The sequence below is a fragment of the Rhopalosiphum padi genome, chromosome 1 (genome assembly GCF_020882245.1).
Source record: "Rhopalosiphum padi isolate XX-2018 chromosome 1, ASM2088224v1, whole genome shotgun sequence".
Taxonomy (NCBI): domain Eukaryota; kingdom Metazoa; phylum Arthropoda; class Insecta; order Hemiptera; family Aphididae; genus Rhopalosiphum; species Rhopalosiphum padi.
In genome coordinates, this window is record NC_083597.1 from 91,761,982 (window position 1) to 92,338,697 (window position 576,716).

At 29.0% G+C, this 576,716-nt stretch overlaps 8 protein-coding genes and 2 long non-coding RNA genes across 16 annotated transcripts; 5 read left to right on the forward strand and 5 right to left on the reverse strand.

The window, feature by feature from the left end:
• The first annotated feature begins 3,394 nt into the window (after positions 1-3,394).
• LOC132921940 (lysosomal Pro-X carboxypeptidase-like) lies at positions 3,395-9,063 on the forward strand. Its single transcript, XM_060985203.1, has 8 exons — positions 3,395-3,875; positions 5,768-5,908; positions 6,142-6,491; positions 7,260-7,417; positions 7,586-7,758; positions 7,957-8,121; positions 8,182-8,369; positions 8,708-9,063. Exons 1-8 carry the CDS (start codon positions 3,738-3,740, stop codon positions 8,961-8,963), a joined length of 1,569 nt encoding a protein of 522 aa, XP_060841186.1. The 5' UTR covers positions 3,395-3,737; the 3' UTR covers positions 8,964-9,063.
• Positions 9,064-19,175: 10,112 nt separating this feature from the next.
• On the reverse strand, positions 19,176-29,122 carry LOC132927644 (uncharacterized). The gene is made up of 5 exons (XR_009661773.1): positions 28,140-29,122; positions 27,075-27,250; positions 25,183-25,495; positions 24,590-24,757; positions 19,176-19,550 (listed from the first exon to the last, which is right to left on the reverse strand). It is a non-coding gene; the product is annotated as an uncharacterized LOC132927644 (long non-coding RNA).
• LOC132927633 (lysosomal Pro-X carboxypeptidase-like) lies at positions 20,378-27,535 on the forward strand. The gene is made up of 8 exons (XM_060992217.1): positions 20,378-20,656; positions 21,582-21,722; positions 23,272-23,561; positions 23,868-24,025; positions 24,602-24,774; positions 25,299-25,460; positions 26,038-26,228; positions 27,120-27,535. The coding sequence occupies exons 1-8, from the start codon at positions 20,567-20,569 to the stop codon at positions 27,322-27,324; spliced, it is 1,410 nt and encodes a 469-aa protein (XP_060848200.1). The 5' UTR covers positions 20,378-20,566; the 3' UTR covers positions 27,325-27,535.
• Positions 29,123-29,918: 796 nt separating the features above from the next.
• LOC132927627 (serine/threonine-protein kinase GE16371) lies at positions 29,919-36,943 on the reverse strand. The gene is made up of 4 exons (XM_060992207.1): positions 36,733-36,943; positions 32,915-33,132; positions 31,954-32,707; positions 29,919-31,075 (listed from the first exon to the last, which is right to left on the reverse strand). The coding sequence occupies exons 2-4, from the start codon at positions 33,093-33,095 to the stop codon at positions 30,280-30,282; spliced, it is 1,731 nt and encodes a 576-aa protein (XP_060848190.1). The 5' UTR covers positions 33,096-33,132; positions 36,733-36,943; the 3' UTR covers positions 29,919-30,279.
• A 568-nt stretch (positions 36,944-37,511) lies between these two features.
• On the forward strand, positions 37,512-40,034 carry LOC132917445 (zinc finger protein 888-like). Its single transcript, XM_060978193.1, is given in 5 exon segments — positions 37,512-37,723; positions 37,726-37,889; positions 38,007-38,147; positions 38,202-38,462; positions 38,899-40,034. Coding segments are annotated over 5 exon segments (1,179 nt in total). The 5' UTR covers positions 37,512-37,692; the 3' UTR covers positions 39,481-40,034.
• A 16,388-nt stretch (positions 40,035-56,422) lies between these two features.
• Positions 56,423-411,618, reverse strand: LOC132918247 (semaphorin-2A). Of its 6 annotated transcripts, XM_060979386.1 has the most exons (19): positions 410,949-411,618; positions 374,193-374,220; positions 331,807-331,879; positions 289,471-289,518; positions 242,507-242,543; positions 210,628-210,728; positions 135,480-135,567; positions 109,897-109,948; positions 83,009-83,071; positions 68,812-68,919; positions 68,458-68,728; positions 63,672-63,902; positions 63,367-63,603; positions 62,914-63,090; positions 62,571-62,695; positions 59,828-59,979; positions 59,561-59,752; positions 58,442-58,688; positions 56,423-57,152 (listed from the first exon to the last, which is right to left on the reverse strand). In XM_060979386.1, exons 6-19 carry the CDS (start codon positions 210,716-210,718, stop codon positions 57,069-57,071), a joined length of 2,118 nt encoding a protein of 705 aa, XP_060835369.1. In that variant the 5' UTR covers positions 210,719-210,728; positions 242,507-242,543; positions 289,471-289,518; positions 331,807-331,879; positions 374,193-374,220; positions 410,949-411,618; the 3' UTR covers positions 56,423-57,068. The 6 variants fall into 6 exon arrangements, with proteins under 6 accessions (XP_060835369.1, XP_060835370.1, XP_060835371.1 ...); XM_060979387.1 differs by lacking the exon at positions 374,193-374,220; XM_060979388.1 differs by lacking the exon at positions 331,807-331,879.
• LOC132918246 (myogenesis-regulating glycosidase) lies at positions 349,086-440,467 on the forward strand. Of its 2 annotated transcripts, none has more exons than XM_060979381.1 (12): positions 349,086-349,494; positions 424,224-424,339; positions 433,666-433,813; positions 433,905-434,042; positions 434,923-435,236; positions 435,994-436,210; positions 436,298-436,568; positions 437,289-437,479; positions 437,564-437,732; positions 437,831-438,142; positions 438,206-438,414; positions 439,343-440,467. In XM_060979381.1, exons 1-12 carry the CDS (start codon positions 349,342-349,344, stop codon positions 439,658-439,660), a joined length of 2,556 nt encoding a protein of 851 aa, XP_060835364.1. In that variant the 5' UTR covers positions 349,086-349,341; the 3' UTR covers positions 439,661-440,467. The 2 variants fall into 2 exon arrangements, with proteins under 2 accessions (XP_060835364.1, XP_060835365.1); XM_060979382.1 differs by lacking the exon at positions 349,086-349,494 and adding an exon at positions 421,811-421,959.
• Positions 440,468-442,730: 2,263 nt separating this feature from the next.
• LOC132932396 (uncharacterized) lies at positions 442,731-445,559 on the forward strand. The gene is made up of 2 exons (XR_009662864.1): positions 442,731-443,053; positions 445,419-445,559. It is a non-coding gene; the product is annotated as an uncharacterized LOC132932396 (long non-coding RNA).
• Positions 445,560-464,296: 18,737 nt separating this feature from the next.
• On the reverse strand, positions 464,297-465,781 carry LOC132917266 (uncharacterized). Its single transcript, XM_060977919.1, has 2 exons — positions 465,570-465,781; positions 464,297-464,942 (listed from the first exon to the last, which is right to left on the reverse strand). Exons 1-2 carry the CDS (start codon positions 465,679-465,681, stop codon positions 464,461-464,463), a joined length of 594 nt encoding a protein of 197 aa, XP_060833902.1. The 5' UTR covers positions 465,682-465,781; the 3' UTR covers positions 464,297-464,460.
• A 12,312-nt stretch (positions 465,782-478,093) lies between these two features.
• Positions 478,094-482,906, reverse strand: LOC132917294 (uncharacterized). Its single transcript, XM_060977972.1, has 5 exons — positions 482,223-482,906; positions 480,122-480,255; positions 479,334-479,515; positions 479,107-479,245; positions 478,094-479,029 (listed from the first exon to the last, which is right to left on the reverse strand). Exons 1-5 carry the CDS (start codon positions 482,384-482,386, stop codon positions 478,869-478,871), a joined length of 780 nt encoding a protein of 259 aa, XP_060833955.1. The 5' UTR covers positions 482,387-482,906; the 3' UTR covers positions 478,094-478,868.
• Between the last annotated feature and the right edge of the window lie 93,810 nt (positions 482,907-576,716).

The window sequence follows — 576,716 nt, forward strand, 5'->3', positions numbered from 1 at the left end:
TTGGATACAGACGATACAGTTGCCGTTGAATGAAATTATTGATGATGGAACATATTGTATTGCTAATTTTAATGTAATAGATAGCGAGTATAATAAGTAAAGTAACAATAAAATGTAAATAATAATCATAAAAAAGTATGTATCAAAGTAGATGACGTGTCTTATAGATTAATGACCGTTGAATGCCAACTCGCGTTAACGGTACACGATTATAGTGAATAAAATAAACAAATATATCTAAGTATTGAATTTTGCCATTTGGTGGAGTATAAAATAATCGTATTCGTTCTGTGTCAACTGAAATTAGTCATGGAACAAATTTTAAAACAAAACAATAAAAAAACCGATTTTAACAACGCGTCCGTGTGATTTGTGAACACGACCGTTAAATTACAATTTGATCCGTTATCACACAATAGGTATATGAATGATGTTATACATATAGCCCCATGCAGGAATACAGATTAATTTGACAGTAAGTGTACAATTTTAAATTTTGTTTAAAAATAAATTGAAAATTTAATCGTATTTAGACCAAGTTAAAATATAGGTTACACTTATTTGCTGAACGAGATAATGCGTTAAAGTATATGCACATTAAAATAACAAATATTTAATGAAAACATGATTAATATATTATATACGATTATTACCACATGTCCACATATATTATTATTTAACTTATAGCGTTATATTAACAGCTCGATACTTTTCATGATCTTAATTAATTATAATAATTTATCCAAACAAATATTTGTATTTATCCACAGCAGCGAGTACAATGACCATTATTAGGTATTAGTTAATTACTTATGTATTATGTATAAAACCATACAATATTATATAGTATTAAAATTTGTTAAGTAATAGTTATTCTATTAAATATGGCTATATAAATTATAGTTGCCTATGTACATAATATTATATACATAATAAATATGTACTCGATATAGATATATCTTATTAAATTTAAATGTAATTATTCTAATTTAGATGCTATTTATGTTTCTATTAAATTTACTCTTGTACCTTGTTTTAAAATTGATCATAATCATAATAATTAGGTATATATACTACTATTACCGCAGGACATAAGTATTAGTAATTATTATAAAATAACTATAAACGCTTATCTTATTTAAAAATACCAACAAATATATCATGACATTGTTTTTTGTTTCAATAAGAATTTAATGTAACACCAACACACACACACACACACAAAATTAAATTATGGTAAAAATAAATCTTTGCATAAAGATACGTTGCAGCCGTTGTAGGCGATAGTCACAGGTACACTTGACGTGTCAAAAACAATTTATTTACTTGACGTACAATTCATATAGAGCTTATGAATACTATAGTAATCAACGCTTATTTTTTTCAGACTATTAGTAATATTTTGGTTTACCTCTCTTGCAACCTTAAATTATAATAAGTTAACACATTCAGATAGAATACAAAAGAATACAAACGGTCTTTAGAATTGCTCAAACATTATTTGTATGTTCACATATTCGCACAACAACATTTATTATGATTTATTGCACTCTGGTTATGTGTAAACCAGTAGTATACAATTTAAATTCCTAACAATAAAAAATGAATTTTAAATTGACAAATTAGGAATCTAATCAAATATAGAATCATAGTTTCAGAACATATTCGTATTTTCCAAAACCGTGATTATAATAGAAAATATATTGGGATTTTTCGTAAAAATACTCGTCAAGTAAAAAAAACTAAAATAACTTTTGGGTAAGTTCATCAAGTTATTGTTACTTGTGATGCTACTCCACTAATCAATAATATCTTATCATTTAAGTTGAAAAATCGCCATAAACAAATTAATAACCAATTTCATTTGGAATATCTATGTCGAACTCAAGACAACGGTAAAGCTGCGTCCAGCTTAAAACAAAAATTCAATAAAATTCCATTATTAGAAAATTTCCATTGTTTAAAAATTAAGTCTATACGATAAATTTCACTTTAACCATAATTGTATTCATTTTATATAGCTACATTGGTGTGTTTGGTAAAGTATGAAGTATATAATCGGTGATTTTTCAAACTCATCATCATTTTGACATACGATAAAAAAGTAGTTAATATTGTAGCTTTCTTATGTTTAATCTCATTTAAAATTACTTGAGAGTTGAGTTTAGTTCATTATTGAGAAATTATACTAGATAGTTATGTATAAAATCACATTTGTCTCTACAAGCTCTAGCACTGTTTTCAAGTTAAATACTTGTATAAGTATAATAAAATCCTTTTTACGCGAAGTTAATAATAACATACCTACTTGCATTTTATGGATTATGACCAACTATGATTTTGAAAGAAGTCCTTAATAGAACAAGCGAGTGATGAGAACAATATAATTTAGTATATTATACAGTTAGTGTTTACTTTAATTTATTATTTATTAAGTTGTACACCTGTAAACTGATATAATGATATTGTACTACGTGTAGTTATCTTATGTAAAGCTACCAGTACATCACCTTTAAACACGGACAAATTAATCAAAATTGTAATGAGAATGAACATTTAAAATATTAGAGAATAACACGAAGGTCTTACAGGTCATCAGCTATTAGGTATATTTATCAATATTTTATTAGTGATAAATATTGTTGACATTTTTGTCTACCCGCTTGATGAGTTGTATTTATTGATCTGTTATAATAAACTATAACCATAATTTGTTTTTGATATAAAAAAAGTATTTATTTTTATAAAAGGCTCAAATAACAAAGGTTTTTAGCCTAAATTAACTTACAAATAATTTATTAGTTACAGTTTTAAATAAACTTGTGATTTATAAATTATTTGTCAACAATAAAAAGTTTTATAAATCTAAAAAAATATTTTGCTTTGGCGTAAGAAATTTAAAATTTTATATTGTCATTAAAAAAAAATTAAACATGATAACATTATAACAATAAAAATAGTAACACATATATTTGTTTAAGTGTGTAATTATTAATGACTTGAAATTCGGTAAAATAAATGTATTTAAAAATTTCAAGTTTTTGAAAAATGAATATCTTACGAATTACATTGAATGGAATAACCGGTATATTAGACATTAGTATTATACATTCACAGAAAAAAAAAATAATGTCTGTAATCCGATATACTTACTAATGAAATGTTATTTATTGATAATACACTGTTATCCAGTAAATTACAATTCAATAATATATTCAAATCAATTATTTTCGTGTTGATTAGAATTTACAGTGAGATCGAAAATAATTGTGGAGAGGATGAGAATTTATTAGATTATTACCCTTTCTCTAGGTACACAATTCGATTCACACTGACCTACCGGTTACCGAAATAATGTACACAACCGTTTTTCAGATTGGAAGTACATAATGCAACAAGACCGTACAAGTGTAGGTACACCAGTGAAATAATGATAATATAATATGTATAATGGACGTACGTTCATATGTTATGATGTCAAAGTACAAACTACGGACGACTTACAACATCGCGTCCCGAACGCCTTTTGTGTTGGTATACCTAATAAATGTGGCTGTATCAGATATAATATGTTATCTTATTGTTATTAATTGTGCTTAATCGGAATGGATATACTGTCGTGCAACAATTCCGTTACCAGACGTGTGACGCGGTCGTCTCGAGGTGGACTTTTAGTATTATTATGTACACGTGATTAGTCTACTTTTAAAGTGAAATAAGAAAAAAGTTCGTGTCACATGCAACATTTTATACAAATCAGAAGTAGTTCAGTTTTGTCCGGGATGTCGTTTACGGCATGCTTATCGTTTTTGGCGATAGCTTTGCACTTGGCTAATGGAGCCTACGTGTACAAGACCGAATATCTTACTGTACCGGTAAGTGTATATTGTACAACTACTATTATTCTATAATTGTTGATTAATACAAGTAATTAAAATTTATATTGGTCAGTGCTTTATCAAGTGTGAATCGAAAATACAATAAATAGTAGGAGTAATTGCGTTCCGTTTAAATATAACGTTAACATACACCTTTGTATACTTATCTGTTGTTGAGAAGTAATAATGTAATATTATTCCTTTATACTTACCACAAGTGCTTTGGTGTTATTTAAATAAAAGAACTAGCTAACGGTCTCCTTTATCCTTTTTTAGTTTCTGTATTTAAATCATACCAAAGTAATACTCGTGGAAAGTAATTTATAAACGTCCGTGAACAAAAAAAATCATAAAATACTATGATTTTTGTAATTTTATCAAAATTATCATTAAGAGGAAGTCGTACTCGTGTATGTTGTCTTTGTCTTACACACGTACGACATAGCAAATTTTTTGTTCGCCAGTTTCAATAGTGTTCTGTTAGTTTTGATATTAGAGTAAATTGTCATATTACTAAAGTTTTAAGTAAGAACATAATCTGTGTTCTGTCGTCGGTTTTTTATGTTATTTTAATTTTTAACTGAATTATGAGATTTTAAAATATTAATGTTTTACATACGTCATACTCATAACTTACTTATTATATTAGTGAAAAACAAAGCAGTAAATAGCAATAGGAATACTTATATAAATTAAAATTCACATTTAATACAAAAGTTTGGTATAATTTGTAAACTACTCGGCTATTTATTTTTTGGTACATAACTTACAGTGAGTCCACGATAACGTCAGTAACTGGAAACATCCTATATCTTGGCAAAGAAATATTCAATTTTAATCATATAGTTTTTTTATTCATCTATATTTTGAAGTCTTACAATTATGATTTTATATTCAAAATATACAGCCTTTATTCCCATTTAACTGATAAAGATTTTAAATGTTTTTATCGCTAAAATTCACAAAAAAATAATATTAGAACAGTAATTGGTGAAAATGGGTAGTATTTATTTTCAAAAGGAAGAAGTACTGACAGTACTGTGCGCACACGAAACTTAAGTAGGTAGGAATCTAAATAAAATAAAACAAATAGCTTGAATAAATTATGTGTTCCCTATTAAATAAATCATTGCCAAAACTGATCTATTCTACTTGTTTCCATTTACTGTGAACAGTACAACTCTACTATTTTAAAGTCAAATAAGATGAATAACGATTTGAGTTCCAGCATTTAAAGATTAGTCTTAAAAAATAATGATTTAAATAGTGTTTATGTCACATACTATCATTGTATAACTCGGAGTTAAATGATTGACATTGATTAAAATTTAAACGTTTAGATTTCTTCATTATCTCGAATAAATAATTAAAGTTCAAATAAATTGTCAAACATTATATTCTTTCTTATCAACGGCGCTAAAATGTAATTAACAATCGAACATTTTTCTGTTATCTACTGTACAATACAATTTAAATCGTTTAAATAATTTTTATAATATTTGTACTGATTTATAAGCTTTATTTAAATTTGCTTTGGATTGTAAGACTTTTATATCAACAAGGACTTCAAATATAATTAATTAATAATGTATCTAGTCATTAGAATGAATTTTATTAATTTATTTACAGTACTACTTAGTACTTTATAAATATGAACATCGTGTAAATAAAAAATAGAATATGCATACCAATATACCATATGATAAATACATAGGTATTATAAAACAACAAAACCTTTTTTGGATACAACTGTGTTATATATTATATTTTTCCATTTTGGAGAAAATTATTTAATACGAACATATTACGTATAATAGTACCTATGACTTTTTGATGTAAATTTATTACAAATTTTGTGGACTGAAATATTTTTAATTTTCTTCTTACAGGTCGATCATTTTAGTTTTACAAATAATGATACATTCCGTATGAAGTATCTCATCAACGACACGTATTGGGATCGAGAAAATGGACCGATATTTTTTTACGCCGGAAACGAAGGAGCTATTGAAATATTTTGTGAAAATACGGTAAGCGCCGCGACAGGCTTGATTCGTGTTTCAGATAAAAAAAAAAAAAATACAAGTCAACAGATCGTTAATAACAATTATTGACGTTTCCGAACCCAAACAGTTTTGATTATTTATCAAATCCAAAACGCCAATATTTTTTTCGTTTTAAAGAACGTACGAGCGTATTACGTTTGAATTTTATAGTATATAATACTATCGCGGTAGTAATAAATTTCGATACGGTTTCGCAGGGTTTCATGTGGGAGATAGCCGAAGAGTTCCGGGCCCTGGTCGTTTTCGCCGAGCACCGTTACTACGGCGTTTCGATGCCGTACGGAAACAGATCTTACGACGACTACGGCTGGCTGGGCTATCTGACCTCGCAACAGGCGCTCGCCGACTACGTGGACCTGATCACGTACTTGCGGCACAACGGGTCGTATTCGAGTCGGAACCTGTACGAGACCGACGATATTTACGGCCTCGGCGTCGACGGTACGCCACCACAGTCCAGCGCCAACCCAGTGATCGCTTTCGGAGGATCGTACGGTGGCATGTTGGCCGCCTGGTTCCGTATTAAGTATCCTGCCATCATCGAAGGGTTGGTGGTTTTATAATGTAATGGTTATATGGACGTTATGGTATAAGTTTAACTGTCTTGCGAGCAAGAACGACCGGAACCTAACTAAGATATAAGAACTTATACATTCGTTTAGGCTCTGAAACCTCAACATAACTCTTATTACGTTTTTTTTTTTTTTTTTGAGGGAACTCATATTCTGAGGTAGATATTTTTGTTGGGTTAGGTTAGGTAAGGTTTAATTTTTAGTTCTTACTGGTTATTGTCGGTTTTAATAATTCTTATTTTCGGTGTATAAAATAAAATTTAATATTCCTAGTCATTGATGAGATTTTAGAAAAATAAGATTTTTTGGATAATATCATTATAGACAGAAATCCTTCCTAAAGTTCTTCAATCTCCCTTATATATAAATGACTGTAAAACATAGTATTAATATTTTCTTTTACGAATATTGTCTATAGAAAATTATAGAATATATTAAAAAATATATTTAGAATATTTAAATATTTAATCTTAGTTAAAATGGTAAAATAATTAATGTCATAATGAAATACGTGTTTAATCTTAAATATAATTTTATTTAATTTTAGTTCTAATTCTCCCAAGTGATAGTGTAGATGTGTAGAAGATGAAGATAATAATTGCATAATACTTTTTATAAATTTTATAAATAAATCACAATCAAAGACCAATTGGGAAGTTATAATTTATAAAAATTATGAAATATATTATGTTGAAAATATCGTAGTCGCTTCTTGTAATTTACTTTGTTGTATGATTTTATAGCGCTATAGCGTCGTCTGCACCGATATGGCAATTCACCGGTATGACACCATGTAATGCATTCTACAGGGTCACGTCGTCGGTGTATACAGGTACAAGTGCCGAATGTGGTCTGACGATATTAGCGTCTTGGAAAGCTATTGATAATGTTACGAAAACGGGTAATGCATATTTGAATATTATATTAAAGGTAGAGTTTACCATTAATTATTTAAATATTACATGTCATATATATATTTTTTAATGAAAACGAATTTGTTACGTGTTATTAATGTATAAATGTAATGTCATACATTGTAATTTTGTTGAACGTATATTTCTACTGTTAGTTGAAGGAAAGGCGTGGCTGTCTCAGAAATGGAAACTATGCTCACCGTTGACAAACGATTATGACGTTTTGACTTTGAAACAGTGGGTGTCTGAACTTTATGTGAACTTGGCCATGATTAATTACCCATACCCTGCAAATTTTTTAACACCATTACCCGGAAATCCAGTTAAGGTTAGCGTTATACTTTTTAAATAAATAATTTACTTTGAACTACAATTTTAATAGGTTACAGAAGGGAGAAATAAAAACTTTGGTGGATTATAAACTTATTTTCGATTGTTTAACAATGCTTAAATAGATAAATATATATACCTAACACGAATCACACTTTATGTACCTATTAATGTGTTATTATGTATGTCACATCAGGAACTTTGTAAACCAATGAAAAACCATACAGAAGACGACTTAACGCTTTTGGGATCGGTCTTCAAAGGGTTGAATGTATATTTTAACTATACCGGTACATCTAAGTGTATGGATGTATTGTCCTCTTCTGCTCCTACACTTGGTGAAAAAGGATGGAACTTTCAAGTACAATTTTAATACCGATCTTATGAAAATACAATTAACTTAAAACAACCTATGATTTAGAGCTGCACCGAAATGGTTATGCCAATGTGCTCTAATGGAGTTAAAGATATATTCGAAAAACAACCTTGGAATTTTGAAGAAAATGCTAAAAATTGTTTTGAAACTTATAGGGTTCGGCCAAGTATTTATGCAATCGAGAAAACATATGGTGGTAAAAATTTGAACGCCGCTTCTAATATAATATTCAGGTAATTATAACAGTTATAACGTTTAATTGATTTTACTGTGCAAAGTTCAATGGGTGTAAAATTAAAACAATAAAAAAAAATAATTAAATAATTTTAGATCAGAATATTGTTGAAAGTTATTAACAGTTTTATGATTATGATTATGTTGCTTAAATAAAATTAAAAAGAGCAATGAACTTTGATATAAGTGCTTAATTAGTCATAAATATTGAATTTAATATACTGATCCCAGAATCTCGCTTTCTCGCCTTTATGAGTTTAAACTCTTAAATGTTTTATGAGCTTTGTGTACAAATGCATATAGTCATTATAATCATTTATAATTACAATAATTACAGCAACGGTTTATTGGATCCTTGGTCGAGCGGTGGAGTGTTACAAAACATATCGAAAACAGTGCTAGCTGTGGTAATACCAGAATCTGCACATCACTTGGACTTGAGAGCATCCAACCCCAAAGATCCGGAAAGTGTGATTAAAGCAAGAAAATTCTATAAAAATTGGATTAAAAAATGGATATTTCACTATCAAAAACATTCAACGCGAGATTCAAACAACTCGTTCGTTAAGCAACAAATAGTTTTAACTATTTAAAACGACGTTAAATATTATGACAATATTGATAATTCATGATTATTTAATGTTATTTTTAAAAATGATCAATAAATTAAATACATTATTACAACCAAGTTTATATCTATATTATGTTTATTTCACGTATTTAACAAAGTATATAAATTGTTTTAATACTTCGTTTTGCACAATTTTTTTGGGGAGTTCAATTTGTATGATTGTGTACTTGAATACTACAATATGCACTATGGTAGTGTAGATTAGTTATTAAATATAATATATATTAAATTTAGGTATTTTTATTTTTGTTAAAATATTGAAAATGTCTCATAAAGTGGAGATTAAAATATCTGACTTAGTCACTGGCTCACTGCACGGTTATATTTATGTAAAATATTTATTTTGTGTTTGATTATTGGTTATATTTATATATAAATATTTTTTTTTCATTGGCAAAAAAGCAGTTTTCATTAATATGAAGACTAAAGGTTTTCTAACTTACCCTAATAACGATTTATAGATTATAATTAAAGACATCGAAGAATGCTTTGCAATTCATGCCAGTTCAAATAATGTTTTTGAAAACACATTTGAAGAATTTTTCAAATAAAATATTAATTTAAAATTCATAAATTTTTATGAAATTATTTATCATCCTTTATAAAGCTCTAATTTTGACAAACAGAGTTAAATATTTAAATATCCTTACACTAGCTGTACACTTGTATCATAATGTATTTCAATTAGAAATAACGAGGATAGTATAACTGTATTAATGTATATTGGTTATATTGGTACAAAAAATGAGACACAATTTGTACTTATGTGAAGAAGTTATTATTGATTTTTTTTATTGTAAACAAAAAAAAATGTTTTCAACACGATAATAATTCAATGATTAATAAGTAATAGTAATAATATAAGTACAAGTAAGCGCATTTTTCGACACAATGTATACTGGTGTCAGATATATAAATGGGTCGACAAAAAGTTAAAATGTATTAAAAAAAAAGTTGAACAGTTAATAATTGCATCAATTGCAGCACTGTTCGGATTTTCCCAACAATCCATTACACCGACGCCAAGTCTTGATCCTCCAACCCGGTCCGAGTATGTTGCACCAGTCACCAGATGAATGTGCGTGGCAGTCCAACCATTTGCACTCGGCGTCGATCATTGTAGTTCCGACTAACAAAACTGTAAATTGAAAAACATTAAATTGATATACATATCTTTTGCTCTTATATTGTACGGAAAAAGTATCGATAATTTTTAAGTCTGATAAAATAGTTTTGTTTTTTGTTTTTTTTTTTTTTTTTTATTGGAAAAAAAAAGAGGCTTCAACAACTGAGGTTATTAGCCTTGTAGGTGTTACATAGTGAGTGTTACATTAATTTTGAATTATAAAATACAAGTTATAGCATATAAATATTTTTGAGACATATAAAATTTTCATAATGTACATGTTGAAAATAATGATTTATAAGTTATTTATAATATTAATTTTTGTGAGGAAATTTAATGTTTTTGTGCTGTAGTCTTCATTTAGTGCTTCTTCTAGGTTGCCTGGTATCGATAGTGAGTTTCGTATGTTTTGGAATGATGGGCAGTCTTGGATGATATGCTGTATGGATAGGTTTTCATGACATTCTTCGCAAATAGGTGGTGGGTCTTTACTTATTAGAAAAGCATGTGTCAGAAAAGAATGTCCAATTCTTAGTCTGGTTAGAGCAACTTCGTGTCGTCTGCTTAGGTTTTGCGGGATGTGCCACTTTTTTGTGCATTTTTTAATCTTTTTAAGTTTATTGGAAGGTGGAACGGAATCCCAGTGGCTTTGCCATACCATGTTTGTTTTTTGTCTAATTGATAGTATTATGTCATTAACTGGGATGTCAGTGATTGTTGGGAGGGCGATTGTTTTGGTTGCTTTATCTGCTGACATGTCGGCCATTTCATTACCGGCAATACCCATATGTGATGGAACCCACATAAATTCAATTTTTTTTGTTGTAAGGAATAATTCATTTTGGATGTTTTGGGTTATTTCATTGGACGAAAATGGGTTTTGAAGAGCCTGGAGAGCACTTAGAGAGTCGCTAATTATGAGTATGCAGTTATTTGAGATTGTCAGCTTTGTTAGTTTGATTGCCTCTAATATGGCGTAATTTTCTGCAGAGAAATTGCTGCTTTCTGGAGGGAGTTTATGTAAGATTTTGGTTTCATCCATGATGATTGCAAAGCCTGTTCCATGGGTGGATTTGGAACCATCGGTGTAAATTTGTAAGAAGTTAGGATATTTGTTTTGGATAATTTCTTTAAAATGGGACGTGATAATTAATGGGTTTGTTTCGTGTTTATTGTACATTGTTAACTCAGTGTTGAGTTGAATTTTCCAATTCCAAGGTGGACATTTTGGGAATGTTGTTTTATTTTTGACAGATGTGTGGATTTTGAATTTGTTGCATAAGAGGGAGAAGGTGTCCTGTATGGATGGAATTTGTTTTCTGATCATGTTGGTTGGATTTGTATTTTGGTTGTTAAACGTGTGGTTGTATCCTATATGATTAGGGGTGCTTCTCCTTTTGATGCCATAGTTAAGTATATCTTTTTCTCTAAGGAGTTTAAGGGGCAATTCTCCGGCGTAACATAGAATGCTGTCGATGGGGCTTGTTCTGAATGCACCTATTGATATACGAATTCCCTCATTGTGGATTGGATCTAATATCTTGAGTAGATTTTCACTGGCTGTGTTATAAATGATTGACCCATAATTTATTTGTGATAGTATTAGTGATTTATATATGTTTAGAAGGCATTTGGTGTCAGCCCCCCAAGTGTGGTGGGAAAGTGTTTTCATTATGTTCATCTTGGTTTTACAAGAGCTTTTGAGTTTTTTGAGATGGTGAGTCCATTTTAGTTTATGATCGAAGATAATACCTAATATGCGTAGTGATTTACAAAAGGGTATTTCGGAGTCTTTGAGGAATAATTTGTGATTCCCTATCGTACGAGTGTGAAAAGATATACATTGGCTTTTCCCTGGGGAGAATTTGAAGCCAGTCTTATTTGACCAGCTTTGGAGGGTGTTGAGTGCTTGTTGCAGTATTTCCACTGTGATTTTAATGTCTTGTCCGCTGCAATAAATATGGCAGTCATCGGCAAATAATAGATGTTTTGTAGGTTTAGGTATTTCTTTAAATATATTATTGATGGCTAGCAGAAACATTGTTACACTGATTACTGAGCCTTGGGGGAGGCCATTTTCAGTTAGGTAGCTGTTTGATAGTTTATTGTGGGCTTTGACTTGTATTGTACGATTATTTAGAAAATTTTGGAGGAACTGGAACATTTTACCATTTATTCCACATTCTTGAATGATTTTAAGGACTCTATTTCGCCATACCATATCATAAGCTTTTTCCAGATCTAAGGCTATTAGTATTAGGTGTTGATTCTGGTTTTTGGCGTTAGTTATGTCCGTATGTAAAGAAGAAAGAGTGTCAAGGGTTGAATGGTTACGGCGAAATCCACATTGTTCGTTTGTTATTATGTAAGATGTCTCCAAGTACCAAACGAAGCGTTTGTTTACCATTTTTTCCATTGTTTTGCTTAGCGTATTGATGAGGGATATGGGCCTATAGTTAGCGGTGTCAAATTTATTTTTATTCGGTTTTGGGATCGGTATAACGATTGCTTTGCGCCATTGGTCTGGGTATACTCCTTTATCCCATATTCTGTTATAAATTTTAAGAAGAGTTTCGTGACCTAACTTTGGAAGATTATGAATGAAAGAATATGGTATCCCGTCTGGACCTGGACTTTTGCTTTTGCATCTTGATAGAGCGTTGTGTAGTTCCGTTATATTGAAGGGTTGATTGAGCGTGTTTTCTTGATGATGGAAATTGAGTTCGAGGTCCCTTTTAATATTTGCTTCTGTTTTTTGTTTGAAATTTATAAATTCATATTCATAATTTGAGTTGCAGCTATTTTTAGTAAAGTGATGGGCAAATGCCTCGGATATATCCGTGGGGGATGATAGTGAGATACCATTATGGTTTAAATTGAAGGGTAATGATTGGTGAGGTATTCCTTTGATGGCTTTGATTTTGTTCCACATGTCCGTTGGAGATGAGCTTGAGTTTATTGAGTTTGTGTATTTTTGCCAAGATTCAGTTTTACTTTTTTTTGTGATATATTTTGCTTGTGCTCGAAATTTCTTGAGAGTTATGTGGTCATCGATAGATTTGGTCTTTTTAAATTTGTTTAATGATTTTTTGTAGGCTCTAATAGCTGAATTACATTCCTTGTTCCACCATGGAACTGTTTTCTTTTGTTTTGTGGTATTTATTTTGCCAATGGTCAGCTTAGCGGCCTTTAATATAATGTTAGAAAAATTATCGATCATTGAGTTTATTTCGGTTTGGTTGGATGAATTTCTTAGGTTAATTGGGTGATCAATGAGATCTTGGCTTATGATGTCTCGGTAAAGTTCCCAATTTGGGTTTTTTAAGTTCCAGCGGTCGAGTGAAGGGGTTGAAGTTAATTGTTCAAGGATTTTTATGGAAATTGGCCAGTGGTCGCTGCTGCTATACTCATTTAGTACGTTCCATTCTGTTTTAGGGGCAAAAGAACTATTTGTTATTGTGAGATCTATAGCTGAAAAAGAGTTATGGGCTGCATTGTGACGGGTGTAATCTCCAGTGTTTAATAAAATTAGGTGTTCATTTTCTATGAATTTTTCCATGGTTTTGCCTCTTTGGTCTGTGTGATGCGATCCCCACATTTGATTGCGGCTGTTAAAATCTCCGAGAAAAATAAAAGGTTTAGGTAATTGTTTGATGATATCATTGAGATCGTTTAGTGTTAAATTGGTACTGTCCGGTAGGTAAATATTGCAAATGCATAAGGGAGTTTTTAGGCGTATAGAGACAGCTATAACTTCCAGTGGAGATTGAATGTGTATTTCCGTGCTTTCGATGAGATCAGAGGTAAAAATCGCGACTCCGCCGCTGGCTCGAAGGTTCGTTTGACGGTTTTTGAAGAATCCGTTGTATCCTCGTATGGGAAAGGTGGTGTCAGGTCTTAGGTTAGTCTCTTGAAAACAGAAGGCTATAGGTTGGATGACATTTTTGGCACGGTGGATTTCGGTGTAGTGTTTTGTTAGTCCATTTATATTCCATTGAATAATTGAGTCCATGATTAAATTTTATAAAAGGTATAGAAAAGATTTGGGTGATTTTTTGGCGCGTGTGTTTTATTAGGTGTTTAAATTTAAATTGCACTTTATTGGAGAGGTTGGGTTTGGAAAAGCAAATTTGAAAGCTTTGTCAATCGTGTTTTCATTGATCTTTCTTTTGTTATATGCCTAATTTTATCAAGCAAGTCCATTAGAGTTGGTATGTTTGTATTTGCATTTTCAATAAGTGTGTGTATATTCATGGCTTTATTGTTGAAGTTGTTTAAGATATATTTGAATTGGAGATAAGTGACTGGTAGAGGGTCATTGGCCGTGAAGAATTCTATGATTGGTTTGAGCCCTTCATCCAGCTTTGTATCTATGCTCTCTGAAGAATTTGAACGCGATTGTAGTTTGGGTTTTTTGGTTTTTTTTTCTTTATTAGTGGTGGAAGATGATAGTAAAAAATTTGGAGAGTTTGGAGGTTTAGAGGACGATGAGTCCGATTTCAGTCTTTTATGTGTTTCCTTAGGTGTACAGGACGCACTGCAAGGATCCGCAATGTGGCTTTGGGTTGAAGGGAAAACTTCAGTTTCTTCTAAAACTTCGTTCAAATCGTTTTCAGTTTGGTCAAGTTGTATATTATCTAGGGATGGGTTTGAGGGAGGGGGGATATTTTCAATTAATTCTGTTACGTCTTCAGTCGTGACATCAGACTTGTTTAAGTCATTTGTGTTGGATAGGGGATTTTTTTCCGATTTGTCTTCGATATTTAATTTACAATTGTTTGTTGTGTGTCCAGTAGTTTTGCATAAAAAGCAAGTTAATACATCATCGGTAAAAAAAATTCTGAACTGTGTTTCATTTAGTGAGATTACTAACGAATTTGGAAGTTTGTGTATATCTTCGTGTTTTAAAAATACTTGTCGTCGGAAACTCATAATATGTTCATAGCCTGCTATATTGATGCCAGCTTTAAGATGATTTATTTGTGATATGGGGTGTATATCGAGGTTTTTAAGGGCGTCTGTAATAGCTTGATTGGGAATAGATGGGCATACATTTGATATGATGAATCTTTTGGCCGGGTTTAATAATCTACGTATTTGTATCGTATGTTCGTTTATATTGATTGTTTGTGTTGTTTGGATTAGATTATCGAGTATTTGTTTGCTGGACAAGAATATGCAGAACCGGTTATTAGATATTCTAGAAATAAAAGTTATGTTCTTAGGAGAGACGATTTTTCCTATTGCTAAAATATATTCTTTTTGAGGTATACCATCAATTGAATTAAACACTAGGGCTTGTTCGCGGCTTGGTATCTTTTCCGTGGCTACAGCGGTTGCGAAGTTTATAATGTTCGTGGTATTTAATGGAGATATTGTCGATCGGTCCATTATCGGCTGGTCATTAGTAAATGTATTATTAATTGCCCGAGAAGCGATAGTGTCTGTGGTGTGTGTATTATCGGTTGACGATGTGGTTGTAGCGGAGAGTGGTAAAGGGGTCTTGATTGCGATGCGTGAGGCATGATTACTCGTTGGTGTGGAGGGGCCGCCGGTATTGTGTTCGGTGCCTGGCCCGACTTTATATTTAGATGATTGTAGATTCGACGCGGTTTTGTAAAGTGTTTTAGAAGAAGAAGTTGAGGTTGTAGTAGGTAAGATATTATTTTTGGTTTTGTTTAAGGTAGAAGTATTAGAACGGTTTGGTGTGAAATTTTTGGGCATATTGCCCGTTTGGTTTCTATTCATTGCGTGAATATGCGACGGTTGGGCGTTATATTAATTAAAACATATTACCTTTCCAATCGGCGACGTAAATGTTGTGCTATCGAAAGCTATAAAACGTAAATTGCGATAAACACACGTGTTGCACTGTCGGGTGTCGAACACGAACTGATAGTTTTGTTTATACTGTTTAGTTATATTATCATCGGAGCATCCATGAGTGGCTAGAGGGCCACTGACGAACTACACAATATACATACTTACTTAATAATTGTTAATTAATATTTATTGACTAAGGAGAGTTTGTCAAAGTTAATGTTGATAGAATTTAATTTAATTTGTATTATACACATTAAAACAGCTTGTCTATAATTAATATCACATTTAGCTAGGAGCATACGTAAACTGCGCCCAAACAACCATTTTTTTTTAAATTACGCCCGAATTATTATGTATGTTAAAGAGGTATAATGTAACCTGTTTCAATGGTATGGTATACCCTTTCAAAGTATACCTGAGTATTTTGTAAACTATTTAACGAAATGAAAGACAGACGACGAAAGAGTGATACGGTTTGCGGACTATTTTGTAAATGTATATATTAAAAGGGAAGAAGCTCAATATAATGGTCTAAAGTATCAGCAGAGCCAACTTTAACCACTAATGCATGTGAGTAATTAAAAAAATCATCCAAGTATTTTTATGTGTAATTACAGAAAAGTTAAAAGAAATTCAAATTGAAACATGTATTAAATTAAGTGGTATAAATGTGTTCAAACAGAGCCTCATCAATTGTGTATGAAAAAAATTAGTATAAATGAACCCTTTGAATATTAAAATTCTTAAATGTGAAAAGTTATAAAGTTAAATTAATAAATATAATAGTGGTAATACTCCACTACTAATTGATGAATATGTATTAAAAATATGTTATTATTTGTCGTAATATTGTACATTATAAAATTATACTTTTTTAATTTTTTTATATTTAAATTGTATTCTATTAATTATTATTTATATTAAATGATTTTTAAGCTTTAACTCTTAAAGTATAAATTAGAGATATTTATTTTGGATTCGTAATTTAATAACTTTGTTTGATTTTGCAAAAATATATAGCTATTCATTTTTAAAATCTTACTCGGGCGCAGTTTACAATTATTGTCGTTAGCTATATTGTATACCTATTTGTCATTTTGATTAATCAAATTTGTAAAATCTAAAATATTTTACAACAGTTAGGTACTGATTGAAAATTATATTTTTTTTCTGAAATGTTGTGTGTAGTGGTTTTTATTATAACATATTGAAAACACTTAACATATTTAAAGTTTTAGAATATGATTTAAATCTAAGCTGATGTGATGCCATAAGAATTTTAAACGAATTTATAAACGAGTTGTACCTACACGTATGTATTGTTTTCAAAAGTCGTTTTTATATTTTCTAATATACGTATCATTTTTAAACATGTTCTATTATAATCAATGATATGAGCTAAAATGACATTTTATCTATGACAACACCTATGTCTTACGCTTACTTGAAATAATAAATTCCTAGACGCCCAGTGTTATATACCTATCTTAGATTAGATATTTTTTATTTACTTATTGACTCAAATCCGTTAAGGTTCGATAGATTTACCAAATTTGGGTTTTAAAAGTTTACGTGATGAAACTATAATTAGTAGCAGATGTTGGTACCTATAGCAATTATTTATACATTCAAGTATAATTTTTTTAATAAATATAATTTAAAAAAATTACCACAGTACTAAATTACTAGGTATTTAAATTATAAAATTCCATAAATATTTTCTAAAGCCTCAATCGATGTTTTTTAATCATAAATACTTACATTGTTCAAGTTATGTATAGTATTATTCTTTTATTTGTAATTATAAATTTAAATATTTTACAATATAAATAATTTTAAATAAATAGAGTACCTAAGTATCTAGTAGTATATATAATAATTTGAGTTTCATCGTTGAGTATAGAAGCTTTTAAAAATCAAGTTCCTAATCAAGTGTTATGCCCATTCTAAAGTACCTACTGTCGCTACTGCCAGATTTTCAAAATAACTGCTAGTTACCACCTAATCATTACCTATTGGCCTATCTATCAGTTACAAAGTCATACATGAAAATTTTTACATTTTTAGTTAAAGTTATATGTTGAAATTTAAAATAATATGCTAATATATTCTACACAATACACTTGTCACCTATGCATTGGAGTGGATATTTAACAATATAAGTTTTTTTATATAGCTTAATAATTAATAAATCGATTTATACATTTTGTATTTCATTTGTACTTACCCAGTGCGACGACCAAAAGAAACAAAGACAAGTTGCGATTCATGTTGATATTAAAGTTGAGTTTCAAATATTACTCTTGGATAGTAAGTTTATAGAGCTCTGTCGGCAGTTGGAAGGTGGATTGTTTTTTGGAGTGCTAGACTTGGGTCTTTTATATAGAATGAAAACCTATTGATTATTCATTTTGTGTCGTTGGTGGTAGGAAATCAGCAATAATAATCATAATAATTTATATGATTCTCGCGTGTATTAAAAGTCCAGGTAAATCCCAATAGATAATTAATGATTGAATATTTAATTGAATATTAAACGTACCAACCTCATAATTAATTGACAGAGATACGAAAACTAAGTACCTATAGAAAGTACGTTACATACTCCAAAGATCACAATATATTGTATAGTAAACATATTAATTATTATATACTTATATGGTTCACACATCATTCATTCACGTGTTTATAACGATAGTATTATTATAGGTAAAACCCGTAAATAATAACTGAACATATAGTATATGAAAGTTACTATAATATACAAATATTTTTATAGTTAATATAGGTTAAACATGTACAGATTATAAAAAAACCACATACGAATGGAATAATATTATAATTAATGGCTTTTCTATTATTTATCATTATTTTTATAATATGTACTTAAGTATAAAATATAAATACTTTATTATTATCGAGTATTATAAGTTCTAACAATTATTTTTTAATAATAATATTATGGGTTAGGTTAAATTTAGATCAGGAAGAATGCTTTTTCATTCTTGCCAGTTCATATAATGTGTTTGAAAACACATTTGAAGAATCTTTCAAATAAAATAATAATTTGAATTTTCCGTGCGTCAAATTATTTATCATCCTTTATAAAGCTCTAATTTTTCCAAACAGAGTTAAATATTTAAATATCCTTACACTAGTTGTACACTTGTACTAATATAATATATATTGGTTATATAGGTACAAAAAATGAGACACAATTTGTACTTATGTGAAGAAGTTATTATTAATTTTTTTTATTGTAAACAAAAAAAAATGTTTTCAACACGATAATAATTCAATGACTAATAAGTAATAGTAATAATATAAGTACAAGTAAGTGCATTTTACGATACAACGTATACTGGTGTCAAATATATAAATGGGTCGACAGAAAGTTAAAATGTATTAAAAAAAAGTTGAACAGTTAATAATTGCATCAATTGCAGCACTGTTCGGATTTTCCCAACAATCCAATACACCGTCGCCAAGTCTTGATCCTCCAACCCGGTCCGAGTATGTTGCACCAGTCACCAGCTGAATGTTCGTGGCAGTCCATCCATTTGCACTCGGCGTCGATCATTGTGGTTCCGACTAACAAAACTATAAATTGAAAAACATTAAATTGATATATATATATATATATTTCGCTCTTATAAGTTTCGTTAGGTTAGGTAAGAAAATTCTATAAAAATTGGATTAAAAATGGATATTTCACTATCAAAAGCATTCAACGCAAGATTCAAACAACTCGTTCGTTAAGCAACAAATAGTTCTAACTATTTAAAATGACTTTAAATATAATGACAATATTGATGATTCATGATTATTTAATGTTATTTTTTATAATGATCAACAAATTAGATATATTATTACGACAATGTTTATGTCTATATTAGGTATGTTTATTTCACGTTTTTAATAAAGTATTAATTGTTTTTAAGACAATATTTTACACAATTTTTTTTGGGAGTTCAATGATGCGTTTTTCCTATGATTGAGTACTACAATATGCACAATATGGTAGTTAGTGTAGAATTATTATTAAATATAATATATATTAAATTTAGGTATTTTTCTTTTAGGTAAAAGATTGACAATGTCTCATAAGGTGGAGATTAATATGAGTATGTCTGACTTAGTCACTAGCTCACTGCACGATAATATTTATGTAAAAGATTTATTTTGTGTTTAATTATTAGTACGTATGTAGTAGTTAGAATGAACCACTGAGTTAGATTTAATGTTCCGTCAGAAAGAATAATATGTTTAATATACACTGTATATATATAATATTTCATATTACATTTTCAAGTGTTTATATCTCGTTATTATATTTACACAGTTTAAAGTGTTCATATTAATCTTATCAGTTTTGTTATTTTTAAGTAGAGAAATCTTGAAATCTTCTTTTAAATTTATATTGTCACTGTTCCATGCATCACGAGTGAAGACAACCAGCTATGACATATCTGTACGTCATTGGACCAACACTGTCAAATATATTATTATGAGTATTAATTAATAATTCGTATTTATAATTGATTTCAATTTTATTTCCATTCGATTTTATATTTGTTAATTATTTTTGTTGTAAATTAATTTTTAACAATTTCAACATGTTTATTCTTGCGTGGTCACAACTATTGATGATAATTATTCACGCCACCTGTGGCTATGATTACACGACTAATTATATAACCGTACCGGTAAGTGAAAACACAACAAATATATAAGAACAATAAGAAAAAAATGAAAAATTACCAAGTTAGATTTTAAAAACTAATTTATTTATATTAAATTCATAATTATTATTCAGTATTTAAAACGTTCAAAATAACAAAAAATACTCAACTTTTTCAAGATTTAAATCCCATTGAATCCAATAGTTGTTGTAGTATATAAAAGTGGAAAAAATAATACCTAATATTTTTAAAAGTAGTTTTTGACTTTTAATCACGCATGCACATTATACATGTTGTGTTATAGGAAATCTTATCATATATGATTATTGATTATTTTTTGAAGTATTTCTAAAAATTATTTGTGTTTGAATAAACTGTTAAGTTCAAAACTTGTTGAGTTATACCTGTTTGAATTTTGATATTAGTACGTCATATATATTATATATTTTGTAATTGAAATGGGGTGGTCTCCAATATATTACTTTTACTCATATTTTTAAACAACGATCAACATCATATACATAATATATTGATTTAGGGAGAAAAATACACTTTCTTCAATTTGTTATAGTAATGTTATCTGTTTTAAAATAACGGTTGAGTGATAAATATAATAAAAAACAAGAGATTTTAGTATGAAACTACGATATTAAGTAACTAATCTGAATCAAATCTCCTGAGTTTAGTTACTATAATGAGTGTTAAAAAAATTAATTATTTTTAAAACTAAAATAAACTGACTTTGTACTTTTATTAATAGTTAAATAAAATATCGAAAATGTATATGTTACATGAATCTTATAACTGACGGATTATATACTTTTAAATTTTATTAATAGCTAATATAATATAATATAGTAGGGCAAGAAAATAAAACACAGAGTGTATAAAAATATTTGAACTCGACACATCAAATATGTAAAATTATGTATTTTTTTTTTTACCACAGGTCGACCATTTTAGTTATACCAATAATGATACATTTGAATTGAAGTATCTTATAAATGACACATATTGGGATGTTAATAAAGGTCCAATATTTTTTTATGCTGGCAACGAAGCACCAATTGAAGATTTTTCTGATAATACTGTAAGCTTTTGTTTTAATTCTTATAAGAAACGATACGGTGCATGTTAATTTTAGATTTAAAGTTCGTGTACTACTTAATACCTATCAGTGGCATTTTCTCCAAGAGTGCAAGTTGTGTGTTAACGCATACTCGTATAACACTTGCGTGTTAATACTGTAATGTAGTATTACATTATTCCACCATCGTATTTACAAAATATTTAAATAATTGTCTTATGGAAACATCTTGTCTATAAATAAAAAAATAATGAGCAAATAGACTATTTTTAATTCAAAACCAGACCGTGCGCGGACAGTAGTTACGACGGTGGTCGATGTGTTAACGAATTATTGTGTTGTGTAGTAAGTTAAATTTTTCGATTCGTGGTTCCTAATTACCCAAGATCGTAATATGTCGTGATGTTGTCGGTTAACTTAGGCGCAATGTTAATATAAGACTCGGACGTTGAAATTGAAATTACCGAGTAACGACTAGCCACTTTAATAGCCGTCAGCTGATTGTTGTCGTCGTCGTGTGCCAGTGTTAATCTACTTACAGATATTTATCGGTCCTTCTATATTATGTAATAATAATTGACGATTGAAAAATTATTATTTTTTTTTTATTTAAAATACTATTATTATTATATTGAAGTATTATAATTAAAACTTAAAAAGTAGATAAGTAAAATAAATGATTTTAATAAAAAAAGTATAAAAATAAAATAAAAAATATAAGTACTAAATTACTAACATCGCATTATTTTTTCTCTAAAGGGTATTCCTAATTTATCAGACACTAACACGTAGTACCTAATGACACATGTCAAGAAAACGCCACTGATACTTACTACTATTAAGTCCTTTATTTGAGGGAAGGTTACTTTAAATATTATTAAGAACTTAAAATAGTTTTATTTAAATTACATTTTGAAATAATGCTTTACACTTATCTCGTAAATAGAATTCATTTATTTTAATAAAATTAGTAAATAAAATGTTGGGTCTTCTTATAATGAAATAACACTTAATTTCATATACGAATCGATTTAGGTATAATTAATACATTCGTGTCTGACGATTTTCCAATTTTTAATTTCGACATTTTTACTTCTTGTTGGAACCATTATTGCTATATCAACATTATGGTATCAGTGATACCGTATCACGTATGTATATATGCGTGTATAAATAGTGCATTTCAATAATAAAATAATTGTAACACGGCGTCCTGAATAGGCAATTTAGTTTCAATAGCACGGTCATGGATTCATTTTTTCGGTAATTATCATTATTATTTTTTATTCTATTTTCCAATGTGTACAATAAAATTACTCAATATCACAGCTTGATTTAATTTCACAAATATATCTATTTTACTAATCTAATATTCGACGATTTCGACGTACAGATAAATAATAATAATTGAATACGTAAATACTATAAAAGATACATAATAACGGAACATATATATGATGGTCGTGATCGTTTTTCACGTTATGTACTTATATTTATGTATAAATACGTAAAGTTTATAATTTATCAGTTATCTACATGAATAATAAAATAGGGCTTTATGTGGGAAATATCAAGAGAGTTTGAGGCATTGGTCGTGTTCGCCGAGCACCGTTACTATGGCGAGTCCATGCCCTATGGAAAGAATTCGTTCGATGACAAAGTGAAGTTGGGCTATCTGACATCACAACAAGCGTTGGCCGACTTCGTAGACGTGATAAAGTATCTGCGTAACGACACACTGTGTACTGGCAGACGACCTAATCCGGTAATCGCTTTCGGAGGCTCGTACGGAGGAATGTTGGCCGCTTGGTTCCGTATCAAGTATCCTGCCACTGTCGAAGGGTCGGTATATGCAGATTGTAGTAATAATATAAGTTATGACAAGAACCACTCTTATCTTGATTTTGATTAAAAAAAAAATTGATTTCGCAAGTGATTTCTGAATTTTGGAAAATCTATTCAGTTTTATAGCAAGTTAATGAATAATTATGATAATATATTAATATGTATTATTATAACGATATCTTTATAATTTTTTTATACATTTCATTTACATAATACTTTTAAGTTTTAGTACTATTATGATGTTACGCTTTCATAAATATTTTTCTTGATTATTTATTTATTTTTTATTTATCAACAATTTAGAGCTATAGCTTCTTCAGCTCCAATATGGCAATTTACTGGAATGACGCCATGCAATGATTTCTACAAAGTGACATCATCAGTTTACAGAAAAACTAGTGTTGAATGCGGATTGACTATTTCAGCATCCTGGAAAGCCATAGATAACGTTACAGAATCTGGTAAATTATTTTTTAGCATGTAGAATTGCAAAAATTAAAAACATCAACTTTATGAACATTAGTTTTAAAGTAAATAGTGTGTCTCATTAAAAACATTTCATATTTATAATCTGTATCAATTTATTGTACATGTATAACCGACTCATTCTATTTTAGCTTCCTTGTTTCTTTAATTTATTCTATCTATATATTTTAAGAATTATGAACAAAATGAAAATAATTTAATACCTATTAGGAAATTTGAAATTATAGTTGACATAGTTGTTTCATCATTTTCATCAGCTTTAAAAAAAAAATTAATATATTAATATTGCGTGCGCGAACTTTCGTGACACAGCCGAGTCGCGTGTACGGTTTTTATAAACGACAGAACTGACTTGTGTGATATACAAAACGACATAATATTTAATATTCAGTAAAAAATATCAGATTTTTAAATACCAAACAATTTGAATCACACACGATACACAAGCACAAATATATGCTTATGTATATTGTATTGGTAGAAGTACTCGTTTTTATAATATTATGGTTTATAAATTATAATAATCGAACTGCGTTTACCGGTTTTTATAGATTCTGGAAAAGCATGGTTAACTGACAACTGGAAACTATGTAGACCGCTAGAGAACACCGACGACGTAACACGGTTAAAATATTGGGCTGCTGACGTGTATGTGGCATTGGCCATGGTTAACTATCCTTACGAAGCAAATTTTTTGGCTCCTTTGCCTGCAAATCCGATCAAGGTATAGATATTTAATTATTTTGTGTATTAATAATACAGGTTAAAGATAAAGAAGTATTATATCAAAGGCTTAAATCGAAAATCAAAATGAAGTTGAAAATGTATGTTAATTATAATAAGCACTGTTTAAGTTATAACTTATATTGTTGTATGACGAGTTACTTATTTTTGTTATAATATAAATTTTAAAATGATTGATAGGTACATTCTTAGATTGTATTATTTGTATTGATTTTACAAAGATGTGTTATAATTTTATTTTTCATTATTTTTGAGTTTATTTTCAATATATTTTCTAGGAAGAAAGTAAATCTGATGGTACTTTGTGGTGTAAAAAACTCAAAAGTATTACATTCATGGTAATTTTCTTAGTAATTTAGGGGAAAAAAATAAAAAATAAATAACTTACTCGTTAATTTGTCGACTTCACAAATTTGTTTTACGTGCGAAGTTTTGAACCGATGTAAGCTACTTGATTAGGGTGATGTGGGATATTAAAAAAATATGATAAACTTTTGCCGTCAGGAAGTCTGCAAGTCGATGACAAACCACACGGAAGATGACTCGACGCTCCTGATGTCGGTATTTCGCGGACTGAACGTCTATTTCAATTACACCGGGTCGGCCAGCTGTTTAAATCTGTCGTCGGCGTTTTCCGACGATATGATGAACGGATGGAATTATCAGGTGAGTGCAGCCCTGTGTAGGCACTTGTAAATATTCTGTTAAATGATCAAATAAATATATAATATACCATATAAATATCGCATTCTTTGAAACTGTATGGAAACATTGAAACATTCGTTTAAACTGCAGATATAAAATTCTAAATATTGTAATTTATAACAAATATCAATGAAAAATGAATCATTGGGAATAAAAGATCATATTATTATGTACACAGTTGTCTTGGTCGTTGATCATCGTCATCGTTATCGGGTTATCGATAACTTTTTAAACACTTTTTCCGAAAAACGGTGTAAACTATTAAAAAAAATTAGTTTTCGATCCATTTTTTTCAATGTTATATTTACACGGTAATCAGTAGATGGTAATTATCCACATAATATGACGTTGTACAGAGTACAGCATGTTAAGTTGATATTTCTTTTAGTCATGAGTCGATACTATCACCACAAATCATAACAGCTAATGTACTTGTAATATTACTTAAGACACTGCAATTTTTGTATAACTATATAATCATGCGAAATGGAATGTAAACATTGTTTTACGGTCACCCGCCCGATGTGTTTTTTTTCAGGCTTGCACGGAAATGATAATGCCGTTTTGTGCTAACGGCGGCGAGGACGACATATTTGAACCATACCCGTGGGATTTCGAAAGCTACGCGCAGTACTGTGAAAATCGATATGGCATGAAACCGACCACGGACGACGTTGAAAAACAGTACGGTGGCAAAAATCTCAAAGCTGCGTCCAACATAATATTCAGGTAATAATAATGACGTCGTATATATAAATATACATGTAAATGGATGTTGGAATAGGTATATCCGAGGTTAATAGACTCATAACTACTGGAACGATTTTTACGCGGTTTTTTTAAAACTACTCTTTCCAAAAACCGGTTTTTAAGTATTGAAATAGAAATAAAATTGTTTTTGTTGATTTGTGGTTTACCTTAATCGGGCTTTATGTAATACGGATGATAAAAAAACAGTTATTAATTATTATAAATATAATATATAAAAATGATATACCAGAAATATAGATGAAATTTGTGTCATACTCGATATTCATAACTTATTTGGACGATTGGACGCCTCATCTGTCAAGAAACATTAAGTAATATTTATAATTGGAAATTATTCGAAATGCTACCAAAACAAAAAAAATTAAACATTGAAAGATCAAAAAAATATCATATTCTTATCCACTCAAATTGCGCTAAATAATAGCAGCTAGTTATTTATACGAGTATATTATACTATATACTATATTATATTATTTTTTTTTTTATTGTATATATTTGACAGCATTAATGATATATATATATATATTAATGTATTATAGTTTATTGACGAATATAGGCTACCTAGAAACCAATTTATTATTATTATATGGGAAACCGGGCGTCAGTCGTTTCCGCCAAAACGAAAAAGGTTCGATTTTCATTTCCGCCAAATCTATTTCTACCTACCTGTCTAAATTATAGTTTGAGAACCATTTAGAGTTATCAGGGGACCACCACGAGGAGGCGGTTCTCATTGACCTCCAAAAAATTGTTTGACTTAATTTTCTGATTAAAGTTAAAAAAAATTGAATTTTAAATACTCACGTCCGTTAGCAGACTTTAATTACTTGATTATTTGTTTTTTATTAGCAATGGTTTATTGGACCCATGGTCCAGTGGCGGCGTGTTGAAAAGTATTTCGTCGACCGTCAGGGCGTTATTGATACCAGACGGCGCTCATCACTTGGACTTGAGGGCATCGCATCTCAACGATACGTCATCTGTAATCCGTGCAAGGAAAACGATTAAACACTGGATTGTAAAATGGATCTTCGATTACAGATATCGAAAGTAAACAGGCAACTGTTCAGTGTTTAAATAGGTTCACACTTCACGTAGTTCAATCATCATCTCATGTCAAATACGTGCATTTTGAATATACATAAATTAAATTATCAACCAATACTATGCATGCTTATAATTAAAATTTATAGTTTTACAAACTTATTCTGTACAAAATAATATTATTTTAATGTATTTTTAAATTCATGTTTGAATTATAAAAAGATTGTGGACTGTTCGCGGTGATACAAGCACGGTTTACCGCTTTACGGCTTAAACCGTGGGTACAAGCCATGACTGATATTCGATAGATAGTAGCAATAATGAGTAGGTACAAGTCACAAGACCGTATTAGAGTAGGACGAGTAGGAAGGAAATCAAATAATTTATTAATTAATTATTACATAATACAATTAAACAGTCAAATAGCCATTACAGACTAGTATTAAATAAAAGGTAGTTCCCAATGATCAAATAAAATATTTCAAATTTTTAAGTATAATAGTACAAATAATAATGTCACTTTAATATTATATTCTTAAGTCCCGGAATAATAAATACATTGTAACCATTAAATATTCAGTTATTGAAACTATTGGTAATAACTAATAAGTAATAACTAATAATATATGAGTAGATACTTATGGATGGCACTTAAATAGCGATAAATATTTTACGCAACTCTATATATAATTCGCGTGTAGATTCAAAAATAGTATTTATACATTCCATTGCTTTTTACCGGATAAATTATATTATTAAAAACGAAAACAAACAAATTTTAACCAGTAATCATTTATATAGATGTATTTTTTCGTAGAAACTTACCTAGTGTACAGCCGGTACTTTTTTTTTTCGTGTTGGAACTTCCATAGCCATACCCCTATAGTTGATTCTTTACCTGCCATATCTAGAAATCACAAGTTACATTCGTTCGTATCCAATGTATTATAATATACCTAGCTATTACCTACAGTCCTGTATATACCTATTTATAGATAGGTATGTGTATACATGCATCTAAAATAAAAATTTCCATTTCAAAATACCATCGTTGCATCCAGATTATCGCGTTACTGCAGATATACAACTAAAATTGGTAGTTTTTGTGCATGAGATTTAAAACAAAGCAAATGTTCAAATACGGATTGTTTTATTTAGAAATCGTTGTATCTTATATATTATGACATGGTACTAATAAGCAGATGATTTGATTGTCTATCGGAGTAGTTCTCAAACTTTTACGATCACGGAACTCTTGAGAAATAGTTTGTGTTTTGTGAAACCCCCTTTTTTAAATAATATAAAATAATAATTTTTAATAATATAAATAATCCAAATATAATATGAAATAGTTTTCTCAATAATCACTTATTACACTTGGCGGAAACCTTGAGATTGTCCCGCGGAACACACTTTGTGAAACGATGGTCTATCGTAAAGTATACTTAATAATGGAGTCGTGAAGTATTTGAATAGTAATAATTAAATTCTTTCCTTCTTGTATTTTAGTAGAATTTAAATACTTTTACTTGATAGCTATTTATTATTTATTAATTTATTAATATATTCAGCTACGCCCAAGTTCCCAACAAATAGGATTCAAAACAGTTATTTTATAATGAATATACAAATAAAAAAAATATAAAAATAGATAACAACATAATATACTTATTTCGTTATTAAATAGATACCATTTACATTATTTAAAATTAAATTTGAGATTTTAACTTGGTTAAGTTATCATTAAAGAATTAAAATTATTATAATTTTGTTGGTATGTAGGTATATAAAACTTTGTGACACGTGTACAGTAGTTTGAATGACGTTTTTAATGTTATTTTGTTTATTAATTAAATACTAATGTATTTTATATTTTATAGAATGTGATTTTATTAGAATTTATATTTATAAACAATTTTGAAAATATTTGTTCACAATATTTTGTGAGTTAGTGTTATTGTAACTTAAAATGTAATATCCATTTAGGCATTTAAATATAATTATTATATTCCAAAATAATAAATAAGAATAAAAAAATTTTTTTTCGAAGGATTTGAATTTTGAATACTTTTTTTTTTTAAAGATATTTTATTTATATTTATTAAAATAATTTATGAATCGTTTCTTTTGAATTCTATTTATCATTGAATAATAAATTTTAAAATTCACACATACTAGTATACTACATATCTACATTACACTTACAAGAAAATCCATTGTAGATTCAAATTTTCAATGAATTTCAGCAATTTGACAAATGATACTACTCCAGCCTCATTAATGAATTATGAACACACTCGATGCTTATATCAATATCACAACAAATGAAGGACCTTAAAGATTTATCATTGAATTCAAATTAAACATAATTATCTATTACTTTAATTTACTCAATAACGTAATAAATTTGTCTCATATTGTATAAAAGCAGAAAGGTGATTTCCCCCTTTCTTATATTTTCTTTTGTTACTTCAATGCACTATGTGTTATGTACTAAAACCCAATGAATAATTTTATTGAGAAAATGTCTATCAATACTTTAAAAAAGATTGATAAATAAACATTAAAAATATTTAAAAAAAAGAACAGTGTTATCAACTATAATTCAGCATATATGTTATTTATTTAAAAAAAGGAAATAATTATAATAGTATCACTTTAATTTTTAATTGTAATACCAAATAGGAAGAGTCTAATTATTTTGGCTTCATTTACATACTATTAATTAATACAAATAAATAGTTGATCAATGTCTAAATACATTGCCTTAAAATTGCTTAATGCTAGATCACTAAACAAAATAAAAAATTATGCTTTAAAAATAATAATAATGATAATAATTCAAATGTTGAAACAGTTACATAAGTCTAATTGAATTTTATTATTATCAAAATGGAACAATAATAATTTTAATTAGCCAGTTACATATAATGGCAACAAAAAAACAAATGTTTGGAAGTATTCATCACAGTTCAAATTCATCGCACCATGGATGATCGAGAACATCTTCAGCAGAAAATCTCAAACTGGGATTGGACTGTAACATTGAGCAAACCAAATCTTTGGCTTCTTCAGACACATTATCCCAATAAGGTTCTGGAAAACCATATGTTCCACTAAGTATGTCATTAAACAGATCTTCTTGAATGTTGTTTTCACTGACAAATGGTGGAAACCCGCACAAAAGTATATATAGAATCACTCCAGCAGCCCAAATATCGATTTTCACACCATAACCATCTTGAGTAAGAATTTCTGGAGATACATAAGTAGGAGTACCACACACCATGTAAAGCGGTTCGTTAACTTTTTGAGATAAGCCAAAATCTGCCAGTTTTAAGTGCAATACATGACCATTAATATCATATTCAACTAGAAGATTTTCTGGTTTTACATCTCTATGTACAATGTCTAATCCATGGAGATACGCTAATGCTGAAGCTAAATTTCTCGTCATTAATCGAATATCGCGCTCAGAGAAGTCTGTGCACCTAGCAATGGCTTCAAATAAGTCACCACCACTAACTAATTCTGTGATGAGGTAAACATCAGTATTAGTTACTAGATCAGATATTAAATTGATAATATTTGGATGGCTTATACTTTTCAAAATAGAGAGCTCATTTTCAATCATTTGACCCATTTGTGGTACTTCTATTTTTTTAATTACTTTCAATGCATATTCAGCGTTATTTCGTTTATCAAAACAACGATAAACTACAGCAAAATTACCATCACCAAGTCGATCACCAATAGTGTACCTATTAAAAAAAAAAGATAATATTAATGTTCATATAAAATAAACTCATATATATAGTTTTTTTAGTACCTTCAAAAAATACTGTTTTTTTTTTGACATTATAATATTATAGACTTAACATTAGGTATTAGGTAATAATTGGGTAATAATAATTACAATGTATTAGTTAAAAAATATACTGTAGCAATCCAATAACAAATAAACTAACAAAAGTAAATAAAATATTTACAACATTGGTTATTTTAGTAATGGAATTATTAACCAAACAAATTGAAGAAGTGATCAACATTCAAAATGATTTATTAAGTAATATGTTAAGTGTCCTTAGAACTTTGCAGGTTAAAATGAATAACAAAATAAACTTATAATTATTTTAAAATTTAATTTATCATTAGCTGAAGACATTGATGTTATTAGTAGGTAAAAAATTGAAATTGTAGTTAGATATTTAAAAAAAAATTTCCCAAAAAAGCTTTTATAGCGAACAACAATATTAGGTATAAGACAAAACCATGAGAATAGTTATTAACTGTCATATATAAAATTAATCTAAAAATTCATCAACACATAGGTATATTTTATTTTAACAAAGTTTGTGTTGACAAAAATGAAATATTTTTTAAATTTAACTCAATGAAATAATGTAAATTTGAAAATAAAATATATTAAGACGAATTAAGGTAATATAAAATTTAGGATAAGTGTAAATACAGTTATTTAAATTTGTTTTTGTTTATAATTATTGCAGTTTTTAAAAATTATTTTCTAAGAACTGTAACGTAAGAAAATTAAAAATATAATTTTATGAAAAATTTGTATTTTAGTTTTCCCTAATTTATAATTAAGTCACTCATAGTACATTTGATAAAAATTATATACCTGCTTAGAACTTTGTTAGGTATAGAACTGGTTATACTCCGATTCGCTTTAGTGGTCTTTGGTAACTGAGGTACTCTTTTACCACTTTCATCCATACAATGTGTACCATTTTTCAGTTCATTGGCTGGTCTTCTTAGTCCACGTTTGTGGGATTGTACAATTTTCATTTCTTCGAAGTCTAATTTTAAATCATCTTGAGATATTCGTTCAGAACCGTACACAAAAAACAAATCATCGGATTCAAAAAATTGTTCTAGTTGTGTTATTTGACATCCAGATGATACATATACTTTACGGACGGCACCAGTATCCAATTTTATAGATTCTGTTATTAGTGTAAGAATATGTTCAAATGAAGGAGAATTGCGTTTGTTCAATAACATTCTGATAATTTTTCTAGGTCGGGTACCACTTCTTACGACAAATATAATTTTAGGCCTTATATTAAGATACGGTTGTTTACTTGGGCTGCTTAAAACTGTATGGGTAGATTGAAGTTTGGTCAGAGACCGAGATGGTTTGACATTGTTCAGGGCGGCATAGTCTAATTTTTTTATGGCATTATTACCACCAGAACAAATATAAAATTTTCCATCTTCGAGATCATCTAGTTGAGATATTTTAAGACCATCAGTTGAAAATAATGCCCGTACGCCACTAGGAAGGTGTTTGTTCTCTGATAACATGTTTGATAATTCTGCTAATAAACTGTCAAAAGAACGATATCGTTCATGAGTAACTGCTACCACAACACCTAAAACCAACAGAAGTCAGAAATGATTATATTAATAATAATAAGTTATTAATTTAAATATGTTTAAAATATAATTATTTTAAATACCAAATAATTAAAACGATAAATGAAGTTCTACATTATTAAACCATTAAATATAATAGTTCCTAAGTAATGTTTCATTAATAACTATAGTTATACATGAAAAATATTAATTTTAAAAATTACCTTTACAAAATCGATCACCATTAACTAGGAAACGTATACGTTTAGCTTTACGCGCAGCTCTTCCGACATCGGATTTTTGTCTAGGTGTGCATTCCTCATTTGAAATTGATCTTGATGTTCTGAGGGCTACAGCTTGCATTTTTATTGATTTCTTATTTTTTAAACATTCTTCTTCAACCATTATGATATCATTTTCATAATCATATAATTATCCTCATCTAAAATATAAATGTTAAAGTTAATATAAAATAATTAACTACCATATAATCGTATAGCTTGAATTTAGCTTTTGATATACATAACTGATGTAAGTACTCACTCATATTATTATTAATGTTAAATGTTAATTTAAGCACTTAGCACAGGTGCACATATATAAAAGCATTTATTTTTTATAAACTATATTGTACATAAATTAAAATGTTTAATATTCATGAAAATTTAGAAAAAAATGTTATGATACTGTCACAAGCTATAGTGTAAAAAATTATACAATATAATATAATTTATGTTATAATTGTAATAATTTTTAATTTTTAATAATAAATAGGTATACTTGTTTAAAATGTTCTCATGTTTAGTTTAAATAATATGTAGGAAATTGCTGTCAATGCACAATAAAGATAACCTATCTATGTTGTTATTATTAATATGATTGGGGGCATACACATATTTATGAAAAAAACATGTATGCATATTGCATATTATGATCAAATTATCAATAGCAAATTTAAAAAAAATAATTGTTTTGATTAACTAATAAAAAACATTTGTTTTAAATAAAGAATAATTAATTAATGTAGAACATAAAAAAAAGTATTAAAATCAAAATAGTATATAGTTACATCAAGGCAGATCTTTGAATATCAATATTTAAATTGATCTTTGATACTACTTTCAAATTTTAAACAAAATAATTTAATCCATAGGATCTATGTTAATCGAAGATTAAAAATAAATAACATTGTAATAGTTTTAGTTATTAATTATTATTTGGTTGTTGTTATATAATTCAATTATAAATATATAATAAGAATATTTTTATAAAACAGTAAAAGTAACAATTGAATACAACTAAAATGATACTGTACTTATGCATAGTACACTTAGTACAGTATTATAAAGTAAGTAAAATAATAACACTTAATTATGGATATAACATATATAATTTATCAGTTTTTAAAATGAAATAAAAATATAAAACTAAAATGGTAATTATGTAACATTAAGATAATGAAAGTTACATAAAATTGGGTTTGATTTAAAACTGTGAGAAAAAAAATATATCAATCAATATTAAAAGTCATGATTGTATCAATTTCAATTTAAAATGTATTATTTAAAATATATAAAACATATTTAAAGGTATTTGTAATCTAATAATGGTTAATATTTAAAAATCAAAAAGAATCATTAAGTGCATTAAATTTGGTTTAAGATAACCATAAATAATTAGGGTAATTAACTGTCATTATAACTTAGAAATAAAGCATATGATTTTGAAACAATTAATTCTAAAGCAGTAACAATCTAAAAATAGTAAAATATATAAAAAAAAATTTGAATAAATATATAAAATTGTGGCCTCAATTCTTGGTTTCAAATGTATGTACAGTTAGGTATAAATCACCTAAGTGTAACTGTTAATAATTATATGATAATGTGAAAGAATACACACATACAATATAATTATATACATATACATAGGTGTTAGGTAAGAATAGTATAAATAAATTCTTAGCAAAAAATTGCTTTTATTTATAGTCGAATAAACTGATAATTGGTCAATTTTAAATATATTTAAATAAAACAATACTAGAATTTCAGATCAGTATAACATGTTATATGTTATAATAGGTTATAATATTATATTTATATTTGTTATTTTAATAAGAGATAATATTATTTACCTTTGAACTGAATACAATACTGATAAATTTAAAAATAAATAATAATAATAGATAAGCATTTGACTACTTACAATTTATATAATGTATCCAATGATTTAAGTAACAGTGAAATAATAATTTTGTTAAGATTATCAAGGTTGTTGAAAATAACAGTTTACATATACAGATGCTGACATTTCAAACATTACCAAAATAGGAGAGAAGTTTTAGTTTTATTTAAGTCTGTATAATAGAATATAGTTCAAAATGTTAAAATAATTTATTACACATAACAAGGTTTTTAAATAATGATTAATTTAAAAAGAATGGAATGCTTATAGGCTACAATTATATAAATGTTATTAATTACTTTTGTTTTTGAAAATGAATACATACAATAATGATAAAAAGGCTTAAGTAAAGGTGATGGTTGTTATGGTGGTGGGGGAGGGGTAGGGCTGGATTTGCCAGACGAGTTACTGAGGAACCTTACTGGGTGGGTCGCTCAAAATATGGACCGATTTGAGTGTATTGTTGTATATAAATATATTTTTTTTATAGTGATAAATTAGTACAAACATTAGTAGAAAATATAATTGATTCAAAATATTTAAACCGTACAGTAGCTGTAATCAAACATTAGGAATTCTAAAATTTGGTAGGCTGATACTTTGCCAATCCAGAACTGGGGAGGGGTTAAAAAACAAAACTTTGAACTTAAATTTTTTTTGTAAAACTTATTTTGTTTTTAGAAAGGATAGTTTAATTCATTAAAATGTTTTGTAGACTGTTTATAGTTAAGCCAATAAGATGAATTGTCATGGAGTTTAAATTTTGTAATAGTACCTATTTGAATATTTAGAGATTGGAATACAAAACAGTTTCCTATTTAAGAACTGTTTAATAAATGCTTATACTTGAGTTGAAATAACTTAAAAAACTTCATAACTCTAATTGTTTTAAGCCTTCATTGAGATTTGAGTAATAAAGACTCTACTGTATAACTAGATTTATAGCTCTATAGGTATTTTAAAATAAAGTATAACATGGGTTTCATGAAAACAATTTTTTAACTTGAAACATACCTAATTGAAATGTTGGAAGTTGATGTAAAATCCCAATATAGTCTTCAGTATTAATATGTATATATAATATAATCTTATCAACACCAATTAACACATGTCAACATACTATTTTATCAGTGAGTATTTTACAAAAAACTTTTCCTACTCTACGATAAATCAATACAATTTGTTTATAGTTAATAATTGTTAATTTTATGAATAATATGAAAACAAATTAATTATTACGTTGATCTTATAAATATTGTAGTTCTTCAACAGGTATAGAAAAGGGGATCAAGCTTTTAATTTGAAAGACAGTCTAATAATAAACACGTTTTGCATGACTTATAAAGATGAAGATAGAAAAAAAATGTATAAAATTTTTTGTCCTTTATATTTTATCGGCATGATAAGGAAATAAAAAAAATGTGGTTGTTGGCAGACAAAAACAAGATAAGTACATACTTTGCCAGTGCTGTTTAAAAGGTTTAGTTCAATGATAGATTGCCAAAAAATTCCTATGCACAAAAATTGCAAAAAATAAAAATATCTGGTAGACGTAGACATTGAGTGTTTCCATGAACATGGTGAGTGTACTGTGCCCAGACAGTAATTAGATTACAAGTAGGTAGCGAGGTAGATGAGAATTAAAAAAAGATTTTATTTTGAAGTATTATCGCCTTGAAAGTAGTATGAAATAAAACTAAAAAAAATAATCATACTAGTTGCAACGAGACCAGTGACAATGTGACCTATCGTTACGCGTATCATATTATTATTGTATGACAATCAAATGGAATATGCTTTAGCGGTTAGTCACGACGATTACGTGTATTAGCCGTACAAAATAAATGTGTCCACTTACATGAAATCATTGAGTACGCGATGGCGTCATATCCGAAGTCTTATATCAAACAGAGGAGTCTATCGTTTGGAGACCAAAGTGCTAAATATAGAGCGACCGGTAAACGACTTTGGAACGAAAACTTTGGACCTCCGAAGACTTTCCGCATGAACGCAGCAGTAAAAGAAATACGAATGAGAAATGAGAATAAAAATTAAAAATAATAATAATAATAATAATAATAATTAAGAGGAGTGAAAAAAAAAACGATAAGGTAGAGATAGGATAATCGGCGAGATAAGTACGGTGCTGCCAACAACAACACACCGGTTGTGCCAACTTGGGGAAAAACTACGGGTTATCACCATAGGAAAATAAACAATCATTTTTTAATACTATACTATAATATATCACTAATGACTAATCTTGTTATACCTTTTAATATATGCTAATATAATTCTGCTTTAAACGGAAAGGTAAAATAATATTATTTATTAATTATGATTTCAGACATCAGCCCTCCGAAGATCGAATAAGTCGTAAATTTCAGTATCTCACCAACTTACTAATTATAATATTTAAATATGAAATATAGCCGCGGAAGTCGTAGAACTTAGCAACCGGCAACGGCGGCAACCACCAACGATAGTAAAATCCTTAGTGCCGCGGATCTGACTTAACTCCGCCCTTAGACCGTCGTTTCTTTTTTTACTGATAAAGTGATAACATTTCATAGACCCACACGCATGGCGTTATGCACCCATGTTCAGACGTCTGATAAATCTTTTATCTATGTAAGCACCGTCACCTCTTGCAAACGACTATAAAATTCATTATTATGTATTATTTAGTATTTAGTACCTGCTTAATTGTTATTTAGGAACTACAATTATATTTTCAGGATTGTATTCTCACGGTTGCTTTCGGTCTACGATCCGTCAATCCTATCTTTCGACTGGCGACGATGATCGTTGACGTGTTATGAAGGTATCGCGCGGTTCGATTGTTTTTCATACGGTGACGAATTATCGTCCTCCCACTGCGTTATGGACACCGAAAACGACGATAATATGTTGTTCTGCAGATTCTGTTTGCGACAGACTCAGTCGTCGTTTCCGATCTTTATGGCTTCTGACCCAGACTTGGCCAGGGACGTGATGAACTGTCTGCAAATCAAGGTAGGTAGTAGGTATCAAGTGGTTAGATGAATTGATAATTTGATATCTGTCGTCGTTTTCATTCCTTTCCTTTTTTTTATTTTCATTACCTTGATTGTGCGTTTGGTGTTATTGCAGATCACAAAAGATTCTGTCGGTCCGAAACACATATGCAACGAGTGCTATGACCGTGTACAAGATTGGGTGATGTTCAAAAAACAGAGTGAAGATGCGCTCAAGGAAATCAATCTTTTCAACTCAGATATTGTTGAAAAAGAGGTACGTCAGTTAATTTCCTCCTCAAATGTATCTAGAATGGTATTTGATTTCTAGCTAGTGTCTACCCCAAATCAAATGATGGACTTAATAGATGAAGTGGACTACCATTGCTGTATATCTTGCGATAATATTTTTCCTAATGAATACGAGCTCTCGATGCATGTCAGTGAAGTTCACCATGATATAATTGATGCAAATTCCAAAATTGGCAGAAATGAAACGATGGACATTCAGCAGATCATGATTGACGATGAAGACTTTATCCAGTGTGATGATTATTTGGAGGTATTTAACGATAAACCTTCATTATTAAAGGTAAAATATACATTAAGTTATTGACTTTTAAAGTTTAGCTTAAGCCTTAAGCTAGGTAAACCTACCAATGTTTTGTGTTTCCAAAATAATATTCACAATAATTAAATTTAGAATATTGTATTCTGTTGGAAACTAGAACCAGTTATATATTTATATTCCTATATTATAATATAATACATTTTATTATAAATTATGAATGTTAACATATTTGCCTCGTATAATATTTATATAATATGTATAATATACTTATCCATATATTGATAAGAAGCAAATAGTTTAATCGTAATGCTAATCAATTAATAATATATTGATTAACAAAGTATGATGTCAGTTATTATAGGTGTCATTCAGCATACAATTTGAAGGGTGTTAACTGACACTTAAATTGGTGTTGTACACTGTGAGCAATATTATTAAATTTAGTTTTTTTTTTCAGTTCAACAATGAAGAATTTAAAAATAAACAAACTATTGATGATGGGGAAGAAAAATTTCAATGTTATTATTGTAGTGCTAAATTTGATGAATTTGTACACTTAAAAGAGCATTCAGTAGCCAGACATCGTGATTTGAATAAAAAAACCGAATGCAATCAATGCAATAAAATATTTTTAACTGTATCTGATCTACAGCGACATGTAAAGCAAACACATCCGATCAAAAAAGATAAGGAGTTATTGGATTCTACACCGTTGAGGACATCAAAGAGGTCACCTTACACATGCCACTTGTGTGATAAAACTTTCTCGAGGTTTTGTGATTTGTTAGACCATGACGAAATACAACATGATGATTTACCAAAAAAGTATAGGTGTGGCGTGTGCAGCAAGATGTTTTTGATGGAAGACAGAGCTAAAGTCCATTACAATTTCTATCATACTAAAACAAAAGGTTCAGTGAATTTCCAGTGTAGCTATTGTGGGATGGAATTGAAAAGTGCTTCTGCTGTAGCTAACCATGAACGAATGCACATCACTCATAAATCTTCCAAAATAAAATATACCATAATTAGAGACTGATAAATGGATATAATTGTTGCTGCACATAAATATGATATCTCATAGTTAATTTATATATTTAATTTTTAAATTATCTTTGACTATGAGGTGTCTGTTGATTTTAATATGGCTTATTATTGTAAACAATAATCATAAGTTATTGTCAATACTTAATGAATTTTCACAATGTTTGTTATAATATTTCAATATAGTTATAATATGAAAAATGTATATTAATTTTGGTTATCTTGATGATAATCTCTAGTGTATTCATAACTAAATACATTTGAATCATTAGTTATGTGAATTATTATATTTTATTCCAACAGAATGTTTGGTTCAGGTTGAATTCTTTTTTTATATTTCCCCTGTGTTATAGTGATTTTTATTTAATTGGTTGTGACAAATAATTGAATATATATAAATAAAAAAAAAATATTGTAAATTTATTCTTCATTATTTATCAACTATAGAAATTGATGAGAACTACTGTTCTTACTGGTCATCAGTAATATTTTTTATGTGTATAGTATATTGAATACATTTTTAAAAATAAATAATATGTAAGATGAAAATAGACTTTTTATTTGATTTAGTAAAAATAAATGACTGTATACAAAGTTTTTATCTAGGAAATGGTAAGTTTAACATGGTTACTTACAGAATACACATATTTAAGTACAATTAATACTTAATATACTATAATACGTAGTTGTAATTTTTTTGTTTAGCATTCTGATGTAAGTTCCAACACGGAACATCAGATAAAACCATCCATATTATGTAAGTTTCTACAAGTAAAAATTAGATATGATAATAATATTTTAATATATTAATTTTTAGTCTCTACACTGTACAGAAGCCACTAGTAAAATATTTAAATTTGCTACAATATAAAACTATTAGCTCAACAAAGCATTTTAGTCTTGTGTGAAAACTATTTCTGGGATACAGGTATAAGGTATAGGTATGTCCAGCATTTTTTTATCGTTTACAGAGTGGTTCGCAAAACAAGCTCATCTCTTTTTTTCAATAATTTTAATACTCATAGTATCAGACTTTTGAATTTTTTTGTACTGCTCAAGGAGTGTCCTCTGGGCTTTGGAGATGCGATTTGTATTTATTTTTAAAATTAGAATCTTCTTTTTCTACTGCAAATTGGTCAACGAAAAATTCTATGTATTAAAATCAAAATTCGAAGTAGTAATTTTTGGAGTTATTTTATTATGTGTTCTCAAGATTAAAGGTCCACGATGATGGGTTTGGAAGATATGTATGTTATGAATGTTATGATTATTTGAAAAAAATGTTTGTAATTAATATAAATTTATCAACATTTATAATTTTTAAAAATATAATATAAAGTATAGTAAATTACTAGATCTAATATTACAATATCTAATTTATATATTTGTAAAATAACTAATTTAAAGGACTTATATTAATATCTTTAGTATATATTTATATTATATACATTTCAATAAATGAAAAACTATTCGTTTAAATATTAAATTTTGGTTTAGGTACATCTAAATTTTCAAAGTAATTATCCACTAAATAATTTATAGTAAAACGGTGGAGGAAGGATTATCATATGAAAAACAGAAGTTTGTATAAGCACGAAGCACTTTATAAGTTGTAGTTACAAAAAATCTTAAGAATTTGAAATTTGAACATGTAGTATTTAAGAATATTTAAGAATTCCAAACATCGGAATTTGTTTAAATCCAATTATTAAAGGAAAAATGGGAGCATGCTCGATGAATTTTCTGTACAATATTAGACATCCTACGCCCGCTCATAACATTGACGTATCGCTCAGAAATCTTCGGTATTTATAGAAATTTTGTGTCAACACATAACACATTTGAGATGACAACGGTGGATCACAATATTGAACAACAATAACATACTGTATGCTGTTGTATTTATTTTGTTTAAAAATAAAGTAGATCTATAGACATACTTATATCATACATACTAGTCCAACTTTTAGTACGATACGTACATTATTAAAGTATGTATAGACATACTCGTAATATTTAATAATCATTTTTGAAGATTAATGATTGGTAACCATATAACAATTTTTTTTTAATCGTTATAAATCATAGTTAAATATTTTATTGTTTTATATTATATTTAATGAAAAACTTGTATGATGATTATATTATCCAATAAACAGTACTGCAGTAGTCATTACAATGTATGCATGGTTCTTTAAAATGATACATCCAATTTAAAATGCTTATAATATATTTTTAGGTTTAGAGTACTTAATATGATGTTTTATATTAAATAAAATATTAATGTTTTAAATGTATGTAAACGTACCTATATAATATTATGTTCTACGTGGTTTCCTTTAGCATCGGATGATTTAGTTTGATTAACTCTGCAGTGCATTTGAACTGCAACACTGAATGTGGTACACTTGCAATTTTTCAAAAGTTAAATATGTAATTGTAAGGAAATCAATTTAAAATAGTTAATATTTGAGAATTACATAAAAAAAAATTATATCTACATCACTTTATGAAATAATATTATATTATTATGATTTTAATTACTTAAATTGTATTTGTTTATAAATGAAAATAAAAATTATGATAGGTACTACATGGCACATGAGTCTACTTGAATAGTATATTCAAATATTGCTATAACAATAAAAAAATATTGTGAATAGTAAAAATTTTAATTAAATTATTATTTTTGTCGATATCAGTACAAAATACCTTTGATCAGAAATTATGACGGACAATATTGCTAGTTATTGAACCTTTAGTAAAATTAAAAAAATATTACTTTTTTTTATTAAAAAAACCACAAATTATGTTTGTCGTATTAATATAAAATAAGATAAAATATAATAGTTAATATAATAGAGCCTTCAAGAAATGCAACTTCATGGCATGCATTAAGGAGGGTTAGTCAATCAGTAGGTCACAACATTCAAGTTCGTTCTAGATGCTTTTTGGGGTCGCCTGCAGGAATAATATGGGGCGAACAGTTCTGAGAACAGGGTGTTAGAATATTATCCCCAACCACTTATTGATCAATGCATTATACTTGGAAAACCAGCTGTAGCACAAGCCTGCTTATTTTTGATCAAATAATGTTAGATTGATTTTTTACTTAGAATTTTAAAATTATTTTAGTTATATTTCTATAGTACTTTGCGCGAACATCGCCGTCGTGGCCCGTGGGTAGGGTTTTCGGTCTATCATTGGAATGACATATTTTGTGAATCTAAACAATATTATCATGCACGGCGCATTGTAAAGGCAAAATCGCTACATCGCTGTCACCGGGTCTATAATTCAGGTATCTCGAGCCCGTAGGTGTATGAAATACCTAAATGAGTGTGTGCAGGTGATTGATAGTCAATATTATTATTTTGATAATAATTAATAATGCCAGCAATGTAAAACTGCAATATACATGTTTGTCACTAGCTGTTATTATTTCACGGAATATTTATTATATTCCTAATAAGTACTATTGTTTATTTTTGTTAACTGTATAAACTAATAAAACGATAATTTAACTATAAATGCTAATGCATTGACATACATGTTTTTGTGTATGAATTATATATGATAATGAAAATAAATTCCAGAGAGTATGACGATTAAATATTAAAAACATAAATGTGTATAATAAAAATTCGGGTCGTAATATATTAAAATATACAATAATAATATTATGTATAAACATACATTATTTTTTAGGAGTCCGTATAATTAACAGTCCCTTATAATTAAATTCTAGAGTATATCATTATAATAATAAAATATTATCCAGTCATTCGTTGTGTTTTTTTATCTTCTTAATAGGTAGGTAGTAGTGTAGTACTATAATAACACTACGTTGAAAAGACAAAAAGCAAAAATGGCGTAACAAATTATTTAAAAAAAGGTAAATAAATGCAAAACCAATGTTACAAAATATTAATATAGAATAATTTGTGAGAGTACCATTTTGATTCAAACTTGGAAACCATTAGATATGATACAATGAAAGCTATATGAATAACATCCATTGAAATCCGTGGTTCTAATCTATCGGTACATAAAAAAATTAAAAACATAAGGAAATTACATTTTACTATAATATAATTATTTTATGTCTATACAGCGTATTTATCTATACTCACGTCAGATTATTTTATACGGCTTTATAATATTATGTAGAGGTGCCCCACTACGAGGTAAATGTTATAAGAGTATTTCATTACTATTATAATATATTAAACGTGTTATAATTCCATAAAACATAAAAGGTTTCTAGACACTAAAAAAGATAAGATAAGACTCGTTCTACAGTTTGTCATTAACTAACATACATTATTTCTCATCACAGCTGATATATTGGTGACAGAAAACAATATTTATAATAATTACATTTCTTTACACGTTTCTACAGAACCTACCTATTTACGGGCAATAATATTGTGTTTTTAGTTTATTGTAACTACTTGTAAGTATTTAATTTATATATATATATTTTTAGCTTGGACAATTTCATTATTTAAAGTACTACTATATTGATGTTAGAACGAGTCCTCATCAAACAGGATTAATAACACTTAATACAATTTATCAAGTATCGCACACTAGTTACAAAGTTTCAATTATTAATAGGGCGTAATTTTAGTTTACTAGATCAATTGATAAAGTCTATAGTTACTGTACCTAAAGTTATATTAATAGTTAATGGTATTTTTTAAAATTAAACTGCGTTTATAATTTTATTTCTTAGTTAACACGATAGTTAAAAAAATACATATTAGTAATAAGGTATATACTGTATATAAAATGATAAATTACGAACTTATTTATTAAAATTAAGGCCTATAATTCATGAATGTTTAATTAGACAGGCCTCGAACAGGTGAAAATGCATAATTATTGATAATACCATATCAATAGGGATTAAGTTGATTATAATTTTTTTTTTTTTTAATTTAGGTGTTAATTGTTTGACGAAAGTTGTTTTTGTTTGACCTGATTGAATATGCACCATCGAGTGATTCGAGTGATGGAAATTCGTGGAATTAATTAATTGAATGTACCTACTCAGCTACGGAATTTAAAAATTAATCATTTTAATCATTTTAGTTGTTTAATTTCGTTTGGTGACAAAATTGAAAAATGTTATATCAATATTTAAAACCATTGATTAAAATTACTATCATTATTTGTATAGTATATATATGTTATGACATGTTGTTAATTATGTTAAAAATAATTTTATTATTTTTATTATATTACACATTTAAGTCACTATTTGAATAATAATTATTGACATTTTTATTCATATTCAGTGACTACTATATTTAATAGTAACTTAAAAAACTGTCACGAAAATATCGTATTTCAAGGTTTCATTCGATTCTCACGACATATAAAGCAAAATTTATAAAATTATAACACTTGAACATTATATGATTGTTGAAATATATTAATACATATTCAGATGATTGCTTTTGATTAAATATATACTGACATAGCCATTTTCTCCAGAAATCGAATTATTGATATTTAAATTTCGTATTATTTGCTGGGATTCAATAAAGCAAAATTCTGAGCAAAACGTGTCGCGCGCTTCTCGTTTGAATCAACGACTCTCATAACTCATAAGTCGTTGTATCTGTAGATTCTCGGAGACAAAAATAATAATAATAACAATAATACATTTTGTTATGTTTACAGAGACGAAAGTATATCCGCAAGAAAAACAACAAAAGGTTGCGTGTAAAATATAATAATATAATAATACAATACAATACGAAAACCGGACAACGCGCATGACAAAAGCCGCGCGTGTAATTATATTGTTTACGTAAGTACATAGTGTACACATACACATATATAAATACGCTGCAGTGTGTACACTGTATAATATAATAGATATTATATAGTAATACAATACACGCTGCAACCGGGCCAAAAGTTTTACGCACATCGCATCCCCTGCGAATAATCGTCGCGCGCGAAAAATATAGCGTGAAAAATAAATGAAACTCGCGTTACCCCGTTACGACGGTCCGCTGCACGAGCACGCTCCTCTAGACGAAAAAAAAAACCCATTCCGGCGAGTAATACGTTTCGAAATGCGATTGTCGACCGTTGCGAAACAACCGTATATTATATTATTTTATACAGAGTGATTCACCAAGCATGCGCTCACCTCCATTTTCCCTTTAATACAGCGTATAATTATTCAAATTATTATTTTTGCAATTTTTAAATATACTAAATACCATATTTTCAAATATTTGAGATTTTTTGTAATATTCTTAAGAATGCCAGTGTCCCGTGGAGGTATAAAAACTTCTGTTTTTTAAATTAAAACACTTTCGCCCAATATTGCTGTAAATTATTTACTATATAGATATTGTCAATTGCTATCATAATGTTTATATTAAGGATAATTCTTCCTGAAATGGTTTTAATAAAAAATAAAATAAACAATATTGAATTTATGTTAAAACAGTAGTTATCTATTATTAATTATATTTGGACAATTTTTACAAATTATAAATGTTGATAGATTGATATTTATTACTAACATTTCAAAATATAACACATATCTTCCAAATCTATTTTATCATGGACTTATTAATTAACCTTAGTACTCAAAGTTAAATAACTTGAAAACTACTCGTTCATAAATTTACAATTTAATTTATAGAAATGCTAAAATGTTCAGAAAATTTGTTCTCTAAAAATGTACAGTATAAAACGGGGATTCTTTAGTTTGTATCTCCACAGGACATTCCATAAGTAGTATAAAAAAAATCTTGAGAATTTTAATAGATGGTTTTTATAATATTTAAAAATTCTAAGAATTTGATTTTAAATAACTGCACTATAAAAGAGACAAAGAAAGGGGTGAGCATGCTTGATGAATCACCCTGTATACATATAGTACGTGTTGCAAGCATAGAGATGAATTATTATTATTAATATTATTATTATTATACTTTTCCAAATGGTCTGAACGCGCACGAGGTCAAAGTTGAGCGCGCCTAAGGGGATTTTTTTTTTTTTTTTTTGATACGATTGCAACGTAAAACATTTGGGTAGATGCGTCTAGGGGTAAGTTGGTGGCGGTTAGGCGTCTTATTATTATTGTTGTTATGAAACAAGTTGACAGAGGTATTTTTTTTTTTTAAGATTATCTCTCAGAAAACCAAAATTGTCAGTTATGAGACGGAAAACGCAGAGTTTAAGTATAATAGCTTACTTTTTACTCGTTACACGTCTATAAAATGCGAAGTTAAACATATTTATTTTTGTAATTTAGTCAGTGGCGCTATTTGAGTGTTTTTTTATTTGAGTGCCAACATTAATTAAGCATACCAATTTTTTTTTATCACAGTAACTATATGTATTTTTTTTAATTTAAATACATCCGCGGCAGCAGTGATTATTGGGTGATGTTGTCAAAATTAAATTACGTATCTATAGATAACGTAGTAGCGATTTAAAAATGATAATATTAAAACCATGTCGGGGAGGGTTATATTTTGTCGTGTAGATTGGCGGCAATGATGAATTTGATTAAGGCGAAAATTGAGTTGAGATCCTACTGTCCTAGTTGAGAGATAAAGCTAATGATTCTATGGATTCTATACATATTAAGGCGTAGGACGATTATTATGTATTATATTATACATTTATTATTTTAATGAATTAATAAATTGAAAAGTTGGATGTGCAGTTAAATGGATTTTTCTCTGAATTAGGGACATTATTAGTTATGTATTACTTCCATATGTATATTATATTATGCGTATAATAGTTTTCATAATATTATATTTAAGCTTTTATGCATCAGTCATTAGCGCATTTGTACATGCTATGGCAGGCCAGTAAGACGCAGACAAAATGGTGGTGCAAAAGTACACCCTATACCGGCCTGTCATCTCCCAAATGGCGCCAAAGGATTTAGCATACGCTGTATAATGTATATGTGTATATTATGGTATCGCAGGAATTTAGGCAAACCAAGAATGTTTGTAATATCGTTTGATTACCGCGGAAACTCGTCCAACTCGCAGAAAAATGATAATTACGAAATCGTTTTTATAAACATATCCCACGTGAACACCGGTACGTGACTGTACCTGTCGACAAAATCGATTCGCAGAAAACCACATCGCATCGATTTGAAAAAAAAGTATATTTTCTGTTTATTATATTTAGTGTAGTGTGAATACGAATAAAAGCGGAAAAATATTATACGTACAGTTAGTATTGCATAGTCACACACATTTCACTCGAGTGCGCTGGCCGCCGACCTACACGCGTATAATATGTTATTACGCGGTCAATATTATCGACTTTGAAACACACCAAGGTGGCAAGGTATACCCGTACTTACTCATGTAATATGGAAACACGAATAAGTATTAAAAAAAAATAAAAAATAAAAATAAAATTACGACCCTCTGCCGTGCACTCATAAAGTTGGAGTAGAAATCGTTTACTGCTATACACAAGCACATCGTAACAACTTACTATAGTATATAATAATATAATAGTATAGGTACGCCGATTGTAATAGCGGCTGAAGCATGTAAATTTTTAGGTATACATGTATAATATATTATATAATAAACGTAGCGTGGGTAATAGTATACAATTTTGCGAAATATAATACATATGTACGTCGAGAATTATTTTACCTGTATATATGTATAATGTATAGTTTATTCACGCTTTCATTGTGTATTATAAACCACACAACGGTTAGAGGTTTTTTTAGTGTCGTGAAAACGCGTCAAAGGAAATATATTCGTTTTAAAAATGAAAACAAAAAAAAAAATCCAAAACATAGATAAACTGTCACCCGTTACCTACTATAGAGAACCCACGTAAGAAATCTTCAAGATTTAAAAGAAGATAATATAATATAATGCATACAAATATAATAATTTAAACTATTTATTAAAGTAACCTATCTAAGCAAACCTGTCTTCACAAAATATGTTAGAAACAAATTTAAATTTAATATTCAACAACGGAATATTCAATCGATTATAGTTCAATGATAGAAAGTCTCATATTCTTGATTTATTTTTACTAGTTGAGAATTAGTTAGTCATATTATACAGAACAGTAAAATAAATCAATAAAGATATTTATAGCTTTAAAGAATATGTACTTAATACATTGTCGATAATATTGTTTTTTGTAGTAAATCTGCTATGACTAAACAGAATTACTGATTAAATAACTCCACTAGATGTCTTGATAAAATACATTTTATAGATTTTTCTTTATCTTTAGCATAATAAACTATATATATCATGATGACAAAAATATGATGGGAAAAAAAATTCGAATAAATATATTTTATAGTTTTTTAATTTTAATAAAATAAATGCCATTTATCAAGTATAATATAATTATAATATAGTAAATTATTTCGACACTGTTCAACTGTTGTTAGTTATTATTTATCTTTCCTTTAGACCCATCTAGATTTAATCGATGATATACACTTGAATTATTAAAAAAAATCTTACAGAATGGTTATATCACCATAATACAAATAATTTTAATAGTTAGCAATATCATAATTATTATGATCCATTACGTTAGCACGCCATTTCAAATATACCAATTGCCTCTCAAAATATACAAATTTCTTTCCTTGATCAGATAGTTTATAATAGTTATACAAGAATTGCTTCTCGAAAATATTTACATTAGTTATATCCATTTAAGAATTAAGTGATAGTTCATAAACTTACCTAAGATATATTATGTTGAGTTAATGACGTTAATGTACATAATTATAATAATACCTATATTATGTTATAATTGGACTTATCGGCGTTCAAAATTCACTTATTTTTATAATATTAGTAAATTCACCGTTTGTGATCTGAATAATAAGTGATAGGTATAACTCTATGGCGAATTTATATTTTACTAATAATCGGTGATTTTAATTATAAACGATCAATTAAAAATGCATTTAATGAATGTGTAATGCACGTGCATGCGGTATGTATATAGCGTGACATATATAATACACGTACGAGATATAGTTAATATATCGGGTACGCTGGCACCACAGGTATAATGCATATGAAAATTTGCACTTAGGTTGGTGTTTAAGCTCATCCGACGGAGGTGATGTTTTTACGATGTCGAATTTATTTCGCATGTTATCGATCGCATGTCACCGTTTTAACACGCGTTTATAACGTTAACGGTTTTTCAAAAGCAATTTTCCCAACCATTTATTAGTTTCTATGGTCGGGCCGGGCAAGGTTTGTTCGTAAATTTGTTGCTATTAAATAATACTCAACTAAGAATAAAATGATTAACACACGCTTATGATGTAATTACCTATCGTGTAAGTGTAATACGTTAACAACAAAATGTATTAACTGTTATATTACTTAAGAATGTTTAGTATATACAGTATATTATTACGTCCATCCTCAAATTCACAGTCTATAAAACCACCGTTATGTATAGGTACTTTAAATGTTCAAAGTAGAATTTAGTTTTAATTGCACGAGAATGAAAATATATAATTTTATAATATCATTAAATTATAGTCATTAATCCATTATTCACGAAGGGCGCATTAATTTTTAAAGGAGTTCGTTGTAGGCAACATTGATGACAAAAATTAAAATTGCAAATGTCAAGATGTTTAAAACAATTTAAAAGCAGTCCTAAATCATTTGTTTACCATTTTTGATCATTATACAATCACTTAATTTGTTAAAAATGTGTCACATACAATAATCCAAGAAAAATAATATCTCGCTAAAATATTTATAAAATAAAAAGTTTTCACAAAAATTTTATTCATGAATATTTATTTTGATATTTTACTTATTTGCCTAGGAAAAATTGTTTGATTACTATTTTATACATCTACTTTCTGATATTTTAATCATATTAATACAATTTTAATGATGCACGTCGTTTATGGACGAAATGGTTTATGGGTAATGAAAATAGTTAAGCATTTAAAATATATTATATGGACTTTGAACAACTAATGCACTTAAACTATACTCGTATTTAAACACTGTGTATGAAATAACAAAATAGTTTTTACCACAAGTTGTTATCGTGTAGCAAATATCGAAGAAGATTAAACGGCGTCCCCTCGATTGTTGCAAACACAAAATCCGTGATTAGATGCTTGTTTTTTGATCATCTGTCTGTTAATAAAGTTAATTGGCAATCTGCAGACATTGATTGTTGTTATTACGGTCCGCAGATGTCTTAACTCTACACCCTACTTGGTTTAATAAACACTTAAATAGGTAGGTGCGAATTTAAACGATAGTAACAGCAACAACAAAAACTAGCATAATTTAAAACTATAAGCGTTGGGAAAATATTATTGAGAAACAAACAATTTTTAACTATGAACCCGAATTTGTATATTTTTGTATAATACATTATCATTTTTTTTTTTGAGTTTTTACAGACCTAATATATTATTATATTTAGCCGAATTACTGTATTATTATTTATGAACTCAATTTATTCGTGGTTTTGATTGTAAGTGCCTAACTACCAGCTACCTACCTACCAACCCAGTACCCACTGTACTATATATTATTCTCTATTGGATAAAACCCGAACGGTAGTAAAAGTAATTATAATTATAATATTCGATAACACATTCGGGCGGTCGGGAACAATGAGGATTATAATAATATATTAAATATATATTACCGGGCCGGGGAAATTCTCTCGCGGCGAAACGGCCTCTTCGGTCACCCCAAACTCGGACGAACGTATATATATTTATAGGAAACGGTCCAACAGATTCCAACCGCGTTTCCACTTCGCCGAGACATCGGGCGTTTAAAATAATAAATTATACGCTCACCGGTACCCGCGATAGCGACCCACGTCCATATAATCGATATATATACACATTACACACATACATATTATATATATATACATGCCACGCCGCACGTGTAACAATAATGTACACACACACACACACATATCGTGCAGTAGACTCGTGTTGTAGTCTCGTCGTCCTGTGTACGTGACGCCGTATATGAGTAGTTTTCAACATCAAAGCGATTTGGCTCCATAAAACACGCGCTGGTAACTTACGGAGACCGTGTTCAAATCGGCGGTGGTGTAGGAGGAGAAAACGCGAAAATTTGCGAATAAACCGAGAGAATCCACGAAAACTTTTTCTGTTGGCGGATGCCGACGATAAATCGATAATATGTTGTTGTTGTTATTATTATTATTATTATAAAGCACCTATCATTATTTACAGGTATTACGCGTATAAAACGATTGTGCGCGAGGTGGCTCCACTACCACCCACCGACGGGTAATAAACGTGTACTCACTGCGCCGTTTATTATTTCTGTATAATAATAATATAATAAACGATAGGGTCGATGATTCTCCATAATAATTATGTTTGATAAAAAAAATAGGATTATCGAGAATTTCGAGTTTGGAGAGACTGTCCGAAACTTTACGATTAACTCTATTATAGCATGAGGATTTTATTTATAATAAACACACATTAATTGTATTTGTCGATACCTAAATATGGATCAATATAATATAGTGTCAGTTTTAAATATTTACCATATTTTATAATTAATAAAAGTAAAAAAAAAAAAAATTATTCACGGACTTACGGTCAATGATTATATTTGTCATTATTAAAAACCTATGATTAATTTCAACATATAGTAGTTATCGTAGTGAGTATAATATTTTGTTTACTTCAACAGTTCAACATAAATAATTTCGAAAAAGAACCCAACTACTGATGTCATTTAAACTATGATGATATCAGTTATTAAATTCTATAAGATTTTCATACATATTTTTTGTTCATCACCGTTAACAGTCTACAGCAGGTTGTATCTATATAGCTGTTGTTGTTTGTATGTATAATAAAGTGTCATCGTCGCCTGTAGTAAAATATAATAGTAATAATATTTCGTTGTAAATGTATGTACTTATGTTATTACAATCTCAATATTACCCTCTTCATGTATTGTGTATAATTTACAGACTATGATGGATGAAATTGATTTTTTGTTAATATATATGTAACAAAATTAATTAATTAACTGATTGCGATACTTGTGTGTAGGTAACATATATAATACAACATAATACTCATCGACACTATTGTCGTTGATGTAATTGATTTGTGTTTACATTTATAAATATGAATGTAAGTAAGTAAAAAATAACAAAATAATTACGCCATAAGTATCACTACGTTTGAATATTTATTTTTTTTTCACAAACACCATACCTAGTCTGTTTTTATGCCTATGCTGTCTGGACTGCAGTTATTTAAAAACAAATTTAATTCAAAAGTATTTATAACCCAATTAGTGCAAACATCGAGAATAAATAATTTATAGGGATTTTATTTTTCGATCAGGCACCCAATATTATGGAAGTTATATGTAATACGCTTTATTATTGGCAATGTTAAACGTTTGAAAGATAATAAAAATTATTTGACTAAAAAAAAAAATATTCTGACATTAATAAATGTTATAATTTATGTAATTACAACGAATGCTGTTTATTAGTGATTTTATTAGAGTTCATATATTGCGAAAATAATCATTTAAAATAAGCCAACAATTTTTTTTTTATAATCTTTAAATTTTGTTTTTATTTATACCAATTACTATACAATATTTATTATTTACAGCAATTTGTATTTTATTTATTGTTTGTTGTAACGAAAAGTTTAGTTTTTAAATAATTATTTTATTAAAATATAAAATTTAACATAAAACAAATATTTTATAAAAACCAAAAATCGATCCACTTGATAAAAATGGGAAAGTATTAAAATAAATTTCAAATATTAAAAATAATATACGGGCACATAATAGTACCTACTATAGTATTATAATACACGTAGCACATATTTGTTAAAACATATATTGATTTTTTACTTTTTGCTAAGCAAAAGCAAAAACCATTAACTTAATAATTAAAAAAGCTAAAAAAACAAAATACCATTTAGTATATATTAATATATTTTATTTTATTTAATAATATGTACTAAGTTTGTTTAGACTATAATTGGAAATTAAGCAAAAACGAAGAACATCCAACTATTTTACAGCTTTAGATAGATCCGAATTTCATTGAGATTATATTAATACATATTTTAGTTTCAAATTTATGTTGATTAGTGAAAGTTTAAATCAGAATCGTATGAGAATATGACCTACCATTTTTTGGAGAACTGTAACGTTCTTGTAACGATGGTACATGCCAGATGCTTTAGGACAGGGATGGGCAACTGGAAGTTATTAGAGGGCCAATTTTTAGAAAATTAAAATTTAGTGGGTTAGAGTATAGAAAGCAAAAATAAAAGGTCATTCAAAATATGCATTTTAATTTAGCACAGACGTAGCATAGAGTATAGACGATTGACTTTGAAATTGTATGATGTAATTTGAAAATGTAGCGCGGGCCAAATAAAAAAGGTTCGCGGGCCGGATGCGACTCGCGGACTACCAGTTGCCCACCTCTGCTATAGGACACTCAAATATAGAAATAGTTACCGGACATTTCCAATAGTTATCCATTTGGGAAGGAATATGTATATTTTGTTTTAACTGTAGAGAAATGGGATTAATTATACTTAAACGACTGGAATTTAAGGACGCCCATAAAATATCTACTCGATATGTACTTATAAAAAACATTGCGCGCGGTGAATAGCTGTAGGCATACATACAATATCGGGCCCCTGTATTAAATGTTTGTCCGGGCCCTTTATAAAAATTACAAATAAATTTCAATGGGCCCACGGGCCCTTAAAATAGCCGGGCCCCCGTACTCAAGGTCCGTCAGCCCCCCTCGTGAGGGCTCTGGCTGTAGGTATAGTAGAACAATTTTGATACATCAAAAAATAAGTAGTAATAATCGTATTATACATGTACTTACGTAGATATTATATAATAATCATTATACCGTGACTAATAATAATAAATTATAAAACCTCGTGAGGTGGCTTTGACTACGCTCACGTAGACACCGAGTTTGAATTACAAGTTCATTAATAATAATAATTTTTAAATAAAGAAGTGAAAGAAAATTATAAAGTGGATAACGCTCAGACTCATAGAATATACATACCCATTAGGTACTTCGTGGGTTTTGAAACCCTCATAATATATGCGCTAGTTAACACTCCTCCAATCACACAATGGTCAATGTGTGTATGGGGGGTATATTCTGTGCTGGCGGAATTGTTCATGACGTTAGTTTTTTTTCAGCTAGCGATGCACTCAAGTGTATGTCAATTCCATCGTAATACACCTTGGTGTTTGTTGTTCCTGGTATCTTACTCTTCGACTTTCGAGGCGGTAAAAAGGTAAACATTGAAAAAGGAAAATAAGCGATTAAAGGTAATGGGAGAGGTACATTTTTAATTGGTCTATTATCGTATTATAAGGAAGATGGCGATGGAGGTGGTGATGCGAGCGTTCATTATAATAACCAATAATGTAATGAATAATAAGTAATGATGGTAATACGGATAATATATGTATAAATTAGTTTAGATATTTAGGAATCAACTTTTATGCAAACGTCATAAAATGTTCAATATTTTTTTCTCGTGTAAGACGGCTTAAGGAAAATAAATAATTGATAAGACTCTTTTTTTTTGAAAAAAAATATTATTGTTGTTTTCTTACTAAACATATTTTTTTGGTTACAAAAAAAAAATCTATTTAGTCTTACGTACACATTATTTAAAATAATATTACTGTTAAATACAATAATCTTAAATTACTAAAAAAAAAAAAATTAAAAATAATAAATGTACAACAATGACTTGTCTTAAAGTTATAAAATATTTTTAACAAGTATATTTAAACAAATTGTATTTACAGTATAGAAAAATCGGTAGCTTCTAAAAAATGAACGTGAAATTAATATAATATCGTATACACATACATATATATTATGTATACTTATAAGTAATAACTCGTAAATAGTATATATAATATGTACGTACTTTTATGCGTATTACGGTTAGATAATTTTTTTTTTTAATGGATGGAATTTCGAAGAAAATACGTAGTGGTACCTACGATGAAACTAAAATAGATTAAAATCATGCAAGTTAAAAAATCTGTACATGATGAAATATTATTTAATATTGCTAATTAAAAAAGGGGGAAGGAGCGAGTTAAAATTAATTATATTTTAAAAATTATCAGTGATTTTTTTGTGATTTTTATTTTTATATAATTATTTAATAAATTTAGCGCCAGGGGAGTGCCTAAGCGTTACTGTAGCTAGGTCTAGACGCTACGCAGTGTAGGTATAAACTTTTGTTGGAATTACGTATGGTGCTAACGGTATTTTTTTCAAATCTTATTTTAAAAAATATATTGAGCTCGCTTAAGGCTCAAATCGCATCGGAAACAATAATATTTATATAAATCAATATAATTTAAGTACATTATTTAGTTAAGTGAACAGACAATACGTTTAACATACTAATAAAACTAAAAATACAAAGTTGATTGTATTACGCTAAGAGTGTGGGGGAGGGAGATAATAATAATATACTTAGTGATTAACCGAGTCTTATTGTCAAAATAAATACATAATAATAATAATAATAATAATAATAATAGTAAAAATAATTATAATAATAGTAATAAAATAATAAAATAATCATGATATAGGTCCTACACACTATAAAGAATAGTGTTTTGTTTTGTAAACGTCACGACCGTGTATTGCTATAACGAAGCACCATAACTTTACTGTTATATGTATAATAAAGAGCCACGCAAAAAAAAAATTAAAAAAAAAGTTGTAAAAAAAAATACCGGAAAAAATAATATGAAGCTCACTCTATCATATAAAATATTATGCCTAATCGGGTAGTATAATAACATATTATTTCCATATATTTATTAAAAAAAAAATCTAACAGCTACATTATCACAGAAGATTGTAGATAAAATATGTATATATCGTCAAAAAAAAAAAAAGGTATAGTATAATATCGCTCGTCGTTCGTCGTGGTTATAGTTTAAAGCTTATATAGGCAGTCTGTACATTAACGTCTAATTATTATTAAGTACATAATATACATTATACATAATATTAAATAATACGTACGACACGTGTACATACATTAGCTGTATGCTATTATGTATACAAACACTTATACAGGTGTATATAATAAATATGAATCTGCATTAAAAAAAAAAGAAAATCCTCTTATACTATATTATACTTAACGACTATGACGACGACGACGACGACGATGACTGTATGATGACATTTTTACCTTATACAATATATTATATTGTTATTACATTTTTTACTTTTTTTCCGCGGTGGCGGGATGACTGACACGATGGTGATGGTATATTATAACATAAATGCATATTATAATACAATATACATATATAATATATATTTATATATATATATATATATATATATAGCGTGTACACGGGATGGGGCTGGTGTTTGCGGTGGCTGTGGTGGTAGTGGCGGCGGTTGTGTCGGCGGCGGTTGCTTCGGCGGCATCTCGTATATTATGGTATCTCCTCCTTATAGGGCCGGGCTCGCGTTTAATTCGTTTGACAGGAGACCCTGGGCGATTGCGGTCTCGTTTTGTCTTGAGCTACTGCATTGCTGTGACACACACACACACACACACACACAGGTATAATATAAGTACTCATATAATTATTACAACGAGACTAAACATGAGTTTATTAGGCGTTCGAGGGCACGAGTAAATCGTCTACATGCACACCCTAAACTGAGTACACACACAAGTTTTTAATATATATAGATGGACACGGATGAAGGGTTTAAACATATTTGGGTATATTATTGTATTTATATAACAATGCGAACGGCTATTTTTATGATCAACTCGCACCCCGAGTTGTACATATATATATACCACCTCGGGCGATGGCATCATATCCATGAAATTGTCTATGAATATGTTTACGAATTATCGTGCTTAAGAGAGTATAGTACTAAACGCAACGCGTACGTGTACAATCACGATATCGATTATTTGAGCAATTAAATCGGGTAGTTTATATAATATATACGACACAGCGCGACAGATGTTCGCGTGATACGAGAAAAGTCGATACCGTTATAATACGTATATATATATATATACTATAATAATAATATAATATATACACATAAGATATTAGTCGAATTGGTAGTTTACCGAATAATTAACGATGACGTCGTCTCCGAACTGCATTAAAATATCGTACGCGTCTTAATTCCTCTCCCCGAGAACTTTTTCAATTACTCGACGAGTAGTTATCCGAATATAAGTATGTCCGAAACGCTAATCGGTGCGGCGAAAAGTTTTCCGTGGATTTCGATAGAACGGTTTCTTGGCGTCAGTCGTCGCGCACGCGGTATCTTTTTGGCTCGTTCTCCAAATCAACCCTCTTCTCCCTCTACCACCCTTATGAAATTTGATTTACTGTCTCGCATAATAAAAACATCGTTTATACAGCGGCTATAACTTTAAACGTTATTAAACGACGAGTAGAATAATTTAAACAATTCCCTCTAAACACGAGTCGAGAATAATTAGATTACAGTGTTCGATAAACACGAAAAAAAAGAATTCTTTAGCACGGTAAAAGGCACCGAGGTGCTATAATAATACGTCGGATAGCGATTGTCGAATAAAGTAAGCTTGCCCTCTATACCTTTCACACCGTTCGGTCCCGTCTCGTAAAACGTTATCTACACTTTGTTTATATTTATTTGGTAACGGAGAGTAAAAGGTCTGTCGATCGATAAATTTCTCCACTACCACCGAGATCTCATGGTTTAAGTGTGTTTTTGTTTTTTTTATTATCAACGGCAGACTATACGCCTCTCCCACGAGTACAAGCCGACGAATTTATTTCATTATATCGTTATACTATACTTACAGCTTGTTTTTTTTCCCAAGATTTCATCGCACTCTTGTATTTCTGGAACTCGTGGCACCAGTCCGAGTACACCCGATGGTAGTCCGCTGACCGGGCGGGCGGTGAACACCGATGCGCGTCCACCGTCAAGTTGAACGTGCACAACAAGGCACCGGCCAGCTGACAGTCATACCGGCCGCCGTCCTCTTCTGACGCTCCAACAATTACCATGCCGCCTTCGACGGTCGCAATGTATTTTTCCACTCGGCTAAAAAAGAAAAAACATGCATTACATTAGAACTACGATAATATTGAATTCCGATAAAATATAAAAAAATTGAGTTTTACTTAATGTCGTCGGTTTGCCACCGACGCTGTGCACAACGCGACCCGAATATATATATATATTATATATTATATATATATGCAATATTATACATTTATAGAAAAGTCGTATTCATCGTAAATTACATTATTATTCGATGATTCGCGTTCGCCATTAATAAAACTACGTATTTCGGTTGCCGAATTCTCGAACGGAAGCTCTAATAACAACATGACCGACAGCGGAACGTAAGACGACGATTCTGACGCAATGACAACTCGGTTATCGCGATAAGACAAGGGTAGTGTAATTCGACGTGTACGTGAGTCGGGGTGGAAAATTAAGAATTATAAACGCGGACGTCGATGGATGTGGCAGCGGGTATGGAAGAACGATATGCGGTATATATAGGTGAAGCGCACTGCGTAATTGGAGCCCGATCGTTATATACCCGCCTACCCGTATTATAGTCGTTGCGCGAGCAGAACGCGAAACAATTGCCGAGAGCTCGGTATATCACTCGGTACATAATAAATGTAAATTCAATTTCTTCGAGTACGGGGACCGCGTATATTTCGGTTTATGATATAGTGTACACTGTACAGTCGTCAGCGATTCCTTGGGAAAATATTCTCCTTTACCCGAAGAGCTTCCATTTCTGATTTAATTTCTTCGCAGAATTTCCTCGTCGCCCCCAGCGGCAGTCGTTTGAATAATAAACGATGTACTATTATTATTATTATTATTATTATGATGATGATGATTATACAGCAACGACCACCATGAATCATATATTATATTATTATTAAGTTTACCTGAACGAGACCATGTACCGTCCCTTCTCCTTGCTGTGATGGTACCAGGTAACCGGGTACACTTTCAGCACTTGCGGCATTTTCACGAAACAACTGAGATGTACGCTCTGGCCGAACGTCACGGTCAATCTCTTGTTAACCACTGAACTTTCGCACACGCTTCGCGATGAGTTGGTCACGTCCTGCAGGAGTCTGAAAAAACCACAACGAACGGAGGTTCAGCTATCGCTATATTGATTATCATCGTAATATAGCATGTTGACTTACCCGGGCTGGTAGGGTTTGCAGGTCTTGGTCTGTTTGTCCCATCCGCAATACGGGTCGTGGACGCATCGCAAGCAGCTGTCGTACCGGTGAGTGCACATTGACAAGTATATCTGTCGGACGCTCTCATCGGACGCCACATAGAGGGCCTTGTGCTGGAAAAAAATATAAAATATATATTAGTATTATTAGAAACGTGAGCCGTGTACAATAAAAAATTCTATATCGTGACAACGGAACGTATACTATATCATTATTGTGTAGTGTATACTGTATACCGGTGATTAAATAAACAGGGCAGACTATCTAAATAATTAACAATGTAATTCAATTAATTTATTATGTACTAATAATAAATAATTTAATAGGTTATAATAAAAAACTTTATTAAATAATATAAAATAAAAATAAAATACCAAACATTGTTTCAATTAAAAAACAATTTTTGATTAAATTGATTGTTGTAATTAAAAAACGAATAAACGTAGATACTTGAAATTTTTATCAAATATAGGCAATATAGCCTATTCTAAATATAGAATAATATTTTCAGTTTTTTTTCCATAAATATTGACCAAAAATGTTACGCTTAGATAAAAAATCTTGAAAATTGAACAAAAAGTTCCTTATAAGTTTTTCTTACAGAAATTTAAAAATGTCAAAAAGTGACGAAAATACGTCAGTATAAGTACGCACAATTTTTATAGATATTTCAAATTAAATTTTTCGACATAAAATAACGTTTTTAGTTTTTTGTCGTAATTTAAAAAAATATTGTTCATAAGAATTTTCAACTTTTCATAATTTGTTTATTATTATTTAGTTTATACAATGAAATATATTTAGTTTAATTTTAAGCCATCTATATCACGATCTTATTCGTACCGTTCTACAGTACGTCTCATGTAATAATAAATGTACCTATTGACTCAAAAGTAAGTAACAGGTTGTGAAATAATGTGAAATAATAAAATTATTTCAAATATTATCATATTAAAATATAGGTATTTTTTTTTTTGTACATAAATTAGTTCAAACTTGTATTTCTAATATAAAATTAAATTAATAAAATGAATTTAAATAAATTATAATAAAATATCGTTAGGCCAATAGTCTGCTTAAAATTATTTTTTCAACGTATTATTAATGGTTTATCATTATTAAATTAAAATAATTCATTACGGTACCTACTCAATAATAAGTGACATTTGACACCAAATATTATGATATAGCAGTGACTTCCGGGTCTTTTTAAACACGAAAATAAATTTCGAATAAATTATTATTATTATTATTCTGTCACAATGTTTAACTATGGGGATGCATTGCAATCTCTAATACACCCCTGACGAGCCACTGCGGTTAACGGAATACGGAGTGGGTTATGTATACCGCGGTACACGTGTTATAATGACGCGATGTTATCGCGTGTTCAGTCGAGTGCGAATAACGTTTGGCAAGTCCTAAACAAATATACGGCCGGGTATCATCGTAGCTAGTGGCTGCTGCTGATTGGGCTTTATGAGATTTGTATACATTCGCGCGTGCCAAAACTCGGCAGCGGCGGCGATACTGCTGCGCTTCTCTAATCAATCGTATAGCGTTCGGGGAGTACCGGAACGCGCACATTAATCATACGTGTACCACAAAAGCTATTTACCATGTTTAAATAACTACCTATATATGTATGTCTATTTATTGAGACGGGATGGAATTCGATTTCGAAGTCTGTGTGCTCGAGGCCACACCACTGCCAACACCGGAATACATTATAATAACAATAATTTTAAGGTCGCAGTCAGGCCGAAAGTGTTGATGGAACCGTGGTGACGTGGAAAACGAGGAGACCTGCAGAAATTGGTTAGGGAGAGAGACGAGGAAACACATTCTTCTTCTCCCTTGACAATCACCCTACCCTATTCTACGCACGCAGTCATACAACAAATCACGACCGACTGGTTAACAATATAATATATAACCTATATTATAGAGCAGATATACGCCATTTACAGGTTAATTTACTATAGGTGTCTATATAGTTGAACACTACCAGGAGAATAATAGACTTTGGGCGTCTTTCCCCTTACGCCCGCGAATCGATGACTCACGTTGCCACTGTTGTTTGCAGGCTCGTTAACGGGGGATTACTAATCGTTCAGATACGATCATTAAAAATGAGAGTGGAAACGTGGTGGTGAGGGTTCCTTAGCGGTGTGGCGGCGTCTGATGAACCGTAAAACGGTTTTTAGCGCGGATGTATTTCGTAAAATTACCTCGTTTTTGTGTTTTCTATGTGCTAGATTTTATATACTGAGCGATTGAAATTTAAATTGATATAACGTCAACCCAACGGTGTTTGCGGTATCGTCTACTTCGACGGGTTTTTAAAATGGTCTCGGATTGCATCTAACTATGGCTACCACGTTGATGTTACTTTTAAATTACGGTTCGTTATCTGGAATGCACTTATAAATATCGTTTCATATATACGAGAACGCACCCTTCACAGCGCGGTTGTTATACTATTTACTATATTATACATAGTTTCCGGTGTCAAACGCCATATGGGCATTGGTTTTTGTAAAATCACAATCAAGTGTTACGCGCCAACGCCCAGAGGGGTAGAAATACTCCCTATTAAAATGTACTCGTGTATTGTATAATATGCTTATATCCTTCAATGCCACGTGGTTCGGTGATAGATAACGAAGGTCACTTAAATATGTGTGATTATGATAAAACAAACCTTTCTGGATATTTCCATTGCTGTAATAGGCAGACCGGGCATGATGTCAAATATGTCCAGAAGAGCAGATCCGGGTACACCTTCGTCATTATACCATTGGACTACTTTGTAAACGCGGCCTTCATCTGTGAAAAATAACAATTCGATGGACCGTGTTAATAACATTTATAAAAAAAATAAATAATAAAAGCGTACTGTACATATTAATAGAATATAGTAAGGAAAAATATAAACGATCAAATTATTTATATTTATATACAAAAAAAAAAACACAGCGGGATAGAGGAATTGCATTTTATATATAATATTTGAATAATAATTATGATAGGAAATATTAACTTACTGGTGGCAGCGTAATAGACAGTGTAATGCAGATGATTTCCGAACACGACGTAATCGAGAACGTCTACTACAAGACGCGTAAAGAATAAGTCACGCATGTAGAACACCGGTTCGTTGTCTTTGTGCGCTACCGCCTCGTCCATAAGAGGGTGACTGCGTATGAAATTCAATACGGAATCTAAACATAATAATGATAATATTAAGTAAGTGGAATTTAGATGTTACCTAATAAAATCGTACAAAATATGTGCTCGTGTATACGTTTACAACACGTATTTTGGTTTATGTTGTGATACAATTTATTATTATATCGTTATTCATTATAATATCCCTGTAATAACGCTTACAAAGTGTTAACAATTTTTTTTTAAGTGCGGTGTTTCATTTATTTGCGATTAAAAACTGAATTCACATCTAATCACGTTGATTTAAATTAATCAGTTAAAATATTTACCTGGTAAAGTCTCCGTATCATTGACACACTGTCCCGGTCTGGGCTCCGGTACTTTGGTAGACAGTACTGGGAGCCAGGCCGAAGTAGAACTGGCTTGTTCTTTGAATCGGCCAGCGAACGCGTGATCGATGTCTTCTAGCCGGAAAGTACATATGGCCGATCCCATCAGCCCGGTAGTGGAAGTGGTAAACACGCCGTAGAAAAGCGTATCATCATCTGGCACCTTGTAAATGCTCTCTATAACAGAAAACGTTAATTTCGATTCCAGTTTTACGGTGGGCATAAATATAATACTGTCTACTTACGGATTTCGTTGAAGTAAAACGGATATTCTCCGGGTATGGAGCAGTTGAGTCGGGCCTTCAGGTACGTGGCCCAGTTGTGACTAAGTATGCTTTTGCCGCCTGTGTCTTTCTTGCACACTCTGGCTACTCGCGAAAATATGCTTTTTCCACAGTTGATGTACTCGACGGCGGTTTCACGGAAGAAAAAGAAGACGTATTGGCCGATGTCGTAGGAGCCCACAAAATCGGGTTCTATAAAATAAAAACAATTTTTTAAATTTATATCACTGGTTTTATCATTGTAAATAATTTGTGGTATTTCATACAGACTCCGTAAATAATACAATACTCGTATCATTAATAATATATACGAATAATATACGAGATAAGGTAAATAGAAAATCTGAACAATATTATATGATAACTGAAAGTGTCGATATTCTTACAAATTAAATATCTATGTAGGGAGTATGACTGAAAGAGTCGAGTTCGATAATAACATCATAGGTGATGTGCGTATATTCGTTTATTAAAAGTTTGTGTGATACACTCATGTCACACGACACACACATATTATACAACGTGTATTTATACACGACGTGTTCGCATCCATCACGAGACGCGTTCAAACTTATTTCGCGGCTTAATTATACTCGTCGTAGTTGTTATTAGTAGAACTCGGCGCATTTTGAGGGGTTAAACCCCGCGGGAGAGAGCTCGTACGTTTAGGTGGAGTGCATATACGCTTATATATAATAATAACATACGCAAGTAGACAGTGACGATTTTCGGGGCGACAGCTGTGCGGGCGGTGGCGTACATACAGTGGCCTTTGATACAGTCAATTCGTTTACGCTCCGCCGAGCGTGTGACAGTTTTTTTTTTCGTTAAAGGGTGCGAGCGAGCGTTATCTTTCGGGAAGTCAAAAAATATGAATCACCGAATAAGAGTGGTGGACCGACTGCTATAGGATCACATTATACAGAACTAAGTCGACAGAGGATATACCCATATATGTGGGGGTGGTCGGTCGGCGGTGGAGTCCGTCAAAAGTTATATACCAACGGCATTACCGGCGGCGGCGATGGCGAATATTATTACTCGTCGTCGTCGTCGTCCATTGCGCGCATAGGATACACATACGAGGGGAGAATAATATATATATATATTGCAGATCGTGTATAATATACTTCTGGTCGGAATATATATATATATATATATTATTTTTATCCGCGACACACACATACGAATATTTTATAGAAGAGCGCCTCGGGCGAGTATGTTTCCGCGCGTCGGATGATATATTGTTTTAATCAGTGGCGACCGAGTCCGGTGTACAATACACCGGGAAGAGGCGTTTACAACGATCGAAAGTCCTTTGAAACCGGCACCGACTGGATCGTTATCATATTATTATATTATTATGCGCTTTACACGGGGTTTTACAGTGAAACGATTATCGCGCTCGTGCGCGCGAGTATAAACGGATTTACGCACAGAGCTGCACAGCTTGCAGTAAGACTGATTAATTTTATATTTAAGTGTGCGCTGCAAGCATACACATCGCACCCGGTGGCGACGTTTATGATGATTGAGTTTTTAAATTTTACGTAGGTATTGTACCTATATGCGTATGTTGTCGTGCGAATGTATAAATAGCGAAAAAATAACGTAATAAACGATCTGTTTGCGAAGTACGCAGCTCGTGTTATTACGTTAATACATTTTCATAGCCGGGCTGTGGGCGAGATTGCTACACGAGGTGAAACCAGCAATGGGGTGGGGGTAGAATTAATCCGGCATACCTATATAACATATACACACGAGAATATGGGGTAGAAGATTCCGAGTGGATTGAAATAATAAAACTGTGCTCCGCGTTGTTTACGATACAAAAACGGAAGTCGATTTTATGGTCCACACACGTATATACGCAACGCATGTAGTCATATATAATAATAATAATAATATGTACGCGTGTGCGCGTGTAATCGATTGTGTCGGAATTTGACTTTTCGTTTAAAAAGTTCTACGAATACCGAAAGCCAAAATATGTCCATTCGGTTTGAAAAAATACTCGAGCGTTGGTAATAGTAACTTTTTACCCCTCTTGAATTGAAGACTCGTCAGTGGTACGGAACAATAAATAAAACAGTTTTTCCATGATAATCTTTGAATTGAAATAGTTTGTTTTCCGTTTCGACGGTATAACTCATTCAAGCGAAAACTTTGTGGTTTTGGACTTTTGCACATACTATTATTTTTTTATTTCCTAACTGATGTGTTGAATTAATTAAAAATTGAAATTTTATGTTTTACGTCTGTCAGACATTTTTAAATAACTAATATCGTCAAATGAATGTTTTGAAATATATGTTTAACAGTCGTAAACATTTTTTGATAGTTTTCATCATTATTTTTGTGAACCCCTTTAGAAATTGATAATTTTCTCAGTCATGATTAAAGTTTAGCCCTTTTTAGTTTTTACAGACTTGTTTTCCATTTGTCTAAATAGACGAATCGATAAACCCTAGTATTGGTCGTACCTACGTTGTAATAGCTGACTTCATTTTATTAAAATATTTGGCAACTGGCGTGTTTACTTCGCGTTTCACTATAATTCCATTTTATTTAATTTGTTTTTTTTTTTACAGTAGATAGGTACCTAAAGTAAACAATTTAGTTTAGAATTAGTTTAATAATTTGTATATTGATTATTTAGTAGGTATTATGTTGTTACACGTACAAAATAGTAAAGACTATAGGTACTGCGTGTCTCAATTGATTTTTCAGTCGAATTTTATCGTCGTTGAAAAACCACTTTTATGTGAAGATTAACTTTAATAGTCGTCTCACCTCGATTTTGCTTCTCTCTCTCCGAGCACTTACATAAGTAACTACTCATAATCTACAAGAGGCTTTTGAATTAAGTATTGACCAAGGTAAACTGATAGCTACATTTAATCTAAGTCTGATACATTTTTAATAAGTTCATGTACATCTAAAACTTCCGCTTAGCCATCATTATTGTTAGACGATAACTATAACTATTATGTTTCGAAAATCCTCTTTTGGCCTGAAGGGTATTAAGACTTTCATTATCACGTTTATGGGATAATTCGAAAAACGTGTCCCTAATTTAGTGGGTTTTAACTCCAATTAAATACAGTGGAAGAGGAAGAATGAAATAACTTGTAGACGACCGTTGTTAGTGCAAAACAATTTTACTTCGGGAAATTTAAAAAAAGTATTCGAGTCGATGTGGTTTACTTTGGTTTTAAGGAATAGTGCTTTATCAAACTTTTATGAACTCGATATTTTATTTCTCAGCTGTGTTATAAAAGGTCTATTTATACATTCTATACATAAAAACCCTTTATTATATACATCCAAAGGTAACATATTGAAGGCGAATAATGTCCAAGTTATATTTTAAAGTTATCTAGCAAATAAATACATATATTCATAAATATTTCATAATTTTTCAATAAATATTATTATTTTTTAAATAAATATATAGTTTATATACAATATAGGTATATATTTGTTGGCCATTGGTCGTAAAATATTCTCTATTAACGTTGTTTTTTCTATATAAAACAATGTTATCTACCAATTGATTAAATTGACCATTTTTACGCAATAAAAAGTATAATATGTCACGGGTTTATATTCGTCTTCCGTCCATTGTGATGTGGCGAATTGTTTTGGGAACTTAGCGCGATCCCCCTTGTAATTGTCTGTCGCTCTTGAGTCGTGTTCGAGACAATCAGAAATCGAGAAAAAAGCCGAGAAATTATACAGTACCATTTTTCAATTTCCTCGTACTACTCGAGGGACACACCGCACGAGGGAACAAAACGTTTGTGGATTTCTGTTTAAAATATTATATATATATATTCTGCTGGACGTTATTGTGGGCCGAATCAACCGGTGCCCGGAAAGACGGGCACGCACGCTTTTCGCCCCCCCCTTAAAATGGGTAAAAAGCGACGTTCGTCGTGGTCGTTGTCAGCCGACGCCGCCGCTGAGCAATTTATCACCCGCTGCACGCTGTCACGTCTTGTCAGTTATCCGCGGCGACGGATTATACACACGGCCGCGGAGACCCGAGAGAGCCCGCATTACCACGCGAGCACACAACGTACACACGCTTATATTATATATTATATACCAGACGTGGTCGGTCGGTTGGTAGGGTTCTAGAGACGTTTTCGACTTTTTCTCCGTTTCGTTTTCTCTTTCGTACTCTCTCTTCTCGACTCAAACTTCTTCGCCCTCTCAGAATCCCAGGAAAAGTCACTGCGGGCGTTTTATCCCCAGCCGGTATACGTGTTTGCGTTTCAAAATAGTGTAGGTCTCTCTCCCCCCTCTCATAAGCCGGTACACGACCACAAAGGCAGTGAAGCACCGTAAGTATATACGCGTGCCAGTCATTTACATATCATAATATATATAGGAAAAAAACTTAAACCCCAATGCGCGTCGTAATAGCGTCGGCCAACTCGCGTATTGGCTTATATATTATACGCATAAACACAATATATTATAACGGGGTATAGGTGTTTAAAAGCGATCGACATAAATGCAGTAAATATACTATTATTATCACAATTTTATACAATATTATATGATGATACGAATATTACGACTCGACCAGAGTTCAATATACATGTGCACGGTAGTGAATTTCTTGGTTGCCTATAGATCTTTTCGTTGTTTTCGTGATATTATAATATTAGAATTAGATAATATGGCATAATTTATCGCGAATAAATATGGCCATAATACGTTTATATATACTTACTATCGAGCCAGTTGGAGTCATATTTGAGAGTCCTCTTGAACGCGAATTCTTTGCGCCCCGTGGTCAAATTGTACAGGTCCGTCCGAAAAATAACTGTGTCTGCTTTGGTGAACTCCGCGTTGGTACCACTGTACAAAGCCGGTAATTGCCCCGGATTGCCCTTTTCTGACCAAATGGCTGTCGAGTTGTCCAGCGGATCGTACGGGCATTTGGCCGTGCCCAGACCCACGCCGGGCACGTACTCGTGTCTAGGAAGATGTGTTAAGTTGGACTGCGAGTAAAAAATAACAAAATTGCAAAAATTAGATAGTGATAAAAGTGTTATAAATTAGATAACTGTTGGTATATACTCACGTATATCACGTAATCTTTTGGATTGTGCGCGTTTGTGCCACAAATGTATATTCGGCTACCGTCACCGATCGACTGGATGACTCGGATGTGATTTCGGCAATCAAAATTCTATGGAAGCAAAAAAAAAAAATATTTATACATTTTAAATTAAAATACAACTAGCCGCGCGAAATCAAGGGCTCGAAAGACTTTGATAAATGTTATACCGGAGAGACGAATCACAGCGATAGCGTTGCCTAATTAAATTGTCTTTGGGTCAAGTGCAGAGTAGAACAACAAATGAACAAAAGTTTATTCAGATGTATTAAAGGAAACCGAAAGTTTCATAAACATGACGGGAATTAAGCGAGTGAATCTAGTGGATGAGAAGAAAGGAAGACAAATGGTAAAGGACCGACGTTGGGTTGTTTCTTCGAACGTGGATCACGAATAGTGTGTCGCAGCCACTTTGTTCGATTGGGGTGGTTAGACTAGACTGCATAATTATTATGTTGACAACTCTAGAGTTTTTTCCTTCTTATTTTTTCGATCGCTCTAATTCCGTGAAATGTATACGTTATTAATTATTATTATCATTTAATTCGCTATTTTTAGTTTCTTTTATAAATATAATTTCCTGTCGTAATTATATACGTGTTTGGATCAATATTATTACTAGCTATAACAGGTAATAAAAATAGTATTTTAACATTGATAATTTAGACATTTTGTATTTAATATAGCACAATATTATATAATGTCCATAATTTTGAATACTTTAAAAATAATAATTACATTAAAAGTATTTAGTGTCACTTGGAAAATAGGTTTTTGTTTTAAGAAAATTAAAAAAAGTCCTTATTATAATAGTTCTCCGAGTTCAAAACAAAAAGATGTCGATTTTTTACTTAACATATTAGTGTGAGTTTTCAAAAGCTTTTACGCCATTATCGTTATTATTATGATTATTTTTTAATTTTTTAAACAGACATATTCTCTCCAATGAGATTATATATTATTATTTTACTATGGAAGGAGTGATGATATTTTTTAAAACGCTACATGTGTTATAATACTTTTAAATCTGACTATATAGAATATCTATCACATTGTGTTATTTTTGTTCAATAACATATCATTAACTTATTTTATTGCGTGATACATCTAACCTACATTTAATAACATTTCAGTAATTTATTACAACAAACATAAATAATAATTTACATTAGAATGTTTGGAAATATATTTTTAGAAATATAGAAATAAAATTATGAGGTCCTCGTGTTTTGATAGTAAATATTTTCAACCTTATTATTTTTACAAACGTTGTCCAATATGAATATTTTAACACATTTTTAAAATTTAAATTGACAATAATAATATTTTATCAATAATAGGTGGTATTTTAAAAACTTTCGTGTCATAGATATTATTATAATTCGAGTCAAACATTTACATTTCATAAATTGAGTTGTTGTAAAACAAAGTGCTATCAAGAAAAAATAAACAAACAAACAAAAAACTTCTCGATAGCATAACTTTAATAAAAATTAGCGAGGAATATTGATGTGATATTTTAGGTAGGTAATGCGTAATATTAAATATTATATATTATATTTTAGAATATATTCGTTAATCAGATGAGTATGAGGGATAATGCACTGTAATGATTTATTTACCAGATTACCTAGATGCAGCGGTGAAATAGACACCGTTCCTAAAAAATAAGTAAAAATATGCGCCAACGCGTTTGTCACACATATCATACACATGCCCCCGTATAATAATTTTCTTTCACAATACGAGATTCGCCGAAACAAACAATATTATGATATTATTATTTAAATAGGTATACGAAAACAGAAATCGGTGAAAGTACCCTCGTCTGTGCTCGGGAACACATATGATAATATAAAAATATATATATGCCTACGTCATATATTTTATTATTCAGTAAATTTCCGTGCGCGTCGACCACTGTGACGAGACGCGCCAAGTCTCTCCGGGGAAATGGCAATATATATATAGGTATACACATCTATAGACCAGAGTTAAACACAATAATGGGCGGTTTCAGCCGCGTAACTTCGTTATTGATAACGTTTCGTATATATTTATATCAGTGGCGTGCGATGGTGGTAAAACGTGTGGGGTGAGCGTTAAAAAAAAGTTATACAAGTATAATATATAAAATATCTATGTATATAATACACATGTACTCTGCGTGCAGCGTTATTATATTTTCATGTTCTGTTGATCGATAAAAGCGGCGTCAGATATAATTTCGTGTTTTGTAATATTGCTGTCTATATATACAAGTCAGGAAAAGTGTTTTCGGCGACAATGTGACATCGTGGTCACCCTCCCCTTCCTATTCAATAATATTGTCAATCATTATATGACGATATCAGCGGGCTTACGGCAAAATGACAAAGAAATGTATTGTGTGTGTTCAACTAGATGTTATTTGTTTTCGTATAATATTTATATACGGTGAGCAGCACGTTGTAATTTCGCATACAATTCTAGCTCATACATTTTCATCTTAATTATATTATTATTACTGGCTTTAATTTTTCAGTTTTATACACACCGGGAAAGCGCTTTAGTTAATCGCATACCTCGCTAGCCTCGATTTTACACGCCACTTATATGCATTGATTTTTAAATATTATAAATACAACGTAGTTCTATACTGCTCACTTTATATTAGGACTATTTTTTTTTTTTTTTTTTTAATTAACTCGGATTAATCTGTTATACACTTTAACATTGTTGACCAAAATTATTTAGAGACGAGTACGGATATGATATAATTGAAAAGGGAGAAGAATCGTTCATTATTTTATTTCATCATAATTTTACAAAGGTCTGAAAATAATTTTAGATTCTGAGCATAGTTATAAATGTATTGCTTTTACAACGATATTGTCTTAAGATTTTTTCTAGTAGAATAAATGTTTCGATCATAAACTTCAATCGAAGTTGCTCGTAAAAAATTGTATTTAGTTTATATTATTATAGGAGATCAATATTGAAAATGTTCAGTTCTATTTAAAATTATTGTGGAGAGGGGGTGGACATTTATTAAAATTTGAAATATTATTATTAAAATAATTGTTTGTAGTCTTGGTTACTATAACGTTAAACCGTATTTAGAGTTCCTTGCTGTAAATTATATTATATTTATATTTATCATATATATGATATGGGTGTATAATATATAAATGTACAGATATTCAAATATACAGTAGCCAAATAGTGTGCATGAGTGTTATTATTATTTTTCTTTCATTTATAAGAAAATAAAGTCCCCATTTTTACTTATTTACTTGCTTTATTTATTTTAAGTAAATATAATACACAGTGAAAGACAGCCAAAGTACAGTGTACATGGTTGTTAGCATATAAATGCAAGGAGTATACAAATATTGGAGATTTAGTCACCCAAACGATATTATGCAAATAGAAATAATAATATATACTTTAACTAGAAAGGCAGATAATAATAATAAAAAAAAAATGGTAAAAACCCTAATTGTCTATATCGGTAGACATGTAAAAATTATTTCGATGACAATTAAAAATATATTAAAGTAATGACGTAAAAAGTGATCCGAAAAATGTCAAATTACAATATCTGCGTTAAATATTTTTTGCAATCAACTAATGGCCGTCGTTACCTATTTCTGGTGTTTCCATTTCAAAAAGTCATTTATTTTCCTACCTTTTTTTCATCAACAGTAAGTTGTAGTCAGCAACACTACAAAAGAAGTATGTAATTAAACATTTTCGTTTAGACATGCTTTTTTTCCACCTGAATGGAAACTCCTATCGCATTGATGGTTGGAGATGGCTTTTTGTACCTTTCCAATGGCTATACCATTAACACTGTAAGCGCATAAAGTATAAGTGAAATTTTCAAAAATAATTTAACGGCTATTCGATTTCGTTTTATTTTATCTATCAAAGAAAAAAGAAGCGTAAAGTTTTTTTTTATAATACTATTTTTTTTTGGTTCTAATTTCTAAAGCACATTTTATTATCTTCATTTTTTGTATGACAATTTAAAAAGATATTTTTGCTGAAAATAATTATTTGTCCATATAAATGATGTATTCTGTAAGAACTACAAAATCTTTAGTGACTTTAAGTATAATACAAAACGTGGCATGGTATTCACAGCGGCTTTATTTTGATGATGAAAACGAGTAGTTTTTATTTCATTTTATTAAAACGAGTAGGTAATAACAAATCCGAACAAATAAATATGTCAGAAGAATGGTGGTATTCAATTAGATGATAATATTATAAATGATAAGTAATATAAAAATGTTGATAATAGGTGAAAAACATATTTCTACTCGACTAATTAATTTGATGCATTCACGATAGATAAGTAAAATATTTTATGGGTTATAAAATACTCACATTCATCTCAAGTATATACATAAAAATAAATGTCTTCATATATGTTAATATATACATAAATATTTGTATAACCGTATATAATATGTGTTATTTATGTATATTGTACTCATTATAATAAAGGAGTTCAAATGTAACGAATAAAAATACCCATTCTGAACTATTATCCATCGTAATATATTATTATGTACTTGATTCAATTATGTCAATATGATGGATGAAACCAAAATAATAATAATATAATAATGTAGAATTGATAAGGAATAAGCGGAAAAAAAAATATAAATCTGTTAAAAAAGTCGTACTATACCCGGTTGAATACTAATACGGAATATCGTTTTCATATTTGGTAAACATATTTTTAATTTGTTCGTCGTTCAATAAATTTCGGTGTGTTTTTTTACATAATGCAAGGAAGGTACGAATAAAATATAATATATACGATGATGTTTTTTATTATTATTATTGCCTGTTTGGTGGTCGCACGGGGGAATATTTTTGGCGGCAAAAACGGAAAATTTCAATAACGTTTTGACCTCTACTGAATAATATACGACCTCGGGGTCCGGCCGGGCAATCGTAAATAATAACTCGGAAAATTATTATCATTGCTTTCTCTCGCGCGCGCACACACAAACACATACACTCACGCACTCTCCTCCATCGTGTTCACCACACATACCCACACACACACACACTTCTGTGGCCTAGTCACCAGCCGGGACCCGTCGCTAAATTACAATTGGCTCACGTACGTATATAGGACATAGGTGATATATGTATATACCGTGCGCATTTTAGCATATGTGCGGACGTCGAACAGCAAATACGCACACATCTCCCCGTAAATTATAATTTAGGAGTGAACGACGACGTCGACGGCGGTGGTGGATGTGGAGGGATTTCGCGATTACAATCGGAAACCGTATTCAAAACGTTTGTGTTTGTATGAATGATGGGCGTTTGTGTCGAAAACGGATGACAAAGCGCCTTGGCAGCGTTGCTGCGTGCGGTCATAACAGGATGCGATATCCAAATCTTTATTATTTACCATCGCCCGGGGACTCGGCCGGAGTGCTTGCGTACGTGTGTGACCAATATTGAAATCCGATGGATATAGTAATAATAATAATAATATAGCTACATATATATTATATAATAATATGTCGGGAGTGTGTGTGGTATATAGGGGTTGGTAGGTACGTATATTAGATATATGCGACCGCCGCGCGGGGTCAGGAAATTGTAGCCGTTACGCCGGGGGGTTTTCAGTCGGCCGAATTTTGCGTTCAACTGCAACGGCAGCGAAACGATATTATAATATATTATTATTATATGCGGAAACGTTTATCATTACGAACGTCGATATTATTATAATATTATCATAGCCGGTACCTCAGTAGATTTCGGGTTCCCGCACGTCTGCGTATACAATATGCATACATAATATTTATATATATAGTATGTACATATTATATAGGTACTACGCCGTCCCATGTGCTCATAAATATATCATTATGATATAATTGTACACATAACCGTAGCGCAGTCGTCTTTTAGCTTGTCAAAAAGCCCCGCGGGTCAGTCATGGTGCGACTACGTCATATAAATATAGATAATTATACTATAAAAATCTATTTTATTTTCATATCATATAAAAATATTAAAATAATGATGAAGTTTGGGTTAAAGCAAGTTTCTATGCATACCTAACGGGTTAATACCTATATGAATAGGTATTTTACACTGAGAATGTAAATTACCGATAAACAATGAATGGAACATAATATATTCGTATATGCATACTCATAGGATATTATTAATAAGAGTATGAAAAAGAAAAATCACATATTACGTTTAATATACTATAGAACGAAATGGACGTTTTAAAATAAAATAAAATTGGTTTACTAATTTATTATACATTTTGGAACTTACGAATAATTGTAGATTGACTTAAACTAAACGAATTTTCATCACATATCTAATTTTAGCAAATGCAACAAGCAGTGGAAAATTAAACTGTGTTTTGTGGGCGTAAAGTTGGTATAGACATACAGGTAGGGTTTACACTTTCACACGTTTATGTCCCGCGTTGTTTTGATTTAGTTTAATACAAAACTTGCATCAGTGACAAATTAATCGTTTTGTAACATTTAGTCAAACGAAAACCATACTAAAGAAACTATGTATTTTGTACTCTTAAATTAAATACTTTCAGTTTTTGTTATCTTTGTAGGTATTACAATATTGATTTAACCGTCAGTTTAAATGGAAAAAGTTAAGCTCGAGTTAGCGATAAAACAGCGTATTTTTCTAATGAATTTATTATATGGTTTTACTGAAACTTTTTAAATTTTCTATACACGAGAGATGATATTACACCAACTTATTTTATGGTTCGTAAATAGAAAGGAATATAATATCATATTTCATAAAAAGGTAATAACAAAGTATATGTTCAGTGTTTCTTTTTCAATTTCAAATAAAAATGTAAAAGTATTTTAGAACATGATGGATGCACCATGCACTCTTATACGAGTTATACGAGTATTATATAGATCGTCACACCGGTATGAGTTCAGCTAGCATTATTATATGTAAAATCGCGGCAAATATTATCATGGATAAGACCATTTGGATTTTTTTTATTAACGCATCGTACTTCGATTTTATTCTAAATCAAGTTAGTATAAAATAATGAAATAATTTTCATAATTTTGAAGATTGGCGTAATATGAATTTATTATTATTTGATTAAATTATAAATTGTAGATTTACACAGAACTGGAAGTTTGTATACAATTGATTTTAATATTTCATGATGGATTTTATTACTAAGTATATGAAAATAATAAAATAATTCAATATATTGTATGCTATAGATATTACAAAATTTTAGCGATACGGAAATGAAATTAATTTAACTGTAGTTAGTAAATATTTTGATACGATTAACATTATAAGGTTTATTATAAAGTAGTTTTAATAAGAAATCGATATTAAAAACTTTTAACAACAAAATTATTTAATTTAGTTTTGGGAATTTGGATGAAAAATATATCTATGCGTCGTATACAAACATGTTTTGACTCAAAAATGAACACAGCATTTGCGTATGAATGATTATTAATATATATTATATATGTAATAATTAAAAGACATTATTTTAACGTTAAATTATTATTTTGACTATACTAATATTTTATGACGCGAATACTGTAAATTGTATGAAATATGAAAAATATTACAGTTGTTATATATATCAGTGATTTAAATGCTTTTTAACTTAAATATAAGATAAACAATCTTTTAAGTGATTTTTATATAATTAATAGTGTTTGTATTAAAAGACAGTTAAATTAAGTTGTCGGTGATTTATAAAACGAAGTATATGATTCCACAAGTAATAGTCATAAAAGAAAAATAAACACTTATTTTATAATTTCGTGTCATGATATAAAACAGATGAAAAAGCCACTATATTATTGTTTCTGTCATCAAATAATTATTTTAAGTGTATTCAACGATGTTTATATAATTTTATTCTCCGACAGGAAATAAATTTAACTGTGTTGATGACGGGTTTCTTACTTCAGTCACTAAGATAATCGCTAATTCTATCATCACTATATCTTTAAATAATTCTATCTTAATGGAAAATATTATGTAAATAAATTCAGTTACATAGGTTTAGTATCTTATAGTAAAATTTAAAAACATTTCTTCTCTTATAATATCTACAAAAAATAAATAAATAAATATATATTGTAAAATGTCCTTCTTGCATAACACCGAATTGAGGTTCATTATTTTTTTTTCCCCATTTTGTTAAGAATAAGGTAATTTAATAAAATAAAAAGTAATTTAGACACTGTAATAGAGAATACAATAGAGAATCATTAAAGGATCAGAGAATTAACGCATGGTCAACAATGTTCATTAGGAGCACTTCACCACTTGAATAAATACTAACGTATATACATGGTCATATTTTTAATTGATTTAGTTACTATTATAACTAACTAGAAATCCCCAAATTATTATAACTAGAACTTAAAAGTATAAAATTTTTCGAATGTTATAAAATTAGTTCAAATGTGTAAAAAAATGAATTTTTCTCAAGTGTTTAAATATCATATAAAAAAATTTCTATGCAGCGAAAATCAGAAGATGAACCTTTCTTAATATATGTTTTAGAGTTGAAATAAAACATTATCAACCTGTATGCTACACTAATAGTATTTTACTAATTATGAAAGTTAACACATTTTTATACAAATGATTTGGATATTTTATTTTAACATATAAAATGAAACTTCCATATAACGAATTTTCAGTTAATGCAATTTTATGTTTAACGAAATATTTTTGAGAATAATAACGAAATTGGAACCAAATTTATTTAAGTCTGAATAGTCTGATTAAAAAAATTCTTCATGATATAAATTTATTTTGTTGCTCTTTGAGACTTTTTGATATGAAAGTTTTACAGTAATTAATACTGTACTGTTTGGACTATTTTAGGTCACTAAATATAGCCAGATAATATAATATTACTATAGAGTATTTGAATGATGTAGCACTGCTACTATATTGTTTAGATTTAATAAAGACATATTAATTATTATAAGCATACGAGAGTATCCATAAAAATGATAAGTAAAAAAAAAAAAATGTTTTGAAAGTAATGTATACAATAGAGAGAAACGGAAAAATTAAACAAACACATTAAATTTAAAAGCTTTGTAAATATAGTTATTTTTAGTTAAAAATGTATAGTATGAATTTGATTTTAAAACATATCTGAAAAAAGATAGGTAGGTACGTGTAATACTGATGTAATCACTTGGGCTATATATTATTAGGTTATATTATTGTATAGTATAGATGTAAAATGAATTATTAATTCTGCTGAATAATCTGTTTTCAATATTGGTACTGTATAGTGTATACATGGTAGCTGTATTAGTAGTGCGTGTAGTAGTAGTTGTAATAATAATAATGTTAATGCAATATTTCATCATAACACAGGCAGCGTGGAATATCGCGTTTTTAATAAATTCTGTAGGTATTTTAATCTGATTCCACAGCGACGAGTTAAATTAATCAAAAAAGGCTTACACGTAGTATACTAGTACACACACACACACACACACACACACACACACACACACACATATATATATATATGTGAAAGAGTAAGAGAGTTTAGGTGAAGTAATGAGGAAATTTAATTATTAATGGTTCATATAATAATATATATATAACAATAATTGGATAGGTAATATTTAATTTTTTACTCAGTGCACGTATAAAGTTTTGAGAATTTTATTTTGTTGTAAATCAAAAGGTAATTCAAATCAATATTATAAATTTGTTGACCTTATTTTTCTTTAAATTTTCATTAGACCTCGAATGTGCCGAACCGTTGAACAACACCTACCTTATACTTGTCTACCTTCAGTGTTTTCTTCGCACCCCACTTTTATTGTTTACCGGTGTGCACGACGGCGTATGTACTATACATCCAACAATGAACCGTCATGGCCTTGTGCCACAATAAACACATACGTGATGTATACACAGAAAAGTAAAAAGAAAAAATATAAAAAGGAAATGTGTTGTTCGTAATCGTTACGGTGTCAGACCGTAACGATTCGGGGGTAAATTATCCAATATCAGGTTGAGGGCGGTGGAAGTTAGATTTCCGACACAATGAGGTTTACTTTGTGAAAAAAAAAGAAATAAAATTGAGGCCGTACCACCTTTCGAAAAGGAATGAATCGAATCCCAAAGTTATAGTTATACAATAGTCTAATATAAAATACTTATATCAAGTTTAGGGTAAAAATGTCATTATATTTGAAACTTGTATTACATATTAGATTACATACTAGGGAAACAAACGATTACCCCAAAAAACTGAGTATAATGAGTAGTACCCGATGTAATTATTACAAAACGCGAAACGGGTAAGGAAGTTGAACGGCAAACGTGTGATGATGTTTAGTGGATTATAATTCATTATTCTAACCCGACGCGCGACGTTTGCAATAAACCATTCAAATATGTAATTTTTGAGATGGTAACCCGTTACATTAAATAAAAATATTTTTAATAACATTAAAAGCGGTCATGATCGATCGAACGTACGTCAAAAAACTCATAACACACTTATGTAAAGTGATGAGTAATTAGAAAATATAATAACCGTCTGTGTTTGGATACATTATAGCAGGTATTCATAATATAGTTAATACATATTATACACTTAAATAATTTGATACTTTAATAACTTAAAACTAATATGAGATTAATCACGCATGACATAATTATAAATATAATATTGTGTTTTATACCGTCGATAAATTAAAAAAAAAACCATTTAGATACCTAAAGTATGATAGTTTTTTTCCACATTTTAAAAAATTTATTTAAAAGTTACGATTGTCGTAAGTGTTCGTAAACAGTAGGAAGAGGTTAAAATTAAATTTTGAAACATATATATATATATATATATATTATAATAAATGGTAACGTTTTAACGGTCTAGCTGAATATCTATATATCTAGTGGTAGGTACACATAAAATGACTTGGGGGAACCGGGACACTATTATTATACACCTTCGAGGAGGACATTTCACGTACAGTAAACGCCGCCGGTAAGTTTCGTATTAACCTCAAATATAACGCATAAGCCCGCACAAACTTTACCAATTTCCCAAGTTCGCATATACAGCACGCACAATTTTATTGGCCATTTCTATTACACCGGGGTTGCACTCGCGTCTTAAACTTGTGGACACTTTCATAACAACGGCAACAATACTTTTTTATTATTATTATTATTAATAATTTTTTCAAACACAAAGAATACAATAGCCTGTCGGTGGGATAAAAATGAAATGGTGTTGAAAATAGCAAACTATATCCGTGTCATCAACGAACAGGAATTTTGAAACACACTTTTAACACTAATACTGATGAGCGTGCAAGTTGAACGAATCAAGTCAGACGATTTTTCAGAAGTTTTAGATTTTCTCAATATTGTTTCACTCACTTTTGAAGTTGCACGAATTACTGTTTTGCTCAATATCAATTAAAATTTAAAAGTAATTTAATTTGTTTAAAGTCTTTAAGCGCATAATAAGTAAAAGGTAGTTTTCGAAATCGAACAGTATTATGATGTTTATAAGCGCAAACAAAATTTGTTTTCAATAAAAAAAAAAAAAAAACGGTATAAAACTAATATTAAAATGGAAGGATTTAAAACACGAGTATTCGTCGTTAAATATTTACTGATGACCGAAAGTCGTTTAAAGTTTTAAACAAACTTGTTGAACAACTTTGTACACTGCTGGTTTTTGTATAAAATTACTTCACAATTAAGGTCGTACGTTTTTAAAAAGGTGTATAATATTCGAAAAAAAAGTATGTAAAAATAAGAGTAGGTATAAGGCATGTAGTTTTAATTTGAAGTTGAGATGTATCATTCATATAAAATATTGTGATAGAAAAAAAAATTCTTAGTAAATTCTACACATATAATAATAACTACGAATGAAACTACTATACATTATTTGAATAAAATGTTTGATTAAAACAGTAGTTTTTTCGTTATCTTTTAAGTCATTTTATATCTTTAATGGAGTACCTATATATGATTCTACACAGTCATCCCAAATTCGTATTTTGCACGATAACTTCTTCACATTGATATATATATATATACATAAAACCCTGCTCCAAAATTATTCTTAAATTGAAACAGTAAAATGTAAAATTCGTACAAATCTATTAATAGCACTAATCTCATAAAATACACATGCTGCGATAAATCTTTATTAGCCAATTAAAAGAAAGATAAATTAAAATTATGTTTGCTGTACATTCTATACTTATAATTATTCAAGTATTTTCATTTAAAATAAGAGGGAAAAACGTTTGGGTTCTACCGTTGAATGTTTTCCTTTTTGATATAATATCCATTGTTTTTTATTGTAATATTACCTAAATACCTATTTATATTATTTGTCAATTGTGTTTTGAAGAATAGGTTATGAATATTTTTAACAAAAATAAAAATAAAAATAATTCTATTATTTGGTAATATTATTACCGTCATATGTAGACTTTAAATTATATTTAGACGAGTAAAACCGAATATACGATCATATTGACAGGCGCGTGAGTACGTAGCAAATCAGTAAAGAAAAGTGAAAACCCGAAGAAAAATGTCATTATAAAGTATTAATCACGAATATGGTTTATATTATACGACATGGACCGTTTTTCTTATATTATTGTAATTGATTTATATTAACCAGATGCCATTCTGCTTGAAAATCAAATGTTTATATTATATTCTTTAGTTTGTCGGCGGCCATCTGGATTAACTTCTTCAAAGATCGAAAGATCGGGATATGTCCGCCGCCATCATTGCGGGATTACGTTCGACTAACGAGACACGAGCGGCAGCGGCCTCCTCTCCTCGACTGAGTTATCAAACCGTTATTATATCGTAAACCCCATTATTGTTTTTGATAGTTGGCTGAATCAAGGGTTATATACTCTGTCATCGATGTCCGTGATGGCTCGGGCAGAAATGTGTTTATAATTATTATTTTGCATAATAGCGATGCGGATAACAACATTGTTCTGTTTTTGACGGGTGTATTCCGCGGTGACTTTATTTTGAATATATATAATATATATATATACATACACGGAACTCTTCTATGTATATTTTGATGCATATTGCATATATATATATTAGTTTTTATTTTTTTTTTTTAAATAAAAGAGTTTCGTCAAATGGACTGAATGGTATATTATTATGTGCCTACTCTATACTTCTTCTGTACCGTCGGCCGGTGGTGGCAGCTACCTCGTACTCCTCTCCTGTCAACAGTAGCGCCCTCCCCACTTTCGCGATCCTATTTAACCTTCAGAGGGCGTCTGGGTATTGTTCGGAGTCTAAATTAAAATGCTAATTGCTTTTGACGGCCAGTGCCAATGTCGGGTATATCTTCTCTAGTAGATTTAATTCAATCACCGGTCGGGCACGTCGGAGTAGTACCAGTACCGCGATCGGGGTCGTTTGGTGGTCCGAGAGTTAAGAATTTAATAAACCGCAAGAACCCGGGTTCGGAATTGGATTATTGACTTCCGTCCGAGCTTAACGGTAATGGATTACGCATTAAGAGCTATTTTACAAATTAAATTCGATGCGAAAACGGCACCAAACCAAAGTCATACACGCGGCTAGTGCGTTATACACAGACTGAGGTTTAGTCGATTTTAATTTACGTATACACGTGCACGCATGCACCTATATTATTTCTAGAACTGTTAATTTCACTCTGTATGTCGCTATAACATCAGTTTGTTGTTGTTTTTTTTTTAATCCGGATTTTTGCATTCAGAAAATTTCTTTTGTCCGACCTATACAGGGATATTTATTACTCTTTGTCTCTGCGCATGGATATTATACTCACATATATACATTACGCGCGGGCATACACACACACACATGCAAGAGAAATAATTCTGTCTTTTCTTTCGTTCCCCATTGTTATTGTAAACATATTGCTCCCTCCTGTCATCCTCGACGTAAAAAAGAACAAAGCTTAAAGTCTCCACCTAACGCGCGCGTATACCTGTTTTGCGTAAAATACGGTTCAGATCTCTTTCGTCTAACACCAAGTATTTTATTATTATTTTTAAACGATAAAAAAAAAACCATAATAATAAAATAAAAGAACAGTTCACTTTTGTTACATTACCTCAGATTTTCCTTTAGACGTGCAGCTCATAATGTTTGACGGTTCCAGATTTATGGAATCCTGCTGAAACAAAACAAAAATTATCCCTTTAATAAAGTGTAATCTATGTCATAGGGTAATAAAAAACAAATAGTATTTTTATTATGTATTATGTGAGTGTAGGCACTACGCAATAAAACTTGTAGATATTAGGAGCAATTCGTTTTGTTTTTTATTCATTCGTAAAACAGTATTGTAACATTTATGTCATCGTTTTATGTTTGTTATTAAATCGATAGCTCCAATAATATAATTTTACTACAAAATTGTTTCTAAACACTTACAGTTATTACTAAATTTAAACTAAAATTATTTATTTGTAAACAATTCATAGTATTTATTTTTTACTTAACTCATATTTTTAGTATTTTTTTACTCGATATATAATATTTTGTTTATAAACAGTAGTAATTATAAGACGTTACATTTCAAAAACAAAATGTTTTCCATATTTTAATTCACGCATAATCTACGATCTGTATTATTTAAACGCGAGAAATAGATTAAATTTATTCAACAGTTTGTTTTCAACCTTAGACAGTATAATATTTTTACAATTTTGTAATACTATTCAAGTTACACGTTTGTATTATATCTCCAGGACTCCAACGCTATTTATTACTTATGATTAATTAAATAATGTAATTTGTTGTTTATAATAAGTATATATACCATTGTTTTAAGATTGACGTATAACCCAGAAAGACGTAAGTTTTATTCTTAATCTTTTAGGCACCTAAAGTTTATGCTAGGTAGTGAATAGAGTTTAAAATAAACGTGGTTTCCTCATCGAAGATGGATCTGCTTCAACACTTTCGATAATCCTCAGGTAAATCTCTTTTTCAATTTAGCTCCCATTTCGTTTGGATTTTTTTTCATTTTTTTTTTCTATTACCAGATTCAAAATGGAAGCAACTAGCTGGAGAAGAAGAAGAAACGTGAACAAAAAAATAAAAAGGGTCGCATTAATAGCTTCCAAATGCCCCACTTGTTCTTATCCGTCCTCACCGCTAATCTCTCGCTGTCCTTACATGCATTTCTCTACTCTTTTACCTCCCTAGGCCGATCGGATCGATCCGAGACTTGATTTCCCGCAGGGTTTCCACACATTTGTGTACGTTTTTGCCTTTTTATCTTTTCATGTTTCGTCTGTGATTTTTAAAAGCTGTTTTCTCAAACACCCGACTGTTGGCCCAGGACTGGGGCCCAGCTTGCAAGACAAATTGGATGGCGTTTTATGTCTGAAAACCCTTTTGCTGTAATATTTACCAGTCACCGAGAAATACAGCACAATATTGTTTTCACTGTGGTGTTTTTTCAACCATTTCTTCTATAGACACCATATTTACTTATTATATATATATATATATATATATATATATTTTCATAGTCATATATAACGCCACACTTGAGTTGGACTGATATAGTTCCGGAGAGTAAAGAAATTTGAATATTTTAAATTTGAATAGGCTTACCAATTGCATTTATGCACAGGAGGATATTTTTTTTTATTCATTCGACATAGACAATTTTTTTTATTATTTTTTTAGACATATATTCTAACAAAATATATTATTACCAATATTTTCGCGGAGGAATTTTTACTTGAGTAAATTTTCTCATCATACTATTCATTTCGACTAAACTCGCGATATAATAACCGTGCATCATCTTTGTGTAAGTGAACTGATATTATATACACCGTATATAGTATTATACTAGCGAATACAAATTCATAAACATCATTTCTACGATATAAGAAATGCATTTTTATTAAAAATCGCACGCATGTAACATTTACTCTTACGAACCGTTATATTTATATACATATGTGTATAATATATATATTATTTTTTGTCCACTGCAACGTTAAAACGATGTACTAACAGCAATGTTTTTTAAAACGCCGTTGGGATAAAAAAAGATAAATATTGATAAGTTTTTACTATATTTAACCATTACATTTTTTAATTTATATAATTTTCAGTTTTTCAATTTTTTTCTCATTTTTTTCGTTACTGAAAATAATGTTTATCATATCACTCAGTACGCCCAAAGTCCCCGTGGCATAATACAACTTACGTTTTTCCGGTCAAAAACATCTGATTAAATTCATTCGTTGGTAGTGGTGGCAGCGGCTATGGTGGTAATCAAGTTGGTTAAATAAATATTTGGATTGAAAAGGGTATAAAATACTGTTGGTGCATATATAGGCAAACGCACGCGCACATACTCACACAAACAATTCATGTCGACGAGACGGGCAAACAATAACCTATAATAACACATTCATACGCATATATATATATATGCATATATATTATATATATGTGTGTGTTTGTATATATGTATAGAAAAAAAGAAAAAATACGCGAGAGACCTGTTTGTCGATTGGCATGGCAACCGTGTGATAAGGAAGGATTTTGTTTACTTAGATCCGGGGTTGTAGTATTAGTTCCCAGCGAAAAACGTCAGAAAACATATGATAGATTCGGGTTGAACATATTATTATTATATTACCTGCACACGTTTACGAATACCGGGCACGTCGAATTGTTCAGAATTACATTTTTACACATCCGAAATGATGAATTCGCAAGATTGAAATGAAATCTACGAATATCCGCCCTCAAAACAGCATTAAGAAGAGTGTGTACATTATTTTTTTTCTTTATATTTTTATCGAAATCGAGAAACGTCCGGTAGGAAAAAGAATTTGAGAAATCTAGGCATCTTCAGTATTTCCACCATAGCCTGTTGTGGTTCGATTATTATCGTTACTAGTATTATTTGAATAATTACGCGCTTTAAACACGCGAACCAGCGTTATATACCATAATCAAATTTTATCAAATCTAATTATTGCATTTCGCGGCGTACATAATGAATTCACGACGGAATATCGTACTGAAATGTTCGACAAACTTTACGCGCCAACGTGAACGCGGCGGCAGGCAATGTGTCAGGAATGTCAAGTACGTACACAATTTACGACCGAATTAATTGTTTGGCCGTGTGTGTAAGGACGGCAGAGCCCGGAGCACGTTATGACGACAATTTGGCCTTATGTATACGTTCACTCCAGCTTGCCAGAATTCATATTATCATAAATGTTAATAAAATACAAGTTATAAACGATTATTTGAACTGTAAGACATTATTATTATTATTATTATGGATTTTGATCGAATCAAATTTAAGACCAAAATGCGAGATATTTCGCGGAAACATTATCGAGACTTTTAGCAATGTTATTAATATAACTTTCAGGTGGAATTGAAGTATAATAACATTTCGTATGATTTGTATTATATAGTTTGCCATAAATTAGTTATTTTAAGTCTGAAATTCGCAATTTTTATAAATTGTAAAACGAAAAGAATTATACGAAGCTAAATTGAATGCATTATTAATTAATAGTACAATTCTAGAACGGATTGTATTATGTAACATAATACGATGTGATTTAAGTATATATATATATATATATTTATGAATTAAAGCGCCGGTTAAACTGCAACGAGCACAATCATAAAAATGATAATAATAATAATATACATCTAAATAATACATACGTATGTGTGATGTGTACTACCGGTACGGGATGATATTAAATAAAATTCACACCGTTGTGCGGCACACGTCATGTCACGATGTATTGTATTAGTCACAGTTGGTAAACCGACTTCCAATGTGTATTCCTTCTGCTGTTTTCCCCTTTTTCACGAGACCATTGATGCATGTCTGCGGGGGTGTGACGATAATATGTAACCCGCTTTGTCGGCAAACGGGGTGAACGCTACAGGATTTGACTCGACGTATAGACACGGTAGAAAGAAACAACTGAATATTCTTCTTCAATTCATCCGTCAGGAAATTGGAAAACACAATACGAATAGAGCAATAAAACACCTCCGTTGCCAATTCCCAAATGGAATAATATTATATTATATATACACATCATACACATACCATCACCAGTCAAAGTGCACAGAGGCAACAACGAATACATATCCATATTATAAATAAAAGGTGTTCTGACGGTATGACACAACTGATCTAATAATTACAAATTTTCTGTGACGTTTCCTAATGAAATTCTATTAGATGAGAATTTATAACGATTTCGATAAAATTAAGATATAACGTCGCGGTTTGATACGTTTTCACGTCGAATTGTTGCAACGTGTTATCCTATTAAAATTCAAGACCGTAACACAAAAGTTTCGACGGTTAACACTTTGTTCCCGTCACTCGTGCACCGCGTTAATTATATATTATAGTATATATTAGGTTTTTTTTTAACACGTCTTATCATAATATTTAAACCGTTCTTGCTTTCATTTTTAAAAAGCCGTTAATAATTATAATATTTTTCAATTAATGCCGACTAAATACGTAGTATATGATAAATAAATGATAATTATATAATATACTCCATCGCTAGTAATGTGATATTGTGATATTTAAATAAACATTTTGCCACAATGCATAAAACAGTAGTTCACGTATACATTTACAAATACTAAACAGTATGTGAATGGTGTACATACTATATAATATATATTTTGTAAATATAAATTCAAAAATTTAAATGCGAGCAAAATGGAAAACCCTCGACATTGTTTAGTATATGTTATATGTCTGTGTTATTTTTGCACAAAAGGGGATAATAGAAATTATTTCTATTTTCTCATAGCTATTGAATCAGCAACCAACAAATATGGGAAGTGTTTATTCGCATAATGAAATTACCAAACAAACATTGAATTTGAAAATCAATCGACCAATTATTTTTTGGAACCTTTGAGCACTCTGACACGTGTATCTATCATCACTACCATCATTACCAACATCATCCTCTTTTTATCTTCGTCATCCTTCTCTGCCTGTTATGCTTAAACGATTTTTTCCCAATTCACGTAGGAATAGCGAGGCCAAAAATGTCAGTGGCGGTAGTATTCCAGTAATTATTACAGAGTGGAATGCGTTTGACTTCCATTAAAAAACCCTCAAAAAAAAAAAGAACACGATAGGAATTCAAATAAAAAAAAAAATATGCTAAACAAAAAATCGTTAAGCCGGAAAATGTGGGAGTAAAATTTCCAGTCTCCGCAGGTTTGGAAATTACTTTAAAGCGCGTGCGATGTACCTATGACGATGTTAATTGCTACACAAATGAACTCCCAACCTGGCACAGCTGACGAACACCGGGTAGCTGAACATATTATTGTACGTAGTGTATATAAAGCGATTATAATTGCATTTGTTTTCCTCAACTAGGGGTGGTCGGTATGGCGGCGGTGGCGTCGGCCGAGGGTAAGATAGATTTAATTAAAGCCCCTGCCTTGTATTTTCGGCTGAAATATGAGGCCTTTGGTCCGCGTACATGCTCGAAATGCCTATATTCACCTGTGGGGTCAAATAATTATATCTATCCGAAAGCAAAACGCGTTTGTACCAACCCGATGCCATCACGGATACTAAATAATATGGTAATATATTTACACCATACGTGCAAAATCGAATCTCTGCGATGTAATATATGACGTAACTATTATTTTTAATCGACATAGGAAATATAACTATTTTTAACTTAGTACATTGTCGAAATAATTCCCAACTTGTTTTAATGTTTATAACTATGAGTTTATCTAAAAACAACACTCACTGCCGCGCATGAAATCCTATTTAAGGTTTAATGTATTGGTTTATTGGTATACATAATAAACGTTAGTATTGAAAAAAATGCATGCGTTCCGCAATACTTAATCTTCAAGATTTTTGGATGTGAAAACAGTCAGCATTCTTACGATGATATAATAAGTTTGATATTGTAATTGGAAAAAAAATAAGTTGTACGACAATAATTATTTACGACTCGTTCTTAAAGTAATATTTTATCATTTTTTTCGATTTAAACTGTTATAAATCTCGATTAGAACACAAATGGAAAAAGCTTAAATAGTAATATTATTCGCTGTACAAATTACAACATTTCTCAGCTTTTTTGGAAAAAAAGCTAAATTACTAAAGGTCATTTTTATACCATTCGCACCCTTCTATTTTTCCATTCGTATTACGTGGTTATTTATTATTTTATTTTATATTTATGGTATTCTCCCGACTCTTTATTACATACATTAATTTTAGAGTAAAAAAAAAAAGGAAAACTACCGGTGGCTAAAACACCTTGGAAATGAGAATCCAAGTGAGTATACGAAAAACTCCGGTGTCGTTCTCATTACAACGTTTTGAATTATGCACCGCAAAGTTTACCTAATCCCTTGCGAGTGTAAAAGATCACGGTCCTTGTCGGTTTTCGAGGGTGCAATATAATTTCAAGACGTGAAAACATTTTAGAATGGATCAAATTTGTTTACTGTCTGTTGAAAAAAAAATGTAAGTTTGTGGTAGTTTAAAATGATTTTTTGGAATTACGAAAAAAATAAAACAATTTATAGACCCTATAGATTAGGATTTTGAAAAGTAATTTGAGCTAAATAATTGTTGAGTTTGATTTATTTAGTTTTGTATAAGAGGAAGATAACCATAAACTCATTTCATGTCTATAGTTAAAAATCAAAAAAATCAAAAAATACCTATAATTCTTAAAATAAAACCACTACGAAATTGATTTTAATTTTGAATTAAATTGTATATATCAATACCCTTTGTATTTACATTACTAGGGAACTTCAAAAGATCTGACTAGTTTATTTTTTTATGACAATAATTTTATTTAATTCTTACTTTAAGTTTTATATATTTATAAAAAAAAAAATGTGTACAAATAAAAGTAACCAATCATGATATTATAAAATCAAATATATACATTACTAAATAATAAATATATTACATTCAAATTAGCTACATGAAATCACTCCAAGTCAAATTATAAATAGTTTTTTGTTTAAGATATCTTTCATCGTAATATTATTTACTGTCTTGTATATAGATATTACATGAAAACGGAAAATATTTTTTTAGTTTTACATAATACTCATAAATATTTATCTTTTATGTTTTTTTTTTTTTAATGCAAATTTTCAAATTAATCATATCCTAATAGTAGGTTTATTTGAAATCAATCGATGCAATATATTTTGTATAAAGTTTGATTAAGATACGAGATGTTTTTTATATACAATTTATTATGATCAGATAACTTGTAAAGTCGAGACAAAAACTAAATGGTGCGCATTGTAAGTATTTTTGATGAAGAAAAAAAATGAGATTCAATCGGTTATGATGTCATTTAAATGTCATGGATTTATTAGAATACAAAAAGCACAAATGATAACAAAGTGAAATTTTGTTGAAACTTTTTAAGCGCATTTCCTTGTCGTCTTTTTTAAAAGTTTTTATTAGGTGAGTCATTGTTATAAGACCTGTCCAAGTTAAAATAAAACTAACTCATCTTTACCTTTATAATTTTTAAGTTCTTTGAAGGCTATTTTTCTGAAGAAATTTCAAGATATTTCTGATATATATGTCCGATAAATTTGACCAAACTTACTAGTTTTCATATTTACTTTGAAAAGTATATTATTGGCCAGTATAAGAGCCGTGCGATCTGTAACGCTTATTCTAGAAAGATATTTTAAGGAAACATTTTCTTTTCGCTTCTTATTAATAAATATTAATTTTAGCGAAAACTTTTGGCCATGTAACGATTGTTTAGTACACATCGTCGAACAACCCGTGAAAACTTGTGTTTTGCAAACAAAATGAAAATTTGTAATGCATAATTAGGGAAACTAAAGAGAATATGTCTTAATACAACTGTTGAACAACTTTTCGAGTTTGTGTCTAGGTGGTTAAAACATATTTACTTGTTCTCTGAGTCATGTGTTCGCGACGTTGCTATTTATTTTAATGAACAAATGGTCTTGTTAGGAATTACAATTTTACTCGAAGTCTCAAAAATATAATCTCAATGATTATTATACGCTATATTTACCTAAATAATGTTTCATTTTAGTATTCATACCTATTTTTAGGAAAACTTTTATTTAGATTTATCGCTATTGTAGGATTGTATTATAATAAATATACAATAATATAAATTTATAATGGGTTTATATAGGTAATGTTAAATAGTAATCATAAGTTATAACCAATTTTAATTAAAATTATTATTATTATTATTGTTGTTGTGGATTGTAAAGAGGGTATAATATAAATTATATCTTAGCAATTCAATGACTTGTACAAAATAATATAATATTGAAAACAATAATTGTTAGGAATGTATAATCATCTCGTATTCATTAAATAGTAAGTTAAATTATTTTATTGAATAATATATTAAAAACTTGTACTTGCAATTCAAGATATTGATTATAAAATGATTTTCCACGGTGTGTGTATACTTAATACAATAAATAATACCAGCTATGTACATATATTAATTACATATATTATGCGATATTAAGGTCCTACACACTATGTGTAATAACTCATGTAAACTTATATTTATTTAAATCCATCATCAGTTTTGTAATAAAAGTTTTTTAAGATAAAACAAGAAATAAGATAAAAGTATATTAAATATAGGTTCGTATAGACATGATAATATAAAATCGACATATCCTAAGTATCTTACCGGTTAGTGTTTATCCCAGTAAATGATTTTTTTTTTTAAATATTATATTTTTGAAAATAATTTTAGTATTAGAGTCAAGATAATTATTTGTATTATAATTTATAGTATTTTTCAAGTTATCCAAACTTAAAATAAAAAAATTAAATTGTTGTTTTCGAGTTTTTTATTTAAATGGGCTAATTAATAGAGAACATTTGTGTTGATACTTTAAATGTTAAATTATTAATTTCCATTGAGTATTAAAACATTAACGTACTAGTTCTAAAGTTTGAGCAGGAAGCAAGTTGTGGAGTTTATAGACGTAGTATAGGTGGATACGTAGGTGGACAAACACTGTGAGATAATCTGTGTATTGTATTATAATAAGTCATTTATGTTTCATCGAAGTCTTATCCTAATCCGTAAACGAAATGTGTTGGCGGACGTAAATTTACGCGTTTCGTTGAAAATTACAACACACTATTTAAACTCCCGGGTAAGAAAAAATAAACACCATATCCGTTACCTGCCGAACGGCATAGCCTTAGTTGGAAGGCAACATTTCGGTACGGCCGATGTGAAGGAATGATACTGGAGGGGCGAGAACGGTAGCCGGGTGATTTCCGTAGTTTCCGTGGGAAGGGGTTGATTTACCGTTTTCGAGGGAGTATTTTACTTTTTTTCCCCGTTCCTCGCTGATCCCTCATCACCATCCGGGTCAGGTGTGTCCAATTTGAAACTCAGCCAAACGTACTCGATGCCAAAGCGCGCGCGGGATTCGCTTGTCGTCCGGCAATAATATACACCCGATACATTAATTTACCTCGAACGGCGAAGAGAGGGAGAGAGACGAAGTGAGATCGAGAGGATGAGAGATAGGGCTAGGCAGTGAGTGATGGTGGAGGGGGGAGTGGAAATTAGATCCAATGATTAACGCGGGGCGACTCGAGAGAAAATTGTACCCGGTCGAACGAGATACAGTGTGGCCGAGCGGGTGGGATGGGGCGAAAACAATCGGATTACCGGAAAGTTTTCCAAACTCTCTGTGTACAATTCTCTCTCTCTCTCTCTCTCTCTCTCTTTCTATATATATATTATACATATTATGTACACTTGGAGACAAGCGAATTTATTATTCACATTGCGGAGACTGCACCGCGACGGCGAAGTGGCGGGTGTATAGTTATTCGTTAACGAGGTACGATTCATAATAATTTTAAGTTAATAAGTAGAGAGCCCAATGAACCGTGTAAAACTGCGATTCTAAATTTCTCAATTGGACTTAATACAGCATTTTGCTCGGTACAGTATTTGTTACGAAAAAAAAATACATTTTAATATGCTGTTTAAGTATACGTGTATTGTGTATACATTATAATACATAGATCTATTATAATGTCATGCAGAAAATTATGAGCAAAAAACGTCGTCATCGTTTTTTTAAATTTTGTTTTAAATGAATTATTATTCTTTACTTATAAATACGCAAAAGTTACATTAAATAAATATTTTTTAATATCGTTTGGTTTAATTATTATATAACAACCTATTCAAACAAAGTTTTACGATAATAATTCTTCGTAGCTCGTAAATCATTATTATTTACACAATCTTTACATACAATTTTTTTTTAACAATACTTATTTTAATCCTCGACACTTGTTTTTTTAAGTTATTATAAGCTTGTATATTATTTAAATCTGTTTTAGTCTTACTAAAACTACTCTTACTCATATTTTTAAATTAGACGTAACGCAAATTAATTATTAAATAACATAATATAAACCACATGGCGAGTGCATAATGTATAATGCAATATTTTCAATAAATATTTAAGTCAAGTTTAAATAAAAACACATAGGGTAAATGAAATCAAAATATTCCTTAAGCGTTACTGGAGGTTGAGTTTGAATTAAACCAACTCCCATAAGACGCGTACCGGCGTAAACGTATAGTTCTAGCAAGTTCTGCAAAGGAACGCGTTATCGGATTAAAAGGGTAAGACAAGCGTAGATTGAGACTCATGAATTGTTAATTGGTCAGAGAAAATAATTGAATTATTTTATCGGGGAATGAAAATAATTTGGTGTTCGATTAATGTTACCCTTAACTTAGCAAATTCATGTGGAAAAACTAAAAATGGTATATACACGTTATTATTGTTGGCGTCATTTATTTTGTCCGCAAAACGAATTATAGTTACAAAATACTGAGATAAAATTAGTAATTCCGAAACAACGAGGATTTAGTAGCAAGGGGTTGGTTAATTTGATTCCCGTTATAGTTATTAAATATAAGTATTTACTAATCAACGAAGAGGAGATTTGTTTTTTGGGAAAAGGCCAAAATGGTTATACGCGCAAAAAGGACCAATAAAACGAAGTGAGTTATCACTTCGTTATATAATGAGAGGGAGACAGCAGTGTTGGCGGCACGGCCGAGTGGAAATCGTTTATTTTTAATCTCAGCAGAACAACACGCAGTCCGGGCCGTAAATTGAAATCGCTATAATTGCGATTTTAATGCAAAGTTGTGCGCGCGTTATTCTTATTTTATTCTTTACTGCCGTTTATATCTTCGGTACTATACAAGAGATCGAGTATATATAAATAAAAAAATATGTATAAATATAAAATAAACCAACGTGTAGCTTATATTATGAAATTTATGTACTCGTGTCTTGTACTTATTACATTTTATTACGTAGTCGTAGACGTTGTACACACACACGTTCTTATAATACTCACACGCGGCTAGAGTAGGAAAATAAAGTAAAGTGGATAGAAAAATCGTATTTTTTCTTCTACTCCTCTTCACCTGTACCACGCCTATACTAAGCACACGTGGCTGTCTTTTCTACAACTAAACTCGCACACGATGATTCTCTAGTTTTTTTTTTTTTACTGAATAATATATTATATATTAAGCTCGCCGCAACCGATGTAAGGGCCGTATGTGGCGTTAGTAGAAATAAACCCACGTGGGTCGTCTCCGCGATATAATTTTCCGTATACAAATGAATATTGAGTAATATACGGTATAGACTACTAAACCCACTGCCACCGCAATCTCTGGACAAATTATTCCATAACATCTGCACAAAAGAATCCCTACGACGTATAATATACGAATGAATTATTCCGACACAGCACAAAATACAACCTCAATAACATGTAAATGCGCGCATATATAGGGTTTTCGAAACGTAAAAGACCGAGGGAGATAGTAGGCGAAAAAAATTCACAAAGGCCAGTCGAGCGTTGGACAATGTTTTATTCACGAGATGACGTTGACAAAATCTCAACTGCGAAACTCTCATCCCCGTCGTCTGTGTATGATGATGGTCGCGCTTACCTATCTATACCTATCTACTAGTAGTGACTATATCGTACATAATTTTCTAGAACAGCACCGTTTAATCGGAAAATGTATGTTATTGCTTGTGCATAGTATGAACCAGTTCCTGTTTTACATACTCTTGCGTGAAAATATTTGTACGCAAAAACCTTTATAATATTCGTTAAGGCAAAATTCATCAAATAAAATTGAAGGCTTACATATTATACTAAACGCCTAAGATTTTTAATAAAAATTAGTAGTTAATTATTTTTTTGGCGTTGGTTAAAATATGTTAAAGAGTTTAAACGCTTGTTTAACTATAACATTACAATAATGGGGAAAAAAATTGCATAAATATTTAAAAATAAAATATTCTGCGAGCATCGTTATCGATAATATCAACTATTGGTAATCATTGTACAGTTTTATAATATAATTTATTATCTATATCAACGAATATGATGCATAATTAAAGATTTAATTTTAATTTTAACGAAATAATGTTAATAACAAGACAATTATAATTATTAAGACATTTTAAGTTTGCGTTTAATATTTAAATGTTAATTTTTATATTTAAATAAAAATAATCAGTGAAGGTAAAAATGTTTTTGTTGTTGCCTTGTGGGGTGTTCAAACACTGAAAACATTCCACATAAATAGGGAACTGCTGTATTCAGTATTTTTTAAATGTTTAACCACCACTCTCGTCTTAACTTAAATGCTAATATAACATGCGTCCACAGATTAAATAAAAAAATAAAATTTTACTAGTTTATTACTGTTTACGTTAGTTGCAAAATAATAATTTTAATAATATTTATATTGGTTTTAGGTAAATGATTATCGTATTTAGTTTGCAATGCATATAACAGCGAACTTTGCATAGGGAACCGAATTTTCAGTGTACACAACGATTCGAACCGTATTATACAATATATACATTAAGTTTTTGGCGGGATTTGGTCGTGAAAATAATGGACCCGAGCGGTTTCAAGGCACTTTATTATAGTAAGACGCACGGAACAGTCTAAAAGAGGGTTAGATATATAGGAGAGGATGAGTAAGAGTATATACAGTCGTGACGGCAAGATAGGGTTAGCGTTGGGTAATCAAAGAGCGTTTTGCCTTGCTGGCGGAGACGAGTGAGTTTGATGTGCAAATAAACCACCAACAAATGCAAACTCTCTCTCACACACACACGCACACATACACGTATACTTGCAATCGGGCAATCGGGTATTATGCCGTTCGCAACCATCAGTATAGTTGTACAAGTGCGCTTAGCATAACCGAAACAAACGTAATAATATCAGGAGGCGGATTAAACGAGTGAAAAAAAATATAACCGAAAATGTAAGAAAAACAATTCAAGGCGTATTATGTGCCTTTGACAATCCGACGAGATTCGATGCGGTATATATTATTATTATATTATAATATATTATTATTATTATTTTACTGTCATCAGGTGAATTACCGAGCGCGCTAGGCGTAGTAGGTACATGACATACATGCATGTAGCGGTGGTAGCGGTGCGCGTAACCTCCGGGCGAACGAAACGATCCGACCGTGAACGGATAATGAACCGGAATGTTGTAACAATAATAATAATAATAATAGTAGTAGAAATAATAATAATAATTATTATGTCGATAATCACGCGCGTTCGCATCGAGCTACATACCTAACCGTGTTGTTAAGGTTTCCCATCTTAGGTCGTTTTCGGTTTTGGATAATAGAATTTTTTTTTTTAGCGACTATAAAATTAAATTGTTAGGCGAATTTTTCATGATTTTCTTAACTTTTTTTTCAAATATCTCTATCGCTGTAGCTTTATAATATAGTTGGACGTGATAATGGTCGCTACAGATCTATCCACAAGATACGTATTGCCGTTGTCGTAACCTTAGACGTTTTGCGTGAAACTTTACAGTATAAAAAGTATAATATAACTAAGTCATTGCGTATAAATTCTAGGCGAGAATTTACTCTCTACAGTGACATAAAATATTAACTCTATTAAAACACAATAGGTGTAAGGATAGCGACCACAATATATATATTATATATAAATATATTATACAGGATATTATGTTTAGACACTAAATTTCTCAAGTGTCGGAAACCAAGATTCGAGAATTAAATACTAACTGTCGGATATACTATCGGATTATATATTTATAACTTCTAAAAAGTAAGATCGATTATATTAAATAAAAAAAATAATATATTTAAACTTCTAAAAATTTAAGAACGCATAATCTATTTTAAAGAATAAATTAAATTATTCATTTTTGATCTGGAAAAATGAATTTACTTGAAATAAATAATTAGAAATTAATTAGATAATAATTAATTTAATAGATAATATTTAACATCACATTTTGACTATACAGTTTATAAAAATAAATCGAGAAACTATTATCTTTAAAAATAAATTCCAAGTAGAATTTATAATACCATAATTATTATTAAATAATAATAAATATCCTAATAGGTATAAGAAATTAAATATTATACAAACCATTTTTGATAGAATAAAATAAAATTTCATTCCGAAGTTACTATAAAACTATATGGAAATTGCAAGAAAAAATAATTGTTTTTTACAATTAAAACAATACGATATATTACATAAAAATTAATTGTATACAATTTAGTTAAATGTAACTGTATTAACAACCCCAGGTCAGATTAAAATATAGACTATCATTGGATAAGTACAACATCACGTACTATGAATTGACTTATAGGTGTTTTTTTTTATCTCAAAAAAAAGATTTATTTTTGAATGATAAAAATCATAATTAATGCCACTATTATTTTACATTATGTTTATATTATTTTTATTTATAATAAAAATTATGATTTTTATTAAAATAAGACTTGTAGTATCATAGATATTAAAATATGTATACCTACACCTAATTGAAATGGATCAAATTTATGCAATAACAATATCGAAACATTAAGTTAATTATTTTTTAATACCTTAGAATTATGTTTAAATATATATATATATATAATATAGTAAAGCTTATACAAGAAATACGAAGTGTTCAATTTAGTGTAGTACCACAAATTTGTGGCATACGTTAATAATTCATCATCGTCAATTCAACGCAGTATCAATTTATTGGTGCGGCAATATATTACGTGGTTAATATATTGTAAAATGTTGGGTGAAAATAAATATTTACATAGTAATTTACTTACATGCTGTAAAGTAAAAATGATTAATAGCTTATTTCAATTATTATATTATAATCTTATCGATAACTAAAAAATCATAATGCATTTTTGTATTTCCTTATTTTGGTAGCGAAAACCATTATAGATTGCAGACTTCCAGATCAGTTACAGAAAAATAGAACCACAGATTTTTAGATAATATTATAAAATATTTTATTATTTATTTTTAAACACGATAAAGGTGCCCATATTATAGATGTGTAATTATTGTAACATGATAATTCTAAGCTATTATTGAGAATTTAGTTTTTATTTATAATAATGTTTACAGAAACGTGGCTGAGATAGAAATATAATATTATGTATTTAGTTTAGAAACTATGTATTTAATTACTTAGTGATAAAGTGTAATCCTGTAATAATACTTTCTTAGTCTCAGACTTATATATAATCCATTAGGAAGGTCAATATAGAAACTATATAGACTATAGAAGATTGACCTGACTTTCGATTAGGTCTTATCTAAATATATAGTAACTTTATACAAATTTGACAAAGAAAGATGAACTATTATTGATCGTATAAGTTTAATTTCAAGAAAATATTAAGTAAAAAATGAAAGTAAAGTTATTCAATCTATTAAAAACCTTTTTTTTTTGTTCTCCATTTAAACATAACATAATATACATAATAACTACCTATACAATATATTTACATAAGATTTAATGTTTTTTTTATTGAGCATAAACTTAAACATTATCTAATTTTTGTTGTTTATTTTAACACACAAATCTGATAATGTAAAAAGAATTTCTTAAAAAGTAAAGAATAAGTAAGATAAGTCGTTTAAGGGGAAAATGTGAATATATTTTTGTAACAAGTTATTCTTTGCGAAGTTTAAAAATAATACAATTTCTTTCGAACACAAATGGGCTCACGGATGGAACTTGAAAACGACGACTACGATGAAATTGAAATCTAAAATTGAATTTCAACACATTGGTTATAAAAAAATATATATAATCAAAAGAATACCTATTCGTAGATAGGGGAAGTAGTGTTTTTGTTGCGTATATTTTATGTTACTTTTAAAATTTTATTTCAATGTATATTATTACTGAAAACCATAACATGATTTGTAGTTGGATTGAAGTATAGGTATGCGGTACATTTCGAGTTTCAAAATTTTAATTTTTAAGATTTTAAAAAGATAATTTATTATTAGTGATAAAAATTTGATCAATATTTATAAAAATACATTAAAAAAAATAATTTAAGTAAAATCGATATGCATACATCAATAAAATATACACGTAAGTACTTATTTTAAAAATAACTTATCAAAATATAAAGACAAAATAATTTACATGATACTTTACTATCGAATATCGATTGAAGACAAACGTTAACACTATAATAGAAACGAAAACAAACGAATAAAAGGGTAGTACCTATAATTAATAGAATACATAAACGACACTGCAGGATATTTACATCCGTCGATGTCAAATAAAAACGTCCATTTTAAATGGGATTATCGTAATTAAATGTGATTTTATTTTAAAAATTCGACGATAAAATATTGTAATATATTACCCGTGTACCGCCCTAGGGGAGAAACGGACGAGACTTATTATTACTATTACTCGATATTATTGTTATTTTCACTCTGGAACGGGATTCGTTATACGATAGGAGGGACGGCCAAGACCGCCACCCCGCCAACGCCGTGGAGGGCTGCCGAATGTTTTTCCATAATATTCGTGGCGACCGGACGAAACGTCGGCTTAAATCCTGCACAGTGCATCGCCCTAATATATAACATGTATATATACTCGGTGCACCTACTTTAGCAGAGGAGGAAGTGGGGATATATCAGTTTAATAAGCTATTCGTTTAATTTACGGCTGACGGTAATACGCCAATAGTAGATAATATATATATAGATTATATGAGTAGTTTTTTTCGCTTGAGGTGGGGTGGGTGTTATTCTGGTGCAAATATCCCGTCGTAAAATATCCGAAGGGAAGGCCGCGAGCACGGCGACACTGCACCGATCAGGGACGACAATAATTACAATAAAAGCTCTGCGGCCTTATATTTATTGTGAATTGTCCCGCAATAAAATTTTATTTACTATACCACACGACCGCGGTTAGAGCGGCACGGCAAATCGGGTACAGGGAAAAAAAATGTATATATATATATAATATACACAATGTTTATAAATAAATACTTCCCCGGCTATTAGTAGGCATGTTTCAATTTGCCCGGTCCAATTGTCGTTGCGGAATACGTTTGAAGGGGTTTGGTTAATGATTTTTGCGGCTTTAATAACGGCTTGCAAATACAGTAGCGACCGTCGCGCGTATTACTCGTGCACGCCGTTTTAAATGAAAAATAGTGCAATATTTATATCGATCTTCGGGGTGAACAAGACAAATTGGGATGCGGTAGAGGGGGTACGAAGATGACCGACGCGTGGCAGCTCGGTTTTATCGGTGGAATGACATTTTATGCGTAACTAAATAACAATTAAAACGTTAATAGGACGTTAATTTTAGGTGTATATTATTATTGTAATGTGCGCCATGATTGTGATATATTACACGCGATACGACGTGATAGCTACGAAGCGTTATCGCAAACGTAAATGTACGAACGTAATTTGAGGATAAAAATCAAACGTTTCTTTTAAGAAACGGTTTACAGTATACACTAGAAAAACATTATTTGATGGCGGTACGATTTCCACACAATATATTATTTACCTATTTCAATTTTTGTGTACAAGATGCATTTTTAAATTTTGTTTTGATGTTTTTTTTTTTGAAACGACTTTTTAAACTTCTTCTTTTTATTTGAAACAAAAATATAAATATTTCAATTTTACTGTTAGACGTTTATTTGACATTTGACGGAACGCTTCATCTATGGGTTACATTTACATATGTAGATGTAGAATACTACCAACTGTTTATTGTATAATTTATAATTACACATTTAAATAATAATTTTAAGAAAACGCAATGATCAATAACACTGCTATAGAGAATGTTTTATAATGGCACTTAAATTTATTTCTTAACACCAACAAATTTTATTCACTCTTACTAAGCATTTATTAGAAATGGCCAATAGGCTAAAGAAAATTTACAGAAAATATTATATTTCTTAAACAAAAATATTTAGAAATTAATAACAATTACAATGTTACTATTAAAATGTGTAAAATGTAGTGCACTAATACATTATGTATTAATTTATTATTTATATATGTTACTTTAGATTTTGAGTGGAGTATTCAAATTTTAATAAAATTATTGTACCAAAGACCAATAGATATATTTAATTGTTCGTAAAAAATTACGTAAGAATAAACAAGTATTCATTTTTATGAATTTATCGTATAACAAAATTATTTGTTTAGCAAATACAAGAAATCAATTAGATTAAATACACAGTATAAAAATTAATTTAGATACATAATAATAAATTGCTCTAATATTATGATAATACATGTTACAATCAGGTTATGTTCTGGATGATATTCAAAAAAAGATTTTAATTATCAATTAATTAAAAAGAGCGTTTATTTCTATATTAAATCATAAATTTAAATTAAATGATCTATACAACTCAAATGAAACTGGAATCGTATGCCAAATAATTAAATGCTATTTGTATTTATTTCAAATTATACGGTTTTTATATACAATTAATTTTAATAACGGCCTACTGTTGAAATATAAACGCTTTGCTTGGTGTGCCAAGAGGCGTAATAATTAAGAAAAAAAAAAATGAGATACCGATCAGTGCATTGTGTTCTTTAGATTGTAAAATTAATTTCGCGACGGTAATAGTATGACGAGTGACCAATAAAGAGACTTGTGAAATCATGGCGATATGAAATTTAAAAATTATAATTTATTGTTTGAATCTAAACACAAAAACACGTAATTCAAAACAGGTTTAAGTGATCAAGTAATAGTAAAATAATACGAATTTGACTATTATACTTATCGAATACATCAAAATCAAATATAAAATAATATAATTTTTGGCACCAATTGAAGTTCCCTTAATGGACAGCATCTCCACATATGTTATTTCCCACCAACATTACGTAATCTATGTGCTATAATATAATATGTTTATTATACAAACGTTCTGTGTACAGATTGCATATTTTCTAAAAAAAAAAAAAAAAAAATTAGAACTACGATCAAAATTCAAAACTAACACGGATTTTTTGATTACAGAAAAAAATCTTTATGATACACGTGAACGCGGTATATACGACTATCCTGTATTATACTTGTTATATATTACGTATAAATCTAATTCAGCGGAAGGAAAAAAATCATCTTCCTTGCCGCGGGACACGAACCACCGTCGGAAATAATTAATTATATTATCTCGAGCCACGTGAAAAACCGAACAGATCCAAGAACGTGCGAGACGTGTTATACACGTATACACATAAAGGTACACTTTCAGTGCGGTATAATAATATAAGGTTATTCTGGAGCTAATGGGGCACGTATAACTGTCAGGACGGTTGCCGTTGATAAATTGTCGTCGCGGAAATTGCTCGCGAAAAAAGACCCCCACCGTGTTTTGGGGACGGCCACGTTCGGGGGATGAGTGGAAGATAATGATATAATATACATACTATATATTATAATAATATTATATATTATAAATATAAATATAATGTATAATAGAAATCGATCATATTATCATGTTTTATCATTCTATCATTGAGAATGTTTTCATCAAGAGACAAGTGCACGAGTTTTATATTATCAACAAGGAAGCGACAAAAAAAGAAAGTGAGAGAGTTAAAAAGGGTGAGGGAGAGAGAGATGCAAAAGAAATGCTGCAACTGCAGCTGCAGTAGCGTTAAAAGAGCAATAAACAGTTTTAGGATGAGATCCAAACTCTTAGTTTAATATAATAACATCTCGGAGTCCGCAAATAGGATATGCGTGAACGGTTGGTCGAGGCTGCCCGAGTCGGTGGTATTTGGTGCGTGTGGAGAGGGTAGGTCTTTAAGGGATTTCGATATCATCGCTGCGACTGAATATATCGGGTCGTTTAATGATAGGCCGGCGGGAGGATTTTACTTATCAGTATTCGAATCTCCTTTTTTCTGCCGGCGCCGTTTCGCGGACGTTTTCGACTCCATCCAGACCAATAAAAATAGCCTTCCGTTCCCTCCAAGAAAAAAAAATAAAGAAAATCCGCATATACGACATATCATTATGTACTCACTTTATGACGTTTGGTTCCTATGTTTTTACGACGAAAAAGACGTCTCGTTATTGTATTGGATTGACCAATCAATTCGAAGCTAATATATCCAGAACCAAATCCGTAGTTTTACCCTACTTCTGTAGTATACCTAACCTAACTTAACCGTGGCTATGAAATCGATTTTATTCGATTTGATTAAATACGTCGACAAAGCATTAACATCCTACGTCATATTATTATTATTATCATAAGATTTAATAATTATTTTTATGTTATTCAATATTAGTCATTTGAATGAATGAAAATTAAAGTAATCAATGCTAAAAAACCGCAATTAAATAGATAAAAAAAATACAATGAATATTATTTTACATAGATTACTTAATTTATTGTTTAAAAATAAAAAAATTCTTATAAAAGTGTAATTCATTGAAATTTCGAAAACCAATTGATTTCAATTTAAATTGCAGTACCTATAGCATATATCACTCACGAGTCACGATTATTTAGCTTTAAAGTTATTTTATATTTATTATATTTTATACATATTTAATAAAAATTACATTTTTTACTTTGACCAATGAGACCAGACAAGAAGATTATTAATTAAAAAAAGACATAGAGACAAAACCTTTCTACTCATTATAAAACACAAATATTAATTAGACTTGTTAATAATGCGGTGAAAGTAAAATTATAAGTAATATAATCGTAAGATCAAAATTAAAAAAAAAGTATAAAAAGTGTTTTAATATATTTTTTTTTGTCTTCCTACTTGTATTAAATCTATACGTTAATACCGTATTCAAGCTGATAAATCTGAAAGGGATGATAGAACAGTATACTAACCTTCTCATTACTGTTTTTGAAATTTCTCTTCTGGTAAAACTAATTTGCAACAAGTCTCGTTTCCTTTTATTTTTCTCTCTATTCACTCTTTGCACGCCGTAGATTTTCATTTACTCGGCCGCAGCTTATTTTCCGACATAACAGTTCATTCGGTCTTTGACGGAAGATGGAATGAGTTGGGACATGGTCTGTAGTGACGGTTATGGGGCGAGTGATGAAACATTCTTATTCGCAAAAATAATAGTAATAATTTGAGAGGGTAATGAAAAATGTACAAACATAATATACCAAAGCTTGAAATTAAGTTCTCGCGACTTACGAAGTCATTCGTATAGATGTATTTTAAACAAATTACTATCAATCGTTGTTAAGAAGGTAAAAATATGAATTCGATGCCAAAGGCTTTTCATCGTTAATGGAGAAGTTAAAAAGAACACAAGTTTACTGATTTTTATCGTATTGCAAAGAATACTATCCAGTATCCATTGGTCTAATTCGATAAGAGAAAAAAAAATTGTACTACAATATTTTTTTGCTATGGTTTTCTTTTTTGTGTCATTGGTCGTCGGCGAAACAATATCACTGTCTACCAGAAAACTTGTTACGAGTGTCTCATTAAAAGAAATTGTTCCGCGTTACTAATGAACCCTTTACAGACACTCTATGCGTAAAAAAACATATACAAAAAGGTTTATAATGGTTGGGTGGATTTTCCTTCGACCGGGACAATTTAGCTTATGCGCGGTCGGGAGTCGTCATTAAATTGGTCAAATTTGATTTTTACACGTTAGACGGCGCACCGTGTGTTTGGAAAAAATTTAATTTGCAGGCAAAAACATGCAGTAAAAATGGATGTAATGAAACCATAGTTATTGTGTATTTTGTTTGGGTCCCGTACAGCTCAATTCGTTTTCAAAACTTTTGTTCGCGTATCTCTTTCATGAAATACGTATAATATTATGATGTACTTTTTGCACGTATGACGGTTATAGAAATACATTAATCTGTTTAATTAATTGTTTTCAGTCGTTAGAGCGGATACAGTTTTTACACACATGAATATTTAATATTACTATACAATAAATTAATACATTTTTTTTAAATTTATACTTGAGGATTAACGTAATTCAATAAGTACTTGTTGTATTTATTTAAACGTAAACAACTCTGTACAACGCGGATTGAGATATAGGGTACCTGATAATATTATTTTCATCATGAAATAAGTGTATAAAATATAAAATTTGGTCACATAATAGTTTAAGACATTTTTTTTTTATTATTAAAAAGTTTCCTTCAACAGTAATTACCTGAAAATTATTTACTTATACCTTATGATTTATTCTTGAAATATTGTATGAATTATTAGTGTTACTGAAATATGTATTTTTAAAAAGTAAAAAGATAAAAATTTGTGTTCACTTGGGGGTAACAAAAGTTTACAATTTTTGGTTTTAAATGCAATTAATGAAGGTATGAGAACATGTTGAAACGTAGTTCGTCATATTTTGGAAAGTGTAAAGCGGTAAACTTCTTTAGACCGCTTCAAGTATTCACGCACGTAAAACGTATGTACGCGACGAACAAGTTTCTTTCGCTTGAGGCACCCTCCTCTCACGCTTAACTCTCATTTGTACCATTCGACAAAACTTCGTTAAGGAAAATCAGCAAATCGTCGACCGTGTTTTTGGCAACGAGACGACTGAGAGATTCGGCATAGTTACTTAAAATGAATTCTTGTACGAAAAGTACGTATACCTCGATGATGAACCTCCTTCTAATAAAACATTCCAAACGTAAAATGATTCGGATTCAACATTAAATTACGTTATACGATCCGTGGTTTTAATACGTTTTCAGATGAAACTTTTGTACTACGTATTAAATTAAAATATTTCGATATCGTTTTTATTAAAATATTTTTTTTAGTCACCAATCAGCAGAGAAATTAATATAAAAAATAAAATGACTGTGCATAACTGCGATAGTTCCCAATCCACAATTTGTCTAGTACATTATGATATTATTACGTGCACTCCATATTTATGATTATTATAATAAAATTATTTATTTATATTGGTTCAAAAATAGTAAATTATTAAGAGATAATTATAGCAGTTGGTTTTTTATATGTATTCTGGTGTTGCTAGGTATTCGTTACATTAATAGTAAAAATTATAATTAAAATTTGAATACTACGAGGTTATATCTAAGATTTTCTGAAGAAAAATAGGTATTGTTATAACACAATGGAAACATGATAAAATGTTTGTATAAAAAGCTCTGACTAATGGCACAATGTTTAATAATAATGACAATAATTTCTACTTTATTCAAATGCCAATATTAAAATAATGAATGTTAAAAATTCACCCTCTGGATTAAATTCCACTTATGTACAATGTGCACCATGTGTATTAGGGGGTGGGGGAGAGCATTACGAATGGTTCGGGCAAATTTTTGATATCAATTTGTAAGCCCCGATTAGTAACATAAAATATATTTTTTTAAATTCCTATGATAAACCCATGATAAAATTTTAAATACTCATTATTTTTATGGATGATCAGCGATGGTAAGTAATTAAATGTTTCCATTAGCTATAATTATTTGTTATCGTAACTATTTTACTCCAGACCCAAATATAGAATATTGTGCGCGGGTTTGTATGTTTAGTCGGGCATAATACTACGTAGATAGACACCGTGAGGAGAGAAGTCGGTAAAAAAGTTTTCCGCAAACCGTTTCCTATCGGACGAATTACCGAGAGGAGCTCGACTCTAATGTCATTGCTACTCTGTGGTTCGGTATATGTGTGTGTATGTGCGTATACACGCCTATATGCGCCTATATAGAAACAGCAATGATAGTCACGGTATATGTAGTGAGGTAGTTACATTATATTATTATACGGCAGCGAGGCAGATAGAAGCCTTATAGGTTTAAATGTTTAAAGACGTATTGGCCGTTTTATGGATTTTCGGTACATAACATTCCTGAACTGACCACCATTATATAGTTGGTAATTCTAAAAGGGTTGACCACATAAAATATCGCTGTGTGTATCCATCAAAGTATCAGCGTAGTATTGGGATCATTACGTACCTACATTGTAGCTGCTGGCCATAAGTTATTATTTTAATTACGATTTATAGTGCTACGATGCGGCAACCTCGGGGGATTTAAACTTGTTTAGAAAAATACGAGTACGATACAGTAACATTGTTTTTTTTCACCTATAGTGTACTGTACGAATTTAATTCAATAAAAGTTCAAAATAAATGGCCTCAGGTGAGTGAAAAGTCGGGTTTTCTCTTTATCATATTTTTAGGTTGTTTTTTTTTTACTATGTACATATATGTATGTATACATTTTTTTATAATATGTATAATGTAATATTAATAACGATAAATGAGACCAGTGCAGCTTTTGAAATTTATGACCTTTGACCCTTTCGCCGTACATGCGCGTAAATACTGAAATTTTCATCTCTCCCACTTCTTGCCTCTACCATATTCTCCAAACGAGGTTAAACAGGACTTGTGATTTATGCCTAGCAATTACATGCGGTCAAAGGCTCACCGGGCGCGAGCCTGGGAATGCAATTAGGTTGCACCGTTGATGTACGACCAAAGTGAGAATTTTGAAGATTTTAATTTGCCACAATTGCTTCGCCGTGTAAATGAGAGCACCGTTAATTTCGGGATGTTCTTTCAACTTGAAATTAGTTCGAAACGCCGAGAACATCTCCTCCTACTCCTCCTCGCCACAAAAGCTCCCTATTACTTGTTATTCACCGTCTCCTTGTCAGGCATTTTTTTTAACTGAAAAGTTATTAGCATTAATAACTCTTTAAATATCCCCTCAGGTAAATAAATAATTTCCTTAAAACAATTCCCAACGAAAAGTAACGAGGATATTAAAACTAAAACGGATATTAAGACTACTATAGGTACCTATACTTTTTTTTAATTATAAAAATATATTTCTAAAATTTGACTCGTAACAAATAAAATTAAAAAAAGGAAGTTTAATTGAAATAATTTTACAAGAAAATGGCATTCGTTTTTTGTATAACGTGTATTCATCGGTTGCAACTTACAATTAAATGTATACAAGCACTATTAGTTTTATATTATAAGTGTATGGAACACATAATATGTATATAAATTATGTCAGTCTTTATTCAGTAACATAGTTTTTTTATTCCGATATTCTTCCAGAAAATAATATTAGGTTCATGATGTACCATTTATAATAATAGTTGTTTATTTTACATTTTACTAGGAATCATAATATAAATAAAATGTTCGTATACTATTAAAATTTATAGTAATATAACATTTCTTAATAAAAACACACACATACAGACACATCGTTCTTACACGAATATGTATATTTACATATTATAAGGTAAATAGTGTGGAATGTGATCCATTTGGCTTGAAGCGCCAATTTGCCAATTTAAAAAAAACACATAATATTAATATCAAATATTTATAAAAATATTTGCAACTCAATAAAATATGTTCAACGATGTTTGAAGGTGAGTAGTCAATACTATATTAAATGTTTAAGTATCATAAGTACATGTAACAAACTTCGGGTAATTACGTAGATGGCATATTCTATAGCTACCAATATATTTATGACATTCTGTTTAATTATAAGATTATTTTGTATATTAAAACATTTAAAACTAATATTTTCGGGCTTATATTCTGAACATATTATAATGTAACACTAAATAATTTAATCAACTTGGATGCATAAAGCGGTAACAAAATATTACTAAATTAATATAAATTAGTACTAAATATTCAGTACTTGTAGTATATATACATAGGTTATAAAGGTTTTTGAGATCTTGAAAGTATTAAGGTATTTGATATTGTGGATTATTCTGATGCTACGAGTATAACCTAAAATAATTTTATCCGTTGAAGTAATTTTGAAAAGATTTGAAAATTAAATGTACTTATGAATATTATTAGATTATTTTCAATATATTAATCTTTGAAGTGTACAATATAAGTACCTAACCAAGTTTATCATTAATTTAACAATTTGAAATAGTTTTAGTAGTTTGAGTGAAAAACATTCAGAATAATTATATTATAATCGTTTTTACGTACTAAATTAAAGTATTTTTCACCTACAAGTAAGACGTTCTAATGTTCAAGTTTTTAATTTTTGTTAAATACTGTATCGTCTGTATCTATTCAGATGTTAGCATAAGATAAGTGATATTGTAAAATATAATAAGACATATTTGTTAAAAGTTGTTGATTTAAAGCACTTCAATCAGTTGAAATACGAATTCGATTAAATCTAGAAGAGCCTAAATAAGCTTTTTAAATACGTTTTAGGTATGTAAATACACGTAACATGTTATATCATATTTAGTGAAGTTTATGAGATAAGTACATTTTATTTTAAATAAGCACCTACATTATTACAACAATTCGCAATGGGCGTGTAGCGAGGGTGCTTACATTCTTTGTTTACACTCCAAAATACTTATTTGAAATTATTTTAATCTAGTGTAATAAGTTATTAATGTAAAAATAGTTAGGTTATTACTTATAACGTTCAAGAATAATTAATACTTTGTACGTACCTTGCAGCTAGAGTGGCTGATGTTGCTCAAGTTCAGCCGGTACACGTGATCCCTGAAAACCAAATCAACCAACGTTATATTATTAATTAATTAACGAAGTACGAATGCTTGAATGTTCAAGAAGGGCGGGAGCACTAAGGTGATTAGTACTGTAATAGACAAGGGCCTGTCACTATTTAGACGATCGAAAAGTTTTCGACCCTGCAGTGAACTGTCAGGAGGCAGAACGCGCATGGGTCGACTCGTACCACCGACTTCCGTATATATGTGCGCGGACTTTGGAGTATTGACCGGGTATGGGCGAGGGGATGACAGAGAAATGATTAAACTTTAGAATTAATTTAGGATCAGAATTTATGTATATATATATATATGAAATTGAACATGTGCCGCCGAGCTAATTACGGGGTGTATTCGGAATGCTTATTTGGTATAGCGCACTATGCACACGTCACGGGCAAGATGACGATAATAATAATAATATGATCATGCCAAAAAGAGACGGACGTTTGCAGGCATATCAAACAGTTAAGTTTTGTCGATATACGTATACGTGGAAAATCATATTCGCGCGCCAGTATAATCGTATAACGTACATTATTATGATTGTCTACGGTGTCAACGCAACGATGACGATAGCGATAATAATAATATACTTGCAATATGTTTATTCCGCGCGAAACTTCGTCATGTCGAGTCAAAATTTGCATTAGCTTGGCATGTATTTGAATATAATATATGTAGAATGTAGATATTGGGGAGGATTTTATTTTTATTTTCTTCCTAGACCGTTACTTTCAGCAAATATTCAAAAATATTCAATAAAAAGTTTATCATATTTTTGATTTTTTGTTGTGTACACGATTATCATGTTCCCGAATACATTAAAATAAAAAGCTGAAATGGTATTACGCACACCCTTCAGACGAGATATTCGCGTTGGCCCAAGTACGGTGAATAATATTGTCGTATCTAAGACTAACATTGTCGACAAACGTGTTTGTCCTTTGAAATCTTCGACAACGATGTATGTACAACTTAAAAGATTTCTCGCTCGTATAATTTATTTTCATTTTACTACACCTATAATGGCTATTCCGATGTGAACATGTACTCGTTAGTTTTTCTGTATATAGTGCCCGTGGCAAACTATCGAGATGATTTTAACAATTAGACACGGCATTACTGAACAACAAGCAAAATTATTATTGTTATCAACCGATTGTTGTATGAACTACAATAATATTAACTGTATAACTTTAGAATATTTTTGGGACAATTATTAGTCAACATAAATAATAGTATATCCAAGTTAAAAGTTATCAATCTACGAATTAATGAAAGTTAAAGATTTGTCCCTTCTGCATATTGTAAATAATATATTTGTTTTCAATAAAAGAATAACAATAGTGGCCTTAAGCTTTTTCTCCCATAATTATACAGTACTTATCATGTATTTAAAAAATGATAATACTATTAAATTATGAATTGACGAAATGATAAAAATAAAATTACCTAGATAACGATTTTTTACTACAATTTCCATACAGCCATAATAATTTATTAATATATAATATTATCTAGATAAAATCACTACGAACAAAGATTAGAAAAATAATGTTTTCTTTATCAGTTGATCATGTCTATTTTTTTAATTAACGTAGAGCTCCGCTAGCTTCATTAATTCTTCAAATAATCTAAGTAGATCAAAAGCCTTTAAAATTAAAATTGTATACAACATAAAAATTGCCGATAATAATGAATGAAGGTCGGTTTAAAATCATTTATTAAATTTTTAACGACAATATAGCATTAGATGGTATTGAGGCAAACGAAGCGAAACTAGTGTTCAACACCATATTGCTGTATAATCTGTAGCAGCCTTTACTTTCGAGTGCGTCATAATTGGAGTAAAATAATATGACAATATAATAATATATTAATTTTAAACCGTAATAATTGAGCAGTATTTGTACATCTCGTCACGACTGCACAGTACATACAATACAACTCAGGTTATTCTGATTTAATTTGCGCGTTCGGTTGTGACGCAATTTTTACCGCGTTTCAATTAAAAAACAAATACTCATGTAATATTCTCGATCAAGAGTTATTTTATTTCACGAACGATTTCTTTTATGCCCCGCGGGGGTTATCGCAGCCATCTCGCCCCCGGTATGCACATTGCCGCAGCAGAGATCAATATCCAGGCAGATTACCATTACTTTCATACCACGGTGCCGGCGTTGACTTTTTATTTAATTATAAATTTTTTCGTCTACCCAACCGTGCGTTAATTTCATCTCGAGCGCCCAGTGGGTGCCACGCCAGCTTCGGCGCGGGACGGGAGCGGTACAAATTGACGGGGAATTTTTCGTCCCAATAATTCGGAGGTGGGCGGGCAGCAAGAGCGGTGTGGGTTAAAGGACGGCTTTTTAAAAACAGCCTTTAGAATGTCATAACGAAACGGCGTATAAATCAGCTGCAGACCCCTACAACAAGCCCACCCCGGTCTTGCAGCGTATATATATATATAATATTAAATAGTGAGCGCCTCGCCGCTATTCTTCTGTGGCGGCGAGAGATCGAACCGGAACGCGCCAATCGTCGAGGTACGACAACGGCGATGGGGTGGCAGACGGAGGAGCGAGAAAGAGAATTCAAGTATATATATATAAATATACACCGAGTGTACGTGTGTGAGAGAGTATTATAGCTGCAGCGGAAGACAAGAAGAGAAGTGGGGGAGGGCGACTGTTTAATTTCACGGTTCGACTGGCAAACTCTATGCTATTTACTATATATATATATATATATGTATATGTATAAATATAATATATATGAGTGTGCGTTTGTTTCTGTGTGAGTGAGGCTCGTTATTTAGTTCGCAAAACAAACATACGAGATGGCAATGATGAGCCGCCGCGGAACTTGCAGTGGGGATATCGCGGTTAAGGTCGGTTTTTTTTTTTTTTTTTTTGGTTTTTACTATGCGCGCGCTAGGAACTCTAGACGGCGTGGTGAATGCGTGTATAAAGAACCGTCTATCGAAACTAAATATTGTATAGATTCTCTCTAATTCTCATTAATTAACACGGCGTCGAGACATCGCACGGTAGTCGTTCGTTCTTAGTGATAGTTAATGCCCTTGGAAATACATCCGTTTATCTCAAAAACTCTTTTTAACGCGTTCCGGTTTAATGATGAAGTTTAAAACACCCCGAAATCAAACTTTCATAATTTGTTATTGATATCATTATTCAATAAAATAAAGCTTAAAAAAAAACTGTTTATCATTTTGTTTTTTTCTAATTAATTGGGTGTATTAAAATATTTTGTGAACAATAGCATAGTATGTTTTAAACAAAGACGTTTAATATATTTTTATATGTGAAGTAAATCAACACAAGTCGACAAATTTTTAAAAAATGCAATTTGTATTTTTTTCAATTAAAAATAAAGCTAATTATTTTATTAAAATATATACTAGTAGGTAATAAATTAATTTAATACATTATCCAAGCTTATCATATTATTATTAGTAAATTAGACATTAAATACTATGTATGTAGAGATAGTTTTAAAAATCATAAACCGATAACTTCACAACACAAATATGAGTAATACTATGATATTCAATAGATTAAATCTATTTCTATTTTTATACGCATGTATATTTTGTATTAATATTTTCAATATTATTCACGAATTAATTGTAATGTTCATAAATGATCGGTATTTTTTAAAACCATAAAATTAATGGTTTATTTTGCACAAACAACTTTATAAAAATCATTTATGATAGGCATAATAATATTGTCAGTGATTCTAAGGAAAACAAGTTATGTTTACCTTTAATAGGTATCTACGTATTATATATATATATATAACGAATTTTAGATATTAAATTCAGTATTGAAAATCTCGAAAACAAAACAAAATATTTATGTAAATATTAAATATGATATTTAATATTAACAATATAAACAAAAATTCAATATATTGCACGTGTATTGTTTTTTCGAAGCCAAAGTGCGCAGTTTTAAGTTTTAATGGTTTTTTTTTTCATTTGCCGTAAACGTGTTGTGTATATTGAACAACGTGTTCCAAACATGCAAAATTAACTCACTTAAACTCCTAAAACTAGGCTATTACCATATAAACTTTTATAGCGGTCGGCCAAGAGGAGGTTAAAAAAAATATCATCTAACATTTTCATGACAAAATATCAAAAGAAAGCTTACAAAATAGCCCCTTTTGCACTGTCAATTTATTATTTTTAAAATTGTATTTTCTCAAAAATCAATAAAATATCATCTTCAATCAATATGTATTTATAATATTATCATTTCTCCCTGGATACTTTTCGTTAGCTATTATCACGCACGTATTACATTATAATATTTTGCAAGTATGATGCAAATTTCAAAATTTAAACGGTCTTTTTGTTAATTATATATTATAATCTTCGTAAACCGAAAAGGATTACCGAATAATATAGGTTTTTAAAAAAAAAAGATAGCCCAAACGAGAGCTCTTCAAAACATTTTATGACTTGGGGACGGAGATATGGAGATAGGGATCAATTCACAAGCATCACAATGTGGAGATGAAACCAAATAATTTATTCCACGGAAACCAACCTTGCGGGGTGGCAAAGAAAATAATGATTGAAAGATGAGAGAAGAGTAGAACTGGCGAGCATTCGACTTTGCGAAATATGGTAAACAGATTCAGCACATTGTTATACTGCGCGTACTATGGATTTTATATAAAAAAAAACATTTTATAATATGCGTCGAACATACTCGCAGCGACGAATGTATTTGATTACGGAATGAGAGTAATTACATCAGTGCGCAAATACAGCGTACCTAACCGTCAAACATTTTTCGTATGTAGTAATTTCATTTACATTGCGGGCGTGATATTTTCGCAATGAAACGAGTTCTCCTTCTCCGATACGAGGAATTATGACTTGATTTATTTTTCAAATTTTCAAAACGTCGAATACCTATATAGTATAAAACATTATGTATAACATAGTAGGTACAGACGTAATTTGTTTCACCCGGCAACTCGTGAGACTATATTATAATATAATACGTCATACACATTGCAACGAAAAAAAAAAACAATTTTTGACAGTATTATACACACCATCTCCGCATCGTTAACATATCGTTTTGAATTCATATTCTATTTCTAAATATAAATTTATTATAGTACATTTTATTGTATAAAATTACTATAAATAAAAAAATGTGAAAAGGCTCATAAAAAATATTGTTAACAGTGTTTCCTGGATATTTTAATTTATATTTTAACGTATACGGTAGTCGGCTGTTTACAATAGTTCCAATACATTAAGAAATATAAAATTATAAAACAGCGATTTATTCCTCTCGAGATTACTTTTAAACATAATTTTTTTCTTTTGTCATGCACACCAACTCGGAGTCATAATAATTTATGAGTCACTATTTAGTGTCACTGTACTATCGTTATTTATGTTATAAGCTTACATGGATAAAAATGTTTACATACTTATTTTTAATGTGTTTTTCTAAAGCTCCCAAATGTTATTATAAAATTTTTCACATAGTATACAAGGTGATTATTTAACAGTAATCTCTTTATTATTATTATTATTTCCGTTACATAATTTGAAGCTGTAACAAAACAATATTTTTGAAAATAATTTTAATCATTATTATTTTGATATTATTGTTTAAACTATAATGTATTTTTTATTTAGTTTTTAATTATTTTGGGACAAAATATTTTTCAGATAATTATAATAAGTTCATATAAATTGAATTTTGAACAAGTAGCTAATTAGTTAGTTAAAAATTGCCATTTAAAAATTTAAGTAAATGACTGAAGCGGTTTGGCTTATAAGATATTTTGTATAATGCTGCTACTACTACTATTACATCTGCTCTAATATTATTTAAAATGTTATTGTTATTTTTATTGTTAATTCACAAAAAATAATATGATTAGGAATATTAAATTTAAAATGTGTGATATTACTCAAAAAAAGCAAACAATTAAAAATAATGGTTTTTAGCATTTTGACCAGAATTATAATATTATTACGAATAAAATACTGGTTTTTTTTATTCAAAGACGTTTATTGAGTATTTACAATTTATACAGAGTTTGTACAATGAGTAAATTGGAGGGAGTTAACAATTATAGGGCGGCGAAAGGGAAGCTCACATTAAAGAAATCTGTACAACGATTTTAAGTAGTAGAAGTGTTGGAGATTTACAAGGTGTTGAGGAGGTCTCTTGACCATTTTCAGTTGAGTCACCTTGTTGAAACTACTAGATAAAACAATAGTTTGAATATACACACACATTAATTTTGAGTAATGGTTAATGGTTAGCTTTGTCGAATAAATTTGATCGAAAAAACGAAACAGTTCTTTTAAAATTTTAGAATAATTATAATCTTTACTGAACCTTTTTAAGATTTATAAAAATAACATTCAAAACTAATTTGAAAGCATAAATAAAGCATTTTACAACACTCCGAAATCGAAGAAATATCGTAATAAACTATTCACATTTACTAATTGCTTATATAAACAAAAGTAGATGTATATGTTTTATAAAAAATAAAATTAATTGATATAAAAAATAATGTGTTACATAATATTGAATATAAGGTTAAAATATAATTACTGCATTAATTTTCACGGACGTCAATAAAAATATATACTTTTCTGAGGATGGCCGAAAATTCAGAAATTAATATTAAAAAATAAATATATCGAAATGAAGTAATAGGTATGTAATTTTATGTTTGTATACTGAATTTATGAATATACTTTATTATAAAAATAAACTTAAAATACTTAAAATAAAAACAAGGACTAGACTTTACAACATTATCATCTTATAATTTTAAAATTAATATAACATTTAATACGATGAAAATTAATTTTAAATTTAATCAAAAAAAGTTAGGATTAAAATTATATCAAATTAAATTTGTGTATAATAAAAAATATATATATTTACTGAAAACGCCCAGGAAATGTCATGAAAACATTTAATTTCTAATTGAATTATAAGATTTTAACGAAAAAACATTCGTGCCATGGTACAAGTCTGGTTAATAAGTCTAACGAAGATACACATTATAATTTAATTTGAACTTTTGAAATTTCTAAGGACCGAACGTGTTTTCTCCCCCTTCTTTAGTTGCAAGTTTATCTCTCGACATACATTAGTTGGTACTGGCGAGAGGGACGTTTTGTTTATGAATACGAGCACAGATAAATTTCATTTGCGACATATTCAATTTGGCGTAGACAATAAACGAAGGCGAAGAAGACGGCGTTTGTAAAGGTCCATGGAGACGGAGGCAATAATGAATGTTCGGACACGTAATTTTGAGAGTTTTCCCGAGAAGGAAAAAGGTAGTTTACACTGGAGTTTAAAAGATTAATTAAAATTAAAATATTCGTAAACATCGAACAAATATATTCAAGTTATCATAGTGTTAAGAATTGTAAGTGCAACCACATTAAACAGTTAAAAATTTAGCCAGTAATAAATTTAATAAATAAAAATATTAAAATATTCAGTTTAAAAAAAATTTTAAAAAAATTGTCTTATTTAAATATACTATAATATATGATTCGTTAATATATGGACTTGGTTAGATAAATTATATCTACGTGAAAATTACAATTTAATAGGTAAGCATTGGAAATACATTTAACGACATAATATACGGTTTATTGTGAGTATACCTACTATAATAGTGAAATATCAAGAAATTATTTTCAAATATTTATATACTATACAAAAGAATATAATATACATTGTTGTTAAATAACAGAGAGTACCTGTTCAAAATATCGAATACCAACAAATAAAGATTGTATAAGTACTTACTGAAAAGAACGTCGCGATTAATAATATAATTATTATAAGAAGGACATTGACATTAAAACGTATTGAAATCTCCTGGTACTTACAAAAGTTGGGGAACGCAGTTTATCGAGCTGTCTCCCTGCGAATGATCAACCGTCAATCGAAAAATTACCAATTAGTCATCAATGATGAGTTGTCGGGACACGTTAATATCCATCTTTTTATCAGAATGTGAGTGAACACATTACCTGTATACTGTATATTTATAATGAGAGAGAGATACGATATACGTGCGTATGCATAGAGTTATATTGAATTATCGCCTAGGCAGCCGCTGCCACACCGCTGTAATTCCATTGTCGGTGGGTAATGGCAGAATCACTTTTGGCCTCCCCGTCACCACCGCAATATTATTTTCAAGTAATACCTGCAGCGAGTTTTCGGCAAAAAGCTATATAATGAGATTTGTCTCGGTCCTAAGCCGTCACACACGGGGGAGTAGAGTTCGCCCCCCCCCCGAAGCACACCACTACCACTCCGGAGATCCAAGAATGATGCACAGACTATAAGCGCATTGCCGAGCAGTGCACGGACGAGGGGTTATAATGCTCTGGGGAACTCAAAATCCCTCTTTTCGCATCGAATCCGATACGGAAATGTTGCGATTAAATTAAAAACACGCGAAATATGTTTTGTGAATTATTCAAAGCAATATAATGTACGTGGTTGTCAGTGCAGGCGCGATGCAGTCCTTGCACATGTATAAGGTAAACGTTAATACGAAACCGGATTTATAGTGTTGTCGTTGTGTACAATGCATTTGTGGGCCAAAGTACAACTTTCCATCGAATGTCAAACGGTAAAAACATTCAGCTTTTGAATAATAAATAAACGCGATAACCGGGTGATTTTATTTTTAATAGTAGTATGAAAAACCACTATGGTTTTCAGTTTTTTCGGCTGATTGCGTTGTTTTTGAAATGCACAAAGAGAAGATGGTGCATTCGAGCGAAAACAGTATTAATATTTAACGGGTTTTACGACGGCACAAGCATAAAACAAAATAAAAAAAAGGTATGCCATCCCTAGGGGGCTTACAGCGTGATGCCAAAAACCCATTTTTACTATTTCCGAATGCCATCTTTCAACCGGTACTGAACACGTTATGTCAGGTTTTAGACAGGTCCTATTATTACGGATATGAATAAGACACAACGCAAAAACCACCGCCACCGCGGTAATAAATTATTCAATTTATGTCATTATATTAATACGCATGTAGAGGTTTTTATAATAATATAAGAACGCAGTTCTGAACACGAAACATTTGTCTATATTTTGGGACCACACGTGGTAAATGTATAGAGAAATCAACAAACTATATTATATTACGCTTAAACGATTTGCATATCGTAAATCAGAAATGTTAGGTACCGAATAAACTTTGAAACAAACGTTTTATGACTAATATATAATAAAGTTGGATAATTAGTCGAAATTTTCGTGCATAACAATATAAGTATAGGTAATAGGTAATTAGTTGTTTCGGGAAACTTTAAGTCACACACATATATACCTACGACGCGGGGAAAAGTGAGAGGGAGATAGCTATTTATACGGTGCGAGAATGCGAAAATCAGGCGGAAAGAGAGCGAGAGAAGAGAGAGATAGTCTAGTTAATACCGTCCGAATTTATGATACACGGCGTAAACCGACCGTTATTTCAGATTTTCGAGAATTTGCTGAATTTGAATTATTCTACTGGAAATTATTATATTATACTTATACGGCGAAGCTCTTGTAGTGGAAGTTATAGGACCCCGGCGTGCTTACAAGTACTCAGCGCCCGGTTAGCCGAGGGAGGGGTTGGGTCGCGTACATCCGGTTCGGACGCGGTATACAGAGTACAAATATAGTGTTGTATCCAACACCTATATAGGCATTTATGTATATATATATAATATATATATTGCACCGCGACCGATTAAACGCAATCAGGTTAAAAGGCAAGCGCGGTGGTTAATTTGCGGCTGTTGGACGGGCGGGATGGGTGACCGCCTTGCTTGTGTTCTCCGGCGACCACGCCTCGTCGTTCCATCCCGATATAATAATATAAACTACATCAAACCGAATAAAGGATATAAATCCGACGGTGGATCGTGGTGATTTACGCGGTAACGCCTTTTGCGAGTACGCCACATGTCCAAGCTCGGCGACAAAATCGACAGACACGACAGTCTCTGTGCCGACGGCATAACTGACCGGCGACTCATGTAGCCAATACCACATAAAAAGTGTGCGGACAGTGAATCCTTATCAATATTGCTATTATATTATCATGTTTCGGTCAATATAAAAAACGCACGATCGAGTGGACCAACGCCACATGTATTAACATTCGTTCGTTAGTAATGCGGAAAAAACCTCCGAGAATTGTAAACCAATGCCCAATAGCCGGTAACATTAGTTTTAGTCGAGATGGCCCATTATAATTGTTTTACCTCGCGTAAGCACACGATTTACAATGGCTGCACAGTATAGAATATTAATAAAACCGGCGAACACCGTAATATTATATACATCGTTCAAAAGGATGAAAAGCACTTTGTGGGACCCCCAACAAATTTACGGTTTTACACATAATACGCTGACCACTGTAGTATTGAAACAAGGCGAAAACTCATCCTATGAAAATTTAATCGCTATCGTTTACATGTTTCACATTAATTCCACCAATGCCCTGGTGTATATGTGGATTATGTATACGCAAATTCATTAAAATTAAAATGATTACGAAGACGTTAAAACTATTAGTTGTTTTCCAATATACCTACGTCATTATCTCGTTGTTCAAAAAAAGCAAATATTTACATCGAACAGTAAATTTAATTATTTGAAATGCGGACGTCATAGTCAGACATACACGAGAACGTTTTTCGTTCGAATTATAGCAGTTACATACAGGATATACCGTGAAATAGAAAAAATAGGTCAACGTTAACCGTTTCAGACTTAATAAAATTTTGAGTTTAAAATACGAGTATGTTAGAGAAAAAAAATTCAATTTTATTAGGAAAATACTTACTTGTAGGGCCGTATTTTCTTTAATAATTTTAATAAATCAAAAGTCTCTATATTATAAATCTCATGAATTAAAACGAGTGAACTAATATTATTTTTGTAAATACACATTATTATATTATTTAAATGGTTAGATAAGTAATACGGTAAGCTAATACTATACAAAATGATTTATCTGTCATCCGTTTTAAGTTATTTTGCAATTAGGTAATAAATAAATAAAATTTGTCTTTACAAAATGATACTCTGTGATTTTTATTTATGTTCTATAATTAAAAGAAATTTGTGCTCGCATTCCTTTGAAGGATTAGTTCTTGTAAATAATTTATTTTTGAGTTTTACTGACTCGAATCACTCGCAAAATCAACAGCGTATTAAGTAAATTATATATAAATTCGAGGAGTAAGAAATGTTTTCTCATTAACACTGAGATATCAGTTTCTGAAGAACGCCAGTATATAGAATCAAACGGAATTTACATTAAACACGACATTTCCAATTAAAACCATCGGACGACCAAAACATCTGGCCAACTTTCTAATTAACAGGACCTTTATTTTTCTCTGTAAAACATGTTACGAACGTTAACTTCAGTAATTTATCGTTTTGCTTTTACTCAATTAAAAAAAAAAAAAAAAACGAACTTCTAAAACGACAAAAGAAAAAATCTATTGAATGTGAAAAACACAACACCTACTGGCTCATGGTGACCTTTATTCTTTTTATTATTAAAAAACTTTACTCAGTCAAAAACAAACTTTTATATTTAAATAAGTTTTTTTTAATTATCGGATTTTCTTTCACATTTCACTCGCTCTATCCCTTTACTTTTAATGTCCTTAAAACGTATATATTGTTACGATTGTGTAATATAGGGATGATTTACCGTCTTGTCCGATAACATCTAAGCATTAAACGTTTGTGAGTTTTTTCAATTAAAATATTTTTGGGTATATGATTTGAAAAAATTGATCATGGATCACGCTATTATAAATATAAAATTTAAGTACGTGCAGTTCAATGTTTATAGTGTTATAACATTATTGTCAGTCAAAATTATTTCAAGTGGTAAGTACATATTGTTACCACATAGTTGCGTAAATATGTAAAGATTTATAAATAATAATATGGTTATTTTTCATTTTTTTTTTTTTTTTATGAGATTTAATTCTATAGTATACCATTATTTTGTATATTTGATTAATTAAGATAATATGAAAATATTGTTTTTAAAAAAAATAGTAAAATTTATTAAAGAATAAAAAGTTTTACCAAATCGTTGGTAATTCGTTGTTTAGTTAATGGCGGTCACGAGTTCCACTACATTTACCAGCTAGGATTTTCAGCCCCCACTCTACTCATATTTTTATGCGCAAAAATAGTAACCAGAAGTCGAGTATTTTGAATAAAGTAAAAAAAAAAAAACCGGAAGAATAGCAAACGAGATCGTCGGCAGTATCTTTTTGAATAATGTTGTCCATACCATCTGCTGAATGTTAAACAGCCGTCATCGTATGAAATACAACGTTATTTGTATTTATATATTTCACTGTGAAAATTATTATTGTTTTTTTTTTACATTTCGGGGATAACGGGAAAGAGGAAATTAACCCTGTTTTCAGTGGGGTGTATTTTTCTGTTTATTCGTTTCGGGAAAAATTCAAAACTGCAGTCAATTTTCGTATGGCCTCCGATATTACGATCTGGGTTAAAAACGCCGCCAAATTTGAATATACGAGCCGCCCTACCCCTTGTCACTTCGCCGTAATTGCGTGACTGCTGCCTGCTATCGTCTACGAATATAAAATACAATAATGATAATAATTATTATTATTATGCTTGGGTTTTCGGTATCATTTCGCCCCATTCCGCTGTACAAGACCTACTGGGAAACATTGCGAAACAAATAGAGGTAGTGGTAATAATTATGTAAGCTAAATCTACGGGCCACACGAAGGTATCATTCATGCATACCCGCCGGCCGCCGCAAGGGTCGCGCGTGTTTTGCCGACACGGATGTGCCCGTTTTGCCTGATCAACACGCCTAATACGACAGGTTATTACCATAATAATATTATGTACCCGGCTCTGCGGACGGCCGTTCCACCTGTATTATTTTGATTTCGTTAATGGTATCGTCTTAACTATCGCTGTCCGGTAAAAAACATTTCGTGATTTCTCAACAAAAGTATATAAATATTATGTATCACGCGCATACGACCTATGATATTGCGCCGTGCTAATATTAAATGCATGTTATTATGTATAATTTATCCAAAATTAAAATCTAAAATATGTAAATGGCATGAAACGCGCATTGGATACGAAAGTATTTTGTCGACCGGCGTATCATTAAAATATAATATTTTAATGATATAGAAATAAACTGTTTGTTTATATACGTGCAATTTTCTCGAAAACTAATACCACAAATAACTATGAAACCATACGAGTGGAAAATTGGCGAAGACGGGGAGAATAAAATATAATATCACTTTTGAAACTACTATGGATAACAAATTTAAAATACTTAAAGTAAACATCAAACGGTCTATTGAATTGGTAGGTACCTCACTATTATTTTATTTTTACCAAAGACCATTGCGATACAGATAGCAATGAAACAGGTTGAATTGAAATTTGCATTCGGTTATAGTTGATCAAATGGCGTGGAAACTGTTGTTGAGCAAATTCAATTTCCCTCCATTCGTTTAAAAAGCAAACGAAAATACTTTAAATGTGCATGCATATTCGAATACAAACAGTTTTTTTTTATTGGTATTGAAGATGGTATAATACTTCAAAAGTCCCAATTAAGATAGGCCTCAATTACACTTAGGCAAAGTTTGGGTTAAATTCGTTGGAAATTCACTTTTTATATTACGTTAACCACATTTAACGGTAACTCAAGAATAGTTTTCAATGATAGACATACTTGACAGATTTTGAATGGTTGATTTATGAAATCATAAGATCCGTAACCTGAAGTGAATCATAAAAATTACGTGAATCCAAAACTTGGAGTGCCGGGCAGGTGTCGGACAAAAAGTCTACATAGTTTCTCAAGTATTTATAATAGGTCAGGTTGCCGAACTATCAACGACACGCATACCTTGGCTGATTAATAGTTCAGCGAAGGACTTACATAAGAACTATACCGAAAGTGGTAGAGGGACGATGTTGTAAATTATCTGAAACGTTTTTGCCGAAACAAAAGTTTACCGTTGTTACCGGTGGAATAAACTCGTCAAAACTTTCATACAACGATCGCCATATTTTTCTTAAATAAATAAATAAATAAATGCTCAAACTTTTTCCGAGGGGTGAGATTTGAACCGGAAGGATGTTAATAAAGTGTTTTGATAATAATAGTAATAATAATAATAATAATAAAAATAAAATACATTTTAAATTAACAGTTAACACATAGACCCTTGTACGTGCTATTAGTTGCATAGATATCTGTGCCAAATAAGTTTACGGGAAAGTGTTCGACATATCGTTTAGTAACGCCCAAACAAATTAAATTAAGACTGCACTTGGTCTTGGAAATACAAAAATGCCTAACTTTGTAGTATTTTATCACTAACATTCAAAGTTTTGAACTGTTTTGTATATGAAAACGTAATGTCTATTCTTGAAAGAAACGTTTATTTCGGTATAGCACGGCAGGTGAATGTATAGGTATTTGCATATTTTATATAATCCAGGCTTAGCAATTTAAACTTTACAAAAAATCGTATTTTAGGGTGGGAGAAAGTGTATTAACGGACAAAAAAAACTCAACAGTCACAATACTAATGAAATACAAATATTTTATATAAGTGTCAATAGTTTTGGGATGAAAAATTCTTAAGTACTATGGAAATTAAACTTTTTTCAATATACAATTAGCTAATCCTTTCACTTAGGAAGAAATGTTTATTAAAGTTGTATCTCTGTATGTTCAGATCCAAAAGGCTTGTTTATGCAAAACCTGCATATAAGCCGGATCAAAATAATTTTATTAACTATTTTAACTATTTGATTTTGTAGTTTTATATTCTGATTTGCTATAGTATTCTATAGTAAATTTCGTATGATTTTAAATTTAATTGTTTTATTAAATATTACACAAAATGGTACTTTAAAATTTTAAATATGGTCAAAATATATATTGTTAAAAAACAGGAAATAAACGTAACTACACTTTTGTAGTTAAGCAAAGTTTGAGTGCACAAAAATAAGGATCTAGATAATTCCGAGAATTAGCATATCAATGCATTTAAAAAAACTGTTGTGTCTACAGTCGTAAAGAAATTGTATAAGATTTTGAATAAAAAATCCAATATGAATGTATTGCATGAGATTCATTTAAACATATTATAGCATATTAAACAATATGAAAATTACTATAAATAATAGTCGACTAAGATTAGAATAAAATAATATTTATACGTACGTAATAAATAAAAATACGTAAATAAAAGTCAAATTATATGATTTATAGTGATATAAAAATAAAATATAAAAAGTAAAATATTATACAGATTCACAACATTTTAAATTTTACTGCATTATAATTAAGCAAATATTTACCTTATACTACCATATTTTTTGGTATTTTAGGATAAAATGCAGATTACATTGAATTCGTTTTTTGATCGTTAAATATTTTGATTTGATATAGATATAGATTTTAAATGAGTGCAGTATAACACTATTATAATAAACAGGTCACAGATGTATACTTTGGAGAAAATGTTGTAATAATTTAGAAGAAGTCAATGAAATTAAGTGGCACGTTTGAACAAATAATAAATAATAGTTTATAAATATTGCAAACAACACATTTCATGAGGATATAAATATCGACTTAAATATTATATTATTTTTATATCGCCATATGTATACAATATGATGTGCACTGTGATTTTTTAAAATAAATTAATATGTATAGTGTATACCACAGATATGAATGAATTAATTTAAAAATGTCTGCCAATCTATTAAAAAATAAGTAAAAATTATTTTATGAAATATAATAGTGTAACAAAACAAAAAAGTTGTTCAAAAATATTTGCTTTTAAAAAGTTTAAGTGAAGTTTCAAATCCCGTGTGTACTAAGGGTAAATTTGACATCAATAATGGACGTCACAATGAATAAAAAAAAAAAGCTTCCTGACATTTATTTCTCGTCAATTACAGTACGCTTTTTTTGCGTGTGTGCTTTTGACGCTAGATACACACTAGTTTGCCACACGGAAACCGTTTTCCGGACGTGAATCGACTGTGAATACCTATATAATATACACGTATAATATAAAAATCTATTCTGCGATCTGGTCACGAACGTTAAAAATTATCGTACAGGGTGTATATGGGTGTCAAAAATGCCGGGCCTAAGGGGTTCGTGTGTTGTTTCTTTTCCTTTTTCTTTGACCAACACGGAACCTTCAAAAATGCCAAAACGCGTGTTTTGTACGAAAACTTCATATTCAGTTACACTATATAAAGGGCTCGTCAATGTCAGTCGGTGAGGTAAAGACGACGTATGAACCAAAAGAAAAATAATACAGCTCGATTACCCACAATATTTTTATGTTTCAAGTCTCAAATGATTTTATAGTAGGTTTGTAATTTTCAACAAAAGATATTTATAGTCAATTAAAATAAATAATCGTAATCCTCTATAGATTTAGTTGACGGCATTCTTTTAGTATTGTTTAAAGTGCATAATAACATTTTCAAGAAATTATGAAGCCAGCAGTCTGATTCCAAATATTATGGAGAAAAATTAGATTTAATACGTTCGTTAATTTATTATAATATTTCTATCATAACCATTCAATTGTAATCATTTAGTTTTCCAAATACGTTTTATCATTTCGTTTTTGTCCAATTAGGCGAATTACATTATGATTTTGTAAAGACAAACGTCTTCAAACTTAATATTGAACAAACTTATTATAATATAATTAGATTTATGCAAGGATACAATGTTAAATAATTGTGCTATGTGTATAATAATGGGAAAAACTATAGAGACCTTGGTATGTTTCCCAATCCAAATTAAACGTCGATTGTCGTAAGCTGGTCGAATAGTTTCTTGGTCAAGTTTAGTTTTATAGAACCTTTTTTATTGGTTGTAGCTATAATTTGATAATTTATTTTAGTCAGTGAATAACTGTTAGAAAATAACATAATATTATAATATATCCGCCGCTCGATACACCCATGGAAAAGTTCTGTTATACGCCATTATTACGTTGTGTATAGGTACTTGCGTGTTCGTTTATGCACAACATTATAAACTGCATTTCTCATTTTAAAATAATATCACTTAATGTTTTAATTTCATAACTTTTAAAGACAGTACTGCCATCAACATTACAAAATAATTAATAACGCATAAAACTTAGTCATTTTTATGGAGTTTGATTCTATTTAAAATAAATTTATAACAATGCTACGTATTAATAATAACGCGCATTTCGTATAACGCAGCATCTGTTTGAATTATACAGGAATGAAGTAGGAAATATCATTCCTGATGAAGTCGACTCGTAAAATTTAAATAGTAATTAATTTTCACGTTGGCTTTGTTTTATTTTATAATTGATTTAATTAGTCAAACCATTTTAAGGTCAGCATAATAAAAAAATGAATAAAAATATTTCTCTATATATAGTATAATAAAACTGCATTTTTTCATTATGCTTGGATTTTATTGAATATAATAATATTATATTTTATCCGTATTACGTCCATTCATCGTCCAATTGATTTGTACGACTTGTTATTCTTTTCCTTCTAAAATACATTTCTAGGAGGGATACTGAGACCGTATCAGCAGTACTCTGGTTCCAATATCTACTCTATTAATATATATATATATATATATATTTAAGTATAATATCCTAGTGGCAATGTTGACGATAATATTCGAAACGGTTTTACTCGAAGCTCGACCACTCCGGCAGAATGAATGCCCGATAAATTCGATTGGGTTCGTGTCTCATCTGCAGTTCAGTCGTTTGTATATAATAAATAAATAATAATAAAAATGGAAAAAAAAGACATAAACGTCTGAGGCGGCCCCCTCGATCTCGGTTGGGCGACGAATCACCGACGACGTTTTTGACCGCGTCCGCATTTGTAAGCTCGTCGACAGCGTTTTTCAATCCTGCCAAAGACACGGGCGCGTGTAATATAATCGAATCAACCGAGTTCTCTTGCAGTAGTCTCATATTATACGAGCTCTGGACGTGTGCTCGGAATTGTTAAGGTTTTAAAAATCTCTCACCTCCGCCGGCCACGTACCGGACGTTGCCACGTACGTTGCGGAAAATCTCCACTCCGTGCCGTTTTCTACTATCACCAACTGAGGGGGTGACGGTGGCAGTGTTAAACACACCCGGCCATCCACGCCGTACGCGTTCCCCGCGCTAATCAATCCGATACTCAACATGTATATATATTTCTTTGGTGTATCAAACGTATACGCAATACTACGCTGTTGTCTCAAAACACCCCCTACATACAACCTCTGTATTATTATTACTATTATATTACTACATATCCACGTGTGTATTTGCCAATTTATTCTCCACAGATACCGCCGGGAAAGTTTTCTGTTATATTATTATCCCCGTCCGGGTGATTACAAATAATTATAGTAACACCCAACAATGATCTAAGTATAACATACGTGTTTATAGTACTGTAGTTATTATAAAATAATATGATAACGCGTTCAAATCTAATGAATTTTCCGACTCTTGGTAATAACTTGATAGATGAACGGATAACTCGAGAACCAAGTTCAGAGTACCTTTTTGTACACCTCGTAGATATATTATATATATATACATAAACACGATATATAATATTATGTGCAAGAGTATAGGACGAGGGGGGCGCATTTTAATGTACACGGGAAATGTTGAGTTGGTAATTTTCTAAGTATATTAATATATTATTTGAGGACCCAGCGGGAAAGGATTAGTCGGACTAATGGACTTTTTGGCCTGTACCCCGACACGGCGCAGTGCTATTATATAATATACGTACAAAGGCCCGGAGAAATAATGGTCAACACTAATATTGTAATGCTAATGAAATACTGTAGTAATGACCAGTCGTAAGTCGCCCGAAACACATCAACGAAACGGTTTTAAAACGAAAAAAATATATATATACTATAGAAGCTAATGCATATATATCGGTATCTCATCCAACGGAACTTCTAGGTAAATGAATCCTACGGCCATTACGCTGTAATTAAAGTTCACTTCAAGTCACGTTGATAAATTGACGATCCACGATCTGACGTAGGTACGATAACTATTGTAAACCGAATTTATCCGACAGGCTCGTAAAATGTGTTGGGCGTGAGAAGCCACACGTCATTATGCGGTCGACACGGTTTTGGCAGTGACACGCTGAAATATACATCAGATTATTACACCACCGAAATAATGTCACCTACGAAACCTATGCAATGTCGTCTCATAGTTGATAATAATTTACTTTAAATTTAATTAAACCTTTAAAAGTTGCATAAATGCTTTGCATTTCAAACAAACAATGAATATAGTTTTTGGTAATCCTATTCCGTGACACAATATCGCGTTAAAACTTTTGTTCCCGATAAGTCGCTAGGGTGAGGTACTTAAAGTTTTATTTATAATATATCGAATAGTAAAATTTAACAAGTTTAACAGAAAAAAAAATAATAATAGCCAATTAATAAAAATATATACTTAAACCAATGGTGGTGATTAAATACAAACCCAAAATATTTTACATTTAATGTATTTTTATTATTATAAAAGTACCAACTTCATTAAAAACTGGATAGCATATTGTCTAATATAAAAGAGTGATTGATTAATTATTGAATTATTCCAATTTATTAATACTAATATTACTAGCTGATTTGGTAAGCGTTTTTGAGTGGTTCAGAGTATTGTTGACATCAGGTCACGAGTTCATATAAAAATATGAAAAAAGCACTTTCAGTTTTTCCTGAATTTTTTAATTTCCGGATAACTTTTTCAATTTTTCTTTCCATAAAGAAGATTCGAACTATTACGAACATAAAAAAATTAGTCAAATCGGTCCATCCGTTTTTAATTTATGCGTTTACCAATGAACAGCATTTCATTTTTAAATATAATAATATATAGATAGTTATATTTCACTACTATATTAGTTATAATAATTTATTATCAATGCATAATAATATAAATAAATCGAATATTAGTATTTAATATATTTTTTTTAAATATAGACATATTTATTTAATCCACATATTTAATCCAAACTTCAAACGTATAATTTATGTTTCGTTATTCAAATGCGCAACTTTTAATCCCATTGATAATATATTTTGATATTTTATAAAAATTTTACTGGTGTACATATAATATAAGTCTAGTAACTTCGTAAAATATTGTTAATAATTTACAGTGAACACCTAGGTCACGACGTAACCACCTGCTGAGTGTAAAATAGACACTAATCTGTGCCGTGTACACACGTCTGTTACAATATTAACTGTCTATTATATGTTTCTATTTGCCGACAAGGCTGTCAAAAGTATAAAAAAAAACTTACAATCGTTAAGTAACCCACCAAAGTTATGGTACAAAATTATTTGGTACGTGATCAAAAATCTGTCAGTCAATCATAAACAATAGTTGTAAAAGTAATTCAATCATTTTCCGTAGGTATGTTATGTAAGGTTCTTATAAGGTTAGATTTAACTAAATGTTTATATTACAAATTATTGGCTTAAATAAAAAAAAACATATTTATTTTATTTTTAAGTCAGTATAAGTTAAATTTTTTTTTGACTGTTGTACAAGATACCATTTTAACATTTTGTTAAGTAATAAGCAAACATACCTAACACATTTTAGAACCTTTTGAAATAATAACTTGGGGCCATTAAATATTATTTAAGTGGAAAAAATAGAAGAGATAAACATTTAGTTTCTTCCTTTTTTTTGTTACGTCTTTCGATTAAACTTGCCGTTGTTTAAGTGAGACTTAGATATAGAATGCGAAAAAAACAAATATACCATTTTATATCCGAAACAATAGTGTTACACAAGAAAAGTTGAAAAAAAACTTTTCTGGTTATCTCGTCGTCTCCCTCCTTAACAGGATGCGTTGTGGCTCTTACTCCCCATTCATTGGAACACTGGTTCTGAAATTCAGATTGATCCAAAAAAGGGTCGACCAAGTGTATTTCCGAAGAGTCAACTGTACATAAGAGCAAGGAGAATGTACAATAATAAATCTATAGCGGTCAACGGGAACCGGACCTTCCGTTTCCGGTGTGACCAAAACTCGGGAAAGAGGACAAGGAGCCGAAAGTATTAAAAAAAAAATATATATATATAATAAAATAAAGTTTTTAACGCAAGAACTTTTATCGCAAATGGCGTTTATTTTACGACCCACAGACTTATCGTGCGCGTGAATAGGGAACCCAAACATCCATCGTTCCGTCCTTTTAAAGCGTTTTCTATGCCACAGGAAATCCGGATTGACTGATTTTTGGCATTAAACCAAATGCTCAGTGTGACTCATTCTTTCCATTTTTAATAAGTTCAGAAGACATTTTTTATTTTTTCAGTCAGTTTTTGGTCGAGTACCGTAATTATCAATTATAATATACAACCTCACTATGATGGAGTTTAATATTATTATTTAATCAGGTTTTTTTTACCATGATTATAATTATATATACTTACCATAAAGTAAGACGAATTTATATGATACAATTGTAACAGGTCTTAATTTTATTTTCAATTTAATATCACTGAATTATTTCGTTTACGGATTAAATATAACGTAATTAACCCGATATTTCAGTATTTAACTGGTCAAATGATATTTAATATCCTAAGCTTCGAGAGAATATGAACACTTTTAGCGTAAGAGCGCATGGGGCAGCGACCCGACCGTGTCTGTCAAAATCTGTCAGATCGTAATGTGCAGTTTCCCAGACTAAAGGAACGGCCGGTTTATGCAATACTTTGTCAGGCTCGTGTATTATCTTAATCGCATGAAATTGAGCCAACTGGAAGGAAACCCCGAGAGAAAACGGAGAAAATACCCCTTTTTTGGAAGAGCGGCATGGGGGTAAAACAAAGAGCACAGTAGAAATAAACCAAGCTATAAAAACCTCGATGTGTTTACTTGAATGGCCGTTAATATTATCTCAAATGCCACTAAAATTCTCAAAGTCGTAACATTAAAAATAAGAACAACAAACAAATAACTATCTACTTTATGGTCTATATAAAAGAATAATAAGGTCCTAAATTCATGCAATTTTTCTAACAATATTATGTAATATGCTGCTTTATTACATATGGTGCAAAAAAAAATAAATAGAATCGATAGTGTTAAATCGATTATTACTGGACATTTTTACGCATCAATTATTTCAATCTATCAAATTTAATTGATACTTTTTATACAATGATTGTAAAGACTTAATATATGGGATATTAATTACTTATTATCTAATAATCATGTTTATTATGGACTTTTAATTTAGAATTATTTACACAACTATAGAAAGCGAGCATTCCTAAATTCAAGTGTCAATTAATGTTATGTTAACACTGTTTACTTGTCATTTATACAAAAACTAAGTCACGCGATCACAAATTAGGTAAAAATATAAAGGAGACTTGAGATCTAAGTGGGCGAATAGAGGTTAAGTATTGACTCGCTTTCATATAATCATAGTCAGAGGACGAGATAAAAACGATTAACCGATTTAAGTCTAAAAAAATATACATATCCACAATGATAAAGTATTTTATGTCTGTGATTTTGAAGAAATTCATTAGCATGCGTATTATTTTTATTATAGCAGTATTCTATACATACATTTCAAATTAAATTATATGTAATATCTGATTTGTTGGCGTAGTGTTCTAGACGGCAAAGTATTAATATCGAAGAATCGTGTTACGGCCACATTATCATAATGTTACGTTTTGCCCAATGTATTCTCATTATATATATATATTTAAGGGTAAATGGGTAATTAATGAACGTTCGGTGATATTTTTACTACAAAGTACATTATTGTTTAAAATAATGTGTTAAATGAAATTTCTAATGGAAGTAGTAAGTATTTGGCTAAAAGATAAAACATTATACCTAATCATTCTACAACATTGTTCGAACCATCTGCATACCTTTATTTAGAGCATAGTATTATATGAAAGAGAATTATTTTGTTATTACACGGGTATATAGTAAAAGTAGCGTAGGAAATTTGTGCACATTTTCTTGCAAGGTACATCGTTCGAATGGTTGGCATAAGCGAATTTTTTTCTTTTTAAATTTTATCGAGGTTGACTTTTTTTTATTTGATCACGAAACGCTATCGTTGTCACATATTATACATTTAAGGATGCCGACGTTATTATTATTATTTTTTTTTATGTTCATAAAAACGGACTGTATGGCGTGAAGGATAATGCGTATAGAAATATAATACACTGCACATATTATATTATATACATGTGCCTCCGGTAGATTACCACCGCTGTCACCTTCACTATGCTGCTGCTGCCGCTGCTACTACTACTTATGCATGTAATAGCGACTTATTTTATCGACATAAATAATTATTAAAAACGTTCTCTGCATATAGTATAATATGCACCTAGCTATATAATATACACGCGCAGGCAGATCGATTTTCTTCGGTAATGAGATGCTTTGTAGGGGTTTTTCTTTATCGCGTCACCGTATATACGAACCGCGATAGGGTGCACGGTGAGCTGTCGTATACATTGTTAAAAACGCTAATGGCACATTTAGCCTTTGGTGACCTTTTCGTGTTGACATTTTTATTGCGCGTCCGGGCTGTACTTAAAAAAAACAAAATAAACAAAACAAAAAAGAGGATTGTTGAGGTAAAATATACGATAAACGACAAACGTTTATTTCACTTCTTCTGTTTCCGCGTCATCACCGGTGACCGGTTGCCCGGATAAGAGGAGATTTTCGACGGTAGCCTCCACCCCGCAAAAAGGAAACACGAAATTATTATCGAAACGGAAACTGCGTAGCGCGTGCTAGGAAACCAATGACCCTGAGGTATAATCCTGCGTGCACACGCTCACACGCACACACACACACGCGCATACACACACGTTCACAAACATATAATAATATATTATATAATATTATACACGACGACAAACGATAGAGGCGGCGGCGGTGGCGGGTAGCAAAGTCGTAACAGATGTCCTACTCCCCTCCATCGGCCCGCTACGCAGCCTCCGCCGACTACGACGTCGCGGCACACCGGGAATAATATTTCAGTTTCCTGCGGTAACGTCACGTATCGTTAAGCAAACGCACGACACTGCAGCGTTAGTATCCGTGCGATCCAATAGGGAATTCAGATTATTGAAATTTTCGCTTTGGACAATAAAAAAAAAAAAAAAAATGAAAGACAAAAACAAACACAAACGCACGCATAAAATGGATTTTTCTGAAATTACGTTCAGCTGTTTGTTGGGGACGGGTGAGGGTGATGGAGATGAGCATCACTTTCTTTGTGTATATTTAAGATGATAATAATAACATATCATGTAGTTACGCTGGAGATAAAACCGAAATCGTATAAGAAATTGAACCCGACCTGCATGTCGTTCTATTAAATAATCGATTGGTATACGAAAACTGACGAAAACGGTACCTATTGCATATTAATATTCGCTGCTGACGACGATAATCGTTCAACACGAAATGGATTTTAAAAACGTTAAATGGGTGTAATGAATTACTGCCGTGTTCTATTCATTCATGAATTATGTTTGAAAAACAGAAAAATGAAGGCGTAACTGCAATTAATCATATCGGTGTTACGAAAAGCATAGGTATACACGTACATATTATTGTTATACGCATATTATTATATGATTATTAATTTAAATAATTTTATGAGCTGCGGCGTGATACGTAGATGGCGTCATCGCGCGAAAAAAATGACAAATAAATTAATAAATCAAACCAAATATTTTATTCATAGCGTGTAGTGTAATTTTCAAAGAAAATAAATGTTAAAAACGAGAATTAATGTGGTAACAAAAAAAAAATGTATTTTATTCGATGGCGGAGCGCACGAATTTTTATTACACACGCCGACAACACTTTAGAGTAATATAAAATTATGTGCGAGGTATATGTGTGACTTTTACTAATATTTAGGCAATATATAATAATATAACGTAGTAATTGTGTTTTTGTGACGCGGCCATAAAGCTTATAAATACAAACGGGAAACTCAACAATGTAATGTACCTAACCTTACTTTTGACCTTATGGTTTTGTGTTTAAAAATTAAAAAATGTGTCTCATTAAGTATTATTTAATATTCTGGACCTGTTGAGCGGCATTTCGTGAAGTAAAAAATATATATCCCTACGATGCTGAGTCTTGTATACACTTTACATCATATACACATACGAGTATATATATATGTATTTTATATACCTGCCACTTGAAAAAAATGGCCGGTCAATGGTGTTCGGGGGGTGAAAAATAGGAGCAGCGCGTGTGAGAATGACAAATGAAACTTACATGGCACCGACGTATAATGTGTCACGATTTTCATCCAAGTGAAAAGTCCTGTAGTACATTCGGCCGCAGGACAACTCTCGCACGTGATCTGTAACAGACAAACAAACGACCGAAAATTTATGCCCACACTGATGAGGAGATTAAGGCACGTTCTTCTCCGAGGTGGCCCAGGAGATATATATATATAGGTAGGTACAATAATACAATTACATTAGGTACCTATTGCGTTTCTAAATGTTAATCAACCTTCGTATATAGTGTTAAAACTGAAATAATTTGTCATGTTATGCAAATTGTAGATCAAAGTTAGTTTTAATTTATTTATCTTTCAATTGTATTATTAAAAAAACGTGTCGACAAAAATGTTTTGCATAAAGAAATATTTGTTTCGTTAAATTCGAGAGCCATTATAACAACACGTTTATAAATCGTTATCCACCATGACTATGAGCTGAACTAATTTCCTAATAAGAAAACTAAAAACTATTAGTGTCGAGACCTAAACGTGTGTCTTAATAATAATTATGAATAATTTAAATTATTCTACCTATAACTAATGTAATATTACGTATGAAAATAATCGTGTTTAATTGATATGTATAAAATCTAATTTCTACGTTTTAACATTTATTTATATTTAATTTTTTATTCACGGAAACTGTTATCATCAAAAACGTTCATTAATTTGTATCTTTTAAACATTTTATCCGCGCGTACTGCACTCTTTCGGTACACGAAGTCGTTGTGTGGTGAGAGAAAACAATCGTATAGAAATACGGAAAATTTCACGTAAATTGCGCCAGCGGAAAGACGCCGCGTGCTTAATGTACAAAACGTACGTTTTCAAAGGGTTATGGCTGACGTTTCTATAAACCATCGGACCCGGAGAGATTTTTTGTTTGTTTTCGCAGGTTACACGCTGTAAGTTATTAGCGGCTGCATGTTTAGACCCCAGCCGGAAACAAACTTTGATCGTGCGAAGCGCAACGGCCCGAACTCGAACGATAAAAACTTGTTCCCACTAGAAAGTTTAAAATTTACTGTACTACACACACATACACACGTATATACACATAATATACACGCACACTATAAATGTACAGTTTATACGACGGCGCAAGCCTGCAACGATCATTAGTTTGAATAAACTAGATAAAAACGTTTGGTCGGACAAGATCGGAGAGAACAAAAAAAAAAACATTAAACGCACATACGCACGAATTTTTACGGTTTAAATTGGTCTCGTCGATTAATTTATGATTGAGCGAAGGTTTCCGAAAAGTTCCCCCTTTCTCGGGTTAAATTAGTGCCGAACACGTCTGAATATATTAAAGAAGGATGGCCGTGCGGAGGGTACGCACGCGTAACGGTCCCCGGGGCGCAGTAACGCCTTCAATTATTATTATTATATGTGCGCGGCTAACTCCCTATACTGCCTAACTCCAGCGCAAGACGTCCCAAACGTATGTCGCAAAAATACAAAGAAAAAAAAAACAAACAATAACGATTTATCATACGCGAGTGTGCACCTCGTTATTATTATAGTGTACTTGGCAACACCCGGTAATATCGAGAGGGTAATCATATATTTCCGGTGCGGTTTTAGCCGTCTGTTTAAGCGGTATATTTTATTTTCAATTTCGTCGAGTCGAATTGAAGAAGTTTTATGACTCGACCGGGCGTACGGTATACAAGTACGATAATATACAATATATCGTTTATAATATATACACAGTTCAACGTTTACAAACACAATATAGGCCGAAAGTATTATTCTCGAAATGGTACGGTCGGGTAGAGTGGCTACCGTAATTATTACACAAATGTTTCACAGCGATTAAAATGCCGTTATTGGATATTTTACTACCAAAACAATAATATGCTATGGGTATACCCCTGGCACGTCATACGAATTATAGGTGTAGATAGCAACGATTATATTTTACAAACGTCATATTGTTACGGTGCGAAAACATGGTTTATTTATTTATATCTGAAAAATCTAGGTGGCTATTTAGAAACACTATGCGGGGTGACCCTATTCAAAAGTCGTACCAAACATTCCTGTTGTTTGGAATGTTATATAAAATGATTGTTTTAATTTTAAATTTAGATATAACTGTTTTAATAGAATAACGTATAGTAGAAAAACAAGTGTCGTTATACGCATATAAAATACAACAGACTAAAAATATACAATTTCTAAGGACGACAACGTCTAGTGCTGCTGCTAAAATAAAAAATATCACATAGATACCCAATATTATAATTTTCTACGATGGCAACGCGATGTACCAGCTGTCGTTGGTCGCTACAACCATGTATTAAGAGTGTAAGTGTAAAGGAATTGAATATGTTTAGTGAACACGTTATACAGTAGTAGTCTTAAACAAATCCAACCGTATATACTAGACACTTGAGTACATAAATTAAGTATTTATATTTATTAAAAGAAAGGCGAAGTGTATTTTAAAGTATGTCTTGTAAAATGTGCATTTATATTCTTAAATAATTCTCTTGAAAAATGGTTTCGTTTTAAAAGTTGTTAGTTAAACTTTTCGAACAAAAATCCATCAAATTCTATGCGTCAGAAACATTTCTAATTACACGGTTGGAAAGGACCAAGTTTCGTCCTTCGTTTGTACATCACTCACATCAAACACAAATTAAAAATGTAAATAGTTAAACAACTAAAATAGATGGACGTTAAATGGTTATTAAAAAAAACAACAACAACAAAATCAACAATAAATAAACACCAAGACGTAGTCATAACAATCTTTTAGAGTAAAATATTTTCGATCATAGTTCGCGTAATGCATTGTAACAATACCACGATTTATGACTTATGCAGCAGTATTCGTTTCTAAAATAATATACATTGTGTTTTTAAGTAAATATAGAGTTATGGTAAATTATTGTCATTTATACTGGATATCTACCTACTCACGAGTCATCATGCATAAAATCGTAAATAATAATATATGCACTTTGATTCAATAATTAAATACAATCGTGTCTCCCAAACCAAAGAGATGCTTTTGTGATACATTACAATATTATCGACACAGTACTCTCTTCTCCCACACAACTTATATATAATATTATACAGACATTGCGGTAAGACCCACGCGCGACGTAATCATTCACAATAGGGATTTTGACGGAAACGTGTCGAGGGAGCTCAATATTTTGCATGTCATCTTATTTACATCCATGAAAGTTTTCCTCTTTACGTATACTCGATAGCTCAGCAACCCGCCGAGTAGACATCGGAAGGAAGGATAGTAATAGAAATAATGCTTTATTGAATGTTGTTCTTTATTTATTTTTCCTCCGCGGACATTTCTTTCTTTTTATGTTCCGCATTCCACCTTCTCATCATCCGCATGTCAATGTTTTAATATATTGAAGCAAAGATAGTAGTGTGCGTGTGCGTTCACATGCTTACACGACGTGAGCCAATTTCTAAGGCCAGGGGTGGTCTTTGCTGGAAAACGAACAAATGGTAAATGTTCGTTCACATTTTTATTTTTTTATTTTGTCACCCCAATCACTGATGATGAACTTCTTTTTACGTGCGTTTTCGTTGTGACCAACGTGTTAAACATTTTCGGAAAATCGTTCGATTCAATCAAGTAATAGTCGATGTGGTTCGAAGATGAAATAATGCGTCGGGAAATATGAGTATGTACGACGGTAGTTCTAACCAATCAATACTTTTTGTGCGCGCCGTTCGGTTAGGTTATCTTTTGTAACTGAATAAAAATGCTGGGTTTAAAACCTAAACCCGGGGGAGGTTGATCTTCGACGACATCAATCGTTACGACGTCAAAAACGTTATGAAAGGGGATGAGAAAAAGTAGGAGCGAATAAAAGTTTTTGAAAGACGTGACTTACGTTGAGGTATTTTAAATTGACAAAATCCACATGTCCGCGCAATTCGATAGAACTTTGTTATTAATAATTTTAAAGAAGTTACTTAATTCGTGTGAACTCTGTGATTTATTTACAGGATTGAATCAACGGTTACAGGTTAGAAAAAAAATAAAACTTCAAAAAAAGTTGGTTACTCCAAAACGTGTGTTAAATTCTGTCACGAAATACAGAATTAAATTAATATACAATTGAGGCTTAAAACACGTTTAAGAATTAGCACATTTCACAAGCATACAAACTGTTTGGATTAAATCGCATTCAAAGTTCGGAACTTCATAAAACCGAGTTGAAGTACTCATCACCTTTATTTTATGTGACTTTAAGTGAGGTGTGAGATTTTCAAAGGAAAGAAATAAACATTTATACTTCAAAACCAGACTGGAAAAATGATTTTTTTTGTTTTATGTACACCTATTTTTATAGTTAAATATTTTCAGACTGTTAATTAGCCCGAGATTTTCAAATTCATTATGATATAATTCAGTCAAAAACTCATATGCATACGGCTTTTGTTGTTGTATATGGCCAGTGACGCATAAAACTATTATAATAAAAAAAAAAAACTGAATTTTGTTTTTTAATAAAAAAATTTTTAAGTTAAAACGTCAACATCACCGGTTTTTTACGGCTTTGTGAATCCATTTTCTAGAGGCAGCTGAACTTTTTCCCCAGCATATCTGACAACCACAGCCGTCATGAAAGCATTTTTTTGTTCATATTTATAAGATACACTGTCATTGTGAGTGAATTTAAATATGATACACATAAACCTATTACCATTGTAGTATTTTTATCATTAGTTTTAATTATATTTGTTATTCTTTGCCGAGACCAAATTTAGAGTACACAATTATTAGCTTATAATAAGATACGTATAACATTTTTTAAATAATCATTATATGAGATTATTATTATAATGGTTATATATTTATTTATTATATTTACGAACGAAATTAATGCATAATATTATATATACATTATACATAATAGGTACTTATATACCCACCAAAAATAAAATAACGAAATATTAAATATTAATAAGCCGTGTCTTATCATAATCCTATGTTTAATTTTTTAATTGCATATATTTCAAGGGGAGATGCATGTAACGCCAAAATATGTATATCATAATAAATTAACAATTAAAAGCGAATTTCGAAGGATTATTTGTCGTTATCGTTATTCCTGCTAAGTCGTCATGATTTATGCTCTCCGTTGAACCGACAGAATAGTATTTGAATCAGATTCTCTTGAGATAAAAATATACGTGCATGTCTACCTCTAAACCGATTCACATTAGTATGCGAAGGCATATATTTTGTTAAACGCGTTTGCCATATAAAACAAAATAAAGTTGATTTGACACATTCCAATAAATATACATATTTTCCTTTATTTACAAAATTCTACTTGCATTTTGATTGTATTACAGGAAAAAAAATTAATACATGTGTACAAAAGGTAAATATAAATTGAGATAAATTTACGGAACGTCTACAGGTGCTCTTGGTATCTAATGAGCTCGGGAAACACAAAAGCCTCTGCGCGTTTATGTGGTGGGGGTACGGTTGTTTATCGAGGGTACTCCGGTAAGACATAAATCTTTATTTACGACCGACTCTCCTACCCAGAAGCACTACCACAGACTTTGGATCCACCTCGGTTATTCATAACCCCTTTTGCGTGTCTCCGCGTTAAAAATAAAAATAAATAAACCAAGCCTATTTTCATTTAGTGAAATTACAATTTAATACAAGAGATACTGAAAATTCACCCAACTATGCCAACTGCGGAACGCAATAAAGGCTGTGCATGAACTGGAAAAATGCTCACTTGTACATCCGGTCCGATTAAAACCCCCCTCCAACCTCCTTGGATGCCATTACGCTTCAAAGGTCGCACAATTTTCTTATATGTACGAATAGGACTTTGGGACCGTTATATATTGATAATATTTCATATTTATTCTTTTGAACAATCGCCCGTTAAGAGTCGTTGACAAACAAAACGAAACCAATATTAGAAAAAAATGCAGTTCAGGAATCCACACACGAATATGAATTCAAAGTGTAAAAGCGATTTATATATTCTTTACATCAGTGTTAATACGCATAAGAATATGTGCCGAGAAAATAAAAAAAAAAAACTGAGGAAGTTGCTCTGCTATATAATATGAATTTTTGAGTGTACTTCGCATTGAATATAGATAACTGTAATGGATGTGTTAAATTTGAATTCATTGATCAATAATTATACACACAAAATGATCCTAAGTGAAGTCGATGTGTCTGACTCTATTTATATGGATAATATACTACAATTTATTTATATTACTATTAGTAATTTATTTTTAATTATTAATATGGCATGTTAAACTAATTTATGCCATTATAATATTTTATTTTATTTTTTTTTTTTTTTGCTGTAGGTATGAAAAACTTACAAGGAACTTTGTATTAAATTGTCAAGATTTTTAGTTTTACATAAATATTAAACAATATTAATTAAACGAAAATTAAAACAAAGTCAAAAATTTTAAGTGTACAAAGAAATAACTCAAAAAGAGTTAAGATATTTTAAAATTTATATCATGTCTAAAAGATTATTATATAAATATTTGATGAAAATTTTAAGTATCTACGGTATTCAATTTATGAGTTAAAGTAAAATAACAAGATCGATTTATTCGAAAACAGGTACTTCTTGAGTAAATATTTCATTTTTTTGTAATTTTTATTTATTTTTTTTCAATTATTTTGATAAGAACTTCGATTTTTTTTTTTTTTTTTGGTACCTTAAAGTACCAACAAAATCAAATTTACAAGTCATGTTTGACGATTTTATGCCAGACAAAAAAACATATGTATATTATTTTATAACCAAAAACTTCATGGCTCTGCTCAAAATCTAAAAAAGACATAGTCGAAAATAAAATAAAAAGTAATTTTATAAAATGTTGAATATTACTTAGGTATACGAAAATAACTTGTTTGTATTTTTATAGATTTATCCATTTTTTTTTCTTAATAAAATGAAAACGTAGATAATCATAAATATTGTGGTATCTGACACAATAAAATGAAATAGAAATCATTCGATTTACAGATTTTTATGTGATATTGGACATTTATATAACTCTATTCTGCATTTTCTCAGTAAACAAGTTGTATAATTTATTAATACATATAACAAAAATCGTGTCATACATAGTTGTTATGTGTTTTAATAAGTAAATGTATCATGTATTAATGTACACACAATTATCCTTTTTAATTATGCTAGAAAAACGTTAAAAACGAATCTAATTAATAATAATATCAAATTTTGAAATTTCATTGTATCTGTAGAATAGAAATACAAATATCACGCGTAGAAATCTTCACTCGAACCGAAATTGTTCTTTCTGATTTCATGATAAGAAATTGTGTTCATTTTGTAAAATGTGTAATGTTATTGATTTAATTAAAAAAAATATATTATTATATTCTCAAGCCATCAAGGAAGCGATGTGAACTCATTCGTCTCATATTATACAAGGATACAAAAACCGTGTATTAAAATTTTTCGTCGCCACACATCATTCGGATTATTTACAGTACAAAAATGCGTGATACATTCATTCCGGGCGAGTGATGGTGGTAAAACAACGCACGCGCACATCGATGGAGTATAGTAAAAAGACGTACACGCACATAGTTTATAAAGGCTTGTATTAATTCCAGTGCAAATTTCTGGGCCTTTAACGAGGCACATCAATTCGCTAATACAAGTGTATGTTGTAGTATATCTCCAGTCTCCACCCTTCCGAACGATTTAATCGCATGGTATCGGTTCAGGAATTTCTGTGTTGTCTATACTCGTGGGGCGACGATGACGATGACGCAGAAGCGTACGGAGCTGACGCAGTTTGTGTAGCACCGAAAATGGCACGAGGTAAAGGACGACGAGCCGTTTGTACGAATAAAACGATACACGAGTTAGGCAGTCCGGGGTGGAGCGCAGCAGACCACCGAGGTAAAGTAGTAGTATATAATATATACATGTATAAAGTTTAACAAAATTGCAGACATCAAAGAGGGTCTGTAGCTTGATAGTTTTATGTATGCGTGTATGTGTGTGTTAGTAAAAGAGAAAGATATATATATATATATATATATATATAGAGAGAGAGAGAGAGAGAGAGAGTGTGAGAGAGAGAGAGGGTAAAGCGGCGTGAAAAGAGTAACGTAGAAAAGAAAAAAAATAAGACTTGATGGTTTTTATATTATATTTTCAGCAAGCCACTCACGTCCGTCCGCGCCCAAGTTTAATTGTTTTCGATACATATTATATATATATGGATGAGAATAACGTTTGGGTTAGATATCGGCCTGCCTTTCTCTTCATCTCTCTCACTCGTGCCGTCAGCTCTTCGCCCCGGACATATTATACGGTCCGTCGTTGTTGTCATCGTGCGCCCACTGTTGTAATCGTTTACTCGAAATTGGAGAAACGAACCGTGCAGAATTCTTGATTGATTCTATTTACGATCCACCCGAATACTCTTTTCGAAATGTCACATGTCGTCGACTGCGCGCGCGTGACTACGAAGGATAATAATTCGCAAAAATATAATATTATATAAATGGTTATATAGACCAACACGCGTCCTGCATCGTGCACACAACTGTAGTTTACCTGCACTTCGGGATTATGATGGCGCTCTGGAATGGAATTATAGTAATAATGTTTTGAATTAATCTATGGTAATAATACTCCGACGAAAGACGAAAGTGTTTCTCAAACTTCCAGCGACCTGCAATATTGCCATGGGCGCGTTTCGAGTGAACTATACAGCGTAGATACTTATTATTGTTATAATTATATATATATAACTATATTATTGTTACACGTCTATATAATGACATATTATTGTTTAATCTGTTTTTGAAAACATATTATATTCCTTTTGTTCGATTACTACGTTTGTAGCTTAGAACTGTAAATCAATTATATATTTTAATTAATATCTTCTAAAATATTACATAAATAACGTGATACAATTAATACACTTGTTTTAAATTTACTTGTTTCGCTAATTATAAGGTTAACAATGTATTTTATCATTTCTGGCATATATTTTTTTGTGTGGAGGGAGAGAGTGGTAAAAAGTTTTAAATAATAATACCTTTTCAAGAATACAAATTCCACTCAGATGGTTGAAGTAATAATCTATATGAAATTATTAAGACAATTTCGGGTTAATTAAACTATATTTTACAATTTTTATTTCTATTTATTCTTGTTTCAGTAAGTTTTAATTATGACTAGACATATTAGTTACGTGCACTATATACGATAATAATAAAAGTAATAAATTATTTTATTTTTTAAATGTTGGTAATTAAAATTTGAGCATGTAAACAATGAATATAATACTATATTTTGCGTATCATATTATTTATGCTTAAAATACCTTAACATTTAATTTACGGGGGGGTTTTTTATGAACAATTAAAATTTCAATTTTTTTTTCAATTTTACGACGATACTACCTTTATACTTAAATTTTATAACATGATAATATTTATTATTCCGAAATTTTTAAATCTTTTAATGAAATTTTTAGTTTTTGGTATTAATCTTTTACTCATTTCATATTCATTACTGTATTCAATATATTTTTATACATTTACTCGTAAATTATTTTTATGAGCACATAAAGTTTAAAAATAAAACATTTATAAACACTGTAAAGTAAACCAAGCTCGTTGAAAATTGTTATTTTTATTTTTTTTAACGCAAATAGTATACCAAACTTATAATAATAATATAATATACCACTGGCTTGCGTTGAAGAGAGTAATGTTTTATTAAATGCCTATTACATTAGTTCTGTATTTTATTCGTATTTTTTTCTTCACAATTATTATATTTATATATCATCAAATAATATTATAAATAAACCATTTTTTGGTTGATTCAAAAATTAATTTTGAATAATGTTTAAAAATAATTTTTATAAATAAATAAATTTAATTATATTTGTATAATTTGTAGGAGCGTAATTCTTCAGGTTCGTATCATTATTATATTTTTTCTTATGCAAATTTTTAAATGTTCATAAGAAGAGACTATTATCATTAATTAATTTCCATAACTTAGTAAAATTATTATTTTAATCAAAATAATTTACAATTTAAAAATTATACTTTTATAATGCACATAAATATAAATGGTTTAATGCATTTTTCTAGATTGCATTATCTTGCATATTATGTATCTATGAATTTCATTAAAGTAATATCAGTAATATATATTTTACGATCAATGTTTTATAACCCTACTACTATTTCTGTTCTATTGACTGAACAATAGTTATAGTTTGGGAAATATAATAAACTAAATTACCGGAATATTTGACTACGAATAGTTTTGAGATGAATTATACATAATAATATTATGTTCGGAGTTATTGTTTAATGTGTTGATTTCAATAGTTTAAAGTTCAATAACTGAAACAATATAATATTCTAACAAAAATATAAAACGCATGTAGGTATTTCAAACTATATATTTAGTAATATTCATATATTATATTATTGTTATTTGATGTTTTTTTCTTTTTAGATTTCAACATAATATATTAATTTAGAAGTGCATACAATTTATCGTACCAATAAATTTACTACTGTAGGTTATTGATAATTTTATTGTAACATTTTATTTATGACTCCCGTATTTTTCGTCACACTTTGGGCCCTCATTAGAGTCGTACTGGCTATTCACGCAACATTGGTGTTTCAACCACACCCCACAGTGAGATTTTCAGAGAAGATACCTGGGCCGTATTCCAGGGGAGGGTGAACGCTGGAGTGTACCACTATGAAACCCTACACCGCGGGGTAATCTTGTTTTATCGCACACCCGTCGTGAGCAAATTTCGCATACAAGCAAATTTATCGTTTCTCACGGGAGTTATGTGGTGCACACGGCTTTTGAATAATATCCAATAACTGCGAGGAAAACAAGAGAAAACAAAAAAATAGAACATCGTCACATATGCGCTCGTAAATATAATAAGTCAATATTTCGATATAACGGATACGAAAAACAGTCAGTAAGAATAAAACCAATTTTATATCCAAGTAAAAAGCTGAATTGATGGAATGCCAAATTTTTCAGTTGTAATGTATTCATTCACTGAACAGTTAGAACACGAGTACCTCAGAAAATATTAGAAAAATCAAATCGAAGAACATTATTGTAATAATAATGTATCAGTTATAGCTAAAAACCTCGTCATCATGTTCCTTATAGATTTTATTTTTGACACAAAAGGCGTTCGTCAGAAAACGTGTGTGACCTTTGATCGTAGTATAATACGGAAAGCAATTTACCCGAAGCGTCTGTAATAGACCTGACCTTTTTTTCCAAGAAAATACATAACGATTTGCCTAGGGTTGGATGAAAGAATAGACAATTTTAAACGAGCAGACAAAGGGTCTATGTATGTACTGCTTTGGTAGTTTCAACATTTTCATGGTGATTTCAATTGTCCGGAAAAGAACTTATCCGTTATAAAAGGTGTGGCAGTAGACCTTTATGATTTTCTGTTTAAGGTGTTTGAGTGATAAAATAAACGTATCGTGTGTGTCAGACAACTCGAGATGAACTCAAGTAGTATTTAGGGTCAAGGGGTTTCATTTGCAGTATATAAGTATTACGGTGAGCGAAAGGGAGTAAGTAAAACAAACGATCAATCTAAATTCAAAGGACAGAAAAACCTTAAATATTTTTAAAATAAAAGCAATTAATTAAAAAAAAAATATTTTTGTTTACTGAAATAAAAAAAATAAGCATTCTTAGGTACGTCTAAAATAATAATATATTTAAGGTTTAAATTTGAGATAACATATAGATTATTAAAATACACCAACTATTTAAGCTTCTGCGTTTATTTCACATTATTGTAATAAACACGGATTGCAAAGTGCAATTTATAACCGAGCTATGAACAATTTATCATTGACCGAACAAGGGACAATAAACATTTTGATTAAATAGTTTCGAATGAAATTAAATTGTGTATTATACGCATTAGTACATTATATCAAGCAATTTCGGAATTTAATTAATAACAATATGCACGAGAAGTGTTTTTGGTTTGGGTTAAACAATGATAGAACATGTTTTATTTCTAATTGATTAATATGCACGTAATAAATATAATATTATATGCAATAGGTATATATTATGCATTTAATATATAAATATCTTCGTAAAAAAATTACATCTAACTTTATCGTTTCTTGGTACACATTATGAAATCTGGTGAATAATTATTTTGCTTTTATGGCTTACTGGGATTTTATGCTATAATAATTTCATAATTAACGACCGAATTAAACGCGTGGTTTATCCTTTATTCATACCCCTCGACCACCATAACTGTTAAAAAAAAAAAAAATAACAATAATAAAATACAGTACTTTTTAAAATGTTTCGCTTCTTTCTTCATAATAACTCTGAGCTTTGTAATTCTTTTAGCCAATTACTATTATAGAGGGGTTGTTGTGTGATAACTGATTATATACAATTTTCACTTTATATTAAAAATAGCTAACATATTGGTTACACGCAAGTGGAACGTATTTTATTCACGTGTGTGTGACACGCTCCACATATTGTGTTTACCTATAATGTTTAAAAAGGATTTTTTTTATTCTTCTTAGAAATTACTTCATATATTTTTTCTTGTATTAGAATTTTTATACCACGTTATGGCAGCTAGTTTTTAGTTATGCATTGAATTTACTTTATCCTGTTAAATGCTTTTAATATTTTATCAAGCCGATAAAATAACCTCTTTTTCTAATTAAAACATGCATTTTGCACACCTAATACATTTTATTTACGGAGGATTTAACTTTCTAGGGCAATCTATTATCAATTTTTTTTCATAAAAGAATCCGAAAACAAAAAAAAGCTTATCAACCAAATGTGTATTTTATATATTTTTTTCATATATTGACTAATCTGGCTTACAAATCACGATAAGGTATTTTTTTATATTGATTAATAAAATGAAATTCAATGAAATATTTTCAATTATTGTTCTTAAAAAGAACACATTTCTTTTTTATATTATTTTATATAAACACATAAAACATTTTTCTTTTATTATTATTATCTCCATTCATAAAATTGAGAATCGAGAAAAAGTATAGGTAATATATTATGATATCTATAGGTATGGATTATACTGAAACAATCTGAACAACCTAATAAATATATTTTTCTATAGCATTAAATATTATGAGCTAATAATACATGTGTTAGACTCTAGTTGGCTTCATTGGATTCAGTTATTAGACTTCGTTAAAAATCTATAATCCCATAAACTAAAGACAGTATGCTGTGACACGCGAATTTTTTGGAAAAACTAATTTCCGGCGTAAGTACATAGTTAAAAAAAATTAATGCGAACTCAACCGGCACATCATAAAACTGGCTGAATTTATCGGCGAGCTTTAAGTGCTGTTTAAAAGTAACGCGTGAGTCACATGCATAATACTAATTGAACCCGTACGGGTGGTACGACTTATTTAAAATGAAATGTTAACAATTAAAGAGCTCGTTATCATAAAATATACATTAAAGTTTAATGATTAAACATTCACAGTAGGCCCGTGTATTCTTTTGTTTCACAATTGTAACGGAAGGGTATTTTTTGTTAGCACTCGGAGCAGTGAAGTAATAACCAAAATTTATACCAAGCTAAAACCAAAGCTCACGAGTCAAGCTAAAAAAATAGGTATATATACAATTATGCACTTAATCAAAATACTATATGAATTCAGTATATTTAATGAATAATGTTACGGATTAAATATGGATTTTTATGCGCAGTAATGTAATATCCGTCATATCGTAGATATAATGATAAACAACGTTTTAATAAATTCAAGTATTAATCCTGTTATTTAGGTAGGCAATTTTTACGCATCATAAAAAGTTAAAACTAAATTTCTATTTCTATTTTTTTTTATGGATTTAATAATGGTTTTTTCAGAAGTGCATATAAAATATTGCAATTTCTCATTTTTATTTCAATATGCTTAAGTTATAAACATTTATTTTATTTCCCAGTTTGAGTGTAAAATACTAAAATATGTTTAATACAGTAAGTATACTATAAGGATCGTATAGAACTAGAACTGTACATGCAGAATACGCATATTAACCCTCTATCCTCAAATCATATAATATTATAGATTCTGCACGGATAGCTCACTGTCAAAATATCTATTAGAAACCTTAAAACTCAAAATACTTTATATTTATAATAAGTCGTTCACCGTAAGTAAATTAAATAGGTCATAAATAATCTTATTACTATACATTAATTTAATTCACTGATAATAGATGAGCTAGGTATATTTTCAAGTACAATAGGATCGACAATACTTCTTATTATTTTTATACAAGTTTAATAGACCGTCGGCCGTTGTAGGGTCGAAATCGCATTACACAATAATAATAAAATATAGTTCTTATATTTTATAATGTACACGGCAAACCCAGGAGTAAGTTTTCGACTATAATATCCATTATGCATACTTCATATTATACTGTCATATTATGTTCAATGGATATTATCGTTTGGGTGAACTGTCGATAGGTAGCTACACAGTAATCGTTATGTACATTATTTTGGAAAACCGTCATAATTCCTACCGTTCACGTTGAGACTTTTCTATCTAAAGCGTTGTATTATTGTTATACATATTATACGAGTATTTTTCATTGGTTAATCGAAAACCATCTCTGGATAAACGTTCGATCACGATACCCACTGCTACTGCGGCTAAGGCTATACATTCTAAACGAGGACGACATGACAGAAATATAAAAAGGTAAGAGAAAAAAATAATAAGAAGGAAAACTAAACCATCCATATACCGGTCCAGTGGTCGGTGTGGCGGTTGAAACAGAGGCGTTCCGGCCGCGGGGTTTCCTTCCTAATAGCCACCATAAATTGCGAGTTCGCATATAAGAACGTCCAGTTCCCTGCCTCCCTGATCCACCCCCATCACGCCACTACTACCTCACACATGCCTGGTGTTGTAGGTGTTCCACATAGTGAACCGCTTTTCCGATTAAATCTCGACCGTTTTTATGGCTTCCGCAAAGTATATCTATGTATCGGCTCTGGTGCCAGGCGGCATTATGTACGCTGTTTTATATCGGCCGGAAGAGAAGAGCGCAAACTTTCCGATAATAGGTATCTACCAATGATACGACTATAATTACATTTCAAATGGTAATCAATTTTTATCGAACATGCCGATTCGTTAACGATAAGCTACGTTATGCATTTCGTTAATATCGGTATTTTGACCATGTTACACTATTAATAATAGGTAAACGTTAAATTAATATGCAATAATTTACATATATATATATATCAAAGATTTAAACTCAGAATAAGGATAATCATTCGGAAAATAAATTAATATAAGAAGACTTCGTAAGTAAACATTCTGATTCGATTGTTGTATTATAGGTAGATTAAAATGATTTTAAATTGTTAATTGTACGATGATGAATTATTTTTGATTTCATTAATTTATATAATATGTATACTCAAATTTTGTTTTTTATTTATAGAGCTATTATTTAAAAATTAAAGAAAAATAATTGTTAAATGTATTTAGTAAAACACGTTAAGTCAGTAAACATATAAGGTTTATTTAATAATATATCATATAATATACAACGGTTCAGGGTAAAATTTGTATTCCTAATATACACGTGTAAGCAAAATTTAAAATTAATTTCAGTCAAATATGAAATAAGCTTACCAAAATATTAAACGTAAACACGCTACCACGACGCTGTGTTTAAAGAAATAAAAGTTTTATGTTGAAAACATTAAAGCATTGATTTTGTATGAATAAAATATTATGTAATAAAGTCCTCAAGATACAACATAATATTATATTTTCTAGACCAAAAATGTTTCTTTGAATTATTATTATTTTTCTTGTGTGTTTGATGATAATAAGGCTTTTCTTTTTGGAATATAAAACACCAAGTAAACATCATAATTTTTTTTGTTGAGTTTACACTAGGGATTTTTAAGCTCCGCAATATAGCAGTACTTTTTACACTTTTTTTTTATCAGAGTGCATTGAAGTTCTATGCGTGGATTCTGACGCATATGTTTCACTTATATATACGATAAAATAGATAAAAATTGCACACGAGCAGTGGAGTGATCACAAAAAGCTGAGTATATCGTGATGTGTTCAAGTCGTGTTTTTATGGTAATGGAACTCTCTGGTAACCGAGGTGGAAAAAATCGAGTGTTAGGGGAGGGGACGGCTGGTTGGCAGGTTGGTGAGGCAAACGATGAGAGAGAAGACGACCGAGATGAAAACACACCACAGGACGACGGACAGAAGAAGTGGAATAAACAAGACGAGGCGACGAGGAGTAACGGAAAGTCAGCCGTTTTACGATCGCGCTGGGAAAAGCAGACGTTTCCTTCACTTCGGCGCCCCGCGATCGGCCAAGGGATTCGTTTTGGAAATTTCGGATGGGAAAAGTTTGCGGGGCTCGTTGTAATTACAGAACGAGGGGCCGAGGGATCACGTGGAATAGCGGCGACTGGGACGGGTGGAACCAGTTAACTCTCTAGTCAGAAAACAGAAGGCATATAAAACAAGACCTTTCTCTCACTCCTTGCCGCAGACTATAAAATCTCGAACAACATTTGTTACACAACTCTAGACGCCGCTCCGCCAACTACCATTGTCGAGTCAGCATCAATTAATTCGCGATACGGCCGATGCGTGTAATTCTTTATACGTTATGTACTCGTACATAAAGAATTTGAACATTAGGTACCTACACGAAATGAAAAATTACATGCGGAATGAAATCGTATACAATATATTATTATAAAGTATTCCCATTATTTTCAAATACTCGTGATCTCCCTCTCTGCCACCCTGCCGATCGCCGTTATGTCACCGTAAAAGGGTGAGGGGGGGGGGGTATTATCCCTTTTCGACATTTACTGAAATGAAGTCGAAAAACGTATTCAACGTAATATTATTATTATTATTCTCATCATTAATACTATCATTGCTCACATTTGACATTAGTGAGCGATACTTTTATTAACAATGAATTAAGTTTGTTTTTTTTAATATACGTAACAACCCTCGTATACCACTTTAAATATACTCTTATCCCTCCCCAATTTTGTTGCAAGGCTTTTTGCAATACTTATAATATACTTTATACAGTATAAATATATATAATAATAATATTATCATTTATCATATTAAAAATTCGTTTATATTACATGCGTATTGTGTATAGTACTATATGTACAACAATACCAAATAATAGTTGATAATATTATGTAATTAAATTATGCTATTTACAAAATAACATAAAAAATACATTTGTTAAACTTTGCTTGAAAAAATACACGGCTCTTTAAAAAAAATTAATTAGTTTGATGAACCATGTCGAAATAGAATTAAGTAAAATGAATAAAAAAGTGTTTGATACTGTTTTTAAAATAATTATAAAAAAATATATAACTTGACATCTGTTTCAGAAAATTAAATAATTTAATTTCAAATTTTAACATGACATTTAAATACAAGTGCATCATACGAATATTTTAAATGTTTATCATAATAACTTTATTGCATCACTTAGAACTAACGAAAGAATTCATTTTCAAAAGATCGCAGAATTGCACGAAAAACTATTATAGAATTGAAATTTGAGTGACGTATTTGTTCATTTTATTTATGTTATTATATTATATACTGTAGATGAAGGGGAATTATTATGAACGATATAGAATCAAAAAAACTATAACGGCTAGTCTCGTTTTCAGTCAATGATCCATTGATCCACTCAAATAAACTAGTTAAATTATATAAGCATAAGTACGTCAATTACACAAAATGTTATCAAGTTATATTTTTAGAAAACGAAAAAAATGTTTATCAATTTTATATTTTTATTTATATTTAATCAAGCATTATGCACATATGCATTATAATATAATGCATGATACTTTAATTGATTAATTACAACAGTTCTATGGGTTTTGCTATTAAATATTACATTTAATAGCCCTGTGTTTGAAATAATTTTATTACGTAAAAGTAAATTTTGTTGAAAATGGAAAAATAAGTCAATACTTTACAAAAGGGGTTTTAGTAAACATAAAAGTTTATGCTTGTGCGAGTCTTATCCCTCTGTCGGTCAGGACTTCATACCGCGACCCTCTTGGACGACGGGCAGGAAAAGGATTAGCGCGCCGGACCCAAAAAGAGCTTTTGTCTCGACGAAACATCATTAACGCCCCTGAATGAAAATAATCTACGTATATAGAAGTGCAAGTATGTTTTAAGCTACCGATAATACGTATTCGAGAGTTGTAAATGTGCAATTTCATCATCGAGGGGTGCGTACATTACTCGAATTAAAAAAAAAATTCTTTTGATAGAAGTTGTTATATTTATAATGTGTGTGTAATGTTGTACATGAGAATACGTGTGAGAGAACTATACACAGTAACATTGCGCGCGTAGAGAACCTAACGTTTATTGGAAAAAATCTATACTTAAAAAATTTAAAAAAACGAATTTAAGTCGATTTATAACCTAGATATTGATTTTCCACTAAACGGAATAAATTATACAGTGTTCTGCACTTCTATATCATAGAGATATATGATCCGATAGACTACGACTACAACGTAATAATAGCATTGTACACGTCGTATGCTATACTCGTATATTGTATATTATTGTTTAAATTTCTGAAATTTGGGAGTTGGTAGTCGGTTCTCGTTGCACTCGACTTCAAACCATACAGAATTAAGCTGTGCACAATAATAATATATATAGGTGCCTACCCCCTTGCTCGCACACCACCCAGTGATAGCGGCGATTGTTCACAAGGAGCTATTAACGAAACGTCATCGTGGGCCGTGGTTGGAGTACGTGGAGGGCTTATATCATATGCTCAGACGGTTGTGGCAGTCCACGCAGACACAGACCCACACACACACACTTGTGAGCACGTCGGGATTTTATTTATAGACCAGTAAATACATTCTCCAAACTCGACATTCGAGATAATAATGTAAACACCGAGTGGTGTTTGCTCAGCCATTATTATGGCCGCCGCCGTTCGGGCATTATAATATACCGGGTGCGCGTAAATCTCTCTTTCCTCTTTGTCTCTCTATATTATATCCATTCTATACCCCTCCGCCACTTCACACTCACACATAACCAACGCCGCCGTCGCCGCCGCCAACAACGAGCAGCTGCGGATTACTATACGTATAATATATACATTATACATGTACATTCAAACATATCTATATATCTATATGTATTGTATCATATATATTTATATTTATTTATTTATTTATACATGTATATTTAATACACGTAAGCACGAAATGCGTGTGCGTGAAAGTGTTATAGTAATATTTGCGATACACCGTTGGACACGACGAAGACGTCTGCAAATACCGATAGGTATTTTTGCTGAAAGATAGCAAAATAATAATAATAACGTTAGTCCAAATAGCATAATATAGCTATTAGAGTACGAAGGTAGTTAATACTTAGATTATTATGTACCCAATTTTACCATTATATACCATTAAAATCGATATTATATCATGGTTTCAAAAAAGAAACTCAATGAATGGAATTAAAGTTAGTATAATAATTTCACATAAATGTTTAAAAAAACAGTGTTATACTACTTAGTCATAATTATCTTTATTCTAAAATTAAATTATATGTAGGGAATTGTTCATACTAGAAACTTAAATTGTTTAAATTTATATTACTATTTTATTATAATATTATGATACCTATCATCTCAAAATTCTTTAAAAACTTTAAATATAAAATTAAGCACGCCAAATTGAATTCATAAGTCATCTATTTTGAGATCTCTTTTTTTTTTAAACATTTTACACGAATGATTTTGTTATAATATTAGACGTGGTTGAATGATTTTAGTTACCAAACCCGTATCGTATGTCTCGAGAAATCAGTATAATTATAAAAACATAGTTTGGTAAAATGAAAAAAATAATAGTGAACAGTTGATGTTCTGTGACAATCAGGTACTAGTTTTTCATCATATAGAATTACCGAGCAAAGCCCCCCTACTTTTTTTTCCATAAATTTCAATTAGAGTATATTTTGGATATAAATATAAAAGTAAAATAAAAACAGCAGTGGTCCACAAAATTAAGCCACTGTTAAACGTTGGAGATTTTCCAGCGCACGGTTGGTGTTACGAGCACAACAACAGTAACCGGATATTGTATTAAATATTTTTCACTATAAAACCCCTAAAACCATTTCGGTACACACCACAGTTTTTTCTTTGTCGCTGTCGTGTGAATATAAAGATTTAACGACGATTTACACCGACAATGTCCATATTATTATATGCGTATGCGCGTGCGCGCGAATACATGGGGCGAGTATAGCCTTTGTGTTTTGGGAAAAAAAAATGATAATAATAAAATAAAAGCAGCTCTGCACGAAAGAGAATAAAAACTATCTTGAGCTCGACAGGTGTACGTATTATGAGTCTGCGACGAGCATATTATATATAAATATATATTTTATATATAATGTATATATGAGGGATACAATTGTTTGGACACCATGGAAAAGGGGGAGAGTTACCACTATCACTATTACTACCACCACCACTACCACAACTAATATACACGTGTTAACGTCTCTCTCGGGTTACGTTTACACGTGACTTGACAAATTACACGTGTGTGCGGTGACATGGCTGTGCCGATACGCTTCAGAGTTAACGCAGCCGTTCTTTTGAGAAGTGCATTCCCGATATTATATATTATAATATCTATACCTTCCATCAGACAATCGAAGCAGCCGCCAGCCACGACAAAAGAGAAACATATACGTCATATTTTTGCTAATACGTTATAAATTTTGATATTTCGTTATGAAACATATTTTTTCCGATTGTGCCGTCTGGAATGAAAACATATCGAGGTTTTTGTGATTTTATTTACAATGCCAAATTCATTGCACGTAAAAATTGTAAGTACGATCATGAACGTTCGAATGATTTCAGTGAAAATAATGTGAGAAACGAAGAGGGTTTTACTTTTTATAGACAGGTACCTTATGGTTCCTATATGTACGTATTGTGTTTTAACATCTGCACCACTATAATACCCGTGACTATAATAATATATGTATACTCCGGTGAAGGTACTTAATTCCCAGACCATAAATAAAATTTCAAACACACGGCCTATGGCTCCACCTTTTGATTAATTTCAAACATAATGAAAATTAATAACGTCTTCCTTTTTTAGAACTAATTATTTATGAAACAATACTAAAATAAAAACAAAAAATAAAAAAAAAATAGTTAAACACGCCAGCACAAAGATTATTATGATTAAAATTAAAATTAAAAATATACGATTTTTATTTTTATCGTATTATACTGGCGTAGTATAATACAACTGTAAACAGTGTAAACCTATGGGCTATGACGCATTTGAATTTAAGTTTGATTAGTCAGTGTTGCAGGTCCTCCTCCAAAAGGTTAAAAATAAATTAATATAAGATAAAAATCTTTGATAAATGTTGGTCAGAAAGTAAACGTTATATAATAATTGTATTCTATAACTCTACTATATATTATACTCTTAAAAAAATAAAAATATTATATTCTTTTTTATAATAATTATTTTCTATTTAAGTTTTATATCATACATATTTAATTGTAAATATAAAAATATGTAAAAATCAATAATTAAATCAAGAAATGTTTTTCATTAAAAGAAAACAATATAAGTTGTTCCGAAACTAACTGAATAGTGCATGAATATGCTGTGGTCTGGATAATATTATTAACAGATTTTATGTAAATCCTTTGGGACCTCCGGGTAGGACGTGTCTCTGAGTCCAATAATTTGAATACATAATGAACGTGAACGTGAAGTTAATATAAAAAGTTGCTTTGTAAATGGAGGAAGGGAGGCGAAGTTGGAAAAATAAAAATTGAAGAAGGGCAAAAAACCCTATCATTATCCGTCCGCTAATATAATCGCCAATAAAGTTTTCCGCCCGATCCAATCTGTTGACTTCCGCGAGTCTTTGGTTCATATTGAAAAATCCCTAAGCGCCAGATGTCGTCCGCCACTGAAATGAAAATATTTGTCTTACCCCATGACGGTATTTGTCCCCCGGTTTAATTAAATCGAATACTATACAGTTTTACCCTCTCGGTTTACTTCCAAATATTTCGAGAGCTCGACGAATAATTCTTAACACGAATAACAAGCACTTGTATTAAGGGAACGGCAAATTAATTATACTCAAACGATTCAAATGTAATTTTCGTTTTATTATGATACATGTAAGCTTTAAAGTCGTTAACTTGAGGATGATTACTAATTAATTGATTACGAAACAAATTATTTTGTCCCTATATGATATATTATACAACGAACTATTATATTAGTATATTATTAGTTTCATAATAAAAGAATATATAAATAATATAAACATCAAAATGTATCATATTTATTAGATACTGCAGTATATAGACAATACAAATAAATGTGTTCTCCTACGTATAAAAGACTAAAAACTGAAAATAACTGTAAAAAAAAATCAGAGGGAGAAAATGTTAATTTTGAATAAAATATTTTTGGTGTGGTTCATTTTAAATATATTTAAGTTTTGTTTAATGCAATATATAAACGACTGTATTTAATGATTATTTTCAACAGTATTTCTAATTACCGTGTTTCGGTTCGGCATAACTGTCAAAAATTAGCAATTGAATTTAACTGCATTTTGATAACTAGGAAAAAATAATCGAATACAAAAAAGTACCAATTTACAGGTATCGTCATATCATAATATTATACGAATATAGAAGCGCGTTACAAATAATATTTAGCGATAAAATATTAAAATCACTATTTAAACGATGGAACTTTACTTTATACAGCAAATGGCTTTCCGAATTGAATTAACATGGTAAATAGATTTTGTGAATCTGCAGTAAATAAATGCAATCGAATCTTGTTGTAGTTGAATTTTGGGTTAGGCGTCGGTAAAGACGGATAAAAAAATCGAGGGTGGTTCATAATTGGGGGAGTTGAATTCTCGTTGTGTGTATGTATATGCTAGAATATACCCCCTTTTACCACCTCATATCCTGTTAAGATGAGAAAAAGGGCTTTTAAAGTGGCAAAAAAGTAATCAAATTTTAAATAAAAGCTCTCACGATAAAAGCGGGGAAAAGAATACCCAGTATTTAATTTTCTTTTGTACAACAACCCTCTCATCAAAGAAAAAGCGAAAAAAGTCTTTGTCGAAATATTTAATAATAATAATAATAATAAAAATAATAGTCCATTAATATTTGTGGACCTAAATACAAACATTATATAATATTATATTTATTATCATAATGTATCCTTTTATACAACATATAAATTCAATATTGCAATGATTTGAATGTATAAGGTAAAGAAAAACATTTTTAAGCCATAGCAACATTAATTTTATTTATAGATTTTAATGTAGAATAGAAAAAATAATTTACTACGTTTTGTTAAAAAAGTTTACAATATAACATTATCATACGTTTTAGCATAAAATTATGCTTAACCAAACGACGTTCATACTTGTTTTTGGAATTCTAAGTGCATCAAAGAAGCTTAGCGAGTATGTTTAAACATAGTTTCTCAGGAAAACTCTAAGACTTGACAGCCGTCAGCTATTAAACAAATCCACGTACTAGTAAATAAAAATGGCATAACACTAAAAGCTAATTTATTATTATTTATACTGTGTGTGCATTATCTAGTATTATCATTTAAATACATATAGAATGCATTCATTTATTAAAAATGATTTCCTTTAATTAACATAATTTTAATTAAATGAAGAAATTTAAATTATACAATTTTAATCAAACTACACAAATATGACTACAAACTATAATACTATTATATAGTTGTATTTAAAAGCCTATAGGTATAATTAAATAACATTTTAATCGGTATCAGATGATTTTCAAATAAATTAAAAATGTTAATACCTAATAATATTTAATATGTAATCGAAATAGATATTTATCTCTCTCATTCGATATACCAAACAGTCTCCACATTTTCCACCAACTAACGTTTTTATCGTAATATTTATTTGTACAAGCAGACCCATGAAATGAATAAAATCATGTCTAAATAACAAAAATAGTGCGTTACTTAATAAGTATGCATGATAATTTTTAAAAGTGTTATGCCAATGTTCAGTCGAGCATACATATTACTACATATTAAGCCTGACTGAAACACACCAGGAAATACTGCAATGTTTTTAGGACTCTGGTCAGTATGAAACGAGAATAGACCCCACCGCATGCGCCAATGGAAATGCTTTATTGTTGTAAAATGGTGAAATATTCATTTTTTTTAACAAAAAACTATAAGCCTATGCCGATTAACATTAAAAAAAAACCTGCAGCAGTCAATAATTACTGCCCCCCCCCCCATTTCTACAATACAGAAAACACGCCATTATTATTACCCCAGTTTGAACGATCAAATATTCATGAAACATATTTACGTTTTTCACCCCTTCCCTCCTGTCAATAGTAGAAAAAATACAATAAAATTGCATCGTTTACACACTGCAAAGGTGGTAAAAGGTTTTCGTGCAATCGATATAATAAATATATTATATTTTTTTTCACAAAACAACACGCACATTTTCATAACAGTTTGCGTAAACTAATTGTATGCCATATCTGATTAAAAAAAAAAACGTTAATTACCTGTACGACTAAATTACTTTCGATTGCGGAACGAAATTAGTTAGTTTATATTTATGTTTTGGTATATCATTAATTTTTCTATGCAAAAGACAATTTCCTTTGGTGGTTTATTAGATTTGTTCAAACCAAAATGCAATTGATTTTGCAACAGGAGTACGAAAAAATCTATTCACGAGTCATTACACGAGGTAACGAATAATCTCCCTCCGGGTGTATAGCATTCATTGCCACAAGCAACGCGTCACAGAACCCTCGATGCAGTCATTACCCTCCTCTTTTCTAAATGTTTCCTGAACTCTGACAGTATCAGTACGAATATTTCAAATTTAAGATACCGCGCGTTCTATACAGCCAAGAAACAATTTCCTGCGTCTACGAAAATACAAAATAAAATCTATCGACTACAAATACTTGTGGCTATTGACAGTTTTTTTATTACAAAATCCATTCAAACTATTTAATATTCAGGTAGTAATCCGTCTGGATTATTTTAAATAAAAATGAAATTCAATATATTTTTGATGATTTATAGATAACACAATTTATTTTTCTAATAACTATTTCTCAATATTCATTTATTGTATTCAGAACTATTAACAACAATTTTTGATGATGTAGTGTAAAAAATAATCATGGTTTTACTGTTGTTTTAAAAACACAAAATATACATCAGGCGAGAAATTAAAAGTTCTAAAGTTCGATTTAATATTAAAGTAAACAAATAGTTTTATGTAAAAAATGTTAGTCAATCCAATAACGTATTGTGATTGAACTCATAACTCATTTAATATGAATAGCCAATAGGAAACCTCACTAGTACTATATTTTGTAAAAACCGACGTACTTTATCACTAAAACAACTCATTTTTATATTGTATACACTTCTTTTGGAAATTTAACATCTAGTATTGATCAGAATTATTAATTATTATTAGATACTATGGATAAATATTAAATATTATTATCATTACTATATGTATATAAATATATATGTATACATATATTTTTTTAGTATCATTTAACCCGATTGTCTTTTGCATTATAATAATGACTCTGAGCTCAGAAGTTTCCTCTATTTTATTTTTTTCCTCGTTTCTTTACAGTAGCCAAGTGACACTCTGGAGATGACCGATTTGTCAAATTTAAGGCCGACGTCTCGGGGTTAAAGCCTCTCTTTTTTATCCATCTTCTACGGGCGTATTTTTTTTTTAACGCACGTTTTTCACAATTTCCACTACTCTGAAATGACCCAAAGTACCCCACCCACGACGGGGAACTTCATCAAAATATATTACCGCCATTACTCAACCGTCTTTTCGAATTTTCCGCTCTCAGATTCTGCCTGATGGATTCGCACCGTTATGGCTATATACATTCTACCCGGTCACCCTAAGTCTTGCTGCGCACCAGGAAATCGAACCTCATAAAACAACCGATACCGTCAAAGATAATCTTGACAAAACATTCGTTTTCATGTGATCAATGATCAAAGAATTGTTTTATTATTTTACTTTTGTCAACAGTAGTGTCACCAAAAGGGTTATGTGATTACGTATACCAAATGTATTGTCATTTGTTCACGGGTAAAGAAATAGTAATCCGCTTGCCCGGTAATAGGGGTCGGACCCTCAAAGTTCAATGACAGCGAAAGTCGAGGGTTAAAAGTATACTAAGCGTAACTTTTAGACACCATAAATGTAAGACAGACAGCAAAAAAAATGAGATAGACTGAATGTGTCAAAAATAAATACGATGTAGAGATTATCGTGAATCGTGATCCATGATAATAGAGGTCTCTGTCATCGGCCACTATGCTCACATTAATACTGATTAATTTCATTATCCCTCTGAGATATTGTGAAATTTTCTGAAGATATTGCCCCAGCGTCCCAAGAGAAAATAGTATTTATATAATCGTATTACTATGAAATTCTACCAGAATTAATATTTGGTCCATATAATGTTTCAACTGTTAATTCCACGATTAGCCTTTTTATAGGTTTCCAAGCGATCGTCAAAACTAACACTACCGAGTATAGTTATTATTATTGCTGTAATTCAGCTTTTGATACTTGGACCAGCCATGAACTGTTTTACGATGAGATCATGCTAGGTCCAAAATATTAAACTCGAGTAACCTTATAGATGTCAAAGTATAAAATTTATATGAGCGGTCTTCTATGGTTTATTGCTGTTTTAGATAGAATAATTAAAATCAAACATAATGTGTAGACGCATAAAATACTAACTACTGTATACAATCAGCGTAGTTGCTATTTTAAATTATAACAATATTAATTACGGACAGAAATATATGATATAATATGTTATACACAAAAATATGGAAACTTCTAAAATTATTAACAAATTATTCAAAAACGTAAAATAAAATCATAATAGTATGATACACTTTAACCGTATTTATCTTTTATATATACACTTGTAATAAATACAGATGTCACCTTATAGATTGGTTTTATATTCCATATATTCGTGCATTATGATTGGTGAGCACCGCCACATTTAATTATTTGGTTACTACTTAACAAAATGAATAACAAAAGATTTTCAGCTCAATATATTACAATACTTCAATATATGTATTAACGTTTTATTTTTATAAATTATACAGAGTATAATTAATCGTAAGTCACTTGTGAAATTTAACATAAAAATCCTTTCGTTTTCTCCCTCGTTTGATATTTATCTGTCACTAATACACCAGATTAGAGATAGACAACTTTTTATAGCTACGAACATAATACTTAACAGTTATTAAAATAAGTTGATTAAACTATTATATATTTTAAGACTAATCTAGATTAGTACTTAGTTTTATTATTAGTAATTTTATATTATTTTATATCATTGTCTAAATTTTAGAATGTTTATTTAGACCGGCAATAGCGACTTAAAATATACAAATAAAAATCGAAATTGATCAGAGGAAAGAGGAACTTCTGCGATCCAGTGGAATAAATTGATATAATACAAAACTACAACTTACGGTTCTACTAACGGTGCCCCTTTGAACGTAAACAATATGACTTTCCGTTAAAGACGAGTCAACGGTGTCCCGTGGGAATATTGGTTAGGGAGCCATTGCTATTACTTGTATACCAAATAAATGTTTCCCCGAAGTGTTTTCAGTTTTATTTGCTGACGATAGTAGGTATTCCGATTTTCTTGAAAATAAAACCTGGTTACATTTCATTGGAATCCGTATTGATATTGAAAACATATTAATATAATATTTAAAAAAATAAATGTTAGAATTTCGCTATTGATCTATAATTATTATTATTTAAAACCAAACTTGAGATTATACTAATACTGTACTAGCTATTACCTATCTATTATACAAATATTGTAGAAAAAAATAATAACTGAAGTAAAAGTTTTAATTACAAGTTTTGTACACCTTCGAATCAAACCTTTTATATTTGTGTAGCAAAGTTTAGGTGTCATATTTTAATGGTATATCAAGTTTTTCGGCGTTTCTGCCAATTAAAACGTCATCAACCTTAGGAAAATTATACACATTAGGAGCATATACAAAAACCCTCATCCTCAAATGGTGTTCCTCTTTAGGGGGCAGGGGGATACAACGCCGGTCGTTAACAGCCATCCGATCCATCAAGTCCCCCTCCCAGTCTGCTTGCTTGACCACCCGAGTATAATAACGGACGGCAATTAATTAAAATTCTCAACCAAAGGGTCCGTCGTCGCTTTGTTCCCATGATGACACCACGAAAGTCTCCCCCGAACCCTGTTGGGTTATTGTTTTGTGTTAGGTTATGAGTGCTGTCGGTACTGGTAAATTGTTCACCCTTCACAACGTAATAATAATATTATTTATTTTGTATGGTTTTAATTTTTCATTTGTTGATTATTCAATTTCAATAGTCTTAATCTAAAACAGGCCATGATTGGTGTTAAGTATGACAAGTGAAAAATAACACATCCCTTTTTAAAAACATTTCTCGTATATAAATATATTACTCAATTCGTAATAAAAATATTATCTATAATAATAACAATTATAACATAACATAATAATATAAATTTATCGATATTTAAAAAATTCCTATGAATCAATATTGTAAATTGAATCAGTTATAAAATAATTAATAATATACTATTAATTCTAAATGTAATATAATATAATATAATAATATATTATTAATGCAACGTTTTTATAGAAAAAATAATAAAATTAAACGAATATGATTATTTTAAATATTTAAAAGTTCAAGAGCTTTTATTTTAAACTAAGTAACTAGTTTCCAACAAATCTTTATTAGTTCATAATTTAACAAGTCAAATTTTCGTAATATATTATATACTTTTTATTAGTTTATGCAAATTAAATAATATAGGTACAAATAATAAATATAATATTATGTATAAATCTATAGTCCTATAGTAACTAATATTTAAAAGATAATTACTTGTAGTCGTAATTATTTTCACGCGTTATTACAATAAATAATAGTTAATGATAGCTTCAACTCGATTAATAGTTATATTTTAATTTGATTACATTTTTGTTTCATTTTAACACAATAACTACATTTTCTTATAGCTGCACCTACACTTCATTTAAACTTTTTTATAAAACATTTTGTTGTGTAGTAATTCCAAGATAATTAATTAAAAACAATTGTCTTCAGCACTTAACCTTTAAAATACATTTTTTCTACATTAAAATTTGAAGTCAAGTTGAAAAATGTACATGTACTTGCTACAGTTTTTAACTGGGTCGCATTACACGTTTTAACAAAACGCAGCACACTTTTTTTACAGAACAAAAGACTGTCGCGGAATAAGAGAGTGCACTTAAAAAATTACATATTGTTACTTTTTTTTCCTTCTCCGTCCATTTACTCCACAAGAATTTCATGTCAGTTTGCTCGAACCTAGGGAAATGAAGGGGAACACCCTCGCAGCACGGCGTCAATTCGGTTTTCTTTTATACAAGTTTACCGTGACGGGACTACTGGATTATTAATGTCAGGTCAAAGTGATGGGCTACCTTGTTGGATGGCCGGTAGACTTTTTAAAAGGAATGAGATTTAAATTATTAACAAAAAGAGGAGAAGAATATACAAGATGGAACTAAGAGAAACGGTGGTGGTGGTTTTTACGATCCCATCGAGGAGGTGTCGCTTCCCACACGCGATCCCCCATGAGACCTTTCAGGGCACCGCAACAATTTTCCCTCTTTCCTTAACTCCTTATACAAATTAAGACAGAATGAGTGGTGCCTCTTTTGATTATCAGAAACGTTTATTTAGCTCCGGTCTACCAAGTTCATATAACTTTTATAACAAAGTTAAGTTTTGAAAGGCAGTTTCGAAAGAACCAAACAAGAGTTTTATAAATTTATCTTAGTGTACAAAAATATATTATTCTCACAATATACGAATAGATATACGAATAGATATACCTATAAGATAATACAATGTTATGGAAAATGTAAACGAAGAAATAATTAATCTAAATTATTAGATTTGTTAAAATATTCAAAATTATGTTTAAAAAATATAAAATACATATTTTTCTGGGTTAAAAAAAACAAAATTTAAGAAGAAATATATTTTCGATAGTAATTCGAGGAATCAAAAAATTTAAAATTAAAAAAATATATATTGTTTCATGGTCAATTTAAAAAATATCCGTTATTGTATAGTCTGAACAGTCTGAACCACGGCAGTCAACGCAACAATAACTCAATTATTACACCGTACGGGCTATGGACAATAGTCTTGTCGATGGGTTCTCGGTGGGTTTTTGTTAATTGGATAAGAGAGACCAATAGAAAAAAAATATAGAATATAATAATACATATAACGTATATTCATTGTTACAGAGGACCTTGTTACACATGATGGGAGTTATACGCCGCCGCCGCCGACGGCCGGTTTCTTGATGTCTTAATTAGAAACCTGTCGTCCAGGTAGGTACAGACACACGCTCACGCGCGCTATACGTACACACACACGCACACGCACACACACACACGAGGACATTATACTTACACCCGGCCGATAATAATACGTTGGAACGGCGGTGTCGGCCATTTTGGATACGCATTCGTGCACGACTGCCTAGTCACCCCCTCTCTGAGAGAGATTTATATCTACAGATTTGCATACTAGCAGTTATTCCGATATATCCGAGAGAAAAAATGTATACGATCTATTCGACCGACCCAGGCGATTTACGACTCAAAAGCCAGGATAAAGTGGCGAAACTTTGGGGGCCCCCGGGTAACAATAAAATCCCTTGCCATTGACACGGCAAAAGTTTCTCTTGAGAAACATAAGAATTTGGAAGAAAAAAAGGTATTTCGTTTTTCACACTAGACACATAATATTATTAGAAAACAACGCGCGTGTGGTCTGCACGAATTTAATGGCATATATTGTACAAAAATAAGGGACGTCGTATTATTGTTTGTTGAAATGCATCAGCACGCGTATCCATTATATAGTAAAACTTGAGCGCAATGATTCTACTAATCACTTAAAAAACATATTGATATTTCTAGGGAATAAAATATAAAACATAGTGTAGGTATATAATATGTTTTTCACGTTATCGAAATTATGTTTACTATAATATCGTATTATTAAGTTCTGGGCAAAAACTATTTTATAAAGTAGGTACCTACGTCCTACATAGTTATTTCGGAAAGTTGCGTAAAGGGGTAAAAGTTTTAGTTTTTCGTAATCTAAACATGAACTACTGAAGTTTTAAAGTTAATTAATGAATGTCATATAATTCTGATGTGGTAAAAACAAATTAGGAACAAAATATTTACAGAATGTTTTTTCTTTTAAAATAATCTTATAATGTTTTGAAAAAATATATTATTTCATGTAGCAGATTTTACAATAATTTTAGATCAATCCTTAAATTAAATTATTAGTTATAAACAACCAAAAATATTTGTGAATACATACGTCATACAAAATACGCATTTTGAAAGTATACATAACCTAAAATTATGAATTGGTATTTATGTTATTAAATGGGAACAAAATAATATGTTATTATCTTATATTTAAAAATTATAAGACCAGTTGTTCAAAACGTTTATACATAAACGTACTATCAATAAATAAAATAAAGATTTTCACCTACATTTGATATTAATAGGTACTTATTAAGTATTTCAGTTTCTAAACGGAAGTAATATATTAATCACAATTCATAAAATTTAGTACCAATGCCTCACAAATATTTATATACAAAAATGTGTTGTCAAACGTACTGAATATTTTATTTTATTCTTGTACGTCGTATACTCGTTACAATAAATTACCAATAAAAATAGTATAAAGTTAATAATTCCAAGAAATTTTACTGGCAAATAATAGATAAATTTAAAAATTTGAACAAATAATGCAAATTTGCTTAGGTATACATTTAGTTTTTAATGTTTAGTTTAAAAATAAATAGAAACTGGTATAGGCATGACGAAAATGTAAAAAATGAAAAAAAAAATCAGGGTTCGTTTAATTTCAATGAGGTTTTTCTCATTTTCCATTGGACATAAATGAGACAAATCAATTGAAAACTGACGACGGGCAAATTCATTAACTGGGATTTGAATCGTAGCTGACGGGGTCGTTCGGGATTCTGGTCAGGTACGAAATACCATGGCGACACTCTAATTACGGTCGGCGAAACGTCAACTTCATCTGTCCGCGGCGGAGACGATAATTACCACGACGGCGAACCCTATTTCAATTGTTCAGTTAGGGGACCCCCTCTTTCCATATGGTTTTCGAGAGGGGTAAAAAAGGTCTGATCCATCGATGAGTATTTTATGGCACGAACAGTTGGGTGCCATAAAAAATCAGGAAACGGGGAAAATCGTTAAGATAAATTAAATATAATATTAGATTTACAACATTATTACTGTGGTTTTAAACGTTTAAATTATAAACCTACACCATTATTTAACAGTTTAAGTTAAAAGTTTGTATAAATATTTGTACAAATTTTATAATTTTAAAATATATATTTAGTTTCATTATCAAAAAAAAAAAAAAAAAAATAATAATAGGTTCATATATTTTCTGTTAGTGAATTAAAAAAAAAATGCATTTTAAATAATTTATTAAATATTTATCTTCGTTTAAACAAATGTATTAAAAAAAAAAAAAAAAAAATTGTTACAGCTATTTAAGGGAAAATATTGTATTAACAGATTTATGCGTAGACGGCAGACTACTGTAGAATTACATTTTTGTGTCATTATACCTAATACTTATTTAACCAAAACAAAAAAGAATAATATATATCCTGCGTGACGTTAAACCGGTTTTATTAGAAGGTTACAGAACATTGACTTGTGATAAAAAGTAGTAGATACCCATAATATTATACTATACAAGTACATTTTACATAACATATAATATACAGTACACATATTTGTTTTTGATCGACTGAGGTATTATACATAAGATTTGTTTTGTACAAAACACATAGTACACCTTTTCAGCTTCATTTTAAATAATAAATCCTAATTTTATTTCAATACGTTCGTTTACTTAAGCTATTAATACTTCGTCGTTCGGTCAAAGTAAATTCGTGGACAGGTGCCTAAACAAGATCCGCTCGAGGTTACGACCATCGATTATCTTAAGCTATCTCTTGTGATTAATGGCGTTCGTGATTGTCAAATACACAATCTCGTGTTATTATTATAATCATCATAAGTGTTCCGAGGTATTTACTTATAGTTGGTGATATAGTGCATGTTACTCAAACAGATGAAATTATCGTGGGAAGATAATTCTATTATATGCCTGTTGGTCGAACTGCAGGAGCTCAAAAGAAAAGCACGTGTGTTTCATTTCAAAATACAAGGAAGTGTAGGTAGAGGCCTACGCGCCCAGAAATAATAATTAAAACGTACTGCAATAAGAGCCATATAACGATGAGAATTTATGCTTTTATGTGAAGTCTTAACATCATAATTATATATGTACAATAAAAATACGAACATTATTAGTTTTAAGTTAAGTGATGTTTTGTATGTACACAGTGGAATAAATTAAATTATTAGTGTATTTTCGATAGAAAAAATATTAAACATATTTAATTGGTACATTATTACTTTAAATAATAAATGTAAACGAAATATTGATCAAAAGTAAAAATAAATACCTGTTATTTAATATGTAGACAATTTCACTATCAGCGCGACATACTAACATGTACAAATAATAGTACTTTCGACATACTTTATTTTATAATTTATTCTAAAAATCGAATGTGTAAGTAAATTAAATACAAATAAAACCAAAACTAGCTTTTAATGGTTTCGTGTTTACTAATTGAAATATTATTGTCAACCAATGACCAAAGAAACCCGTTTTTACACATTTTGCCGGTTACGCATAAATTATACAGCACAGTATAATGAAGACTAAAAAGAAGATTATTATAAAACCGATAAAAATTTTAATCAATCGATGTTCATTCATGCACAGTAAAAATTTATAAAAAACCGACATTGAAGAGTCCAGGATATTTTTAACTACTCGGTTCCAATGTTATATAAACCTATATCTATTCTCAATTAAGTTGATTTAATTTTAAATTAAAATGTTGTCCTAAATTATATAATTTGTAATATATTGTAAAACCAACTAACTAACCAAATTATATCATAAATTAACAAAAAAAAAAAAAATTTAACCTATGTAATAAGTGGTTAACTACCATATTATGAGAGATTTAATTATCAATAACTTCCCACAAAAAAAAAACACGACATAAGATAAAACGAAAATCAGAAAATATACTTTCGGTCTTGAATAGAAAAAAATTGCACTTTACATTCAGGGAAAATATATTACTATACCGAGACTCGACACGTATTGTAGTTGCGTACGGGCAAGACATGGCTGGACTTAGGAAACGGCAGGTTTTTCGTTGTCAACAGATGTTACATGGATCCATCAGTGCAGACCTATAGCTATAGGGTATTAGCCGTAGTTTGACCATTATATACATAATATTATTATTATACATACACGCAAAGGACGGGGTGATTTCAGCCGTCAGTAACAACTGTGAATCATAATTGATTGGACAGTCGATCACAATAGAATATATTGTTATAGTAATATACTGTGTATATACGTATGTTATTATATACACAGTACAACTCTGACATCAGAAACCGGTAATTAACACCAACAAATGAGTTAGAAATTCGAGTGTCATTTATTATGCGCTGTATTACTTGTGTTACTACCATACGCGGCATACACTCGATTATCATAAGCGATAATAAACGTGCACAGCTACATAATATTTCATAGTAGTCATCAACAAATTTACAGTAATTATTCGTCATTTTATTCATTTATATTATATCAAATTACAAATAATGATTATTGTGCAATTGGTAGTCTACATGCCATTATTATAGTAGGTACGTATGCTAATAATAATAATACGAATTTACCAAAATAAATTAATATACTACCACTAGACATATGATTATTTCTTTAAAAATACAGATTAAGTTGAATATACCTATAGGCACATACAACTAAAATATATAATAGGTAATAAATTATTTCTTAATTTTTAGAATAGCCCTCGAGCAATTCACTAACTAATATGCACGATATTCGTCATAAAATTATTATGTTACAGTTTTGCATGTAAGTATTATAACTATAGGTTTTCGGTGAGTTACGTATATATTATAGCTTAATAGTAAGTAGGTTTATCAGACATCAGTGATTTAAGATTCTATATAAAAATCTTGAATATGATAAAATTATGAAGGACAAAAATTAGTTTACATATAAAAAGTGCAATCAGTAGATTATTTTATTAATTTATGTCGATATTGGGCTGATGAAAGATTTTATACATTATAGTCGGCCATATTTTGTACTTCGACGAGATAAAACAAAATTTTGATACACAATTTACATAACAGACAATGTGCCTACGTAATAATATATTTTTCCTCTTGACATCAGTAGACAAACAACAATTAGTCGAAATCCACCGTCTGGCATTTAATAACGACCGGTCTAAACCCACAGCATAGTCTTTATTTTGCCCTCGGGAATTACAAAACAAAATATATGTACATAAAATTAAATACGTATATATTTATAAAAAGAAAAATTAAAATCTTCAATTCATAGTAATTGAGTGATAAGGCTACAGGATTGACATTTATTTTGTACAATAATGTTTTCGTAAAAATACAAAATATAAGAAATTAAATATTAAAAAAAAAAATGTCCTGGAAGAAATACCTTGTAAAAAAATATATGTACCAAAATCGTCAGTCATCAAAAATGTGATTCTAATAACACCCAATAATATCATGAATATTCGAATGTTTAAAATGCAAGAAATTATTTTATATATGCGTATAGGATAAAAAATTGCCGACACAAAACACGAGTTCCCGTGTTAATATACAAAATATGTAGTATTCATACTTAACACATAGAACTGAATTAATGAATGCTTCTTGAAAATAACCGTAATTTAAAAATATATATAATTTTTTATTCACATGAGAAAATCTCTACGAGACCAATGAAATAAGAGCCGTACCGAGTTTATGTTTAATGCACTTATAAAAATTGAAAAAATCACATAACATTTAATCGTGTTCTCGGTAGAAATAATATAATATTATAAACGCGGACCTCCAGCAAGCTATAACATTCGAACGACCTTCTCTTTTTATAACAATATTATATAGCTGGAATCGCCTATAAAAATGTCTTCACATTCGGCGTACGTAAACAAATAACAGATTATATATATATATATATTTATATATATTTATTATGTATAGATACTTTTAAAATTGTATATTATAATATTATATATAATGATATATATGCTTTGTCGGGCCGATAGCGATAATATCATACATGTGTGGGCGACCCCAAACCCTGTGATATAGCATATTATATACAGTGAATGTTCACGGATAGACGGTAGTAAAATACGAGCATATTCATTATATTAACGTGTATAATATGTGCGTTGGCTCCTCCACAGCACTACGCCAATTACCATAAACACACACGAGTCTGTCTCTGCTCGATGACAGTGTGTTCTCTGAAGACGGTTTATATGCACTTTCCGTGTTCGCGAATTAGAAAAGCGGATATTATACGGTAAAATGCTGCGAGTATAAAATGTTAGTAAGTTTCAACGTTGTAGCAAATAAAAACCATGTTTGCATCAGCGCTACGGCAACAGGCGAACGCGCGCGACTGGCATTCCAGTTATTTCATCAAAATAAAATATATATCATAATATTATTATACCTATTAAAGTACCTATACTTCTATAATATTATATTCCATTCAATTCGACGAACAATTAAATAATAATTCCTAACAGAATCCGTTTCAACGTATCACCGCCACGTCTGAGCGAATTTTAGAAATCCTTGAGATTAATAATAATAATAATAGATGAGTATCAAAAATGATTCATTGTAGAATATTCCACGTTGACCAATGTTCACACTATATTATGTATATTTATACCAAATTTTTTTCATCACATAATTTATTTTTTATTTTTCAATCTGTTTTAAAACAATTTTACGATAAAAACATTGAAATTTTTTTTCGTTTTTTTTTTTATAGATATAGCCCATTCAAAGATTACCTAAATAAAACCAATTTACTAATAATTATTATTTTACTATTTTTAAATAACTAGTTATAAGATTTTATAAAAAAAAAACTGTGTGAAGAAACGAATACATAAAAAACAAAATAGATGAACAGGATGATAATTTTTAAAAAAAATGTTAATAAGTACAATAATAATAAGTATACGTATCTATACATGCATATTTGAACGCTTGTCGTGCAATGAAGCATTATATTATAATGTCGGTTAGTAATGCATGTTCTTTTTAAGTATTTTAAACACATTTTCACACCTAGGCCCCTTTGATTTTTTTCTACATCCCGTCCCTAAGTTATATTTTTGAAATGGAACAATAGGAGTTCAACGAGTGCCTGGCACGCCCCTCGTTTATGTCCTATTCTTTTAGAAAGGGGAAATATTTTTCGCACTTCATCTCTTGCTGACAAGCGATTAACGAGTTACTAGCAAAACATGCATGTACAAGTGAAGAATTTGGTTGTATTTGTATACAATAAAAAGTACTTTGGTTTATTTTTTTGTTTTGTTTTACTATACACAAAGAATTCACGGCTCCTGGATGGCACAGCTAAAGAAGGGGAAAGACGATAGTGTAGTAGAAAAAACGACCGAAAATAATCGACCGTCAGGCGCGTTTTGGCGCAGTTACAAGAATAAAAAAAGACGACAGTAAAACGAATAATAATATGTTCGATTAAAGGGAATTCTTTATCCAACTCAGCCATAAGATACACAAATGTCGTTTTATACATTGATGGATAAAAATCGATAAAAATAATAATATAAGAAAAAAATTATTTAATGTTTATAAAAAGTCATTGAAAATTTAAATTTAATTTCTATTAAAATGTTTGCTATTATTTAAAATATATTTATGCAAATTTAAGATAATATAACATTATACGTCATAAATGAATTATAAGAATTATCAATAAAATTATTAAATCAAAATAATTTATCTTGAATTCTATTACCTACAAAATTAATAATTTGATATTACTATGATAATACGCATTACATGTAAACCTTTGTATTATAGGTATGCCTATAATATACCTACTTAAGACGAAACCACATTATTAAACGATGCTTATATTTTGTAAGTTCGTCGAATAAATAGTTTAACGTAATAAAATAATCTCGCATTAATGTAATATTAAAGTAATACGTTACATATATCATAGGTAAATTATTTAAATATTAAATAATCAACAAAATCATGTGAAATAATAATTTTTTATAAAAGAATAATTATTTTAAACAAGAGCAACGCATAAAATATTATTATTCATATAGATAAATAATAACCATACTATGATTAATAAAATTTAGTCCAGAAAATGATTATACATTAAATACAAATTCAGTTATCAGTAGGTATACATTATTAAATAAAAATCTACTAGTTCACCCACGTAAAATAATATAATTTTTCTATTATTAATAACATGTGTAATTATTTATTTTACATTTATTAGATAAATCTAAACTGTGTTATATGAAAGTTCTAATAAACTGTATTAACATTAAGTTTTAAAACAATATTATGTGAAATTTTACATGAATTTTCGAAAAAAATAAATATTATGGAAAATATTATTAAATTTTATGTTAAATTGATTTGTTTTTATCTTTACTGTGACTGGACTGGAGTGGTCCGATAACCGAAACTTTTTTGGTAATTTTTAAATTGAATTTATATTGTAACCTTGAAAACTGTTTTTAGTCAAAATAAAATTAGAAAAGATACATTATGTTAACTCGTGAACAAATTTTGATTAAAATAATATATTATAGTTTCACATAAAATATACTGTTAAAAAAATTGTAATTTACACTAAAATAAAATGTATTGTGTTAAAACTGTTTGTAAAATTGTAATGATTTGAGCTTAGCTTGTATGTTTAAAATACTAAAATAAATTTAAAAAAAAAACTACCTATGAAATGTAAGCGCTGTCCTAATGCCTATAATAATCTATATAATATTATGTAGAAGGAACGCGATGTACATCGTTATTTATTGTATCATGTGGTTTGGAAGTGAGCCCACCCACTATATTAAGTCATTATGAGGTATTTCTTCACCTGCCCGGTACAAACATTTTTCTCCGTAAAAAATATAATTTTAATCCGATTATGTCAGAGATTATTAGAATTCTCCGTTTTAGTGATTTTATAAATAATTGTTAGCTGCTACAATCTTTTGATAAAAAAACGAATGCATACCGGTTACTATTTTCTAAAAATTCTCTAATATTTATGAGTAGGTATTTTATGGTTATTATATAAGAATATAGGTATTGTAATTTAATGATTTATTTCATATTATTTCAGTATACCTATACATTACATAAAATAGGAAGCTATTTAATTTAGATGAAAATTAATTAACTAATTTTAAAAAGTTCGTATCGTTTATAATAATTAAAAAATGACATCCACTCAATTTATACATTATACGTATATATATAATATTAAATTAAAATTTTATTGTAAAACGTAAAATTAATTTTTTTTTAATAAGTCACGATAAATGGTACTTTTTAATTAAATAATTTAATAACTCAAACAAACAGTACCTATAGTTTACTGGCGCGTAATACGATATATTTATGAACGATCTATCGTATGCATGAAGGAAGGTTTTCGAGATAAACATAAATTTGTATAATTTGCATCAATTTAAAAATTATTCCGCAGTCACACTCAAATGCAACTCTACAGACATGATTATATATAGAAACTCTTTTATACGTCATATTACACCAGTGTTGGGAAAAAAATAAGAAGATTGACTGTAAGATAATTTTCTATATAATATACTTGGCTGGTGAAAAAATTTAAATTCCACACAAAAATGTTCACTAAAAGACGTTTCAACAATACACATTGTATGTTACGAGTGCATCAGCAAGGGAAACACAAAAAAAAAAAGGTTTCTTGCCCTCCGAATGGCGAACATTACCCTATACAATTATTGAAGTCAACTGGACACGATGATATTGCAAGAGGAGACACAACCGGTTTTTGTCCAAGATCAGAGCACTGCACACAAAGCCAGATGTGTGTCTTTAGAATAAGACCTACTACAAAACAGTCGCGGTTTCGACGACGACACGTCTCGATGTCTGAATGTTTCTCTCGAAATAGTGAGAGTATAAACATACATTTAACCGTACCAGGCCACGTTTTCACGATCTTTTATTGCACCTGCGTGTACCTAATACAAATATGAAAACGAACGACTCACTTTTGTGGTGTCTGACGTGCCGCGGACGGACGCAACAGGGCTGTTCGAAGTACGCAGCGAAGAAGTTGTCGACGACGGACTCGTGTTCGGCCGCCGACAGCGACGCGGCGGCAGAACCATTCGCGTCGTCGGTGGCCCACGACGTCGCGGTCGGACCGTGTTGGGCGAACAAAAGCGCAAATAGTAACAACCGGACGGCGGTCGCCATCCATCTTTTGCGCATTTTCCCCGTCGACAGGGTCTTTATCACTTTTTTATTGAAATGTAAATTAATTTAACGAATTTGTGACAAAAAACAACAACAAAAATAATAATCGGCGATAAAACGGCGTTTTAAACTCGAATCGCACGCACTGCGGGTTTTTTTTCGTGCAAAAATCCTACATCGGAAGGTCTTTAATTTTTTCGACGTATTCACGCGCACTACAAATCAACGGAATTGTATCGCTTAGCTCACACCAGGCCGAATGCCAAAGACGCACTGAACTCGCACAATAAGACACATGCGTGACACGACCGAACGATAAGACGACTGTAATCGGCGGCAAGGACGGTAACCGCACGCGAAAAACGGCACGATACTACGACAGCGCAACCGGACGCCGAATGGTCGAGGGTCGGTCGCGGTCTCCGGGCCGTGGCGTCGGCACGAGGAACGTTCGGCTACTATCGTTCGTCATCGGCACCGGTCGGATTGTTGCCGTTGTACTCACTCGCTGCACCGCGAAGGGTGCCTTAAGTATAATAATATTCTCCACTACCACGGTGTACAACAGGGGTAGTGTGTGTGTGTGTGTGTGTGTGTGTGTGTGTGTATGTGTTGCAATTTTTCTTCTTTTGATACAAGTATACAATCTTACAACCCGGTTGTCGGTTTAAATGTCTGGGTACGTTCGAGTTATATCCCATGAAGAGACATTTGATACTGTCGACTATTATCTATCGATTACAATTAATATCGTAGTAATAACACTCATTATATTTTTAATAATTTAATCCGGGTGAACGTAATTCGAGTTTTATTTGTTTTGGAAACGTCACTTACTTACGTAGTCATAAATTATTATCTTGGACATTTTTCATCAAATACTAGTAAATTCAATTAAAATCGTTCGTCACAAAGTTTTATTGGTTTTCATAATAATAATAATATATTTTTCGTTTAAAGCTTTCAAGCTGATACGTTTTTATTTTGATAGAAAATTACGGTTGATTGCATAAAAAAAGTTTTGTAAATCTAAAGTTGTGTTATCTGACACAGATGTATCAACGATTCAAACGACTTTGTGAAACATCTGGTTTTAGTAAGAATCCATAGAAAATAGGAATCCATTAGTGTCAATAATAGAAATTAAAAGTGGTTTAATTATATTTTCAATTACTAATAATATTTTTTTTAGAATTTAGTTCTTCTGAATGAAAAAATGTTTATATTGCACAGAAAGGTTCTTAATATACGAGTAAACCTATGGATACATAAATAGGTACTTTTTAGCCTGTACATTAGCTGTTTAAATAATATTTGAATGGTTTATCCTTTATAGGCATAAGTTGTATGAATTGATAGCTGATGTAGATAAGAGTTACAAATTTTAAATTCTAAAGAATTTGTGTAATGATTCCGTAAGTGTAATAGGTAGTTAGTACATTCTACAGTATTCAACAGTTCTTAAGGTATTTTTCGAATAAAGTCTAGTGGAATTTCTCTTGAAACTTTCTTAAGAGGGCACGTGTTTTGGCATTCTACCTTTTCGCTTTAATTTTAAAAATGTATTGTATAAAAGATAAAATTAATGTTTTCATGTAAATTGAAAGTATGTTTTTTTATAAAATACATTCGTATGTTAATATTATGATTGTCCACGGGTATTCATAATGATATTTGATGTTATGTTTATATTTATTATCTAATAATATTTAAAAGTAAATTATGATAAATAAATTAGCTTCAACGTATACTTTTAATAATTTATTTTTTAAATAATTTTTCATATCAATAGACATTTTATATTATGTAATTAAGTTACAATTTAAAATTTTAATTTCAAACTATTTCAGAACTTTTAAACTTATTTTTATACTTTTAGAGCAATATTTAATCTGTAGGTAAAATAATATTAGATATTTTCCTGTAGACTTTGAAAGAACATTTAAGGTTGTTTTTGACACAAGATTTCCACTAGAATGCTTTTTAGGAATTAATATTCGTTTAAAAATTGAACGGTGTATAATATTCTTTAAAATTGTTTCTCACAAAAATAACTTGTCATGTAACATCAACATTTAGAACACATAGATCGAAAAATAAGTACATAAATACATAGTAAACATTAATTAAATTTACTTTATATTTTATTTATAATTTTGTTCCTCTTAGTTAAGTACCATTTTACTACAGAAATAATAAGTAAAACACTAAAACATCAAACATATTTTGAGATATTAATATTGTTTTAAATTTTTTACAGGTAAAATAGTTTATAAAACAATTAAACTCATAAACTTAGCGTGAATTATTTATCAATTCATTATTATTATATTTATATTTGTTACACGTATAATTGAATCTAGATGTGAATTCACCACGTCTAGACAATAAAATTTCAAATTTTTGTTAGCTCAGAGGTATTTATTTGGTATTTATTTTAATAACACATATTATGTATAAAATAAGACGTATAGTGTAGATAGGCACCAATATAAAAATCATAGTTATTAACGATCTTTAAAATTGTTTGTATGTATTTAATAAAATATAAGTTATATTCCAGGTAAAAATGAATATAATGTTGATTGTTTGTTTAAAATATTGTCTAAGAGCAACAATTCACTATAAATCAGAGAAAAACATAAGTTAATTGTTCAGATAAAATGTAATTTAATTGTAGTTATAGCTGAAGTAAAGATAGTAAAATTAAATTAAAAATCTCTGTTCAAGATTATTAAAATTTAATATCTAAAATATAAGACTCGTGTAATGACTAAATAATATTAACTTTAAAATTAAATTACAAAAATTATTTTTTTATTTTTTCTAAAATGTATAATTTATATGTTTTCGTATTATGTATATAAATACAAACAGTATGTATGTAACTATTTACAAATAAATGTCATGAATTATATACGTTAAACAAATCGAAATGTGTGTTTAATACAAATTACTTTTTAACTCCAAATAATATAATACATTATAATATAAATAAATATTAAATAATGATTACCATAGAAGGTATCTTTATTTTATATAATACGATATCACAGTGATTGTTCAATACTGAAATGTTATTTTGTTAGGGATATTATTTTTATAATATCCAACAGGTGTTTGTAGGCAATGTTTAAGCTATTGTCCGTTATTGAAAGGTACAATAAACTTTTAAAAGTTACCCATTAACTATTATTTATTTGTAAATTTATTGAGAAAGTCAAGTATGTAAATAGGTCTGTGGAATTTATTTATAGTTATTAATAATAAATAGTATCTATATAGTCCATCAGAATAACATTGTAAGTAATTTTAGTTTATTGACTATTGCTTGTCATTTTATAGCTTGGACAGAGTTCTAATAATTTATCACAATCATTTTAAATGTATTATCCGCCTTATGGGTACCCAATATGTTCGAGGGGACAGTTATTGTTGTCGCTTTCATTCAGTAGTATAGTTTGCAACATGAATTGTGCTTTGAAATGGATTTTGAAAATGGCTATTTTTTTCGAATTTTATATTTAGGGTTATGGCTTGTAAATAACATTAGAGTTCGTTGTATATTGGTACACTTAGAAAATATTTTTGTGAATTACATACGATTACATTCTCTAATTTGTAGTAATCACCAGTATACGATTTTTAAATAACCATAAACTGCAAGTTATTCTGTATTCATTACGTACAGTTATTATCTAGCAATATTGCTATAAACATATGAAAAGTTCTGTAGACGACTACCGCAATGTGTGTTTGTGTATGTGTGAACAATAAAGTATTATACATATAGAAGCCAATAAATGCAACGTTACTAGAAATTGCGTCTGATCAACTCGGATTTTGAGTAGTGTACCTATTTTTGTTCCACCGCTACAACGATAATAATAATAATATATACAGTTTTATCTGTTAGACGTATAAAACTTTCGGAATCGACGACCGAACTACACGACCGTTTTCAGTCGTAGTATGGTTGTTCTTCGATGTGATATGTATTCCTGCATCTCGTCCGCCTCGTTTTCCTTCCGCGTGGTGTAGTGTGAGCGCGCAATAACGTCCCGTGGTGACTCGGAGCGCAGTTGTAAACTTTACTATTTATCCTGCACGAACGCGACTATATTATAATATATAGTACGTCACATAATGTTATATAATATGTGTGCCATATATGGCTCCGCCAGCCGACTCTCTTATCCCCGTAACGGTAATAATTCAAATGTCCGTTTCGCACCTTGCAGCTTTTGTGGCGGTGGTGGCGTGGCGCGTGTAACCTCGTGATAATTATCGTCTGCCGCTTTTCGCTGCATAGCGAGACCGCAATACTCTCCACGCGTGCGTGTGTATGTGTTAGTGTGTGCCACGAACATATGCACACGGACCCCCTCCCGTATCACCCCCTCGTCATCACATCCTCGGACGGCTCTATAGACGACTCCCTCGGTTTTGGGCAGGTCGGCCCATTAATCTTGTGGAATTTCACGGCACGTCATTCGCAGTGTGTAATAATAATAATAATAATAATAATATATCCGAGCCATGGCATTCCAATCGCGAGCGGCGCACATCTACATCCGAAACGTGTATCCGACTGGAGTCATTATTGGAGTTTTCGGGGTTTTTATTTTGACCGCACTCGACATACGCGTATGCGGCGGTAGAACTGTTTAACGCGAGCTCGTTGAAAACGGAAAATAAAAATAAATATACATTTAAAAAATAAAAAAAAGACATAAATCCACCGCTGAGTGGTTTTTACGCCATCACACTCGGAGCACAGAAATTTACGATGTGGAACCATCGCACACATCTAGAGTGTGATAGACGGGTGGCGGATACAATTTAAAAAAAAAAAATTCTGACCGTAATAGGATAATATGGTGTTATAGTGTTATAGTGTTACGCCACCGGCAGATTTGTCTCGGTTTCCGCAAATGGTCTTGGAAATGGACAGAAATGCATTGAAAATGTATACAATTACCTCAGACAATGATTTAGATAGAATGGTACTTTTATACAAAGAGCTTCAATTAATCTGATTAAAACCGTGTTCAGACTAAATGTGCCGTTGTTAAAAATTGGCATATTGTACGGATTGTGTTATAAATCCTAACGCTGTTAAGAAACTTTAAAATATTACTTTCATTCATCTAATACAACTTACTGTATACTTACTGTATTATGTTTAAATTTAAAATCACATAAGGTCTATTAATAATAATTGTATGCATACTTTGTATACTTAATAGTTAATTCTGATTAAATGTATACCTATCAACAATCAACATAACATAACGAAATTACATTGCATTATAGATTTACTAATATGTGTTGTATATTGTATATTTTATATTAAAAAAAAGTAATGTTAATTGGTTATATTTTTTATAACTTGAATGTTATAAGTAAAAAATTTATATTCGTGCCTTATTTTTTAATTTAATAATTTATACTAGTTATAGAAACGTGATATGATATTGTTTTCTACAAAATGGTATACTTTTTATGATTTACAACTTACAAGTTATAATTTAAAAATACGAAGGCAATAAACCATACGAATGGATAATAATTATCTATTGCCATACCAATAACTAACTATTTGTCATAAATATGGTATACATATACCTAAGAGTAAAATTTTAGAATTAAAATTTTGCAGACTTGGCAACAGAAATTGTTTAAAATGAACACATCGGTAATACGGTTTAACGTTTATAGAACACGCGCCGGTGAACCAGAACAAGGGATTGCAAACGATTTCCGTCATACCAAACATTTCCGGACGAACTTTATAAAATAGGGTTGGGATTTCATTTTTGAATTTATCCTAATATTTTTTTTTCATTTAATCAATATTATCATATAAAAAAAATGTTTTAAGATAATAATATGGAGTTGGAAAATATAAAATTCTCATTCGACATTCAGTAGTTGAAGCCATGTTGTAAATCGAATAAAATTAAACTCTGAGGCCAATAATATTATTGTTATAATTTATGTTGGCCGCGTGTATTACAGGGTAATAATTCATTATAATTGAAAAATACAGGGAGGCAGAGACCTCAAATATATTAAAATTAAAATAAATGTTTTCACCTCCTCCTTTTTGTTAAGTATTGGTCTGTTTCCAAAAAAAAAAAAAAATGGAAACTACCCAGATTGGATTCCTGTAAACGAGCCAAATCATAAAATCAAATAAATCGAATTGAAATATTACATATTCCATACATATTGACATTTACTGCATTATTAAATATGTAACCTTGTCACTTATGTTGATTTTGTGTTGTTGGAATTATTATAAAGGTCCCATATGATGACAACTCTTAAATAATGAAATTTGATATTTCAAATATAACAATGACTATTTAAATTGGACCAAATAAAAACTGATTGACTATTTGACCTTTAAATGTCTATATTGTCTCATATTAACATTTATCATATTTTTATTTTTATTTGATAAAAAACATGCAATAATTTAATATATAATCGAAAAAACTAGAAGTTTTTCATACGGTGTTTATTAATTTGTATAAGTTACTTAATTAGCTCTACCTTTTACAAAACAGATTAAATTCCTTTTACTTTTTTTTGATTTCTCAACAACTCATATTATTTAATTACCAGGTGCTATAATACTAGGGGTTTATCTAGTTTTAAAGTGTAGTATGAGTAATACATATTTTATAATCAAAAATATCCATCACGTGCTAAATGTACACGTATTATACAACTACTGATTTATGATGTACGTACCTATTTCAACAACCAAGCCTCTATTGTACGATACACGGTTTATTTATTACACAGTCATTCATCGACAGTGTATATTGTATTATAATAAAATATTTTATATTTTTTTTTTCATCAGACAGCGAAATGTGTTATTTTATTCTAGTAAATAAATATTGGACGATTCTTTTATCGAATAACAATCATTATTACAAAATCTATTGACGCTTTTGAAAATATTTTTTTAAAGATTCTTTACTTTTTTGAATGACAACATACATTTTTAATTTCATATTCTAAAGCATAATATTTTGTGGAGTATTTTAATTTACAAAAATTAGAATTCGGACGAGTAGTTTATAAGTTATAAGTATTTAAAGTTTAGATCAATGGAGTAGTGGACCAAAATGTTGTGGGGTATCCCTGTACCGTAACTCCGCTCACATAAACTTTAAATACTTATAGGAAATATATAACTCATAAGCTACTGCTCTGAATTTTGATTTTTATGTATCGAAATACTCCAAAAAATATATGTTTTCATTTAGATAAATAATAACATAGAATAATATAATGATAAAAAATGTATTTAAAAGAAAAATGTTTTATTTCGACTGGAAATTAAGTAAAAACATATTTTCATATAATACATTTATAGATTATGAATAATGAATGTTGTTCGATAAAATAAATCACCCTGTATAAATGACCTATATTATTACCAATACGTATTTAAGATTGGTTCACATATAAGCTTTAAAATAAACGTACATAGAAATATATCTCTAAACAAACTGCAACTAACTAAATTATGTAGTTTGAGATTCTGAGCGAATCGAAAAAGCTGCGCTGGTTATACAATGAGCCACGTGTTGTGTTTTCCAATTTATATAGGTAATATTATGCCTATTGTCTATGTACATAGTTTTGGTAAAAGATCGATTTCTATCGATTGAAAAATATTATCAAATGTGTGTAAAAATATTTATTTTTGTAATTTTGTAGTTTTATTGAAAAATAATAATGTTAAGTTAAAATCATATTTATTTATGAGTATATAACTGTAGTAATACCAACCAAATAATTAATTATTAAAAATAATGTAATCACACTGTATTAAATAGTTTTAAATAAAAATTAATAAATTAACTTGGTTTAATAATAAATTAAGCTCACATAAACGTATACCTATTTGCCTAAACCGCTTTCAACTAGTGTGCAATAAGATGGAATAGGTAGTTTGACAAAAACTTAATTAATATTTAAAAAAATTGAATGTACAAATCAACTATACGTGTGATTCGAGTAAAAAAAAAAACACATTAATATTATATTATTATATACACTTATAGTTACGTTAATATATTTTCCATATTAATTTTAATATATTATAGTGGATATATTGTTTGATAAGTGTATTAAGTTATAACTTAAAATTGACTTAACTCATATAATTCGAGTTACTATTATTGATAATTATTCAATTCTTCAATTCTTCAACTCCCATAATATAATATTTTTATACTATAGTAGTATTGTTCATTTTATTTCCTTATTATTTCAATTATAACATAAAATCCTGACCAAGTATGATTCTTGAATATTTTATTAGGTTTCACGTGTTGGCTTATATCAGGTCATCAGATAGAAATTTCAAAAGCATCGGCGAGAGAAACAAAGGATGATGAGTGAACCTTATACCGTCCAGACAACTTGAAGAGCTGTCTAAAGTGGTTCATAATGACGTCAGCTCAACCGCTTATTCTTGATTATGTATGTATGGGTGAATATATGAAAAACTTCATTCTCACATTTTATAGAGCTCGGCCGTTGACCTACATTGATGAGGATATGGGTAACCAAAAGGCGACTCTCGCGAGTTGAATGGAATGATTTTCAGCCGGATATAAAACTGTTTGTGCAATATAAACCGGAGCCATGTTTCTGCAGGGTGCTCAGACATATCGGTAATAAAATCTCGTTTTTCTATCCCATTCGACGTTCGAGTCCAAAATGGAATTTTAATCGAGAATGTTTACGTGTACATTTATTTATTTATACATAGGAAACGAAAAATATATATTTGAATTTATGTTTGATTTTTTTGTTATGACTATTTTTTTTTTATAAATTACTGTTATACCTATCTACTACGTTGAATTACATAGAAACGTTTGAAATGGATTTTTTAAAGTGATTTTTTTTATTATTATTTAAAAATAAATTTAAATCTTAATATTCTGTAATATATTATTTGATTAACTATTTTTAGATTCTACTAATATTTACTTAAAGTAAATTGACAATTGTTAAATACTTTTTTCATATCCGTTTTAAGATCTAATTTGTATACTTAACGTTGTATACCATGTATATTTATGCTACCATATTTAAAAATAACGTCTATTCAAAATAAGTTTATATTAACAAGTTTATAATAATAAATCATTGTGTTAACAATAATTATAGACACTTATTAGGTGTGTTATATTTTATGATATTATTTTATTCTCTGTAAAGATAAATTTACTCAAACTCGATAATTTACACGATGGTGGTTAAACATTTGGGTATGGCGACAAGTGACCATGCATGTAATATGTATGAGTTTATCGTGTCTCCATAGCCAGGCTGTGTTAAATGGAGAGTAAAGACATTGGGGACTATTATTATGTGTGTACATAGCTATTCGCACGAAAAAAAAAATTCACGATAGTTTAGAGTAAGGAGGTGACCCTCCTTCTAGAAAAACACCTTCCATCATAGAGCCTAATACTGCCTCTTAAATCTCCCAACCGAACTTCCAATATCCGCCACTGGAGATTTCAATTTCAAATGCGTCCAAAATAGTCACCTGGATCTGTGCTACCTCGTGTTAGTAATCCCGTGTCAAAGTTTGCCTTTCCTTCATTCATTTTTTCCTCACTTACGGAATATTCTATTTGTACTTTTGTGTAGGTCTTACTGTATTCACATGTATGTGGATTATTTGGAAAAGAAATCCCTTGAAAATGAGGATTTCAGAAGTTTAAGTGATGGTCGGAAAAATACAGTCTGACAAAGCATCCGCTGCTTTTTGTTAGAAATAGTGTCTATGAATTGTGGTATAAAAATAACCACAAACTTTTATAGAAACAAAACAAAGTTTTACAAAAGTGTATTATACTTTTTTCTTTCATTACTTTTTTATGATTTTCCAAACGTGCACATTTCTAATTTTTTACACGGAAGCTTTTTTTCACAAATAATAATAGGTCACTTGTAAGAACTGTGTTAAAATAATATTTTTAATGTACTTTTTTTTACGACTAAAAATATTGGCATCGTTAATTGGATTAATAAACCTAACACTTTTGTTTCATTATGTTAATGTGTCGAGAGATTCAAACACGAATATAAAGACAATATTTTAATGCCTTTGTATGGATTAAATCAAACGTTATAAATAAACCTTTATTCTGACAAACATTTTTTTAGTATATCATACTTGATATTATATTTGACTTATAATTTAGAATTATTTGAATCAGTTATTGAAATTGTAATAAAAACAATAAAATAAAATAAATTGTTAAAGATTTTTAAACAATTAAAATATTGAAATATAATTATTAGAAAATACCTACATTTTAGAATAAAAATGACACACAAATTTAATTGGTATATTTAAATTTAAAAATATATTGTTACAAAAAGTATATTTTTTTAAACGTATTTTACAATTATGGTTTTTTTCCTGTTAAAAATGTAATATGGCTTAAAACGAATTAAATACATACACACACACACACACACACATATATAATTTATATGCATTTACTTTTTTTAGTCTCAAACTAAATAAATAAGTATTGGAAATATAAAAGCTCACTGAAATGTTATAAAATAAATAAGATTTGAGAATTTGTTTTCTTCATTCACAACCTTGGCCAACTATTACAAACAAAACTTGTAAATATGATTTATTATATAAAAACACATAGTAATATAATAGTGTGTTGTAAGGATATTATATTTTTAATTGTTTTTCAATTTTATAATCCATCATATTTTAAATTTATTATATATATATATATTATATATCATGTATAAGTATGCTAAGTATGTTTATACAATTATACATTCTAGAATATTTGTGAAGACCTTATGCGACCCCTACCATCATATCCACAGTCTCCCACTCACTGGTGACGCGTTATTAGTATCATCAAATCGCAGGGTTTGCTGTCATTCTATTTGTGTAGTGAAAAAAAAATAGTATAGGGGATTTGTTGAAGACCGGAACAAATATTGACCGTAATTTCGATTTTCTGAAACGACCTAATGTAATATTTGTTTGTAGTGGGGGGAGGAGGGTTACTCGAAAATAATATACATGTCTGGATGACTCCAAGACGCGTATGTGGTTACCTTTGTCAGACACAATATGTATACGGTCCGGTGCGTTATGTTCAATCGAATCTTACTTCTAATGAAATGAATTATAGGGTTTTAATAATATAATAACGAAATACGACCGTATACAATAATATCCTGTACAGCGTAATTCACTAATAACATTTGCTTTATTGTTATTAATAAGCTATATATATATATATATATATATATATATATATATATTTTTAAATGTAATTCTTAACAAATTTAATAATAAGAAATAACATTTATGGTTTCAGAAATATACACTACCATAACATGGTTATAAATAACTTTGGCTTTGGCTTATTAGGTTTCCATAAACTAATAATGTGATAATAATCACAATGTGGCGATTGCATACAAACAATTTAATAAACACTATTTTTTTTATAAAGGCTTGAACCACTCTTACATTACAATAATATCGTTACATTTCATTATTTAAATATTTTAAAAATAAACCGTCAGGGCGCCAGATAATAAATACAAATATTTCAACTTTAATAATTATATTTTGTTTAGATTAAGTGCCTAAATATCAATTTTTTTAGAGACCACTTAATGCTTAATATTTGCAAAATATGTTTTGTTGATAAATATTTTATTTAAATTTAATATTCAATAATAATAAGTTTACAATAATAGTTTTCTCGATTTAGTCAATTGCCTAGAAATTATTCATTTATATTATATTTCACTCTATACAATAATGTTTAGCAAGCATTTTTTAAAGATTTTATTATATTCTCGAAGGAATAGTTTATCAATTATATTGCTGGAGACCTTTTTTCGCAACAATAATTTTTATCGGTCCATTCTAGACGCTTTATCCATATGTTCACGTTTTCCGGTCAAAAGATCGTAATAAACTCGGTTAAGGTTTATGTCCGGCGTGTCTATTGTTACTTGGTATCGTAAATTCGTTCAATCGGCACAAGGAAAGCAAAAAGAAGGAGAGAAAAAAAGAGCTTAACGAAATTTAATTTAGAGCTCTGCGCCCCTGTGCATTCAATACGGATACGTGGGCCATGTGTGGTTCAATTATTTCGGTTCGTTAAGACTGGCTTCGTTCTTTCCAAATCCTAAGCAGAGATTTCTTCCCCTACTCCTAATGAGTTTCCAGAGCAAAAGGAAAATCGAAGAAAAAGTACATTTTTTTTCACTCATTGAGAAAAGTCTAGAGTTGTTAAACCTCAAACGATTACAATATAATTTCAAATAATAAAATGTCATTACAATATTGAATTTAAATCATAATTATTATGAGAGTAATTTAATAACAAAATATTACGATCAATTTCCCAATAATAATTAATAGAATCAATCATTTTTACATACTACATAAATTCTATCAATTTTTTAATGTGAAATTGTGGAAAAAACCATTAAACAATTTTAAATATTTAATATTGTATTAAATATAAATGTTTCACGATAAAAATGAACTGTTCAAAATCACTTTACATTACCTACGTTAATATTAAGAAACTTAGTCAAGATTGTTTGATATTTATGTAGAGCACATCTATTCATACTCGTTTTTGGAAATACGTATATTTGATAATCATTACACATGTTTTAGGTATTTAACACCAATCGTTATCATGTTATTATTATTCATTTATGTGGATATAGAATAGAGGACTATTTTAAAATTAAAAAAGTTAATTATTTTTTCTATATTTTAAACTTTAAAATATATTTACTTAATTGCAGTAATTAACCTGAAAATGTATATAATATATACAATATTTATACAAATAATTGAAGTAAAAGTTTTGTTTTTAATCTGATCTTAATTTCGCAAACGACATTTCTACCACCAGAAAATTACATTAATTTATAGTTATCGTTTTTAACAATACGATGCGTTTAGATCTCTTCTCCATCTGAATATACGATAAGTTATTCTTTGTCTTGTCGAAATTGGATTCCAGTAAAACAAATATACACTTGACTTTTGAAAAATGCGAATCGGTCTTTGGTTCTGCCCCGAAAATATCGAGCTCATCCGTGGGTCTCATTTGTTCTAATAAATAATCGTTGCAACTGGAATCACGTAGCAGCGTACAGGAAATCCGCAGGGCTCTAACGACTACCTACTTCTTGGTGAGTTGGTGGTAAGGACGGCAAGGGAAGATGGCCGAGTTTATTGGATTTCGTAAACACGTGATAGAAAATTAGATTTGCTGCGACCGAAAAGCACTTTATCTCTGCACTCTTTATCATTCCTTGCTATAAGCTATCCTCACACTTTTTGAAATAAAACAAAAATCTATCTAACCTTACACCCTCGGCAATAGTTGATCGAGGAAAAAAAAAGAGGGATACACCTCGTTTCCGGTCACAATTATTATCCCTGGAAAGCGATATTTCTCCAGCAGCGACAGAATTCAATTGTAGAAAAAGTTTATTCCTTTTTTGCCTCCGCCGGAATACGTGACCACTATTCATTGTTGTGCGTGAGAAAACAAATTCTCGGGTCACAATTGCGTTTACCACGTGTGTTTCGCAAAAGTAGAAAAAAAGCTTCCGGGCTACGAGGCGGAACTAAATCAGCGTGTTTTATTTACTAATAAAAACATGTTTCAAAAAATAATAATAATCTTAATGAGCTATATAGAACACAACTGTATTAAATTGCAAGTACGGAAAACATAAAGAATTGCTATGTTGAATTTAAAATTCCCTTATAAGTTATTCTACACTTACATAACGTGAAATGTATTATATGAATTTATTTAAAAAAAATAAAAATAAATGAACATTATTTTTTATACGTATCTATACAAAAAAAAAATGAACTATAAGTACTAATTAAGTCCCTTCTATAGATTTCGTGGTTTAAATATATAAATACATCATGATATATACAATATAATAAGTTGAATAATACCTATCTAAATTTAGTTTTATAATTTAATTACCCAGTAGTCCGCGTATTAAAATGTTCACTAAGAGGATATGCTTCCGTCATTTGATTATTTCAAACATTTTTTTTAAATATCAAAAACGCGCATTCAAAAATGTTCTTTTACTCGGTAGAAAATGAAGGCATGCATTGGTGGATTTATAATATCTTTGATTACATATAAACATTGGTACATGTCAAAGAACTGCCATTGACAGTAAAGTAAGTACTGGCTAGAGGGTGAATAGGAAAAATTGATTTATAAAATGACAAAGTTAACTAAAACAAAAACAAATCTACAAGATGATAAATGTATACTAAATAAAAAATGTATTTTATAGTTTATTATAATCTACATTATATTTGTTTCAAATTGTAGTATCATTATTATTGTTTATACTCGTACTTATATAATTAAATTAAAATTTTAATAGTGAAATAATATAGATATTTTTGTTTATGCATATTATAATGTGTTCAATGTGAAATTCAATACACAGTTTATATAAAAATAACACTTATTCATTATATATTTTTTTTACATATAATTTATACAACTGATATTGAATAATGACATTTTATGTTAAAATACTAATTTGAAAATGTTTAAATCCCTTTATCCACACCATAATAATATGTACTAAAAATAAATCATACAATTAAGCGTTAAAATCACAATATTTTTTTATATTGTTTGATATAATTATTGGAATAATTTTAAATTTTAGATAATGATTGTTATAGTATAATTTATAGAAATAATTAATATAAATAAATCAAATACAGGAAATAGCATTGATAGAATAATAATTACAATTAATGTAATCTTTATGAGAAATTTATAATTGCCTATCATTTAGTAAGATTATTTTTTACTGTGAACAGATTTACGGGTGTGAATAACTGAGTACTACAGGTATGTAAATAATTAAAGAGCTATCGCAAACTGGTATTTTTAAATCTGCAATTACTATATATTTTTTTTTTACAATATACAATCCAAAAGCCACCTTATTAATATTTCATATTTCGTGTACAAGGTCATGACTAAGCCCTGATAGAAATTTAATAATATACTTTATCATATTATATATTCATTCCAATTTAAATCAATTATAATTTTACAAACTAAGTTTAATTTATAAATGCCATACCAATAAATTAAGAAACTATATAGTTTCAAGATCATAATATATTCTTATATTTATAGTTTTTTGATAAATTGTCTTTAGAACGTTAAAAAACAGTTGCACATTTAACACTTATGTAGATTGTAGATTGAAAACAGATTTTTAAAATTTTGAATTATATTTATATTTAGTACATAGTACTATATTTTATAATAAGCTTGATTATTTTCAATTAACTTATTTATGCTTAGAATAGTTTTTTTCAAATGCAGTAATTTCCACGTAAATAATAAAACTTCACTATCCTGCATCTATGAATCTAAGATGTAAAACTAGTCGTTTGAATGTTATGAGAATTTCTATACACTTGTTTGTTTTTAATTTGGTGTTATATTAGTTGTAAACAGAGAACTATTATAGTCTTATACTATTAGCTAATAACAAAAAAATTTCCGATTTAGCTTATTGAAAAACTAATGTTTAAATTAAAAATATTAATAATAATACCTACCAAATCATTAACAACATATCCAACTGGTGTCCGTTTGGTTGCCGATCCTATGGAAAATTTCGACAAACCAAAAAAAGAAAGGCCGATAATATTACCGAATCGTTTTATTGGGTGTAAACACTGGAAAGGATGTCTGATAAACGTTCGATAAATTACGTTTAATGGTGTGAAATTAGTGGAGCGGTCGGATTTCCGTACGGTCCATTTACCTTCTCATTTTTTCCTTTTCTCTTTTCATTCACTCTTTGGCCAATTTTATACCATCAGGATCAACTACCCTCAAACCCTATACCAATTGTAGTGTTTGTTATGGTCACATTAAGTTCAATAAACTGATTGTGTAGGATCTATATAAAGTCATTTGATTATTTGACAATAGACATCTACCAGGCAATAATAAAAAAAATAAACTTCAATAAATTATAATTTCGTGTTGAATAACATCCATTTTCAAATAAATTTTCCATTTCAAAAGGTTAAGATTTATAAACAATTTATTAAACTATATAAATACAATATTTAAACATCTAATTAAATAATTATGATTTTGAAAATGATTATGTTTAAACATAATTATGATTCAAGCTATTTTTAGATTTTCCACACCTAGTGTACATAGTATAGTTCTAAAAACATATTACGCTAATTGAGAAGTATACAAGTTACTAAATTCTTTATTATATTATCAAATATTAATATTCAAAATTATAAAACCCAAATATTGTAGGAAAATAAATAAAATGCTGGTAAAATCTATCAATACTATTATTGAGTTAAAATTCATGTTACGTTTGACAATAAACAATTACTATAGATATTGACAAGAAAATGTTTCAAAATGAAATACGCAACTAAACCTTTATATAATATTTCAAATGAATGGTAGAGCTCTGAGCTAATAATTATCGAACATAATAACACCGGTGCAAGATTACCGGAGAAGGAGTATTTTAAGACTTTTGGTTTCCCCCGGAAATGTAATTCTCAAAAGTTTTCCGCGTGCGTATCCGATTACAAAAGACCGCCGGGCACAATCGCCTTAATAATGCCAACGAAATTGGCACACCGATTGGCGCCAAGCTTGGAAACACTTCATTTATGAGTTTTCTCAGCGAACAAATTAAACAAATTGGGCCGATAAAGATATCGTGTTGGCAAAGATCTGTGAAAGAAATCCGATTTGATTATACAAAAAAGGAAATTAGTTACGCCTTAGAGAACGACAATTATGTTAAAAGTAAAGTTATTCGGAGTGAATAAGATCATATAAGTTTCTGATGCAGTAAGGGACGGGCTGTGTGTAAAACGAAGTTAACTAATCCTCGTGTTGAAGTTCAAATTAAATTCACTATATAATATATACGCTATGGGTTTACTTAACATTTGAATTTCAATCTGTCGTAGATAAGAGTGGAGCTCTTAAAAGTTGTCTGCGATCTTCATCTCACGGTAGTGACGACTAGTCGTTGTTTTTTCAATTTTAATTCTAACGGTTATTTTTTTTTCAATTCTGTTTATTTTATAATTTCCTTTCTGTATATCTTTGAAGTGGATAGATTTTATAACAAACGAACGATGGAAGCCTTAAAAATACAAAAAAATAAATAAATAAAGAACACCTCCTGTGCTAAAGCGAAGGGTGATCGAGCGTTAAGATAAAATCGTTTTCAACATTATAGCACAACACACTGTTGTGCGGCTTCGATAATAACCCAATGAGGACCAAAGAAAAGGGTGCGATAAAATCGGTGTTTGATATTTAATTTTGTGAACCTTATACGTTATTTTGAAAATACAAAAAAATATTAGTTTCTATTGATTTTTAATGAATATTTCTTAACTACCTACGCAATATATGATAATAAAGTTATATAATAAACAACATATTAAATGATTTGTATAGTGTTTAAATTAAATGTATTTTAAATGTTAACTATAAGCAATAGTTTCATATTTATTCAGTTTTAAAATAAAAAATACTTTTTACTGAAAAAAGTCTGCAAATGTTTCTTTAGTACCTAATAAATTCTGACCAATTTTAAAAATTCAAAGTTTAAAGTGATTTAAAATTACAATATATGCAAATTATCAACTGGAAGTTTGATTACAAAGTTTAACTTTAGAGAACAAACGTATATAATTCAATTGAATAATCTATTAAAGGAAATTTAACATATAATTGGAACCAAACTGTAAGAATAATTAATATATTTATTCATGTTCACTAAAATAAGGCTTTATTATATTTTTAATTAAATGACGCAATTCGACCAGTGACATTCGATATTAGTACAACTTATAATCTAATTTATTTCTGATAATATAATGTTTAAGTACTCCCTTCTTTCAACGCAAGCTTTACTTGAAGGAGATAGATACTTATTTTCACTAAAATGTTTTTGTATCTTGAAAAAAAATGTTTGACTTTTTAGAATGATAATTATAAGAAAATCAAAAATACATGGACATAATATTAATACGAGGCTATTTTCAGTTTTATTTCTAGTAATTGTTGTACACCGTCTATATTATATTTAAAAGTTGTTTTGTTAGAATCCCCTCTTCGAATAATTGTCACAAATAACCTAAAGGGAGTAAGGACTAAGTATGGACTTTTGTGCATTAGTGTGGGATTATTGTTAGAAATAGGGTGTTTTATTTCATAAAAAGCAACACTAGTATAAAGGGGAATAATATTATCGAACATGGTTGATAATTATTATGATCAATTGTCAATGTTAGAAAAATACAATTTTATTCCCCTATTTATTATTTTAACTTTATAATTAAGAAAAATCAATATTCTTTCTTAGTTCATAAAAATATTATTTTTCATAAAACAATATATTTAGATTAATTATTTGTTCAAATATACATGTGATAAAAAATGAAAATAATATTCCAAGTATTTAATGTCGACTACGGTGTATTACTGCACTCGTATAAATTACTATGAGAAGGAGAAAAGACCTTTTTTTTAAAAGTTTTTTCTTCGTTGTTATGGCAGTAAACTTTCAAAAGGTTGTATTCTTGAATCCAACTCACTTGACAAAAGTCGAATATTCTTTAATAATACACACAAACACGTGCGATTTAAAAAACCCATTTTACTGCATATATGCAATGACTTAGTAGAGCAATGTGAAAAAAGTTATTATATTATAACAGAGGTGGATAACCTAGGCGCCTTCTAACCGTTAAACTGTATAAGTGGAGTCATATTCACACCAGTTAACACTCAATTTACATAATATTCAATAGAGGTAAAACCATTTAATATTCTCAAACGCATATTTTTTTAGTATCCTGAGCCTATTGAAATGCACGTCTGTATGAATGTATTCGGAATTAAGAACTAAGAGAGTGCAGGTAAAATTAAAATTGTTTTTATAATCCCTAAAGGAAAGAGTTCATTATATTCTAGTAGGTATAACAAATATACTTTTAACATACTTCTGAAGTACAAACTTTGTGGTTAGGACTCATTTCTCATATGTCATTGGTAAACTATCGGATAGATATTATTTTTGAAACTTTTCAAAAATAAGTGAATAACCAACTTATAGAAGTAACATCTTTAAGGGGGAATAAATGGAATCAAAAGGATAATGTAATTTTATCGATTTTCAAAACCCTCGTATTGGCTATTAGCAATAAGCATCATTATACTATATCGGCCATAAGTCATAACACAAAAAAATACAATGTATCGAAATACTTTAAACTATAAAGACAAGAATTATCTGTCACAAAATAAACCTTACGAGGGTAAGTTAATAATAATATTTCTTTAATGCAAATACTTATATTTGAACTTTTTGCGTGTAATTTTAAGGTCAATAGTAACACTATGCAACTTCATAAATTACGTTTTAAATGAAAGCATTTAGAATATTACCTATTTAAACTGGTTACATAATATGGATTATGGGTTATAAGTTATTAATATCCTAACTGGATATTGTGTGTTAGTTTTCAATTGAAATATATACAAGTGGATATAAAAATAAAACTATATCTAGGTGACATTGGATAAAAAAATAGTATAGCATTGAACAGAATAGTGTGTATATTATACTAACCGAGACGCATAATATATTTACTGTCACGCGGAATAACAACAACTGCAGATGATAAAAAAAAATAAAAAAACAAAAATTAACCGTTTCGGACAGCGGTCGTACGGGAAAAAAGTATTGCTATACCCCTCCCCCTTTGCCACGAGGACACTTAACCGAGTCCCCTACGACACCCCCTCCACCCTTAGCCCTTACCCATCATAATAACCATCCCCCTACGAATCACCCCCTCGTATCGGGTACCCTGCACCAGCAATCGTCTTGTACCGTGAAAATAACCCGTGTGCAGCATTATTGTGCAGGCGACTGTTCAAGAGTTATCGTGCCGAAACGCCGGGCGATCGTATTCTCAGGACTCGGGAAATGATACGGTTGTGGGAAGGAGGTGGGGGTGGCTCCAGAATCTCGGACAGGGTTTTCTCGAATTTCACGGGTCGTTTGCGTCGTCGCCGGCCGTTTAATAAATCGCGCGCGCTGCAGACCCTGCACGATCCGCCCCGACCGCGAATCGCCGTAGAAACGTAATTAAAATCAAATTAAACCACGTCGTCCGGCCGCCGAGGATAGGAGGGCCAGGAGGGGAACGTACAACAACCATCTCCACCCGCTACTAATTGTGTCGTCGGTCGCATTTATATTATTACTACATAACAATTCGGTTTCGTACCGCCGAACGTACGTTTACGACTATTATATTATACATATAATCGATGCAATTATTGAATATAACGCTTTATATGTCTGAGCGATCGCGACACGATTATCGTGTGTCGCAACGCACGTGCCTCGATAGAGACGACGACCAAATACTCGGGTTTCGCATTTTCCGTAAAAAATCGTTCTGCCGTGTACTACTGTGCGGCGGTCGGGACTGATATCGAGAAGTGTGCAACCGGAAATAAAACGCAGTTGATTTTTTTTTTTATTATTATTATTTTACATATACTGTATACGGACGGCGTGGTGTTTCCAGAAGGTAACGAATAAATAAGTGTTCCTATTTATTGGGATCGCCTTTGCGGGGAACATTTATTTTATTCATAACATTTCTAGGGTTCGGCATTCGGTGTTCGCAAACGGAGTAGGAAATAAAATATTCCACTCGATTATTTCGCAGTAGATACAACGTTAATGTAGTATATACTGCAAGTGTCTACTACATAATATTATAATAATATACTTTTTATCATCCAGATTTTTTTTCTGGTAAATATTCGAATGATATCCGAGTGTTCGATGTTTAAGAATTTGTGATATTACGAATTGTAGTACGCGTATTATGATAGCTTTTTCTACTGTAGATGATTCATCGACAGTTGAGTAATATATTATAGTCACTTTATTTCTGAAATATTTAACTGTTTTCTTTTTTAATTTTGCAATATTCACTTGAAAAACTATAAAATTAGAAATAATTGTAATTTAGACATATATTTTTGTATTGATTTGTAGGTATTGAAATAAGGGGCGTATAAATAACTAGAAAAAAATATGACCTCCCAAATCATTCATAATTTATTTTCGTTGAAAATCCTTTCAATGGTACCTAGTGAAATAATAAACGATGATTTAATTAAAAAAATTAATTCATACAAAATACAAGATAAAATTACCACAAATAAAATAAAATTGATTGTCATTCAGCAAATACTGTTGACATCAGAACAATTGACATAACCGACAGTTGGGTTTTAGCACCATAGTATTCACTACCACAAATCACAGTTTAAAAAAAAAAAATTATTATTCACCCATTAAAACAACGAAATGTCATAGTGCTGTCTGACCAAATTAACTGAATAATTGAGTAGTTAAGCCGATTAAAAAAAAAATATTTAAAAATAATTCATTAATATATATATATATATATATATATATATATGTTTATCTTATTGAATATTCATCAGCTGTTTAAACAATCTAAGTACAGGTTATAAGGAGATATTGAATAAAAAACAATTTTAGATGTTACTACTCCCCCCCCCCCCAAAAAAAAAAACTATAGAAGTTTCTAAAGTAACAAACAATTTTTTTATCGTTGTATGGCAAATCAATATCAAACACATTGCTAGTTTGGCGAACAACCCTCATACACCCATTGTAAAAGATTTTAATACTGCGCTAAATTAATTCCTTCCTGCCTGCATAATATGCACCTATTCGCAATTGTTAGATAGTAAAAAAAGTCATTAAATAGAAAATTAATAGTGCGTTTATATCATGTCAATTATAATAGTATATACAGTATAATGATCATTCAAAATAAATTATAATATCATAATAATTTAAAAATCAATTGTTTGTTCTTATTATTTTGTATTTGTTCGAGTGTATAGGTAGTACCTATTGAAATATTTAAGCGTATTTATAAAAATAAATTAAGGTATAACATTATACAAAAACGTGTATTTTTCAAGTTAAATATTTAAAACATAATATTATGCATTCTTCTAAACAATGTATATAACATTATTTTATATAAAAGTATTTACAAGTCGTAGGCCTAGTTGGTATGTATTTGATTAAAGTTCAACGAAGTGGTCAGACTCGTGAAGTGACAAATTCCGAACGCACTCGAGGTAAAAGCTAGCTTACGACGTAAATATCTGAAAGGCCATTTGTTTAGTCTGATTTAAGGATTTCAAGCAGACCACACACACACTCACAGTCAAACGTACACACACACATACACACAAACACGCACTTAAATCTCTCCTCTCTCAACTGTATGAACAATTTAAATATCTAAACAATGGTCATAAGTCCTGATAAGTCTTATATAAATGTATATATGTACGAATAAAATGAGACTTAAACGAATAACGACAAAGGGCACGGAATTGTTCTTATACCAAAATAAATTATGTTAAGGACAAAAATATAGTATATTATAAGTATATACATATTTACAGAACTATATAGTTAAATGTATATTTAAAATTATATTCAGATACAGCATGGAAGACAATTGTTTACAAAAATGTTCATCCGTTGTATATAAAATTAAAGAATTTTGTTTTCTTACATACCTACATATTTTTTGTTTGAGTACTAAAATTGTTTTCTTTCTTATTATAATTTTTTCAAATTAAAAAAAAAATATATATGTTCATAATATATATATATATATATACAGCTTGAGGGTAGATGTCCCTCTATTATATCCGGTGTACATGGTATAGCGGTAGTTTTTGGAATTCGGAAACAAATAAAGATGCTGGCCGACAACCATGGGAGGACGTAAAGTCCGGGAAGAAAAAAAATCGTTTCAAAGAAAATGACCCTTATAATAACAATAACTACACAGACTGAAAATGTCCAAGGGTGGTTGGTGGTGCAGTGGCGGGTGTATATATCTCCTTTTGGCCCGGGACTTTGACAGGGTGAAATTATTATGGGGAGGCGTATCCCCGGGGGTCGGGTATCGGACGGTCGTACCCCTACAAGCCCGACGCACGTGGTAGACGATACCGTGAGGGAAACAGCCATCCCTTCTCTCTCAATATTACACACGTACATACATACTCGGGGTACTAAACGTCAACCGGCAATAAATCCGAAAACGACGACAAGATAAACGCATTAGTAATACAAAGTGGCCGGGTCCCCGGCATTGGGCTCGTTCAGGAAATTAACAAGGAATAACCGGCCCTCCGCGGAACCAGGCTGTAGATAAATACATTTCCGGGACATTAACTAAATTCGAAAGTTTCAAATGAACTTGTGCATATAATGCACTTCATATTATAGAGCTATGCTAGTGTACAGTATTGCCACCATGCGCATGATGGATGTCTCAGTAAATTAAATGTGTGCGTTAGAAAATCACTTTACCGCGTGTATTGCTATTTTTACAGTAAATCACGATGCGGAAAATGTCTCTTTAAACTTTTTTGCACGTCCCCGGGCGTCGGCGCGTGACTTTGAATGTAGCCTTAATGCGACGTGTAATAGTCATTTTTCAATATATCAGTCTACAAGACCTACCGCAACTTAAAAGTGAATTATCGTTTCGAGCGGATAAAGATGTGCTGAACCTAAACTGCAAGTGTAAATAGTATAAAATATACAACTATTATTCGTTCAAGGTAATTTAATTAAATACATATATTTTTATGAAGTAGGTACTTGTATTTTTTGGCGAGAAAAAAATGAAAAGTTATTTTATTGCGCATTTATACAAAAACCCGATAGGGTTGTTTTATGAACATATTATATGAAAATTGATTTTAATTTCATTAAGTTCCGATGTAATGCGACTTAAAACTAGTTACCACGTTAACGATGACAAGATTTAAATAAGCTATATTACTTACTTATCAACATCGTTATGTTATAATATTTAATCTTTAAATTTAACATTTATACACATAATACCAAATGATTATTTTATTATTATTATAATATTATTATTGTTTTTAATGTTCAAAAGATAATATTTTGACTAATAAAAATAAATAAATAAAACAATTTTAATTTTATCGAATAATCTACTTTATTTTATATTTCGTGAATATTAAAGACTATATTATTATAAATATAGATCTGACATAGCAAAGGCAAATAATAATTGCATGATAAATCATTTTACTCAGGGAAAGACCAAACTTTATAGTTTAAAATTACGAAGATATTTATTGGGATTGCGTTTTGGGGGTTGAGCTGAGGCTACATCATGTTTTCCAAGCACGTACTTATATGGAAGGGGCAACACGTATTTACCTGGAAAATCGACACACAGCATCTCCTCCCTTAGTTGTTCGCAACTTTTGCTCAAACATGCAAACACATTTTGAATAAGTTGAATTTTGTTTAAAAAGAATAAAGGAGATATTCAACACAAGAATTTTAAAAATACACATTCAAATTATTTTGGAAGACTATATACAAAGGAAATATTATAATATTAGTCTGCGCATTTTTTTTGTAAGTATAAAGTGTATTTTAAAATATTTTTCGGCGATATTTGTATTTTTTTAATCCCAAGACGAAAATACCATTTTTTACGTGTATTATTATTTAATTTCATACGTAGATCTATGATAATAATGATGCATCGATAATATTAAATGAAAAAATATATAATTTTTTTAGTATACATTGTTTAGATTTGATAATAATTAAATAAAAGTGAGTCTATGTGTTTACACTAGCTATTAAATAAAAATTTTAATTTTTTTGAAAATGTTATTTTTACATAATTATACGACAAAACAATATTTTAAAAAGAAAAATTATATTTTTTGTAATCTTAATTATTCTATATTTTTTTATGTTTTTTAAATTTTTGAACAATGTATATTTTTTATTTCATATTTCTAAGTATAATATTGCTACGAATTATCATACATAAAAAGTGAATACTAAATGAGCGTTTAATTATTTATAATGTTAAATATATATAAAGTTTAGATAAAGTGAATATCGAATGAAACAATACATTTTTTCGAGATACCTACTCCTGTGCCACTATAATCCGTTCATCGATACTTATAAAGTTATTACTAATTAACCACTTCTTCGAAATTCGGTCACTATTTCTTGAAACACACCAAAACATATATTTTCTAAGAATTTTAAACAAAATAATAAATAATAAAATTATTTTGAAAATAAGTTAAAATTCTTCGGAATAAACAATTAAATAGATAACATAAGAAGAAATTACTAAAATTTATTGTTATTAATGATTTTAATACAATACTTTTTCACGAAAAATAGTTTATTTTTAAACGTTCTCTGATATTCTTAGAATACGACTCTATTGCAACTCTGCGATAACGACCATCATTTATATAAAATACCTATACGGTTCTCGTATGAATCGGTCGTATTTAAGCGAACGTCGACAGTGAATAAAGTGCACGTGGGCCTCTATTTCTTTTTATATTTTTCATACTCATTTTTGATGACGTTGTGTGAGTTAAACGTCTTAGGGTGTATACAGTGATAAAAAATGGAAGGTCGGGTAAGAAAAAGCATAAACCGTATTCGCCTGGTTTAGAATACTAAACGGGACAAAGACATTAAAAAACTCTGAGCGTCGTTAAATATTTGGGTTCCTTGCCTAAGACGATGACCACCATAAGACATGGCAGTAGAGGCGAAACAGCGAGATAATAGCGAAATGATAAAAATATATACACGCTGGAAGTGATCATTTATAGTGGTCGTTTCCCCGGACAAATGGATATAAAAATGACTTCGGAAAGTGCCAGTAATAAATTGAATTGCCCCACCGTTATAGTGGCCTCTACCCACCACATCTCAAACATAACGTAGGTAAAGTCAATGGTAGTCAAGATATGAACAAAGTATACACTTTGTATTCACCGTTCATTCGCCGTATCTGAAGTCCCGGACAGAAGTCCTCGAAGTTTCGTAAAATAATTTCCTGGATCGATTGTTATTGCTCCTTATCCTGTATACTGATACACATCCACCGGAAAATTCGGATGGAACGGGGACGTAAAGAAATCCACGTAGAAATAACGACTCTATAGCTGGCGTATTCGATTTATATTGTTATCATCGTTATAGGGAGAAAACGGCGGTACGACGCGGCGTGCTTCTTTTTCTTCTTTCCCCTTAAACACGACTGCGTGGTTTAATATGTACATACTGCGCTATCGTGTCTGGTTCGTTTATTATTATTTTCTTGCTTCTAGCCGGAAGCTGTTTAAAACAACCCCTCCAAGATGGATTATCCACGGACGCCCGTGGGAGGAGAGCAAACACGATATTTAAACTTTACTATCAAAGGGCAACGTTTATACTGGTTTGTATTCACGGACGAGGTGGGTGAGGTGTATGAAAAAAAATGGGTATATATACAATGTTATTTAATCGTGTACCACGCCATATTGTGTTAACAGATCCAGGGTGTCTCAAACAATCTTTTTGTGTGTGAGAAATCTAATATTTTTCTCCTATCTTTTGACATTTTAACTTGTCTTATTTTTTTTTTATAGTTTTCGATATTCGGTTTTTTTGTAATTCAATAATTATAAAATTTAAAAGTTTATCCTATACTTACCGTTTACTATTTAAGTATAATAAAATGTATTTATTATTATAGTAAACATTTAAATTAATTCATTCCAGTAAAGTATTTTACGATGATAAGTATTCATTTTTGTAGATAATCATATAATATTTTATCGTTTTAGACATAAAATATTTTCATTATAATAAACTCAACAAAATGTATAAATACGTTTTATGTTATAAATGTATAATGATTATTAACAACAATTGTAATTACGTTATAGTAATTTTTGTGCGAAATGTTTTGAAATAACAATAATAATATAGGTATAATGATTTACCAGGATGTAATAAATTTCCGTTTAATAATATGATATTATAAACTGTCTTATATTTTAAGAAGGACTTAAACAATTAATTTGTTGTTTATCGATTCCTAACATTATTATTACTCATGTGACGTTAGTAAATTCGATTTATTAGAAAATTATATAATTTATTGAATAATGACTGTAAAAAGTGTATTATTATTTTATACTGATCTTACATATAGGTCAAAATATATCCATTTAGTCATTTCCATTTTTATGACTAAATATTTTTTAACGAGTTTTTGAAATATCAGATATACTATTTAAAACGATTAATATTAATTTAATCATTTCTAACGGTATTTTACTTAATATTATTTTTTTTAGATTTTACTGCAATATATATTTATAAACTAATTAATGTTAATAACAATAACTTACTATGAACAATTTATTGTCTTTAGCTTAAATTATACGAAATTCCTTAATGTCCATTATAAATCATATTAATATCTGCTATAAATACATAGATATTATTTTGTTTAATAGTCATTAATCAATTATTATGTGTATATAGTAGGTACACGTTAGAGAACATTAAGTAGAAAATATAGAAGTAATCAAACCCGCGTGTTACCGGAGGATTTTATGTTCATATTTCCATATCATTAAAATAACATGCATAATACCTAATAGTAATTTGGATGGACTTTTTGAAGAACGATGTTGTTACTATTCATGCTCAATAATATATTATTATCAAATATACAATTTTAATTCGGTTCCCTGCTGTATTAGATATGAATTTATAAAACCAAATGGAAACATAAGAAAATATATCTATTAATAAATAATAACATTATTATATATCGTTTTTATTTATATTTGTGTATTGCATAGAATAATACATTAAACATGGAAAGAGGGAACGGTTTTTTATCGTTATTTTTATTTGTCCTCTAGGGGATGCAAAACTTTTATAAAAGGCCAAAAGTGTAATCGGGCAAGACTAAAAAAATATGCAAGAAATATTTTCTGACAGTTTTATATAAAATTAAAGCTTATTAAAATACAAATATCATTAAAAATGCAATCAAATGCATTTTAAGAATAATGGTAAAATAATTAATGCTAGAAATAAACACTAGTTAAGCTAAGCTTATATTAGTTTATGCTTTCAGCATGCTAAATACAAATTGAGTAGTTCATAATACCAAGTATATTAACGGATTTCAATCAAAACTGATTGTTTCTAGGAAGGTTTTATTATAAAAATGCCTATTTATATATTATAATAGTAAGAAAATTAACGATTATTATAAAAAAAAAAAAATCATACTACGAAAACCATGTTGATACAATGCCAAATTCGTCAATAAAATACTTACTAGTTAGAATTTACGTGAAATAATATATTAAATAATATATGGTAATTAAATGTTATAGTAATATACTACCACGATACCACGTATTATAATATTACATTATTAACAATGGATATTTAGATAGTTCAATAAACAAGAAACAGTTTATAGTTATGAAATATTGAGAAGGTTATTCGAGAATATTTTTCTTTTTTTATTCGTATTTTTAAAATGTATTTAAAAATATTATAAATTACTTCAATAGACAATATTATTTACATAATGAATACAACTAATCAAAACTTTCAATATGCAAAAAACATTTTTAAAGTTGCTCTGTTTTTATAAGTAAAATATAACATTAATTGTAAATAAAATTGACTTCAATATTTTTTTTTTAACATTGTTAATATACTAGAAATATTAGTAAGCTGTTCTAACATGTGTTGTTGAAGTAAAATAAATCTTTATAATCATAGTTTATTTTGCCTATCGCGGAGATACTAGTGAGGCGATACAATATAATATTATGCAGTTATATAATAATTCACGATAAAAATCTGCAATGAAAAATATTTGTTGGCTCAAAATAAAATATTCAACACCATTGGTGATCGGTTTTTGGTACAATACATTGAGTTTTGAATTCAAATGGACGTATCGTGTTGGTCAACCCAAAGAGAGAACGTTTAAAATGGAATTGCCGTTGTAGTAGAATGACATTAGGCATATATATATACGTATAAATGTGTGAGTATATGTGAAATTGGCAAAGGCCATATAATTTTTCTCACGTATAACCAAAGCAACCATATAATAATAATAATAATAATAATAATAATAACAGTTATATATTTGTATACGAAGTCAAGTCGAGTTATGCAGTGCGTGGGCAATATGAGGGAAAAAGGGACGCAATGCGTCTGTTTCGGACCCGCCAATTTTATGTGACTTTTAAAGGGCACGTATATCCGTTTCTCTAGCTCGCAAGAAATAGGAAATGCTTCTTTAGACGCAATCATAAAATACATGTATAAAGTTGTACGAAAAAATTTATTCAAAACGCCCTTCCTTCAGCCAACCACCGTCGCAGACTAAGTACGACGGTAAAAACACGAAAAGGTGTAGGTACGCGCACACGTTTTACATATTGCTAGTCCGATCACACGATAACCTTTTCTAAGTATCATGGTAAAACAATACCAGAAGTTTTATAACACATTTCAATCCCCTACCACATCTAACCTAACCACCACCACCATCACCACTACTCTTCACCATATGTTTTTATTGTCTTTTATGCAGACAACGGACACAGATGTCACACGTATACCTCACGCTGCTCACGTGCGATTGTCCTACACAATTTATAAATTCGTAACGTCTCTCGAGTAACAACGTTAATTATCATAAAAATAAATTTGGAAAAATTAAAACAATTTAATAATAAAATCAGGACTTGTGATACCTACTCATTTTTTATTTAACATCATATATAGTACCTTACTAATATAATTAATAATAAATATAATGTGCAATATTATTAGTTTATAATATTCGTGTAAAAAATGTGTAATTGTAAGTAATCGCAAAGCTGTCTAAAACGATTTGTAGCAATTATATTTATATACCTACTATATTAGTTTTAGGTTACAGTTTCAGTCGTGATTGTTATTTAAAATTATTTTTTTGACTTGATATATCTTTAATATACTTTAAATATATTTCAAATTAGCTTATATATATTATATTAATAATACGTCATGCAATTTGTAGACCCCATTATTAATTTTTCTACTTTTTGCGTTGATAGTTTTCTTCAGGTATTGCGCAGACTAAAGAACACTTAAAGAAACTATATTACTACAATTACCTTTGGAAAATATAAAGCAATTAGATGTCATTTACAATAGAGTTACATGCAATTTTTAAAGCACTTGTTTAACTATACTAAAAAGTTGTAAGTAATTACAGTAAAAAATAACAATTATTGCATGCAACACTAATATATTTCACGTTATACTATGAATTTAAAATTATTGTTTTAAAATGGTATTAGTCAACATATTATTTGATTATATATTTATAGCTTTTTTTAGCAAAGTGTTCAACATACTGCAGACATTATAATATTATTATTTTATTTATACATCTCAGTGTGATCGATCTTACTTTTTAATTAATCGTTATGTATTTATATAAAATTAGAAAATAAATTCTGAGAACAGTAATTTAAATTAAACAAAAATATATTTTCCAAAAAATAATTTTTGCAAGTTTTTGTTAGAGTCAATATTTACTATGTGTACCATGTTTTTTCGATGTAATTTATTTTTCCATGAAGTCATAAGCATATTACCCATTTAAATTTGACAAAGTTATTTATGTGTACAATTTTAATAACGCATACCTACATTCAAAGTGAAATATTTGCAATCCAAAGAGTTTTGATGTAATAAAATATGTAGGTACCTATATATATATATATATATATTGTATATATAGTATAACCACAATGAATTGTTGTACATTTTTATATTTTACAGACATTTTATGATTATATTTACAATAAAATGAAAATATTATAAACAAAAATCGATTTGATATAGAAATGAAGAAAAAATTCAAACTTATATGCTTGTAGATAGTCAGTTGTGCAATACATGTACCTAAATATATTTTTTAAACAAACAATGTATAACCAGAATTGTTATTGTCGATTGGCACATTGTCACGCGCTCAACGGTTCTTATTGTACATATATGTTGGTATACCAACCCATTACCGAGCGCTTTCTATATCAATAATATACACTATATTATCATAATTTTGATTACTTCATACAGTGGAAAACAAAACTCACTTATAAACATTCAAACATGGATAATGGTGAAACTCTGTGACTTGAAAAAATATGCATTCTTTGAAATTATTGAACTCAACCTAAGTTATGGTGGAAGGTATTAAGTAAATCTCTCCCTATCATAAACCGTTAATATTCTCAAACAAATAGTTACAATAAACGAGAATAACAACTTCTTATGAGTGCTTTAATTTTTATATTTTTGAAAAATATATTTATTCATTTATTTAAAAATAATTTTTTTTTTTTAAATTGTAAAGGAATTAAATTCTTTAACTTTTATTTACTACAAACCACAATAAAGATCAGTGTGTAACTTATCAAGTTGAAGTTAAATATTTTATTTAATAAAATAAAAAAAAAATAATGCATTTCAAAATAATTTTGTAAAAAGAACAAATCATCCCCCGTTTTAATGCTTAGTAATTAGAAGGGGTGTTCTCAAAATACAAAAAAAAATAGGCAGAGGAACTTCGTCCCATTGCTCCCCTTCCAACAATTCAAGTATTAATGTTACCTTATGGCTTGTATGGTACTATAATAATAATTAGTCATGCCTGCAGTGAGCAGGCTGATGTTAAGTCGTATTTTAGGGGTGCTTAATTTTGACCAACTTATACACATCTCATTATTGACGTTTTAAAAATGTTCATTCCCTTTATTATGAAATATAGTACCTATTGTGTAATAAAGTATTAACAATAATATATAATACATAAAATAAATGACGTTTAATTATACAATTATACGCATACATATAGGTATTAGGTACTATATTCTACATACAAAGCTGTACAATTAAAAATCCAAAATATGTGTTCACATTTTTATTAAATATACATTTTGAATACGATAAAATTTTTTTTTTATTATAATGGCCAACCTAAATTACAAAAGCTAATAATTGTCTCCAATTTCCAAAACAGGATCGAAATAGAATTCGATTAACTTCCAAATGATTTTTAAATTATTACAAATCATTTCAATTTTACGAGTAGTAAAATAATTATATTAAGTACTCGTCAAACATAGACGTTTTTTGGGGGGAATTGGTAATCAAATTCAATGGTCTAAGCATGGGATTAGTACGTATGCCTAACTTTGTTACAACTCATATATGGCGAAATATGACGTAACGTGCCCAACACTGCGATATTATTATTATCGTCATATCGTCGTAATAATAATAATAATAATAATATATCGCAGTAAATAAAAATGCAGTTTACACGTGCAGTAATAACCGTTTGTTTTGCATAATATTATAATATTGTTATAACGACGATTCCGCCGATGTTACAAGTCGAAGACCCCTTCGCGGGCTAGCGTTTCATAATATTGTATAGGTGCCGCCGCGTGATCGATTTGTCGAACAAAGAAAACTCACACTACTGCCGCCGTCGATAATATTATTCTATCCACCCTCTATAATGTATAGGTATATAATATATATAATATTTACGACACGACTACACGATTGCGGTATACAACACACACGCGTATATATTCTACACGGTTGTAGTCGGTGGCGGCGAGCGGTAACGCCCGCGCGTTCGAGAAATCCAATCCCTCCGCGGTCGATCCGGTTACACGACGACAAGAAACGCTACACGCGCGCTTACAAAACGCACTCTCCTCGGCCGTCCGCGGTGTGCGTGTAAAACACATCTCCCACCTGAACGCCAACCACCTCGGCCCACCCTCGCCACCGCCGACTTGTATCGCCGACACACCGCCCTTTTCTCCTCGGCATCTGATTTAGACAGACACTGCACTACGGCTATATCGCGACTCGCTATATTGTACGCGCACAACTATATATGCGGTGTATCCGCGTAGTATATCGGCGTGTATATTATGCTATCGGATGTCGTCCACACCGCCCCTAACCGTTCGACTATACATAATGATATTATGTATACGGTTCTTACTGGTCCGAAGAAAAGCGTCGTTTTCTACGTCATATCGTGCACTTCTCTATCTCTATGTCTCTCTCACTCTGTCCACTGTAAAAGCACCGCCGACACAATAATATAAACACGCGTATCATAAACCTAAACATTAATGGCGGGTATTACTACCCAGAGCGAGGCCGTATTAAGTTATCCAAGAGCACCCGAAGAGCTTTCGAGACACGATTATTATATTATTTAAAGGATTAGGATCATGTTTTTATTTTTATTCCTGTTCCGCGTCCCGCGATTGTTCGTTGTCGAGGATAATCCTTTGTACGGCGGTAACACTCCGTCATCCTATCTGGTTTATATAGTTCTTACCTCTTTAGTATTGGATCTACTGCAACGCTTACGACGTTTAATCCTATACAGAATACACGATATCGATTCGATAATTTTTTTTTACCACGCTAAATACGGCGTCACAGGCGTTCAATTTAAATTTAAATAAAACCCAATGCGTATAGTGTAATTCTTTCACGAATAAATTTTCACGTCAGAAATATATTAATAAAATGCGGTATAACTTTTTTGCCGAGGTTGCAAGGACAAAATTCAAAAGTAATACTGAAATTATGAGTTTTTTTTTTGGAAAAGAATATTGTAAGTTTTTGAAATATATTCGACAAAATTCAAAAGTTTTTCTTTTTTTTCCGCCGAATTGCAAAAAAATAGCGTTTTAATATTACTTATTTTACGCACCATTCGTGTGGAAATAAACTTTTAATGACAAGCTGTCGGTGAGAAACGGTAAATTACCATATTACCTACGGGTTTACCGAGATATCAACAAACAACAGCGGTGTCTATTGTTTTCTCTTTATATTTGTTTCCTCGGTTATTTATCTATATTTATAAACGAAGAAATATCGAAAACTTACCTGGCGGCAATTCTTCAATGGTAATGGCATGTGTTTCCAGTACGACAAACGTCACATACGCGGCAAACAGTCCGTACAAAGCCGGCGGCATTTTCAATGTTCTGTAAAACAAAACAAATCAGTGTCGTTATTATACCGTTTTTATTTCGTGAACTTAACGTGTAGCTACACACTCTGAATATTGTATGATCTATCGATTTATTATAAGTACATGTAACAAATACGTCACGATAATATTATTATTTTATATAAGATATATAGGCGCCTCTATGTATGATGTAGAGAACAAGACATTTGTGAATAACCACATTACATCTGCGCTTGTATTCTATTAACCCTCTGCAATAACTCAGTAATCCAATCGAAGAACATTTCCATTGTAGGAAATCGAACCCGACATACAATAGCTGTTGCACTGCAATTTATTGTTTTTATGATTCAAGGGAGTTGACCTAATCGGTTCGACGAGCACGCAGGTTCACGTTCTACGTCAAGACACTGCACCAATCTCTGCATGATAATATATATACGATACTTATACACTACTAAAAAACCGCTCTGAAGATTTTTTTTCAACTGACTGGCTGAGTAATTTTTTTTTTGCATACATTACACGTTGTCGGTTAGTGTTCTGTTCTGCCATTATTGAAGTTGTTCGCTATTCGACCGTAAATGCATTAAATCATTTAAATGTGTCCAAATAAAATGTATGCAAAAATAGATTTATTGAATTTAGTTTTTATATGTTGATTTTGACCTACTTTTCGCATATCTATAAGTATTTAGATAGATTAAACTACGCGAACATTGATTTTCTAACATAATATAATATATGTACAAGAAACAAAATGTAATACCATATCATATCGACGCATACATATTTTGTAACTACAAGATTTTATTTATATTAAGAATTAAAAAAAAAATCTAAATAAAGTAATTAGATATGACACTAAATGGTACAACTGACATGATATTATTAATATAACATTATTGTGTTATACATTCTTATTGTTGCCAATCTCGGGGAAAAAACACGTGTCACACAATGTTCAATTGCAGCAGAGATGTAAGTCGTAGTAGTACGCTGGTTGATCGTCGTAGACACATCATCTGGCGTCTTTTCAAGTCACGTAAGTACAAAGACGCACACCGCAATTAATAGTGGTATTAAAAACAATATTTCGAGGGAAGTTCTGTGGTACAACACGACTGGAGACCACTATAGTTATATATATATATATACTTATATACGTTATATTAATTCAAGTGAAAAGGGGAAATCACAATAAAAAAAAATGATAACGAGTGTACGGGCGACGGACCGGAAACAGAGATGGCATAGTCGGTCGTGTTGGGTGCCTGTGTGCCACTCGTTATGGCAGCAACAGCGACGGCAACACACACACACAACGGATTACATTTTAAAATGCAACCATCCCTCTCTCTGGTCGCTACCCCACCTCGACTTGTTCCACCTACTCTCGACGGCGGTTATAGTCATAATGATGATAATAATAATAATAATAATAATAATAATAATAATGCTAAGAATATACCACGGTATGTTTTAATATAACTCCGGACGGCCCGGGATATTTTAAATATGCAAAGTGGCGTTTTGTCCTGGAATTGTTCGGAGGGTTCCGGTGCAATAATAATCCCGCGTAAACCCGAATAGTTTCACCTCCTTCCACTCGTGTTTAAACACCGAAAATTAATAATTTAACGCTCATAATACCCAAACCGTTTACGTGGCCAAGTCGGACTTTTTTCTTTTCTTTTTTTTTTATTATTAAGCTTTTATTTTTACGTACAAGCCATATTACGTGTGTTGAAGATACATGCTAGCTGCTGAATAATAATTTAACCGCTAGAAATAATATGCCCATGCCAGAAATTACGTATCATTGTAAAGGTATATTTAAGACCGCTATCAGCAGTAAAGCCAATTAAATTTAGAACAATTGAAGTTGTTAAGGAATTTATTAAGTTAAGTTGGGATGTATTACGACGAGAACCAATTACATAAATTAAATTCTTAAAATAATTTTTAAATACCTTTATTTGACTAATGTAATATTTGGTAGAGTGTAGGTATTAACACTATTTTTGTTATTAATTATTAAAGTTACATAAATAGAAAATTTATTATAAACTAATTATAATGGTTCATATGAAAATAAATAAAATATAGAATTATAATAATATCAGTTTCAGTTTTAATTGCAAGTATTATATAAGTTATACTTTGATGAAAAATAATGGTCATTAATAAATTAAATTACGACCAACTTATTACATTTTTAAATATTTTTTGAAAAAAACTTGTATAATCAAAATACTACTGACAAAATAAGGCACGTGTCAGTTTATTTTTTGTCATTTAAGATTTAAACGGTACAATAGTGAATAACATATAAGATAAAAGGGTATCTGGTCCAGTGAACGAGTCGATTTCTATTAGAAGGTAGGTAAGTAACTTAACCTCGCATAATTCAAATTAATTTAATTTTAAGTTATGATTATTTTTTATTTTATTATTTTTATCTCTAAGTTTTTTGTCTGAAATTGAAAGGTGTAGACAAATTTTTAAAAAGATTTATTCTACATTATTTTTCCATAAATAAAAATATATATTATAATATACCTATATATTATAAAACACAGTATTACTTTAAAAATAATTTCATAATTCTTGATAAGTAGACAACATTTTATATCATTATGAAAGACTGCTGAATGGTTTATTTTTTTTTTATTGCTGTAAATATAACTGTATATAAAATATAAAATATATAAAAACAAAAAAAACAATTATTCAATTCAATTATTTTATCATTTAAATGGTGTAATTTTAAGATCTAAAATGTATTGTACAAGTTTTTCTTAAAATTGTAAATTAACTGTCATTCAATTGAATTCGTATAATTTTTAAATTATAATTTATAACGATAAACAGATGATATACCTACCTATAATTCACATTAAGCAAGTTTGATTCACTATATTATTAATTTTCCTCATTAAAATTATTATGAATCAAACTTAAATTATCATTAAAGACTATCTGAAAAATGTAATGCACATCATTATATTATTATGATATTTTTATCAGCTAAGTATAATCTGTAAAAATAAATAATTTGGATTAAATTGCATAAATGTTACCAAAAAAAAAAAAAAAAAATTGATTTTGAAAGAAAAATTGTATTAGAAAATACAACGCAAGAAAAAATCTTTATACATTTTTCAATTTTCATTCGTCAAAGGAATTCACATTAAAATAACTGCGACATTGTTTTATCGCATAATAATTTTCCAAACGAAACTATTTAATATCTGTTTCTTTCATACAATTTTATGAAAATATTTTATTACATTGGCTAATAGATTAATGTATATTTCCTTCCTAATTAATCATCCTATATTAATATAGTCTTTGATCTAATTAGCCTCAGGCTTTTAAATTAGTATTCCTTTGTTTAAACAAAACATACATAACATAAAATCAGTCGTTTTATACGTTTCCTATCATTTAATGTCACTTTGAAGTCAACCAATGATCCATTATGTTTTGTTTGCGAATATCAGAAAATCTATACTAATATACCTAGTATATATATATTATGGTATGGTGTATGAATAAATTTATGCGAAAAATAATTTTCGACGAATTCAGCTCATAACTATTGGCTTGAAATATGATAAAAATCAATTACTTTACTCTTATATGGTGTGATTCAAAAGATACAGTAAGTCACTTGAAGTATAACAAATTTTACCCGGAAAAATCTATTCTCAGCATTCTTGCATCAAATTCAATTTTTATGATGGCTTATGGTAAAATATTTAATTTAGCAAGTTATAACCCCATTTTCAATATGTACAATACATAATAATATATCGTAATAATTCTACCATCAATAAAAAATAAACAAAGTTCATTAGAACAACGGGAAAAAAAATGTAAGAATAGTTGGGTAGCGTGACGTTGGTCAATGTCACGCGATTTTTCTTGTTTTCCGGCACAATCGTCATTATCCCCGAACCGTAATTTCGTATTATTATACATGCTCGACGAGAAAAACTTCTGCTTGATTTCTTTCATTTTTTTCTATTCGTTTTAGCTACTTTAACTTAACCCGCCAATACTTCTTTCATTTTACCTAACCGATTTTTGGTATTATTTTTACGGGAAAACCGCGCCCTTTTACTAGAATACTACTTTAAGCGATGACAACCCGTTAACCTAGTGCCATTATAATGTGCAAAGACCGCGAGAATTCTTAACCTTTAACGATATAAAAGTAAAATGACCTTTTTGATAAGATGTCCCCCGTTGATAGGAATTTAATGACTATCGTTATAATTTATAACTCTATTTAGAATTGGTAATAAAAAATTAAAACATTTTACATTGATATTTTAGGGAGAATGAACAAATAATACAGTTATTCAAAGACAATATTTATTTGACTATGTATATTGTAGTAGTTTATATAATAATAAATTATTATTATATTATTATTAATAATAAAAGTTACCTATTATATATAAATATATATGTTAAAGATTTAATGTATTTAAAGCTTTTTTGTAAAATACAGAATAAAATAGTAAATAAATGTAATGTTGTAATGCATGTAATTAAAAATTGTCTTATCCCGTATTACCGTATCCATTATTGCTGAACCTAAACATATCCAAGAAATTTTTAGTAAAAACAGTACTTTAAAATGTTATTCTGATTTACATAATATTTGTTGTTTCATAGAAAAAAAAAATGTAACTTTTATACCTAATATAGAAACAACATTGTCATTTTAATAGAACGGTATAAAGAAACGCTAAACTTAAACTTTTACTGGTCTCTTTGAACACAGATAATTTGATAAAGGATCTTTGAAATACTTCATTAGGTTTTTTGTTTTCAGAACTTCATTGGACTGTATAATCACAAAGTCTCATGTAAATTTAGTTATTTATCATACTAAATATAAAACTATATAGTTACTAAGGAACATAATTTGATTCACAAAACTATCAATGTTCAAGTATCTACAACGAATATTTCTTTTTTTTCATAGCCTTTCTTATATACATGTAATGTAAAATTAAGTGAACTATTTTTTAGTTATTTAATTTAAAATGGATTCAAATGCTAATTTGTAAGTTCTTTTTTATAAGGTGCCTATTCAATTTTTCGTGTTTAACATTAAAGTGTACAGAAAATATTAAAAAAATAAATATATTATGAATATAATAGTAGTAGATATTATTATAATGAGACACAAGTATTCAAATGAAATATAAATTATACGGACAAAATATTTTTTATGAATTGTTATATTATCAATTTTGTATTTATAGGAAACTAGGTTTGAGAATAACCAAAATCGAAACCATTTAAATTTAATTAATAGTGATATAGATAACATTTAAATCTAAACATTAGCATGATAAAAATAGATGATTATATTACAACAATAGTTACTTTAATAATAATCATAATATAAAATAATATAAAAAAATCTTTTTCAGTATTTCGAAAATATGTAATCTAAATAAAACGATGTGTAATAAATAATAATATTAGCGTTAAACAATAATATTAGACTAGGAAAATTATTGCTTATAACATATTTTATTTTATACTAATAATAAAACAAATTTAATTTTTTTTCTTATCGAAATAAAATTCAATATATTTACAATCTGTATTTACATGTTATACAATAAGTAAATTTGATCAGATTTGATTGACGGGAGATTGAAGTCGCCCAATGGCGGCACCACGTGTGAAATTAAAATTAAACCTATTTTATAACATTAGTTTTTGAAATAAAAGATAAAGCATGGTGTGTGGTTTTTGGTTGTTAATAACCGTTTGTTTTGTGTACATTATAAAGTGAACGCGAACGGACTACATAAAATATATCGAATCGAATTATACAAACGAATACAATGTTCGATTGTCGTTTTAAAGCATACTTTGCGGTCATAGTACTATACATAATATCGGACGCGTGGGAAATCCAAAAACGCCTATACGCGTGTGTCGGGACAAAAGATCAGCCACACGCGTTCGCGCCGCTATTATTGTGCGCGCAGTAGGCGACGCGACTCTTGGGAATTCACAACAGCCCGACAGTCTCGACCTCCGTTTCGGGTGTGGGGGTAATTTGTAGGCAACAGGAAGGGCCGCACAGGACGCGCAGGAGATGATCCTCGTCGTTATCAGTGTTATTCCGAGCCATTAACACAACACGGCTCACAACAACTGGCCAACCGCTATATACTACCTCCACTACACCCGGCAGGACGGGATTTGCCAGCAGGTCTCCGGAGAACGTGTATCATTATTATTATTATACGATGCATAAACTATATGGACGTTGCAGTGGCGATTCAACTTCGGTATGTATAGGTAGTAGGTATACGGCGATGTATATAGGATTCCGTGGATTCGGAGGTGTACTGATAACACGCGCGTCCCTTTCGGTTTTTAATATTATTCATATTCCTTTGGATCGCGATAAATCGGACATCAACGCACCCTCGTTCTATATGGCTACCGCCGGAATACGCATAAATTACCATTGCACATCCGCGTGCGCTCGGCGATGAAAATCGTGGTCGTATTAAAAATTGTGGTCTCTGCCTACCCCCCATGCTAGTGCCACCGAACACGCGAAGTTTTTTTCAGTAAAATTGAGCGATAACGTGTTCCTGTTCGTTCACAAGGTCGAGCGGAGAGGACACTGCGACGATTCGGCGAGGTATGGTCGTATGGATTGTGGTACCTATTATTATTGACCGTAATCATTGTAACGACCGAATTATGTATTATAATATTATAGGACATAGGTACATGTGAAAACGTGATAATCGATTTCATTCATTATTATTTATTTTGAACGGGCTGGTGGGTCCGTGTGTATGTTGATGACGGTTTTGGCTCGAGGACGGGTAACCGGAAATCAGATTTCCTATGCCTATATTATTATAATGACCGGAGGTGTTGGAACTTAAAAAAAAACAGTCATAACGACCATTACAAATTTATTAAGGTCAAATTTATTTAGTAAAAAAGTTGGCTAAAACTCAATAAATTTAAATTTTATCAAGTGAATTTTTTAGAAATAAAATATAAATTCCATTGTCTTATTTGAGAACATAATGGTTTATTTAAATAACTATATTATTAAAGCAATCGTAAACAGATCATAAACAAAAATTTAAATATTCAAAATTTTATTTTAAAGGCAGTTTGTCTTATATATTTTGATATTTACTTACCAAAATATATGTAAATATAATAATTAAAAAATATATATATACTATTTATTGTAGGTAGGTGTATAATACATTTTACTATCAATGAGGTTTTGTGAGTTAAATTATTTGTTAAAAAATATTTTATTATCAATCGAAAAAAATCGAAAATCGACATGCCTATAAATAGCACAAATTAAAATAAATCACAATAATTTTGTAAAAATTAGGTTTTGTGTATTTAATACGATTTTTCTTTATAAATAGTTATTAATTTTCACAATAATTTGGAAAAGGAATGGAAATCTTTAATTCTTAACGTCCTCTCTCTCTAACTAGATTTGATGTACTACCACAAACCACCTACAGCGCACTTTCAGGATTTTAAATTATACAAAAGGTAGCAAAAGTAACATACACATCATTGCAAAAGCAATACATTCATTGTTCCGCTCAGAATGCAAAATAAGTACATTAACATATTTTGTGGGTGACTTTAATAGTTGTATTTTATATTTAAAAAACATAATTTTTTAATTACTCAATAAATATTATCATTGATTTAATTATTCAACTACTCAACAATTATTAGATTAGTAGTATTCATGTTATATATTTGAACATTATAAAACAGTGAAACTTACATGTCACGAGTTAATTGTATTAAAATGTTAAAATAAAAACGTAGGTATAATCATAATGTTTGATATTAAGTCAACAATTGCCAATTTATACCCTAATAGTAAAAAACAAAACATGAATATAATATGTAAAAATGTAAAATAACAATATGTTTTTGTACACTATATGAATGATTTTAATTGTTAGTACTGTAAGAGCATTAACTTGTGTCGCGTGACAATTGTAGAAACTTTACACAGAAATAATAATAATAATGGATACGTTAAATACCGATTATGAACTGTTGAAATTCAAATTCAAACTGTCAGTTTTATTCAATTTACCAAAAAATATGGCAAATAGTAGACTGAAGATATCTATACGGCATCATAGCGTGTTGGTAGTCGTTTGCACGCAAGTAAAATACAGCTATGTCCAGGTGAGAACTTTAAGTAAGGAAAACTACGTATTGTAAGTTCAAAAACACGAAACCGAAAACATTTTATGGCAAAATAGGAGGTTTTTTTGGAAACTATGTGCAAAATCGAATACAAACTGAAATCAAATATGTTTGAGTTAAAAAAGTTTTGATGGGACATTAACTATTAAAGGTATTTTTAAAATTAAATCGAATTGTGAAAACACGAAAATGGTAACATATAAAAATGTATACATTGAACTTCTAGAAATAAAGTGGACAGACGTATTCTAAAATGTTTTCATTTCACTTTTAAATTTATAAAAATAAAATATTATTATACAAAAAGTATTTTTTGGATTACTGTATGATATACAATAATATGAAGTAATGCAACTGACATTATTTAAAACAACAATTATTTATGATAAAAAAATAGTTTTGACAAATTTTATTATTTTTCCCTAATCTAAGAAAATAAATTGTACAGATAATCTAAACTTTCATAATGGATATTATGATAACCTACTTTATTTATAAAGTTTAAATATACGTCACAAATCACGATTACTTATATCAACTTTTTTCAATTTTTTTTTTCTTTATTATTAAAGAATTAAAGTATTAAGTAAATAAACAATATCGTTTTAAATATACAATAATTAATAGGTACACTAAAAACTTTAAATTCATATTTGTTTGACTATTTTAAGAATTTAGAAAATAAATATAACATTATAATATAATATGTAACTATGGCAATAGGTATATTTTATATTTTTATTAATATTAAAATTTAAAATGTTACTTTTGAGGTTTGACATAAGAAGTTAGATTCTTTAGAAATTATCATCATTATTTTTTCGTAAAAATATAAATTAACAAAGTTCAAATATTATTTCTTTAAATCACGCTCTTGACATAATGTTTTTTTTTTTAGTTATACTGATTTTCTGCTGTTCCATTCAATACGGGTGCAATATGTAAAAAATACAATATTTTTTATTAAATTTATAGTTTAAATGAATTTTTAATGTCTCTCGTTCAACTCGTGCATAATTTAAATTTATAGAATATTAAATACTATTGATCATAACATTGTCGATTGATTTTATAAAAAAAATGTCAAATTGTAATCATTTTATTCACGATTTATTGTTTCTTTATTTTATACATATTCTTTTGTCAATACCTATCACTTATTTTATGTAAACCAAACTAATATATTTAATTATACAATATAATAACGATACCACCTGACAGTTAAAATTCACTGTTACAGTTATTATTATTTAATAAAATCCCGAATCAAAGTAAAATTCTCATAATTGACACTTCTGAAGTATTTTTGTTTAGAAAATTAATAAATTAATATCATACCCTTTAGAATAAATTAAACTGTTTAATATAATAGTGAAAACTGAAATATTTTAAATAATGCATTTTAAAATGTTACATTACAAACGTTTTTATCATAGTTTTGCAATAAAACATTGTAATAAAAGAAATTATTTATTTATTTCAATGTAAAAATGTTTGAAAATAAATATTTTCCTCTCCCAAAAGAATTAAATGTTCAAAAAATATAAAAGAAAAGCTTTGGAAATAAACGTGAGTATTAGTTTTTATACTGACGAATAAAAAATGAATTGCTCTCAATGTAAATATTTAATAACAATGAATTAAAATTTAAAATAATTTAAAAGTTTAATTTAGTTTTTACCGCAGTCATTCTACTAAATATATACTTAGCAATTTATTAGTGTCTTGTATTTATTAATAGTTTACATTTTAATTTAAAATACATGTATTTATATTATAATACTACGCTGCACAATAAGCCTCACACAACAATTTGATTTTCGATGTTTTCAGTTAATTATAATTTGAACTTATAAAATATATTATGTTGGTACAGAAGACTATTCAACATGTACACATTTATAGATTGTAAATTGAATATAAATTATAATATTTTTATTTCATCTGTATTTATAATGAAACACTTATGTGTAAAAAAACGCCAAACAAACTTTGAAATTTAATAAATTCTTTATCAGTCTTTAGTAAGATTAGTTATGATGCTCTGAATTGATTTATAGCTGTACTAAAAAAAATATGATGTTTTATAAAAATATATAGATAATTTTATAATACCTAATTTAAGTTTTGTAACTCATTATTCAATGTACTTACCTCACGAAAATAAATTAATAAATATTATACAATGTAAATATTATAGGGAAATAGATTATAAACCCTAAAAGGTTTAACAGAAGCGTATGCACTATAAAACGATTTAAATCTAACAAATCCATTATGATACCAAACACTTTTTTCATATTATATACTTTAACTTATATTTTATTTTAATTAAAAATACTGAAAGTTAATTAATTTAAAATTAAACTTGTAAAATAAGTATAATTTTAAAGTTTGGATACTATACGTATTCTATTCTATTGACGAGTTAAACAATGAAAGGAGGGATGAATCAAAGGGTTTAGGTAAATTAAAAAATGTTTTAAGGATTCGTATAAAAAATAAATAGCTCTTTGTAACCAAAAAATGTATTCAATTCAGTATTTTGTATTACATTTCCTAGAAGTATTCAACATTTTGTTTTATTAAATACTCGTCCGCATCGTTCAAATAGGCAACAGAAAATTACAATTTCAAAATTGTTTAAAGGTATACCTATTTAATAGTTAAAAGTTATTCATAACTTTGACGACATATTATTATTTAATTTTTAAATAAGCCAACGGGCTTGAATAACGATTCAAACTTTTAATTCAAAATATATATATATATAATTATTATAAAATAAAATTTAAAATACATTTTCGATGTATTATATTTTCTGTTTATTTAAATTCAAAACATAAAAAAAAATAATAATAAAAACTTTAAAACATAATATACTAAAATATAATTTGAGTCAAAATTCAATTAAAAATATTTGCAGATAATTATTGATATTCATACATACAAATGTATGTAAATATAAGTACTCGTATATTATATGAATTTCAATAAATCGAGAATTTCACCTCAATAATAAACTCGGTCAAAATTACCATAGGACTTTTCATTCTCCGATTCTTTCTCTTGTATTTCTGCAATAAACTTATAAATGATGAAGGCATGACGTGACTTAAGAGTTCCACGAATTTTACTAAAATTTTGTGTTTGCAAAAAACCTGGTTTTTAAACTCAACCCGATTACGGAAATCACGCACGTCTTCATTATTTTTTTTTATCTGAACCCCTTGTTATTTATCCAGTGCATATAATGAAATAAAATAAAATTCGGCGTGACGAAATTATATAAAAAATTCATCGAACGTAATTATTATTCAGGAACGTCACAGTATTTAATCAACAGTATTTGCATTCGACGGTAACGGTGGTGGCCGTTTTAATTATCATGTTTCCAGTTCAGCCGTCGTTTGTTTTGGCATTTTTATTATTATTATTATTACTTTTTTTCTCCGCTTGTCCCTCTCCCTAGCTGTTTTACGCAAAGTTCGGGGAATAACTCGATATCAACTCCCCTAAGAAAATGATCAACTTCAAAGGAAAATATATTCATTAACTGTTCTTCAAAGGAGTACTTGGATACTGCCGGTTTGCCAAACCACGATTTCGTCTAGCGCAGATGTATTAGTGCGAACTTAATACAACCTACAGGAGTCCATTTTCAATAATGATTCGCCACGTGCTTTGCTCTACACTCTGATTCATCGCAGCGTCCTCTTAACGAAAACACACATACAGGGGGTACACATACATTATATACGTATAAAACAAAGCTAAGGCCCGTTCTCACAGCGAGCTGACCGAAAGCGACCCGAAATTTGGAAACCTGAAACCTTGTATTGTACACACCGTGGTTTGATGTCGCCCCTACACCACGCCTGGCTGAGTCATATCGATGTCTATACTATTATACCGAGGGTATATGCTATTATCATAGAGACATTCGATGGTCGAACACAATTCGTTCGTTGTCAATGTCGGTGTAAATAATGAGAAAAACAACCAACTAATTCGTGAGCCACGCGAAGAGTACTGTAAGTCTGTAATGTATCTTATACACCAAATAATTGTCGTCTATATTATGCTTTGAAATTTGATATATACATTTTGATGTAATCCATATTGAACGTTTTATATTGTACCCACTTAATATTCGTAACAACTATTTATACATGTGTATTTATTGAAATATTATTTAATTATTATATAATATGTTTACCAAGAAGTTTAATCTATATTGTATGTTTTATATTTTAGGGTAAATAAGTTATATTAATTGATTAGCTTATTATAAAAATTCCATACTATTGTGAATTAAATTTTTAAGCATTATATAATATATAACCAAATAATAACAAATATTTTTTATACAATAAAACGTACAAACTAAAGACATTTTTTCAATAAAATGACTCATCACGTAGACAATTATTTGTAACTCACTTGTAAATAATTTTAAAATTCTAGAAATTTTAATAATTTTACTTTATTAATTGTTCGATCAATTTAGTTAGATTTTAATATTTAAGTGTTTCGTCAATTGGTTTACATTGAACATTTTAGTCTACACATATAAGATGGTATTATTTCCTGACTACACTTGACGTAAAAGCGTGGTTACAGTGGTATACCACGTTGACTTATAGACTTTACTAAATATACACGCCCACGCAATATAATTTTACTGATGGAAACCAATCAAGACATCACTTCAAAATATATTAAATGTATATGAACAGCTCTTGTGACAAGGTGTGGTCGTTATTTTTATTACGGAGGGCTCGCGATCATATATACTGCCAGAAATGGTTAGGTACTGTATAATTTCAACGATGATAAGTGAAGTTTAATAGGGACAATAAGTTCCTCCGTTGCTCTATAGTCAGACAGTGGAGGGAATACATTAAAAACTTAAATGTAATCACCATCAAATTAAAACTGAAAATACGATTGCGGTGTTTTATTTTAATTTTAATTTTTGATAATGTCCTCTATGGCGATGAAAGTAGTTTTAACTCTTCATAATGCGTTCTGTGGCAACGGGTAGTTGTAATTACTTAAACCGTCAAATATATGACGAGGAAATGGGAGCAGCTACGACGTATAACAGTGGTTTTAAAAGGGTTGTTTTGTTTACCTAAACACTGACTACGGACAATACGGCTATAATAATGCACCCTTTGGACAGATTAAATAAGATGACAGTGCCCCGACGGAACGTATTATCATATTAATCAATATTTAATACAATAAATATTTAGCCTTTAAAAATATGGATTTCTATACGCCTTTAAAAAATATATCGATTTTTTTTACCATTATGTTAAATGTTTAATTATTTAATAAGTTTTTATTTTTTATGGCTTATTATATAGGTACCTAATTATAAAAGCAGATACTATTATAATAATAGAACTGATACTATTCAATGGTTCAGCTATTAAATAAATTAAATCGCTCTTCTTCCCTTACCCAATTAAAATTATGAATAAATACAAAAAATAAATTTTTATATTACAATTCAGTTTAACGCTCGATTTAACTTAATGCCCTCATTGAGCTATATAGTGACTTTATCTTTTAGACTTATCAATAACTGATTTTAATAAATTGTTGATTATGCAAAATATATAATCACAATATATCTTTATGAACTGTTTACTAATCTAAAAAAAAAAAAAATCATAAATTTACCAATAAAATAACGAATATATTTTAAAATAAAAGTCTTATAACATATAATATTATCAAAACAAACACCAGGAACGTCGAGATAATTAATTGTAAAACTTTATGACAACATTATTTCATTGTCACTTAATATAAATTAATAATGATAGCCCTATTCATTTCAAATTAATGCATGTAATAAAATATGGATGAAATTCACATGGTCATTAAATATGAGATTATGTTTTTAGAAATAAGGGGATCAGTTCACGGACGAAAACATTTCCTATATTGTAACGCCTTCCGGGAATATTTCACTAGTTTACAATTTTCACTATGTTTGTAGATATTATAAATCCTCCAAAAATGAATCAATAAACTTGGTTTTAACATTGTTTTTACGAGAATTCACTATTGTTACAATAATAATTTAACAGTTTTTTTTAATAATAAGTTGGCACTTCATTTTGGATCCTAAGTGTCTTAATAATAATATAATATAATTTTTATATGTAAGTTATCAACGATGGATGGCATATATTTATTCATAGTTTATTGAAATGTTTATAATGTTTATATGAATATACAATTGTTTATAAGTTAAATTATTATTAAGTACCTACTTATTCGTTACAAAGTTATTGAAATTTTCAATATGTCTCCAATTATTAAAATAAATTTTATTGAGACCTATAATCAGTATAACTATTATGGATGAATAAACACGATATAACTACTTATTTTTAAGAGTTATAAGTAATTTTCATATTCAAATTTCGTACTTAAAAAAAAATATTTTGTTGTTAATATTTTTTTATTTAATGTTTGAATATAAATAAAATTAACTATTTCTAAACATTATAAATATTTGTACATAATATATATTATTATGTGGAATATTAGTGACAGGTAAAAGTAAATATGACAAGTTACATTGATAGCGTAATCATTATTACCATAATGTGTTTTAACAATATCATTTGAATGTGAAGGGAAATAATATTAAGGAGGACAAAAATACAAAGTAAATTTGTTTAAAACTGTTTATACATATATTAATTTTTTTTAAAGTATAAATAATGCAAAGGTAGACTATAAAATATTAACTGTATAATTTAAAATGGTTTATTCACTTGAAAAAAAAATAATAAAAATAAAGAAAAAGTCTTCTTGTTTTTATAATATAATTTGATCATATATTTCTTAAGAATTAACGATAAACGCCAAAAATAAATTTTTTTATGTTTAAATATGATATTCAGAAAATAAATTGAATTAGTTGTCATCAATCAATCAAGTGACACATAATGAAATATGTTTTCTTTTTAAATGTCGATACTTAGTATTATTACTTTTAAATAAACAACCATGCAATTACAGTTGCATATTGTATACATTATGCATTAAATATTTAATTAAATTAATAATTTAATGCTGACGTGTTTTTATATTTTGAAAACAAAAATATTGATTTTAACCTTCTTGAATATTGTTTGGTATACCAAGGGAGATAGAGGTAATGTGGAATAAATTTAAAATAAATACGATTGTAATTATTGATTAAACGTGCAATAAGTTAAATATAGATTACTGAAATATTTGCATTAAAACAGTGTTAATATGTTTAAGTGAATGCTTTGAACTGTTACTTGTAAATAAACGTGTTAATTTAACATGATCATTAAATGATACTTTGATGTAAGAAAAATTATATTCAATAATTATTGTCACAATTAGTGTTTTGTATAGAAATATTTTCTAGTCGACGTAAAGAGTATTAATGTGTAGAATATCTCGTTTGTCGTCCACTACTAAATAGAAAAAGCTTTTTATAGGTAACTTTTGGTTCAGAGCGGAACGTTTTTCGAACGAAATTCAGTGGAATTTGAAAAAAAAAAATAAACGTACCACCACTTTTGATGATAATAATAATATAGCACAGAGGATTATTATTCCACGAGGCAGCTTCTGTTTCAAGGAGGCTCACCGACAAAACAATAACACGCGCCCAACTCCGTCATCGTAGTAAAATATACACCAACCTATACACACACACACACACAAACAAAACACACATACATGCATGTACATATATATATATACTTAATCACAGCGCGTTTTCACGCAATTCGACGATTTCCTATTGTTATTATTAGCCGTACGACTGCGATGTGTATTTATCAGACACTTGACGTACATCGGCCACTGAGGGTATAAATATCTTGATCCGTGTCGAATCCTGTGGCGGTGGAGCACTAGTGGGAGCTTTGAGGGCAGAAATCCTTTTCAATTAGGAGCTCGAATATACATACATATGCCATTTGTTATAAACATACACCAGCTGCGCTTTACGCTCGTTGTACATAATATATACATACACGTGTATTTATTGTACGGTGAGAGGCGCAGTAATGCATTAGATTACTTTTTGTGAAACTAATTTTTTTTTAAACCCAATCCTGTGATTCCATATTATATTTGTTCAAAAAAAAATAGTTCCATTAGGTATTAAAAAAAATAAATATACATATCGATTAACATATTTTTATAAATCTACTTCAGACATTCGGTACCTATTGATTCGGTTCAAATATTCATTCGATAGCAAAGTGCTAATACATTGTTTACAAGTATTCGTAATATATATGATATTAAATTATCAGCGTGTATTGATTAACTATTACAGTAGTTATATGAATATATCAGCATCCGAATGATTAAGAAAAAAATATTTATGTCCAGCTAACGAAAAAATAATTTTAAATAAATGTGATTCTATAGTTAATTTTTTTTAAGTCACCACGCACAATCATTACATTAAATAATAATATATTGTAAAAATAATTACAATTTTAATTTTTAACAACTTTTTGTTATGATTTTCTTTTACCAGGAATTAGTTGAGACTAACAAACGTATTCTTCCAATTTGTATAATTGTATCGGTAAATACATAATCTATGTATATTATGTATACAAAGAATTTAATTTTTCTAAAATGTAGTTATGATTCATTTTATGTAGACAGTTCTGTAAATAAGGCAAACATCAAATTACAAGTGTTACGCGGATAAAAGAGATTTTCAAACAAACGTTTCGAACGTTATGTTAATAAAATGAGTGTACAGTGAATAATTCTATTTATTTGAATACATTTAGTTACATTTGATATATACGCATATTAATTAAACTAGGGTTTATGAAATTAAAAGGGGAAAAAGTGTACCGAATAAAATTGATGTCTAATTCTAAATCACCCCGAAGCAGCTGGAATAAAAATTTATTGCCCTATGGTAATATAACGAGGAAGCATTCCTTTTCCGTCACGGTTCGAGAATATATACAGCGTAGCGGTAAAAGGCTCCTCCAAGGGAAAGGTCGAAGTGACTCTTTTTGTATAATAAACTTTTAAACATAATATATTATATCTCGAAAACTATTACTTGGCTTAACGCTAACACTCTGAGGACTGTTTCTTGCAGAGTTTATGTCATGTACACCACTATGGCGACCACAATATAATATGTATATAGCGTATTCCCACGAGGGTTGTTCGCTAATTTAAAGTGGTATTTGGTTGGACAATAAAAGTCCATTACTTCATTATTTCAAACAAGCGCGAACCTCTGTGCGTTGTTGCTCGTTGTAGTTTTGTCTCTTGAGTGTATTCATTTGAGTGGACCACGTCGATTGCGTGACGTGTAGACCTGCATATTATGAGATATGCAGTCCAGTTGATGGAATAACGAGGCTTATCTTACATTTCATTTCATAAATTCGAACGTCGATGACATTATTTTATTTCACTATATTTTGATAGTAATATTTACACGACGACGTTTTTATATTCTTGCGCGACTCTAAATGAAATGATAGTAAAAAATAAAATAAAAATCGTCTACTGCTGGTGCGAACGATGATTATAATAAAATTGAAAAAAAATTCTCAACGAATGGACTATTCAACATCATTCAAGTGTTATGGAGACGCTTGTAAAAATGTTTGAATAGTAATAAAAAAATTTACGTAGTATACTATTTATTGATTGGTGAAGTTAAGTGGTGCGTTGAAATACGTTAAAGGTTTTTATTATTATTTTATTTTATTTTTTTCTTCTTTTATTTTTTTTTGTTTGGGACGTGTTGGATTTTATTTATTTTGTTTTTTTGTATCTACAATCAGGTACTTCAAATCGTTACACTCTGACGTTTAACGAGTTATAAGAGGAGAGGACAGCTTTGAATATATGAGTTGTTTTATTATAATTTCATGAACCAGTTACTCTAATGTAGCAAATAGTGACTACGCAGATTTTCAAAAATAGAGAATACCTACTTATTTAAAGTAATTATATAGATGAAATATACAGTTTTTTTTAAAAACATGAAAATATGTTATATGATATTATGTAAAATTGTAAATTTATCCAAATGGCCACGGTTTTCTGGGGCCGTGTTTAATTAAAAATACATATAACTATAATATACCTATATACATTTTATATTGTCGTATCACTATAAAGCAGATAGTTAAATTTGGCCATAGTAAAAGATGAATTGTTTTAATGTGTCTGAGTGACTAAATAATATAATAACAGAAAAACTAATAATATACATAATATTAGTACCTATAAATATACTGACGTATTACGTCCAATTATTATATTTATTATACATTTTTATGCATACACTAAACTTATAATTGACTTTATAATACAATTAATGAGCTCCTAATTAATTTAGTTCTCAAATCAGAAATATGTATTTAAAATTAAATATTTTTTTCAGTAGTTAACTAAAAAATGACACGACAATATTTTTATGCTTTTAACTAAAGAAAAATATAATTATATTTATCGTTCGAGTATATTTTTCATAGAAAAAATATGATTCTTTTTTTCAAACGAAGTAGTATGGTGAAACAGAACTCTTTTAATAATCTAATATTAAAAATTTACTCTTTCAACTTTTTGTCTGCTGATCTATAACAATTTATAATTATATTTAATATTTCAAAAAAATATCCGCGTAATAAAAATTAGTAAAGGTGAAAAATAGAGAATAACTACACTAATTTTTCTTTAAATCCAAATTGTTAAATTTATAGAACAAAAATGATAATATAAACATAATTCAATGATACTTATATTTATATTTATTAATAAATTATTACGTATAAACATTTCTGGTACCATACATTTAATTAAATAAGTATACATATATTCAAATTTTGTTAAATATATCAGGTTCCATAAAAATTGAAAAAAGTAATTTTGTCATATACTACTTTTTTGTATACAAAACTATAGTTTATTCCAATTACAAATAGTTCAAATTTACATAACATTTGATTTTAATTATCTTTGTTGGACAGACAAACAAATACTAAAATATATTAATACTCTAATATTATATTTTTGAATATTATATTATTCATGTTTGAAGTTTCAACAACCCAATTTCACTTTCTTTGTATGATCAATTATACTTAGATTCTAAACGGTGTGCTATTATTCTGAAATTGTATTGTGCATTTATTTGTTAGTCAACAATTATCACAAACATCCTCTTCGCAGTATATTACAAATAAAAATACGAAACCTTAAAAATAATTGGCGAGAAATATAAACAATTACCAAATTTTAATATAAACTCGATAATTTGTATGTAAAACAAAATCATTTTGTAAATTTTTGAATTTTTGAATAAGAAGTAAATGCTCATATTGGCTCTTACTCTAATCACTAGATCCGCAGATTACCAAAGTATGACAATCCTGATAATTTTCGCGTAAAATAAAATATAGAAATTGTTTTCAATAGTTACATATTTCCACTAAGGCATCATTAAACAATCATTTTAATTTCACTTAGCGCATACTTGTGTTACGTAACTACAGGTTCAGATATATATTTTTTTATAAAATTAAGATGACAAATGTACTAATATCTAATTTAAATAAGTTCCAAAAAAAAATTAGTTTCAGTCTCGTCCAGCTCATATAACATCATTTATGTACGTAGGTACCAATCGTATATGTACATATAAGTATAACATATAACATATAACATATAAGTTGTAGTCTATATAATGCATTGAAAAATAAATAGTTATAATAATTATTCACAAGCTAAAGTAACATATACACAAAATAATGTCTATACAAATTTACATTACATTGAATTACATTTACGTTTTACATTTATTTACGTTCAAATTTACTTACTAATTATTCCACGAAAACAAAATGTTGTTTAATACTTCATTACTAACTATAATACAATATTATTACTGTACCTAAAAACGTATATATTATTTCACCAGAGGTGCTATTGCCAGAGTCAAAACATGTATATGAATATTTAGTCTGCAATAAAAAAGTGGCTCGTGTTCGCGTATTGAACTGTTGGGGGACAGTTAAAAAAAATAAATAAAAAATGAAAAAGTATGTTTGTATTCCAACAGTTCATGTCGTATTTTTTATTGCCATTGGGGGCGTCTTTTTCGTATATGTTTTTATTCTCGAGCCTAAATAAAGCTTCCATGATTCACACACATGCACAAACTCGCATATACGTATATATATATATATATTTATTATAAACATACGCATGGGTGTTTAGAAGTCGCCCTTCCAAACGCACGCGGAAGTAGAAAGAAAAAGAGAGTGAATAGGAGTGAGAGAATGTGTATACGGGGTGGAGGAAAATACGAAAGAGTGTATATATATCAACAGAAAGGGGAGAAAATAGTAACTACTATATCGACAGACCCTATGGTCTATAGACTTATAGCCAATACTTCGATATTAGCTTTTATCCGGGTGGTTGGGCTCGGGACGTTCAAAATTTGTTATTTTTAGATTCGCCTATCGTGACTCGAAACCGGATGCAACGACGGCAGCAAACTGTGACAATGGATATGCAAAAACAAAAGTTTTGGGGAATTCGCTAATCCTGTTTTGAAGTTCTTCTGAGACAATATAACAAAAATAAAAAAAAGGACGGCAAAGAATCAACACAGAATTACTGTTGTGTTGCATTTCAAATGCAAAAACCTAACGAATCGTAACAATCCGTGTAAATGGGCTCGACGATGACTGTAGAAAACCCGAGGGCGCACAGGACGCGTCTTACATAAATTATAAATAGTACCACTGGTTCCAGAGTAAATAAACAAAGCTGATTATCAAAATAATTAAAGCTCAAAAATATACAGAAACATTATTTTACCTAGTAGTGGCAAATAAAGTTAAAAGCAATGTATAGCTCAAATTTTCATTGGCTATAAGTATTGGTATTAACATATCTCAAAGGCTGTTATTTATTGAATTTTAAGAATACAATATTTTACATTTGATAATTTGTATATTCGATAAATGCAATCCATACTAGTATTATATAGTTAAATTAAATATATATGCAATCTATATTTTGATATTAAAGTGTTTCAATTTAAAACCATTCAAAAACAAAAAAAATCATCCAGTCAACTATGTACTTAGGTAGTACTAAAATATACAGAATCTTCTTATGAAATATTTGTATACCCTTTATATAATAAATACCGACCGTATTTATTAATTTTTTATTGTATTATTTTTTTTTCTAAAATGAATGGTGAGATACGACTAGTAAAGCATTAGTGCTAACAAACTTATAAATATAAATTTCGCAGAATTATGATTTATGAGTCTTAACCTACAAAAAAACTCAAATAAATTGTGAAAATAAGAAAATATATTTTATAGGTACTATGCTTAATAATTTATAATTGTAGAGGTTTGATAGAAATGAACGCATAGTTGTATTCATAGAATCTTAGTAATTATTTTTCTTATATATGGAATTATTCTTCAAAAGAATTTATTCTATTCTGAGCAATAAATTTAAGGATTTTCACTTAAAATATTACCTACTTTACATGACGTTATACAAATAATGTTTCTTTGGAAATATTCCATACATGTTTTGACAAACAAATAAAGAATGAGATTTATAATAATTCCACTACAGGAAAAAAGCAAATACTTTTATATCATAAAGAATCAGGACATAAAACCAAAACTGGACAATATCCAGTTCATCACTCAACCAAATATAATCTAAAAGCCGATGTGAAAAGTTTTCAAATGTTATAGCCAATGAATTCACCACAACTTGTTCTCACTGCCAAAAAATATTACAAGTTTCTTTAAATTTATAAACAGTGATTTTTAACACAAAGTCAAATGGTTATATTTGAAACAAACATTAAATTAAGTACTAAAAAGGTGAGCAAGTGGGTACCGCTCTACCTCTACTTTATAGTTAATATTAAGTGGATCACTGTAATGAATGTGTTATGTATTATATTTCCATCGTATAGGAAGACTATTATGAGGGAAGACGGTCTGAAGCTTATATCGCTAAGTATATTACGTAATATATTTTCTGATATTGTTATTAAAGTAATTTATTTTACTATTGGTTTTACGGTAAGTTCGTTAAATTTTTCTTAAAAACATTTATAATTTATTATAATATTATTAATATTTATTTATTATAATAATAATAAATATAATTTCTACTACGTTATATTATTATTCATAGTATAAATAGATAATATATTTAAATTAATCTACATGCTTTAAAAATACCATTGCATAAAGTAAAATTCATAATATTAAAATTTTAAGTACCCATGAATAATGTTCTTAAATTATAATAAAATAATGATATTTTTTAATCTCTAAATATGTAATTTATGACAAAGGCAATAAACATTGAACATATTTTTAAAGCTATATTTACATGTAATATACTTAGATAAATTTGTATTTCGTATCTTAAGAGGATGATAACCATCACGGTTACCAATAAAATATTAAATTAGGTACTGAAATTCAGAGTTCTGATTATCGTTTCATGATACTGATAATAACACTACAATATCTACATCATAATTAAATTATGTGTGTATAGAAATTAAAGTTATATTATAATCAATTATTACACTTATAACTTATGCAACAAAATAAAATTTAAATATAAAATATACTTAAAAATAGCTATAATGCTTAGTATACGGACAAATATAAAGTACCCAAGAAATAGAAATAGAAATTGTCCACGGTGTTAGTCTTACTGATAAATAAGTATAGTTCCAAACAGCTATGCTTGTATATTTTGTCAATCTCTTACAAATTTAACAACATTATCTACTGAAATTTAACTATCCAAGTATTACTTAAAGTTGATAATTGTTAAAAGTCTTTAAGAAAAAAAACGCTTAAACCACACATAACGTAGATTCTATAACTGTATACATCACTAACAAATTTATTGTATGTACATTAACATTACACACGACGTAACCAGGTTTTTGTTGGTGATATATTTTTAATTTATTTTATTTTGAACCATTATAAGTTTAATTGTCACACAAATAATATATATATATATATATTAGTCATATAGGTATATACAAGCAAATTCATCTTTTCGACAAAGCTCAGAATAACAGTGGATTATTAGCATACATTTAATAATAAAGCTAACTCTCAAACAACTACTTAATGAAGTGCAGAGCCTTTATACTTCGATTTAAATCTAAAATAATATATACATTCGCATATGTAAACTTAAAAAAACTTCACGTAGAATCTAATATAATATAATGCAAGTTTAATTGTTTACTCACAGAATACCAATAACAGTGCTTTTCGATTTTTAAAATGTTAAACAATGTTTTTGATTTAATGATTTAAAATATTTTAATACTTTATCAATATTGTTTCTCAATTTATTTATATAAAGTATAAAGTTCAACCCTGTACTTCAGAAAAATACAGTCTTTAACGTAGTTTATGAATATAACTATAGTTACATAAGTTATACATTTATTAAAAGTTGTAATTTTATTGGTATAGTTATTTATATAATAGTTACATGTGAAACTTGAAGTTTTTAGTACAAAATTTGAACTGAATGCTGATTTACAAAACAATTATGTCTAGAATTCATTAAACAATGTTTCTAAAACCATTTTACTATTTTTGGTTTTTAAGTTTATTTATACAACCAGTCAATTTTAAAACTTTAATTTAAATACCTATGATGTGATATTTTATGGGTTACATATATTATATTAATAAAGTACACTTTTCCAATATCAACTTCAAAGTTTATATATATTATGCAATATTTCTGAATACGTTTAAAATTCAAACTATTTAAAACTCTCATCCGACATTTTTTGTAAACAAATATTATATTTATTCAAAATTCCATATCAAATAGAAGAAAATAATAATAACATTTTCTCTAATAATTATAGTTATATTGAATGTAAAATTTATAATGTGCAATTCAAATTTTGTACAATAAAGAATTTTGTTTTATATTGTTATTGTTAATAATTTTGTTAAATTATCATTTTACTAAACAACGAAAATGGAACGTTATACTTTTAAGAAATTGTTGAAATTTTACAAATGACAAAGCGACTAAATTTGTAATATTATAATCTTATTTTAATTTATTTTATAAATTGTCTAAGATTTGTTGACTATAAAAAAAACAATCTATAATATAAAAAAATTTATTAGGAAAACGAGTTATGTTCTATTAATTGAAAAGAAACATTTTTTAAACATAATAATAATATATAGATACACAATTAATAACATATTATATTGCATAAAGATTCTTTATTTTTGTTAGTATAATAATAATTATTGTTATTTGCTTAAAATAAAATATATTATTCCGGAGGCCATTGAATCAATGAAGCAATATAAGCGTACGAAAAAAAATAAATGAAAAATGTATTATACGAACATAACCAAAAAAAAATCTTGATAAAAAGAGATGAACTTCGAAGCCTTTCGTGTTTCGCCGCGTATACGATATTAGTGCATACAAGTATGTTCAGTAGACGTACAATATTTTTATACGTGTGTATATGCTCTTAACGTCCGCCCGTTTAATAAACATCACGAGACTGACAATAGATAATAATAAGAGATGATTTATAGGAGGAAATCAGTAGCGTCGGTGGACGAGGATATGAGGATATACGAAGGGCAAAAGGACGAGGTGCGTATTCCGCGGAAGGTGGTAAGTGGACGGACGGGAGATGATGAGAAAAAATCTCCTCCATTAGATATATCTGAGTTGTTATTGGTTTATAATTCATGGTACAAGAGGAGCACTTACGTGCGCCCGCGGCTTCCAATAAATGAATATAAATCACGGTTAAGTGTGGCCCGGGAAAGAGGCTCTTTAATCCGACGGTTTTACGATGGCGGCGGTACCGTACTGTATTATATAACCTAGGAAATATGCCCCCCATTTAACCCCCACCACCACAACACATACACACTTCTGTACCCGTTTTTCAATAGGGCTCATAATGCTTGTGTATGTGAGAGTGTTTGTGTAAATAAGGTTTTCAACCGTGTCGTGATATAAGGTGCAAATTTCACTAGATTATACCTATACGATACGAAAAACGACCCTTTCCTAACTATAATACGTGCATACGCGTACACCAGAAATTCTAATACGGGTGGATACTTTATGCGAACATAGTCTGACACGCGGTTTCAGGCCAAAGGGTCACTGAACCCAGCGGATATGCCGACGATGATCTGGTTTTGTTTTTGGCGCTTTGCTTTAAAATGCCTTTAATGCTTCTGATTTATCGATCAATCGTTATTCCCTATTATTGGCATACCCGTCGTATAAACACGTTTATTATTAGTCGAGTAAAATACTTGAGTTGTTTTGGTATTTATAAAATAATACATACATTGAATTTATTTTCTGATCCAAATTTTGGATTCGGAGCGGATCGATTGTCTATAATGGTTAAATAATGCTTTTGTGTGTATATGTTTATACGTTTTTAAGTGGAAACAATGTTTGGATCTTCAACTTTGTGATGATTTTTAGTAAAATACTGGAACTTATTGGTACTTTTTGAAGGTAAAAATAAAGAACCAGTTGCTTACGAAATAATCATTAAAAAGAGAATAAAACAAAATATAAAACATCCTTACATAAAAATCAATTTTTGACAAAATTGGAATCTCTTGGTTGTTGTAATTCAAAAATGAATTAATGACAAATTTTCACAAAATATTTTAAAATTGAATTAACAATTGTATCCATTACAGTGATTTACCCACCCAATGCGACACTTTATAGACACTTACAGCAGTCAGCAGAGTGACTTCCCCGGAGTTTTTGGTTATTCAATTGTGTATTTATGGAAGGTTTTGAAATATTGCATAACCCGCATACTCTTATCATACATTTCCTGTAATACGTATATGTAGATATAACATATATTTTGTTATATGCGATATTCTATTTTCCTTAGTTTATTATCAATTTTACTCTTGTTTCTTGTTTATTTCTCATATTTTACAAAATAAAGTTACAATTAGATATTATCCAAAGATATCAACGATATCGTTATTATTTGATAGAAAGGTAGTTAGATGGATAGTGATTTTGTGTTTAGATTGTCTAAAATAGTTTTGACACCGTCATCGTCGTGAGTGACGTTGCAATAATAATCACAGTATAATGTACCTATATGGTTATATAGAGATTGTATAGTTACCATAGTTACGAGGTTATAGGTTACTGGTTATCACGATCGTTGTGTGTTATTTACAGATGAAAATTAATATGGCACATTACAATACAATTCTGTATTTCTGTGTGATTCCCCTCGATATCCGATAGTCCTATAGGAATGCATAGTTGTAACTATCAATCATTTAGGAGTGGTAATGCGTAAGTAATAATTATTATTATGCAACATGTTATCCTGGTTATGTAGCCTAACTAAATATGTTAAATGATTTGTATTTATTAATAAAATATTATGTATATACAATTATTATACTATCATAAATTGAAAAAAATACTTATTATATTATTTTACAGGGAAAAAATAAACTAATAATTATATGAATTTATTGAACAAGATTTACTGCTAATTTACTTTAATGCTTTATTCTCATATAAAATACGTTTTATGATATGGAGTAGTGGTAGATAGTTAAAACAATAATAATTCAATTAACAAACACTGTCGAAATGTCTGTAAAATTCAAGACATTATACATTTCGTTTATTAAATTATTTTTAGGAAAATAAATTCGTAAATAAAATTTAAAAATAACTATACTATACATACTACAAATCAAACAATTAAAATTAACGATGAAGAATTATTGAACTTTAATTAATAAAACAATAAAGTATAAATATCGTTTATAATAAATAAATAGCGGTGTCTAGTTTAGTTTTCCTTTTTAATATATTTACTTTAAAATCAATGTTGTTTCATTTACTAAAACTATAAAAATATTACATAATATATATGTACTAACTATACTTAATATAAAGTAATAAAATAATTTTTAACTTCTATAAGGAAAAAAAAATACTTTTACTATAATTTTTATGCGCTAAACTTTAATGTCTGTTGACAGCTATTATTACTGTAGTGTTATAAATTAAATGTGCTTTAAATAATTTACAATGATTTACAATATATATATATATACTAAATATCTATAAACCTTTACATACTTTATCTATTCTACAGTTGTTAATTTAATTGTTTATACGTTTAAAAATATAGATAATCGAATATTTAAATATCATAAAATATTATCAATTTTAATAAAACAAGAAACTTCAAGCAAGTGAATTTTCTTTTAAAATTTTAAAACATTTTAATGTCTTTACGAGTCACATTTTTTACACAATCACTTTCAATAAACTATAAATGGAATGTAAATTATTAGTTGATGGTACTTAATATTATAAATTGTGTATATTTTTTTTTTTACAAATCAGTAAACTTAAGCAAATTTTATTTACGTATTTGGTATAAATTAAGTAATCTGAGTAACTATAAGAATTATGAATTTTGATAACCGTATGAAAATATATTTTTTTTTTAATTTTTAAATATTAAAAGAACTTAAAAAATTAAGTACTCACACAATGTTTTAGCTATAACTTTTAATAAAAACACCATAGTTATTTGTCATAATTTAATTTATACATATAATCATTGTAATGTACATATTTTCAATATACTTTGTACCCTAATCATAGTATATTAGACTAATATTATTCGTACATATTAAAATAGGTAGGTAGTTAATAAAATTAATCTGAATATTTACATAAATTAGAAATACCCACATCTATTATAATATAATAATAATAATAATTTATGTATACAAATAGGAAGTACTTAAATAAGGTGTAGTTTTTCTATATTTTAAACAATTAATCTTTAAACACCTGCGATTTAACGGAGAGCTTAGGGTTTTACGTATATAACGATATCGAGGTAAACAAAAGGACAATACAAATCAAAAATGCTCACCATGCAGAGTAACACAAAGCAATATATAAGTGGCATTGTTTACTGGGTATTTATGTTGGTACTCATCGATAATAATATGTGGCATGGACGTCTTTGATCTGTTTTGTTCATGGTTTTTGTATATAGATTATAGACGATGTATAATACCTATATCATCCAACATCAACATGTAATGATTGCATATCAAATTGTTTCCTATATACTATGTTATATATGCAGATATGCTTAAATAAATCGTAAACCTTTAAAAAAGAAAAACGAATTTATTTACTAAATTAATTATCAATGAACTGTTTTTAGAATGTATATGATAAACTATAAAGATAGAAAATATGAGTGTTAAAATATATCAATTCTAAAAGTAGTTTGGCAATCATGAGACATTAAAGACGAGGAGAAACTTTCAAATAATTTAATGATAAATAATATGGTAATGATATTAGTTAATACGTTTATAGTCGTGGCTGTTCAAGCATGTATTTAAAAAACAATATAGTAATCGAAGAAAAATGATTTTTAATTCAAAACTCCTAGTAATAAAATTAATGGTGAAAAAAATAGACAATTTTCGTTTTTTATACACTATATAAGTAAGTGCAATATTTTAGTTGTCAATTTTAATTAGAAACCTTATTTTTTACAAATGTTAAATTATCAAAGAAAGTTAATAGCAAAGTTTCTCAAAGATTAATTGACTAAGACTAAATGTCTAATTTATATCATTATGAATATGACTGCAAACACTGGGGAGGTACATATGGCATATAGTTTAAGAAGATATTGTAATATGTATTACACTATTATGACGCGACAGCAGTTTCAAGACAACACAACGAGTCATTGTATTCATTGTTTAGTAGAGTAAAATCATAAATTTTGATTTTAGCTGTTATTAATTATTTTATGGATACGAACTTTGATATTATAATTGTGACTAATGTAGAGAACTGTGAATTTAAACGTCTATTGTTAACCATATTGCACACGGTATTATGTTATTCGTGGTATCTTGACTTTGTAACAAACATATATATTATATATATATACATTAAAAATTATGATTCAAATTATACAAGATTTAACGCTATAAACTTGTCGACAAAATACATTTTTAAGCCTTAATAAAATGCATCATTATACGACATAATCTAGGTTAAATTAAATAAAAATTTTTTTTTTTTAAAAAGGAGCTATAAATAATTCACAGGTAGGTAGTTTAATTAGCTTAATCTTATTCATTTTTTTTCTTATGAACAAGTTGTACGCCTATGCAGAGAAATTATAAGGTTACTTGTTTCTGGATCTTGTTATAAAATAATGATCCTACTACTTTAATACATATGAATTAAAATTGATGTATCGTATCGTTTAACGGTAAGTTAATATTGATCACAATATCATGTGACCTTCGAGTAATTTATCTTGTTTTATTTAATTACTTTAAACTATAATATTATTGGAAAAAATGCCAACGTAAAGCAGAAAATATTAGTGAATTTTTTTTAAAAATGATTGGTAATATTCAAATAAGCGATTAAAAAACATTGCCGTCATTATGTTTGTGAACATTTGTTTTTATTATTTTAGTGTAGAATTTAGAAAAATTGAAAAATTTTAGGTACCTACCTTTATAATATATTGTATTGTTTTGAATTTATATTAATTATTTATTAAATTATATAGATTATCAAGTTTATATAGTTATTAATACTTTAATTCATTTTAACTTTAATTCGCTATAATATTATACAATACAAATAACTCATAATAATTAACGGTTTTTGGGGAACAAATGTTTGTATTTAATGTGTTTTCTTAATTCATAAATATTCAGAAATATTAAAACCTTTATACATTATGAAATATTCATCTGTTAATATAACCGTTTTCTTAATTTACACTAATTGCTCTTAATATATTCATTGTACATAGTAATATTAGAAAAAACATTCTTAACTTAATTTTTTAATGATCCAATAAAGTGTTTTTGTTTTTTTAAATTTTTATTTTTTATTTACAATCTGTTACATAAAATTTAACAATAAATATAATAGATAATTGAATAAAAGTGGCTTGAAGAAAGGACAGATTTAAGAAGCCTTCCAGTGAGACACTTAGTTAACCAATAAAGTGTAGCAAAGAAATTATTTTTTTAAACTTATTATAATCCGAGTTATGCCAATAACACCTTAAAAATATCTATTAGTTCACCATGAAATTTTAGAATATATGAGTACACGTGATCAGAATCAGCATTTAAAAAAATCCCGAAAAAATGTCAATATTAAAAATTAATTAATGTCTGTTAACCTAACATAACCTATCCATTAATTTAAAATACAATTTATCGTTCACGAACGATATAAAATCCAAACTAGAATCATTTTGAAAAAAACCTATACAACTAATATTTACTTCATTAAATGCTTTAAAAGCAAATTACCAAATGTAACATTGAAAACGTAATACTTTTTAATTCGAATCAAACAAAAATGTAAACAAATATAAATAACCATTTAGTATTTTTGAACGAACAACATACATTTGTTCACCATTTATTGATCACTAAAGTAGTAATAGTAATAATTATGTTTGTTTTATTTTTTATTAAGTTAGTGGTCAAATAACGATACTGAAATGTCAACTGTGTTCCTTTCCAGGAACGTTGTGGTTTAAATACCCATTTCCCGAAAACATCGAATTTACATGAAAAATATTTAGTAAAAAGCCTATATCAATAAAATATCATTTGCTACAATAAATAGAATTGCAAATAAATGTTCAAAATAATTATACATTACTATAATTTTTGTTACAGAATCATTACCTATCTTAAGTTTTATTATTTGTTCATTTTAAATCCATCATAGAATTCAAATAGTTTATTAGTTTATACTTTTTAGTAGTACTAACACACACTCATTGCATAGCGAAACCAAAATAACGAGCTTCTCATCAACGCTGTTATTATAAGTAATAATATATGGACGTAATGTATAATATAATAAAGCGTTTAACGTCACAACTGAATACCACCGGTGGTGCGATGCTTTATCCGCCGGCATTTATTACGTTATTTGCAAAGGTCTACCCTCTTGTTGCTCGTAGTCTCCAGTTTCAAATGCCATGTGGCGACGGTCACGACTAATTTATTGGCAGTTTAAAACATCCACGTTATAAAAAGAGAGTGAGTGAGAGAGTGAGAGAGGAGAAGAAAATATTTTGGGATCACGTAATTTATATGCCTCTCACGAATAACTAGTATAAATTCCACTCCATAACAACGACAACGATGACGATAATGATAATGACAATGGTTAGCGTTGATGATTATGATAATAATAATAATAATAATATAGAAGATACACGTCGATAGTGTTGTAATAAACATACTTATAATGACTATTTTAGTACGCGTAATAAAGATAATAACTAATTTTTAGACTTACCGGACAGGTTTCTTTTTTGTTATAATGACAAAAACACCTGAAAAAATAATAGAAAAATTTTCAATAATTGCATTATTTTAATATAATGGTAAAAAATAATTTACAAGTATTTAAAATACAAACGATACAATGGTAACATTACAATTAATAATTAATAATAAATTCGCATATTGTTTGTATAAAATGATACAAATATATGTTTGATGAAACTGAATAAAAAATAATTTCAAGTTAAATTATTATGAGTTATCTACCTTGGTTTATTTCATTCGAATTGTGTACATACAAGAAGTGAAATAACTACGTAATTTTATTTTATTTGTAACGTCCACTTAAGGGTCTTAACTTGTTAATATAGTTCTAGGAACATCCTTAACTAGTTTTAATTTATTTTATTATTATAAACAGAAAATTATTTTATCCTATCATCTAAATAAATAATTAAAATAATTTTCAGACTGTATCATCTGAATTTATTTTCTAAAAACAATAAGATGCATATAAAATATAACATTTTTTCTTCATATTAAAGTCATAAAGATACTGGTTTATTAAATAAAAATAATTTATAAAGTTATGAGTAATTGATATTGCAGAAATTATTAGTTTTATTATTTATAATAATTGTGAAGTAGGTACAATCACTAAGTCCTATAAATTAAATAGTTTATTTATTTAAAAATATACATTTGTATAATCAATTTAGATTTATATTCATAAACCTTAATATAATAATATATTAAAACATAAATAAGACATTTTACTGATTTTTGCAAATAAAAAAATTGTCATAAGTAATGAATGTCTTTTAAGTATCTAATTAAATTACTATTTTATTAGATTGGTAAATCGAAATATTTTTAAACTGTAATCTGAAAGTAGTTATTTCCTGAATGATTTCAAATCAATCGTCAATTCTAAACAATGCTTTCAAAACGTATGAAATAATTAAAAATTGTTAAACGTTGTCAGTGTTAAGAAGAATTGTCGTGTAAGCCGGCCAAATTCTCACTGGGATGGAATTGATAAAAAAAAAAGAAAGTAAAGTATGTGTTCAGGTACGTCAAAGCAATCGTTAGCAGAGAGAAAAAAAGAAAATTTTATTTTTACGGCTGTTAAACACATACACAACACATACGTTTGGCCTAGTACACAAGGCTGTTGGGGGATGCTCAGATGGGGGTAGAAACCGATCAGCCATGATGTTTATTCAAACGAACGTTTCCTGCTTTATCCTTGTGTAAAAATACAGTGCTTGTTTTCTCTCTACTGTATTATGCTCAAGTAGTATATTATACATATACAGCATGCAAGTATACACTTGTGTGCACATACTCACACCCAAGTTCTTCGAAAATAATTTAAAAGGCACTGTTTTGTGACAACTACGTAATTGACTCTCTGTCTAGAGAATCCTGGCAATACATACACGGTCCACTAGTTCAACGAAATGCGTTCGCGAGAAGTGAAACATGATTTGGATGGACGCCTAACGGATTGAACTTTGTTGCTTTTTGCACTCGAATAACACACTAGCTATTTGAACCCCGTCTGACTGAATAGTAGACTATCCTAGGTCGGCCGAATACAAGAGCATAAATCACCGAAGACGATACTTTACTTAATGCGCACACACGTATTAAACCCATTATTATACTTGTGTGAATCGAGTTAAAACTCATTGAACCGAAATAGACCTATCACGAAGAAGAAAAAAAGTTTGTTTGTTTTCAATTCGTTTCGTGACAAATGCCTAATAATATAATCATTCTTATATTATTTGTTTTAACTGTGGACCTATAAAACAGAATAATAATGGAATAAAAAAATCATCAACATATTATTATAGGTAATATATATCTATATGATAACCACACATCTAAAGAAATAAATACATTATTTTCAATAATTACTCTATTATTAGAATATTAATTATGAAGGTGAGAATAAATTAAAAAGTTCGATATGTAACAATAATACATTAATAAGGTAACAATATACATGAGGAAATATTTTGTTGGCTCGCTAAAAAAATAAATTGATATATATTTTATTCATTTAATTTTAATCCAAAAGTTTGTTTTTTTTAAATTAACATAACTGAAAAACCTTTCAATTCTTCAATATATTAAGCTAGAATTTAATGAACTTGAATTTTTTGAATTTTTTTATGAATATACAGTTTTAAAAATATGCATAAGTATATATAATAATAAAATTCAATAAACATGCGAGAAAACAAAACGAAATATACTCCTAAAACTCTTCAATGGTGTATGTTTAGTTATCGGAATGATAAACTCAAGTGATATTTATGCTTATTTATCTTTACATATAATACAGTGTTATATGCATTGACTGATGCCTTTGATTATCGTAAGAGATGCATGAACACTTGCGTTAATTATAATTATATTAAAAATATAAACACCTGTCAGAGTTAATAAATTTTCATAGTAGTGGTTATTTAATGATAGGTAAGAATATTATATAATTATATGATATATTAAGGACAAAATACGTAGAACATATTATACTATTATTCAAAATTAAACAATTGCAATTGATTAATTTATAATTAAATTTAACATCTGAATTTCACATTATCTTTTGGATAAAGAATATAAAAAGAATGATAAATAGTATAAACTTAAGGGCACATATTATAGTCACACTTTAATCAATACAATGACAATATTTATCATGAGTAAAGAACATATTTTTTTGACATCAATTTTACACAATTCTCTTTTGTAAAAGTCAGGAAAACTATAAATTTATATTATATTCTCATTAATGATGGAAATATTATGGTTGGGAGAACAGACCATCTGTTGACATTTTATTATTTTTCTTAAGTTATTTACTGAGTTAAATTAAATGTGCATTAAAAAAATATATATAATATTTAAAAACAAAAAAAAAAAAATTATAATACCTATACTTAACACTACACATATTACACAGCTATAATTTATTTAAAATAGTAAGAAATTAAATTTCAAATTTAAATAATTCTTAGTATAATTTAAATCCAGTTATTATGACATATTTTGTATTAAAACAAGGTAGTATTTTATAGTAAAACTTTTTACTATGAATAAAAAATATGCTTTTTTAAAACCTTATATTTTAATTATTAAGACTCTAGCTTATTGTTACTTATTCAATACTTGATGTTATATTTCAGAATACCTAAATATATTATTATACGTAATCATTTTGAAAATATAATTTATATCTGTTGACACATAGTTAGCAATAATATAAATTATTGTTTTTTAAAACAACATTAGTAAACATAAAATTTAAATATTATAGCATTTCCTTTAAAAAAAATGCACCATTACAATTACATATTATATTCCGTTATACGAGACCATTCCACTATTTTTATATCCGTAGTGATATTTAAATAAAATCAATTATTTTTTTTCAAATGTTTCGAATGCGTAGAATAATTATGTTGTTGACTAGATTGTCGCAGGAATTAAAAACATGTATAAATAATGACCATTCCTGACGTAGCAATTTCATAACATATATCAAAATCCGATCAATGAAATGTGCTTTGACATAAATATCTTACATATTTTTCAAAATCGCACGCTTATGCAATGTTCAGATACATATAAAATCTGTAAGGTTGTCGGAGTATAATACGTATAATTGTATTTATAGCGTTGAACCGACGGAGAAGCAGCGTACTATGTGATGATAATAGCACATCACACTTACAAAAGCATATTACACGTATTATAAGTATGTAAATGTATGTATGACGTACGTACATTGTGTATATATTTTGTACAGAGGGTTACATTGAACTCTATTAATCTGGATTAACTCTGTCTACAAAAGCATTCGCTCTCCGGTCGCCACACCTCTCGCACGGTTTTCATTACACTCGTATACGCGCGTACACGCCACTTTCCACACGCCGTCGACGACCGTCTATCCGTTTGTCCACCATACTACGCAAACGACGAAAACTGCGTCACTACGTGTAACAGCTATATATGTTGTATGTGTTTTAGTAGAATTTAATCTCCTACGCCATTGCTCACGCGTGTACACATTAAGGGTAGTTGAAAAAAGAGGGGGGGATTAAATATAAAAATAGGCTTTTAATGCATTATAATACACGTAGTTAATAGTGAGCCAAAAGCATTAGGAAAAAATATCGCGACTCCGGTAATATACAGTGTACAGCTCATGTAAGTAAGGTGGATAGGAAGTGAGTATGTGTATCGTACTGTCGGTCGTCCTGCCACTGCACTTCGATGTACATGACAAATAAGAGGTGGGCGGACAAGGGCGGGGGACAGTCAATCAAACGTCATAGGCCTTTGTGAATGTGTGTGAGTTTTATGCAATACACACACACACACATGCGCGCACACACATACGCATTATATACTGATCGATATTGTATACATTTATTGTACGAAAACCAAAGGGTCGAGACTAAAGCCCCCATCTCTCTGATCCTGCCCGTCGTCATCCCCCAGGTCGCGATTTGACACGAACATTCCATTATCTCGGTCAACATTGCCAAATACCATATACACAGCTTCGTCCATTCGATATAGCGGCGGCCACCGCGGTTGCGGAGATTTATTCCCCCGGGGGCGAACCTCTCCCACGACTACGAATTCTCCCCCCCCCCCCATGTTATTACTTAAATTTTGATATCAGGTCTCTTATAAAATAATTTGTATTATATTATATCGATACTACATAGCGTATTTAGGTACATACAGAACACAGATGGATCGATGACGCTGTCGTGAACTCATAATTATCGGATAACGCAAAAGTCAAAACCAAACAACTATAACAATGATTCAATGCCAATTGTTTAGCTTTAAAACCGACATTAACCGATGATGTATATGTAGGACTTATTAATAGTATTAATGTTATTTTGTTGATTTGTACGTTCAAAATTTAAATTGATAACTTCACAAAGGTATAATTTTTTCGAGTGTAAAGAATTATTGCAATATTTCTCTTCCCCACTCCGCTCCGTATATTATACTTGACCTACTACAATCATATATATATATGTATATACTAAACGTTCATCTGTATGTCAGTGTTTTGATTTATGTGATTTTCATGGTTTTTTTTTTTACAAAAGTTTATGGCCAGCCGGGAACGAGTTTTACACTGTAGTGATATACTGACCGGATTTCATGTCAACCCCATTGAACTCAGAAATAATGGTCCAATCGATAAAAATATATATATATATATACCTATAATATGTGGTATTTAATTAACCACTATTTTAGACGTTAAGTATCAGAAATAAAAAACCTCAATTTTTCAAATGAAGATTTAAGTAAATTAATTTTGAACAATACTATGGTATAGTGATTGAATATTATAAGAACAAAACCTTTAAAATGGATACAGTATCAAGTAAATAAATATTAAATATAAAATATTTTCTTTAACAATATGTAATATAAATTATTATAATATTTTGGATTAATTTTTAAATGTATACTTCAATCTTTATCACATTAATTATTGTTACAAAATGTGGTCAATAACACATTTCCATGGATATTTAAATTGATTTATTCGTTTTTCCAAACACTAGCTAGGTATATGAGAACATTGACAATATTTGTTAAATTTATAAATAAATACTTAAAATTTTATATATTTTTAAATATTATGTTTAATTTAAAACATTTATAATATAATTATTATTATTTATAATATTATTATATTTTATACACAATTAAAATGCATAAAATAACGATAAAAAATCATTTTGCATCCAAATCATTCTACATAGGTAGGTACTTACAATTTCAGAATGTTATTAATGAGATAAATTCCATTGTATATAATAATCAAGTTATAAAAAAACAAGAATCAAACTGTTGACATTTAAAAAAAGAATAGCTGGCGAACCAAATAATTCAAATGTCAATGAAAAAACAATATATGATTCCGAGTAAACTATAATTGTATATTAAAGGAGAATAGGTGAAAAAGGGTTGATTTTCCATAGCAGACTTTTAGGGGCTTTGTACACAAAATCTTCGAAGCCTGTCGTTTTTCAATATAGTCTCCTCCTAAGAAACTTCACAAATATTTTTTCTTTACATTACTAATGATCTCTAAACAAAAAAAGATATGAACAGAGCTTTTTTATATTTTTCTTTTAACCGACGCAAAGTGACGTTATTATTTCGGTTGGCAAAGCGCGTGCGACGAAATTCAATTTTTATTTTCTAACAATATGCAAACAATTTACCAAGTAAGAACGCTTTAAAACTACGAGAATGAAAATAATGTCATCACACAAATACATATACGTGCACGTATACACGAACATATTATAATATGATAAAATATGATATAAGCAAAGTGTTGATTTATTATATTATTACGATTTTGAAAGAGATGTACAACTTGAAGGTGGAGAAGTGAATGAAATAATGTAGAACAAATAAAACAAACCGTCCCCTTGAGGCTTAAGTAGTAGCTTTGTGTTATTACTATTATTATTGCATTTATATATTTTAAGGGTAAGAAGCAGCTTATGGAGTACGTTTTACGAAAAAAATACAACATTCATATATACCGATATCTTCCGTTTAAAAATTTCCCTCGTTGCTGTTCCACATACACATTTCGTCTGTGATGTGAATGTATGAGTGTGTGTACATGAGAAACAGAAACTTTTATTTGATTTCGTCGGAGAAATGGAAAAAGTTTACCCCCTCGAAGAGCAAGCGGAGTAGGTAGGAAAATACCTAACACGCAATTTCGTGTTATTATTTTTTTGTCTACTACTACGACCACTACTACAACTATACTATTACTACAACAGCAGTCGCAGTGACAACGTTGGAAAAAGACAACCCCCCTCAGTACAAATATTTACAAAATGCGATTTTTCAGTTTTATGGGATTGGGTTGGTACACGGTAGGGGAAGAGGTAGATGTGCGGGTGGACCGAGCCTTTGATTGCCGTGGTGAAGCATACAGACTGTTTCCACGTATAATTCTCCGGCAGGTTTTTACAACTGCTGCTGGTGGGCGATAAAAAACTAATTTAAAACAAAACCACGAGCGATTTCGCGTGTTACGAGTCACTTGGGTTCGAAACTAGTTAATTAGGTCAAAATCGATGTGTAAAAGTAAAAAAAAAAATATTTCATATTGACCACAAATGCTACACAACCGGTATTAATAGAAACTATGTAAACGGTGTAATTAAACGTATTTTTAATATGCATTAATTCATCAAGTATTTTTTCAGAAAAATAATAACGAAAAAATAAAATACATTAAAATAATTCAAAATAATACACTGTTAAAATCTTTAATACCAGGTAACTAAATTATTTGCAGTTACAAATAGTCTGAAATTCCAAAGCCGAGCATGGTAATTAAAAAATATTCACATTTGTAAATCTTTTTTCCCCAGAAAAAAAAAATAATATTATTATTTGATTGATTATAATTGGATATTAGAAATATGGTTAAAATTAGAGTAGATACCTAACCTACCCTAAGTTATTATATGTTTCTTTTATTATATTTTAAATTATGTTGAATAAACTATTAAGGTGTATAATAATATACTATCACGACATAGATATTAAAAAAAAAATAAATATTTTTCATCATTTTATTTGTGGGTACAATACAGTACGTGGGTACAAATAATGTTTGAAAACCAATTTAAATATAGATTTTCGTTTAAATCATAAATAAAAGTCAATGGAAAATCATTTAATCGGAATTTTTAAACACAGTTTTAAAAGCTTTTTATATTACGTACTCGTATTTTCATACGTAATAAATGATTTGACGTTTTAAATGCAAATAAACATATCTCTCAATTATGGGGATTAATGTTTAAATAAATAATAATATACGATGATCAGTGTTAATCATTTTTGAAAACATTTACCTATATAGTACTACATTAATTTCTAGTTCCTATTATATATAAACGGCGTGGCAGTTGAAATAATGATAGTTTAATGTATTTGATATTGTATGAATTTGGTATAGTGTTTGAATGAACTTAATCCATAGCAACTATAATAAATTTGAATTGGTACTACTATTTTATTTTTGATGTTTAAATATTGTTTTAATAGTTATTAGGTATTTCATCACTAATTATCAATGAATAATTGTGAACGTATAGGTACTGAAAAAATATCCCACAGCGCATAAAATCTCTTCGACGGGGATTTAAAACCCTCGGTTTTCAAATGTGATTGACAAAAAAATTGCTATGACAGGGTAAAAAAAAACCGTGTGAAGTATTTTATATTCTCTGCAGCGGTTAGTCCCCCTATGCCCTACATAATCCAATCAAATGCGACGACGGTTTTAATCATATCGATAAAAAAAATGCACATGTATATAATATATATATATAATAATAATAAATAATAATAATAATAGTAATAAAGATAAATCCCCGTAAAGGATTGGATGCAATAGAAGCTTAAGACCACCAGTCTATGGGAAATATCAATTGTATGACTGCGTGTGTATAATATAATATATATATATAACAATGGTTTTTGTTTGTGTACCTTTATAAACACAGTGTAATATATCTAAATTATTTATGTGCGTTTAAAATATGAAATGAAGAAAAAAAATAGATTCGCAGAGCAGTTAATTGCTCGTTTTATTAAACAGTGAACTATAATAGTCTCCCATGTCAATTATCTATGTAAATGTCGTGCCTGAAACTATACTGCCAAGAAAGTACATCGTAATGGGTAAAAATTAATTAAAGTATCATTGACTTACTAATACTGCTCGTTCATTCGTCTGTTGCGCCATTAAAAATTAACGTCATAATATTTAAATGGTTTTTTTATTTGTCTCAATTTTATATATTGTTAAAGATAAATTTGAAATTTTCATTTACAAATCTTTGTTGAAACCTATATTGAAAATATATTATTTTGCATACAACAATTAATAAATATACCCATTATAACTACTTGCATAATTGTTCTACTATAGTATAGTTTTTACAGTTTGTAAATTTAAATTATTTATTTGTGTTAATATGTATATGGTCTTGTCTTATAAATTTGATAGCATATTGTACTATAATCTCTAAGGCAAAATTAATTAATACCGATGTTATGCGAGAACATTTTGAAATGCATATTTTTGGTAATCGTACAATATTGGTCTATGGTGAACCTATACTTCTAAATTTCAATTGTAATTCGTTACCTACTATATTTACAAGGCAGAATATTATATCCATTTAGTGTATTGTCATAAAGCGATAATTTGAAATTTTCCCGACAATTTAATGGCCAAGAGGTATTTTCATGGTATTGATTTAGTATAAAAACAAAAACAATGGTGCTAAAATCAACAACTTGGTTTTTATAGTCGTGTCTAATGGAAGGTTCGATATCGATTTTTACCCCTTTCTGCACTTTATTTCTCGTGAGATCTAATACAATATATTAATGATTACGATGGTCATTGATATGACTGAAGTGGTGGTAGCTTATTCGTTTTCAACTAAAATAATGAACCATGCTCTTTGTTTAATTTACAATTTGATATACGTATTATGTTCATTATTTTCACTATTAATATTATTTTAGAAACGTAATCATATTGCCTTTTGGTTATATTTATCTGACTATTTTAAATTTAATAAAAATATTCCAAATAATGCTCTATATATTTTTTTTAAATATACCGAAATGTAAATAATTAATAGTATGGTTCTTTACTTAAAATATGGAATATTATTTATTTTATTTTTCTCTAAAATATTACAAAAGATTACTGAAAAAACAGTGGTAGGTATTAATGTTTTATTTTTGGATGTTATATAAATATGAGAATATGAAATCAGTGTAACTTGTATAGTAAAATTTGTATTCAAATCAATTAGATGAACACAAATATTAAATCAATTTTAATGTAATTATTAAATATAAAATGTATTGGTACTTTAAAATAATAACAATATTATTTGTAAAAAGTTTAACTATAGTCGATGATAAAATAAAAAATACCAACTATTGTGTACTCAGAAAGTAGGTAAATAAAGTCTCAAAGGGTTTTATCAAAAGTTGTTCAAGATTATAATCGACACGAAACTACATAAAAATAATAATAAAAATATGACGTGTTTGGTCGAGATAAGTTTTCGAGAATAAACGAATGAAAATTATTTACATAATAGGTACACATAACGCGTTCAAGCGGTGAAAAGTTCCGCCAGCCATTCGAAAGCGTGACAGCCTTAAGAAGAGCGCAGCACATTCGGTTAGGGCACACGAAATCGCCCGCACGATGGCGCTAAGCGTTTCGTCGACAATAACGTTATTTTATTATAGTAAACCCCCCACAATAATACCAGAGTATACGTCGTATTCTTCCCACAGGCGTTATAGTACTGAATAATATCACATCGAATATTGATGGAGTTCACAAAGGTTTTTTCATATACTCCACACATACACACACACACACACATCTAACAAGCACGCCATGAATAATTTATACGCGTATAGTAAAGGCTTAAAAAACGACACTTGCAACACTCGCCTATGATAATAATAATAATAATAATAATAATATATAATTTATACACATAATATAATACTGTGTCTGAGTACGTGAAATTCCGTTGCGGGTCATAATACTATGTTATTCAACGACAATAAGGGAAAATAAATAAAGTGGAAAATCCTTTCCAGTGATTGTTAGAAGGTTTATAATAATAATAATAATATATAATATAATGCATGTATAATATTAACTCGTTTAGCGTCCATTCAACTATATAATAGGTACGAGTTGAATATTACGAGTTTTTGCACTTGGCCAATCTTTACATCACACTGTACAACACCCATAGTTCATATTGTTATTATGGCAGACAAGAATTTTATTTATTTATTCTCATAAAATGCGAGACTAGTAAGTTGTTTCCCGTACACCCTACTCCCGTTTCACCACCACTTGTCGTTGTTGTCATCGGTAGACAACAATGTGAGACTGCGTCACAGTCACCTGCAACTGATGCAACTGCATATGAGTAAGCCGTCGACACTGGTTTCCACTGTTTGATAATTGCAGTTATATTGCATAATATTGTTTACCTCTATATGTATAATATGAAGTCAGATTTTACAGACACATTGTTGTTATTCAAGTACTCACGTACGTTTTATTATATTATTGTCTATCCATGTGTGAGTTATCGCGAGTTATGACTTTTCACGAAAACTCGATACTCGATTTAAAATTATTCGATACTTACACTCATGGGATTTAAATACTTTTAACAAACGATAGACTACGTTGAACATTATTTGAATAGGTATTGACATAACCAGGCACCAATATAAGTATTAATAATAACAATTATAACACAATAAATCTAACATTTTTTAAATTGAGAGGTCGAAGATTTCAATTATTATTGTAAAGTATACTTAGTATTTTTGATGTTTATTATTGGACACTACTAAAAATATGTCAATGCTCTTGCTAATATTATTAATATTATAAAAATTTACCGATAGAAATATTATTATTAGTAATTTAACAATAGTTATAATATCTTTAGCAAATATTAAAATAAAATATAATATAAAATTCAAACAGAATATTTAATTTTCTATTTGAAACCAAAAGAAAAATAATAATGATTTTCTGGAAAAAGTGACAATAAGAAAATATATGTGATTTACCCAAAACCATTCTAGCGAAGTCAACCCCGTGAACCCAAAATAATTAAAAATCAGTATGATTCACATTGAATGTGTTCAGGCTTTAGATATAATCAAATAATAATTCGATTAAAAGAGAACTGAAAAAAACTGTAAAATATTCGTTATAATCTGATAAAATGCAGGCAGGATACTAGCTACTTCTAATAATATGGTTCATATGTAATTCATTTTATGATCTAAACACACCGTAAATCGTTGTTTTATTTTGTATCGATATGATTTCTAAAAAATATTATAACATTATTTTGTCATATAAATATCCTTTCATTGTTATAAGAGAAATATTACGAAAAACAAAACATAAAACATATTCAATATGGCATAATAAAGTAGTACAATAAATCAAATAATAATACCGATTGATATTTTTATAATTAAATATTCTTCAAAATTAATCGTGTTGGGTCATGCTTTATCGTGTTAAGCATTTTCAAAAACATTAAAATATATGATTCCGTGCAAACTAAAGAAAAACGATTTCATAATTTATGAATTTGCAAAAAATCGTGTGTACGCACAGCTTTTATAACATAAACCACACTGTATCAAACGAGTATATTATTATGTACCTCTATTCACTCGATGAGATCTTCGGATAAAACACGTACCAAGTTTTTTTTTTTTGGTTTTTTGTTCAATCAATTTCCACACATTTACTCACACTTCATTTGTACGACGCATATAATTTAATTGTACACAAATTATTATTTTTTTTATCCTTTTCAGCTCAGGGTCATGTACCGTTTTAGAAAATTCAAATCACGTAAATTACAGAACTATGTTATTTAGCCACTTGTTTTTGTATTTTAGTATATGTGCTAATAATCGTGTGAAAAATAACTAAAATAAATCTTTCGTTTTTTCCCATAAATACATCATGAATCATAACAATGTTGTATGAAATCAAGAGTTATTGTTTGAACGTTATTTGTATTACCATTATTATTATTATTATTATTATTGTTTGTTACAGATTTTTTTTCATCCAACAACACAATTTGAGGGTGAAAAGTGTGACCAAATGTCAGGGTTCCTATATTAATACGGCACGATTACACGGGTTCCCTTTTTCTTCGTTATTACACAAAACGACCAATAAAATGCGTGTACGCACCGCAAACCCTCCAACCGTGACAGCGCCCACGTATGGCTAACGTTTAATTAAACCAACAGGCGTCGTAATGACTTTTATAATATAATAAAATAGACATTGTTTTGTCTTGATGTCACTGTAGTACTTGTATGTGGCTTGTGACCTATGTACACGTGTTGTACGTGTGTGTGTTGTGCACATTACAAATGTCCAGTAATCAAGCTCAAAAGGGTTATATTTTTTTTTATCTCTCCTTTTGAACAAATATTTAACTCAAATCGATCAATCTCTATGCATCACGTGTGTAATTACAAATTGCCCAAAAACAAAGTCTCTAAACGACCGTCTGGTGTTGCGTCGACATGGGAATTGGAAAGTTTTGGAAATGTATACCTATATAATATATATACACATATATACATTAAATGTAATTCACAACCCCGTAACCATACTGTCTATAAAAGTTTAAACTTTACAGCTATTTTAACGACTAATAGATAACGTCAATAATCATTTGTGGATATTAGATAACCTAACCATTAGTTTTATTTTATAGTTTTTATTATTCAATAACTCTTCGACCTTTTTATATTTTATTTTAAATTTTTACCATTTTGTAGAATGTCTATTATTCATTGGAAAACGCGCCTGATTAATAAAATGCTATGTGTATGTGTTAAAACAAATCATACATATTAATATACTCTTAATGCTTTATTTTTTTTTTCAAGTCAGTTCATTATATTTCATTTTATTAGTGGTTTATTTATTTTTAGTGAAAAATCAAATATTTTGATGTGCTATTTTCTTAAAAAAAAAAATCATTAAATTAAATTGTTTGAAAAATATATTTTTTTCGATTATATTATAATCCCTGTGCACTGTATAGTGATATATTATATCAGTCCACGTAATAGTATTATTTACTAAGTTATGAATTAATAATAATAAATTGCATTTATCCTGATTTATAAATAAGTTTATAATACGATAATATGTACCTACTTAGTACCTAATATGTGTGTGAAATTATTTATAATGGCCAATAGTAATAAGTCAGGTGGGTGCGTGATTCTCTTAGCACATTTAAGACGGTTCATGTTGTTTTCCGACTGTTTTCAAACAAAAATAATATTTATATCATCCAAGTTTTAAAAATTCATTTAATTCTACCTATTATTTGTTCTGATATACCTAATGGTTAATGGCAAAATATTAAGTTTCATTGGTTATTGATTATATGCTTATAAATATATATTTAATTAAATATTTTATACGTTTTATATTAAATCGTAAATGTACGAATGTTCGGATCCAATTAAAAAAAAAGCTCACGTGTCTCTCAATTTTTATAAAAATTATAATTATAATTTAATTTACTATAATCTACTATAGTAATTAAAAATGCATTTAAATGTCAGATAGAAGTAGTCATTAGGTACAAATACTATGAATGTTATTTAATAACTAGTGCTTTTAATCTATAGAATTTTAGTATTATTCAAATAAGTCTTACATTCTTACTACAATAGTACAATGTTATTATACTATTAAATTAATCTTACACACTTAGTTATATGAATATCATTAAAAATTATGAATAATAAACAAATGTATAGGATCAGTCTTAGCTTTCCTCAGCATTGTACTATATTAATAAATATTTTAAATCGATGGTAAATAAGATTATATAATACGTTTTAAATGGCACTAGGTTTATTATATAGGTTATAAGACGTTCTTAAAATTTAAGTACACATAAAAATAAATTATGATTGTTAAATATACATTACCTACATAATATAGTTAATAACTATTAGTTATATGATATCATGAAATTACTTTTATACCTAATTATCTCAAAATTCAAAAACTTAAAATTGGTAAATAAATATCGATGTACTAATTATTTGAAAAATAACTTACTTAACAAAGTTAATTTTATTTAAAAAAGGTATAAAATAAACATTATCGTATTTTTTCCATAATCTTTTTAACATTTTCTACTATATTTACTACTGAACAATTCTAATAATGATCTATTTCAAGTAGGTACCATCTGCACTCTGTAGTATTCAATTTCTAATCTATATATATAAAAACAACTTTTAAAGTACTTTTTTTCTGAAAATAGCTTCTCCTAAAAAAAAAAACACATGTTTATATATATATATAAACACATATAATTGTATAACTATTACAACATATACTTAATATATTTCGATCCACTTAACTAAAAATGTAATCACTTTTTTATTAAGTTTATAATATCATAAAATAGCCTGCCTTAAAAATAGTAGGTACTCAAAAGAAAATAATCCAATTCAATGATCAAATTTATTTAGTAATGTCTAAATATTATTATTTAATCTTAATTTTCAGTTGATATATTTCAAAATAAATTTTAATATTGATTCTTAAAAAAAAAAATGAATGTCTAAAATATACTAGATAGAAAATCTTAAAATGTGTTTATCTACTTGTTGTTTTGTAAAATTTAAAAAAATTTATTAAATTAATTTGATTAAGAACATAAAAATATAACAATTGAATAAATTTTTAAATTTCTTATTTTTAAGTTTTGAAATTATTGTTCAGTATACATTATTTATATAAATAAAGTATATATATATATATATATATATTTTGAACTCAATTTAATAATACGATAGAATCATTGTATAGAAAGTGGTTCGTCATTTTTAATCAGACTAATGCATTTTAACAGTGTTTAACATTGATTAAATAATTTATAAATGTAGGTATATTAGTTGCATAAAATAAAATTATCAAGTTCACATCATACAAATGTTCAGTTAATTATAATGTATATTACAGTATTTACAATGATAATAATAAAAATATTCCATTATTTTGCAATGAAAATATTAATCGCCATAAGGGATAAATTATCCTGGAATATATTTAATTTTTAGTTCAACGTTTAACTCTCTGAAGATATTATAACTTCTCAATAATTACAATATGAATATAACAACAAAAGATGGTTTTAGTCGACATAATATGAATTATTTTGTGGCTTACACTATGCATACAGCATACACGACTACGTATTATTAATACTTTAAAATAACCCTCAGGCTAACGTCGTTTAACTCATTTTAAATAAATAATATAATGTTTGTTATAGCCTACAAATCAAGATTTTATGTGAACTGAATTTTAATGCTTAAGAATCATCATTATATCGTAGATTTGATTACAAAGAATCCAGAAAAGTTTTTGTCAGTGTACATCACGTAAATAGCTTTGTTTTTTATTTTTAAGATGCCCTAGGTTGCAATTCAATGAATAATTTTGTATAATCAATCAAAAATGTATGTAAGATATTTCACATATTAAACAGCAACTAAATTGTATTAGTTATTAAATAATGATCGTTATTATATTCAAGTGAAACTAAATTTCAAAAACGACAAAATACACATATAGTCTAAATAAATCATAAAGTAAACAATACGTATTTTAATACAAATACAATTGGAAATATAATGAGACGCTATTATAATACAAGACACAAATATCTAAGATAAATTTGTTTGCAACCGTTTCGCTGAATAGTGAAATTTAAAATCGACCAGATATTTTTATTATAATAGTACGTGACTGAAAATATAAAAAGATCCGTTACAGAAGAATACGACAAGAAATAATATATAATATGACAGTATATTATACAAATATAACTATATATAGTCATATTATAGCATATAAGGTAATAAAACGCATAATATAAAAACTTACCATTACACTGTATGTGCATATGTTGACATGCTTAGGCACTTGAGATACATTTTAAACATTAAACACGGCTTAAAGTGGATTTCACTCATTTTATCCGACTATGATACGCAATAATACCACATTATTGGGGAAACCTTGTCAACAATATAAAAAAAAAAAAAAACCAAAAAAACCTATTATTATTATTATTATTATTATTATTATTATTATTTACCTAAGGTAGTTTGTAATTATTAATTAAGTTATCAAAGTTAACACAAATTGTATTGTACTAACATCGTGTAAACTTATTAATTTAGAAGTGAAGAAATAATATCAATCAATGTTGATTCGATTACTAAAATGCACTTTTTACAAATTACTATTTTTCCTCTTTCATCAGCATCTACACACACTTTCTCCTCACCCTGCTAGTAGTTTTGCTAGAATGAAGTCTGTAACAGAAAGGCCGTTAATTTCGAGAACAGACACAGGCGTCGTTAATTGCCACGTCGTTGTATCCAGAGATATTTAGAGCGGCAAAATAAACGTTAAATTAAATAAAACAATTAATTTAAGACGGTCGGCCTTTAAGTTTTATCTAATTATGTAAATTTAAATTTATTATCGGCTTTGAGATTACAAAGTTGTATCATCATTTTTACTCTCATATTTTCATTCGAAAGAGGTTATTGTAGAACAACTAATACTCTAATGACCATGCAATGAAATTACTTCATTTTAATATTAATAATTGTTATAAATTATAATAAAATATTATCATAATAATTATATATGGCCCAATGGTCGCGCCATGTAAATTAAAGTTACCATAATTAAAAATAGTTTGTCCCATTACTGTAGTACACTTATACTTTCTATACACTATGTAGTGGTATAATAGACCATAGTGTAAAAAATATTATAGCATTGTTTATTTACTGTTTAATAGTAGATATTATTGAGAACAAAAACGGTCCATTTTAAACATAGTTTTATTAATATTTTCATAAAGAGTATAGAAGAATTTAATATATTTTAAAGTTAAATCTTCGGTTACCATCGTATACAAAATAATTGTTGCGACGAGCTTGATTTGTGTATTAAGATGAGAGCTTTAATCTAAAGGTTTACTAGAGCAAAGTACACAGGAAATAATAATATATAACGCTTTCGTAACAACTAAATCAGTATAAATGCAAGGAGAAACTGACATGGAGTAGCATACAGCCAGCTTTGGATGAAGTACACGATAGTGCCAGTAGCTCTTGTCTCATTGCATTATTGTTGTTTCACTTGAAACCATATACAATACACACATTAAATAGCAGATCCATCGTACGCAAAGGTAACTAAATTATTTAGTACATATCTTCTATAAAATGTATAGAGCAATAATTTATTAAAAAATAACAAATGATATTACATGTTCATAAAAAAATGCTCTCGCGTATTATAAATATGTTCTGTCATTTCTTCGAGGTATAAATATATATAAAAATAATATATGGTCATTTTTATAAAACAGTCATACTCAGTTTTCGTAATTCAGATAATAAAAACATTTTTCTTAATATACGCGAAACGGTGGATTTTAATTAAGATTAGCTCTTTTTACTTTAAAAATAGTACAACAGTACTTTACGTACCTATATTATAATATTATATAAGGTAAATACTTGTTATTATTATTATTATTGTTCATTATACCGTGGTTTCGGCATCTATTATTATATAATGCGCAGTAATGCACGATAAAACTATTAGTAAAATCGTAATTTCGGATTAATTATCTGCGCAAAACAACAGTGACAATTAATACAACGATTGTCGCAGATTGACGAACCAAAGGTGAATATTAAGGCGAGAGGACAGCAGAGTGGATATAGGTGTTGTTAAACTTGACGAAGGGGATGATATGCGGTGACGGGGCGAGAGGAGAAAAGACCGCGGGACGAGATTAACGCACGTCTCCCCGTCGCAGTCGTCGGATTTCGCGAAGGGATTGCAAGCGATGTATATTATATACTGCACACACACACACACAGTAGTTCTTAAAGTGTTCGTATGCGTCGGTGTGTGTGCGTCTGACTTGCGTGTGAGTGTGCGTATGCGTGAAGGCGTGTGAGTGCGTGTGCGTTTCAATGACTCATAGATTTCCTGAGCATCCGACTAATGGATGGAAATGGCCAAGTATTTAAACATACTTTATCCTACAGCTACGACGTTATTCGCGCAAAAGTTAAAACGTTTCGCTGTAATTTCCGTTTAGCGGCGAGCAACTTCACAGTTAATACATATATATATACAAGTGTATTTTACACATAACTTTTCACGATATACTAACAGGCTAATCGCGACACCATTAATGTGGGAATAGAATTTCCATTAATGGTGTTATAATTACGTAATATTATTATTACGCCAAATCGCTGCTGTGGATCCAAAAAGATTATGGTAATTTCCTTATGTTGTTGTTTTTAAGCGGATCTAAATAAATATAAGTATTGCGCTTAATGTCGTTATAAACCATTGATGTAAACAATAATTAACTATACCTGAATAGCAATGTGTGCGTATAAAATCGTTTTTCTTATTAAAACAATCAAAAACCTTGTTTGTAAAATAACAATTTTTTTCTTAAACTTTTAAATATAATTGAATAATTTTACAAGTCGTGGAACTTTATCTAAGCATTTTAGATGTAGAATCTTATGAAAGGGTTATTTGTTTTATCGTAGTTTATATTTTTTTCTAAATATATTTAAAGCAATCACGATTTGTAAACAGATCCATTTAGCTTTTCGGTGTATTGCATTCGAAATTATTCATAATGTGTAGACCTTGATGTTAAATATTGATTAATTTGATTTTAAAGGCACTAGGTGACATACTCATTTTTAGTAATATAATTTATAATTATTGTGTTTACAACTTTCACACTACAAGAACAAAAATCAGATAATAAATAAATCATTTTTTTTTTAACTTAATCAATTTGAAAGTTGTACAATAAGTTTTATCCATTGATTAGAGAAGTATTTAGGAGTAAATTTATTTGAAGACAATTTAAAAGGCTTTCAACATTTCTTATACTTTATCAGAAGATGTGAACGGTAGGGGAAGTAATGGCCAATAGGTACTAACACATTATAATTGTTTTTTAGACTTGAAAAATATATTTACTATTACAATTACCTTGGTTGGGTGCACATTATAAATTTTCGCGGGAGTTTAATTATTAATTAAAAGTAAAAGTTATATTCTACATTTGATGAATTTTCTTATTAAGACTTGTTTTAAATAATTTCCTATTTTTACTTTTATTTTTTAAGATGCTTTCCTAATAATCTCCACTCTAAATCCTATTAAGACTCGTTTAGTTTTAATGTGAAAATAATAATAATGTTAATACTCTTTTTTTTTTTTAGTAAATTAAACTAAATTAAAATATTTATAGGAAAACGCTGTCCTGACCCGGCATTGCCCGTGTATTAGTTTGGTTCTTGGCATTTTCGTAGGTCGTGTGTTAGTATATTTAATACAATGTCAAATATTTTGAAATATGCAATACGATACTATACATAACTAAGTTTATTGATCGCTATAGAAAAAATATTTATATATATATATATATATAAAGATAACTATTTTTATACAATACTTACTGCACAATGAAAATAAATGTCATTAAGTTAAAAAAAAATAAAATTCGTATCCACATTGAAACTATATTATATTAAATATTATTGTTTTATTGTTAATTTTAAAAAATATTTATAATTATATACTTATGTTAATATAATGTATTGACTGTCAAAAAAAAATGTACCTATTGTTTCAATTATTTTTTCTTTAAATTACAACATTTTCAATAACGCCACGTATAATCGTGATGGCTAAACTAAAATACCTAATAACTAATTTACAACAATAATCAAAATAAATTATTCAAAAATAAGATGTAAACATGTTTTATGATTTATCACCAAAATATATTATTCACCATTAATATTGGTATAGGTACCTATTACAGTTATTTTTTATGGCAGGGATGCACATTTTAATAATGCGTTAGTCCAAAATCAAAGATAATGTATTGTAAACGGAACGCTAATATTTATGATAGGGCGTATGCCAAATTTCCAAACCTATAATAGTAAAATTTTATTTTTACGTTTAAACTCACAATGAAGATTGGCAATGCGTGTATAATACACCCTCGGGTTCTCAGCTGAATTCCTAGGAAAACAAAACGATTTAAGAATAATCATTTTATTCTTTTTGTGTGGCACGTCACACAATTTTATTATCTTATATCCGATGGTTCTTAAAACATAAATTGCACATAAATATTTTAAAACAGTGGCCATTATATTTTCATGGTGATCTTTATCGTAATCATTTAAAACAACCTCCGCAGATTACGTTATTTAAAGTTTGTATTATTTTATTTTATTTTCAAACCAAATTATATTTAATTACACATGTTTACTTTGATAAGCCATACAACAATATGTATGAAAAACTAATAGTTTTTGTAGGAAAGAAAATTGATCTGTTTTAATTTTTTATCAATTGTATTCAATTCTATTTTATACATTTATCTGTTTAGTGAAATACGCACACCTATAATAATACGAGTATAATAACGATCACTTAAACGCAATTCTGAACGAATGTCAGTTATACACAAAACAGTTGTCCCCGGGGTGATATTATCCGAAAGGTGAGTTGTCTCCGGGGAAACACAATTAAGCCCAACGGAATAAATTAAAAACAGTAAATAATAATAAAAAAAAATCTATACAATGAAAAAGTGAGATATTTAGAATTAATATACGCTTAGTCGGATAAAAATTTAATGATAAAAGTGACTTGACTTATTAACTATGCCACTAAAAACCTAGTAAAATGTTATTTATATAGGTAATCCTTGTGGTATAGAGTATAGACTAAACTTTATTATTACATTTTAACGTATAAGGTAAAATTAGATGTTAAATTTTCAACTTTATTTCTTTGCTTTATAATTGTAAATAAATAATTTATAATGTTATACCATTGTACGAGTTTAAGAGGATGCAAAATATATTACTATGGTAAATAACGCTTTAATACTTCGTCTTATAGTAGTTAAATATAAAAATATAATATACAGTTAAGATAAACTTGAGAATATTATTCGTATCTAAATGTATATACTTACGATTTTCTAGATGCTTTTTTTTTTAATATTTAAAGAATATTTTAAACATAATTTTTAATTTTAATATTTTTTATTTATCAACGTAATATTATGTTTAATAAAAAAAAGATTTCAACATATTATGACAGAACTATTGTGAATTATTTAAATATGTATAAGATATTTTAGTTTTTTCTAGAAATTTAACCATAATAAGTCACAATATATTTTAAAATATTCATTTAGATAACATGCTTTAATAAAACATATGACTGGATACTACTATTGCTCCATCATAACTCTATATGAAATACTAACATGTATGTTGGTACATGTTTTATCTTATCATGTATTCGATCAGTTTTAAATTCAATTTATAATACAAATAATTTTTTTATATTAAATGTTCTTTACCTTTTTGTAGGTAGCTTATTATTATATATTATTATTTACAAGCGTTCTTTCAAGAATTCGAAGATTCACACCGTATTATAAAGTTGCAATTAAAAATTAGTGTTAATTAAAATAAACTAGAATAATCAAGTGTTTTTTTTATATATTATTGATTTTTGTATTGAATACAATTATTAAAAATATTTTAAAGACATGATATTATAATAGCCACGATTTCAGGATTTGTAGGAAAATACATTTCAGGGACGCAACAACGTTAACGCAATTCTGTTTCTGCGATTGTTAGAAATAAATGGTTTATCACTATATAGTATATAATAGTTTACAAGACACGAGTTATATAACAACGGTGTAGAGTTTATACGATATCGTTGATTCCCTTAAATCATACACGGAATATTATTGGAATTCCTAGCAAAACAGCTGGTCGTAAATAATCCAAGGATGTTGTTTGAAATTAATCCAAAAACCATGTTGACGCCAAATTTAATTTCGATATAATGCCTTATGTCCGTACATAGTACACCCCTACACCAATGTGAGGGCGCCCTTCTATATGTGTGTGTGTGTGTGTGTTTGTGTACGCCATATGCCAGCTCCACATTTATTGTAAGTGTATAATGAATAAATACAATAATATAATTATTAACAATAATGAACATTTTTTGTGGTGATCCGACAACAATACTTTACGGTAGAGTAAAATTAATTAACGTTTCTTTTAAATATAAATTATTAACATTTTAAATGCACTTCTTTTTCTAACAGTCATATTTTTAAAGGTTCCACAAACTATTAGTAAAATACCCAGTGATTAGTTTGATCATTTAAAATGTACTAAAAACATTTACGTATATTATACGCAAAGGGATTCATCTTCAACGTTGATTAATAAGAATAATATTAAACTAAAATATTAATAAACTAATAAAAAACTAATAAATGTAGTTAGTATTAGCAATTAAATCTAATTTTAAAAATAAACGCTCATAATATTATTTATGATTAAAAAGTTTCTAATAAACATCCAATCATAATTTTCAGAACGTCACACTCCGAAATTAATTAAAACAAAGTATAATGTTTGCAAAAGTGACATATTTTATATTAATTTATTGTTTCGAATCGTCAAGAATATGATGAAATAATGTACTCAATAAGTTAGCACTCTGGGAATTGGAATTCGTAGAAATCTATGTGTAAATTGAATATATTTTTTTTTAATTTTAATATTTTAACGGCGTTTCATTCCATTATAGTAAATTGGTATTTATTTTATATTATAATATATATAATATATTGAAAAAGGTGTATTATCTTAAATTGTTTCTGTATTATCACGGAGTATCAGTATAATATGTATAGTAATAATTATTTTACCTGATGAGTATGATTATTTAATCTCGTTTCATCGCTTGTTCTGTGTAGTGTGTACTGTTACCAGGACATCGATAAAGTAAAATATATTACATATAGGCATTCTAATCTTATTTAAATATGCGTTAAATATTGTATTCAGTATAATTAAGTGTCTTGTCTATAATACTCGTTATTATTAATTCGTATTCCACCATGTGTGTTATTAATCTCTCACTGATACATCATAGGTACGTACCAGAAATAGCCAACGGTTTATAAACTTACTACCGCCTAGGAATAAATTATGTATTTTATGTATACAATGTTTATTAAATGAATGGTTCTTAATATAATATATATTATGTATACCTGCAGAAGCCAGTGGCAACGACGTGAATACCTATTGTGGTAGAAAATATTTTTCACCCTCGTATATTCGGCTGTTTTGTCAAACGAAATTCGCGGGGATGCATTGTGAAGTTCACACGGCGATAGTGATGGCGGCAACCAAATATTCATAAGAAAAAAAGAGTATAGTACAAGGGTAAATGAAAAAAAAATGGTGAAAAGCACGTGCGCCGTGACACTTCAAACGTTTCGCTCATATTTATATAACTGCTGTCAAAAACATGTATACTGCAGTAACGAATTTTTAGAGTTTTAAATAAAACTGGATTCCAGATATATAAATTAAATATGTAGCATGAGCAATTTCATCCTAAAACTCTCTAACTTTTTAATAAATTAAACAAGTTACTTTGATTTAATACTTAAAGTATTCATAATATATACATTTTGAATATAATATAATACAATTAGATAACATCAACATTAATATATTATTTGAAACATGATCGATTGTACTAGTCAAACAAATATTTCGGACTATCTAAAATGTTCCTAATCAATTCAATACATAAGCTACATATTAGAATAAATTATAATTGAATGCTGAAAAAATATTTATTTTAAAAGGGTTTTCTATTCAACCAAGCTTACTATATCGTCAAACTTCAATACTCAATTTATAAACATTGGTTACTATTTTCAAAGTATTATCATAGGATTGATTTTTTGTAAAACCAAGAATATAAATCCCAAATAAAATATTATTCGTCCAATAACTATCATAAATCGGTATTTTTTAGTTTATTGTGAAATATTTTTAAATTGTGTATAGCTCATCGTGTCAAACCCATTCATATTATACGATTATTTTTGTTTCCTAATAGCAAATAAAAAGTCGTTTCAATAAGTATTTCAGCAATATTGCCTTTCTATTAAATCTTTGATAGTCAGAAAGTACGCATATTGAAAATAAGTAGTCAAAGGGGTAGAAAGTTTAAGCGGAATGTCGGAGTTAACCGTTCTACAAACATTATTCTTCGGTTTCTAAGGGTTAGAACTAGACTGAGGCACCCGGAGTGTAATAATAATTTATACACTCCAATTCACCGAACAAGTGTGTTGAATCAAATGGTGTGTAATTATCAATTATGGTCAGCTTATGAATGCTATTTCAAAAAGGAAACATTATTCTAAAATATCTCCACGAATGGTATTTAACACGCAAAGTTCTTAGCATATTGCTGCTGAACTATAAAAACTAATAAAAGTAATTCATTAAAAAGTGTTATTACATTCAATTACATTAAGTGGCAATAATGAAATATTTGTATTTGTGTTATTTTGTTGTGTATTATAACATACCTGCCAATTATTACAATTAATAACTTTAATTTATGCATAAGATTAAAGTAAATATTATAGTTGCATATTAAAAATGAACAAAATACGTAACAACCAAATAATATGAAGTGATAAATTATAAATTAATAATTAAAATTTGGACTAAAATTGATATAGTTACAATAAATTTCCACTAGTTTTTTTTTTTATTATCATGAAATATGTGATACTATTCTTAATTAAAATTTATTATTAGAGGGTTAATAAAGACGACTTTTAAATTTTATTATGCTATTTAGATACAAATCATTAACATTTTCAAATTAATATTCCTAAGGTTAATTAAAAATGTTAACTATATTTTTATGCGTAAACATTATTTAACTATCTGTCTGTCTATATAATATAATGTAAAAGTTGCTTTCACATAATATTATATTTGCAAATAAAAAAGCGTTCGATAGGATTTTTTTTCAAACAGCCAACTCAACTACTTCAATTTTATTACATTATATTTACACCTTTTCAATATTTCATTCAAGTTTTTACCCCGTAAAAAACCTATAATAATAATAAATAGATAAATTCGAAATCTGGTGTAGTTAAAATTGAGTATACAAGGCATCTACTTTATCATAAAATAGCTATCTACAACGAATAGTGACTGTATACGATTTGTGTGTGAATATTTTACAAATTAAGTATTTTAATTAAATACAATTAATATAATAATACAGTTAATATAATATTTAAGTATTTAATTAATTATATAGACATATTTTATATGCTAGTTATCTTTTTGAATAAAAAGCAATAAACAATATCATATAGACATTTAAAGTTTAAATTGGTATGAAATACGATATTTAAACAAAGACCGATTAATATGATATTATTGCAAATCAAAATTATTACTTTTAATCCAGATATTTGATTTTACCAGTTTATTCAATAGCCATACAACTCAGTCCAAAACGCGATTAACTAAGCAAAATAATAAAACACGTTTAAATCAAAATGAGTGATATACAATTTGTCAAAACAACGAGTGACACTGTCTACTGCATATAAATGCATCATAATATTATCATACATGTATATTGTATAAGTGTGTGTGCGTGTGTGTGTGTGTGTGTGTGTGTGTGTGTGTGTGTGTGTGTGTGTGTGTTTGTTCTGCAGTAAAATCCAAATGTTCAATATTTTATTAAATCATTTTGCAGAATAGCAAAAGGCATTTTGACTGTACACATGTCATTTCGAAACATTCAACTGCACTGCCGAACGTGCGCAAAATAATGACTGAATATGAGGTGTACGCATACGATATTGTTTTTGTGTATAGATCGTGTAGGTATATACGAATGCGTCAGTGAAATCGTCACCTCCTTTCCCCTATTTACAACAACCAGGCGGGTGTGCACACAACAGTTTAGAATGCAATAATATCTATGTTTGGCCCCTCGACAATAATATTTTACAATAACTCATACGACTTAGCGGGGGGTTGGGGGGGAGGGTTCTGAAATATATAGCTTCAACACTGCCAACCCGGTAATGAGGCACAGCTGTCAGCCGACCTGTCACAGGTTGTAATTTACAATCATATAACTATTATACCAGTGTGAAATAAAGACGTTCGACTTTTTTTTTTCCTTATGCGTTATTACTTTGCCCGTGAGGGTGTTGAGCTGGATATGAGTTTTATTTTATTATAGATTTCAGAGATTATTTTAAATATTAATCGAATAGTTGTTGGTTTCAGAACATATACGACAGTGTTTCAATCGTTTGTTGACCGCATTATAGTGAAGATTGGCAGCAACGAGTATCGCCAATGTTGTTGCTGTTGTTAAAATGAAATATAGACTTTTTTACTGTGCTATCCTCTTTTCTTCTTTAGAGAATAGGTTCTATTTTCAAAAGCACTTGATGCGCGTCGCTTGTATAAGCTTATAAAGGCCAAGGGAGTTATTTAAAATAAGGCTTTATCGAATTTTATTTTTTTTTTATCTCGAACCGGGCAAGACGGGAAATTACTTTATTTATTCATTGTCATAAAAACAAAGCATAAGGAAGAAAAACTCGAGTAAACAGTATATTTAAAAAAAAAAAATAATAATAATAAATAAAAAATAAAAATATTTGTTTATAGCGATAAACCCGTGGATTTATTTTCCTTTTACTCACAGTTATTGTATAGACCCACCTCTGGTATATTAGGAAAATATTAAATCCCCAAACAGCGTTGATCTTGGACGATTTCATTTTTCCATTCACCCATCAGAAGTTGTTCGGATTCAATTAGGGCTCAGAAAAAAAACTTTTCCGTTAATCCATTAAATAATACGGTAATTTAAAATTTAAAACTCACAAGATAAATCCCTTTCTAGTTAGCCGATACCAGTGCCAAATTTAAATTTGTGGTATTTCACAAAATACTTACCTAAGTGAATTCCCAGAAGTTGTAGGTATAAAATATATTCAAGGTATATTCTGCGATGGATGTAACTACTGACAAAATGATAATCATATTATATACTTTAAGTCACGTATTATACGAAAATATATACAAAAATATTTGACATTCAATTTAAATAATTCCATCTCTCTTCAAAAGCGTTTTCACTTATCGTCTTCAAACATAATTTTGGCTGCGTGACATTGTGATTAAGGTAACTGTTAAATTTACTTGACAGCTACGTCATTTTTAACTAATGTTACAAATAAAACTACGGTTCAATAACTATAAGCACTTCATAATTTCATTGAACTAGAGAAGTTTAATTTGAAAATATTTACGTATAAATCATTGCATTAAAAGTATAAGAAAATAGTCTGGAATTATTGATTTATTATATGGAAAACTTTTATCATCATTTTAGTTAAAGTGGACTTATTTTTAATATTGTATAATTTTTTATTATTTCTATTGAATAATTTAAAAATTACATTATATTAGATAGATCGTAAATGTTAAGTTACCTATTAATAACCTTATAAGCTCATATTATTGGTCCAAATTTAAACGTTTTTTTAGGATTTTTGAATATATAATATACAACATATTTATAATAAGGTATGTATTATTAAATAATATGTTTTAAGTATTAAATTTGTATATATTATTACAAAAATATTTAATATGGATTACAATAGAATTTTAGTTTTAGAATTTATTTTGATAAGAAACATCGTTAGACAATATAGGTAATGAACAGATATTTAATAAGTATAGACTATGGATATTGGAGTTAATTTTTAATTTTGTATAGTGTGGCAGATCCGATGTACACTAAAGTAAATATTTTGATTATCTATGATAAGACCTACATTAAGCTCATAAAACTTTAAATTAGTGACAATTTAGAAAGGAAAACATATGTTTGATAATTTTTATCAGATTCTATACGTATTTAAAAATGTTTATAGAAATAGACATTGAAATAATATTACTTGATATTAAAATATAATCAATATAAAAACTAATTTTCATTTGATGAGAATTGGGTTTATAACACTACTAACGTGAAAATTACACCGGGCACGCGTGTAGTCATAATATTTGTCTATCGAAACAAAAATTGAGCTTGTAGTATTATAATATTAACAAATTAGTTGGGCTTCAGAAAGTTATTGAAAATATTTATCACAATTAATTAACTAAGAAGTAGTCATAAAATTTGTCGGATACCTTTATTTTGTACTATCGATGGTAAAACTACAAAAGAGTAAGGACAAATGATCATTTAAGTATAATGTAAGATTGAAATAGGATTATCTCGGATAATTCCCTTTCAGGGGTTTAATGTTACTATATAATATATATTATACTATACTAATATAATAGGTGCACAAAGGTTCACACACGGTTTTTGATTTCTTATCAAATGAGTGAACGAACCAAAGGATTAATTAAATAAATCAGGCAAAGAAAAATTATAATTATAGAGTAATAAATACAATTTAAGGAAATACACTTAATTATATAGGTAAGACAATGGATGTCAATGGAATAATGGTGAACAAAATAAAATAAATAATACATTGAGCTTGTGAATGCGGAACTTGCAAGAGTAGTCTGTTGACTGTTGAGAAGGTATAAGATTAAAAAATAATAACATAGACTTCGGACATTGGTTATGAATTTCATATTTTTTGAAATTATAAAAAATTTATTTTCATTATTACTTCTAAGATATTCACGAAATATCATATAAATACGTTAAAAGTACTGAATAAATCAATAAATAATACAGTAGATCATTAATTTGAAAGTATATGTAGTACTTATTACATTTATGAATATAGAGTTTGGACAGGACGGAAGTCTAAACGTTTATTAGATTAAGCTATGTAGGTAATACCTGAAAATTATGATATTTCAATGAAAATAATTTGTGCACATATTATATGTTTAGGTATATTTTTATATAGTATCGTGTTGAATGGGCGATTGCACAAAAAAAAAAATAAAGAAATACACTTAGTGTCAGGTACATTTAATTTCAATATAAATGTTAACCGACCTATTAATATTTATATTTACAAAGCTATTCTAAATTAATTTTTGGTTCGAGTAGTAAGCTGTATTTTATTCACGTAATTAAGCTAATAACAAAATACAAAACTTTATTTCATATCGGGGAGGGGTTGACACAATTTGGTGTTATATTTATATAATTAAAAATGTGTAATAATATATTCGATTACACTTATCCAGATAAGTGATTCGATGTATATAGTTATTATTTTAGAAATATTTTTTAAATAACAAACTATACTAAACATAACCAAAAAAAAACATTTGTAAAACTACAAACATGTAAGAAGTATCTCTGTATAATAATTTGTTGAAGTTTTAGGAGATAGTTTATACTTATGTAATTTTTATGTTAAGCCTTTAATCCCGTTTTTAATATTCATTATCATTGCATATAATCATTTTCAAACATATATTTTTTATAAGTTCTTCGATGGCTCGGAACTACAAAATAGGGTCAAATATGTTCACTAGTTTGAGTTTTGTTAGACTTTTTTTAACGTTCAAAAACTGTAGAACAGGGTTTTGCTTCACAACTCTTTATTATGCTATCCTTTTCATGTAAAACGTTTTTTGTCCTCTCATACCTCGGGGGAGATCAAAATCACCACGGGCGGTTAATGGTTTCAGCGGAATATGTAATATTATAATATCGAGGTCACCAGCCCTCGAGATACACGGGGCTATTATGCATTGGAGACACGCAAAGTAAAAAAAAAAAAAATGGTGGATTTAAAAAAAAATCTCATAAAAGCCGATAAACGGGAACACAATCAGTATAGCCTCATTTTTCAATGCAATACGTGCGCCACAGTCTAAAGGCATACTTTATCTATAGTGTCCATTTTATAATTTGATTTTAAATGTCACTATATTATATAGAGAGTATCGTAAAGAAAAAAAATACTTAACTAAAATCATCGGATTGGATTCCATGCTTTTAATTATAATATCATACAATAGCCAATAATAGTTTAGTTCAGAATTCAATATTAGCCAACAAAGTAAAAAAAAAAGATGTTCATATTGCCTAATATTGTTGACGGTTATTCCTGTAACGATATGTTTACAACCGAGTTATTAATTACAGTTTGTATAATTTCGAGTTTAATAGCTATTTTATGGCAAAAATTGACAAGAACCCGATCGAAAAATAAAATATAATATTGTGAATAAACAAATAAAAATGATAATAAATATAAAAATACGTACAAATGACATATATTTTGTACGCGTGAGTTTGCCCAGCCAACATGAGCGCTCAGTACAATATCATTAATAAAGTATTCACGTATTACTCGATGACGATGATGAAACAATATGCGTAGTGGTGGTGGTCCACATGACCATAGTAGGGCCAGCCACCCGCTCAACCATAAAATAAAATAAAGTCGTCGAAACATCAGTGGTTCTAAAATAATATTATGATATCTCTTAATCTCCACGGTATTCGAAATTTCAAAAATAATTTAATAATAGTTTTAACTGAAATATGCAAATGACGCAGTTTAGACTCATTGGAAAAATCGTGTTTTAAAAACATTATTACTCGTTTGGACTGGATACAGACAAATCATAGGTCTAATAAAATACTTAATTGTTATAAATTGAACCCTTTGTTAAGCTTTTCGTCGATTATTCATTTTTATGTATTATTGTCACGCAGTGCTTAGGCTTAGTGTAAAACACAAATGCCGAAATTATGTTACTACGAAATGAAAAACAAAAGTCATGCGCATTTATCGATTGGCGTTACACCGTCAATGCATAATATTATAAAATTCTCATTTTTCCGGTTAGACGAACCATACCGGTCGATTTCAAACAATCGTGTTCGATCGCAGACTATGCGGTTCGATTTCAAACGATGCGTAGGTAGTCGCGATGTCAGCGTGAGCGGAATCTAAGTCGCGCGGGACGGCGTAATACTATACAACACAGATAACGGAAGCGGCTTTTCGTTTATCGACCGAAGACGACGCTTATTGTAGCTTGTTCCACCGCCCACTCGCAATTTACCGTTTTCCGTATTAATATTTCCATTTTTATGTGTATCAAATACGATTTTAAAAGTATCCAAAACAGTAAAATATTCTATAAAAATTCATTGTTGACTACCTACACATTGTAAAAATAAATCAAATATTAATAATTCGGTTATTTTCGTTACGTCTTACATAATTTCTGATACACCGAATATTGTGTTTATAAAAAAGTACCAGCTATAAATATTCTAATCATATTGAAAAATTCTAACCATTTGGACCAATATTAACTATTTAGATCGTTTTTTTTTTTTTTATAAAATTGATAGTATGTAGTGCTTAGATATTCGTTTACGCCAAATCAACTCATTACGATAAATATGTAAAATAAAAAGGCCATGCGCATAATATCTTTATCAGGACTTCATAAAATTGGCACCTATATTATATTAGGTGCCATACTGACATATACACTCGCCGTTATCAAAGGGTTAACATTACCTATACTTGCGGCGCTTTTATCTTTCGTTTCACCAAATAATTTACATCCTACACCCCCGCCGTAAATGACTACCACAGACCACAATAATTCAATAACGACGTACATCTATAATAACATTCGCAATCCATGTATGACTAGCTATATAGGTATTCCATATTATTATATAACGATACGTCTATCCAAATTTTACTATATGTCAATATATATATATACGAATAAAACGAAGCGACGATAATGTGAAATTTAATGCCTTCTTAATATTTATATTTATACCTTATAATATTTATTATATAGTTTTACCAACGTTACACTTGGATTTTCCAAATTCGACAAATGTTATACGTGAATACAAATACATATCATAGAGGTGTATGCGATTATCGCTATTATTCCAAGTGAGAAACCTGTAAAAAATATTATGTACCTATTAGATTAGAGGTAGCCGATGTGTGTACCATATTTCTTTAAAAATGGCTTGAATCGTAAACTACGAAAACTTACTTCCAGCATAAGGTGGATTGGAGAATACTTGACTTCTAAAAGTTAATTTAGGTATAATACTTTATACTAAAGTGTAGTAGAAATATGAATTAATATATGCTGACCACGATACGACTAATTTAAGTTCGTCGCGAATTGGATGGTATTGAGTTGTGGAAAAATGTAACGGTTACCCGTTCATTATTTATTAAATTTACATATTCTTAGTAGTATATAAGTTATTAGTGATAATTGTTTGATGTCTACCAAAAACAAAAACGTTGAAAATACTATTATCTTATATTTTTAAAATAATATTCGACTCCGCTAAGTACAATAAAAATGATTGTAATCAAACGCAAGTTGAACAAAAATGTATTCATATGCGTTTGAAATTAAAAAATATTAAGATGTGATCAAGTATTTATAAATTAACATAATATTTTTTACATATTTATAAGACAAGCATTTGCTTGTATATTTTTACTTTTTATTAACTTAATTACCGCATAATGTTTATTTTATAATTGGCTATTTATAGGAGTATACTATTAAAATATATTATTCAAGTGGTTTTTAGTACCTACACGAATGTTCGAGCCCTGGTTATGACCCTGTGCTTGTGTATAAAGTATGATAATATGCATACGATAAAAACTTCTAAAATTCAATTTCTGACTTTTATAATATTATTAATTTTATCAGATGAAACTTTTTCGATTGATCATGATTGGCCGATAAAAATACTGTGTACGCGATGGTGAAAAGATTTGCAGTTAGTAATTATATCACCATTGTGTCCTAGGATTTACCATGTAAAGGTTATTACTATACATTTATGTATTTGTATTTTATGTGTTTATTTTATTGGGTTATATTAAATTATACGATATACACGTAAAATTACATTTTATTTGTGTCGCTTCCGATACGTAAAAAAGAAAAAAGGTAAAGCATTTATTTATTTTTTACAGAAAATAGTATTACATATAATAAATAATTCTTTCAAGTACAATTTGTTAAAACCATAACCATTACAGTAAAAGTTATAGTGAATTCTAATGTTTACGATAATGATAATAAATAGGTACAGAAGAATAGACCTACTTTATCCATTTATCCATTTATTGGACACCAATCACTATAGGTATGCTCTTTTCGATTAAAATAAACACAGTTTGATCAACGCGTTTGGAATTTCATATTAAATCACAACTATGGAAACCTAACGAATTCATACATTTGTTGGTTTTAATCACGTATTAATTATTTAAAATACCACAAATCCTCATAATACATTTGGGGGAGTTAGGCATATAATCCGTAAGATATGACGGTTAGGGTGGAACAGTGACTTAGACCGTTTATGTTGTTTACGAAGAGGGACCAAAATATAAAGACTATACTGTTCGCATAATAAATCATGCCGTAACGTTTTTGTGTCATGTACACCACTAGTGACAAAATTGATAAAATCACAAGAAAAACATGACTGTCGTGTCTTCGACTCATTAAAATATATTATGATTCATAATAAATTTAATGAAGAGATGAACCCGTCTAAAAGTTTAAAAAAACACGTTGCAATTATTACTTGTTTTCTTGTGATTAGTTGGCCAAAAATATAATTTATATTGTGCTGGTAATTAGAATAACGAGATTATAAATTAAATGTGAATTATATGAGTATGCAGTTAGTGCGTTATGGCTGAAATTTCAGCAGTGGATTGCAATATTATGTTAGGTGTAACTGTAAAAGTAAATGCCAGAAGTATTATGGTACTAAAAGCTTATATTATTGGTGTTTTTGCCTTACAACGGGATGCTTTCAATATGCGATCTATCAAGTATTATTATTTTATAGCCTACCGTAGTACGTTTATCGTAGATTATTTTTTATAATATAATATATTAATATATTGGTTAGGTTATATATATATATATATTATATATACATTTTATTCAAGTTATTATAACATATACTAATTTATACCCAAAAATAACGAATTGTTATATTATTATAAGATGTATTGGAACGTACGTGACAAGCATTAATTAAAAAGTGAACCACGAACATTTCAAAATTAAATTTAAGCTTTGAAAAAATGAATTAATCTACAGACATAAATTTTAAAAATTTAATGTATTGTTAACGTGACTAATATAATCACTGGAAAATGGACATAATATTATATGATTAAAAATTATTGATAGCTTAAAGTAGTGTAAATTAAATAATAATAATAACCACGTATGTAGTCTACGTATTATAGACTTACTTGATAGATCATAATACAATTAATGATCACAATAGTTAAGTATAAGATAGTCGTGATTTTTTCATAATATTATAATATGATGATCTCGTGTTTAAAACGCGAAGAAAACTGGCACCAGAACTATTATAATAGTACAATAAAAATATATTAAATTATAAGCACCCGGTTGTGATATAGTATTGAATAAATATAGCTCTCATACATACCCATACATAATGATACATTCACGATTATTGATCGATTCGGCAGACAGTAAGCATACTATATAATATATTTATTGTTGTTCTATAGAGTAACATGTGTGTAACACAGGGATACTACATTCTACATACATTAATGTTTACCTTTAGATACGATTTTTAATGTCCATTGAACATTTTCAAAGAGATACTTGATATTATTAAATCTAAAATAGATACAAGATACGTTTTTTAAATAATTATTTTAGTGAGGGAATTCGTTAAAACGTAAAATATTTCAATAATATTTATTTTAGTTTAGTATGTATAGTTTTTAGTTGCATACTCGTATGTTTTATAATACTTATACGACGCAAATAACAAAAATATATCTTTGTCAGATATTTAGATTAAAAAAAAAAATTACCAATAGCTAGAGGGTATATACTGTATTATATATATATATCACCTACATACTTCATAATACCTATATCTGCGTTCAATAATATTACAAGTTATTTTTTATGTTACAAATTCAAAAATTATTTTTAATACATTACGAATTACGAATCTACTTAAATTTTTTTTTAGTTAGATTTGAGATTCCATTAAAAACCTACGTAAATAGCACGAGATAAATATTAAGAGAACTTATTTGAATAAATAAATTATTTTAAAAAAGTATCTTCATTTGTTATTTAGTATTTTTTTTTTTATAAAAAAATTAAAGATATTAATTAGGTATAAAATATATACTTAAGATGCTGTCCACCCATGTGTATAAGTAGTAAAGAGAAGGAAATACCTTAAGCGTTTAGATAAGCTTAATAAATAATAATATTAATTATATTATATTATAATATCATACTAGATAAATAATTGATGTTGGGAGATGTAATCACTAATCACCATTTTTAGGAATTTGTATAAATTACGCCACTGACTGACAACGTGTAAATACGAGTGGTTCGATAGTCTTACAATAATATTCCAATTATTGTAGAATTTTTGCGATTCGTTGTTTAATCACAATATCTCCGCAATCACCTCTATAAGTCCTTTTAATTACATTGAAAAAAAAAAAAATTAAAAATACAATATCTTCACAATTAAAATATACTCGTAATATAATTTCACCATTTTGTTTAGTGTTAAATAAAATTATATTTGATTTAAGAGAAATTTTTTTCACATTATATTTATTTGTATTCTATATTACCTGATATCGCGTTAAAAAATAACTAATTTCGTGTCACGTCATTGAGATACACCGTAAGTCTTACGAGATATCTCTACCGGAAATAGGAACGTCATCGGTTTCTGATGAGATGTGCATTATGGTACATTATAGGTAAGTTAGGAAAACAATAAATATAATGATATACTAGATCAAGTAGTGGTCTGCCTGTAGAAAGCGATAAATCCGATAAAGCGGGGACACGCATAATACAGTTATACACAATCGAAACACAATCGATTTTATTGTATCGATAATTATTATTATGTGTCAATAAATATCAGAATGGTTTTGATATTTCCAATATTATATTATATTGGATACATCACCTCATATCAATAGAATATAATCGTACACGCGGCCATTAATACTATATTTTAGTTAGTGGAAAGTATGTAGTTTGTTCTCAAAAAACTGTTTCGCTATTCGGAGGTGTCTACGTCTACTATAAAGAGGTATCTGATAGGATAGGTGTATTATAATACATTTGATCGTGCATTGAGAACTTGATGATTTTTCTTCGATTCCACATACAACTACCTATTACATCGGTTGGGACTCTTTGTGATGTGGAATCTCCAGGCTGCGCTACTTCTCATTCGCCGCAGACGAGCTTCAATCGCAATCCGTTTTCGTGGATTTGAATATTATTATTACGGAATTCATGAGCAAATTATTATTATAGCTCTCGACTGGGGGGCGCGATGGTTCGAAAGGAATCGTATAAATAATTCAGCAACGACACCGCGGTACCGGATTTCGTACTTTCAACAGCTGTACCGGAAACACGTGATTAAACCGCCACTTCATTGTTTACTATTCGCTGACATACATTTGACGCCATACCTAGCCATGGTATAATAATATATTAATATGATTTTAGAACTGATTTTTTAGACGAGAATTTACTGTAAGCGCACAGATTTGAAAATATTTCTTTACGACTTTATTTTGCAGTTGTTAATATTACAGTTATACGCCGTGTTTATAATATACCTACGTGTACAGTTTAAATTCGTTTTTGATTGATAAACGTACATGGTATTATAAAACACGTAGACACGGGTACTAAATTAATACATGTACTCAACATAATATGAATTATAAAAGTTAAAAAGTATACTTACACACGGAACTTTTGTACGAGGCGTGAACGGAAATAATAGTAATAGTAATAATAATACCGATAGTGATTATAAGTGCGACATCGGCGGAGGCTGAATGGACGACTGTTTTTCGCATGCGTTTCACGAACCTAATATGTATAATATATATCGACGCAGTGGAGCTTTTGTCGCTCGCACGTGACTATAATATACCGCGGTCGTGGTCTTGCGGAACTATATAGGGCAATATATATATATATATATATTATACACGCGTCTCCGGTATCTCTGTCTCTCATTAACATTTTTATTCGACGAAAAATGCCATATCGAAAACCGCCGCCGCCACCACCACCACCACTCGTCCAAAGTGTTCGGTGGGGATATTAAAATATTTCGGGGGCACATGCGAATCCCACGCGCCGGAATCATCGTCATTCTATATAGCCGCTCGATGTATATATATTATATTATTATATACGTGTCAGAGATGCTGATTAAAAAAAATAAAATAAAAATAATAACGCGCCGTATAAAACGGAACATTTTCTCGAATTCATCTCACGTATTCGGACGACGAACGGGATCATCCCACCGGTATAGGTATAATGTAATATATAAATATATAAATATATATGTATATAGAGTTATATATATATATAAACGGGAACGTTATATATAACATAGCACCTTCGACCGGGTATTAATTATTAACATTAAATTCGTTCGTCTACAATCCATTGTCCTCGCGTAAAACTACGGACACAAATAATATTATGATTATTACAATAGAATATCGTATACGAATAGTAAGGTTTCTGGTGGCACAATCATTATTATTCGGTTCTCCCTTTTCCCCCTCGGTCATAATAATGTACAAACAGGTATATTCGTGCGCAAGCGCAGCATCTCTTGTCTCTAGACCCTTTTCAAAGATTTCAATACCCACAAAGTCTCTCCCTCGCGGTGTGCGCTTTTTTTTTCATTTTCATACGTACACTTTCGCCTTCTGTCGTCGCTTTGGTAGGCGCGACACCTATACACAATAATATAAGCACGCACACGTACATATAACACACATATACGCATTATATTGTATACACACACAGAATATACTCATATAATATATACGTATACATCGTACACATTATCCTCGAACTCCACCACTAATTGCCCGATAGCGCGTCTTTTGTCTCACACCCTCGCGGTGCACACCACCCCCCACCGACAGTTATTCTCTGCTTGTCTACGTGCGTGTTCTCGACGCCTCCTCTCGGCATCATCCTCCCCTCTTGGTTCAACCGGCCTCGTTGCAGTCTCTGCGCAAAATTATATAACTGCGGAAGCGACGATGCATTTATATATATTATTATGTTGTTGTCGCCAGACCCGGCGAACCGAATAAAACGCGTCGCAAACTTCACCCTCGCACACGAGGACTACGCCGTGGACGTTTTCTAAAACAGTTCTTTTGTACAGCCTGCTGAACGCCACCCCTTTCGTCGTGCGCCAAGAGAGACTTATCGGCGGCGAACCGACCATTTTCGCTGCAGTATTATAATACATACATATATATGTATATTTATATATATATAATTTAGGGTAGGTACACCTATTGTATACACGATAATATAATAACATAATGACGTTATTATATTGTATACATTAATAGGTACGCGTCGTACGCGATAATAATATAATGGGTTGTCGCCGTTTTACGTCATTGAATTTAAATGTATAAAAAAAAATAACTATGTTCTTAATATAATTTTTTAATCTAAATTTAGTTTTTTTCGAGTACAATAATTAACGACAATACCTCCTCAGTACCACGTATAATAATATAAGATATTATTATATGTGCATATCTTTAAAATTTGTCAGTAAATACTAAATACAAATTATCTGTTTACATCGCTGATAAATTTATTAAAATTATAAATAAACGATCTACCTATTTATACATATCATATGGTTCAATAATGATTTCCCTATACCTCCTATAAATAAATATTTTGTTAACCTAAATGAATAACTATTCAAATAAAATATATATGCTACGTTGAATCAACAATATTTTATTTAAGTGTTTATAAATACGCGATAAAATCATCGATGTCAAACAAACGTATAAAAATTGTTCAAACAATTCGAAAAATAATCTCCTCGTCGAAGATATGGTGGAAAAACGAACATTGAATTCTCGAGAAATACTATATGTTTTATAAGAAGGAGATTTATGAATTTATATTTCAAGCAAATGATTTAAAATCGTATTTGTCGTGCACGTAAAATAGTAAATACGAGTTATCATTTCGTAGTTTGTACATCGGATCAAGTGTGTACCTACAAAAGAAGGTAAGGTAAAGGTAAGTATACAACCGAGCTCAAACTTTGCACGTCTTAAAATGTAAAACCATCGGAGACGACGGTTGCAAACAATATTTTTTGAACTTTGCCGCTCGTTGAAAAATACATAAATTTTGAACAATACATTGTTATTTATTACGCGTTACCGTATAAGCTGTTGGTGGATTATGGTTATTTTTTTACCGTAAACATGGGGCTTTGTAATAATAATAATAAAAGAAGAAAACTTTCTTCTTGTATACGAAGAACTAAGCTGCGTGCCTCGTGGAGTCCTTATAGTGCACTGCACGCGACTGATCCCGGGAAAGGGCTAGTAGGATAGATGTTTTATAAAATGGATTTTACCATTTTGAAATAATAAAAAATTACTTACTACTAAACGAGACGACGCTTTTTACATTAGTTATTATTCAAAGCTCAACGTTTATTTATTGCACCCCCGCACATCGTTGCCCATGTCAAATTCATGTTTGCTCTTAATTAAATTCAAAAGTAACACTTAACAAATACTTCAAAGTAGTATTAAATATTTAGCCATAGAATAAAACATTCGAACTGGAAGTATACTACGCAGTTTTAGTCAGTATAGTAGGTATTAGTTAGTTCTAGCGAGAATACAGTAATATTCGAGTAATCTGCGTAAATGCGATATTAAAGATAGAGCGCGTGGCCAGACAGTCGTTTAGGTCAAATTTATATAATCTATGTATTTGTATATTATACAAACATAGTATATCATTGCCCTAGGGATTAAGTACTTGAGAAGGTATATTATCGTAATTGTTATACCTAGTTTGTGATGATCTCATTAAGATATAACTTTGGATGAGATTCAATAATATACTTTGCTAACTTAATTTTAATTGTATGTAAAAAAAACTATTTTGAAAAATAATGAATAAGGTATACACGAGATAATTTAATATTGCGTCTTTTCTTACAAAATCGATTAATTATATGTCTTAACATCAATTATAAATGAAAATTTAATAATATAACACTCATATTCACGAAAAATTTAAAATTTAAATTGCAAAAAATAAATATAATAAAATTAGAGTATTGAGCTCGTTTATTATTTTTTCAATCAAACGTTATTGATAATATTAACACTTAACAGTATTAATATTAGTAGTAATGTACGAAGTTATACTTATATAATGAAATCCGTTTACTGCGTGTGCTCGAGAAAAATAGTACCTACGTCAAAAATGTAAATGTAGCTTATAACGTTGCAATATATTTAGGATAAGATTTATCGTGTACCATTTGCAGGCACTATTATTTATTTGTATATTACAATTTCTTTCGTACTTGGCTGTTCCATACGTATATTTCAAAGCTCACTCGTAATAATACGTCAACAAAAAATAGTCTGGTATATTCTGTGAGATTTATAAATACATGGACCTTTTTTTCAATTTTTTTTTTTTAATTTTAATTTTTTCAACCCTAAAAGGTCGTTTCCCTATATATTAGAGCGCATAATATGAATATTATTATTTTATTTTTATTTTTATTTTTTTTTTTGTTGTGAGCAAGTTTTCCTTCAAAAGTCGTTATATTATATCATCCGCTCGTCGTATTCACGTCTAATTACACACGGTCGATCAATATTTTGCAAACGACGACGCGTTTGATAATTTTTTTGCCGTTTCTAGAGCTTTAAAAAACACAAACATACACACCAGAAATAACAAACGATGGATTTCAAAAATTATGATATAGCCGATATAGGTAGGTACGCATTGCGCACATTAATACGATTATAAACGTAGAGTTTACCGATTGTCATGGTTATTCCATTGTACAATATGTAGGCATATAGTAATGATATATTACGTTATTGGTGCGACAGACATAAAATAAAACGCATTAGACCTACGGTAAATCATTACACAGGAGAACTCTGATATGTGGATATGTAAATAGTATTTATAGGTGCTGCATGTAAATACGTGATAATATTATTTATATAAACGTGTCGTGCATGTGTTTTTCGTTTCTTGTTGATAATATGACGGAGCAGGAATCACTGGCTTGAAATGGGTAAAGGATTATATTATATTTATTCCTAAAAAGCTTGGACGAACCAACGTGATAAATCGACGGAAAATCGCAGAGTATATGTGAGATCCTGTGGAAAAAATCAATGTTTGGCAAAGACTCAATTTTCGCGGTGTATTTATTGTGCCACGTGTAATATATAAATAATTTATAATATTTTTTTTCCGAAGCTCTTGGTGAAAGCTGAATTAAAGTAATTTATTTGAAAATCGTTTAATAATCTAATTTTATTCACAACAAACTATCGCTGGATAATATCGTATCTTTTGTAAAAATAATATTATGCGTACAAAGACGTTAATGAAATACAAATTTAAATAAAAATACGATTTTCTTTGAGAAGTAATCACTTTATACATAGGTTTTACATTTTTATGAAGAGCACATAAATACAAAAAATTGCAAGTAGTTTCAAATATCAAAGAGAAATCCCTTAAAACCTATTGAAAAATAATGAAAATAGTAATATCAATGAAGTATTATTCAAGAATATAAAACTAAAATATTTACAAACAATGAAGGTATAATCAATATATTCATATATTATAGATATCACTTAGGTTTATTTAAATTGAGACTATATACTCTTTATATATCTTTAAAAATGTTATAGAGTTAAAGTTCTCAACAACAAAAAAATTATACTTAGTAAAAGTAAAAAGGATATAATCTACTATTATTATATTTATTATAATCTATATTTTTTAGAGTAGCTAAATTAATTCACCTTGTATAATATCGTACATACAATTACGGTATTTAAATAAAAAAAAAAAAAAACAGTGAAATTCAACTTAGCTAAGAGATATTCACCTGCTATATCCTTAAAATCAGTACACCCTATAATGTCCTTAAAATGTATTTTAAATTTATATCATTACAAGTATAAATAATATATATACATCAGATTATACAATTCATCTTGTATGAAATGTACCTTCATCCGTTAATTTACTTATATTTATTCTATAAAACCATGCATAAATATTTTATTATATTTTACTATGACTCAATCAACGAACGTTTATACTTGTGTGCAAATATTGATAATGTCGGTAAAGAACAAGTGGTACGCTATTTATAATTTAATTGAATAACCAAAACTTAGAGCATAAGATAAATATTTAAATATTACTAAATAAAAAGTTCAAAGGATAGAAATCAGAATTCTCAAAAAAACCATTGCAAAGGGAATGCAAGTTTTGCACAAGTCGGGCGTATAATGCATTTTGAGTTCTTTTAAAATGCTTTAAATATTTAAAGGAAACGGTGCAACGGTGACAACGATAAGAGCTTGGGGAAAGCCGACTTATCGTGCTTTTTTAAGTCTCTCTTACTGGCTCCCACTCTATCTGTCTCTCTTACAGTTACTCTACATGCGCGTTATTTATAAATATATATATATGTATCCCTCTATTTGTGTTTCCCTCTCGTCTCTGCATCTTTTCGATAAAGAATACAGATTATCGCCTTAAATACAGACGACCAACTACCAAAGAGGTATTATATTGTATCGTCATGAGTATTCTGCGAGTATCCAAAAAGATTTGACCTGAGTATACACACCCCTTATAATTCAAAAAAACTGTGATTTCTCGACGCCGTTCCAATGTGTGAGAAAACGGCGGTGCTGAACAATATATCAAATCCCTTGACATCGTCATTTTCCTCACCGTTCTCGCGTACATAACATCACTCCGGGGCCGAAGAACGTTCATATTTATAGCTGGTTTCATAAAAACGCCCAGGGCTTAGGGCGGCGGCAATGGCAGTGGTGGTGGCCAAAAACTTTTTCCCATTACACAAAACGAGGCTTTAAGTTTCATTCCATCCCTCTCTATGTTATTTATTGAGTCCGGCGCGAACCGCTGTTCCAATTAAGGTGGATTAAACGGCCGCCAAAACTTACAATGATATTTTTCGAACGGCTAAAGTTTTCGGAATTGCTTTTTTTCTTCACGCACAACAACAGAAAGCTATGATAGTATCCACGAGAATTGTTCAACCACCCTACAACCGTATATTGACCTAAATGTTCAACCGGGAAGATTCATAATATGTCACCAGCCGCTAGTAGTTACACTCTTAAAGTAACTGCAAATCATAAGACCATAACGCTATCGTTAAATATTATGAACAAATTTCGAAAAGTTGAAATATTCTTTTTTATTAAAATTTATAAAAAAACCACGTGAACAAGAATCAAAGACCGGGGGTTTGGCACTAATTTTACTTTAGTAATTGGGCGTAAACCAAGATCAGTAATCAATTTTATAAAATAAAACACATTTTATAGAAATATAAAATGTTAAAAATACAGCAGTTGAAATATGGTTCTAAGCAGAGGAAGTTTTATTATTTTTATATTTTTAAAACTTATAAAAATGATTTACAAATAATATAAACATAAAGATTTTAAACATTAACAGAAAATAGTTGATTTATTATTTGATTATTTTATAATAATTTATTACATACCTACTATAATATTATTTAGAAATCCCATAGTTAAATGTAATATAAACATTCCTAAACAAAATAATTTGTTTAGATAAAGTTTTTGATATAACTATATACATCGATATGTTTTAATTTATTATAGAAACTCATTCTAAAGTGATATTAATTTTGATTAAATAATATATTATTAATTTTTTTCAAATACAAGTTAAAAATAACAACAAAATATTAAATTATAAACTTGAATAAAAACGTATGTAAATAATTATATGGTACCCACGAGTTTGAGTTAAAAATTGCAATTTAAATATATAAAATATACATAAAAATGCTTAAGAAATAGAAATACACGTTTTTTATTTAAAATTTTAAATATGTAAACTTAAAATTAATTATTTTCTTCGGTGAATTTAATAAACCCAACATTATTATAACACAAATTTCCGCTATAATAGCTGCATTGAGAGGAAAAGTTTTGTCGATTGTAAAACAGACCACGACTTTGGGATGATGCGATGGTTCCTTTAACCGGATAAGAGTTGGCAATGCATTAGTAGACCCAGTCTGTTTATCTTACCAGAATCGAGAATATATATATATATATATAATATTATATATAAGAAAATCAAGTCCCGGCCAAAGTGGTACGTTTGTTTAGTGAGGTTCACTGTGCAAACTCAAATGTTTGGGGTCAAATATCGGACTGGATTAGAGGTGCTTGGATTTCCGATGGGTTTTTTGAAAGTGAGTGAGAGTGAAAGAATATTAGTATAGGTATATGTGGGAAAGGAGCAATGGGGTTTCTCGTTGGGGTGGCCGAAGTTTCTTGTTGTCCGTTTTCTTTGACAGTGGACCACTTTGTCATGTGACGAAAATGCAGCTCTCTTACTCACTCCCTCTTTTTGTATACTGTACATATATAAATATTAAATGAATAAATAAATACAAATATAACCACAGTAGCTATATTCCAAGTGAGAAAAAAACCTTTTGGGTGCATAAAATAACACTGGGAAATAAAAAATAAATATTCAATATATCTAAAAATCGAGAATTAATTGATAAGGGTATAAATAACTAACTTTCAACAGATGTGCTGCTTTTGGTTTGGTGGGTATTCCATTGTATAATTGGAAATAATTAGTTATTACTTTTTAATTGAGTAAAAAAAAATGTTAAAGATTAACTAATATTATCCAATTTATATACTTGTAGTCAATATTTAGTAGTTTTATCATTAATAAAATAGTTACAAAATATTTTTTTTATAAACTAAATTATAATAATAATGAGTAATTAAATATACTTGCGGGTACAGACTATCAACAAATCTAATTGACATATTATTGACTTGTCTATCCCTTACATACAAGTTGTCACTAAATACTAGTACACTATACTTGGAATATTTCTTATAAATATTTTTAAATAATTTTATAAAAATATTATACATATTTAACGTACACTATAAAATACAATTAAAAATATGTAAATATTGAAAACATGATATTAATTTCAAGTATAATGAAAAGTTTAGTTTTTATTATGAGTTTCACTCGGTTAATAAATAATTATAATTCCTGCAGTCTTATACCAGATTTATAAGTATTTATATTCATAAGTAAAACTATTTAATAATTTATGTTATTAAGGATATTTAAGAGTCATTAAAGTATATATTATATAAAAGTTATATAATTATTTTAATTAATTTTTAATTACGTTACTTATTTCTATTAGTCGAAAACATTAGTTATACAGTTGTTATTTGAATAGGACTTTAAATGTACGATTCAAATCTGAATTGAATACGTTTACTTATAAACATATTTACATTGGAATAGTATAAACTATTATAGTATCGACTGATTAATACAAATATCTTATTCAAATAACGCCGTAACTTATAGATAGTATTCGTATAAAGGACTTATAATATTAGAATATTATGTTTCTAGATCCACAAATAATGGTAATATACATCAATGGCTACTATACTGCGTTTTCCAGAGTAGTATATTATAATACTTACATTAACATTTTACTCCTACATTCGTTTTACTTATTGATTTTTAAAAATAATTACTTATTTATTGAACATTTTTAGTCTAGTTACATATTCATATTCATATTTATTTAATGTAAATATACTGAAGAAATATTATTAACTTTTTGTTTGAATTATTTCTAAGAAATTGTTGTAGAAATTAACACATCAATCACCGTATTAAATGTAAAATATGATCGTATTGCATTTGTTGTAATCATGTTTTAACCATGGATTTTCCTCGACTAACTTTATCTCAAAATCAAATTATTCTTATTTTACAATCAATTCAAAATAACTTTAACAGGGGTTACGGATCAATCACAGCTGTAACAACGTGACATTAACATACCAAAATCCGTGAAATCACTATATTAATTCCTTTGTAATCTTAAACTAACTATATATAACTATAATAAATACGATTATGTAAAATATTTCTTACCTTATTGATTTATTTAAGTTTAAATTTTCAAAATCCACTTGAAACAATCTGTAAGAATAACATAAACCAATAAATTATTAATTAATTAAGATAATTGTATGATTAGTTAAAATTATTTAATTGTATTTTGCTTGGTACTAAATATTTAATTTATATTGTTAAATCTGATCCAAACACATTTTTATTTAAGTCAATATTTATTATAAATTAGGTTGTTACTAGTATTATTGATTGGTGTCATTTTACTCATAAAGTCGTGTATAAAACTTGTACTATAGAAACTTAATAATCATTATAACAAATATAACATGTTTATTGTTTATAAATTTTAAAATAATTGCGATAATTTAATTCTAGACTTATAAAATGTCTTAACTAGCTAAACAATAATATTATTAAATGATGATATAATTTCAACATAATATTGATTTAAAAATGTAATTGTATTTTATAGGTAAAAATGTTTAGCATTTATATTGGTTATTATATTATGTGCATTGAATCGATATGAATACATATATTTTATCAACGCGATAATAAATGGAATCTTCTCTTTTTGAAACGATTGCAATACAAAACATTGTAATTAGAAAACGTTGATAATTATAAAATTATCTACATTTTTTATTGTTTTATTTTCTTCTTAACGCTTTTCAGTTATGTATAAATCTTAGTTATACGTCAACGTGTACCTGGTTAGAATTTTCAATTAAAATACTTTACGGTAAACAAATAATAAATTTATTCGATCCTAGTAAAAAGCTTAACCGCTTTAAATCAATATTGAGTGCTATATATGGTTAGTTATGGGTTTGAACTTCTACAGTCATTATTTGTATACCTATATTATATATATATACATAGACGGGCTCCTTGGTACATTTTATTTCAAATTTAATTAGGTTTTTTAATATAAATTATAAACCATTGGCTCTAGTTCACTATTATGGTTTCGACATTTTTTAGTGTAAATTTAATTTAAAAACATGCAATATACATTTTCCCAAACAGTTTCGGAAGAAAACTACCTATCAATAAAAAATTAATAAAACTATATTATATGAAGAAATATAATTTGGTTTATATGATGTCAGCCTCATATTTTTTTTTTTGCAAACTCAATTTGGACATAAATGTCCAACGCGTTTTATTTCAACTTTAATTTCCGAAAGGAAAATGTATGACCCTGCTATCCCCGCGTCATGCTACGAACTTCAGTGGCAACAGTGGTGGTGGCAATCGACTTGTTCTATAATTGATTTAAAAACGTCACATAAACAGAAGGAATGGTAATTTAGTTATGGAGAATATAATATCTACGATATATTATAGTGGTTGTATTGAAAACCACTCATATTTTTTTTTGTTTCTATCGCAAAAGAGAGAAATCGCTTAGTGACATTGTTATACGGTCGCAACGGCGATGTGTCTGTGTCTGTTTCTTTTTTTAACGTTTTATTTTTCCCCTTTTGACGGCATATATTCACGATCTGGGGGAAAAACGAATGAAAACGAATTAAAGTTTAATAATAAAAAAAGGAAAGAATAAAGGGAGAGTCTGAAAACAAGCCGTTTTCCGCACAATAAAATACGTATGGAATCGCAATTGGCAACGGTGGAAAAGGTTAAGGGAGCGGGGGTGGCCGATAGGAAAAAACAAAGGAAAATCGTCTGGCGAAAAAGACGGTATCACCACCGTTAAAAGTCTAAAAACTCGCATAAAACCGCAAAGTACCTAGTAAAAAATTAATAATGAACTCTCTCTCTTTCTCTCATTCCCAAGAATATCTAATATGAGTATTACGCTTTTTTATATGTGTTCTTTGTGTACCTCCATTTCTACAAAAGCTACAAGACAACGTGTGGTAGACAGTCGACAGATTCGGTCATCATAATACAATGTTATAGACCACTCTTTCCGTAAAATTGTCATGCCAACTTTCAACTTTACCTGAATATGACTAAAGCTTATAGCTTCTACCCCTATTACAGTATACGGAATGAACGTGTGCGTTTAATCATACATATCGCATATATACACACACATGCGCGTACGAAAGGATTCCAAAAAGCCTCTTGACGCTACATGGGACGGTATTTATATTTTTATACACATTGCTAATGTATACTTTATATACAATATATATATCGCGTTATTTCAACTTCCACAGAACACATTAGAAAAAAGTATCGTTACGAGTTTTTGTTTGTATATTTTTTTTTAACCAGTCATGATTGAAATTAATAAACACTACTGCTGCGGTAGCGGTGGCGTGACGAGGCGTATGGTATTGATACGACGGGGTATTAAAAAACTTAAGAGACTGTAAAATCAAGTATAATAATGTATTTTAAACACAATATGCAGGTAATATATGTTATTTAATAAATAATATGTAACAATGAAATAATGACTATTGGCTTGCGCATAATATGCGCGTGCTTTTTACTATGCATATTATAATATTAATATGTTTGTACGCATGCACAACTTGCATAATACATATTAAATGTTGGTTATTCGGGCGACTATAACTGCGGCATAATGAAAAATCTAAATCGGTGAAATTTAACTCGGCGTAGTGTATTATATGGCGCAACGCAAAACGCTCTCAGAAAATAATGATTTTAGTTTTGTTTCACATTAATTTAGTGACATTATTATTATATTATAACATACTTTATAATATATATATATATATATATATTACGAGTTATCAAACTATTTAACCGTTCAACTATATGTATCTTTAATGATTTATAATGGAATAAGAATCAACAGTAGTCATGTTTAACATAATAATATAGTGTGGTATAATGTATATTATGTACACGGAAAAGGTCGAAACCGTGATAAATAAAAGTGAAATTAACGAGTTTTCATTTATTTTATTGTCACAGCTAAACATAAATCTTGATTATTAATGCTATTAATTTTACGGTGTAGTTGACAACAATATATATAAATATATATGAATTTGGATAATCCACGAGTTACGTATTTTCAATTGGATATCTAGTAGATCCGAGTCATTAATCATTTTAAAATGACTTTTTCACAAAACAATTTCAAACATGTTTGTGATTTTATTACTTCTGAAAATCTGAAACAGTGTATACTATATACGATGTACTATAATGTCTATAATGTATATAAACATTGCACCGCTTTTTACAGGCTAATTAGACACGAAATAATAAAATAACATAATATAAATGTTTGATTGGTATATAAATTTATTATTTTTAGAACTCAAAATATAGTTGATTCAAAAACCAATGCGTTTTTTATACACTCCGAGAGTACTGATTAAAAATAATCGTTGAAATAATTCATACCGAATGTAAAACTAATAATGTAACCCATACATAATATACAGTTAAGACATATTGATCGACTAAATGCGGAATTGTGAAATCCTACGAGTTATTTTAATTTATTAAAGCATTAAAAAGGCTTAACTTATGTCGTTCATTTTTATGTTTTTACAGTTATTAAACGAAAAAAAGTTTTATTTTTTATGCATTTCAAGAGTTAGTTTAATTTCTTGTGTTAAAAAATGTTAACTATTTATCAGTATGTATAACTATATTAACACAACTATATCTAGAAATTGTTGATCAAATAACAAACTTTTAAATATTATTATGCACACTAAAAAGTGTAATAAATCACTTTAATCATTAAATTTATAATAATTAGTTTGATATTTAATGATTTAATAAATTACTTAGATAAATTAATATTAATATAAAATACATTTTTCTATTTTTAGTGACAAATAATATAACGTTATAACAATAATATTTTAAGATTTTATCCGTATTAGCAGTAAATAATTCACATAATACCTATCACTCATATCAGATTTTATTATAAACGTCTGCGATTGTACATAAAACTTTTTTTCCTTCTAAAACTCATAAAAAAAAAAATATTGTTAATAAGCACAGACCTCAAAAAAATGAATGTATTTATACATTACATAAGAAGAATACACGTGATCAATTATTTGAAGACGCATAAAGAATATGTGTGTGTGTTATGCACCACCTATCTACCTACTGGCATCTATGATATATGCAGCCACGCAAAAAAATCATAAAATATTATAGACATTAATAATAACATGTTAAGCGGAATTCGTATTGTACATTATAACCTATATAGCTGCATTGTGTCTATGTCTGATACCAGAAATAATGAGTTATAATTCGCGAAACATCAAAATAATATTTTAGTGGAACGATTGAAAATGAATTGTTTTTTGTATAACAGACTGTAGTGAAATAATTGTGGGAAATATTATATTTCATACGGTTGAAAAAAGGGTAGATAATTTCACGTAGGTGTAGCTAGCTTTGATATTTTAGTTTGTAACAAGTATTGGAATGCAAGGATTTCCGGGAACTAAATGGAAAATGTTACATTATTAAAATCAATGAAAACGCATCAGAATAATCTCTGTTTTGAAATATATTATTATATCATTAATTTATTATTATCCACAAAGTGAAAAGTAATGAAAGTAATATGGTGCTACAAATCACAATTTAGACATGTCTTTGTATATTACAATGTTCTAAATGTTCTATTCAAAGTGTATGTACATTAACATTGGGTGGAGTATCTTAAATTACCGACGAAAATCAGTACAGCTCAGGGCTGTAAATTATAATCGCTCTACGGAGGAAATATATGAGCCCGTCCCGTGAAAATCGGTGCGTATTATCTCGAAGCGCACTAGTGTTTTTGTCATGATTATATGTCATTATCTTAAACGCGCGAGCCACTCGGAATATTTAATGTACCGAAAAGTACCCGACACGATACCGAAAGTGGGTAATAATAATATTGTATAGTGTTTCAAAAATAAAAGACACGCACACAACACATTTTGACTGATCGATAGAATTTGAATTTCAAAAGTTCCGATAAACACTCATTCTAATAAACGTTTACGCGTGTTGGCACTTGGTGAATAATGCATAATATTACTATATTTCAAAGAGTAAATAATTAGTGTGAACCAAATTAATTACACAGTCAACAACAGTTTTGAAGTTGGTAGAACATTGTTTTTCCAACACTAATTTACTAGATTAATAACGTTAATTAAGTATAGTGGGTTAGGTCAGTATAATAAAGTTGTTCGGCATCTCAGTCGTTTAACTTGCGATAAGAATATTTTTCGAACAAACCATCAGTATTTTGGCTAATTAACCAATAGTTATTTTGAGTTATTTAACACTCAGACGCATACCTATTTGATAAACAATCTTCCCTCTCCCAATATTAGGCATATTTCAGCAAGATGCGTAGTAGTGAGATTTAGTTATTTAGTTGTTAAACCACTTGAAAATGTTAAACTGCGTTTAAATCCATTGTGACTTTACGGCGTTTAATGAAACTATTCAACAGCTCGAAGTCGGCGTCTACCTATAATTTATAAAACTAAACGACTAAACATAAAGTGTTAATAGCGTCACTTTAATGCACTTTGCGTGGTATATTATTATAGTTTATAAAAATGTCAAACAATTAATTACAGCTTGGAAGAATTACAATGGTCGAGAAAAAAATATTCTCAATGAGGTAAAATGGATGTTGACATATGATAAATAAGTAAAAAGTGAGAAAAATTAGTTAATATGATATTATTTAGTACTTGATGGCAATTTAATCACATATTATAGAGAACATTATTTATTTTAAACTTATAATTTTTATGGAATAATCAATATCGCCAAAAATAAATAAAATTGAAATTTTTTGTAGGAAATCTACTTTATTTAGTTTATAAATTAAACTTTTATAATAATATTATAGTATACATGTCAATTAAATGACAACTGATATGTAATATTTTTCGATTACACACACGATTGATATGACTAATATATAATTTATATTATATAGAATGTTAGATTACAATAATTAATGTTTATTTGATTTGGGACTATAGTATATATATATATATATAATGTTCACGTTACGGGTACAATAATGCAATACTATCGTAATGTCATTGATTATACAAATATTGTAGACTATCGAAGCTTTGTTAATGTAAATTATCAGATATTATACTGATCGTTTGGGTAAAACATTAATATTAAAACTGATATTTTGATTTGTTTTCATGACTTCTATTCGAACGTTGCTTCGAAAATATGCTAAATGTTTACCAATAATCACACAGGTTAAAAAAAAAACAAGAGAGCATTCGAGCTAAAGCATTTGTGAGCCGCAATACTGTAGAACCTAGCATTAAAATAAAATATATTAAATATGAGGGAAAAAAAATAATAATTTGAATAAAAAATGATACTGATGATAATGTTTTATTTGTGAATGAATATGTTTATGTTTTTTTTTTACCAAAATATAAAATAATTCATACCAAATTATTTTTAGGTTTAAATAATAAAAAAAAACTATTCCGAACAACATTAATTGGCAGGTAATACCATTGAGGATACTATTAGCACGGTACATCATTACCATCATGCTATTCAATCATTATAACGGTTGTGGAACGATTTATAAGACGACAACGTAAGAATTGATCTCATTTAATATAATTATGTCATTAATACCGTAAGTACCTATCTGACTTGTTAACGGCGTTCCAATAGATACGAGAACAGAAAGCATTACTACAACACTACAAATGCAGATCTAAGATTATTAGGACGATGACAAAGACATCAAAAAATTCGAGACACCGTCACGATGACCGTCACCGAGACACTCTTCAAAAGCCCGATTAATCGATTTGTTTTTTTTTTTAATCCCAAGGAAAAAAATTAAAAACCACGGCGGCAGTGGAGGCTGTGAAATCTCCGTAGGCGACAGCACTCTATAGCCGGTTGCTTGTTAAATCGATAATATATTTCAACGAACTGTATACGGCGGTGAACTTTCCAAAGTCTTCTGACAACCTCCATCCACTCTCCCCCCGCGACCGTCGCAATGAAGAGCATTAGACGGTGGCGGTGTAGGCCTACACCATTCCCCCCCGACATACCCCGCCCAACAAAACACACTTCACCGTAACTCCACCTCTGCCGCACCCCCGTCACGACTCCGCCGTGGCAGTTTATTTAGCGTTGGCCCGTGTTTCGCGGACGCGTGTACATCCATTCGCTGTGTGTTTCTGTCTCTTGTTTGCCCGTCCGCTTTAAATAATTAATGGACCTTGGCGCGCCAACGCCAAAAACCCTTCGTGGTGCGTCTTCCCGGCCATCCCCCACCCGGCGGCGATAGTTGCGGCGGCGGCGGTCCTCTCTTTTTACCTTTTCACACACAAATGCCTTACCGCCGCCACCGTTACATCACGCCGCCGCCCAGATCGTCCTGCTACCGCTGCAGTCGTTATACGACTCTCCTCTCTCCCCTACCTGGCGTGCACGAGTTTCGGTTCGTCAAGTGTAATTAAACATCACAGCTATCCCGAAACAATTCCAACGAATACGACTAACTATATATACATAATATACGATTTACGCGTGTGCTGTGGACTACCGCTGTTGCTACCCTTACACACGGTATAGTATATACCTACCACTGTAACACATACGACAACGATGACGAAAACCACGATTTGTTAGCAACCCCACATTGGCGTACTAAATGCGTGTATTATTATCTCTTTCGGCGGTCTGTGCAGCACTCTACGCTGTATGTATATAATATGTATAACTGTATAAGTATATATATATATATACCTACGTCGCGGTGCACACATGATGCATCGCAATAACAATTTACTCGATAACGGTTTAAAATTGCACATGCCATCAATTAGAACAACCAACCCTCATGCACACACATTACCGCTGGATCGTCACGATCCTGACAACGCTCATCCGTTCACCCGCGAGTCTGCGTCAAAATTGCCTTTCCGCAGTGCCTTCTCGCGTTTCACGTGTACCACCCGATGCCTAGCGCAACGCGTTTCATTCATTATCGCGTCACAATATATTATAATATTATGTTCAACGCGCGTAAAGATAATACATACTAACCACCCGACTGTAGTTTTTAACGTGGTCGGGTGAACCTTATTATTATATACGTTATTAGTTTTCCAAGAAAGGATTTCTATTCCTGAAGGATAAGTTTTTCGTGGCTGTGGGTTTGAACACTCATGCAAGAGGCTTAATATCAATAAAAAGATGCGTTTTGTTTATATATAAATATAGAATAATTATTAATATATATTTTAAATAATAATTTACTGTATGGAAATGGCTATTAATAATAATTGTATTATTATTTGAGTTCGTTCAGCGAATTTCGAACTCACTTTCGTATAATAAACAATAATTCGGAAAAAGCAAAGAAGTTAGTGAAGAGTGTGTATTTTTGTGTTGGTAATTTTTAATGTATGTTACTATTTATCTTTTGTAGGACGTAACAAATGTTACAAACTAATCATCCGTCCGCATATTCATGTTATTTTAAAAATATATACACCTGCAGGGTTAGAGTGTATAATATTCACCACTGGCCTCGTTATTATGCAATGCTAAATTTCTGACGATTCGATATTGCAGGGTTCGTTTATGCAGTTCACTTGGTCAGTATAAATATAAGTTGTAGACTGAGTATTCGTGTGCGTAATTACTATCCAATTGTACGTTAAATTATTAACGTGTAAAATCGATCGAGTATCGAATTTCAAAACACATAAATATACGTACATACGATATTATATAGCTAAGCAAAATATTAACTCGTCAAATGATTGAGAGCGGAGAAAAACGAACATACGTGTAGTTAATAGAAAGTAAAACACAAAATATTTAATACGCGTATTTATCGTGAAAAAGCAAGCGTGTTTCTTTTTTTGTTTTTTTCCTCGCCGAGTCACCGTTCTCGTAACGAACGAGCCGTCAAAATAGCACGTGACTAATACATCAAGATATACATGTAGCTTTTATATTAGGTATACAGTAAATTTAAGCGTAAGCATATAATATATATATATATATATATTACATATAGCTTGTACGCAAGCTGTTTATTTTGTAGAAAAAAAAATCGAAAATGTTGCAAGGCTGCTCTTCTCTCGCATGCTATATTTCAATAAAATGTCGCACACATGCGGCTACAACATCATAGTACCCATTATATTATTTTTATTTAATACAGAGCATCATAAGAATTTCTTTTTACGAGTTCGTGAAGATTCCTGTTTATGTTTTCAAGTTTTTGATAACTAGTTCTTGCAAAACTTCCGAACATGGGTGCCGATTTTGTTGTTATCAAAACCACTGTCCTATTACGTGGAGACGTAATATCAAATTAACATAAATATATTTAGTTAGCCGTGGTTTTTCACAGTCAGTTTTGCAATTAAGTCTTTCAAATCCCTGGATTTGACCCGATACCAGCTTATCTTTGATCTACAGCTCCGCAAAGAATTATTTCTCTATCTTTGATTTTTTTCGTTGCTTTATTTAAAATAATGAACATGGGACAATCTAGACTATTGTATACAAATGTTTTAGGCTTTAGAGTGTCTTTATATTAATTAAATTTTTGGCGAGTATGTGAGGATGCCCGTCTGCCAGTGAACTGTTTCGTCAAGTTTCACGTCTTAAACAACGCTCGTCAGGATTCACAACTATTCGTATCTAACTCCTGAATCGATACGCTACACATGTTATATCTATATAGTTTATACACTCATGGCGTTGTCAATGTATTATTGTGTACAGCACATACACACATAGATAGAGTGAGAGAGATAATATATTATAGTCCGTACACTATAGAGAAATCTCTAAAATTCCGATTATACGCTATGCTATAATAAACTATAATATATATATATATATATATACTTTATACAAAGATATATATACGCATCTGCTGTTTTGTCCTCGTCATTACGACCCTCCTTTTTTTAACACATCATTTGCACTTAGAGTTTTTTCCCCCCAAGGGTTCTTATTCACTCATCATACACACGCTGCAATCGCCCTCACTCTGTCAACAGTGTTTCCGCCAACACTTTTCCGTTACAGCACGCGCACTCGTAAGCAATCCACGTGTTACTGGCACAATTTCCCTATAAAATCTGTGTCGAGAAACAAATGTTTTATTCTTCTGAGCATGATGCACACCATCATAGCTGTTTTTTTATTATTTTCACAATAGTGCCATAAATAGCGAACGTCATTGAATAAAACAAAAAATATGAAAATAACTGTTCGCGCATAAACTATTTGTAAAAAAAGAAAAAAATTGATTTTTTTTCAATATTGTTTACCACCATCAATTGTTTGCATTTTTAAATATTTCATATAAGTATTTATAATATTGTTATGATAATTAACAATATTCACTATTTAAATTATTGACGCACCGATGAATCAAAATCGATTTAATAAATGTATTCTGGAATCGACGCATCAAAACTCCAACGTCTTAAAACAATCAATTGTTTTCTATGCCAGGAATCATAATTTCCAAGTATTTACATATTTTAAATCGAATCCAGCACAATATGTCTTACTATTCCGCACATATCAGATAACAGAACTTACAAGACCACCTAAGTTATTTTCAATTACCATCAACACGAAGTTTGTTCATAACTTTCCACATTGCTCCGACTAAATGTAAATTTCGGAGTAACAACCCCGGTGTTCACGAATAAATCGTAAGTTGATTTAAACAGAAAACGCGTTCAATCGTGTGTTTTCGAACTTGTTAACCGTGAGTGTATTATACAAAATTCATTCAAAGCAGTTTAAAGCGGAAAACTTATTTTCGAATAAATAACAGCCGTCTCTCAGATGAAGTTAAAAATCTAAGTATAATAGTTATTTCGAACAATATCTCGCAAGGTGTTAAACTGGAATTTTCACTGAACCTAGGAACTATGATCTGTAAAATGAGTTTATTTTATAAAGATACTTTTCACTCGTCCTTCATTGTAAATATTTCACGATTAAATCGGGTAATTTTTGTATTAATAAAATTAAAATCTAATAAGCTTTATAAACAAATTGTTATAATAATAAAATAAGTTATAAATTATATCTAAGATTTTAGAATTATTAAAAAGTAATCATTCTTAGTTATTTTAATTTCTAACAAATAAATTGTTAAATTTTATTTAAATTCAAATCCAATATTTATTTATTTATTTAAAAAAAAGAATTTTTCACCTTTTTGTGTAAATATAATAAATATTTCTATTTATGCAAACCATAAATACGCAATTCGTTCAATTAAGATTTTTGCAATAACAATAGGTGATAAACTAATAAATATAACGAAATAAAGGTTCGTTAACAAATCATCATTATTCACGTACAAATATAATAAAAAGTATACCCTTTAGACCTGATTTAACTGATATTAATGTATATATTACTGCAGTGCCATATAGCATGCAGGTAGAACACTGTGCCATTATAACTTATGGTTAATCGACTTTGATTTACACAACGGATATCTTGGAAAATGTCAGGAAACAATTCCCACCAGTAACGCCTTTGATCATTATTTTATATAATAATATATCGTGTAATCATGCAAACAAGTTGGTTTAATCACCATTCTATCCATTATAAATATTTGCTTAATAATGAGTAATGACTAGGTAGTTAAAAAGGTGTTTAGTATGTTACACTGTATAATATAAAGATTAGTTAATAGGTAGGTACGTACTACGTATTCGATATTTTAAATGAAATGTTAGAATATTAAGTTCACTTTATTTTCTAATGTATAATGACTTCGTAATAAGAAAATTTAAATTAGCGCAACAAAATATTTGTCAGTTACTATTTTCAGTATTTTGATATATTTGGTGATATACGACTTTTATACGTTTCCCGATATCTATACTTTCCACCACAATTATACTCTATTTTATTATCCAATAAACAATCAATAATTTATTATTTTCGGAATAACATAAATATTTTATACTTAATATTTTAATTACAATTAAAAAATTATTTAAAACTCAATAAAATTTAATTTAATCATACGGTTGGCTATAACTCCACTAACATACAAAAAAATGTAGAGAGGTAAGCCAACTCCTTAAAAAGTTAAATCTTTGTTATTTTATAAAATATTCATTCCCTTTACTTAAGTAATTTATATGTTAATATGTTTACAAGTAAAAACTGAATAGTAATGCATAATTTAATTTTAGCGAAAAATAATTTACCAAATGATAACTAATAATACATAACGACATGTTGTTACTGATTATATCAAATCACACAATTATCGGTTTAATTATTATGCTCTGTAGGTACTCTGACGTGTATATATTGTGTAGATATACAATGTGTATTATTTCCCTTGAAAAGTTTACATTCGTCAGATCTCGCATAGGCCCCCTTACTCGGCATAAGCCCTCGTATAAAACGTAGTGTATTACCGACGTATAGAGAGGTACCTATACCTAATATATTATCGTACTGCAATGATCTTCGATCGAATATGTCACGTCGGAGTTCGACAAAAGCCGAAAACGAAACCAATCAAAATAATAGTACGCATAATATACAGTCGCATTACGATAAGACGCCGCCGTTATTTATATTCGAAATCTAAACAATAAACACGAATATACCGCTTTTCGAACGAATCGAGCCTGCAACGTTCTCGTCGTTCAGTTTAAAACCAGATAACATCGTATCCGTTCATGAAAACGGAAAACGATTTTTTTCCCTTTCAGTTGTGTCTATAAATCCGTCACGTGCATGTACGACCGTCACACAATACACTTTTATAATTTATATTATATATATATGTATATATTATTCGTGAAAAACAATGATTCGATATTTATATTATATTACAAGGTCAGACTGAATTTTTGGGGAAGAAAGAGAACAGTTGAGGACGTCCGATCCGGATACATCGTCAAAGGGTTAGTAGCTGTGACAGCATGGTGATCGTGTATAGGATGATACTTAGACACGAGATTATAATATACTTTTACGACCGAACTATAATATTCTACCTTCTACCAGTATTACCGTTTTGTCCGTCGCAGTCTAACGTCGTATACCGTCCACGTCAAAGTCTCGCGGGAAATATCGATCGCAAATACCTATAATATAATAGTATACTATTAGTGCTATGGCGGCGTACCTATACCTCGTATGATTATCATTGTATAGTTTCTCTGTTTTCCGCGATGTCGGCTCTCATTCCAAACAGCTGAAATTTCACCACCTCACCCCGCAAACACAGTTCGCAGTGCTATGTTATCACGTCTAATCACCACTCGCGTCTTGCACCGACTGATTATTATAATGATAATACGTACACCCACACATGGTACACGCCACCGAGTTTAATGAAAGTCGACCGAACGAAATCCTCTTAACCGTCATGCGGAAATCGTTTTCAGTACCACATATTATTATGCTATTATTATTATTATTATTAAAACACGCATCGTTCAGTGAATCACGTAAACGTGTATACGCTACCACCCGTGCGCCACCCGCACTCCCAGATAATGACTCGCCAAAAACTATAATATAGTCCCTCTCGTTCATATAAATATTATTATGGTTTACGTATAGCAAACAGTGACGTCGTATTCACTCTGTGTATACCGTTATCATCGTCCGTACCTATAATACGTGTACACTGTGCATACATCGAATCCTATAAAATGGGAAAACAAAAACAAAAAATAACGTTATTATAAAACGTACTGTATGTCTTCCTTCCGGTCGTTGAAGGTTCGATTTATTATTGTTTACTACAGTTTTATGATGTATCTATACACACATATTATTGTAGATACCTCAGATACATGGATAATCGACGCATGGACGAAGTTAAAGACAATATTATTATGTGCAAACATGCACTACAATGCACCCATATTATAAATTTAATAATAAAGTTTCCAATGCCAGTTTTGTCCCAAAGGGTTGGCGATCGACATAATTTTATCTAATATAATATTAGATAATATTATATTACCAAGCATAAAATACGACCTCAGGGGTCCGGATAATATTGTTACTTGGCTTTAAACAAAACACATACACTATATCATATTATATATAATATAGGTGAACGTTGTTCTATTTGTAAATGATTTTAAAATGATAAATTATATTATATGTATAACAGAGCATATTACACACTACGACTTTGTTTTTTAACACCGTAATTTAATATAATTTTATTATATTTTGATATAATATAAAAAAATAATAAACTCCCATTTCCCAAACGATATATCCTATAACCTCCAATATTTTCTGATAATAATTAATAATTGTTATGTTTGCATAATTCAACTCCTATAAAAAAATTATTTTTACTTAACTCATAAAATCGTTTTATTTTCTATCTAACATATGTACGCAAGTTAATTTGTTTAAAACAACGGTAAAATTCAAATTCAAATGTACCTGATACTAATACAATTATTTTCGATATTACATTAAAAATTAACTCAATGCGTTTTTAATAGAATGTTTAGATGAATCAACATTGTATTAATAGAAATAATTACTTAAATAATTAAACTCCGAGTATTTTAGATACATGTTTCAACAAAAAATTTACCACTGTACCTGCTTATATAGTACCTGCTATATGGTATAAACATTAATATCTTACGTTAAATATATCGTAGTTTGAACATAAAAAAATATATTTATAATCTTAAAAGTTATATTTATAAAAATTAAAATCATTGTAACATAATATTTTGTGTCATTTTGAGTAGTGGGTTAATATAAGTATCTATTTATATAATTTTACTCGTGAATAGTAACATTAGTAACTACTTTGGTATTGCTATCGATTACGCATAAATTTTAACGAAAATATTAATGACTTAATTTACATGATTTAAACTGTTTTCAAACTTATTACAAAAGTATAAAAAAGTAATTTTCCTTAAATTTAAATTCTCGTGTTAGGTTTAATAAAACTTATACATTTTTAATTATAATGTATCCGTTAAAAAATGCTTTCCTACCTAATACCTCTTAGACAAAATTGATTTCATAAAATACTTTTTGTTACATAACTATAGGTGAACTTTTGATGTGTCTAACTACTTTCAGTTAGTCAACCAGCTTTTGATATATACCATGGTTATTTATACGAAAAATATATTTTATAAAAGTAAATATAAAAATATGGCAAATGAGTACCACTCTACTATACAGTAGGTGTCGAGTTGTAATTGATGCGTTAAATTTGGATTCTACGATATAATCTAATTGTATATGAAAAGTACAAACTAATTACAATTGTCTATCTAAAACCATCCTCAAATTTAGAACCAAAACATTTTTTTGTCGACTTTTTATCGGCAATACAAAAATACATAATTGTAAAATTAATACATTTATCACTCCACTCAGAATCTAAATTATATAGATATAACTACATTTTTACTTTTAATATCTATAGTTCTTTAAAAACATTATTTTTATGTAAAATTGTATAGACGTTGACACATTGTATAGAACAATCTATATCAATTTTAAGAGAATAATATTTCCCTATTTCATTAATAAGACCGTAAGTATTGATAAAGTTTTCACTAATTTTATATTAGTAAAGTGTTAGTTAGTTAGTTGTGTCACAGTACTTTTAATCATGAAAATGATTTACAAAATACACAGGCTATTTAATGAAATAACTAAAATTGGTCGTAGTATTATTGAAATAGACGTATAGTAAAATACTGAAATAATCAACATGAATTACTTTTAAAACGCTCACTTGGTTTTATATATTTTTTTAATGATTTTAATGCATGATTCGAAGAGAAAAAAACGAATGTAGGGGAATTTTTTTTTTCTGCATTATTATTGTTATTTGTATTATTTGTTTGTTTTATTTGTAAATATAACACAAATCATTCGCCTGCAGTCGTCATGCTTTATACAAAGGATACGTATTATTATTATTATTATTATTATTACGATAGTGGAAATGCGTTTAAGTTTTCCCCGGAGTGAGATACCGACAATTTGGTCGCAAACAACTATATAATATATATATATATATACACAGTGATTCGGAAACGATTAACTCGTTAACGAAATTGGGTTGTTTATAAACAGATAAACCAAAATGACAAAATTCGACGCCATCAGACGACGTACCTGCGACCATAACGAGTTCGGACTAGGAGAGTGTATCATTATCTGATTATTGTACGATAATATTGAATCGAAATGGTTATCATTATTACAGCTTCGATGCGCAGTGGGTCGTGGTGAAATATCAACGCCACTATATTGTGTTCTTGGAAAATATAATTATACATAACAAAGCACATTCGCTTTGACAAACCATTTCTAGTTACATTGATTTCATTATTATTCACTTTGACTTTGATACATGCTGCAGGAACTCGGAGAAAACGTAAGGGGAAATTGCGATAGAGGGCGTGAGACGATACCCGTCGCCTTCAACCCGCGACGCGCCATCCGTGTGCACATATTATTATTTACAGTGAATGCCATCAATCTTAATGCCGATAAGGACGCAACGACGAGGATAGGATCAAAAGACCGATACGACGAGAATGGAGAGAGATTAACACCAGGTCCCCGAGAGGTTGTGGAGTCGTGTATTTGGTGGAATAGTGTAGTGGGGTGGTGATGGTGGGGAAGGGGTGCCTCGAACATTCACTAATCATCCGCCCGTTCTCGGTGAGCGCGTGGTACGAGCTTTTATTATTTTTTAATTCAAACTTTTGACATCCGACGGATCTCGCCATGCCAATTAATTGTATTCGCAAGTTAAAATAAATATACGCTCGTGTCTAAAATATCACTGCGTGAAAATTGAGTGCGGTATTATATTCATAACATAAAATATTCTTAATCTGAAACGACTTGATCAAAACGTCATTTCCACGAAACATTTGATAAAATTTATAGTAATTTAACTAAAAACAAGGTAGTGCCAACGACGTCGTTGAAAGTATTTATTTAAGTATTATAATACGCCCGTAGAATATCCTAGTTAATCTGAAGCGGCTACGACAATACCATGCAGTGGTTGAGACCAAAATTGTTTGTTTATAACAGCACTTCGCTATTACTACTGTTAACTTATTTTAATGTAACGCGGTATATGTTACTCCATTATTTAAATGTTCTGCACTACTTTTTAGCTACATTTTTTTAATTCGCTTAACGATTATTTTTTTGTATTTTCAAACGCCAATGGGAACTAGCTCTATGTATCCCGTGTTTATCATAGATTGTTCACAAGAATCTAAAAGAAAAGTCTAAAAATTGGTAATTGTTACTGACATCTGGTCACGGAACGTGACTAGAGAGAAGATTATAAAAAGTTATTAGTTGTATATATTTTAAAAGAATTATGGTTGTCGTATGATTTATACATTAAACTGCAGATAAATATTTGAATACAATTTTTTTTGATTCGTAATGCAACATAAATATGACAATAAATTGAAAACATTCGCAATGCTAACAATACATTTCTAGCGTACTATAGTATTTCGTTACCTTGTGGTACCTAACCTATATCATTATTATCGTACAACATTACGACATTAGGTAGGTATATTATTAAGTATACATTTTTCATGGTTATTAATAATTTTTAGACCGTTCTCGTCACGGACTTCTTACTACAGAAACTATCAACAATCTAAAACGGTCTTACTGGAAAAGTATAAATTTACTACCTATAATATTGATTATAATAGTATTCTTTGCGTTTAATCGTTAATTTCACAGGGCACGACGCAGACTACTGCAATAGCCACGGAATGTTGTAAAAAGAACTTTGCGATTCAATTCCATCGTCTCATAAACGCTATAATAACATACTCCAATAACTACTAACGAAGCAAAGGGACAATGCATATCTTCGAGTTTACGTTAACGGGTCGTCTAGGTGTCCAAACACTCCAAACACGACGATACACAATCGCAGGTTTTCCACGAGCGACCCAAACAGGAAGGTTATTGTATTATATCATTATATATATTTATTATTGTGATAAACTCTATGAATTATGTACATCATTATATAGTATAGATAGGTAATGCAGTCGACGAGGGAACATCGAAGTACAAGATATATTTCTGCCTTCGTTATTTTTTGATGCGTGTCTCAGAATTTAGACTATACGTTCATTTCTATACGATATCACCCCTGCGTCTGGTTACAGTGCAACAGGGCTTTGCGAATTGATTTTTGTAATAATATGACGTAATTATTATCGTATTATATAGATTATAGACAACAATAGTACGCGTATATATATATATTGGTATTATATTCAGAACACGTTTCCGATTAAATTACTATAGGCCGAAGATACGGACGAAAATGCTAATAATAATAATAATATAATGGTGAGGACATAGGCCGATCACATAGTTAACCGGCTTTTCGCAAAGCCTTATCCCCAAGCGAATGCCACCACGTAGGTCACACAAAATTGTGTAACATGGTTGGTCGAACACGGGTTGTTTTATGTGTGTATATCTGTGCTTCGATTTACATAACACGTTAAGGGGCACAATTTATTTTTAAATCGACCGAGTGACGAAATAAAGTGAATTTCAAAACTAGAATAAATAAATAATAAACCGGCAGAGCGTTACGACGAAAAAGCACTCCTCAAACACACACACACGCAAACATACACACACAAACACAGACTGCACCAACCCGAAGTAAAGGTTTGTTGGCGCTATAACGCGTGCAAATATGTAGCAAGACTTCGGTGTATATCGTTCTTATATTATATACATGTGCAACTTGCTTATTTTCGCTGTGCTTGCGCCACGAAATTAAGTTGGGTAATGTAGCGATAGCGGTGGTGCACGAAACAGTTTGACATTCGATAAAAATAAATAAAACCTATACAATAGGACTTGCTATTAATATGATATTATGCATTTATATACCAGCAGCTATTATACTTATTATAGTTATCAAAAAATATAATTTACCAAATGTAATACATTTGAAAGCTATGAAAGGATTTTTTTTAAAACCACACGCTCGTCGTATATCTTAATAATATGAACTAGTAAACGTGAACGACAGTATAATATTATAATATAGGCGTATTATAGGCATTGAATTAAACTAGTATATATCACAATGATTCACGTTTCCGACAAATTTAATGGTTTTTAAAAAGTTTCACTATCGAATATCTAAAAGTTTAAGCACATAAATATGGATAGCGTAAAGTCCGTCTGATAAATTATATCGTTATCATTAGTTTATAATCAAATAATATAAAAAGCATATAGTATTTTATCAAGGGGAAAATGCGCGAATAAAATTATATCTTTTACTTTATTAATTTATGAGAAAAAGGGGAAATATATTACACTCGCTTTATCTCGCTTGTTTTTACTCTCGTTCTCTCTCACTAATATTTAGACTTTTTAAAGTTTTTAAGTTACGTGCACTTTTCGTAATGAAATTACGAAAACACACAAAACTATAGTCACAAATACTTTAAAAATAAATTAAACTGTTTGTTTTAATTAGTTCTAAAATGATATCAAGCGTTAGAAGTATTCATAGTGCTGCTTATAGTTTAAACTAAAACTATAATTATATGTTGTACATAAACATAATATAGAATTTATAATTTTGTAAACAAACACTGATGAGTAATATTCAAATATACTTTTGTTACTATCTACTTCATTCTAAAATATCAGTACATTATATATGTGTTTAAGTTTACTCTAGAAATGTGGATTTTTTCCATTTAAAACCACAATAATTAAATGCGGATTTAAATATTATTATATAGTATGTTGTTTGTATATAAATATTTTAATTATTTTTAATTACTTTATGTACATATTTTGTTGTTTAAATTGTTAAATAAATATAATTTTTAAATATAAATATCTCAAATAATTTATAATAACTTTATGACAATATTATTAACACATTACGAGCAATATAAACCATAGAAAAACTATCCTAACATAAAATGGTTTATAATTTTACTAATCGTCAACATTTTTCATACTTTTAAATTTCATTGATTTCAAACTATGTATTTTAATTTATCTCATCCATCGTAACATTATTATGTGTAAAACTTATTTAATATATGCGCAGTGTGATGGAGTTGTACAAATGTATATTGATGTATAATTTGCATATACTCTAAAATATATACTTATCCAACGCCAAATTGTTTCGCTAAAGTAAATTAATTTATAGCAATATTAAATCTCGTTAAAATCGAAACGTTTCTGGTTTATTAAATAGATAATAAAATATAGACGTACTCTTTAGTCTCCCGAGAAAAATACATTAATCGAATACCATGGTTTAAATTCTAGATACTTTAATAAAACAATAAGTTTCTGACGTACACAATTAACAACAAAGTATAAAACTGTGTCGTCACAAACTCATAAGTTAATAACAAAAATATCAAAAGTGTCGACATTTCCAAGTTATTTCTTTAATAGATGTCACTATGTCAGAATATCTGCAATATGAAAATTCACAATAAAGTTTTAAGTTCATTTCTTGAAATTCACGACATACGCTTATGGATGTCTGCGTTTTGCACGATACCAAAATTATTAAGGATTCGTAGAACGAAAAAACCGTCTCACAAGAATTAAATTGAAAATAAAATATCAATGATATTATTTATATGTTATCAGATAAATATAATGTTTATTTAATTGGGTATAATGTTTGATGTTTGAGATTATATTATAACAAACTTAAACTAAGTAAATAATATAATACACGTGTATTATTATTTAATGAAAGTGGTAGTGAATAATGATAAATTGATGCTATAATATAATATTTAGTGTATTAAATATTAATATGTCAACAAAATGTAGAATAAAAATCTAACCAATAAATTACATTCAATGAAAACGTATGACTGTTTTAAAACCAAACCAAATGGTATCAACTGTTGATGTAACAAAAAAAAACAATACAAATAAGTAATAACATAAATAAATTATAACCAATAGCCATATTTTTTTAAAGATAAAAGTATTGTACATGAACTTATTGAACTTTATAAAATTATGCAAATATTTGAAAAAAATGTTTAATCATACATTGCAATACAACTAGAACTACGTCCTTTAGATACTTATAAATTATAAGTATCTAAAGAAAAAATTATAAATAGTAGTATATTATAAGTTATTATATATCACTATTTATAATTTTTTCACCGATGTCAAGTTTATGTATTTTTTTGTAAATTATCAATTATATTGATGGTCTTACGGTGACAGGCAATATATGCATTGTACAACACAATAATTTATGAATATAATATTTAAAAAAAAAATCATAAAAATGCAAAAAGAATATTTAAGTAAAATTATTAGATAAACGAAAATTTATAAGATGCATAAGCATAATATATATATAATATATACCTATATTATTTATTGCACCGCTTACAGTATTAATGATTTCAACGTATCACTAAAATTTAATGGACCAGTCATCGGTCACTATTTGATGTTTGAGGACCTATTAAATATTTAAAGACCGTTAAACTCTAATGGATGTTTCGCTCAAGCCGGCTTCAGTTTATCAAATCATTTACAAATGAATAAGATAAATATAGATCTTTTTTTTTTATTGAAACTTCAATTATACAATTATTGAATGAATCAAATATTTGATACTCAATATAATTTCCAATGGTTAATTATAAATAATGTTTACACCGTGATATATTTTATGATATACATTATACGATGTACTCGTATCCTATTGCAATTACTGTGATGGACATTTGGCTCCTGCGTTAATAATAATTTTTTTATTTTTTTCAAATTATGAATTACGGTTTTAATTTAAATTTATAGTATACACGTAAACGTTACAATATTTTTATATTTGTATACTTATTTATTTATTGAAAAATAATTTTTGTACAATGGATTCATTGATTGAAAACTGTATTATTTCGGCATTAAGTGAATTACTCAATGTCCCTGTAGATGCCAATTTTAAATCACGGGTAGGTAAATGTTGTACATTTTTAGCGCTGCAGCTGACCCATTTAAATGAGAGGAAATAGTTGCCATGATAGTCAACTGAATTTTCATGCATAAAATATATTTTCCACTTAGGCACTAGACTGTCATTCATCCGTTAAAATACTAAAATATGTCGCATAAGTATTATATTACAATTCACGTCATTTATATCATATTGAATATTTTGCACTAGGATAATTAAAAGTAAATGCATGACTAAAATAGACGTAATATAATAAAGTTTACTATGAATACATAATATATTATGCATCATAATGTAAAATACAACATGGATATGTAACTTTTATTGTATAGTATAACTGTTTTATACAAGTAAAATAGAATATCTCAATTTTAAAAAGCTTTTCAGTCCCGCACAAAACCTATGTAATCGATTCACAATATTCCATTATTTTTTTAAAATCTTAGTAGTGTGTAAATATTAAGTAAGTATATCACTTAAATTCCATAAAACTCAAATAATAAAACTGTGACCAAACATGTACTTTCGAGTTAAATAAACAATATAATATAATACGTATTGTATAAATACGACGCTATTAAATGTATAATAACTAACCGTTTTTATATTCCAGTGATACACTGTTGTAAGTTAGAAGTTATAACCGTTGGCTTCAAGTCATTTATCCCTCTGAAAGCCAATTGTATTATTATATAAATAAGCTGAAGTTTACACAACTATCCAACAGGAATTTTTTTCTTGGACCGACGTAATTTAAATTATGTATTGAAGACAACAGATTATTTGGTACTGATACACGAATCAATACTGATGGAAGAGGAGAAAAACTGAAATCAAATTGTATCATTTAACACCTTCACAAAAAGTCATCGCCGGTCAAGGATACAATTATCAGTTATATCCGAGCGGCATTTGTAAATTGCATTTTGTATATATTATACGAGTATATAATGTGTACTAAAAAAAATGTGTTTGTTATACCAAACAAGTCATAATCGTCAGCGGTGACGCGGTGGTGGTTCTGCGGCAATTGATAATACAATCACGCGTACGAAATTTTATTTTGTACTTTGGGCGTATAATATATAGGTACCTACTTATATATAGATATATGTATACCACGTGATTGGGGCACGTCACTGTCAGCACCGAGTGATTTTATTCGCGGAGTAAGTTTCGGAAACAATTTTCCACCGCAACGTCCGCGAATTTACCGTTTCAGGACACGTCTTGCGACAGCCAAATCAAATCAAAATACCGACGTACACAATTTCTCTCCAGGGTTCTTTTTTTTCGTATTTTTTTCTATCAAATCCTTTTTTTTGCCGTTCATTTTTTCCATCCCGTTTGCCATTCCTCCACCTCACTAAGGTATATATTATATTCTTTTATCGTATAGAATACAATTTTTGTTGCAGCGAAATCTTACGGCGGCGACTTGTCTCCCGCACCATCTGTCCACGGGACCGTGCCGTTCACCCGGAAAATCCCTGGCATCCGTTCAAAAACACATAAACGGGCAAAGTTTCGTCGTTGGAGTTTATCTTTTAATTGTTTTTCACAGCTTGCCGTCAGCAAAACATTAAAAAGAATGAGAAAAAAATAAAAATAAATACACGAACTGGAAATTTATATATTTTGCGCGCCCGCTGTGTATGCCGCTAGGATCGGGTAAAAATATGTTGTCCAACCACTGGAGAGCGAAAACGATTCGTGTGATATTATATCATTATAGACAAAAGCTCCACTCGAGTTGTTTGACGACGGACGAACCATTACATAATATCTATTCCGATGACGTATAAAATAGTCACATAATAATAATTATTTGGATTAATATTCACCGTAGTGAGTATAATATCATTATTGTTGATTTTAAAACCATTACGATTACGCACCAAACGTATTTTATTATACGTAAACAACATTGACCGGCGTAGGCAGATAAAAGGACACGTACGCGTATATAATATAAGCAATGGTCGGAAATCAATGCACCTGAGTGAATACACTACGTGACTCTGCGAGAGACTATATAGTAACGTTTGCGAGACGCACATGCAATTTCGTTTACGTACCTATCTGATATCGCGTGTAGCCCATGCCGCCACGTGCGGTTTCCGGGCATTTGCCCACGCGCCAGCGACAATCGCGTGTTTTGTCCTATTGAATCGTCAATGTTTGTTTACAGAGAATGACGATGTATAGTAACATTCGCGCTTCAATCGTCGTCGTTCACTCGCCGTGGGTTATAATTTATCGATGTTTTTCCGAGTGCAAACAACGACCATTCGCGGTGATCGACGCGCAAGATTGACCGTCCACATACTCGTATAATAATGTACTCTACTTATATTACAACAGACCGTATAGTGATAGGAAACGCGCGTCGCATACGTTTTGGAAATCGAGGGCAACTCGAGTGTATATTAATATGTTATATCTAAACACAGTTTAAACGTGTCGTGGACCGTCGATAGAGGATAAAAGGACGTGCAAGATAAATACAAGTACGACTTATTATATTAAATATGACTGTGTATATAGCTGTTGTACACGGCATTTTCATAACACGTCTAGTATAATAATATTATATACCACGGTGGCAGCTAGAGGAGCGGTCAAGATCTCGTAGGCGTATATTATTCTGTATACATACGATTCTGTACTGTTAAGGAATTTGGCATGACGGTGAATAGAATTTACGGAAAAATTACTCGAGACAACTATAATATTATATAATTCGATCACTATCGCTGTGCGTCTGTAGTTGTATTCCGACTGCGTTACGTTGCAGTAATGACATTTAAACGGCGAAGTTTGGTCAAGTCGGAGCCTACTTATATATATATATCTAAGCTCAGGCGTCGATGACCTGCCGCCAGTTTAACTGTGTATAAATGTGTGAAATGCAAATATATATTATAATATATAGATCAACAGTTATTATAATATTATACTGACCTAACCTGACACGGCGGAGGCGGCGGCGGTAGTGACGACAACAGAATCGCCTTCGGTCGGTTTAACGAGGACGAAACGCGAGCGTTTGGAAAACTTGAAAACAACCACCGCGGGCTATGACGTGTTGGGACAGGAACGCGCGGCAGCCTATATCATTATGTCGAGTGTGCTTTTCGCGGGTGACACGGTTCGCGAGATCTCCCGTAGTCCCGTGACACGATGTCATACATAACATATTACATGTACACTGTATAGTATTAAACTATTATTATTATTCACATAATATTATATTGTAAGCGTGGCTAAGCACAATTTGTTTCCCCTTTGTAATATTTTGCTTTGCGGAGAATGTTAATCGTCGAGACGAAACGAAAAAGAAATAAAATAACCACCACGCGACGCACACGTCTTGTATTTATTGGCCGCACGTGGTACGCACATTACGGCAGATTAGCTGCCGTCAATACGAATGGACCGTATGTGACGCGAATGTGCAAACGCGCTGTGCAAGAGGTGAATATGCAAATCCGCGTGGTTTTTGTATACACCCTTTTTATACGTACGCGTACGTATAGGGTACACGATGCGTTGTCAACAGTGCCGGTGGAGGTTGTTATTCGTTGACATAAGAAAAAAAAAAAATAAGGAAAATACGCGACTTTTATTCACCGATGGAAACGTGTACGTATTGTTAGCCTTCGCGAGCGACCGATCAAAATCAAAATAGTAAAAAAAAAAATCGAGTTAGGCCTGAGTGAGTATGAAACGGCCACGGGTTCTTATACCCTTGTGTATGCCTCACTGACCGTTTTAAATCAAATTCGTCGTAACTGAATAAAGTACGCATACACGCGACGAACAATAGTTAATAAATAACGTATAAGGTATACGTATAATACTTTTATGCACTGCCGACTTGGTTTCGTTGAAGTGCGGTACACATAAAAGGAATCGGACGACTTTTTCGGACCATTCGCGTCGAAAATATAAATATGTAATATATAAAAATATAAATATGTAATGGAATTATTGTAGTGCAACGATATATTATCTACTTGATAATATGTCGTTATATAAATAATATGTTACATGATTTTATTGATACAATATTCTTTACTAAAAAAAAACTCTTTTTGTTTCATACACATATAGATATTATATAATTAAAAAATATAGTATAAGAATCGTATCTAAAGTTTACTAATTAACAATAATTGTTAAAATTATTTTCTATCGAACTGTAAAGTGTCTATATAGGGCAAGGATATGAATAATGTTAATTAAAAATCATTATAACATTGTGTTAATACAATAAAATTCTAACATCACCAATATAATCAAAGAAAAAAATTCACATGTAATTAATTAATTTATTTATTTAAACTTTTTAATGAAATAAAAATTTGCTACACAAGCATAATATAGTTAAATGTAAACCGATAGTTTTCCATTAGGTATGCTTTTATAAGTACTTCTGCAATGTATTTTTTTTTTTTAAGAAACCAGCATTTTTAATTTACAAATAAAATATTTTAAAACTAAGTTTGAAATGTTTCCAATTATTTCCGTTATACAACTTAACCTAAGTGTAATACACTTTAAAAGTAAAGTTTATTTAACGATTTGTATTACATATATTATTATTTATTAGAATAATGAAAAATTTAAAATACTAAAAAAACAAAATAAAAAAATATAATTTTAATTTTAAAATTAAAATCTCTTTATGAAATAATAAGTATTAACTTTTTTCAATTTTTCTCTTTCTCCCTCTCTTGTGTGTATGTTTATAATTTATTTTCGTATTTATATACATGCATGCACACACGCAAATAACGATTATTTTCATATTATTTTTTTTTACCCATTCATCCTCCGAAAAGAGAAACAACAGATGTGCAAATTAAAAGACCATTTTTCTCATAGACCATTCAATATCGGTTAATGATAAATGATTAATGCACACATTCAGAATGAAAAAATATACAGTCCACATTTTGAACAGACTGAATATGTAAATTATAAAACTAAAGTTTAGTGTATCTGTATTTAATATAGTGTACGCAAACAGAGGAAAAATAGATTGAAAAAAATTGCAAAAAACATTTGAACATGTAGTAATATTTAGAAGAACAAACTTTTAAAAACCTATGTAAAGTGTTGGCTGTTGGGAAAACTTTAAACCATTTTTGAAAACATTTTGTTACTCAGACAAATATATATTAAAGCTTATTTGGTGTACGAGTAAGAACATAAAGTAAAACCAAAACAAATCAAACTTTTAAATTGTCTACGTGTTAAAAGCTACAAGTATATGTATATGTAAGTACCTATACCTACTTTTACTTATCTACATTTCACACACTACAAAGCAAATCATAAAGGTTTTCCAATTTAAAAAAAATCGGCACACAAAACAATAATTATTGTAAAATACTTAATAGTCTGTTTATTGATTTTTAATATTATAAATACTAAATAGTAATATTTATAATCAGTTGTTTAAATTTATTTGTGTAAAGTATAGATGGAAAATTTCAAACCAATTGATGCGAATCATACAGGTTGTTGTACAACAACAATAATTTTGTTTTGGTAATGTTTTTTTTTTATTTTTTTTATGTTACGAACTTACAAAAAGGTTACGGGCTTAATGTAGGCAGTTCTTACACAATATGTGGGACAAAATCTGTGCGGAAGTGTCATTTTACGCCAGACAGTTGTAACATTTGTGAAACGTGTTGTTCCATTGTTTTGGTACGCGTTTTAGAACGATTTCTTTTTCGATTTAAAAATCATAGCCATGTTCACTTAAATATTTATATATATATATATATAAATATATATATTGCAGTTAATAAATCGTGTTAAACGATAAAATATATAAAGAGACGTGTGATTTATTATGCGAACATATATACAAGAACGATATATAATAATATTATGTTTCATGAATTCTTAAAGCATATTCGCACCGGGAGGGATGCTGCGGGATTTCGGTATTACGAATTATACATTTTATTCGCGTTACATCGCACTCCCTACCTGTTTTATGCGTGAACGCCTTACTAAAAATTGAAAACAATAATTCTTATGAGAACACAACTGCAGTATAAACAGTTCCCGCATACACATAGCATTAAAATAATATATTAGCCAGAGTGGCATTTTATTCGGGTGAAAATTCGTGTACACGCATTATCATATTATATCTATCGAACTCGCGATGATTATATATACCTATATATTATTATTGACGTTTCCTGGTGGATAATAAAAAGAGAGATGGTAGGCAAATGCCGTTTTAACCCCCGCCGGCATATTCCTGCTCTTCACCGTCCCTCGACGCCGAGTCATGAATCCTTCCCCTAGACGCGTACATAATAATATATTAAATTAATATCTATATACTACGAATTTTCTTCTGTATTTCTATATACTTATCTCGTCCGCACGCACAACCGAGCACCGCACCCTAAGCGTGTATAATTTAATATGTATATACATATGGGTATATATATATATATATGTATTATATATACCTGGGGGACCGCATTCGTTATAGCGGTCGTTAATATTGTATTATTTTGAAGCAGCGGTGGTTTTTGGACGCGGCCGGATAATAACAGTTACGACAACCCGACATCACGACGGGCGCGTGTTATATATATATATATATTTAATACACATATATACATAGAATCTATAGAGGAGTATTGTTTTTAAAAGCCTATTCCGCACACTCGGCGGCGGATTATTCGCCATAATAATAATAATAGTAATAATAATAACAACAACAAGGGCCACACACTACACTGCATTGCACACGTATCGCCTATATACGTGTATAATAGTAATAATATTATTAATATTACAGACTGTGGTTTTTGGTTTTCTTTTTTTTTTGCAGGGACAAGTAAACGGCATTTACACTGCACCGGAGGAGGTTTGCAAGAAACCCACCCTGTGATGCCGCAGCCGCCGTTCTTCCTTTAGCCCCACGGTTTGCAGTAACTCAAAGTTAACGGCGGCGGCGAAAAAAAAATCGTAAATACGTGGAGCCGCTATCGAGACGCAAACACGCCTCCGCATTGCTGTCTTGTTATTGCCACGGGGTGTGCAGCGAGTATTTTTCTCGGCGTCCCAAAAACACTTCCGTGCAACCACAGAAAATCGCATACGGTGCGCATAAATCACAGGTTACCGAGTACACGACCTAGGTACCTGCGAGGTGACTTTTTTTCGTTTTTTTTTCGTCCGATGTTCGGGAAACTTTCCGGTAGTTTGCCATACTATCTTTTCCACGTTTCGTCCCTCTTTACCCGATAAAACTCCAGTTGACGCCATCCACCCTCACCGGTGAAAAAAGTGCACACATGCATAGAATATATTGTCCTGTCCTGTCACCTGCCGATAATGCCGAGAGGAAATATACCGATAAGCAGACCTTGTCCCGTAAAATGAAATCATTTTACCGCTCTGTAAATTGTCGTTATACTACCCTCATATAATATGGCTTAGAATAACCCAAACGGCCGATAATTTTTGAGTCACCAGATAGATCCGGCGGACGGATATGTGATATGGATTAAGATCTACAGAAAAAAGTGTTAGTTTTACGCAGCGATATCAGTGATATATCTGTGAATTATTAATAATTATCTTCTCTTCTACTTAACACGCCTCATTTTTCGCGTTCTCTCCGGCTCTGGAGACTTATAAAGCTAAAATTATTACACTTTAAGTAGGACATCGATAACGCTATAGTATACGGAATCACAATGACACTGTTAGAAGTACGTAATAATAATTATGTGATGTGTAATAGTTTTGATTTGAAATTCGTTGGAATGTATAAAATCCGTTGCAAGAAAACAAATAAGTTATCGATTCATTGTGAAATACAAAACAAACTTCCATTGTACTGAATTATAATGGATACTTATAAACCTTATATATATAATTCAACTTTAAATTCGGACTATTTGGCAGTGGGCGGCCTCCAAAACGTGGGCGCGTAAGTTTTAAACGTTTTAGCTTAGTATTACACGGAAAAGTCACTCTACCAGCAAATCGGGATATTGAACTCGTATTATAAACGTATGCACACATCAGCATGGCATATAATCAGGGACGTTTCGACGTTTAATGTTTGCTCGTGTACGGTACGGACATTAATTACGCATCCTTTGTGAACCGGATGCGAATATACACTATATATGCTACTATATGGTCTATGAATGGACGCGATGATGGGCCGCAGTATTTGAGTAGGTGCCTATTATAATAATGTCTATTTCAGCGAAGTTCGCGTTTGCATAAGGCAAAGATAAACTAATTACGCTTGGACGATTATGATCACAACGTGTGGTTTCTACTTTTATTTGATGTGCGTACAATATGTGTTTTAAGCTCTTTTTTTGTAATTCGATTGCGACTACTTTGGGTGTTGTTGCAGATAATACGTGTTATAATTTATAATCACAGAACCATATAAATTAACATATTGTATTGTTTTTACTACCACTATTATACTATAATAATTGTGTTGTACTTGAATGTTTTTTTAAACTATGACTATTTGTGGAACAGCGTTTATGACATCACAAATAATCCCTGAGACGGACCATCAAAAGTAAAACAATCTTATCTAAAATAAATCATGTTATATTCTTCTCGATTGGTCCACTCTTCGCAAACATACAATTTTAGTTGATGGACGAAGCGTCAAATGTATTTGTTTTTAGTTTTAGTATTGACACTTGAAATCATAAACTGTAAAGAGTACCATAGTGATAACTATGACACCTTACATGCGCAGACGTATGGTTGCGAAACAAAAACCTACCGGACATAACGAAATTTTTTCACCCGCAAGCGTTCAATTTTAAATATCGAGCTGTGTTATTGTAGTTTCTACTGTCTAACTAATAAAATATTAAAATTTATATTACATTTTATATTGTATCGTTGACTTACTGCAAAACATACAGCCCTCGCTGCTTTGTAAGTATAGAAACTGGATTTTGGACGTGTTTTGTCATTTCTCCACGTAAACAAACAATGATAATAATAATACTGTACTATTATAAAAAAAATAATAATAATAATACAAGATTTTGTTATAATAATACTACTACACGTTTCGATAGAACCAAGATTTGTCATGCTGCGGGCGTTATAAATAGATATTTTTTTTTTTACCGTATTCTCGTATTTTTACGGTCGCATTATCATAATAATAATAAAAATAATATGTAACGTACAACCCACAAAACCGGACGGAGATATACACACAATGGAAGGAAATAAATATTAACGGAAACGGCAATAGTATTATAGTCAGTTGAAAATTGTTTCAGTTTTTATTATTATTATAACGATATTCATTTTTTCTTCAATCCCTCGGTTAATTCGTTTGCAAAGACCTTCCTATACAGCCGACCATCAAGTGTGCGTGTGCTTGATCACATTGGTATGGTGGTGGTTGGAAAGGGGTGGGTCTGGGGTTGTAAGAACTTTATCGTTCAAGAACAATACTTTACGATGGCAACATAGTTACAGAAACAATAATATTATAACAGAAATGACGACAGACATAATAATAATAATAATAATAATGATAATAACGGGTGGTGGTATTATCAGTAGTTGGTAAAGGTAAGCCTAAATTATATTATGTAGAAAATATGATTTATACCATTTTTATTTTCACACACGAAGAACCGCACAATAACACTGTTGTCACATACCTACGTATTATTTGCAACAACCTATTTCGCGTTTCCGTGTCAGTTGCACGCTACCCACTCTGTGAATTCGCTAGTAAACAATAATTATAAAATATATTACAATACTGACATATGGCGCACGAACACCGCCGTATAAATAGCGAATCCTGCTTATTAATATTACTTTTGATTGTACAACATTATGGTCGTTATTGTTATTATAGCCGTTGTTGTTTTTGTTATTGTTATTGTTGTCATTGCCGTCACCGTTGTAATCAAAATTGAATTTTGAAAAAACGTCGATAATCAGATTCCCGTGTCCTTAGACTATTGCATATAATAGTATAATACAATTACGCGGAAATGTACGTGAAAAAAGTAAGATATACTTTTTTATAATAACAGAACGAAAAAAAAATCCACAACCTTCTTGACTTTAAATATAAGAAAAACATCTCATTATGTATAATCTTACGTAAAAACACACATGTGTTTGCTGGTGCAAATTCGATTTGTTCTTGGAAAATCACAGTCATTATTTACACTTATTTTCTATATTATTATTAAACATGTACAAATAGCAAGACGTTTCAAAAATAAAAATGTGTATATTCATACAATCATACATAAATCAGAAAAAAACTACTCGTGACTCTTTTCCTATTATTGCACTGCGAAAAAAACGTTTTATGTTTCCACCAGTGAAACACGTTTAAGTAAATTACGTATTAAATTTGATGAATAAATAATTTTTTTTTCAATTGCTGTATTTAATAGATTATTTTGACTTTATCACCAGATTACTGTCGAGAATTTTACTAAACAATGTTAACCCTTAAAACATTAAATAGATCGCATTAAGATTTTTTCTTGCTTCTCGTTGCATAATAAAAATTTAATTTAATATTTTTTTTAGTTGAATCTTTCGTTTAATATTTAATAAAGATGTATATTAACAACAAGAACAACAACATTTAAAACAAATTAGAAATACTCGAATGTTAATTAAACTATCTACATAATATAAAAACAATGATGTTAACATTGCAATATTATTAGAAAATATTTGCTATAATTTATAAAATTATAATAATATTTCAATACGGATTAGATTTATTTATGTTTATCCAGCAAGGTATCGTAATAAAATAAGTGTAGTTTCTATGAAATCGAATCAATTCTATGAAACCACCCAGTCTATACACTGAGTCACAGTGATAAAATAATTTACGCTCACTGAACTTTTTCACAAATCTGAATAGTAAGATTAAATACGAATTCGCATAACAAAGAAAACAAAAACTTTTAAACCAATATAATCTAACGAAATTGAGTCAATATTTTTAAAAATATCACAAGCCACGTTGGGCATAATATATACGACACAACGATTTCAGTCCAAAATAGTTTTCCGTTTTTAATCTGACACTTGACAAAACTTTAAGTTAACAACTTAAACGGATTAAATTACATCTAAATCGCCCATACGGTTCCCACTCGTTCGATAATAGATTCTCTTTTTCTTTTTACGACCGACCACTTAGGTAATTATTTCCAATTGACAGACTTTTCATCCCGAATGTCATAACTACGCATACGACTACAATATTTTTAACCATAAAATGCATTAAAAGGTCGGGTCGCACGAAATCTATTAGTTTTGATGACCGAAGCGATGGTTGCAGAGGCCGAAGCTTAATAGTTAATAGCTTCGAATTGTGTTGTACCATACGAGTAGTATATGCTTCATTAGCTTTTATTTACGTCCATTGAACAACGTTTGATAATCCAATAATATCGTTTAGAGTTTATCCTGACTTGGCTTATTAGTTATCAACTAACGCGAAAATATATTTACCTCGCAAATGAGAAATATTGGCAGGTACTACATTTTAGGTGAAATAAAATTAACGGCGATCCTTTCTCAGTTTTGAACGTTGCACGAGAGCTTCATGAAGGGGATTATTTGAAAGATGATTCGGTTGGGGGAATGCTGCTGCAATACCCACTATACATTATAATAATATAGTTTGCAACTATTTAGATTCTTACTATATATTTCTCATATTTATGGTAGGACGATAAACCTCGATTTTCCCGATACATGTAACAATTTATAAGTGTTTCATTGAGTTTTCCACGACTGAAAGGTAATTTATGAAATCAATTCATCAAACACATTAAATTCAAAAACTTTAAAACGATTCGAAATTGGTTTCATATACTATTACTGAAGTAATTCCATTGATCATACTAGTAATTTGCATAGAGATTTTTTGAATTACGATTTTAATAAAATGTTTAGATAAGATGAATAAAAGTAAAATAAAGGTTAACTAAAAATTATGTTTTTATAATAATTACAAATTCTAAATTTCGAATAAATAAAATAAATAAAAATGATTCTAAGCGAAAACGATCTATCAGCTTATATCGTCAAGTGAAATGTTTATTTGATATAGAAAAAAATATAAATACAATAAAATATCAAAAGTTGTTGAGGAGAAATTATTATGTTATGGGTAAACATCGAGTGTTTTAAATATTAGAAGTTGAAATACTCATAAAAAAATAATTTGGCTTTTCGGAAGAACTTTTTTTTTCATATAAAGGTTCAAAAACAATTAAAAGCCTAATATTAAATTTTTAAATCTTAAGTACTAATATTAAATGTTGATGAATTTCCAATTACAAAATACTTAACTATTTCTTTTAATTTTTATGAATATTATCAAAATTCTAACTTTAAACGCTTATGAAAAAATATTTTGATTACAGATTTTCGATACCCTTTAAGTGAGAAGTTAAAAACCTATGATGAGCTTTGAATTAAATTGTCAGGCATTATTACCTAATAATTAATTTTTAATCAAGATTTTAAAAAAATAAAAATTTCTTATGCCTATAAATTGTCAAAATGTTTTGAAAATCGTATTGTAAATATAAAACAATAATAAAAACATTAATTAAATATTTTAAGTTTGATCAATGGTCATTCGTTATTTCATTTTCAAATCGATTTTATCAAAAATTGTATTTGCGTACAAATTCCAATTTTTCTTTAATTTTTTGTTTGTTTTTTCCAATCATAAAAATTAGTATTAGGAAGTTTTTAAGTTTGAATTCTCTAAAGTACAAACTAGATCCAATTAATATCCAAAACTACCCCCATTTTCGATAATCAAAGCGTTTCATTGACAACTTATTGTGTACTCTTATCCACAAAAAAAAAAATAGATCATGATAAATTCAATACATCTCCATTGTCCCGTTCAGTATCTAAAATCACATATTTATTTTACATGTACTTCCAACAAAATGCGGCATTGCGTGCGTTGCTTACCCCAAATGTGTCATAGTGAGTTTTGAATGTAGCTGAACTAAACATTACGTTAGTAAAAATTTGAATACACGACTATAAAAAATACGTGGTAAACACTTTATTCTGTTTTTCATTTTCATCATAAACGCTCTCACGCACTAATGCTCCACAGCATCGGTATAATATAATACAATTTCAACAATAATTTGATATTTATTATATATAGATACATAATATATCGCGTGTGTCGATATTTTAAAATTATTTCAAAACCTTTCGTGTTTTATAAATATCCACACAGTCAGTATAATATGGTTTTCGGAGTATTTATCTCGAAATGAAATATTATTTTGTTCGATTAAAAAAATATAAATATATGAGCGCACGGAATTTGAAACTCAACGAACCGTTAAAATCAATAAAACGATTATTGTTATACAACCGCAGTAAAGCTAATATTTGAAAACGAGGAAAAAATCGTAATATGCCTTTCTGCTTCATAGACTTTTGTCCACACACATTTATCAACCATTTACGGTGTATCCTCAAAATATCGAGTTTAATATATTATATCATATAGTAGTAATAATAATTTACTATAAGATCTGATTTTTATCAAATACAGACAGAACACGTATATTATTGTGTATATCACTATTACATTATTTAATTGAAAATTAAATTTACTGTCGTCTATAATTTGGTGTTTTAAAAATATGACAATTTACATCCTACACGAAACTTACTACCACAATATTAAACTAGATCCTAATTTCTTACCATATTATTATTTGTATGTATAAATGACAAGTAATTACATCATTTTAAATGTATATGGTGTACAGTAAAACTATATAATGCATGCAACAAAAGTTCAATAATGCGCCATTTGTAATATAAAAATATATATATTTCCGAGTGTAGTTTTAGCCTTGTTTAAAAACGAACATTCTGAAACAGACCATTTCGCAAAAGGATTTAATTACTTTTTGTTTTTTTTATAATTAATTTTAAGTTAAAAACAATTGTTTTTGTTTATCAATACCGGTTTTAAATTGCGATCAAAATACTTATCTACACACGTATAATACCTAATAAAGGTTAATTTTATACAAAGGTTAATTTTAATATAATTCTATTATTGAAAATTATTAATCAATGAAGAAATAATGTTTTTCTTTAGTGGTGCCAACAATCGTTTTCTGTAGCGTGCGATCATAGCATTAAAAAAAAAAATTAATAAATTCTTTTCAATCTGCTTCACTGACTCAAAGAATACAGAAGTAATCACGTCAAAAACAAATACTGCAGTAACAAAAAAAATTGTTTTTTGCATAGTCTTAATAAAATTCCATTGTCTACAACGATTATCAGAAAAGTATTATGTCATAAACAAAAAAAACGTATTCGTCTAAACAGTTTTGATAGATAAATGTTTGAAATAATAATAATAGTCTTGTAAAATAAAAAATAATACTCTATATAATAATGACTATAAACGAGAAGTGCATTAGTTGCAATTTTAATAGCCTGGGTAGGCAGGGTTGAATGTGCATATGACAAACGCACAAACACGAACACCCTCTGACCGTATAGCTTTCTGGTGATATTATGCTCCCTTGGACGATTTTGGTTTCTTTTGAAGCTTAGCATATATAATCTAACAGACCAAGTGCACTTGAAATGGATATTATTCCTGTCAAGGGAACGTAGTTGGATGGCTGCCAAATAATGTTTTTCGTTTGGACACACAAAGCGTTTCATCGAGAAAATGTAATATACATTCTGTACCGAACGGCCGCTAATAAATCACTGAACATTTACCAGCGCTTATTCTCATATTTAAATGGCATTTTAATGGACAGTGAAACGAATTTTATATCAAGAAGGTTTTTTTTGAAATAGTCCGGTTTCAGGTAAAAAAAAAAAATTAATTAACAAAAAAATGGCGATTTCCAGAACTGATTTAAGTTTGTACGTATAATGCTGTACATAATACAGTAACTATAGATTAAGTGGTTAAAAATATGTTTTCAAAAATAATTTAATAAGCCGCACATTAGTTGAAACTAATTTTTTAAAACAAAATAACAATATGGTATTGAATAATAGTTTTAAATTGTTTTGAAGTACCTAGCACAAATTAATTGATTGTACTTACTAATACTTATAAAAGTAAAAATCCATTTAATTACAATTTTATGTTCGTGCTTTATGACTTATATTCCCTTGATTTAAAAGTAATTTATCAAAAATATAAACTGTATTAAATATACATTTGGATAAAAGATTAATATACTTACTTGATATTGAAAGAAAATGTGGTGAAAAAAAAAATCAAACGGATAATTCGTCGGAAAGTTTGAACTTATCCCTACAGTTAAGGATCAGAAAAAGGAAAACGTGGTCAGAACTTACTAATGAAACAAATAATAGATAGGATAAGTTTAATTGATGGCCAAATAGTATAAACATAGTTTAAAAATACTTGGTGGAACAATAAATTAACAATATCAATGTTTCAGTAAAATAGTTTACAAAAAAAAAAATGATCGACATTAAAATATCTTTATAACAGTTGACAATAAGGTAAAATACATTTTTTATTCAATACGTAGTCTCAATCTACCTTTAAATAATAGTTTTTAACGTGATAATGGTATAATATTTGAATCACATAATAACAATAATTTTATAATTTATGCGTGGCATCGTAATAACTTTCCGGGTATTTGATTCGAGAATTATCTGCAAACCACATAACAATAATGATCATATTATTATTATAATAAATAGTATTGACAATAAAAATCTGAGGAAAGTAATAATATGATTATTTTGCAAGGAGTTTGTGAAATTAAGATGACATTTAAGTTGACTCTTTTGCTGTAATTACTGAGAAAATCTAATTTTGCTACAGGATTTTCACGAAGGTAGCGTCAGCAAGTAAGCAAGTTACATCATATGCTATAATTTAATGTCAACAGTGCACTACTCAACACGGTGATAATAAATAGCTATGTTGTGATATAAATTATTTTTAATGGGCGCATTTAATTTTTATAGAAATGTTATGAAATGTGTATTATTTTGTTTACATTGATTATGAAAAATGAAAAAAAAAAATTACCGTGTAGTGTATATTTTGATCGATAAATATATGATGCATAAAAATGTATATTAATTTTAAATTTTAACAAAATAATCTGCACAGTAATCTGATTCAGTCTCAAAGTTATTCAAAGCAATGTTCTTTACATACAGACAGAAAAAACTCATTTTCCTTTAATGTTATAGAACAATTAAAACTAAATTATTATTTTTTTATGAAATCTGTACTAAAATCCTACATAGTACCTACATATTTTAAGTTTTGCTTCCCCAGTAAAACCATTAAAGACTAAAAACAAAAATACATAAAATATAAAACACAATTATTTTATTCAGGTTTACTTGTAACAAAGTGTATCCATTATACTTTATATTCAAAAAATGATATCCATTTAAAAATACTTACATGCGTTATTTAATTCGGTATCTTACGAAGGAAATAAAAGTTTCTCAATCAGTATTACCTTTTAAGTTATTCTCGTATAGGAAAATTACTAAATATTTGTATATATTTATGTGTGTGGTAGTATGTCGACGACGACGTATACGAATTATAGCCATCCAAAATGATGGATCTCGAAATCCGATATGGGATAATCGTGGAGCTCGAACGAGATTGGACAGATTAAAAAATTCCATAGAGATTTGCGTGGTAATGGTGTAGGCGTAGAAGTGGTGACGAGGGTGTGTGTGTGTGTTAGTGGAGGAGGAGGGAATGAAAGTGGTAGTAGTGATGGTATTTGAATGCAAAAAGAATGTGGCGGGAGAGGTTAGTGGAGCAGAGAAAAACCGTGAAATATGGCCGTGCACGGTTTATTGGATTGACCGGAATGAGAGAGACGCGGGGTCATCCATCACCCAGAACGGTCTCCTCCATTGCCCGCACTCCCAGTATATTTATATGATATGTATATAATATATATATATATATATAAAGAGAGAGAGAGCACAGAGAGGGTGAAAAATATTAAACTCGTGGAAATATAATATAAAAACACGAGATCGCGGATGAGCAGGGTAGTGAGAGATAGTGACGAAGAGAAAGAGAGAGAGAGTAAAATTTTGAGAGAAAAGTTTAACTTTCATTAAAAATCTTCAACATAATATGTATATATATACATTATATATATATATTTTTAGAACATGTAGATATAGTATTAATTTATTTATTATAGGTGTACTTATATAATACTTTATCCGTGACAATATAATATCTCTGTGGCCAAATAAATTTTGGTTTCAACGAAACGTCTATGTGACAAGCAATATATTTTAAGTCAGGCCTTGGTGCAGAAAAACCTATCATTGAAACTTCAACTACTGGTTACTTTTGTGAAACAAGTTTTAAGTTTAGTCTTCGGGTTCAATATTTTTCTTTCTTTAAGATTTGCTCTCGGCACTGTCATACTTCTTGCCGGAGGCTTTTAACCACCGTGTGAAATTGTTTTATTTTGACGTAGGGAGTCACATCAAATATTCGTCATCGTAATTCAATCGCTAGAGATACGAAGCATGTGAACGAGGGGTGAATGAAGGAAAAGTGTTGAAGAGAGAGAAAGAGTGAGATTGAATGGTTAAGAGATGGGAAAAGAGACGGAGTGGGGGTCTCATAGTATTAGCATCGAAGGGGATCACATTCGTCGCATAATGGTGTTTTTCATCCCGCACGACTTTTATGGTTTATTTAAATTTTCCACTTCACCCTAAACCATAGTTTTATTTTTTTTCGTTCTTATTTTACATAAAATAGAAAATAAACAAAGTTTGTTTTAAAAATCACTTTGATGAACGCACATTAAAACGCAAACATTACTACAGGGGGGTCTCCTGTCGTCTCAGCTTATATTAGGTATATGCAATTTTTACGACCGCCGCAATGCAAACATCGATTACCAAAACCGCGGGGAAAAAGACTAGAGAACACAATATTTTTTTTCATTATAATGATACTATTCTTACTCACGCAAAATAATATCGCACATAATATCATATCAACCTTGTAACCATCCATGATATCATATGAAATACGTACATTTGGTTGTAAAGTGAATGTATCGTTAATTTGAGTTTTATTTAATACATTTTTAAGATAATATTTATATATATATATATGTATGTATATATGTATGATATGTAATGAACTTAAAATAAAAGTTGAAATCTTCAAATACACTAATATCGTAACACTAACTGTAATTTTTCAACCATATCTTTTTTTTTCATTTAGTATTATATATTAATACATTTTTGTTTGTTTAATTTGTTATTATATCAATATCTAGACTAAAAATGTTTATTTAAATATTTTTAACATCTTTTTTTTTGTTAACTACTGTTAAATTTTATGTAATTCATAAAATAGGTCATTATTAGATACTATTATGTATACAATACTATAACATACTTTTATGTTTACTACGGATATTATTCGTTTTATATTCTATGTATTAGGTAATATCGCTTATTTTTTTACTAATAATACGACTATTTATATTTGACAATTTTTTATTAACATTATTGTTGAAACTTTTTAATAGTTAATGGTAACGACACAATAGTGGATAGTTTATATTTTTACCATCACTTTTCAATATAAAATACTATTATTGAATACTGTTGCGGTCATAACAAAGTATCATAATATACAATTGAAATGAATAGACCGACTGATATAATTCGCCTTAACATTGTTTTAGTTTAGAATAAACAAATTCCTTAGAATGTATAAGCCATACTTGAACTTTATAAACAGTCTTTGAAAACAAAGCGTGTTCATTTATATTATAAATTTTATAATATTCATTACAACTGACCTTGAGGAGGTCGAGCAGTTTTAAAGAATTGCAAATATGTATAGGAATTTAATTGTCTGTAAATTTTAAACGATTGAATTACCAATTGGCCATTGTCATACGTAGTAGTGCTAAAGTTTCATCTTAATGTCGTTAATGTCAATCTACTGTGTAACGTACCTACTATAAATGTTCCAAATAATTAAAAGTGAAAAATCGAATAAAATCTTTTATCGGAGCCTCAATTGTCGATAGTTCAATAAAAAACGTGACACTTTACTTTTGTGAACTGATGACGATTGACAGGAAAGAAACCCTCTAAAAGGAAATATAAAATAAACTTTACGTTTCCTAATGACGCATTTCTGAGTTTCAAGTATAATGATTCAAAATGTACAAACGTTTATCGGATTTAGATTTTTTTTTCAATCTGAATAATTTAATAATAAAGTATAAGGTATATAGTTGGACTTTTATGCATACAAAGTTATTGTAATTTATTTTTTGATAAGCGTCATTATTTACGTCCTTAGAATAATATCCTTCTTTGTCATCAATTTATTCGATAATAACGTATTTTAAATTTTGTACTAATTGTATAATGTGTATTAAATGTTCATGTTTTATTATGTCCACAAATTATGCAAAAGTCATCCTCAAATTTTCGAGTAAGGATATTTATACTTTGTAATTAGTTTTTTCGAAACCTTGAATTATGATTATGTTTACTCAATTAAAAATATATCCTTCGATTGATGTTAAAAAAATATTTTTTTTTTAAATTTATAAAAGTCTTTAATAATATTTTTAAATAATTAGTTATTTCAAATACATTTATTTTTAAATCGCAATATATTTATAGCTGTAAAGATGAATACTAAATTAAAAATATTTTTATAATGGTATGTTCAATACATTTTTATAATTACAAAAATAATGTAACTAGGCCAATAGAATTCGAAGTTAATAGTTATGGCTATTGAAAAGTCGCTTAGACTTAGCATTTTACTGGTAAATAAATGGTAAAATAATTGCAGGTCAAGCGTAAAAATGAAGTGTTCACGTGCGAGTGTGTAGTTTATTATCTATAAAACTGTAATAATAAATATAAATGTATTTTTGAACCGTATGAACAAAACAGTTCTACGAGTATAATAATATAATAAATAATAATTAATAATTAATAGCTATGAGATGGCCGAACAAATATTTAATAATAATACTATTACACAGGAACGTTGTGCATCTATTTTGCCTATCTAAGCTGCCGTGTTATAAGAATTTCAATTTCACTTTATAATACATTGAACAAAATTTAAAAAAAAAACCGAAAATAAACCATTAAATTAAGAACTATTTTATGCATGAAAATAAAATTATGTAAAAACTCACCCGAATAAATGATTTTTTATTCAACTCAAAGTTAAAATTTAGTACATGTTTTTGTCAACACCATATAAGAAATCTGAAACAAATAATAAAAGCTTGTAAAAAATAGGTAAAACTTATTTAATAAAAACAGGTAAGTTCTTTTATAAATAATATGAAATAACAAGAATAGCTGGTGACGGCAAGGCTGACTATGAATATAACAAATAAATGTTTGACGCCAGTGGTTTGTTAGAATTTTTGCAGTTCACGTACGATTTTTTATGAATGCCACGCAGAAAAAAGAAAAGTAAATAAAATATACGACCAAAGGAAAGAACGGATAAAAACGATTATGCCTATTGTGAGACTTGAGTTTACACAATACGGTCAAGAAGTTTACCGCATTTCCAGCTCAATGGCATTTGGTCTTTTTTTGTCCATCCACATTTTAAAGTTTTGATACGACAACGTTGTGACAGATCAAAATTTGTATTTAACGATTTTCTTTTCTCGAATTAATGCAAAAAAACCCATATACCTGTGGTTTTTTTTATATGGGTTAACCTACTGAAAATACAGAAAAATCCATTGTAGTTCTTACAATTAAAGAGCTAAATGGGAAGCTTATTGAAAAAAAATATAAAAAAAAAAAACATTTTCTATTCGTGATATTTTTATGTAAATTCCCTAAATTCTACAAATTTATACATTTATATTATATGTATTTTTTTCAGATAGGTAGTTGAAACTAAATTGAACTTGCATTATATTTTGTTTCAAGAAGAATACCATAATATGAAGATAATATTAGTCTTGATCGGTTGAATTTCGAGCAACTATATAATAACATAATATAATACAGTTATGTTAACACCTCATCAACAGAAATCTTATCCCAAAGGATTCTACATACGATACAATGCGTGTAAAGTTAATTTTATTTATAATGTGCGCTCAATATACTAAGGGTATTTCCCTAGTGGCCGTTACAAACGACGAGATACTTAAAAAAAAATTATAAGAAAAACAAAATGATAATCATTACCTTATCACTATAGTCAGAGACAAGAGTGTTTTAACATGATTAAATTTTACTTATCTCTACAACAACAAATTATAATATAACGAATGAAAATATAATATAGTAAATATAAGGGACAATATAATTAATTTAGAAATGTTTTCTAGCATAAAAACGTGCACACGCAATTGGGAATTGCATTTCCAAAGAACGTGCAGTCGTTTTTTATGCTCATGAGGGATTTGCGTTTTTTAACCAATCATAACAAAATAAAAGTTTCAGCAACCTAACAAGTTGAGAAAAAAAGTATTATGATAATATTCAGAGAATTAAGTTAAAAGCGTGTTACTTTTTCAACGAAAACATCCATTTAGCTTACATTATTTATGCAGATAATTTATTCAGCTGTTCAAATAAGTTTGTAAAGTTTTAACAACTCGATGTAAAAATAAAAAGAGGAAATAAAAGAAAATCACGCTACGCAGACCTTAAAAGGATTTTACTGCACACCTTTGGCCGTGTGCGAAAATATTATAATCTGACCGTTTTCTTTTTCTATTATTATTATTTTTTTTTTTTACCAATAGTATGTGCAGTAATAATTTTGTGTGGATACATCATCACCACTGATTCTTTGTTTTTAAATTGTAATCCATGTAATACGAATTGAATAATGCTTTTACGACATTTATCGAATTAGCATTATGCAAAGTGTTTCACTGATTGTATACCATACAGTTGTGCATAATATAATAAATAGATGCGCAACGTGGATGATTTTATATCTAATGAGTTATCTTGGGTATGTTTCGCAGTTGTAGACATTTACAAATCTATTATTTTGTATACACACGGCTATATAAGTTATAATACATAGATATACAATTTGTTCTACATAATTATTATTTATTTTTCGTGATATACATACACATTGATTCAGCATTACGTATATAATTTAAATTAATTATTTCAGCTGTACGTGAAATACGTAAAAAAAATGAAACAGTAAAATCTCTTCTTGTTTAATTAAAAACAAATAAGTCGCAATAAAAACAACTTTGTGATCGACCTTTTACTTGTAAGTTCACCAGCCTTTCTTCTTATTTTTAAATTGCTTCTACTTGGCAAACTTATTTTTATAGTAGGTTTCACTTGAATAAATTAATATTTTAAACACATTTCTGTTTGGGCTTAATTATTTTGGATTCTGAGTGTAACGATATTGGTTTTACAATTATGTGTTTTTTTCTGTAGATGACTTTAAGAAAAATTAATTAGGCTTTAATCTTCAATTTTGAGGTTGGTTTCTGATAGTAAATCGTATCTATATGGTAATTTAGAGGAGGGGTATGATGTAAAAAAATCAATACTTCTTAAAAAAAAAAAAAATAACAACATACAATTAAGAATATTTAGGTTAATTGTTTTCAAAATTAATTTAAATTGTTTGTTAAAATCATTATTTAGAATAATTATCTAGATATTTGAAATTGTATGCAATGTTTTGCTGAACTTTTTTTTAACAACAATACAAAGATACCGAAACTACATATTATGCACAATTTATTGAATTATCCCATTTTTCTAAAGTTAACCTGGAATCTATGTACAAATTATGTTCACTCTTGTAATTTAAAAATATAGATAACCTTGACTATTTACAACGATTTAAGGTATTTTAAATAGTAAATATTAATTGTATTATAATATACACGAATTTATTACTTAATTATTTATTTTAATTAATACGAGTAACGACTGAATAAAAATTCAACAATTCATACATGATTCCTGTTTTACTTTGACTTTGGAAATAAACCATTGAATAAAAATATGTACCGGTGTGTTAACGAGCAATATGTGTTGAATAAAAATTAATTATAAATTTTATACGCATGAGGAATAGAAAATAAGGGGTTTTGTACTGATGATAATGATAATTTTTTTAAAGTAGAAATTATACAAATTAACATGATGAATAAAACTTTTATATACAAAACTTTGTACATCAAGATTATTTTAATTATAATTATTTAATGACACAAAAAAATTAAATATATAATATTTATGTACTTTTCTTTTAATTTAAAGCATTTGGAATTTTTTTATTTATCCTTAAATTCATATAAAACCTGTATCTTTATCGATTTCAATTTTGTGAAGTATCGTATCGAAATCTATTGGTAAAAGGCTTTAAATAGGTCATATACTCGTATAAGACAGGATGAGTTGTTGGAAACCTCAGGCGGTCATCAATTTTAAACCTTAATGTTAAGAGTGACTTAATAGTGATAAACTATGTCATCCGTACCATGTTAACTTTCAAAAGCGTTTATCAAATTTCAGACATTTTTCACAGGACATTTTGAAACTAATACACACGTTTTATCGCAATGAAAATATGAAATCCAATATATTTAGAAGCGTTTTATTTAGCGATAACTTGGTAGTATTTATTTTCGTTAAAATCAATAAAAAAATATATATAATATATAGTGCTGAGATTACATATTTTAAGGGAGTTCCAAGAAAATAAATTAATAAACAGAAATCAAAGTTTTCATTAATTGACAGGAGAGTAACGGTCGTTTCCACTAAGAGAGACAGATAAAAATTAGGAAGAGACACAGAGTATCCTTGGTAGGTAATCTACCCGTTTAAATGGTCCAAAAGCTCATTATCGATTCAAATAAAATAAAATAATAAAATAAACGAAAAGTATGCCATAAATGCATTTTTCAAAAAGAACCTAGTCAGGATGCGGATCAAATGATAAAGCAGCTTATATTCCAGTGGTTTCAACGGTGTAGCTATTAGAGCTTGACTGCAATGGCGAGAGGAGGGACGAACGGATGGTTTAAAAACGCGGGCGAGGATGACAAGATAAGCCGAGTCGAGAGAACGAGATAGACGGAAAACGTATACAGATAGGAATGGAGTTGAATAATAATATTAAAAAGAGAAGAGTATATAATATATTAGTATATGTATAGAAAAAATAAAAATATGTACAGCGAGGCCATCCATCATTTCATGGCCAAACCAGCAAAAACAAAATGATAAGCTAAACTCGTGAGGGTGTACGAATAATAATAATAATAATAAAAAAAAAAACAATATAAATAAAAAATTTTCCCCCGTGATATGCAGCCGTAAAATAATTGCAACACCACGTCATGCCATCGGTCAAAACGTTGCAGTTTTACTGGTTCATTAGAGCAGTCGCCCGTCTCCAATCAATGCTCGTTCATTATGTGTTCGGACAATGTGTGCGTGTGAGTGTTTTTACCGACCCCTACTAGAGAATTCGTGACGAGGTAATACGTTAATTTTTTTTTTACAACATTTTCCCGACGCGTTTGCTAACCGTTTTGTTCGTAACGTAATCACCCGTGTGTGTGTATGTGTGTATGTGTGTTTGTTTACGATACAAATTGCCCGTCTCGTTTTATACACGAAAATCCTTTGTGTGCACGGAGGTAGAAAAAAAAAATTACTAAGCACTGCGTGTGACAAATACACCCATCGACAAAAAGGTTGTTCGGAGGGGGTGACTGTATAGACCTATGTGCCACGCAAATTTGTTTTGTTTTTTTTTTTATCAGTACTACACGCGTTTACAGACATTATTTCCCCCGGCGATCGACCGATTTTAAAGTTTATTAACGAGTTTCTGTTGCGCGTATGTACATTATTTGTGAAAATTATTTGATTGCAAAGTTAGTTGTATTGGCCAAGACAATTTTAGTTGGAAAAGTATTTGTCTCGAACTTTCTGATTTACGACTCTAGGCCAATTTCCACAGAATTTGGAGAGCGCGGGCTTTGAGTAGAACCAACCCACCGCGTAAACCGTAGTTTCCAAACAAATATTGATCTAACGTTGCAAAATATTAGATTTCCACTCTTAAGGTTTTAGTTATTATTTTATTTTTTTATGTGCACATATATACGAGTATTCACATAAAAAGTGGAAGAAAACCCTCTTCTATGTAAGTGCTCTGTTCTGTTTTATTCACTTATTTGTTTCCATCGGAAATAAAACTTTGTTGCGCTATACCATTCCAAAATATAAAATTGTCGTTTTTGCACAGATACGATTTTTTTGTCTTACGAAACTTAACTATTTTTACACCAGTTTATTTTTTTACTATTATTAATAATATACTATATAATACTCTTGAAATATTTTCCACCTGTAAATATATAACTATTTACAACTAGCTTATTTTTGTCAACTCGTTTTTAGTGTAATGAATAATGTGTACTGAAATATACTAATGAAATGTCTACTAAACTCTGATTTTATGAAACCTAAATAAAATAAAAACGATCGAGTACAAATTACAAAAAATTTAATTTTAAATCTCTTATTATACATATTTTTTTTATATACGTATATAACTGTTTGCTTCAATAAATGAATTGTACTTTTTATACTATATTTTTGTTTATTTTTCGGCTGCATTTTTATATACTATTAATAATATATATTATTTCACGAACGCAAACATTTAATTATTATTATTATTTTTATTATGTATTAAATCGATGAGATGTTCATTAAAATTAATAGATACTTTAAAGTTTGAACTTTTGCTATGGTATTGACGAGGTATATTGTGTACAAACGACACAAAATTATTACAATAAAGTTTTGGCGCGTTTTAATGCACTAATAAACAACGTTATGACACAAACTGCGCGCGTACAACAACGTTAATTATTATCGAACGACCGTGTACAAAATGTCAGCATTGAAATTTCACAAACGCAAATCGTATTGTTTAAAACATATTTTTAACAATACATTCAACGGCAAAAACGGTACAATAAACGACATGAATGCGCATCAAACTCCACATTGCTGTAGTTGGCTGTTCATCGGGTAATATTTGTCACGCGTTATACGCCCGCCAGTCCTTATAATATCACCCAGGTACACTTATTTTATATATGTATGTATAATATCGTCAACATTCTATAATAATAATATAATTTCGTTGCTACGAAACTTATATCGAACTGATAATGAATAACCGCGTGTAAAATTCGAAAAGGCGTCTTGCGAGCTTACATAATGTGCGTATTGTACGTCGAAGTTGGATTAAATTCACACCGATTAACATAAACACATATGAGTGCTATGTATTATATATAGTGGCGCTCGAAGGCCGTGCGGTAAATCCGACGTGACGTTTGTGAAAGGGTATTGGTTTCGCGCGACGGGTCGAGGTAAAACGATATATATGGTTCGCGAGAGCATTCGGCTAATATATAATATTCTCCGTTATGCCCCCGCCGCAGTGTACGGGTGTATAACAATATATACATGCACGTACACGCAGACATTCAGTATGTGACTACATTATACTATGCTAACGGAGACGGTTGTTTTGGACTTTTTTATTTCTTCAAACTTGTGTTATAGTTTAATGTAGCGGCCGTACGTTTTCGACATGATATGATATTATGACATTGAGACACGTGTATGAGATTATGTTACGCGTATTCGCTTATATAATATGTAATAACACCTATTTGAAATTTTCGTCGGTACGCAAAGAAAAAATGTTGACGAAAATTTTTCGATAGCAATTTTGTAGGTAGGTACCTACAAAACCTATATACCCATGTATACATCCTTATTTATCTTAGTTCCACAACGTTGTCGGAATTTTTTCATTGTTAGTATTTGGTTTCGAAGCTTGAGTATTAACAGAAGCCTCTCATTTTCCTACATTATTTTAAAATATAATATCGTCATTATTATCAACATCATATAAAAACCCGGTGAAATTTAACACGTATTATACAATTCTTCCAATAACTACGATATTTGTATAGAAGAATATACTAAGCGTAATGCAATTAACTGTCTACTCGTGATTTGTTAAATACAAAATATTACATCGTAAAGGGAAGTCGGTCGAAATGCGATCGGTTCACCCGCTACGATATAGCACGTTGCAGACAATGGGCATAATAATATATAATAGACAACTCAGGCAACAAGCTGTGTTCTCTTTGCGCTAAGATCCATCGTCTTGTTTTCGTACGTTTTCACTATTCTACGACGACGTGGACGAACGAGCGGAGTGATACCATCCGGGTAAGGGTTGAAAACCGCGAAGATTCTATACAAAGACGATCCGCAGAAGTGACTAAAAGTACGTCTTGTATACTTTCACAGATAATACGGAGCGTGCGTAATGTGTATTTAATACGGGAGGACACGATAGGGCGGGTGATAATAATATAATGTATATAATCTTCTGCAGCAGTGGCGACGGTCGTCTTTCATTTGTATTAAGTGTTAAGTGAGTGAGACGATCGATAAGTCAACCGGCCGAGCGTGTGTGTGCGGCGGTTTGCATCGTGTAAAGTCGTCGGTGGTTTAGGGAGCAGTATTGCTGCGGCGGGGGAGTGAATTTGCAAAGTCAACAGGATCAGTGCGCGTTTCGCGGAAACTCGCAATAGTTTTTTTTTCGGTTTTCGATATGTGTTCCTTCAGAATGCAGCCACCCCTCCCCATTGTTTGACTTTCGGTTTATTTATTTTTTCCGCACACGTATTGTTTATTCACACAAGCGCGCGCCCACGTGCATATTATACGTCATACGAGTACCTATCCACCCGGCAATATCTACCGAGAAATGTAATAAACTAAAAATTTAAGTAATCGTGGCGATAACCCTTAAGTTTGCGTCGCTCAAGTATTCTCCGAAATCGATTGTTAACTTTGTTGTTGCGCATCGGATATATTATAATATATTATACAATTGAAGAAAGTTTTATATAGAGGAGTGGTCTCAGTGTGTTGTTTTTCAATATGTAAACGGAAATATATTGAACGACTGTTGCGTTATAAATCGTTTTAAATTTTTGTGAATCAAAACAAAACATATTATTCTCTAAATAATTAATTATTACAAATATCTTCAAACGCTTTTAATTAAATTATTAAGCCAAAACCGTTATTGAATACGATGGAACTTAAATTTAACGAAAAACATAAAGCCAAAATGTCGATATATGGTAAAAAAAAATGTCATATACGATGAGATTATTATTTATTTATTTTAACCTAAGAGTTAAATGACTGAAAGTACATCGATAAATTATTTAAAATCAACAAAATTAGATTATACACAAATCATGAATGTTTAGTTTATTCATGTACCTAATTGAAGTATTACTAAAATAATTAAACCGGAATTAACAATATTGAATATTTATGTTGACTTTTAGGGAAAAATAATAATTATAAACGATAAATCACTACGTAAAAATGTTTAATTAAATATTATTTAGTCATTCAAGTGTAACGTTATTGAATACCCTGTAAACTTCATCTTAGACGATTTCGTTTAAAAAGATTAAACAGATTGAAAGTATACTTACTCAAGTGTTCATTAAAATCCATCAAGAGGTTCAAATAAAACGTCATCAGTTAAAATGTTGCTCAATAAAGAGATCATAAAATATTACAGTAAACAATAGCTAGTCGTTTAGCATGCAATATGTTTGTTTAGGAATAATTTTGTTGAAATCTGATGGTTTAGGTTTTGCATTAAAAACTCACACGAATAATAATAACATTATAATTACCGTAATCAGGAAACTATATAGGTGAGGCAGGGTTAACGTCACGTAATTTGCATGCGGTCGGTCACTATGGTCAACGGCAAAATTAAATTTAAATATGGCTAAAAGACACAAAAGTTTTTGATCCTCTGGTGTACTTGACAAATTATGTTTAATAAATTAGCATACATTTCTCTATAATATATTTATATATTTATACATTATGTTACTGTTTTATGTAGTTTTATTTTATTTTTTTACCGACGGAAATGCATTTTATAAACGTAATCGGATTAAGAAAAAAGATATTTTTAAATTTGTTTAATTCATAATATTTCCAGCGATGGTGATCAATAACTTTATTATTGTGTTATTATTTGAAGTGGAAATTAATTCTACATAGTTGGAAACTACGGCGTAATTAGTAATTTTGGTAACTAAAACTTGACGGTCACTTTATATTATGCAAAAACTAAACTGTCAAGACTTTATCAAAAACACACACAACACACATTCGCATAACAATATGTGTCATGTTTAATTCAATAAAGGCAAAAAGTACTATACTTTTTTTTTGTTACCAGTATATCACATTATCAAACACATTGAGTATGTTTTGTGCTATCAAATTACATTGATACTTTTACCTAGATAAGATATTTTGTTTGAAATTCTATATGTTTTTTTTTTTGTTCTTAACGTCAATAAATTAATTAATTGTTCTATAGTAAGTTAAGGCCTTACGCCAATACTATTAAAAGATAAATGTATGTATGTTCGTATAATATAGTACTAAGTAAATAATAAGCATATATTTTCATGACCAGTTTCTTAATTTAAACGATATCTGTGTCGCAAAAATGCAAAATTCAACGGGGTACCGATAACACCATTCAACCGCAGAAATTGAATCCTTTATAATTTTATGTTGGAATTAATTACCACGGATTTAGCATTATTTCACATGATTATTTCTAAAATTTGTACAATATTAAAAAACAAATGTATGAACAATTCATTTTTATGATAATAGAACTTTACAATACAAGTGGATGATTATAGACAATAAATTATAAATTATAATAGGTAGATACGTATCACTAATTAATATTTATGATATATATAATATCTTTCGTACTTAATAAATTCATTATATCACTATAATATACAACAATAAAAAAAAAAAATAATAATTTATTAATTTACCATTATTTTCTTTACACATTTCTATTTTTTGGCTCAAATATAAATAGTTACAAATAAAAATAATGTTAAATTAATAATATTTCGATTTGATTAAGTTTCGTTAAGATAATACAGCATTAAAACTAGGCATTAACCTAAACATTTTATTCTCGGCCTATAATACTTGTATCATAAAAAGCTTTTCGAGGAATAGTTGTATGGCCCGTGTCTTTTATTCGATTAAAAAACTTTTCTGTAAAATGTTTGGGTTTGTAATTATTTTTTTATCGCATTATTTTATTTTAAACTTTTAAACTAATACATTTTCATGTCTCGTTGTATAATGCGTTGTAGCTATTCGTGTGTACTAAAAACCCAAACAGAATAAATAAAAAAAAAATGATATACAGCTATTGAGTTGCAGTAAAAATTTGCATTTAAAACGTGAAAATGTGTCTTCTGTTTTACCACCAGACAGTTTTCTGTTTAACCGTAAACGATGACAATGAAAGCGAATTAATGACACAAGACCTGTTTTGACACATAACATTGTAAATCCGGAGATTAAAATTTTTCGGGATTAAAAAACTCGTCATACCGGACACACAAAAAAACTGACAAGTATCTCGAGCAAGGTTAGTAAATGATTCGAAAACAAAAAAAAGAAACACCGGTTACAAGACAAGCTAAGCTTTGACCGTTCAAAAGAAAAACGTCGTGAACAGAATAACAAGAACAATATTATTTGGTTTTACGATTGAAACCGCGGTGTTTAATGATTTGTTTTCTTTAGTTGTGCGAAACTTGTAAGCGACAGTAATAATAACTGTTGATTTAGTTTTTCATTCTATGTGAAAATATGGGTTTGTTTACAATATTTGTCTATATTGTATTATTATTTTGATTTTTTTTTTGTCAATTTATTTTATCTAAATGTATTTGTTATGAACTACTTTACTGTCAGTAAACTCAATGTTTCGCAAAAAATAATTTTAAATTTAACCCTGAAACGGTTTTTTTTTTTCAGCTAAACCAATTCACTAATTATTATATCAATAAATATTTCGAAGATCAATTTTATATTTTCGTATACAAAATAAATAAAAGCAAATACTTCAAAATAAAGTTATGGGATTGTCAAAACAAAATGTAAGAGCTAAGACGTATTACATTTTTAATAATTTGATTTTTCCTAACCAACTCAAGACAGGGAAAAGTATTTCAATTAAAATATGTAAAATATAATAAAACTAATCTAATTTAAACCCACAAATAACATTATTATTTTCTTTACACTTCGCGTAGAGTATAATAAAACCAAAAATGTATACTTATAAGTATTTTAGTTATATAATTTTATTTTGCAGTGGTTTGTTCAAAATGTATTTAAAAAGTAATTAATATTGTTCGTTAATTAAATTAAGCACACAAATTAATTAATATAGAATAGGGAAAAATAAAAATGATCATAATAAGCTCTAAAAAGTTTTAGTTCTTAAAACTTTTAACACGTCTTATGGAAACAAATCAACAATGAGATTTTTATATTTAAAAATTAAAAAAAAAAAATAATAATATTTTTTTGAACTCAGACGTAGGTACCTACACTGGAAAAAAAACTCATGCGAACTTGAAACACACGTCAAGCTGCAGTGCGTTATTATGTGTGTATTTTATTTAGCCATCTTTTACGGCTCGTCCACTCGTTAAACGTATTTTTTCCTTACTGATTTATATACTATGCATGAACATACGATGTACATATTAATATAGTACTCACACAACGATTACAATGGTATCGTAGTTGTAATATCATATGACTTTGACAGCTAACACTTCTCACGTGCACTGACGGGGCATGTTTTGTGCGCGAGTGCAGTCACGTGCACCACGTGACAATAATAAACAGTAATTGGCAAAGTTACATAGGTGCAGAGTCTGTGTTGGCAGTGGATATGAAACATCATATTAAATTACATAAATACTATTATAATACTATATTAAGTTCTACGTACTACGGTATATCGTCTCAGAGTAACCAGAAACAGAAACACATCATATCGAGCACTACATGTGTAATTCATATGGTTTAAATAAGCATTTAATGATAAAACATAAAATTTATAAAAAAAAATCATTAATAAAATGTGCACTTTTGTTATGATTTTGATGAATCATTTAACTTAAAAACAATTTTAACCAGATACGTCATAAAAAATAATTTTAAAATAAATACCATTGAGCAACATTTAAATATATCATGTTTATTTGACTTGTGTATTGATGAACGAATTGAATTTTCATTTTCAATCTAGACATAATATGAATATTGAATCAAGATTGCTTAATTTTAATATCATTGAAGAAACATTTTATAATTTTCAACAATTTTATTATAATTATTACTTTATTATTTTTCTACTTGTTTATGTGCCCCTACCAACGTAAATATGTGCTATATACATATACATAGTTTATGTCATATTTGTATAAAAAAACCTACTGCATTATTAATTTATACAATTATTATTAATACTTTTTTACTCCTATTTTTATCCAACTAGGTTAAATATCTTTTTAAAACCAGTTATAACGCATTATTTTCCAATTAATTTGAAAAAAATATTAACAATTTAATTGATGATCACATACCCGTCTGTATCTTTGTTTATTCCATATCCTCGTGGGAACGTCATAATATAAAAATGCAAAAATACTAAAATACTTAAAAAGTTATCACAAGTTATTAAAGTAATTTAAACCTAGGCTAAAGAAAATACTAGTATAAGTAGTTAATGAATAATTTAGTTTTTAGAAACAAAATAAGACGTTATAAAATAAAATAATAAGACTTTTGGTATCATAAATCGGGTTATTAACAAAATTGTGAATAGTAAAATAGTATACCTAACTTAACCATTGTTATGACTTATGAGGAGGTTATAAGAATAGAGTTCGTAGAAAATTTTGTTTTTCCGCGATAAACCGTTATTATAGACAGTGGGGAAGGGTCATAGATAATAAAGATTTTTTTACAGTGTTGACTGTACAAAAATAGTTCTAATATTTTTCCGCCATTCTAGCCTCACTGAATCAAAAATGTATGTATTATAATTATGATAATTTTTATAGGTAAATGTGTTGAATAAGTTTGATTTTTTCAACTAAAGTGGTTTATTTTTTATTTTTCTGTACTATAGTTTCCACGTGTACGAACTACTGGTATCAAAAACTCAATTTTATATTTCATTAAGTACGTAATAGGTCATGCTGTGTTTATCTAACCTATAATATCGACCAAGTTGGTAAGTGAATTATAATCCTAAGTAAAGTCTACCAATCCTAAATATGTGTATATGTAGTTACGTTTTGAGAAACATCATAATATAAAGTTAGGAAACTGTTTTAAAAAGCATATTGTCAGACACAATAACATATTGTTATCACGATAGCGTGTGTTTTAAGGATACCGAATTGAAATAAAAACTGATACGATACGGAGCCACTCTTACGGGGAGGTCATACGTCGTTAGGACGTTATTATAGGGGGTGGGTTGCAGTTTAGCAGACGTATGACTTTTGCACCCCCCTCTCCCCACAACCAAACACACACACACACACACACAACGACCGGGGTCTCGCGCGATTTCAGCCACCGTCGACGGCCGAGACTTTGTGCGAGGGAATGAGCTATAGTGGTGGCGGCAACGGCGGACGCTTTACAATGGAAACGTAATTTACGATCGCGTCCCGAAGGTGCCAACCGACGAGCGCCACGCCGCGCTGTATTATATACGGAGGGAGACTGCCGGCTGCTCACCCCGAAAACTTTTCGGGCTCATTGTCCCGGCGAACCGCTCGTAAAACTCTACTGTCGGATGCGACGACTGCGTTTCTGCGTAGGTCGTGCTGTACGAATAGATTCAAAACATGCCGCCGCCGCAAAGAGAAGAAACCGTAACAATAATAATAATAATAATAATTATTATTATTATTATTATTATTATTATTATTGAACTCGTCCGTGCCACCAATTCTCTGGAGACGGGTCAACCAGAATATGCAAATGTAAATGTACGTAATACAAATATCATATGGGTACCTATTATAATATATTTAAGCGCTATAAAATGCATATAATATAATATTATATATCGATATACGCATTCGCTTAAACATTTTATATGGACAACCGCTACATATATTGCCGTATAATTATATATGGGTCAGTGTCGTTTTAACTCTCTGGCGACCGTTACTGTGTCAGTGTATACGCGTAGTGTAATACATATATGACAAATATATTATTAAACAATATTTTATTTTATGCAACTACGGTGTAAAATACTATATTGCTGTCATTTCAAAGGTCCCGTCTATGCCGCACCTCTCAAAAGCTATCTTAACTATAATATCATGGCATATCTTTTATCCACTTGAATATCATACATTCATACTGTTATACCAATGTGTATATTACAAGGTATTTAAAACGTAGTATTATGTATGCATATAATATTTATTAAATATATATTTTTAATGCATCATATACGTTAGTGTTTACGAACAATCACAGCATTTTATTTTATATAAGATATTTAAAATAAATAAAGATTTTTCGCTCGTCATGCGAAAACAATGAAATTATTAATTATATTGCTTAATTGCTATAATATACCACTCAAAGATGAACAATAATTTTAAAAAAAATGCACCAAATAAAAAAAAGTGTATTACTATTTACATTCACACGCAGTAAGACATACAGATTCCAGAAATAAGCTTTTAACTTAATTAATACCTAATGAATAATGTAAGCTTATGGGCTATAATTGTTATTCATTTTCTAACAATACTGTATATTTCCAGTCTACATTTGTGATGTATTCATGCATACAATCATTTCTTTTCAAAGTAAACAAATGTTTGCAAATAAATATTCAACATTGACAAATGAAAAAATATACTTTATTTGCCCAGATTGCACAAGCTCCTGTTCGTGCTGAGACTGTTTTAATCAAATAACATAATAATATACGATACTTGTACCATAAAAAAACAATATAAAAATGTACTACGCTAGTGTATTCAAATGTTTTGAACATTTTCAATTTAAAAACGTTTGCTAAATGACATGATTTATAGTTAATATTAACGGAAATTATAAGTAAGCAAATTTGCACAACGGAGTAATTATGTTAACTACACTTTTAATTGTCGCGAAATCTAAATTTCGAACAAGATGACACTCATGACTTAAATAATATATACCTACATCGCAAAAAAATATTGAAAAGCAAATATATAAATACCATTATATAGTCGAAGCAATTTTGTGGTGAATTAATTTCTGTAGAAAATTAAATTTGAAAGTTTTTTAGTTAAATAAATATTGCAGTAGTGTCAGTGATCTCTTTAAATATATATATATATCATGCGTAAGCATAGAATCGGTTTCGTTTCCCGGTAGCCTATAATGCACACGTATTTGTACACATACATATATTCTAGATATATACGCGTCTTAAGTAAAACTAAACACTGAGTCGTCTGATTATTTATTCAATACTACCGCAGAGATCTAAGAGAGATTAAACAATAGTAAATAATTGTGACTGCTTAATAAACGTTCATCGTCATTGTTCTCACCTCTACTTTTAAATCAAAAAATATATACATACACACCATGGACATTTTTTAAATTTCATTTCCCGGTTTAATAATTAATATTATATCAAGCATGGTTGTCGTTATAATATTAACGAGGGATCTGAGGCGATTCACGGCGCTGATAACGACCCATGCATAATATATTATTATGACGCCGAGAAATTTTTAATTCTGTCTATAAGAAAGCCGAACAAACAAACCGACGGTGGCGGCATGTGCTCCAGTTCATTTATACAATAATTCCAAACATTTTCATCGTACTCGATGCGGTGGTTATCGACGAAGGAAATAAGATACAGCATTCAAATAATTGGTTTAGTTACGGTCAGAGGAAATCCAACGAATTTACGCCGCTCAAAAGTGCGCAACAACAATAGGAATAGTGCTATTTCATTTCGATTTCATTACGCACCACCGAGTTTTTGTACCACAAGTTTACACTTGTTACTACTTCAAAGCTCGCGGTTTGATTACGACCACCGCAGAGCAGCGATTGAAGTAAATGTGACACGGTAAGATTCGACGGAATCGTCATTCTACTTGGAACACATCGATACATCGTCGAGTTCACATAGGATAGGTACTTAGACGGATATAGTTTCTAGAGCGCGATAATAACAGCATAACGAAATTCGCATTCGTTAACCGAGCACGCTGAATAATAATCAAACGGTTAACATTATTCCGTGCACATGACATTGATTCGACATTTTATTTAATCAATAATTCAGTAAAAAAAAAAAAAAAGTAAAAACAAATAAATGATAGGGCATTAGGTTGTACTGTAGATACATATAGGTACATATAATCAACGTAGATGGTAATAATTTTCTTACTTCGAACGGGCGTATAATATGTGTATAATAATACTGGTACCGGTAGAGAAAACTCTTGTGTACGTCATTATATATATATATATATATATTACATTATTATTATGTGCTATTTATTTTTCTTAACACGTATAATGTATAGCTCGTGCACAGGATTCTGGAATAGATCCCACACGGTGATTACTTTATGCGTATACGGGGCGTATCAGAACCGAAATTCGAGTCATAAATATAAAGTTCCAGCGGCAGTAGACATCCTGTTTAGGAGTATTGCGTCTTGCAGAGCGAACATTGACAATGACAGAAGCCGTATATATATGTCTGAGTAACGAACGGCGCGGATGTATTTTCCGCTATTCGTTTTGAATAAATTTAACTTACTGTTTTCACGTCCGTGTATTTTATGTAATATACCGTTTGAAAACCGTCAGACCTTTTACACCGGTAAAATTGAAGATTGGAATGAAACGACGTTTACTAAAACGAAATCGTTTCGATTCCTGCAGAAGCGCAAATCGCAAAGTGATGTTTGTGAGGCTTGGATGCCTTTTACGCGGCTTCTCTGAACTGCAAACATACACCATAATTATTATAATATTCCAAAAAATGGAAATTACCACTCATACACACCTCAGAATATTCGTTCTGTGTATAGGGGAGGTCAGTGGATCGAATTTTAGACTTTGAACTCGAAAAATTATTCATTAATAAATTACCTAATGTCGTTTCGGTTGAGCACGAATGATCACGAACGCGCGAGTGCTGTAGTTGCTGTGTTCCTATTGCACACAGCTTGTCTTGACCGACATTGTCATCGGACAATATGCGCTCGTTAAAGTCATCACGCGTATTACAATATATCGTATATGTATTAATAGTAATTATATAATTACCATACACAGTATTGTAGCTACGGTATTGCAAACGGCGGACTATTTCACGACGACTCAGAACGTTGTCAGTTTTTGCTGACGATACGTGCGGTACGGTCGAGAGCTCGTTACAATATTAAAAACAGTCAACAATATTTATTAATATCATCCATCCGTATCAGCAACCTATAGGTATGAGTGGTAAACACGCGTGTGTAGGCACGGGGAGCGTGTGAACCTTGTATTCCGTTTTTTGTAGGGCTTTAAAGAACGTGATATAATATACTCTTATTTCGTCAAAATATATTAAACAGTCCGGACCAACTATTGTGAATATTATACAGCGTTATATTCATATTATTATATTCGTGAGACCAGAAAAAAATAATATGAAATTTCCGGCCAAAACTTTTTGCACTGTTCGAGTTAACGCCACTGATCGACAAAACGCGGCGGTCAATCTGACGTCGACGGGCTGTGAAATAATAAACGACCGGACGGACGTGACGGACCAAGGCCGCTGCCGCCGCTACAAGTCAAAAGTTTGTGCGATTTTATTTTTTTAATGAAAATATAAATAATCTACACAGCAGGTATACAACGTGGATCGACAGTATGGTGTAGGTATACTTACGTACGTATATAATATGTATATATAGTGACAGCGACGGGTTCTGACGTTTAATGTCCGAAAACTTTTTAATTTTTTTCGTTTTGTTTCGGGTACTACCCCGACCATCACCCCCAGAGACTTTACGGAAAGCTTGCGTATACTATTCACTGTTTATGTGTGTGTGGCACGAGGTCGTTGCCGTCAATGTCACGGCCGACGGCGTGCGTATACACGGCAAACCGCGGGGAAAAATTGCCTGTTTTTCACTGGAAACGGCTCTCCGGGGACGACCCCGGAATGGTATATACGTCAGCGTAATTTCCAAGAACTTTTTCACCCTTCCCTTCTCCCCCGGTCCAACCCACGACGTGAAACGTCGACCGTCTCCGTCCCCTGGGTGCACTTTCCTCGCTCGTCCTCCTGCTGCAGGTACGGACGGCCACCACGTGTCCGAGACCAATTCATTTCGAGGAGCCCAAGTCAGCTTGCTAGTATTTTATATATAAATTGTGTACCTCGCATACCCCCGACCCGTTCGCCAGCGTAGAGTTCCTAGATCCAACGATACAGCCATCAAGTGCCAAGCTCACTCCCTCAGCAGCTACTTATTTCCTTCTAAGAACATATTTTACCATTTATATATTACAGTTGTATATAGTGTACAGCTCCAACGCGATATAACAACAACAACAGTAATAATAATAATAATAATATGATCCCGTGAGGGTGGCTGCAGGCCGATCGCAGCTCGTTTTATTGCTCGAATCCTGTCTAAACCGAGATGATAACGGCTATGTGTACATAATATAAGGCGCGCGTAAATACTGACGTCGACGTTCCCCGCGGAAGCCAAGGAGAAAACCCGATACGAATCGCGAATTTATTTGTCTTTTAATATAACTACTCGTCTACGAGACACGACAGATAACATACAATATCACCGGCCGACATTCGAAAACAATAATGGTCAGTATTTACTAATCACTGTTGACCGAACAGAATGTTATACCACGCTATACACGGATAAAGAATTAAATTGTTATAGATAATATAGTGAGATGGTTGGTATATTGTTTTCTAAGTACCGCATAGTCGTACCTTGACGTTATACTTCCACGTAATAAAAAATAATATACTGGAAGCAGTCTATATTGGCGCCACATAGCCTCAGTCATATTATATAATATTACCAAAATACAGTAAGTATAAAAATATTTTTTTAGTTTGATAAAAACAAAAAACGTTTACAAAAACAAAACTGCCGTAATACTAAATTTAAATTTAATTATTCATAGTTACCCATTTTATGAATTAATAATTATCTAAAGATTGAATAGATAAATCAATACTCCAAAAATATTTTGTTTTGAAATATAAAATGTATAAGGTCTATCATTCAAAAAAATAAAAACTTTAAATAATCTTAAATGTTGCTTAAAGTAACAATTATGTAAAAATAATCTTTTTTGAAAAAATTAGCATAAAAACTTAAATTGATTATCTTGTATACATTATTCTACTCGTATATTATTTAAAAATTCAAAAACTTCCTATCACCTACCTATGTAGTATATACACGTGTCCTTCATAAAAATGTTTTGTCTTTTTACCACACACGAATAATATAAATATAAAATACCTATCTACAATATTTGTCAGTTCTCCTCTCATTCACTCGTAACACTAAACTCCCCTCCCCCACCGACTATACCGACTATATGTTCATCATTTTTCTCTACTGCACCTAATTCGGCCAAACAATCCTTAATTAATTTCCTTCCTTCATGTTGAAAATTAAGGCCGTACGCGTATTCTTTTGCTGCAGGCGAATTCATTTCCTTCGCCCGACCTCGTTACACAACCACCACATTATTCCAAGCTCCAACAGAACTTTCCGTTCGACCACACAATTACAAGGGTATACAATCCCAATACAATACCAGATAATACATAGCTCCGTGCACCACCTTCTAGTTACGGAGCGTTTATTAATTATCTATTTAAAGTGAAAACATATTTTCGTAAGTACCGAACAACGATGGAAGTACGTAACCACAAACGGCACAAACAATATTATTATAATATATTTTTATTTTATTTAGTATTTAAGACATATGAGTTTTTTCTAAAATATAATCAATAAGAAGCGTTTCAATTTTTAATTAATTTTAACGACCGAAAATGTATTAACTATAGCATGATAAACTATTATATAGGTTTGCCTATTAGGTATTATATTCTATTTTTATATATTAATTGCTTCTCGTAATGACGATTTTGTGCATAGTAACGAGATGGTTTAAAATCAGCAAAGGAAAATTTGGTTTGACAAAAGCCACAATAAGGAACGTTTTAGTTTAAAATAATTGAGTTTGCTACGCTATAAAGGTTTATTCAACTGCAGGGAAAATCTTACAAGACGATACACGTGCAAGAACGGAAACTACATATATAATACGTTAAATATAATATTATAATATATGCGTTAAACACGTGATTTTTTTAGTCTTAAAATTGGTAAATATTTAATATTTTAATATCATATTAAATATTTTACTTTATAGTGACGCGTCGTTTTCCGAACAGCATCCCCCGGAGTGTAACCCAAGTTTTTCAAATACTGTCTTAAGTCTAAATAATTTTTACTCGGTATTTTCTTGACATCAGTCCCTAAAGCTACATCGATACTTAATTAACAAAGTGGGAATTTCTTTAAAGAATATTATATTAATAATAATATACAAGTTATTACAGTAATATCTTTTGAGACGGATTGAAAATATCAAAAAACCTCAGCGATATAAATTGTAATATATACATATATAGATACGCGAGCACTAAGAAAATGAAATGAACCTTATTGCTACTACTTCTTAAGATTGTACACATTTCATCAACAATGAAAAACTCGTGTATTCTAAAGATGTTTCAAACTTAAATAAAAAAAAAAATCTTTATTTTATAAATATAAAACTCATCGATAAATGTAATAAAACTCTTGCGTATACGATGAAAAAAATGTATTGTATTGCTACTTAAATAATACAAAATAATATTATTCTTTGTGTAACAGGAATTATTAACAAACTTCAGTTTTTTTACCACCGCAGTTATAACCAAACGAAAAATTATCTTTTCATTTAATAAATACAATTAAGATATAAATCAAGAAAAAAGTTGTGAGTTAATATTACCAATAGTTTAGTAGATCATGATATTAAATAACAAAGTAACTATATTTATTTAAATTGTATTTTATTATTATGTTTAACATAATGTTAAAACTATTCGATATTATGATATTTTTTTTCTATTTGTTAAAATAACATAATTTAATTGATAATATTATTAAAATTTTGTTAATCACATTTTTATATTTATACATCAGAGTTATTATCAATTGGTTTGCACATAATTTCAAACTAATCGTTTCTATCTACGAAATTAATTTAAAAACTCTCAGTTAATAATTCAAATAAGATCGATAAGATCAAATAAAACATCTTTTCTATTACATACAAAAACATTTTAGAAAAATCATAAAGCATGCCATAAAATCTTAAAATGCGCATAAAAATAACAATTTGCATATAAATATGAAGTTCTACACAAATTACCAAAATATTGATTACAGGGGACAATTTAAACTTTAAAAATTATAAGAACATTATTTAATGATCATCAATAATTGGTTATTTGTATTCCGAAGTGTATAAAAACTAAATAATGATTTAAAATATTTAAAAAAAAATATATAATAATATTATTTGAGTAAAGTTCTAATATATTGAAATAATTATCTAATAAAAATAGCAAATTATTATAATACTATCAAAGTATTAATTATTTACAATGACAACTTTTGCACAATTGAATTGTATTTTTTTATTACAAGTTAAACACACTACTTTTGAATTCACTATACAGTAACACAGTACATTAAAAATATATGTTGACAAAATAGTATATTTTTGTTTTAAATATTTAAGCTTTTTATTTATGACAAAATGCCCTATATTTCTAATTAATGTATTCCAAAATAGAATATTCTTACTGATTTAAAAATTATTGACGATAAATAAAAAATGAACGACAAACCAGCCTTGTCATATTAAATTTGTTTTAGCATATTTAATATGTCTACATTTTCAGAAAAATATATGATTCATCATATTATACAATAATTAAAAATAAGGGTAGTAATCATTGCTTGGTTTTTTTATACTTAAATGTATTATACTACACTACGTGTATAATTTATTATAGGTCTACTAAATAAGCCATTATTATATTGACAACTTAAACCCGTTATAATGACTGACTATACATTTGATTGACTCGTGTTAGATTTTTGTCGCACTGCGGACACTATCTCATCCACCATAAACTTTTAAATATTTTTTCGTATTTACGTATTTCTTATTTTCTAACCAACATGAATTATTTAATTTTTGATTTCATGAATACAAATATTTTTTATTAATATTAATAATTACAAATTATGACGATTGTTATGATTTTTATAAATTGCAATTTAAGTCATATTTTATTATGGTACATCATTTGTTGTGTCATATTCATACATTGTTCACTATTTTATGACGTGACTATATTAAAGAAACGTCATTGAAAATGGTCATCATTTTCATGTAAAAGCACATTGCAGTAAACAATTGAGGCCCTCTCTCGGGATCAGTTTAGAGTATTTTGGACGTCATATTCAATATGACTGTGCTCGCGATATAACTATAGTAATTGGTTTTAATATCTACTGAAAAATGTTCACCGTTATGTTTAGAGAAAGTTTTTACTCATTTTTGACCATTTTGGATTAATAACAACGGCCATGTTTGTCGTAGGTAGGTACTTGTCGTACGTCTCGTGTTTTTCACCACTTCCAGAAGTGCATCCAATTCAACACGTTCTAATTTGTATGACATGTTTTTTTTACCCATCGGGGTCATCACAATATAGTAATTTGTCGGCCATTGTTGTTTTTAATTATTGTTTTATGTACGCACATTTATATTATAATACAGGGTACTTCTTTTCTTTTGTTTATAACGAAGGTATTTAATTCACAATCAATTTTTGTTTTTATAATTTAAAAGACTACACTACACCATGCCATTAGAAAATATCAATAAAGTGTACTTATATTATGAATACATTTTTATTTTTTTTTTGATTTATTAAGAAACAACCCATATTTTTTTTAATTTCACATTATGAACCAAAAATAATATTTTCCCAAAAATGACAATATATCAAAATTGTTGAAGTAAACAATAAATTAATTATCAGTATTCAATCATCGTAAGCAGGTGTGTGCATGTATCAATATTGTATTTTAATATTAACCTTTTACTTATAATATTACACACTAGAAAATTAATTTTGATTGCTCTGCGGATTTAAGTTATGAGTTTATGACGTCAATATTATGTCATATAAATGGCCAAATGGGGCCTTTCGGTGTACATAAAAGCACTTACTCACTTAATGTTAGATAGTTTCTGGATCAATTCAGTTGTATGTTAAGTTTATTTATTATTATAGTTATACCACATTATTATCTTAATCATAAAGTCATGTTATTTATCTACATTAAGTACTTAAATCCTGAATCTATCCAAGCTACAATTTTAACAAAAATTGAATAAATCAGTATGTATTATTTAATTGAAAATCACTTCAGAAAAAAACATAAAAACTCAGTACAAAATTAAATTTTTGTAGACGGAATTGAAATTTACTTACTTTAATTTTTTCTTAGACAATATGTATATTCAATGTAACATTAAGATATTATTATGTTTGTATTTATCTATCATAATATAATGTCATTATATCAAGTCGCTAAATAGCTATCATTTATTCATTATTTCATTGGTGTTTAAGTTTTACAAATATATAATATTACCAATTATCAGCAATACGAAACATTATGTTTTACAAGATAAATATTTTATGAACATATCAAAGAAGATCTAATCATAATTTAATGCTTTCAAGTAGTATGCATAAACTTATATTAACTAAGTCATATGTGATTAACAAAGTATACGTATTACATTATACTATGGACGATATTTATGTTTCTATCAGAGTAATGTATTTTAATTGAAATAGTTGGAAAACAATAATTTAGAAGCTAATGATATTAACATATAATATAGATTAACCATTCGGACGTAAAATTAAATCAAATTACTAAATTCCATAGATATTATTACTCTATAGTCCATTTTCATAATTCTGTAATAATGTAATGGTATTGTTCTTCAGTTAAAACAAATATACCATAATACGGTTATTAATACGTATTATTATATTATAAAAATATATTTAAATTATTAATATACATATTATTAAATAAAATATTTTCAAACAATAATATATTATGATTTATTGTTTCTTGTATGTGCAAATTAAATAATAATATACTAAAATATATCTAAATAATTATTTCCCTGACCTTTAGCAACTGTGAGAAAAAAATTGTTATTTAATTATATCGTACAAATTGTACAGTACAATAACCAAATATTGTCTAATTGAAACGATACAGTTTCGCAAAATAGAGTAAATGATATAAATGAATTTAATTTTAATATTTACGGTTTTGTATTATTGTCCCCACAGACTGGTCCACCATTTACATCCAAATGTAATTCGTGCATCAACTGTTTGTTTTACAAAAACAAAAAAATAAAACACTGGAAAATCTCTAGAGAAACTCAAATCTCATGTTATTCTTCTTACCCTAGGCTAAATGTAGGTGTACAATACCCAGATACAATTTAACTGGCAATAAATCAAATTGGACGCTTACAGTTTTCCACTGAGTTTACCTACTGTGAATTATACTCGTATATTGTACGTGCACTGCATATGTACAGAAAAATTTATAAAAATATTATTATATATGTGTACGAGTACACTTTTTTTTTAAACATGACTCAATAATTGTTGTTGTATTTATATGTACAGTGTTAATAATAAAACAAATATACATAATATAAATCGTAAGAATCGTATTATGATGACGAAAAAACAATTGGATCGATATTCAGACCGAAATAAAAATATTATCGCCATCGAACGAGTATTGTAATATACCTTAATATTATAATATTTGATTGTAATTTCGTATTCTCACTTACCTAACCGACAGGAAATAATTTGATTCTGTAAGTAAAGCTCGAGTGTATATAGATAGCAGTAAAGTGTTATTATTGTATAATGTATATAGACATTATCGATTGAAACCGAAGAAAACAGTGCATTTTATTTGCCGTTCATAACGGTTATTTACCACTAAATAAACTCGTTGAAATTTAATTGGATCATATGGATTACGCGCAAACCATAACATTAAACGTAATTATATATATAAATATGTACTATAAAGTGTATAGCTACTATTATTAAGTGTCAGTAATGTCACGCGAGTACAACTCGGACCCGTTTCACCTCTATATTATTATTATTTTTTTTGTCACGATTTGTTTTTTACGTGGCCATTACTTTGCACCCACCCTCGGGGATACAAAACTGACGTTTTGTATCTCCGCAGTATCCGCACTCAGACAGTGTATAATATCATGAACACGCTTTTATATTCGGACTCCGATGCAACAATAATTAAAATTGGCTTTGCGCAGTTTTCCGGCGCTTGCCAGTAATACAACTGTAAAAACTATATTGAATGATTCGTTTACTTTATACGTAATATTATCATCGAATTCTTCAAATATTTGTGTACATTTAAATACAACATTTTCAAGTACTTTATTTTTTCATACCATTTAATTACGGAATATACTGTGGCGATACAACATATTTTTTAAACCGAGATTTACCATTGTTTATAGAAACTATTATTAATCAGATATTTTTTTGAAATTCTGCATCTATCTAAATCGAAATTTAGAAACGTTGTCGAGTAATTTTTGAGTTTTTATGTTATATATAGGTTACTATTTTACTAAGGATAAAATAGAACATATAATATTTTTTTAGTACATATTAAACACCGATAGTCACACATTTTACAAATTATAAATTATATTAACTGCTATGCTTAAATTATCGGGTTCCTTGTATTATCTTGTAACTTATTATTATAGACTATAACCTTAAAATAGGAGTTTAATGACTAAGAAACTATGTACTCATTGTAGTATGTCAATATATAAATAAATCAAAATATTCAAAAAAAACTATATCTTGAACAAATTACAATAAAAAACAGTGCTTTTCATTCATAAAATAGACATTTATTTAAAAATCTAAGCATTTACAAATTTACCTCTAAGCAAGTATACTTAAAAATTATAAAAATCGTAATTTGAAATTTTTTATTGCCATTGAAAAAAAAATGAGTACGCTTGGCAAATCACGCTGCATATACATACACATAATATACCGTCTCTCCATAATTTCGATTTTTATTTGCTTTACCACTGGAATCTATACGAAATCTGCACGCTCCGGTATTTTATAATGGAGTTTTTTGAAATTGCAGTTTACTTATTCCATTATCTGCTATAGCACCCCTCGTTTATATTATATTTATATTGTTTTGCTATATTTAATATATATAGTGTACACATTTTTCCGTTTTCCCCCGCTGCTGCCGACGTCATTCCTCGTCGCAACGGCTTCTACTCTCGAACAGCGCATATACGAATGATAAATGACAGAGCTGGTAATATCGAACAAGACTTCATTTCACGGTCCACGGCATTTTCCTTCGGAGAGAAAAAGCGGTGGTTGCGGTGGTGCGGGCGGCTGTGATGGCGGCAAATTTGTCACAAAACGATTAGAAAACAGCTTGTGCGAGCATTGTTTGACCTCCCCTTGCTCTTGCGGAGGTCGCAAGAGATAATACATCATATATAGGTATTATATAATATATAGTTCTCCGGAGCAACACGCGGCTGCCTCCGTAGTCAGCGGTGGGAAATTATGATTAATTTCTTCGTCCCCGCACCATCACCATCGACGGTATTTTTGACCGTTAATATTCGTCTTCGCATTGTATTCTGCTTAATGGGTATACGGGCCCTGCTCCGGCGCTTAATGGACACCAATAGTGCTCTCTATGGTAATGATTTGAGGCCGTGGCGCATTGTCTCCTCCTCATACACCTTTGTACAACAATAATAATAATTATTATTATTATTCATAGGACGCCGTACGCGAGGTGGGAAAAAAGATAACAAAAAAAAAACAATAAAGAAACTATTTAATTTTAATATACAAATTGTTGCGGCCATTTTTCCGCAAACCAAACACGCGGCGTAACCACTATTAACCCGCGCCCGGTCGTTTTTCACTTCCGTACGGAATCCCGGAAAACCCTCGCGCAGCGGTCGTCCGAGTATATCCTAACGGTACGCGCGTTTGGCTATTCGCCACCGGAGTACAATGCAAATCCACGCGATATCGCTTTGAATTATTACTGCCTATCGTCATTTGCGGCGTTTCGCGAACAACGGATCTCGTCCGACTAAAACCAGGAAACTTCATTGTCGTATCAATATAACAATATATATATATATATATATACTTTTTGGTGACTGTTATAGGTACCTATATATAATAATATATACATTGACGGAAGCTTATATTGCCTTTGTGTTGCACGGCGTTTTTACATAAATTTTTTTTTATCAATAATAATGATAATAAATACAATTTTGACACTAGCACTGAGTCGAATTATAAATGTTACAATCCAATACATGGACAAATGCTCGACGATTTCAAGTGCACAGACATTTGACGATGAGCGTACTGAGGCCATTGCTGCAGCTATTACTAAAATAATTTATAATAATATGTGGTGACGCATTTCGTCACGCTGCTTTGATTGTAATTAATTTATTGGGCTGTTGGTTAAAATTGTAAGCTCTTATTATGAACAAACGATGCTGGTAGAGAGGACGCGATATCTATGATATAGTTTTTTAAATTTTTTTATGAATATGGGTATGTTTAAACTATGGCCATTACTATTATTAGTTATAACTTATAAGTATATATGACTAATTTACATATTATTTCCTTTTTTTTTTTTTGTTAATTTACGATTATTATATTATTTCTTAATTAGTCTATAGATATTTGTTTGTTTTAAATACTTATTTTATTTGTAGTTCAATTTATGGTCCAACAATATGTTGTATTTATCTATGCTTATATCATTTAGACGAAATAGTTATGATTTTTATTTTATTTGAAAATATTTTGACTCGTTCAAACCACATTATCACAAAATTTAATAAATTTATTATTAACAATAAATATAAACATAAATTAAGTAAATGACAATTTATTTTTATTTTGAAATTATACTGTTTATAACATTATTCGATGGTTGTAAATAATTTCAATTTAAAAATACTAATTTCCAATACTAATAATGCCTAGCAGATTTTACTTAAATATTGTTTAACTCATTCAATCGCATAAATTATGAATCACGAATAATATTATAAATTTTGTTTAGTTGGAATAAAACTAAATTGTATTCGCATATTACTTCAAAATACATTGACGAGCTTCAAATCGAATATTAAATATAATAATATTAAGGCTGCCATTTATAGCGATTTGTCAAAATAAAATGTCATTATCGATGTTTTGAAATGACAATGGAGCAACATCATCGGGATTACATTAGGAATTTATCGTTTAATGATTAATTAAACGGAATAATTAATTTTAAAATAAAATACACCTAGGCTATATGTAATATCAGCCTTTGTTCCCCATTAATGATAGCGGCATTGTCAAACATATTTTTTTTTATTCAAATTGGTTATAAATTTATAATGTAGAAGAGAATAATATGTTGATCTGTAGTAGATTCTACGAATTTCTAGGAATCTACTCTGATGTAGGTATATTGTGTAATAATATAGTTTTATTTGATATCAATTCGTTGTTTCATGATGTTTATATCGTGTATTACTTTATTGTGGATACATCAATAATGTAGCATGATATTTAAAATTACAAATAAAAAAATTAATTTTCAAATTTAACCATCCAAATGGTCTGTATAATAATGTTTTATCTAGTTTCAGGTTTACAATATAACATAATATAATGTCATTACTTAATATAATTACAATTGATGTAAATATTTCAATATTATAGTTGAATAAAAAAAATAATTTTATAACAGTTCTATTCAAAATAAATTCAAACTTGTCGTTATAATATCAACATATAAGTATATTAAAAAATATGTACCATAAAGGTTACAAAGTTATTTTTAATTTGTACATGAAATAATTATTTATTGTATTAAAATGTTTAGAAATCGAATTTAGTACGTTCGCAGAGTGACCTTTCCTAACTTGTTTTATATTTATGGTTGTACTGACATTTTTGACACACTGAAAAAAAAATCTTGAACTATATTGACAATACTGCCTTATTAAACTTTAACAATATTTAAATTTGTCATCACGAAAATGTTATATCATTCAAACAATATATTTGTTAAATGTATAACTGTTTTATCATGATGAGTATTTATATTATTAATGTTGTTGGAAAAAATATATATAATTGATAAGTTATTATTAAAATGACAATACCAATATTATCATCCATGTTATACTTTTTTGTATTTATCACGGAAGACATAACTATTTATAGCTACGGGTTTTCTGAAATACCCGAGGTTCGTCAGCAATATTATCATCGTAACAATTATATTACCAAATGAACAATCGACTATTATAAATTTATAAATGTCGCCGCCTAGTGCAGAGTAGTGACGACTAGAGTTTTCTCGCGAGTGACCCGAGCATATACTTTATAGTTAATACCACGTTAAAGTTTTTTTTCCGTTATTTCTTTTTAGTTATAAAGGCATTATAACTAATTAGATATTGTTGTACGGAACTTAGCGTACCCGGCATATACGTAACTATTTGGTGCATTGTGTATTGTGCAATTCGATATATTATTTTCTGTGATCTGTAGTGTTATAAATATTTTTCCTGATTTGCAGTCAACTCCAAGATTCTATTTTCAAATTATTGGTTATAAACTTATATTATTTGCTTACTGGTAAGTTTCTGTAAATTTATATCAGCTGTTCACGACTCACACACGGCCGAATATTTATCGGTGCTATTATTATCGTAAACGATGATAATCGGCGATAGCCGACGATGTCCGTCTGGCTATCTAAAGTCCAGCAAGCCGCCCACCGTGCTTTGGTGTGGTCACCAGTTGTTGCTCCGCCGTATGTCCGGCATTTTGCGGCCTTTAGTTTTGTCTGTTTTGTGAGCGACCATCTCGGTTTGCGTGCGCCGCATTGCAGAAATCCGGTGTCGTGTCTTGTGATACTCTGCGGAAGGGCGCCTTTTTTGAATTGCGACCTCTTTTCGCTGTGCCACCTGTCTGCGGTCAGTGCGTGTGCCGTCCGCCCGCTATTATATATATACCGCGTGGTTTGCGCTGCCCAAGTACTTCGACGTGTTGCCGTGTCGCACTTATGGTCATTGACCTACGGCTGTGCTAACAAATCGCCGTCGTCGTATCCGTTCACCAATCAATATCGTGATAACAAGCGTATCTCTTCGTCGACGCTATCACGGTCGGTATCACTATTATTATTATTATTATTATTGTTAATATACTCCTTTTGGACGGTTATGTATAAATCTTTTTATTACTTATTTATTGTAATTTGTGGAGACGTCCACCATTATTATAATTATTATTAATATTGTTATCATTTAATATAATTAACACAATAATTCGACCAAAAAACTCTCTTTTTATATTATCTGCGTATTACCACACCTTATAGTGCGAGTCATTGGGGCTAACTGTATATTAAGAGCCCTTTTGGCGAACATTTTTGGTAGCAGAGCGTGGTTGCTTAGGTATTTTGGCCAAGTAGCCGTTAATTAGTACGTGGGGTGTGGGTATAAGTGTAGTATATATTTTGGAACAGGAACTTTTATCCGTGATTTAATTGGGTAGATATTATTATTTATTTTCGATTATAGCTCCTATAGTGTTCCAAATTTATGCAACTAAAAGAAAATTAATAAAGTTGCTTTACCACTTAACTATTACGAATCATTGGTAATTGATATTATTATTATTAATTTATATTATCATTATTAGTTTATATTATTATTATATTTATATAATTATTATTGATTTATATTATTATCAATTTTTTATTACTATATTGAGCCACAGTGTTGGTCATCGTTAGTTACTGTATGTGGTACCTTGTTGATATTTATTAATTGAATTACGTCAAACTAGTTTTAATTGCTTGCTATTATACATCATATTTGCTTGTGCGATCATTTTTCTAATATAATCTATTATATGACCGTTTGGTATCATTAGACTTATATTATTGTCGAGAGTGCATTATTACGATTTAATTTTCTGCGAGATATTTTCTGCAATTAATTAATTTTTATTTTTCTATTGTACTATTATTCTCGTTAATTTTATGTTTTTCGAGTTGGTTGGTTAAATTTTGTCACGATGACCGCAAATACATCGGAGGCTGACGAAAGCCGTCGAGTAATTCGTCTGTTAGAACGATCTATTATTAAGCGCGATGTTGCGGTTAACCGTTTGCGCTCAGTTATGAGTCTCGCGGAACGGAGTATGAAAGATCCGGAAGAGTCGCCGCATTTACTAGAGGCAGTCGAAGACCTCGACAACTTATGGTCAAAGTTTGAGGTGGAGGATGAAGCGATTTTGGATCATCTATTATCTCTCGAACGCTCATCTGAGTACTCAGCTAAATTAAGTGCGGAAATGCGTGAGTTAGTCACATTTTGCAAATCTGTCGCTAGGCGATATCGTGAGTCTGAGCAATCCTCCAGCAATATTTCGGTTCGTAGCGGGTCCCATGTATCTGTTATGTCAAATAAGGGTGCTACAATACCAGCTGTACAACAGAAGACTATGCCGGACATCTCATTACCTACGGTCAGCTCAAGTCAGGTCTCGATCTCGCGTTTACCTGAAATTCCATTACCAAGTTTTGAAGGCGATATTTTTCAATGGCCCTCATTCCGCGACAAGTTTTCTATTATGGTTGACCAACGCCCTACATTGTCCAATATCGACAAATTGCATTATCTGTTAGGGTGTTTAAAGGGTAGTGCGATGGACGCGGTTCGTAGTATACCGCCGTCTGGTCACACATATAAATTGATCTGGTCGAGTTTGGAATCCCGTTTCGATAAACCTCGTTTGGTTGCCGGATCTGTGGTAGAGTCGTTGTTGAGCACGCCACCATCTACTACCGAATCATTGGCGGAACTCAACCGGTTTATGGTTGCTTTTAGTGACAGTGTCTCTGTGCTCGAATCATTGGCCATACCGAATCTCGGTGATTTTATTCTATTCTCGCTTGCATCGCGCTGCTTACCCACTTCGTGCAGAACATTATTCGAGACACAGGTTACGGCCGATTATCCCACGGTTCATGAGCTTTTTGCCTTCGTCAAATCGCGTGTGTCTATTCTTGAACGTGTCCAAGATCTTCATGTTTCGAAGCCGGTGCAACCGTCGCGTTCTTTAGGACAACCTCGTTATGATAAGAAGGGCCACCGTAGATCAGAAAAGCCACCGCAATCATCGTTTATCAATGCGGCACCACCGCCATCAAAGTCTCAGTGTATATGTTGCAATAATGGAAAACATGCGTTACCGTCTTGTAATAGGTTTAAAAGATGGTCAAATGACGTTCGTTCAAAATGGGCCCGTGACCACAAATTATGTTTTCGTTGCTTAGAGGACGGTCATTGGAGCCCTCAGTGTAAATCATCAACGGTGTGTTCTCACTGCTCTCGTAAGCATCACACATTGGTCCATACAAATGAAGTTGCAGGAACCGCGCGTAAGGAAGAGACCGTTCCAGTTGCCGATCAACCAGGGTCATCGTCTGTGTCAACATCGTGCGTTGGACAGCTCGATTCTCATTCCGTTTTGTTGGGTACAGCACTCGTTCAAATTCGTGACCATGTAGGTACTTTACACACCGTCCGGGCTCTAGTTGACTCAGCTTCCCAAATAAGTGCTATTACGTCATCATGTTCGTCCCGCCTTGGTTTGCGCGTATCGCGTTGGACAGCGCCGGTAATTGGGTTGTCTGGTGCGCCGGTCCCTGATACTCTCGGTATTGTAAATTGTAATGTACAACCGCGGTATGCTGAGGAACCCGTCTTACCTATAAAGGCATGGGTATTCTCAACGATTACAGCAAATATGCCACGTCAGCCGTTGTCAAAGGCATTTTCCGAAAAGTACCGACACCTAGCTTTAGCTGACCCTTCGTTCACCATTCCGGGCGCCATAGACCTGCTATTAGGTGCAGATATATTTTCCCAGGTACTGAATGGCAAACGAGTGTCCTTTGGTGATACCTTTCCAGTCGCGTTCGGTTCGGTGTTCGGCTGGATTATCATTGGACCAGTTCCGAATTCTACGTCGCAGTCACCACATTCGTGCCCTATATCATTGTTGAACGTGTCGGTTGAATCGTTACTCGATAAGTTTTGGAGCATAGAAGAACCTGCAGCTGCGCCTGAAATATTCACGGAGGAAGGTCAATGTGAGTCGTTATTTCGCATGGGTTGCACTCGTTCTAGTTCAGGCCGCTTTATAGTTCCTTTACCCTTCCGTCAACCCGTTACTGATGACATTTTCCGCGGTTCCCGTACAGTCGCGATCAAACGGTTTGAATATCTAGAGAGGCGATTATCCGCTGACCACCGACTACGTGACCTATATGTTAAATTTATGTCAGAATACTGTTCGTTAGGACATATGTCGCCTACTTCGAGTCCCGGGTCATATTATATACCTCATCATGCCGTGTATCAGCCGTCAGAAACAGATCCGAAAATTCGAGTGGTATTTGACGCCTCCGCTCGGGCTTTTAATGGTGTATCGTTAAACAATTGTTTACTACCCGGCCCGAAATTGCAGCGTGACGTCGTGGACGTGTTGCTATTATTCCGTCTGTTGCAGTATGTCTTCACAACAGACATCTGCAAAATGTATCGGCAGATTTTGGTTGTTCCAGAACACCGCAAATTTCAACGTATCCTTTGGCGTGCGTCACCATATGATCAGCTGCAAGAATATCAGCTCAACACAGTCACGTACGGGGTGAATTGTGCGCCGTACCTCGCCATTCGTGTGTTACAACATATCGCGGATTCTGACTGCACCGAATTCCCATCCGTTCGTAAGGCATTGTTATTTCACACATATGTTGATGACATATGCGTCGGTGCCGATTCTGAAAAGGCAGCAGTTGAACTGCAGTCTGCACTGATCGCCGTCCTCGGCCGAGCTGGGCTGGAATTAAAGAAATGGTCTAGTAATACCCAATCAATTTTGAATAATGTGCCCCCGGAAGACAGAGCCAACGGTGCATTGCCATTTGATGAAGGCGACGGAGTTAAGGTGTTAGGTCTCCGATGGAGCCCACACGATGATGCATTCACCTATGGATTTCAAAGTGAGAAGCTGGTAGCTACGAAACGCGGCATGCTATCGTTAATAGCCCGAATATTTGACCCTTTAGGGCTTCTGTCGCCGGTCGTTTTTATGGCGAAACATTTTATGAAATTGGTATGGCGGGCTAACGTTGCTTGGGATGAACCATTACCACCTTCCGTCAGTGACGTCTGGTACCAATTTGTAACGGAGTTGCCGGAACTCCGGAAACTGTGTATTCCACGGTTTGTTCATACGCGGTCCGGTATGCGCGTTGTCTTGTGCGGTTTCTGCGATGCATCCGAACGTGGATACGCAGCGGTCGTTTATATTCGTTCTGAAAATTCATCCGGTTCCTCCTTCGTTTCTTTGCTGGGTTCTAAAACTAAACTCGCTCCGATGGCTGCATCAACCATCCCGCGGTTGGAGCTGTGCGGCGCAGTCCTTCTAGCAAAGTGGATGTCTCGCATAAAACAGACACTTAGTGTGGAATTGGAAATAGTTGAAACTCACGCTTGGAGTGACTCTACAATCGTCCTCAATTGGTTGGCAGTGCGCCACGTGACCTTCAAGGTTTTTGTGTCAAATAGGATTCATCAAGTACAGTCATTACTTACTGACTGTCAGTGGCACCATATATCGTCAGAAGATAATCCGGCTGACTGTGCTTCCCGGGGATTAACACCATCTGGTTTAGTGAATCATGTACTATTTTGGAAGGGTCCAACGTTCCTCACGTCACCCACCGTCGAATGGGCTACTCGTGTTCCTTCAATTGAACCGGACCAACTTCCCGAGGCTAAGGTAGAGATTCCTACGGTTTTACTCGTCGAATCAACAACGGAATGGTACTCCCGATTCTCGTCGTATGTGCACATGATCCGTGTCGTCGCCTATGTCCGTCGTTTCATTCTCTTCTGTCGTCGCCGTCAGCAAGTTTTTGAGTGTTATCTCACGCGCGTTGAGCTCGATTCGGCGTCATTGGCAATTGTCCGATTTTCCCAACTAACATTCTTCAGTAAACTTCGTCATGAATTAAGTTGTTCAAAACCAATATCGGTGCGGTCTGTTGCACGACTCCGACCTTACATTGATGATAGTGGCGTAATCCGAGTAGGTGGTCGATTATCCAACGCTCAACTATCAAACGAACAACGACATCCAGTTCTATTGGCAAAATCGTCTCATCTATCTCTACTTCTAATACGTCATTGGCACGATCTCACCGGCCACAGTGGTCCCCGCGTCATAACAGCACTCTTGGGACGTCAATATTGGATTATGTCAGTGGGTACTCTTATTCGTACAGTCATCAGTCACTGTACGCGTTGCGTTAGGCTGTCAGCCGCTAACCCGCAACCGGTTATGGCAGATCTGCCGCGATCCCGTGTAACCGAATGTCGCCCTTTCTCCCGTGTAGGGATTGATTACGCAGGGCCGTTGCTGATGAAGGAGCACCGTCTTCGGAAGGCGCGTCAGTATAAAGTTTATGTGGCAGTATTCGTATGTTTTGCAGTCAAGGCGGTACATCTAGAGGTCGTGTCTGACTTATCCACTGATGCCTTTATAGCTGCGCTCAATCGGTTTGTCGCCCGTCGTGGTCTTCCCACCGATATCTACTCCGACTGCGGGACAAATTTTGTCGGCGCCGCAGCCCAACTCAAAAACCTTATTAACCATCGAGACAACCAAGGTCAACTGTCGGCATCTATACAATCTGTTTGGCATTTTAACCCCCCAGGCGCACCGCATTTCGGCGGCCTATGGGAGGCGGCAGTGCGTTCGGCCAAGACCCTTTTAATCCGCATCATGGGAGAGCACACATTTACTCTAGAAGAATTTACTACTATATTGTGCCGCGTGGAGGCTATATTAAATTCGCGCCCGCTCACTCCAAGCTCCACTGATCCTAACGAGATTGACTACTTGTCGCCAGGACATTTTCTTATCGGACAACCGTTACTTGCGCCGCCAGAGGATAACATACCGCCCACTCAATATTCTTTGAATAACCGCTGGAAGCTACTCAACCAATGCGCTCAAGCCTTTTGGCGTCGCTGGAGGGACGAGTACCTGCAAACATTGCAAACGAGGGGACGATGGACAGCTGATACCCCTAACCTCGCTGTAGATGACTTAGTTATCGTCAAGGACCCGCATTCACCACCTTTAACGTGGCGCATGGCCCGTATCCTTGAAGCAGTGCCAGGTACTGACGGTGTCGTGCGCGTCGTTCGCCTTCGGACATCTACCGGGGTTTTGACTCGCCCAGTTGTAAAAGTGGTAAAGCTCCCTACCGTATAAACTTATGTTCCTGATCTAACTCATTTTTTTTTCTCCTTATATCACCATCTATTTATTTATTAATTTTTACTTTTTATATTCATTGCCTATGTACATACCACGCTCTATCCTTGGATGTGCTCAGTATACAGTTGGTTCCCTGGCTTATAGCTTGATGGGGGAGGTGTTTGACATGACCCAAAATATAAAGGGGTACGATATTCTTATTTTATGTGTCAGTTATGGACCCTGGTCATTATCTTATATACTTTTCACACCTCTTACGCCACTGGCTATCTGTTATCAATAAATATTGTCGGTATAATTATACTATATTGTTGTATTATTATGTATTTTTTTCTTTTGTATAACTTTATGTTTTTTTTATTGTATTATTATATACCTTTATTGAATTGTTAATCAACGTCAAGTCTTCAAGTATCATTGTAATACGTCTCCGTATCCCAAGGGGGAGCATGTTCACGACTCACACACGGCCGAATATTTATCGGTGCTATTATTATCGTAAACGATGATAATCGGCGATAGCCGACGATGTCCGTCTGGCTATCTAAAGTCCAGCAAGCCGCCCACCGTGCTTTGGTGTGGTCACCAGTTGTTGCTCCGCCGTATGTCCGGCATTTTGCGGCCTTTAGTTTTGTCTGTTTTGTGAGCGACCATCTCGGTTTGCGTGCGCCGCATTGCAGAAATCCGGTGTCGTGTCTTGTGATACTCTGCGGAAGGGCGCCTTTTTTGAATTGCGACCTCTTTTCGCTGTGCCACCTGTCTGCGGTCAGTGCGTGTGCCGTCCGCCCGCTATTATATATATACCGCGTGGTTTGCGCTGCCCAAGTACTTCGACGTGTTGCCGTGTCGCACTTATGGTCATTGACCTACGGCTGTGCTAACAAATCGCCGTCGTCGTATCCGTTCACCAATCAATATCGTGATAACAAGCGTATCTCTTCGTCGACGCTATCACGGTCGGTATCACTATTATTATTATTATTATTATTGTTAATATACTCCTTTTGGACGGTTATGTATAAATCTTTTTATTACTTATTTATTGTAATTTGTGGAGACGTCCACCATTATTATAATTATTATTAATATTGTTATCATTTAATATAATTAACACAATAATTCGACCAAAAAACTCTCTTTTTATATTATCTGCGTATTACCACACCTTATAGTGCGAGTCATTGGGGCTAACTGTATATTAAGAGCCCTTTTGGCGAACATCAGCTGTTAAACAAACATTTTTGGTTTTATATTTTACTTTTTAGATCTTATTATAGTGACATAGAATAAAACGTTGCCAATTAAAAAAAAAAAAAACATTAATCGAAAATAATATGGAAAACAAGACTAATATGATAAATCAATATTGATCCACAAACGGTTTATTATATGAAAAATAAATTAGGTTCAATAATCAGATGATGAAATGTGTCAAAAAATGGCGATCTCAGCATAATTAATTATACAATTCAAATTTTGATTTGACGTAATTACCAATAACTGTTAAGAAACAATTGTAAATTAATAATAAATACACGAAAAAAATAATATTCAGAAAATGTCCTTCAATAGAGGCGTTTTTGTTTTTGTGATTATCATGATAATCAAAAGCTATCAGACTTACTAAAAGTTGCAGTTACTCGAAACATTATCAACCCATCGACCACAATATTAATAAAAAAAAAAACAAAAATTAATTTGTAAATTTATAATATTAAATTTCACATATTACCTATTGATTAGAAGAAGTTCGAACTAAACTCTCCATTAATTAAATTATAATATAATGCCATTGTGGAACATATCTGTTGTTGATTTCTAATAATTTTAGACAACAATAATTTTGTTCAACATGACTAAATAATATTATACATTATGCGATAAATACGTAAATGTCAGAAATCATTTTCTTGATAAAGATTATTCAAAACTCAATTTATGTAGAAAATTAATTAATACATTTAAAAAATAATCTACCTAGAAAAATAATTTAATAAAATAAAAAAATCACTGGTAAAATAAAAGAAACTTTGCTTACATTCTTTACCAACAGGTTAGTTTATTAATAATAATTAAAAATTATATTTTTTAAAATTAGTGATCTGTATGAACAAAAATAGAAAATTACAATAATAAAACTTTGAAAAATTCGTAAAATTTTGGTAAATACATATTATTTTATTTACACGAATATCTATAGAACAGTAAAATTGATATTATGTGACCAAAATAAATACGTGATCAAATGCCAATAAGAAGTAAGAATCATTTAAATTAAATAAAAAAACTAATCAATTGTAAGTATATCAATGTAAAAAAAGGTATATTATTTTATTACTCGTTGTTTTTTAGTATTATTTTTAGTTTGAATTTAAGATTTAACACTTTTCTAATACATTTTAAGTAAACAGTAAAAAATCCAAAGTCCCCATAAATATTTTATGTTGTATATGTACATTTTATACATACACATTTACAACATACGTTTGAAGTTTTAACATACAAATCATGATTAAGTACTTTTTGCTTTCATAGACAGCAAAAGTGACCGGACCTTTTTGTTATCATATAGTTCCCAAAGGAGGTCCGGAGAACTGGAGGGTCAGTATTTGGTAAATGAAATCCCTATGGAAGACCTCCTCAACCCCCAGCAATATATATTTTATCATGTTCCTTTTATTTCTAGCTTCTTATCAAGAATTAGAATGCAAGATTAAATTTGTTTACCCTTTAGTACATTCTTCTCTGTGCTTATCTACATGTTTTTTCCTTTACAAAACTAAAACGTATTATAGATTAAACTGTACGAGTATAAAGAAACTTAAAGTTACATAATATGATTGCTATATGATTCCCAATATTCGTACACATTTTATTTATTTTTTAAACTTTTATCAATGTTTTTGGAATTTGTTGTAAAAAAGCACACACAAATATATTAAACTGACATAGAGTCTTATTGTTATTTTAAATTTAAAACACCTATCTCGTAATATCTTCTAAACAGGGTTGTAGTTAATTCTATTTTTATATATTTAAAGCAATAATTATAATAAAATATAGCAAACATTAAATAATTACATTTTCAGGTCTAAGAAATAAAATTAAAAATCGTATGGCAAATATATATATATATAATAGCAATATAGGTATCGTATAAAAATAGAAAGGCAAAATATTTTTAAAATTTCATACTATAATTAATAATGGTATATAAAAATACAATATAATTTACTGTTTTAAAAAATATTCGCAGTTCAACAGTTCAACTAGGTATATTCAATCAAATAAAAGTTTCAAAGATTATTTTTTTTTCAGCAAAATAGGTACGAAAATTAGTTTTGATAAAAAACTGCAGGTTGTAGTAAATTTTGCAGTTAATGACTTTATTTTATTAATTTTACTATATTATACTAAAGAAACAACTGACTATTGAGGAAACAAGGAAAGGTTTATTTAAATCACCTATATATAAGTGTGTCTGAAAAGTATGTTTATAACTAGTGGCAGTATCGTTTTACCAAACACAATGATTACAAACAATTACCTAATATATCAACTTGGAAATTAAAGTAAAGTATTACAATATAAAATAAAACTTATAATCTTTATAAAATATTATGCTACTAATCACGACTATAACAAATGTCATTCAGTTATATTCTTTAATGTTTAATGAAAGATTATAATATTCAAAACAAAATAATAATTATTAATAACTCTATTTAATTAACACATTATCGAGCTTAATGCTGAAAATTTAATTAGATTGAGTATAGTAGATTATAATATTATCACTGTTATTGCGAAGAGTTTTAGACACTGATTTTTAAATTTTAATTAATGACTCAAATACTTAATATACTTACTGAAGAAAAGAGTAAAAAAAAAAGTAATAATGTTATTTTTTTAGTAGCAACATTTTTTTTATACAAAATATCATGACGAAACCATTTCAACAACCTAAAAGTCAGTTTTTAAGTTTCAGCAATTTATAAAGTCATGATATTAATTGATTTTTAAAATAATGTATGCTTTTCCTTTATATAATATGAATTTTAATTTGAGGATTCCATTCAAAATGATGGTTGAAAAGGTCAATTCATTTTATCGTATTATTTTTATTAAAAAACAATGTTTTTATATTAATTATTCAATGATTCTCAAAGTAATTTATGTGCCAGTAAATTTAATATATGACTTGCTTTTAAATAACAATACGATATTTAATTTGAGAGCGATTTTTTTTTACAGAAACAAAATTCCAATCAATGTCTACTAATGTAAAAAGTACGTATTAAAAATAAAACAATATTTTACATTCGGGTATTAAGGTTTGTTAATTGGAAATAAATATTAAATGTGCGTCATACTATTTTTTTTTTAGATTTTTAATTTAATTGGTTTTAAAAAATACTTAAACATTATATATTCATGTTCATGAATTTTTTACCAAGTAAAAACAATTTAGTGCACATACGTAAATAAAACGTCTCACTAATATAATAAACTAACCCATTTAAGTTATGATTTAAACATAGCCAAAATAATATTAAGTTCAAGAAAATAATTTAAAACTATTCGTAGACTTCCTTATCCTCGGTTATTCATCTTGTTTCTTCTCTACCGAATCGTGAAATGTATTTGTATGTATGTGTATATATTTATGCAATATACATAGGGAACATAATTTATGTGTTTTGTTCGTGATCTCAACCATAATACCACCGCCGCTCTCTTTCTTTTAAAACGAAACGCAAACAACACGTTTTTTGGACAGAACACGACCGTGCAGTACATAATATACTAGACCATAATGTTTGATGGAGTTTTAGAGACTGTGACCAGTTTAAGGGAACGACCGTGAACCTTTGGGGTGATATGTATATAATAATAAATCCCGAATTACCATCGTCCTAGACGTTGGACTATAGGAAGGGTGAACAATCATGGGCCACTACGATGGTAGGGGGGGCCGGATACGTTTCTCGCCGGACCCGCCACTACTACTACCGCGATCGTCCGAGTACATAAAAGGTCAAACAGGCGCAAAAAGTAAAGGATATAGGGTGGGAAAAGTGAACAGGAACTACGGCACTTTAAATCCCAACAAATAAGAGGTGGAGAGGGAGACACATACCGATTTATATTGCCTAGAGGCCTTTTTCTTCGTCACCGCCAACTCTGTTGTACTTATCATAAAGGCGCGCGCGGATATCCGACACGACGGCTAATGTATTCAACTGAAAGAAAAAAGAAATTCGGAGATTTTTTTCTTTTTATTTCCCTTCGTCAAAGCACCTACCTCGACAAAAAGGATATATTTATGTTTTAAGTGACTTTAAAGGTGATTTTTTTCTCGTACTTATAGATATATTCCTTTACCTTTCCAATCCAACTTTTTAAACCTATTGTTTCCATCATTAATGATTTTGGTGAGCATTGTTCGTGGAAAAATAGTATTTCTTAAAAGCTAATAAAATAAATTATTTTAAGATTTATCGCTTATCACAATACCTTTAATTTTTTTAAATATATTTAATTTTTAACAAATTATTCGTTTGCGAACTTTTGCAAAAATCGATTTAGGCTCACGAAGTAGTATAATCAGTCATAATACAATTTACTTTAAATTTATATTCATACATTTAAAAAAAGCGTTTTTATTCATGGATATATTATAAACGAAAGACGGTTTGAATAAATGAAAAATAAAACCTATAGGCAATAGTAAATACTTCCAGAATACATTTGGCGATGCATTTTTTTTACGAATATTAGTAGATAGATACTCACAAATTAATGGTAGTTCCGGAAAAATTACCTGAAAAAAAAATAAACATTAAATAATCATAACCTTTAAATAGATCAACTAGATTAGCTAATAAATGACAATAAATAAAATATCTATTCTAATCAATTTAAAAAATAAAGAGAAAGAACAGAAGTTAATCATTAGACATTCATAATAATATATAATTACTGAAAAAATGTTTATATTAGACAAGTAGTTATTCATGTTTTATTTTAAATTTATTAATCTAATAACTAATTAATAAATCGATTAAATTATTGATTGTTCGTTAAATAAATTGTAATGTTATATAATAACGGTAGTAATTATTTCAATTATAAATTATATAATATATTATTTTCTAATTTCTTTAATTATAATTTAATTATTATAATTAATCACAGACACTTAATAATTAATTATTACTAATAAGTAATAACGGTCACGATGAATCGGAAACATTACATATTTGTTTTCCTATACATAATAAGAGAACATCCGATTATGTACGTTTATACGGTAGTTTTTCGCTAAGAAAATTTTCGTCGATACATACAAAATGAGTTATAATACATCGGAAACAGCGAAAAGCTAACGATGACGTGGTGAGTAGTTGTGGGGAGAAACCAATATGGTTTTGATGTGGTAGTTTGGCTTGGGACAGCGGGGTATCTCCCTTCGGAAGATCAGCCGGGTCTAAAAAGCGAACGTCATGACATTCGAACCCACACAGCCCCTTCGGGTATTACCAAAGGATAAAAAGTGCAAAAGAGTTTAGAGGAAAAATATTCGATATAAAAGTTCAGCGGTGGTGTCGTAAATCATGAAGTATCGTGACTAAATAGACGTTTGCGCCGTGTGAAGCCCGAAAACGGCACTACAGCCGTGGTATATGGCGGCGGTAAAATATTGCTGGCGAGATAATGGGAAATGTTTTGACACACGAGTTCTGCGGGGATGATAAATCTGAGTTAAAGTTAAAATTTGTGTCAGGTAAAATTTGTTCTCCCCACCCACGCGTAACGTGCACAGCAGTCAATGTAATTGATACTGAGATTATGCGGTCGGTTCTAGATAACAAACAACCAGTATACCTTTACTTTCGTATTATTTATGGAAAAATATTTATTCATAAAAAAAAAAATTATGCAGGCATCGATGAACGCAATCTCGAATCCAACATAATAATATAAAATATAATAAATATCTTCAATTCGAAAGATTTGGCTAACAGCGTGTAAGATCTGTATCGATGTATCCAGTATTCGGTTAACATAATATTATTATACGTAACGTTAAAGGATATAATACCGGTCCTGCACAATTTTGTCGTGATTTCATATTACCAGTGTAGTACGAATATCCCTTGTTGCCTTTTATTCACTGAAGTACAAAAATGCAGTTATATTGGTGATTTAATAAATTTAAAGAGCAATTAATTAATACTTAGCATTAATAGTATATAATAATATTATATTATAATTATGCATTTTATAATATACATATAGTTATGAATGTTTTATGTTTCAAGAAAGTTAAGTATAATAATATGGTGACGTTAGGAAAGAGTTAAGCGATTATTATTAACATACAATAAAACGACTATCACGTCAAAACCCGTATGAAATATTCATTGTTTGACGGGGAAACGTACTTGACAATTAAGTAGAATCCGATACAGAACTAAAAAAATAAAAACATTTATTTATTTGAGTATATTTCGTGATATTGCAATGTGTCATGCGTGTGTTTTGGATAAAGAATGACATATTTTGATGGATCTTATGAGATTTTCGTCGTCTTCTCAGAAAATACAAGTTATTTTATTTTTTGACAAAAACCTTTGTCATATTACTATAATAGAACAGGTCTTATCTTCGTGATTCAGGCGGCGCCTCCCAAATCGGACGAGTCCAGTAGTTGTCGTTTACTACAAAATAACCAATTGCAGTCGAACCACGACACCGCGTGTGTTTGTGCACTTTTTGATAAATGCCCCGTACAACAATATACACATCAAACTTATTTATTTACTGCGATATTGTGAAATATAATATTTATTTGCTTTTTTTCTGAAAATCCCGTCGGCACGGCTTTTGTATTAATGCCGGGATTATTTTTGCATAAAAACTAAAGCGACCATGATAATTATTGCTATACATCCTGGTAAAGCTACGCTCCGTTGTTATGTTAGTTATTATAATATAGTTTTTTTTTTTTAGTTAAATGTATACATTTTTATATTGCTGTTTTTCCATGCATGTAGAACAGGGCCATTTCAGCCCCGCAGGAGGGATGACTATAAATTAACGAGGATTTCGCTGGGCTCGTTCCCATTCAATTTTCTAAAACGCAACGCCCCCCCGTTAGTGTCAGTGTCTCTTTGTTTTATTATTATTTTCGCTTTATATATACCACACATATATCTAATATGTATAAATTATACGTATACTTTATTCGCGTTATTTTACAACCATAGTGACCTTTTTCTGCATTATATATTAACACTGTATTCGAAAACGCTTGATAGTATGAAGTCTATAAATATGATTTAATCGATCTTCGCTATCACAACTCGAGCGCATACAGATTATTTTATAATCCCTCAAAATATTACTGTAAAATATATGAAAGGTTAGTGAAAAAATGTATGAAACAAATCGGTATTGAAATTCTAATAAAAATGAATACAACTTGCCTCTTTTAAGAATTATTTGTGATGACTGAAAACTATAGATATTTAAATTCAGTTTAAAAACTTTATTTTTTTCGACATAGGCAAAAAAAGACAGACGTTCACGTTCAGCTTTCATCTTTTCACTCTTATAAGTGCTTACAAAACCACCAAACATTCACAGAAGCACTGATCAAATTAGGTCCGAATCGTCAACTAACTAATTTTTTCTCATCAGCTCGTGCCACAACCATTCGAAATCTGGAGACAGAAACGCCGGCTATCTGAAATCTAGTATTATAATGTGAAATGGTACAACTTTTTTGTGGTATAAATAAAATTAAAAATAACTACATAATATCATATCGATAATATTGTATACAGATGATTTATAACTGTCAGATAAATTATACGTTTTTTAATGAACACGTTTAATAAAAAAAAAAACCAACAAATTAAAACAAAATTGGAATTTTCTATTCAAATAATTATTGATTCGCAGTATAATTAAAAAAGGGTTAAAGCATAATACAAGCAAAAATCGTACTATGAATTTTAAAGTGTTTATAATTAGTAGATTAAACTTGTAATGGCTTTAACCCTTTAAAATATTTATTGCCCAATGGTATAACGATTTAAACTTTAAAACCAATATATTGTGAAGGTAAAATTACAAAACATTATTTTACATGTTGCCTTCATGTAAAACTAAATTTAAAAAAAATGTTTTATTAACACCTAGAGTATACTCAATGGGATACTATTTATTACATTTAATTTAAATATATATACAAAGAACAAAACCACTGGTATATTTAGCATGTTCTTGATAAATACTTGGGATATTGATCATAGTCAATTAACAACAGAGAATATTGTATCCAGCTTTCTATACAAAACTTTTCTCAATTTAGGAAGTCTTTGAACATTGATAAATGAGATGATATGATAACTTGGTATTTTATGGTTCGTTACTTTGATTATATGTAATGCGTGATATATTTATTTAATCACTTTGGTATAGTTTATAATGTATTTGAAAATAATAGTTTTTTTTTTACGTACTCCTATAATCTGTTAAGTAACTGTATTCGTATAAATTAAATTCAGTAATTTAGATAACAACTCAAACAATAACAAATATAATATAAACTAATATGTTAGAGATATATAATACTACATCCACCGATTATTCCTAAGTACGAGATACTATAGGATACACTTCATTGACATTTAATTCTGCCCAAAATATCTTGGTATAGTGTTTACTCAACAAAGCTAAGTGTAAAATCAAATACAAATCAACTAGAAATAGATACAAAACACAAACATATGTAGTAAAGCTAACATTTTGTATAATAATGGTAGTAACAATTCATTGTTTAATTCGTTTTAAGCAATTTTAACTTAAAGTTATGTGTTTGTGAACTGATAATCGTGATTAATCCAAAACTCAATGATTATTTCACACGAAATCAAATAAGCGCAACTCAAAACGTATCCACATGTTATAATATGTAGTACCTTGTTTATCAATAAATAGTAATCAAATTTAACTGAATATCAATGGTTTTTATTGTAACTCGAATTGCATTGCATTAGTTGTTAGTCAATCAACATAAGATTGAATGTAAATAATTGTATTACAATATTCAATAGTTTTATTGTAATTGCGCATAAGCTATATCACTAATATAATTACTAATAAATTATCATTCACATTGAAATTGTTATGGCCTTATGCCCTTATTAGCAATACACCAAACATAATATTATAACAAAATTCTGCAAATCCAAGTGCGGATCATTTATTTCGAGTAAAAATGTTAGTTAGTAAGGTAAGTAAGCTATTTTTTAAATAATTAAATATTACATAATATAATTTATTTTGTAAATATAAAATTTAGTACATTTTTCACCAAAAAAAAAAAATACATATGTGTATTATATACAAACACTATATTTTTGATTGTCTAATATGTTAAAATAAATATACTGAATAATTCAATTTTAATAACTATTGGTATTTTATTAATACCGTTTATTCTTAAAATTCGTGAAAATAAGGTTTCCTTGTATAATCAATGTAAAATACAACAATCGATAAACATAAAAATATTTTGTGAAAACAGTTTTAAACTATATAATAGATTATGTACTAATTAAAATATATTATCATAAGAATGTAATATTTGTTATTCTGTTATAAATGTATTATTTGTACATCCTATTACATTTTTACTCGACTACAACAATTACTTGAAGGTATGAGTTTAATAACAACTAACGTATAGTTTTAAGACAAACCAATATTAAATTAATTGAATGATTCATAATACACATTTGTAATATGTAAGAACTATATTTGATTTATTTTATGTAAATAGAAATAGTTTAATCAAGCAATATGAAATACATACGTCATACTTAAATATATATTAACTGTTATAATAAGTATGATGGGTTAATGCGATTCGATTAATATATTATACTATAATATTATCCGACCGACGCGCCCTCGATCAAAATAATAATACAATATCTCCCCGTCGATTTTACAGTGTCGTTTTAGAAACCCCGCGGGAACGATTTCTGACACCGAATTATAACCATCTGCTCGCAGTGTTCATTATTAGACCAGTCGTACATAGTTTAAAACAAAAAACACTGCTGTCGTACTCGAATAGGTGATTTAAATCCCGACATAATATTCTGCGCGACGTCAGCAAATTCGGTGTATGCACGTCGGAGCATCTGTTCGCGTTTCCGATTGAGGACGGCGGAATCGTGGGGTCTGTTGGGCGTAAATGTATATTATTTTTTTTTTCCTCTTTACTTCGTCAGACCGGAGTAAATCTCTCAAACGGCTTGTGGTGGCCAAAAACTACATAAACAAGCCGACAGGAACAATGGCTGGAATCGGTGTCGCTCTTAAAACGGTTTTCGTCGCCACCGACGAAAGTGCAGCAACGTCCCGGGGGAACGACCACGGTGGGCTTGCCAAGTGCTATCGTTTATCTGCACTAGCCGTTGATGTCGCGGGGACGCTAACAACAAACGCGGTTAATGTGCTGTTTGGCATTCCAATGGCGAATGCTGCGACGAAAGAGGAAGCTCGAAAACCCCGGACATTTTTCACAAAACACAAAATGGAAACCATTCATTTCCGAGCCGGAGTTCTTGCGTTTAACACGGATCGCCGCGGACTTCTGCGTTATATTATGGGGTAGGGTAGGGTAGGGTGACCTCAGCAAAAGCGGGAAGGGAGACAGGAGGATTAACGTGGAGGTACTTCGATGTGGGTAAATAACACGCTGTTTAATGTGATACATCTATACGAGTACTGCAACAGTAGTGCAAGTCGTATAATATGCTTACGCCGTATCCTATATAGCAAGATAAAAATGTTGTTATTCACCGTGAGTTTAATAATACTGGTGGTTTACTGCTTCAAGACGAATATGTAATAATATTATGTTATGTCGATGCAATGTACACAACGACGAATTTTATATAGAGCACATTGTTCCTCAAAGTGCTGATAACTACATTTTAAATCCTATAAATTGTGATTCACACGTTTGTAATATTATATTCACGAAGAGCAAACGTTTTTGTAAAAAATGTATATATTAATACTTATTGCGTAGAGTTAACTATAAATCGATTATCTGCAAAATTATTTTCGGCCTATAACAGTGGTTTATTGGTTAATACTTATATAATACACAATTGGCTAATTTATCTGTATTATGTCTTTTTAAGTAGGTAAATAATGATAATAATTATTATAATATTAAACTAATTAGTAACTATAATAATATAAATTAATTTATATATATATATTTAATTGATTTTTTTATTTGACGGTGACTTTTATTCAAGTAAAGTTATACGTATTTATTCTATAAAAATATGAAAAACTAAAGAAATAATATCTTATAAATAAAGTAATGAATTTTACTGAGAAATGCGTTGTTAAGATTATATATTTCAAAGTTTTAATACGATAAAAGTTTTTTAAATATGTTAAAAAATGTATAAAAATGTGTTTACTACCATAAACTTTGACCTAAATAAGCATTATGGTGATTGTACTGTTTTTTAAGCAAATTTAATGAAAAAAAAATGGTTTTTGAATAAATAATTAAAATATTCTTTAGTATTTAAGTAATCGTGAAACGTTAAATCCATAGACAAATATTTAGTTATTTAGATACTTGATAATCTCTAAATCATTCATAATAGATACTTATTGCTAAAGTCAAATAAATTCTGTGTAACAACAGAAAATGAATAATTGTATAGATCTAACCCAAAACACTTTGTCCAAACACTCAAAACAAATATTATGCAAATCCATGAAGTCCCAAACCTACTTAATATGTTAAGGACTTTCTTACTCCTATACCAAATCCATTGGTCCATTAAGCAACATTTTATTATTATCAATATTTTTCTTTTAAATGCCATATTCTAAACAATATAACATTAACATAATATTATTGACTAGTTTTGCTAAAAATTGACGATTTGACATTTAAATCACATTTCAAAATGTAAGACGATATAAACAAAATAATGCAGTATAAATTTAAACACATTTTGTAAAAATAAGTACTTCAAACAGTTTTCTTGAAAAACAAATGGAAAATATAAAATGTATGAGTGGAGACCAAACACATTAAATATATAAAACAAAAGATATGTTTTTGAGAGTTCGTTTATATCTTTAGAAATCTAGTTGGTGTATTAAACGTCCTTTTAAACAAACGATCAAACCCATAGACAATAGACATACTTACACCACACGAATGCATTAGATACGAAAACGTAAATAATTGACGCTCTGTTTTTTACGATAAAATTGTATTTGGATAGAAATCGACTGTGTATATCTTGGAAAAAAATAAGGTAAAAGTCATCCTTATGTAATAAATCGCATGTTATTCTGACTACACATTTTGATAGGCACTTTATTTTCAGCTACGGTCAAAAAGTTATGAGAAAAAATAAAACGCTACCGTAGTCGAACAATTTTCTTCAGACATTATTTTTTTTTTTTTTTACATAGGGGAATTTTATGACTTCCTATAAATTTCCCCCTGTAGAGATTTTATGATTTGGTGGACACCTTAGTGAAAACTTAGGCTTTTCTCTGCGTGAAATTTTCACACCCCTTATTTTTTTTATTATTATTATTATTATTTTTTTTTTTTTTTATGATAATGCAGTGTAACTCTGCGGGATAGTGCGCCCTTATGTAATTTTGTCGAACCCCTTGGTAAAAAAATCCAGATCAAATCCTGAAATTAGTATTGAAAAACTTAAGCTGATTATCGATATACGGCAACACATTTTTCATCCGCGTCTGTCCTATTTAGAAAGGGGTTTCGACCCTCGAGGTGTGAAATATCATAACCAGTCGGCATAATCGAGAAGGGTATACGATTGACGAAGTCCCCTAGGTCGGATTACCACCCCCTTCACACCGTTTTTCGAAATTTGATTTTGTCACGTTCACGAATGATCCCAATATTTCTCTTACTTATTTCTAAGAAACGTGTTGAAAAGAAAACGAATCAAATATTTCACAGATGAGCTCTCGATATATGTAAGTAGATGATTATTATTAACAAATATGACATATTACACTTATAACGTATTTTATATATTTTTTTAAAAAATTTTTTTGATCAAATATGTTTTATACATTTTTATATTATCGTTTAGGCATGAAAATAACGTAATATAGACAATTTATTGATTTTATTAGAATTATAACGTTATAATAACTAATAAAATTACCACTCAGCACTCTCAACAATAATAATCATTAAGCATGTTTTTTAAATTGTAAATTATTCATTTAATATTACTTTTAAGTCAATAATAATTTAGTAATTATACACACATTAAGAGAGTGTCGTCAAATATAAAGATAATTAATCACACAAACTTCTGTGATTAAATTATTTTAAAAAAGTTATTAATTATACTATCAAGATGATTCTAATGCATAATCTTATTTTTAAATTCGGTAAGCCTCTCTTAATTGTTGTTTTTAATGAATATTTAATTTAATTTATAAATAAATCATAAACTAACAATAACTGTAACTTTAAAATTCAAATATTCGCGATCAATCGTCTAATTATTTTGAATTTACATTTTTATTTAAATATAAAATATTGTTATACACTTTTGTACCCGATGATGATTTATAGTCATCATTAAATAATTTAAAAATCAAAACTATGAAAATTATTATATTGTTTTGGGAGACAATAAAATACATTAGATAATACTTTTTACGGTACGATGTATTCGTACAACAAAACAGTCTTTGCAACATTTCGTATTGATTGAGCCAACTCTAAATGCTCGAAGAAAATGGTTTTCGAAACAATACAATAATTTCTAGCGTGTATGTGGCAAATGAAAATCCTTTAAACCGCAGTCTGGTTGAACGCTCTTACTTCGTAAACAATAATTTTAAAACAAATACGCACTTTGATTATCGTAGTTTGTTCCGACCCTTCGTAACTCATAAACAACAGCAAGAAAATGAGGTCAAAAATGTATATTACAATTTTAAAGTAGACATATTTTTTTTTTTTTAATTTAACACCAACAAAAGCATTGCCATGGTTGGATATTTTCGGTCGCTATTTACTCTACCCGGAGATTATATTTACTTATCTTTTTTACTCGGCTTCCCGACAATACTTCCTAGTAGATATTCAAACTATCGATTCCGGAATGCAGTGGCGTACTGCCAAACACGTTCTCAAAAACGGTTTTAATAAAACAATAACATGCGTGAATTGGGCATTTGCGGAATGTTTGGAACTTGGAACCAATTCTACCAAAAACCCTCACAATCCGCTGAATCCGATCACCCTTTTCAGCTTTTACCAGTTTTTAGCTATATCGTACAAACACGAAGGGCTTTGGTAGTTTTATTATATTATTTTGTAGATAAATTAAAATAAATATGATAATGTTATGCGTTATATAAACGTATATAAAATATTATAATACACATGGATATGACATTGTGAGTATAAATACCATTAATTACGCTTTACTTGACAATTTTGTAGTACACAAACTCTAAACTAAGCAAATATTTAATATTAAAAAAATGAATAAATATATATCAAAACTATATACACTAAGCCAGTATAATAATATTTTCTATTCATATGTGTATTGTAATTGAAACCTATGCGAAGCTATTCACATATTAATGATTATCCATAGTACGCGTAAGTCTTACACCAACTACTACTTACTATTACACAAAAATCAATTTAAGCTCGATTTAACTCCTCTGCTATGAGTCGTTATTTAACTATATTTTATTTTATTACTGATACAAGTGACAAACCATTGTAAACGTTTTCCAGAGTTTACACAACAATTCTTGTATTTATTAGTTGTCTTACAATGGTCATCGCAAAAAGCGCCGTCTCGTGTTTTCGCGAATAATTAATATTAAATATTATAGTTTTATGTGATTTAACGATAATTAATTAACAGCTAATAGTCATAAAAAAACCGCTGTTTTTTTCGTTTAACTTCATGCACATAGATATCTGTATTTGCCACAACGAGAAATTGCAGTTTATAAGACCAAGTGGAATACGTCAACGAACATTTAAAGTGAGTATAATCATCCCGTAACTTCATTGTGAAACTGGATATACATGCGTATAACAGAAGAAAAATAATTCAATTGCAAGAATAGATATAGACTAATCACTATCATTAAATAATATTTATATTCGAACAATTCACAACGTATGAAGTTGAAATCCAATCATACACAGGTAATACATTTTACATTTTTACATTTTTTACTTTATTTTCTTAATTCAATAAATATAATGATATCGGTAGTAATAATGTCAACTATTTTATTTATTCTTAAACGTACTAATTAAATATAAATTTAAACCATAGAAATATAATAATTTATTAATATATATATAGACTCCAAACGTATAATATAAGTAAAACATACAAATCGTGAAATATATTTAATTTTTCTTAAGTTTTGCATACAAAACAATAACATTTATGTAAGTATATTAAATCTAATAAACACACATAAGTAAACTACCGCATGGTTAAACAGTATAAATTTTAAAATGGTAATAAAACCAAAAAAAAAAACTAATAGTACAATTCGAAAAAGACGAATATAATACAATTAAATGGACATTTTTTCGGAAAAATGTAAGACATCTGAATCATACTGAAATTTAAAATTAAAATGTTTTAAATTAATTTTAAAAAGAGCCATCAACCAGCCTGACATAACAAAAGATTTTCAAAAATTTATTTACACTTTTTCACATAATTATACAAAATTCCGTTAACGAAGAATGTGTAATTTACACTTTAAAAGTATAATTTACATAAAGATAAATAATCGTCTAGTGTAGGCGATGACTAATATGTAATGAAAATAATGAATAGTGTGCTTATCCATTATGTAAATTCAAAAAACAATTAAGCGTTCAAAATAAGATTAGTCATATCTTGCAGTTATTGCATAATGTAAATATTATGTATACCAAGTCTGAATAATCGTTATACGTAGCGTTCAAAATTATCTAAGAAATATGAGAAAATATCTGCAAGCTCTAAGAAAATTTGCAAACATATAATATAATTTTGAAAAATAAATTTAAAGCATATTTTTATTTATATAAAATATTATATACTTACCTAATATATTGAATATATATATACTTATATTTCAGATTTTATAGTTTATATACAGATACTTAAACGAGCTACATACTTTATAAGTAATTTATATATTAGAGAGATATATTACTTTGAAATGTATTTAGGTACTTCTCCTTTTTTTATGTTTATTGATTATGAACAATAACCCGTTTACATTATGAACATCAATAGCTAAGAAATCCAGGCGGGACCTGTAGCTGATTCGTTACGTTTTACATACACTTCACTCAGCCACCCCTTTTGATCGCATTTGTGTCTCAAAGAAGAATCATATAATCGTATTAAACATCTCGACATAACCCTATATAATAATACATGTGGCGAAATATACAATATACATGCATATAAGTGCATGTGGTTATTATTAATTTGGCCAATGAAAACGAATGTTGGAGCAAACTGAGAACATCGTAGTGGCGGCGGCCTACAACCATGGCAGGATCTCAGACTAATTCATAAACTTTGCCGTGTCTATTTTATATGCTAACGAATTCATTATGGTAATGAAGTTTTCCAAGTACGTATCGTTGCTCGTCGTCTTCTCCTTTTATAAACTGCCGACGCTGAAGCCACCACTATCGCCGTCCGAATACGCGAGAGGGCAAGTCCGGACAGATATATTCGATCTTTACGGTCTAAAATAAAACAGTTCGAAAAGTTTTCGGAACACCGTCACATCACATAGGCTAAAACCCTATTTTGTTATTTGGTACTCGTACGCGATCACCCATAAAATGTCGTTTTTACATACACTATACGTGTGTATTGAAATGAAAAGCTGAAAACGGGGAGAATATTAAAATGCACATTCCTGATTCCTGAAACGACCGTCAATATGTATATATACTAGGTTTATATAATATATATATTTAAATTTACGGGAGAGAGAGAGAGAGAGAGAGAGAGAGAGAGAGAGATAGAGAAAGACACGGGGAGTGAGAAAGAGGACGTTTTATGTACGCCACTGCAGCAGGACGATTTAATTAATACTGCCATAAACCACGGGTGGCAGTGGCGAATATATTTAACGTGAAAACCCGGCCGAGTGCAAAACCAACAGTTCATTAGTCGTAGAAACAGTGACCGCTGTCGAAGTATTCGTGTACTAACCGTATGGTTGCCCATGGTAGCGGCCTATCCTGTCATAATAATATTATTTATATAAATATATATTATAGATGCATGTATATTCATATTGTTATACGGTTCGACGTCAAAATATAGTGTGTGTTGGGGTAAATAATACTAAGCCTAATGATCGCAAAGTTTGATATTTCATGTCAACTTCAATTATATTTACATATTATGAGTCCTACTTAGAACCATAAAAGAATGACCTCAAGACAACTTGACGTTAATATTCCCTCGTCTTTATACATTCAACGAATAAACCGATTTGCCATTGACAATATTACAATATGGTTCTATGCCAAAGATAATATTAAAACGCTATTTATTGTCACTTGAATACAATAATTGGAATAATACATTCAATAAACATTAATATATATATATATAATATAGATAGCTACGTATAAGTAAATTACAGCTGTTAATGTCAAAAAAACATTGTAAGTGTATAAAAATGAATTCAAATGTTTTTTTTTTCTAAGATTTGTTTGATATATGCAATGAATATTATAATCACCTTACTTTACAAACTTAAAACATTCACTCACACACACACACACACACACACACACACACACACACACACACACACACCACTATATCATAGTGCATACCTAAAAGAATACTATATATCTAATATAATAATATAATAATAAAAATAAAATAATACATTTGTTGCATTTTAAAATATTTCTGAAGTTTTAAGTTTCGTACTACGTATGATATATACATTCACAGACGACTGTTCATTTTTAAATTATTTGAGCTAAAATAAATGTTACTAATTTTTATAAAAATATTTCAATGTTATTTTAGAAAAATCCCAGGAAAAAAAATGTTTGATAATTATCTTATTCGTGAAATAATCGCATTTATTAAAAATGTTTAAAAGTTCCAAAAATATTATTTATACACACAATATACGAATCAAATATTTATCACACATATAACTCTACATCAATAGTATTTAGTAATAAATTAATTGGAATCAATAAATTAACAGTGTAATTACTAACTAATCTAACATAACATTAATTGTATACCCAAAAAAATGTAGAATATTTTATTCAATACCTATTTTATAATAAATGCATTATTCAATTTTATTATTATTATAAGCTTGTTGACCAAAATTAAAACATTACAAATTATGTTTTGCATTAACAATACACTATACTAATTTAAGTTTATCATAAATATTGAAAAGTAATAAAAGTAATCACAAAAATAAAATTAATTTCATAAAACGTTGTAGAAATGTGATTATCTATAACTTTTTTTTTCTCATTAAAACTATACGATTTCGATTAATTAAATATTAAAATAATTAATGTATTATAATATATATTTTTAAAGTATAAAAATATAATTTTATTCATAGATAATAATAGTTATATCATAAGTATTTTAATATTTTAATATTTACAGTTTAAATAACTAAGTACACAATAAAATAATTTTAAAAATAATGTCTAAAGGCACCTTACATATTTATATGCTCCGTGAATTTATAAAATGTAAAAAATATATAAAGAATCGCGGATTCGCAATGCAAAATACACACATGGTCGATAGTATTTTCTTCTCCCACAGAGTACTAAGTAATGAATAATACATTTTCACATAACTGAAGTCGAATAGGGCCATCATGTCTAGTACCCTAACACACCTTGGCTGAAACTTAAGTAGAGTAGTGAATGTCATCTTCAACATTGAACTTGCATCGTTTGGCTATTGCTGTCTATTAGAATAAGCTTATGAATTTCAAAACAATTTTACATATTTCTCAAAATTCAAGAATGTTTAGTGTAGAATTAAATAGAAATCTTGTAAAACTTCATAAATGGTAATTATAATTATGTTCAGAATTCTAGTACTTAGTATTATCTTAGTAAAACAGCTAATGTTTAGATAAAATAATTCTTACTTGTTACCATCAAACTAATGAAAAATGTTAGTTTTAAAACATTGTATTCTATAATTTCTATTATGATATTGACACTATGAATCTACGTCATTGTGATAAACAAATTATTGAAAAAAAATTGTATACCTAATTTTATATGTAAATAGGTATCTATATATTATGTAACTAATTATTTTTATAAAAATGTAGTACTATAAAATAATAAAAATCATTATTTTATAAAAAAAAAAAATCAAATGACCAAACCTAATCACACGTAGTATCATACCTATGTGTTTATGTTTCAAATAATAGTATGTAAGAAATAAAATTGTGTTATAAAAAATATACATATTAGACTAATATATTTTATTTTCAGATACTGAGAAAAGTTAGAAATGTAATGATTTTACAATGATGTGGTATTTTTATTTATTTTTCGTTGTGTTTATTATCACAATTAATATTAGATGAACATTTACTTAATTTAACATTGAAGATATCAAATATTACTTAAATTTCTAGTTGGTATTTTTCAAAGACAACAGTAGGACCAGTTAATCCACTGTTTTAACAAATAAAATAAAATAATAATTCAGAAAGGAATAAAACAAACACATGCAATTTTTACCAATAAATATTTCCTACATATATTATAGTTTACAAAATATTTAGATTCTTCTTTCGAGTAATTTATATAATTAACTAGGCAATTTTATTTTTATTTTTGTTCTTGTTGATCTCTTGGTCAATAAGTTGCAAATTTAATTCAATAATCATCGTAAGTTGTTCTCATTATAATTAAAAATAGAAAAGCACAGTCTTTTAATACACATTTAAAATTTAAATTTTGAAAAAATTTAAACTAGAAATAACAATTTTACTTCTCATGTTAATTTTTTTTATTACTATTATTATTATTATAATTTTGTTATTACAACAAATATTAAAAATACAAAATAAATTAACACGTAAACTTAAGATTTTTTCGTAACGTAGGTATCTATATTATTATTTTGCAATGAATAGGTACTTCAAAATATGTATACTAATCATTTTAAGATAACGTTTATTGCAAACCTTAACACACCATTTTACAGCATTACGTCGGTATTTTATTTTAATAAATATTAATAATTATTAATAAGTTATTAACCATAATATATCATACAATTTAATTATAATAAATTATTAGGTAATAAATGCAATTTTTTGTATATATTATTTAATATCCTCGAAACAGCGAAGCATCGTCTTCGTTTATTAGAATTGTCTGTATACAATAATATTTTATCATTGAAATATTTCATCCATTACACGACAAAAAATACTCAAAACCTACTGTATAACAGAACGAATTCTCTGTTTTTTTTTTTTTTTAATAAAAGATATTTTCCTTTATTCCCCAGGTGGCCGGATATCAACAATATACATTTATTATTGTTTAAGACATAATATTCAAATGAACATTATTAAAACAATATCAACAATACTTTGTAATGAAGGTACATTTATAACACATCATAGTAATTCAAATCGATGCGTAAAATTTTTAATTATATTATAACGGCACATAATATATATACCTACATAATATAAAACGTCGTCTGATTATTAAAAACATTAATACCATATAATTTCAAAATATTTGAACAAAATATTAATAAAAAAAATCTATAGTTTATTAATTAATTTCCTAATTGTTTAATACATTATATAATATATACTTATTTCCATTCAAACTAACTTTAAGAAATGTTATAATATGTTTTGTTATTTATAATATTATTATTATGCATTCAATGGTATATATCGATTTAAAACTGGATATCAAACATAATAGTAAAATGCTTTATCAAAGTAGAGTATAACAAAACGATCCTTAGACCAAAAGGCCATCTGAAGTGACTTTTGTAAGGGTCATAACATTTAGGACCAACCGTAGAATCACAAGCAATGGCCAATGTATTTTATATCAAAAAGGTACATCATCGACCCCTCTTCAAAAAATTGACTGAGTAAAAACACCAACCCTCCATTAATCTCACTCGAGCAGCCAGTTTATAATGATAAAATAGGTAGTTCGATAACTTTACCCGTTCTTAACTTTTGGTTTTGTTTTTTGTAAATATATAAATAGAAAAACAAACACAATTGTAATAGAATATTTATTTAGACTTATTTAAGATAACACAAATCCAAAGTGTCGATCCGTTTCAAAAGTTCACAGTTATCTCACCCACCATACAAACACGTTTAAAACAAAACAAAAATAATATTAAATAAAACTATAATTCATCGTTAGAATATAATGGAACGATTTAGTGATAAGATCGATATTTTGCTAAGGTTTGATTGAGAGTAGTTCATATAGATAAAATATTAAAACATTTAAAAGTTGAAAAAAAAATTGTTTTTCGAAATTCAACTGCACAACGTTTAATAAGAATATTAATAAATATGTACTAAATTAAAAAAAAAAAAAAAATCATGAATTAATTTTATGTTAGTTCAAATCGATGAAAAAAAACTTTGCCCAACGATAATAATTAATAATACTTATATATTTCAATAACTTAGTGGTTATGATTAAAGACAAATATAATTAAGTTGAAAAAATCTCTTTGGTATTTAATAAATTTATTATCACGTACCTAACGAGATATTTCAACCATTCAAAATAAGTGAAAACAGGAAAATAGTTCAATTTTCATAGAAATACATGTTATAATACTTTTTGTGAATCGTATATTCGTATGTGACACTTAATCGGTACCTAGTAACTTTTCCCCTTCGGAATTAATACTTGTCAATTTTTATTTTTCATTGATGACACGCACATAAGCCCCTCCACCAAAGAGTCGTGTATGCATTTGGCTGAACACATATTCAAGTGGGTTATGTTCGACCCACTTGAGATCTTCACATCAGTTTTAGTAACTAGCAAAACTTGTGAATTAAAATACTTCAAACACCGGAATAACGATTCGTCGCTTCGACCAATCTGTTTTTCGAACCCTACTTTATAATAATCCGATAACGCCCCTACAGAACCTCACCCTTCGTCAGATTTTTATTTTTTTTTCACCAATATTTTATCCTAAGTATGTAAACGGAATTGGAATACTAATAAATACTGTCTGTCGCACGAATGCGCGATTATACATATACCACCCAATCATATTGCGTATAATCGTCTTCCCAGCAAATTCAACGAATTAATTTTTCATATTTTGAATTTATTAATCATACTACTTTTGTCTACAGCAGAGCACGCTGAAATATTACCATAATACTATGTTGGCTAAATTAATAAAGATCGCGGACGCGACCGCGTGCCTTTGTCGTAGTAATGTAGATTAAGTTTAGTATGATCATAATCTGCAGTAATAAACTGAATGTATTTTTCTCGCCCCTAGAGATAGTACTATCTCAAGTTAAGCAAAATAGTTTACTTTTAACGGCGATAGTGCTCCTTAAAAACGTTAAATGGACCATAATTTAACAGTATCAAATTAAACAGGTTAAGGATAAACACCGTGAACAGGCAGTAAGATAAAATAATAAAGACGTTATAGTGTTTTTCTTCAAGCAATTTAGGCCAATACAGAGTTAGTATGCGAGCACATCAAATACCATTTAATGTCGGCCGTACACGGAAAAAGACGACTCGTTCCAGGAAAACACATTAAAAGTAAACTCCGTTGAAAATTCACCGTTTCTTCTATTTTCTGTGCATTTTTATTTACACATATATATATATACGTATCCATCAGGATTTCTCGTAAAGTTTGCATAGCAAGAAATATAATGTTTACATACATTACATTTTGAGGAAACATATTCCAAGAGAACATGACATCACCTCACCGTCAATCAATTTCTATTCACTGCACAGTGCACAGTGCATTTAGAGACCGGAGACGACAACAACGATGAAAACAGAGACGCGTTCTGAACATGGATAAAAGTTTAGTGACACCAAAAAGGGTTATATGTGAGTTTGTTTGAATTATTAAAAGCACTATGTCAGCCCAATGATTTTACTCGTTAAACTATTTCCACGCACACTTTTACAAGAAAATAAATTATTAGAAAATCAGTAATCATATTTTATTATGTGCTCGAATCTGTGAAATCTTAACCAAGAAAATGCAATAATATTTTGAATGCTTATATGAATCACCTCGAAGACTGAGTATTAAGTTTCTAAAATTTAAAAAAAACGTTTTTTTTTTTAATGTTTTCTATCTATTGAGGTACAGAAAGAAACAAAAAAAATCAAAATTAGTCATATAGTTTAATATTATTAAATTAACCTAAAAATAAATTAATCTTGTAAATCACATTAATATATTTATTTTTTTTTACAATTTTGGTATTTATTTTTGTTTTATAGTGTAATGGAACATAAAACCAAATTCTATGTCATTGAAATTAAGTATGATGAATGTTATAATAAATTATGAAATGGATTATTTATACATTTATCGTATTATACAAAAAAAATAATCTAAATTAATGTGGAGTGATAACAATAAAATCGCGATAATTGTTTCTGTTTTGTCTATCTAATGGAAACAACCCAATTGAAAAAATATAAAAAAATAAACATTTCATCTCAATAGTATTTCTCTTTTGCTTTATTGATGCCAATGGAAAGTTTTCAAACATAAAAAAATATGAAGTTGCTGCAATATAATTTTTAAATAGATTATAAAGAATCAGGACCGATTCAAGGGGTAAACGACATTTACATTTTTGTATTATAGATTTGATGTAGTATTTACATGTAAAGGAAGGTACAACTCATGTCTGCCTAAATGTGTTTAAACTTTAAACAATTGAACTAGGCCTGTATAGAATGTAGCAATAGACTTAAGATATTATAATACAATAATTATATGTAATAGAAAGTATTATTGTAGTGTTCTGAACATGTAATTACAATAAACATCGTTACAATATTTTTAAAATGTATTTATTTGTGTACTTACTTTATATAAATTAATATTTATTAAAGTTTATATATTTTTTTTAAATGTACTTTTGAGTTATAATTACAGTATGAATAAATATAAAATATCATTGGGACACTTGAGTTTACAATTTATTTATATATTATATATGTTAACAAATGTTCATTTTTAAAGGTCAAAGTTCACTAATTTTTTCATCTTATTTCAAAATAAGATAAAATGTACATACAAAATAATTTTATTTCGTAAACCATGACATTTAAGTGGCATCTAGTAAAGCTATTATATTCAGTGGTCAGCCACGAACGTGGTAATTTTTTTTTTTTTATTATTATTTTCCCTTTAGGACCTTGGGGTAGTTTGAGTACCCTTGTAATCCGTTAAGCTCTATAAATCCGGGCACAATTAACGGGATGGACACCGTGAGTGCCCAGGGTCCTTACCCTCTGTCTCATCTACTTCCCACAGGCACCAGAGGGACACTCATTACATATTCTAAACTGGTCCGTCTGTCCCGAGGTGATTGAATTAATCGTTGGTAAGATGCCCTTTCAGAACGACCTATAGCACCTGATCTGTTTTACAATATATTTCCAAAATCCCGAGTATACCTAAAAGTCTTGTTAGTGCATAGATTATACGTGTTACCGTAGATTCGAGGGATGTACTAACACTGACTATAGCCACCACCAAAATTGTAAATATAATTAATCCAAAAATCAACATTTTAAAAAAACGAACAGTCAAGGTTTTTTGCTTAATGCTAATAAATAAAAAAACAAAGGAATATTAAGTAATAGAATATTATGAAATTTAATAATTTAGGTTTACTCTTCTTTAAGAAAAAAATTGTAAACACAAAAAGTCAAGATAAAAAAAGACTTTAATAATTTGTACATTAATGAATGTTTATGGAAATCGTCTATAAATACCTAATATTTAATACAACTTATAACAACATAATTATGGCTTTATTTTATTTAATGTATGTCTTAAGAGATTGCTAGTGTAGTATTTGTTATCTCTCTCTAACCTACGCCCAACATAGCAAATTTTATGTTCACAAAAATGACTATAACCATATTAATTTCTCAAATTAGAGTGAGATGACCTATTATAAAATTTAAAGTTAAGAACATTATCTAGGGCATCTCATAGGAGTTTTATTATATTTTTATTTTATAGCGAGTTATGAGTATTTTAATTTTTTTAAATTGTAAATTGTTTATACATCTTAAAAAACTCATAACTCGCTTTAAAATAAAAATATAATAAAACGCCTATGAGATGCCTTAGATAATGTTCTTAACTTTAAATTTTATAATAGATCATCTCACTCTAATTTGAGAAATTAATATGGTTATAGTCATTTTTGTGAACGTAAAATTTGCTATGTTGCGCGTGGGTTAGAGAGAGATAACAAATACTACGCTGGCATCCTTTTAATATAGAATATATTTAATATTTAAGGTTTTAAATTGCAATAAAGTAATTATTATTAAAACAAAAAAATAACAATACCTAAAAATAATTAATTTATACTATTTGGAATTTTATCGCAATGAGATTGAAATTTAATAAGTCAGTAAGGTTTGTGTACAGTAAATCTATACTTCATCAATACCGAATCTAAAATGTATAGATAAATACGTGCCTATTTTAAATCATAAATAATAAATGTTTAAATGCATAACTTTTTGAAATATACTGATACAATCAAGAATTACTTGAGATATACAATAATAGCATTTAATATAACCTAACTTTATACTCTTCATATAATATTATAAATAGGTGTCTGTCCTCGTTATTAAAATAATGAAATTTTCTTTAAATCTAAATTTTGATTGTAACGACTAAAAAACTACACAGAACTTAACACCACATATATCTTACATATTATTTAATTTTATTATTGTCTTCCCTGTTCACCTATTACTCTCAAGGTTAATGCCCGTGAAACTCACTTAAGTAGATTTCTAGGAAATGAAATTGTTATACAGGTGCACAGTATCATAATCTTAAATTAGGTCTTGAACAATTACAGAAGTGCTCTTGGTCGAAAGGTTTTCGTCGAAGCCATTAAAGTACTTCAGTTCTATAAATTTAAGATCAACGTGCGGGAGTATAATCTAACAAATTAAAAAAATGCATTTTTGTATTGTATTTAACTGTAAAATATTATATTATCAAAATTGTATCTCCTATTTCAAAATTCGAATAAAACGCAAAAGAACTAAAAAAATATAGTATAATGTTTTTTTTTCCCGAAAATCTACAGCAAAATTGTACACCAACCAGAGTACCTAAATCATAACCTCGAATTAATATTTCTAAAAAATACGCTCACTATTAATTTTTTTTATGTACGATGTATATATTACTATATACTGTACAGGTTTAATGTTTATAATATACTTGTATTATATTATGTCTGACTACAAAAAGATAAAAAGTAAAAATGAAAAAAAAATACGTATTAAAGTGTGTTATTGCATTACGCAAAATAATATTACATTCAATTTATGGCAAAGACACCCTTTTTCAGACTTATAGGGTTGAGGTTCGTTTACTTTGGACGCCTTTATTACTATCATATATGTAAATGAATATTTCGTATTTTTCCTCGAAAGAGAGGAAATTGAGTTTATTACGTGAATCGGGCAAGAGCTACCTGACCGTAATACGCGAAGGGTAGTCACGTGTAATAAAATACCTACCAACGCCAGACGAAGGGTGAGGACACAAACACACACATACACACAAGAAGTTATTCAATATAAATTCAAAATAAAAACGGACACTTTTGCACCGTGAAAATATGCATTCACAGCTAATATTTTATTCCAACCGATAGCTTTTATTGTATTACTGTTATTCTATTATATTTTATATTTATAAATATTGATATCATTAAAATATATTCGATTTATCGATAGAAAACGAGTAGTTCGGTGATTGTTTATAGTTGGAAACTTATATTTTCATTGGATTCGTTTCTCGCGTTTAATTACAGTATAAGTGATATATCCTGTCCCAACCACGACAATGCTGACAGGCGACAGCTTTCTGTGAAATAGATGCTTTTTCGCATTCGAAATACAAATTTAAATTGTTCGAAAAAACAAACAAAACTTTCTCAGAAAAGCAATTAGACGATAAACTTAAGAAAACTTCTGACTAAAATTTCGTCAAACTGTTTACGTACATGTTTAAATAGTTATTGAAATACTTTTAACGTCAACTTTATGAGAAGAATTTTTAAAATATTATTATGACACTAAATTGACAGCTATAGATAGTTTTGATAGTTATATCAGTTATATGTCTTGGTTGAAAAATTAAATATAACTATTTCTAAAAAATATTCCTGTTATATTTTTTACTTAATTGAACATTTACATATCCCACGTGTACATATTTAACGAAATATTTAACATAATATAGTAGATACTAACTACTAATAAAATATATGTAATTATTAATATTATTAATAAAGAACTAGTAGTGAAATTAAATTATCCACTAAATGTTTTCAATGAAATAATACAAATCATTTTTAAAGAATTATATTTAACATTGCATGTTTTCGTAGGGATAAAAATATATCAAAAATATTCTAAATTGCTAGTTAAACACTTGTATTACCTACATAATATTATTAAAACCCGGATACAGTTGTACATTAAAATATTAAATTAAAATCTATTTCGTTTTCACCCTACAATATTCACTCCCATAATCAGCTATACGTTTATAGGAATGATTTAATTATAATAATAATTAATATGCAGATAATTTTGGGTAAATTTTTATAATTTGTTTGTATCTCTGTTTAGGAATATAACTACTGCCGTATATTATCGATTTATTGTAACTTAATACACAATTTTACTTCCGGTTTTGACATACTTAAGGACAAGGAATTCTTCGAATCAGACATACTTTAATATAATGGCAGTTTACCAATTGTACCTAAAATTACTTTTTTATATACTAATAATTGCGCTTTAAACATTTTAGGGTCGATAGACCAGTTGCGCTCTATACATTTTATAATACCAAAGGAAAATTTATTAGTTAGTTATAATTATTATATAATAAATAAAAACACTAATCGATTTTTTTGTTAGTATTAATACATAATATATAATAAAAAAATAAATTTTTGTTTTCGCATTTTAAAAGTTATTTTTCGATAGTCAATTATTCAAATTATACTCAGTTATAATAACCAGTAACTAAATGATCAATAAATAAGTTTTAATTTCAAGTATTTTAGTATGTGTTATACGAGCGCATTTGGTATACTGACCTTAAACGAAAATTTTGTTTCAAGCGCAATTGGTCCATACCCAATATAATATACCAAATACCTAGTACCTAAAGCATAATAAATTGATAGTGTACTTGTACAATCATAATAATATTATTATAATAATATATGCAAACGAGTCATCGCAGTCCGTTAAGCGGCTCACACATACACTGCGGTATCGAATTTGTTTCGTGTTGTTTATCTAAAAACGAAGCCCCCTCCTTCTCTCCCATCCCAAATATTGTGTTGTACGATGAAACTACATTGTGATCGGTCCAAATCTCTGGTATAGAAGATTCTACTTTATCAAACACCAGTGGCTACAAACATTTTCCCAAATAAGTAGCAATAATAATAGTATTATATTTGCATACATGTGGCCTAAAAAATACTATTCATCTATTGCTTATACCTATGCTGCTCGTTCTTCCGTGGATATGCATACAACACGATTACTATAATGCTAGGTATAACCGTAATCTGTTATTAACTATTTAAAAATATTGTCAAAGTGACAAAATCTAACTTATTTAGTTCTGTGAGAAAACGATTATTTTATAAATTATTATACGTTGTACCTTACAGGTACCCTTATTATAACAGTAGTAACTACCTTGCAGTTTATTTTATTTATTTATCATTGCAATAGGCTTAAATAATATTATAGATTATGTTATTAATATAATGTTTATATCAATATATTATATTATAATTATTATTTCGTGGATCACTTACCTATGGCATCAAAACCAAAAATAATTAATATATATTTTTTTTAAATTATCAAGTATTTTATTGAACTCGTCATTTGATTAAAGCCGATACTAAACAGGTCAACAGTATTTGAACTCTGAACACTTCTCAAAATTGTAATATTTATTATAATACTTTTTGAACATCAAAAATTACAATACTGTACATTTCCAATGAATAACTTCGATCGTCGTTATAGCGAGTAATTTTTTAGAGTTATATCATAACACTTAGCACGAGACCGAATAGATCATCAACTGTTGGAGAGAAAATGCAATACAAAAATTTCAAACACACTTAACCTATTTGCGACTGAAATGTATTCGCTACCACTATGGCGCTACTCGTAAACAATACCTATACTTTTTTTTTATATAATCAACTTTTACCTTTGATCGAGCCTTGCGAAAAAATTTTAAATGAATTCGCAAAAGCTAGAAATAAAAGCACACGCGTATTTAACTGCGGAAAAACCACCATACCACCTGAACTCGTTAAGGAGAAAAAAAAGCTGCAGACGCGACAAAGAGAGTGTTGTACGCAGTGCAAACGAGTGTCTGCCGTCAACCGTCCGGAACAGCTGATATTTTGTTCTCCATTGAGTGTTGTTTTTACAAATTTCCCGGAACAAAGGTCATAGGCCCCAGTCCACGAGAGCATTTTTACATCATCCGCGTTAACATAGTATACTTTATTATTTCCGCTGAGTAAAAGACGTTTTATATTTGTATGCTCAATATAGGTACCTACGATGTGACGCTTTTTTAACTTACAATCCAAACGTTTGCGCAATCGCCGCGTTTGTGTTAAATTTCAAAAAAATAACCCCAAACCACGTATTCGGTACGATAATAGTTTACTATAAGTACTATATTATTATATTAAAATACAGAATGCCAACGTTTTTAATATTCAAATTAACGTATAAGAAACAGTTTATCAAAATATATATTATCTATTGCACAGATGATATTGATTTTATGGATCTTTAATAATTTATAATTAATATTTAACGTTAATTACAACTGTTAACCTATATTTAGAATGAAATCTATAGTTTCTTAGGGCTCGCAATCTCATGAGCTAAAAAGTGCATATACAATTATGATTCAAAAAATGCTAATTTAGAGAACATTCAATTATGTTATTATTAAAATACATTGACCCGAAAAAAAACAATTACATGTAATATGAATAATATTCATATATTCATTGAATATAAAATATGTATTTGATATACATAAATAATTATTTGTAATCTTTAAAACAACGTTTTATGTTATCTAATACAAGTATTATAATGCCTTTAATATTTTTGTTTGTTTAGTAAGCCATGGCGTGTATGAATAAATAATAATTGTTTTCCTTTTTTTATGTAAAAAGGTAAAAACTATTACATATACGACATATGAGCTTTACCCATACAAAATCCTTATATATCTAAACATTTTAATTCTTTTTATAGTTTTCTCATAAAAAACAATATATAGGTTAATATTAGATATACGATTAAAATAATTATCAATATTTAACTTTAAATAAAAAAAAAATGTATGGTTAACCCACATAAAAAGACATATTGAAAATATATTATGCGAATTAAAATTTCAAATATTGTGTCTCATAAGTTTTAAGCTATATATTCCTGTATTTTTGATACAGATTTCTATATATTATTATAATCCACTCATTCTACTCATCTATTATAAAATACATGCTAGCAAAGATTGTTATACAAATAACAAATACGTAAAGTAAATGTATAATCAATATATTACATATTATTTGTTTTATAAAATTAATCTAAACCTGATGTTCTCATTTTAAGGTCTTGACATCAAACGAAATGCTACTGGTGGCAGTTTAACCGTACACTTTTTGTCTGGATGGTATTCGAAGGGGCTGTTTATAAGTGTTCGTTCTCCTCAGATCTTATATACACAGTATTTATAACTATACAACAACTTTATAACTACAGTCTATATTCAACGGTCTACACTATTCAACAGTCAATGGACAACATCATAAAAGAAAAAATGTGTGAAATAAAAGCTAAATATTATTTTTTATAAGTAAATAGATACATAAACTAAAAATCATAAATATATTGACGACGGTAGCTGTTATTAAAAGAGCATACCTATGAAAAAAATATCGTCTGAAAACGGTTTTTAATTTATTACTAATATTATTTGTGACGTATATATTGTATATAGGTGTCAGGTACGAATAAAATATAACGAAAATTCTTATTAGTCTTCTAATAATGTAAAAGGTTGACTTGAAAATATTTATCACACTGCATGAGGAGTGTTATAATAATTAATCCTCTGTATCCTTTTGACATGAATATATCTTTTGGCTGGAAGTCTATCTGAGACGCTATTTTTGTCATGCTTGATGGATGCTATCGGTTGTTATGGTCACCATTCCTATTACTATGACGACCATGTAAATAATGTATACCTATTATAATTGTAATAATTATTTCTCCGTATATTGTGACAATATGATCCATTGGTATCTTTCCTCCCAAAAATGTTTTAATTAAGTAATTTTACACGCATAGAAAAGTATAAAAATCTACGGTGTCGTTTTACAAAAATGGGGCGACCGTCAAAAACACCAATCACTTGTACAGTGTATGTGTGCGCGTGTGTCGTGTATGTACGTAAAACCATTTTTAAATCGATGGGCGCGTAACGTGACATTGAGAGACGAAATTTCGTGTGTCTATTGTTATGTTATACGATTCGATTAAAACGACGTTGGGGGAGAAATAAAAAACAATCTGATCGCGTTAAACATACGGGGGAAAAAACTACGGTTTGAAAAAAATAAATAAATCGTACGCATACGGCCGGGAGGAGACGAGAAAACAGGCGGAGCTGACGAAAAGGACGCAAAATTACTAGATGTACCTATTATATTATACGACGTATTTATTACAATATATCGGCGGAAAGAAAATTATACGCACGGACGACCTCGACAATGATATTCTATGCGATTGTACAGATAATATTACCGATTTTTTTCGTCGACCGTTCATCGCACCTCATCGAGTATAACAATATATTATCAAGTACGGTGTGTAAATTTTTAATTTTATTACGTACACAATATTATTTTGCTACATTACTACGGACTATACAGATGAGAGAGGACTTGCAGTGATCGAGTGCGTGCGCTGCGTAATGTTTACGGGCCGAATTGTAAAAGTACGATGTGCCCAAACCGTAGAAACACTAGAAACATACTGCCGGAGAACAGAAACGTTCCGGTAAAAACCAAGTGTTTTCCCGACATGAATATTGTGTTTCATTTCGCCGGAACCACGTACAGGTACGTTCGGAATACGCGACGTTTCCTACTTCCGGATAGCTCCGTACTGCGCGGGGCTGCAATCGACGTCGTGTGTATCGTTGCCGATATTATTTATGTACGAGCAATATACGTATGAACGATCCGCTGGGATTATACCTACCGCAAAACGATGCGTTCTGAAATAATGGCGGTAACCGGTATTATACCACGTATATTATATGATAGCGACGTGCGGTATATAAACTGCGGCGGCGTGCATACCCGTAATAATACAACGTACCTGGTCGTACACATATAATATTATCCTTTTCGTGTAATGTATTACGGTCCGCGATCACGACACTAATAAAGTAATTATCTGCGTGACGGGCGGGGCGACGTAGGCGGCGGTGGGGGCGACCGTAAAAAATATCATACCGACGAGGACTCGGCCGTCCAAGTCGTCCACAAAAGAATGTCGAAAAACTGGTTTGTGTACGCGCGCAGACGACCGGCAGCGCACCGTCACACCGCCGCGGTCTGCTCCGCCTTTTTTCGTACTCACACTCACACTCACCCGAACTCCAACACACACTCGCGCGGGTCTCACTCGTGTACTGTACTCACAGTGCTACGGAAATCCAATTAGAGAGACCGAGACTTCCCATAATATTGTTGCGCCAGCGCGGGCCACATGAATTATTATTATTATTATTATGTTGTTACTTATTACTATTATTATTTATTATAATATTATTACTACGGGCGCAGTGCTGTGCTACGTCTGCAATCGGCCCGACGGCGCTCTCGGGTGTGAACACTGCCTATATGATATTATTATTACCATTGTGGCCGATGATTACGTTGATGTCTTCATCGCGTCTCTCGGTCGCGCCGGTCGGATACAGCCGTTTCCTTCGGCGGCGGTGCGCGCGTCGCCCATATAATAATAAGATACTATACCTATGGGTAGGTTTTTTTTCTACATTAGTCGATATTATTATGTTCTCCATTTTAATAGATACCTGTTTCTCCCCGTAATATGATACATATTTTTTTATTATTATTGTACAGTATCGCAGTGTATACTACAGTAGTAGTATAGTGTGTATATACACGCAACAACATTTCCGACTATAATATTATTATTATTATTATTATTATTATTATTATCGTCTAGCGGTTTACGAATCGAACGAATTCGTAATATTTTATGTACGTATTTATGTCGTTTATCATCTCAGAAATAATATCGCGGTGTTTTTTTCTTCTTCTTTCATTTTAGGTATCGAAATCTATTCAAAAACACGTACGTCTATGTTTCATATTTTCGTATGGATACGACCTACTACTACAATTTGCGCTAAAATATTTTATAGGGAGCTTTTTTTTTTTTACCCGTGTATTTGCCTTGTCGCGTATAGCAGTGTTTTCACTTTTATCCGTCTGTCTTTCAGCAATTTTTTTATTTCTCGAATATACGTCATAATTAGGTTGTCGATAAATTGTTGATCACTACCGCCATTTGAATATAATTAACCGATAGATTTTTTTTTTTATGAAGGTCTTTATTTTACATAACACAGTAGATAGGTATAGTCGTTTAGACTAAATATTTATTCGATTATGACCACTACCACGTTAAAAATGGTCGATAATCCTACATGTGAACATCATGGTAACTATAACAATTCCCAACACCTTGAAACAGTATTTTTATACCTCGAGCAATAATTATAGTATTAATACTATTAGGTACGTGTTCAACATTTTATGAGTTTTTAATCAGTTGCTTTTTTTTCCCCTACATTTTAAATAATGTTGTATTGGGTACAATAATATTCTACGTATTGTTTCATTTTATAATGATCGAGGTTAAGTTCAAAAAGTTTTGTTGAAAGCATAAAAGCGAAATTGAATTAAAATCTTTGTCATTTGGGTCTAATTGGATTTTTTTTAAGTTTCTCCTTTTTGAATTATGCACTGTACTAATGCATTATTATGTATTTTATTACACGGGTGACTTACTTTTTCGGCTTTTAGCAAAATTAATATTTAAGAAAATACACTCTGGAAAACACACGTAATCGTAGTTTAAAATCTTAATATTGTATAAAAATTAAATAATTTAAGATATGCACCGGAAAAAAGGTAAAAAATGTAAATAGTTATGTATACACTCAGTATAAACACGTTCTATAATATTATATATTATTTTCTTCGGGCTTTCTCTCAAGTTTATTAGATATTTTAATATTTAGTCTGTTTTATTGACACAACGGCTAAAATTGTATATATGTTGTTTTGCATGCATAAAAATAACATGGCCACACGGGTTATAGCTAAAAAAATGTACATTCGTCTTGATTAAGCATAGGTACTACAAATATATGGACGAATAAACTATCTCACTTAAAAACTGTTTATTTCAAACAAATTATAATTACTGCTATAATATTGTAATTGCGATGATACATGTGTACACATTTTGTTTTAAACCATTTTTAAAGGTTAATTAAAAAAGGTAGATACCATTTTCCCCTTGTATTTTATAATAATATATAAGAATATAACTTCTAACATCAAAGAGTATTCACTAAGATACGATGAGCATAAAGACGAACAAACACGAACAGCATATTCTATCTATATTATTTAATTATGTTATTATTTTTAGACATTTAGTTGTGCAGTTTTCCCACCAATTGCATATTATACGTAATTAATTAATGTAATAAAAAGTAAACAATATTCGTAATTTTTATGTAAACAAAAATTTAAATCTGTAAACACAAAATCTGTTTGTATTATTAATACGATATGTAATGAAAAAAAGTTTTTACAAGTACATATTTTTAGAATTCATACAGTCATTCTTATTTGTGTTGTTCCTACGTCTTAAACTATACAACATTTTACATAATAGTATAATAAAGTAAGGTACATTTTACACGCATGTACGTAGGTATAAGGTATAACTGCATATTAAATACAGACTGCGTATAATATTTTTAATATTAAATCCTTAAAACTCTGTAAGCTGTGAAAACGCAATTTCATCATATACAACTACAACTACCTACTAACATATAATAATATGTACCTGTAGGTATATAATACATAACATAATGGGCTTATGATATTTTTCGTTGATTTATTTCTGAGTATAATTTTAACACTTAAAAGTATAAATCTATTAACTCAATCTATATTAATTGGTGGAATTTCTTTTAAATCTGATAATATTCTAAAAAAATAAATCATTTAATTAAATCTCTATATAAACTACCTTCTATTTAAGTATTAATTATTAATACGTTTTATTTTTTGCTTGCTGATATTTAAGTAATCAAATATTTAATAATAGAATAATTACTTTTGAATCTTTTGATAGTCTATAATCTATAGTGTAACAACACTTATGATTTGTTACCTGTGACCAAATAGTGGTACTAGAGTCAAAACGTTTGAATCAAATTATAAAGAACTTAAGTTATGTCTTTAATAATTTGAAGTTTGTAACTAAAATAATAATTTTCATGTATTAAACTAGACTTTAAACATACAAACATACAGTTATCAAAAGAGATCTCGTATAGTCATTTCTTATTTCCCTTAAAGTCAACAAACTTAGTGCAAAGGTAAAGTCTTATTGAAAAGCTCTCAGTATACATAAATTTATAGTAATACATAATATGTGTATAGTGTATACCAATATTATATAAGAAAAGCATACAAATTTATACACACGCTTAACATTATGCAATGTGTATTTGAGAATTTGAAAAGTTATAATAATTTCATTGAATCTTTAAGTACATAAATTAAATACAACTTTTTATTCATATTGTTAACTAAACGTTTTCAGAATGGGTTCATATTATTTTATGTAATTAAAAAAGCAACGCAACATAGCATTTAGTTAACAATTACTTAATATTCAAAAATATTAATATATAACAACTCTTGCTAAACGGTACCTAACTTTAAAAACAGTAGGTATCTAAATATTTTTTATGATGAATATCACATGTTTAAGAAGACAGTAGGTAACTATTAGAGCAATATATTATACTTCATAGTTGTTTCATATTTTAAACGTTTATGTAAAATATAATTATATATATACTCGTATTAAAAACAAAGATCAAAAAAACACAAACATAGTTTTTATATGTAATTGTGCATATTACAGTTTAATATTAACATTGTATTTTATATTAATTGTTTGGTAAACAATTGTTGTCAAACAAGGACTAACGGTGATTATAATATATATCTAATATGATTTATCATCATTAATAATTCATCCAATAGCGTTCAATTTATTTTGAATATCAAACAAAACAAAGGTAATTAATGGACTGTATAATACAATATTTACTAATAGATTTGAATTTAATTACAAATAAAATATAAACATATAATATAACAAAATTATATATAAATGTAAATAAACAGTATTTTAAATCTAAGTAATGCGTAGGACGTAAATAATAAGTTAACAGAGTAAATTTAATATTTTCATTAAATAATTTAGTATCTTATAAAGAATCCATTAACTTAAAAAAATACCAACTCAAATTATTCAATTTGCATAAAATGAATAAGGTATATCGGATTTCCTAATTATTAATAAATAAAATATTATAATACACAACTTCGTTAATCTTTCATACAATAACTTGTATTAATGTTTTTATTAATACTTTAATTTTTAAACTCTTGTATCAGTTAATGTGTTACAATTTCGTTTAGTTAACTAATAAACAAAGATTTCTTACAAAGTAGGTAGTAACATAATTTGGTAGTTGCTGCATAAGACTGACCAGCAGCTAGATCTCTAAAAATAGTTCAATAACCATTTTAAAAATATTATTATTATAGTGATATAATATTTACAGAATATAATGATATATTATTCGCTTGGATATTTTAGTCTGCTAACCTCTTGTTCGTGTAATGGATGTTCACCTGTAAGTTTTTGGGTACCTATTTTGTATGTGTTATTTATTGTACAATAAAAAGTATTTACATAATGTTATTTACATTTATAAATAAATATTCGTCAAATAATGTTAAGCCCTAATTCTGCTGTATTCATAATCGCTGTAAATTTTGTTGATACGAACGAGGGCACAAAAATAAAATATTTTTGATTTAAATTCTTTTCTGAAAAAAAATGAGTAGTCAACAAAATATAATTTTGTTTAATATTAAATAACATGATTCAATCGAAATACGTAGATATTTTGAATTACAGCTTCCAAAACAAATGTATTCATATTATTCACCGATTTCTCTGTTGACATACAATACGATACACTTGAAAATATTATGCCAATGTGGTCATAATCATTTTATTTGATCTTAAAATCTAAACATAGCTACACTAACATCAGACCACTAAAATAAAAAATAAATAAATATTGACTAAATTTTTAATACTATATACTTACAACTATTTATTATTAATTTTATAATAAAATCAATGTTGACGAAACACAATATTATATTATATGATATTTGTTGGGCTGTGAATTTAATGTACTATAAATAAATCATTAAAAAATGCATTTAATAAACAAAAATGGCAGTTAAAATGTACTTGAAATTTGAATATTTTACATACATATAAAATTTACTTATTTACAAAGATGCTTACAAGTTTAAAACATTCAAGTTTAAGTGTGTGTATAATATAAAAAATAATTCATAAATGTGTTTATAAATAAAATGCATTGACCTAAATAATTGTTAAAAATACCATAAAAGTAAATTCAAAAAGAAAAAAATCAACTAAAAATAATATTATATAGTTTTAACCAAAAAAAGGTATATCTCAAAATAAGCTAAGAACAATTATTTTTCCTTGGTACAAACTCACAACTCTAATTATAAGGATATAATATAAACCATAAATACATATTATATATGTTGTTTATTTGTATAAAATTATCAGGAATATAATATTATAATAGCATGTATATTGTGTATAATATATTAATATAATAATTATTAATATAATAATATAGTAATAGCAAGATTATGTATGTTTATAATTTCCATTTCTTCACACACACTCGGACACTACTATACATGTATAATGTATACGGTATAAGTAATAAAAATATAATATTAAAAATAGTTATCAGAATAATAAAGTGTTATGACGAGATTTGTTTAGAAACTTTAATTGTCATGTTTAGGATATTCAAATTCCCAAATTCTCATCTAACTTTATAATGAAGACATAATATTTTTAGGAACCACTTTAATTAGCTAATGTAATAAGTTTTGGCAAAACCAAAAAATAACTGGGGTCTGGAAATACTAGTATTATTCAAAGAAAGATACAGAATGAAAAATTTTAATCTTTTGACCTGAAGTATCATTTCATGAAATCAATCTTTCCTGGAATAATTTCAATTTCATTTTCATGTGTGCAATAAAAATTTTATTTCACAAATTGTAAACACGTACAGTTTAAGTGATTGCTTTATGAAAAATTGACCATTTCATGTATATTTTTGTATTTTGCAGTGTGAAAAATCCTTTACTACTTTATGAAATGGAGATAAATTTTTATGAAATCATAGATTTTACGAAGTACCTATGACATATATATTATACTTTATGTATATATTTTATATACTTGCATAATAGAATATTATATACTTTCGACTAATAATTATATTCGGCTAATTTAATTTATGCCATTTGCGTGCTTTTATAAGTGATTTGTAACTACTTACAGGTTCAGTTTAAGCTTATACCTAATTATTTGTGCAATTTTAAAAGCAAGTTATGCCTTTTGAATTTTGTTACTTTGTACAAATGTGCAAATAAACATTTATTCGAAATAAAAACATCGATTATACGCATTTATTATTATTTTTACTTTTATTCCTATACTAGGATTTTTATCTATACCTATTAATTTTTATAACGTTAATAATAATGATCCTTAATATTAAATGTATTTTGTGTCAATTGTATTTTTACAGTAAAAATGAGCTTGGTTTGTCTTGTAATAATTAAAATAATGAATATAAAAATCTTGATTATTCCTCATAGGACATAGATGATCAAGATGAAATAATAATAATTGCACTGTAGAGTGGATGTAGTTTATTATTTGCATCATTGCATTACTTCTTACAGACTGTAGATGAAAAATAACTCTTAAATTTATTATCAAGTATAATTTTATACATTTTAGAATGATACTATGAAAAATATTACCGACTTTGTTATATAGTCATGTGAAAAAATGCATTCAGTCACCATCGTTTTGAACAATGATGCATCATCGGAAAAGGACACGGAACGTTAGAAGTACTTTTAGAATGTACGGATGGCTTAATTTTTATGCTCCACAAGTAATGATGTAACCACGAATTTCCTATTATTATTATTGTTATTATTATTATTACTTTATCTCAAGAAATCATATCTTATAATATATTTTTACTGATGTAATCACTAATTTAATTATATTTCGGATGGCTCATATCGAAAATTCAATGACCAGCAATATCGGGTAACATAATGGAAAACATTTGATAAATTATTTAAACTATTTTAAACTATTTATCCCTGAACATAAAGCAATCTTGTATAATAAACAACTACCCTGTAGAATGAAATTTAATTTATTATTATCTTCAAAACAATTTATCACATCAATAAAATATTTGTTGATTTTTCTGCTTAATAATTTAAATAACTGGAAAAAAAGTGTTTATATCCAAATGCATATTTAGAAGTATAATTTTTACCAAAGATTTTTTCATAATCTTCTATAAGTTTTTAAAAGTTTGTAATTATTATCATACTGCATAGTGCATAATACAAAAGGATTATACAAAATAATTATTCAAATGAACAATTTTATTTAAATATTTGAATAATTTTCCTGGTTCTAGTACAGTCCTATCAGTTACAGATTATAAATTAATAAGTAGTTAGTAATTTATAAACTATACATATATCGTTATATAATATCCATTAAATGTTCGAGTATATAAAAAACGGAAAAATATTTCGACAACATCTTGATCATTTAATATTTAATCTGGACGTTCAAAAGGTTACCAAACAAAGAAAACATATTTCGTTTACGAGTAGTTTACTCTGGCAAGTATGATATAAGATAAAATCTATTCATAAGGACCATAAGGTCCATGATTCTACGGATAGAGAATACACGTGGATCAGACATTTTGTTCATGGTAGGGTTTTGTAATCTTTCCTTTTTTTTTTTATTTAAATCCATCGATTTGAACCCTTTTTCTAATCCTTTACAACACATGTATAGATGGTTTTTATTCGGTGGGCTTAACATAATTGTTAACGCATTCGAAATTCAAACTCGTGATTTGAAAAGCGCAGAAATAATTTTTGATAATGCGTGAAAATCGTAACAATTATACTTTATAGTTGCAATGTAGATTATGCTACAGTCAACTGTCCGATTTCAAACAACTCATCGCTTCCTATCCACTTACACAATAATTAAATAATAATAAGGTGACGGACTATTTTACATGAATACATTTTTCAGAACAGGTGCGAAACGCTATTATTATTAGATGCGAAGGATTAAAAATTTATGAAACACGGGCACGAGTCCAGAGTAGAGCAGTATCAAAAAAATAAAAAAGCTGATTACGCTTGTCAGCGCACATGTGACTGCTGTCGGTTATCTACCATGATAAATGATTATACCCGAATCGTCGTTGGTCAAATCTCGACGTAGTCGACGACGCGAGTGAAGTAGACGGACTGACGGCCAAGTTATATTTAGATAGATATAATAGATCATAATATCAACGTATATGTAATATATACTGCCCATAAAAACGATAATATTACTATAATAATATATTGTTTACCGAAAGCGGATTCTCGCTGAACGTTACTCACCTCTGGTTTTATGTGTACGTATTACGAGTATACGCTTGACACGACGCCGGTCACCGAAAGATATAACATCGGAAGGTGCGTGTGGTGTGCGCGCACGTGAAAATCGAACTTTCTCTGTCTTTAGTTTTTATTAATTTTCCTCTAGGATTTTGCGTCCTTACTCCTCGACGACGACGACGACGACACGTCACACGCGACCGATTGCAAGTCGGGTCGGGTTTAGAGTTAAACAGAGTAACGTGTGTGCACTTTGGTGATATTAGGCGACGAGCACGATAATACCGGCGGCAGCGTTTACGAGTGCCACGATACGAACGACCACGGACTCCGCGTGTACCCGGTTATACGTTAACGGATACCTGGTATTGTTAGTTCCGGGAATAAAAAAATCCGCGGAAATTCGCAAACTCGTCCGACACGCGCATACGGTCGGCGACGGCGATGGAATAGAAGAGAGTGAGAGAGAGAGAGCAAGAAACGGATAAAATAAAAATCGGCAATAAAAAAATTAGCGAACGACAGTGTCGTACAGGTAAAAGACCGAAAAACGCGAAATCGCACGCGAAACGAACGACGGTGGTGGCGGTAACGCGGGCGGACTGACGATGACGACCGACCGGCGGGAACGACCGTGTTATGCACGCGGTGGCGACGGGCAAGCTAAGTCGTCGTCTCGTCGTCGTAGTCGGAGTCGCAGTCGCAGTCGACGGCGGCGCGCGTATACAGTTTATAGACGCGTTGGCCGGGCAACCGCACAGCGCGCGCCACACACACACGGACACACGCGCGCGCACACATATACGAATTTACACTTTAAACACACACACACACACACACGAAATAGGATATTATGGTCCGCCGCCGGTGTACGCACACAAAGGACGACCGCAACGTGCGTCCATCATAATGCGCTCGTGCTCACACACATACACACCACGACAGTATGTGTCACAGTTTCATGCTAAACGCCGAACGTAATGAATCATAACGGGTACGGACAGGTGATATTATTATATATTATTATACCGCCGAACCCGGTGGCTGTTTTTCAATATAGCGGAAAAAAAATGCTCTCTTTTTTTCAACACCCGACGTAGAACGGGCCGAACACACCGACACCGAACACTCAGCCGACGCGCAAGTTTCCGTGCCTCCGCTTTACGGTCGGTTTATATTATATTTTTTTTGCGCGCACGAGCACGCGTGTTTTTTGCTCGGAACGGGTTTAATATGACGTGTCCTAGGCATGTACGTCTATACGCCCGAGAGTAGGTGACGAGAGGGTCGGGTCCCGCCGCCTTTCAAAAGTCCTCGAAAGAACACATCGGCGCGAATAAAGAGATGGCCACGGGAGTCACCCTCCAACCATCCGAACAATGATTTAGCCACCAAATGTTTTACAGTTTGGCACAGGTTTTCAGTAATGTTTTAGTATAATATATACAGTTTATTATCACATTGATCCATTTTTACGGTACATCTCCCCCGATCTCCAGATGTTAACCCAATACACTTAAAAAGTACATAGTTTTGTGTCCACAGATCGTAAAAGTACAACAATTTGATATTTTGCAATTGTTACAAAACGAGAAGATAAACATGAATATAATGAGTTTGCATTGCTACAAGCTGATATAGTTTCTTTTAAATATTTCATTTAAAAAAAGAAATATATCATTTTTTAAGTTGTACTTCTACGTTTTATTCCTCTCCTCGCCTATTCAAAAATCATGTCAACACCACTGGTTTAGGCACGTGCGCGCGTACCTGTATAGTTCACGAGTGGAAATAATGTGTGATTTACGCATTAAAATAATAACATCATTGTCGTTACTTTTTGTTAGATTATTGTAGATATATACTATTTTAATTTTACGACAGTTTTTGTTGTTAAACAGAAATAAAAATAAATTCAAATCATGTCGTTATTAAACACATCGTAATAAACTTCAAATAGATATGGTAATGTATACATATTATTATTATAACGATGTTGACGACACGATAAATAATAAATATGTGTTAATGAAACGACTGGGCTGAAATTTTCCAAAAACACTTTAATAAAGTTGCTTTTATCGCATATCAAAAACGTACGTAATTCGATTTACAGCTCGCATAATATTATAATATACATTTTATGGGACGGTGTTTGGAGCAGTACTGGTATTTTATATAACGTAAAAACGATATTAAATGTTTCAAAAATGAAAATAACGCTTCATTCTAATAGAAAAAAAGACTCCTCTTGTTTTCAATTCAACAAACAATCTAGTGAATTAAATGTATTTGCTTAGGAAAAATTTGGTAGGAGTTACAGATCAAGCCTATATTTTATAAGTTATAATATTTGAAAAAAATACATATTTATAATAATTTTCAGGAACATTTTAACCATGACTTAAAATAAATCAGACCTGAAAAAAAGTTAAAAATGTAATGCATGGGATAATAATATAATGTCTTATATTATTAAATTATAGTTTTTTTGCGACTGTATTTTTCCCCCTTTCACTTGCATAATGTAGTAGCAGTTAGTATAAATGCTTATTAATATTTAAAATCTCAAAATGTTTTAATTGGTAGAATCTTTTCAACGATTTAATCTACTTAACATTTTTATGTTCAATAAACCTTCCTTTTAAACAAGTATCATACTTATATATGTTAGTATAGGATCTTAAACAATTAAATTTAAATTTCAAACATATAATGAATTTGATTTTCTAAAATACCTAAAAATAAAAAAAATACCTATAAAAAATAACCTTATAGGTAAAATACCTAGAACCATAAATAACTATCGGAGTTTTATTCATTTAATGTATACAAAGCGTGTAACCGTGTTTATCATCTTCGTTATTTTTTTCTAAATATTTATATTGCTTTTATTAAAAAAAAATATTATTGCAAAATATAATAAGTGATGGCTATATTTGTATTATTATTTTTTAAATTCGAGTACACAAATTATTTTACATAAAACTTCCTTAAATTAATAATGAATATTGTATGGATCACATCTTCAAACCGAACAAGCAAGTACAACACGTAAGGGTTTGATCACACAATTCGGTGCTCTTATTTTTAGAAGTTTTTATTGAACAGCGAGTTTCATCCCTTAACTACTTTTAATCCTCAACAATCTAATTTCCTAAAACAAATGCAGTTAAGCCACTATACGTTTGTACACGTCCGAAGAAATGGCATTTCCTTTTAACGAAAAGTTTATAATTCCTTAAAAGCAGTACATGATCATGTTTTAGTACTTACGTACCTATTTAAATAAATTGATTGTTATGTACAATAATATATAATTAATTAAATTATATTTATTATTAGTAATTCTAGTCAGAGCGTTAACCGTAGTCAATTTTACATTGTTGTTCAAATCTACCAATAGATAGATTCCTGCTAGAAATGTTAGATATTTTAAAAGGTGATCACAATCAAAAACATAATTCTTTCAAGTTTTGGAAATCATATTGAATGTTCTAATTGTATATAATATTAGCGTTGTTTAAATAGTATGTACTCAAAAATAACACAACAATTTTATTGATTTGTTATAAAAATATTTGTATTATATTATTATATTACAAATATAATGTGACATTTCTTACAGGTCACTTGATTTATAAATGTTTTACCTTTTATACTCATTTCTGAAAATACGATTATTTATTTACTTATAAAATGATAAAGTATATACCAGTTATGGGTTGTACAAATAATATTAAAAGTTATAACAGTATACGTTCTTGTACCCATTAATACACTATTTTATTGTCAATAAAACAGTGGTTTATTCTTAAAAATAACAAAAAGTATAGGTATATTGTTTGAACAATAGTCAAACATCGGTGTATTAAAAATAAATGATACTATAATAGTATTGCAAATTGTTGTCATTATTTTCATCTTTCTTGAAATAAAAGATCGTACAACAACAAGTAAAATGAAATTTGTCTTCCAAGTAAATAATCGAACGGTTAGTTTATAAAGATACATCTAAGTTTCGCCATCCATGACCATCAGGACCTGCGTATTGACTTCACGGAGCACTCAATGCATTTAAAAATAAAATAAATAAATGATAAAGTTTAAAACACACACACACACATTTTATTAAATTATTTCATTATTGTCAAATAACATAATTATAATATTGTATCATCACCGATAATAATGTATTGAGTTATTTATTTGTATCCTCAATATTATCATTAATCATTTATTATATTGGAATAAAACAATATCAACGATTGAAAAGTATGTTGTTTTGAGACGGAATAGTCAAGAAGTTCCACATTATTTTCCATTGGAAATTTAGCCTGATGCGAAATGCAGAATATGACACCATGACGTGTGAATTATTTGTAGTTTCCATAACTCAAATGCTTTCGGCTTTCGATTGATATATGTTACGCGGAAGTTATAGAATATACTCGCATATAGGTATTTGGTTTACTCAGCTAGCTAGTCTTTGTAATAAACTAACAACTCTGATGAATTTCCAATGATATCGTAGCTTTTATTGAGAAAATCGTGGTATTTAATTTCTATCCATTTCAAGTTTCTAACAATACGAAGTAATTTTAGATTTTCATATATCGCATAAACTATGAACTTTGAAAATATACATCGAAATTGATGAATTTATTTTAGTGACTATCCTAAGTTTGTAACCATAAACAAAGAAGTCAACAATGATTGCTGGGAATACAAAATAATGTTGTAAAAAATTCCAAATAATAATTGTACAATCATTACACATATTTATATTAATATTATTTTAAAACTGCTACATCAAACATTCTTATAACAGAAACATTATTAAATATTTAACATTTCTATTTTCATGGATAACATATTTTTATAAAAATATGAATTCACAAATTGTGTTACGCATTAATAATGTATTTTTCATTTAAAATGTGGAGTCAGTTTTACATTTGTTTAATAAATGTTCATTAAATAATTATAGTACAGGGTTTATTGAATTATACATATGATTATATGCGCATATAATATATACCTATATATGTATATATATGTGTGTGTGTGTGTGTGTGTGTGTATTCATACGTTAATGGTAGTTAAAAATGGTTGGTATCAATAACAATAATCGTAGATAGTTAAGTACATAATATTATAATACTATGATGTAATAAATAATATCATCATAATTTTTTGGTCTTATAAAATAAGAATAATGTGCCAAGAAACTATGTTTTGTATTCTTGTCAAACTTGATTGTTTTATTGTTTAACTTTAAATAGTAGGTAATATATATTAAATAATAACTTTAAATAGCAAGTATTATTTTATAAGTATTATATTAAAATACAATATTGAGTATCTATTTATGTAAAAAAAATATTATTATAATATTGGCTGTAAAAAAGACGTCGAAAATCATAAAATGGTCTATTTGTTCAATAAACAAATACATATTTTGAATATAATATGAAAAAATTAATAAATATTTCAAAGTGAAGAGTATCTATGTATACCTTAAAGGTATGTTTTATTTTTGATTTTATCAAATATTGAACTATATTAAACAAAAATACTTTTAATATTTTTTAGAAGTTTTTTATTTTTTTTTTTTTTATGATAAATAAAAAGGTTTTCTTTTTAAATAAAATAAGTAAATACCTTACCAACTAATTTCATAACATGTTTTTGTACGTTATATCAAAATATAATAACATAGTAATATCAATGATAGTAAAAAATTATTAAAAATATTAATAGTTTTCACATAATATACTACAATTTAATTTTAACATTTGGCTATTGAGAATTAGCATTACAATTTAGAATATTTTAGAATTATAATGTAAAAATAATAAAAGTTTATATTATTTATATAATACTCATCATCATAAGTTTAAAAGTAAAAATACTAATACTCAACACAAACAATAAAATATACATAAGCACAATAAACCTAATTATACAAATTCCATTGAACTATCTTAGAGACAATACATTTTCTATGCATATTTATAAAATATTATGTGAAATGTAAATATTATTAAGCACGCTTTATCTTAACCAAACAATAATACTGAGATTGCATGTTGTTTGAATAATCCAGTTTACAAATAGATAAATAACAATAATGGGTGTGCGACGGTATACCGTCCCATATGAAACGTCATTTTCAGATTTAAACGAAGAAGCGTTGTTGTTCATTACAATATCGCGTGGATATTAACATAATATTATCATACCGTAATTAATACGTATTATAGGCATACACGATACACAGCAATAATATTATACACGTGCTCCAAGTACCAAGCTCCGTGAATTCCATCGTCACACGCAACACATCGAACACCCACTGCTGTATAACAAAAACGACACTGCATACTGCTTAGATTATAATATGTATTACTATACTTACTTTATTCTTCATGTCCATAATTCATTCAGAGTTTTACTTTATTTTATCTTTAAATTAAAGTGCAATCGTTGATCATTATTTTAGGACTGGAGTGCACAAGCTGCATTGCGTTTATTTATTGGACAAACGGCTATTATGCGCATCAATAAAACACGAATAATTTAAAATCTAGACAATCAATCAGCTGAGAAAAATTAAAAAGTACTGTATGATATAAAATAATTATGAGAGATTCTGACTTCATAGACGTCTTATTCGATTTATTTCATAAAAATATCAAAATTGCAAATATCTTCATCGAGGTTTGAAAACATAATATTTTTAGGAAATACCTACAGGTCATTTGTAACATGTTTATATATATATATATATAATATGTGTCAGGCGTTAGCCTTAGATCTGTGGACATTATAAAGGTAAAATATCATTATAACGTATAAAGTAAAAGCGCACAATCCCATTGCGCTAGACTAGACGCGGAATAACGGTGTTCATTATTTTTGTCAACTTTTTGAAATATAATTTTACGTTTACGCGGCCATAACTATTCTTTCCGCTTTTATTTCCATTTTTATGGTGAGTATATCTACCATGTAAAATATTCATATTGCCGTGACCGTGCGCCACAAAATATTAATCAACCTATGCGCACACGCAGTAACGTAGGTATAAAGTCAAATGCGACAGCATACCGATTTCCGAAATCAAAATAATTGAGAACGTCGAAAATTCGGTCTGGTGATTAGCCAACCATGGCAATCCTTTCAGTGACAGATTTCCGCCCAGCGGCGGCGTGAGGTGAAAAAGATACGGTGCTACGATAAGATATATTATGCTTTCAGTTACCATAATATATATGTCGAAACTTACCTGTTTGTATACCTATATATGTTACATTTCATTCAAAACGAGAAGTTTTTCGATGGGGTTGAAACAGACGAGATCGCAGTTGAAAAGCGGCGGAAGGATTCACAGGAGGTCGGTGGTATCGTTTGAACAACGTCAAAGAGAAAGAGTGAAAGTGACGAGAGAAAAATATATATTTATGTCTGCCGCCACCGCGCGTTTTGTATTTAATTTTATGTAACGTGGCGTAATCATCATGAAAGTATGATACGACCAGAATGTTATGGGCCGACGGGGAATCGGGAGGGTTGTTTGAGGGGAGACAAGACGTGTCGCAAGAGGGTTCATCTGTGTACCAAAGAACGCAGATATGCGATAATGTCTAAAGATCCGTGGAAAAGTTCTTCAAAGTATACTCGTGCCCACTATATAATATTATTATTATGTATACTAATATGCGCGATAGTTGTACATGGTCTGCCCGCTTAAATGAAATCGTAGGCATGCTGACGAATTTAGTCAACCATATAGTATATTGTATATTTACTTACGAAAAGTTGGATGTTAATCTTATAAGCCGAGTTCGTATGTGGATTTATATTTCTGGTTTTGATGATAACTATACAATGATACATTGTAATATATACAACAACCTATGATTGATAACAACTTATGAGTTTTAATGCCGTGTGTAATAATTATAGGTACTAAATAGAGGATAAAAATGCATGATTGAGAACTAAATAAGATTGTCGTCATATTAGTATAAACTTTTTTATATTAACTTAATTTAAAAACATGAGAATTTTGAGAATACTAATTAAATTGAAAACAATATGTAATAATATGACTTGCGGGCAAACTGTCCATTTTGTTCATCTATAATAGTGTTTGGTTGGTTGGATAATGTTTTCTGGTGATTATATAATTAAAATAACAGCCTTACGTGTAAGGTTTACTCTGTGGTATTAATTTTGGCCACAGTTTTGGCACAATTTCAGTCATTTTTCAATTATTAAGTCGTAGAAGTCGATTTGATGCAGGTAAAATATATTTATGTAAGTACCACCAATACACGGTAGCAATGCATCGAATATAAGTCGTATATACGTCTAAATTTAATAACAATATTCGTTGTTGACTATGGTAATGGTACCAGCTGGCATCTAAATGTTGTTTTTGAAGTAGGTAATCTGACTAAATCCCCACCGCCTCCTCTCCCGGAGAAGTCGTCTTCGGTAAACAAACGATTTTAAATATTTAATAGAAATCAATCATTGATTTCGTTGGTTCTAAATAATCGAGTTTCTTGTACATTTGCATGACTACAATACTCGATCTGTTCATGTCCACGTATAATATAGTAATGTATCCGTAGTTAGAAATGCATTAGACGGAACGCGTTCAACGAATAATTCAAGGCGGACGCCTAAGTTATTCCGTTTGAGTAGGTTCTCGTTCGACGTCTGAAGACATACGGAAAAAGGGTTTATACCAATAATAAGAATATAATACGTATAAGTGTGTACTTACGCGTGTTTGTTCCGTCGGCCGATGTTACATCAAAAATCCTTCTCGTTTCGGACATTACATTGTGTACGTGCGGAATTTAAATACCAAACAAATCACGAAAATCTTTTCGTATAATATACATAGAGCCATTTCGCTTACATGACGTGTAAACAATACCGAATGAGAAAATGTTTATTTATCTCAAAGAAATAATTTTCCACGCCGTCAGAGAAATTCTGCAGCCTGCATAATATTATATTCAACGGGCCACGGATCAGAAATGAAGGGGGGGAGTTTTATTATTATTATTTTTTTTTTTTTTTTGGCAAATCGATTTGAAATTGCCGACCGCATGAGTTGGTATGGATTACGGTGACAGTTGACGTATTGATGCATTGCTTGAGACGATTTTCTATTTATTTTCAAATAATATATATTTTATACATTTAAATGATATATTATAATATATTATGCGTGCGTATATAGGTATATATTATTATAATATATCCAGTTAGGAAGACATTGCTATATTGTTTTTATATTTTTATGATAATGTTCTCAAGCGAAATTGAATATTCTGTTGTAAAGTATATGATTTAAAATTTATATTTTATGAGGTGAATTTTGTGTAAAACTCAAAAGGCTTAATAGCAAATGTCGATCTTATTAGTTATTTCCGTACAAATTAACTCATATGACATTTTAGACCCGAATGATTAATTAATTACGACTTACAAATCTACTTTAAATAAGATTTTTTTTTTCGTTAACTTTTTTATACTTCGCGAATGTCTTACATAAACATATTGCAGTGTATTGACGTATTTTAAATCAATTAAAACTACGATTCACGTATTAAAAAAAAAAACCAATTTCTTATTCATAAGTCATTGATATTTAGTATGAATTTTGATTTTTTAAACGATAATTAAAAAAAATATGTTAGTTTTTTCATGTTTAGCAGATAACGATGGTTATAAATATTTTAAATATAAATTTAATGATAAGCCATTGTATATGAAAAACGATTTTAAATTAAGACCTGTTTATTATAATTTTTCCCTGTCAGTCTCTATTTCAGTGAATATTTTTTTTTATTTCTCGTATATATTTTTCTTATTGTGTAATTTATTTTCTATTAGTAATGCAGTAAATTGTACTAATAATTGCAATAAACATAGCATATTATATCATAAAAATATATTTTTACTTTTTAGTAATTATTAACTATTTGACAATATCTTGTTAAACTTTAGAATAGAGAGAAAGTATTCATGGTATAAATAACTTAAAAATCATCAAGTATTTCAAAAATTTTATTGTGTTAGAAAAAATAATGTAAGTATATATCATAACAAAAAAATTGTAAGCCTCCACGGTTAATATTATTTTAATATTACAATATTAATAATAAAATCATAAGATTGGAAATTGTTATTTTTTATTTAAATATACGATTTAATCAAAATTTGAATTTAAAATACCTATAAAAAAATAGTGCCCATGTATTTTCGTTAAAAGGACAATTGTGGAATTTTGTACCTTTTATTTTTCAAGCCTTAAGTATTAATATGGAAAATCATATTATGACTTTTTATTAAAAAAAAACTTATTTTATATTAAATACTTTTTAATATGTATTAATTATATTAGTAATATGAAATTAGTATGAGTTATAAACAAACTATGTACAATTTATACATGAAACCACCCTCAAAGTTGAAAATTAAAATATTTTTTATTTGTTCTAAACTTTGATGGCAGTTACAAAAAAAAAAAAAATTGTTATACAAAGGCATCTATCGTTGTGTTTAGAATCTAAAATATGTTTAGAATAAAAATATATTTACAGATAAATATTGGAAAGGGGGCTGAGAAATTCTTTCAAATCGTATCTCAAAATTCACAACTTTTTGGTTTAAACATGAATAGCTTATTGTTGGCTTGCACGTAAATGTGTTGCATTACAATGACAATTTAACGACTCTCCATTGTGAACGCGGCCTTATCAAGGTTGCATATGAGCTCAATTGATCGTAATTTATATTGTACGTCTTAGTGTAATCCACAATTTTATTTTCCTGAGACGAACAGTTTCACTCGTAATTCATCTACACTATGGACAGCGCACTGACTCCTTTTCACATTGGTTCCAGTGAATCTTCTGGAAATCTATCTGATAACAGTTCCTATTCAGAAAAATTCATCGGAGAACCAGCCGAGTATGATCCTCAGGTAATATATCGTTACCAATGTTACGCCTTAACTCCTTGATGTCTAATTTCCGGTTATTGATGTGTAGTAATAACTATATTTTCTTTGATCCAGTCGATATCAACGAGATAGTGTATATTTTAAAAAGTTTTTACATTAATTTATACAGGAAAAATTGAAAAATATTTATCTTAAGGAAAATTTCAATCAAAAACTTTGATTATGGAACGTATTATCGGAATTTTTTTATATAATTATATATTATTATAGTATCATAATGAATTTATACTTCGTGTAGACAAATTAAAATTTGGTATCGTATTTATCTCAAGTATAAATCATTGGTTAAGTCAATATATCAGCTCTAAAATTTACTAAATATTGTTTTACAGTCTACATTTATGGTTTCCCAAAAGCTATTAATGCCATTTGTTTATATATTATATTATTTAAAATCAATAAACTAACAGAATTTCGTAAGAAAAAAAAAACGCTGTTTTACTAGTTTAATACTATTTTCATTATGGTTATCTTTTAAAGTTTAATTTTTTTGAATGAAAAAAAATATTATAAAACTGTATTTAAAAACAAAATATTGTTTAGAATATTTCAATACATAGAATGTGTTTCAGAGCTTTGAATAATTTTTTCTAAGTTATAGCTATATGCCTATACTATAGATCATATTAAAATGGTTGAGTATTTATTAATTATCGTCCCAAATTCTCTGATCTTCCAATAATTACATAATATAATATTATTATCAATATGATGTATGTAATAGTAATAGTTGTAATACGCATCCATTATTTGTGCAGTCTAAGAATGTGCATTGATACAGAATATATAATATGAATACATAACAGCTGTTGGGTGAATTAAAAAAGATAAATATAGTATGTATGGTGTATACTATATTGTCATTAATTATTATTATGGTTTTTTACATTTTTAAATTATTTATTACCAGGGCGGTAAAGTTTACATTTTTATTAATCCGACCAATGAAGAAATCTTCATAGCGTGTAAAAAAAATCCATTTATCATAGGTATACGCATTATTATAAAAGTACTTGGGTTGATTATACAAGTTTGATAACGTCAAAACACCATAAATATATTGCCATTATTCTTATCGACAAATCGTTAACAATAATGTGGTTGTCAATGATGGAAAATAAACTTTTCTAATGTTTGTTGTCTTAGATACCACACATGCAAACAAAAAACAATAACGATATAAAAAAAAAATATTAAAAAAAATAATAATCGGAAACATAGTCACGTGTGTGATATTTTTCAACGTAATATATTGTTATGATTTGTATATTTTTTAGAATAATATGCACAACTTATTTAGCTCCACTGTGAAGGTATATTATAGCGCCGCGTGAAAATCCGAGAATACTTACTTAATATATTATATCAATACAGACATTCCCCTCAAACTTTAAAGCAAAAAACAAATTAAATGAAAACAAAATGATTATGCACATGGTTTTACTTTACTTTTCAATGACAATAAAGCCCTACCTACTGTATAATACATCTCTGAAATTTGTGAATTATACAAATAAGATAATGCATTGTTATATAATAACTTATATTATGTGGAACAGAATAATAATTCGTAGATTTTTTTTTAACCTTTAAATAATTATTTGTAATTGTAACAGTATATAGTAATTAAATTAAATGCAAATAGAGTGTACAAACAATATTTTCCTTGATTGTTTCCAGATCGTCAAATCTACTTTTCCTTGTTACATACACATACACTACTAGATACGTCATAACATTACGTATAGGTAAATAAAAATAAATAAATCAAATGAATATGGTTTACAATTGTAGATTTTTTTATTTTAATTTCACCGTTACTGTGAATCAACGAGTGCCTTCGTCTCATTCGAATAACTACATATTTATTTATTTTATACCACTAATGAAGTGTACGTTAATTAACGTACGTGCACTATATACACATAATATATATTATTATTGTTGCGAGCTCGGAGTACCGAACCCTCGTGTAACCAACGAACCACTGGTTAACAGAGTTATATCGATTTCTATGATAGGTAGCTAACGTATTCGTTTATGACCAAATTTGAATTTACGCATTTCCAGGCATTAACGTATTAAAATAACAACAGTATTGCAGTTCATATAATATAAAATGTTAAAAACTGTTAATCCTGACAATCCCGTAAACATATTTTACTATCTTTCGCTAAAAAGCTACGTATTTCATGTGTTAATGTGTTTTTTTTTTTTTTGTTCAGCTCACTCCGGAAAGGGTCAGACTTAACGGATATGATTCCAGCGAGACTTTCAGCGACATGTTGGAAGACGTGGCTGTCAATTACCGGACGCATCACAGTACTCAGCCAAGACCCGTGTAAGTTACCGACATCGTTACGCAACTGTTATTATAAATTATTACAATATAACAATGGTGGACCGACACATAACGAGGACAGTAATAATAAATAACAATAATATTATAATATATAACCAGTGGCGTATTTGTGGCGTATTTATGGTGGTCGTGGTGGGGGAGGGGATCTCTGCAGCTGCCGCCACGAAATGTCTGTGAACAATTTAAACAGGTAGTATACTTTTATTTGCATTGGTATTAAGAGGTTTTTTCTTCTTAAAAAATGTAATTTTTATTATTATTCGAAAGCTAAATTATTCGTAGAAACAAATGTACCAACATTCTTTCTGTTGCAAAACAGTTTATATACCGAATAATTACCTCTAAATACATAAGTAAACTATAAAATTGTAAATCAATTCATAATTTTACTGAGTTAAAAAACAATATTTAACTTATTGGTGTAACAAATGACCAATCTAATTAAATATACTCAATGCCGATATTTTTCCAATAAATATACAAAAGGTAAAAGTTTTAAGATTGGAAAATATAGGTAAATAATGTTTTTTATTCTGTATATTATTTTTATTTTTTTACAACTATAGTGTTCGATTATATTAGTTTATTGTATTTATAAAAACAAAATAGAATCTCCAAAATATTATTTTCAAAATTAAAACACTTAATATGATGGGTCAAGAAATGGAGTAAAAAATATTATCCTATAAAATTATACATCACATATTTTTTAGCACCTTGGTGCACCATTATAGAAAATATAGCGACATATGCATTTAGGTTAGAATTTTGAATGTTTATCGTTATAATTGTAAGGAAAAATAAAAAAATTATAATGTGTTAAAATTATTTTTAAAAATCAAAAAGAGTCAATCATATTTCACTATCTTACAATGCCCTTGAATACCTAAAAATATTTTTTAACAGTCTATGTATTACAATTTTTTTTTTCAATATTTTATATTTTATGTTCTACCTATTATTCATTATTATTACCAGCCTCCCACGAAATTACGATCTTAATACGCCTCTGTAATATACACCGATGCCGAGTTCAGAGATTTGAGATCCTTCGAGGTTTATTATATACATTTATACCAATCTAAGATTATAGGCAGGGCACGTTGTGGTGTCACCAAAGATTCATGTCCACAATATTATTATAATGTGCGCATTATGATATGCCGTCATAATTATTATATAGTTTGCGCACGCAATCCGCTCGTTTCACTCATTTTTGCCGCAAATTAAATTCATACATACGAGTAGGTACATAATATAATATTTCAAAATACCAACAACGGTGACGGGTCATGGTGCATGTCGTGCGATAACAAGACCGCGGATTTTAATTTGACGAACATTTTCAAAGTTGTTTATAAATCGAAGTTAAACGACCGCAGCCCACGAGTGTTTGCCGAGAATTCGTAGTGACGACGTTGTACGTCGTGGTACTGGAATAATATTATTAGATTTAAATAAAGGGAGCAAAATTTTGTATGATAATCAATTTGTTCATATTTTATGAGCAATTAAAACACTATAATAATTTTATTATATCAATATTATAGTTATAACAATTTAATAAAAACAATCATTTTTTATTATCAATTTTTTTTATTACGTTGAAATTATATTTACAATCTAAAATTGAACTTGTTTGTTTCAAAAACTCCTTATAGGAATGAAACGTATTAAAAATAATTTAAAAAAAAAACACTGTTTAATTAATATTTTTCATTTTATTATAATAAATTATAATAAATATATTACATTGATTCTAACTTACGTAAATCTATCATTATTATTATTATTATTATTTTATTGAATCGTTTATGATCAAAGTTAAACTAAATTTGTTCAATGATTTTAATGAATTGTTTTTAACAATTAATGAATTAACGATTGCCAATCTTAATGTATACTCATTAAATATAACGTTCAAGTAATTTAATCAACAAACCGCTATTATTATTATATTATACATTTCTACAAGACGTTTTATGTCGGTTTCGTCTTTAGAATTAAACCTCTGTTTAAGCTTAAGTGCATTAAACATTTTGTTGCAAACAAAGTACATAGAATTAAATTAAAAATTATAAAACTATTAATATATAACAACTTTCAAATGTATAAACATTTAAAATTGAAGATGGTTTTTTTATTAAGCAGTTTTTTAAGAAATTAATAATAAAAATTATCATAAACAAAACCGAAGAACTCGATCTCCTATATAGTAGGTATTGTACCTCACCATAGTGTAAGTTACTGTATTGAATAATAATATTAAATTAAAATTAAATTACATATTTAAAAATGCGAAAAAATGGCTGTAAGTGAAAATAGTGTGATAGCTTATAAATATTATTCTATATATGTATGTGGTACGTTACACTAATATTTATAAATTATTATATCAATAATATTTTTGAATTAAAACAAAAAAACTAAAATCTACAATTTTGCTAAAATTTAAACGGCAGGTATTTAAAAAAAAAAATGTTTAATATTTTTAGATGTTTTTACAACTTCTGAAAAATCTTCAATTATATACAATTATTTTCTAATTATTATTTTTTATATATCCTGTGTAAATATTTTTAATAATTTGTGTATGATAAGCTTAATATTATGCGACAGTTTTAATTCAATGTTCGTAACATCACTACAATAACCTTTAAAACAAATAATATAGTTTAACTTTAAAAATTATAGTTATGCGATATGTTCTTCCAACTAAATAAATATTGTTGAAAATTAATTTCATGAAAATTAAAAAAAAAACTGATTTAATTCGTTTAATACTCGTATAAATGCGTTTTTACTACTTCCCTTGATACTGGTATGTATTACATTTTAAGTTCGAAAGGCCCGTAAATAATTACTGGATGGCAGCTAGGATTAGGTTATTGCCTGGAAATCAACATGGAATGAATTCCCAGGAAAGCTCGTGAACAGTGGAAAATGTCAAAAAATTACGAGAATTAATATCAAAAATGCTATTTAGTAATTGTTGTGATATTAGTTATCGTATTTAAATTAAATATTCAAATTGTTGAGCGTTTTAATTGGAATTTCATAATGTAATATTATTTATGATAAAATAACATAAATTATTTAATTTGAAATAAATAATATTAAATTAACCATGATACCTACCTATACTGGATGTGAAAATGTACACCGTGCACTTTCAATGCGCACACATATGTATATCTAATTTAATTTATAATTTAAGAAAAAACAACAGCTTTAGTATGAACTTTTAAAAATAAAAATCCTTATTAGTGGGAGTATTTCACAAAAGTATCCTTTTGTTAAATGTTATGTAAAATTTCAGTATTTCAACAAATTTTTAGAAATGTTATGGGTGTACAATAGTGTTGTCCACAAAATGTACAATTAAATAAATTAAATTTTAAATATGACAAAAAAGAAAATGTTAATAATTAATAACTTGTTAATTTTAACACCCGTATGGTGTTTATTTCATTGGTTTTACTGTGAAGACCCAAGATATGCTTTGTAAATAATTTATTACCCATTAAATTTAACAGTCTGTTAATAATTGTTAAATTATATTTAATATTTAAACGATTCAATTTTATATGATTTAATTATTCATATCTTGTATAGTAAGTTTTGATTAACTAAGTCTATTACAATAATATAACAATAATAATACAATTATACTATATTAATAAATATAATAAATTATTTAGGTACCACTATTGAATGCAATAATATCATAGTAAATTGATATCATACAGTATGGAACTTGATTTTAATAATAATATAATAATTATAAAATAAAATCCTTAGAAGTATATAAGTACGCTGAGAGACCGTTTTGCTTAGAAATAATGTTCATAATATACACCATAGTACAAAATATATAATAATTTATCATTGAATTAACACATCCGTTGTAATAATCTATTCGTTGACGAAATATAATTGATACCTTCTGTACAACTTTTTCGCTTATTGAAGTATAATCTTAACTTAAAAATGCAAAAGTACCGATTATAATAAATAAAAAAAAACAAAATTTGTATACTTGATGTACGTTCTAATTTTTCTTGTTATATTCGCATGAACTACGTATTCTATTCCCGGTCATTGGAAGAAACGATTCCGGAGTGTCGACCTCAGTAGAAGCATACAATTTCTGTTAGAGATTAAAATTGATAGGGTTTTTTTTTTTTTACTTAACTTTCAACGACACCTTTTATATAATATAATATGTATGTGTATTGATTAAAACATTACTCTGTGCGCGGTAGTAAATAGCATACGCAAATACACGAATTAAAGTCAAAGTGGACGAGACGAGATTGACCGATATGAAGTTTCTGTAAATGGCAGAAGTTTATCAATCACGGTACGCGTTACACTGAATATAATAAATTTATGCGTCTACGGAGCACTAAGATACCGCGGTTTCCCTATAATTTAATGATTGTTAATAATAATATTAAATAAACACAATAAATTTTATTGTGGAAACGTGCGTCGATTACGTCGTATACCGCGGTAAAAACAGTACGAGATAACACGCTGATCTCAAGTCAAATTATATTTTACTTATACATGACGTACAATAAGGTTTACGCGTATACCAAGACGACGGGGATTGTCGATTGCATTTAAAAAAGTTTTTTTTTTCTTCGACTGACTGTATAACACTGAAACACACAAAACTGTTTTAGTTTACCTAATAGTAACAATAACAATTAATTTTAATTCTCACAGTATTGGACTATTCTATATTTTATTAGAACAATTTGTTTCGTTACATCCGGTTTAGATTTATCCGTGATTCAACCCGTTGCCATACAAATTTGAAAAACTTTTCGTTTTATTTGCCATTGTGTACATAAATAAACATTATAAATATTGATTCTTGTGTTATATCATTAAACTATACACCGAGGGTGACCTCAAATCGCGTAATGGATTTTCCGTGTTTTTATTTTATATTTTGTCTAACCGATAAATATATAATTTTTAAAAATAGTAAACGTACAAAATATAAAGTAACATTGGTTGGCCTAGTTTTTAACTTTATACGAGTGGTAGTGCTGTTACTGCCACCAACTAAATATTAATCCGAAGTAGGTATTTTTTTTTTTTTTACATTTTATGACTCGTAAATGAACCGTATGTTGCAATAACGCAGCTATTCATATTATACTCGTGAGATTTTTTTTTCATATTCCTCAAGCATTGTGTAGTACGCTTTTATATAATACAAACATATTATTCATTATGGTCGTCAACCTTTCTTTAATAACCACAGTCGAGTTAATATAATTCAAATGATTTTTAATGTTAACTAGTTAATAATATGTTATGGTGAAATTCCACCTTTTAATTATTTATTGATCTAATGCACTATTTTGAATTGATATACGATTTAAATTTATAAGGTAAATATTTAAGTATACCCCAATATAATGCATTTTTATTACTTATTAATTTTAAATCATTTAAGTTTTATTTTACAATAAAATTCTCTACTAGCTAATAATATGTTTTACTGTTATTACTATTTATTATAATTTTATATTTTTTATATAATGTACTAAAAAATAAATATTAGATATTCTAATATTTTGACTAGGGAAAGATTATTCAGTTTTTAAAATGAATATTATCTGTACAATGGCAGAATTTTAACTGCTAAATATGTTTTAGTCAAAATATTAAATTGTTTGTTAGTAAATATAGTGGAAAAATGGATGTACTTGAAATTCAACTTGTTGAATATTACCACGCCGAATTTTCAATCTTTAGATTATACATATAACACTTCGCAAGTTGTATTTACGCTTATTGTTTAATGTTATATTAAGAAATGTATAATGCATATACACTAAAACAAAATTGTAATTTATAATTAATTTTGTTAACGTATAAATAAACTTTTTTTAACAAATTCTAAATAAGAATATAGTCGTATTATATCTTAAAACATGTTGTTGCATAAATATACATAATTTATAATTTAATTTTGTCAACCATGTTATGCAAAAAAATTCGACATTTTTACAACTCATATAGCTGCATAATTTATTTTTTCATCTGTAAATAACTATATTTTTTATAGCATATTCTACTAAAATTTATATGAATAATAATATCAACGCAATTAGTAACAAAAGATAAATTAAAATTGTTTGGTTTATGGTTTTTATTGAAATATTTATATTCCATTTTATACATTTGATATATAATAATAATAATAATAATAATAATTTTTTTATCTAATAGAACTGGAAATTACATAATGAACAATAATTATTATCTTTTTTTTACAATTTTAATACAATTTCAATATTTTAAAGTATTTATAAATAATCATGGAGGATTTAAGTATACTGAATTTTAGTAGACTATAGAATTAATATTTACATTTTATGCACATTTTTAAAATTTCTTATACTTAAATGTATTTATTGAAAATAAATTTATTAAATTCAAATGCCATGAGTAATCATTGCTTTCAAATTCATAATGATAATATTTCACCTTATGAAATTAATTTCCAACAACACCATCAACACCGCATGTCTTTATAACCTATGTCATAATAATTAATACTATTATTTTGATGCATACAATTTTAACACGGCGCAACGTGTAGTCAATTTAGGTACTTATATTGAGGAACACAAAAATATTGTTTTATTAATATTGTTATGAATGGTGTAGTTATACAATATATAATACAGTCTATAATAATATAGTAGTTTTTATATTATTATGTATAATGTATATCGACGAAATAACTATGATTCAGGTAACAATAGTTTGATATATAAAATATATACTAAAATATATTATATACACACTAAACCCATTTTTAAAACGATGGTTTGAAATTTATCTATTAGAAAAATCTTATATAATACATACGTTGTAAATATAAAATACACCCTGATATATTTATATTATATATGGCATTATATTTTATAAAATGTAGTGTATATTTTTTTCTATTATTTTTACAGTATGTTTTCTTAAGATTTAAGGTGTTTACAAAATAATGTTACAATGATTATATTTATACGAAAAACTTACTTATCTAAAACTAGTTACACGCATTAGTTTATTAATAATATTTGTATATATGTTCTTATTATTTTAGAAAAGTAATAACTAACATAGTTATTAATTTAAAATCAAACTACTTGAAATATAATATCAGAATACAAACTAAAACATCATAAAGATATTTTAATTGTTTTTATCCTTTTTAAAATAAATATTTAACCTTACTGACCATCAATAAAATATTGCGATCATGCAAGCATACATTTCTTCTTTTGTTATCTAATAATTAGTCTCACAAATCCTTATTGTGGTAAAGTTAAAAACAAAACAATAAAGGATTCAATTGAAGAAAAGTTATTTCGATTGATTCAATATTCAATGCAATAATTTATAGAAATAATTCATAAGAACAAGTTATAATATTTTGTATAAAAAAGGTCTATAAAGAAATAATAAAATAAATATACTAATAATCAAATAAAAAAAAATACAAATACGCGTAATAGGCATATATTTACATTATATTTTTTTGCTTTTGAATCATGATGGAAAATAATTAGCATACCACAGGCTGTTTGAGTTCAGGACTCGTTAATGTGACTTTTTATTTTAGCGTTTGATCGTTTAAAACATAAAAACTAAAAACTCGTTTTAGCTCAACGAATTTTGGTCTTTTGGATTGATTTAAGATAATATTTTGACAATCATCAAACACAACAGTACATACTTATACTGTTAAATACATTTATTAATTAAGAATTTCTCGACCGTCACATTAAATTAATTAAAGTAATCACTAACCTCATGTGTTAATTTAAAATGTTCACTGACGACAATATGCGCGTATCTTGTAAATATTTATGTACATGCTTATATTAAAATATCGTGTCATGTTGCGTCGCCGACATCTCAAGAGACGGAAGCGAATAAACGAGTCGGGTGTACACGTGGAGCATTAGTAAGGCAAGCAGACAAGGTCATGTGTCACGGAGTAGGTATGCATATGTCTCGTTGAGAAAACGAATAACAGTAAAAAAAAAAGGATAAAATCACAAATAACAACTCGAATAATATAATAATAAACAAGAGAAAAAACGTCGGCATATAAAGGACAATAGAACAGCACAACAGAAAGGGACTCAAAACTTTGGGTATTCAAGTAAAGGTAGTTTTGTTTCGTTTTTAATATGTAATCGAAACGTATCACGTACCCTCGAGCGGTTAAAACTATTCTGATAACAATCACACACATAAATAAACATAATATATATACATTGTACTATCAAATTATTAGAAGAGATTTTCCGATCTTTTTTTTGTGCATTATTATTTTTAATATTCTTACCCTTTTTATCTAATATATATATTTATCATGTTCAATAAAAATAAGCTATAAAAACCGGTGCAAGTTTATTTTAAATTGACAGTGCACTAGACGAAACGCAATAAATATTGTTTCACAAATTTAAATATTAGTGCACTCGTTATATAAACATTTTTTATGAATACATTTTAATTTTTTTTTACCTGTATTTTTGGTTTACGATATTTATGCGATTTAAAGGACTATTAAATCGTACCTTTTAATGTCATTATAATAAAATATAAAAAGGAACTATACTATGAATTATAATATAAATCATTAATAATATTTTAATAATTTAATTAATTATACGACATTTTAATTAAGAATATAATGAGGGATTTTTTTAGTTTACAATTATAATACAAATTTACCGTATTTGTTTGAAAATCTTACAAAAGAATTAATATTTTAATTTTATTTATATATGTATAGCTGTTACCTTTATTTATATTATATTTAAAAATTATTTGAGCATATAATAATTATGTAAGCATAGTTTTTGTAAGGAATTTAAACGGAAATCCTGAACAAATCCAATAAATTACTTCGATGAAAAACTAGAAAATAATTACCGTATTTTTGGCTTTATATTAGTTATAAATCAAACTTAACTTTATAAACAATTATATAAATCCCCTCTAAAAAAAAGAGCACAAAGTGCAATTAATTCTTGCAAATTTTCGAAAGGTTATAAATATAAGTTTTAATTTAACTTTGGCCTCACAATAAGACTATACACATCTTTTATTCGAGTTCATTGTTTGTGCTGGCCGAGTATAACTTTGTTTCATTAATACAATTTGAGAGTTTTTATGTTGGTTATAAAAATACTAAATATTTTTTATAAATATATATATATATATGTATACGAATTGTTAAGATACATTTTTAATGAATTTAGATCACCTGTGATTCACGTGACTAGGAGGTCTTCAACTGCATCGCAATCAGATTCAGACAAGTATGGAACTTTAGATGACACAGATATGTCGGTGAACTCACTCACAAGTGTTAACTCAATATCGAGTCTATTGAGGGAAAAACTTTTGGTACGCATTTACCATAGTATTATCAAATGTTTTTACTTTATTTTTATGGAATATAATAAATTATAAAAAAACAACAAAAATCGTATCACAGATGAATATACAAAAAATGTCAAAAAACAAAGAAGTACAAGCTGACTACAAGCTGAGGGCGTTTATTATATTTCTGTTCGTGGTGATAGTCTGCGTCTTGAAATTCGCTCACGTCTATTACGACCGTCACGTGCTGCAGGTGAGTAAATTATGATTGTAGATAATACTAGCACATTCATCGTATTGGATAATACGACGTATAAGATATATTTTTGTAGAGTATAATATATAATATCCAAAATAACGATGTAAAATGATGTGGACGCGTATTTAAACTTTAAAGGAATGTGTTAACTATCTCATCTGACATATTATATAATTAAATAATTGTATTTGATTTTGTGTATTTATTTGTCTATATGACTTAATAAGTACTCAATTAGTTTAAATTACCTTTAATATAATTGATAATATAGATTTTTTCAATTAATTAAAAAAATACATGGAAAATATTGCTACACAAACATTAAAGTTAAAATTGTATTTATAGATATCTAAACCACGGTAAAAATTAAAACAATAATTGTATACATATATATATATTTTTTATTTAATATCATCATGTACACCTACATATGAATTATTATATTACGTATACATTAATTAATAAATATTTATTGAATTAAATATGCATTAGAAATTAAAGTGTAACTGATCGTGTGTTATGTAAAAAAAAAAAAGTTAATTTATAACACTATATACTCGTGTGGCCAATAGGAGTTAAATTAATTAACATTTTTAATATTGATTTAAGTTGATATTTTTTCTAACATCATCTTAAAACTTGTATAGCTTGATATAATAAATCACGTGTTACTTAAACTTTATTAAGTCGAAGCTATTAATGTTGACTTAATTTAACTTATCAACCACCCAAGTCAAGTAATTTGTTCATAAACTTGCCCACTTTTACATAATGACGTATTAAACGTACGATGTACAATAATACTATTTCGTCTCGCATATATATATTATGCCTATACATTTTAATAGTCACGTGTTGTTTGTGTTATGTGCAGAAAGCATATTTCAAGTACACGAGATTCAACAAGGACGACCGTTTCTTGCGATTGTTCGGTGTCGACGGGCACGAGATAGCTTTCGGTTACCTCGGCGTGGATCTGGCGGAGAGGGAAAAGGCTTTCGATTGCTTGGCAGGACACCGTACACCTCCCAACGCGCAGTGTTTCGAATGGATGCAAAAGGCCAGATTGTATCTGTCCCACGAGGAAAGACCGGAGGGCCTGAACTGCTACACGGTGGAGTGGTTCAGCCTGACGGATAAATACAACCCCATAGACTGTTACGAGGACGGCGAACAATACGGCCATTGGTTAGTCGAATAACATAATAACATTATCGTATTATTATAACGTAGCCACTGGTTATCGGCAAATCGTAAAGCAACGCTCACGAACGTCGGTGTAATAATAGTAATAATAATAACGAGACATTAGCACTCGCCTAATAATATAATGGTGTTATGGCGCAGCGGAATTCCACACCGTGTGTTCTTATAATATATTATACGCCACCGCGGCAATCGATATCACCGAACGCGCGAGCTTTCGCTGCAATGTCGTGGGTTTTCAGCCCTCGGCAAGACGTAAATTTTATTTCACACCGGAGTCTCAAAGTGCATTTCCGAAAACCCGTTTATGCGAATAGTTATATTATACACTCGACGATATATACCCGCCACCCGTAAATATTTTACGGCCAACAACCCTCCTCCTCCCAATTTCTGCCATACGCGTCAACGTCAATTCGCGAACCACGTTTTGCGATGAAATTTGTAAAATGTTATTTTACTAAAAGCGACGATCGACGAGAATGCGTACGGTTAATAGCTATTACGTTGTGTTGCCAGAACACATCAAATAACTTACCATCGTTTTACGTGTATACCTACAGCTATGCAGTGTATACGAAATGTTTTAGTCGTGAAAATGTACGTCAATCAAAATAATAGTCATAACCGCGTACTAAAATAAACTCAATCAGAATATTTTTACGACAAGCCGCGTAACGTTACACGTACTTAAAATATTTTGATATTAGCGTTGTAATTGGAAACGTATTGGACACAGGTACGGGGGCGGTAGAACGTTGGGCATGGCTTGGCCGGTCCAGTTGGGGAGGGTGGAAATGTCGCCTTTCATCACCGGACACGTTGGCAGACACCGGTGGGGCAGTGTGCTCGGACGGTACTTTATAAATTCAAAAGGAGTGGCGATTACGGTGCACTCCAACACGCCACTGCACGTGTCCATAAACGCCGGTCGCGACAACAGGCTGTGCATAAAGGTTCGTATCGGATGTAGCCGATAATAGGTGTGTTTTCGTATTTGGCTTTATAACGCGTAGTGTAATGTGTTATCGGCGTTCGTTCAGGCGAGCCACGACGACTTCGCCTACCGCCGGACTGCCGACCTGCCCGTCTTGAACTACACGATATGTTCGGCGCGAAACATGAAGACGCTGCACACGGCACTCTCCGAGAAAATGCTGTGGGACGGACTGAAAGCATCGGACACAGAGATCATAAACTCACTGTTGACGGAACCCGTTTGGCAACTAGCGCCGCCCAGAAAAGAATTGCTCAATGAGTCCACAATGGTCAACTACACCGAGGACATCATAACGTTGGGTTTCATAAAACAAGGTAAAGCCATTACTGCATTACCTAAAAGTTATTGTTAATGACGCAATTTTGTGACAGTTGCCAAACATAATATAATTTAATGCCGAATCGAGTGTTTATAATTTCGATCATTTAACGAAAACTTATATTATAGGCTATATAATAATATTATTATAAAATAATCGAATAAATAAAAACAACAAAATAGGCTATAATTTAAGAAAAAAACATGTTTTAATATTTTACAAAATCAATAATCACTTTTTTATATTCGAAATAATATAAATATTTCAACTGATTTTCATTGAATAATTAATAATTTTCAGTAATAAAAAAAAAGTTGTTATTTATTTATATGCATGATGCATCCAAGTTATTAATATACCTGTATAGTGTATATTATTATGTTATAATTATTTTATTATATTTCGTTAGTCCAAATCTAAAAATCATTACAAAATAATAGATATTGAGTTAACTTTATGGCATTTAATTATCTTTACGACTGAATTTGAAAAACTATCTAATTAAAAAAAAAATGTTTAATGAATTTTAAAAAATATGCTTATTGTGATTAATAATTTAAATTTGGATTTTTTTTTTTATTATTGATAGGTATATATTTTGTCAATTTTTCTTTGAATATTCGCATAGCATTAATTACAATTTTTTTTTTTTAGTGCATGATAAAATTCCAAACATTAATATCTTTTTTACTCGTGGTATCGTTGTAATTTGTAGGACACGTTTTGTTGAACGAATTCTGGCAAGCGGAAATGGGTGATTTTTCGCTAGACCAAAAGAGATTTCCTACTATGAAAGAGACGATCAACATAATCCACAGGAGAGGTTTCCGCATTGTGGTCACCATACAACCATTTATCAGTACCGAGTCCAGAAATTTTGCAAAGGCCGTCAGAGAGGGTATTCTCGTGAGCACCAAGAGTGAATGTGGCTATAATATTTAGGTATACATAATAATATAATCGTCGTTTTTATGACCCTTTCTTATCCAGGTCAGGCAAATTGGAAATGAACGTGACGTGCCAGCCCTGACCAGATACAAAACTGTGCAAAGTGCTGGCATGTTGGACATCACCAACAAAAACTGCGGACCATGGTTACAGCAACAGTTAAAAGATCTCGTGGAAAAATATCAATTTGACGCTTTCTACTTAGATATGGGTAAGTAGACACTTTGAACAGAATATCCAATTATCGAATATCGCACAACACGCGAGCAAATGGGTTTAATGTTTTTTTTCTTTATTTTTCAAACTCAGGCTCCGCTTACGACCTACCCCGTCACTATTTGTTTGCCGAGAACCTAACAAATCCGGACTACTATAAATCACTCTTTACGCAGACCGTTTCGGACAGCGTAAACGTGTTCGGCGTATCTTCAGCAATCAGTCGTCCGCCAGCTCCAATTTTCGTGTCGTTACTATCATTGGCCTCGACTTGGGACTCGCTTCAAATTATTATACCGACTATGCTCACATACGGAATAGTCGGATATCCGTTCCTGTTACCTGGTCCTGTCGGCGGTGACTTTCAAGTTGGAAACGTTTCGTTGCACGCCCTGATTCCCCCAGGTAACCAGTCCCCGACGCCCTCTGTGTAATGTAATGCGTGAATTTAATTTTAATTTTATTCAGACAATCCATCAATAGAACTATTGGAGACTCAAACGCTAAAAGAATGCAAACAACGTGGACAAAACTATAACGAGAGCCGAGAACTGGTTATGAGATGGATGCAGTTGGCTACATTTCTGCCAGTAATTAGGTATGCGAGGCTGCCGAGCGATTGTGATCCACAAGTACTCCAGTTAACGAAAAACTTGACTTCACTTCGACAACAAACGGTGAGTGATTTTTACTGTCTAGTGTCAATGATTTTTACTTTAAATCATACATTCGTAACGTATAATATTATTATTTGTTGTGTCAAAACAAATGTATTTTTTTAAATCTAGCCAAGATCCATTTTGTCTGATAGTTAAATCATTTATAGTGGATTGTTACGGTCATATTAACCCCCCCCCCGACCATGCACTTTGTTTTCAAAGTTTTTATCATAATACTGGTGCAAAACATTAAATTCGATTATTTGTACACGTTGTATACACTCTATAGGTTTTAGCGGAAGCTTATAAGAGAGTGAATATTATAAAAGCGGAAAATTCAAAACGAATGTTGTGAAAAGTTTCACGTCGGGAGTCACGTCTTAGTTATAAAAGTCTTGCCACATCGGTTGATAACGGCCAATAATCTACAATTTCACCGGAGTTTCATGACTGAAATTTGAACACACACTTCTAATGGATACAACCAGAAGCGTATTATACACGTACGCACTTGCAAAAGTTTTTGATCACTGCGCGCCCGTAATCCTATCAGCCCTAACGTCATCGTCGATATCGTTGTAATGATATTATGGTCTTATGTCGTACATTTTATTCAATTACGTACACAAACTTCAGGGATAAACATTAGTATTTATGGTGACGACGAACATAATTAGATTGTGGGGCCCACCCGCCCACCGAGAAATATATGTAAAAATATGTGCTGAATATAATATTATTTAGAGATATTCGTACATCGTGTCATCCGATCATATAATATAGGCTTAAGAATGTATTAAAAGTATAGTATATTCGTGCACATGTTATGTTTCCGAGCGACCGTTTTTCTCTACCCTCATCCGTCGTATTTAATTTAACGAACTCGATCGAACTTATTATCACGTGGCTAATCATATTATATTATGTATATTTAATTTGTGGGCAGATCAATCCATTACTGAAACGTTATGTCCAAGAAGCGCTGGAAACTGCGGTACCATTGATACGACCACTGTGGATGTTGGACCCGTCAGACACAACATGCTATATCGTGAAAGACGAGTTTTCCATAGGCGAAGAAGTCATCGTGGCGCCCATACTACGACCGGGGGCCACAGAGCGCGAGGTTTACTTGCCGGCCGGTGTGTGGCAGGATGGGATAGAGGGTAGCTTAAGAAAAGGGTCCAGATGGATACACAACTACAAAATACCATTGGACAAAATCGCGTATTTCGTGAAGATGCCGAACAATACTAGATTTTAATTAAATATAATTAATATTATTATGATATTATTGTTGGTTGAAATATTATATAAGTTTTTAGTTATAAGATTAATGATATGTTAATTGAATCAAGTGGATTCAATTAGAGATTTGGGCATTATCTTTTCCTGTAATTTATCTTTCTTATTTAATACTAATTTGATTATTAGTAAAACATTTAAAAATTGTCATGCACTAAAAATGTTCTATTGCTCCCTTTTTAGGTTTAACTTGGAGTTTTCATCAATGATATAGGCGCAAAATTCGACTAATAAACTAGTGGACAATATCCGGTATGTATTCCTAAAATCAATTGCTTTCCGTTTAAATTTGCCTAGCTATTTCCAGTCATAAGTAGCAGACTTTATATTCAGCCATGTTGGGTTAAACTTAATTTATCTGACGTTTTATTCACTTATTATCTTCTTAATAATATTATTGAATATCCTGATTTATTAAGTAATATTTGTATTTGTTTCGGTTAAAAAATAATTTATTTTTGTACTTTAAAAAAAAAATTATAGGTATTGATTCTTTATCCCTGAGAGTTCTTTTGCTATGTAATCAAACATGTAATGACATCTACTTCTTGTTCATGTCCCACGAATGTTTTATTTATATTTTTAAATTGAAACCTATTATTATATGTCTGACATATTATGTTTCAGTACCTAATTAATTTAAACTATATTATTTTATTTTATTGTATGTATTTATTATTTTATATGTTTATTGTTTATGTATTACAAGATTTTTCTCATAAAAAGTTAATAATAAAATAAAAATATGAAGAAAATTCGTAAAACATGTTTTTATATTCAATTTATTTAATATATAATTACTGATTTTTAAAATTTTTAGATGTACTTAAGTAAACAGTTTTCCAAATGTTGTGTTATAAAAAATCTGAGAATCACTTAAAAGCCAACATAATACACCCACCATTTAATTTTAAGAAAAGTAGGAATATATATTTACAATGAAAGTGTATTTTAATTATTTTAAAATGTGATTCTTAAGTATACTAAAGAAATCAAAAATCAGAATTTGAATAAATTTATTATTAAAGGAAAAATAGGAGTAAACATGCATGTGTATCATCATAGATACGCGTCATAATAATAAACAGTATACACTATAATACACGTATCATAATCAAAATTGAAAACAAGCACAATTTTTAATACGTCACCAAGATAAATTAAAAAACGAATAGACACTGTATTTTATGACTTGGTATAAATAAATGCCGTTTTCGTGTGTCGTGTGTGTAGAACGCGAATACCGCATACTTACATGCAATTAATTAATTATAAGATTCAGTATAGTTCAACTTTAGATAATTACAACGCTAAACGTCGACAGTCAAACAACTGCTTTACAGATTGACTTAAGATTAATTAACAGTATTGTAATATTTAGGACCATGTATTACGTAGTTTTTGTTATTCTATAGCGTAGTATTTATTAATGACTTGTAAAAATATACATGAAAAAAAGAATATTAAAAGCAAGTATTTAGTAAAAATAAAAACGATTATTTTAAAAACAACAGAAAATAGGTACCTCTCCCTTCGTTCAAAATTTAAAAGTGTAATTAATTAGGAAAAAATTCGTAAAAAACAGACTGTTTTAACGTTTAAAAATAATTTAAATAAAAACATCAGTTTTACCCAGAGAGGAAATCGTTAAAATATCATATCGCATATTTTTGGTGCCGTATAAATTATGGTGAAATAGAATCAATTATTATAATATGATTTATCGAATTAAACCTTGTAGGTACGTACCTACTGTTTATTTTTTAATTCCTGCTATTATTTAATGTATTTATTACGTTTATAATTTGATCGCATATTACTATATTAGCATTATAAATATTTCTTAATATTATTAATATTATTATAATCAAAAAATGTATTAGTATTTAGTATGTATATACCTATTAAACGTTTAAATTAAAATCATAAATAATAAATATTATTATAACAGTATACCAATTCTCCTCTAACTGACTTAAAATGCATTAAACAGATACAAAACGAAAATGGGATATCACAAACATGGAATGTGACAGTTTCTAAATTAAAATAATCAGAATATGCTCTCGTATAATTAATTATTGTTTTAGGTATTGTAAAAAAATTGAACGGGAGTGTTGCAAATTTAATTAAAAACTATATCAACTATAGTCAATTAATCAAGGGTCGTGTAATTATGTAACTTATCTACCTGTAAGTTATAAATAATTATTTGTTTGTAGTTTAAACTTAAAATATTTGTGTATTTATAAATTATATTCTACCGAAATACAAAGTATTTTACACATAAAATAGTAATAATTACAATCCACAACGTCTGTTTTCATTTATAAATTTATAATATTTATTATTTGAGCGTTACACAAATATTTAACATTATTAATTAATGAAAATATTCTTTGGCTAGTCATTTTTTCCCAGCAATAAAGTGTGTAAAAGAGGACATTTTCTGCTGCCAAAACCTAAAAGTTTTTCCAAAGTCCAATTAATTTTTAATTTCTCTTTAAGTTATCAACATTCTTCCGTTTTAAACAAAAAGTTTTCAGACTATTTTTGTATAATAAACACCCCGCGCATAAATTAAAGGTTACAATAATTACTATATAATATCCTATTACAATATGCGTTCCGTGAAGTTATATTAATTAATCAGGGCGACTGTCGACTACAAAACGGACAAGAACTAAATTATTTTTACGGCATTTGCTGATAAAAAATTTGCGCCAAGCATGATTCGTTATTTCGACCGTCCAAATCGTTTTTGACCAGCACATATTATAATTACTACGATCGTTGATGGATCCTAAATATTGAGACCTCGTTTTATAAGTGTTTCGCGAATTCGACGACGTCTCGGTCAGCTGTTTTTTTTTCCGGTTATATCGAACGAATGTTTACAGAATAAAAACAGACGGCAAGAACAATAGTGGGATGAATAAAAAAAAAAAATGATCGTAAATATTATGCGCACGACGTTAAAGCCATATATTATTATTATTGTTTTTTTTTGTGTAAACACAGCTGCAATATGACTGAAACCGTGTGTATTGATACTAAAAAACTGTGGTTTCGAAAATCGACAGTAACGCCAAAATGAACGCAAGCGAAACACTCGTCAAAGTCATCGTTTTCGTCGTACTGTGTTTCGTCGTTTCGTTGATCATCGTACCGCGTCTCGCGAACGTAATAATACGTCCGGCCTGACCCATAAAATGGCACACCGTTACAATAATGTCATCGCCGGACCACCGCCAAGTCTCGTTCGACGTTGTTGCGCTGCGGCTGCTGCAAAAGCCGAGGAAAATTCTGAGACCCGCGATATTACGTCGTCGGAAACAATAGAAATAATAAGGTAGTATATACACTACGTTTGTAGACATTTTTGCGAATCTTTTGGGGGAACGCAGTGTCTTCAAAATGCTGATACGTTTAAAATGCGTGCGACGACGACGATGATGATAATAATAATAACAGTTATATCTGCACTATGTTATTGTTTTACAGACGACATATATAAATAAATATATATATATATATTATTATATTATACTATCGAAACGCTATCCGCGGATTAACGGAACGCAGCGAACGAACATAAATAATGGCCGTTGACTCGGCGCATTATCTGCAACCGTAACGTGTAATAATTTCGAATTTTGAATATTCGGTACATTTATTAAACTAAAAATAATATTATATTATATTAATGCACGGAATCGTTCGTAAAATTAAATAATCGTTGCAATATACTTTGTAGACGCTTTGTCCATGATATTACATCGTTAACGTTCGTTCGCACAATGTTTTGTACACATTAATGCGGTAAATATCTAACTACGTATATAATACAATATAAGTGTTTAAAAAATGCGTGACGTGTATGATAAAAACGACAATAGTAATAATAATTATATTTGTATGATAATTCATAATTTACCGCGCGCACTCGTGTTATTGTCGTACACAAATGGATATTACAATGCATTTCTACCTAATGGCCAATAGTCACAACTCGCTATATGATCGTCTCTTGGTTTTCGTTCCCGCCCACCTTATGCATAATAGTATTATACTTCTTTAGTCTTTAATCTAAATATCCTCGACCATTCGTCGAATACTAATACAGCGACGCAGCTTTTATAGTATTCTCTAAAAATAATAATTTAAAATAGTGATATTAATGTAGTCATGTTAGAATCTCATATATGTTTATTGTGTACGTTAAAAAACGTAAATTGTTATTCTTTTTTTTTCAGTACTAACCAAAATTTTTTATTTCGATATTATCAATAAAAAAAACATTAATAATTACAAAATAATATAATGAGATGTATAACTGACGATTACAAACACTGTAGGAGGTAAGAAACAGAGGGTTATAGGTATACCACAGCTAGAAATTACGATTATTATTTGTCATACCAAACTTAACTACGCGACCGCCGACCACGTTAACACATAATAGTTAATACCTAAACATACTGATGCGCATAGTATACTGGCTTACTGCTAACATGAATTATTATATCAAGTAGGAGAATTTAATTTTTAGTTTTTAACCATGCCCCCACTCAGTGTAATTAAATTCATGCTATGTGTGTATAATTTATTACGCGGTTTTGTATAAATAATATGTACCTACAGTCTACGCATATTATAGTATTATACGTATAATGCACTTAATAACTATATTATCAAGTTATATCGTAAAATATACCTCGCGTTTCTGTTATCACGCTTGTACCTGCCCACACGACGGTAATAGAATAATAATTCATAGTTTTCTAAATACCCATTTACTACGAATATACCTGCTGTTCAATTATTAAAAAGCGTTCTTTTCAAGTAGAAATGTATGATACCTACCCAATAATATATAGTAATAGACGTATAATAGTAATCTACTAATATACGACTGTAATAATAATAATTAAGGCTATTTTAGCAGAACAAAAAAAAAATGTTGCAATATTAGCAGTTTATTATACACGGAAGGTCTATTTGCGTGTACATTAATGAGATAGATCAAAAATCGTAAGTAAAGTATTTCAAATGTGCATTAAAAATTACGCTTTAAAGTTAAAGATGTTTTTGAGTACTACCATGCAGTTATCTTTTAGACATTTTGTAAATATACTTGTATTTACTTTGTATTTTTTACTAGATTATGCAGGAAAAAAAATTAGCGTTTACAATTTGACAAATGTATACCTATGTAAATTAAATTAAAAAACATAATTTCCGTTTTTGGTTATTTTTTTAAAAAGTTGGCTTGTAGAACAAAAATATTAGTATAAAGTATTCCCAAATGTTTTAAGACAGAAATTTGTTGCAATTCAATTTGTTTTCTTATGCTTTGAAACGTATTTATAAGCTAACTGCTAAGTAGAAAATTGTAAGTATTGAGTATTCTAATGTAGTTTTCACTATGAATCATTAGAAAAATTTAATTTTGAAAACCATTGTTTTGTGTTTTTGTAAGTTTTTACTAAACAATAACTTTCTTCTTTAAATTAAATATTATAATAAACCAATATTTCAATTTTTATTTTTATAAATCACAAATGATTTTTTAAAACGATTTTTATCAAGACAATGACTTAAAATCATAGTAATATTAAAGGTTTACTACTGTACATTGCAATATAAAATATAAAATGCGGATTGCTGTTAGTTTCATTCATTAATGAAAATGGTTTTTTTTATTATTATTTCAGATTAAGAAATCAGAAGACCTATAAAATCTAAAAATAATAATCGAAACATAATTCAGAAAAAAAACAAAATTACATTATTTTCTAATATTATTGTTTTTACTTTTGAAATCTAAAATAAATAAATTTAAATGCATATTTTGATATTTTTTTTTTTTTTTTTTGGAAATTGCTTAGCAATTTTTTGGATATTCAAATCTAAACTCTAATAATGATTATTAATGTATTATTATATAATATGTACGTGTTTATTCTTTAAAATAAAAAAAATGCATATCATGCGTGCTTAAATAACACAATAGTAACAATATAATTATATGTATAATCGCAAAAAAACAATAAAAACCACAACTCTCAACTTTACTATATTTAGCAAAGTACATAATTATATTATAACTTTGCGCTGTGCGAGTTGACTGACTATATTAATTATGTTCACGTCGTTCGACTCGGTCGATAACAATTATAGTGTGTTAAGTATTATTATACTTTGCTCGCAACAGTTTCGTTTGAATACGTCATTGTTGTGATATCAAAACCGAAAAAGTTTTTAGAGCGTTCCGTCAGCGTCACTTTAGACGGTATTACGGTAGGTGTAATAATTATATAGTAATCGAGCTTTATTGTGGAATTACTGTCTGTGTACTGTTAAGTGTTTACCGTGTACAATGTAATAGTGCCGACATAACGAAAAAAATTCCAAGAACTCCGAATTTACACGATTGATACTTTGGTCTAGTGGTTTACGGTGTTGTGCGGGTTGCACCGAATAAAAGTATAATTCAATGATCCGTAAAATAAATAACAATTTCACAGTAAACAAAATATTATATTGATAAATTGCATTACATAAATACCTATAATAATATTATTTGAATGTAAACATATTACGGTCTACGGGTTTTTGCGCCGTTAAATGACACGTCAATGAATACGAAATAAAAAATAAAACAAAACGACTATTATATTATATTAGTATAGGTAAGTCACTACAAAAACGGTCACACCCTACAGTTATTACTTAGTAATTGGTACTGGTTGAATAGGTGGACGTTTTGAAAGGCGTATTACATCGAAATAACTAATGAAACATCAGCTGTCTTATAAGTCGAGGAGGGCGTATTTTTTTTATGAGAAGGGGTAGGTCGATCCTTAAGAGTGTAAAACAAACATAACAACATTATATATCAATATTTTAAGCGCGTAAATAAAAAAAGGTCCATTTAAGGCTGACACACGAAACGAACCACATTGATATACCTACCACTTATTTCTAACGCGTCAAATATTGACACGATTAATGAATAGAATATTTATTATGTTATTTAATGTTTGATGTACCAAAAGTTTTTTTTTTTATAATTTGTTATGAAGACAAATCGAAAAATAGTTTTAAACTTCGTGGCTTACCTATTAGTGAATTATATTTATAAACTGAACGACAATGAAAAAAAAAAGGAATGCGGCCTGTAACCATTAGCGAATAAATAAATAAATTAAATTATATATTTTTATTTCTCAAAAATATACGACACATCGCGCTAATGTTGGAGTATTAAAAATAAACATTCCGTCAGGATACAGTGACTAAATGATTTGAGTTAACCTGCCACCCTAATGTACGAATTTTTAATTTTATATTTAACCATTAGTTGTGTTAGGTATAATACTATAATGTATATTAACTTATAACCATCAGCCTCAAAATATATAACTAGTCCTAAATAAATATATTACGGAGAAAATCAATTTTTCATCTTGAATGCCTAATTAACTCAATTAAATCAATTCAAATATTGAGATGCTATCGGGACCCGCCTGATCAAATGCCAGGCATTCGTCTCACTTGGACCTGTTAAACACGGTATTTTTCACGCATGTTGTGATATTAAATTTCACAAATCATTGTATTCAAATAGATTTAGTAAAATGGGAAACGATAAAAAAAAATTCATTATGTCATAGGATATTGTCTTTTTTCAGAGCTACAAAAACATTGTAAACATAGCATATTGAATTTTTTAATTTATTTTTAATCATTCAATACATTTTAATCTATTACAAATGCTGCCGCGAGATTAAAATAATAATATTAAAGGATAGCCTGCTGCCTAAAAAGGTCGAATATCCCTGTACTGTGGTCTGGTTAAAATAGAGTGGTACAGGCGAGTTACGTGGTTTAAGATACCGGGAAGAGATATATTGATATATTTTAATGGCTGGTTACCATGTGCTATATTATGTAATGATGAACTACGAGTATCTACTTAACGACTGCATATTATTATATTGATGTTTCGGGACGCGATAAATACCCGATTTGTGTGGATAATTATAATAACGTTGAAACCGACGAACGCACCATCAACAACTTTACTGTGTTATCGGAATAATGTATGTTTACACGTCGTCGCCGTAATAATAAATAGAAGACGTCTAGACGATGAAAACGTTCTGGAGGTGGAATAATATATTAATAACAACATAATATTATAGTCGTTTCGAAATGAAATGTTTGAGCTCGTCAAATATGCATACATCAAAATACACACGAAATATTACTATTATACGTTTCTTACTTTTGAAGCGATTTAATTACGTGTTATTGTAGTTTGTAAGTATTCGTGGATATGTATATATTGTATGTACAAGATGCATAAGTTACGTGCCCGCGAGTCAAATAAATCTAATATTTCTTAATGCACGGTGGATTTGAGGTTGGATAGTAAATAATTAATGTCATGTTCAACCATGGATGGATTCAGAATTTGGAGAATGCAAAGCCCACATCACAGTCAACTAAATTTTACATTTTTTTTCCAATCTAATAATTTATGAAGTTTTAGAAATAATAATACGAATAGAATCTATATTTATTCATTTAAAAAAAAATATACGATCGTCAGCTGAGCATGCGTAGTTGATAATAGTCTTTTTCTCTTGTATATTGGACAATTTTTAATAAATAAAGTATTTACAAAAATTAAAGAAATTGAATTATATTATCATAATTTTATTTATTCATTATTTTCTTTTAACCATTTCTTAACTTAATTTAAAAATAAGCACAAATAATGGATTTGATAAATATAATATAATATTTATATGGTATACATTCAAATGAAAGCTTTTTCTCCCTGATCAACGATCTAGATCTGTAACTGATATCAACCGAAATTCATCATTAATGCTGAATTCAAATATAAACGTCGTTTAATTCACGTATGTAAATGCGATTTTAATTAACAATACCATACCATAGATCCACAATATTAACTCACATACAATTATATTTTTTGCTATCGAGTTTCAAAATAGCTAATTCATGAAAATATTTTAAAAATGGCAAATTATTAGATTTTATTTTGAAAAAGTTACTTAATTTTTAGAGTTTGGGTATTTCAGACGGAGTAAAAGAGTTTATTGAATTATAGTATATATTTTATGTATGCGCCAGGTGGATAAACATAGCAGTGCTACGCATCGTACATAATAATACGAATATTTCTAAGAAAAATAAGACAATAACAATGTTACGTAGTCAATATAATTTTGCGTGTAGGTCAAAATAAAAGCCACAAAACAATCATAATTTCAGTGTTTTATTGTTTAAGACAACTTATATATTTTACGCTCGATATGAATGTGCTTTGATCTAAGCTACCTAATTCAACACAATTATAAGTAAGAATATATAGGACACTGAATATATTTTATAATTATTTCATAATCTATATGTAGACATTTTCAAATCCATAATGGTAGTAATACGAGTTATAAGCTATTTGAGAATCACCGGAGTTGAAGAATTAATAAAAACTTACACTAGTACCAGCTGTTAAGCAACTATCCTAGTAACTATCCTGTTATTTTTTTCTTAAAAAGATTATTCCCTCTGTTGTCTGATGATAGTTTTTCTCACGTTTCGTTATTTTTAATGGCGAGCACATATATAAAAAACAATTAAGTGGTTTGATTCATTTAAATAGTTGACATAGCATTATATTTTCGGTGTGGATAATATATTTTAGTGTTTTGTACGTACAATCAATGTGTATTCTCATGTTTTACAGATAGTAGGCTACTTCGCTAGTTTCATTAAAAATATTATACGATACTATAAACTATGGTAATGGTCAACGAACCATCTTTTCATTAAGAGGCGAACAATAGTTAATAAATAGTAAACACCAATAATAAAAAATAATTTAATACATAACCAATTGATCATTAAAATTTAATGAATCAATATCCATTATCCGTGGCCCACGGGTAACTCTATTTGATGTTTAAGAAACTATTAAATATTTAAGATTCCGTTTAAACCTTTAATGGACATTTGTGTAAACCGGCATTAATATATTATGTTGGATTAAAGAAGAAACTTTACAATTTAGTTTTTAAAAAAAGCGTGTTTACTGATCTGATAAATGTTAAAAAGAAGCAATGGCTATAATAATTGATTGCACAAAACATATAATTTGGTTATTTAGTAAGTATAAAGTTTATTTTAAATTTTGAAGCTACTCCAGGGACATAATGAATTTATTATTAATATTATTATAATAATTAATAGGTAATTTTAAAATTACATATTTGCATTAAATGTACAATAGATCTGACTTCAAATTACTTTTTTTAATGTGAAAATATTTAAACAATTCCATGATAAATAATTATATTGTAAAGTCACTACTGCGCACTATGAAATTAATTAAAATTTTGTTTTGTAACAACTTGTGTTTACTGACATTTTATTTTCACTGACTTATATGGCTGCATTATGCTAAAATTAAACAATACTTTTATTTAGAAAAACAATAGTACTTTTAACTGTATTTTTTAAACTATGAATTTATAAGACAATTTACGTAATTTATGTTGTGCATTCAATTTTTACTTTAAAACTCTATTTATAACCATATGTCACGTAATTTATAACATCAAAAGATAGGCCCCATTATGTGATAGTGCTTTTTGTTGTGCAGGTGCGGAAAATGTTTAAAAAAAAGTTTTTTATATTTGTTGAGACATCCTATAATTTATACAACGTACAAATTTAAATGGTGTTAACAAAACCTATTAACTACAGAAAAACAAATCATTTCACTCATCGATATAAAAGATAATCAACTAACTTAATTATTGATATATACGTATGTCTTGAAAAAAACAAAATTAGTAATTATAGTATGCAGGTACTAGTATTTGATTGATATATTTAATAAGTTTTGATAGGCTATAAAACTAATTTGGCTATCAAGCTATTTATTATACAATGAAAGACAAAAATTATAGTTAAATATGTTTTATAATATGATGGAGATGTAATTTTCAGTTTTCTTTTAAACAATGCATTTTTAAAAGGTTCTTCTTTTTTTTCCGGGCCGAGTTTATTTTACATTTTTTTTGAAATGAATGAAATTTTGTGAGTATAAAATAAATGACGTTTTTGTAATATATTTTGACATTGCAAAATCCGCAGTAATAAAACAACGAAATTGTCTTAATTACGTTGTCCGAACCGATTTCTGTCATTATATTGTCTAAATTTGGTTAACAATATAATAATAGATTTTTATATACACTCTTCTTTAAATTTTAAGTCCCAACCCCAATCTTCTAACGTTCGTTATAACCCAAACATAACTTTTCCCTTATAGAATGTCACTAACAATTTATCTGATAGACGCACACCAAAATGATATTTTCTTGTACGCCATAATACCATTAACAATACAATTATATTTAGTATGAAAACGGATTTCAGAATTTTTATTTTTTTTAATAATATTATTTTAGAAATAATTTAATAGTTTGTCGTGGAAAATCATTTTTGAAGTTTGTACGTAGTATAATTTATATTATATGTAAAAATGTTTGTTCAATTTGACATTTTTAAAAGCCATTTATAGTTTTTAAAATATTATATAATTTTACGACCATTTTACGTCTACATTATTATGGTATATTTAAATTAATTGCACAAACGTCGACGAGGTCGAGCAAAACATAAATAAATATTCGAACCGATTTTTGTCCAGGTTATTTATTGGACTTTGATTAATAATAATAATAATAAAGAAAATTTACGATTTTCGTGATACAAACAGTAATTAATTTCACAACGATACGATGGCGGTGTAAATATTACGAAATGGAAAATATAATGTGCGCAAAGAAACGAAAAAAAAAAAGGTCGGTGAACGAAACAAAAACGTTGTAATTGTCTAACAAACAGTTACGGTAAAAAACTTTACAATGTAATAAATTTCTCATTCTTTTTAACGACTATATTTTCATTATCGCTATTATATACGCCACAGACGTCGATCGAATACCATTTCATGAGCCGAATTGGAACGGCGGCGGAGTTATAGTGGAATGAAACCATTACTTGTACCAGTTATACCTACAATTATTATCAGGTTATGTAAGGCGCTAACAGTCGTTTAATATCAAGAATTAAAATGATTATGAATAATATTATAAATTATAATACATATAGCTATTATACTTTATATCTTTGTTCAACTCCCGTGGATAATATCTAAAAGTGGTAAGTCGCGACTGTAATATTGTGCCATTTGTAATTAATGATAAGTGTTCGCTCGTACAGGCACTACAATAACGTACACAATAATGATACAATAACATAATATTATCAATATTATCCAATTTACGTTTTGAGTTCCACCGACGGCAACGTGCACGTTATGATAAGTACTTCATAATATAGGAATACATTATATTTGATTAGACGCGTATATGGAACGTCTCTGCGGAGCACATCAACCGTATCGCATGGTGCAATATTTCTGTGTGTATTTTGAATTCACATTTGTACAAACCGTGCGTAACGGACTATAATATTAAAACGCCAAGAAAAATAGTGTTAACAATAGCTGCGACTTTTTGTTTGATATAATAACAATTTTATATCTCGCTTATTACCGGAACAAATGCATTCAATTCCGTTAACCAAACATAGTGTGCCTATAAGCTTTCCGGTCACGTAGTTTGGGGAAGTCCACCCTAAACGTTTTCTTAGCCACCCCAAATAAATTGAGATTATATTTTTTTTCACGCGCCATCGCCACCGCACTACCGCAGTAATACTACTCGTATTATAGTGCTGTGTAATTTGCTTATAGATTTTAATTCGACTGCGATGGTTGTGAAAATGGAGTTGGGGTCCAGCCCTCCAGGTATAAAATATTGTCTTATCCTTATACGTATAGTTTCTATGGCTGTATTATATAATAGTTAATGCGGTACCGTATATTATTTTTATTTCTCCGTTACGTGCCAAAAGCTTTCATCAAAATTGACGTCTATATTATATATTGTAAAAGAATAATATTTATAGGTTGTGCAGTAAGTCGGTAGTATCGTCTATCGTAGTGTCTACATTTTAGGTAGTTTTATATCTCATATTCTTTCTACTTTTACTTCTCTACTATTTCGAAATTAAACCTGTGATGTAGAAAACCAATCGATTTTCACAAACGAGTAACGATGACTTTCGCGAGTATCAACTGGTGTCTGTAAAGAGTATAATTTTGGGGCAAGTAAAAAAATAAAATCCAAGCTATAATTATTGCATAATTCGAAATTCGAGTGAATCGGATGTTTGTTGTCGGTTTTAGGAATAATGTTTAGGAAATCTATATATATATATCCATTTGACAAAGTGTAAAAAACTATCGTGGTTGCTGCAGAATTCGCAAATCGCTGTTTTTTTTTTATATATATATACGATACGCTATGCAATATACAATTGATTCATACGACTCTTGTGAAACGGACCGGATAAAAAATATTATTCAATGACCCACTGCAGAATATACCCGTAAATATATGTGAGCGTGTGTGTGTAATATCATAATAATATATATAGTAGTATCCGGACGTGTGCACCACGAATGCGTCCAGGCCTTTGGGGAGGGTCGACGTTTGCTGGCTTCGGGCCACAGCATCAGCCGTGCCAATATATTATAGAGATATGTGATTTCCATTTAAACCAGAAAAATCCAAACGGTGCACCGTGTGCGCTATATATATTGACGGCGTCGTCGTCATCTTCATCGTCGTCGTAGTCAAAGGACGTATAATATTTGCTACCGACTTATTCATCACCGCCACCAGTCCGTGACACACACACACAAATCGGATCATTGCCGATGTGCTGTCCGCGACCGGCGAGGGTTGTCCCCGTGGGTGTGCGTGTGCAAACATCGAAACCGGACGGATTCAATACGACAATATGCGTACAACAAACTGCTATATAGAGCGGCGTGTAGTACAGTAATATTGGCGGCCGCGCCTTTGGCCTTTAATATAACGAAAGTGTCTACGGCTTTGTTTCGACGAGCGATATTAACGTTTCCTTAGTCACCGCGTCCCTATTATATGACACTCGATAACTCCTCCCGTGGCGCAGGGACGGACCGCCCGGCAGGGGATTAAAAGAAGAAAAAAAAAATTGTAAGACGAATATGGTTGTGTAATTTATTTTTTTTTTGTATGTGTCCGCGGAGGAATAAATGAAAACTTCTGTATTCTCGCGTATGTGCGAAAAATATTTATAACACCGGAAAAAGCGTGAACGTTACGTGTCGTATAGAAAAATTCCGTCGCTTCCGCCTTCTGCTGTCACACCCCGTCGACCGCAATGCACACTGTTTGCACGCACGTCGAGTTTTCCAGCCACAAATAATTTTTCCGGAAAAAAAGAAGCATTCACGAATAACGCACATCATAAACGGTAATATATCACACACACATGTGTTTATGTGTGCTGTGTGCGTGATAGACACACTACGCGTGTGGCCGGTTAAATGTTCAGAATTTCAAGCGACGCCTTCACCGGTGTGTACGATGGCAGTATGTATACCTATCTGATAAACGTACGTGCCATGAAAAAATTTATTTTTTCGCTGTAAAAAAAAAAAATTGAATCCAGTGTACACGACCGAGCTATGAACTTTAATTCATACTATTATTATATATATATATATATACTCGCTATGAGGTCAATATAGTGAAATCATAAGTAGGGTGTGGGTGCTTACCGCGATATTAGATATTTACTATTTATCAGCAGTAAAATGTTCTTCAAAAAATATTTGATATCAACATATATTATTACAATATTATTGTATAATTATCTGTGCAAAATAAATGTTAATAAAAAAAAAATGGGAAAATAATATAATATACATAACCGCTCTATTGAACAGTTTATGTGTCAATAGCCACACATCAATTGAGTCACTGTAATTTATGTATTTAACATTTTAACACATGTGTTAAATTTGAACTCAATGAGAAATCATAATATCCTGAGCCCATAATACTAGAAGAATATATTTCATGATATATTTATGTTGCTATTGTAGTAATTTATTTTGCTAATATTAATAATACTGGGTAGATATTAATGTTTACCGAAAACATTGAAATTATTATATTATTAAAAATGCATTATTTTAATAGCATATAATCAAAATATTACACGTTATTATTAAAAACTTTTGATAACAAGCTAAAATGGTTCTTCTTAATAAGTGGTAGTATATTCAATTTCGTACAAATCTAAACTTCAATGTTATAAAAAAAAATTGTTCTTAAAATATTTTTAAGATCTTTGATTACAGTAAGAGTAGTTTTTAATAATAATTAAATTATTACAAAAATTAATGTCATATCAATTCCACTCCACAAATCAGTGGTTTAACCTAAATATCGTACAGTTTTCTATTAATAAAACTCGCACTTTGCTCTGTTTAAAATACGTGGGTGTGTGCTGATATTGTAATTTCTTAGACGCATTTTTAAAATGTTTTAAATTAATTAATAAATGGCATATTTACGTTATTTTTATTATATACTATAAAATGTGGAAATTATTACGAAAAAAAATATGACACACGTTTAGAAGATAAATTATGAAATCTTTTGAATGTACGAGTATCTTACGAATAAGTTTAATTTTTGAAAGTAATTCTTTGTTTAGATTTTTCCTCCAACATTATTTTTAAAGCATAAATTCAAAGAAAAAAGTTACTTTTTATTATACATATTTCTTTTTCTTTTTGTTTTGAACAAAGTATAGGTCAAGAGGATTAGTTTATTGTGTCGTTTGTGGCGAAACAAAACACGGACTCTTACATAATTAAAGTAATTTGTTGAACTTTTTCATCGAAAAATGCATTGTTAAGAGTATCTATACTGTGTATACATTCAAAACAACATCCTTATCATATCGAATGAGTTTCATTTATTAAATATGTCCCAACACAATGCAATAAATCGGCGCTATGACTACTGCAGGTAACGTCATATTATTGTTATAAAGAATGACTTGTTGTAGTATCTTGTGAACAATTTGTAAATAAATTACCTATTTTAGAATTCATTACGCGACGCCGTGATCAATGTTACGCTACGAAAACTATGTTACTAATGGACATTTTGAATATGAATTTACATTACATTTATAACGAAGATAGTTTTTATTCGTATTCTATTTGTGAAAAAACTCGAGTAATCGTAACCCCTTAACCTATTGCATTATAATACACTATTTGTATAGAATAATGACGTCTGGACAGCTGGAGCTTTGTGTGTTTAAAATTGGATGTAAAAATTGAGCACAGCATGTGCGCATCAGAAGAGTCAAATTTCAGAAATTGTACAAAAAAAAAACATATTGATGGATCGACTACGTCCGACATTTTTTTTTAGTGGATACGTTTAAATCGATCCTGATTTATTGCTCTACATTTCACATATATTTACTGTATATTTACTGTATTTGCTGTATGCATTATAAACACGGAATAGGAAAATATAATCCTTTAAATTGTGGTGTCATAGTATTAAACAAAGCATTAGACAATCAATGATTTACAAAGAACATCTATTTGATTAAAATCATTATAAACACGCGGTCGAAACGTACGCGAACGTCACGAACTTTCTTCTTATCAATAATTATTATAAATCAATGCTTTGGGTTCAATAATGTTTATACATATTATTTTAATTTATACTACGATACGTACATGCGGCAACGGAGACATTTGTTTATTGATCTTTCCATAAAATCATTAAAATTACGACACTAGTCAATTTAAATATAATTTATATTTAATGATTTGAAATGTAATTATAGCATATTATGAGAATGTATACGTTGAATTTGGTTGGACAGTAGACGATTCTCGAGAGCAAAATATATCATAATATTTAATTTAAATGTTGATTAGATAAATCAGCGACATTCCCTACGACAAGAACGCGTCTGTCGTCTGACAGAAATTTATATGTTTAATGTCCTGTATCATTTCGGTATTGAATATCAATTATACATCACTGAAAACAAAAAACCAAATAGTTCATATTATTGTCTGTTTATATTTTACAAAGTGGTTCTAGACTCTGGACCTGACTGCATGACATAAACGTCTTAAAATTTTATCAGTTTTTATTACAAAAAATAATAACCACTGCACGAAAACAGTAGGTTGATAGACTGCAGTGAGACTGATCTTTTAATTTATTTTAAACACATGATAACATTTTGTATAATAGTAAACCTTTGTTGTGCGACTATTATTGTTGTGAATGAGACTGTGTTCTGTGTATTCAAAAAAGTTACATTTTATGTGGTATGCATCCAATACGAATATCGCAATTATTATGTGTAGTGTGTTGCATGGATTTAGCAGATATACATTATAAAATAGAGTAATACAGTAAAAACACTCGTGGATATATCGTAATTTTTTTTCTTTCAAATTCAATACATTTTTATACTTAGTGTAAAGCATATAAAAGTAATGTTAATAAAAATAAGAGTACCTAAGTAAATGTAAATTTTGATTATAATTTAATATCCTGTTTGCAAAATAATGACATTATTTATGAACTCGTCACCGTCGCCTCCCGTAACTGCGCTTACTTATAAAATGTAACGACCTCGCTATAGGGACCGTTAAACTTTGTGACAGCGACCTCTTAACATTTAAGACGCGTTTTTTTTTTAGTTGCACACTTTATACACTTTTCTAGTTAGTACTTTTACACCATAGTATATAGATACTGGTACGTCTTGATAGTATACCTATAGTCCCGTGATTCAGGTTTTAAATTAAGAAACATAAATTATAACGACCAAAGAAAGGTATTGAAACAAAATGATTGTTTATAGATACAGCCTAAAAAAAATAACAATAAATAATAATATGTTGTATAGGTACATACTTTGAATTAGGTCTGGCCCTTAACTTATCAATAAATAAATAATAGTATATCTACGTAAATTCGAAATACTTTAGATTAATGTCCAATTAAATAATTATTTACTCTAATAGAATAATTTCTTAATCACTATTTATGACTATATATATAAAATGTTTTAGAGTACTCTTTTTTAATTATTATTTTAATCCATTCATTATTTTTTCGTTTCCTTTGAATTCGTGATAATTATTGAAGAGTTCTTAGTAGTCAGAATTGCATTTATTAACTGTTTCCACGTCGTTTCACGACGAATGTTTCCTGCAAAACTCTTTGACATTTCTAATAAAACTAATTTTTAAAAGGATTTCAAATATTTGAATAAAAATGTATATTAATATATATTAAAAAATAATAAATACGTTTAAATACTTACCTATCTATGAGAGTTCACAGAGTTCAGCATAGAGCTTTATGAGGACCACCTGGACCGGAATTTGCTTAGAAAAGGTTCTTTTCGGTAAACAAATATTATTATATGATGATTAAAATATATTGTTTAAATTGAGTGGAAGGAGACTGGAGGCAAAGTCAATAGACGAATCTCCATTCAGTTTTATTTAAAAGTATACTTGGCTTATTCAAAAAATAAAAACACAAAAAAGTAATTTAATTAAATTATACGTCATAATAATATATGAAAAATCAGTATTTGACCATTCTTCTTTTTTATATTCAGCAACCACTCGCTGCAGATTTGTTCTCATTAGACATTCTGAATTCTTTTCTCTCTGATTTCAGATTCAATGTCTAACTTAGAAATTTTGGTAATATTAAGAAATTCTAAAAGAATTCTAATATAAAAATAATAATAAATATAAAAGGAACCAACCGTTATTTCTGTGAAGTGTTTTAGTCTCTAAGACTCTTTATTGTAGAGCAACGTCGCTATAGCTATTATTTATTCCACTGTTATTTTAACGAAAATATAACAACGAAGACTATGTAAAACCACCGGTATTGTACAAAAATTAATGATCCTTGTAAACAAAATGCATATTATTAAGTATACAAATATTATACTTGTATATTATAATGTATATGTTGAATGAATATGTCTGGGTGTATCGACCAACAAATTTCGGCACAAATGATCACTTCTTTATTTCACATTTAAGACACGTTTCCTTTTTAGCTTCGTATACTTACCCGCGTTGTAGTGGGTACTTAACCTTACATATACACTACCTTTGCAGTGTATGTAATGAAGTCTTAAGGTATAACAAACCTTCGGGTTTTATTGAAAGAACGCCAAGCGCACGGCTTTATGTTGCACGATGGACAAATGCAAAAATTATACATAGAGTATTGGTTGTCGCACTGAAAAAATCATATAATATGTTTACACTTTTCACACTGATAAATATTACGAAAAATGTTACATTCGAAAACGGGTCGCTTAAAATACAGACCATAGAGGAAAGAGCTCTCCAATAAAATACTTAAAAGAAAAAATAAAATTCGTCAAAAGGATCGCTTCTGTTCCTTTTTTCGTCCTCTGTATAATATTAATTCATTTTGCCTCCAGGGCTTCTCCTTTTCTCTTTTTTCTTTTTTTTTTTTTTTTGTTCTCTTTTTCTCTTGTTTGGCTACCGACCGATTATGCGCGTTGTTATCGATGACACAAATCTATCGAACAATTGTTTGGCGAACTGCTTCCACGACGACACGTGCCCCTTTGACGTTTCAAACAGCTCAGGGCCCTTTAGCGCGCGTTTTAATCCTTTTTTCTCTGTTCACTCGATTACCACGTGCTCTCCATGCGAATAATATCTTTTATCGCAAGCGATCATCATAAACTATATGACTCGTGCCACTTTCAACTATAATATATAGGCATCTCGTTTATATATAACGTTGTTGTCTTTGACACCAAATTATCGAAACGATCTGTGAGAAACATAATATTTATTATATTATTATAATATATCTTATAATATGTTGTTATTCCTACATAATATAATATGTAAAAGGGTCTGCGAGTAGTTTTTTTTTTTAATGCATTTCATTCCGACCATCATGTTTATAATATTTTACACACATACAAAATATGTATTAGGTACTCACGGATAAAATAATCCGAGCTTCATGTTATTTATTATACTCGTTGTATATATAGACATAATAATATGGTTAATTAGAGTCACGTTTGATACAACAGTTATTACTGATACCTATAGCAATAGCACAGTAAGTTAAGTGGAAATTTTTCTTTTTATATCGAATTTCGTCGGGATAATATATGCTCAACATTTCACATACATTGTGCGTTTAGAAATATGCTCTTATATCAAAATATGGTTTTACAAATTATAAGTTTTAAACGAATATGGAACGATAAAAATAAATTATATAATTTCATACAATTTTTACGGAAAAAAGCTCTGCCACTCAGTACCATAATATAATACTATCGTGGTTATTTCCAATTAATTTCAATACAATATGCAACATGTATCTATATTAATTTATTCTATAATAGGTATATATTTTTTTATATAATATTACATTGGCATTAAAATCATATACACATAAAATAGCTTAAAAAAAATAGTCCAGTGAATTTGCATTTCGTAATGATATGTCATATTGTAATAATCTGTACAATAGCCTGTGGGGTGGTGCTGGGAGCACTTCCTCCCTCCCATCCTCTCCACATAAATCTTTTTTTTGTTTTTTTTTTGGCTGTAACGATGTGTACAGAAATACCTTATAAGTTTTATTATGAATATATTTATAATATTATGTATTAATATTTAAAATATATATTGAAATTATAAACATAATGTTTGAGCATTAATATTTAATTCTTTGAATTTATTAATTTATATTAATAATAATTTATTTGTCACATTCAAAAAGTATATAATATATTAGTCATATTATGAAATATGTATGTAATAATGCACATAAATCAGTATTTGTTGACATATCCATTAAACACGCGAATTATATGAATCCCATAAGTGAAACAGTGCTGGACGCAAAATTCGTTGTGGCTCAGCAACGGTTTATAAGTGCTCGAGAAGTCGAGATTCGGCACTATAAATGCATTCACATTCAACTATCAAATATCATAATATTATAATATGTACGATATGTTATATACTTTAACATGTGTTTGTATGGGAACCTTACACTATTCGAAGTTCGAGTTAATACGAATTTTGATTTCACTATTGCTACGCGCACATCATCCGCGATCCGACATAGTCAGATTGCCTACCTGGAGGTTTAGTTTCGTTTAAATGGATTTTCCCCGATGATATCTGACAACTTAATTTAAGTTTTAACATGTAATTCGACTTTAAATTTTTCTCCTACAAAGTAGCATCAGAATTTACTGATGAGCAACACAAGTACATTGATAACAATTTTAAATTAAAGAACAGGAGATAATAGTAATGATTACAGGTTAAAATAATTACATGAAAGTTTTTCAAGTAATGATATTCTACATTTTTTAATTTTCGTGAGCTATTTTACTAGAATAAAAAAATATTAGTTAAGTTTTTTTTATTTGTATTATTTAATTATGTAATTTAAGATCAATAGTGTATTTATTTGCATTGGTAATTTGTATATTGTTTAATATTTTTAACTAGGTACTTATAGTAGTGAATTTTGTATTGGCAATAGTATTATTATAACCAATTATTAAATTATATTTTTATACTAATTTAATATAGTTGATATAATAAAATAAACATATTATATATAACGTTTGTAAATTTATTGATTTGCATTGTACATTACATATAATTGTTATATATTTTAACTTTTAGTTTTTTTGTCCGAAGAGGGATTTTTCCGTTCGGTGTAGGTGGGGATGCACAGAGAATCTTGTTTTCCTTTTATTATTAAAATAAGTATTTTATTCCTAATCTAATTATTATTATTAATATTACTATTTTAATTATTATTATAACTATCTTATTCTTGCATAACATTTATTTAAATTGTGCGATTATCGGCTATTGCACTATTGGGGTTTCTACGGTTTCTCGTTATCTTTTACAAAACACGAGACCGGTCTTGTGTTATCGCTTATCGCTAATGAACCGGGTATAAAAGGCCCTGCGAAAAGACTAGCATTCACATTCACTGTCTTTCCTCCGTCGTAGCAAGACCCACCCGGGCAGACTTGCGCGATTAAGGAAGGCATCTGATGTCCATATTTTTTTCAGAGATTTTTTGATTTTTAGCATATTTTATGTTGCCTTCACATTATATCGCTTTTTCTCAAATTATTAAATAGTTATTTTATTCAGACCTATTCGTAGCTCTAACATTTCTTTAGCTCAAGCTCTGGTATGCACAAACAAAATTCGACCTCGGCTTTGTTCCGTGGCTTATATAAGTCTGATACCTTTCAAGCAGTGTTTGGCGTATAGCGTTTGCGCGAACATTGATCGTTACATCTGTATTAAATATTTACGTTAGTACATTTTATTATATTTCATTTTTTCCCCTTATTATGACAAAAACAATCACTCGTAGGAATACGTTATTCGTGAGTGTTCAACTAAGTTTCCAAAACAGAACGTATATTCGTAAAAACCCCGTTTCCCTGTGCGTTATCGACATTGTCGACACGCGCAGAGCTACGGTAGGTTACGTTCCGCAGAAATGACGATTCGCGCGTACGTCGGATCTAGTGAGCAGATGGCACAGTTCCAGTGACTCGTCAGAGTTCCACGTTACGGGTTTATTGCTCTCGTTTGAGCTGCCCGTCTCGTGTGCCACTGTAATGATCTGACAACGCGTGCGATTCGATTCTGATCCGATTATTCGGTGGCTGCGATGCCGTTGAATGACATACGAATCTGTTCGAAACGTTGTACACATGAAGAAAACGTTAATTTTTTTTTTAGTGTTTGTAAAATTTTAATTTTTAGTAATTTTTCGAATGAAACACTTCATCGGCTCCAGCGCCAGAACGTCTTGTGCTTACTTCAAGGCGACGTTCCCTTCTATATGACGCTTGTAAACTTTCCATCTTCCTCTTAATTTCATTTACACTTTTCTTCATCTCTTTACTTATTTCTATCCAATAATCAATTTTTTTTTTGCCATCTTTTATTGATTATTGGTCGGATCCCATACAATTGGTCTGGCTTTAAACATTTCAATGGGAAGTAGACATTCTTCGTCCGTCCAACCCAGTATTTATTTTTTAATGATTATTATAATTCATAAAAACTATAATAGTTTTTTATATTTTTTTTTAATTTTAGTAATAACTTCTGGCTATTATCACTTATACTGGCCATTCGATAATTGAAATTAAATAATTTTCGCGTTGCCTATAAATAGCCAGGTCAACAGTTGACAAAAGTTTAGTAAATAATTGTTATTGGTAGCATAATTATTATTGATATAAATTTCCTTATATTTTCTGAAATCGTAAATCATGCTAACATTAGGTTATCTGGCATGGTCATATCTAATGGCTGCAAAAAAGATATTGTTTTCCGATCGCAAGATAAAAGAACCAACAAGAAAAGATAATGAAAAAATATCTGGTAAATAATATTTATTAAAGTATATTAGTAATATCGAGGTTTAATTCGATTAACCGTACATCAATTATCCGGTCCGTCAATTATCCACCTCAAAAAATTTATGTACACATTTATTTTTCGTTTAATTTAATTCAGTTTTATCATTTTTTATGTTCATTTTATCGTGTATATATTTTGAAATGCAAGATTATTTTATTATCTTTAATGGCCTTTCTATCATATTATAGGTACGTTATACACACAGTAAATTAGTTTACTTTATTTTTAATGCTTAGTTAATTATCTGTATAAATAAATTATCCGTACCCCCTCCCCCTCGGTCAAAATTAATGCAGAATATCGATGCTCTACATTACATTATGTATGATGATTTTACCAGATATATATATAGGGAAACAAATTTCATGCCGGTTTCGCACCAAAATGGTGGGGACCGGTAAGACTATACAAACGCGTAGGAAAAGGCGTGTTCCTCACGGATCAACAACCACCGCGCAAACTTCACGTGTCATGTCTTAAACGCGCGACACCCACAGCACACCCACACCCCAACAACACCACAAACAGATAACTGCAGGTAACAATAATTATTGGTTATTTTTTTTTTATCATTGCCCGCACACAGCAAACAACAGCAACATAGTGGACAAGAGCTCAACGACCACCACCTCCCTACAACAAGCCGCGGAACTGCTGGATCGCTGTCAGAAGTTACTACAGGCCGCGAACGCGGAGGCAGCCTCTCACGCGACTACGGAGGCAGCCGCTCGTGCGACTACGGAGGCAGCCGCTCGTGCGACTACGGAGGCAGCCGCTCGTGCGACTACGGAGGCAGCTGCTCGTGCGACTACGGAGGCAGCCGCTCGTGCGACTACGGAGGCAGCCGCTCGTGCGACTACGGAGGCAGCCGCTCGTGCGACTACGGAGGCAGCCGCTCGTGCGACTACGGAGGCAGCCGCTCGTGCGACTACGGAGGCAGCCGCTCGTGCGACTACGGAGGCAGCCGCTCGTGCGACTACGGAGGCAGCCGCTCGTGCGACTACCTTGGGAGGTAGTGGGATTGGCGGCCTTTTTCTGTCCCCGGTATTCCCACATCCGAGACTGGTTCCAGCGTTGCCTCGAATTTTGTCGTGGCGCTGTTGTCGTCTGTTCTGGCGGTGTTCTTTGGCCACTTTTCTGGTCCACTTTCCTCGTCAAGGGCGGTGATGGCGGTTTTAAACGATTTTGGTCGTGGGACCAGTACTGCCATGAGTGGTTGGGGGGGGTGGTCGGAGCAAACGTGTGGACTGCGGCATCGGGGGTGGTCGCGGTATGCGAGTTGGCTGTACGGGCCGTCTTGGGCTCTGGGACCTGTCGGTTACCGCGGTTTTCGGACCCACGTTGGTCGACTTGCTGAAGACCAACGCGCGGTCGTCCCACCCGCGGGTGTAGGCTACCCACAGTACCGGGTCCCGGCGTAGCTCTGCCGTGGGCATCCGGCGCACCCGTGCCGCCGTAGTCGCGTGAGCGGCTGCCTCCGTAGTCGCACGAGCGGCTGCCTCCGTAGTCGCGCGAGCGGCTGCTTCCGTAGTCGCGCGAGCGGCTGCCTCCGCGTTCGCGGTCTTCAGTAACTTCTGACAGCGATCCAGCAGTTCCGCGGCTTGTTGTAGGGAGGTGGTGGTCGTTGAGCTCTTGTCCACTATGTTGCTGTTGTTTGCTGTGTGCGGGCAATGATAAAAAAAAAATAACCAATAATTATTGTTACCTGCAGTTATCTGTTTGTGGTGTTGTTGGGGTGTGGGTGTGCTGTGGGTGTCGCGCGTTTAAGACATGACACGTGAAGTTTGCGCGGTGGTTTTTGATCCGTGAGGAACACGCCTTTTCCTACGCGTTTGTATAGTCTTACCGGTCCCCACCATTTTGGTGCGAAACCGGCATGAAATTTGTTTCCCTATATATCTATCTGGTAAATATCATTATACATAATGTACAGTAGAGCATCGATATTCTGCATTAATTTTGACCGAGGGGGAGGGGGGTACGGATAATTTATTTATACAGATAATTAACTAAGCATTAAAAATAAAGTAAACTAATTTACTGTGTGTATAACGTACCTATAATATGATAGAAAGGCCATTAAAGATAATAAAATAATCTTGCATTTCAAAATATATACACGATAAAATGAACATAAAAAATGATAAAACTGAATTAAATTAAACGAAAAATAAATTTGTACATACATTTTTTGAGGTGGATAATTGACGGACCGGATAATTGATGTACGGTTAATCGAATTAAACCTCGATATTACTAATATACTTTAATAAATATTATTTACCAGATATTTTTTCATTATCTTTTCTTTTTGGTTCTTTTATCTTGCGATCGGAAAACAATATCTTTTTTGCAGCCATTAGATATGACCATGCCAGATAAACTAATGTTAGCATGATTTACGATTTCAGAAAATATAAGGAAATATATATCAATAATAATTATGCTACCAATAACAATTATTTACTAAACTTTTGTCAACTGTTGACCTGGCTATTTATAGGCAACGCGAACATTATTTAATTTCAATTATCAAATGGCCAGTATAAGTGATAATAGCCAGAAATTATTACTACAATTAAAAAAAAATATAAAAAACTATTATAGTTTTTATGAATTATTATAATCATTAAAAAATAAATAATGGATTGGACGGACGAAGAATTTCTACTTCTTATTGAAATGTTTAAAGCCAGACCAATTCTATGGGATCCGACCAATAATCAATACAAGATGGCAAAAAAAAAATTAAATTTATAATTTAACTAAAAGTTAAAATTTTATAAACACTAAAAAAAAAATTAACGTTTTCTTCATGTGTACAACGTTTCGAACAGATTCGTATGTCATTCAACGGCATCGCAGCCACCGAATAATCGGATCAGAATCGAATCGCACGCGTTGTCAGATCATTACAGTGGCACACGAGACGGGCAGCTCAAACGAGAACGATACACCCGTAACGCGGAACTCTGACGAGTCACTGGAACTGTGCCATCTGCTCACTAGATCCGACGTACGCGCGAATCGTCATTTCTGCGGAACGTAACCTGCCGTAGCTCTGCGCGTGTCGACAATGTCGATAACGCACAGGGAAACGGGGTTTTTACGAATATACGTTCTGTTTTGGAAACTTAGTTGAACACTCACGAATAACGTATTCCTACGAGTGATTGTTTTTGGTAAAATAAGGGGAAAAAAATGAAATATAATAAAATGTACTAACGTAAATATTTAATACAGATGTAACGATCAATGTTCGCGCAAACGCTATACGCCAAACACTGCTTGAAAGGTATCAGACTTATATAAGCCACGGAACAAAGTCGAGGTCGAATTTTGTTTGTGCATACCAGAGCTTGAGCTAAAGAAATGTTAGAGCTACGAATAGGTCTGAATAAAATAACTATTTAATAATTTGAGAAAAAGCGATATAATGTGAAGGCAACATAAAATATGCTAAAAATCAAAAAATCTCTGAAAAAAATATGGACATCAGATGCCTTCCTTAATCGCGCAAGTCTGCCCGGGTGGGTCTTGCTACGACGGAGGAAAGACAGTGAATGTGAATGCTAGTCTTTTCGCAGGGCCTTTTATACCCGGTTCATTAGCGATAAGCGATAACACAAGACCGGTCTCGTGTTTTGTAAAAGATAACGAGAAACCGTAGAAACCCCAATAGTGCAATAGCCGATAATCGCACAATTTAAATAAATGTTATGCAAGAATAACATAATTATAATAATAAAAAAATAGTAATAACAACAATAAGATTAGAAATAAGATGCATGACAATCAAAACAATAATCCGTGACCTTCTTCTTTTTTTTTTATTTACATTAATTCATAATTATTCAAATATTATAACATTCATATTCCATAAAAACAGCCAAATATCATATTTTTTTAACACTGATGAGTATGAAATATATGATTATTTTCTCTTTAGAATAAAACCATCAAGCTCTCTCACATATTATTATTTATTATTAGTGATTGATTCATTTTTCTATCACTAATTACAATATTGTTCAAATTTCTCTAAAACACTTCCTAATTCACTTAAAAAATAAATTCAATAGATTAAAATCGTACAATGCAAATTTTATTAAAACAACACAAGTAAAAAAGTATAGTATTGTCATTTATGGAATCCACCTATATGTGTAGTAAACAGTTAAAGAACAAAGTGGTCATAAAGTAAAAGATGATACGTGCACGTATTGTAGCATTGCAAAAACTAGAAACAAAAAAAGTTGACTACGACACTGTGGTAATAATAGCATTGTTAGCGGCCGGATCTACTCGTTATCATTATAATAATCTTTAATATTATTATAATTTGTAGCAGTATATTGACGACTGCTCCGCGTACAACCACAACATCCGTCAACCTTGTGCAAAAGATATTATAGATCAGTGGGCTACATGACTAACCTGGAAAAACGACTTTAAAATATTAAATCAAAAAAAAACATCGCTTAACCTTAGACTCCACAAACTAAGATAACTACTCCAATCCAAAATCTCTCTAAAGAACAAAACACTGATTTACAAATAAATATTACGTCACATAATGATGTATGGAATCCAACTCTGGGAACCTAAAAAATTCAAACATAAGTAAACTTTAAGCGTTTTAATCAATAACTTATCGTGTCCTCTGTAATGTTTCCTGGTACGTCAGTGATCATTCTCTATGTACATCATGACTGCAACATATACTAACAATATCCACACACTTACTTCATATCACAATAATAAATTTCATAAAAACGCCTTTAAAGCTTTAACCACACAAAATCCTTCATATCCAAACTCTCCTCTCTTACCTGACAATCATATTTGTCGTCTCAAACATAAATGGCTTTATTAAATAATCAATAACAACTTAATCCTCCTAAATTCATAAACTGAGATTAGTGTCGATATTAATGCTCCCTTCCCTCACGTTTTCAAGTCTAGTACGAATTGTTAACTTATTTACTTATTATATTATTTTGTGTATACGGATTGTAAATTTCTTTTATAAATTATAAAAAAAATTGTTATATAATATATAGAACAATTTAATATTGTCACGATATCCAAACCACTCGTAAACGGGATAAATTTCCATTTTAGTCTTATCACCTTTTTAGTGTGTTAAACTTTATATATTTAAAATTATTATATATATTAAAAAATATGCACCAATCATTATTATTAATTTCCGTAAATTTGTTTAATATTGTTATATTGTGATCTGATCTATATTTCCTCGCTTATTGTGATTTAATTGCCTCAAATAATCGAAATTTATTCATTATTTTGTTATTGCTTAGACGGCTATTGTTAATTCTAATAGCTTCATATATTCGTTAAATTTTAATATTACTAGCTGTACTGTGTGATTCACCAAAAATTAAATAACGAAAATAGATTTGCCTTGCCTTAAAGTCCGTTAAATTTAATGTAAACTACAGACAGGCATTCTGGTGGTATTAACTAAATATAATAAAATATAGGTCTAATATTGTATCCAATTATAATAACTATTCTATGTACAGTAACCAATAGCAACCCAATACAAAAATGCGTAATTATTTATTATCCATGATTTTTTTTTTATTATTATTATAAGTCAGGTTACTCGATTTAAACATATAAATATTTTTTATGACCTCAACTTTACAAAGAGCTTTTGTAATTTTTTCACCGATGACTATCCAATCGATTTCGATTATAATATTTAGCAAACATATTATTATTCCATTCAAGTTTAAAATACTTACAGTGATCACTATAAGCATGTATTTTTTATTAGGTTGGTAGATTTTCTATCTACAAAAGTTAATAATAATAATAATAGTCAATAATTTATTACGATATTATAACTATAGTATTCGTATTCAAATGGTAAAGGATAAATATTTGACGAAATAATAACTTATGTCAATGTAATTGTTTAAAAATCAAATAATATCTACTGCGACACTAATACCTGTAGAGTTTGTACTTGCAACGTTTAATATTATATTTATTTAATATTTCATGACAATTCTTCTAGATATTTATATATGTGGAAATATAGGAACTAAAAATTTGTTTTAATTAATTATAATTAAAAATTTTCTCGGTGTAAATTTTAAAGAATATAGCCTAGCTATAATAGTTATAATGAATTGCCTACAAAATGTAGATATGTTAATAGATATTTTGCAATATTTCTTTTTCCGTATTATTTTTTTTTCACATTTATGTAATGATCTATTTTTCTGACTGATTTTCATTGTATAAAATGATTTTTATAAAAATAGTAGGTACTTAATAATAAGTTTTATAAATTTACTCTGATAAGCTAAAAGGTATAACATAACTGTTAAATTTACGAAACATATTAAATAACATATTTATTAAGAGGAATTATAATAATCTGAACCAAATAATAATCTAATGTTAATAGCAATTGTTATTATTTTATCTAAATATATCTAATTATTGTAAAAAACAGAAATACATTATTATTCAACAAGTTAATCTCGATAAATTGTTCTAAAGTATATAAACATATAAATTGATTTAGTTTTTACATTAAACATTAAAACCGGAAAAATAAATTCAAATGTGTATCTACGTAGATTTTTATTATTTTTATAATACTTATAGATGAATTTCGTTACCTGTAACGTAATCTTGAAAGTTATAACATTGGTAGAAATAACAGCTTTTGGTCAAAAAAATGTATCTACCCTTCTACCCAAATGTCACCCTATAACTATATCAACTGTATCTATTAGTATAAATTAAGCTTAGTCCTACCCTTTGAAAACTGTCGAGCAACGCTCTTGTTTGTATATATTATACCTACAATAAGAAGTAATATAATATGTTTAGAACTTATCTCGTTACGTATAATTTTGACACCAGTTAATAATCGTATTATAAATTATAATACTCACTCCGAAAAAGATTGTTATCTCGAAAGTGTTCACGTTAGAAAATTATGATAATAAATACATATACCCATAGTGGATAAATAAGATTTAAAGAGCATTTTATGTGAAATCAACTGTACGTAAATGAGATAAATACATTATAGAAAATTACTGCTTTGAATCAGCAATAGGTACTTAATAAAATAAAATAAAATAAGTATAGGTACTATATTATAATTGTAAAATAAAATCGCGGAAATGTTCATCGAAGAAAATAATTTAGAAAAAAAAAATATACCAATTTATTTAGTATTATACGGTTATTCTTACTTCTAAATTAAAAAAAAAAATCAATTACACAAAACTAGTACTTGTTTCGTTAATTTCGTCGCCTTTGAATACCTTCTCGAGAATAGTTATAAAGAAAAATTGAATAATATTAATGTACATTTTCGATGGAAAAATTAACAAAGTATTAAAAACTATTTGTAAAAAAAAACATAAATGAAAAGAAATCGATTTAATATTATGTACATAGAAATTCGGTCGTTATAACATTTTTAAAGAAAAAAAAAACAAGTATTTTTCGAACAAGATTAATTAGTTTATTCTCGGTAGAATATAATTGCAGTTCTTTCTAAGAGAAAGAAAATTAATTCGGTTTTTATTATTACTTTATTTTTTTTTAAGTCAAAGGAAAAAAAACAATTACTATACAGAATTCATTAAAACAGTTCTTCAGGATATATATTTTATAAAAATTAAGACAATTTAATATTAAATGTGTACAGTATATACAACACCCCAGTGATTCAGTAAAACCAAAAATAATAACGTCGGAAAAGAATTTTAATGCAATATTAAATTTATTTTGACGTTGCCCTATCAACTTGGAAATTGTAATACAATTATAAATTTTATAATGTTATACTATAATATAGTCTAACAGAGGCATATATTATAAGTTATAATAATTTTACTTACTACACTGTAAATGGGATTTAATGTTTTTAAATTTACACATATATATGGTAGATACAACGTTTGAGAAGACCTTATTAACATTGTTGTTATACAAATATTAATCGGAAAACATTAAAGTGCGATATTATTTTTATAATTATTTATAAAATTAGCTAACGTTTGTCCAAAACCTGAAACACACGAGGGGACTACTTCCAATAATTTATTATTTATATAAAAATAATTAAAGAATTTTAAGAATTGTAAAGTAAAAAATTTTAACAAAAATGCTGACGAACAGACGAACACATTATTACTTTTGTATGCTTGTACTACATAATACGTCTTGCGCCCTTGAATACCGTAGAAAATCGATTAAACCTTAATGAAAGAAGAAATCATTTTGTATGGGTATACTAATATTATGTATTATTATAATTTATAGCTAAAACCTTTGCAAAATGATTTACGGAACTACGGAAGAATTATAAAAAGCAATTAAATACAATATAAAAAAGATACAGCTAATAAGATCCTAATAAGTTACACACCACAACATAGAAAACGATTGAATCAATGGATCAATGGATCAATGATAATAGGAAATTAGGACATCGAAGAAATAAGGAAGCACAAAACTCAATTAAATATAACCAAATAATAATGCAATATAAAGAACAAAAAAATAAAATAATCAAACAAGCGAAAAGAGAGAGAGAAATGGCTAGAAGAAGGTGTCAGGAAGTAGAATTTATTATTATTAAAACAAAATAAAATAGACCCAGTATTAAACGTAATAAAGAAATTTTTCTGAGAAAGAAAATTATTTATTAAATAGGAATTTTATTTTCATCATAACATTTTATATAAATAAAATAAATCTACCAATTATTACTAGAATATCACATACCGATTTCCAATATTTGCAAATTCCGACTGGTGTTACAAAATACAAATTAATAATTTAATTTCTTTTGACAATATAATTAATGATAAAATATTATGGTCAAGTATTACAATATATACTTTGCAAGGCTATTCTTAAATTTTAGTTATTTTTATTCTATTCTTACGGTTGTTATGTTTATATCATTGTATTTGTACTTACTACTATAACCGTATTAGAATTCACTTGTCACCGATCGCACTAATCGTGTATTGAGAAATAAACAATTAAAGGTAATCTAAAAATATCTGGATTCTAAAGGTACATGAATTATTCTCATATGTCATAAATCATAATCGTTAAGTATAGTTTAAACATAAAAGCAATTCTCATAATATATCTACTGTATTATGACAATAATAACATTATTTTGTTATTATTTATTTTCATTATAATATACAAAATTACAAACTATATGTATTAAATAATATTATAATATGAACACATTTATCAAAAATCACAAATCTACTTCTTAATTTTACGCAAATTTCTTTTACCGATATAATTGTATCCTACTTTGATTGTATTATGATTGATCTTAACCATTTTACACAATAATATTAGGTAGGTACAGGTTCTTTCATTGCTTTAAATTTTCATCGATTCATTAAAAATATGTATTTATTTATTATTATTTTGCATAATTTTGTAAAGATGATTGAAATTTATATAATTGAATCTATTCTATGATTGTACTTAATATCTGTTTTGCCGTTTTGGTATATTGATAACCACAAAACAAAATAGTTTACAATCCCGGTTTTTAAGAGGATGTGTTGTCTCTGTCTTAGGTATAACGTATATCATAACAAATTTTCGTTCAGCAGACTACATTTTGTGATGTTAGCTTTAATATTAGAGTAAATTTACCTATTATAAAATTTAAAGGTAAGAATATTATCTAGACAATGACATATGATTTTATTGATATTATCATTTTAAAGTGAGTTATGAACATTTTAAAGTCATAATATTTCACATAGCTATAACTCACTTTAAAATAATAATATCAATAAAAGACATGAAAATGAGCTTCTACACATTGTAATACGTAAAAGGAATGAGGACGATTAAGAACAACATAAAATATTAAAAGTATGTTTTTTTGACGTGATGGTAACAATATATAGCCACTCAGAATATCAAATAAGAGGTTAGCTGATAATATATAGAGATGAGTGTAGAGAATATGTAAGGGAGATTGCCAGATAAGCCCTAAGATTTATACGAAACCTAGATTACTGTAGCAAATAATATCCTGTTCCGAAGAAATTTAACTTTCGCGTTGATATTATTACTCCGAAAGCGTTAGCCATCAAATAATTGTCCAGGGAGGTTCCTAAACTTGGAATATTCTGCCACCAACTTCAATCTTGGAACATCATTCACCATCAGACATAAATCCAATGACACGACCTAGATTTGATGGATAATATTATATTTAATTGCACAATAAATCTACACTGATAAAAAAAATTAGTTAAACTACAATTAATAGCATAACGGCATGAGGTACCCAACGCGAGTTTTGCGGTATCAACACGACCTGCTCGCGCCCAGTGGTTGTGCGCTGTTTGCTAAAATTTCGGGTGTGTCCTAATAACGAATTTGAAAAGATAGGTAGCTTGTATAATAGTTTTCTATAAAATACAAAATTTAACACGAGTCACGACTATATTCGGAAATCGCGGGCTATAACTAAAACGTCTAAAACAACGACGACGACGTGCGCCGCGTGTAAACGGCTCTTATTAATTTAACCCATGAAATTTCGTTAAACGATTTCCCTAGAATTTTCCAATTGCCAAAACGTTTCACGCGTGCACTTGTGGTAGTGGTACTATAATAAATTTATATATAGGATCGAAGAGATCTAATACATGAAGGTATTAGTATTATAGTATTATATATATTATTATTATATTATACCTAACGGTACAATTGCAGACAGTACCCTAACCTATTACCGCCGTGAAAACGCGAGCAACGTGCTTGTGTCAAAATAACAATAATATGATACTTATCCCAGATTTTTAAAGTCCAACAATATTTATTGTATGGGTTTATAGTTTAAACCGTGTACGTGTATAATATGAATTATTGACAATACATCTAATGCATAATACCATGTGTATTTTACGTATACTAATGTATTGTCGACATATAGAAATATTATCATATCCTTATAAAGTTATAAGTATAATATAATATATGTATAATGTGAATACATAAATTAAATAGTATTATAGCCGGTAGTTGTCACTTTGTTACATTTTATAATTTTATTTCTATTTATGTTTGAAATAAAGTACAAAATATATATCATGACATAGTTTTTGAATTGTTGTGAATGGCTTTCATATTTGAGGTTTGTGAACTTTCCAATAAAAATAAAACCCGAATCACTCACGTGAATTCATATAGTGACAACGCGTATACCAAGTTTGTTCATCGGTCACTAAGTGAGCAACAAGTAGGTTCAACGGATTTAGATTGTTATGTAAGGCTAGCGCTAGCACTCATACATACACAACAATAATAACACAATTCTTGGGATAAATTAAACCCGTGATTTTTAAACAAAATTTTGAAAATTCTTAAGTACAGCTTTTTTTGATGAGCGTTCGGAGTTAAATTTCTCACAAAATTATATGCATATTTAAACGAAAATATTATCGATGTTAATTATTTTGTTTAATTCGTATTATTCATATGAGTGGAAACATTTAACTCCTACGTACCTATATTATGATTTACTATACCTACAGTACCTATCCCATTGATAATTTAAAAGTAGTTATTTTGATTAATTTTCACTTTTCAGCTAACTACTTATTTATAAATTTATAAATCGAACTTATTATATTTACACCCTTCTTCGGGTCATTAGTATTGACTTATAGAAATAATATAGAAACAAATATATTGTATGAATAATGAATATTAAAAGTATAATAATTAATTATTATTTCTTAATTAGGTATATACTATATTAGTGTTTATTAAATAATATGTGTTTAATACCGATCGGCAATCATTATATACCATGTTTATTTTACTAATAGAAAATATATATTTCTATATAGATATCAATATTTAAATATAAAATATTACTTAGAAATATAGGCTAACAAACCATAAACATATACCTACATAAGCGCCGACTTTTAGATTTTAGCACGGGGACAGACATTTTCTAGATTCGTTTGAAGCGTCTAATTTTAAATCTGACCATTCTTTTTTTTTTCAGATTCCTTTAAAATGTTGAATGTACCTCTCTGGATAGTATCGTCACATTATAGTTAGGTACTAAAAAATTTAAAATTAAATCTTTACGTATCAAACTTTAAAGTTCTATAATTTATAACTCGCGGAAAAGAAATGACATTTTTGTAATTTAGTGGAAAACGGAAAGTTCATTTTTGGCGGAAACCAGTTAATATAAATGTATGCATTACACATTAGCACATTACACGTATATATAGATGTACAGATTTTAATGTAATATACAATTAATTCTAAAAGTTATACTTTTTTTTTTACATAACGTCACTAATTTTCCAATTGTGTCTATAATATTACAGTCTCATTTAACATAAATAAATAAAATAAAAAACGGGACTGCATTACATTACAAATGTATAACATATTATATTTTTGGTATCTGCGATGAGTGCGAATATCAGCGATCTATATGCGGTTGCGGTTGCGTAGTGTCGTTGTTAATATAGTTATTATAGATATTACGAGTATAAAAAATAATAATTATATCTATTTTATAAAAAATCCCTAAATAAGCTATTCGCCCGTAAATATCTGTTAGTAATTTATTATATTTCATACATCGAACACATTTTTGAACGTAATATAAAATAGCTTATAAATAATACACTTGATGTCTTGATCACTATTCACTTCATAATATTATATATATATCATATATATATAGGTATATTATATTATCGGTTATTATCATAAATCATAATACTAAAAAGTCACACGATGACATGAGTAGATTTGCTGTATACCTACTTGTTTATACATTATATTTATATTTTATGTTATTTCATAACTATATTTTTAGTTCCTAAAATATTATCGGGCCATTTAATCTACTCATATATTATTGTAACGGGCCACCGGGATTTCTCTCGGTGTTCCGCCAGTCAAGTCCGCCCCTAATGGTTGCAATAAATAAATACAAAATATAATGATTTACTTTGCAATGCTATTTAGATAATGAATTGTTTTGATGAGCATTTCAGTTCAAAACTCATTAGCTTTAATAATAATCAAACAATTTTTATACACAAAAGTGAAATGTCGAAATACTATTTTTATGTTTTACCCTCGTTATAATTGAGTACAGAGGTGATGCCCCCCCCTTAAAATCAACTACGAATGCAATTTTCCCCGCAAAATCTTTGCCCATGATCATAAATACTACATTCTTTCGTATACCTACCTACCTAGTACCTACTCGTATATACAATAATTCATCAATGAATTCAAATGTAACACATTCTCAATACTTTTTTAACTACCTAGGTACTCAGTACTCATTGACGAATTATTATTACTCGACGTTATCCATGATAATAACTATTGCGTATAGAATAATGCGTACTTATAATACTATTGCACACAATCAATGATATCATAACATACATACTGCCCCGTTTTATTTTTTTCTTAATTTAAAATCGTTAGGTATAGCTGAATAGCCGTATAGGTATTATCTATATGCGTAGCCCATACCCCGTAGGCATGCAAAAATATATAATATACATTTTTGGATTTGTGTTGTGTAGTAGGTATGACCTATGAAACAAATTTGTGTAAAATAAGATTTAAATAATAGGTACCTATCGGTATATTGGATATATTATGCATTTAAGTAATGTAACATAGTATACCTATTGGCTATTATAACTACTAGTATTAGAATTACACGAGAAATAATATGTTAAATTATTTGACTTTGAAATGTTTTGGTCTGTATTGACTGTATTTACTATTTAATCCAAGGAATAAATTGAGATTGAGTTAATTTTGATAATATCGTTTTTACTTTATAGGATATGTTTTATCGTCAGCTTAAAGCGGGGTGCTATATTATTCCTGCTTAACCTAGCTTTAACATTAAAGTGACTTATTTTCAAGTATCAAGTTATGAACATTATCTAAATGTTGTATTTTTTTATTATATTTCAATTTTCTTATGATACATTAGAATTTTTAAATTTTAACATTGTACATTCTCATAGATAATTTATATCTAACTCATATATCATAAAAAAATCCACGTACTAACACAGATAATGATTTTAATTTAAAGTTTGATGATAGATAAATTAATTTAAGTATTATAGTCTATAGGTAACAAGTAACAACAGAAGATCTGTTCTCACGAACCAAATTAAATTTGCCAAGTTGCAAAGTCAAAGAAATATCAAATATTACTATTAAATATTCTTAAAATTTACAGGCATTTGATGAAATTAGTTAAGATTTTGTTAAACTGAAAAATCTTTGTATAATATTTTCACTAGAATAATAATATAATTATTATCACAATTTAGTTAATATTAATACAATATAAATAAAAAGGCAGTAATTTTTAAAATAATATCTCCAAGTATTTCTTTAATTATGCATGCTCCTCTCAGATTATAATAATAAAAATATATTCAATATTTCATAAATTAGATACAGACCAACAATTATCCGTGTATAAAACTATGACGGGGCCAATTATATTTTGTATACATCATTTTTTTTTCATGGGATATTGCCCTAAATCCAAATATATCATAGTACTAAAATGCATGTTATACAGAAGTAAGTTCAATTGCAATTTTTTCAACTATCTTAAATTTAACAATTAAAAATACAGTTTTTTTCAATAACATTTAAATAAATTACAGTACACGCATATAAAGATAATAGGAAATTATACTAACAGAATAAAATAAAAATAAATAAGTAATTTAAAGATAACTTTATTGGATATTAAATTAAAAAAATAATTAAAGTCTTAATGCATAGCTTATTTCCTTATAAATAGTAGGTAGTTAATATTCTTTAAGTCATCGCTATGTCTTTATAACTAATTCTATATTGGACATCATTTAATTTATATAACCCGATAACATATATAATTGCACCCAACCCATTTACAATAAAAATATTTCTTTACAACTAGATGAAAAAATAAACAAACAATTTTATGATGGTCATTATTTTGATATTTTAACATTAAAACTATGTTAAAATAAAAATTAGAAAATCCAAATAAAACACAACAAACACAATATTTAAAGATACAATACATTTATATTAATTTAATATTGAGTAAATAATCAAAGAAATGATAATACTAATCATGACTAGTTTAAGAAAAAAATAAAATACTTTTTAGGTATTTAGATTATGTAATGATTAATGACCATCGGAGTTTTGAAAATGAAATAAATGATTATCTAACAAATTACATATTATAATATGCACAGCCAATAAGAACAAAATATGTCTATATTATATAAAAAAAAAAACAAAAATCATTAAAATAAAAAAACAATATAAATATATAAACAATCAAGAATTATCAACATTTAAGTAGTGTAAATATACTTTCTAGTCATACCACAGTGAATAGAAATGTGTCTTTTTAAATTAAACAATAAATATAACTTGAGGTTTTGCTAATTAAAAATTGTGCATGGAAGAGTATTATCAATAGTATTAACTCTAAGGCCTAAAAAGATGGTGTCTGATAGTCGCCCAGTTGAGTTATTTTACTTATACTGTCATATTCTGCACGTATTTTGGAACATACTTCATTACTGAAGTTAGGTATATCATTTGCCAATAAACCATCAGTTTCTATTATTGGCATCACAGATATTATAACACGACCTGAAATAATTAAAGATCAAAATGATAATATGTTAAAAACATAAAATATTGTAATATTTCTAAAGTTATATAAACACCTGGCTCAAACATATGTTTTTTTTTGTTTATAAAATAGCAGTTGGAAAATACAATAGGCTGAACTGGCAATTTTTTTTTAAAAGCCATTTTAATAGTTTCTTCATTTGTCATTGTAGATGATGATAATATAATTGTAGGCTATAAACAGTTATAATATTTGTAATATATATACACAGATATGTGCATTATATTTTTTAATAGAGTTTAAACAATGCTTTATATTTACCTTGGAATCAATAAATGTTGAAGAAAAATTCAGCAACCTCAAATTAGTATAAAAAAATTGAATGGGGCATAATGCTAATGAAACCAACCATGGAAAAAATGAAAATGGCCATAAGGTGATAAAATTTGTTTCTGAAATTATATTCAGTTCCATCTCTTGACAATACACCAAATGCAAGAGTCCTGCAAAAATTTATCAAATTATTACATTATACATGATAAAATTAAATTATAATTTAAATTGAATTTATTTAAACAACATGTTTTTTACTTAATACGTTGACTGCCATGTGACCGATGGCGGTTACACAATATGTATTATCAACACGCCAAACATATTTTTCCACGTCATTCCTAATTTTTTTTATACTATTTTATTTGAAAAAGCCATTTTAGAATGTATATTATATAAAGAAAAAATATATTTTCTATTACATCAAAAAAATTGTAATTATTCACGCTATGCCACATTTTATTTTTTTAGTATATTATTGTGATGCTATAGAAAAGTCAATCATTTAAAATCGTATTCATTTATTGTGGCCGGTGGTCATGTGGTATATAAATAATATAATGCAAGTGTCGTGGTGTTCGTAAAAATAATGTTGTAATGTTGTATCCTAACGATGTGTGGATTTTGCTGTCGCATGGTAGCCAACGTGTAACAAAAACAATTTCTTTTGTTGCTTTTTTTACACAATTGTGTGTCTTTTATTCTAATTAGTATATTTATCAGTCGTTACTGATTAATATTTAGTTTTGTCAAAAATGTTAAATAATAAAAATAACCTAATGTATCGATGTCAGTTTGATAATTTATAATAGCCACCCTTGCACGTGTTGATGATAGATTTTTTTTCCCATGTAGGCACCATTCAAGAGACAATAAATCTGAGATTTGTTGTCCAAAATATGCGATTAACCTGCAAAAATAAGTTAAAATATTTTATATTAAATAACACTTTATAAAAATGTATCACATTAGAATAAAGGATGCCATTAGAATAACTATTAGAAAGGTATCTACAATTTTTATACATTAACATTCAATTAAATGCATTTTTGTAGATTTTTTTATCATTGTTGACAAACTGAAGTGTATACAAGTACAATTTAAAATAAAAAACTTATAACATTCACTACCATCTGAGTAAAATGTTCAATCATCTATGAAGGTGCTATATTCATCTATAACTTAAAGTAATTATTCTGGTTTTTTTTTAAACATTGTAAAAACATTGTTATTTTGGAAATTACAATGTATTTATATATTAATTATAAAAGATATTATCATGATTATGTTTGCAGGTTATCTATTTAAATTAAACATCAATGTTTAAATATTATATATTATTAAAATATGTCTGAATAGTAATCAGCAGGCCTAAGACTTATTATGTATCAGCATATTTCTACTACATTTTTAGTCAGAAAGGTCAATAAGTAACCATAGATTTCATAATAAATTAAAAATATGATTTATTTTGTTTACATGATTCAACATTCAGTAGGTTGCTTGGGTTCAAGGCATCTATTCGATTAACTCCACAGCAGCAAAACATTTTTTTTTCTTTTTTTACATATTTTTACAGTTTTTCCAAAAAATATTAAATGTAATTTTACTGTTTTCAAAAATAATAATGAAAAATTATACATTAATGAATTACTTAATATATTTAAATATTAATTATGTTTTTAAAAATAGTTATTGCTTTATTTTAACAAAAATAGATAAATAAGAGATAGCTTATATTTTTAAAGCTTAGTAAAAAGATAGTAATATGATAGATCTTAGTAATAAGATACAAATATATTATGTTGATAAAAAAAACCCCAACAAGTCAACTTAGGTCTCTAATAATATTTAAATATAAAACTAACTTATGTAAATCTATTATTTAAACCAAATAAGTAACAACAAATAGAAGTATATTATACTATATATATTTAAACGAGTATTTAAGTTAATACAAAAACCTATAATAAAAAACTTTTCATTTTACAAAGTCAACAAGTTATGCCATTGGTATTCAAATCTAAGCTTTTTATAGCGTAAATTGATAAAGTTATTTATAATTGTATTATTAGATAACTGAACTTAGCATGAGCCACACAATTTTTAAATTAAAGTAACATTGTAGAATTTATAATCATAAAACATATATTATATTAGCATTGATAATGTATAATACACATATTTCATAACATAGGGAGTTGATAGCATAAAATATAGTGTATAAAATAAAATATAAAATGTAAGTAATGATAATGTAAAACAATTAATCTAACTAAGGAAATGATTAATGTCTACATTCCAAATGAACCATGATTAATGTAACTGATAAGTATAATTGTAATGGTAGACGGTACAGTATTACAGTGCAATATTTCATTTTTCAATACCTATGCTTTCTGAATAATTATATTAATGACCACAATTAAAAAAAATTCAATTTTCAAGGTTTTTTGGATCAATTATATGCCAGTAAAGTAATTAAAGTAATTTTATAAAATAAATAATATTATTATTGTGAGAACTTGTAATTTTTCACAAGCAATATTTTTCAACACAAGTTTTAAGTAACTACAAGAATGGTAGGTATACTCTAACAGCAAAGTTCTTTTATAGAGCTAAATAACCTACAGGAAACTGTGTCAAGGCATACAAGCCCAAGCCCATATTTCGACAGAACCCAATTACTATGCTGTGTCCAGTACCATGCGGTAGGAAAATAAGTACCTATTCTGGAAGAAGAATAGATTGAACCAAAGTTATCTAGATAATTGGTTTGAACAGAGAGCAGTCGGTAGAACGCTAATAATTATTTGTATACACACACACACAAACAAGTACCTGACTAATAACATCTTTATTGCCATAAGTAATTACCTGGATCGGTGTTTGAACTGGAAGAGGGCCAACAGGGACGTGAGGTAGGCCAGAACAGTGAAGATGGTTAGACGGAAATGGTAGCGGAACGTTCGTCGCGTGTCGTAGAGGAATGGCAGCGAGATGAAAAACGCCACGAATAGTACTTCCAGCCACACGGCCATTATCGGTCGTGCGGTGCTCTCCTTCGTTTTCCGACAGCAAGTCAATCCGGTGGCGAGCTCCACTACATTTTAACACGGAAACTACCGTGGGAGACCGTAGCCGGTCTCTTGTCTTACAATAACATATTATTACGGTACCTACCTATTGGTCGTCACAATAGCTTATGGAAGTAGACGGCACTCGGCGTCTAGAGCGAAACGACTGTGATAACAATAATGATAATATTATGTTCTGTGTACATTCATATTATGCCGAACACGGACTGCGTATCAACCGGAACGAGTATTGATCGAGTAGTGAGTATTACGCCGCACCAGTAAGTCGACCAGTGCTCAACAGTCCACGGTCGGAATGGCGAACGGCGACTGCGTTTGTATTTATATAACAAAATACCGCGACAGATTCCGTAATAAAATTGTATTATTATTAATAATGTACTTCGTGTGTCGTGCCTTATTATAGATTTTTATTTTTAAAAATGTAATATTATTATTATTGTTGTTATTACTATAGTGAACGGCGTTATCACCCCCGCTCAGGACTGTTATCTGGCAATTGGCATTATCAGTCACATCAGATGTTTTGCGAAAGATAAGAAATAGTCGTAGGGGCGTGCGCGTGCGCTCAACCAGGATTAGTGAGTATAAGATCTAACAGATCCAAGCGCGAACGCAAGGGGGTTTTGGGGGTTTAAACCCCCTCCGAAATATCAGGAATAAAAAATAAATTACCCGACCTACAAATGAATAGTATGATATTTATGTACATTTTTTTAAAAAACCCCACCGAAATTTTTTCCTGCGTTCGCGCCTGAACAGACCTTAATAGATCAATAGATCAATAGAACAACATGATGATATTGTCAAGTACAGACTCATGTATGACAATAATGTTTGATAGTTTGGTTTGAACGACGATGTATATTTTTATTCCAAGGACTTATGGCTATTAATTGCTATGGGCGTCATGTACTCGTGTGCGGCACGAATACAATACTTAGTCTTAGGTAGTCAATAATATTATTAATATTTAATATTATTCGCAGGATCGGTTCACGGTTGTGATATTATCATTTACCGATGCAAACATTGCAAACTCGCGGTCGACTTTGTCCGAAGTTGTTCGTAGGTACTACTTACCATTGATTATAAATACCAAGGACAGATTTATATATAATTCTATCTTAATCCGTGATAAATACTAATATTTATACTCATTAATCATGACTTAGTAGTTAGTACCTACATTTATTTATTAATTATTCAAGTTTATTTAGTTAATGATACTACGAACGGCTGTCGCGCACTGTCAAGCACTCGAGGAACTCGGGAAGTCCTGACTTTTCCGCGTTGACACGCACAGATGGCGCGGTACTTTTGGACGCGAATCGTCTGACACCCCTGAATTACTGGTAGTTCAACTACCATTTATCATTTCTAAAGCGATAACAACGTATATGAAGACATGAAGTCTCAGTGTGAATTTTATTTATTTTAAAACAACATTTTTAGGTGCCTTCAAAATGATAACTGATTTTTACGTTATAACAATACATATTATATAAAAAAACATAGTACCTACTACCTACATATCAGTAGTATTTAAGATTAATAGTAAAATATTTTATTATTACGTTATAGGTACTATAATCTTATATTAAAATTAATAATTTATAGTAATATGTCGCTTTAAATTTTCCAATGCACTAAGTAGATGAAACGACGTACGCTTCGATAATAATAATACTTTTCAATATATTTTGATCGTAATATTAGGAGAACGCAGTCATAGCCCATAAACCTTTATCACAACAGCAATATTGCATCGCCAGGATACATTGTTTCGGCGACTTATAATTTATTATAATAATTATAAAGAATAAATTATAATACGAATAGGTAATGATGACTAGATGACTAATGAGCTACCGAATATGGTTCTATGGACGCTATAGGTACAAATCCGTCACAAAAAACATCTTCGATTACATAATTTATGACTTGAGAAGACTTGAAACGCGATAATAACTTGCAGCAACGGTTATAGTAGTCCGAGGAGCAAAAAACAAAATATTTCATATTAATTGTATAATATAATATATATTATGCATAATATGTAAGCTTACAATTGAATGATATATTGTTTTAAATTTTAAAACAGCACTGCAGATACATGTTTGAAGGCTTATTATTTCTATTGTTTACTGTTTAGACATAATTACTATTTAGTAGGTATGATAACCATTATGGAATTATTAAACCTCTTAGTAAACAAATGTTATAACATACCTATTTAATTTATATTCTCTGAAAGATTCGGTGCTCGGCCATTTTCTGTTGTTGTCGATGAAAATAGAATTCAGATAAAATATTTAATTAACTATAAAAGGCGTGTTACGAATTAACAATTATAAACATTTTAAAATGGTCACAGGAAATGGATTGCATAACGAAATATTAAAATATCTTCGCAGTGTTTATAATTATACAGCAGAGAATCCTGAATTATGATCTCCAAACCCAAAAACAAATCCTTAAATAAAAAAAAAAATGGGAAAGTAGAAAACCGCTGTGTTGTATAATATCTAGGTATCGAGTATCTTTCGTCATTGAGTATTTAAATGAGTATCTATTGTACTAGATGTTTTAAATTTAATTCAATTATATATCATTGCATATTTGCAAGCAAAAAACAAATCTGAACGAAGATAATTTATTTTACCTGCAGGTATATTATTTTATTGTAAATTAATTTTTAAAGTAAATCGTATATTATTTGTTTTTAACTTCAGTTTTCAAGTCAAAAGAGATTTACCGTAAAACTTGTGAATAGGTTCGTGGTATAAGTAGACAATAGTACACAATTATTAATCTCAGTATTTTGAAACGTTATAACTGTATAACATAGTAAAATATAATAACATTTGTAAAAGTTTTCAAGTGCATATGAACAAGATTTTTGAATTACAACAAAATATATAAAATTGTAATTATTCGTTTTATGTGTTTAAATAAGGTTTATAGGTATTTAATTTTGTCAACATTTGAATTTCAATAAGGGTTAATAATATAATAGAAATAATGGTTCTTATCTATATATTTTTAACATTTAGAACGTAAGAACTACGTAACAGCTAGGAACTTTGTGTTAAATTATTCAAACCTAAGTTATACAAATTCTACATTTTATACATTTTTAATAAACAATAATTTTCAAATATTCATGATTTTGATAAATTTAAAAAAAAAATTGATTTTTAAAGTGCTTTGCTATTTGTTTGGATTTTTATTTAGCAATAAAAATGCTAATTGACTTGGAAAAAACTAAAAAAATTTAAAGTTTAAAATATTTATGAGTCACATCACAGAAACAACCAATATAATATTTTGAAAATCTTGCTATGTCTATAATAAATATTAACCTGAATATTTTGTAAACAATTTCAAGTCTCTATAATGAATTATTTTTGATTTTCCCATTTCACATCGTTGTAAAATTAATACAGCCATCTTATAATCTAAAATATCACATAATAATTAGGATTTATTTTACGATACAACTAAAACTACGAGCAATGGGTATAGTAACTGGTATAGTAACTGATAATGGGTAATTTCAGCGCATGACATGTATCTATGATATAAAGTTGAATTATTATTGAATTGATTGTTATTTTATTATTTGTATTGTTATAGTGTACCTATCTATTTATTATAGTATAAAGAATAAAATTTATTAGTCTATGTAAAGTAAATAAAAATAAAAATGCGATCAATGATCTGAAAATTGATTTATATAATGGTCATAAATTAATTAATCTAAAAAATAAAACAGTTTAATAATAAACAACATTTATGTATTAACTCTAATGTACAAGAATTGTAAGCCTACAAAATAATATGAGTTCATACAAATATGATTTAATACTAATTACAAACTGACAGTGAGTTGTTGTATTTATTTTGGCTTAAAAATAAATTTGAAATATCGATATAGTACCTATAGGCTATAATAATCATAAAGATATTATTTTTAAATAACAAATAAATAAAATATATTATACATGAATAGTAAAATATTATACTTTGTAATAGACATAGTAATCATTACGGGTATTGTACATATATTGAACTAATTAGACAGATACCATAACTAGTTTTAAAAATAAAAACTTACACTTAGAATTTTGGTGTCATAAGAAAACCAATCAAAAATAATAGTTTTATATAATAATATAATAAAAGTTTATTATTTAGTAGCTAACTATACCTAAATAACTTTTGTGTTAATTAATGAGCTTTTTATAAGTTTTCATATTTTTGGTATTAAAATTTTATATAATGAAACAAAAATTTACACCTTTCTTCGGTTCATTAGTATTGAGTTATAGAAATAATATAGACAAAATGTGGGTAAGTATTGGTATCGCTCTACTGTATAGTAAAGATGGAGAGTAGGTCACTATTATGGTCATATTATAATGGATGTGTTAAATTTGAATGCAATGACAGGTATCATTGTATACGAAAAACGATTCTGAACGGAGTTGATTTGTCAGTCTAGGATACTTATTAGGATATATTATATTATTACCTATATTTAAATTATAATATATCGTTATTTTACGCGATTTTGTAAAAAATTAAATTTCATACACTCATAACATTTTTTCTTTATTGACGCTAGAATTTTCTGTTACAGTTACTTGAAAGAAAACTTATGGATAACTTTGTATTGGGTTTTTTAACCTTAGGTATAAATTACAAAAATTTTACAAATTTTAAACTTCAACATTCTTTGCAAATTTTTGCGATTTTGATATATTTCGTAAATATTTGAACTTCAAATGCTTTTAAACAAAAATTGTGACTAACGTTTTTTTTACTGCAATAAGTACAACTTATAAAAAACCTTGTATTAAATTTTAAAGATTTTTTGGATTGCTAAATTTTTTTAATAGGATTTAAAAAAAAAACTTAGAAAAATCAAAAATTTCAATTGTATCGTAAATAGATAATGCTAATATAAACATTTGGTGAAAATTTCAAGTATTTACAATGATTCGTTTTGAGTTACAGCAAAATAAAAAAATCGATTTTGTCGAAAACTGATAATGCGTAATTCCCGTTTTCCCGTTACATTTTTAAGGTTTTTCCTAATGCTTTTAAAAACTATTGGACATTTTTTACTTTTGACGCCCCAAAGTACCAACTAGATGGATTTTCCTTTTCAAAGAGGGGCTGAAGTCAAAAATATTATTTCTATTAAAAAAAAAAAAAAAAAAAACACATCATTGTAAAATCAATACATTCCTCACTTCGTTCATAATCTAAAACAAATAGAAAAGAATAATTATAATACGTTTTACAAATTCTTTACGGAACTTTAAAATCACCAAATGTTAAAATTAAATTGCATTTTAATAGTAATAATAGGTATCGGTAATCATCTAAATATAGTTAGTAGTCTTATAAATATTATTAGGGTTTTAATCAAGTGCAACAAAGTAAGTAGTTACAACTATATTGATTTTGCCACTACCGTTCTGTACCCGGGTCTGTCGTAATATATTGTATAGGTTTCTTTTAGTACAATTTGCATTTTTTTTTTTTAAAGAATCTCTCTAAAATTCCCTACCATCTGTGCTCAGTTTTCAATTGATTGATAGCTAGGGCTACATGCAACTTTGTGAGTGCTCTTCTACCAAAAAAAGTGGTCACATATGTAAGTGAAACCACAAAAAAAAAACACGCATAAAATTGTACATGAATATTATTTATTTCTCGTCACAACTTGGTTCCTAAATTGTGTTAATATGTAATGTATTTTCCTGTTTTCAAAGTTATTATTATATTTTAAAAGTTTTGAGTTGTTTGATTTTATAGAAACAATATTGTTTCAAATACTCAACACAGCATTTTTTTCAATATGAGCAGCTGTGTGATAACTACCGACTTTGTGTGTGTTTATATATATATATACTTATATACCACTATGATTTTTAAGATAATTGGTTTTGTGCTTCAAAAAAAAAAGACCCTTCAAAGAGATTATTTGCATTTAAATAATTCACACACTTTTATCGAATGTTTCTCTGTATTTATTTTCTATATAAGTTCTTTGAAACAGTTCATTTTACGTGAGTCTTAAGCACCATCAAGTGAAAAAATTTTTATTGCACTTTGTTTTATTGCTCAGTTTAGCATTTCAAAGAATCAAGGTGTACTTTATAGTGGATAACTTTTATATTTTATAATTAAAAAGTATTATGCACATTTTTGTAGAAGAAAAACGAGTCTTATTCTCATGTCTTCAAATTCGCAGTCGATTTTTTCTTGACTTAATAGTTACCGATTTTCTTTAACAATTTATTATAAATAAAATTTGTAAAATGTATTTGGTGGTTCAAATTAATTTCTATATGTACCTTGTATACTACCTACTTAAATTGTATTAATTTTAGTTTTTTTTTTTTACTTTTTAATAACTTTATTAATTTATGTTATAAATTTACTTATTTTTTGTGTAATAAAAAGTTTCGTCCTAAATTACTTAATATTTTCAACTATATTTAAATACTATGATGTAGTTTCTTATTGAAGAAAAACGAATGTCCGTCCTGTCAATTTATATTGACTATAATATGGTCGACTTAATTGTTTTTTTTTTTTTTATGTACGTTGTGTTTATATTTTGTTTTATTGTTAGTTTAATGAACAGACTTTTATTTTAATTTTCGTTATGAGTGATTAATTCTAATGATGCGAATGACGCTGGTTCACTGTACTTATCGTTATATACTGACGTCGCTCTTTAATCTTCGTTTTAGATTCCCCAAAATCGCTGGTTTAAACATAGATTAGGCGCCGAACTGCTATTGAAATAATATCCCTTAATGAGGTATAATAATATGGTAATGTAATTCAGCTACAATAAATTGAGTGGTCCAAAATGTATACTATGAGACTGAACACTATATATTATACTAAATTATTATATTATCCTATGAGATACAAAGTTTATAGACGTTTGTAAACTTTACTTTAAAAAAATAAATATATTACAATTTGCCTAATGTAAAATAGCCATAGATTTTTCTGGTAATTTACAGAGAATAATGTTTGTAAACTTACCGTAAATTCGATAAATGTTTATGCTTTTGGTAATGTAGCCATAACTACAAACACATGGAATAACATTCTCTTCACTTCTATCATAAATCTATAACTATAAAACCATACAATTTTTGGAAAACGTATATTTAAAATATAAGTAAGTGGTAATAACGATCTGCTATACATATATAGTAGGTGTTGAGTAGATCACTGTAATGGATGTGTTAAATCTAAATTTAATAATATATTAATATATCATTTTTTACGAAAAAGGATTTTGAGCAGAGACGGATTATCAGCCTATGTCAAGTACACTTCATGATAATATATTTTTTGATATTGCAAAAACATAGCATATATTTTATTACATTAAGTCCTCACGAATATGTTTTTGAAATCGTAACACAAAATAATGAATATCATTCGATTTCCTTTAAACATCTGATTTCATTCAAATTTTTACTTCAAATGTCTATATATGTATATAAAAAATTGTTTAGATTTTTTGTTTTTTTGTACAAACTACTTATGTGGTATATTATAATTTATTTTTAAATCTCAGCTATACACAAACTAAAGATTTTATAATTTTTACTTCAATACTTGTAATCTGTAAATTTGTATAACTTTGACGAATCTTGTAAAAGTTTTACCTATATGCTTTTAAAGTTTTTATACCGATATCTAGAAAAATTATGTAGAACTTATGATGAATCTCGTATTACAATTTCAAGATTATTAACCGAACAAAAAATGTTGATTATATAAATAAAAATAAATAAAACTTAAAAATCATTGGATATTTTTATTTTTGATTCTCCGAAATACTAATACTAGATCCAATTTTCTACCAGAAACCATCTCAAATGTAAAAAAAATTATTTTTACGGTCCCAAAAGATGACTTCAGATAAAATAAAGAAAAACATTCTCACATCATAGTAAAATTGTTCCGCTCAGAATCTAAAAATCAAACTAATAACTGGGTAAATTATGTTAACTTTATAGGTTGGTTTTATATTCGTATGAACAAAAAAATAATAATCAAAGTTAAATTTATGTGGTAGAGATATCATTTTTCCGTGTGAAAATAATTTTGGTAGTAAAAAGGTTAATAATGAATAATATTATTTATACCGATTTATAATACAATTTAAGTCAATTTGATATGAAAATCAAAAATACAATACATCAGTATTTTGAAGATAATAAAACGCGTAAATAGTTACTGAGATGAGTGAGATGACTATACTCGTAAATAATACCTATTTATAATTTCTATTTGTATTACTAATATATAATATGGTTAATATTTTACCAAATATCAACCATAAAATAATGTTATGCCATAAATATTAGTGTATTGTAATGTTTAAAATTTGTAATTTTTTTGTTAAACAAATATTGACCGGTAAAAGATAAATCGGTAAATTATTCATCATACAAATACATTTTTACTGGGTAAATTTACTATAATTAAATTTCTCTAACAGTGTACATATTATTGTAATGACGCATAGTTTTATACAAAACCGTACGATAGGTTATATAATATACTTGATAGTTGATATTGTAACAACACACGATGCCGTGACGATGACAATAGCTTCTGTGACAATAGCTACACTAGTGTTGCCGTTTTAATTCAATATAGCCTATAGGTGGTTCGACGATGCCAAATGTTCAACGCTATTCTCGTTTACACGAAAACTGAACATTATCATCTTACACTAATGAAATACTAGCTGCACTGTCATCGCTCTAATTAATACTATCCATTACATTTAACTCACCTAAAGTGTTGCATGTTGATTGTTTGGTGTACGCGCACGCATTACCTACACGTTCAGTACGCTTTTGATTTATTTACGACCAAGAAATTATAATATTTCGGGGTCTGAAACTACAGCATTACGCCACGTCACAGAAAAAAATAATGATTGCGTCCAAAAATGACGTGCATATATTATACTGCGCAGTAGTGTGCCTTCATGTTTTTATATCGTTGCAATTATTTATTAGTCTTCACTGTCTGCAGACACTCCGGCAGTTGTATTTTGTTTGATGTGAAAAAGTCTACGATGTAATGGATAATGATGATAAAAATAAAAATAGTTAACTATGTGTTATCTCTGTTTTACTAACGTACATTATAGCAAATTTGCGTTCAGTAGAACACGTTTTATGATGTTACCTTTAATATTAGAGTTAATTTACCTATAATCAAATTTAAAGGTAAAAATATTATTTAAGAAATGTCATATGTTTTGATTGATATTATCATTTTAAAGTGAGTTATAACTATGTAAAATATTGCACTTTAAAATTATAATGTAAATCAAAGCAAATGACATTTCTTAGATAACAACGATAATATTCTTACCTTTAAATTTGATAATAGGTAAATTTACTATAATATTAAAGTAAATATCTTAAAATGTTCAGCTGAACGCAAATTTGCCATGATATACGTTAGTAAGACAGAGGATAACACAGCTGGTATAACGTTCTATTTATAGCAGTTAGTTGATGATAATTGAAAAATTTTATTTATTTTTTATTTCTAATTCAGCTGATTCTTTCCTATACTATTTTTTAATAGTGATAAAGGTTTAAGCTAAAAAATTTTATGACTAATTTTCAGAATTTTAGACGTTTTTCAGCGAATCAGAGATAATAATTTTATTTTCGTTTATCGATTATGACGGCACTTTTATTTTTACAACTATCGAATTGCGGCACTGAACAGATGGATTGCAGTGACTTCTGTCGGTCACAATTAAACCAGCATACTAACACAAACAAATAGCGTGAGTTTGAAATGTTCTTGATTCGTGTTCATGTGTGTTGATAATTAGTGCTTAGTACAATATTTGATATATTATAATAAAAACATACTATAAAAAAATAGTTACAGCCTATGAATCATTAATTTTATTTATTTGTTGACTTTAAGAGCTTATCAGTAGTTGTTATATGATTGTAATAATATTTATATTACAAAATTAAAATATAAATATTGTCTTTGTATTGATGTTTTATTAAATTATACGTATAACTTATTACAAATATAATCGAAAAGCGATGAGTTTTATTGAATTATGACTATAAAGAGATTAAAACAGTTTTTTATATAGTAGATAAATATATATTATGTTATGGTGTATTATTATGCTGGAAGTTAAGCAGAATGTTTATTTAAAAAACAAATATATATTTATTTTAGTATGTATAACTACAGACAATTAATTAATAATATGCATTATATAAGTAAAAATCTTATACCTATAAACTTTTTCATTAAATAAGTAAAAATGTTAGTTAAATTATTTTCCGTAGTGTTAGCTGAAGAGGTAATCATGAATTTATTTTCATTGATTAAAGAAGGGTTCTTATACTAAGGTGTTTTAGGTCATGATATTATAAGTTGTTTGTAAAAAAAATTATTTTTATACAAAAGCTTGTTAACCAATGAAGTCCATGAAATAAAGAAGCAGTATACACAAAGAATACGTTATTTAAAGCTGCAATGACGCACTACAAAATCATTTTGCTCTTTTGACTATCTTAAACAAATAAAGTACCATTTTAACCCTGAAGGATGAAAGATAATCCAAATCATGGACTTTTCTAGTCTGTAAGACGTTAACCCGTCTAGGAAATACTGTCCAAGTTCCAAGTAATCCTTTGGAAATATGATTCAAAAGAAATACCAAAATATAGGTATTAACTGTCTAGATTGAAACACACACACACACACACACACACACATAATATACTTTTGTTTCATAAAAATATGGATGTCTAAGGATGTAAAATGAAAACAGATTCTTTTATATTATTTTTTTCACGTTGAATATCGACATATTAACAATAATATTATAATGCACAGTATATTTATAAAATCATATTTTTAGATTCAGATTAAATAAAAGAACACATTGGTTTTAAAACTATGTGTGATATTCAATTTATTTTTTTCAAATATAATTCAGTTATAGAAAATAGAAATATTAACAATATAATACCATTCGTATAAAATTTACGAGAAGAAAATATATCAATACTTTTTGTATGCTGAATTTGACACATCTTTAATAGTAATTTTCCAGATTTATAAAATATTATTTTACGATATCTAACGATTTTCGTGCACTTCAGTGAGTGAAAGCACAAACACTTGTTGAGTTATGCGGAAATGGTATGCTATTGAAAAAGAAGTTGGCAATTTATTCCTCTGGTGCCACTGAGATTCCGGTTGTACAAGTTTAAAACAATATGTCAAGACATACAAGTTTAGTAAAATATATTTGGTTTTCTAAATAAATATGTTTGGTTACTATAACTTTGTCAATTTAATTTCGCATTAAGTTTCTGAGAAGTAATATTATTATTTTTACTTTTCCACTTAATTTTAATACAATATGGTATAATTTTGACTTTGATATTCGAGTATGTTATCAAAAATAATAACATAATTTGTCATCCATATTAATACCTATTTGTATTTATTAAATTAACTAACTGTTAAAATCATATAAGTTTTAAATTTAAAACATACATTTAATTGTTTGGCGTATACGTTTATCATCCATAATTTATGGTTGTTGGCATTTTACATTTGTCTTTAACACAAAACATGATTGCGTAAGTTTCTCTGTAGAATAAAATTGAGTAGATACTTTGTTTCTTTATTATTTTCAATGTACGCAACAACAATTCAAAATTTGCAATGCAAACATTTAATGTTTAAAGAAAATATTGTAGATAGCGTATACACTAAACAGTGAAAACGATCAGTTTAAATAATATATACCTTGGGTTAGTTTAAGAAATAATATACAATACGTCTATATTTGTACCAAATAATAATATACAATACGTCTATATTTGTACCAAATAATAATATTATGTGTATTGTGTATAGATATTTGATGTTTATATTTGTATAGTACTATATGTACTGTATAGAATATGCATTGGTACGATTGTGTTTTTTATCATGATGACATGGTTTTCATAATGTATTGGTTTTTATATATCATATATAAAGTTGTGTACTCTAGCTACTTTGAAATCAAAGATGTATAAACAAAATTTTAAATCTAAGGCTTTAAATTTATATAGTTTGCTTTATTATTCATAAACACTAATTCAATTCCGAATTAATAATATAGTAATATTCAAATTAGAGAGTAAATAATATATTATGTCAAATGCGCGGTATGGATAAAAAAATAAAAAATAAAAATCGGTTTAATCAGTGGCATAGGTGTAAGGCTATAAAGCAACTTAAATGAACAAACACTGGAAATGATTCATCACGTACACCACTATCTGTTTTAATTTTTAAACGATTGTATCTGTGTTTAAGAAAAGCTGTAATTAATTTAAAACTTATCAAACTTTAATGATCAAAAATGTTCAAAGAACTTAGTTGTGTAAAACTTGAGATGCAATATTAATTAAACACTCTGTATTGATTATCCAAATATCCAGTTGAATGGCATTGATACATCTTAAGTGTTAATGAAAATGTATAGAACATGTTACATACAATTTAATATTTATACCTTTTTAAATAACGAAGAATAATCAAATTATACCAACATGTATTTTTAATATAATTTACGTATTGACATTATGCTAAAATATCGATTACTGCTTAAAGTGTTTAAATAATTTATTTTGTTAACAAGTGTTTGAAAACGAACGGGACTTCTTCGTACACTGATAATCGTTGTTAACCATATTTATTTGTAGTACAGGCACTTAAAGTGTAGTTGCTTAAAGTGTACGCCAATAAGTTAATTTACTTAAGAATGTCGTTACCGTTTTAATATTTTTCCGTTGAAAAATAATCATTTCAATTTAAAAATTCGATTGTATTCGTGTTTGGTAATTGGGTAATTATAATTGAATCTTGAACATTTAAAGCGAACATGAACTGTGATGAAGAAAAAAAATAGTTATAATCATAATAATTTAATCAAACGATAAACGTGTTATAAAGATCCGATAAAATATGTCACTTGGTTACTCTTAATCGAATTTTCGTCGACGTGCTCCCTGTATTATATTGTACTCGCATAGACCATAATTGTTTTCCTTCTCTACGACCCAATTGGAAATAACGTTATCACTGGGTGATTTGTCGTATCTGATTTGCGTCAGAATTTTACGGAAAGAAGTATCTGGGTACCATATATGCCTGGGTTCGATGCTGCGACTTGTCATCTATGACAACACTCTTATACTATTCTTAAACGCATTTATTGTCGCGTGACTGGTGAGAACGAAGAGGTGGTCGGCACGGTCTGGAGCGATCGCAGCTGTTCTGTATCGTACGAAACCGTCCGGAAATCAACAAAAATGTATCATATAATATCGCCATCGTGTCACCCCCAGTAAGTACCCATACAAATCATCTCTGGTAAAGTGCGTTTCGAAACCGGAATCGATGGCTTGGCAGCGAACGTCGTTCGGGATCTATTTGCCCGGTCTAAGTCACACCATAGACAAAAATATTACATATACACGCGTGCAATATTGACCTGGAGACCCACAGTGATCTTGTTGTGGATTTCATTATTTGACAACGTACATAACACATACTGTACATTATGTAGTGCTATGGTGGCACAAATTTTCTAAAGCATCTGTAAAAGCCATATTTTTCTCGTGTGTGCGTATGGCACATGGATTTAGTCATCAAGTGTCAAATAATAAAAATAATAATAATAATAAAAATACTCTTTTCCATACAATAAAAACGGAGCTCATAAATGCAATAGTTTACCTACTATATAACTCGAGGCCAATAATTGAAGTAATGCCGACTAAATTGAGTCATTCGCCTCTATCCATTGCACTCTTTTTTTTTTCATTCCTTCCCCGGGCGCCGACGGTTTTTACTGTCACTAAAACGCGACGCCAATTCTTTTTCCTCTAAATTGGATTTTTAATAGTTATATTACCTTTGGCGTTCCGCCGAGAACTTTGGCTGATTCTCCCTTTGATGTCAATTTAAACGAAGAGAATTTTAAAGTTAACATTAAATGAAATAATAATGATAATTATTGTAGGTACTAAATGTTATTGTTATTATAGGGACGTTTTCATAAAATAAATTATATAACTAGGAAATGATATTGTACACATCTCCAAAATACATTTGAGATATATAATTTAATCAATTCGAAATCCTATCAAATTAATTAACTAATAAAATCATTATCTAATGTCCGTTAATCTCATTAATAGTAATATAAAACATCTTTAACATTGAACATTTTATGATTTTATGTATTATTTTTTATTATAAATAGCAATCGTTATAAATGCACAGTAATACAACATTCGCTATGCAGTTGCAATAGCATATTATATCGTATAGTATTGTTTTAATTGTGATTTTATTTCAAATGATACGTCGCATTCAGTTCAAAAGTTCAATATTTTTATTTGTGTTGCCGAAACGTAAGTTGTAAAATTCACTATCAGTGGAGAATAAATCTTATACTTAGACAATATTGAATATAGCAATACTGCCAATAATGACCTCAGAGCTCTGCGGTATTGATGGTGGCGCTGTCTGTTTCTGGTTCTGGTAGTGGTGGTGGTGGTGGTGGTGGTAGCAATGTTAAGAAAGTCTACTCGCTGCGTGAAAAACAACACAAAAGATACGGTAGCAAAGCGCTAGGTCTCGTGTCCTCTGGAGGTTTATGCGTAGACCACATTTGGGATGTATTTTATTTTTTCAGGGGATGAGTGGCACAGCAGTCGACCAGGGGTGACATACCCTTTGAATTTATGTGCTACTGACTACTAAACACATAAATCTGCAGTGCGATAAAACCGTAGTAGAGCCGTTCGAGAAGAGAGTGTACACGGTAAACGCTACTGTAATTAAATGCCTTTTTTGGTCACAATATTTATTCCGCCACTACTGATAGCAGCCGCAGTTTGAGAGGAAAAAAACCTGTCTTCGTTTTTTACCCCACACATGAACTTTGCCAATCCTATTGCTACTTCGACGATTGCCAGAATCGGAAACCTATTTATTTGACACAAATGTGTTCATAAATAAGAAACGTTTAAGCGACTGTCGGTGAAAAATAAATACTTTTACTCGATTGGAACACGCGATAAAATTAATATGAATATCATCGGCCGTTGTCGGCATCCCACGAAAACAGATGCGATAAATACCTTACTATGTTTTTGAATTTAAGTTTTTACTGTTGTTTTCTGACCAAGTAAGATCAAAATATATTTGAATCAAATCCGTACGTACAACTATATATAGAATGAAATATTTGAACTATTAATTCCTTAATGGTAATTAGTGTAAATTAAATGGTGGAAGTGAGGGTAAGATTTACGAAAAATGCTACTAAAAACAAATTATAAAAAATATTCAAACCATGAAAATTTTCTAAAATCATAAAATAATGGCTATGACTCGAACAAATTACCTATTTAGATTTTAAGTTGCTTTTTTATTACAATATTTTCGTAGTGCGTTACTTGTAAACTCATAATAATCTGTTAGTCCATAAATGGCTGTACGGTATACGCATTACGCATAGCTATACAACAATATTACGCTAAATTAGGTCTATGCGTTTTTTACTAAATCGATGTTTATTCCGTAGGCCACGCAACGCGTAGATAACCATTGTTTTGCAGTTAACAATCAAATATCTATCTAATAACTAAGAATATATTATTACCGGAGAGCGATGACGAATAAACACGGTGTGCGTGAAAGAAACACCGGGACCTATATGATTGTGTATACGATACGCGCGTGTTTCACATATTACTTTGGACTCGAAATTCGGTAAACCATTTCACCGTCACCAGCCGCGCTCAGCCGCCCGTTTTACTACCCTCTACCTACATTACCTTAAAAGCGTATATCGCGTGATGCGTCACAACTGTTCCCTGCCAGTTATTCGATACTATGTCGTGCGCGCACATCCCCAAAAACAACATAATATCACCGTGCACTTATACCCGATTTGTACGTGGAAAACGTTTGGTGTTTTTTAGTCTTCGGACGATTTTTCGTCACGACATTGATAACTCTAACGTAATTGGTTATTCGTTTCACCGTCGTTTGAAAATAAACACCGACGGCACGAGTCTATAATATGACGTTCGTTTTAATGTTTGCTTTTTCCGTTTCCTTATTAATCTAACAGGGACATCGCGGCAAAACGAGAGAAAAGTGGTATACACTGTATAAATTATAGCGCAATGAAGACGTCCGTAGAAGTTAAGTTTAACGCGTGTGAAATTAATCCAATCCACTCTGCCCGCCTTCGATAATATTTTTATCATTATTATGTTAATACTATAACACTATCTGTAATCAAATCTATGTTATGTAAATATCATTTCAGGTCTCGAATAAAAACAATTACATTGCAATTGATTTGGATTGATATTATTATTAATTTAATATATAGGTAAAGTCCTACACATTTTATGTATTCAAAAAATGTATTTGTAGTCTGTGGTGTTTAAAACAAGATCAATAGATTTGTAAGATTGACATTCAATATTTCCTTTTTCCGGTTCATTATGGTATTTGACATATTTTAAATCTAGCAGTTCTAATAATGGCCAAGAATTATGACTTATTAGTTTTAAATTTGTCAACTCCGTTGGCCAGTGAAAATATACATTTAAATTGACATTTTGTCGGGAAATAAACTGAATAAAATATGTAAAAAACTTTATTTTGAACCTATTATATACCTAGTTATTTATTCGCGAGAAAAGTAAAAAGTTAATAACCAGAACTATATTTGAATAATATAGAATGTTTATTGTTTATGATTATGATGATGAAAGTGAGAATGATAATGTTCATAAAAAGATATTATTCAATTTCAATATAAAATGGTTAGGTACTTGATATCTGCAAATGTTGGCCATTTATGAAATAACAAGATCCGACTAGGTACAACTCACAATATGAATGCTTTTATTATTACGTTTATATACAAATTCTTGTCACGAAACCGACTATTCGAGAGTAATTTTTGTAATTTATTTAAAAAATAAAAACATACGCATAATAATATATACTCGTCTATAAAAAATGTCCAGTCATAAAACTTTTTATCATTATCATATTATAGATGTTTTATATTCCCCAATGTTATTTACCGGGAACGGAAGCGGTAGTTCCTCATTATTGAACTGCGAAATTTGACGTTTTTCACGTGCAACTGGGGAATAAATCATATCTAACCATGACTAAAAAAAGGGAGATTGCTTCCATTTTGTTTTTATTATAATTTACATTCGTTTTTGAAATATTGTTGTATAATAAAGTAATATCTGTCAATACAACACATATTATCATTACGTATTATTGTGTGTTTTTATCAGTTATATAATACCTACTAATATAAACAAATATGTTCAAGCAGTGTTCACATATTATTATTATTATTATAAAAATAACAAATTTTAATTAAGACCTCGTTGAATTTTTTTAAAGTAATATATACTTGTAGTTTATACTTTTTAAAAGAAAATGTTGATTTAAAAGAATCGGATTTGGTGAATTGCGTCCAATTTTCTTAAAACTATGTGAAATCCGTATTTTATACAACGAACAAATTCCTGTTTGCCTCGAATGCGATGTGTTTTGTATTGGTTTGTGAAACGTATTGTTATTCTATTATATGTTTGTGATATATTTTCGAAGGTGTTTTTGTACAAAATTGTTTTTAAGATCATCTTAGAAAAACTTTGAACTGTAACAATGGTAGAAGCTTTTTTCTCACTTATTGGCGCGTGAGTTACTAACTTCTTTTACGATCATGCACATAAACTATAGTCCAAACACTCCAAACACCACTTACTACTAGGTACACGACGTGTCCTTTTGATTTGAGGGGTGAATGGTATATTAAGGGAAACGTAATATAAAATAAATGCTTAAATTGGATTGTCAAACGTTAGAAAAAAAAAAATAAAGAAATAATAAAAGTAGTTACAAGACAAAAATAATCGTTTTGCCGGTTACAGTTGTATAATAGGTAACGGTTGACTACGATGTCAACAATATTCTTCTTTTGCCGAGTGAGCGGATAAAACTGTTTTCAGACGCTTTTGTCAATAGTGTCATCGGCGGCCGCTATATGGGCTGAGTAAAATGTTTACAACGCAATATTATAAAGCAAATTCTGCGTTTGACATTCAATATTTTGGTTTACGTTACCCACGAAGGCACTTGAAAAAATAACTGGATTTATAAAAATAATATATTATCATGAGATAATTAGATACTATTTCTGTTAATGAAATATTAATTTGAAGGTATTTTCGAATAACAGCTTATTTAAATTATGTCAACTCGGTGGACTTTAGAGTTTATGTTGATTTTAGTATTTGAGATACAATTTATTTTTGATATTAAATATTATGCTTATATCCATGACATCTGTAAGTTAAAATTATAATTGTGAATATATAAGTTTGGGAATATATTATTATATTATTTTTAAATTAATTTTTTTATGAATAATACATTTTTATTTTATGGTTGTATATGTGGTGAATTTAAATCATCTGACCACGCCTAGTTAAATAATATGCAAATCATAAAATAAAATATTCTATAAACAAACAAAACCAAACAATACATTGATAAAGTAGGTACCTATAACGACATATAATTCTGAATATGATATAGTATAGTGTTATTTATAAGGAATATCTATGTCACATATTTTATAAGCAAAGCAGTAGTAACGTTTTGCGATGCATACAAACAGAATAAAATTATTAGTTTCATATTCATCATGAGTAATATAAATACTCTTAATTTGAAAAAAAAATTAAATAAGTCCAATCCAGCCACTAATAAGGAATAATTAATTTATTTATTCACCATTTTTTTTATTTGAAAACATATTGTACTTACGTTTAAAAAATAATCATATGTAGGTAACTTTTAGTTTATGAACATATAAATTATAATTTAATTTTAAAACTTTATTGATGCGTGGTACAATATGCGGTTGTAAAAATGAAATATCATTATATACAATGTGTATATAAATTATACGCGTATTTTATTATTTCTTCATTATAAGAATATAATATTAGAGGTTATTACTTTCGTTTTATGAAGTCAAACATTTTTATAGTGAATAATTAAGGTACATATTATTTTATTTACTATTAAAAATTATTTTCTTGGAATTCTTTACTCTCTTTTACATCTCAGTTTAATATAATAATATCGTTATATGTTGAATTTCTGTAATTTGATTACATATAACACGATTCATACAGAACACATATTTATTTCAAAGTATAATAAAATATAACAAAATAAAATAAATGTTTTTTTAAATTAATATATACTTTTAGTTTATGCCTTTATGGTTACATTTAAACAGCAGATTTTTTTTTTTTAAACGCATTATGAAATTGTAATACAATATATAGTACCTGTAGGCTGTAATGTAAAATATTATTTAATACAAATTATAGAAACGTAACAAACAATAATATAATCATGCTTAATATTATGCTAAATAAAGAAAAATATTCTTTGATAGTATTAAACAATGATCGAGTACTCTTAGTATTTTCCAATAATTAGTTTATGTTTTAATCGACACATCTGATTTGAGTTTAGTGTACAATGAGTGCTTCATAAGAGTTCTTTTCAAAAAGTTTAATATAATGTTATCTGAAAAGTTTTTCATCATAGTGCAGTGGTGTATTATTAGTTAAATGAAAAATTTAACTAGAGTATTATTTTTTGCTGCCTGTAAGTAGAACTCGCAAACTAGTTAACATTTTAATTTTACAATAAACTTAGTAGAATAAATTATTTTGAGTTTCCATCATCGGATACAAAGTTTGTTCTAAGTAAATGTTATAAAGTTAAAATTGATCTAAAAATTAGGTTACCTACTTAATAAAATAATTGATTTAATAACTAACTTACAATAATATTAAAGTAAACAGTTTCGTATTATATACAGTTTGAATAATTAATTATGTGCAAATATTGTGAAATCAATACATACATTATATAAATATTTGATAAATGTATACAGCTAGTTTATCATCGTAACAGTGTTGTATATTATTATTTTATTAATCTTATAACTATCGAAAATATAATAATATTTATAATAAATTAATGATATATAATTTATTTACCTGATAAAAGCTTACGAGTAATTCAGATAACTATGAATGTTTTAGCTAATAAATATATGACAAAAGTTAAACTTGGAATTCAGATAAAGCGAGTGAGCTAAGCCTATAATTTATTATTAGTTTTCACTAGATACTTGTGTTAAAAAATGCATAACCTGTTTAAAAAAAAAAATATCTGGGGAGTTTCCGGCATAATTCACGGCTAAAGTATACTTGTATTTTTTTTTAAATTTTCTTTGACACGTAGTTGGTTGGTACTGTTAGTAATTTGGTAATTTACAATCCAAGTAATTAATATTTGACTTGGAAACTCTAGGTGAATAATTAATTTCTATAAAATAAATTAAACTTTTGTATTAATTTTATCATTAATTTAAATTTTCCATGCACGAATTTAGCAACAATATTGGTATAAAATATTTAAACCGTTTATTTAATGGTGATATAATGGCTTGAAATTAACTGAAACTTACTTTCTTACCGTTAATCTAAGTTATTTTATTTACCAATACAAAATACATATTCGTAAATCAAATTAAATAATATACATCCAAGTCTCCTACTGAGTGAGTTTTTTAATATAAATCGTTCTTAAATATAATTTTTAGTTTTGTTTTGAATTGCTGTATTTATTGTTTTGAAATGTTGATATTGATTGATGGAATTAAATAGTTTTTAATATTACAAAATCAATAGAATATTTGAATTGAGTAGCAAAATACGCAATACTGCCGATTCAAGATAATTAGCTACCTACTTGTATTGTTTTTGAATTTATTAAATTAGAAAATTATTCCTCAATGAAAAAATCTGAAGATTTGAAATGTATGTAAATAAATGTTGAGTTATTATAAGTTATTTATAAGTTTTTAAGTTTTTATAAGTTTTTTTGATAGAGGTGGAAGTTGTAATTAAAGCTTTAGTCCCAGAGCGTAAAAAGTATAAATATTAAATACTACATCTTGGAAGAACAGACTCTAAATCCAATATTAATTGAATGATATATTGAATATTATAATATAATGTTTTTCACACATATTAATTCCAATCATATTTATGAATAATAAATATGTCAAATTTGAATTTACGGTCACAGGTTATACTAAAATACTAACATTTTATATACATATATTAAATAAACGTATTAGTAAACAAAACTTAATACAAGAAAATAATAATTAATGTAATACCTATGTGAATAGCATAATGAAACGATAGAAAAAAATTATTTAACGGACAGAATATTTAGGTAACAATGTTATTTAGTTGTTTAAATAACAGGTTATCAATGATTATGAAATACTAATTATTATTAACGTTAATTAAATGCACACAAATAATTCGATTATTCGAGTGACTAAAAATTAATTTTTAAACTTAATTGAAAAATAGGTAACTAATATATTATAAATAACAATATAATACATAAAAAAAACTGAACATTTTCTATTATAAATCACCATACATACAAGACAATGCTGGATCTAAATCTAGTAATAATCCTATAACTACGGTCTTTAAAGTTATTGGGTATTTCAAATCTTAATCAAAAGCTTGTGTCACAATGAACTGTAATATCAATGCATCATGATTACCATTGTATGAAGATTTATGTGAACATTCTACTAATTTTTTTCTGTAAAACTTTATTTTATTTTTAATAAATGTTGGTTATATAATATTAATTTTGAATTATTACCCATATACTAATAATTAATACAATAATAAAATATCTTTAAAACGATATGTATTTTTTTTTTAAATTAAAATTTTGATTATATTCTAATACTCGTATAAACTTTAGACGATATGCAACAATGTTACAAGGAACAATCCTATAGAAGTATTGTAAAATATATGTACATAGTGTAAGACTTAATAAGTCAATAGTTGTATATCAATTTATAGTTTAATAGTTTTTTTTTTTTTTTTTTTTTTTTTTTTTTTTATTTAGAACTTTCAGCTACAGCTATTATAGTTCGACAATTACAGTAGTTTAATAGTTATTTTTGCATATTTTTAATAAGAACAGCTTATGTGGGATTTTACGATTTTTGACTAAGCTTAAATATTTTTATCAGAATTTCAATCTAAAAGTCATAAAATCGTAATTACACTATACAATTATTACACATAATTTTTAAAAAAGAAAGTTTTTGACTAAGTATAATGTATATTCATTATTCACATAACTTTATATTTTTATCGAATGGAATTTAAATGCTTATTCGGTTTTTTTATCGTATTTTAATTATATGCAAAATCAATTTCTGAATATGTTGAAGTTTGATATATCGAATACTCTCATCTAACTGTTTATTATTTAAGTATTTTAAATTTTTATGAACGGTGAATAAACAATTTGACGCGTATTTCTATTGTCACTCATATCTATATAATATATTTTAAGAGTTTATGAATAATAAACAAGTGGATCGATATTGAATACATTTTAAGTAAAATATTTAAAAAAAAAATATGTGTATGATATATTTAGCAATGATAATTAAACATTTAATACAAAAATGTAGGGTTTTAATATTATCTTAACTTATACAAAAACCAAACAAAATAAATAAAAAACTCACAGGAAAAGTGAGTTTTAACATGATAATAATTACACTGTTTAAATAAATAATAATGTTTATAGCATATATTGTTTTTGAAGAACAGATTTGCATTTCACCGTTCAGTGAATCAAAAGTTTAACATTTAATTGGAAGTGAAAAAAATACAACTTATTGAGTATTTGAGAGGAATATTAATTGTTTTCATACGAGAAACTGTATAAGTAAAATGTATATCGACAAAACAAACGGCTAACTCAAATATTTTTTCGTATCCCAAAACATTGTTAAACAATGTGTTACTTCTATAATTAATATTACCTATCAAAAATAAAATCTGATAAACACGAAGACAAAAGAAAATCATTAACATAATCTGAAACTCATTTTGTTTGTTCAATGAACGTTTGTTGGTTCCAATTCAAAAACACAATGTTATTTATGTTTACTAGCTGCGCAACTTGCCCAACCGTCAGATTCCCAAGTGGTATAAGTTGAATATAGACAATTAAAATCTTGCAAATATCATGTACTGCAATGTTTCTTAGTAATTTTGAACACAAAGGAAGATATTTTCATTGTGGTATACAACTGAAATTAGTTTTTATTTTGTTCAAGTATAACATGGACTACAGACTACAGTTAATAATAATAATAATATGTAAAATATGTTTGGATTTTATTCATTTTCAGGATTTTTTATTTTCGTTAACACTAACAGTGAGTGATTTACAACGGAATCGAACAAACTTTCTCATAAATTGGTCAGTAGGATTTAAATATTTTGGCAATACTCAAAAAGATTTACTGTACTATTGAAAAGGAAAGTGGTGTTACAGAAACCTCTAATAACGACCTCCTGTAATAAATAATTATTCAATTATTTTCTCTTTTCACAAGACGAGGATAAGCCATTCAATGTTTTTTTAACCCCCTCCCCACCCTTTCCAACACAGAAAAAGAATAAAAATAAAATAAACAAATAGAAAAATATATATGCATATAAATTCAGGAGGGTCATAAATTAGCCAGATAAAGTAGAAAGAGAACAACACAAAAAAAATTCGCAAGAGCCACAAAGCCACCCGTTAAAAAGGACTTCAAAACCTCTAAATAACAAGTAGCAAACCCTTAATTCTACTTACCAACAGCGACATTTATACGTTTTTGAGGCCCACGAGAAAAATATGGTTACTTATCACGGTTTTGGAACAATACCGAGACATATTTTCATAAAATATTATATCCAAATTGTAAAAATAAAACAAGAGTGCGGACTAATATTACCGTAATAATAATAATAATATATTATTATGTTTACTAAGCACCAAAATTATCCACCCAAACGTTAAACGTAAAATGCGTTTAACATTTATGTTGTTGTAAAAAAAAACTCAGGTTGATTAAAAAACGCATCTAAATAAATATTTATATAAATTTTATTCATTCGATGTAAATATTGTAATGATAAAGCCATAATAATATCATTCCACATAAAAATGTACACTGTACATACGTAACGTTAATTTAATAGCAATCGTTATTTTTGTTTAATTTAATACTGAATTAGGGTATAAGTATAACGGTAATATAAATTACTCGTATATTCGTATACACATTGTACACTTTGCAAAATAAAATCATTTTATTATGATATTTTGTTTAAAAAAAAAAATAATAATAATAAATAACCTGTCGTAATGCACTTAATTTGATAAATCTATTCAGGTTTGTAAAATGAAACATGGACGATCAAAAATCATTCTAATTAACAATAATTATCGTAGTTATAGTCGAGTTCTTTACTATCGGTATTTATCTATAAGTAATTGGCGGTGAGTGATAATGATGATATCATGTGGGAATCTGGAACATACAATTTACAAGTACAAAACGATCGTATGATTCATTTTAATATTACCTTAATATTTTACTTCACAATATTCGTACGCATCAATTGTCAACAACATCGCACTAGCAATCGTTGTGATCTGTTTATTATCTGCGTGCATAGAGTATGTGTGTAAACTATTATAAACACTTTACACGAATGGCGAATGACGCATAACCCAGGTTATCCATTCAACTCGGTAGAATGAAAAACGTTATTAATTTTAACTGTCGCGACCGATTTTTGTATACTCACTGTCAAATGTTCAAACCTCCCCTCGGTAAATTCGGTCGGCTCTCAGCCAGAAACGTCTTGTGTTTGTCGCGCTTAATGAGTTTAATATGCTGTGTTTACACCTATTTCTCCGTCAAGTTTACGGACCCTTCACGTGTGTATACAAAACCGTACGCTCAATATTAGATTATTTGCTTTCAACCCTCTACCACATATTTACCTCTGCTTGTGACTCGCAAATGGTATAGATGTATACGCGTATTTACGTCGTTGGAGCAATATTATTGAATAGACGTCATCTCAACAATATCGGTTTGAGGAACGACTTCGTCATCGTCACGTCGGCGATTGATTTTAGGATGGGAACCGAAATACTCACTAAATAACATTAATCTATACCGCGTAAGTACTATACACTATAGGATTTCATGACAAATGCAGTTTTAATTGTTCAGCGCTTCTGAAAAGTCCTATTAAAAATATATTTCAATATTATACCGTCATAATATGATATAATATAATATGTATCTATAGGATTTTTACAGTCGATTATTAACGTTAGTTTGAATGTATTACGCACTTTGTTACTGTCACATGTTGTTCGACATTATTATGTTTACTTTTTCGCCTATAAACATCGACTATAATAACGGGTTTTTTCACCGTCATTTATAGATCGTAATTACCCGATGCTTGTGTGGCAGAGTATCTAGATGAGTGCATATAATGCACTTGTAAATAGTATTCTTGCTTAAAAAAAAACAAATACTCTGACCGTTATGGCGGCGGGACGTCATAAAAATGTCAAACGAACGGGTCAAAATCGAGTGTTTTATAATTACGGTGGCCGGTAGCTATTTTGTACGAGAAAATGTTTGTTTGACGAGGGGTGAAAAATAAGGCTAGTATAGGGTCAAAGGGGAGATATTCCTTTTCCTACAAGAAAAAAAATATTAAATAAAATGTTCAGTAGGCCGATGAAACTGTTTACACGTGAACTAGAATAACGTGGTTATTTTTCGAATAAGAGCGTTATCGTGTAGAATAATGAAAGTTTATAACGTTATGACCCTAGGCATATCCAATGTTGGTGGAGGGAGTAGGATTTTTCCTGGTTTCCTTGTTGTACCGAACGTTGTTTTTCTCTCTACACGTTCGCAAAAAGCCGACTGGGTAATTAAATTACCACCAAAAATCCCGCAGTCATTATCTTTAATTTTGCTTGATATGCGGCCAAAGAGAAAATGGTTTCATCCGTTACCCCTCTGGCATAATACTCATATATATATAATATACACGTTTTATTTTTTACCACCAGTAACTAAAATAAATAAAAAAAAATGAAACAAAATGAGAAAAAGGGGAAAAAGGTGAAACGAAAATGAAAAAAGAAACTGTATAATCCAATGGTGTGCAAAATACCGTGCATAACGCGTTGGCAATTCATCAGACTAATCAGCGCTTATTTAAATGCAAACGGCAATGATTTCTGCACGTCGAACAATAGATGTTATTCGAGCAATTAAAATCGCTATGGGGACGTGGCGAGAATCATTTTAAATGTTTAATTACTGCTAACGAACTCGGACGTTCAGAAAGACTCAGTTGTTGCACCTTTGCACTGGGACTGTAGTGTTTATTAACGATATCATTGTTGATGAACTTGCATTAATATTATTTTAACGCCTATATTTAGTAACTTAAGCTAAAAACGAATTTTTCATTTTCAAGAAGCACTCCATTTCCTTAACACCTATGGCAATATGTATTACCTATTAAAATGCATCTGTGTAATGTGTTTATACAGTTAATGAATATGAAATAATTCATGAGGCTTAAAATAATATTTTTCATATTACGAGGTGCTTCATCAAGCATGATTCTATATTTTTCTTTAATAATGAATTTATTGAAATCCAATTTTCGAATTTTTAAATACGCTTAAAGAGTAAAGACCATATTTTAAAAGTTCTTGAGATTTTTTAATACTATTTAGGATATATAAAATTCCGTGGTTTAAATGCGAATCACCTTTTTTACTATAATGTATCTAGTGAATAACTTTTCTGTAAATTTCACTGTATTAAAATTAAAATTTTAATGTGTTGTTTCTCAGTTTTTGAAATGTTTTTACTAAATATTAGAATAGTAATTAAAGTAATTTTATAAAAATATTAATTAGATGTAGCATTGGATCTAATATTTACTTGGATCATTTTTACATATTATAAATTTTGATAGATTAATATTAATTATTAAAGTTTTGAAATCACTATATTGTCTTCTAAACCTATTATTATAATATGGATCTATTATTTTTAGTATACAAAGTTGAATAACTCACAATTTACTCGTTAAAATTTTAATTTTGTAGTACACAAATCTCAAAAATCAAATGTTGAACAAATGCATTACTGAAGAAAATAGGAGTGAGTGTATTTTGTAAATGAACTTATATATAATTTGATATATTATCTACATTGGAGATGTTTAGTACGAAGTTAGTTAAATGTATTTATATTTAAATGTTTTTATATACAAACTATATAATATAATTTAAATTTCCACTGGAAGGACAATTTAAACATAGTACAATACGCTATAAAATAATTTTATTAATATATGATACATATTTTTAACTTTGCATTAAATGTATATATTTGATATCGATATTATTAAAATATTCAGTAAAATTCTAATAGGTTTATAATATAATAAATATAATATGTACGATTTAATATTTATGGATATATGTTTTATAAGGTATATAAGAAATTTAGTTGTACAATAGTATATTTGACTTAGTTACAACATTTTGCACTTCTCAGAAATAATAATACAGAATATGAAACAAAAGTCAGATAAAAATAAAATGTTTTTTTGGTTGTTTTTATGTTACTCTAAGTTATAAATTTATAATATACAAGATAATATTATGGTCATAGTGGATAATGGCAACATTTTTAATTTGGATCAACTAGATTTAAAATGTTTATTTCGATTAATAATTTATCATTCTAAATTAAAACGTAATAATCGTATTACCAAAAAAGTGAAAAGATTAATTATAATTCACGGTGACATAAAGGCGAATAATGTCTTAAACATACTAAAATCACTTCTGATTAATAAATAAACGATAACATACATACCGTCAAAAGAAATTACATTAATATTTACTCACAGAGGAATGAAAAAAGAAACATAATATAGGTTTATTTTTTAAATATTAATACTTGATCAATTTTTTAATATATATTCAGGAATTTAATGAACTAGAATATTTATTGCTAATAGTGATCATAAATAGTAACATTTTTATTTTTGATAATAACATAACACATAGTTATTTATTATATTAACTATAAAAATCTTAAAATCAATACATTTTACTGATACCTAAAAATATAATAATTATTCTAAAATTGAAGAAAATAAGGTGGTCATATTAAGTCTCTATAATGAATAAATAAAATTAATTTGAATACAACGATATTATATCATTGTATAATACATAAAACGATTTTAAGTGGAAACAGTTTGTTAGCCTATATCACTAACCACATATTATCATGAAGTATTTGTTGATATCGATGTATGAAAGAAATTTATTTTACTATCAGTGTTAAGGTGGGTTGATTCAATTTTTGCCGAAATTATTGAATTTGTTTTTCTTATTGTTTCATTATTTTAATATAAATAAATATAATTAATATTATTGTTGTTCATTTTTGAGTCAATACTATTTCCTTTTAAAACATTGTAAATAGGTTCATGGTATAAATAGGTAATATCTTTATTAACCTATATATAATATTTTGAAAATTCCATTGCGTAAAATAAAGTACATATTAATATATCTACGTATGAGTTAGAATAGCTCAGGAATAATGTTTTTAAGTATACAATAATAATGAAAATAGTTTATTTTTCTTTAAATATCTGATTTTATAAAAATTTGAACTAAATTTCTATCAAAAAATATTTGTTTTAAAATTGTATAAGATTTTTTATTTAAATTATTTAAGAGAAAAATTGTATTAAATTTTCAAACCATATCAGATTGAAGTTTGTATTAATAATTACTACGATATATTTGTAGTTAGTAAATTTTAATGATTTTGACAACTTGTAAAAATTAATATTTAACTAATACTTATTTTTTAATATTTTTTTCAAGATATTAAGAAAAAACTTATGTGGGATTTTATATTGAATTTTCTAGAATCTCAGCTCAATGAATAATTATTAATTAACATTTATTATAGAAAAAATATAAAGTGATTTTCAAATGCTTTTAAAAAAGTCTTGAGGATTTCTATTAATAACAACTTAGAAAAATCTTTCATTAAATTTTCAAGATTATTGTTAAAATTAAATTTTTTTATTAACAATTAAAAAAAAAAATTAAATATTTTACTGGAATTTTTTATTTTTTAACCCAAAGTACTACCTAGAACTATGTCGCTACCAGAAACCATTTCCAGAGTTGAAAATCGAAGCATTTTTACTGCCCTAAAAGATGATGACAGACAAAAAAACACATCATTGAAAAATCAATACATTCATCGCTCCACTTTAAAAAGTTAATTATTTTTGTTTGAAATATACATTTTTTTTTTGGTATGTGTGTCAATGCTATTTATACATTTATTTTTCTAGAATTCGTAATTATAGATATTAAGTAAAGATAAAAATAAGGTTTTACACTGTATAATAATATCGCACGACTTCCTTATAATACGATTTTCAGTTATTTATTTTTTGTAAAATCGGCTCAAAATGATAAGTATTTATGATCAACATTAACATTATAAGAAATCGAGAATAATAAGAAGAACCGTTTTTAAAATTTATAATTGATTTTGCTTGTTTTAAACACGATGTTATAACGATAAACCCACATATAGGTACATCTCAATTCACATTAGAGCAAAACGCCAGCCCCAACTACAATTACAGTCGGTTTCTATAATGATTTGAAGATTTTGTGTTTACCATTTATATATTTTTTTGCAGCTGTGACTTCTAACTATCGAGACAAACTTAAGTATAGCCTTAGGTCATAAAAATAATCACAGCAGAATATTATCTCCGGTTTATATTTTACTGGTTACCATGGTTGCAACACGTTTTCTGCGTGTTTCTTCAATGTCATATTTTAACCATAATATCGCCACAATTCTCATCAGAACATTGGAATCTTCGATGTCATATTATAAGTGGTACTATGGATTCACTATTACGTTTACTATACCACGAAAACCCATAGCTCATAGCAACAATTCGACAGAATTTGCGGAAAATAGTCTTCACCTTCAGATCGCAGTTATTATTAATTCAGCGCAATATTTTCTATTCTGATGATTTTACGGTAAATTCGTCGAAATTATGTTTTACATACAACACGCACAGTACGTCATATAATTAGAAAGGTATATAATATACATTATACACAAATACATTGAGACACACATGTCGTCAATATATTTTTGACAAAAAAAAACATCTTAAGCCCAGTGAAGAGATATAGAGCGATGGTGAGACGACGATAGCGAAATGTTATTTTAATCGAACGTGTGCGGAAAATGATGGGAAGCACGCGCAGTGGGACGCAGATTGAGTTTTCGTGGGTGCGGATCGGTGACGGGTCGGGAAAAAATCGTGAGACACCCTGTCAGTGAAAGCAGCAGCATTGGGAAGATTGATTGCGTGAAAATTGTTACAAAAGGGATGTTACTATGTTGTTTCTATACTGTTGGCTTACGCGCATGACACAGACACTATACTAGCAGCGGTGGCGGACGAGGAGTCAGGATCAGGAGCAGCGGCAGGAGCAGCACAAGAGTGAGTTCCTCTTACACACACACACCGTCATCGACTAATTCGTTCGGCGTCGTCGTTATCGGGGATTGAGCTAACAGATTGTATGATCGTTATACGATTACGGCCCAAACACACATACACATACAAAACATAAATAATACACAGTCGTACACTCATACGAGGAACTGAAACAAAATTTATTGTAAACCGATCATTTTCTTTTAAACATACAGTATTGTCTTTCCAGTGTTTGTTTTACTAAAAACTCAAGTACACAATTTTTTCTATAATCCAGTCACAATAATATGCATTTGTTCTTTACGTTATAATCGTGAATGATTTTCTTCGAATATTATCAAACAACTCCATACGCCTCGACTCAATTTGTTTCAATTTGTCAAATTGCTAAATTACCAACGTTTTATTCGGTCTAGGATAATTTGACAAGGTTCTGACTGCGTAAACCATTTTGGCATGAGGTCGTTTTGGTCTATCTGTTGTACCTGTATAACGTGTTATGCTAAAAAATATCGTATTATATCATAGAAGTTATAACGACAAAAAAAAATATCTTTTAATTTGAAAGTAACATAACGTTATTAAACAAAAATTTATACCTATTAACTTAGTATAATTTGAGTATTAATATATCGTTGGAATTTGGTTAGCTAAGTAATGATCGATACTTACTAAAAGATGATGTTTTGATCTATAACGTATTTTACCATAACATAATTTATAAACTATAAATAATTGTGAAAACAATTTATTAATGTCATTGTTATTGCTTCTGTTCTCAATAGCTTACTGATAAAATAGGTATCTACTTAAACAATTTTGAGAATAAATCATAATTTTATAATAAAATCAATAATTTGAAAAAAAAAATTATAAAACTAACAACTTTGATTAATTCATTTTCGATTACAACTGATGATAGTGTGTATAATTCTATAGCAATTTATTAGGTACAAAATTAACATTAGGTACTATACAGTATATCATGCTCCATATTTAAAATGCATAAATACCATGCTCCAAGTAAAGCTGCAAAGTAACTTTTATTTTTGTATAAAATCATTTTTAAATACATCGCACAATTAACACCAAAATTTCTACACGTCAAATATGTATTTATACAGCAATGATTATGATATTTATTTTTTATTACATTTTATATAATTATGTATTTAAATACAAGATTATATAAAATGTTAAAATACATATCAAAATTTAGAATTAATTTTTTTTCGACTGGGAACGAATAAAACAAGGTGGTGAATCTGGTGGCAACCAAAAAACTTAGCACACTACTTACCGACCAACTATTGTGTATTTTGTGTTTAGATATGTTATAGAAGTTCAAAACCAATGAGAGTTAGTGTGTAGTAGATGTATAGGTGGGAGCTTAAATCTATGACAAAAGGGTAACAAAGGTTTATTGTTAGATTATAATATGTTGCATGCATAATAATATAAATATATAATTTAAATCACAATACTTAATCCATTACATATTATGGATTATAATGAAAAATAATTGATAATACATGGGAATAAGTTCAAAGATGCATACTGTGTTACGGCCTCTTATGAGCCAATAATAAATACAATTATAAATAACGATTACAGATAAATTCCTTCTAGCTTTATAGTAATAAAAACAATACATAACTTAATAATAAATAATTGGTTATTTTAATCTATTATCTGATAATTTATTTAAAAAAATATAAGACTCGACATCGCCTAAAAGAACATAAAAAAAAATTATTTGTGTTGTTTAATGAACTATGACACTATTGCATATATACTAATAATAATCACAACAACATTTAAATATTATAACAATAATTATTCATGGAAAAAGACAGATCATGACGAGTATGTATGTGTTTATGTGATGCCGGTCGATGCTAATCAGTACTGTGTTCGACCGGGCGATGAAGTAGTAATGCGCAAAAGGGGGCCATTATATAAAACAATATTATGATTATGTACTGTGATGATGCGGTGCAAACAATAATATTATATATTATACGTTTTAACCTTGAAGATGGTTATTGATTTAGTTGTATTATACTGCTTTAACTATTCAATAAAATTAAGTTTCTATTATTTTCTATAGATATTATATTTTATCAGTTTTTTAATAATTATATATTAATATAGTTTTTAACTATTGAACAACAATTAACATACATCAATTATATTATTAACATTTTATAGTTTTAGGATAATTTTTACGGTTTTGATAAATATAATACGATGATCAATTATTTATAATTATAAATTTTAATTTTATTAATATTGAACACATTATAGACTAGATATTCATCATAAAATACAAAAAATTAAAATAACGTCATAATAAACTACAATTTTTAATTTATTTAATAATGAAATGTAAATAACATTGCCGTCAATACTGGTTTATATTACGTGTTATTTTTAATTTGAATTGCTTGTATGCAAACAACATGTTATACGTCAATACAATTACAAATTAAAATATACGTTGTTAAATAAAGCTGTGTTAAAACAACTTGTTATATTTGCGTTTAATTTTCACAGTAATATTTTAATAAATTCACTTTAGAAGAAATTCATATTATGAATTTATATAAAAAAAAAAGTTTTACTTTAACAATAAACATGGTTTTTGTAGTATTAGGTATATTTAAAAAATGCATATATGTTTATTAATATTATAGTTATACACAATAGATAACCATATCATTCAAATTCTGGTAAGTAGAAGACCAAAATTCACATGTTACGTGATTACTCAACGAGTGGATTACTTGTTATTTGATGGGTAACATGTTTTACATACTAGTTGTTCGGAGGACGGTCGTTGAGAATGTGAACCCGAAGGCTTACTACAGTTGACATGTACAGCAGCAGGTGGACTCGTACAACTCTGTACACACACACAAACACACACACACATACACAATAAAATAAAAAAAAATAAACCAATACAATACACTTTTTTGACAATTGAATAACGAAATCTGGACATTGCCATAATATTATAATAAAACGGATGGCCATTGGCTATATATTTGAAAGGGGAATCTCATTCGACCACAGTTCATTGACATTGTAGAAAATAAAGAAGAAGACCGTCTTATAGTATTAACTACAATGGTCCGGGACTGGGTCTTCCGAATCGTTTAAATAAAATGTACAGATGAATCCATTCAGTTTTAATAGTCAGTTTTTTTCTCGTCTTTAGCCGAAATTTAAAAAAAAATAATCAATCGACTTTAACAGGAAAACGGTCAGAGTTTGATCAATTTTATTCGTTAGACGTAAGGTTAGGTGCGTTTATTATGGGCTACGACTTACGCGAGTTCTGTACAATTTTAAAATGTAACATTTAAAATTAATAATATCACTTGATACTAATATTATAATATGCATTCTGTTTATATATAATAATAACTAGCTGTAAAACTTGACAGCCTAAGAAACATAAAAAAAATAAAAAATACAACGACGTATTATAGGTGTTTCTTGACATTATTAGCGTACTAATAAATACAGTTAAATCGCCGTTATTGTACTTCGCTTATAGTGTACTTATTTGACAAAGATAGGCAATCGTTCATAGGGGTGACTATATTTTTAAACGTGGTTCAAATTAATCTCAAAAATAATATTATTGTTTTCGTACACATAAATACACCTATATTGCCTATATATTACGCCGTGTTAAAAAATCATATAAAAACTAAGAAAGAAAACTTAGACACCTGTGATTGAAGATGGTAATTATTTGTTTTGCGGTTTTGTCATCGGCGCCCAAAGGTATAGCGTTGTGTTATTTTAAATCAATATTGTACATTTAGAAACATAGCTATTGGCTTAATATTATTACATAATATAGTATAGGTCGTTTGCCCGCAAAAAATAAATAAAAAAATATGCTTCAAAATATGAATTTACATTTTGTATCTGTACTACGTGCAATATTTTAAAATATTAAAAATATATAAAAAATATTTTAATGTTTATATTATTATAAGACTAGCAAGTGATGAAATTATGACGAAATTCTAAAAATTAATACTTCAAAATACACCGGACACGCGTACGTACAGTGGTGTTATACTCCGACTCGAATGCGTGCATTTTCACGTAAAATCTCTCTTTTGTAAGATTTTGCAGTGGCATTCGACCACTATGGGAGTTATACCTAACTTAAGCGCACACGATCGAGAAAGTGTGTTGCACTTACGTCTATCAACCTGAACCGTTTTGACTGCAGCAATACGCTTAGGACGTCCATCAGGTTCCGCGCGTTTATCGAACTTTTCAAGAACGCTTGGGTGCCGTACCGACGGGCGACTTTTCCTATCACTGTGGTAAAACCAATCCGACCGTGGATAGTGTTCGGTAAGACATTCAATACGAAACATCGCAGCTTCCAGTAGCTCAGTCTCGGCACGCAGCTGGACGATGAAGTCATCGCTATTGCACGGTAATCGCATACTTATATAATATTGTGTGATTTTAATTTGTATACATATAATAGAAACAATAAAATAAAATTATGAATATTTGTATGCATTACCGTGTGTTGTTAGTCTGAGAAACGTTTATACATGTTTTGAGTCGCCATGACGCGTTTTCTACGTAACGCCACTGCAACTTCCGTTGTTATTATTAAACCATATTCCCGTTAAATAATGTATAATACATTTATTCATTTATTATTGTTGTTGTTCTTATACGAGTGTATCGTATTATACACTCCAGTGCTGTAATTGTTGGAAAAGAATACGAGGAAGGGTTTTAGAAAAGAATCAGTGACTTATATTATAATTTTTTAGAATTGATTAAATGGGATAACTACATTTTTATAGTTGTACACACAATCATATATTGGCATAAAGGTGCGGCCAACTAGACAATTAGATTTTATGCTATAAATTTTAATAAAAACTAATTCTATAGAAATATTTTAATAACATTTTAAACTTTATTCGCAAAACATAATATATGAATAATATTACAACAATGATAATAATTATAATATATTATGATATTATAAATAGCATCAAATATGTTGATATAATATTATTATTGGGCTCTTTAAGAAGTATCTGTTACAATACAAGTAAATAAATAGTCTAAAATATGGTGCACACAGAAATTTACACAGTGCGTTAACCTTTCAGTGATCAAACTCTAATACTAATGTGTTCTTGCAGTGTATTGTATTAAAATATTAGAGAACTATTTAAAAATAATTAATTAACCTATAAAAAAAATTATACTATAGTAACGTATTTCTTGAAATTCTATAAACGTATTAAAATACTTTGTCATAAGTTATTAATTATATAAATATTGTAAATTAACAGTTTTAATATTAAAAAAAAAAAAAAAATTATTTGGACGCAACACTCGTACGCGATATCTTCGTCTTGCAAACGTACAATAGTACAATATATCAAATTTTATATTTACAAATCACAATAATTTATTTAGAGCTTCCCGAATGTTTTTATAGATATTTTAATTATGAAACAAGGTATAGACATTGGTCACTTTAAAACTAATTTTTTTGTAAAATTTAAAATGATTACATTTTGCTTAAAAATAAAAATATCAAAAAAACCCTCAAGTTCTCCTTTAAATTTTTAAATATGTCAATTTACTGTATTTTTTGATAATAATAGAATAAATGGATTATTCAAACGTAGAATGTATTATGTAGTATGTCTGTAGTATATAACACTTACGACAGTAGCGTCATCTTGAAATTATTATTTATGTTTCTATTTAATTAAGCGTGCATCCATTTAAATAAATTATAAAATTCACTAACGATTGCCCACCATATTTTATAGATTTTTGAGTACAATTATACATATATTACTTATATTTTACAATATTATGTACTCTTCTAAGCATATTTGCACTTGTTTATAATTATTTTAAATTTAATTAATGATAAAACATTTTAATATAAATTAATAAGAGTAAAAAATTATAATTATATTGCTTTATTTATGAAAACATTATACATTATGTATAGTACTGTGTTTTAGTTAAATTTAAGCTCTAAAGGATGAGGCCTAATATTAATTATAATTTTCTCGTATCATGGTAATTTTTTTTAATCTTGAGAGAGATTTAATAAAGGACAGACAATTTAATGTTGGTGAATGATAACATTATATTTTACAACGGACATTATGATTGAAATAAAATGGTACTCTTAAGTGATTTATTGCGTTATTACTAATGATAAAATTTAGTATTTATATGATTGAATGTGGTGGTAAAATTGATAAATATTATAAGTTAAAATATATAAACAATTACATTAATATCACTTAATAGATTGTTTATAATGTTATTATTTTTACGATAAGTAAATTAACATCAAAAATAAATAAAAACTATTTTTATTGACAAAACAATGATGACATAATACAAATATAAATTTATGTTACTATCAATTAAAATGTATTAGGTATAACATGGTTTATAATATTACAATTTCGAGGTCAACAGTTAATATTGTTTATGATAATTGATAATAAAATACACTAACTTATTGATTTTATTATACAACGCATTGTTAAACGAAGTCTAACAATAAATAGTATTATGTGTATATATATATTAATTTTAAAATTAATTTTTTCATGACGAATACTTAAATTAATACTTAAATTAAGGAGTTTCCGTGGCCATAAGATTTATTTTTAAAAAATGACTATTTATATCGCATCTAATTTGTACTGAATGTATATTATACTCAAAAAGATAATTATTTCAATTTCTCAGTGCTTACTAGTTTTTGGAAACTTCTGAAAAACTTTTGGAGTTTTCCGCTATATAATGTTGAAATTTACATCACAATACGAGTATTGTTTATAAATATATAAACATATTTTGACTATTTCACTTTTATTCAAAATGTAATTATACTAGAGACTTGAATTTTGAGTTCATTATTTATTAAAATATAAACATACAGATACTGTATTTATAATATACATAAGGCACTCGAAACCAATGGTGAAATTCGAGGTCGTGTAACAGATAACCGTACCTTGAAGCTTAAGTAATTCAGACATTTACATTTTAGGTTAGCGTAACCGTAACGCGAATGAGATTAAGGTGTAATGTTTCTTGTGATTTTTTTACTAAGATAACGTTCGAAAACGAATCGGTTTACAAGACGACGATAAACACGATATCTCTATATAAGCTAATAAAATTTAAACTAGAATGCGGTAACCCCTTATCACATTTAATATCTAATGTCGGTAGTTCGTCCCGGAAACCGCAACTTTTAACCAACCATTTATGAATGGTATATTGGCATTTATACGTATGACACTGAAGTTATAACCGAAACGATTACAAGCGATAGAAAGTACATAACGCTTAAAATCGAAATATAAAATAGTATTAATATTTAATAAACTCTAAATGAGATGTTCAGTGTTTTGATAAGTGGTAAATTCAACATTTCGTTGCTATTATTTATTTATTTTTTCATTATTTAGTGCGTTATTTGTACTGTATATTATTACACTTATATTTCTATTACGTTTGAGTTTTATTCTCGTTAAAACAACACGAAATTCTTATCCACATGATTTTTTCGCAAAACTATTGCTGATTCCATATACGTATACTGTTCAACAGTCGACATCATATTTCGCCATTGTTCTACCTCTATATTGCAGCCGTACAGCGTATATTTCTTTTATTCATTTTTCCATTCAATTGTATTCGCTTTATTTGTTTCTTTCTAATAGTCGTATAAGACACAGCTTGTACGAGTAGAAAATGGTCGTATCCCTATTCAACCGTCGTCATCGTAGACATTACAGTGCGATTGTCTCAACCCAAGCGTTAACGCTACTTTTGTCGTTTCCGTTACACCTTTTACATACGTAAACAACACATACAAACCCGAAACAATTGCACGCCAGATGATTAGCATTTATGTGTCCAATACGCGTTGCGTTGTGTGTGTGTGTGTCATAATATCCTTTGCGATACTACCAAACGATTTGTGTACATTACGTCTTTGACAAAATATCGCGGTAGAGGACTCAAAATCGTAATAACAAACAACGATTCCTGTGTATTATACTACATGTGATATTTATTTAGGTACCAATTTATCTATACACACGTGCAATAAATGTGTCGTATAGGTATATGAAACTGCGAATATAAATTATAACTATAAATATCATATTTTTAACGGTGAAATTTACCGATAAATCTCCCTCGTACAGTATAAATGTATAATGAAATATAAAAAAACTCGAAAATTATTAGAAAATCACCCGACAATTGGAGAGTTTTCGCTTACGAGCTTAGAGTTTTTGTACATATAACACTGCAGTGAAAGTTCTTAGATAATATTTTGAACGTTGAGTTGTTATCTGCAGTTTTTATATAATATTATTGTGTATATAGTTCGTTCGGGAAATGTTTACCCGGATTCGGTCGCCACTCGATTACGGCGAACCGCGCCTCACGGACGAATTGGTACGGTAAAAGTTTGAACCCACAGAGCCGTTGATAGTCATAATAAACTGACGTCGAAACTTTGTCGTTTAAGCCGTTTCGTCGCCGCATGACGTTTGATAGACCTTTTTGAGCATTAGAATATTACGAGTACGACCGCAACAATATATTTCGTCATCGGTATATAGTTTATGACGCGGTACCTGTGCACGTCGTGTTCGATAATACCGTTATGCCCAGTCACCCGATGGCCGTTCGATATCACCAGACGATTTTTTTTATACAATACACAATAGGTATATAACATTATTAATTATGTACGCACGACGGAAGCCGTAGCTGCAGCAGCAATTCCGCAGACATAATGATTGTGCTATAAACAAGACACCCTCTCGGTCGTATATACACATAATAAATAATATTATATATATATATATATTATTGCGCGCGTGTGTGTATAATAATAATATATACAACCGTCATTTGGCGGGTAAGGGTGGTGGTGGCGGTGGTGGTCACAAATATTGTCGTCGTCGTAATATTGGGCGTGGCCGTGTGCGCAATATAAAAGCCATCTATTCCGGTTTATTAACCGCCCGGCGAATCCAGCGATCCGGCACAACCGGAACACACAGATTCCCGCCGTTGGCAATTCGCCACCGTTGCCCGCACGCTATTATTATCGTCGTCGCGCCAGACATATCCTATGCCGTCGTTGCCCCGTTCGCGCTCGCTGCGGCGGCGGCGGTGGCGGTTTTCTTACGTACGTACGATATCGTCGTACGCGCACGCGCCTCGCGATCGTAAAATATTTTTAAAATACGAAACGTGCGTGTGCGCGCGCGAGGCAGTGTTTTTCGGCCAAAACCGCTCGGACCGTCACCCCGCGGGCCGGACACGCCGACGGGGACGTTTGTCACGCGATATACCGGCACAGAATTAATATAAAATCGGAATGGAAACCGGCGATAAGGAAATACACGGCTCCTCTTACGGCCACCCAGAGATATGGTCGGCCGTATTGAAAGGACTTATCGGTTAGGCGACGTTGACCTAAAACTTGATAAAAAATATTGTCAATGATATTTACAACACACCAGTATAATATTGACACCCAGCAACACAGCGGTGTATGCCACAAAGGATATGGTACGATTATGTATTTTACATGGTTATTACATTTAAAATTATTACAAAAAATTAATGACACAAGACACGAAGTAAAAAAATACGTCTTTCATTGTCGAAAAACGCTAACCTGGTTAGGTTGGTTTGGACTGAAACCGTTAATTTTTTTAATTGCTTACAAATAAATATATTATCACAGGATAGATTCAGTGATAAGCACTTTAAACCATCATGTCGAACTGCAATTTGGGTGGCAAGAGTTTCCGTGATGCCGGAGGCGGTGGTTGTAACGACGAAAGCTGCAGCTATATAGTTGGTAGTCACTCACGTCGTAGGTGCGTATTATAACAGGTATATTGTGATATAATATACACGACGGTTATACTTACCTACCTCTAATGGTAACGCACACGGGGTCACGGCTGTCACCCTGTCACTATTTGCAGGGTACACTATCGTTCTTCATCGATCCCGAAACACCACGTGTGTCCGAGATGCCAAAAATAAAATAATAATAATCACCTGCAGTTCCGAATAAACAGAGCGAATTTATTACCAAATATTACGTCAAAAACCGCCATGTGAAAGTATCGAATTGCTTGTCGAATTAATTAAGACGGCGTATCGTGTACACAATTATAATATTTTGTATACATTATTTACAGGTGATATATTATGCGTTTTAGATGAAATTTTGCCATCACGAAAATCGTATACACCTACAATACATATTTGGTCGGAGTAATAATTATTAAACGTTCCCCCGAGTCAACACCGAGGTTTATTCAATGTGTGCACTTGAAACTTTTAAAAGCACAGTTTTTGCTGTGCTCTTAGTTTTATAAAACTGCACACACGCAAATCCTTTTGTTCTAATATTTGTTTTTTTCCCTCGTTTTTATACTCACCATTTTTTTTTCATTTTTTCATTTAATTTTTCGTTTCTTTTGAAGATAGATCACCAACGTTAGAGACCAGTTTAGACAGACATATTTTACAGCTCATCGGTCAGTTTATTTTACTGTGCTAGTTATTTTATATTAAATTATGTTTTGCTTTGAACGTTACTTTATGGACAATAAGAGAAAAAAAACATATAAAATAACAAATATTTCAAAAATAATAAATTATTTATGTGTAGTCATGTAGGTAAATGAAAACAAAAGCAATCACAATTTATGCATTAGATATTGTGTATTTTTAAATTATTTATGAATAAACCTTAAAATAATAAACCTGTACAATAACCTGACAAAATATTTGAATACAATCAAAAAGGTGTAGTATAATTGTTAAGGATTTTTTTCCATTATTCCATGACTTTTAAATTACATTTATTTTCATGTACAAGTCACTATGGTAATAATACGTGTAGCGTGTGCTTGCGGTAAATGAAAACCCATCAGAATTTCAAAGAAATAAACCTATTATTATGTAATAAAATATTATTACAATCGAAACGGCACAGTTCATCAAGTGCACAAATGTCATATAACAATTTATATTGAAAATGGCGCTATTTGTACAACAGAATACACATACCAACGGCGTCCAACACCATCCCATTGGGGTAAAGTGCTCAGCTGACAGCGCAAACTTACCCTTGCGTGGAAATCGCCCATTTGGACGATAATGTACAGTGCATTTGTCGACCAAAACGACCAGCATTGCTGTTCGTTTTTGTCAGTTACTAAACGTTTGGACAAAATATAGCGAGTCCGGGACTGGTGCTAATTATAATAATATGTAACTGTTATTCAGTGAAAATCTGTTGATTTTGAATCACGGAGCTATTCGGGACAGCATGTATAGGTATATAGCTACAACCTCGTTAAGCTTAAGTTAATAATTGAATACAATGAAGTATAATGGTATATGTGAAAAAATATCAAAATAAATTCAATCAGTACTAGAAAAATATAAATATATAATACATACCATTCCAAATACATTTATTGTTGTCAATTTTAACAGAAGGTTAGCAGCTGGTTGACTGTTATCATGAGATATAATTTGTTTGCAATTTAAATTTATTGTAAGTGTTTTTATGCAAATCGTTGAATTTTTATCTCAATTAAAATTAATATGCAGGAATTCACTATAGCCACTATAGCCATTGTAATGTTTTTTAAGATTTAAACTGACGAGAAACAGAAAAAATGGCAATTAAAAATATTATGTATACTTTGTTTTGATCATATAACTAATATAATATATGTGTATATATGTGTTTGTGTGTACATATTATGTATAAATTAAATGTTTTAACTTTTTATATTTAAAACGTATTTATAATACAATATTATATACTTAAATAAAACCACCTATGTGCAACCAAAAAATTTCCCTGTATTTATTCAAAATCAAAAAATAATACTCTACGCATCGAAAGTATCTTTCGATCAATATATCATGAAAATGTGTGGAAAACATTGTCAGAAGAAGAGAGATGCCCACGTGGTTGACCAGGTACATACTATGACGATCGTTGGCTAAGTGAACAAGGATGCTTATAACGTATGTGTCATTATGAAAACTGTGTATTTGTCTTCTCCACATCCACGTACCACTGGTTGGATATCAAGTCGAAAATCGGGTCAAGACTCTGCAATTTTTCTCAGCTCGACGTACCCGTGTCGAGCGACCTAGTGGATAAATAGCAGCTATAGTAGCTAGCAATTTTGCGAGAGAAATGAGTTTAATTAATAACGCCCCTGTGTGTAATGATAAAAGAAATAATTTATGTCTCCGTTATAATAATATACGTGAGGTGGTGGGATTTGTATGGGCGTAAGGGGTCGACGTCATGATTACATCCTGTCAATGATGGGCGGCTGGCGGGGCAAATGCCTTCCCGAATGTGGAAGAGCGGTGTCGAGTCGCCGTTGGCGTAACGCGCGAGTGCAAAAGCCTCGGGGCCGGGAAAGGTGATGATGAAAAAGAGCCCGGATTAATAAGCCTCGCCGAGGAGAAGTTTTGATTTATTATTATACTAGCAGGCGACCAGAAAACCCTGGGTGGGTATGCGACGGAGCCGGGGGTCGGTCGGACACAAAGTTTGGCACGTTTTATTATTATTAATTTTTTTTCGTATGTTTATGTGTCGTATGAGTTGTTATCTCACATATAACGGTATAATCATAAGTGTTTATGTGTGTATACATGATAACAATACGAATTGGATAATTATTTTTTACGATATTACTTAAGATTCGTACTACTATATTATTTTGTCGTAATATATGTTTGCATGTGTTTGTGTTTGTGTAGGAAATACTGTTATTAGTCGAATATTCGTTTATAATATTATTTCTTGATAAAAATAGATATGAAAATGATGATTGTTTTGTCTTTATGCACAATTCATAATAACTATACAATCGAGCAATTCATTTTTATTTTTTATTTACGTTGATAAAAAGTGTTACGCTAATGCTTTTAAAGTAAAATACGATTTGTAGAATACTCGTAAGAAAAACAATGCGTATCTGTATTGCTTTTTCATTTGTATTTGTTTCCTAACTTAATATAATTTTTATGACTGAATTGTTCAATGAACTATAATTCGATTTATTTATATTGATAATTAAATTACATCAATAATAAGCTTACAAATAATTGTGAATTATACATTTAGTTTTTATTGATATTGAAGGTTTATTTGTGAATTACAAAAAATAAAAGAAAATGGTTTTAAATCGTTGTGTCATTTAAATGTCTACAACATTGAAGAAAACTGAAATGTTTACGATTATAATATTATATTATGTCTTAACATTGTAAAAACAAATTAATTAAAATATATTACCGTTGATATATGGCGCGGATATTGACATACGATATGTACGATTTAAGTTTCAGCATATTAGTATACTAATAACATTAATAACAAGTTTAATAATATGATTTAATTGGCATATATAAATGAATAAAATACTAATAATTATTGTATTTTTATTTAAAGATTATTTTTCAAAATATGTCTTGTTATTATAAAGTCGTTGAACGTAATGATAGCAAAACATAAACGTCTTTCTTCGTAGATAGCTTTGCGACGTATTATTTGATGATTATATAGATTTTTCGAAGTCATGAAATATTGTGTTTGGAATGATTTGAACGCGGATTAGGACGCATGCGAGGTGGAATGTCGTAGTTCTATGTAAGATAAACATTTGACATTTTTGATTTTACAAGCCGCAATTCCAGTTCGTACAGAAGATTAATAAATCGAAATCCCAGTTTTGGAAAACTAACTTTTTTTGACGTACCACTATCACGGTCAGCGACGCGCGTATTCATGCGACTGCCAATGTAGGAGGTCTGAGATATTCCGAGATTACATCGCCAATCGGTTAAACTCGGGTTTATCCTTATAGCCGAACGTACAGAATATACATACATACACGGAATACGCACAGTACAAATGCAGCAAACGCGGATGTATCAATATTACAAGAATTTAGACTTTCTGATAGAGAAAACCGTTGCCCCGTCATATGGTCGAGTTGATTTTTTGGGTGGTTTTAATATCGAATTCTTTAGAAATGTATAGTGAAAACGAGAGAAACATTGGTGGACGAATAAAGCCGCAAGGGTTAGTGCTCGCAGTAGATATATATATATTTTTTACAGTCGATTGGGTTTTACAGCTAATCCTCATAATGCCGGTCGAACGAGCTCGAATACTAGCCAGGTTTTTTTTTTTCATTCCTCTCTTTTGGTCTCTCCTTTTTTTTCCTGGAAAGAAGCCCACACGTGCATTTTTACACGGGATCGGTTGATCAAGATTTTATGGCGTACGGGTTTTTCGGTTGCGTCTGATTTGCGTATGCAAAATGGTTCGAGGGAATTTAAATACGCCAGCAAAAGCTGTTAAATTGGATATATAGGTATATACGTACCCACATATATATATTACATATATGTACCTACGTACGGATATGACGCGGGAACAAGGATTACATTTCGATTTTGAATTTTAAATTCAACCCAAATATGCAGGTCCTAATAGTGTAATTAAATTTGTTATCGGAAGTCGTTACATTATTATTGAGTTTTATTGCCAAATAAATGTATGCAAAACTCTTTTATGATGCAGATTTTTACAACTGAGCTTTTATAGTAAAGTTCTTCGAGTTTTTTTTTTAAAAAAAACCACAAAACTTATCATTAAAAACATTTTTACACAATATGATAGTAAATATTGAAATAACATTCAACGCACTCTAAATATAAGTATATTAATATGTATTTTTGTAACGGAAACTACAAAATTCCTTTTTTAATTATTACAAAACAGATTTCATAATACGTATTATAATAGTAAAAGATTGTATTGCTTGAAGGTTTTATAAAATGATGTATCTACATTAAGAAAACATATTATTATATAGTTGATAATAATATAATTATTAGGTATAATAACTTATATATACAGGTAATTATTATACATATAGATTATATATATTATGCTTATTTAAAATATATACATTAGTATTTAATTTAGTAAATAAATAACCACAGATATTTAGAAAAATACAATATATTATAGAGTATAGACCATTGTAAGTTATCAAGTAGTGTTGAAATATAATATAATTGATAATAATACAATATATTCGTAATACGTTTGAATAATATTACCTATTATAATAATCAGTATGCAATTTAAACTTTTTTTTAAGTTAAGTTCATATCATTAGTTTACTCGTATATAATATAAAAAATATTTATCTATTCTTTTTTTTTTAAATAATTAGAAAAAATACTTTTTTCAATTACATAAGAATACTTTTCTGACAATGAGCTCACTTCGCAGCATATGTGCCTACGTACTATGTGGTAAAAAATAATGAAAAGTCAGTAAAATTTAACGAGACCATAAATATAACGGTATTACCAATTCCTTAGATTACCCTGCACCTTTCCAATAATATCAACAGTCAACATAAATAAAAATATACTTGAATTTTTTTTATGAAAAGTTACGTTTAATATAATTTCTTTTCATGATAATAACTATTTTTTTAATTATAACTTATAATGATCTCATTATAAATTAAATTATTGAATAAAATCAGACACATTAGTCAAGTTGATGTAATCCACATAAATTTCAGAGAAGTCTTCGATATCGTCGACTATGGTTTTATTTTAAGCGAATTATAGGTACTTGGTATCAGTAATCCGCTCTTTTCTTGGCTTTAGTCGTACCTAATATATTATCTAGGAAGCGATTTGTCAAGCTTAACGAATCAATATCAATATTATCCAGTGTGCCTTCTGGTGTCCATCAAGGTAGCCATTTAAGCCCACTCCTCTTCATACTTTTCATAAATTCAATTTTGCTTATGCTAAATTTCTTCTATTAAGTTATTTTCTATCGCCCCTTACCAAAAGATATACTTATTGAAGTGAAGTAAATTTATTAACATTGTATTGGTAAATAGTTTGTATTGTTTTTATTATTGACAAATAAATAAATTGTTAATAATTTTACTTATGACTATTTGTAATTATTGTATAATCATTTGTATTAATTAAATATATATAACATTATAATAATAAATTAAATTTTAGACTTTCTTTAAAAAAAAATAATAATAATAATACATTTTGATAAGATTTCGACATAAATTGATTATTAACTTACAAAAATATTACTTAGTATAAAATATAATATATTCTTAATTCTTTAAAAGAAAAAATGTATACTAAATAGTTGAAAAATCTTTTAAAAAAAGAATAATTTAAATTCAAAATCTAGATACTTGATTATATTATTTATTCTTGTAATAGCATTTTAATAAGGCCTAGAAAATATTTGATTAATTCAAGCCTAACCTTGAAATTTAAAAAAATATATTTCTTATTATGAACACAATAAATGAAACTATGGAAATAAAAGATTGTGTTAAATTTAATTTTAATGTTTATTTGATATATATTTGAGTGATAATTTATCAGGGTATACAACTATCGATATGAAAAGTTTAACAGTGTTATTTTACAAACTCAATAATCATTATCAACAAAATATAATTTTTGATAAAACAAATTCTAATAGATATGAGTTATAAAATGTTATGAATAAAAATAACCAATTATCAAATTGCTAACTGTAATTATTGACTACAAAAATAAATTTACTCGATCATACTGTTTCACATTCAAAAATCTAAAAAAATTTAATAAAACTTAATACAAAATAAATAAAAACTATATGATTTTCTTTAAAATTTTGAAAAGAAATTAACCTTTTTCTTTGTGAAACCTCATTTATTATTATTATTACTTTTTTCTACGAAAATCAGGGAAAAAATAATTACAAAGTAAAGATTATCACGCACAGTAATTTAAAATAATAATGCACTTTAAATTATATTTTTTTTTTAGTTTTTTTAAAATATAGTAAGATTATTAAAATTGTATCAATGCAACGTATAGAATATTATGTAGGTACTAGTATTATATTCTTATAAATGTCATTAAATAATATTATTATATTCATATATTTTTTTCAAGTATTTGTAAGGACACTAAAAAGTTTTAAAATTTCGAATAAATATATTATTTTGAAAACTGTACAATACTTATTCAAATCTTCAACCACCAAAGTAACCTTCAAAATTAAAACATGAATGAATAATGTTCTAGCATATTATAATTAAGATTCTAAAAACTTTAAAACATGATCAGAGAATTATAAATACAATAGTAGGTATATATATATATTATATATTTTACGAGGTGATTTTTTAACTACATGAAGTTTTTTTTATGTATAATATATATATTATTTAAATCTAAAAGTTCTAAAAACCTATTTCATAAGTACATATTATGTAACAATATTCAAGTATTACGATAACTAAAAAATCAATTTTTATATATATTTTATATTGTTTATTTGTTTATTTATTGACGATGATGCACTTTAAGTTTCGTTTTCGGCAGGTAAAATAATTTCAATATAGAACTATGGTGTTTTTAACCAAAAAAATGTATTGGAGAATGTTATTTTAATGTATTTAACTACAATCATTTAAATTCTAAATGTGTAAAATTGTAAAAATACTCTGTCATTTTGCGTATGGTATACACTATTACTTATCTTTTACTGCCAAAAAATGAAATACATTAAATGATTAATTAGAAATCATTATTTTGGATGAGATTTAAATATAAGTGATTTTAGATTCTGAACAGAGTTATAAATATATTCGTTATAAGATTATTATGTGTTTATTTATTTGTTATGTATAACTTCACCTTTAAGGCGGTATTATACTAATTAATATCACCCTATCGCGTACAATGTTTTGACTTTTTGTAATCTGGATTTGGTAAATTATAATATTTTATATTGACCATGAGTGTTTTCACTCGACGTATTGTTATATACTTGAAAACGCTGTAATCACACATCAATCAAGTTTAAATATTTTAATTTCCCGGTAACCTGTGGTATGACCGTATTAGCTAATAACATGAATTGATCAGAGAGTATTATTTATACTGTAGAAAAATAATTCAATCTTAAACTTTAAAGGTGGTTTTTGGTTGAAAATCAGATCTAGTTAGTATTTTAACAAATTACAGAACAAATTTAAGTTTTTAAAATACATTTTTTAGTTAAAATATTTTAAATAATATTTAAAAAATTATATGATAAATTTTGAATGATTTTACAATATAATATAATGACAATATCAAAATAAATACATACATGTCAAATTATTTTATAGATATTTTAAATTATAATTTCGACTAAGTTAGATTTTTTAACGAAAATTAACATTTTTTTTATTATTAATTTTAGTTGATACTGTGTATAAAAAAAAGTATTATTTAACTATAAAGACTTGAAACTTTTGACCTTCAAATATATTTATTAAGTATACTTACTGTTGAAATATATTATATGTAATATCGGTATGTATACATTGTAAGCACACGGGGCACGTGTCAATATAATATTATGTATCAGAGTTTAACTTTCTATTGTAATGTGAGGTAATAATACTTATTAATATCACACACACACACACACACACACACACACACACACACAAACACACATAGGTATGACTTTATGATGTCAATTACCCGTATAATATATAAGGCTGTTGTTTTGTACAAGACTCACTCTCGGACATGGTACATCATAATTATGATGTGTGTCTAAATCAGTAAAGTTGTATGTTACATTTACATTATACTTTTACTATAATCATAAAGTCGTATTACAATTTGTGTTAAATGACTTAATCCTCAACTTCACTCAAGCGTCAATTTCAAAATTTACATATTTATTATTCAATGAAATTAAAAAAAAAATAAGTCTAATTTTAGGCTATTTACACAATGAATCTATTATTAGAGACAATTAGTTGACCATTACCTAACCATACCGTATTACAAATTGAAAATCAAAAATTGTAATTAATAAAATATCGAGTAGGAATCATTTTTATGTACAATATTTTTATTATTTAATTACAATTTTATACATACTTCATTAAATTGACCTAATCGACGACGAGCTATATTTGAAATCTACTATCCCAATTTTTCTCAGGTTTTTTAAAATTAAAATTTAATACATATTTTATAGTTTATATTATATAATAGTATGGTCCTTAAATGCTTGTCTTCGCAAAATCGTAAATATCTAAACTGTTGATATTAATCATTTTGTGATTATGTTATTTTTATTTTAATTGTGTTACGATATCATTTCCTTCCTTGAGTTCCTTCTATCATTATTTTGTATTAATCATAGTTATCTTTATTATGTCAAATTAATCCTAATTTTATTGTATACTATTGTAATTGTCGAACATATAAAAAAAATATGGTCATAGTGAATTATGTCATGTATACTAAACTTAAACTTATAGTTTTTTGGCTAATTTTCTGAATAACCATAAAACGATTCCGCCATCATGGTATCATATAATAATATTGTTTTAAAACTCAAACATTTCATTATAATATTCACCTTAATGTCGTATATTATGTATATGTATACGTCTTGCAATCGTACCTATAGCATAATAAATTTGTTTTCAAAAGAGTGTATTTTGTGTTTTAAGTTTTAATATAAGAGTGCATTAACTTACTATAGAATTTAAAAATAAGAATATTGTTCTGATCCATCTCGTAAGTTTTTGCAGATTTTTAGAAAAGTTATGACAATTTTAAAATTATATTATTTTTATAGTATGTTACTTAAGAATTAAAATATCAATATAAATTAAAGAGAAACACCTAACAAAAATCAATATTCTTACCTTTTAATTCGGTAATAGGCCAATAATTCACTATTAAATATTATATTCTAATATATATTTGTCTATGTTCTACTTTGTAAGATTTATTCATCACGTGGGGCTGTAACGTTCTTCTGAGTATAATATTATGTATTATGTATATTATGTATACTAAAGCAAGTATCAAGTTTTACGTATAATATGAACTAAATAAAACTATTTATGTTTATATTATAATGTATAGCTTTATGCATTACGAAACCATTTATGTTAGGGTTAGTCTTTAAGACTGGGAGGGTAGGACTTCCTTTAACAATTAATTATAGTACATTTTTATTTCCATTCCTCGAAAAAATAAGCACCCGACTACCGAACTCATATTATACAGACACGAGGGATAGGTAATTGTATATTATAAAAGCACGACGAAACTTGACATTTCGAACATTTAACCTCGAACTGTCACTCAAAGTGTTTGAGACTGCAAGTTGATATTTTTTTTGATTTTCTACCACTTTGCCATCGAGTGCTTACCAACGACATCTGCATAACAATATATATTATGTCCAGTGCCATGGTCGAATGATCGCAGATCGCGGTGATGTAATAACTATATGGTAATGTCTCATACGCGCTTCGTGGTATCTACTGTCACAAGTCCGTCTCCTCTTCGTGCTCCACACGTTTGATTATTGTCGTCCTGGGACATTTCGAACGGATAGACACGTATATCACGGCCGAGAAAACGAGTAAAGGTGGTTGAGGTTTTCGCGGAAGAGTCGATGGAAACGTCAAAACAGTGAATTATTTTACAGAAGAGGGTCCGCGCACGGGCGCGTGCGAGCTGGCACAAAGAGGGTTTCATTTATCAAGACATTTTCATCACACGGCGGACCCTATTCGCGAATATACCCGAGAAGAACGAGTCACGCGTGAGTTGGTGAAGGGGATGGTGGAGGCGAGTCTCGGTTTAAATAGAGCACTAGATCATATCCGAGAACGAGTCTTGAACATTATACACGGTAACCGCGGTAAGAAAGAGAGGGATTGAAGAAAATACAGAGAAAGAGAGAGAGAGATACACGTCCATTACTCGCTGTCAACTCCGCCAGACTGGAATTGCTTTGCACACACGACCCATGTGCGTTTCCGTCGCCGTGGTGCATAGACATAATAATATAATATACAAGTGTGTGCGTGCCAATGTGTGTATTATTGTATTCGTACGGAGCACAGCGTACGAAAAAAAAAATGGATGGAGTAAAAAAAGAAAATATGTATACGCGAAGAAGTCGTTGTATACACATGCGGCCTATCAAACAGTCTTTCTTTTGATTGGCTTTAGAGACGGAAAACCGAGTTTATCTAGAAATTTCCATTGTCAAAATAAATTGTTAGGCACATACATAGTAATAATACTAAAGCGCACCACTCGAATTTTCTCCTCATTATTATTATTTTAACCATACAAGGCCAGCCTGTGACGTCACCAATACCGCGAGACTGCTTACGATGGCCATATAATATTATAATTGTTTTTTATATAATAAAGCACATATAAAAATAGAATTAAAAGAGAAAAAACGATAAGTTGTATTGAATTTTGTATTGTGTTATTATTATCTAACGATAAGTCGTTATCCACTGAAAAGTTATATAAATATAATTAAATGCAATCTTTTCGGAAAAATCAATTTAACCAACCATATTTATAAATTTGTTATATTAAAATAAATTATAATGATAGCAATACCATTATAATTTATAATATCGTAAAATATACTTAGTAATATAATAAATACTCATTCTGAAGTCACAACACAGGTTGATTGGCTCCTTCACACAAGCCTATTGCCTCGATATATTTACATAATAATATGTATATTTTTTCTAAAATATATTTTATTATATTAAATACCTTTACTATCACTTATACTTATTGTAAAAAAGATATTTACAGATTGTATAATTCAAAAACTAAGAAATCTAAATACTGAATACTGATAAATAATTTTTGTTCGCAACTTTTTCAGTATGAAATAAATTATTATTCAATGCATATTTTATAACATATTAAATATTACAATGACTTAATCAAATAAGAAGACGTGTGCTCTATACTCTATACACTTCACTGGTGGGGATGTGTTTTCAATAATTATAAAACAGAGCAGTTACCTACTTTAATTTATACTTTTATCCAATCATTTAGTTATTTAAAATATTATTTTTTAAATTATTGTCTTGTACTATTAAGTGCTTTGTAGAGAACCAAAATTCTTATTTTTCAAATAAAAACTCTCTTTTTTAACTGTGAATTATTTAGCAAATATATTTCTTTTAAATGTTAACATACCATAATCAAAATACGACCGAGTTGATTTTCAGTTATTTAACTATGTGTACATGATAATGGATTTATAAGATATGTTGAATATGCAGCGACTTAAAAATGTTAGTAATTAATGTTAATAAATCGAAATTCATAATTTGTAAAAATGATCAAAGTATAATAAACGCTACCTAGATTTAATATTACATCTATTTTATATTTTTGTAAAATAATTTTTGAAGACTCTTATTCTTAATAAAACGTTTTAATAACGAAAACTTTTCATTAGAATTTTGAGTTAGATACATCAACATTTTTTTTAAAAAATGTTCCACTAAAATATAATTTATAGTAAAAATGAGGTGGTAGTTTTTATTTTAGAAACAGAAGTTTGTATCTCTACAGGACATTCTTTAAGTAGAAAAAAACTTTAATCATTTCAATATATATTCGGAATTTTTTTTCAAATTCAAACTAATTTAATTTATATCTTGTATAAATTGTTATTGCAGAATTCCTAAGTCCAAAACACAATATTATTTCGCGCATAATGTTGTTTGAAATAGCACGAGTATAAACGAAAATTTACTAATAGTATGACGTGAAATCAAATTCAACAGTTTGGCAGGGATCAAAAATCGACGGGAAAAATACGTTTTGTTGAAAAACGTAAAAAAAAAGTAATTAGATTTAATCATTTAGTATTATTTGTATAATATTATGAAGGATGAAACTTTGTGCACTAAAACTCTTAATACACGATGTTAGTAAAACATTTCTAAAGAGAAATTTTAGAAATATATTATACATTTTTCTAAAATATTCATATCAATTTTAATTATTTATACTCATACCAAAAAATACGATCTAAACGATGTGTGCCATTATATTATATTATAATATTATAATGTATTTTAAATTTCTCGAAACTTTTGTAGATTCTGTATTAAAAACGAACATGTTCTGATTTCATTATTAAATTATTAAACACTTTGAAATTATTAAATTTCTCGAAAATTAAACATCACTATTCACTACACATGCATAATCAACACTGCCTGCAGTATATCCACTATGGTTATCGTCAATGTCGTAACCGTCATTATTATTAATATTGTATTATGTTTAAATACTGTTATTGTCGTACTGACGTCGACCGTTACGGGCACGGTCCATTGCACGTACGAAGGGCTGCTGATTGTTTTGGTTACACTACGTTACGCGATAGTACAAGACGTGGCTTCGGTGCAGGCGACTGTCTAATATAAGGCTCTGACGATTCACGAACAATGACCCGAATAAAATATTACACGAATCAATTAAACAGATGCGTGTAACCAATTGACGAACGCAAAGGGTTGTATAATCAATAATACAACACGTATTAATTCGTCGTTTCAATTACAAAGAAGTTACGATCACGAGTGGATGGAAAGTCGTTGATTGGTTTGATTATTTGTATAGTGTGAAAATATAGAACTTAAAAATAGAATAATTTTGGAACTCAAAAAAATAGTTGTCGGACATTTAATAATTTCGTATTTAAAATACACATAAAGTATTTTACTTCATACGATTAAAACAATCATAGAAAATTATTACTGTAATATTATATTTATAAATACATCACATATTTCTTCAAATTTTAGATTTATTTCTATAATATTAACGTAATTTATGAAGTATATTCCATTCTTCCACAGAAAAAAAAGCATATAAAAATATTAAAATAGTAAAAATGATTTTTAATATAATTTTCTGAACATATTTTTATAATTTAACAAATATAATTTATAATGATACTAGGTATATATAATATTACATAGAAAATCTAAGTTTTTAATTTTATATATCTATAGTTAGTATGTTTATACCTAATACCTATTAAGGTGGTTTATTTAATTGTATGTTTTTTTACACGAATTTATATATTTTATTGTTAGATTTTCTTTATACAAAGTTAAGTTCTTACATTAGAAATTATAATAAATATAAATGCATTAGTTTAAACTTTAAAGTACAAAATACTTATTTTTGATATTTTGTATATTTTTAACTTTAATCTTTACTATAAACTACCCTGAAACGATTTTCATAGTATTGAATAACACAAACATCTAAATAAATACATAACTTTTTCATAAATGTACTTTTATAACTTAAACGTTAAATAATTATTTTTCTATATTTATTTTAATCGAACTAAGTAAATTATACTAAGCGTGTATTATACTCGTAGAAATGGTTTGTCCGGTGATGTGATTTCATGACGTCACACGTAAAACGCGACTTATATTTAAACACGGAAGTAATTTTCCAAAAACAATTTTTAGACAAAAAAAATTTTCCTTATAGAAATGCAATATTTTTGCGTAATAAAAAAAAAATCAATTTTTTTCTTTTTAAAGTTCTTTAATGAACATTGAATATCGTACAGTATTGTGCATACAGTATTATATAACGCAACTTTTTAATAATGCGTATATTTTTGAGACGCAACCGTTACAACAATAATTTATGGTTTGAAAAGACGAAGAACATATTTTAGTAATTTCGGTATGTATAAATCGATAGAAATATTTAAAGATAAAAACGTTTAGATTTGTCGTCAATTCGAAGATTTTTTGCGTTAAAATTAAAATTGATAAAACTGAATTTTCAACACAAACGACGTAAACCGTTTATTATTAAGTGGTGAACATAACATGATTGTTTTCATCAGCAAGACAGAAATTTAATAATTATTCGTGTAATGTTTTAATTACTTATACAGTAAATAGTCACTACTAATATTAAAAATGTGTAAGTACATAATATCCATCATATTATAATATAATGTACACCGATTTAAGAATATCGTTTAAATGTAAAATCACTGCTATGTCTAATAGACATTATATTACTGCAGAATTTTAAAAAAAGATACGGATCCAGATGCTTTACTGAATTGTTTTCAACCCACTGTTTGTATTAATATATAAAATTAAAATATCATTTCAACGATGATGTACATGAGTTTTTTGAACTCACATCCTCAATTTTTTTTCATAATCATATAATAAAGTATATTTTTGTAAAGTACTATTACGCAAGTATTACAATATTAAATTTAATTATGCGCATTATCCATTAAATTTGGTTAATATTGTATATTTAATATTTATTAATACTTAACATATTACATTTTATCATTTTGATATTTTTCTAAAATAATAATTTTATTACATAGTTACATTTGATAAAACATTTTCTGAACGTTACACAAAATAATATGTATTATTAAACATTATATAATATTAAAACGGATTTTATAATAATGAATAAATGCGGATTGGGATGTGCAGTGTAGAAAAATTGATATTATGTCAGACACAGGCTTTTCTCTAAATGTACAGTTGACTCTTACACTTGTTTGGTTTTGGGTCTTCTGAAGTCTGAGTGGATTATTTGATACGAAATATTTGCTCTCGACGAAAATTATTTTTATTAATTAATGTAACTTTTATGTATATATCTAAATGAAAAATAATTACTCAAAAAAGTTTTTGTTTGGATTAACGAGGTAAGTGTAATAAAATAGTACAAAAAATATATTTATACTTGGATACCAGTCATTCTTTTTTATTGTGCGTCAGTGTTTCTCAAAAAAATTTTGTTTTGTAATAAAGTATTTTGTTATACTTGAGCACACTAACAATTCGTATCATGGTATGCGTTTAAATATAATTTACTGTAATGAAAAATGTACGTTTAATAAACATTGTTTGTTCGGAAAGTTTTACAGTAGCCAAAAACCTACATTTTACGGACTTGATTATTGCATGTCACAAAAGTATAACAGTTATATATTTTATTCTGATGGAATTATTACATTGTTATTTACAACCAACAGTTGGATACAATAATATAATATACAACAAACACGGTTACAGGAAATTTTATTTTTGGTACTAAACAAAAAATCAAAACTCATCTCAATTTGTCATCGTTGCGTTTTTAGGGCCACTCCTTTTTACTGTTATTTTTTATAGCCACCGGAGCAAGTCGTGTAATCATAATGTCTCTACGGGCGTCCCTACTACATTCGTTTTAATTAAGATTACCATCTGAAGAGCACAGCTGCAACTATGGTGCTAAGCAGGCAAAATAGTGTACCCAGTCATTGTAATTAAGAACTATGGAAATTGTGTGTCTCCAACAGCTATTACTTTGAATGTAATTAGTGCGAAAGGACCAAGAGGAAATTCAACCACATGATTTATTTTGGGTAGTTTTTCGGAGTTTTCTGTGTTTTGTCATGCACCCAAACCATTATTTGGACAAAAAGTTTAGTTCAAATTTAATATGAACGTTGACTGTGAAATATTTACCAAAACTCTAAGGTGCATTTTATATTCATATAAAGTGTGGGCAATTAGGATTGGACCTATCCTGGTAAAAATTAAACATACAAAAGTAATAAAAAAAAAAAAAAAATGTTTACACTTAGAAACCATATTTATATTTCCACGATGTTAGTTTAGGTAGTTAAGTATTTAATATCTACGCAAGGTTTTAGTCAAGAGTTGAATGTAACCCCAATTTCACAGAGATAAAATGTTATGATTGTGTTGACAGAAAATATATTTATAAAGTTTCCATCAGTCTTAGAAAATTAAACTAATTAAAAATCATAATATATTAATAGTGAACTATAAATACCGTAAACTTCATACTAACACTTATTTAAGATTCTGAATAGAGTGATTTTTATATTAACAAAATTAATATTGCATTTTAACATAATATTATAAAATCCATCTTAATAATATTATAATATACAATTTATGTTTTTTTTTTATTTAGATTTTTTTAGAAACAGTTATATAATAATAACATGACGATTATGAAAATATACAATAAACTATTGTGGACTAACAAAGTTCATATTTTACAACATATCATATTATGCTACATTGTCAAGTTTCATGATTTAATTAGGCAGGACAGTTAGAAACTTAAATGTAGTAAATTCGTTTTTTTTTAATGTACATTGTATTATTTAAATGTTTCTTTGATTTAATGATTTAACTAAGACTAAACGGAGTACGATTTACATTGTTAGTTTACTGCATAGTCAAGTCGTTGTATGTAAGATTACATTTTCATAGTAAAAGGGAGTGATTAATTTTGTGGTTGGTTTATTTCGTATACCAGATGGCATATATATACCACAAACTGTCTTATTTGAACTGAGCAATGCAAATTGTGCGTTCTATTTTTAATAAAATACATTTATATGAAATGCATTTAAAGCGTTATTGTAGTTATCTACAAATATATACTTTAAAAAAAAAAATATTTACACGTATCTTATACAATGTATTAAAGAATAATAATTTCTAAATAAAACCAAAAATTTCATTTTTATATATATTATATAAGTAATTAGTATGTATTATATATTATTAGGTAACTAGGTAAGGATAGTAGTTGTTTGATATATCAAAAACTTTTACTATTTGAATTAAAATCATATGATGAAAAAATTATTTTCGTTTCTTAATAAAATTTTAAATTCTTAACAGAACGATGAATGTATTGGTCTTTAATGACGTGATTTTTGTCTGTCATCACTTTTTGGGGTAGTAAAAATATTTTGATTTTAAACTTTCTGGTAGAAAATTTGATCTAGTTGGTAATAAGGAGAAATCTATAATATAAAATGTTTAGTACTTTTCAAAACAACCAGGAGAAGAAAAATAATAAGGAAAAACTAAAATTTATACGCAAAACCGGTATTCAATAAAATCGATTTTGAGTTTTAAGGTAATTCAATAACGACTAACCTTAGAAACTTGAAATATTAATCAAATGTTTGTACTTTGTAGTGCAATTTTCCACAAAAACAATGTATTTTGAAATATTTATAGACATTTACGATTTTTAAGTTATTTTTTCTATGGTATATTTTAATAAACATTTTTTGCTGTGTCAAAAAATTTAAAAATATGATAAAATGTTTCTCATATTTGTTTTTATTATACTAAAATAAAAAAAAAATCATGAAAATTTAAAAATAATAGTGTAGCCCAGCTATTTATAGGTAGATATGACAACATTTTAATTTTTTGTATTTTTATTGCAATGTCGATAAAATATATTTGCAGGGTAAAGATACTTAAAATGTAATACAAAATTCCACAAAATGTGCCTATATCTGATGTCCTTATATCTATATAAAAATATATGATCACAATTTTTTTATGTGCATTTGAAATAAGAATTTTAAAGAAATTCGTTAAAATTGCAAAGAATTGAAAATTATTTTATAGTTAGAAATTCGTAAAAACTTTTCTTTTTATATCTGATTTTGAAAATATATTACAAGATTCTTCATAACTACGTAGTTTATACTGAAACCATAAAATCTAAAACACTATATAAAGAAAATTAGTTTTTATAGACATTTTAAGTTCAAATTTTAACAAAATTACTTATTTAAATTATACATAACTGTGTTAATATCACTTTTTTATGATTTAACAATATTATTGTAGGAACTTTAACGTTTAATATATTATTATTAAAAATTTTACTGTTTTCAATAATATTGTTGATTTATTTTAAGATATTATCAATTTATCTTATTAATCTATTTTTACTATCTATCGGTTTTCACAGAAAGATGTTATTACATTTTTAGTTATATAAGGTGATATGATATGGTATAAATAAAATATTTAATTAAATGTTTAAATACTAATTATATAATAAATGTAATATTATTGGAAAAAAATATGTCGCAAAATATATATATAAAGGAATATACACTGATAGACCATCTATGCTCAGAATCGTTTTGCATATACAATTATATATATATATCATTAATTAACATTTAACAAAACTCATAATATAGTGACCCACTCGACATCTAATGTACATCAGAACGGTACTCATTTTTCTAATTTTTTTTTTTAAATATATTCAAAGAAAAATTATCAAGCAGAAGCTATTAGTATTTTGAAAAATTATGGTAATAAACTAAATTGACTTTGTCAATGTTTGAATACAGGCTTTTTATTTTATTGCTTTTTTTTATAACGAAGGACTAATAATTTAAAAATCTTATAATAAAAAAAATATACATGTATTGAATATTTATTATCTAATGTAGAACTGGAACAGTTTGTTACCTGTAAGATTCTTTGAATACATTTTCCAATGATAAATATTAGAAAGTTGGTTTCTATAAGTGTGGATAAGTTTGTCATCTGATTAATTACAACATGTGAATGGTGTGTTGTGTCAATATAGGATTTTCATTTAAAATGTGTGCTTATTTGGATTATCTAAAAGTTACTACTATCAAATCGAATTCAAGGACATCAAAACTACTCAGAGACTTGAAAGACTTAAACTTTATATTTATTAGAGATTTGCAAGAAATATTGCATTTACCTAAAGGATGTGAATGTTAGGAATTCCTTGTGATGAAAAATTTCTTATGTGGATTTTGAGAGGATTAACTATGTTACCTCCAAAGCTATTTTAATTATTGACAGAAAAGTCTTATCTTATAAGTATGTTTTACTCATTACTAAAAGCAAATATAGGAATGAACCAATTGTATTAATACATTTTTTATATTTACATAATACAATGCAATTAAATATGTCATAAAAGCATCATTTTTAAAACTAATAATATTGTATATTAGGGATATACACTATGTATACATAAAACAAATAAAAATAAAATATATTCCTATTCATAAAGACACATAAATTTCTATAACTATAATATGTCAGTTTTAATCGTTATTGTGAACTGTACAAATGTTGAACCGTTTACGGATCCCTAATCTTAACAATGAGCGCTTAAATACCGAATACTTACTTATGTCTTAAAGACTATAGAATGAATACAGTCATTGTATTTAGGCATTTCTGTAAAAAAAAGGCTCTCAAAAACAATGATTCAAATAAATATAATCTAAAAATTCAAAAATTAATTTTTTTATTTTGATTTAAATATAAAATTTGTGTATTTCATAATAATTAGTATAAATTAATTTTACTATGAAAATGAAACTATAATATTAATCTTTAATATTTAAATACATTTTTCAAGTATATTAACTTATGTATCGTACTATGTTATATGTAGTTTTTTAAATTTAATCACCTATAAATATCTGTATAGTTAAATCGATATAATACAATTAATAACTTGTGTTGAACTGGAATAATAATAATAATAATAATTAAAAAAAAAAAAAATCATTATTTAATTATGTACTTGTTGTCTCGATAATTTTGCTTCAATGCTGATATTACATTTTAAGACAATGATAAATTATCACATTTAATTACTGCTTCAAAGTTATTATGAATGTCAGTAATTTTGTCTTAACCTTGTGAAACTAATGATATAACTGAAACATTACTTGTTCATTGTACTCTCTATATATACTATATTTTTGATCTCAAAACATCCAACATGAAACTTTTAAGCACCCTTTTCACCTAAAAAGTATTCACAGAAAACACACAATAAAACTAATTGTAAAACCAATTCGTTTCTTGTTTTGGTCAAAATTTAAATGTGGGATTACAAAAAGTTTTCTTCTGAAACGTTTGCAAATATATTTCAAATAATAATACGACATTTTAAGTGTAAATATATATTATTATAGTTTTACTGAGAATCCAAAAAAATTCAAAGATTCGTATTAAATTTTATTATTATAATTTAAACATGTTTTAAGAATAATTATTGTTTATATTATATTATTAGATTTAAGTAAACAGTTACAATATATGTTAAAAACAATTTTCATATGTTTGTGATATTTGTAGGTACTTATATTAATTAAATCATGATTAAAATTAATTAATATACATTTAATTATCTTAAATATGAATAAAAAATATCTTTACTACAATAATAAAATTATACACGAAACTTTGAATAGAAAAATAAATTAAGACTTATGAAATAGTTGTATTTCGTGTTTTGAGATAATAACAATATTAAATTTAAAAAAAAAAAAATACAATATTACTTTAAATTATGTTATCGACATTTATCAAATAGACATTATACTATTATAGGCCAACATAACTATTAAGCAAAATGTCTGTGTAGATAGTAATTATTGGATAAAAAATTACATTTACTTAAATGGAAGGTATACGGATGGTATTTAAATGTTAATCAATTTTAAAAATCAGCCATTAAACTATTAATAAGTCTGTTAAAAATTTAATTCATAAGTCATTATGTTTATAAACATTAATTATTATATACCAATCAATAAATTTAAAAAATCTCACACTTATTTATTTTTGTGGTGTTTTTTTTTTTTTAAAAAAAAGACTTATTATTGTACGAAAGATGATTCATAATGAAGACAAAGTGATAATCATAATAATTCATAAAGCAATTTTATCACTATTGGCACTATCGTAATGACAAATAAAAACATATAATTAGTTCTAGTATATATATTCAACTGTCATAAATATAATATTTATATTAATTGATAATATTTAATGTTTTTATTATTTATTTATTATTGTTATATTATAGTATGCTGGTATGCGCTATTCAAATAACAAAAAATTTAAGTTTAAATTGTTAAAGTTTTCTCTAATCAATATTCTATAAAAAGATAACTGATTAGATTAATTAAGTGATACTTACATTTTAAATTTATTTAAGGTACTGTGAAAAAAAAATGTCTATATAGTGTATTAACTCGTACAATTATTAATGATTCAATTATTATGTTTAATTAATTGTACAGTTATAACTTGCACATTTTTTCTTCTTTACTAACAATGCATAATATATAGGTAGTTAAAAAGAATACAGTTATTTTTAAATATACATAGTTAATTATATATAGTTCAATATATATTTAATGTTTAAGCTTACGTAAATTGGTATTATATATGTATTTAGTTTAAATAACTATTTCTTTCTTTATGTGTATATATAGTATAATTGAAAAATATGAAAAGCAGTAAACGCAGTAATTTAAAAGATTAATTATTATAGTATTTCAAGATATGAAAAATTATTTTTTTAAATTAATCTTTAACCTAATCTACCATTTAAAATATTCAATGCAATCATAAATTAAATGTTTTATTTTGATATTATTTAAGGTCTTATATAAAGGAAAATTGTGATTTAAAAAAAAATACACTTAGCTTAGTATAATTTACTTACTATATTAATAATTATTCTCGGCTATTTTTGAGGAATACCATTAATTAATTATGCTATCCTTTATTAAGATGATTGAAAAAATATAATTGTATCAGACTCATTATTTGGAACCAAAATATGTATTACATGATATTTTTGGACGGTATAAAAAAATAATATACTAAATCAGCTTAGTCCTTACATTACTATTGGTAATAAATTGTCATACGATGTTGATGGTTTAATAACGCCTAGCTGTCTAACTATCTACGGAGATAAAAAAAAAAGATTTTATACTTAGCTCGCTTTGAAATGTAGAAACCTAAAAAATATAATATATCCAGCATAATTTGAAAAATAATTATTTCGTAAAAAATAATAATAAGTTTTTAAAATACACCGTGTGCTAAAAAATGGCTAACTGCTTTTTATCCAACAAATATTAAACCAAGGTACTAAATAATATTTCATTTGGCGTCATGTATATTTTAAAGTAATTACGCTGTACATTATATAGGTACGTTATATGTAAAAGTAACCCGGTATGACATTTAAAAAATTACAATTTATGATTTCAATTTAAAATTCATTATAGTAATTTAATGTTATTTATAAGTAAAGTTATACACGATAAACATTGTCAATAAACTAAATATTATTATACATACTATACATGAGTAAATTACTATTTTTATTTTTAGAAATAATTTTATAATTTTGGAATTCATGAATATAATATATAATTTAAATTTACATAAAGCACGAATACGGTTTTAAACATAAACACAAAGTATATTTTTAAATTATTATTAAACAATCATAACATAATAGCGGTCACTTTAGTGTCCTTTAAAACAATATGGAATTCCGTATAAAATATGAATAAAACATTATTGTTAAGTATTTTAATATTACTATTTACTTTTAACACGTTATGCATTAGTTCTTCTTCTTCATAATAATAATACAATTGTGAATGAGAAATATATTTCTTTTCGAAATTTAAAGCTTTTAACAATTAGTTTTAAATATTTGACCAATTTTTAGGTTTTTGTAGGTACAATATTAAATTTGTCCGTTTGAAAATGCGAAAATTTGTCATAAACTTATATACTCCCAGAGCGGCTAATAATTAATACTTACAAAAAATTATGTAGATATTATTGATGTCTCATAATTATTACAGTGTTATGTTTGTTTATTATATTATATTTCAAATATGAATAGGCAGCTACGTACTTAAGTTATCTGTGCTGTCAATTCGTTTTTACGATTTGGTCAACAAAACCATTGACGTGATAAAGCATACACTATACGTAACTCATCGGTATTGGAGAGGTCACGTCGTTCGGACGTCACATATCGCTGGTGATACGACCCGCGCCACTAACAATATGCATTTTTCCATAATCGTGTCACAAATACATATAATTTTTCAGTAGTTCACAGTAGTAGCCAATAATTGTATATGACTATATTTACATAATATAGACCTTAAACGCTCGTAAGCATTCATTTTTGTCACATTAAATATTTAAATAGGAGAAGATGTTTTTTTTTTTTTAAATTATTATTATAGCTTGGTCAGTAGCGTTGAATTTATTTATATGTACAGAATTCGTATTTGTAACATTAGTAGTGTACATTATACGTAAAAAAAACCAGAATAAATTTACAAAAAAAAAATGATTTAAATACTTTTTATGTTATGCTCAAACACCCATAAATACGTAAAAGCATATGAAATATAATACGGTAAATGCATTTCCAGAAGTAGTGTAAAACAAATTTTATCAAATTAAAATTATACAAAATAGTAGAAAAAAGAGTTTCAAGTTTTTAATATCTCTGATGTTTATTAAATAATATTATTTAAGTTTTATGTAAAAATGTTTATTTTAGGACTTTGCTCAATAATTATTAACAACTAAATTGCTAAAAATAAAAATGATAATTTTTTTAGAAAGTTTGACGTTTTCTGAAAATCATAAATATGAATTTAAGAAACATTTATCTTAATATTTTAAACTTTTTTCTAAGTTTTATCAACGCGTTTCTTAATAATTTATGAAAGATATTCGATTATATTCCTAGTTTTAATATTCATGAATTATTATGAACATAAGTATAACTACTAATTCATAAATTATTACCAAATTATGTTATTTCCTGTCATTGTTTTCGAAAATTTAAATTATATTTTAACGGACAATTACAATTTGAAGTTTTTAATAATATAAAAATTAAGATCATATGAATCTAACTAAAATTAATTTTTATATTATTTTTTTCACAGTGTCAAGAGTATTTTATTCACATTTATCGCACATTTTTAGAAATCTAATAATTTTTATTTATATTATCTGATGTGGTTTTTTTTTTATCATCACATTTATAAAAAAATGTTAGTAATATCTTTGTATCGACAATTCTAAATCGTTGTCGACCATTTTTAGATGTATTTTTCATTTAATTAAATAGAGTGGTCCATCATTTATTATCATTATTATTATTATTTTTTTTTTTTTTTGGACATTTGTCTTTTCTGTTAAGCATAGTTTTGGTGTCAATAAGGAGAGATAAGGCACGTTAAATAAATATTCGGATGATCGGTTAGCGATTTAAGATTTATCAGTATTCAAAGAGCAGCTTAATTTTTGACAACGTCAAAGTTCTCGATCCACTTATTATACTTATCCTCATCAGTGAAGTGTTTGCAATTTATACAATTTAAAAATCTACTACTTTAATAAAATGAAATATCTTTTTTTCAAATATTTTAAATAATTTATTATTTTGTTTCATGTTAAATTCTGTTTTAATAAAAACAACATTTAAATTCCTATGTAAAATGGTTTGGCATATTTTAAACGTTTATAAAATGTATAATAATCATATTTTATTGTTAAATTCGAATCGCGTATATAATGTTTCCAACCAATTAAGTATTGTTGATTTTTTTATTTGGCCCACTATAATGGTAGTGTGGGTCACTTAATTCATCGCCCGGATTTACATGACAGTGATTTGGCTTCCAGCCATTTATTCGTCGACCTTTAAATTTCAGCCGTTTTTCGCCACCAACCCCATGCAGACTCAAATAATATAAATCAAATCTAAACGCAACTATCAATGATATTGCAATAGTTATATTGATCACTTCAAACTGAAATATTTTGTATAATATAAAAGTTGTTCGTCCCTTTAAGTTTTAAAAATATCTAATAGCCTACGAATACCATATAAATAAACGATATATTATTTTATAATATAATTATTTATTGAAATTTTATGATATAATAAAAATCTTAAATATTACTATAAAACTGTTAGAAAAATAATAGTTTAAAAGAGTATCGTCCCCCAGATTTTCAGATTCGATGCCACCAATATTGAGTCTTATGCGTCGTTCAGTGTGACGATATTTACTTACCTTAGCTGTTTGGCGTAAATTGTAGATCACCACTAAATAACTTGATTAGTTAATGTTAACGGGTGACATCTTGCATGATATGAATAAATCATTAGTAAGTAGGTACCTTCGTAATTATAATAAACACTCCCCGTAATACAGTGAAATGTAAATAAAACAGAATGTAAATAATATACGAAATTTGACTTTTTAGTCGTTCTGCATCATACTATTTCAATACGAAGTAACGTCGAAGGACCTGACAATTTTCCACTCACGTTTATATATATATTCATGTCATTGATATCGTCGGGAAAAAAAATGACGTTAATATAATATTATATCATATGTCCATCGTATCACGTTCTTATACGTTTTGACGACGCTTTAAACCGACAGCAGCTTGTAAAATAAGTCATTTTTTTTTGTCACTTTGAAATCATTACGATATATTGATAATAATAATAATATAGTACGCCGTGTCATAATATGATGTAACCCACTGACGTGGCCGGTATTATCGGTATTCGGTACGGAGTTTATATCGAAAACAAACACGTTATTCCATCTCAGTCGTTTCATGTCTCAGTCATTATAATAATACTATAAACAACGATTGGTTTCGGATTTTCGCGCGTAAATCTCGCGACAACCGAGTCACCACCGCCGTCGCGGATAATCAGCATCGATTACTCGGCAGCCGCGGCGTCTCGCGGAGAATAATCGCCACTGCCTTCGGGAAACAACACCACAAAAGGTCACCACTGTTGGAGAATCGTGAATATTCATGTCGTCATCATTATCGTTATGGCACGCTCCCGAGACCGTCGACTGCTCGCCACCACCACCGCAGCGCGATATCAGCGCGTTGTTTGAGTTTTTAATGACACCGGACATTTTAAAGGCTGGCTGCCGCATAAATTTACGCGTGTTTGACGGTCATTCCCCGACTCGACGACCACCGATCCGGCCCGGATCGCCTGACACTGTAACGGCACTTTTGGGTCGTAAAACGATTCGGACGCGTAATAGTCCGAAACACCGCTACGACCGCGTAACGACGGGAATATGCGACAACTACATCCGTGTAAACGTCTAATTATGTTACAATGGTATGGGCGTAATCGCGATTGAGAGGACGGACGTCGGCACACTATTACATCTTGTTTTCTCTCTACTACCCGATCGCAGCATAACATATTTGTGTATAGCAAAATCAATCTGATGTTGTGATTTTGTGAGCAATTGGATTGAAAATGTACTTATTACCAAATTTAAAGAAAATCATATAAAATTAATTAGCCGTATATTTGTACGTTATTATTATTATTTTTGACGATATTTCAATTTTTAGGTACCTGTACAAGTTTCGAATATTTTTATAAAATATTACAAGAACGACAACCGTACATTATGCGATCTACCGCATGACAATCATCTACCATAGTTACTAACTTGTGATCTACGTACCATAATATATTATATTTTACAATTAATATGATACGGTTATTGCATAATACAATTACAAGTTATTATTAAGCTTATTGTCAATAAACCATTGAATAAAATTATGAAATAAAGTAGTATAATAAAAAAAAATGTAATACAGTAGATATAGACATATAGTATAATATTAATTAAACATTTTTAAATAGCAAAATTCTATTATTTTTTTTAAATCTAAGTGTACACTTAACAAATATTACGTATGAAATTGATGAAAAAAAAAATCATTTATGTATGAATCTATATCAAACTTTAAATAAATGACTATGTAATATTTGACGATTCGTCCCATGCATTTTTTTTTTTTTTAATTTTAAAATCATATATATTTGTTTAATGAGTTACATAGTATAGTTATACGGTAGATAAAATTTAAAATTGTATAGAAGATCCCATATTATATTTGCAACTGTGCGGTAGATCAGATATTATGTATGAATATCATGGTCAATGGTCATATATTGTAGAGAAATTCGAATATCATAATAATCCAATCGACGATCAAATTATCCTGGCGAAAAATTGTATTGCGATCCATTCGCCCGTGATCAATTCACCGTAATCCAATTGTGCATATGTGTATCTAAAATCAAACTGGTTAAATAAATTCAAATTTATTAATCGACTAAAAATAAACTTCTCGAGTCCTACTGAATTCAATTTTAATCTTAAAATTAGTGGTATTCGAAAAAAACTGAATTTTAGACACACGAAAATTTTATATTTTATATTTAATTATTATAATATATTATTCGATCACGTCAGAAGTTATTTGAACAACTATACTTATTGTTATTATATTATTAATATTTTATAACATTATTCAATAATTCTAGATTAGAAAACGTGTATGATTTAATTTTATTTCCATAGCACAAATACACGTATATTACACATTGTGTAAAAATGTATTGTGTTATAATACTTTAAAATTATAAAAAAAAACAGAAAAATGTTTTTTTCTGTTCACGTGTAAAATATCTGGCATGAAGAAAATATGGCCTTGGCTTTTAGAAAATCCAGGCTAACATTGCAAGTTAGATGGTCAACACACAGGTACACGCGATACATACATTGTATTGGATCGTGTCCAATAGACGCGATGGCAAGTTTGGGGAACTTGCTAAACGATTTCATCCTTTATTTTTTTTTATATTTTGTACCGCTGGGAAAACTTTAGTAGATAAGCCAGACGTGGATAACAAACTGCAACACAAGGGGATAGTGTGTGATTTAAAAGTTTGCAGGTACAGTGGAAAAAATCTACACGACACATCCAATACCGATTAGAAGAAAACCAATTGTCTGTCTGTTTAAATAGTTTTGAAACAGACTCAATTTAAGCACATTTACTTATTATTTTTATCGAGTCATTAATTTATTTGCAATGCAGATTCTACATACTTAAATTATCTGGTTATGGGCGATTTTAAAACTGCACGTCTGAACCTTTTACGTAATTTATGTTATTATAAATAATCAAATTAATATAAAGTAAATACTAAATGCCCGCTCAGTATAGTACGAGTAATTTTAATGTAATTTTATATTAATACTGTAAATACTCGTAACAACAATGCGTTTTCGTTCTCTAGTGATACAAAAATATTCGAAAAACCATTGTTATCATGCCATAATTTATTGTTATAAACAATACATGTTTATTCAATTTATGTATCTAGTAAAATGGTGGTTACTACATACGTTTTAAAACTTGGTTAAATTAATAAAACAAGTATAAAGAATAATTGAAATACTTTTATAATAAATTAAAAACAAAGAAATTTGAGCATTATAATATAAATTATTATTATAATGCAAACTTAAATGATACAAAAAATAAAATATGACAAAACAAATAATAAATAAATAAGAATTGAATGACTACAGAATTAAAATGTTTTTTTTTAAACAGTATGTTTCGCACTTTTAATAATTTAATTTAGTTTCAATTGTCGAAAATAAATAGCTCAATAATTTAATAAAATACAATTTTGTCATATTCTGACATACATAAAAAAATAAAAATAAATGATAAAAATATTTAGAATTTTAGAAAAGTATTTATGAAATATATATTTTTTTGTTTGCTAATAAATTAAATTATATATTATTGAAATAAAAAATAATTTGTACACGATTATAAAAGAATCATAATCAAAATATTTTAAATAAAAAGTTTCAATTTATTAAGCTACTTGTAAAATTATTTAAAATGTATATAACTGAAGTAAATTATAATATTATTATAGGTATTTAAACCTGATAATTTAGTAGTTGTATTAGTTGTAATATGGTATTTTAAATAATGGCTTAAGGATAAGATGATAAAAATAAATTTTTAAATTATTTAAAATAATATATTATTATTAAATTATACATTAATTTAAAAAAAAAAAATATTAAAAAGCCTAATATAATAATATGTCATTTTACTGTGGTTTTTTCATGATATTATTATATAAGTAGGTATTATGTTATTTTTATTATAAAAATTTTACATTTTTTTAAATTATTAAATTGTTATTTATTAGCATTAAATTATGTTAAGCTATTTAAGTTAATTATATAAAGCCTATAAATAAATAATTATTTTAATTTTTTAAATAAAATTATTACTTTATTAGTTTTTTTTATATATATATATATATATATAATTAAATTTAATTTAATAATTTAAGGTAGTTAAAAATAAAAAAAATTATATAAAGAACAGTTTAATTGATTTTTAGAGCATAAAAACTTCTTGTTCTTATCATTTTCAGTGTATGAAGATTCAGTCTCTAGTTATAACATAAATCTATATAAGGTATTATATTTGTTGTGTACTCGAGTGCAGTCATATCATAGTAGAATAATATTGTATTTTTCGTGTTTTATCATGGCTTATGATATCATAAACTGTTTTTTCAAACGTTGTGTCTAGATTAAATCACTACTGAGAATTACTGTTAATATGATAGAAGAAAAATAGTTTATGGTATCTTAAGACTAAATAAGTAGCAAACCTGCATAAAACACGTATGTATAACATTTTGATAGTAAATAATAATTATTATAATATATTATTCGATCACGTCAGATGTTAGTTTTTACTTTTTACAACTATACTTATCATTATTGTATTATAAATACTTGAGAAGAAATAATGATTAATAAGAATTCGAGAACGCGTGTTAATACGTTGATGCTCCATAACCAAACGGACAACAATATAATACGCATATACAATTTGCCAACAACGCGGTATTGTAACGTCTCCGCGTCAGTGATAAGGGCGCGGGCGTAAAACTAAGTCTTACACCGACGAGGACAAAGTTTTGTCGTCCGTCTACCACACTTTCCGTCGCTCCACGCATCGCGACTACAATGCGATCGCACACACACACACACACACACACACACATACAATTCCGATATATACTACCTATTATCGTGATAATTCTATTTCGATCATTTCGCGTGTAAAGAGACACTGCCGAAGAATTAATTTACCGTGAATTCGCGCGCCGACGGCGGTGAATGGATATTGTACCATTTATATTACGATGTAAAATAATACGGTAGCGTTTCGCCCTCGCCCCAGTCACCATGCGGACGCCGGCCGGTTTTTGATTTACGGTTAATAATGTGCGGAGGCCGAGCAGAAAAATTAAGACGTTACACCGCGTAAAATATTATCATATTGTGAAGAGCGCTCGTTCACCCTTTTGTACATCATGAGCCCTGTAAGTATCTACGCCCGTTGTTGTACTATTATGCGCATACATAATAATATTATGAAGTTTAGTGCGGACGCTTCATCACGCGTTCAGCCCCAGTGTGTGCGCTACAGACACCGTTGTCGAGGGAATCGCAAAAACAGACCGTTTTTAGCGAATACCGTGCACGAGTCGAGGGAAATGTGCCGACATGTGCACTACTGTGCAAATCGTCAATGTATTTTAAGTATAATGCAGTGTTAGCGGTTACCCTCCCAATCGTCGACGAACAACTAAACGCCTTAGGAACAAACCTCGTACGGCATATCATCATCACACGATTTCTGTGACATATTCTGCGGTCGTTTGCAATGAAATCTCCTATTTAAACGACCGCAGAATATGGCATACATAATAACGGCGAGATGAGGATTTCAAAAATAGATTTCCTGTTACGGTCGCTCGAGAATAGTATGTCGACTTTTTTTCGTTTTCGTATATAATACGTGTTTCTCGATTATTTTTTTCATTACTTCTTGACCTCTCACCACTGCACTACGTATTTCCATGGTTAGGGAAACCATGCCACCTGTAAAACGTTATATTTTTCTTATTATAGTGTTACATACTAATAATATATATTACGAAAAACCGATTTTTGTGTCAACAACTATTAAATTATTAAATATTCCGCTAATTCAAATATCTCAATTTTAATTTTTTCGGCCATAACACTTTTCACTTTTTTTCGCATACCCCGCATCAATTCTTACGTACTTTTCTGGTTGTAATGGTATAATATATATAGGCATAGGTAGTAAATTTATTACAATAATAAAATCGTATAGTTGAGTAAGTTTTGAATCAAAATGCATTAAAATTTGATAGACCCGCACTAGAAATTATCAACTGTCGAAAAATTCAATTAAGTCTTGGAAAATACTTAGTAATTTAATAATGAAAAAAATTATTATATCGCTATCTTGCATTCTCTGTAAACATAATACACGATTCCAAGTCGCCGTACTAGTTATTTAATTATAGAATTTCGAATAGCCAAGAAAATTGTACTTGTTATACATAATCGCTTGAAAAAGAAAGTATTATTTTCGTAATAAAACTACAAGATATAAATAAACACATAAGTAGTCAAGTTATAATTTTTTTAGATATATCCAAAAAAAGCAAATTTAATGCAGATTTAAACTTCAAACTACTTAGTCTATTCCAAATTATTTAATAACTAACTACGAAATATAAACAATTAAATCCAATAACTGTGATATTAATGCAACGATATTACTGTATCATATATAGCAATAATTTCCACCGTAAACTTGGTAATAGGAAAACTCAGTTCAAAGGATATAAATCTCCTGTTTCATAATGAAACTCCGAATGAGATTGCATCACAAAAGAAAAAAAAAACATTCAACAAATTAAAAATAAATTTACAACCAGATGACCTAATACTACTTAAAAAAAAATCCAAAAGTAAACACCTAATATTATACTTAAAATGAGTGAAATAAATTGATAACAAAATTTAAATTCATACAATAGCTCATACCACAGTCTAGACTTAAGAATTATGGAGCATATTAATAAAAATATGCAAATTCTCATCGACAAAAAAATTAAAATATTGACGAATGAAGGAGACATACAGCGGACTCATTACACATATCTCGTATGATCGGGTTAAAGTTTTAATTAAATAATAGAAATTAACAACTAATTTTTAACAATAAAAATAAAAATTAAATATGAAAAAGTTAATAGGATAATAAATTAATCCATTAAGTTTTGATAAAGAAAAATTATTGTATTTCCCTTAATTAGCTACTTATTATATTTTCTAAATTAAATAATAATTTGTTAAAAATAATAAATGCTCAAAAGATATTTAATCTATTATTATTTATTTAACAATTACTATTAAAGCAAAAGTGTTTTACTTCATATATATAATAATTTACGGAAACAATAAATGTTCTTAGAAATTATTAGAAATAGTCATTAGTTGTTTTATAATTATAATCAATTCAACACTGCATCCAAAGGCTTCAACCCCATATCATTACTCAACACTGTGAGCAAAATAATAGAAAAAAAAAATGGTTAATTACAGACTCATATGGCATCTCAAATGACATAAAGTTTCTTTTCTTACCAACACAGGTTTCTGTAAAATATATCCGCAAATAATATACCAGAAGATCGTACATAAATGTCAGTGATATTGTCACAATTTGAGTTACGTTATTAACTAGTAAAAATAACTTTTACATTTTCAAGTTGAAATAGTTTTAATTTTGTCTGTCCTGGGTTTTATTCCCATTAACCGATTGACTCTTTGCTTCCAGCGCCAATAATTGTCCACGAAAACAGATATCGTACCTATGCGTGTCTAGTCGGTCGGTATTATTTTTAATTAGTAATTAGAATATATAATTATTCTAATTGAGATCGTAAATACAAATACTAAATAGTAATTAATTTAGCGTTGACTCTATCGTTTTTGGTTTCTATGAAGTCCAAAAGATCACATTTGTTGGCAGAGATTCTTTCATTACGGACGGTCCACCAAACTTTATCTAATATCATTTGAGATACTCGTTAGAAGTTAAGGCCAAGTCTTAGGCCATTTTATGTACAAGTAATAAACAATGGTTAAAATGGTCTAATATCAGCCTAATAAGTAATTTAACACAATAATTTTTTTTTTTTATATTTAATAATAAATTATAATAATTATTTATAACAATTTAACTGTACAATACTTTGAATAGGAATATTAGTACTTGTATTTTAGTCATATGTAATCAACTGTAACTTTGTAAATATTTACAAATAATAATAAATAATAGTCATTCAACTATAATAATTAATAAAATTTGTTAATTTTAAATAAATAGTAATAATAGTATTACAGATTAGAGTACTTCGGCTCCGTGTTTATAGGGAAATGAAAAAAGTTAAATCGGAAATATTCCACTTACAGTACAATCAATCTTCCTGAAAAAATCGAAAAAAAAATTCAACTTTGTTAAACCACAGTTGATTATTAATTAGCTAAATTTATTAACTTTAAACTTTTAAGTATAAATTAATTATATCTCGTTTAATAATTTATAATTTGGTATTAAAATTTGTTTTTAATTATTTATCTCAGTGATATTATAAATTAAAAAAAATATATAATATAATATATTCAATTCAGCTCTTTCCATGTTACTGATAAAAATTGAGTCAATAGCCCCAAACCTAAATTACTAATAATATTAAATACATAACAATTATTATCGTTTTTAATAAATTACCAATTTTATAAGTATAATAATATTATTATTATCACCATAACTTAAGTTGTGTATGGTAATATGATATTAATTAAACATTTTTAAATCTCTACAGTATATTCTAATTTTGTTTTATATAAAATTAAAAACGTTAATTAAATACAAATGTGCCTATAGACATTATTAGATATAAAATATTTTTTAAAAACACTACTAATAATTAATTAAAAATGTATTGTCAAAATTACAAATTGATATAAGTTTGGTGTGATTATTTAGATTTATATTCTTATTTTTTTTAATAAGAAATAAGAATAATATATTTATAAGGGCTATTTTCGATTGGTCGAATAATTGTAATTAATAAATGATGTATTTATAGATTTCTTTTTTTATTATTATTATTATGCCTGAAATTGTTGATTTATGAATATTGTTTTCTGCTTTGGTCACGTAAAAACCACACTGTTGCGCCCACCTCATTCAACGTCGTAAACTAAAGTTTTATTTGAACTTTCTTCTGTATCATAAATAAAATTATTTAGGAAGTCACAACTTTCACCCTTCACAAGGGTGCCCAAGTTTCCCTCAAGAGACACTGATACCCCTCACCAGTTTTTACCATAAGGTTTTATTCAAGGTTCATTCGCATCCATCACGTACGTCAGCGTGAGGGACGTGTACATGTTTCTTCTTTATTAAACGAGATGTTTTTTTTGCTGTGTTAAACGTTATTATTAAAAGCGTTTATATTTATTTATTTATTATTATTTTTTTTTTTGTCGAATGCAGCATATCCAAGCTGTTTGTAAAACCCTAGGTAGTTTAAAACAACACATTTTAAATCTGTAGAGTAGACGTTTTGATGTATGTTTTTAACTAATTCAAAATGATGAATTTAAAAACGATTTAAATGTGATTTTTTTTGTTTTTAATCAGGTATAAACACGTTCGTTTTAATGTTTGAAATGAATAAATGCCGTTGTATAGCCTGAATATTGACAGCAAAATAGTATGATACAAGATAATTTAAAAATATACTTTTTACGTTAAATTAATTATGTATTATAGTGATTTGTATTTAATACATAAACTGAATCAAACGTCGATGTTGATTAACTGCTAGTATCACATTTTATACCGAAGTCAATTAATTCAAACCAAAAAAATTCATGTTCAAAATTGATAAATTGTTATCATTAAAAATATTAATTAATTTACTTAATAAACTAATATTGAATTTGTTTATATTACATTTATTGTCTAAAACTTAAACATTTTATACTAGTTAATAGAGGTGCTACATTTTCGATACAAAATAAAATACTATAAATAAAAATTAAAATAATAATAAAATTATATAATAATAATATCACAATAATAAACTTGAAAAACCAGCTGCGAGTATTTATTATTTACATTTAATAAAAAATATATGGCATAATAATAGTTGATTTCATTCTTCAAATACCGTAGTGTGTCTTACAACTGAAATTTGAAGGTAAAAATACTAGTCATTGAATAATTTCCGAAAAAGTATATTTCTTTTACATAGAAATTATAAATATACTTAATATTAATGTTTTGTTCGATTGTAATATTGTGTTTTTTTCCAATAATTATTTTGACATAACCTGATGAATATTTTACAAAATAATAGTTTTTAGTTCAATATACTAATTTTGCGATTAAATATTTCAAATCTATCAAAGCTTTATAATTATTTTGGATATTATGCATTATTTATTTATTTATTTTAAATAAGGTTGTTGAGTTCTAAATGTATTTAAAAAAAAGTTAATTTAATTTACAGTTATTAGTTTTAAAATATAATATTTTACGTAATACGCTTGGGCAATTATACTAAACTGTTTTCATTATATTTATTAATACAACTTATTTGTTATAGGTTTGTACGGATCAAGAACATGGTGATAATAAAATGCACGCTGGACAAAAAATAATATAAAATACACCATTATCACCTGAAACTTAAAATAATGATAGAATCGTTGGATAAGTTGTGATGTAGTAGTTCGACATCAGTGGTTGAGATTCCTGAACAAAAACTGTCAAACTAGGTAATGTGTGTTGTCAAAATATGTAATTGTGTGTATATATGTGTGGATGTGTGCTAAATATTATAATAAATTATGACAAGGCTTTTTGGTAATTAATATGATTGAATAATAATTAAATTGTTAATAGAGTATTGTGAATACAAATATTTCACTATTAAAAACGATGTGACCTAATTCTGGTACAAAAAAATAATAATTAATAATTATAATAAAGTAATTGCTTATTATTTTACATTATTTTGACATTTTTAAATTGCCATTGATAATATTTTATCCATAATATTATAATCATATCATGAATGTATCCTAAAAAATTAATAAAATTCCAACTTATTATAACTAGTAATACAAAATAATAATAACTAATAAATTTATAATGATTAATGACGAGAAAGATATTATAAATAATTTATTATTATGTTATTTTGTCGCATTGGTAATAATAAAGCGTATTATATTGTAATATTAAGTACACACAAAATTACTAACAGATATCTGTATCAAATACTGAATTTTTGGGAGTATAAATCATAAGAACTTCTGATAATTATTTTTTTATATCAAATACTCAATGTTTTTAAAAATAATTATAATAAAAAAAAACTGGAATATGATTCAAATAGAACCTAATGTAACTATCCAGATAATCTTTGTTGTATTGTAACGGGTAAGCAGGTTGCATATTATATTTATAGCAATAATATATCTCTTCCAAATAGCTCCTAACATGAACATTTTAAAACTTTTTCTGCTAAAAAAACTGTTCGTATAAGTGAATAATAATAATAATAATCTATAATATCATTATAAAACAAATATATATACTTCGTTTCATTAAGAAACTCATCAAAAACCTCCACATTGATTAATTTTCAATATAATTTATGACATCTAGGTCAATTATTAAACAAATATTGTATAAGGATTAATATAGTAATTATTCAAGTAGGTAGGTTCATCAATAATGAGTTTAATCAAAATAAATCGATAGTAATGTAATATTGTCTTAAAGGTTCATGCATATAAAAAATAATACTTATCAAAATAACACTTTAAAATTAGATTAAATTTGGTTCATATTTTAATATTTATGTTTTATAATATCATTAAATTATTATGTTAAGTAATGCATTTATATTTTATATCATTTAAAAATACTATTTTAGTGTTTAATAGCTATAATATGCATGTTAGTATTAATTAATTTGTATTCGATATTATGTTTATGTAGAATATAGATAATACAAATTAACCATAGGTTTTTATTTGATTACGTATCGATACTGATTGCTGTAAAAATGTTTTGGTGAAATTTGTCATTAGAGATTAATTATTTTGGTTCGTAAGATTTGATAACTTACTGATCTAATTGGTATTGTATTTCATTTAATTAAAACACATATGTAAATTTCGAATTATAACTAATAAGTGTATCCTTATTGAATACACACATTAATTGTCGCATCCATAACATAGAGATGATAACTATTTAAATTGTATTTATAAAATATATACCTACGTAGAATTATTTATTATGGAAACAATTAAATACATATTAGTGACTTCCGGTAAAATTTAACGAAAAATAATCATTTCGGGACATTAAAAATACATTAAAGTATCAATTGTTGTGTTTTAAAACAATGTAAATATATATTTGAATTTAAATTAATTTTATATTACACACAACGTTCTACCTATTACTTTGAATACAAACATATTTTTTTTTATCTTCTTTTTTTTTTTTTTTTAAAACTTACTATAATTATGAATTGCATGCTATTTAACTTATGTTAACAAATACAGGAATATGATTTTTTATAAATTACGTTTTTACATTTTAGTAGGATTCATATAAGCATTATAAGCATACAGGCATAAAGTGGACGTGGTGAAATATTGTTAATGCTCTAGTTATAATGTCATTTTTTTTTGTCTTACTAGTATATAATAAATCTCACATAATTTTTATTTAACACGTGGTAATACTGTAATAAAGATTTTTTTTCACTTTAAATTAGTTAAAATTTTCTCGGTACCTATTTGAATACATATCTAAAAAATAATAATATACTTCATAAAACAAATATTTGATATTGTCCTTGAGTAATTTTTATTCTATTTTACAACGTTAAACAAATGAATTTGATACGCTCGAAGAGATTGAAATACTAAAGTAAATTCTAAAATTTAAATACAAATTTTAATATAATTCATTTCTTATTCTAGTTGTATTGAAGTATGCAATACATATTGTAACATTATTCACATTTAATTAAAACATAATATGTATCAATCTAACAATAATTGTTATTAATTTTAATGTGATATAGTTATTTTTTACTGTCGTTTTTTTTCTATACATTTAACTATCGAGATTTAGATATTAATGTATATGTAAAAAACAAAATAATGTTTCATAATTATTTAAATAATTCACAAGTAAGAATCATTTTTTCTTCAGATAATATTTAATTAATTAATATTATTTTTTTAATAATATGACACAAAGTATGTAAAACAAATTTAGGAAAATATAAGTCAATTATTTCTTAAAATGTTATGACATTTAAGACATATAACTATATGTAGTTTTTCTTATATATATATTTAACTATATTATCCGGAAAAGCATTGTAGCCCATTCTGTAAAATATTAACTTATGTTGTATCTGTGAAAACGTTTTATTATGAGAAATTACAAATAAACTCCTATATTTTGTATTGGTCCAACAAAAATGTTCAATATCAATTTACTCTTATTGCCAAAAAGAACAAGACGGATAACAAAGAGGTTTTGGCTTTTAGCCAAAATGCTTTAACCTGAGTTAAAATAGTTCTATAGAGCGTTTATCATGTTTGACAAGTTCTATTTATTTTAAAGATATTACAATATTTTGATTTAAGCATTTGTCTGACAATATAGAAAAAAACACTAAAATATCGTGCTTTTAACCGAGAAATTTTGAATTTTAATCCATCAAAATGCGAAATTCAAAGTTTATTCAATTCATATACAAAATAATAATAAATTAATGTTTGATTTAAAAATAACAGCTTTATATTGTTCAATTATCATTAAATTTTTCAGCAGACTACAGACATTCAAGTTATAATATTAAAAAAAAAAAATGCGTAAATGCAATATTGAAATCCCCGAACAACATTATGTCGCATTCAAGTGGTAAGATCGCACATAAGTTTTAACACAATATTTGAAATAGTAGCGAGCAGTAGAGTATATACCTAGCTGTTGTATGGAGGTGGCATATCAACGAACGGTATCAGACGTGTCGGCGTTAGAAGGTGAAAAGAAAGGAAAAAATAACCCCTCCGGTCACGTGTAAAACACCGTGGAAATATTAAATAGGACTTAGGAGCTGAGTATAAACTGCGGGCCGGGGACGACAAGGATTTAATAATAATATCAAATCTCATTTTACGAAACTAATAAACGGAGAATACGCGCCGCAACATAGCGGCCGTCGTCATTTTCGTCGGCCGAAGCCGAGGAGAATTTCTTTTAATTTTTGCTCTGTGTTTTTCTCGAGTTTGATCACGTACAAACGTCCGTCTAGTCCCAGACCCTTTCCAATCCTTCCTCCCCTCAAAACCACTCCCCGAGTCACCACCTCTCCGAGCACACAAACATGCCGCCGTATACTACACGATCGCGCAGCACGCTCTAACCCTAACAAATCACTGGACGTTTGTCCTCTTTTTTCCAACGGACTTACGTAACACGGACGACGACTCTCTTACCACTACACCCATCACCACCTCGCCATCCGCAATAACGCCGCTTATTACGCTCGGTCTTTTGCGTTTGTTTTTGTGTGCACAACACACTGCTGTATACGAAAAATTACCAGCGATAATAGAATTTTCCTTTGATTTTCACTCGACCATCACTACGACCGCCGCCGCCACCGCCAACGGCACCGGTGGACCGAACGAAAACAGTTATCCGACAAATTCCGACTGATTGGGTCCCGGCGAAGCAAGTTTTGCAAACCGGTGTTTCCGTTTCAACCTCGTTGGCAGCCAGCAAAACGGCTGTCTTTATTTTATTCTCCACCGCTGACTGCTGTTTACACGTTTATATACATGCCGCTCGTCGTTACCGTGAAATAAACAACAACAATAAATTATATTGTATTGTCAATTTGTCGGTTTGCTGGTGAAGCGGTTGACGTCTGAACGTTTGCAAACTTGTCACATTTTTATGCATATTTCACGAATCAATAAAATCTTACGCTAAACGAATACCATAAAGACGTGTCAAGTGTATATTATGTAGATAAATTTGCATGCGTTTTTGGTATGAATTTTTTCTACTTTTTATTATTATTATTATTATTAATATGCAAATTGCTGTATTTTTTATTCATTACGCGGATCTCAACGATATATAAATCGCATGCTGTATATATATTATGTATATATATATATGCGTGTGTCGGATAACTGTCGATATCTGGCGCCATGCATAAAACAATGGAGATTATAATACACAGAACCCGTGACACTATATGTACAATATATGTATACTCAAAACAGAATATGAATTAATAATTTTAGTATTATAATAATAATAATAATAATATATCACTGATAATGATTAACATAAGTTGACATAACTATTATAGTTAGTCCAATACAATGATTTTGCATCTCTACATTGAAATTAACGGAACGAGGTGAATATTATATGTATAACATAATAGATGACATAGTATTATAATATATTATACATATAGTTCCAATTATTTCAACTGAAATAATTCATTGTTGAATTTAAATCTTTAATAGATATATAATAACTTTATATATTACTAGTTAACAGAATGAAATCGCCATTTTGATAAAATTAACTCAAAATTACATTACTTTGGATTCAAAACCATAATGGTTGAATCAGATTATGGTATTGTTAGGACCGGTAGCTAAACTTATTACATTTTACAATTATAATATTATTTGTGCATAATACCACATTTATTTTCATGTGCAATTTTTTAACATAATTATGTTTTATTTAATATTATAACCACACATATGACATATTATTTAAATTTCACACCTAAACGATAAAACGTTTAAATGGGAAACTTAACGTTATTTTAATATTTATTCGTCTCCCATATTGAGCCTTTAATTTAATTACTTGTAGTTGAATATAATATATAAGTATATAAAATAAGTACTTATAACTGTGTCAAATTTATAGATCGGAAAATTTACCCATATATACTGAATTATAGTGGTAAAATGCAGGTCGAACAAGCAAAGTTTACACCCTAAAATCTTCCAATCAAGCCAGTTATTATAAAGATTAATTCAATATTTGTTTCGAAATAGAAAAAAAAAACACAAAGATACCAAAATGAAAACGATAGGTTTAATTTTTCGATGTGTATCTGAAGATATCTGTAATATTTTTTCATGTCTTTTTTCTTTTAACTAGAAAAATGTCAAAGATTGTATTACAGAGGATTTAATTTAATAATATGATCCCTAAATGTGGGCGTCGTTTATATTTAGACACGAGAAAAATCTGCGAATCTATTCATGGAAAATTGTATGCAATGTTTTATCAGAAAAAATTAGCGTTTAGAATCTTTAGACAATTGCTTAATATCGGTAATGCAATACCTTACATTATTTATAATACAATTATAAGAACATAATACATTGTTTTACAAAATGTGTGTTAGTATGTTATATTTAGGTTACGTGAAATAAATTAAATATATTATTCAAAACAAAAACCCGAGCTAATAAAAATATCAAGAGACATCATACTAAGGTTTTGAAAAAAGGAAATGCGTTTTTATAAATAAAATATTACAATATCTTGTATAATACACTCATACCAAAATAATATATATGCACAAGTATTATGGTTATACGGTCCAAACTCTTAAGCTAGTATATATCTATAAAATATGGAAAAAACTGAATTTTACTCAGAATATTGTTAGCAGTAGTAGTTTATCAAAGCAAGAACAACATAACGTGTCTGAGTATAAATTTTAAAAATTAACAAGTGAATAATTTGATACTATTAATTGAATTGAAAAATAGTAAATAATAACCAATATAAATTTATCTATTGTCAATCATTATTTGTGTTTAAATACTTAATAATTTAGATATAATTAAAATATTTATTTTTCAGCTAAATATATTTTATATGTCGTAAAAATAAATCCAACATATAGAATAAGTATTTAAAAATTGTTATCAATATTTTTGATTAAAGCTGTGTTTATCTTATGTATGTCATCGTCCAAATTATTATTTTCCATCACAGAATAAACATAAGGCTCACTTAATGAGAACTCGAAAATCGGTAAAATGTTACGAAGCCAAAAGAATTTATCTTAAAGTTTTACGACTTGAAGATTGTTAATATTATTATACAATAAAATTATGTACGACATATTTTATTGTATTAATAAGTTGTATTATAATATTATTATCATTATACAGAAGGGGGCCACCCCCCCCCCCCCCTTGGATTGGCCACAATCCAAATAATCTTTCGGGCCACTTTGGAAATACATTACAATCCTGTGGACTACATATGAAAATTATATAATTATTATGACTCAATACAAAAAGTTTTGGAGTTAACATTTTAAACACAAATAATTATTATTATAAAGTAAGTTGGTTACGTTTTAAATAATACGAATACCACATTGTACGGGCATTCTAGAATATTCTATTGGAACAAAAATAATTTTTTTTGTAAATGTTTGATAAATTTCGGGGGCCGCAAAATTTTCCAAGACGGGTTAGCCATCCCTGTTATATGGGCTGCACTAATAGACCAACATATATAGCAAATCTATCCCCCATAAGAACGCATGTAATAATAGAAAAGTGAGCCTTCTGATTATTCTGTGACACTATTATATACTAATTATAGGTACTCAGTACCATATAGTCCGTGATACAAAAACTGGCCGGCGACTCATATGACCCGCGGTCTACCATGCGTTCTTAAGCTACATCGCGCGTTTGCGACGTTTACACAATAAATGCGCGACATGTGACTATGATAAGTGATAACCATTAACCACTGATTGGAAATGCCTCCTTAAGTCGCACTGGTCATCTATGGTTAATTATTCTTATCCAATGGAATCTCTAAAAACCGGGTACTCCCAATCATTAACATTTTGTCGTCTATACAAAAGGGTCAGTTTGTTTAAAAAATAAAGATTCAAAATTTGGAGGTTTCTGTCAGGGAAGATTTAATTGTATCAGTAAAACTCATTTTGAAAAACATAACTACAAACAAAATATAATAAATTATAATATTATAGTATTCCTTTTTTAAATTATGTAAAAAATATGTTTAACAAGTTTTCTGTTAAACTAATCATCCTGCGACCTGCATAATATAATATATTATAGAATATATAATATAATATGTTATGTTGAATATATATTTTCATATACATTGTAGTACCTATATATCTCGTATAAATATCAAAAGCTTATATATTTTGATAAATAAGTATATATTAGCTACTATAACTCTATAATGTTATTTCAAATAATATTTATTACCCATATTATATTTCATTAAATTCGGACTGACATACCATAGGATAAATAGAATGGGAACCTTATAGTTTATACACTAATGTACGTTAAGTAGGTTGTACCTTTGTCGGTACCTACTCATATTAAAAATGAATAAAATAATACGCAAAGTATAAAATATGAAAACGATGTATCTTAACTTCACATAACATTATCATCGTTTTATGAATAAAATACTAGTAAATATTACTACACAAATGCATAAAGACAATTTTAAAAATTAATCTCGATTACATAATTATTTTTTTTATCGTAGATATCTACTTTCTTATAAGAGTAAAGAGTATAATAACTTCATAAAGAGTTTTACATTAATTTAATATTTGTTTTCCTTTATCCGTTAACCATTAAACTGTGTGTGTGTTTTTTGCACCCAATATAACCTAAATCACCTTTAATCAGTAAAAATGTTTCAATATTCAACTTTAAGTTTGATTTCTAGTTAAAAATTGGGACTAGTTGATATATTAAGAAGTTAAGGAAAAATGTAAATATTTACTAAATAATTCTTGGACATTGTATAGACATGATATAATTTGAAAGAAATTTGGCTACTTATAAACATTATAAATAATCAAAATATTCAACTATTAATTAATATTTTACCAATTTATTTCGATTTGATTGTTTTTCAAAATACATTTAAACGTAATAAAAGGATTCTCATAAATCATAAGTTCTGTGTAATATAATAATCACAAAATATCAAATATTTAAAGTCACGATTCTGTTTATAAGTATAAAAGCATCTGTTGACATAATCTGTTAGTCATAAAAATTTGTAAATTATTTTGTAGTTAAAAATTCATAAATGTTTAAAAATAAGTTAAAAAAGCTCAAAAATTAATTCTAGATCTTTCGTAAGTTTTTCTCAACAGATTAATATAAATATATATACGCGTCAAGCTAAATAATACTTAAAGTACAAATTTTGACAAAATTGGATATCCAAAAGCATTACATCAATTTATACTAACCGAATTCCGTGGTTTATTTTATTTTAAATTCCAAAATTTAATAATATTTAAAGATTGTATTTAATTCAAAATTAATTTATATATATTTTTGTTTATTTTACGTAAGCTACCGATATTTATAAAAATATTAGATGGTAGATATTATTATATTATACAAATATAAATAATTATGAATTGTAAATAATATTGTAAAATATTTACTAAAAAATAATTAATATTTTACTTGAAAATACCAATTAATTACTAATCATAATAATAATTTAGTTCTTAAAATATTTGGTAAATTTGAAATCTAAAAGTTTTTTAGTATACATGTTATACAATATCATATTATATTTTATACTTTAAACAACTTGAAGGGCCTTGAACATTTTTGATTATAAAACCTAAGCTGTTGACAAATCTAAAATTGGTTTACGTGATGCGATTTTAATTCTAAAAACATATTTTGGTTAACAATACCAAAGTACTGATCTATATATTGTGTAATTTACTACACAAAATAATTTATATTATTTAAGGAATTTAATAAAATATAATATTAAAATGTGTATATTTATGAGGAAAAAAAAATTAATTAAAAAATGTTTTTTTTTTTTATTTTTAAACAAAATATTCATTTTATACACCAAGTTTGTGCCTATATATTTCATTATTATATAAACATTATTTCAATTACATGCATAGTGAAACACCGGTAATTTCAATATTGTTGCAAGAAGGAGTTCTTAAAGTTGTAAATATGAATCTTTATACAGTGTTTCAGTTTAACTATCTAATTAGACTGTTATCATATCGCATAGCAAACCATATGGTGTGGAACTAAAATTAACTCACAAAGTAATACAATCCAATATTGAACTCCTCATGCACTTTAATAATTATTGTCTTCTTGTTATTACGTTTTAAACTAATAATACAATAATGTATTCAGTGTGGCGATGTTGAATATTTAATATACTAAAATATTAAATATTTTATATAACCGTTAGAAAAAAATATGATTTCACAGATGCTTAATTAACATTAGTAAATACGCAATACAGAAAGTATAATAAAAAAATATCATGATTTGTTGAACCTATTTTTCATGGAATGATTTTAGTACTGTATTTACACGAGTTTGAATGTAATAAAGTACTTTTTATTTGCATCTACATGATGTATATTTTAATTTTACTAAGTATTTTTTTTTATACTGTTGAATACTTTTGAATTCCTGAATTTTTGTGGTTACGCAAATGACTTAAAAACATGATTATTATAATAATACTGTTTTCGAATTGAACACTTCACCATTTTTGTAAAATGTATTTTATTATTATTATTATTACTATAAGTATATAACTTAGACACATTTTTAGGAATTAGGACTATATTATATATGCATATAAGTATATATCTGCATAGTTCGATATGACGATGTGGTATTTATATATCGAAACAAAAAAGAAAGGATAATAACACATTTTATACAATATTTATGTCATTTACTTACTAAATATGCTGTTATATTTTAGAATGCATGTTTTTCGACGCTTAATACAAAATATATTTCATGGGAACAATGATATTTTCAACCCCATTTAATGTTTATGTAAATCACATAATTTAGTCCAATAATCCAGAAGATATCGTGTTCTATATGCAGGCAGCATACTAGCTCTAGTATTTTAAGTTTTTAAATTTACATATTATACTTTCATTTGACAGAAAACTATATTTTGTCGAACATATTACAAAAATAAAACCGTTGTTCTAAATTATAACTTTAAAATAAATTAACAACACGAATTTTGATATATAGTTTTCCATTGGTTGTATAAGTCATCCATCTATATGGTTATATATTATATCAATGTAACAAAAAAAAAAAATATTACTTAATGTATTTCAGTATTTGATTACAATTTATTACTAAATATACATTAAATAACTAATTCGAACTGCTGAATCATTTATTTTAAGTTATATTATGGTTTAAATTGGAAGGGTTATAATACTGATCAACTTAATATTACAAAACTATACAGAGATATTATTCTAAATAATTTCCGTTAATATATCTATTTATACTTACCTATTTTATTTGTACAAGCAAATAAATTAAAATTGTACTAACTTAATTCAATGGTTTTTTTTTCACCGGAAAAAATTTATAATGATTAATTAATAAGAATTTTGAATATACTAAATATTATTACGAATAGATTAGATTAAAACATAAATAATAATATTATATTGGTTATTTTAAGTGAAATATAAATATAAATTTGCTTATTACAAAGTTTTTGTTAAAAATGAAAAAAATATTTAGGCCAAATTGTCTGTTTTATGAATTTTGTATTAAAAAAAAAAATATGACGGTTTTCAATAATAACTTGTAATGAAAATAAAGTGTATTGATTGATTAATTTTTTTTAAAAATATATATACAATCTATACTACTTAGCATAATAAATACACGGAAAGAGAGACAGAATATCTGGTTTGCGTGAATAAGAAGTCACTCACTAATGACTCTTTGCTTGATGAGTGAATGAGGAAAGAGAAGGGTAGGAGATATTAGAGAGGAGAGAGAAGAGAGAAGAAAAGAAAAATTTGAGTAAATTAATGCAAAAGATCTCTGCACCACCTCCTTTTCAGTCGACGACGAGGATTATCGGAAAGTATTAAGGTGTTTAGGTCACTAATTAGTGGGTTATTGTGGTTTCCAGACGTAAGAAGAATCGCTTGTAAAATATTACAGATTCTTCTTCGATCGTTTTAACATGTAAATTATTGTGGAGTGTTTGACTTAAACTGTTGAAGACAGTAAATCAAAATCGGTTTTAAGAATATCTTGTAAATAAGCGGTTTGTTAAACTTGTGCATTTATTTTTTGGTAACATATTTTTGAGCATACCAGAACAAGATAATTTTAAACTCTTAGATATGTTATTCACTAAAACTGGAAGGCTGCAGAGTCTGGGTTTTAAAGTAAAGGTGGTATCAATTGACTTGCTGTGGTTCAATTTAATTCTCCATTCGGGGTGTGCTATGATGAAATAAGATTTAGATGGGTTTACAGATTACCAGACTCTATTAGGGGGCTTTCATGGATTGAAATTATAGTTTTGTCGTCAGCGTAATCGGCAACAAGGGTGTTCTTGTAATACGGGTTGATTTGAGGCATATACGTCGAATAATAAAGGAGATAGAATACCACCTTGGGGTACGCCTACATTGATTATAACCAGATTGTATAATGTATAACAATCAATGATATTTAAAATTGATTTGACTCATGTTTGTTAACAGTTAAATTTTTGAGACTTGTGAGCCTGTCTACCTCGATAATTATTATTTTAACCGGAATTACACTGCTTATATAAATAATTAACACTACACTGTCGTAATAAATAATCATACACTGATATATTGTTTTGATTACTTGTACACGTAGAACAGCGCTCGAGGTCATAGCAAATGATACATTATGCGTCGGGTTATTTGATTTAAGACCGAGTATGCTAACGGTGGTCGATAAATGCAAAATGCCGGATGCATAGAACGCGTCTCGTTTTGCGTCAATAACATCGACGGGATGACGCGTAACACGATGAATTCAATAGTCTCGGAGCGTGTCTCCGAGCAAACATTTGAAAAAATAAAGAGCGGTGATTATCCGTTAGTGCATATTTTACCGCGTACACTGACTATACCGACGTTATCGCATTTGTTAACGAACTCGGTGATATGCATAATCATATATAAATACACACAAACACATATATTATTTATATTATAAAGATGATATTAGAATAATAATAACAATAATAATACGTGCTGGTCGCGTATACGCGTTTCCGCCGTTCTTCGTTCGTCATTCGTTCGTCCCAGCAAAGTGTGCGGGTACACTACGTGTTTGTGTATAATATTATTATTATATTCATGTAAGGTATATTATAATACCACGTCGCCTTCGGGGTAAAAGAGATAGCGATAACCGGATCACGTGATGTATCTCACATATACACATACCTACACTGACATCGATGACGAGAGAGAATCACACTGTCGTCGTCGTTGAATTTCAAATGCGTACGATAGACCAACACTACAGCCGCCGCTACCGACGATCCCGTTGATTTGCCAGCTAACGAGCAAACCGTCGTGATAATAATATTCTTAACCCCTTTTGCCGACGATGCCAATTTGTAGGGGGCGCGGTGAGGGGGGAAACCCGTGGTTAGGGGTTGTGGGGTCGTGGGCGGGTGTGGTTTGAGAGGAGGGGGGAGGGCGAGTTAAACGATCCGTGCGCTCCCGGATTGACAGAGCGTCCCGAATTTAAATTTTGATCCCTACCCCGCCACCGCTCGGTACCGTGCGTGTGTCTAAATACGTGCGACCACCGCACCACTCCATGCCTCGCACGATGAATAATCAACGCCGTGTTGTGTTTTATAATATCCGCGTAGAAATATGAGCGAGGGAACCGTCACCGAAACCGCCGGATAACCGAAACGCATTTCGCGAACACGGCCATTCACGCTTGCCGCGCCGCTGATTGACGGACTCGCGTGGTGTCGAAAACGCGACCTGTACGCGATCTGTCATACCTATAACGGAGTTCGGCCCGTCTAATAGTCTGACGAATTCGGCTGATTTCGGTGACCTACGACTCACCTGTGTCGGAACTATTACGTGTATAATAATAATTATAATAATATGACGTGTAGTAGTGATGGGTATACTCACTAATATAATGTTGTCGAGTGTATGCAGCCGGTAAACAAAGTTGCAGATTTGTATTATAATATATGAGATACGGTACCTGCTATAATAACAATTATTCCGCAATCGCGAAATAGTTTTCAAGTGACTTTGAGATTAATTGCGTTATTTAAAGCCAACACAGTGGTTGTTTTAAACATCGAGCGAAATAACCAATAACGTACCACCTTCGGATATTTTAATTCATATACGAACAAAACCGGCACAAACTTCTAAATATAAATATCCTTGTTTAATTACCACGTCATGCAAGGTAATCTTATATTTTGTGAATAATAACAGATTTCCCTTTTAAAACAATACCAAGTTCTTGTACGGTTTAAAACAGGGACTTTGCTACAGCGGTATTTTAACGATTAGTACACGGGGACTGTCGACATATTATTTCGACTCGGTACGCCGCCATATTAGCTTGAGTCCATGCATCGTTTTCGATTTTAAAAGTTTAATAATGTATTATTAAATGTTTGTATTTTGGGGTGGAATTCACAGAGCATAAACGTTCAATACTCTTTCCGACGATTTCTGTTTATTTTTTTTTTGTTTATTTGTTTCATAGAACTGCAAAGGACATTGTCGTTTACCATTCTACAATTCTGGGACCGGACCGTATAAACGGAGCTACACGCGCTCACCGCCAGTGCGTGTGTCATTCCAAGCGTTCCACGGCGAGTGCATTCCGACGGATAATTTCGAGAGACTAACCTTGTGATAGTGGTCGGTGTACGAATACGCGAGGGACGGAAAAAAAAAATGCGCGTTTTAAAAATTTGTCGGCGTACATATATGGTATAATAACCGTACATGTACAGTTGGTTACGGTACGGAGTATAAAAACGACAAAAAAAAAAAAACAAAAGTCGATCCCATTTCACGGCTCGAGCAAAAGCTTTAACGATAAAAAGACCGTGGTCCCCCTCACTCTCTCTCACACAAACACACACACATACACACACGCACGCGCGTATAAGCTCGCACAAGCGCACATTTTCTCGCGGTGGTGTATATAAGTAAAATTTATGGCTAAAAGATCTCCGGCGGCGGTGATATTATCTTTATAGTCCCTCGGTTCACGCGCGCTGTCCGTTGTTATTATATCAAAAGTTGGCAACATCCTCCCTGCCCGTCGCCGCAGAAGCAACACCCCTTTGCGCGAACACCGCGGCGTCCTCTCCCCTTCTTCCACGATGCTCCCGCGCCACCGACCACGGAGCCATAATAAACACCATCTCGCCGAAAATAACACCGGAGCACGAAACAACAGCAGCTATATAATATATACTGCAGTGTAGTGTGTATAGAAGCCAGCCAGCCACCGTTATACCCTCAATAATTTTGTGCGGCTCTTGCTGTTCCACCTCTCACTTACTGCCGCATCCTCGTGCATTTATTTTCAGTTTCCTTTGCGGATTTTTTCCTTCTATTTTATTGAATTTTTTCTCTGCAGCAAAATTCTCCCGTTCATTACGCACTCGCAAATGTCTACGGAACGCATAAGTGTATTTCATTACAGCAGCGAGTGGCGAGGGTGAGGAATTTCCCCGACATCCTAGCGGTTCTTGAATTTCAATTCCATTTGAAAATTTCGAACATAATTATGCACATTAACCGCCGCCTCCGCCCCTGTTTTATATTCATCGAGTGCCCCGTCTGGCGAAACAGCCCCTCTAACCACCTTCCACCATCCACGTCATCATCCGTTGCTCTCTCAGCGGGGAACCGAAGACGTTATAATATTATACAGTAAGTGTAAGTGTGTATATGCTCGTACGCTCATAATACACAGAGCATATATATAGTCCGTGTATATATAATGTATATATATTAAGTGTAAACGTCGGGTTCAGCGGAAGCTGGGACGAAAAAATAATACGCACTTAAAATAAATTGGAGGTAGATACAAAATCCCATTATTTATCGTGGCGACGACATAAATACGAAATATTCTGCCGATACCGTAAAGCGTAGTTGTGGTATACCTGTAATTCCTTTTTCAGTTTTCATTTTTACTCCAAAATGCCAATGCAAAAGCAATATTCGAACGATTACGAATTCGAAAAGTGCGTGACAAGGTGCTGAAGAGAACGTCAAAAAAACTATATGCAATTGATGGAAAACCTCTTCAATTTATTTGTTTTTGTTTTCAAGAAAAATACTCAAAATATTTTAGAATATTTAATCTAAAACTTCTTGCAGCCTAAATTTCAAAATAAAATAAAATGTATGACTAACAATTTTATGAAGTAAAAATAATAATAAATTATTGAATTTAATATATATGAAATAATTATTAAAATTATTAAAAATGTAAAAAGAAATTATAAAACAGATTTAAATAAACACAATGATATAACTCATTTTCAGATAGTGTATTTAAAATAAAATGTTAAATTAAAAAAATAATAAACACTAAATTCTCTTTACAATATTATACATTTACTTTAAAAATGTGACAATTTTTCAATAATTTGTGATATTTTTTACTTGCAAATGAACATTGTACACGTAGTAAAATGTTAATGCTTTCAAAATTGTATTTGCACCAATCTATTCCGATTTATTATTCACATAACTCCTTACTTACAAGAGAAATTATATTAGTATTATTTTACAAGTGTAATGAAAAAATAAATTATTTTTGGCACAATGTAACATGATATTATCTTTAACGTTTTTATTTCATACACATTACACTTATATTTCTTTTCAGTGGTACGAATAAAAGAATAGAGAAGGCTATATACAATATATTATATATTTGGGATCTTAATTTTCAATATACTTCAATTTCTCTGTTTGAAACCCACCTCTTCAGAACAGCAATATACCATGTACGTGTGCAGTTTCGACGTTTCGTAGAGTTTTATATTACTTGTCTCTATTTTCAAACCTTATTTTTTAAACGTTGTCGATGAAAAATGTTGAATTCGAATTTAATACGCGTACAATTCTGATTATTTACTTAATCGAGATCAGTATAATGTTATTTGTTTCGAAGGAACTTATAATTATCGAAGGTAATAAAAAAAAGATAAGTAACAAGAGATAAAATCCGTTTTAAAAAGTGTATTTACATTTTATATTTTTACATAAATGTTTCATGGATATAATAATGGTATATATAAATAAATTTTATATATATATATTTATATATATATTTAAATATATTTATTTATTTAAAAGTATTCATTTATTTTTAGGTGACAATATTACAAGTAGGGAACATAAAATAACAAAAAAATGTAAGTAGTTTTCACATTTAAATAGATAACGTTGATTATAGTATAAAGATAAATGTTTTTTTTTTATGAATAATGTAAATTTAGAAATGTGTTAGCTAAAATTAAAATTAGACTAAAGAATAGTTAAGTGTCATAAACAACAAAAGTTCTGTACATAAATTAAATCAACAATATCGAGGTGTTAAAAAAATCTATACGATATACGATTAAAAACTATACTATGGCTTAATTAATTATACACAGATGAAAAAATAAATGAATTACACTAACTAGTAAGTAATTACATCGTGGAATATATTGCTTTTATTGTGTTTAAGCTATTGTCCACTTTTCTAAATTAAACTATAATCTTAAAATAATAACTGCTATAAATTATAACCAAATTGACAAATTTCCATATAACATAATAAATTATTACTT

What these genes read in the sequence shown, in the direction of transcription:
- LOC132917294 (XM_060977972.1), bottom strand. Translation starts at nt 482,386, where the DNA reads ATGGCCGTGTGGCTGGAAGTACTATTCGTGGCGTTTTTCATCTCGCTG. An exon ending in CAGTTCAAACACCGATCCAG is followed by an intron (nt 480,256 to 482,222) that starts GTAATTACTTAT and finishes TTATTTTTGCAG; the next exon opens with GTTAATCGCATATTTTGGAC. An exon ending in CAACATTTATTGATTCCAAG is followed by an intron (nt 479,246 to 479,333) that starts GTAAATATAAAG and finishes AACTGTTTATAG; the next exon opens with CCTACAATTATATTATCATC.
- LOC132918247 (XM_060979384.1), bottom strand. Translation starts at nt 176,493, where the DNA reads ATGCGCAAAAGATGGATGGCGACCGCCGTCCGGTTGTTACTATTTGCG. An exon ending in TGATACGGAGACTTTACCAG is followed by an intron (nt 63,091 to 63,366) that starts GTAAATATTTTA and finishes TATTATGTTTAG; the next exon opens with ATTCCGTATTGAATTTCATA. An exon ending in CAATGGAAATATCCAGAAAG is followed by an intron (nt 59,980 to 62,570) that starts GTTTGTTTTATC and finishes ATTTTTTTCCAG; the next exon opens with CACAAGGCCCTCTATGTGGC.
- LOC132927627 (XM_060992207.1), bottom strand. Translation starts at nt 33,095, where the DNA reads ATGGTTGAAGAAGAATGTTTAAAAAATAAGAAATCAATAAAAATGCAA. An exon ending in TGGTGATCGATTTTGTAAAG is followed by an intron (nt 32,708 to 32,914) that starts GTAATTTTTAAA and finishes TGTTGGTTTTAG; the next exon opens with GTGTTGTGGTAGCAGTTACT. An exon ending in CCTAACAAAGTTCTAAGCAG is followed by an intron (nt 31,076 to 31,953) that starts GTATATAATTTT and finishes TTTTTTTAATAG; the next exon opens with GTACACTATTGGTGATCGAC.
- LOC132927633 (XM_060992217.1), top strand. Translation starts at nt 20,567, where the DNA reads ATGTTTATTCTTGCGTGGTCACAACTATTGATGATAATTATTCACGCC. An exon ending in TATCCTGCCACTGTCGAAGG is followed by an intron (nt 23,562 to 23,867) that starts GTCGGTATATGC and finishes TCAACAATTTAG; the next exon opens with AGCTATAGCTTCTTCAGCTC. An exon ending in AGATAACGTTACAGAATCTG is followed by an intron (nt 24,026 to 24,601) that starts GTAAATTATTTT and finishes CGGTTTTTATAG; the next exon opens with ATTCTGGAAAAGCATGGTTA.
- LOC132917266 (XM_060977919.1), bottom strand. Translation starts at nt 465,681, where the DNA reads ATGCTAACATTAGTTTATCTGGCATGGTCATATCTAATGGCTGCAAAA. An exon ending in AGATAATGAAAAAATATCTG is followed by an intron (nt 464,943 to 465,569) that starts GTAAATAATATT and finishes GCCCGCACACAG; the next exon opens with CAAACAACAGCAACATAGTG.
- LOC132921940 (XM_060985203.1), top strand. Translation starts at nt 3,738, where the DNA reads ATGCAACATTTTATACAAATCAGAAGTAGTTCAGTTTTGTCCGGGATG. An exon ending in TATCCTGCCATCATCGAAGG is followed by an intron (nt 6,492 to 7,259) that starts GTTGGTGGTTTT and finishes ATGATTTTATAG; the next exon opens with CGCTATAGCGTCGTCTGCAC. An exon ending in TACCCGGAAATCCAGTTAAG is followed by an intron (nt 7,759 to 7,956) that starts GTTAGCGTTATA and finishes ATGTCACATCAG; the next exon opens with GAACTTTGTAAACCAATGAA.
- LOC132918246 (XM_060979381.1), top strand. Translation starts at nt 349,342, where the DNA reads ATGAAATTTCCGGCCAAAACTTTTTGCACTGTTCGAGTTAACGCCACT. An exon ending in GCCGCCGCTACAAGTCAAAA is followed by an intron (nt 349,495 to 424,223) that starts GTTTGTGCGATT and finishes TTTTTTGTTCAG; the next exon opens with CTCACTCCGGAAAGGGTCAG. An exon ending in ACAACAGGCTGTGCATAAAG is followed by an intron (nt 436,211 to 436,297) that starts GTTCGTATCGGA and finishes GCGTTCGTTCAG; the next exon opens with GCGAGCCACGACGACTTCGC.